Below are 576,716 nucleotides of genomic sequence, written 5' to 3' on the forward strand. Positions count from 1 at the left end.
CCTCTCTATTCCAACTCCTTCTCCTCCAGCGAGGCGGCTGCAGCTTCAAGTGTCCATTCTGGTAACAAGTGTCCGTGCTCAGAAATAAAACAAAACAGCCACAGTTATCTCCTTTTACATCCTTGGCCCAACTTGCCTAAATGGGTCTATTAAAACACCAATCCTTCTTCCCAGGGGAGAAAACACAATTACTGAGGGCTCTATTTAGTCTATTAGGAGACAAATCCCTTCTCCACTTGGGGGGGCCTCTTCAGTCTAATGGGAAAAGAAAATGCCTTGTTTCAAAAGACGGCCCTGCTCTGCTGGAAGAGAAATCTCTATTTCTGGATGCCGGCCAGATCGGCGCTAGAAAAGACAGATAAAGGGATTCTGCTGGCTATTTATTGACTTCCCCTTGCTGCAAAACAGGCAAAAAAACACCCCAAAGGGTTTATTGAATGGGAAACAAAAAATGGGACTGTACTTTTCCCGAGCGTTGCAGGCAGGAGACATACTGTACACTATCTTCACGAGCTCAAAACCTATATATATATATATATATATATATATATATATATATATATATATATATATTATATATATATATCATTGTGCCAACTGGAGCGCTACTGGGAAAGTAACTAATAATATCCGGTATAGGATCACTCACATCCAACCTATCTGAGTTTATAGATAGCTACTTGCAGAGTCTAGTGAAAGAACAAAAATCCTATTTAAAGGATACAAATGATGTATTATTGTTACTACAAAGTATACAATGGCAAAAGGGATATATACTTGTCACAACAGATGTGACAGCCTTATACACGTCAATTAGACACTTAGACGGATGTAGGGCTGTAAGAACCTTTCTTGAAAAAAGTGGCAATTATCAACAAGAACAAATTGATTTTCTGATTAATTGTATACAATTTATATGACAAAAAAACTTTTTTTGGTTTGACGAGGTATTTTACCTACAGTTATGTGGAACCGCCATGGGGACGAAGTTCGCGCCCAGTTACGCCAATCTTCTCATGGCCATGTGGGAAGATCAATACATATGGTCATGGGAGGGTCTGGACGCGAACTTGGTCACATGGCGGAGATTCATAGATGATATTATTTTTATTTGGAAGGGCACAGAGGATGACCTTAATTTGTTTCTCATATATTTAGACCACAATGATTTAAATCTCCAATTTACGTCTAATATAAGTAAATCCAGTATCAACTTCTTAGACTTGACAATTTATTTAGAAAATGACTGTATTAAAACAAAAAATTATTTTAAAGAAGTGGACGCTAATAATTTTATTCTTCAGTCCAGCTGCCATCTTGACAAATGGATATCAAATATACCATATGGCCAATATCGCAGAATTAAACGCAACTGTACAGACAATTCTGCTTTTATAGAACAGTCTACTATTTTAACCAAAAAATTCAAAGAAAGAAATTATAAGTCTAAGAATATTGAGCAAGCTTTGTGAAGCAGCCAATCAGGATGGAGGAAGCCAGACCCCTAGCAGCTGCTCTGCTCTTTCCCTGCTCAGGGAAATCCCATGCCCATCCCCCCCTCTCCTCCCCAAGCCGGTCAGGTCACTATGTCCAGAGAGGTAATACTGGACACACACGCTCAGAATTACCGCTAATTTTTTACTGGACAGTTTCCAAATACAGGACGGTCCGGTTCAGTACTGGACACCTAGCAACCCTACCTGTGAGTGGGTGAAAAAGGCAACAAAAAAACTCCACCGTTAGCATATAGCCAATAAAGAATATCACTTGTGAGCACAGTCACGTCTTAGACATGTCTGCACCCCTGTCTTTCAACCATTATCACCTAGCATACAGTGCTCCCACTGCAGCAATGTGAATGGATATTCCAGGCAAAAGGTGACACGTGTGCTCATTTGCATGTCATTTCCCAGAATCCCTTGCAGCAGTCGGAGCACTGTATGCTAGGAGATAATGGTGAAAGGCAGGGTTGCAGACCTGTCTAAGACATTTGAATGTGCTCACAAGTGATATTCCTTATTGGATGGATATATATATATATACACACACTATCAGAATTGTTTGTAATAATCCTGCCTGCCCCTCTGCCAATGTCCCTACCCATACCACTCCCCCCCTCTCCCCTTCCCCCTCCATGCTGTTCCTTGTCCCCGTTGTATTACCCTTTCAATGTCTTCAAACATCACTTTCTCCCCCTACCTTATCTACATCTCTGTTTTTGTTTCTTTTTTCTCCTTTCTTAACCCCTGTTTTAGCCACAGAACCCTTTGTTAATCAGTATCGCTGACCTGAGGAAGAGAGGAACACTCTCGAAACCTTGTCCTATGATTTCAATTGTTAGTCCAAATAAAAAAGGTATCGCCTAATACTGAAGTACTCATTTATTCCGCAACTGGACTAACACGGCTATTATACTGTATATATGTATGTATGTATGTAATATTTGTCCATTTATAGGGCGACCCTCTAATTTTAGAAGCAGCTAAAAAGAAAACAGTTTACACACACACATACAGTGGTGAGAAAAACATTTGTGAGCCGAACTACTTAATTACGACAATTCCATAGTTTTTCCATGATAAACTTCTTGAATCAAAACCGGTCTTTTCTTAAATATCCAATGGGGTTTATATTAACCAAATTCATGTCTTTTAAAACAAAATAATGTATGAATTAGACAAACAATGAGTAATTGAGAGTCAGGATATGGGAAAAAGTAAGTGAAACCCTGGTTTTATCAGCTAAATTAAAGGGGATAATTAGAATCCAGTGTTTAAATAATTAGGTAGATCTTCAGGTGTGAGTTTGGAAGGCCCCACCCTATATAAAGATCAGAAACTTAGTGAGTTTTGTCTTCACGATATGGTGGGTGGAAATACATCATGCCACAATCGAAAGAAATCTGAGGACATGAGGCACAGCAATTTATTGATGCTCATCAGTCTAGAAAGGGTTACAAAATCATTTCTAAGGATTTTGTGCTCCATCAATCCACTGTCAGATAGATAGTCTACAAATGGAGAAAGTTCAAGACCACAGCCACTCTACCCAGGAGTGGTGGTCCTACCAAAATCTCTCCAAGAACAAACTTGCAAATAATCCACGAAGTCACAAAGAACCCCAAAGTAACATCCAAGGATCTGCAGACGACTCTCACCTTGGTTAATGTGAGTGTTCATGACTCAACTATTAGAAAAAGACTGAACAAGAATGGTATTCATGGAAGGATAGCTAGGAGGAAACCACTGTTCTCTAAAAAGAACATTGCTGCCCATCTGAAGTTCTCCAAAGAGCACATAGATAATCCACAAGACTTCTGGAACAATGTTCTCCAGAAAGACAAGTCAAAGATAGAACTTTCTGGCCTCAATGAGAAATGTTATTTTTGGTGAAAACCAAACACTGCGTTCGAACAGAAGAACCTCATCCCAATCGTCAAGCATAGGTGATGGGAGTGTGTTGGTTTCGGGGCTGCTCCAGGACCTGGACAGCTTGCCATCAATGACACAACCATGAATTCTGCATTGTATCAGAAGATTCTAGAGAAGAATGTCAGGCCATCTGTCCGTGAGCTGAAGTTAAAGTGGGTAATGCAGCAAGACAATGATCCTAAACATACAAGCAGATCTACAAAAGAATGGCTGTAGAAGAATAAATTCTGCATTTTAGAATGGCCTAGTCAAAGTCCGGACCTAAACCCCATCGAAATGTTGTGGCAGCACCTGGAAGCGAGCTGTCCATGCAAGGAAGCAATCAAATATCACTGAGTTGAAGCTGTTCTCTAAGGAGGAATGGGCCAACATTCCTCAAAACCGATGTGAGAGACTGACCAGCAGTTATGGGAAATGCTCAGTTGAAGTCATTGCTACTCATGGGGGCGCCACCAGGTACTGAATCTAAAGGTTCATATTCTTTTTCAGATGTAATATACAAAAATAGCAGCGCACAGCCAAGGGAGCCAGGCAGGTTATAGTAAAAAATATATTTATTTAATTATTGAAGTAGATACATCACCACAAGGAGGTATACTGTAGGGACCCTCCTATGCGTTTCGCACCTATTGGGTGCTTTATCAAGGATGATTTCAAGATTACTTATATCAACTCCACGCATGAGTTTTTTCTTTTCTTACTTCCTTGATACAATCAAGATACATTTGTATCCTGGAACTATTTGAGCACCCTTTTTCTCCTTCTCACATACATTTTCACACATGGATATTGAATGTTGAATAATTTGTGGATTAATAAATATTTTAAAAGTATCATGTTTTTGTGTAATTTGTTTGATCAGGTTATCTTTATCTATTATTAGTACTAAGATTAAGATCTAATAACATTTTAGGTTTGAAATATGTTAAAATCCTAAGGGTTTAAACGTTTTCAAACACTGTACACACACACACACACACACACACACACACACACACACACACACACACACACACAGTCTCTCTCTCTCTGTCTGTCTCTGTGTGCCTCTCTCTGTCTGTGTGTGTGTGTGTGTGTGTGTGTGTGTGTGTGTGTGTGTGTGTGTGTGTGTGTGTGTGTGTGTGTGTGTGTGTGTGTGTGTGTGTGTGTGTGTGTGTGTGTGTGTGTGTGTGTGTGTATACATACATGCAAACGTGTTCTTCATAATTGTTTGTTAAAGTGTCCCCATGCATTTCGAGCAAGCTGAAGTGATTTTTCAGTTCTACTTGAATTTCTCTGCTGCTATTCTTGAGGTTATTGATGTTGATTGTTTTTGTCTTCTTTTAATCAGTTTTCTTCTTTGTAACTGTGTTCAAATGTAATTTGCAGCAAACCAATTGGTGATCACTCCTTGTGTCAAAACGGTTATGGACTGTGCAGTCTTCAATCACGTGTTTCTTGTTAGTTAGAATATAGTCAATTTCATTCTTGATTCCATTGGGTTCATTACATGTCCATTTTCTCTTTGGATTTTTCTTGAACAATGAATTCATGATGTTTACGTTTTCACATTCTGCCAATTCTACCAATCTGTACCACATTTTTTCCTGTTACCGTAACCATACTTACCAACTAATGTTTCGTCTTTCTGATGGGCACCAATTTTTGCAGTGAAATCATCCATAACGATCCTGGTGACAATTACCTTTGTTGCTAAATTGGTTTATGTCATTGTAAACGTCTTCCACTTCATTGTCTGTGTGACTTGATGCTGGGGCATACACTTGGATTATTGGAAGCCTGTATCGCTTTGGCAACTGAATGACGATTCTGGCTGCTCTTTCTGATTAGCATTCATACTCTACTATGTTGTTTCTCCATAACTTGTTAATGATGAAGCTTACTCCACTGATTGATCCATCATCTACTGTATACCTCTGTAATAGAATAGGTGTCTGCTTTAGAGCTCAATTAGGCTTTCATCTTGTTTTCTCACTTCACTGGGGCCAACAATGTCCCATTTAATCTTTTCAAGTTTGTCTTCCAGTTCTTGCAGTGCTGCTTCACTGGAGAGAGTCCAACAGTTGTAGTTAGCCAGATTCAGGTCTGAATGATGGCTTTTGTTTAACCTCTGGGGATTCTTAGCACCCTCTGCCTTCAGTCCTTCTTCCTGAACGCTGCAGAGTCCAGCAACATTCCAGCGTCCAGGGAGAGCCATTCCTTTTTCGTGTGTTCCATATTTGGGGGTTGAGGCCTTACTTGCCACATCGGCCTCATTTGCATGTTGGCAGATACCTTTCCCACTTTAGCCGGGTATATTGTTCAAGATTTCATAGTATGGTTAAACCTACATCTATATATCTTCCTAAACAGATGTTGCCCCCTTCCCACCACTCTGCGGCAGTGAGATAACGATTTTGAGGGAAGGTCTGCCGGATGAAGGCCTCCCCGAGCTTTTGATTTCATGTTACCATCTTACTTCTGGTCATCGTGTTGGTCTTTTAATTTCCCATGGAATCCAGTAGAGTGCCATCTTTGTCCAACAATGGTAAATTCTTCTAGCGATATGTCTGGCCCACTGCCATTTTGTTTTTTGACCTGTGGGTTGATGTCACAGACTTTTGTTTGGTTTCAAACATTCATATTTTTTCCTGTCTCCTTGGGTAGTTCCCAGCATGCATCTCTCCATACTTTTTTGAGTTGTCTGAAGCTTTTGAATTATCTTTGCATTTAGGGTCCATGTTTCACAGGTTATATGTGAGCAAGGGCAGAATACACTGGTTGAAATCTTTCCTCTTCAGTCACAATGGAAGGTTCAGTTGAAATATTGTCATGTTTCTTCCAAATGTGCTCCATCCTATCTTCATTCTTTAATTGATTTAATTCAAACGGTTCCCATCCATTGTGACGTGCTGGCCAAGGTAGAAATAGACTTTGACTTCTTCTAGTTCTATTCCATTTATTTGAATGTTTGCTGACTTGACACATTTGTTTAACATCACTTTGGTCTTGCCGAGTTTAATACGGAGGCCCATCCTCACTTGCTTTGGCAAGTTCTCCAATTTGTTGCTGGAGGTCTTCTGGCCTTTTGGCAAAAATAACAATGTCATCTGCAAATCATAGGGGATATTCAAATATACTCAAATATTCACTATTAATTTGTATTCCTTTTTTTAATCCAAATTCAATGTATTTAACAATTCTTCGTGTTTCTGTGAAAAGCTGTTGTGTCCAGGTGTCTCCCTGTCGCACTCCCTTTCGGATCCTTATCTTGCTTGTATCTTCATGTTATCTAATGGTTGATTGTATTGTATTGTATGTCTTTATTTACTGTATATAGCGCCATTAATGTACATAGCGCTTCACAGCAGTATCAACATGTGGTAATCAAATAAATAACAGATAATATAAATAACAGACCATGGGAATAAGTGCTTTAGACATAAAAGTAACATTAAGGAAGAGGAGTCCCTGCCCAGAGGAGCTCACAATCTAATTGGTAGGTAGGTAGAACGTACAGAGACAGTAGGAGGGAGTTCTGGTAAGTGCGTGGCATTCTCTTAAATGCTTCTTATTATATCAATGTGCGCTTCCTTAACATTACTAGGTGTAGGCAGAATGGTCTGTTTTTTTTCGTAATCTACGAACCTAAGCTAAGTGATAGACCCACCCAGTCACCCACACACCCACCCAGTCACTTTCACCCAGTCACCCACTTTCACCCAGTCACCCACTCAGTCACCCACCCACCCACTCAGTCACCCACCCACTCAGTCACCCACCCACCCACTCAGTCACCCACTCACCCACCCACTCACTCAACTCACTCAGTCACCCACCCACTCACTCAGTCACCCACACACTCACTCAGTCACCCACACACCCACCCAGTCACCCACACACCCACCCAGTCACCCACACACCCACCCACCCAGTCACTTTCACCCAGTCACCCACTTTCACCCAGTCACCCACTCACTCAGTCACCCACCCAATCACTCAGTCACCCACCCACTCACTCAGTCACCCACCCACTCACTCACCCACTCACTCAGTCACCCACCCACTCACTCAGTCACCCACTCACTCAGTCACCCACCCACTCACTCAGTCACCCACCCACTCACTCAGTCACCCACCCACTCAGTCACCCACCCATTCAGTCAGTCACCCAGTCACCCACCCATTCAGTCAGTCACCCATTCAGTCAGTCACCCAGTCACCCACCCATTCAGTCAGTCACCCAGTCACCCGGGGGAAGCCCAACCCTGTCGTCCGCGCCGCCAAAATTACATCCCGGGCAACGCCGGGTCTCTCAGCTAGTACATAAATAAAAAATAACAATACATATTAAAAACCCTAAATACATATAAAAAAACAAATACATATAAAACCCCAATGCATATAAAAAAGCTCCAATGCATATAAAAAAGCCGCAATACATAAACAAAAAACAATACATATAAAACAGCCCAAATGCACATAAAAAAACAATACATATTAAAAAAAAGCCCCAATACATATAAAAACAAAAACAATGCATACAAAAAATCACGCCCGCCTCCCAATACATATAAAAAACAAACTTACCTTGTGGGTGGTAAGGCCATGTCCAGTGTCTACGGGGGGCCCGGGGGCGGCGCCACAAGTGGGACCGATTTGCAAGGGCCGGCGGCCGGTCATCTCATGGACAGGTCCCGGCTCTCCCTAAGCTGCAGGCATCTACTCTTTCCCACGCCGAGCTTCCAGTGCTGGTAGGTGATGGGCCTCTCTGATGTCAGCGCACCAGAAGTAAGCTGGGCCTCAGCTTCTGGTGCGTGCCGGCATGAGGGGACGCCCGGCGCGTGCTGACATCAGAGAGCCCGACATGGGACAGAGTGAGGAGGCCTGCAACCGGACCTGACCAGAGGTCAGGCCCAAGTTGCAGTGCCGGCCAGGGCCCCTGCTGACCCCAGGACACTTCTCCCGGCTTTCCCCCCCTATCGGCGGCCCTGGTAACATTGAAACATTCAGTACTCCCTTTCCTACGTGGCTTTACTGCTAAAACACTTTACACAGGCCCTCATTCTCTTCTGTCACAATTACTATAACCTCCTGCTGTCCGGCCTTCCTGCCTCTCACCTGTCTCTCCTACAATCTATCCTAAACGCTACTGCAGCTGCTAGAATCATTTTACTCTCCTAAATCTGTCTCAGTATCTCTCCTGCTGAACTCCCTCTCTTGGCTTCCTTTTAAATCCCGTATTACTTACAAAATTCTCCTCCTCTCTTTTAAAGCTTTACACTCTTCTGCCCCTCCTTACATCTCAGCCCTAATTTTTCGCTATACACCTGCTCGACTCTTGCGTTCTGCTGAAGGATTTCGTCTGTCTATGCCTTTTGTATCTAAAGCCCTCTCCTGACTAAAACCTCTCACTCAATGCCCAACACCTCAGGAATGTCCTTCCTTTCAATATCTGACTGGCACCCTCTCTCTCCACTTTTAGGACCTTTCTTAAAACACACCTCTGTAACGATGCATATGGGTAGCTCCGCTGGTTGATACTATGCATCTCAGATGCACTGACCATGCCCATTGCAGATGCACTTACCAAAATACCCTCTTGTCTCTGAAAGTTCTCCCTACTTGCCATTTAGATTGTAAGCACTTCGGGGCAGGGATTCCTTTTCCTATTGTAATGACTGAAGCACTTATTCTCATCATGTGTATATATTATGTCAAATGTATTGTAAAGCGCTATGTACCTGGATGGCGCTTATAGAAATAAATATATACTGTACATACTTCGGGAACTCACTTCTGGTACAACTTACAGTAGATGTGGTTCTCATTGTGTTATGTCTACTGTAAAATTCTTCTCAGAATCGAAGTCCAGGGTCTGTGCAGCCGATTAGTGAGTATCTTCATAAAAATCTTGAAAGTGCTTGGATATAGTGTGTGTGTGTGTGTGTGTGTGTGTGTGTGTGTGTGTGTGTGTGTGTGTGTGTGTGTGTGTGTGTGTGTGTGTGTGTGTGTGTGTGTGTGTGTGTGTGTGTGTGTGTGTGTGTGTGTGTCTATAGTCTGTAAATACTGTAAAATGTAATTAAACCCTGCGTGTCTACATCTCTCTCTCGGTGTTGGAAACAACGAAGTAGTCTAGTGCACAAGGCACTTTTCATATATATATATATATATAAATAATATATTTTCATATATATATATATATATATATATACTTATATATATACACTTTTCATATATATATATATATAAATATATATATAAAGTGCCATGTGCACTAGACTACTTCGTTGTTTTCAACACCGAGAGAGAGATGTATACACGCAGGGTTTAATTACATTTTACAGTATTTACAGACTATAGACTTCCCAAAGTTGTTTACTGCTCTACACATCAAGTTGCTACATTTAATTACAATTCAGTGTGTGCTCCCTGTAACTCTATCACTGACCTTATAAGGCTCTATGTAAACCTCGTATTAATCATGTTCACCGTCTAGCGCAGTGCTTGTCAACATTATTTCGGTTAGGGAACCCTAGATAGAATTAGATTGTGAAATTCTGGTAAACCCCAACCCTCTCCAGCCCCCCCCTTCCCTTTCTACCCCTATCCCTCTCTACCCCCGTCCCTCTCTACCCCTCCCCATCCCTCTCTTCCCCCCATTCCTCTTTTCCCCCATCCCTCTCTCCCCCCCTCCCGATCCCTCTCTTCCCCCTCCCCCCTACCCTTTCCTCTCTTCCCCCCCTCCCCATACCTCTCTTCACCCCCCCATCTCTCTCTTTCCCCCCCACCTTCCCCATCTCTCTCTCCTCAACCCTTCCCTCTCTCCCCCCTCCCTCACCCCTCCCTCTCCTCCCTCCCCTACACACAAAGATCACTATCTCCTCCCTACACACAAAGATCACAGTCTCTTCCCCACACACAAAGATCACAGTCCCTACCCCACAGAAAGCCCTCCCTCCTTCCCTCTTTCCTCCCACCTTCCTACACACCGCAAGTATGTCAGCTGCTCAGTGGGCGCCATTTTGTCCTGAGATGTCTGGAGATGAAGAGGCTCCCCTCTCTCTGCTCTGTGCCCACTGAGCAGCCAGCTGAGTTTCCCCCCTGGGGCTGCGGTTCCCTTGGCAGAGGTTAGTGGGACACTGGCGTTTTCCAGCACCTTGGTTGAGAAACACTTCAATATTTCCATTGAAGCAGTGCTATTACATAAGACACCTCACATGCTGAGAAATGCCTTACTGCCCTATTCAAGTGAATAAATGGCCCTATTCACTAAGACTCCATAAGACAATAGAGTCTATTTACTAAAGTTTCCTGGGAAAAACCCAGTAAAAAAAACCCAGAGCCATATTCAAAGAAAAGGAAACCGGTTGGAAGCAATGGGAATTTTCCCTTTGATAAATCTGGTGCAATTCTTTTGCACAGACATTGTCGCAGTTTTGCAGCTGGGAGACTTTAGTAGATAACCCCCATTCAATTCAATAATATATATATATATATATATATTTATTTTTTTTGTATATAAATATGTACATACAGACACAGGTGTATATATTCCATGACTTTAATGTATTACTCTTCAGTTAAAGCTGGTACAATATATAGCAGGAAACTCAAATTAAGCTCTTTATATGTAAAGGAGATATATTTATTACATATTAGAAAAGTGAGATCCTACGACCTTCTCAGAGGTGATGGCTAAAAAAAATAGCAAAATAAAGGTGTGAAACTGTATTATCTGTATTAACTGTAATTACCGCAGCAGGGCAAAACAGGGAATATGCCCATAAGAACACCGTTTTTTTCCTTTAGTAAATCACTTAATGGTTCAATGGTTCAATTGGCCTTAGCTCGGGCAATACTGGCAAACAGAGAAGAAAACTCACCAGAACAAGCTTTAGAAATGCTGATCGGCAGAAACACAAGGTAATCTAGGAAATTGCCCTGGTTTTCAGGGATTTGGGCCCGATTTTCCCTTTCTCAAATAGCCCCCCCAAAATATCTTAACCCTTTCTCTGCTGAAGGAGCCTGCAATCATAAGTCTCCTAGTCTAAAACCAAATGCTCAATGTGTGTCAGGTCTGATGGGTACAGATATTGTGAGTAGGAGGGGGAGATTTATCATACTGGGAGGGACACCCTTGAAGTGAGGGGGAGCTGAGTTACTTATGTTGATGCTGCTGTTTTCTTTAACGTATTCCGACCCTTTGATTGCTAGTATCAAGAGTCTAAAAATACACAGAGAATAAACCGCAGGTTATGAAATGCAAATATTCATACGCCTCCTGCTGCCACATGAAAAAGCCTAGCAGGAGAGGGAATGCCTTTTCTCTTTGATTACATGAGTACCAGGAAATAAACCCAGACATTGAACCGAGATCTCTAACCAGGCTGTTCCATGATTTTTAATGATACAATCTGCCTTCCCTTTTTCACCTGGTGACATACTTAATTGTAAAAACTATCATTTTTGATTTTTATTCTGGGAAAAAAATGTTGTTGTATATAAATGAAACATTTTATTACCCTGCTTTATAAATCAGCTATGGAATCCCTGCAGAGTTCATTCCCCAGATAAGGGGCCAGATTAACTAAACTCAGTTGGCCTATTGAGAAGGAGTGAGGGTCAGTGAGTAAAGACACTGACTGGCATTGAGTGTGAAGCAGGGTAACCTGGTTCAATTCCTAGTGTCAACTCCTTGTGACCTTGGGCAAGTCACTTTATCTCCCTGTGCCTCAGGCATCAAAAACATAGATTGTAAGCTCCATGGGCAGGGACCTGTGCCTGCCAAATGCCTAAGTAAAGCGCTGCATACAACTAGCAGCGCTATACAAGAACATGCTGTTATAATTATTATTTTTATTATTATAAACCAGGATTTGCTCCTGTGCAAAGCATGACGGGGCTTGTAACAGCCAGGCGAAGAAGTTCATTACAGCCTAGTGCAAGGGCAGCACACTCCAGCCATCAACAGGTCAGGTTATAAGGATATCCCTATTTCGGCACAATAAGTGGCTCAGTGAGAATGACTGAACCACCTGTGCTGAAGCAGGGATATCCCTAATACCTGGCCTTTTGGTGGCACTTGATGACTGGAGTTAGCCGCCCCTGTGCTAGGTGATATGCATTCCAAATGTACTCTCCTCTTGGAAAGATATTAAACATATATTTACAATAGAACAACATTTAAAAACCTCCCATGTTGAGTGATTACGACCCATATTTACTAACTCGTGCTTTTTCAAGTGAATGGTCTGTAATGAGTCTTCCGGCACCAGGTGGCATCTTATCGAATAGCACTGATTAGTAACTAGGGCCCTTAGTTCTTTCATTTTAATGCAACTCCAATCAATGCTGCAAATTCAGTTTGCAGTTGTAGCAGCGGCTCTTGATCTGATGCTCTGAGTACGTTTTATGATAGGTCTGTGGGTAGAGAATTACTGGGTTTATATTTCAGGTCATTTGTAGAAATTGGAGAATAAGAAGAACACTGCTGCCTGCGTGTGATTGAGTTAATCCAGCTTCGAAAGTTGAAAATTCATTAAGAGTTTAAGAGATTATTGTTCTGGCAAACTGATTTTTTTCCTGTGGGAGCACTAAATTAGGACTTAATATTTTTATACACAAAGCAAAAGGACAATACTGGCCTCCCATACAATAACAGGACTAGTAAGAGCTGGCAGGGAAGCCGATAGTCTGGGTCAGTAGCTACACACACCCATAGAATATTTGTGTTTTGACCCAATGGTCATATTTTTACATCCCTCTTTTTCTCCCCCTTAGCGCTGTGCCTGCTGGGGGGGGGGGTGCAGGTAATGTCCTGCGGGGATGAGAGGGAAGTCGGGTTGCTATGGCAACCTGATTTGGCAACACGTGCATACCCGGTGGAGGGAAGCATTGCCATGGCTACCCGGCGCATTTCAGGGGAACCGCACAACAAGTATGAAAACATGGCATTGGGACCCTATGATAACCCAACGGCAAACAGATTTTGATTGTTAAACCATGCGGTTTGTCACTTTATATAGACATGGTTTAAATAATGCGATTTGCAATAAAGAATGCCGATTTTTGGCTAGTTTGAATCCCATAATTATGACCATTTCAACCCATGCGGTTTGGCAATAAGGAGGGAGAGGTGGTGGGGAGAGGGAGGGAGGGGGATGTGTGGGGGGAGGGAGGGAGAGGAGGTGAAGGGAGGGAGAGGGAGGGAATGTCTCTAACAGAATGAACATATGTAAAAGGAAAATGCAGAAGTGTTGGAAAGCAAAAGATCAAAAGTCAAGGAGAGAGGACAAAGAAAGTAGCAATTAAACAGGGTAAAATCATGTTGCAAGAACCAAAAAGGAAAATAACCTACTGCAGGGGTGCGCAAACTTTTCTGCGTACGCACCCCTGCCTGCTCTCCTCGACACCGGTGTCAAATGATGCGTGGGGTCATGTGAGACCCATGGCGTCATTTGATGCCGGGTTACCAGGATGACGCGTCGCTGGAAGAGAAGGTACTGTAAGTATGTTATAGAGGCCTCGCGCAGTCCGCCGGCATTTAATTTAAATGCCTGGGGGGAGAGCGCGGGACCTCTGTAACTGCCCGCGCCCCAGTTTGCGCACCGCTGACCTACTGTACAGATGAAAGCTGTACAAGGAACCACAATCTTAAGAGCAGCACAGAGTACAAATCTAAAAATAACAATTTACAGAGACAACTGGGTCTAGCAAAGGAAGTTTATTCACGTACTGCAAGTGACTGACACATACATGAGCAATAAAAACATACATTTACTTTGCATTCATATTTAAAGAAAGAAAGTGTTACAAGTAATAAGAAACATTACAGTTTCAAGTGTCAGCAAAAAGTGCGTGTCAGTCACCTCTGCAGCATATATTGCGACAATAACATTTTCACTGCAGATATTTGGCAGCACCCGAGTGCCCCTGGAATTCCAGGATTTGTGGCCATGTAATCGGTTTGGTAATGATCATATGGCGTCAAATGCCAACCCATGACAGAGATGGAATTGGAGGGCGCTGCACTTCCGTGTTGATCAGGCAAACCCCAACGGTAACGAGCATTTGTACAATGAAGTATGTACCTGCTAGGGCACAAGGGTCCCTGAAGTGCCAAGATGCATGCAGTGCCAGATACATCATTAGGGCAACATAAAGGATCATTATAAAAGCTACACTCTACGGCCTTTACTGCAACTGATTGTTCTCTCTGGCGAAGATAGCTGGCCAGGGGAACGTAGCTTTTCCTTTAACAGACCTGTAAGCACATGGGGTTTCAAATAACAATTATTATTTGTAGAGATGGGTGTGCGAAATCAGAACCTACCAGAACCGTACATTCCCGATTCAAATACTATTCCAAACTAAAAGCCACAAATTATTGAGAACCAGAACACCAGCTAAGTGCCCATCTTTAGGTGTTTCTCGCCATACTCTATATATTTTTACATTATTATAAGACTTTCAGTTAAATTATGTAAATTTTCTTTTTAAGTCTGTTTTTAATGATTATATACTTATTCTAAGCATTGTCATGCTCTTTCTATGCTGTTTTTAGAAGTCCATGTTAATTTCGGGGTGGGATTCTATGATTTGTTAAAAATCCCAATTCAAACAAATAGCATTTGGGCAACACAAAACAAAACAAAAAAAACAAAACACAGGGGGCCACATCCACAAAATGCCATTATTAACGATGCAGAAACTGAAGTTATTGCATCATTAAGGGCTCCTGGGGATCTTCACAGCTCCCACAATTTGCCTTAAGGCCTGTCTTATGGCTAAAACGGCCTGCTTTTACCTGTAAGGGCTGCTAGTCTTTCGGAAGAGGGGCATGGAACACCCCAACACATATCCACAATGGGCCATTAAAGTTAACAAGGGAATTAACACCATTGTTTCTAGGTTAAATATTTGGGCCTTGTCCAGGGTACTGAACTGGCCTACTTTGGCTTCCTATATTGCCTTAGCAATGTAAATGTTTCTAGGGGTATTTTAATAAAGGTTTAAAAAAGGAAACCGTATCTTGTGATGGCAGAGGAGGTCGCTACATGTAAGAAGAGATTAGGGTCCATGTTAACTAAGCGGTGCAAAGCGTTAAGACGCAGAACAGCCCAGCTAGACATTGTATGGACCATTCACATTAATAGTCTATATGTAAACAGTCGTGCGGCTCTGTGTTAATTCCTATGAGAAATTCCTGTTTGATGACTCTTGGCAAACTCTAACCAGTACGCAACTTTTTGTGATCCGAAATTCATGTTGGCAGTTTTCTTCTATATGATGCACTAGAAAATGATTGCGCCAGATCAGGGTATAAGAGTGGGCACCTGGATTATTTTTTTGCAATATTATACAATATCCTTTTTGAACTCATTGAGTTGTGTGCCCTGGATTTTTTTGTCGGAGTGGGCACCTGACACATAGTGCACATAGTGAAAATATTATTTTCCTTATATAGCGCTTACAATATACACATCTCTTCCTTATATTTGGAAACAGCTTTAGAACACAAATGTGCTCTACAACTGTTGTGGCCCTGAATTATTTCTGTGAATTTGCATGGTGTTGCTTCCACCCTGAAGATGTGTTTATGAATTTGCACTGCAAAGTGATAAGTGGCTTGCCACTCTGGACTAAGGAGTCAAATGTTGCCGCACATAATCTGTGGCAAAAAAAAATGAATGCCAGGCTCCTTTCTTACCATAATAAACAAAGAATCCCCAACGCACATCCAACATGACAAATTATTAAGTATGTTAGTTCTGTTTTTTTCTATATTTTTCCTTCATAAATATGGGTCATTTAGTTCAATCCTTTGGCCAAAACATTTCAAGCCTGCAACTGCGTCGCGGTATTCCCATCTCAACAGGTCCTACACTACCTACTTTATCTTTTGTATTTCTTCCACCGGGAATAGGAAACAAAAAACAATAATATAGACAATATCATGGGATTCATGATGTGTGCGGTGCCTAGCGGGTTAAAATGTCAGGAGCACTATATGAGCTACTGTGCAGTTAAAATGGTTATAAACCAGGAGTACTGCAGTGACTATAGGGAGAAAAAATAATCTAAAAAAAGTGCAAAATATATACTTCCCAATCCCAGCTTATTGTTACAGCAAAAGCCACCACCACCTTTCTCCCGGGGGAAGAAATCTCTCAGAGAGCAAGGCGAGCAATGGGGTTTCCTTGGGTTCTGAGCCTTTGGAGGCCGCCGCGCTCCCTTCTCTCCATTCTGTCAGCTCCGGGATCCAAATTTCGCCTGACAGGAGAGGTTGAGAACTGAGGAGTCCCCGAACCTGTGCAGGACCACGCCGCTGCTCAGCCCAAGATAGTGATTGGGGGCGGGGGATGGTTGTCTGTATTTGGGATAGGGGGGAGGTGTGTGTATCTATGGGAGGTCTTACCTTATGCGGAGCAACCTTCAGCAGCGTCTTGTCATGCCGACGCACCGCCATGACAATGTGATGTCATTACGCTGTGACATCATTACGCTGCCGGAGGAGGGGCCCGCTGCCGGCATGTCGCATTGGGCCCGCCAAAGGTAAGGCCGGCCCTGCGAGTCTGAATAGACTATTACATGCACACGTGTGTTCTTGGATCTGTTCATTAAATAGAAGTTGGATGGGTGAGCTTAAGCTAAGGAGGAGGGGTGCACAAACCTCCCAAACAATATACAATTAAACATACAGTACAAAGTCTTAGCAAGCGCAAAACCCAGACCCACAACACATTTATATATTGGTTTATGTCAATTGGAAGTGCTACTGGGACAGTGATCCAAGTATACACCGATAAGCAAAATTGAATTCTTAATGTGGAAAATGCGCTCCAATGTCGGGTCCGTAATAGGTACAAAATTATGCTTGTCAATGATAAATCCACAAATACCATAGGGGGTAAAGACTGAAGCAAAGATTCCTGTGGTATGGCTTCCTTAATGGGGACCTATATTCCCTAAAGGAACTGTACAAAGGAGCAAACTCCCTGCACGGAGCCTCATTGGGATGGGCCCTGGAACATTATTGAACCACAACGCATATCATCTTGAATAGAATAAAGTCTCTTACACACATCTCTGGAGCATCCCCATCCAGTACTGGTGGGTGAAGCATGCTGAACTTGTTAGAACATCCAAATCCACATCCATAGAGGTAAAGGCGCACAGCAAAGAGAGTTGGTCAAAAACTAGTAAAAATATACTTTATTGGTCCATAAAAAGAGAGAATGGAGGTGCAAAAACTCTCCACCGATAAGCAAAGCCTCAATGCACATTTAATATGAAAATGTATTAATTTTATTACTAAATGTTTTTCCTATATTTTTTCTTCCTAACAAAGATGAAGTCTTTGTGCACGGAGCCTTATTCACAATGTTATTCAAATAGCCGCTCCTTTTACCTCCCCCCACAAACAACCACCATGAAAAGGAACGGGAAGTCATTTCAAATGGGAACTTTATCCTGGGGACACGGAACTTCATCCTGGGGACACGGAACTTCTATTGAATTGTCTGTTGTAAAATAAAAATTAAAATTAAAATAAATGCAGAACTGAAAGGAAATTCTGTGCAATAAGTGGCTGCATTTTACTGCTGGAATAGGGTGGGGGGGCGAGGGCAGCAGATTGACGTGTTGTCATGGAAACTGCTGAACTGGAATGCATGGGTGCACGGGCAGGCGGCAGCCTGGTAATGGTTTGGGGGAGGGGGGAAAAATTACACTGTCATGACAGTTACAGATTAGCTGATCGGAGAGGCTTCTCCCACATGATTACTTTTTTGGTTGTTGTGTTTGTTCTTCTATTTTTAACCCTTCATCTGCCAGAGGGCATGCGACATAATGCTCTGAAGCCCCCCCCTCCCCCCTCCCACCTTGGCAGCGAATGGGTTAAATCAGGTCTTGTAAAGAAAGTGTTAATTCCGAATATAACAATGAACAAGAGACCACCGAGTCTCCACTAGTGCTCAGACCACTTATTTAAAACAGCACAGACATCCCAGGTAGTGTCTAATGTTGTTAACCCAGAGAAAAGATGATCATATGTTGCATGTGAGTAAATAAGTGCTGGTGAGAATCTTGATGGTAATGTCAATTAGTACTGACTCCCCATTGCACAAGTTCATGCAGTTTTGCACAGCAGATAATTATAAACACTTCTCAGTCCTGTTGGCGTTCCCATGCCCAATGATACAGTCCAAGAGGAAAATGGTAAAGCAACAATAAAGATATAAGGTACTTCTCACTGACTGTGACCATCTGTGAGGACTCCGGATCGCGTGTGCGTCTCCTGCAGAGGTATGCAACCGAAAGGATTCCTGCGTGATCTAACTGGAGACATGGAATCAGGAGAGCACCGCAGCAAAAAGTGGGGACCAAACCATAAAGTGCCGTAAAACCAATGTAATTTAATCCAAATAGACGATACACAGCAACATACAGGTGAGGCAAGTAGAGGACCTCTTGCCTCACCTGTATGTTGCTGTGTATTGTCTATTTGGATTAAATTACCTTGGATTTACGGCACTTTATGGTTTGGTCCCCACTTTTTGCTGTGGTGCTCTCCTGATTCCATGTCTCCAGTTGGATCACGCAGGAATCCATTCGGTTAATTCCGAATATTATTGCACTGTGGGACTATGGCAAAGTGGCCGGCAGGGGGAGTATTATGACATAACAAAAACATAAAAAATAATGAACAGACCATATATTATAAATGATGCCTAATATATTATCCTACAGTGTATTCATACAGCAAAAGCCAAAAATACCAAATTCCAAAATGTATAAAATGACAAACTAGAATAATCACAACAAAGAAAGTATAAACATACATATGCATATACAAGATCAGTCACTATTATCTTATTTTTACCCGTGTTTTGCCCTACAGGGACACATGCATTAGGATTCTTTTTTCCCCTTTATTTAGATTATGGCAAAGTACCTTCTATTGGAAATCATGTGCCAATATGAGACAAAATACTACTTTCCCCGGGTAGAAATGCTTAACTCGCAACCACTTGGTTCCCTTATGAATGAGATTTCCTATTTACTAGAGTGGGATCCCATTGAAGTCCAGAGCCTCCAACATTTACTAGAGATGAGCAAGTTCAGTTTTCGTGGACCAATAGCCCCGAACTTTGTGGATCAGCACATCATATAATCCAGGGTTCAGAAACGGGTTATCCCTGAGTAAGTATAAAAGCAACCCCTCCCTCTTCGGCAGGAGAAGGGAGGGTGGGAGCGGGTGCGATGCAGAGAGACAGAGAGACAAATGAAATAATTGATTATTATTTCATTTATAATTGAATTCTATATATTACATGTCATTACTTGACTTGCCTTGTAATTAGCAGAGACAGCCACCCACCAGCAGACTTGCTTGAGTCAATCAGTTCCAGTCCAGACCCATTCCCCATTCAAATTTAGTTCGTTAACTGGTGCTGGGTAAAAATGTCAGAATATATATATATATATAGTAGCGCCAAAAATGATATTGTGATTGACAATTAAAAATGCAACATACTATTATACTAGGGTGCTAACCGCCATTCTTTATTTTATATAAATAAATAAATATATATACACACACACACACGTGTGTATATATATGTATATATCATTTTTTGGCTATTCTAGGCATAGGGACCATTATGTCAGAATAGATGATAGTTAACTTAGCAGTCAGTTATTTGACGCACAACTTGTGCCAATATATTGCTGGATGGGGGGTGTATCTTCAGCATAGACAGTAACTGCTAAGGCCTTTTAAAGGAAGCCACCACTCTTGTGAGATGTGATGATGCTGACATAAGCCTTCTGATGTTCCTCCTGGAAAAAACATGAAATGGTGGTGATGATGATGACGACGACGACGACGACGACGATGATGATGAATGATGATGGTGGCAAGGGTTGATAGAATGGTTAAATGCCTGAGAAGTTACCCCTCTGTCTGAATATCGTCAAGCTTCAAAGAGAGAATAAAAAAGTTTTGGTCCCAAGGCAAATTGCAAGAGATACTAATTAATAGTGCCTAGGCATCGATGGAAAAGGAGGAAAGTCAGAGAGAGGAGGGCTTTGAAGTAATAGGTTCATAGAGGGTGGCATCAGTGGTACATTCCACAGAGAATCAGACAACACAGTGGTCAGCAGCATCCAGACATCATGATGCTACAGTACACTACCTTACTTCTCTCAGGCCTCAAGTCAATGGGCCCCTATTGGTATAGATAGTGGTGAGAGTGACATTAGGACTCATCGGGGCCCATCACCCTGGAAAACGCTCCATCACTAAGCCATGATTCGCAGTAGCACAGAAGCAGCCACATCTAATGCAACAAGTGCTATGGATATGTGGAGGTGAATATAACTTCATTCATACCTCATTCCTGCCTCCTTAACTCTGATCCTCTTGAATACTGCTGTGTTAGAAACATGGCCTGTTCTTGCAAGGGTGAGAGAGTGTTTAGTGCAGCTTGTGCAATCATACGTGACCACCAGGCTAAGCAGTCTCATGGTAGTGTAGAAAGACTAACTTTTATTAAGATGAATCAACATCTAATGCCTCAGAAATATAAGGCCCTGTACCCAGTATTTAAGAGGAGGCGACTAATTAGATTCTATACAACAATCACCACTATTGAACTTAAAGACCATGCCATCCTGCGCAAATGTCCATGGTAGAGATCATCACTGTCACAGGAGAACAGGACAATTACAAAGGACCGTAAATCTAGACAGAATGAAGGAGTTAAATAAAATAGGCTTATTTCGTCCAGAGCAGCAGAATGCACAGCTTCAGGCTTACACTCACCAAAAACAGCGTTTGTGAGTGGAATCCTATCTCGCTAGGTCCTGGGTGCCACTATGGTCAGCTTACCCAGGATGTCTTCCACAGTCTTTGGTTACCACTGTACAGTAGGGATGCTAGTTGTGTTCTAGCAAGTTCGAACTTCCTGCTCGCCTATACAATCGGGCCTCATTCTGGAACTGCGTGTCTCCAGCAAAACCTTGTAGTAACAAACCACTGTCTGAATATCTATGGAAGTGAGATCGACAGGGGTTTACATAGTCACGCCGTCTCCATCTAAAACCATGGAAGGTGGGATGCTGAGAAATCAGTGCACGGATGCTATGCGCCGGCCAATCACAGAGCGAGGGCTCGTCTGTGATGGACCAATCCAGGCCATGGATGGGGACAGGGCTCTAAGACAGCCCACAGGGGTGGACTTAAGGGGAGTAAGAAATTCGATCTAACCAATGGGTATCATGCAGACGGTGTTAAGATTCAGAAACTTTTCCCAGTGCCAGACCGATATCTGCCATGGAGTTGGGCGCTTCAGAGTTGGGGACAAACAATAGCTCTGCTTTTGGAGTGACTATTCCCTCAGCCTGAGTAAACACCCTTCCCCACTCCTTCAGTGTCCTAAGCACTTTACCCAGCTCACATTTGGATAACATGCCCAGAGTCCACTGTCTGCTTGCTGGCTAAATTAATTGCCACCTAGCACACAATAGATGTATACAAATACATTCACTATACTTTTACATGGGGGAATAAACAGGTTCAAGATACCACATAATATTATACCAGTTGGCCATTGTAGCCCCAGTAAGATGGTCTTTTAGCCTGTAACATAAGCATCCATCTTGGTCAGACTTGGTGCTGGTGAGACTGCCCCTACCATCACAATCACTGCCAACTAGTGGCCATAATTCACACCACCATCACCGCCATCATCATTATTGCCAACCTATTATTGGCTTCGTGTAATTATTATTATTTTCAACAAATTTGTGGGGCCCAAACAAGCCAGCACTCAAACAGCTTTGCCATGGCTGCAAGCCAAAACAACCTAGGTAGCCACAGTGCTTGATTTGAGGAATGTATGCATGGCCTAAGTTTTGTTCCATCAGTATTGCAAGGGTGGGAAGGAGGCTCCAAGGAGATACTCCTTTTACTTCCATTTTTGGCCTGTGAAAAACTCTTATTACACGTATACTTTAATCTAAATAGTGTTTTATGTCTTAGTCAATTGAGATAAAATGAGCATTCAAATCAAAGTTGGGACTGTAAGTAGCGTGAACAAAATAGAGTACTGAGTGATTTCTCTTTGGTACATATCTGACCTTTAACAGGGTACACACTGGTTTCGTCAATAACATCAACTCTCAATATATTGATCATGCATGTGCAATTATAAAGGAGAAACATGAAAAAATGAGACTGTAGTATAAAAGCAAAAGGCCTGCATTTCATACAAGACAGCACAACATATGGTGTATAAAAAAAAGAGTCTCCTCTTCTCTATCACATGGTGCTCGGGTGATTCAGTAGAAGGTAAGCCTCACCCACTTTCTGCTTGGATACAGTGACATCTTGCTAGGCTATAAATAGAGAGGGGTGGGAAGCTTCTGGAAGATCAGATCTCAGGAGTAGCTGACGAAGAAGGATCTCGTTGTGAATAGTTATGTAAGGCTCTATGTATAGGATACTTTCCCTATCCCTTTTATTGTTTCCACTTAGGAAATGTACCCTGTGTAATTAGAGTCCCACCAAGATGGTCTGGCATTACTCCCAAGGTATTATGAGAGACAAGCCATGCCCCAAGAAAGCTTCACAAGCCGCAGTCCCTAGGTATTGTTGGACCCACCCCACAGGTAGCTCCATCCTTAAGTCTTGCTCAGAAGGCCAAGTAGTGTCAGGCTGCCCTGAGGTGAGCAGGCTGATCACCAATGGAGTAGCACTAGACTCGCCAGGGGCTCCATGGATATGGAGCACTACCAGTGCTATAGAGCAGAGGGATTCTATAGGCAGATCCAGCCATACAAAGCCTCAGCACATTCCTAGCAGTCAGAGATGGGGGCAGCTAGGGAAGCTGCGCGTACAGCATAGGCCAGAGACAATTATGCTGGTAATACAAGAGGACTTCTGCATATTACATGTGAGACTCTATATGCCAGATAATAAACTGCTGTTTGAATGAATAAATCTCCTGGCGCCCATCATGTATACCAACACTCAGCCTGCACAAAGCCTGCACCCTGAACAAGGTAATGCATCCTCAGCAGCCCTAACACCGACATCGATGTAAACTTCCTAGGAGCCGGGCAGGGAGGGTTATATAACAACCTAAATTGATGTTAGGTTAATTCTAATGGCTATCAACTAAAGAGAACCAAGTAACTCTAACCAATAGTTACATAGTAGATGAGGTAGAAAAAAGACATACGTCCATCAAGTTCAACCTCTGCTAAATTTAGACAACAGAAACTTTATCCTATATCCGTACTTACAGTGTATTGATCCAGATGAAGGCAAACACAAACCCCAGTGACATATCATCCAATGATATCTCATAAGGGGAAAATAAATTCCGTCTTGATTTAAAATATTGGCAAATAGGTTACTCATCCTTCCCATGTTTACTTATTTGGTATATCCATGTAAACCTTTCCTTTCTAAAAATATGTCCTTTTTTGAAGATATCTATTGTATCTGCCATCACAGTCTCCATGGGTAATGAATTCCACATTGTAACTGCCCTTACTGTACAGAACCCTTTCCTTTGTTGCTGGTGAAATCTCCTTTCCTAAAGGGATGGCCCCGAGTCCTTTGTACTGCCCTTGGGATGCATAGTTCTTTTGAAATCTCCTAGTACTGTCCCCACATATATTTGTATATAGTTATCATATCCCCCTCTTAGACGCCTCTTTTCTAATGTAGATAAATCTAATTTAGCTAGCCTCTCCTCATAAGTTAGATTGTCCATCCCCTTTATTAATTTAGTGTCTCTTCTCAGCACTCTCTCTAGTTTCATAATGTCTTTTCTATGGAGTTGTGCCCAAAACTGTACTCCATATTCAAGGTGACGTCTTACTAATGCTTTATAGAGGGGAATAATTATGTTTACATCCCTTCCATTCATTCCTCGTTTAGTGCAAGATAATATCTTATTTGCCTTTGCAGCTACTGCATGACTTTGGGCATGTAGTTAATCAGTGAAATAGCGTATGGCTAAATGAGGGTTAATCATATGTAAATAATATGCTAATGATTCTTTATCCTAACATCGCAGATGCACAAAAGTCTGTTAATGTTAGCATGGGCAAATAACGTTAAGATAAATAGGTCATATCAAAACTTGTTTAAAACCAGAGACAGAACATAAAACACAGACAGAGCTCAGTTTTAGCACAGCCAGTGAAACTCATACACGGTACAGTGCCTAAATATATATGTATAAATATCTATTAAGTAAAATGGTCTTTTAGTTTGACATTTTTGGCCAAAATTGTTGTAAGCCCCTGAGCCAACTGCACGGCAGACCACAATTCAGGAGTCCCTAACGCTAATATAAATTCTTAATAACCTGTGTAATAACAGGAAGAATGATTTATAGTAAATCTGTCAATATTAGTTGCAAAGTTCTAAGTCTGATTGAAGCCTTTATTAACCTGTACATTACCAGGAAAAGCACTCTGTATTAGAGTTGTCACAACCATCCTGCAAGTAAACAAGTTCCCCTGTGTGGAAGATGCTATGGAGTGAGCCCTTAACCATTTAAATGTGGGAGGGGGTGAGCTTCAATTAAGTAGGAGGTTGCCACCCTCCAATCAGCCAAGACTAGCTGAAACACAATTGTAGAATATACTGGACACCTAACAAGCTCCTATTGAACCCCCAAAATAACCACAACATAAATATATAAGCATATGAGTGTTACAGAGGAGTGCTACTGAGCATGGCAATATATATTTAAAACCAGAGACAGAACATAAAACACAGAGAGAGCTCAGTTTTAGCACATCCAGTGGAACTCATACACGGTACAGTGCCTAAATATATATGTATAAATATCTATCTATTAAGTAAAATGGTCTTTTAGTTTGACATTTTTGGCCAAAAAAGTAGCACTCCTCTGTGACACTCATATGCTTATATATATATGTTGTGGTTATTTTGGGGGTTCAATAGGAGCTTGTTACATATCAAAACTTGCCATTATTCCCATTCAAACCCTGATTATCCTAATGTAATTTCATAGAATTGCCTATAAAGAAAAATACATGTTTACGTTAAACCACAAAATGGTACCCTAATATATCCTTTCGGTCTGGCACTTAGCCCTTTCTCTTAAAATATTTACAAGTATCAGACCAAAAATAGCTGTATATATATATATATACAGTGTTCGACAACCTATACATTTGCTCGCCCCGGGCGAGTGGATTTAACCCCCGGGCGAGTAAATATTGGCCCAAGCAGCACACGTTTGGTACTAGGTGGCGAGTAGATTTTTTTGTGTGGCGAGTAGATTTTTTGGTGATTTGTCAACCACTGTATATATATATATATATATATATATAAAAAAAAAACTGAACACAACAAGAGATGCTGCTGATAATGTTAATGTTTTAAACCGCATTATGTTTTATATTGTTGAAGGTGATGCAGGATATGGTTGCCACAGTTGACATCATAGGTAATATATTTGCAAGTTACTACAGTTGTGTAATTACATATCAGACATTGTGATTTAAACATTTAGTCACTCAGACAGAGCAAGCAATGTGGGGGAATAAAATATAACATATATAATCATAACATGTCACATTGACATTCGCTAGGAAATAAAGGAATATTAGAACAAAATTATGTTTTCTGCAGAGGAAGGGGCAGGCGACCTGGGCCCCCTGTGACGAGATCTCCCATGCCTTAGTGAAGGTTGGGCCACTGGCGCAATAGGAGGAAGGAGGAGGGAGAAGAAGAATATTGAAGTGAAACACTGGATATTGGGAAGGATTCGCTGGATGCTTCCGGTACGGACAACATAGAATTTGCTTGCATGCCCTCTGTGGCTTTCCTACAGGGGGGGTGTAAAATAGCCACCCAGTTTGCGCCTCCTAGGGGAAAGTCACAATGTAGCAAAAAAAAGTAATTTAATGACTAAAGAGTCAGCGTCGCATCCAACGTTTCGGTGCACATGCACTTTCATCAGGGATACAATTAATAACAAAAATATCCTTAAATAGTGTCCACAGAACAATACCCACCACCCACCTCCCTCCTGCTGTGATGTCCCATCGCCAAAACTGCAGAAATTGCCTGCCAAGCGAGGAGAGCGTCTCCTTTCGATGACGTCACAACAAAGATCCGCCACGTGATGACGCAACCAAGCTGGAGCTGAGACAACAAGGGGCGTTAGATGGGAGGGGCATCCCCATGATGACCAGCCCCTGGTCAATGTGCCAAGCTCCCTCCTGATGGAATGATGTTATCGCGTTGGGGGAGAAGAGTGGGACAAGTCCCCCATAGTGCAAATGGCTGAGAAGTGTCAAGTGGGAGGGGCGTCCCCATGGTGACATCGCCTCTGAGAGCCAAGCTCACCATATGGAGCGATGCTCAGTGCTGCAAAAGAGAAAAATGCAAAATAATAAATGTGAACATTTTACATATTGCAACTCCTTGACCACGATTTCTTGTTTTTAGCATCCATTTTTCACTCTCCTTTACCCTATACCCCCTTTTAGGGGCATCCCAAGTTGCTTTACCTGACTCTCCTCTTTTTTTTTGCGCCCATTAGGGGGACATGAAATTTTCTAAGGGGGACACCGAACCGATCCCTGCGCTTACAGAGGCCCCCGCGCTCTTCCCCACAACATCTAAATTGATTGCTGTGGGAGACCGCGGGCCATCTGTAACTGCCTCTTACCTTGTCTCTGACGTCTCCTACTGCATCTTCTGATAGCGACAACGTGGCGCCATGACAACACGGCGTCACGTGACATCGCAACGTCACATGACGCAGCGACGTCGAGAAGGAAGAGATGCCGGAGAGCAGGTCAGAGGCCCCGCGCTGTTCCCGGCACTGAGCCCCGCCAAATTAGAATCAGCCCTGGGCGCTATTTAGTGGGCATTTAATTTGCATGTGCTCAGTCTTCGTTGCTTGAGGGCAGGGGGGGGGCACTACTAATTACACAGAGGAAAAGTGGGGCGGGACATAAAAAGTTTGCGCACCCCTGGGTTAACCCATTTGCAGCATCAGTCAGTACGTCAGACTGTTGGTAATGTTGGTATTATTTGGCTACATTAATTGCGTCATTACTCAATATCTTCAATTTGGATTATCAGCTGCCTAAAATTTGTATTAAGGGCACAATAGGCAGAACACTGAATTCTTAGCAACTGTTGACAATAATTCAGAATTGCCTCATCACCATATTGCTTTCTAGAGCATTCAGCTGACAGTAGGTACCGAGGACCCTGCGGTGTGGCGGCCCCATGTATGATTTTATCTTTGATGTAATTCTAATGATGATATAACATGTTATTAATATTATATAATAGGCACTTATAACTTAACTTACTATGGAGATCAAATTGAAAATGGATTACTTTTAATTGATTTTGATATGTTTGTAATTTATAAGTCGTGGCCTGTACTGCACTTGAAGATTATGAAACCTTGAAAAGAAGCATCTCGCATATACTGTACTTGATTGTAAGAAGTGTACCACATGTATGTGTCACTGGCGTGTACATACTGCAATCATATGTATGTCTGACAAGCTTAGTAATAAAATATCATTTAAATCTTAGATTGATGTACTGTACATTGTAAGTAGTCTGTTTGAACTTACCAAGGCTCCTCAGGAAGACCCTGTTACCACCTTTATGGAAGGCCTCCAGCCTGAGCAGTTGAGATGACCACCATCATTCTCCTCTCATATGCGGCCACGTTTAATTCTGGCGGGGGTCCCCATCCTATGCGCCTGTTCTCTGCAGCAAGGTCAACAAGCTTCTTCTTCAGTTTGTGACTGCTACTGTATCTGATCACCTTTTCATTAGCATATCTACTGTAGGCACAGTATTCTCTTGGGAATTGATATCCTGAAGAATTTGGTGTCCAATCCTAATGTTCTCTGCTGTGCTTGTTTTGTTGCACAGTTCCCCAAGCAGTTCTGGATGGTTATCCACTATCCCATTAATAAGGATTTCCAATTCTTTTTCAGTAAATGTAATGCTCCTAAGCCTAGAGGTTTTAGCCACCGCAGCAACAGAGGTGGAAGCCTCCTCAATCATGTTAACAGTGTTAGGCTTACAAACGTATTGTGCTGTGCATTCATTGAAATTTAGCGTGCACATGGGTGTTACGTATAGGTCTCTCCCAGTCCCCTAAAGTCTCTCCCACTCCCCACAAAGTCTCTCCCACTCCCAACAAAGTATCTCCCACTCCCCCCCGATTATCTCTCACTCCCCCCAAGTCTTTCCAACTCACTCACAAGTCTTTTTCACTCATTCCCAAGTCTCTACCACTGCCCCAATTCTTTCTCACTCACTCACTCCCAAGCCTTTATCACCCCCACTCCCACCAGGTCTCCCTTTCTCCCACCCCAAGTCTCTATTTCTACCTCCCCTTCAAGTCTCTCATCCCAAGTCTCTCTCAATCCCCTCCAAGTCTCTCTCACTCCCCTCCAAGTCTCTCTCTCTCCCCTCCAAGTCTCTCTCACTCCCCCACATCCCTAACTATTGAGCGGCCATGCTCCACCACTCTCCTCCCACTTCCATCATTCTCATATGCACGCGTTCCCTCCTCCGGAGCTCTCTTTCCTCTGCCGCCATCTCTCCCTCCCCGCCATGGCCGCCCTACCCGCACCCCCTAGACTCCTGTGCCTGGGGTGGCTTCCCCGCTCGCCCCTCACCCTTAGTTGCACCTCATTCTCGAGGAGTGCATATATACTGTAGTGTGCTATTTCCATCACTTGGTGTCAGTGTCAAGAAGCCAAAACTTCTCTATTATTAGTCAAGTCATTAAAAAGTGATATATGCAACTTAGTCATTAGAGTTGGCAACTGGCATATTATTATTACTTACATATCTAATTTAAAAATAAAATCCAATTTACTGTAGCCTGATGTAAATATATAATATAATTATACGACCAAGAGGGTGCGAGGTCAGTAACAGCCGGGCACAGCATCACTTCATTGATGATTGATGTATGCTAAAATAAGTGCAATGCCAGCATATATATATATATGGGTGCATATATAACAGGGTGCATTCCCGGTCACGTAATCATGCCGGGGAAACATACTTTCAGGACCTGAGACAGAACTGAGCAGGTTAAAGCCAGAGGCCAGTCATAAGTGGCCTGCTCAGACACCTCATTATAAGCCTTTAAAAAGTTTGCAGTAGGCAATGCAGGTCTGCTTTGGCACAGGTGGCTTAATCAGTGGCTCAGTCATTGACTGAGCCACAGATTGAGCCACCTGAAGCAGGGCTATCCTTAAAACCTGAACTGATGGTTGCCTTGGGGCCTGGCATTAACCACCCCTGGCTTAGAGAATAGCAAAGGATGCACATTCAATCGGAAAGGGTTATTTCCTCATGGATTTGCACAACTCTCAGCTAGTAGACTATGCCCCATTGTAATCAACTTCTTCCAGTTCTATTCCATTTATTTGGATGATTGTAGAGTGAACACATTTGTTGAACATCAGTTTGGTCTTGCTGGGATTCATATGGAGGCCCACCTTCTTACTTACGTTGGCCAGTTCTCTGATTTGTTGCTGGAGGTCCTCTGGACTTGTGACAAAAATAACAATGTCATCTACACATCATAGGTGACTGAAGTATTCACTGTTGATTTTGATTCGTTTTTCTTCCCAGTTCAATGACTTCAACAATTCTACCAGTGTGGCTGTGAAAAGCTTTGGTGAAAGTGTCTCCCTGTCACACTCCCTTTCTGATCCTTGTCATGCTTCTATGTCCATGCAATCTAATGGTTGGTGTGGCATTCTCATAAATGTTCCCTACAATAATCAGTGTACGCATCTTCAACACTTTGTCTTCTTAAAGCATTTAAAACCTCTGAAGTGTAGATAGAATCAAATGCTTTTTGTAATCTACTCCTCTTAAACTGAGTTGTAGATCGTATTCATTACTTCACGAAATCACTTCTTGTACGACTTGGATGTGGTCCATTATGTTGTCTCCACACTGCAGAACCCTGCTTGTTCTCTAGTCAGGACAAAGTCCAGGGTCTGTTGCAGCCGATTAGTGGTTGTTATGTTCTCAGATATATTGAAACACTTCATTACTTTCTTCCAAGCACACTTGCTAGACACAGGTAAGTATATAACAAACTTATTTATTTAACATGTAACCCCTCTACTTTTAGCTCTGAGACATATAACTCCACTCTCTCATAGTCCCTCCTCTTCCACAGCTGTTACCATCGGCTGCTCTCATGTCCATCACAGTCACATGTCCAGGGCACATTGGAGAGAATGTATACATAACTTGTGATCTACCGCTCAACCTGATATCATGTGTATATTTCCGTATAAAATATAAATATACTTATATTGCCTGCCGGTGCAAGGAGGATAGGGTTAACAAACAAAAACATACAGAGGAGGCATAGGGTCCTCCCCAAAGATCCTCAATAGCTGCACACAATAGTGTGCAGCTATTGAGGATCTTTGGGGAGGACCCTATGCCTCCTCTGTATGTTTTTGTTCACATTGGAGAGAAACCTGCCAGGGGGCAGTGTGAGAGCTCATCACACAGGGGGTTACAAACATAACAGAAAATGTAGTGATTTGCTTCAAGAGCTGCGTAGAGCAGAACTTGTACTTTTTAAGGCAAAACACAACAGTGGTACCTTGTAAAAATCGAGTGATGGAAGTAGACTGATTGGTCTGTTGCTCTTGAGATCTTCTTTGTCTCCTTTCTTGTGGATGCGGATAACTATGACATTGCTACATTGCTCTTTAAGTAGCATGTAAATAGTTTTGCAGGGATTTGTTTCTACTTCTTTCCCAGCTTCTTTTAAGATTTCAATTGTAATTTCATCTTCCCCAGGGGAAGCCTTCCCATTCTTCATGAATTTTATTGCCGTTCTTCTGGAAGGATGCATGGTACATCATTGGTGGATTCATCTCGCTCTTCCTTTGCTGAATCATGCCCTGTATTCTCATACAATTTAATGTAGACGTTATCAACTCTCTTTATGATAAGAGTACAGTCTTTTATTGCTGATCCATTGTCTTGTTTGAGTGTGATTTTGCTTCTTCCCAATCATAAGTCGCTGCTTCGTCTTATTTAAGCTTTTCTTATCTTCAAGTATGTTTCACCATATAACAGTTAAATGTTCTTACATCTTCAGTTATACGCTTGCAGATCATCTTGCAGAGCTCTGCATATTCAATTATTTTTCGTGCATTTTGGGATTGTTTCATTTCTTGTCGTTTCCTCAGTAACTGCTTTGTCTCATCTGATATTTTCTCCTCCTGTTTTTTTTGCTAGTTATTCCACCATTTTTTCTGTGTTAAACTACAATCTTCAGAAGTTACTCATAAATGTTTGCAGGGCCACCGACAGATTTCCTGGGGCCAAGGACCAGAGTTTTAACCACCCCACCCCCGTGTTGGCAGTCCTGTGAGTCCCCCCCTTCACACCTCCTCACTTGTCCTTAATCTATCACCCCCTTTCCCCATGTCTCTCACTCTTCCCCACTCTGCCTCCCTCACCACCTCTCTCTTCCTCCCTCTCTCCTCTGACACTCTTCCCCCCTCTGCTTAAACTCAATTACCCCCTTCTCACTCAATCCCGCTCCCTCAATCCACCCCTCCCCATTCATACGCACAATTCCCCGCCAATACACATACAATTCCCCCACACAATCCCCACCACAATAATGACCCCCTCCACACAATAATACCCCCCAATACGTGTAACACTACTCCTCCCCAAAATACATTCAACACCACTTCCCCTTCCCCCCAAATACATACAACACTACTTAGTGGTGGATTTAAAATTGCCGCCAATAGGCACTTAACCCAGGCCAAACAAAAGGTGAAACTGGGGCGCTCCCTACCTTATATGGCGTATAGAAATATAACGCCTGGGGACTAGTGTAAAACCAAGGAAAAAAAGGGAGTGTATACTAGCCCTTGTTGTGTTTCTGCGGCTGGACCAAGGAGAAGATGAAGCCCGAGATTTTCTTATAGCGGCAATAGAAGTGGTGTAGTGGTCAGCGCAAGGTGTTGAACTCGGAAAATAAAAGATAGTAAAATACACAAAATCAATGCATGTATTAGATAGACATAGTTGGTCTTAGGGTCAAAAGGGAGGAGGGGGAGGGAGAAGGGGGAGGGAAGGTGATGGAAGAAAGGGGTGGAGGACAGATGGTGGTTATGATAAAATATATAAATAGAAACAATAAACATAAGTTTCAATGACTCACATGGCCTAATGTGAGACTTATCCCTCAGAGAAGAATGGAGTGGGTGAAATATTACACATATCCTCTAAATGGAGGAATATTAAAAGAAGAAAAAACTCACACGGCCTTGTGTGAGCCCCTTCCCTCAGTGAATGGTGTTGTCAATCTGAAAGGAATCAGTCTCGTCTTCCTTTTAAATGCTCCCAATGGAGGCAATGCGTGAATGGCTCCTCTCCCAGGTGCCCATATACCAAGAAATGGGCAAAGCCTGGATTAGTGGCAATAAAGGTTTATTACAGCAAGTAAAAAGTATAAAAACTATGTAGCACTCACACAAAACGAACAAACAGCCCGATGCTAGCCGTGGGTCTGTCCGGTGGACCCTTTTCCTTCCAGTTGAACTCCCGCTAGCGCGTCCGACAGCGGGACCGGGAGTATCTTTCCGGAAGTCCGGCGGCTGCCTGGGTCCCTCACACAATGAGCTCCGGCAGGGAACTACGCGTTTTGCAATGATGCTTCGTCAGGTCGCCTGGGAGAGGAGCCATTCACGCGTTGCCTCCATTGGGAGCATTTGAAAGGAAGACGAGACTGTAACATTTCACCCACTCCATTCTTCTCTGAGGGATAAGTCTCACATTAGGCCGTGTGAGTCATTGAAACTTATGTTTATTGTTTCTATTTATATATTTTATCATAACCACCATCTGTCCTCCACCCCTTTCTTCATCACCCTCCCTCCCCCTTCTCCCTGCCCCCTCCTCCCTTTTGACCCTAAAACCAACTATGTCTATCTAATACATGCATTGATTTTGTGTATTTTACTATCTTTTATTTTCCGAGTTCAACACCTTGCGCTGACCACTACACCACTTCACTTAACCCAGGCCACCTCCTCCAGCATGTGCAACGTCACATGACAACGTGTTTCCTCACCCTCCTTCTCCCTCTTCTCCCTCCTTCTCTGTCGCCTCCCTCTCTTTCTCTCTCCTCTACCTCCTTCTCTCCTCTGCACCTCCCTCCTCTCTCCTCTGCCTCTCCCTTCTTCTCTCTCCGCTCCCTCCTAATCTCCCTTCCTCTCTCCCACACACAGTGTCACACACACACACACACACACACTATAACAGTCACACACACACACACACACACACACACTGTCACACACACTGTCACAGTCACACAATCACACACACACACAAAGTTTGCAGCAAGCAAAAGCAGCCTCTCTTCCTCCCTCCATCAGCTCACATGTAAGGAGGATCAACAGCCTCTCGCCCCCACCCCCCACCCCCCCATCCCCTCTCCACCACCCCTCCTCCCAAGTGCCGGGCTGCTAGAGCTTGCTCCTGTAATGAGTAGCTCACTACAAACGAAGCGCGACCGCGGTGCTGAGGTAGGGAATTGAGAAACGCCAACCCACAGCGACGCGGGCGCGTCTAGGGTGTAGATTTGTCGTGCAAGCCGGATCAGGGTTATAGAGTGCAGAGTAGTCGTATATACTTGCCAGGTCAGGATTGGAGAATAGCGGATCTTTGGGGTACTTTGCCAAGGTCAGGATTGTAGAAGAGCGGATCATTGGGGTACTTTGCCAAGGTCAGGATTGTAGAAGAGCGGATTGTCGGAGTACTTTGCCAAGGTCAGAAGCGGAGAGAAGCGGAGTCCAAGAAACTAGCAGGGTTCAGGCAACAAAGGAAGACAAGGAAAAACAAGGTATCAGGAACAGAATGCAGCAAGGCACGGCGTCACACTGACTATGCTCAGCAAAGGTTAGCTGAAAGTGCAGGGTATATATAGGAGGAGGCTCCAATAGCAAGCAGGGGTGGAACCAAAAAGTGAATCGTCATAGGCTGCTGGTACACACAAGTGCTTCCAATGATGCAGCCGATCAGGTAGGAGGTTGCTTTCAGCCTGCACGTGTCACAGGGTTCAGAGGGCGGGACTTGGAGTGTGTGATACTCCCACGCCAGTTCCGTGAGACATCAGAGCGGGGGCGTAGCCTGGAACGCGCGTCACTGCCATGCTGGTCTTGTTCAACAACAGAGCGGGGACGGAGCATACCGCACGCATCAGCGGGGAGTCTAGACGAGCACCCACGACGTACAGCCAGATGAGGGACGCCGGAACGGCGAATCCTCACCGTACCCCCCACCCCCTCTAGGAGCGACCTCCGGGCGACTCCATGAAGGCTTATCCGGAAATTTGGAATGGAAGTTACGGATCATCCTGGAAGCATGAACATGATGACTAGGAACCCAGGATCTTTCCTCTGGGCCGTAGCCCTTCCAGTGTACCAAATACTGTAATGAGCCTCATGAGAACTTTGAGTCCAGAATGGATTGTTTTTCATACTCAGGTTGGCCTTGTACCATATGAGACGAAGTGGGAGGCGAATGAACCGAGTGAGTATTCTGGACCACTGGCTTAAGCAACGAGACGTGAAAAACGGATGGGATCCGCATAGAAGGAGGTAACGCGAGACGATACGCCACTGGATTAATCCTTTCTGAGATAGAAAAAGGACCGAGAAATCTGGGTGCAAACTTCATAGATGGTACCTTCAGCCTTATGTTCTTGGATGAGAGCCAAACCTTGTCGCCAATCTTGAATTCTTGAGCAGGTCTACTGTGGCGATCAGCCTGGGTCTTCTGCCTATTGGTAGCAGTCTTGATGTTTGCCTGAACCTTTTTCCAAAGATCTTGAAATGCTTTAATCCTGTCGTCTGCCACGGAAACCCCTGATGAAGATACAGAGAGAGGGAGTGTAGATGGATGGAACCCGTAATTTACAATAAATGGGGATTCCAGAGTAGATCCACTTTGTGCATTGTTATGGGCGAATTCTGCCCAGGGCAAAAGTTCAGACCAGTCATCTTGGGAATCTGAAACAAAACATCTTATGTATTGCTCTAGGGACTGATTGGTCCTTTCAGTCTGACCATTCGTCTGTGGGTGGTACCTGGAGGAGAAATGTAGAGAAATGCCTAGTTGTAGGCAAAAAGAACGCCAAAAGCGAGAGACAAACTGAGAACCCCTATCAGACACGATAACCAGGGGTACTCCGTGAAGTCGAAAGATCTCTCTGATGAATACATCGGAAAGTTTGGAAGAATTGAGAAGACCTTTGAGAGGTATAAAGTGGGACTGTTTAGAAAATCGATCCACGACCACCAGGATCGTATTCATGCCCTTGGATACCGGTAAATCCACAATGAAATCCATGGACAGGTGTGTCCACGGTCGGTTGGGAACAGGAAGGAGCTGGAGAAGTCCTGAAGGAAGATTCCTGGGAGTCTTAGTCCTGGCACAAGTTGGGCACGCAGCTACGAAGTCCTTGACATCTTTCTGAATCCCGGGCCACCAAAAAGTTCTGGAAATCAGACTAAAGTTCTCCTGGTACCTGGGTGACCAGTGGCTCTGGAGGAGTGGCTCCATTGGAGAACTTTCCTGCGGTGCGTAGGAGAAGTATACAGAAGACCCTCGGGAATATTGAGATTTGCAGGGGTGTGATCTTGTTGTCGTACAATATCTTTGAGAACGTTGAAGGTGGTTGCAGAAAGAATCCACTTAGCAGGGAGAATAGGCCTTTGTTGGTCCTCAGATTTATCGTCCGAAGAGAATTGTCTGGAAAGGGCGTCGGCCTTGACATTTTTTGTTCCAGGCAGATATGATATTATGAAATTGAATCTTGAAAAGAATAATGACCATCTGGCTTGACGGGCTCCAAGACGACGTGCCCCTTCGATGTATAACAGATTTTTATGATCTGTTAAGATAGTTATGGGATTCTCAGTGCCCTCCAGAAAATTTCTCCATTCTTCTAATGCTAATTTCACAGCCAGGAGTTCCCGATTCCCGATATCATAATTGCACTCAACGAAATAATTTTTTTTGGAGAAAAATGCAGAGGGATGCAATTTGGATTGAGAATTCTTCCTTTGGGAAAGGACAGCACCAACACCGACATCTGATGCATCTACTTCTAGGGTGAAAGGCAGTTTGGGATCAGGATGAGTAAGCATAGGTGCGGAGACAAATGCACTCTTAAGACGAGAGAAGAATTGAATGGCCATGGGAGGCCAAGAAGTAGGGCCAGCTCCTTTCTTGGTCAAGGCAGTAATAGGAGCTACCAATGAAGAAAAGTTCTGGATAAATTTACGATAATAATTCGAAAATCCGAGGAACCGTTGAATGGCTTTGAGAGTGGTGGGTTGAGGCCAATCCAGTACCGCTTTGACCTTAGCAGGATCCATAGTAAGTCCAGTGTTGGAGATAATGAATCCAAGGAAAACGGTGGAGGCTTGGTGAAATTGACACATCACGAGTTTGGCGAAGAGTTGGTTTTCTCGTAGGCGAAGAAGTACCTGCTTTACATGGGACACATGTTCTTGTTTGGATTTGGAGAAAATCAGAATGTCATCTAAATAAATGATCACAAAAAAATTGAGAAGGTCCCGAAAGATTTCGTTGACAAAATCCTGAAACACAGCTGGGGCATTACACAGACCGAATGGCATGACTAAGTACTCGTAATGTCCATCTCTGGTGTTAAAAGCAGTTTTCCACTCATCACCCTGGCGTATCATGATGAGGTTGTAGGCTCCACGTAGATCCAACTTAGAGAAGATATTGGCGCCTTGTAGGCGATCGAAGAGCTCAGATATAAGAGGAAGCGGGTAACGATTCTTAATGGTGATTTTATTGAGACCCCGGTAGTCGATACATGGGTGTAAAGAACCGTCTTTTTTCTTCACGAAGAAGAAACCGGCACCCGCAGGAGAAGTAGAGTTACGTACGAAACCTTTCTGGAGATTCTCAGTAATATACTCTCGCATGGCCTTGGTCTCAGGCATGGACAAAGGGTAGGAAGCCCCCTCTGGGGGGGAGAAGAACCCAGGAGTAGTTCAATGGGGCAATCATACGGACGATGTGGGGGTAGTACCTCAGACTTAACTTTATCGAAGACGTCGCTGAACTCGGCATACTCCTCAGGCAAAAGTACCCTTTCCTTTGCCTCGGCCGGGGTAGTACCACAAATGCTACTGGATTTAATGATACAGTTCTTGGTACAAAAAGAGCTCAATTGAATGGGATCCTTATTTAGCCAATCCACCCGAGGATTATGAATCTGTAACCAGGGAAGGCCAAGGATTACTGCTACGGAAGGCGTATGAATCACATTAAATTGGATGTCCTCCAGATGATCAGTACCTGTCTTGAGATGAAGTACCTGGGTCTCCAGTAAAATAAAGGCTGGCTGAAGCGGTCTTCCATCAATGGCCTCAAGTCCAATAGGTTTCTTCCTAGGTATGAGGGGGGTATTGTGGCGTTCAGCAAAGCCTTGATCTATAAAGTTGCCCCCAGAGCCGGAATCGAGAAAGGCCTGGGTAGAAACACGAAACCCATTCCCAGAGAGAGTGATGGGAAGAAGGATTCTATCAACAGAAATAGGAGAGAGAGAAATGGTTCCCAGTGAGACTCCCCTAATTCTCATGGGAATTTCGTGTTTTCCTGGCTTATTGGGACAAGAGTAGGCCAGGTGTCCAGGTTGTCCGCAATATAGACACAGACCCGCATTCAGGCGACGTTGTTTCTCTAATTTGGAGAGACTCGTACCTCCCAGTTGCATGGGTTCAGAAGTATCCATTGAAGGAAATTCCGTCATCCTCACTTGGACCGGAGTGATTCTGGATGAGGATGATCTGCTGTGTACTCTCTCTGCTTTCCTTTCCTGAATACGGTGGTCCACTCTGATGCAGATGGCGAGAATGTCCTCCAGATCCGTGGGGTGGTCAAAAGTCTCCAATTCGTCCTTTAGGGTTTCAGAGAGGCCCCGCCAGAATGCAGCAGACAAAGATTCATTATTCCAATCCGTCTCTGCGGCCACGGTTAAGTGCATATTTTGCCACAGGACGATTACCTTGGGATATATAGAAAAGGGTAGAAGCAGCAGATACCTTGCGGCCAGGCGTGTCGAACACCCTACGGAACTCCCAGGTAAAGGCTCCGATGTCCTGAGTGAGGTCAGACCATTGTTCCCAGATAGGAAAAGCCCAGGCAAGTGCGGGGGGCGGAGCCTGGAACGCGCATCACTGCCATGCTGGTCTTGTTTAACAACAGAGCGGGGACGGAGTCTACCGCGCGCATCAGCGGGGAGACTAGACGAGCGCCCACGACGTACAGCCAGATGAGGGACGCCAGAACGGCGAATCCTCACAGCTCCAAGAAGGGAGGAGGAGAGCGGAAGGGGGGAGAGACAGGGACACTGCTCCACGGAGCCCCAGTTGAGAATCACTGCACATGACATACACAGCTCTGATCCACACCCCCTCCCTTAGTAGCCATGCCCCCGCCCCTCTGCTCCTGCACTAGAGATTTGATGGACATTAGAATGTCTATAATTTGGGAGGTGAATGACATTGGAGCATCAAAATAGTTGCGTTGACCTACAAATTCGCAGCAGAATGTTCAGTGAAAGTTTCGTGGTGCTACGTGGTGCCGTTTGTGAGATTTCGATGCTTCTGACATACAAACAAACGGAAAACGGAATCCAACTTAGAATTATAGTATAGATAGTTAAAATTGCACAGAAACATAGTCCTGGGGTCTTTTCCCTTTACAACACGCCATACGGATTCATTACATTGAGTTACCGAAGTGCAGGATGCCAAACTCAGAACTATAGTCTGCAAAAGGTCGTGAGAACCATGTTTGATTGTTACACAGAGTCTTTCTTAGGTGGCTTTGCAAATTAGCTTTGAAAAATAATTTGTAATACCTCTAGGTGTGTTTTTTCTTTCCTTTAAATATCCCTGCTTCAGCACAGGTGGCTCAGTCATTCTGGTTGAGCCATTGATTGAGCCACCTGTGCTGAAGCAGGGATATCCTGAAAAGGGTCATTAACAGGTCAGGTTGTGGACTGGAATTAGCCACCCCTGACCTAGCTCAACCCCCTTACGCATGTCCCTGCTAGGAGTTTATTTTGTCCTGGGAAGGACAGCTCATTCATTACCCACCTTCCAGTTCCCCGGAGCTGCCGGCTAGGTTTGCTTTAGTCAAATCACGGACCCATTTATTTTTCTGTTTGCAAGTGGATTTAGCACCTGTACAATTAGTAACTCAGCGTGCAAATATAATGTATGCAGATCAGAACATTTATCGAGGCGGGAGGTGAGAAGGAAAACCAAATGCTCTCTGATATCTTGCCAAGAATGACTCTCCTCCATCTATCCATCTTAGTGCCTCTCTGTTTACACCTCCTACTCCCCCTCCCCAGGCCTCAGCATTCCCTCCATCTCTCACTGTGACTCTGATTCCTGTCTGGCATCTCTGGGTGATTCTCTATATATCTTCCATTATTTTTCTTTGTGTATTCACTTTTCATTTCCTTTATTTTATGCACATTTGTTTCCCCCTTGTCCTGTGCAATATGCTTGTGAACTGCCCGTGCCTTGTTAGTAAAGCATCAATTTCCCTTCAAATCAATGGAGTCTAACACTCTAAATAAAAATAACAGTGTTGATGACATAGCAGCGTGTTGTATAGGGGGTCTCGGATTTTTTTACATTTTTATTTTCATTGCTTTCGTTATTTCTCTCACCTGTTATTAATCTGGACAATGGCACTGTCATTGTACAACTTGGTTGAACACATTTTAAAGGCCCCTGTATTTGTCATGTGGAAAGAGGAATTGCAGTTTGGGGTTTCCATCTCCCCTGCTACAGTTGGTAAATTTGTTGGAGCTGCCTAGAAGTACTCTGCCATTTCAAAGCCTGAGTCAAATCCACCACCCTCCACTCTGCCTCCTTCTACAGTACTGTGCTTACTTTACAATGGCCCTTTATCTTCACAACTCCTCCTATGGATAAGAGAGGCCAACCCTACAGGGCTATCTAATCAATCGTACTCATTGTCTGCCTGAGTACACATGCGTCAAATGAATTCCATGCACTGGTCAGATCTCAGGATATTACCACTATTTATTGGCTCCCAGGTTAGGAAGTTGTCACATGCCATATTTAGTTCAGGCAAAGCACAATGTATTACCTAGTCTCTGGAACAAAGTGTTTGTATGTGGTCATGCACGTCCCTGTTTGGAATGAATAAAGTTCACTGTTTTCACTTCGTTTTTAGTTTTTGTATCCAATAAAATAGTTTTGTTCTATAACTGGTTCATCATGACACACAGGGCAAATAATCATGACACACCCTGATTGAGAAGTATTGCTGCATCATTTGAACCCCTTCTGAGTTACTGTATGATGAAGCCCCCCTAAATATCGTGCACTCCCTGTTTTCTCTCTTCTGTTCCAGTTGTCTGAAAATCCCTCTCCCTCCTCTCTCTTCCCATCTCTCTTTTTCCTTCCCACTGTCTCTCCCTCTCTCCCCCTCCCAAACTTTCACTCTTGTCTGTAGTATCCTAGCCTTTGTCCTACTTAATCTCTTATTCTGTCAAAACCCATGTCACTCTTCTCTCCTTGTCGCCACCTCTTTGCATTCTCACTCGTTTTTTTGTCCCTCTCCTTTCGCTTGCTTTTCACTCTCCAGCAATTTCACTCTGGCAGTGACACCAATGCACATTCCCTCGGAGTGTGGTACTGTTATTTAATGAAGCTCGTCAATAGCATAGAACAGAGGTGGGCATCTCCAGTCCTCACCCCCTCCCCCAGGTAAGGTTTTCTGGATATCCCTGCTTCAGCACAGGGGGCTCAATCAGACCCTGCTTCAGCACAGGTTGCTCAACCAGTCCCTGCTTCAGCACTGGTGGCTCAGATGATCAGTCTTCGACTGATTGAGCCACCTGTGCTGAAGCTGGGATATCCTGAAAACATGACCGATTTGGGGGGGGGGGGGGCTGAGGACAGGAGTTGAGCCCCCTGACCTAGAGTCTAGGCCCTAGACTCATTGCTACTGTCCCGCAGTCGCTCCTACCAACCAGTGTGGACAAGCACTGCACATACTATACTCCCCCACCTGCTGTCTCCCAACACACTACTTCGATTGTAAGCTCTCCGGTGCACTGATTTCCCTTGTTTATTGTCTGATTTGGTTTGTTTGCACCTGTTGTATTATAAGTCCCATTATTGTGAAGCGCTGAGTACACTGTGGGCACGATATCAATAAAGATATACTAACATACATATATAAATCACAATAAAAATCAGAGGAAGGGGAATCTTGATAACAATCAGGGGAAGGGGTTTAATGATACAGATGTGGCCGTTATTGCAAATGGACTCCCCGCCGCGCCATCGCGGCAGCCCCCCTCCCCAGCGCCTTGGCTTTTCATTATTTCAGCCGCGGAGTTAGGGGCGGTAAGGCTGGCTACATCTGTATATCTGTGATCCAGGAGAAGGGTTACACCCTGCAAGGAAAATTCTCTCTTTCCCTGTACGTATCTTTCACTAATTTGTCCAACATTCAACAATGGGGTTCTTTCATATAAATACGTTTCAGTGGCTGAGCCTGATTAAATCATGTTTAATCCCATTAAAAGTAGGAGACTATCCCGATAACCAGGCTTTCTTTAGTCCTAAATATACTCAGCGGGATAATTAGGGGCTCTTTAAGAAACTCTAAGAGAGTAAATTGCCTTGGAAACTGCTTTGTTGTGGGGGTGGGGATTGGGTCCGCCAGTGAAGACGGGGCAGGGAAGGTCATTATCAGGAACTTGCAATTCATTCGCAGTCAAATGTGAATTAAGAAGAATTGCATCGTCTCATATTCAGGGCTTAAATGAGACGTCTCGCCTTTAAACTTTGAACATTTCCTTGGTAAATAAGTGTTTTTGAAGGGATTTAACAACCTTTAACATTGTCTACTTGTCCTCACAGCCACATGTGCATTTACCTTTCTGCTTTTAACGCCATGAAAAATTCTAGCTGTGATTTATTCGATTTTTATTTTTTTTTCAAATAAAAATTCTCTTTACAATGATTGCTACCATTTGAATTTTAAGGTATGTTTACTGCCCCTATTGCTGTATTATCCTCACACAACTCCTAGTTAGTCCTTTTGTAGGGAAGGGCTGGTATACATGTGTTCAAATGGTAAAACTGTTGGACCATAACCTCCCCGTCCACAGCCACTAATGTAAAATAAAGGAAGAGTTTCAATCTATTGAAAATTAGTTCAAATAATTATACTTGGGTTTTTTTAAGGCATTAATCACATTTTTATACCTCATTATATCATAGCCCTAAACCATTACATTTATAACTGCCATTGGCTTATATTGCTCCCATGTGGGATGTAAGTTACTTAGTTACATAGTAGATGAGGTTGAAAAAAGACATACGTCCATCAAGTTCAACCTAAGCTAAATTTAGACGACAGATATGTTATCCTATATCCATACTTACAGTTTATTGATCCAGAGGAAGGCAAACAAAAAAACCCAGTGAAACATCATCTAATGATATCTTATAAGGGGGGAAATAAATTTCTTCCTGGCTCCAAATAATGGCAATCAGATTTCTCATTGGATGAACATCCTAACCATGTTTACTTATTTGATATATCAGTGTATACTTTCTATATCCTTATATCTTTTCTAAAAAGATGTCCAATCTTTTTATGAAGATCTATTGTATTGTATCTGCCATCACAGTCTCCATGGGTAAAGAATTCCACATTTTACCTGCCCTTATTGTAAAGAACCCTTTCCTTTGTCATTTGTGCCAACATGTACCAAGACTGCCGGGCCAGTCCCAACCGTTCCCAACAATCTGTCTATCCAATCTGCAATGTGCCCAACTCGAGCCTCCAGGAGACAACTAACTGTTCGGTTCATGTGGTTATGGCAACAGATTGCCCTATCTACCTTCCTAATAATGGAATCCCCTACCACCACAATCTTTCTTGGTTTCCGAGTATCCTGAGTTCCCTCTGTGCTGGAGGAACTATTCCACTGGCTGCTAGAAGAATCAGTGTCCTGAGCCTTGTCATTCCTGCCCTGACACCTCCAAAATCTTCACTCAATCTGGCAAATCTATGGGGATCGGTCAGCTCAGAACTAGCCTGCCTCTTCCTCTTAAATGTAGTCTTTTTGTTACACACTTTTATTGTCCTCCCTCCTACATTGTACTGCACTGCAGAATATGTTGGTGCCATACAAATTAAAGCTAATAATACAAATATACACCACTGTGTTATATGCCTGAAATGTTAATTATCAGCAATAACGTAGCAAAGAAGGGTGTTTAACTTGTATTTTCATACTCGCCAAAATTGTGTGTGAGTGCTCAAGTAAATCCGGATTGAAAGATCTTTATCACAAGAATCTTTAAAAAGAATATCTGAATATATACAGAGACCCCTCCATTGGGTGATACATGAGGAAATTCATAGTGTATTTGGAAGAAGAAAATCTTGCACTCTTCATAATAAATGAATAATAACGGCCTGGAGGTGTTAAAAATGCCGATTTTACTCCATTCCCTGCACCATGATGAAGCGCTATGTGTGTGTGTTGCTATTGCCTCTCTAGGGGTTCCTTGTATGATCCATTAAAGTCATTTAATGACAATGGCTGTGCGGCCACAGGAAAAAGTAAGGATGTTTGCTGCACACCAAAAAACAATATCAATTATTGGTACTTGTGATATATTTACCGGTGCTCCTTAGTCCCAGGGAAGACCTGCATTGTATCCAATATATCCAATGTAATTAATGGGCAAGGGCACACGGATTTCAATCATAAAGAATGTATTTAAACATGCTTTAAACTGGTTTCAGTCCTACCTATCAGGAAGATCCCAACATGTGTCCATCTCAGGCTCTAACTCCAACCCCCTGGATATCACCTGTGGTGTCCCGCAAGGCTCTGTTCTGGGGCCCCTACACTTCTCAGTGTTCATTAATGATCTTCCCACAGCTTGTAAGGAAGCCTCAATACACATGTATGCAGATGACACAATCCTGTATGCACACAGCCATAGCCTCTCTGACCTTCAACACATACTTCAGTCTGACTTTTTGAGACTCGAAAACTGGATTTCCCAAAACAAACTGTTTTTAAACACTGACAAGACTGTAACAATGGTATTTGGGACCAAGACTAAATTTGTAAAGCTTCCAGTGACTGAGCTCCTGATTAGAACCAACGCTAAAACCACCCTAACACCTGTCACTAGTTTTAAATACCTGGGCTTATGGTTTGACTCCCACTTAACATTCGGGATGCACATTGATACCCTGACAACCAAGACCTATGCCAAACTAGGGGTACTTTACAGGAACAAATCCTCCCTAAGTCTCCTGGTCAGAAAGCGTATTGCACAGCAGATGCTAATGCCAATTATTGACTATGGAGACATAGTATATGGCTCGGCTCCTCAAACCCACCTTAGCAAACTTGACACCCTCTACAATTCAATTTGTCGTTTTGTTCTCCAATGCAACTACAACACACATCACTGCGAAATGCTCAAAGAACTAGATTGGTCATCACTAGAGTCTAGGCGCAAAGTTCACCTTTCCTGTCTCACCCTCAAATACTTTCTGGGCAAGCTACCCAGCTACCTGAACAAGCTCCTCACCCCTACCACATGCAGTACCTATCACCTGAGATCAGACTCCAAAAGACTATTCATGGTCCCAAGACTCAACAAAGTATCCGGACGTTCCTCCTTCTCCTTCCGTGCACCCCAAAACTGGAACAACCTACCAGAGACTCTCATATCCACCACCACCTTAAGTTCTTTCAAATCTAAGGCTGTCTCACACTTTAATCTGGTCTGTAACTGTTTCATAAGCTCATAATATATATTTTCTTTAACTGTGCATGCAATGTCTTGTATATAAATGTATACCTTGTTCATTTATGTAACTGTATTTGTAACCATGTATTATTTGTTTTACTCTGTGCCCAGGACATACTTGAAAACGAGAGGTAACTCTCAATGTATTACTTCCTGGTAAAATATTTTATAAATAAATAAATAAATAAATAAATATTGTGCCATCATAGAACACACAACTTTTCGGCCTCCTGGCCTTTCTCTTGGCACTTCACTTGAGAAAAGCCAGCAGGCTGAAACGTTGTGTGTTCTATGGCACAATAAATTCTTTATGATTGAAATCCGCGTGCCCTTGTCCAGTAATTACATTGTGGTCAGAGGAGCACCTAGCTAGTGCAGACGGCAGCTTTAGAAAATCACTGTATATATATATATATATACTTTCCCCACCCCAGTTAACTGAATTAGGGCCAGGAAAGTTAGATGCAGAAGGAGAGGGGGCGGCAAAGGTACAGTACACTGACAAGCCCTAAATAGCTTTGAATAATAATAATACAATAATTAAATCTTGTATTTATAAAGCATTCTCAAAACGCTTTACATTTATACTTCAGAGGCACCCAAGCAACCAACTCTTAGGTGGAATTCCAAAAGCACATAATACTCCATATTTTTTTTAACCCCACTCCCACTGTTTTTTAACATAGATGCTAAGCAGGGGGTCCACAGAGCAGAACCACATGGACCTCATGGCTCCCAAGATACTTACCTGTAAAGATAGGGCAGGTACCGTCCCGTCCAGGGGAAACAAAATGGCAGTTTAAATCTCCCGCGTGCCAACAGGAAGCCGCAACATAATCCATTGAAGCTTCCTATCGGGCCGTGTGATGGGTCGTTTATGTTTACACGTTTACCAGCGGCACATTTTCCCGGCATGTATCTCAGGTACCAAGTGGTGCCCGGAGCTGTCATTGCCACAATTCAGTTCAGTTTCCTATCCATGGGACAAAAAGTGGGGGAGGACCGCTCCTTTAATATTACCCAATTACAGGTTGGTTTGCAGGTAGAGTAACTTTCCCAGACCATACAGTGCAGGGGGGGGGGGGGGGAACGCCAGTCCTCACGGGCCACCAACAGTTCAGAGTTTCAAGATATCCCTGCTTCAGCATAAGTGGTTTAGTCATTATGACAGCCACTTGTGCTGAAGCAGGGATATCTTGAAAACCAGACCTGTTGTTGACCCTTGAGGAGATGATATATATATATATATATATATCATCTCCTCAAGGGCCACCAACATGTCTGGTTTTAGGGTTATCACTGCCTCACACAGGTGGCTCAATCAGTGGCTCAGTCATTTTGATTGAGCCATCTGGGTGGAAGCAGGATATCCTTAAAACCTGACCTGTTGGGGGTATTTGAGGACTGGAGTTAGGAGTCACTGATCTAATGCATATAGTTTAATTTAGTAATCCTCCCTGACAGCTCTCCTCTAGCCAGGAACTGCACAATTAGGTTTGAGCTGGTATTTTTCTCTCTTACACAAGCCCAGAAGTACCCACAATTACTATTTCTAACCCTTATGTAGCCCCCATTCCCCGTGTCTAAGGGAAACTACGTGTGGTGCTTTACCTGAGTGGCTCACAGGAGGCCTGATCCTCCGCTACAGGGAGCCTGGGGTGGTCATGGTATATGTGATGACAGCGCCTCCACCTGGGAGGGATTCAAGCGCAATTGGATAACCCCTTCCCACAGCAAAGAATGAATATGCACACAGTGATATAACAGCTTATCCTTACTGGCAACACAGAACTAATAACACAATACCATACAGGGCTCACACGGCCATACCCACACAGTGCCCCACTGTCCAACCACCACCTTGTTCACACCCTGGTGCAGTTCCCCCAAAGTACTGAGGTGCCCTGGGCACCAAACCACCCGTTGTTCAGAGGAGCCAAGCCCACCCCAAGGTATGTGGAGTAGCGCTACCCACAGAGAGTGTGTATGTGGCTGTTGGTGCACTTTTAGAGGATGATACCTTCCCGGGTACTCCAGTACCCGGGTACCGTCGGCTGGTAAAAGGATCTGTCTGATCCAACGAAGACGCCCGCCTCTTGGGGTGGACTACTGTTGGAGTGTCTCACCTTTAAGAGTCTCCCAAGATAGATGGTGGTCTGGTCACAGACCACAGGCCGCAAGTCACCGCGCGGTGTCTTCACTATGTCCCTGACACTTATACAGTAAGGGGGAAGCGTCCCCATCTAGGTGCCTTCCCTGAACCAACCACAATCTTATATGAGTCAGGCCCAGCTGAGACCTCACCCTTCTGTGTCCTGCTCCCAACTGACGTGGTGCTCCTGAGTGTGCCAAATGTATCCTTTGCCTTGCTGAGGTGTAGCCAGTCCTGTTGGCTCTGTGCCTCCATGTGATCTGCAGCCTCTGTGCACTATAGGACTCGTAGTCCCTTACGGAGCCTATGCTAAGATAACCGCCGCTCTGTCTTGTACTACGTGCATGCGCGACATTCATCCTGCGCATGCGCAATCAAAATGGCTGCCACAACTCCCTGCGCATGCGTGGGCTACCCTCTGCGCATGCGCAAGGTCCAACATTGTGGCGCCCGCCGCCCGGTACTGCCCCGGAGCTCTGGAAGCTCCCTTTGCCCTGTCGGCAGACTCTCCTCCTCCTGCACCCACAGCGGAGGGTAAGGTGGATCCCCGATCGCCGCCGCAGCCGTTCCGCCCCCTTCCCAACCCGGCCCGGAGGTAAGGGGGCTCGGCTTCATTTACATTCTACAGTTACATTTATGTGTTTACATTTGGCTCTATTTTGTTTACCATAGAAAGCTGTTGGCCATGTTTGATGCATAACCAACAGGGTTCCAGTTTATACACAGGGGGGATTTCAGTGTAGGGCATTGCCGTTTTATGCTAAGCACTTGTGTATAATCTTGCCTTGCTAGCCACTTTGGCTAATAATAGGGTTCCTGATTTTCTTTTGTTGCTGTTTTTTAGGGGTATTACTTTTAGTTGTTATAGGGGTAAGTGAATTACAGCCCCCGTTGTCACGAAAGAGAACCCCTATATGTTTGTGTCGCGCCACAGGGGAGACTTCACAATATAACAGACTTCCTCCCTGCTGAGCTACCTTTTTCCTTCTCACAAATCAATTATTAAATCTAGGCCTGTGCATCCTCATTCTATTACAGGAGTGATCAACTCCAGTCCTCAAGGGACACCAACAGGTCAGGTTTTCAGGATATCCCTGCTTCAGCACAGGTGGCTCAATCAGTCCCTGCTTCAGCACAGGTGGCTCAATCAGAGGCCCAGTCTTTGTGTCTATATTTTTGCAATTACATATTTTTTGGAGCTGTGTTTCTATACCTGCTAGTACATAATATCTGTGTTCTCCCTACTGCATGAGGTTCTCAACTCCAGTCGTTAAGTCTTCCCATCAGTCTTTGATTGAGCCGCCTTTGCTGAAGCACGGATTTCCTGAAAACCTGACCTGTTGGTGTCCCTTAAGGACTGGAATTGGCCACCCCTGCACTAGAGAAAAATAATAAAATAATGAGTAAACTTGTAAATAGAGCTACCGGTGCACCTACTGTATCACGTGGTCAGACCTGCTACTGACCAAAACATCAAGAATACGTTGAGTAAAGAGAGAGGGAAAATTCAAATTTCAATGCAAAAATCAATAAAGGGATTTATTGAGCCATGATAGACCGACGTTTCGGATATGGCTTGGCAAGTGATGCAAAGAGGTGAGTCTTTATTGTTAGCTAAAATACCTGACATCCAGGTGCCTCCTGATTTAGTCTCCGCATCACGTGTGGTGCGGACGCCCCGTTGAGGACATCAGTACGTTTCTGGGCAGCCCATGTGTGTGCATCCTGCCGCCCGTGCAACCAGTGACGTCAGCGCTTTTCCAGGCGCGGTGGGGCAAATTGGTGAGTCTAACTGAAATGTTCAACGGCGTATCCTTGCGGTGTCAGCCAAAACATCGGTCTATCGTGGCTCAAGAAATCCAAGTGGAGTTTGCATTGAAATCTGAAGTGCCCTTTCGCTTTACTCAATGTACATCTCAGAAGAATATGGACCAATGGTCCGAGGACCGTGCAACAGAGTATCATTAAAGGGATATATGTGTAACAATAGTCAATAGTAGTGAGTCAAGTAAAAATCTTGCTTGTAGGGGTAAATCAATGACTTCTTTAAATCCATATGGTCTGGTCAACTGCATAAACGTATGTCAATATCAATGCTCAAAATAAATGGGAAGAGACCTTACTATAGGTGGTAACAAGGGTAATATGGACAGATTACGCATGTAAAACTAGTCTGTCCAGTTCTCCTAACACCAGTAAGATGTACTGTACTGTAGAGTTACTGTTTGACTTTATTTTTGATCCCCGATGTCACCCCTTCAATAAAATGTTTTTAACCAAACTTGTGCCGAGCTCCACGTCTGTCACGGATATGTTTTGTCAATCGGATGTAGCATTGGTCACCCCTGTCTTTTGTTGTATACATTTGCCACGCCCAGTAGCACTCTTTCTTTTACATAAATATATTTTCATGATGTGGTGATGTTGAAGTTTGAGCTACTGCACCGACACACTTTATTCGAGCAAATACCCGGTATGTACCTGGCAGATACCTGGAATGCGCCGCTCCTCACCTCTGACAAGCCCCGTTGCATTTGCCTTCCCAGCCTGGATTCATGCCTGGCTGATGGGCGGCTGATCTGTTAAATGATAATGATTAGGATTTAATAGGCTGCAATGCTTCGCGTGTCTACCAGATGGCATAAATTCATGAATTGTAATGCAGTATATATATATACTGTGCAATATTGCAGCCAGCGGGAATAAAATGCTTCAATCCCTGCTTGGAAAATAACTCAATGCACTCGGGCAGAAAACAGTCACAAACCTCAATACACCCGGGTATACCCGAATTCGTGGGACTAGCCGAGCTCGAATAAAGTGTGTCGCCAGTGTAGCTGGGAATGTGTGTTAATTTCTGACTGGTAACAGTTGTATGGAGGTAGGTGGCACCTCCCCCCAGAGCTCACTCCTCCACACCTTTTTAACTTGGGAGGTCTTTTCACTTTGCTGCAAAGAACAGGGTCTACTATGGTTGTTTCCCCTCATACACAGGTAAAGGGAAGGGTTCACAGTGTAGTGCTAGGACCTGCATTAATTTTGGTTATACCTTGACGTGGTATGCAGGCTTATGACGCTTTGGCCAAAGGGTTTAACTAAATAACCAAGTAAATATTATTATTATTATTGAAGTATTTAAACTTTATACTTATTGCTTTATATGTTTTGTCAATTGGATGTAGCATTGGGCACCCCTGTCTTTTGCTGTAGAGTTACTGTTTGACTTTCTTCTTGATCCCCGATGTCACCCCTTCAATAAAATGTTTGTGCCGAGCTCCACTTCTGTCACGGCTGTGCATCACGTCCCCTCCTTGGGATCCAATATTCAATATACATCTCATCACAAACCATATTAACACCCAGCTGTGAATTTAGGAAATAAACCAGTCCTTTATAAAACAAAAAAAGTGATTTATTTCTCAAAGCGTATCTCTCATATAAGGCTGATTCGGCCCTACCCTCGTACAGTATAAGGCGTTTTAGAAATGTTTTGCATTTCTTGAGATCCAGCAGAGCAGCATCAAGCTATGGAGTAGACAGGATTGCACCATTAAATCTAATATCCTACAGACACGGGTATGATGAATAATAAGAGGCCAGATAAAAACGATGTGCTTGTTTCCCTCCTTTCATTTTAACCCCTTGTCATGTTTCGCTGACGGACCCTGTCTGAGCTGCTGCTGAATGCAATCTCTGCCTGTCCTGCAGGAAACACACACCGCTCCGGACTCTCTCACTGTTTCACTATCTCTTCTCATTAAGTCCTCTGTCACTTGGGCGCCTTCACAGCTCCAGCTGTCAGGACAGAGTGGCAGCGGCAGTTAATAACACGCTTTATGCTTTACTGCAACCTGAGCAGATAGAAATACTGATTCATAAGAGCATTTCTGGGGGGAAAGGAAAATGATGTTTTTTTGTACGTTTGGCTTAAATGCTTTCTGTTTGTGCAGACGGTCGGAGATGTTAGAGTGAATATTTCTGAATATAGTCTACCAGGCACTTATGTTATGTAGTGGAAGGGAAATAAATAAATTAATAAACCATGTCAGTTTTGGTCCAAACCCGTTTTTTCCTAGTGGAAAACTCTATATTCAAAGATAGTGGTACAATATTAAAGGGCCTCCATGCAAACATGGATACGTCCATTAATAAAATGTGCACCCTGTTACTCCCTCCCCTCTCCATATTGTGCGGGTGGATGTGCGTTGGTGCACTGCGACTTCCACAAAAATGTCAATTTACACCCCAAAAAATGGCAAGAGTTATTTAAGGCAACTTGCAGGCGCCTGTGGGCTTTCTCAAACTAATTAGTATGAAGTTCAATTTCACAAATCAATTTCTTTAAGGAAACTGAAAAATGTTTGCAAAGTTTGCCCCTGTACACGTCTATAAGCACCAACATCCGGGTAAAATAAGACTTGGCATAGCCACGCTGTGACTACAGTCAACTACTGTATTAGTAACGGCAGCTAATAGGGCCTTTTATCACCGGTAGATATCAATAGGAGAGCCACAATCAAGACAAAGCAGCCAGTGGGAAAATCAAAATAATACAAATATTGTTCCTTTGTCTCGTTTCAAGCACAAGAGGATTTGACCCCAGATGTGGCCCCCAAAAAAATTGCAATGCTCCGATATTCTTGCCAGGAAATAAATTTTCTCTGCGTCGAGCAGTGTGTGCAATGAGGTTAAGTTATAATGATGGTTATTTAAGCTTTTCATTCCAGCAGAGAATCACTGAATTTAAAGAATTCTCCCACCTTGGCGAAGGCTGCAGCGGTGAGATGTCAGACAAGAGAAGGCTTTGAGTTTTCCAGACAAGAGTGAGAATTAACTGTAATAGACGCTGAGCTTCTTGAGCATTATAATTATCTAAAAAAATGAGTTGCCTCAAGCAATAGGAATGCTCTAACCACAGATGCAAAGCAGGAAAACAGAACAATAGGCGGAAGGGAAGCTTAGCATATTGTACAACATGGCAATCATCTAAGCACCGTGGCTTTATTCCTTTTGTTTGATCTCTCCCACTGAGTATATTATATGTATATAAGTGTTGAAACACATTGTTATTTATTCAAAAAAGAACTCCTTGTATTGCTTTAAACCAACAAAAAAAATATGAATCTAAGGGCTCGCTCAGACAGGGCGCTACGCCTACATGCTAGCGTTCGCGCCCCCCGCCGCTCGCTCCTGCAGCCCAGCGATCTGTGCTCAAACTGCAGGAGGCATTTGGGGGCGTGGTGGGGGCGTGGCGGGGGCGTTTAACGAGCGCGTCACGGAGCTGGTTCGCCTTTATTGGCTGAACCAGCTCGCGTCACGCGACTGCAGCCCAAATTTCAATTTAGGTTGTGCCGGCAAAATGTCGCAGCGACAACGCTGCACTTTGCCGCCGGTGGAGTTTTCAATTTGAAAACTCCCCCCCGCACAACCAAAATTTGCGACGCACGTGCGCACGCACGTTAGCACGCGCACGTCGCATCACCATCTGTCTGAGCTCAGCCTAAGCATCTTTGCCATGTTGATGCTATTAATGGGCTGACCATTAAACATACATCGGGGTTCATTCAACGGCTAAAACAGGTTAACCATGGGGGGGCTCAACTCCAGTCCTCAAGAACCCCCAACAGGTCAGGTTTTAAGGATATCCCACTTTCAGCACAGGTGGCTCAGTCGAAGACTGAGCCACCTGTGCTGAAGCTGGGATATCCTTAAAACCTGACCTGTTGGGGGTTCTTGAGGACTGGAGTTGCCCCCCCCATGGTTAACGATCCAAGTAGAATGAATGTGCAAGTAGCGCACCTGTGGCCGGCAGGGAGGGTCCACAAGTTGCTTTCCATCTCTGTGTTGCAGCCTAGAATTGCTTATAAAATGCTGCCCACAGGGAACTATAACTCGCTTACGACTGATGTTCAAAGCAGCCATAAACGCCTCATGTTCTGCAGATAAATGTGTTTACCATTACGAATAATAAACATACAGATAACCAGTAAGCTCATATAAACCCCAACATTATGAATAATAATAACATTAATAATACTGTATTATGTTTCTCTTACACTGTGCTTACAATTACTGCAGCACTGTATGTATCATTTTTGCAGCACAGTGAGCCTACAAAGAGCTCACCATCTACATGTTGGTGCCTGAAGCAAGGGAAGACAATGTGAGTTACCCAAGGTCACAGGACAATGGAATTCCAACCAAGTTCAAAGTGTTCTTCCTTACCACTAAGCCACTCCTTGAGCCCTAATGATGGATCCACTCCATAACTGTGACATCATTGGACGTGCCATTTGTGTGAAATGCTTTTGCTTTCCACCATGCGTTGTTCCTATGTGTACCAGACTGTATTTTAATTACATCAGTGCTGTGGGCTCAAACAGTTGTCAATATTGCACTTTCCCTCTTGGAATGTGCTGTTTTCTTTTGTCTGACGTAGGTTTTAGGGCTGTACTGTGCTCTTCTACCCAGGAAAAATAAGATAAGGAAACAGGATAAATCCAGAGCCTCGATGTTACAAGAATGTGACTGGCTGGGTTCTCTTTTGAAGCTCGATGGGTCAGTGAGTCAGGGAAACCCATCTTGGAGTGCATGATTGATGCCTCTGCAAGCCAACGCCTCTCCGGCACATCGTGATCACGTAACCGTTCCTCAGAGCAATCCCGTGATTGCGGCGTCACTGGGAACACCAACAGAAGATGATATCACCTCTTCCGTTTCTGCTCTTACCAGATAGCGTTCAGCCCCCCATGGAAAAAAAGCCTAAAACAGCCATCATGACGTAGCCACTACATCATGGCTAACCACAAGGGTTCAAATTGCTCTTTTTAACTCTCTTGCAACAAGAGACGCAGACGTTGGTACGAGGAGCGATTGGTGCATACTCAATGTGCCTCTACATATCCTCCCTCTGAGGCAGTGTTTCCCAACTCCAGTCCTCAGGGAACCCCAACAGGTCAGGTCTTAAGGATATCCCTGCTCCAACACAGGTGGCTCAGTCTAAATGACTGAGCCGCTGACTGACCCACCTGTGCTGGAGCAGGGATATCCTTAAGACCTGACTTTTTGGGGTTCCCTGAGGACTAGAGATGGGAAACACTGCTCTGAGGTATTATACTCATTCTTATTCTCCTATTTCATATTTTTGTGCCTTTTCACTTTTTAGATGATATATTCATACTTCTTATAATAAAACAGACACCTTGTTACAACCCCAAACTACACAACACGTTAAAGTACATATTTAGTTAACTAAACTTAAACTCCAGAAGATCCAGATATGAATCGCAGATTAATACATTGAAGGTGAAGTTAAAGTCTCCCCTTATTTCTCCTGCTTTGTATTTATAGCCCAATCTCCTATTCCCCAGTGAAAATCCCCAGTTGCTTTGTACACTGGAGTATTGAGATCCAATATTATTTCTAGGGAGTCTAAAAAATGGCCACCATTGAGAAGTTTCGTAGAACTGCTTTACCTACTTTTCTGCCAAACGTACTGCAGTGCCTAGTAGTCTAAAAGACCAATACCTCAGGCCTAGAATCGGCACAGTTGGAATCTATTGTCGACACATCCACAATGCGTCGGTACAGTAAACGGGACTACATCTTTAACATCTGTTTCCCTGTCCTACGCTGAAACAAAGCCCTCCACATCTGCACAGGCTGCCTGTCGAGGAGGAGAATGAAGTCCGTGACTGGAATAACGGGCAGCACCTTGGCTGGAGGTGTTACGGAGGAAATCGTTGCTTGCGACAGGTTGGCGTGTGCCAGGGCTGCCTGAGAATGCCCAGGATCTGCCTGCACTGTAATGTGCTTTGCAAAACGAATAATTCTTATAATCATAATAACAACAATGTGACAGATTAAGTATGGGCTGCTGTGTCTAATCATCCCGTTACAGGCGCAGAGGGATTTGGTTTTTAAAGAAACCCATTTATCAATTTCTTAGCCTGCTGAGCAGCACAGCGGGATGGATCCATGCATGCATACAGGAACATAGCCCGTAGGCTGGCTGAATCCACTTACATTGGGGGGTTTGTGCTCTGCATTAAGAGCTCAAATTAGTCCGGGACCTCAAGAGCTACAAACAGGTCAAGTTTTCATGATATCCCTGCTTCAGCACAGGTGACTCAATCTGTGGCTCAGTCGAAGACATGTATTTATTTGTTTGTTTGTTTTTACCTTATTTGGAACAAGGAGTTGCCCAGAGCGGAACTGCGACATTCTACGAGACCCCCTGTTTCCTGAGATCCCCTTATACATATTATTGACCGAGAGAAACATTTTGGCCACTAGGATCAACCTCACAGCAGCCAATAGAAAGCTGTGACATCATTGTAGACATTACAGCCATCTTTGTTTTATTTTTTTCCTTGCATGGACTGGTATAAATATAAAATATATATTTATTGGCATTTGGGAGGTCCCCAGAGCTTTGAGTGCCCCGGTTTAGCTCCAGAGGACACCTGGATTATATAAGATTATGGAAAAAATGAGTTAGGGGGAGGGAGGTTGCTGTGTTAACCCTTTGAGTGCCGAAGGGACCAGAGGGCCATGACCTTAGTATGAGGAATTGGGGGAGGTGGTTACACTTATATATAATATATGCCTGTAAAAAGTGTGAAAAGCATACAGCCATTGGAAAAAAAGGCAGCTTTATTCATGCTGAGAGTGTAAGTAAGTGCGTCTGCAGGGGGCCAGGCTTTATGTATCGTGTATAGTATTAGCCACGGAGCTACTCATATGCTTCTTTAAGCAAGCGTGTCTTAAGGTGGGTCTTAAAGGTGGATAGAGAGGGTGCTAGTCGGGTATTGAGGGGAAGGGCATTCCAGAGGTGCGGGGCAGTCTGAGAAAGGTTTAAGGTGGGAGAGGGCTTTAGATACAAAGGGGGTAGACAGAAGCCATCCTTGAGCAGAACGCAAGAGTCGGGATGGTGCATAGCGAGAAATTAAGGCTGAGATGTAAGGAGGGGCAGAAGAGTGTAAAGCTTTAAAAGTGAGAAGGAGAATGGAGTGTGAGATGCGGGATTTGATAGGAAGCCAGGAGAGGGATTTTAGCAGGGGAGACGCAGAGACAGATTTAGAAAAGAGTAGAGTGATTCTGGCATTAACGTTTAGGATAGATTGTAGGGGAGACAGGAAGGCCGGACAGCATCAGGTTACAGTAATCGAGACGCCGAGAGAATGAGAGCCTGAGTCAAATATAATGTGTAATCTGTTTATTCATTTTATTATTATATTACTTTTATTATTGTAACGAAGCTATTTAACAGCCTAGTTTTAAGGTTAATACACATGAGAGAAGAAAGAGGGGAAACTATTAAAGTCTGTCCTAATACCAGTGTAAAGCACTTTCCCCCACCCCCTGGGAGATGTGTGGCTACGGTGTGTGTATGGTGCGATACCTGTGGCTCACAAGAGGCCTGAGTCTCCGCTGCTGGGAGCCCGGGGTGTACCTGAATGGATGATCGGTGTGGGATTCTGCTTTGTGGAATGACCCCGGTACAGGAACCCCATGCAACAAAACACCTTGGTAAGTGTGTAAGTGTTACTGCACAGAATATCATATATATTATACACAACCACCACGGTCACGCACGACTGTACCCTCCAACATCCTTTGTGTCCCACACCTGATACGCAGTCCACCCAAAGTACATAGGGGCCCCTGGGCACACAACCACCCTAGTGTCCACAAGGAACCACCCGCCCATGTGTGTGACACAGCGCTGCCCCACTAAGATGTAGAGTTGGTGCACGTGATGAGGTGAGGTACCTGCTGGGTGCTCCAGCACCCGGGCACACCGATGCAGCAAGATGGGATCCACGGATCTAGTGAAGTCTCCGCGAAGCCTCCGCCTCTATGTTGGGTGGGTCCCGCGTGGATGGTGCCACCATGCAGAAGTCTTTGGGTAGCAGAGGGGTAATCTGGTCCCAGATCCCCACAGGCCAGGTCGCAACCGCGTCCTGGCTGAATCCAACACGCTTGTGCTACAGGGGCAGTGTCCCTATCTACTGGGCCTGTCCCTGCAGCAACCACAAGCTCAAAGGGGAGTCAGGGGCCTCTCTGGGGCCTAACAGGGGGTCTCTGGCCTAGTGCATGTGCCACAGACACCTGGACATATACAACCTACCCTACTGGCATCCAGGCTCCGACTGGCGTGGCTTGCAGCACGCCAAATGTATCAATCGCAAGCAGGGGGAAGCTGCAACTCTATTGGCTGGTTCGCGACATGTGGTATGCCTCCCTGGGCATTCTGGGGGCTGCAGTCCCCTGCAGAGTGGTTCTCCTATTGGCCGCCAGTTGCGCAATATACTGCGCATGTGCGCCTACTTGTAATGGCCGCCGGACTGACTCATCTTTCTGCACATGGGCAAGGATCACTGCGCATGCGCGGGGCATACCAAAATGGGGCATCCTGCAAAGGGAGCTCGCCGCTCCAGCCCCCACCGTACTCGCCGGAGGCATGCGCACGCGGCTGCAGACAGCCACATTGCCCCCGCAACAATCCCAGTACCCGCCGGACACTTGGAAGTAAGGGGACCCAGGGGGAACCCTGCTTTACAAGTATTACTACTTTTCTAGTTGCAGAAGAACTGACACTCTGCTAGAAAATGTTTATGGGTGTACAGTAAAACAAGAAATAGAGATGTTAGCCGAGCTGGGACCCAAGGTCACAATGAATGTTTTAGTTAGATCAGACACCGAATGAAAAACAACATAGGTTGAACTTGATAGACGTACGTCAATTTTCAACCTCATCTACTATGTAACTATGTAACTATGTAACCATTAAGTGTCTAAAAAGAATTAATCCTATAACACAGGGGTGCACAAACTTATTTTCCCCCTGTGCTGCGTCAAACGACACCTGATAAGGTGTGGCTCAGTGAGTAAAGACACTGACTCTGGCACTGAGTGTGAAGCAGGGGAACCTGGTTCAATTCCTGGTCTCCTCGGGTAAGTCCCCTTATCTCCCTGTGCCTCAGGCACCAAAATCATAGATTGTAAGCTCTATGGGGCAGAGACTGTGTCTGCAAACTATCTCTGTAAAGCGCTAAGTATAACTAGCTATACAAAAACAAACAATTATTACTATTATGTGATGTCGTGTTGCCATGACAATTCAATGTCACGTGACCCCGCGGCGTCATTTGACGTCGCGATGCCATAGCGACGCGCCGTCAGATACGTTACAGAGGCCTTGCATGGATCCCCCCATATAATTTAAATGCTTTGGGGAAGCGCACAGGGCCTCTGTAAGCACTGCAACCCGCCCAAAAAAATGTCGCGCCCTGCAGTTTGCGCACCCCTGCTATAACACACCAGAGGACTGTTAACTATTAAAGAGAAATAACCAACAGTGAGAAGTTGATGAGACAAAGCTGTTACATTTTATTTTGTGATATATTCCATGATATGCTATATGTATTAACGCTGTACATGTATGCTTATATATACATTCATTACCAGAATTATTTACTAAATAATGTTTTGCTAAAATTGCTAGTGTAGGAACATTCCATTCCGCGCCATGTGAACAGTAACCGGCGCATATGAAAGACCGTATATGGTTATAATTGCAGACACTAGGTTGTTGTGTGATTGATTGTGAAAGTTGGAAAACATGTTTTTCGCACAATCACTGTGAAGGCCATAGCTGAGCATGTCTTGTCCATGCAGGCAGGATCATGTTAACGAAAGACCATATATAGAATAATTAGCATTGTAGGTCACCTGACACGCCCAGTTTCGCTTTAGCCTATAAAGTTATATTTCGCCGGGCAGCGGCGTCACGGGTTTCCGGTCATTTGATTGGTTCAAGGTCCGTCACGTGACAGCCCTTGAAAAATCTTATTTTGCCAGCTACCAGGTTTCGCGACGTCGCTCCGTCACATTGTCGCCGTCGCGCTTACTATAGGCGCACGTGGCGGCAATGCATTTGTTTCCGGGCGACGTCGCGTCGCCGGCACTATAAGCCCGGCCTTAAACATAAACTGTAAAAGAACAGTCTCTACTGCTAGAAATGGCTAGGGATATAACATGGATAAAGCCAACAGTCCCGGAATCTCCATTCTCCCTGCACCTGCAGAGCCTCCAAGGGCCAGGTCCGTCTGAGACCTCCTGTTACTCTGTCCAGCAACATTAATGACACCAATCCAATGGAAAGTGCAATTACAGAGAGACTGCAAAATCAATGCACGGAGGAAAAAGTTCCCGGCATTTAATGGTATCGAGCACATTAGAATAAGAGTGAATATTGAACCGGAAAGTGGCTGGATAATAGTAGCTTTTGAAGAGGAACAATGGGATCTCCTCCACGGGTCAGAGGTCCAATAAGCCGGCACCGCTGCGACGTCAGCGGAACAATAGCAATTATTGTGTAGTAAAAAGATCTTGGGGTGGGGGGGGGGGGTGACCACTGACCCAACTGCACCGCTGTCTGTGTACGGGCAATAAGGGTTTGGTTATAGTCTCAGGGAGCAGAGGTCCGAATGTTAATGGTTACTGAACACAGGCCTTTGGTCAAAGGGTTATTAAAAAAACATAACCTGTTAAGTAGGAGGTCAAATGCCTTGTCCATTGCATCAAATGGGATAAAATCAAAGTAGATGAGTACTGTAAATATCCCTAATTTGCTCTCAGCAATAACCAAAATTATTTTTTTTTAATGCTGGATGTTGCCTATTTTATTTGGGAACAGCACAAAACAGACATACTCGGTATCATTCTACAGAGTTGATTTACTAGGATTATGCTCTGAAGCTGCGGTTTCTGTTATGGAAGCTCTGAGGGGGTTCCCAGTACATTGAATAACAGTGAAATGTTCCTTTAATATCAGCTCATGTTTATAGCGCGACTGTTTCTGATGCACACGGCTGCGTTTCAGGCAGGTGAGACACACACAGCCGATAAGAGTGATAATGCAGCGCAGGAAGCAAGTAATGAGACCAAGAAAAACCAATAAGCCTGGGAGGGAAGGCACTAGCTCTGTGACACCCTGACAATAGCTGGACAGAATCAATGACATTAACCAATCCAGCAAGATAAGAGCGTCGATCAATTAGTATCATAGAACATACTACTGAGCTTTGTGCCAGGAATATAAGGGGAGACCGCGGGGGCTCAGCAGTTTGGGATCTTTTATTTTTAATATAAACTTTCTTTTTATTGCAGAATTTTATACATGGGGTACAGAAAGAAAAGAGGGGGAGGGAAGATTAGAAAATAAACATTGCACTTTACTTGTACCACTTGTGCTTATATTAAACAGAGGAATCATAAGACATTTACATTCTCGTAATTATTTGTTTACGGACATCAAGTCCGACACAGGAAATATATTATCTGGACCATCACGGTTGACCCACTTACATATATTATATTCTTGTAACAATATCCATCTATCATATCTTGTGAAAGAGTGTAATAGGGGGTGGGATGTTTGGGATCGTTTTAGCATCTGTTTTTTACGGCCTTTAACCGCCCAGATTGTGTTCGTTATCCTTAGTGCAGCCCGACCAGTCCATCATTAGTATAGCGCTGACCAGTCCATCATTAGTATAGCGCTGACCAGTCAATCATTAGTATAGCGCTGACCAGTCCATCATTAGTATAGCGCTGACCAGTCAATCATTAGTATAGCGCTGACCAGTCCATCATTAGTATAGCACTGACCAGTCCATCATTAGTATAGGACTGACCAGTCCATCATTAGTATAGCGCTGACCAGTCCATCATTAGTATAGCAGTGACCGGTCCATCATTAGTATAGGACTGACCAGTCCATCATTAGTATAGGACTGACCAGTCCATCATTAGTATAGCGCTGACCAGTCCATCATTAGTATAGCGCTGACCAGTCCATCATTAGTATAGCGCTGACCAGTCAATCATTAGTATAGGACTGACCAGTCCATCATCAGAATAGCGCTGACCAGTCCATCATTAGTATAGCAGTGATGAGTCCATCATTAGTATAGGACTGACCAGTCCATCATTAGTATAGCGCTGACCAGTCCATCATTAGTATAGCGCTGACCAGTCCATCATTAGTATAGCACTGAATAGTCCATCATTAGTATGGCGCTGACTAGTCCATCATTAGTATAGCTCTGACTAGTCCATCATTAGTATAGCGCAGACTAGTCCATCATTAGTATAGCACTGACCAGTCCATCATTTGTATAGCACTGACTAGTCCATTATTAGTATTCGCCTCTTGCAGGATTCAGGCTGTAACTCAATTACTAATAATTACCAGAGGGAGCAGGTGACATGCTGGAAACTGCTATGGGCTGATACTCTTCATATAAACAAATTGAGTGCCAGATCCAAAAAGCTCTGTTAACTCTGGGCTAATAACATGCCATTACCTTAAACAGAACTGGTCGTTATTTCCCCTGAAGTTAGCTGATATCCTTATGCATAGTCTATGCAAACACAACAGCTGGAACACATCTCCTTAGCATAGGCGTAACGTCATGTTATTGTTGCCTAGCATTGAGTTATCTGTCGGTAATGTCACGTTCCACACGGACCCTGAAGTATATGGAACTGTAATAATAGTTCCAGCACTCACTGACTAATGGAACAAATCTCAGGAGTAGGTAAATGCCAAATTTAAAAAAATGTTTAATATCTACACAAGTAAAATACACGGAGCAGTGTGACTCAAACACAATTATATAAAATACACAACGAAAAAAAAATAGGTAGCAAAAGGACAAAAACCCAGCAAATAGGGGGATAAAAGGGGGGACAATGGGCAATAAATGGGGATAAACAGGGGGGCAACGTTTTGGGGACAGACCCTTTCCTCAGGCCCGTTCCCTCTCGTCACCAAGGGGACAAAGAGGTACTTCCCTTAACCCAGTGCCCCAACAACAATAAACAGCACCCCTGACGAACTAAGCAAATGAAAAAACCTATAAGCAATAAATGCTATCAGAATCTGAAACAGCGCTGGAGAGAACAGGAAGTGTAGAATCCCAAAAAATAGTTTAAAGTCAAACCACAGGGTATAAGTCAGCAAACGTTGTCTCAAACACTTCTCACCTTCTGCTGCAAGGGGGGCAGCTGAAATATATGGGCTTTCCTGGAGAGGACAGAGATACGTGGAGCAATACCTGTGCAGTAATCTCATTTGAATATGCAAAGTATATTTAAATAAATTAAATTAGCTAAATACCCAGGTGTCTCAGGTGTATTCACAGGTGTCTCAGGTGTGTCTCTCCACGTGTTGTTTTGAGAAGTGTTTTGGGAGGTATAGAAGTTATACAGTAGTGAACAGCAATGTTGGTTTTGTGCCTAACATTATTTGAAGGGACATGTAACATTATTTGAAGGGACATGTAACATTATTTGAAGCTTAATGTGATGTTAAAGTAGGCCAATGTAACATTAAGTCACTTACCAAGCTTGGTGGATCTGAGCCTAAAATTGTTATTACTCTGTCCAACATATATTATAAACTCTTGATTCTGTTTATCACCTTATCACACACTTTATTATCAAATCTTTCGTTTTTTTTGTTTTGTTTGTGTTGGATAAATGTTTTTCATTGTAAATTGTCTGATACATTATAGCACTGGGATTTCAGCAGTATTGTAATTACAGTTACAATCTGCAGCTTTCAGTACCCAGGCCAGCTTCAAAGGAAGAAAATCTACCTGTGAAGATGGATAGTAAAGCTTATCTCTTAACACAGGGGTTCTCGGCACCAGTCAACAAGGCCAGCCGTCAGGTCTTAAGGATATCCCAGCTTCAGCACAGGGCTCAATCAGTTCAATCAGTGGCTCAATTGATCCACCTGTGCTGAAGCTGGGATATCCTTAAAATCTGACCTGGTGCGGGTTCTTGAGGACTGGACTTGAGAACCCCTGAGCTACAGGTATATTTTGTAGACAAGGGGCCTATGTATTAAAATCACCTGGATTTACGTAGTAAGGCTGGCTCCCCCTTGGTCAAATCAGGTACAGTTTATTTAGTTTTGGTTTGCCAGTGAGGAGGCCCCTGATAAACAAGCCCAGAAGAGGAGGAAATAAAGGAGTTCCAGATACAGGCTGTATGGAGGCGTGGTGGCACCATTCTTCATACCGCAGGAGTGGGAATGAAAACATTTACCAACTGCAGGCATCAGGCGTGCCTGTGAGTGAGAGTGCGATGGCAGTGAGCGAGTGCCAATTACAATTACCAGCCCTGCTTCACACAACACTGCAGCCTGTGAACGTGTTAGGGAAATTCCTTCTCAACACACTTGGCAGCAGGAGACCCTGTTAGATGGAATGTAAAAGCTGCAAAAGAAACAACTCTGCTCTCATCCGAATCCCAAGGGTGTTACATTTCCATTGTGGATAGGGGATATGAAACAGCAGAGTCCCTTCTACTGCACCTGTGTGTGACACTGACATTGAGGGAGCCCCTCTCCTGTGTGTGTGACACTGACATTGAGGGAGCCCCTCTCCTGTGTGTGTGAAACTGACATTGAGGGAGCCCCTCTCCTGTGTGTGTGACACTGAAAGACCGAGGGAGCCCCTCTCCTGTGTGTGTGACACTGACAGACTGAGGGAGCCCCTCTCCTGTGTGTGTGACACTGACATACTGAGGGAGCCCCTCTCCTGTGTGTGTGACACTAACAGACTGAAGGATCCCCTCTCCTGTGTGTGTGACACTGACAGACTGAGGGGGCCCCTCTCCTGTGTGTGACACTGACAGACTGAGGGAGCCCCTCTCTTGTGTGTGTGACACTGACAGACTGAGGGAGCCTCTCTCCTGTGTGTGTGACACTGACAGACTGAGGGACCCCCTCCTGTGTGTGTGACAGTGACAGACTGAGGGAGCCCCTCTCCTGTGTGTGACACTGACAGACTGAGGGACCCTCTCCTGTGTGTGTGTGTGACACTGACAGACTGAGGGAGCCCCTCTCCTGTGTGTGAGACACTGACAGACAGAGGGAGCCCCTCTCCTGTGTGTGTGACACTGACAGACTGAGGGACCCTCTCCTGTGTGTGTGTGTGTGTGTGTGTGTGTGTGTGTGTGTGTGTGTGTGTGTGTGTGTGTGTGTGTGTGTGTGTGTGTGTGTGTGTGTGTGTGTGACACTGACAGACTGAGGGAGCCCCTCTCCTGTGTGTGTGACACTGACATTGAGGGAGCCCCTCTCTTGTGTGACACTGACAGACTGAGGGAGCCCCTCTCCTGTGTGTGTGACACTGACAGACTGATGGAGCCCCTCTCCTGTGTGTGACACTGACAGACTGAGGGAGCCCTTCCCCTGTGTGTGTGACACTGACAGACTGAGGGAGCCCCTCTCCTGTGTGTGTGACACTGACAGACTGAGGGAAGCCCCTCTCCTGTGTGTGACACAGACAGACTGAGGGAGCCCCTCTCCTGTGTGTGTGACACTGACAGACTGAGGGAGCCCCTCTCCTGTGTGTGTGTGTGACACTGACAGACTGAGGGAGCCCCTCTCCTGTGTATGTGTGACACTGACAGACTGAGGGAGCCCCTCTCCTGTGTGTGTGACACTGACAGACTGAGGGACCCTCTCCTGTGTGTGTGTGTGTGTGTGTGTGTGTATGTGTGTGTAACACTGACAGACTGAGGGAGCCCATCTCCTGTGTGTGTGACACTGACATTGAGGGAGCCCCTCTCCTGTGTGACACTGACAGACTGAGGGAGCCCCTCTCCTGTGTATGTGTGACACTGACAGACTGAGGGAGCCCCTCTCCTGTGTGTGTGACACTGACAGACTGAGGGACCCTCTCCTGTGTGTGTGTGTGTGTGTGTGTGTGTGTGTGTGTGTGTGTGTGTGTGTGTGTGTGTGTGTGTGTGTGTGTGTGTGTATGTGTGTGTAACACTGACAGACTGAGGGAGCCCATCTCCTGTGTGTGTGACACTGACATTGAGGGAGCCCCTCTCCTGTGTGACACTGACAGACTGAGGGAGCCCCTCTCCTGTGTGTGTGTGACACTGACAGACTGAGGGAGCCCCTCTCCTGTGTGTGTGACACTGACACACTGAGGGAGCCGCTCTCCTGTGTGTGTGACACTGACAGACTGAGGGACCCCCTCCTGTGTGTGTGACAGTGACAGACTGAGGGAGCCCCTCTCCTGTGTGTGACACTGACAGACTGAGGGAGACCCTCCTGTGTGTGTGACACTGACAGACTGAGGGAGCCCCTCTCCTGTGTGTGTGACACTGACAGACTGAGGGAGCCCCTCTCCTGTGTGTGTGACACTGACAGACTGAAGGAGCCCCTCTCCTGTGTGTGTGACACTGACAGACTGAGGGAGCCCCTCTCCTGTGTGTGACACTGACAGACTGAGGGAGCCCCTCTCCTTTGTGTGACACTGACAGACTGAGGGAGCCCCTCTCCCTGTGTGTGACACTGACAGACTGAGGGAGCCCCTCTCCTGTGTGTGACACTGACAGACTGAGGGAGCCCCTCTCCTGTGTGTGACACTGACAGACTGAGGGAGCCCCTCTCCCTGTGTGTGACACTGACAGACTGAGGGAGCCCCTCTCCTGTGTGTGTGACACTGACATTGAGGGAGCCCCTCTCCTGTGTGACACTGACAGACTGAGGGAGCCCCTCTCCTGTGTGTGTGACACTGACAGACTGATGGAGCCCCTCTCCTGTGTGTGACACTGACAGACTGAGGGAGCCCTTCCCCTGTGTGTGTGACACTGACAGACTGAGGGAGCCCCTCTCCTGTGTGTGTGACACTGACAGACTGAGGGAAGCCCCTCTCCTGTGTGTGACACAGACAGACTGAGGGAGCCCCTCTCCTGTGTGTGTGACACTGACAGACTGAGGGAGCCCCTCTCCTGTGTGTGTGTGTGACACTGACAGACTGAGGGAGCCCCTCTCCTGTGTGTGTGACACTGACAGACTGAGGGAGCCCCTCTCCTGTGTGTGTGACACTGACAGACTGAGGGACCCTCTCCTGTGTGTGTGTGTGTGTGTGTGTGTATGTGTGTTTAACACTGACAGACTGAGGGAGCCCATCTCCTGTGTGTGTGACACTGACATTGAGGGAGCCCCTCTCCTGTGTGACACTGACAGACTGAGGGAGCCCCTCTCCTGTGTGTGTGTGACACTGACAGACTGAGGGAGCCCCTCTCCTGTGTGTGTGACACTGACACACTGAGGGAGCCGCTCTCCTGTGTGTGTGACACTGACAGACTGAGGGACCCCCTCCTGTGTGTGTGACAGTGACAGACTGAGGGAGCCCCTCTCCTGTGTGTGACACTGACAGACTGAGGGAGACCCTCCTGTGTGTGTGACACTGACAGACTGAGGGAGCCCCTCTCCTGTGTGTGTGACACTGACAGACTGAGGGAGCCCCTCTCCTGTGTGTGTGACACTGACAGACTGAAGGAGCCCCTCTCCTGTGTGTGTGACACTGACAGACTGAGGGAGCCCCTCTCCTGTGTGTGTGACACTGACAGACTGAGGGAGCCCCTCTCCTTTGTGTGACACTGACAGACTGAGGGAGCCCCTCTCCTGTGTGTGTGACACTGACAGACTGAGGGAGCCCCTCTCCCTGTGTGTGACACTGACAGACTGAGGGAGCCCCTCTCCTGTGTGTGTGACACTGACAGACTGAGGGAGCCCCTCTCCCTGTGTGTGACACTGACAGACTGAGGGAGCCCCTCTCCTGTGTGTGACACTGACAGACTGAGGGAGCCCCTCTCCTGTGTGTGTGACACTGACAGACTGAGGGAGCCCCATACCTGTGTGTGTGTGACACTGACAGACTGAGGGACCCTCTCCTGTGTGTGACACTGACAGACTGAGGGAGCCCCTCTCCTGTGTGTGTGTGACACTGACAGACTGAGGGAGCCCCTCTCCTGTTTGTGTGACACTGACAGACTGAGGGAGCCCATCTCCTGTGTGTGTGACACTGACAGACTGAGGGAGCCCCCTCCCTGTGTGTGTGACACTGACAGACTGAGGGATCCCCTCTCCTGTGTGTGACACTGACAGACTGAGGGAGCCCCTCTCCTGTGTGTGTGACACTGACAGACTGAAGGAGCCCCTCTCCTGTGTGTGTGACACTGACAGACTGAGGGAGCCCCTCTCCTGTGTGTGTGACACTGACAGACTGAGGGAGCCCCTCTCCTTTGTGTGACACTGACAGACTGAGGGAGCCCCTCTCCTGTGTGTGTGACACTGACAGACTGAGGGAGCCCCTCTCCCTGTGTGTGACACTGACAGACTGAGGGAGCCCCTCTCCTGTGTGTGTGACACTGACAGACTGAGGGAGCCCCTCTCCCTGTGTGTGACACTGACAGACTGAGGGAGCCCCTCTCCTGTGTGTGACACTGACAGACTGAGGGAGCCCCTCTCCTGTGTGTGACACTGACAGACTGAGGGAGCCCCTCTCCCTGTGTGTGACACTGACAGACTGAGGGACCATCTCCTGTGTGTGTGACACTGACAGACTGAGGGAGCCCCTCTCCTGTGTGTGTGACACTGACAGACTGAGGGAGCCCCTCTCCCTGTGTGTGACACTGACAGACTGAGGGAGCCCCTCTCCTGTGTGTGACACTGACAGACTGAGGGAGCCCCTCTCCTGTGTGTGTGACACTGACAGACTGAGGGAGCCCCATACCTGTGTGTGTGTGACACTGACAGACTGAGGGACCCTCTCCTGTGTGTGACACTGACAGACTGAGGGAGCCCCTCTCCTGTGTGTGTGTGACACTGACAGACTGAGGGAGCCCCTCTCCTGTTTGTGTGACACTGACAGACTGAGGGAGCCCATCTCCTGTGTGTGTGACACTGACAGACTGAGGGAGCCCCCTCCCTGTGTGTGTGACACTGACAGACTGAGGGATCCCCTCTCCTGTGTGTGACACTGACAGATTGAGGGAGCCCCTCTCCTGTGTGTGTGACACTGACAGACTGAAGGAGCCCCTCTCCCTGTGTGTGACACTGACAGACTGAGGGAGCCCCTCTCCTGTGTGTGTGACACTGACAGACAGAGGGAGCCCCTCTCCTGTGTGTGTGACACTGACAGACTGAGGGACCCTCTCCTGTGTGTGTGGGTGACACTGACAGACTGAGGGAGCCCCCCTCCTGTGTGTGTGACACTGACAGACTGAGGGTGCCCCTCTCCTGTGTGTGTGTGACACTGACAGATTGAATGAGCCCCTCTTCTGTGTGTGTGTGACACTGACAGACTGAGGGAGCCTGTGGCAGGACGGCCTGTAGCCGAGGTCAGGGAACAGTCCACACGTGTAGTTTCAGGATAAATGAAAACGTTCAGTGGCTTTATTTCTCCACAGCAACACAACATGCGGGTACACTGTCCCTTTAAGCAAATAAATCCTGCTCCACGTTGGGAGAAAACTGACTAACACAGCAGTCCTAGCTAGCAGGCTGGCTGACTAAACCATACCTAAACCGTAAGAGTCTTTTTAAGCAGTCATGCAAACAAATGAAAGAAATCTTACTTTGGCTGCAGTAAGTAGTGTGCTGTATCCTTCTGGCTAGCAGCACATCTATCCATGTGCTCTCATCTCAGACAGCCAGCTACTGCTGGTAACAAGATCCTTATCTACCTTGCTGGCTCTCAGGTGTCAGCTTACATCCTGATTAGCTAGCTTCCACCTGAGTTAACCCTTATGAGTGCTGGATGAAGCACTCAGACATATGTTTCCCAGGCATAACTGATAGGGGTTGACTTCACCCTGTCACATACCTCCCCTGTTTGTGTGTGGCTAGTATCCCACACGGCTGAAGCCCGACCCTCCACTCCTCTTGACAAAAAATCAGCATTTCCATGGTCTTTTCCAGGTCTATGCTGAATATCAAAAGAGCAGGGTTGGAGGGCCATATACCACCTGGTCAACCTTGGATTTGTGTCCTTCATGGTGTTTAACCACTTCAAGGGTGCATGGTCAGTGACCAGGGTGAAGTGTACTCCGGCGACATAATGTCTCAAGGCCTCAATTGCCCATTTTACAGCGAGGCACTCCTTCTCAATAACGGAATACCTCACTTCCCTTGGGAACAGCTTCCGGCTGATGAACAGTATGGGGTGTTCAACACCATCAAATTGCTGAGACAGCACTGCTCCCAGTCCTACCTCTGAGGCATCCGTCTGGATGATGAAGGGCTCTTTAAAATCTGGGCTCCGAAGAGCGGGGCCCTCTGACAGGCACTTTTTTAGCATGTCAAAGGCGTCTTGGCACTCCCAAGACCATTTAACTTGGGTCGGGGACTCTTTTTTTGTCAGATCTGTTAGGGGTGCAGATATTTCTGAAAAATTGGGGATAAACCGCCGGTAATACCCTGCTAACCCCAAAAGGGAGCGGACCTGTGTCTTTGTCTGTGAGGTGGGGACTTCCTTTATGGCGGCCACCTTACTAGCTAGTGGCCTTACTATCCCTCCCCCAACGGCATAGCCCAAGTACTTTGTAGTGGATTTACCCAGTGCACATTTTTTTGGATTTGCAGTGAGCCCTGCTTCTCTTAAGGATGTTAGGACTGCCCTTAACCTTTTTATATGAGACTGCCAGTGTCTGCTATAGATGACAATGTCATCCAAGTAGGCCGCAGCATATGCCCTATGGGGTCGTAGTACCTTGTCCATTAACCTTTGGAATGTGGCTGGAGCCCCATGTAACCCAAATGGCATAGTGACGAATTGGTATAACCCGAGAGGGGTGGCGAAGGCAGTTTTGCATTTGGATTCTTCCGCTAGAGGTATCTGCCAATATCCTTTCGTGAGATCTAGGGTAGAGATATACTCTGCTTTCCCAAGCGAGTCAAGCAATTCATCCACTCTAGGCATTGGATATGCATCAAATCTGGATACAGCATTTACCTTTCGCAGGTCCACGCAAAACCTCACCTTCCCATCTGGTTTAGGGACCAACACGATAGGGCTACACCATTCGCTGTGGGACTCCTCGATCACGCCCAATTCCAACATGTCTATTATCTCCCTCTCTACCAGGTCTTTTTGGCCCTCTGGCCATCTATAGGGACGGTACCGTACTTTTACGCCAGGTTCTGTTTCAATCCTATGGGACACTAAATTAGTCTGCCCTGGCAGCTCCGAAAAAACATCTGGGAACTGGTCACATAATTCTAGTAGGTCTGACCTTTGTTCCGTTGTTAACTGCCCTCCCATGGGAACCTGATGGTCATTGTTACGTACTACCCTTTGGAAGCTGCGGACCCAAATCCGTCTCTCCTTCCCGAGGGTGGATGAACAGTGATCTTATCGTTTTCCAGGGTTTCAGGAGGTTCACGTGGTAGATTTGTTTACCTTTCCTGGACCCTGGTTGAGAGATCTCATAGTTCACCTCCCCGGTGCGGCGGAGAACTTGGAAAGGACCCTGCCACTTTGCAAGGAGTTTACTCTCTGATGTCGGTAGTAGTAGCATCACTTGGTCCACAGGTTGGAAGACCCTCAAGCGAGCATTTTGGTTATACTGCCTTTCTTGACGTTCTTGAGCAGATTTGAGGTTTTCCTTAGCAAACCGACCTATCATGTCTAGGCGATTTCTAAGGTCTATGACATACTGAAGGGTATTCTTGGAGGGGGAGGGCTCCTCCTCCCAGGATTCCTTCAGTAGGTCGAGAATACCCCGAGGTTGGCGTCCATATAGGAGCTCAAACGGGGAGAATGATTGGGGAACTTCTCGTACCGCAAACAACAGGAAAGGGAGAAGTTCATCCCAAGCTCGCTTTTCAGTGTCCACAAACTTCCTAAGCATGGTTTTTAAAGTACGGTTAAACCTCTCTACCAATCCATCAGTCTGAGGATGGTAGACTGAGGTCCGGACGGATTTTACCTCCAATAACTTTAGGACATCCTGCATTAACTTTGCCATGAAATTTGTTCCCTGGTCAGTTAACATTACTTGGGGAAGTCCTACCCTAGAGAACAGTTCTAACAGCCTGTGAGCAACCTGTTTAGCAGTGGCTGATCTCAGAGGGAAGGCCTCAGGATATCTGGTGGCATAATCTACCACAACGAGTATAAATTTATGTCCCTTTGCAGAGGGTTCTAAAGGTCCAACCAGATCAACCCCAATTCTCTCGAATGGGACGGCTACCAAGGGCAGAGGAACCAAGGGAGCCGGCTTCTGTCCTTTTTGGCTAGTTAACTGGCATTCAGGACATGTCTCACATAGTTTCATGATGTCACCATGTATGCCTGTCCAGTAAAACCGGGACGAGATGCGGTCCGTGGTTTTATCTCTGCCCAAATGACCACCCAATGGGAGAGTATGGGCTAGGGTGAACACCGTTTTAATCAACCCTTTAGGGACTAGCATCTGTCGAGTGACCTCCCCTGTTTGTGTAACCTTATTCACACGATATGAATGTCATTCAACAGTTCAAAATGTGGAAACACTTTTACACCCTGTTCATCCATTATCTTGTTGTTGACCTGTACCACCTTCTCATATTGTCTAGCCAGAGCTGGGTCCTCCCTCTGCCTCTGACGGAAGTCAGGAAGATCCAGGTCTGGCAAAATTCCCGTATCTATCTGTTCCCCACCCTGGTCATCCCCGGCCATGACCTGCAGTCCTTTGGGCTGACTAATGTTACCAAGAGTCCCAGCCTTTCTTAACCAGTCCTCTTTTTCCGCACGTCTCTGTTTACGTGTCTTTGGGACATGGTGTCTACGGGGAAAGAGGGAACAAGTCTCCGGGCTTCTCCGGTACCAGAGAAGTAGGCTCCGTAGGAGTAGGGGCCAGCAATGTTTCGAGGTAGGGCCAGTCTCGGCCAAGTAGAACAGGAGCAGGTAGCCAGGGAGCAACTCCCACTAGTAGGCTAGCCTCTTGATCCTGGATATGCAGTAGAACGTTCGCCGTCGGGTATCTCTTTGTATCCCCATGGATACACTCGATATTCCAAGGAAAGTCATAAGATAGTCTATTGCTTGGAATTAGGCCCTCTAGGATCAGGGTTTTTCCAGAGCCCGAGTCCAGCATGGCGTTTACTTTTGTCCCCTCCAGAGATGCTGGGACTAACCACGGATTGTGGTCCCCTCGGAGACAAGCTGTGACAGTGGTTCTGCCATATGAACAGTCCATCTCATCTCCTGAATCCGCAACCTCGGTCGTCAGCGGAAGCTCTCGATGGGGCTCGGCGTTTGGACCTCTCCGCTGTTGGATGGGATCCTCCCTTCTGGTTGGTGGGGTTATCCTCTCCACCGGGTGGGTGACAGGAGTCCAGGTTCTCGGGGAATACTGTGGGTGGCGGCTTCCCTTGAGTGATCCAGGGGCCTCGGACCCAGGACGGGCGTCTCTGCGGGAGTTTGTACCAGGAACCCTCCGAGATGGGAAAGGGTCTTCCGATCAGGTTGACTGGATCTCCCGAGCTGGTGGGTTGTAGACCCCTCGATTGTCTGCTCTCCTGCCTCTAGTATCACCGGAAGCAACTGGTTTTTGCACCGGCCATTCCCAGCTATCCTGTTGGGTGTCGTCGCCCAGGAAGTTTTCCACCAAGCGGACTGCTGAATCCAGGGAAAATGCAGCGTGTCTTTTTACCCAGGAGCGGGAGGAGGGGGGCAGTATCTGTATGAACTGCTCAAGCACAAACTGTTCAAGGATCTCTGCCTTGTCATGTTTTTCCGGTTGTATCCACCTGGTACATAAGTCTACTAAGCGGTGGGCTATGACCCGGGGTCTGTCTCTGTTTGTATATTTGACTGTCCGGAACCGCTGTCGGTAGGTCTCTGGAGTCAGGCCTAGGCGATCCAGAATAGCAGCCTTTAGTTGCTGATAGTCCAGGGCCTCGTCTGCTGGAAGAGCCTGGTAGGCTGCCTGAGCTTCCCCTATGAGGAGTGGAGCCAGAGTCGTTACCCAGCGATCAACTGTCCAGCCGTGGGCCGTGGCTACCCTTTCAAAAGTGAGGATAAATGCCTCTGGGTCTTCGTTTGGCTTCATTTTATGCAGCATCACCGGTGGATTATTTGGAATCCCTGGTCTGCCTGGGGCTGGGCCTTCGGCCAGCAATTGGAGTAGCTTTTCTTCTCGCTGGGCCTGTTGCTCATCTTGCTGGGCTTGTCGCTCAGCTTGCTTCTCTGCTAGCTGGAGCTGTTGCTCAAAGAACTGAGAAAAAATTGTCTCCATTTTTTTTCCCCGTCTGTGTGTGTGGCCCTTCAGATACAGGGCCCGTCCAAATCCCACTTCTGACACCACCTGTGGCAGGACGGCCTGTAGCCGAGGTCAGGGAACAGTCCACACGTGTAGTTTCAGGATAAATGAAAACGTTCAGTGGCTTTATTTCTCCACAGCAACATAACATGCGGGTACACTGTCCCTTTAAGCAAATAAATCCTGCTCCACGTTGGGAGAAAACTGACTAACATAGCAGTCCTAGCTAGCAGGCTGGCTGGCTAAACCATACCCAAACCGTAAGAGTCTTTTTAAGCAGTCATGCAAACAAATGAAAGAAATCTTACTTTGGCTGCAGTAAGTAGTGTGCTGTATCCTTCTGGCTAGCAGCACATCTATCCATGTGCTCTCATCTCAGACAGCCAGCTACTGCTGGTAACAAGATCCTTATCTACCTTGCTGGCTCTCAGGTGTCAGCTTAAATCCTGATTAGCTAGCTTCCACCTGAGTTAACCCTTATGAGTGCTGGATGAAGCACTCAGACATATGTTTCCCAGGCATAACTGATAGGGGTTGACTTCACCCTGTCACAGAGCCCCTCTCCTGTGTGTGTGACACTGACAGACTGAGGGATCCCCTCTCCTGTGTGTGTGACACTGACAGACTGAGGGAGCCCCTCTCCTGTGTGTGTGACACTGACAGACTGAGGGAGCCCCTCCTGTGTGTGTGACACTGACAGACTGAGGGATCCCCTCTCCTGTGTGTGTGACACTGACAGACTGAGGGACCCTCTCCTGTGTGTGACACTGACAGACTGAGGGAGCCCCTCTCCTGTGTGTGACACTGACAGACTGAGGGAGCCCCTCTCCAGTGTGTGACACTGACAGACTGAGGGAGCCCCTCTCCTGTGTGTGACACTGACAGACTGAGGGAGCCCCTCTCCTGTGTGTGACACTGACAGACTGAGGGAGCCCCTCTCCTGTGTGTGTGACACTGACAGACTGAGGGAGTCCCTCACCGGTGTGAGTGACACTGACAGACTGAGGGAGCCCCTCTCCTGTGTGTGTGACACTGACAGACTGAGGGACCCTCTCCCTGTGTGTGTGACACTGACAGACTGAGGGATCCCCTCTCCTGTGTGTGTGTGACACTGACAGACTGAGGAAGCCCCTCTCCATGTGTGTGTGTGACACTGACAGACTGAGGGAGCCCCTCTCCTGTGTGTGTGACACTGACAGACTGAGGGACCCTCTCCTGTGTGTGACACTGACAAACTGAGGGAGCCCCTCTCCTGTGTATGTGACACTGACAGACTGAGGGAGCCCCTCTCCATGTGTGTGTGTGACACTGACAGACTGAGGGAGCCCCTCTCCTGTGTGTGTGACACTGACAGACTGAGGGAGCCCCTCTCCTGTGTGTGACACTGACAGACTGAGGGAGCCCCTCTCCTGTGTGTGACACTGACAGACTGAGGGAGCCCCTCTCCTGTGTGTGTGACACTGACAGACTGAGGGAGCCCCTCTCCTGTGTGTGACACTGACAGACTGAGGGAGCCCCTCTCCTGTGTGTGACACTGACAGACTGAGGGAGCCCCTCTCCTGTGTGTGTGACACTGACAGACTGAGGGAGCCCCTCTCCTGTGTGTGACACTGACAGACTGAAGGAGCTCCTCCTGCAAGGTGAAAGGCTCCCTCAGTCTGTCAGTGTCACACACACAGGTAGAAGGGGTCTGTGTGTGACACTGACAGACCTTCTGCACGTGCGTATCTGTGTGTCGGTGTCACACTGACTGTCAGTCCGTCAGACTCAGGGAGCCCCTCTCCTGTGTATGTGTGACACTGTTAACTGAAGACGTTCCCTCTCCCTGTGTGTATGATACAGTATGAGGGTGCCCCATTCCCTAAGTGTGACTTTCGTATAGACCGGGGGACCTTACTCATTCTAAATTATAAGAATTTTGGGGCACAGTGACATTTTTACTGAGCACCTCAACAATCCTCCTATTTATCTTATTGCTTCATCCTACAAACATCGTATTCAATATGCTGTAAAGTCGTCTTTCCCGTACCGAGGAAAATTTTATTCCCATCCATTTGAAAGGAACTGAATTCTTCTGCAGCATGGGGAAAACACTTTCACAACACTTTGAATGAGGACTCGGGATATGGAAGGCGTTAAAGTATAGATTGAAGTCCACCTTGTGTGCCATTACCGGCTCAATGGTGATACTGTTTGGGTACAAGATTGATATTGAAATGTAGTCAAAAACACATATAAATAAACATAATCAGCCTTTACCATGGCAACTGTAGTTGCCATGGTAAGTGCTTAGAGAGATTACGTTCAGCATTTTCCCAGTTCCGATTCCGAGACCTTTTGCAGAGCCAGGTGAGAGAAGTTTATCAATTCTTTCACTGCAATTAACTTTGTCAGCTGCTCTTATCCCAACCAGCAATCATAAAAACGAAACCGTTGGCTCCACTGATTGTTTCCCATCACTTAAGCTCCAAATCTCATTGTTTTGCTGTTAAATTGACGTTTGGAATCATTTGGAAGAGGCGTCAGGTTTGTGCTGATCCACGCGAAGCTGAAGTCAGGGCAATTTATAGCAAATCTCAATGTTTTGTGGCGATCATTTGTATGCGGATTTGGCTTGTTCGGTTCGCGGATTTCAGCGGACCAATCTCAAAAAGGGGCGTTTTTATGTTTTGCAGATTTTTATTATCACTCCAGATTTGTAGCATCGAATCCGCGGATTCAGTGATCCGTTGGCAGATTCTTAAGAATCCTGCAATAGATTGCTGAATCCACTGATTGGATTCTACAAATCTGTCCGCGGGTTGTATCCAATGGCGGTTTCTGATTAATGTATACGGATTAAAAACGACCGAATCTGTTTGTGGATTTTACGCCGCAAAACTGATATTTGGGGGTGAATCCGAGGAAATCCCGGAAACGGATTTGGACAGATTAGCCCATCACTAATCTCAATGCCTTTATGCCTCTATAATAAATCACAATCACAAATCAAGCGCAGCTCCCACTCGACTACACCTAAGGTTCAAAAAATGGTTATCTCAATAATTTTATGTGGCATTTTATATTGTAGAGCTCATATAAGGAATATTTCCATATTACTATATATGTAAAGCAAATAAAAAATACCACTTGTAAGCACAAACCTGCCTTTCCCCATTATCTCTTATAGATAATACAATGCTTCCACTGGAGCCAGGAATTCTGGGAAAAGACATGCAAATGAGCGTGTCACCTTTTTAACATGAAACCCTACAAGCTTATACCTGCCGCATTACACAGCTTTTCAGCACAGCCTTAGCTAAAGAAGTGCAAAGCCAGCAAACCTACCCACAGACATCTGTTTCAACCTTTTGCGTCTCATCAGTGAGAGGCTGGTTATACCGGCTTTGCAATGTGAAGCTGGGATAGGTTTCAACCACACACATTACTGTATATATATATGCAAAGAAAGGCCCCATAGGGTAACATTTAGCAGGAATCTCACATCTTGAAAGGGTTAATGTTTTACTGGTTTAAGGCATGATTTCATGTAACCCTTCCACTCCCAAAGGGACTGCAATGCCCTGCTTTGCAACTTTTGTTGTTTGTTTGTAGTATTTTGCAGGTACGGGGCACTTTGTATCCCACGAAGTGTAGGAAAACAGCGCTCGCCTGTTGGCACGCAATGTTCTCTGGGGTTCTCTCATCACCGCTGTGATCTCGCATATACAGACAAATGCAGTCACAGCACTCACTTACAAAGTCGCCTAGAAAACTCGTCCACAGATTTATTCATATCCAAAGAGTACAGCAAATCACAGCATCTCAATGTGGGGTGTTCAACAAAAATATATTCCGTACCCAGGGGTGTAAGTGCCACATATTATATCGCCTCTGGCCCACAATGGTCCTTCTCAAGGTCCCTATAGAGGCCTTTCCATCGCTGCTATCCTAAAATAGACACCTGCCGGCATCTGGCATGTCACTGATATTATAAATTTTTAATGATATATCTATGGATGAGTTTTAAAGACAACTTTATAGGCGTGTGCTGGGACATTTGTCTAGAGTACACTTTGTGATATGTTCTGTAGGCCTTGGATATTAACCTTCAGCTGGAAGGAACAAACTCAAGAACATAACGTTATCTTACATTCATCATTTATTGTTTTATCAGTAGAACTCCAACCAGAAAAATACTACATCTCGACCTTGTGACTGAGGACGTTTTCTACGACTCCCCTTCCTTTGCTTCCCCAAGTCTGGGCTCTGTAAAAGTGGGAAAGGATAGAGGTGTGAAACGTTCACACAAGTTTGTCGAATGGGCGAATATTTGGACGTTCGCTGCTTATGGAGATTTGGGCAAAGTAGGAACATTCACAAAGCATTGCTTGGGCGTTTGAGAGAGAATTGTCTTGTGGTTGTCAGCATTTTAACAAAATATGGCCACGCATTTCGCCAGTAAAAATGCGATCTCCTCTGGCACGTTAACACCTGTGGAAACTTTTGTGAATATGTGTAAATCTGCAATAAGTTACGAAGACGTCACAAACCGAACTGGAACACATTTGCGTGTCTCTTATTGCATTAGGTCTCTCATTGATGTTAATGGAGACTCTCTGATGAAAATCAGTACTTTTGTTTGTTAAAATATCACCCCAAAATTGCCCAGAACCTTCAAATCTTACTGATTTCAGCATTGAGTAGCCGGCTGCCATCTTGGCAATTAAGACGGCCACTTGGATCCTGGTCAGGTTGGAATGTATGTTGACCATTTTCTGGACTTGGTTAGTCCAAACCGCTCATCTCTCACTAATTTGGAGTCTTATTGATTTTTTTTATGTTAGCATCACACTATTCGTTGGTAACATAGTAACATAAAGTAGTAGATTAGGTTAAAAGAAAAGTGCATGTGTTCAATGTTCATCAAGTTTAACCTTTGTTAGACTCTAATTGGGTGAAATGCGCATTTTATATTTAGAGTTATAATGATCCACAGGAGGCTAACCAAAACAAACACACAGTGAAACATTTGCAAATGCTGTCCCATTAGGAGAAAACAAAATCCAGTAATGACTATCAGATCACCCCCTGGTTCAATGCACATTTTATGTTTTACCTTATTCAGCATATCCTGTATTTCTGGAATGGGGTAGGTCTGAGCTTACCTAACTATTTTGCTAAATAGTTTTTTTGGAGGTGTTTGCCCCCTCATTTTAGCTTTTGAGCACCTTGCCAATTATGTTGTAGTCTGAAGTTCTCCCTCTACAGGCAGCGCCGCCGACAGGGGGGGACAGAAGGGACAAGGGGCCCCGAACTCTGGCCAGGCCCGGCAGCCAGTTGCGGCCGGGCCCACGGATCTCCATCAGATGTAAGACTTTTCCTCACTATGTATCCCACGTCGAGCTTCCAACCTCTGCCGGCGCGCGACGGGCCCCTCTGACGTCAGCGTGCCGGAAGTACGCTGGGCCTCAGCTTCCGGTGCGTGTTGACTTTGGAAGCTCTGCGTGGGACACAGAGTGATGAGGCCTGCAGCTGATGGAGAGCTGGGGCCCGACCGTGACCAGCAGTCGGGCCTGGCATACCCAGAGGTCGGACCCAACTTGTAGTGCCGGCCACCAGACCCCCGTAGCCACTGGGCCTGGCCTGACCACTCCCAAGGTAAGTCTACTTTTTTTATATGTATTGGGGTGGGGAGTGGGGGGGGGGGTCTTTTTCTATGTATTGGGGGTGGCGGTCTTTTTCTATGTATTGGGGGTGGCGGTCTTTTTATGTGTATTGGGGTGGGGTCTTTTTATATGTATTGGGGAGAGTGTGGGTCTTTTTATATCTATTGGGGGAATGGGGGTCTTTTTAATATGCATTGGGGAGTGGGGTCTTTTGAATAGGTTTTGGGGGCTGTGGGAGTCTTTTTAATATGTATTGGGGTGAATGGGGGTCTTTTTTTTAATATTTACTGGGTGTGGGGGTCTTTTAATATGTATTGGTGGAGAGCGGGGGTCTTTTATATGTATGGGGGGGTTGGTATGTATTTTGTGGTAGGGTGCAATTGACAGAAGATGAGGGCGAGTGAGAAGAGAGAAGGGGTGAGGGAGGGAGGGACTTTTTATATGTATGGGGGGGAGTGTGTTTTTTTATATGTATTGGGGGAGTGGGGGTATTTTATATGTATTGGAGGAGTGTTTTTTTTATATGTATTGGGGGTGTGGGGGGTCTTTTTATTATGTATTTGGGGGTGTGGAGGTATTTTTTATATGTTTTGGGGTGAGTGGGGGTCTTTTTAATATGTATTGGGGGAGAGTGGGGGTCTTTTTATATGTATGAGGGGAAGTGGGATATTTTTATATGTATTGGGGGGAGTGAGGGTCTTTTTATATGTATTGGGGGAGTGGGGGGTCTTTAATATGTTTTGGAGGAGTGGCGGTCTTTTTAATATGGAATGGGGGGTGCTTTTTTTTAAATATTGAATTGGGAGGAGTGGGGGTCTTTTTAATATGGAATGGGGGGGGGCTGGTATGTATTTTGTGGTGGGGGATTAAGTGAGAGTGGGGCAATTGACAGAAGGTGGGGGCGAGTGAGAAGAGAGAGAGGGTTGGAAAGAGGGAGTAAGAGTGAGGCGCAGGGGAGAGAAATACATGCCAGGTGCGGGGGGTGAGTGAGGAAGAGGGAGTGAGGAGGGGAGAGAAATACATGGGAAAATAGTGGGAGGTGTGAAATGGGGGGCTCGCAATACCGCTGACTCTAGTCCTGGGCGCCGGGAAATCTGTCAGCAGCCCTATCTACAAGAGAAGGGGGGGGCATCATGTCAGCTGTGATAACATCAGTTATGTCATTGCCGATGTCATTTGAGATATCATATGAGATGTCATCAGTGATATAATTTGTGAAGTGCATTCAAGCATATCCAAAAACCTGCTCCTTGATCTCAGGAACCACAATGAAAACTTTGGTTATGATATCTTAAGAGGAGTCCAAATGCATAGCGACCAGACAAAAACGTTTCCTTTGTGTGTGTGTGTGTGTGTGTGTGTGTGTGTGTGTGTATACAGTGTTCGACAAATCCATTCACCTACAGGCCCTAGCGACTGGATTTGACCCCTGGCGACCTCCTCATGGCCGCCCAAGCAGGGCGGGATTGGGGGCGGGACTAGGTGGCGAGTAGATTTTTTGGTGATTTGTCAACCACATATATATATATATATATATATACTAGCTGAGAGCCCCGGCGTTGCCCGGGATGTTTGTGGTGTGGGTGTGGCATTTGGGTGGGGAGTGGTCCACGCGGCCCATGTGCGGTGGTAGTGCTGCTGTGGCTGTACTGATGGTGATTGTATTGGTGTGCTGATTTGGGAGGGTTTGGTGCTGATGTGGGGGTGCGGATGTGGGTGTGCCGATGGGGGAGGTGCAAAGGTGGCGATGTGTGGGTGCTGATGGTGTTGATAGGGGCTGGGAATGGTGGGGAGCCGAGAATGCCAGTGTGCTGGGGGGGCATGGGATACCGGTGTGCTGATGTGGTGGTGCTGGGGTGTGTGTGTGTATACATGTTTGTGTGTATACATTGTATGTGTGTGTGTGTATACATGTGTGTGTGTGTGTATGTGTACGTGAGTGTGTATACACGTGTGTGTGTATGTGTATACACGTGTGTGTGTATACACGTATGTGTGTGTATACACATGTGTGTGTATACACGTGTGTGTATACATGTGTGTGTGTGTATACACGTGTGTGTGTATACACGTGTGTGTGTGTGTATACACGTGTGTGTATACACATGTGTGTGTGTATACATTGTGTGTATGTATATATTGTGTGTGTGTATACACATGTGTGTATACACGTGTATACATGTTTGTGTGTGTGTATACATGTTTGTGTGTATACATTGTATGTGTGTGTGTGTGTATAAGTGTGTGTGTGTGTGTGTGTGTGTGTGTGTGTACATTTGTGTGTGTGTACACATGTTTGTGTGTGTATACACATGTGTGTGTATACACGTGTGTGTGTGTGTGTATACGTGTGTGTGTGTGTGTATATACATGTGTGTGTGTGTATACATGTGTGTGTGTATACATGTGTGTGTATATACATGTGTGTATATACATGTGTGTGTATACACGTGTGTGTACACATGTGTGTGTGTACACATGTGTGTGTGTGTACACATGTGTGTGTGTGTACACATGTGTGTGTGTGTATACACATGTGTGTGTGTGTGTATACACATGTGTGTGTGTGTATACACATGTGTGTGTGTATACACGTGTGTGTGTGTGTGTATACATGTGTGTGTGTGTGTATACATGTGTGTGTGTGTATACATGTGTGTGTATACATTATGTGTATGTATACCTGTGTGTATACGTGTGTGAGTGTATACGTGTGTGTGTATGTGTACATGTGTGTGTGTGTATGTCTCCATGTGTGTGTGTGTATGTCTCCATGTGTGTGTGTACGTGTACATGTGTGTGAGTATACGTGTACATGTGTGTGTGTGTGTGTGTACGTGTCTACGTGTACATGTGTGTGTGTACGTGTGTGTGTGTGTGTGTACGTGTCTACGTGTACATGTGTGTGTGTGTGTCTACGTGTACGTGTGTGTGTGTCTACGTGCATGTGTGTACGTGTGTGTGTGTACGTGTGTGTCTACGTGTGTGTCTACGTGTGTGTCTATGTGTGTGTGTGTCTACGTGTGTGTGTTTGTGTATACGTGTGTGTGTTTGTGTCTACGTGTGTGTGTTTGTGTATACGTGTGTGTGTGTATACGTGTGTGTGTGTGTATACGTGTGTGTGTGTGTATACGTGTGTGTGTGTCTACGTCTGTGTGTGTGTGTGTGTCTACGTGTGTGTGTGTGTCTACGTGTGTGTGTCTGTGTGTCTGTGTGTCCTTTGGCCCGTGGCTCCGCCTCAGGGAAGGGGGGGGGGTGGGGGGGGAGGTGGTGGGAAGGGGGGGGGGGTGGGGGGGAGGTGGTGGGAAGGAGGGGGGTGGGGGGGGAAGGGGAGGTGGTGGGAAAGGGGGGGGTTGGGGGTTAGGTGGTGGGAAGGGGGGGGGGGTGGGAAGGGGGGGGGGTGGGGGGGAGGTGGTGGGAAGGGGGGGGGGTGGTGGGGAGTTGGGAAGGGGGGTGGGGGAGGTGGGAAGGGGGGTGGAGGTGGTGAGGAGGTGGTGGGAGGTTGTAAGGGGGGAGTGAAGGGAAGGTGAAGGGGGGGTGAAGGTGGGGGTGGAGGGGATGTGAAGGGTGGGGGTGGAGGGGAGGTGAAGGGGGGGGTGGATGGGAGGTGAAGGGGAGGTGAAGGGGGGGGTGGAGGGGAGGTGAAGGGGGGTGGAGGGGAGGTGAAGGGGGGGGGTGGAGGGGAGGTGAAGGGGGGGTGGAGGGGAGGGAAGGGGGGGTGGAGGGGAGGTGAGGGGGGGGGTGGAGGGGAGGTGAAGGGGGGGGGTGGAGGGGAGGTGAAGGGGGGGGTGGAGGGGAGGTGAAGGGGGGGTGGAGGGGAGGTGAAGGGGGGGTGGAGGGGAGGTGAAGGGGGGGTGGGGGGGGTGAAGGGGAGATGGGGGGGGTGAAGGGGAGGTGGGGGCGTGAAGGGGAGGTGGGGGGGGTGAAGGGGAGGTGAAGGGGGGGTGGAGGGGAGGTGAAGGGGGGGTGGAGGGAGGTGGAAGGGAAGGGAAGTGGAGTGAGGGGAGGTGAGGGGTGGGTGAGGGGAGGTGAAGGGGGGTGAGGGGAGGTGAAGGGGGGTGAGGGGAGGTGAAGGGGGGGTGGAGGGGAGGTGAAGGGGGGGTGGAGGGGAGGTGAAGGGGGGGTGGAGGGGAGGTGAAGGGGGGGTGGAGCTGAGGTGAAGGGGGGGTGGAGGGGAGGTGAAGGGGGGGTGGGGGGGTGAAGGGGAGGTGGGGGGGTGAAGGGGAGGTGGGGGCGTGAAGGGGAGGTGGGGGGGGGGTGAAGGGGAGGTGAAGGGGGGGTGGAGGGGAGGTGAAGGGGGGGTGGAGGGAGGTGGAAGGGAAGGGAAGTGGAGTGAGGGGAGGTGAGGGGTGGGTGAGGGGAGGTGAAGGGGGGTGAGGGGAGGTGAAGGGGGGTGAGGGGAGGTGAAGGGGGGTGAGGGGAGGTGAAGGGGGGTGAGGGGAGGTGAGGGGAGGTGAAGGCCGCTCCCTCACCCGTCCGGCCGCTCACTCACCCGTCCGGCCGCTCACTCACCCGCCCGGCAGCTCCCTCACCCGTCCGGCCGCTCCCACGTGGATCTGAGGCGGGAGGCAGCTTGTTGTGGCCGCTCCCCCGCTGTGTCCCGGGCGCTCGCTCGCTCCGCTGACTGTAGCGGCGCCGGGGGGGGGGGGTGGAGGGGAGGTGATTTGAAGGGGGGTGAGGGGTGGGTGAAGGGGGGTGAGGGGAGGTGAAGGGGGGTGAGGGGAGGTGAGGGGAGGTGAAGGCCGCTCCCTCACCCGTCCGGCCGCTCACTCACCCGTCCGGCCGCTCACTCACCCGCCCGGCAGCTCCCTCACCCGTCCGGCCGCTCCCACGTGGATCTGATGCGGGAGGCAGCTTGTTGTGGCCGCTCCCCCGCTGTGTCCCGGGCACTCGCTCCTCCGCTGACTGTAGCGGCGCCGGGGGGGGGGGTTTGAAAGCGCGGGAGACACAGGGAGAGGAGGAGGTGCGCGCGGGTGTGGAGGCCCCCCCCCCCCCGGGTTATACATGCTGCTAATGTACACCCCCCCCCTACTGTGTGTGTGTGTGTGTGTCCGTGTGTGTGTCCGTGTGTGTGTCCGTGTGTGTGTCCGTGTCCGTGTGTGTGTGTGTGTGTCCGTGTCCGTGTCCGTGTCCGTGTCCGTGTGTGTGTGTGTGTGTGTGTGTGTGTGTCCCTGTGTGTGTCCCTGTGTGTGTCCCTGTGTGTGTGTTTGTGTCCCTGTGTGTCCTTTGGGCCGTCACTCCGCCTCAGGCCAATGAGAGGTGTGCGGGGGCGGCCCAAGGGACCAATGAGATTTCCCCTAGGGACACCGGACATCCAGCAGGCAGGCTGGCATGCATGCATGCAGGCAGGCAGGCATACAGTGCTTTCACTAATATAGTATAAGATATATATATATATATACTAGCTGAGAGACCCGGCGTTGCCCGGGATGTAATGTTCCCGTTCCTCTCTCTCCTCCCCCCTCTCTCTGTTTGTCCCCCATTCACATCAATCCAGTCCCCCCCCTCCCTCCCTCCTTTACAGCTTCATGTAGCGTGTGTGCGTCAGTCACTGTGTGTTTGCTCGCGCGTCAGTGAGTCTGAGGCAGAAACACAAACACACACAGACTGACTGACGCACACACAGTCAGTGTGTGCCTCAGTCAGTGTGTGCGTGCGTCAGTCAGGCTTTGTGTGCGCGTCAGTCAGTGTGTGCGTGCGTGCGGCAGTCAGTCAGTGTGTGCGCGCGGGGCGTCAAAGGCAGGGGGGGGCGTCAAAGGGGGGGGGGGCGTCAAAGGGAGGGGGGGGCGTCAAAGGGAGGGAAGGGGGCGTCAAAGGGAGGGGGGGGGCGTCAAAGGGAGGGGGGGGGGCGTCAAAGGCAGGGGGGGGGCGTCAAAGGGAGGGGGGGGGCGTCAAAGGGAGGGGGGGGCGTCAAAGGGAGGGGGGGGGCGTCAAAGGGAGGGGGGGGCCTCAAAGGGAGGGGGGGGCGTCAAAGGGAGGGGGGGGGCGTCAAAGGGAGGGGGGGGGCGTCAAAGGGAGGGGGGGCGTAAAAGGGAGGGGGGGGGCGTCAAAGGGAGGGGGCGGGCGTCAAAGGGAGGGGGGGGGCGTCAAAGGGAGGGGGGGGGCGCCTCAAAGGCATGGATTCCTCCCCCTGCATTTCCTGCAGTGGACAGGAGGGGGGGGGCAGTGGACAGGAGGGGGGGGGGGGGCAGTGGACAGGAGGGGGGGGGCAGTGGACAGGAGGGGGGGGGGCAGTGGACAGGAGGGGGGGGCAGTGGACAGGAGGGGGGGGCAGTGGACAGGAGGGAGGGGGCAGTGGACAGGAGGGGGGGGCAGTGGACAGGAGGGGGGGCAGTGGACAGGAGGGGGGGCAGTGGACAGGAGGGGGGGGGCAGTGGACAGGAGGGGGGGGCAGTGGACAGGAGGGGGGGGCAGTGGACAGGAGGGGGGGGGGCAGTGGACAGGAGGGGGGACAGGAGGGGGGACGCAGTGGACAGGAGGGGGGACGCAGTGGACAGGAGGGGGGGGCAGTGGACAGGAGGGGGGGGCAGTGGACAGGAGGGGGGGGCAGTGGATAGGAGGGGGGGGCAGTGGACAGTGACACACACACACACACACACACACACACACCTCAGTTGATGCGCCCTTTCTCAGTTCCGTTTGGCGCCGGAGGTGGGGAGCGACACCTACCTGTACTTCCGGGCGCCGCCACCGTCTGACTCGGCGCCGCGAGGGAGGAAGGGGGTCCGCCATCTTACGCGCCGCGTGGCAGCTGCGGGAAGCGAGGTGATTTGGAGCGGGGAGGGGGGAGAGGTGATTTGGAGCGGGGAGAGGTGATTTGGAGCGGGGAGAGGTGATTTGGAGCGGTGAGGGGGAGAGGTGATTTGGAGCGGTGAGGGGGGAGAGGTGATGCCGCTGGGGAGGGGGAAAGGTGATTTGGAGCGGGGAGGGGGAGAGGTGATGCCGCTGGGGAGGGGGAGAGGTGATGCCGCTGGGGAGGGGGAAGAGGTGATGCCGCTGGGGAGGGGGAAGAGGTGATGCCGCTGGGGAGGGGGAAGAGGTGATGCCGCTGGGGAGGGGGAAGAGGTGATGCCGCTGGGGAGGGGGAAGAGGTGATGCCGCTGGGGAGGGGGAAGAGGTGATGCCGCTGGGGAGGGGGAAAAGGTGATTTGGAGAGGGGAGAGAGGTGTGTGTGTGTGTGTGTGTGTGTGTGTGTGTGTGTGTGTGTGTGTGTGTGTGTGTGTGTGTGTGTGTGTGTGTGTGTGTGTGTGTGTGTTTTATTTATTTTTTTGGACCTTTGGCCCGTCACTCCGCCTCAGGCCAATGAGAGGTGTGGGGGGCGGGCCAAGGGGGTGGTGTGAGTGTGTGAGGCCAATGAGAGGTGTGCGGGGGCGGGCGGGCCAAGGGACCAATGAGATTGCCGCTAGGGACACCGGACATCCAGCAGGCAGGCATGCATGCAGGCAGGCAGGCAAACATACAGTGCTTTCACTAATATAGTATAAGATATATATATGATTTTTCAGTAACGAAGTTGTGCACTCAACATTTTTCCTTCATAATGTTAAAGGAATTTTATTTCTACTTTTTGACAGCTTTAATTGTGCTGAATCACAGATAGCAGAATTACTGCATTCATTTAACCCTTTGGGCACTGTCACATATTTCACAACGTTCAGTCCACAAGACAATGATAAATATTATGCATTTAGTGTAGTTAACCTGCTGACATGGAATTTACCTTGGCGGGGTGAGCAGGCTTAAACCATGTCTTGATCAAAAGATGCAACTAAATGATTCCTTTGTTATTGGATTTAGGTTCAAAATGTAGGATTTCGCTAACAATTTGCAAGCCAATTTGGGAGCAGCGCAGGGTTTTTGTATGTGTTGTAAAAAGATAGTCAACCTTTTCTTAAAGATATCCGCTGTATCTGCCATCAGCGTCTGCACGGGCAGAACGTTCCACAATTTGGTGTAATCTTCTTTCTTCTAATCTTATGTCTCATAACATTCAGAATAGAGTTTCAGTCATGGAAAATTGTCTGCGATTCTCATGTTTTTTTTTAGCATCAGAGCAATGGAGTGTAAATAATACAAATCCGTACTTTCATATTAAAATGCCATTAGGGCAGAACTCCCACATATGATTGATTTAGGTCCTTGGAGGTTGACATATCTGATAATGTCCTTTGGGAGGGGGGAGCGGGGTCCAAATCTTACTGCCTTGGCAGCCTTTGAAATTCACATCTTTCACCCATTCATTTGCTAACCAATCAGAATTGTGCCGCCACTGACAAGGCCATGAGAAGCCATCCCAGTGCCATTTTGGGAGACGAGGTGCAAACACCCTACATTTGGAATATTAATATGAATTAAGTAGACATAGCCATGTTAGTCCAATTGCGATAGGGCAAAGTAAATGAGTACATCAGTATTAGGCGATACCTTTTTTATTATAGACTAACAATTGATATTATAAGACAAGCCTTCGAGAGTTCTCTCTCTTCCTGAAATACTGATTTAGAAAATATTACATGAGTTACTCCTGGAATCTCTGTAAATCAGCATCGTGACCTGAGGAAGAGACAGAGCTCTCGAAAGCTATCACCTAATACTGAAGTACTCGAATACTAATATGCTATTGTTGCTTTATGAATACATTGCAAGTCCCCAGCTCCATGGGGGCGTTAAAGCAACAAGGTCACCTATTCAGCCACTTTTGGGTGGCTTGCACGAATAAATGTCCATCAGAAAAGTGGTAATTAATGCTAAATGATACCAATTGAAGCCTTGTTTATCGTAGGCCTGAGGGGACGTGGAGCAGAATATCAGTGGGCTACACACCCATCCTTAGCTCTCCAATGTTGGCCATTTCTACTCCTGGGCAGACCTGCACGGAGGTATACTAAAGTTAAGGGTGCTGAATAATTATCTGTAAAGTTAAGGATGTCCCGCGAGGGAGCAGGCCTTGAATGACCATACAATATCTGCCATGTATATCACTCGGTCAGCCTGGGCTGTACTGCGGTTTTAAAAGACGTGCCGGTTGGGAAATAATGCTTGTACCTATTGAAAGGTGTGCAATGAGCCCCCTCTAGTGTATGATGACCAGAACTGCACCCAATGGATAGCACTGGATGGGACGGTGTTTGCCTTCCTTTAGTTAATCAGATCGTAGCATTGACTGGTTCTATTCCTGGAAAAGGCATCAGTGCACAGGCCCTGCCATGCACAATACCTCAAGACTAGGTGTCACCACCAAGACTCTGACATCGACCATGAATACCATTAGTGGCTGGCAATGAAGAGGTTAATGCAGCTATTCAAATCCATTGAATCCTGATTGGGAAAATAAGCAGCCTGTACTGTAAAACCAGTGCCAAATACTGCTGGTGAGCTTCCCCAGCTGTAATTATCAGGGGGGTTGGATAATGGTCTCTGGGGTCCTTGGTATGTAAATGAAAGTTCTTTCACAGCAGTGGTTTTCGATCATACCCTAATGCAGCAGTGAGCAACTCCACTCCTCAAGGGCCACCAACAGGCCAGGCCATTGCATCAGCCACCTGTGCTGAAGCAGGGATATCCCTAATATCTGAACTGTTGGCGACTCTTGAGGACTGGAGTTGGCCGCCCCTGGACTACTGGAAGCTCAGCCAGACCACATTTTGGGAATATCCAGCCAATGAACCATTCATTGGTAAACGAGGTGCAACCTGCTCTTTTTGTTATTGTTTGTTGCTAACATTTGAAGTCCTGCTTGGAACCTGCAGCCAGAGCACGTTTAGAGGAAAACCACAACATTGTCATGTATGCAAACTACGGGCATGTGTTCGTTCAGGAGTGGTCAATGACTGAGCCACTGATATCCTTAAACCTGACCTGTTGGTGGTCCTCGAGGACAGGAGTTGGCCATTCCTGTGGTAGGTCATTGGTTATCACTGAAATCTGCTCTCGCTCAGTAAGGAGCTGAAAACGCACTGCTCCAGAGGCCTGCGAGTGTATCACCGATGTTGCTATGTATTGTATTGCAATGAGGAATATTGCTTTATTTAAGATACAAAGTGGCAGATTCCATGTAAGTCTCAGTAGCCAAGACCAATATTCTCTACTCCAGGGGTGCGCAAACTGGGAGGTCATTTCTAAGGGGGGCGCGGCAGTTACAGAGGGCCCCGCGCTCTTCCCCAAGGAATTTAAATATAAATGCCGGGGGAGGCGTGAGGCCTCTGTAACTCCCTTACCTGCGCGTCGCCATGGCAATGTGACATCACATGACCCGCGGCATCATTTGACGCCGGGTCCTTGGAGAGGGGGGGGGGTGCGAACGCTGTGGCTCTACTTTATACAGTACTTCTCAAACCTTTTCACACCATGGAACCAATTCTGTGGTAATAATTGGTGGGCGATTATTCTTACAATGTGTTCTGTTAATCTAGATAGATAGATACACAAAAACAAACACATACGCAAGATCTATATATCCAGTGGTCGACAAATCACCCAAAAATCTACTCGCCGAACAAAAAAAAATCTACTCGCCACCTAGTACCACACGTGTGCTGCTTGGGCCAATAGGAGCTCGCCACGATGTTAAATCCACTCGCCCGGGGCGTGCAAATGTATAGGTTTGTCGAACACTGTATATATCTATATAAAAAGATTTTTTTAACATACTGGAAGGGTGTATAAAATGTGCCTTTTTCTACTTATGACATGCTGATACTGAGGACAGACCTGATATATGAAATCCTAATTCCTCTCCCTGAATTTCTCAAGCGTGAGTTATTGTCCTACGTTTTTAACTTCCAGTGAAAAACACACCTGTTTGTTTATTAGTTTATTCAATGCCCTCATTCCACTAATCAAGTTCATCATACATAGACAATTCTGGATACACAATGCCCTTTACCATGTTAAAACAGCACCATTCTTTATAATATTGTCAGGCTCTGCTAATTCAGGCTGCAGTTAAGAGTGATTACGATCAAGCTTCTCTTATGACTTATCACTTGCACCTTGATGCAGTGCGGTGACCTCCTGCACTATCAATTTGCACCACTACAAATCTAAAGGAAATAATCCATATCTTGCACCTTATTTTTTGTTACGTTCTATTCATTGTTGTTTGTCTTACAAAACGCCAGGTCTCACTAGACGTAACCCTCTCTCAGCTAGGAAACGTTATCAACATGTTTCTTACATATGGCGCCAACCCCAATGGATGACATGTTAAATCATTGCTGGGAGTCAAGATTGTGAGAGCTTGTTACATAGGGGGTGTTTCCGATCGATACCAGTGCACCCTGTTTATGAAAGGAAAGGGATTTCAATGAGAGCCATTGGATTGTTTCCTATAATAACACTAGAGCCATAGTTTTGCGCTGGTTCTGCCCCAGTTTTTCAGCTGGGCATCTTCATTAAATAACCCTCATAGTGCATTTGGTATTTAAACTGTCATGGAATTCCCCTATTGTTGCAGGACTGATCACAAGGGCAAGGTGGGCGTAATATACATATCCCACCCCTTTGTTATACACCATTAGCGCAAAGGTCGTGTCTACTAAACGGCATCATAAACGCATGCGGATTGGACACTTCTGTTTTTGCATTTAGCTATATACACATCTAATGAAAGTAAATACCATCTCCTGTAAAGTCACCTAACACCGTGTTACGGTTAAAAAAACAAATTCCCCCAACCAAAACACACTACTGTGTACAAAGTAGCTCTCTCTCCCTCCCACTATCCTACAGCTGGGCTAGGAGATAACTTTAGAATAAAGGCCTAGGAAGAAATGAATTTGTTAAGCTATCCTGCTGCTGCTGCAGGTTCCTCTGGGTCTGGTCTGCTCACATTTCTCCAATCTCATCCCTCTCAGTCCAGCATCTTCTCCTGCTTTTTCCCTTCCTTTTTTTTCTTTTTGGATTCTGCAATAGAGAAAAGACAACGGTTTTCAAAAGGCTCAGACCCAAACATTGATGACATTTGCACCTGAAGTTGCCACTTGCGATACAAGGTTACAAAGGACGTATATTGTTATCGTAGCTGAAAATAAGTCTCCTCTTTTGTTTGGTCATTTCTGTGTGTCTCTAGGTCAATAATGAGGAATCAGGTATCTCAGCAGCTTCAAGGAATTCAGGTCACCAGCAGGAGAATAACAGTTCAATCGGCTTTCTAAGATGCTGGTCAGGTTATTCTGTTACAATGAAAACTCCTCCTTCTTTTATACCTTTTCATTATCTCATATGCTGTGACTTCATATGATTATACATTGATCGCATATTTCTTTTTACCATGTTTTTACCGTGTGAACTTCCTCTTTTTGCCAGATGTCCATTAACTCAGATGTCAAAAACAAACTTGGTTTTAACGAACTTGTTACTTCCTGATTTTCATCTACTCTTGCTAGCATAAGCCATTTGCTACATTCCCATCGACACACAAGAAAAGCAGGGGAGCAAATCCCCAAACAGCTAGTTCTCTAGAGTTAGTGGATGAGAATCATACAATATAACACTATTCATTAAATCAGTCTGGTTGACCAAGAGGTTTTTTGAAACAATGTGGAAGTACACTCAATGATACCCCTAGCTTGGAGAGAGACCCTTGATGTGTGGTCACTGACCGGGGAAGTGTGTCGGATGCCAATAGTGACACACTCCAGGCCCCCTCTCTATGTACAGTACACAGGGCTCACACTCCTGGGCTTGAAATTCCAAAGAGAGTATAAATCATTTTACTCACAAAGAGTGTTTGACAAAGCGCAATTACGTGCGAAACGCGTCAGAGTACACTCTGTGAGTTTATCTCACACACTTTTATTGTATTGCCAATGGCCAAATAAATCTTTTTTACTTGTTTTTTTGAGCGATTCAGCCTTATCATTTTTACAGCAGTGCACCGCCTAACTCTTCCCCTGCAGGATTCCATTTCCTGTACCAATTACCATCTTTTGATGGATCACACTTCATACATTACACTAAAGAGAGATCCTACAAGGGAATATTTAGGACTTATAAAAACACACCTCAATAAAGCCTTGGATATTGGAATCCTTTCCAGACCCGAATATGACTTTCAGCTGATTGAGACTCCCACTGTCCCTATTTTTTACTATATCCCCAAGATGCACAAATCACTCACATCCCCACCAGGACGTCCCATTATCTCAGGGATTAATTCCCTCACTTCTAATTTGTCTATATATGTTGATTTTTATTTACAATCACTTGTCACTACACTTCCCTCTCACTTAAAAGATACCACAATGGTTTTACAGGTCCTGAACGACTTTATTTGGCATGAAGATTATCGTTTGGCCACATTAGACGTTCAGGCCTTATATACGAGCATTCCTCACCAAAAAGGAGTAGAGGCAGTTAGGCACTTTTTGATGACACCACAAATTTTACCTATATCACAGATTGAATTTATCCTCACATCTATACAATTTATTTTGAGTCACTATTATTTTTTGTTCGATTCAATATATTTTTTACAAACCTTGGGGACGGCGATGGGAACTACATTTGCCCCATCGTTCGCCAATTTGTACATGGGACAATGGGAGTCTCTTGTGGTTGTTGGATGTCCTCCTCCACAGCTTAAACTGTGGAGGAGGTACATTGATGACATCATCATTGTCTGGGAGGGAAGTGAAGAGTCATATCTTGACTTCGTCTCTCTTCTGAATGTAAATGAATTTAATTTAAAATTCAGTGGTGAAAATAGTAATGTTAGCATTCACTTTCTTGATTTGGAGATTTACATTGAAGCTAATACAATTCAAACTAGAACCCACTTCAAAGTTACAAATGTTAATTCATATTTAGATCCCTTCAGTTGTCATGATAAAAGATGGGTTCAGAATATCCCGTTCAACCAGTTTTTGAGAATAAAAAGGAATGATTCAAGACCAAAGATTTCGATGAACAATCTTTATTCCTTAAAAAAAGATTTCTTGATAAAAAAATCACCTCTCTGCCCAATGTTTTTTCAATTCTAGGGAAATTTAACCAAATTTCGGGGTTCAAAATTAATCAGGCCAAGTCGGAAGCCCTCAATCTAAAATTACCTAAACCAGTGGAAAAACTAATTTGACTAAACTTTAACTTTAAATGGCAGCCCTCCACGATCAAATGCATAGGGGTATATATCACCAAAGACTACAAAGCCCTGTATAAGGCAAATTATCCCAGGTTGTTTAAGACTCTACGAGAGTATCTCAGGAGATGGGCGGAGTGTGGTATCTCCTGGATAGGTAGAATTCATAGCGTAAAAATGAATCTCCTTCCGCGGGTGCTATACCTTTTCCAGGCCCTCCCAATCCCTCTACCAAAAGATGAGATCCTCTCGCTACAGTCCGAAATAACGAAGTTTATCTGGAATAAAAAAGACCCAAGAATTAGAAAAGATATCTTGAGGAGGCCGACCTCAAGAGGAGGGTTGGGGGTGCCTTGCTTGCTTGCCTACTACGAAGCGGCCCAGTTAACGCAGATTCTGCAGTGGCACGATGACCCATCTCTCCGGAGGTGGGTGGAGCTGGAGGGAGAGTGCTGCGCACCCATGGAGCTGCGAAACCTGATTTGGCTACCCAAGATTAGCCGGTCCAGAATGTAAACATCTCTGCAGGCCATGTTGAGTTCTTTGAAGGTTTGGGAGGCCACCAAATTTAGATGTTCTCTTACAACACAAAACTCCTTGATGACCCCCATTTGGGGTAACCCGGACTTCGCTCCAGGCCTGGTTAGTTCTAATTTTTCAAAATGGATTCAGGCAGGGTATCTCCGACTAAATGATCTGGAAGGTAGAAAATTAGTCAAAACTTTTGACCATATCAAAGAGGAAAAAAATATCCCTAACGCTGAATTCTTTAGATACCTACAGATCAGGGCATTCTATAACAAGGCCCCTATTCGGCCCCAGAGAACAAATTTTGAGCAGCTGTGTTCAAGAGGAACGGACACGAGAGGACTAACCTCTAGAATGTACAAGGAAGTTATCTGCCCCGAGACAGAAGACAAGCCCAGACTTAGCTATATCAGACAGTGGGAAGCGGACTTAGGGGAGACACTAGAGGACGAGGACTGGGATAGGATCCTGCAGGCAGCAGCTAAAAGCTCTATCTGTACCACGTTAAAGGAGAACGCATATAAAGTCCTGATGCGCTGGTACTACACCCCAACAAAACTATCTAAATTTGTTAGCGGCTATTCTCCGCTTTGCCCCAAGCATTGTGGAGAAAGAGCGGACCTGCGCCACATGCTATGGTCATGCACGAAGGTGGCTCCGATTTGGGCGGAAATTAAGGAGTGGCTACAGCGGTTTGATTGGGGTGGAGATCCCCCTTTACCCGTGGCTGTTCCTATTGGGCAGGCGGGTCCGGGGGCTCTCGAACGCAACGCATAAATTAATTACACATTTTGCCACTGCCACCAGATGTGAGATCGCAGCATTGTGGAAGCAACCAGATATCCCAATTATACCCAAAATCAGAAACAGAATTTGGTTTGTTTGCCGGATGGAACAGTTGACAAGTTTGGTCAACGACTCCGGCACAAAGTTCCTAAAAGTCTGGTCACCATGGCTAGCGCAGACAGATATCCCTGGGGTGGACAGTACCACTATATTGCAATAATAGCTAAAACATGCGTACTCCGGTGACCAAACAGATCCAGGACCGTAGGGATCTACTACGATGGACTGTAAGCTGGGAACCACAGAGGCGGGGTCTCTCCGAGTGGTGGAGACATAGGCCATTATCATTAGAAGGGAATTCGCGAATATACAGGAAAAGCGGGTAGGTGAAACAGCAGCTCCCATCAACGAGGTCGCCCCCTCCACATCCCCCACCCCCTCCCCTCCCCTCCCCAGCTTCCCCGAGATCCTGTCTCCCTGTCTGTCTTGTGAGTGTTGTCGGTCAGTTTCTTGTTTTTGGCGGCGGGTGGAGAAGAAAATACGGTGGTCTTTTGTTAGCCAATGGGCTGTGTTACCATATATGTAATGTATCATCCAATAAAATCAAAGTTATAAAAAAAATATATATATATATATATATATATAATGAGGACTTGATAGATTCCTCATTAGCAAGGACGGAAAAAATCCAACGGGAATCTTTGCTCAAATATCATCATGAAAAAGTAAAAGGGGATAATGAGAAAAAGGATGTGATACCTCCTTTCATTACTCAATTCAGTGGGATGCATATTAATGTTAAAAAAGTGTTACGTAAACATTGGAGTGTACTTAGAATGGACCCCATATTGGGACCCCATTTTAAATCACAACCTGGTATAGTATTTAAGCGTGCACCTAATTTGAAAAGCCTACTGGCTCCAAGTCAGGTTGTAAGAAACAACAAATCCTCTGGTGATATGAAAACACGCCTAGGGATTGTAGGCACATATAAGTGCGGCAAATGCAAGGCGTGCAATCATATCACAAAAGACAAATCTGTTGCGTCTTTCGCCACCAATCATGTTTATAACACTAAAAATGTCATTAATTGTCTTACCACGCACGTGGTCTATGTTTTACAGTGTAGTTGTAACTTACAGTACATTGGTAAGACCAAGAGACCATTTAAAATGCGTATGTTGGAACACTTGAGAAATGTTAAAAACATACCAAAAACTTTAGCGAAAGGTGTGCCCCTTACTCCCCTATTAAAGCACTTTAAAGAAGTTCATAACAATGACCCCAACTGTATCTGATTTAAGGGACTGGAATGTGTACCATTCAATATTAGACAAGGTAATAGAGATCTTAACCTATTAAAACGAGAACAATATTGGATTTACACATTTCAAACTAGGTACCCCAATGGTTTTAATGAGTTAATTGAACTTACTCCGTTTCTGAAATGAATATGTAATATGAATGTAATGTTTATGTAGTAACTTTATTATGTTTACTGTATAGGCTTTTCTTTGTGATCATAAATTTATTCAGGTATATGTTATAGACTAGGCATGTTTGGTATATAACATGCTTTATATCTAAAGTTCAGTAGTGAATGAGTTAATCAACAAACATTCCAGTGATCTCTTTTGGATGTAATGTCTGCATTGTTGATATTGTATATATATGTTGTTCTAACTGATCTCTTGCTCTATTCTAGCCGATTTTGGTAAGAACTGCTGCCCTTATGGGGTTACAGATACCCTTCGGGAGGACACATACGTATGGCACCCAATATGTTCTAATTCCGACAAGAGGGATGGGGTGCAGTGTGGCCCAGAGTGGTTCCACAGAGGGGACGGGGCCCTTACTCCATCAGGCACTTACTTATATATGGACCAATGGTTCATATCTATGGATGCTTACAAAGTGGTTTGCATCAGCTCCAGAACTGGTACCTTATTTGATAGGCCAGAACAAATACACTTCATACACGTCAATGGGACCAGCCGCTTCCAAAAACGTACACGCATGGGATCAGGCTCTTCCAAAAACCGTACACTTCTTTGGAATTAGCCTCTTCCAAAAACGTACATGATAATGGGATCAGCCTCTTCCAAAAAACGTACACTTCAATGCGACCAACTTCATCCAAAAATGTTACACCTCAATGGAAGTAGCCTCGTAAAAAAAAAAAAAAAAACAACCACGGGATCACACTCTTGAAAAAAAGAAGTAAATCAATAAGTTGCAAGTTACGCTAAAAAAATTTATGAGTGGAACAGAGTATTTTCAATGTGGGTCCAAAAATAATGTGAACACTTTCGCACCTGTCAATTATTTTCATACAGTGTGTTCAGGGTAGTCTAATCCTTTGGCTTTTAATCCTATCCAAAGGCATTTGGGGATTTGTAGTCTTGTCTTTCTAAATCTGAAGAAAAGAACTACAATTCCCTGACTACCAAGGGATGAGAGTTTACAAAGCCAAGGCCGGACTAAACAGCCCCGTAAATGTAGAGTTTGTTGACAGGTATGCACATGAGGGAACACTTTTCTGTACTGTTTTTAGTGATTCATAGAGTGTGACGGAGTGAAGTGAATAAAGGCCCAGAGAGAGGGAAGAACTGAGCCACAAAGAATAATCTGGGGCCTTTAACAGGGTGACTCCACTTTGAATTCAGGATACTGTGTCACTCATCATTGTGATGCTATGCAAGGAAGGGAACAGCAGGCAGCCAACGGAAAAACCAGGTCACGGCTCACAGAGCAGGAGGAAGCGTTGGCTTGTGTGTTTGTGGGGGGTTTCTGTTTTGTCTTTCTACCCTCCTTTCTCTTTTCCATTGTTCTGCTTTTCTGGCAGTTCATGAATGTTTTTCCGTGGCTTAAGGTCCCCTCGCTCTAGGAGGAATTTGTTTCCCTTCCAAAGCTTTCTGGGAACAGTATGGCTGAGAAGATATTAACTCCTTTGACAGAATGTGGACTACTGGTGCTCTGGGTTGCTTAGCAATAGCAACATGGGTCTGTTTTGGCTGCCATTTTGTTTTGGACCCCACACCACAGCTAATAAATATATTGAAAAGCTGAAACTCATTGAACAAAGCTTTAAAATACTGATGATGTAGGTGGGGTAGTTTGATTTGAACTGGCACGTTTCCCTCTACTGCTGGATGGCCTTGCAAACAGTATCTACATGGTATTTTTCTCTAATGCCTTTCACTACAAACACCTATGCCCCATATCACTAGTGCACCAAGCTTGTTCAGCTAAGCTGTGTGTATATGGAAGTCTATGTTCTTGTTTAATATTTGTGATTGGGAGTCCTTCCTTAGCAAAGTAGACTTGAAGTTCATTTCCAACAAAACATTTTACACAGACTAATGATAGAAATGTCTCTGTGGGACCCAAATGCTTATGACAAACAGGTATACGCATACCACATTCCTACAGGCCCGATTTACATCTTGTGACCATCCATGAATAGGGTCAGGGTTACCATATTTCAGTTCCCAAAAAAGAAGGACACTCGATCATGAAATGGTAATATCCATTACAGCCATTTTGTGAAGGAGCACAAAACAAACACAATGGCCACTGTGTAAAGACACTGACACACTGACCCTTGCAAAGAGACACTGGCGCCTACACAGACAAGATTTGGGCATCACTGCTCCCTCACAATCATCCACACATCCAGTGGATGCCGTGTAAGGACAACTCCAGCTCCCCTTCCCCACAAAACCAAGGCAGTACTACTACAGAGTGGGGCTGCAGCCTAACCCACTTTCCAGGTATATATAAAGCACCAGTCCAAAATAATTACAGTTGTACGGTAATAACAGGTGCCCTATGTATCTCCAGGTCACTATGCATGGCATGCAGGTCTCAGGGACCAGGGATTTGGCACATGGCCAAAATATCTTCCTCTGCAGCTTCTTAGGCGGCCAGAGCAGTCAAGGAAGGAGCGTGTACAAATAAGTATCACACTGATTCCCAGACAGGAACCCAGTTTGTCCAAAATCAATGCAGGATTTCCCTATCTACGCTTCAGGGACAGAGAGATGCTAAAAGGGTTAAACCAATCGACCAGTACAAAACCAGTAAATAAAAAGGACTGATCACTATCACACGGGTGACCTGGGGATGAGCCGGCAGCAATGTAAAGACAATTATATGGATAAGTGTGCATGGTGACAGAGGATTGTGGGACTTGATATATATTAGTAATTGGAACTGATGAAAACAAACAAAGGATTAGTGTCTGGGGTCTAACACAGGAAGGATAGAAGAAGGTTTCAAATGTTAGATATGGATAGTATCACAGAATATTGCTATAAATAATGCCCTATTCATTTTCAAAGCATGTGGTCACAAGAACCTGCCCCTTTCACTGCTTTCCAATGCATTGCAGACAGTTCTGACAATGAAGAAGTTAAAGTGGTTTTAATCACAATATCCCATTCGCCTTTTGTTTATCTAATGATATGTCCACAATGGTTTCATTTCTAAAACAATTTCAAATCAGGTGTTTAAATTCATGGACCGTACAAACCGTGCCCCTTGAAATATTGTATTAATAAAATCTCACTGCAACAATCTCCGTCCATTATCAAGCGTCTGGCTAAACAGCATATGGATCCCAGAATGGTATTATATCTACAACATGTCACAATGCTGCTGCCAGCATCAGTTCAGTGAATGCTCCATCTTAGCTCTGTGAAGGATGTGCAGTACAATAAGCCATTGTTCCATCCCCAGAGATACTACAGGCCATCAGCACAAAACACATTTTGTCTCTGCCTAGCACTACCAGGAAAGAAATAAAGCAGCTGGTTGCTCTCTTCACATCCAGAATGGTTCATACGGAAACCCCGAGGGGCCCCATGGGTTTCTTACCTTGTTTCTCCAGAAACAAGACACCGGAATACTTCTAAGAACTGTAACCGTGTCAGGGGAAGATTATAACAGGTGGACGGAGGCTTCATGTACACGGGAGTAACCGCACGATCCAATTTAGATGTAATCTTATTAACCCCTCATATAAACGTTGCAGCCCTCCTCAACATTAGACGTTGGCAGAACACTTGCCCGAATCTGGGAACGTGGTAAATGTCGGACCTTAACCACTTGCCAAAAAAGTTAAAGATTTCTGAGTTTCTCAAAAGTCTCTGAAAAGTAATTTAACCACCTGGAACTCTCTATTTAATAATAATAATATGTTCTTATATAGTGCTGCTAGAGTTACGCAGCGCCTTACAGAGACATTTTGTCGGCACAGGTCCCTGCCCTGTGGAGCTTACAATCTATGCTTTTGGTGCCTGAGGCACAGGGAGATAAAGTGACTTGCCCAAGGTAAAAAGGAGCTGACACTGGGAATTGAACCAGGCTCCTGTACTTCAAACTCAGTGCCAGTCAATGTCGTTACTCACTGAGCCGCTCCCTCTCCCCAGTTTCACTAAGCGTGCGGAAATAATGTTGTATCAAATGTAAGCAGTTTTTCAATATAATCAGCTGCATTTTTAGTGTCTTTGGGAGTTCATTTTTTCCCCATTCGTAGCAGGGCCCATAGAAAGCAGAATATATGACTGTTAACGGGTTTCTTGTCATTCACCTGCTTAGTACCTTTCAAAGCATCAAGGGATCTAGGAGGGAACATTTAGGAGTTATTTACAAAAAAGTCTCCCGGCTGCAAATAAACTTTATTTAATGTGCTTCAAAGATATCTGTTTGTAGTTTATTCATTTGGGGGGATAGAACAAAATGGCTGCTTTTATCTATGTAGGGGAAAAAAATATTCAATTTGACCATGAATAGCACAAGTCATAAGGAAAAATATAACAACAAAGTTTAAAGAAAAACATTCAATACGCCACAAGTATTTCAGGTGAACTTTGCATCCCTGCGTTTTTCCCAGAGAATATCTTCTGGAAGGAGTCCTCCCTAAGAAAATTGAGTGTAGATATGTATTATTATACAGTACAACCTGTTGTACTGTACACAGTATTACTAAAACCCAGCAGTATGGTGTCATGCCCACTCTTTGCTCTGTTTTCCCATCCTACGACCACCCCCTCTCCCCCCACATAAGCCATCTTGCCTGGCTGAGTGTGTCCAGGGAATAATGCAGCTATTGTTCTCAGCCAGTGGAATGGACATCATGAGAAGGCAGCTATGTGTTGCTCTATCATGCCTACTGAAAGTCTGAAGATTGTATCTGCTCTGAGACACTGCTCCCCTTTTTCCCCCTCATCCACTATGGCTGTTTTTTCTGGGACTGTTTTGAACCCCCCCTCCTCCTCCTCCTCCCTCTTCTTTACACTTATATCAAAATACACCAGGGGATTGGAGAAATAAGAAGCAGAGGCGGCACTGTGAAGCCCTCTCTGATATAAGGGAAGTAGGGTGATGGATGGAAGCCACGGGGGATACAGGATAGATTAGCTTCTTTGAGCCAAGACCTCTTCCCGAAAGTGATTTACCTCACTTTTAAAACATTAAAAACATTGCTCTTAGATATTAAATTGGTTATATACAGTGTGTGTGTGTGTGTGTGTGTGTGTATATTATATACACACACATACTGTATGTGTGTATATATATATATATACATTACACATTATGTGTGTAATATGTGTGTGTAATATATATGTGTGTGTAATATATGTGTGTGTTGTATGCACTATTCATACTCACAATATAATAACGGAGCGCTGCACACCAAGGGAAAAACACAAAAAGAAGTTGTCGACGACCAAATAAAATCGCTTAGTCAGGTTGCTATGCAACTAGAGAATCCATCACTTCATTTAGTCAAAGCAGAGACAATGTTGCACACGCACACCTGTATTCTCCAAAAGTTATTTTATGGCATTTAACAAAAGCATTTCACATCAAAGTATTTCTTTGTACAACATAAACAAATGAAAAATATATTCTCTACGGCGCTGCGTAGGAACCTTCTCTCGTACTTTGGATGATCACCTCCGGAGGCCGTTAAACCCACTCTTAAAGTGCTGGACAGGAAAAGACGAGCAGCTCGGAGGAGAAGTAATTGAGTCAGACACCAGTGAGCGTTGTCAAAAACCTCTCCTGTTTATTAATAGTTTACAGTCAGGTTATATAGGCGAGCGAGCGTAGAAAAAACACGTATACTGCACCGACACACTTTATTCGAGCAAATACCCGGTATGTACCTGGCAGATACCTGGAATGCGCCGCTCCTCACCTCTGACAAGCCCCGTTGCATTTGCCTTCCCAGCCTGGGTTCATGCCTGGCTGATGGGCGGCTGATCTGTTAAATGATAATGATTAGGATTTAATAGGCTGCAATGCTTCGCGTGTCTACCAGATGGCATAAATTCATGAATTGTAATGCAGTATATATATATATATACTGTGCAGTATTGCAGCCAACGGGAATAAAATGCTTCAATCCCTACCGGAAAATAACTCAATGCACTCGGGCAGAAAACAGTCACAAACCTCAATACACCCGGGTATACCCGAATTCGTGGGACTAGCCGAGCTCGAATAAAGTGTGTCGCCAGTGTACGTGAGAAACTTACTTCCCTTTATGTTTATCTAGAAAGTGACAGCTGGAAAGTTACGATTTGGGAACTAGTCTAGCTGCCCGATCATGGGGCAGTCTAGGAAGCGTCATAATTCTTGTTGTTAAGACATTCATTGTTCAGACATTGTTAAGACGTTTCATACATCCAGGCTAAGCACAGCTGACTAAACTTCCTGTTTCTACATGGTGAAATAGTCTGAACATACATAGTTCAGTAGTTCGGCCACCATTAAGTGGGTAAAAGTTCAGTTTAACATCTGACTCAAAAGCACAATGGCATAATGGCATAATGAGTATAAAATGGTTATATAGCAGTCAAAATGGAGTCCCCCCTTGATACACACATTATCAATCCCTCCTTTTGTCATAAAATGACAATCCCTAGGATACAGGGGTCTCGTACTGGATCTGAATATTATCATAATCCACTAAAGGTATCGGGACACTGGTGGTTGTAATTCTAGAGTTATATGTTACATTTGGGAAACTAGGAATAGGGGCATTAATGTCCAGTGAAGCATACGTGTGATTAACTGACTTAACAGAAGGCATAATCATTTTACATAAAGATGAACACATTAATTTGCAGCATGAAATAATAACAACTAATACTACAAACATGCAAGCGATAAATACCAGTCCCATAATAATTTTCTTTCCCAACTCTCCAATCCATGCGCCTAACCCAAAAGTCCAATCAAATTGATCGACTCTCCCAGCAATGTCTGCAACAAGACTTTTGATGTTGGCCATATGATTCTGCACAGACTTTGAATGATCAGATAGATTAAAACAGCACATTCCCTCAAAATCTTGACATCCATGCGCATGTTTAAGCAAAAGATAATCAATTGCTGCATGATTTTCTAAAATTGCTTTGAGTGTACCTTGTAAATCTACCATCAGTTCTTCTAGGTTCTGGGAGGTATGATTTAACCCCTTGGCTACAGCACATGCCAGTTTCTTGATAGTTTTTGCTGAATACACAGCCAACCCAGGTACTCCAACAAGGGAGACTGCTAGACTTAGAATGTCAGCATCTGATAGTAGAAGCACATGTGAATTGCATTCTTCAGTGACTGAAGCAGTGGATCGCTTAACTTTGGTTTGATGTGGGCCAGGTTCTACAGAGAACATCATTATCCCTAACCTGGTGAGAGTACATGGTCCCCCGGAGATGTTTCCTGGTATATATGTGTATGTAGTATTACCACAGGAAAACAACCATCCGACGGGAAGTTTAACAGAATATATATGACTTGGTGTGTTTATTGTGGGATTACAGCTCATAGTGTTATTGACGTTGAAACATCTATCACACAATATTTGGGTCATATTGGTGGATGTTGAGGGTGTCAATTGTACTTGTTTACATTTGCCTATTTTTTCAGGATTACATGTCATTTGATAACATATGTCACCCTGTGTTATATTCTGGGTCGTAATTTGTGTCATATTAGCCCACTTTTCACCAATACACTGGGGACAGTCACGACAGTATTCATATATAGAGAAATGCTGTCGCACATCATGATCTTCTGCCAAACTATCATTATTGCCTGTGCTAAACACTTTTAACAAAATCTCTACTGGTGTGGGTACTGCTATTAAACAGCTAGTGATTATGTCAGTTGTGCTGGTCATGTCGGCTAAATAGAAATGTGACATATTCAGTACCTCAACAGCCAAATGTTTCCAGATATTAGTTTTGACTTCTGTCAGAAATGAAGCCATACGTTTGGCTCGTGTGTAATGTTTTTCTGGCAGATTGGAGAAGTTAGACTGGACCTGTGGTACATGGGTTTCGCTTTCATCTTGTTCTCTGGAAAGGAGAGAAGAGATTTCACCTTCCCCAGAGGAAAAAGAGCTTTCTGGTGAACTGTGGTGAGGGCAGCAAACAGAGGTGCCAGTATGAGTCTTAACTAATTCTTTCACGCATATGTGGTAAATAACGCATACCAATAATATACATATGCTAAATATTGCGAGAAAGTGTATACATTTGAGCCGATTCTTCTGAAATCGTGTCTCTACTCCTTCATGGATTTGAAACCGTGTCTCTACTCCTTCGTTGATTTGATACGTGACGCGTGGATCCATGTTGATGATTCTTCAGTCAACACGGCTGTACGGGTCACTGCTAGGATCGTGGTTGGAAGTCCGTAGGGAGGCTCCGTCGTCCCTCCTTAACTCTTTCATTGCTGGCTTCTGCAGATGACTGAGACGTCACTGAAGCTGCCGGAGCAATGGTATCTTTATGTTTTTGTAAGGGCAATTGGCGAGGGGGTGATGGCATGTCGGAATGGGAAGATGATTCTGAACTTGAGTCTTCCTCTTCACCCTCCCTGGAGACAGGGGGTGAAACTCTTGTGGGGCTTAGGGCAGTGGGAAGCTGTCTGTTTGGGCTTCCTTTAAAGGAAGACATATCAGGCAAAGCCTCAGAGAGGAGTGCCACCTCTGATTCTGTATTATTTCTCAACTCCGTATATGTGGGTTGAGATGACTGGGGACAAAAATCATCATCATCCCACCTGTGTACGGGTGCGGGAGATTTGTGGTGAGTAGATGGATGCGTACCTGCAGCATAGTATGATAAAGCTGCCAATATGGTAGGATCCAAACTTGGATATAGTGGCACGGGTGTGTTAGGGGTGAACGGGGGTGATTGTAACATCACACAAGGCGGCGGCGGTGGGGGTAAAACAACTGGAGGTAAAAACTCCTGTGGGGGTGCATTAGGGGCTTGGGAATACACCATTGTAAGGTGCTTAGGCGGGGGTGGCCATAATGGCTCTTCAGATTTTGGGTTATTAATTTGTGTTGCCTCATCAATTTGAGGTGCCACTTTCACCCAAATGCGGCCACATAATGCCATATATTTCATGTCCCACTCGGGATCCGGCTGAAACCATAGCCATTCAGGATCACCAACCAAACATAAGCCCCTTATCATTGTCATATGGAATGGGGCAAAACTACCTTCCCTCGGAAAAGGATTGGAAGATTGCATTTTCTCAGACCAGCCAGCCATATTATCAACAAAAGGGTTAGAATAATAGTCGGCCGTGCAGGCACTCACATATTCTGTGGGTGTTTCTATGTCAGGGTTATATTGTCTGTTAATGATATGTGTAACAGTAGGTTTGGGCTTGGAAGGCTTACCATCTGTGTCAACAGTTCTCTCGCTATCTTGCTTAACATTTTTGCCTGGATTGTTATGTTTAGAATCATGTGTTTCCCTAGGGCATCGTTTACTATTTGAAATCCCCATCCTAACACAGTACAATTCTTACTTGACTAAAATATCCAGCAAACAAGCAAGCACAGCACAGTAAAAATATGAGCAACACAGCGTATTCTTATGCACTTATGCATTTATGCACTTCTATATATCTTATACTATATATATATAAAACATGCACATGCACAGTAATACAGTAATCTCCCCCCCCCCCCCAAAAAGAAAAAAATTCACTTTTCCACAGACACACTGTGTGTGTGTGTGTGTGTGTGTGTGTGTGTGTGTGTGTGTGTGTGTGTGTGTGTGTGTGTGTGTGTGTGTGTGTGTGTGTGTGTGTATTATCTACACACACATACAGTATGTGTGTGTATATATATATATATATATATATATATATATATATATATATATATATATATACATAATGTGTGTGTAATATATGTGTGTGTGTGTGTGTAATATATATGTGTGTGTAATATATGTGTGTGTGTGTTGTATGCACTATTCATACTCACAATATAATAACGGAGCGCTGCACACCAAGGGAAAAACACACAAAGAAGTCGTCGACAACCAAACAAAATCACTTAGTCAGGTTGCTATGCAACTAGAGAATCCATCACTTCATTTAGTCAAAGCAGAGACAATGTTGCACACGCACACCTGTATTCTCCAAAAGTTATTTTATGGCATTTAACAAAAGCATTTCACATCAAAGTATTTCTTTGTACAACATAAACAAACAAACAAACAAAAAAAGCACTAATACCGGCTAATCCTCAAGCTCCCCACCCCCCCCCTCCCAACTGGTCAGGTTTTCAGGACATCCCAGCTTCAGCACAGGTGGCTCACCTCGAAGACTGAGCCTCTGATTGAACAACATGCGCTGAAGCAGGGGCTACAGAGCCACCTGTGCTGATGCAGAGACTGATTGAGCCACCTGTGCTGAAGCAGGGACTAATTGAGCCACCTGTGCTGAAGCAGGGACCGATTGAGCTACTTGTGCTGAAGCAGGGATATCTTGAAAACCTGACCCATTAGGGGGGCTTGAGGACTGGGGTTGAGCCCCCCTGCACTAGTAGGTGTTTGAGTAGTCCATGAGAATACCCCTGCCAGTGGATGCCCCTGAGACATATGTTGCAGGCCCTTCCTCAGAGAGGACAGCACTGGAAGAATTGAATATGCATGGGAGAGATCCCCAGCTCATGTGCTGGGGAAACAAATAATGTGTCCTATTTAAACAGGACCTGGTACTCACAATACAAAATAGCATGTACACAGTGTAGTTTATTTTTTGGTCAACACTTTAGTCCTATAGCAGACTTTTATCAGGGCTCACTACTAATTACAAGCTCATTTGCCATGTCTCTGAGAGTACTTCTTTAAGAGGATCATTATTGAAGCAAATGCAGAAAGTAATTAAAATGGTAAGGATAGACACATTGGCCCTTTTCCACTAAATGCTGCTAAGCTTTTGGATGCCTTAACTCCCATTAACTTGACCCTTTCATAAATATGGGTCCATTGCTATAAAACAGGGAATATAAACTTCCATTCAGGTAGGATCAGTCATTCATGAACACACTGGCCCCATGTAAAGATATCACCTATTAGGGTGATCTTCCATTGACTTCCATTGGTACGGGGGAACTATTCTCAGGAAGAAAGAAGATGCAACTTAAGTGATTTATCAATGATTACTCTTAATAAATAAGGTGAATTGGTGAGTGTGTCCTGCAGGGAAGGTCAGCAGACGAGGTGAGCAAAAAGGGTTTTGGCCCATCCAGTATTTTCCAAGCAGTGCAATTCCACAAGATGCCTTCCAGCTTCACCAGATATCCTACTCATTTAAGTGAATATGCCATAAAGTGTCTTTATCTCTGCCTTATTTCTAATGTCACTGAGGTTTTCACCATATTGGAAACTTGAGATGAGTTAAACCCAGGAGAGGCTGGGGTAATCGCAGGGGCCCGGCGCCAACTACAAGTGTGGTGGCTCTTAACGCCCTACTTGTGGGGTGCATGCAGCCGCGACGGTGCTAGAGGGAGCACACCCCACCTGAAACGGAATTTGGGCCCCTCTAGAACTTGGGCCCGGCGTCTGTGATCGCCCCCTGGTTGGGTTCCCTCCGCCGCTCCCGCTGCACAGGTGGGGTGAGCACCAATGGCATGGCCATCCAACCCGCCCTGGTTCCACAATCCATACACACCTACCCTTACTATAAACAATCATTTTTACAGTTGGAAGATTGTCTTCATACCAGCTGTTGCTATATACAGTATATCAGCATGTACAATTTCATAGTATATCCCTAAAATAAAGCTCCCAAATGTCCCTGTTTGCAGTCTGTACAGAAGCAAAAATAGACCAGGAAAAACCAAGCTCATTAAAATCACCAGAACTAGGTTTTCTTTTAAATAAAGTATCACAGATCCTATCTCAGAGCGGCTCCCTAATCTGTCTCCAGCATACTGCTGTGTCCTATAAACCTGTTCTTAGCCCTAGCTGCACCTCGACATTTAACCTCTTTGTATCCAGGCGGCTTGCAATTTATTGAAGCATTTAAGGAGTCAAACACGAGATGCCACTATACCAAGAAAAAGATATTTCAGCAAATAGGCAGAAATGCACAAAAACAACATGGCGGATTTATCCTTTGTTAGGCACCGTGACAATAGGATAATAATGAAGAGAGATTCAGAAGAGCGATGGGAAAGGAGCAAGTAAGGAAAGCTTCTGCTCTTAATACGGCGAGTGCAGAGTGTTTGCTAATGCATCGCTAAGCCCTGGGTAAGCCTCTCTACAGAAGGACAACAGCAGCCTTCAAACTCACCCTGAGACAGAAGTGTGTAACATGCGGTGGGATATGAAAGCATTAGAAGTAATATTTGGTCGTCATACCTTATAATAAAAACATTGGAGCTACAGTATGTATCACAGTCTCACGACTGCACAAAATCTGCTCTATATCAATGTACAAAATCCCATTGTATCTTGTGGGATGCTTTTTTAAATCAGTTTTGCAGCCAAGATGCATAACCCCTGTAGGAGCAAAACAAACGGCAGAAGATGTATAGTTGATGCATACCGTGCAGTTATTTTGCCCTGATACATCTTTTGCTGTTGCTCCTAACAAGCCATTTATGCTATTACTCCAGACATGTCTTTTTTTCCTGGGAGTGTAAAAACTGACTGTTATGTAACAACTTTATTTCATACAGCGCTTTTCTCCCAATGGGACGCAAAGCACGTCACAATTACAGTATAGCGCGCGGTGCGCAGCACATAGGAATGTTACAGACACAGTCCCTGCCCAGGTGAACTTATAATCTATGTTTTAGGTGCCTGAAGCACAGGGAGATAAAGTGACTATGCCAACGTTACAAGTAGCTGACACCAGAATTTGAACCAGGTTCCTCCAATTCATACTGTCGTTGTTTATAGAGTCAGTGATCACTGATCCACTATTTCCTCATAATGGCTAGCATTATTTAGCTGAATGTGGAATATATATGAAGGGAAGGGCCGCCAACAGGGGGGGAGAGCTGGGACAACTGTCCCGGACCCGGAGGCAGCGGAGGGGCCCGGCCAGCTAGCGCTGGAAGTTGGGCTTGGCCAGGGATCAGGCTCAACTTTTTGCCCAGCTGTCTATCCTCCTGTTGTTGACAGGCCCTGGCTCCCCTCAGCTGCAGGCCTCCGTCACTGTCCCACGCAGGGCCTCTCTGACGTCGGTGCGCACCAGCATGAGAGAGAGGCTCGGTGCAGGACAGTGAGGGAGGCCCGCAGCTGGGAGAGCCAGGGGCCCAGCGGCAATGAGAGGACCGGCAGCTGGACTCTGGCTCTCCCCAGTTCTGGGCCTCCCTCACTGTCCCACGCAGGGCCTCTTTCAGACGCAGGCGTGCGCCAGCATGACAGAGAGGCCCGGAGTGGGACAGTGAGAGAACCCGCACAGCGTGGGATAGAGGGAAGCCTGGCAGGAGGCCTGTGGCAGCCTGGGTAGAGCTGGGGCACCAGAGGCCTGAGACCATCCCCAAGGTAAGTGTGTTTTGTATGTAGATTGTGGGTGGGGTTGGGGGGGGTTGTATGTATTTGGGGGTGTTGTTTTTTTTGGAGGTATGTGGAGGGTTGGGGAGTTGTATATATTTGGAGGTGGTATTTATTTGTATGTATTTGGGGATGGGAGAGTGTCTGTATGTGGGGGGGTTTTATGTATTTTGGAGGGTTGGGTTTTTTTTGTATGTATTTTGTGGGTGGGTTTTTTTTGTATCTTGTTGGGGGTGAGGGTAATTATTGTGGGGTGGATAGTGTGTGTTGCCAGGGGGGTGGGCAGGAATGAGTGTGAGGAGGGGGCATTGAGGGAGTGGAATTGAGTGAGAGGGGGTAATTGATGGGGAGGGGGTGAGTGAGAGGAGATAGGGGGTGTAAGAGAGGGAGTGAGGAAGAGAAGAGGAGTAGGGGAAGAGAGGGAGTGATGGAAGAGAGGGTTAGGGGGGAGAGAGGAAGTGAGGTAAGAGTGAGACTGGGGGGAAGTGATACATGGGGAGAGGGGGGAAATAGAGGAAGGGGCTCTCAAGGAGGTGTGAAATGGGGGGGCTCGCAAGACCACCAACACGAGGGTGGTGCCTGTCAAAACTTTAGTCCTTGGCCCCAGGAAATCTGTTGGCGGCCTTATTAAGGGACACTTGTTTTGTTGTGTTTTACTCACTTTATTATTATGTAGAGGGGGGGGGGCATGGGAAGGGTCTGCCTTATTAGGGGAACCTTCATTAATTGCACTAACTTCTATTTTGTACAGAAATGAAATTAACCCATTCAGTGCTACAGGGGCTAAGCATGCTACAACCTGGAGGTTTAGAATCAACCAGTGTGGGCCACTTGCTTTGTGTGTCTGAAATTCCTGAAGCATCGCTGGAATAAGTCCATGAAGGTGTTTGGCATGTTCTCAAGGGGCTGTTTTTTGTTTTTCCCCTCTATTGCAATGTGCCAAAGCATTTTCTATTCACACTGCTGTGAAGTGTGATGATGAACCCAGTGGGACAAAAAGCTGTAAGCGGTGGACAATTGGTGTCTAGCACATTTAACTGCTTTGGATAAAGAAGTTTATTGAACTGTATAGAGAAGTGGTAGAAAGGGGGTGAGCTACTTAAATGGTGATTTATCAGAAGCTTGGTTACAGTGTAAGTGTATGCATGTGGCTGGGGCGGAACTGATTCTGAGCTTGTTCAGTATTATGTCAGAAGACCATTTAGAGGAATTTATTTACCATTGTACATCTGTTCCTGGGCTTGCCGGTTTCCAAAGTGAAGCAAAGATAAGAAACTCAGCCATGAACACATTCACAGGTCTCCCCTTATCCCATGTTACACAGTAATTAAACCGCAGACAAGGATTCTGGGTAATGAGCACACTGAGTGTGCCTAAACCGCAGACAAGGATTCTGGGTAATGAGCACACTGAGTGTGCCTAAACCGCAGACAAGGATTCTGGGTAATGAGCACACTGAGAATGCCTAAACCGCAGACAAGGATTCTGAGTAATGAGCACACTGAGTATGCCTAAACTGCAGACAAGGATTCTGGGTAATGAGCACACTGAGTGTGCCTAAACCGCAGACAAGGATTCTGGGTAATGAGCACACTGAGTGTGCCTCTAAAATGTATGCATCCCATTACCATATCTGATTAAGTAACTGCTCCCCTAAGGCTGAGTCCCCAGTCAGCACTGTGGCACGCGCGCCCGGCGGGGGGGAGGGGGCGACGCGTGCACAGCGCTACACCGCAATCTGCGGTCTGAGGGGAGAGAGAACGTTTGCGACGGGAGGGGGCGTGGCGGTAGGTTTGTGGGGCGTGGCCATGACGACCCGCGGCTGGTTCGCCCTCATTGGCTGAACCGCCGGCGGGGGCGTGGCCACGCCTCCGTCGCAAATGACAATCTCAAATTCCCCTGCCTGCCTGAAAACCTGTCGCGCACCGCTGGAGAAAGGTGCGCGACAAGGTAGGGACTGGGACCGGAGGAACTGGGGGGGGGGGGCGGGGCTTGATCGCACACCGAGGCGTGCCCTTAGTAGTTAGTGGGACCGCAGCCTAACACTGACGTGTGCTGCTTTATATTACCTTCTCTTCATTTATTTAGCTGAGGAAAGCAGGGGAGATTGAAGCAAAGTCATTAGATAATTAGAAGGAGCAAATTCAAGAGGACCCTTTCAAAGCAGCAGTCTGTGCTACTCATTGTTTTTAAATGTAGTTTCTTTTTATTTTACAAGGTCCCATGGAACTGAATTGCAGGACTCACATTTCCGAGGCCGCACCTGTCCCCAAGATATTTCCAGATGTATTGTATTACCGGACAAGAGTACTGATCTAGAATGTGTCCGCCGGGGTTAGCTCCGCTCCACCGGCCAACAGAAAGCCGCAACATCATTGGAAGATGACATCGCAGCTTCCTATTGGGCGACTCCAGAGGCCATATTGATTTTTTTTTTTTTTTTTAAATATCATCAGAGCCAAAAACAGGGGTAACTGTGGAACATGGAGTACACCCAGTTCAGGTAATCTAAACAAAATAACTGGAAAGTTATGGGGGATTGTTGCTATAAACTCATGGCTGCCAGACACACGGCAAAATGAAGCGTTTAATAATAATTCACTACTGAACAGCCAAGTCTGGAAGAATAAAAATAATACTGTATTTTAAAAGGATATATGATGCACACTGTTGTAATGCCATGTACCCCAGGAGTTCTCAACTCCAGTCCTCAAGCTCAATCAGTGGTTCAGTTGTAAGGCTAAGGTCCCGCTGCAGGCGGCGCACTGAGAGGCAATTGACCTTTGCCTGCGGTATGTAGGGAGCTAGAGCGTGGGGGGGGGGGCGTAGTTTGAGCGGAGGGTCTGTTCGTCCGTGTCCCCCCCCCACACACAACACACCACATATACATACACACACACACTTTTCCCTCGCAGCTCCTTCCCTGCTCCCCTCCCAAGCCGCCACCCTCCCGTAGCTCCTTCCCTCCTTCCCTCATTGGCTGACTGCCGCACCATGTGACGCGTCAGAGCTGCAAATCACTAGGAGCTTGCTGCATCGGCCTGCTGACGCGTCACAGACGCAGTCAGCCACGTCGGAAGGAGCCAGCGGGGACCTCCAGAATGGAGAAAAGGGGCTGCTGGCCCGCGGCCGCGCACCGCCGGACGCAGTAGGACCTAAGGCTAAGGCCCCGCTCCCTCAGTCAGCGCGCCCGCACTGCAGACAGGCGGCGCGCTGACAGACACAGACCGCGATATGCGGTCTGTAGGGAGCGGGAGCCGGAGCAGGAGGGGGGCAGGAGTGGGAGGGGGGGCGTGGTTTGAGCGGAGGTACCCGCTACTCCCCCCCCTCCGTCCACGGGCTCGGTCTCCCGGACTGCAGGAGGGAGCTGCTGTGGGCATCCGGAAGGTAAGCAGCAAACGCTCTCCTCACACGCTGACACCCACACGCTGACACGCACACACACACACCTTGTGTAGGAAGCTGTCTGACAGCTCCCGCTCCCACCCCCGCTGATTGGCTCATCAGCGCACCATTTGACGTGTCACCACTCGGGATCACAATTTTCTTGTATCCCCTGGCGGCTGACGCGTCACAGCGTGTAGTGAGCCCGGCAGCGATGGGGGACTGGGAGCTGCTCGGGAGGATTCCCCTGCTGGTGGGGAATGCTCACGCGGCCGCCCGCGCCGCCGGGCGCAGCGGGTCCCAGCCCTAAGGCCTCGGACATGGTAGCATTGACAGCGCTCAGCAGCGCTGACGCTCATGCTCACCTGCTCAAGCAGGAGTTTTTTTCTGTCCCTGCATGAGTGTCAGTGTGCGCGCTTGTGTGCCGGGTGGGAGCCGGAAGGGAGGCGAGACGGGAGGCGTGGCTAGCGCGCCACGTCACGGCGCCGACGTCACGGACTGCCATTGGCTTTTGGCAGTCAGCGGGAAAACTTACATTTCCCTGTTGGCTGCAATTCTACACGCCTCGGCACGACTGCGGAAGCATACGGAAGCGCCGACTAAAGCCGCGCTGATAGGGATAATATTTCCCCTCAGCACCCTGGCTTAAGACTGCATCACCTGTGCTGAAGCTGGGATATCCACAAAACCTGACCTGTGGGGAGGTCTTGAGGACCCCTGAGGAAGCCCATAACGTTTATTTAGCATTCTGTCCTTGATGGGCATATCTAATGTAACGTGTTTTTTGTTTGTTTTTGATACATTTTTGATACAGACTTTCTAGAAAGACCAGGTTTACCGCAACAAAGAGGAAAAAAACAGGAATTATTATGCGTGTATCAATTGAAACGTTTTTATTGCTACATTGGGTACAGTGTTTCTCTCCCTGTTTTGCTAATAGCCACTGTCCTCCGAGGATGTATGTGTAACCCTATGTTAAACTGAAGGATGTGTACGGAAAAAACACATTGGACTAAAAGAACCAGCTTTGAATCCCTGTGCCATCTTTAAATCTTGGCTAACTCATTGTGGAGTGGTATATCAGTACAAAGAATAGTTTGTCTTGACACACTTGCATCACATTCCCTTTGTGTCTGTGTCAGTAGTAAAAAGCTTCCTAATCAAGTTTCTGATATTGTATTGTATTGTATGTCTTTATTTATATAGCGCCATAAATGTACATAGCGCTTCACAGTAGTAATACATATCATATAAATAACAAATAATATAAATAACAGGTCATGAGAATAAGTGCTTCAGACATAAAAGTAACATTAAGGAAGAGGAGTCCCTGCTCCGAGGAGCTTACAATCTAATTGACGCAGGCTGATAGCCAGGAGGGATTTCAATGCTAGTAAAAGGACAACATTAACACAAAAAAGCAGTGTGATATGCCCCATAATATGTGGTTAAAGCTGCAAAACGTGTGATATCTTATGGGTTTTTTTATTATTTAAATTAAGCAGTTCTGTAGTATTAGATAATCGTGACTGTTTTTCTTTTTATTCACTCATAGTGCCATTTTTAATACGTTTTAAAGCATCCTTTATTGTCTATAGCAGGATTTAGCCCACTTCCCAAGCAAGATCTTTGTAGCACATTCCTGTTTGTTGCCAATGTTCCCAGCTGTTTGAACTATAAACTGTAACAAATAGAGAATGTTACCTTAGTAATATAAGGATATGTTGTAGCTGCTGAGTTACACTGACTGAAGGCTTGAGTGAAACTGAAAGGTAGCTATTATGTTATGCACACAAACAGGAGCCCCAAACGATTGCACGCGTAGGTAAGAAGGTAGAAATATACATTGTCACATGCTTTACATATTTAAAAAAGGGGGAAGCAGTGGTGGATTTCTCATTAGGGCCTTGGGCGGCAAAATTTGGGGGCAGCAAAAATTTCCGCCCCACACACAGAGGCCGGATGGGAAGTTCCTTACCTGCTGCACCTCTGCCGTCCTACTGCCTCCATCTTCTTTCTGCAGCGTCAAATGATGTTGCAACGTCACACCGCGTCTCGTTGCCATGGCAAAGCGACGTCGTGTAACGCGTTGGGGACGTCACCAGCGTCATTTGATGCTACAATTTCGAAGAAGGCAGAGGGCGGCACCAGTTAAGTGCCATGGGGCGGCGGATCTGGAAATCCACCGCTGGCGGGAAGTAATATTGCTGCTTTAATGTCTCCTGAACTCCTCCAGGTGACACTCTGAATATTACAAGTTGATGTTATTGGTGTAAAATAAGAGCAAATTACTTTGATACATTGATGCTACGAAACATAGGGGCAGATGCATTAAGGGCTGGGGCAGGTCACATCACCCGTTCTGGCGTTCATATCTGTTCAAGTCAATGAGAGTTAACGAACAGGTGCGGTAACCCGGTAACCCGTCCCGGCACTTGATGCATGTAGCCCATAAAATCAATATGATGCTGTCACAGGAGACCAGGACTAACACAACAGGGATCAATTTGCCAGGCAGAAACACAGAGTTTATAACATTAATTTATTGAAAAAAGAAATATCCACAACTATTTACAGCAAAACAACACACACAACTGGGAAACTGGGGTACCCTATAAACCTAGGTGCAGTGAGCTCCCTAAAGAGATTTACCCTGTGCTCCCTTCCCTGAAAAATCCTCTGCAGAGTCTCCCAGTTGCTCCCATCCTTCCCAAACTGCTTCTTTTCAAGAAATCTCTTCCACAACTACAAACACTCTGACTTCACAGCTAACAAAAAGCTGATCGTATCTCATCTAGCTAGGTCAGGGGTCTGCAACCTGTCAAGGAAGAAGAGCCACAGAAATAGGTTGGTTTCTTTGATTCATCTGGAGAAATACTTGTGCCCTGAAATTGCACCACGTTTGCCTTGAAACATTATGCTCCACTGCAGCACAATTTTCTAACAGCACTTTTTGACTACTGATTTATACTACAGGCATTGCAGAAATATCTGTATATGTCTGTTACAATGTGAGGAAGAGTGGAGCAGAGGGAAATGGAAAGTGTGCTCTGAGCCAAGATGAATCAAATGTGCACGTCGATAGAGGCCAGACAAGGGGTTTCCGCACAGCCAGGTGGTCAAGACCTGATGAAAGGTCCATATGGGACCTGAAAGGTTGTTTTTCCACTGTTCTTGGCTGTCACATTAAAGGAGAACGTCATTATGAACGTGTGTGAGAGTAGGGCTCCACTTTGTATCTCTGTCTTTGAGTCTGTGTTGTGTTGGCTGCACAAGCAGGTTTCTCCCCGCCTGAGGCTGTTCCCTCGTACTTTTGTAATTGTACTTTCCTGAATATAAGCCTCCTTGTGTTGCCCATGCAGTGCAGAAATGTCGGTGACCGTGGTGATAGTGTGGTTATGTCCAGGTTATTACACACACACAATGTATTCTAAGGGCATTAGCCGAAGGCTTCCATGTCCTATTCCCCATCCGATGGTTATAGTTTGTGTAGTACAGCTCCAGGAGTACTCCACCGCCCACACACTCAGTACCTATTGCACTGCACTCGTCAGGGGCAGTATGTCATGGGGCACTGGTCTTCATGTAGGGAGTAATGCTATTACTAATACTATCAAATTAAAGATATTACATATGTAGCAGTCACTCTTGTATCTACTCGTGAGTTTTGCTGGAAATCCAAATATAATGTGTGTTAACAAGGGAGAAATTGCATTATTTGTGCCCTCCTAACATGTTAGTGCGGGGGTGGGCAACTTCCAGTCCTCAAGGGCCATCAACACGTCAGGTTTTAAGGATATCCCTGCTTCAGCACAGGTGGCCCAGACTTTGATTGAGTCCCTGATTGAGCCACCTGTGCTGAAGCAGGGATATCCTTAACACCTGACCTGTTGGTGGCCCTTGAGGACTGGAGTTGAGAACCCCTGGTTACATGGCATTAAAACAGTGTGCACCATATTAAGTATGTTAGTGAGTACAAGAACGGCTGCTACATCTGTAAGTGAGTAGGGATGGAAATGGGATGAAAGCAACTGTTGAATCCCAATGGCTGCAACACTTCGGCAAAACTATATATAATATACTTTAACTGTCCAAGGGGGACTGTGTTAACCCTGTCCAAGCTGGAGAATGCGTTGCAGGCCAGCTCAGAAAGGGTTAACTTTCTGCTCCTCTCTGCTCACCCCTTCATGTCACAGATAATCCCTGCAAAGGCCTTTGGGACACATGCAAGAGATGCTCAGAGGAGTTCATTACACACTCAAGCCGAATCGATGGGAAAGAAAATGAGTTTGTCTGGTGAGGTGCTGCGGGCGATGATGTGGTGGAGAGCTACGAGGGGTCAGAGGATGCCAGCCAGAGTCGTCAGCTGTGCTGCAGAGCGTGGGGAGGAGAGGAACTCAAAAGCCATTGGGAAAACTACCCATTTACTGCAACTTGTCATCATGTAGCTTGCCAATTTCTCACAAAACTTGCACCTCCTCCCACAGGCTGGGGTGTTCCTGAAGGAGTATGGGGAGTTCAGGAAAAGGTGTTTCCCAGATGAATAGGTACAGTGACAATCCAAAATGCACAACCGCAGTGATATAAAGACAATGTAGCAGTGCAAAGAACATTTTGATTTGATACACTGCACATTTACTGCTTGCATCTGTGTCAAATGTAAGAACAATCTTAAACTCGATGCACATTGCTACAACATCATACCTGCCAGACACTTTGATGCCAGGAAAAGGGGATACTTAGAGATACAGAATTTCATACATACGTGTGCTGTGTAATTCACTCAAACAGTGAGTGAACAGACTCCAAACATACCACAGCATGGACTTAAATCTTCAGCAGGAGAGATGCCGGACCTTTTAGAGAGTGGCCACACTCATAAACGTACAGGAACAAGTCAAGAAAAAGGCAGCACTCAATCCCACAGCAAACGTATCACTCGCAATTCGTAGCTTCATCCGGAGTTCTGTCAAACGGCACACATGGCTTGGTGATGCAAAAAGTTACCTTTTATTCAGGAAAGGGACATGCCACCCAGCAAGCGACGTTTCAGGCCCGTACTCGACGTCTCATCATGTAAGTGTGACACACAAGTGACCAACAGTGCAGCTTATATACCCCCCGCCACAGCCCCCGGATCTACAGAGGGTGATGTCATCAGGCCGGAAGTGCCCGCCACGTCACGCTGTTAAAATACCCAGACGGCAACCTCAAATAGAGCTCAGAGGGCAGCGGTATGGGACAGAGCTTAATACATAGAAAATCTATATATAGCGAGACACCAAATCTCTCAAATTCATTTTAACGGTAACTTTTTGCATCACGGATGAAGCTACGAATTGTGAGTGATCCGTTTGCTCTGGGATTGAGTGCTGCCTTTTTCTTGACTGTTCCTGTTGACCCCCAAATTGCAAGTTGATGCATTGAGGTCAGACCTGGAGCCATTAAGCTCCGATCGAATTCTGCACTGACATGCAAAATCGGGTTTCGAATCAATTTGATGGCATTGATGCATAAACCCCTCAAACGTCTTCTCAAAGATGATTTTCATTCCGTTCCTCTTTAATGTGGCATTGGAACACTAACAGCAATACTAGCAATGATACATTATTGTGCAGAGCTTTGGTAATATCATTTCCAAACAAATCTGAACCTGGCTCTGTTTGATCTGGCATATCAAAGTCACCTCAATACAATACATTTCCATATAGGTGCACCCCAATCATGCAATCAAGTCCAAACGTAAACATGCATTGTACACGGTGCATTGTGTGTACATACTAACCACAAAACGTTTGTGCTAGATGGTTCAAGAGCATCGAGAGCATAACCCAAAAATATAAACTTGTTTCATTGCGTAGTGCATGTTTATACCTACACTAAAGGTGGGTTTATTTTTTTGATGACACTGCGAGCTCTGGAATCATTTTCCAGACCATGCAACAACAACAAAATCCCAAAATACTGCCAATAACTATAGGTCCACTTTAGCCAAAAATTTACTATTCTCTAAAAATCAAGGGCAGAAGCCAATTGGGTATATTTCTGATTTCCCCCCAAATATTCACAGGTGAAGTGGTCATGTGGTTTTCACATCTGTAGCAGCATTGACCCTGTTTTGGGCTCGTGGTTTTGTGCACAACACCCGTGCATGAGCTTACCTTGAGGTTTGGGTTTGGTGATCTTCCCACATGGCTTGGACAGGGTAACAGTTTTTTGGCATTCTGCATTGTGCAGGGCCCTCTTCAGGCTGCCGTTCCGGGTCTTCACCCCAGTCTCCGTGTCACAGTCACCCCACTCCTGAAACTGGTACTTGCACTCAGCTGAGGGGGTGTAACAGAAGAGACGAGGAGTTATATTTTGTGGAGAGTATTGGACACAGCAGTGTTACAATAACTCCAGGAGACAACTTACTGCCTGTTCACAGACGTCAACTAACCCATTCTGCAGTGGTGGTGATGTGTTTTTGGAATTCTCAAGTGGAATTCTATCTGAGGGCCCATATGCTCCCTCTCTTCACTTAAACGTCCACCCCAATGTCACTGTAGTTTTAGAGGATTAGAGTTTAGCTTCCATGAATCTAAACTTGGATCCTACGATAGATCAAAGTGAGTGAGGCACCGGAAGAAATGACTGCGTGTCTCCTAAACCTTTTGAGGAGCCTAAATAATTTCTTGCTCACTTATTAGACCAGGTGTTGAAGAACACATTTGCAATGTATTACAATGCAATGGGGCTTGGTTTTGCCATTGACACAAAAATGTTAGGTGATGCTAAGGGAGTTACTCATCAAAGTGCCATAATTCCAGTTGGGAATCTGATGGAGTTTCCCCGTGATAGTGCACCAATCGGCACTATCACAGTATGAGGAATATCCCCCTATGAGTCAATATAAAATCGTGTCTGTTAGCATCAATATATGAAGGTGTTTTGTGACATGTACAGTACGTTAGTGTGCAGTTTGAGGAGTGACTAGAGGGTGAGTAATGGTTACATATATACCATCGAAAGGCTACATCTGTAAGGGGGTTATGCACTATCACAGTTTAAAGAATAGCAACCTAAGTGACCTTGCTTTTCTTTTCATCAATTTAATGCCCCAGGTCTGTGGTGTCAGTAACCTTTACACCTACAGGACCAGTGTCAAATAAGAGACACATTTACAACAGTTTTCTTACATTTGACATGGGACCAAAGGGACACTCCACATACGTGTGTTTGTGTGGTAGGAATGGTGCTAAATTCCTTCTGGGGAAAAAAACACATTTACTGTATCTGAGCTATTGTACTGTAGCTAATAATGTATACAGAATTTTTTCTATACATAATGTATGCGTTCAAATATATTCATATGTACGTGTACAATGAAATAGTCATGTTTATGCTGCCAATGCCCTATCTGCTATAATTAGCTGATGGTTCAGAGTTTGAACCAATACAACCAAGAAAGATAATGCAGCTCTCCGCTCGGAACACCTGCTGGTCCCTTTTTAAATTGTTTTATTCTGTTGTAGACACTAACACAGCTTGAAGCTGTCCCTGTAATCCCTTCCCTGCCAGAGATGCTCACACCTCCTTCTGGCAACAGAAAGGTTAGTATGGGGGCAGGAGGGAGCTGTGCATTGATTCCTGGTAGGGAGGTGACAGATTTGGGTACCTCCAAACTGCTTCTTCCAGTTGCAGGGGATTTTGCATTTCTGGGTCTTCATGGTTTGTTTGCACTCCTTTCCCGAGCGCGTCCCCTCCCGTGTTCCTATCCCACAGTCACCGCTGGTGGGGACACAAACGCTCCACTGCCACTCCCCACAGTCCGACTTCTTAGCTTTCTTCTCTGCAGAACAGAATCTTATGTCATTTACACATACACTTAGATTGTAAGCTCTTCAGGGAAGGGCCTCCCTTTGCCTTATGATGTCATGTACCTGTTGCAACCATTGTTTGTAATTTATTTACCATGTGTTGTACTATTGTAAAGTGCTGCGTACACTGCTCATGCTATATAAATACCATTATACGTAACGTTAATACAAAGAACTTTGTATTTGCAGCTGCATTTAATCTGAACTCCTTCAGTGTACATCTGCGTCGCCCCAAATTGGGCTCCTTGAGAGCTGCTCCCCTCTGCACAGGACCAGCATGCTAAGGGTTAAAATGTGCTTGTACTTTGTGGAAGGTCAACCCCACCCACTGGAATGTTAATGAGCCAAGAGGACAAAGCCCTTTGTATTCACAGCTGCATTTAATCTGAACCCCTTCAGTGTACATCTGCGTCGCCCCAAAGGCGGACAGCCTTCGACGCAGCCGAAGGGTGTGAGCCGTTTGCGGCCGTTCGCTGATGTTTGGTGATGTTAAAGCCTCTCTATTTCAATCTGAAACTCACAAGCCTTTTATCCCCTGTACCCAGTTTTCCAACTCTATCTGTCCATGAAATGTCTGTGAATTGACTTCATAACCCTGTTATTTTAATGTAACCATGTATTGTTATAACTCTGTGCCCAGGACATACTTGAAAACGAGAGGTAACTCTCAGTGTATTACTTCCTGGTAAAACATTTTTATAAATAAAAATAAAAAATACATGCATATTAACATATGTTAATATAGATTGGCTGATATGTGTCTTTAAAACAACATCCACCCCCCACCAGAGCGCATCTATTTTTTTAATGATTCTGAACGTACCTGAAACACATTATTTAAGCAGCCCTGCCTGATGCGGTTACCTGACTTGGCGACAAAATAGGATGCCAGAGGATTGGATGCTAAGAGACTGCATAGCATTATTAAACAATCTGCTCGATACAAAGTGGCACTAACTGACTCTATTCCATACAGCAGGGGTGCTAAAACAGGAGGGCGCTTACAGAGGCCCCACGCTCTTCCCCAAAGCATTTAAATTAAGTGCCAGGAGAGCGCCCGATGCCTCTGTATGTCACTTACCTTGTCTCTGGCGGCTTCTGGCGACACGTCGTGATGTCAGAAAACACCAGAGACAAGGTAAAGGGGGGCACAAGCAGACGAAAAAGTTTGTGCACCCCTGACATACCGCACAATAAAATCTACTCCACGTGGCATTATTTGAGCGAGAGCATTTTTTCATAACTTTTCCATGTTGTGGAACACCAGTATTAATCATGTGAAGATCTACAATCGCGTGCACACATCTGCAACCCTGCTTTTCACCATTATCTTCTAGCATACAGTGATCCCACTACAGCTAGGGATTCTGGGAAATGACATGCAAATGAGCACACAGGAGATACTATATATATATATATATATATATATTATATATTTTATATATGCTATATATATATATATACACAGTGGTCGACAAATCACCAAAAAATCTACTCGCCGAACAAAAAAATCTACTCGCCACCTAGTACAAAACGTGTGCTGCTTGGGCCAATAGGAGCTCGCCACGATGTTAAATCCACTCGCCCGGGGCGTGCAAATGTATAGGTTTGTCGAACACTGTATATATATATATACATACACACATACACACATACATACACACATACACACATACACACACATGCACAGCCAACGTTATTTTACTCGCTGGTTCCTCCCCGCTTGTGAAATAGCTCGGTCGCCGTCCCCACTTTCAGCGTGTGGCTGATTCAAAAGAATGGCCTCTTCTCCCACTGGTACGTTGTGCATGTCCAGCTGTAGGGCACCAACGGGAGTAATTACATTGGCTACATATGTATACTCTATATGTGGATTAACACAAATAAGTTTATTAATAATGGTCTCCAAATTATTATACATATTAACAGATTTCCAAAATACTGGACCTGAGAATAATAATCTGCATTTTGCTCCTGTTAGATTTTGCTCAGGAGGAGGGAGAGCTGCCTGAGCTGAGGTTTGAAATGCATCAGGGACCACCACTAAAGTCTTGAGGGACCACCGTTTGAGAACCTAAGCAAGGATAATATCAATCCATCCACACTCAGAAATAATCCTAGTGTTCAAACCTACAGATCCCATCCTCCGGGGTGAGGTGGGAGCCTTCCCAATCTTACCTTGCTTGTCTTTTTTGCCAGCCTCTGTGCCAAGAGCTGGCAGCACAAACAGGAATGCCAGGAGGGCAAGCGCGAACATTCTGTGCTGCTGGTGCATTCTGGGAAAATACAATGATAATAACTTTATTAATATTGCGCTTTTCTCCCAATGGGCCACAAAGCACTTCACAGTTACAAAAATGGAAAAGGAAAATATTACTTTTGAGCACAGTCACATCTCGGAAAGGTCTGCCACCCTGCCTTTCCCAAGGGATTCTGGGAAATGACATTGCAAATGAGCACATTGTCACCTTTTGCTTCAAATCCATTTTGACACGGACCCCTATAAACATACGCCTGCCGCATTACACAGCTTTTCAGCACAGCCTGGGTTAAAGAAGTGCAGAGCCAGTAACCCTAATCACAGACAGCTTTTCCAACCTTTTGGGTCTCATCGGTGTGAGGACGGTTATACGGTCTTTGCCATTTGAGGCTGGAATAGGTTTAAACCACACCTTAAATAGGTTATGGTGGGTAAACAGGGACAAAAAAACCTCCACCATGCAGCATACAGAAAATGAAAATATTACTTGTGAGCACAGTCACAAAAAGAGAAAAAGAAGGAAACATCTCAAGTTATAAACAAGACCAAACACAAGGAAAGATACAATACCGGGTGGGACGGTGCTGTCCTTATTAAATGCAGGACAGGTTGTGGTTCATTAACTACATGCCTGGGTAAACAGATAGGTAATAAGCCTGTTTTTATAGATGCCCAGAGAGGGAAATTGATCCAAAGAGTAAGAGCAGCGTGGCTAAAAGCTCAGCCCCCAAAGGAAGTCAGGGAGATTCTGGGAACTGTTAGGAGCCAAAATATAGATGAATGTAGAACCCTACATCCAAGAATATGTGAAATAAAGATTACTCACTCTTAAAATAGTCAATGTAAAAAGATGGAGTAGTGTACAGTATATCAAAGTATGCCATTTGTCTATTTCACACCCGCATATCTGGCACATAAAAATAGGTACACTTCATTTGCTAAAGTATGTCAATGTTGGATAGAGGAACTTCCAGGCAAGTGACCCCTCCGAAGGAGGCACAGTACAATCTACTATATGCAAACAAAATATCTATATCTATGGATTTATTTGTATATATTTATATACATATAGAATAGAAGTGGTATTAAATCCCCCCATACTAGCTGATTATTAGCAGATATGTCATCAATCTCACAGTTGCTTGAATTAGCAGAAGCTTCAGCCACTGGGAGAAAGTACAGCTGACTTTATTAGGTATAGGACATAAAAATCAGGTACAGTAGCTGGTGAATAAGTAACAGTTAGAGCAGGGGTGCGCGAGATTCGCTGCGGGGGGCGCGGGGTTTACAGAGGCCCCCGCACGCTTCCCGAAGGCATTTAAATTAATGCCGGGGGAGCTGCCGGGCCTCTGTAAAACTTACTTACCTTGTTTCAGGCGCTCCTGGCGATGTGTCGGCATGGCAACGCGGCATCAAAGGAGGAGGGTTATGTGACGTCACGTTGCCATGACAACGTGACATCATGACGCCGTTTGAATCAAGGTAAGGGTGGGGGGGGGCGCGAGGAGAGGGGGAAAGCCAGCAGGGGGGCGCAGGGGAAAAAGATTGCTCTCCCCTGAGTTAGAGGGTGTGTTATTTATCAAAGTCTCCCAGCTGCAAAACTGGAGCAATAAAGGTCAACGAATATACAAAGGACATTTTTTCCTACTGAAATCAATGGGATTTTCTTCATTGATAAATTGGGTACAATGTTTTTGCATCAGTTTTGCCCCAGTTTTAGAGCGTGAAGAATTTAATGATAACCTCCATTGTGTTAAATAGAAGTTTTGAATATCTGAGTCCATTCATTGGAGATTACTGACCCCTCTTTTTCCTGAGCAATATCTCTTCATCCTTTGGTCTCCACCAATGGACTGCTTCCAGCACGAACCAAGACGCCCACTTCCTTTACTAAAAAATGTTCCTTATCAGAAGTCTCTGTCTCACCTTTCCCACTCTCTGCCCATAACAACATCACATTGTCACTCTCTCACATCCCTCACACTCAGCCTCGCCTTGCTATTCTCGCAAACTGCATTCCATTGATCTTCAGTCCTTGGAAACCAGTTTCAAATCAAAGATCTTTATCAGCACTCTCCACTGGCTCAAACAGTCATGTCACAACTTACTGTACAACACTGTCTTTGTCTCCTCACTTGACCAGTATGCTCCTACCGCATGCTGATACTCATGCACTCCAACCCACAACCCTGAACTCTTGCACTAATTCCGCTGAACCCCTCTAGAGGTTGTCACACTCTCCCTGATTTACTTCAACACAAATGTATTCTGTCTTGCTTTAGCTTTGCTCTTTTCCTTGCCAAACAGCTACTTCATCTCTTTTATAAACAGGCATAAATCCAACCCCTCCACCTCTTCTCTGTCTTTGAAACCCTCCGGCCACATCATGCTCCACTCCTTCCATTACACCCCAAGATGTTGTCAATTAATTCATGCGAACCGTATGAGGCAGACTGTTCCAAAGAGTGGGAGCAGTGTGGCTAAAAGCTCGGCCTCAAAGGAAGTCAAGGAAATTTGGGTAACTTTTTCGGAGTCCAAATAAAGATGAATGTAGCAACACTACATCCACGAATATGTGAAATAAAGATTACTCACTCTCAAACTATTCAATGTAAAATGTGCTATTAAATGCCCCCAAACCAGCTGATCATTAGCAGATATCATCAATCTCACAGTTGTTATCATCAATCTCGCAGAAACTAATCCCTGGAAAGACATTCCCTCTGTCCCTTGCACACCCCTCCTTCCAAATCCTCCTCATTCTTCCTTTAACTCCTCTCCAGTTACAGAAGAAAAAGAAGAAGTATCACTGCTGGTCTCAACCTCCACCACATGCAGCCTCGACCCCATTCCCAAACACCTCCTGAAACCTCTTGCTTTGGTACTTTTCCGTCTCTCTATTTTTATTTGCCAGATTTTATGGGATACAGAAAATAGAGAGAGGAAGATAAAAACATTTGGGGGAGCAGATTAAAGAAAGAAAAAACCTAGCATGCAACATAACAGGGGTCAGGTACCAGCGGAACAATAGTCTAAAAGCATTCTCCTTTATGAGTGTGCATCTGAAACTTTGGACCACCGCCAGACATATGTCCTCCCAATCCTCATCTTCCAATGTTTCGCCGACTTCCTCCTCCCACTTTAGCATACATGCACATTTCTGATTATAAACCAAGTTTAGAAGTACAGAGATTAGGGCCTTTTCTAGATACATGGATTTGAAAAGTATCTTGAAAAAAGTGGTAGTAGAGAGTTGTTGGCTAGTATGGACTCGCAATATAAGGTTTTTAATTTGTAGGAACCCGAAGACTTCGGCTTGGGGTAAAAATTGTTGTTCTTGTAATTCTAGGAATTGTTTGGACTCTCGTAAAGCCGGCCTTTTTTCCAGTGCCAAAAGCACAGTCCAAAAGGCCGCGGATAAAGGCTGAGTTTGTTAAATAATGGAATCATTCCAGACCTTGCGGGGGAGAGTTTAAATGGGATTTATAACCGCTCTCATAATGAGATGTTTGATTATCGGGTGAGATTTAGTAGTCACTGGTCTGTTTGGCCAGGTCAGCAATAGCAGAGATTCAATATTGGTCGGACTAACCTCAGAGTGTTCTATATTGACCCACACGCTTGAGTGTCTTGAAAAATTCCACAAGAGAAGTTGGGCTGATTGAGAAGCTTGGTAATATTTAGTCAGATTGGGGAGAGCCAAGCCTCCTTGTTCTGTGGTCTATATAATGTGGCTTTTTTTTTTTTTTTGCCCTGGGACACACAGATCAAGAGATTTGTGCCTGCAGGTCTTTCAGATCTTTGGGTAGAACTGGAATAGGTAGAGTTCTGAACAAATGCATGATTTTTGGCAGTAGATTCATTTGAACAGGAATGACCATACTTGCTGCATGGCTCCAGGTCCTTCTTCAAATCTTTGATTAGTTTGGGTAATTTAAGCTATAGTGAGAACCATCATTTTGGGGGGCTATTCATACAGGAATATAAAAGAGACTGGGAATGCCATGTGAAATCAAAATTCTGTTATATTCATTTTGATATGTGCTTAGGAAGGTTAATGTGTAGGGCTTGAGATTTGAGTGGTTTATTTTAAACCCAAGATGGCTCCATGTTGCTCTAGCACTTGAAACAGATGTGGGAGACACACCAGAGGTTTTGTGAATAATGTTATCTGCAAATAAGATATATTTTGTACTCTGTATCCCCAGTCCCTATCCCTGATATGTAAGGATTCATCCTGATGGTCCCGCTAGAACAGGGGTGTGCAAACTTTCCCCGCTGCGCCACCCCCTCTGCCTGCTCTCCCCCCCACCTTACCTTATCTTTGGCGTCAAATGACGCCACGTTGCCATGGCGACGCATGACAGACGACAAGGTAAAGGACGTTGCAGAGGCCTTGGGGAAGAAAGCGTGGCTTCTGCAACTGCCGCAGCCCCCTAGAAAATCTTGCACCCCCCCTGGGGAGACAGTTTGCCAGAATTTTTGGGAATATCTTTATATCAATGTTGATAAGGGAGATTGGGCGGCAACTGGAACAGCAGGAGGAATCCTTACCCTTTTTTAAGATTAGGACAATGTTGGCTGAAGTCATATTGTCCGGAATGATCATAACCTCTAGGAATGTGTTGACTAATATAGAAATAAGAAACATTTTTGTAATTTTCTAATAAGAAACTTGGAAACATTTTTGTATTAGACATTGGTGTAGCCATCTGCATAAAAAAACTGCAGGAGATTGACTGAACAGCAAAGCACTCCAAAAAAGCACTGAACAACTCCTTGAGAAAGCGCTCTAAGCGTGAAACGCGTGGGAGGAGAGTTCCCGTTTTGTCTCCAGTATGTTTTTGTTTTTTATCGTGTAGTTTAATAAATTTTCTTTATTTTTTCTACACCCGGTGAGTTTTTCAGTGCTTTTTTGGAGTGCTTTGCTGTTCAATCAATCTCCTGCAGTTTTTTCATACTCCGCCTTACGATTGGATGGATGTACAGCGGCTGTGCAGGATTTGGTTATCGGAGACCAGTGACAGTTGTTTGCCTGAAGACGGTGTATCATCGCTAACAGTCGGACACCACGCCGTGATCACAGGAGCGCGGAAAGAACATCATCTCGAGCGGGGTTTCAGAGGTAACTAAATGTTTCTCCTCTTGAAATTACATCCCTGCCAGTTGTTCACATTGAGCCATTGGGCTCATCCCGCATACAAGCTGTGTTATCTTTCACTTCAGCAACAACCAATAGGCCGTTCCCTTTAAGCTATTCTACTATACCTGCATCTCAAGACTGCTGACAACGCACCAATTACTTACCTCTTCTATATGATATATATTGATGGACTTGTTTCAGCTGAAACACATGAGCTACCTTGGAGCTATGAGTGGCTGAGTTTTGTTCAGATGCAGCCATCTATCTGCACCTGGAGCTTTCATAGATTTATATTCCTTGACTATCAGTGCAATCTCTTCATGTGTTATTGGCTGAATCCGAAATTGCCGCTGCTCTGGCCGCAACCCAGGGAGGCTGCACCCATCAAGGAATGGTGATCCGGACCTGGGAGGGGGCCAACCAACCCCGTATCAGATCCCCCATATAGGTTTTGGAAAAACATTTTGAATTTGTCTATAAATCTTAAGTGGGTCATGGGTCACTTCCCTGCTCCTAAAGCGGGTACCGTGGATTTAATTAGCCCTGGTGACTTTGCGAAGCTTCCTCGCCAGCATAGTATGAGCTTTATTTCCTCTTTTGTAACATTTCTGCGAGGTCCATCTCATGGCTTGTTCAGCCCGGTATGATAGGGATAAATGTAGCTTGCCTCTTTTCTCTAATGATCTCAACCAGATTGGTATTTGAGAGAGACTGTTTGTGGGATGCTTCTAGTCCTGCCAACTGAGAGTTCCTGGATTCTCTTGAGTCTAGATTTCTTTCTATAGGACGTTATTGTTATAAATTGGACCCTCATTTAAGTCTTCTGGGTTTTCCATAGCGTTGCTTGGGAGATATCGGGCGAGCTATAGGTGGTGAAAAAGAATCTTAATGCCTCACTTAGCTGTTCTAGGATTTCAGACACACAAAGCATGGATTCATTCACTCTCTACTGTCGGGGCATGGTCAATGGGGCCATATTCTGGAGAGATGCACTGATGTACGTGATCTAACCAGGTGATGCTGTATATATCTGCGGCAGATATTTTTGGGATCAGAAAGGCATTCATAGCGAACATGTCTATACTGGATTAGGATTTGTGCGGGTTTGAGAAAAATGTATAGTTTCGCTCTGTAGGGTGGAGTTCTCTCCATATATCTACCATCTCTAGTTCACCGATGAATCGTGCTAAGATTTTAGATGGTAGAGGGTGGCATCTGGGAACACCCCCGTTGCCAAGACCTATGAATCTTTGAGTTCATGTCCGCATTGAAGTCACCCCACAGTATGACAAAACCTTTTTTTAATGTTTTGCAGTTTGTCCAGTGTTGTTGAAGAACGACGCTTTGGAGGAGTTTGGCGCCTACATGTTAGCCAGAGTCACCTGGCTCCCCCCCGAACAGGAGCAGACCAGAAATACAGTTGGTACCTACCCTCTTTATCTTTCCTGGTCCAGTAGGCAGTGCCGTCTTAACGCATGGGCACGCTGGGCAGTAGCCCGGGGGCCCCACGAGCATAGGGGCCCCACGCTAATTTATGCACAGACCAGAATTTAACACTAATTTTCCGATCACCCGCCTCAACATTCAAATCTCCCGCTAACTCGGTAGGAGAAAAATGACGACTTGTAGCGGAGAGTTGGTGTGTCTGCATTCGCGAGAGATATTTTGCCGTTTTTATTGCTTGCAATGTTATGGAAGCAGAATATTGTAACGGATTCGCGGGAGGCAATTAACGGTTTTGTTGGAGGTACCAATAAATATAAGTTTATTTTATCGATAATTTACATTTTTATTCCTGTGAGTGGTTGTGTAGGCGGGGCCCAGTGCACTGCTTTGCCCGGGGGCCTATAATGCTGTTAAGACGGCCCTGCCAGTAGGAAAGGTATATTGTTATTGATCAATATTGCCACTTATCTCTTCTTAACCTAGGAAAGGGTAAGGATACTTGGGAGTACTGTTTGTGAAAGTAAGAGGGCGCTAACCTAATGCTAAAGTTGGTCTCTTGTATAAATATAATGTCGGATGCATCCTTTTTGTAGTTAGTCTTTGTTTTCTGGGACTGCTAAGGCCCTGAATGTTCGGAGAAATTAATTTCAGAGAAGACTTGCGATACAAATGAGAAAATCTTAAAGGAATAGTATATGGCTGGGGCTATAAACCCATAAAGTCTCATGGAAAAACCCCAGGCAATGGCGATAGTGGACACAGAGGAAATGGCCAATGTACTCAGAATTATGGGGGGCAAATAAACAAATCATGAGGGTTGAAAATTATATATAAAAAAAAAGACTTGGGTCATTAAAAGGGCCTAAGCATGAGAGGTCCATGTCTGGGACAAAAACAGATATGCGGAAAAAAAAAATGGAAGATTTGTGGCAACGCACCCAAAGCAAAGCTCTGGAGCCAGTCCAGGGCAAGCACATCATTAATAATGGAACCACTACAGCATTACATCACTGTTACAGAGGACAAACACCCGATAAGGGAGAACAAGCACCAGTCGATTACAGTATAATATATGTTCAGGATACGTGAGGCATAATTTAAATGAACATACTCCTGCGTTTTAACACTATTGTCATGTTTATTCTTTGACCAACCAGGGGTGCTGTAAGAGGTATGTGCAGAGGTATGCAAATGGAGACCGTTTTATGGGGAAATTAATAAAAGGCATTATTACATGTTCCTTTAACAATATAAACACAAAACATAAAAGAAAAACCTGCTCAACTTTGGAGAATAACTAGACAGTACTGTATATGCCCTATCTAACTGGGTAGGTAGCTAGGCTGATTACCACCACAAACAAACATATATATATATATATCCTCAAGTCATAAATCACATACTACACAGGGGGGGATGGATAGGCTCTGGTCACATGTAACATACCAAGAGACTGTTTTTATTTAAAACCCTTGCTTGCTTTATTCATTATAACAACACTGGAAGAAGAGATCAGTGTATCTCGAAAGCTCGCACAAATAAAAGCATTTCATTAGCCACAGAACGGTATCATCTATTCATTCTTGATATATATATATATATATATATTTTATTTTTTTTATTTACCAGATGCGGGTCCAGTAATAGGAGACTGCACACTGCAAGTAGTCATCCAGACAAAAAATTGTATTAGAACAAAGGGCACTGCAACCGTTTCGGTCACCACAGAGGGACCTTCATCAGGGTTACAAAGAACGAAGGAATGTGTGTATTTTATTCCAAGTGTTTGTTTTTAAATGTTGGTTCATTAAATTTTGGTATATAGCAGTTCTGTGCTATGTTTTCATTTTTCTTTTCTACATATTATTGCTGAGAATTGTCCATCAGGTAGAGGTGCCATTTTTTCATCTTGAACTCCATTGATGTGAGTGTTCTCTATTAACTATCATTCACAGTGTAATCTAGCAGTACTATGGTGTAATAAGATACATCTTAATTAATTGGGTTACACCTACATTACTGATCCAGGCTGTAAAGTGTTAACTGCTTGGTGGTGGTGTGTGTAAGCTTATGGTCATTTCCATCACCATTTCTGGAGTGTTTAGGGTGAAATAGCATCTAGTGTTACCATTGTCACAGAGGTGACAGTATCTTTAATTAAGTGTGTTACTCCTCATTGTTTCTCTACATGTTTATATTTTTCATGCATTGTATTGAGCACGAGTGAAAGTTCCAGCACTGAGGAGGACTCTGTTTGCAAAGACTGTTTCTATGGGATTTGGATAATCCCAGAGGACTCACGGCTGCAGGACTTTACGACCTAAGTGGATAATCTTAAACTTTTTTCTTGATATTACTTGATTTTGTTTATGCTACATTAGATTGTTTGTAAACATTTTGTATATTTGATTTGTTTTGGGGTATAGCGCTATAGTTGTGTAATTGCCAGCTCCTATTGAATAACACCCTAGACCCTACATGCCCTTCTAAGTTCTGGAACAAATAGTTTATTTACGTATACTTCACTTTTTCAACTCCCGTACGTACGTGACCCTCTACAATCAGGCTTTGGCACTGCATACTTAACAGAAATCACACTCACCAAGGTAGATAATGACCTTCATATTACCAAATCTCAAGGAAACTACTCCAAGCTTTTGATACTGTTGGCCACTCTACTCCTACACATTCTTCACTCTCTTGACAGTTGTGGCACTGCCTTCTCCTGGTTCTACCCCTACCTCTCACCGCTCTTAGTGTCTCCTATGCCAATTCCTCCTCGGCATCTCTGGAACGCTCTCTAGGTGTACCTCAATGCTCGGTGTTAGGTCCCGTACTCTGCTCTGATCTCTATATACACTCTCACCAAGTAACCTAATTGACTCATTTAGATTCAGCTATCATCTCTACTCTGATGATGCCAGATGCCATATTGCCCCCTTCTCCATTACAGTCAGTAACACTACCATCCACCCAGTCTTGCAAGCACTCTGCCAAGGGGTTACCTTGGATTCCTCCCTTTCCTTATTCCCACATATAAACACTGTTACTAAATCTTGCTGTTTCTTCCTTCGCAGCATTGCTAAGATACGTCCCTTCCTATGTTCCACTACCACTAAAGCACTAATGCATGCCCTTATTCTCTCCCGTATTGATTGTTTTAATATCCTTTAATCTGACCTCCAATCCCTGGCTCACACCTCTTTCCTTTACAATCCACTCAAATGCTGAACTCTCAGTGGCTTCCTAAGGCTGCGTCCATGGACACTGCAGCCGTGCGGAGGCTGAGGGAAAGCGGGTGCTTTCCCTGGCCTCAGTACGCGTGCCGTCCGGGGGCGTGTCTATGGGCGGGCCACTTACGTCACGGAGCTGGTTCGCCCTCATTGGGTCAACCGCTCCCGTGACCGCCCTATCGCGCGAGAAATCAGTTTTAACTGATTTCACGCGCATTGCGCCCCCCCCACTTCGGCACGCTGTATAGACACGATCACTGTCTTAGGCACTCTGATCGCTCAGTGTGCGGACGCGTCTGCGCGGTCCGCCTGTCTATGGACGCAGCCTAATAACTTCTGTATGAACAACAAATTCTCCTTTCTTTTAAGGCTCTACACTCCTCTGCACCTCCATATATCTGAACTCTAATCTCGTTACACCCCCTTACACCCCCTTACGCTCAACCCAAGGTTGTCTTATCTGTGCACCTTTTACCTCTACAGCTCTCTCCCTTCTTAAACCTCTCTCACTAATCTCTCCCTACCTAGGGAACACTCTTCCACTCAATATTCGTCATACACCTTCACTTTCCACAGTCAAAGTCCCGCTGATAATCCACCTCTCAAAAGCAGCAGCTCATTACATTTTCTACACCTCTGCTACGACCTCCAGATGCCCTTGATGCTTCCTGGCGGCACTTTTAATAACGCACTTTTACTCCTACTGTCTGTACGCCTCCCAACATACTACTTAGAATGTAAGCTCTTCGGGGCAGGGCTTCCCTTTGCCTTATGTGTATTGTAATTTTGTAAAGTGCTGCGTACACTGTTGCATTATATATGTAACGGTATTTCTGGCCCGGCCTGACCCACCCAATCTCACATTGGCCCCTGTGGTCTAACCGGACCCCATTACAGTGTGAATATGCCTGATGGTGCACCTGCTGGCTACAGGACTCCTGAGTCTCCCGCATGATGGTGTGTGGGGAGGACCCGTCAGACAGGCAGCTGAGGTAGTGTGCTGAGTCTCACCTAGTTCCAGTGCAGCGCCTCCACCTCACCAGGGTCCCTGCGTCCGCAAGGGAATGATCCTGGCGAGGAACTCCTCCGTGGTGCTCCTCTCTGTACACTCATTCCAGATAGATACACGAGAGGGTTTCTGGCTGAACTCATCTTTATTGACACGGCAGGGCAACTGCCCTCCACAAGGAGTATCTTCAGCCGCTCATCTCGCCAGTGCTCCCTTTTGATAGGTATATCACCTAGATCAGGGATTCACTATTCCCGCAGGAATCACTGTCCTGTGCCAGGTCCCTGGACACAGCCTCCCATGGAGTTACTATAACATAACTGACACTCTGATAGAACTTGAACTCCTTCCTCAGCTCTGACAAGAGCTGGAACTCCTTCCTCCTCTCAGCAGAACAACTAGCAACCAACAACTAACTTTTAGACACAGTGCTGTGCCTTATGTAAGCTTCTGAGGCTGACACATCTCTGACATCACTAACCATGGAGTCAGAGCATGTGACCAGTCCCAGCCATACACAGAGCACCCCACCAGGGTGTGAGGGAAAACCTCCATGATTACTGCTGGCATGCCCACACTTACCAGGCCTTACTGCCAGCAGGAGAGATGACTGTAGGCATTTTACATGACCGCTACATTCTCCCCCTGGTGAATCCCATCGCCCTCGCTGGGACCTAACTTTGTATACCTCTTTCCAGGAAGCACTGTAACGGAAAACATAATTAACATCACACAAATTTCCTCATAATACAGTACACATGAATACAGTCATCCGCCAAGCCCGCCCCGACCAGCAGCCACGAACCCGCGTAATGTCTCAGTACCCCCTTAATAATAGTGATCTGGGTCAGGTTTCCTCACTTCCCGGTTACCCATATCCAGGACCGTAACATAATAATGCCTAGGTGATCCTCTCTCTGGCACATAGGTCACCCTATGTTTGTGAACATTTCTCCCTATGCTCCACACTCGCATCAGGGTGTCTATCCTTTCTTCCGCCTTTTTACTTACAATGTCACTCCCCCTATTGACTAAATACAGCTCTATAGTTTCTCGGAGCCACGTTTCCCTATTGTCCTCAATTTCATCCATCAGGGGCTCCGGAACATAGGGATACTCCAACCCATGGGATTTTTTATATTTGACTATTATAGCCCTCTCCGCCCTACTGACCCTGGTCAGATCAGCATTACCTGCCCTCCCAGGTAGCACCCATGATAGGGGCTCATCATGATCTACTGGGTCTGACAGTGTGTCGGGACCCATGGGCGCTATGTCTCTACGCTCCAGTTGGAACCACCTCTCCTGTAATTCCCTGTCCCTCTGCTCGGGTGTAAACTCTCCCTCTCTCCACCAGAAATCTACCACGTCCTCCCGCCGGATGAGGAACCGAGTACGGTCCATCCATGCGGAGTACCCCTCAAATAGTGGAGCCCACCACCGGGTCTCCTTAAAGGGATTAGGCCCTGGTTCCCGGTCGTCATCAAATGAAAATACCCCTGACGACCTTGTGGATCGCGAGTTGAACCACCTCGAGGACCCCGGAGCCTTTACTGCCGGTTGGGGTGCTGTATCCGCCACCCTCAATTCTCCTCCTCCCCGTGAATCACCCTCCGTAGCTCCACTGAGCTGCTTCTCCCCAGTCCGTTTTTCCTCCCCCCCCAAAGGTATGTCCACAAGTTCCAAGCTGGGCGGTGAACCCGGTGACCGTGTGATAGGGGTAGGGACATTAGCTAGGGCATGGGGTTGGGTATAGGGGCATGGGACGGGACCCCACGGGGTTACGACCCGCTCCTGGCTGTCCGTAGACTGGTCCAAGGATGATGTCTCACCCTCCTCAGTCCTGAGATCGTCTCTCCATTTTCTGGGCAATACGAGCGGTCGGGGACCTTCCCCCAATCGCCGAAGCGTCGCTGCTTCCCCTTCCTGGGTTCCGCCGTCGCCACCGGAAGTGACGTCCTCCCCGGAACCGGAAGCGTCGCCATCTCGCGTTGGACCCCCATGCGGGATCTCTTCTTCCACGACGACATCCGGTTGCTCCGCCGTCGCCACCGGATGTGATGCCGTTCCTCCACGTGCGCGTTGGGCCTGGCGCGGCCCTTCCAGCGCTTCGCCGTCTGTTGTGACCAGGTAAGAGATAGGGCTTTTTGGCTTACCCGTCCGCAGGGGTGTAGGCGTCTCTCTCCCATCTCCGCCAGGTCCTGGGATGGCGGGACTCCGTCGGTCGGATCGCCGATCTGCGGGGGACGTCCGGTCACTCACCCCACGGGGCGTCGTTCTTCCCGTCTGTCTTTTCCGCTCCGTTTTTGCTACCGCCAGCTCACGAAGGTCCTCATCAGAGTAGTCCCCTCGCCCCGACCTAGGGGTCGCGGGGCGGGGTGAAAGTCTCTTTGCCCCTGTCGCGGGGTTTAATCCAGCCGCCTCAATGGCCAGTGACCCAGCCGACTTGACCGGCTCCAGTCCCCTGTCTCCGGGACTCGCGCGGTTGATCCACAGCGCGCCCGGGGACTCAGCAGAGCGCCGTGTCAAATCCACCGGGGGGTCAGCAGGCTGTATTGGGATGAATGTGGGCATAGGCCACAGATACAAAGTCCCGCAATGAGGGCAACGTGCCATCGTATTCACAGTACCTCCGGGCAGCCCGCATTGTAGGCAGAGCCCGACCACCGTCTCAGTATTGGCCACCCTCAACACCAGCACCCCGCCGGGCACTGAGTAGGGCTGGGTGGAGACCATAGTGCCCACAGTGGAGGAGCAGGCCATTCTTTGTACAGGAGTCACTTCCTGTACAGGTCTCTCCTTCTCTGTGGTTCCTCGCAACTGACTGGTGGAAGTTGCTGGATCCGCCACTCCCTGCTTCGGCTCCTCCCTTCTCTGACAGAGTTGGAACCCGCCCCCAGGGGTTGCAATAATGGGCGGGTCCCACAGGGGAATATCATGCCCCTTAATTAAGGCCGCACCTCTCTCAGTCCTGGTGGGCGCGGTCTGCGTTTTCGCGCCAATTTCCTCCCCAGAGCTGGAGTCCTTTCCCGCGGCTAGTTCCCGCCTTCTCCTTGCAGCAGCTTTTTGCGCAAAGTATCCTTTCTTGCAAATCACCTCCACGGCCGTAACTACTTTTTGTAGTGGCGCCGTCTGGATATCAGTCCCTGGGCCCAATGGGTGCATCCCCACAGGCCATAATTGAAAGTCACTCCCCCTGGTAGAAATCAGGGGAGGGTCCCATAAACTCAACGGTTGACTCAGCACAGGGGCTGAATTAGTCACTGTCCATCCCGGCGCAGCCATAGCTTTCGCGCCATGCCCCCCATCAGGGCGGGGCTCTGCTGTTCGCGCCATTCCCGGCCAGCTTTTTGCAAGTCCTGCACCAGCCACATTTTCTGTAACTGTCCCATGCGGTTTCCCTAGCAAGCGGGAACCGCCATTTTGGTTGACTTTTGAGCCCACAAAGTCCATCTGTTCGCTCTCCTCGCGGGGTTCTCCCCCAATTATAACAATTTCTTCACACTCTTCAAGGGTGGCCCCTCGCTGTCCCAGGCAGGATAAAAACGGGGCAGCCATAGCCTTCGCTCCGCTCCAGAGCAAACTCGTTAAGGACAACTCGGCGACAGTCTGCTCTTCAGTGGGTTGCACGCCACGGGTGCCCTCCCCATCAGCCTCTGTCCGCCATTTTACGTTCTCCGCGCCACGCGGATCCTCCACTCTCTCATAACAGTTGTCGTACATGAGGCTCCACTCTGCGGGGCAGCCACCACACCGGTACAATAAAGATTAGCTCAGATGCACCACCACATGTGTACCTTATCTAGGTGTGACCCAGTGTTGCACTACCTCAGGCTAGGCTCACTCTCTCAGTGTCTGCTGTGACTCCTTCCTCCCAGTCTGTGCTCCCTACGGTGAGTGTCTGGAATGGCTAGGTACTCTGGCTGGCTCTGCCATGCAGTACTTGGGGCGTCTACCTGTCTTGGTCAGCCTAGCGCAGACCCTCTCCAGGACTCCTGACCAAGTTAACAGGCTGTCCCTTCTGGCATCCTACCAACTAGCACTGCCTCAAGGTGACTCGGTCAGCTATAGCCCGCTCCAGACCCCTCACTCCCTTCAGGCCCCTAGGTTGTCCCTGCGAACTGACAATATCCCGTCAGCCCCCTGACTACCCCTAGGTCCGTCCCTACTCAGCACAAAGTGGCAGCAGACACTCTCCCTGTTTCCAAGTGACCTAGCTAAAAGCCTGTCCTGTTGACGGATCTGATCTCAGCAGCTCGCCTCCAAATGTAACGGTATTTCTGGCCCGGCCTGACCCACCCAATCTCACATTGGCCCCTGTGGTCTAACCGGACCCCATTACAGTGTGAATATGCCTGATGGTGCACCTGCTGGCTACAGGACTCCTGAGTCTCCCGCATGATGGTGTGTGGGGAGGACCCGTCAGACAGGCAGCTGAGGTAGTGTGCTGAGTCTCACCTAGTTCCAGTGCAGCGCCTCCACCTCACCAGGGTCCCTGCGTCCGCAAGGGAATGATCCTGGCGAGGAACTCCTCCGTGGTGCTCCTCTCTGTACACTCATTCCAGATAGATACACGAGAGGGTTTCTGGCTGAACTCATCTTTATTGACACGGCAGGGCAACTGCCCTCCACAAGGAGTATCTTCAGCCGCTCATCTCGCCAGTGCTCCCTTTTGATAGGTATCTCACCTAGATCAGGGATTCACTATTCCCGCAGGAATCACTGTCCTGTGCCAGGTCCCTGGACACAGCCTCCCATGGAGTTACTATAACATAACTGACACTCTGATAGAACTTGAACTCCTTCCTCAGCTCTGACAAGAGCTGGAACTCCTTCCTCCTCTCAGCAGAACAACTAGCAACCAACAACTAACTTTTAGACACAGTGCTGTGCCTTATGTAAGCTTCTGAGGCTGACACATCTCTGACATCACTAACCATGGAGTCAGAGCATGTGACCAGTCCCAGCCATACACAGAGCACCCCACCAGGGTGTGAGGGAAAACCTCCATGATTACTGCTGGCATGCCCACACTTACCAGGCCTTACTGCCAGCAGGAGAGATGACTGTAGGCATTTTACATGACCGCTACATATACAAAAAATGATACATACATACAAGGCGTTCCAAGCAGGTTTCCAAATGATTTGCAGCCAGCTAAAATAGGCCTTTTCCAAGCTGACATTCTGGTGTGAGCAGTTTGAAGCACGTACTTTGTAGGTAACCCACCTCTTTTTCCGGCTCAGATTGGAATTTTTTATAAGATAGGTCAGGTTGGCTCTGTCTGGTGTGAGAGATACCCAGGCCATTGTGAGAATGATAGAACGAGAAGGGGAGGGAGAGAGACAGCAGAGAGATGAAGTGAATCTGTCTGCGGCTGACGAGTTGAATTAAAGCAATGGAGCGCTTCGTTTCATTATTGATCGACATTGCAGCAGAAAGAGATTAGGAGTAAAAGCAACAATTGTATGTGTCAGTGGAGCGCGTCAGGGTGAGGGTCAAGCATTATACAGCCGCACAAATCCCTGCCACTAAATCCACCAAGGTATCTGACTCATGCTACAAATTTCCTTTGCAGAACTGGCAAACCGATGGATTCCTCAGTGGCTCCTGTGTGCTTGGGTCTATAGATGAGCCATAACATCATGATGGCTGACACATGAACATCTATTCTGTGCAAGACCCTGCAGGGGAGAAGGTTAGAACTGACCCACATCTCACCTCGACCGGGCAACTGGCATGAATAAGTGAGGTGCCGAGTGTTATTTGAAAGTGGCAGAGTAAGTGGCATTCCAGTCTAAAAGGTGCAGCCCCTCCCGGCTTAATTTTAACCTTTTCGGTGATGGAGAGGCCAGGAACATATTGCAAATAAATGTGTTTCTGGACCCTCTAGCACTGAAGGGGTAATTGAACAGCACGCATGCACTTTAACAAACACACACACATTATATATATATATATATATATATATATATATATATATATATATATATATATATATATATATATATATATATATATATATATATATATATATATATATATATATATATATATACACAGTGGTCGATAAATCACCAAAAAATCTACTCGCCGAACAAAAAAATCTACTCGCCACCTAGTACCACACGTGTGTTTCTTGGGCCAATAGGAGCTCGCCACGATGTTAAATCCACTCGCCCGGGGCGTGCAAATGTATAGGTTTGTCGAAAACTGTATACAGTATATATATATATATATATATATATATATATATATATATATATACAAAAGACTGACAGAATCCCACTACAAGCACTCAAAAAATAACCGCAATTTAAAGACATTTATTTATAGTCAAGATCAGAAAAAAATGACGTTTAATGGAACACAAATATGAGTAACACAAGCTATTTAAAAAATATACAGAAAACAAACAAACAGACAAACCTCCAAAATAAAGAAAGGCAAAAGGCCTATAACCTGTGAGAGTTAAATCAATAAAGAGCACTGCTGCCTATATCAAAGAAAACATGGGGGGAAAACATGTTTCCTTATCCCATGCATTCACGTCCGGCCGGTCAAAGCCACTCTATGGTGGTGTAAGTCTCTGCTTGGACCGGCCAGCCGTTTATGCATGGGATAATGAAGCATGAAGAACAAGACACCCTCAGGCACTGGGGGAGGTTGTGACATTTTTGGCCAGGCTCAACTGCATTGCATTAGATCTCATTTCAAGCAGACCCAGGCACGGAAAGCAGGGGGCAATAGAGGAGTGATCCACTTCCCTATCTTACATCTCATGGGGCACCTCCGTGCCAGTCATCCATGGAAGATCCTCTCCCCAGGGTGTATCCCTCTTCTCGTGCCATAGAAACTGTGGTGCCTATTCTTAAACGTGATCCCTTAATGAGCACCTCCCCACCAGCTGAGGTCACAGCTGTCTTTTAATGAGCTTCAAATAAATTAATGATTCAACAACAAACCCTGTACAACGGCAGCCAGGGACCCAGAGGAACACAGCCAGGAGGCCAAGGCTGCTGTAAGGGTCGGGAGACTTAAATATGGCCATCTCTGCATCACATCCTGGGTGGACTTCCATCTTCACTCTTTCTGCTCTTTATTTCCTGCATCTTTTTCTTCTAGTCTCTCTTTCCTTTTAATCTCTTTCTGTTGTTTTTGAGAAGTACATCGTTCACGTTTAAAAAGAGACATCTTTTAGCCCCTTTGCTGCTGTTTGAGGCTTTCGCCGCTTTGCTCCTGCCATCCCCTCTGCTGGAGAAGAGGCTGACGTAACAACCAGAAAAAAAACTCTGGAAAAAATAGCGCTTTTTGCAGACCCACGTCTCTGATATTCTGCATTTAGCATCTTTTTGCAAGTTTCCATTATTGAGATACTAGGGCAGGGGGGGGGGGAGAGTGGGCAACTCCAGTCCTCAAGGGCCACCAACAGGTCAGATTTTCAGGATATCCCTGTGTAGCCTGGAGCTCCCGTGGCTCCTGGAGACCCCCCTCCCCTTGAGCAGCTCGGTCGCGGGTGTCGAGAGACCCGACGGCTGCTTCCAAGGGTGGGGGCTGGAGCAGGGAGCAGCGCGGCTTCTCCTGCCTGCGGCCGGTTGCCGGGGACGCGATCGGGCGGTTGCTAAGGCCGCGATCGCGTCTCTAAGGTCCCGGCGGCCGGACAAGCAGGGCGCCGCCATTGAGGACACTGTTGCGCATGCGCAGGGACGCGTAGGCGCAGGGACAGCCCCCGAGACAGGGATAGCTCGCGCGAGAGCAGGGAAAGCTGAGGGAAGGTCGAGGCAGCCCGGGAAAGCTTGCGCAAGCGCAGTGAAGGTAGGGAAAAGCCCGCGAACCCCTAGCCTACCAGGGAAGGCTCTGAGCTGGGACTACATATCCCAAGAGCCTTTGCGAGCCCCATGTGACCCCAGGAAGCCAATAGGGCTTAGGAGACCCCTGAGAAAAGAGATACATTTGGCGGGCTTGCAGCACGTTAGATCAGTCAGAGACCGGAGCAGCCCAGGGAAGGAGGTAGGGTACAGGAGTCGTGGACTCCCTGTACTAGGCCAGCACCCCCAGGGCTCGAGATAGCTCAGCTCCCCAGTAAGGTGAGTGTTGCCAGGGGCAGCCCTCGGGTTAGGGACCCTGCCACTTACATTAGTGGGAGCTGGGAAAGGAAGGTTACGCAGAGTTGGAGTCAGGGAGCTGTGAGGGAAGGAAGGGTGCGGGGAGTGAGAGCAGCTCCTGCACCCCATAGGTACCCACACCCCAGGTAGGCCCCAACTCCCCACTAGGTTAGTGGGTAATTGCTGAGGGAGGCCCAAGATAGGGACGCTGCCCTTAGTGTAGTGCTGCATTGTCAGAGTCACGGCTGTCAGTGCGGTGAGGTCTGACAGGCAGGCACCTTGTTGCGCAGCACGTTGGCTGCAGTCAAAAGTGAGCTACAGCTTGCTGCGGTAGGCGCTGGGATTAGTCAGAGAGTAGTGGGTCTGGAGAAGGGCTATAGCTGTTCTAGTCACCTTGAGGTAGCGCTAGGGGTAGGATGCCTGAAGGGATAAACTGGTAACTGAGAGCAGGAATTCTGGAGAGGATCTGCACTAGGCTAGCCAACAGTAGGTAGACGCCCAAGTACTGCATGGAAGAGTACTCTAGTCCATTCCAGATCACTTACCGAAGGGACTTGGGTAGTTGGGGGAGTGAGACAGGTCATTACCCCTGCAGGCCCTAGGAGTTCCCCAAGCCACTACAGGTTGCTGTACTACAGGGACAGGCCCTAGGTTAGGGTTCCTGTCACGTTAGTACCATTTAGATTAGACAGGGACACAGCAGACGCTGCGGTTCCTGTGAAGCGGTCCCCACGTGCAAGGAGTTCGGTTGGATCAGACGGATTCATCACACGTCTGACCCTTTGAGAAGTTTGTTGCTGACCCGAGCACCGGAGTGCTCGGCAGGTATTATACCATCACATGTGCACCAACAGGCCTAGAGGTTCTTAGTGACTGCGCAGTCACCCATTGACTATCTCTATAGGAGTACGGGACATTGGGTGGGGTTCTTGGGACACTGGGTGGGATCACCTAGTGTTTGGGAATCGTCCTGCGAGACGTCACTGTTGGTGTCTCACCGTGAGAGAGACACAGGTTATCATTATTATTCGTTAGTAAAGTCCTTAGTTATATAAAGCACTGTGTATGGTATTATTGATTGTCCTGCGAGGAACTACTCCCCCTCTGGTGGGAGCCATCGCAGGTGGAGGCGCTGCATCGTTGTAAGTGAGTACCCTAGTATAATTGCCCCAGGTTCCCCGTGGCGGAAGCTCAGCCCTCCTGTGAGCCTACAGGTATACGCACCACACCTGAGTAACAATATATGTTTCCTGCACTCACACAGTAGAATCTGCGATTGGGTGGGGGAATACCCGTTACATTTGGAGGCGCTGCTGAGATAGACCTGGGGTGCCCGGTATATTTTTTTTCTAAATTGTGCTATTTTTGTTCGCCATGAAGACGTCACGTGCTGATTTCCCGCCCGCGCGGGAAAATGTTGCAAACTGGCCGGGTTTGGCGGGAAACCCTAAGCTCCGCCCCCGCAATGTGAGTGACTCAGTGATAGAGCGAGCCCCTCCTTCAGATTCCACCAGGGGGAGCAAGCTCAATGAACAGCGATCAGCAACCGCTGTTCCCACTAAAGACAGTACAGATTGTAGAGAAACACACCCGCAGTTGTATGGGGCATGGCGGACAAAAGGAGGAAAAATACCCTTTCTTCTGTGCCCGTGCCTACAAAAGGATTTGAATCTATCTGGTGGTATGGACTTTAACCCCTTTAGGCTACCAATAGAATGGCGGGTGGCAGTGGTGGAGGATGACGGGTGCATAAGATGTGTTTGTGACCAGTGTGACTTCCCAGGTGGCAAACCGACCTGGGGTCCCAAGTGTGCTTGTTGCGGAGCACAGTTTCTAAAGCCTGTGCTGCTGCAGTCTACAGTCCCAGATCCCAAGCAGGAATCTCAGATGGCAGAACACAGAGATGAAGATGCTGTTACTTGCTCTACCTCAACCACGGAGGTGGAGGAGCTGACAGACAAGGCTGCCCTGGTTCCCTGTTGCAACCAAGCGGGAAGAACTGAGGCCCAGCCAGCTACGGAAAAGGACGAACCATCGGTGGCGATGCGCCTACCGGCGAACCACCCCAGCAGTGAGACAGAGGAATCACAGGGGGAGGTGTTCCCCCTAGAAGAAAGCTGTTCCGCCATGCGAGTGGACCAGTATCTACCACCTACCGTTCAGTTGAAGAGAACAGTCAGCTCTGTCGTGGTGTCAGGTGAAGCACCGCAGATACCTGACAGTGTTCCACAAGAAGAGAAAACCATTGCAAGCCAGCAGAGTGGTAAGGAACCCCCTTGCCCCCCACAGGCTCCGATGGAGGTGGCCGTGAAAAAGGTCAGAGTTACGGCTCCTGAACCGAGTGTGAGCCCGTGCGCTCCGACTCAAATGGTCCCAGGACCGGGATCCAACGCTCCCGAGTTTCAAGCCAGTAAGTGGACTGTCCCAGAAGTGCCGGGGACAGGTCCCGATACAGCCGAGGTGGGAACTGACAGCGTCCCCGAGGACCTGTTGGCTACCGTGAATCACCACAGTGGTAAGGTATCTACCCTTTACCCCCTGCCAGGTGAAACAGAGACTTTGAGGAAAGAGACATTGTCCATTGCTCGCTTCCCAGCGGGAGCCTCGCAAGTACGTAGGGACAAGGACTGTGTGGCGAGGGATTTAGTAAAAATTGCCTCCCTTAAGCCCAAAAGGGAGCGTGCCATTCGCCAAGTAGTGGACCGCGGAAAAGGTCCTGGCCGCCTGGTCTACCGCATCCATGCCGCGGGTGACCGGGTAAAGGTCTGCTTCAGAGACATGGTGCTACTCCTTCCACCAGGGGGAGGAAGTAGCGAGGAACCAGTGACTGTTGCCCTCCGGTGTGCTCTTCAAGAAATTTTTCTGGGGGAGGCTCACGGACGCAAAAGTGAGGTACCCCCACTTGATCAGTTAGGGGCACCCCACGAATGGTCTCAGCAAACAGCTGACGCTCAGCTGGCCTCGGGTATGGTATGTGAACTGTATTGTAACCTGATGTCTAAAGTCACCAGTGATAGGTTGTACATATGCCCTGCATTTTCATTGTATAACTGTGTACCAGGTTATGTCTGCCATCCAAGCGAGGTCGTTGGAGTTTCACCAGGGGGAGAGTGTAGCCTGGAGCTCCCGTGGCTCCTGGAGACCCCCCTCCCCTTGAGCAGCTCGGTCGCGGGTGTCGAGAGACCCGACGGCTGCTTCCAAGGGTGGGGGCTGGAGCAGGGAGCAGCGCGGCTTCTCCTGCCTGCGGCCGGTTGCCGGGGACGCGATCGGGCGGTTGCTAAGGCCGCGATCGCGTCTCTAAGGTCCCGGCGGCCGGACAAGCAGGGCGCCGCCATTGAGGACACTGTTGCGCATGCGCAGGGACGCGTAGGCGCAGGGACAGCCCCCGAGACAGGGATAGCTCGCGCGAGAGCAGGGAAAGCTGAGGGAAGGTCGAGGCAGCCCGGGAAAGCTTGCGCAAGCGCAGTGAAGGTAGGGAAAAGCCCGCGAACCCCTAGCCTACCAGGGAAGGCTCTGAGCTGGGACTACATATCCCAAGAGCCTTTGCGAGCCCCATGTGACCCCAGGAAGCCAATAGGGCTTAGGAGACCCCTGAGAAAAGAGATACATTTGGCGGGCTTGCAGCACGTTAGATCAGTCAGAGACCGGAGCAGCCCAGGGAAGGAGGTAGGGTACAGGAGTCGTGGACTCCCTGTACTAGGCCAGCACCCCCAGGGCTCGAGATAGCTCAGCTCCCCAGTAAGGTGAGTGTTGCCAGGGGCAGCCCTCGGGTTAGGGACCCTGCCACTTACATTAGTGGGAGCTGGGAAAGGAAGGTTACGCAGAGTTGGAGTCAGGGAGCTGTGAGGGAAGGAAGGGTGCGGGGAGTGAGAGCAGCTCCTGCACCCCATAGGTACCCACACCCCAGGTAGGCCCCAACTCCCCACTAGGTTAGTGGGTAATTGCTGAGGGAGGCCCAAGATAGGGACGCTGCCCTTAGTGTAGTGCTGCATTGTCAGAGTCACGGCTGTCAGTGCGGTGAGGTCTGACAGGCAGGCACCTTGTTGCGCAGCACGTTGGCTGCAGTCAAAAGTGAGCTACAGCTTGCTGCGGTAGGCGCTGGGATTAGTCAGAGAGTAGTGGGTCTGGAGAAGGGCTATAGCTGTTCTAGTCACCTTGAGGTAGCGCTAGGGGTAGGATGCCTGAAGGGATAAACTGGTAACTGAGAGCAGGAATTCTGGAGAGGATCTGCACTAGGCTAGCCAACAGTAGGTAGACGCCCAAGTACTGCATGGAAGAGTACTCTAGTCCATTCCAGATCACTTACCGAAGGGACTTGGGTAGTTGGGGGAGTGAGACAGGTCATTACCCCTGCAGGCCCTAGGAGTTCCCCAAGCCACTACAGGTTGCTGTACTACAGGGACAGGCCCTAGGTTAGGGTTCCTGTCACGTTAGTACCATTTAGATTAGACAGGGACACAGCAGACGCTGCGGTTCCTGTGAAGCGGTCCCCACGTGCAAGGAGTTCGGTTGGATCAGACGGATTCATCACACGTCTGACCCTTTGAGAAGTTTGTTGCTGACCCGAGCACCGGAGTGCTCGGCAGGTATTATACCATCACATGTGCACCAACAGGCCTAGAGGTTCTTAGTGACTGCGCAGTCACCCATTGACTATCTCTATAGGAGTACGGGACATTGGGTGGGGTTCTTGGGACACTGGGTGGGATCACCTAGTGTTTGGGAATCGTCCTGCGAGACGTCACTGTTGGTGTCTCACCGTGAGAGAGACACAGGTTATCATTATTATTCGTTAGTAAAGTCCTTAGTTATATAAAGCACTGTGTATGGTATTATTGATTGTCCTGCGAGGAACTACTCCCCCTCTGGTGGGAGCCATCGCAGGTGGAGGCGCTGCATCGTTGTAAGTGAGTACCCTAGTATAATTGCCCCAGGTTCCCCGTGGCGGAAGCTCAGCCCTCCTGTGAGCCTACAGGTATACGCACCACACCTGAGTAACAATATATGTTTCCTGCACTCACACAGTAGAATCTGCGATTGGGTGGGGGAATACCCGTTACACCTGCTTCAGCACAGATGGTTCAATCAGGGGCTCCGTCGAAGACTGCACCACCTGTGCTGAAGCAGGGATATCCTGAAAACCTGACCTGTTGGTGGCCCTTGAGGACTGGAGTTGGCCACCCCTGGTCTAACACCTTCCCTTCCTACTTATTTCTTGTGAAGCATTTTTCCTCATTAGCCTGGCCACTGCTTCCTCATTTCTGCTCATAATACCTCTTCCTCCTATAACATCACAGTACTAGCTCTCTATCGTCTATATTGGCAATAAAATAACTCAGCCACGAACCAGATGTTTTGTACCATTTGTAACAGTAATATTTCACATTGAACAGATTTTCAAATATAAGACCAGAAACTGAACTTCATAAACCCCATCAGCAGAGCAGTCAGGGTTGGAAGATCCATTATAGCAGCCATGTTTAACAAAGCAGTAAGGATTTCAGAATAAAATATGTAATTGGGGCAACAAATAAAACACAGAGCAAATGGCCAATAATATTTGTGAAATGGAGCTGTGCCCTTAACACCGTCACTGCCAGAAGGGTCTTTGCTCTGGTAGCAAGGGGGGTGAAACTTCAACTGTCATCAAGTTCATTCAATTCCTCTTTTCCAATCTCAAGATCGATGCTTTCATTTATTTCCTCCATTATTTGCACCTTTTACCTCCCGCCCCCATGTCTGTCTCACCCTCTGTCTCCCACTCCATCTCTGTCTCTCACTCCATCTCTGTTTCTCACTCCATCTCTGTCTCTCACTCCATCTCTCACTCCATCTCTGTCTCCCACTCCATCTCTGTGACTCTGTCTCCACTCCATCTCTGTCTCCCACTCCATCTCTGTCTCCCACTCCATCTCTGTCTCCCACTCCATCTCTGTCTCCCACTCCATCTCTGTCTCAAACTCCATCTCTGTCTCCCACTCCATCTCTGTCTCCCACTCCATCTCTGTCTCCCACTCCATCTCTGTCTCCCACTCCATCTCTGTCTCAAACTCCATCTCTGTCTCCCACTCCATCTCTGTCTCCCACTCCATCTCTGTCTCCCACTCCATCTCTGTCTCCCACTCCATCTCTGTCTCCCACTCCATCTCTGTCTCCCCCTCTATCTCTGTCTCCCACTCCATCTCTGTCTCCCACTCCATCTCTGTCTCCCCCTCTATCTCTGTCTCCCCCTCTATCTCTGGCGGATTCTCTCTGCACCCTGATCTTTGGACTATTTGGACACCCCCCTGGTGACCTCCAGCCAGGCTATGTTTTAAGGACCCCCAGCTTCCCACACATTCACGCGCAAGATATGTACAAACATGTGTGCTTGTAAATCATCGGTTATTCCTAACATCTGGTCTGGCTGGGGTCCCCCCCCTTACCGGAGAGAGGAATGCAAATGCTGCATTGTATGCTAATAATGAGTATTTACGAAACTCCCCTAAATTGTATATATTTGAGGTGCCATATCCCAATTTACCACTCTCCATTTTTTTTAATAGATCCCCCCAAAAATAACCTTCACTGCCAGAGAGGCGCCATCTACGTATTGCTTCAAATCCCAAAGCGGTTATGAGAACATTACCTCCTCTCTATCTTCCTCTGATCTACATTGTTTGGCTCATCTTTTTGACTCTATTCTTTTATCTCTGTTCTGTCGTGCCTTGATGTATGGGGCAGCCAGCTTGAAAGTATATAGCTTGGGCATTTCTCACTTTAATGAGAATTTCATGGCATCAAATACAATACAAATCCCATCTCATGTGAGTATGCTTATTACACTGTTACATTTGCATTAACATCGCTCTTATCTGGCAGTCCTAATCTTTGTTGTTTTCGTTGCTTAGTCAGAATCCTCCACAGCCAGCTTTCTGTGTCTTTGTCTTCCTCTCACCCTTTCTTTCCCGCACACTCTCTCTCTGTCACCAGTCTCTCACTCTCACTGTCGCCAGTCTCTCTCTCTCGCCAGTCTCTCTCTCTCGCAAACCTCTCTCTCTCTCTCGTCAACCTCTCTCTCTCTCTTGCCAGTCTCTCTCTCGCCAGTCTCTCTCTCTCGCCAGTCTCTCTCTCTCGCACGCCAGTTTTTCTCTCTCTCTCTCTCGCCAGTCTCTCTCTCACCAGTCTCTCTCTTGCCAGTTTCTCTCTCGCCAGTCTCTCTCTCTCTCGCCAACCTCTCTCTCTATCTTGCCAGTCTCTCTCTCTCTTGCCAGTCTCTCTCTCGCCAGTCTCTCTCTCTCGCCAGTCTTTCTCTCTCACCAGTCTCTCTCTCTCTCGCCAGTCTCTCTCTCTCGCCAGTCTCTCTCTCCCTCTCCATAAGGGGGGTTATTGACTAAAATCTCCCAGGGCGAGGTCTGAGCAACCTTTGCAGCCAAGAGACTTTAATAAATAGAACCCAAGGTGTCTTCTTGGAACGTATCTTATGGAATAGCACCGCTTAGTAAATAAGGTCCACTTTGTCTTACCGATTCTTAAAGCAAATATTTGCCTATTCTGGTCTCTATGGAAATGAAGAAGCAATGTATTTTCAATGGGACTCGGAATGGGAGGTGCCCTCTTCTTTCTACCCTTCGCTCACCCCCAAGAGAGGAGGAAAGAGCAGTATGATGGTACCAAGTACCCCTCGTTTTTCATTTACGGAACCAGAGAAACACTTGCTTATTTACACACTTTCAATTTCTTTAAAATATTTATATATATTTTAGAAAAACCCAATTTCTCTGCATGCAACTTAAACCTTTTTTTTAAAATAAGGTTCAAAGAGCATTGCCCCAACATTAAATACTGTGAATTTATCGGGTTTTTTTTTTATTAGATACAGTACCACCACTTTTTTAAATCTTTGCCATGGTTACGCAAAGGGGACTTACAACAGGAATCGGAAAACTTCCAAAATGTACTATTGGCAGTGACATGTTTAAGGGGTCAGTAAGAAACACCCTTTTTACCAAAATGTAACAAGTATTTTTTAATCATTGTTTGGAAACAGTGGCGGATTTCTCATTAGGTCCGACATGCCCAAGCCTAAAGCAGCAACATTTTGGGCGCGGCAGAATTTGGGGACTGCAAGTGCGGATCAAGCATGCGCACGAGCGGCTGGCAAGCGCTGATCGCGCGTACGAGGGCGGCAACATGACATCTTACGGTGCTGCATTGCCATGGCAACGGGACGGCGAGGCGCTGGAGGATGAGGGCGGCACTTTTATTCAATCCAACACGGTTTCTAAACATGGTGAGCTGAGACATGGGAGAGGTTTGATTTCCTTTAGCTGCTCCCTCTCTTCTTCTGTCACTGTGTGTTCAGCAGGAGTTCACACAGGCAGAGCCCCCTTCTCTTTCTTCTCTCTATTGCCCCCTCTGATAAGGACAGCGTGAGATAAGGGTAGAGGAAACAGTTGATTAACAAACACTCCCCAATTCCCAGGTCCTGAAGAAAAGGGTTCCAAATGCGTTCCTCTGGTTACTTTTGTTTCAAGAAGACGATTACATTGCTGAATTCTTTACAAAATGTTTTTTGGGGGTCAACTGCCAGGAATTGTATCATCAAACTCATCACTGATATTGGATTCTTTTGGAGACTGCACCTTTTGTACATAGAAATGACAGAAAAACAGATATAGCCAAAACCTCACAGTGCAACACGACTGCCCCATACGCCCCGTCTGTTTTTTTTCCCAAACCCTACGAACGATCTCCGTTCACATCATAATAACTCCATCCCGATTCCGCTGCAGTGACAGGAGCTGCAGGTTTGGGAATATTGGCTTCTCCGGGTCATTGGTCCCATCTGCTCAGGGTGACAGAGGTACCACAAGCAGTTAGTCTGTCTCCCGTGTGTCGAATCACAAGAGGTGTTTAACAAAATGCTCTAATCTATGCAGCCAAATATTGACATCAAGCTCAGCTGTTAGCAAGGCGGGTTGTACAACTCTTGGGAACTCCGGGGGCTATTGGCTAAAAAGTCTCCCAGCGGCAATAGTAAGGCAGAAAACTGAACCGTATTCATCAAAGAAAAAAGATTCCATTGAAAGCAATGGGAGTTTTTCCTTGGATACATCTGGTGCAATTCTTTTGCACACAAAAAAAAATCTTCATGTGATAAAGGAAAGAGCAAAGTTACTGTGTAGATTGGTCATTTATTCAAAGTTTCCCAGCTGCCAAACTTGGGGGGGAAAAAAGTACCATATTTATTAAATAAATCATATTGTGAAGAACAAGGTTGTTTGCTTTAGTAATTCTGGTGCTGTCTTCTCGGTAATATTGTTCCTCTTGTCGCACTCACAATATACACATTGCTGCGCAAACAATTTTGTAGGGACAAGAAGTTCCTTCCCCGAAAGAGCTTACGATCTAAATTCTGGTTCCTGAAGCACAAAGAGAGATAAGGTGACTTGCCCAAGGTCACAATGAGACTCCACATTCAAACCAAGGTCACCCACCTCAAATGCAGGGACATAACTACTGAGCTATTCACGTTCACGTCAGTCTTGCACCTGGGACAATTTGATAAATGACCCCGAAAAGAGATCATTTATCAATGTGGAGAGACAATATTGTTCCATTTTACGCATGGATCATCTTGTATGACACTGTTACCTGTGCTGATACAGTACATCACCTCTCAGAGTTACACTGTTTACATGCTACAGCCCCATTTATCTTCCTCTTTGATGCATCTGTCTCTATCTTACAGGGTATCTTTTTTTTTTAACATGTAAGCTCTAACCCTTTTTTCAGAGAGCGGTCTGCATGGCAGGAGCCTCTGGCAGTGAATGGGTTAATGCACCCCATTGTTATGTTGCATAACTGAAGGTAATTACATCAAACAAAATCTCATTTGCTATCAGTTACATATTTAACAAGGAATGCTACCTGGACCCTGATTAAAAGGGTAGTTCAGTTACTGCTGTTTAAAGTAGAAGTCCAAGCCCCCCTCCCCCCACACACACACACTTTAATATGCGCATCAACACATTCCATACAATGATAAGAAATTAGCCAAGGGGCCACTAAATGGCTGTCAGTGCAGCAGAAGAGGACCAAAGATGCAAACGTCTGTGAGGAAGATCATGTGACCAGGCAGTCACTAGATACAATTGGTGCACTGCATGAGAGAGGGCAGGGCTCAAAAAGGGGTGTGTCAGAGCCTGTTTCAGAAGAGGAAGGGGATGTGACTTTGTAAATGGTTGCTATAGAAACAAAAATGCTTTTTACATTATAATACAGGGGTGAGAGAAATTTTTGTCCTGCGCCCCCCTGCCTGCTCTAACCCACTGCTTGCACCCTCCCGTACCTTGTCTCAAGCATCAAATGATGCCGCGGGTCATGTGACGTCACATGACCCCGCGGCGCAACCAAAGCCGTCTGAGTCAAGGTAAGGGAGGCGTCGCGCGGTCCGCCAGCATTTAAATGCCTTTGGGAAGAGCGCGGGGCCTCTGTAAGCGCCGTGCACCCCATTTTAAATACATTAAAAATATCATTCAGAATTGTTTAAAAAAATGCTACAAGTATTTTTTCATAGTACAGAACTGATTTATTTAAAATAAATTTAAAAAAAACACGTCTGATATTGCTTGGTCTGCAGCTTTAAAGGGGCTAGGACAAGAGGGCACTAATAACCGGGACATGTTTAATGGGTCAGATGTGGGCGATTTTGCTTTTTAACCAAAATCTGCCATCTATAACTATTTGTTCTTTTTTTTTTTAAGTTAGTTGGTAAACATGGGGAGCTGAGACCTTGGGGGGGGGCTTGGATTTCCTCTGGCTGCTGTCAGTGTCCACCAAGAGTTTACACAGGCAAAGCCCCGCACTCCTCTCATCAGAGACCCAATATCTATAAGGACAGGGTTATGGGTAAAGAAAAGTTGATTGACTACCCTATTTCGAGTCCCCTAATACCTGTAATGTGAAATTCATTTGCAGAGGAAAATAATACTTCTTTTATTTTTAGCATGGTTTGATTACTTTAAAGCTGTTTTGTTTATTTATTTTTAGTTATAGGATTGAAGCAGGGGGGAGTGCAGAGCTGAACCCCATTAATTTCAGCTCAGTGGACCCCCTGTATCCCGAGATACTTACCTCCACCCCATTTTTTAAGTACCAGTTTTTTCCACGTACCTGTGCAGGACGGGTCTATTAATGCCTTTCTCCCTCCAGCAGAGGTAAATGAGAATGTTCACAGGTAGTGTTAGGACCTGCATACTGGTCATGCCATGACGTGGCTGCATACTGGTCATGCCATGACGTGGCTGCATACTGGTCATGCCATGACGTGGCTGCATACTGGTCATGCCGTGACGTGGCTGCATACTGGTCATGCCGTGATGTGGCTGCATACTGGTCATGCCATGACGTGGCTGCATACTGGTCATGCCATGACGTGGCTGCATACTGGTCATGCCACGACGTGGCTGCATACTGGTCATGCCATGACGTGGCTGCAGGCTTATAACGCTTTGGCCAAAGGGTTTAACTAAATGACCCTTACCTTACTCATGAGAATACTAATATTGAAGTAGTGTACTACTGTATGTATTTTGTCACATTGGATGTAGCATTGGGTATTTTTGTCTTTTGTTGTATACATTTGGCCACACTCGGTAGTACTCCTTTTGATACAACTGTATATATGATGTGGTGGGTTCTGGGATTAGAGTTTGCTGGGATTGTGTATTTATTACTTTCTCCATAGGGGGTGCCAGTATCTCTACAGGTAGCAGCTCCGACGGGGCTTGTTGGGGCTAACATAATGGTGGCTTTAAATTTCCCGGCTCTTGCAGCCAATAGGAAACCATGACGTCATCCCTTGCGGTTCCTATTGGCCCGCGTAACATTTAAACATGAAAAAGATACCGGCACCCCTTACAGAGGTAAGTATCTCTGGAAGCAGGGGGTCCCCGGGGCTGAAATTAACGTAGTTCAGCTCCGGAGACCCCCTGCTTCAATCCTGTAACTACAAAAATTAAAATAAAATATAACTAGCAACCTGGAGTGCTGCTTTCAGGAGGCCAATTACAGTGTTAAATTGTTAACAAAATGTTTTTGTGCTAGCTGCGTGGGATTGCACCATTTCAGTTAAAATTCTTAACTGGTTCTTTCATTTACATGGGGGACCTCGGGGATCGGTACTGGGACCCCTGCTTTTTAGCTTGTTTATTAATGACCTTGAGGTTGGCATCGAGAGCAAAGTCTCCATCTTTGCTGATGACACTAAATTGTGTAAGGTAGTAGAATCGGAGCAGGATGTAATTTCTCTCCAGAAGGACTTGGAGAGACTGTAAACTTGGGCAGGTAAATGGCAAATTAAATGGGATAAATTGGAGGAATCCTTGATGGAGAAGGATTTAGGAGTGCTTATAAACCGCAGGCTTAGCAATAGTGCCCAAAGTCATGCAGTAGCTGCAAAGGCAAACAAGATCTTATCTTGCATTAAAAAGGCAATCGATGGAAGGGAAGTAAACATAATTATGCCCCTTTATAAAGCATTAGTAAGACCACACCTTGAATAAGGAGTACAATTTGGGGCCCCACTCCTTAGAAAAGACATTATAGAACTAGAGAGAGTGCAGAGAAGAGCCACCAAATGAATAAAAGGGATGGACAATCTAACTTATGAGGAGAGGCTAGCTAAATTAGATTTATTTACATTAGAAAAGAGGCGTCTAAAAGGGAATGTGATAACTATATAATATATTCGGGGACAGTACAAGGAGATTTCAAAAAAACTATTTATCCCAAGGACAGTACAAAGGACTCTGGATCATCTCTTAAGGTTGGAGGAAAGTGGATTTCACCAGCAACAAAGGAAATGTTGCAGTAAGGGCAGTTACAATGTGGAATTCATTACCCATGGAGACTGTGATGGCAGATACAATAGATTGGTTCAAAAAAAGGTTGGACGTCTTTTTAGATAGGAAAGGTATACAGGGATATGCAGATGCTGCCACAAGTATCCGATCACTTGCCTGGGTAAAAACTAAGGCATCTCACAGTAAATGCCTCAACATTTCTGTGAGATTCTGCTGCCAGACTAATGGCCCATCGGATTAACTCAGCAGGGGTCCCTGCAGTCACATTCAAACTGCAGGGATCCCCCGCTGTCGTAATCCGATGGGCCATTAGTCTGGCTGCAGAATTCTCACCAAAATGTTGCAGTTTATAGGCAGATTGCCCCAGATTTTCCAAGGCAAGTGATCTAATACTGGTGGTTGCATCTGTACCAAGTAAGTAAACATGGGAAGGAAGTTGATGCAGGGAGTAATCCGATTGCCAATTCTTGGAATGAGGAAGGAATTTATTTTTCCCCTTATGAGATATCATTGGATGATATGACTATGGGGTTTTTTGTTTGCCTTCCTCTGGATCAATAAGTAAGTATAGATATAGGATAAAGTATCCGTTTTCTAAATATAGCATAGGTTGAACTTGATGGACGTACGTCTTTTTTCAACCTCATCTACTATGTAACTATGTAACTATGAAACTATGTAACTACTATGTAACTATGTAACTATGAAAGCATGTGCCAGTTTAAGTTACATAAAATCACAATGTAAAAACATCACGGTCTGGGACAGTTTCTTTAACCCGAGGCCATATCACCTGCTGTCTCTGTACTATACCACTTAGATTGTAAGCTCTCCAGGGCAGGGATTTCCTTCCCCTTTGTTTGTTTCACTTACTGTATTACAATTCCCTCTATTGTATTGTCTCTTTTGTAAAGCGCTGAGTACATTGTGGTTGCTATATAAATAAAGATATACTTACTGTACATATTGTACATCAACCCTATAACTAAACTAGAGACAAATACGTCAAAATCTAGTTACAAAACTGTAACTTCTGTACATGAGATAAAGGGATCAAAGCGCTAATAACATATCAGTAACTATATTTACATTTGAGAAACGGCGCAGAACTAGAAATAAACTTAGGTACACTCAGAAAAAGGATCTGAACTCAGACAACCACAAATAACACTAACTGCACTACCAGAAAAACTCAGTTACGTGTCAGTAACACTGTAATTACCGCATGTATCTCAGCAGCCACAGGGAAATGACTGCAGAGAAAATCCTACAGCACCATGTCCTTACATTTCATAATCTGATTACACAAAGGGACATGTTAGGGAAGCTTTCATCTCTCTGCACTACAGTACGTGGCAGAGCTGTCAGGCAGTGAGAGGGGAAATACACTGGCACAAAATGGATTCAAATGTAGTCACACAAATATAAAACAGGACCCGCGGAGCGAGGCTGATTACACGTTAGATCTATTAATGGAACCGTCTCTTACCCTGTGTAGGTTATAATACCGAGGAGAGAGAGGAGGAGGGGGGGAGAGAGGGGGGAGGAGAGAGAGGGGTTGAGAGAGAGGAGGAGGGGGGGAGAGAAAGAGAGGAGGGGGAAAGAGAGAGAGAAGGGGGAGAGGAGGGGGAGCTAGAGAGAGCAGAGGAGAGGGGAAAGGGGAGAGAGAGGAGGAGGGGGGAGAGAGAGGAGGAGGGGAGAGAGAGGAGGGGAGGAGAGAGGACTCACACACACACACTGACTGACACACACACACTGACAGACACACACACACACACACACTGACTGACACACACACTTACTGACTGACACACACTTACTGACTGACACACACACACACTGACTGACTGACACACACACTGACTGACACACACACTGACTGACTGACTCACACTGACTGACTGACTGACTGACACACACACACACACACACTGACACACAGACACACACACACACACTGACACACACACTGACACACACACTGACTGACTGACTCACACACACGCACACTGACTGACTGACTGATACACACTGACTGACTGACACACACACTGACTGACACACACACTGACTGACACACACACTGACTGACTGACTGACACACACACACTGACACACACACACACACACATACAGACTCACACACACACACTGACTGACTCACACACACACACTTACTGACTCACACACACACACACTGACTGACACACACTGACTGACACACACAGTGACTGACACACACACACTGACTGACACACACACACTTCCCCCCTCAGTCAGCTCAGCTGCCAAACACACAGGGGGAATCCCAGCTGGCAACAGGGGGGGGGGACATGAACGGGGGGGAGCGGAGATGTGAACTGGGGGGGGGGGGGTACCGTAACGGAGCTGTGAAGCGGGGGGGGGGGGCGTATTGCTGTGAACGGGGGAGAAAGGGAGGGAGGAGACAGTGGAAGGGAGAGAGAGGGAGGGGAGCCAGAACATTAAATCCCGGGCAACGCCGGGTATATCAGCTAGTAACAAATAACAGACAACCCTCGCAAGTTGATGACATTGTTGCCCAGCCCTCATGGGATGAACGGTGCAGTTCTCTCTGCAAGTTTATTTTTATTTTCTCCGCTGCACTGTACAATAGGGTGTCTGGTGTCTGGTGTCTGATGTCATCTATCACCTGTCACCTGTCACAGATTTTTTCCGGCTCACTGATTTTTAAACTATGTAAACTACTGTATTTCTAAAGAATAATCCCCGATACCTAAATTAAAAAATGGCTGTTAATCTCCTCCCACTCGGTGACATTCGTAAACTTTAAAGAACCTTATCTGAGAAGCTGAGGATAGGTCGTCTTTACTGATAATTGATAAGGCCCTTGGAAACCTACATAGGAAACAGCTCTGTGCTGCCTGGTGGGGTGGAGCAAGTGAGAATAGCCCGCAGAGGTTGCCATGTGGATACTCTACTTCAGGCTGAGACCTTTGAAAACAGGTCGGATTTTGGGGGGATTGCTTTAAAATGTATTATACTGAGCACCCTCAAGATAGATCATTTTGGGGAGACTAAGAATGCAAGACATGTTTATTGGGTGTGTATTCTTGCAGTACTTTATGGGACTCTTGTGTGTACTCAGTTTAGCTCCGTATTGTAGTATGTTCCCTTACTGCAAAAGGGACCCCCAACCTGCACTCTCTGTGTAATCACCCTGCTTATTACCTGGGATCTGTATCACCTATTAGCGGTGTCTGTTACACGCACAGACTGGCGCATGGTTCAGCCATCTGTTCCTGGAGACAAGCCTGGCTTATAATCATCTGTGTACCTCACTCAACCTGCTCCGTCTGTTATGTTAACAAGCTCCCAGGATCCAGAGCACAATGCAGAACATATGAGCAGGTGGAAAGTATCAGTTACAATGGGAAGTGAGCCCTGTAACACTGTAATATGTATTATCAAGTACGAGTGATGTGTTCAGTAGTATGTGTCCCTGATTTGTGGGATGGGGGTGATGGGTGTGTGAATAGGTAATGTACGTTCCATTAGAGCCGGGGTGGGCAACTCCAGTCCTAAAGGGATACCAACAGGCCGGGTTGTTAGGACTGAGCCACTGACTAAGCCACCTGTGCTGAAGCAGGGATATTCTGAAAAACTGACCTGTTGGTGGCCCTTGAGGCCTGAAGTGGGCCACCCCTGCATTAGAGACACGTCAAGTGAGGGTATGATGGGCTGTGGGGTCTAGTAACTAAAGACTCGGCTGCAAAACTGTTGACATAACCGTATTAACCTGAGAAAAGGAATCCTGTTGTTGACAGCAAGTGAAGTTTGTCTTTTAATCTGGTGTCATTCTCCGGCACTGGATTCAGGGGGGAAGAGCCGGGACAAGTGTCCGGGGCCTGGAGGCTGTGGGAGGCCCGGAACCTGTGGGGGGACCCCGCCGGCGCTGGAAGATGCATCCAGTAGTGTGCATACTGGGGTGCAGGGAAATTACTGTGTGGGTGGGGGGCTTGTATGGTTATTGGGGGGAATTGTGTGTGTAAGGCCAGGGGAGGAGGAGGAAATGAGAGTGAAGAGGGGGTAATTGAGTGATAGCAGAGAGGGGGGGTGAGTGAGAGGAGAGGGTGAATGTAAGAGAGGGCAGGGGGAAAGTGAGTGAGAGAAAGAGGGGGGAGAGAAATATAGGTGTGATCGGGGAGGGCTCGCAAGGTAAATCTGTCAGCAGCCCTGTCTGGATTTGCACTAGTTTTGCAGACATTGGTAAATAGCCTTTTGTGGCCCAGAGTCCTTAGAGTCAGGGCTCGTATCAGTAACGGATGTTATGTTCCCTGAGGCTAACACCAACCCACACTGCTAATTATATGCAAAAACAACAGCCATTCATTATCTCATTAGCATAGGCTTTATACCATATTAAATTAGCACTGCCCCATGTTAGCTTAGCAAGAGGACAAGATATTCTTGCAAACCGACCTTGACACGTGGAGTGCTGCTGAGATACCTGGGAGATATCATATACTCACTGGATATGCCAAGCATATTGTAATGATGACTCCTATTAGCATATCTCCCAGGCATCTCAGGTGTGCTCCTTGTAAAATTGTCCTATACTCCAACGTTAGTATGGCCCGTCCCCTTCAACTCGGAAACCCTCCGGAGGCCACGACCCTCGAAGGTGCTGCTATAGGAAAAGAACGAGCGCTCGGAGGTGAAGTGAACTGAGTCAGACACGAATGCTCTTTGTCAATTACTTTACTTTACTCTGTTTATTATTAGTCACAATCGGATTTATATACCCAAGCTTACTTCCCTTAAAAAAAAGTTACAATACCCTGACCGAAGCCATAAATCCTTACTTAAAAATGCTGAGAACGCACACATGTTGAGATTGCATACGTGGCCTCCTGCTTTTAATGAGGAACTCTTTATCTGCCTATGTTCTCTGAATTCAGCCAACATAATTTGTGTCTTTTATTCTCTTATTATAAAGGTAATTGATACATGTTCTGACTGTTGTTGGGGAAAACATGGGGGAGTGGATGAGAAGGATGGGGCTTATTAAGTAAATTGCGATATTGCCAATCCAGCGTTTTCATATGGAGGTATAAAATCTAGGTCAGGGGTGAGCGGACAACCAACATGTCAGGTTTTCAGGATATCCCTGCTTCAGCACAGGTGGTTTTTATCATTGGCTCAGTCAAAGACCCTTGAGGACCGGAGTTGCCCACCCCTAATCTAGGTGCTAGTGGGGTAAGCTTAGACTTCATTGAACAAAGAAAGCTGCAGCGCTTCCAAAGTAGTGGTGACAACTTCATCCTGTGCGCTAGGCAATTACTGACAAAATTACAATGGTTGCCATTTTTAAACCTCCCCTCCAAAAATATAATTTCTCACCAGTATTCCTCCAAACGGATTTTACAAAGAAATACGATAAGAAATATCATTTTGCTTCTCTCGTCTCCAGGGACACACGTAGCAGAGCCTCAGCAATGGGAGAAGGCAGAACCTAAACCTTTTCACCGGGCCCCCAACAGAGGCGCTGAATGAAACTCATTCATCACTGAATGAATGAACGAGCCAGGGGGAAAGGAGGAGAAAGCGAGCAGAGACGCGCAGCCTCCTCAACACGTACCTTACGGGCCAATTATTTCATTTCACCGAATATAAATGTTCAAAAATATATGTAATCGAAAGAAAACGCAGAGAGATAGGATTGCGCATGGTAATCACTGTGACGCTGTGCAATATGGGGCGTATTCATGTAAAACGCAGCCTGCTTTCTCAAGAACAGAAAACGTTGAAAAGAACATCATATGCACTTTACATCCAATTAAATGAATTAGCACTACATTGTCCCTAAGTGCACAGGATGTTAGGAGGTGCAGTCTTAGTGATATCAACATCTGCCATACAGAAGAAAAAGATCAGAACGGGTTTGGGAGTAATACAAATCGTTTGCATGTTTCCTGGGCAATCTACGAGGGTTATTTCTCAAAGTTTCCCAGGGCAAAAACACAGCACCAGCTTTAAATCGGACAAGAAAGTCCCGTTAGGCTAAGATTATAGTAGGCACGTGCGTGACGGAGCACATGGTGTCGCACGCGCCTGTCGCCCGAGCAAAACTCTGCCGTGTAACTGTGCTGCACAAAAGACAATAAACTGTTCCTGTTATACCTCCTCCCTGGTGTGTGACCTTACTGGGGTGAGAGGTAATCATTCTACCGTGGGAGATCACCTTCAGCTCCTGGAACCACGGCAGATAGAGGCGCTGAACTGCTAAAGAATATGTAGGGTATGAACCCCAGAAGCCTAGTCCTGTGTCCGCACAACCATCGGCGGACGATTCAGCCCTCTTGTCACCAGCAGGTACTGTATATGCCCCATACACCGTAGAAATGGCCAAATCTCCCACTAGGGGAAACACTGTTACATATAGAACACATAGTCACCCCAGGCTCCCTATGAGCGGAGGCCCAGACCTTCTGCATGCCTAACAGGTAGCACCAGTACCGTAATTACCGCTGTTTCCATAGGGATAGGGTGTTACAAATATATTGCATCAGATGTATAGTATCAAAGGCCAAAATCCCAATGGGGCCAACGTAAGTGTCACAAATGACATTTTTGACATTAAATTGACACACACAAATCTCAACTGCAATTGTGCGCCTCTATGTCCTAACCTTCTTTTTCTCAACGTGCGTCTGAAACGGCAAAAATTGTTCTAACCAAATATTGCGGCGCTCAGAAAGGAAATGCCAAATCAAAGTTCAACGTATCACAAGCGACTGACAGGGTAAATCTGCTATAAAACCCACGAAGTCGGATAATATTGTTAGCGCAGTATTGAATTGCAATATGTCAAGATCAAATGTATTTGGCGCAGCACGAACGTTTCACTGTATCTGTAACCAAAATGTATTGTTTTCAGTTTGCCTATTATTATTAATATTACACTAATAACTTCAATTTACTAATATACTGTAGTAAGAAAAGAAAATACACATCATTTTGTTATCATTTCATTTGTATCAGTTATTCAACATGACCAAATGTGTCAAATCTCATTTCAAACATCCAATTATGTGTCATATGAAGTGACGTGATCCCCTTCATACGTGTGACGCACATTTTAGGAGGTTTGTACTTCCTTTTAACGCTAACATGGAAGATTCCTTTTTCTTAGTAAATATGGTGCCAGCATTTTTACCCCCGTTTTACAGCGGTGCTGCAAGGCGTCTTCTGCTATAACACCGCTTAGTAAATGTGGCCCTCTTAGCATTTAGAGGTCATGTGTGTGTATCACGATCTGCAGAAGTACCTATGTATGGCTGTATTCTCACCACAAAAAGGCGTGGAAACGCACGGTGCTGTTCAGAAAGATTTTTTTTTAATTAAATAAGGAATAGAAGTTAGAGATATTATCACACAGCACCACTTAGCACCAGTGTATCAAAGTATTTAGCACCGGCTGTATTTGCCGCACATGCATCATCTTGTGATGTAAGGAGTGTCCGCAGGAGGAGTTATGGATTAGTTACGTTTTATATTTATTATAAGGACAAATTCTGCATCGCTGTCCATAAGTTTAAATGTATATCCCCCGGGTCTGAAGAGGGGTACGGTCTCTGGCTAAAGCAGCTCCTTGAAGCAGTCTCAGGTGTTCCTCCTACGGACCACAGAACCCCCCCCCCCCCACACCCTCCCCTTGGGGGTGTTTTTTTTGGTATGTATTTTGTAGGGTGGATTGAGTGACAGTGGGGTAATTGACGGAAGGTAGGGGCGAGAGTGAGAGAAGAGAGGGGGGCAGAAGGGAGTGAGGAAAAGAGTAAGAGTGAGACGCAAGGGATAAATACATGCGAGGCGGGAGGGGGGAGAGTTAGTGAGATGGATGGGAGAGAAATACATGGGTAGAGGGTGGGAAATAGAGGTGGCTCGTGAGGTGTGAAATTTTGTGACTGACCCCTGTCGAACCTAATATGTGTCAGACAGATAGGGGCTCCCCGAGATTTTTCGAAATACTTCAAGGGTTCCTCCAAACAAAAAAGGTTGGGAACCACTGGGCTAAAGGTCTGCATCAAATATCAGACAATTTTATTTTAATATATATATGTGTGTATATTTTGCTGCTGGACGTTCTCTTGTGGAAGAGCAGCACTTACTAAATGTGGCTCTTCCTGGAAGTCCGCAGGGTGTTATAATTAAGACCAGGGTGCTGCGTTTGGGTAGTTAGGGAACGTGAGAGGTCCTGGTGCAGCCTTGTGTACTGAATGCGAGGAGACTGGGAACATGTGGTACAGAGAACCTGCCAAGTTACAGCATCACATGGATACCGAGAGGCGCTGAGCCTTTACATCCAGCTGGGACGCAAGGCACAGGTACAAGCTGCCTATTAATATCAGCACAATCCTATTACATCATGGCTGGGACTGCCCACTGTGCCTGTCTGCTTTGGCCGAGGCATTCCTTGTCATAATAGGTCTGTGAAATCCATGAACTGCTTTGTTGTGAAGGCTGCTCTCTCCGGCACCGAAAGGGTTGAAAGCAATATTCGTGGCTTGGGTGGAAACAGTTTGGAACAGACGTGGAAGTGGAACAGAAGTTTGTTTTTCCGTTTGTGACACAGAAACGTTCACGTCACATCAGACCTGGTTGAGTTATTTAAAACAAACATAATTACAAGATACAAGTGACGCGCGGAGGCGCAGAGTTTGATACATCTCATTATAATCTGCGTGCGTCTTGCAACTCCCCCCTAACTCCTCCTGATGCTCCCCAAATCGCAGTCACACTGTGACATTGCAGCTCACTGCTGGACAATCCCGGTAGACATCTATGATTTGACTTTCATTTTACTGGCACATAAAAAATGTAAATATCTTGGAAACAGGGGGCTCGGAAACAGGTGGTCCCAGGAGCAAGGAATAGAGCAGCTCAGCTCCAGGAAATCCACCCAGTTCCCATGCTGTAAAAAAAAAAATGTTGATGTTGATGTTGTGTCTCTTAGACCCTAATTCAATATTCCGTGAAGCTGTTTCTCCAACGCAGGAAAGCCTCGGGCGTTCTATTAAGGTGGACGAGGCATCCCTGCTATGGGGAAGCAGCTTCATCTGTTGAGTTCCAGAGTGGTCCAGCCTCTCCCCGGCACATCGCCACCATGTGTTCGCTCCTCAGCGCGATCACGTCATCGCGGCGTCACTGATTATGGGAACGGTGGAGGAATCCTGTCCCTCTTCTGTTGCTAGATAACTTTCACAATGCGATCTCACCCAAGACCCCCAGCAGGAAGTCCATGAACGTAGCCATGATGTTAAGCGCCCCCTGGAGTCCCAGACACCCCCCCCCCTCACGTGGTGATTACGTCATGGGGAGCTCAAAGGGGGGATGTTCATTTATAAGGTTTTGTATCAAAGTCTCTTGTTTGTAAAAGTGAGGTGAACATTTAGCAAGAGATTTATGGGGAAAAAACTGAATGAAAGCGAAGGAGAAAGATTTTTGGGGTGATGCACGAGGGAAATTTCAAACACAATGGATGACAATTGCAGACATGTTCGTCTTTCTTTCCTTTGTGTCAATGAATCAAGGTCTGGGCTCCATGTGAATCTGTTTGCAATATAGAGAAGTTACATAACACGCGGATATGCCCAAGAAAACCTAGTATGATTGATATGTTGGTATTAACCCTTTGAGTGCGCTGAGGGGGTCATAATGCCCGAGAGCCACGGCCCATCCGGCACAGTGCGGTCACGTGGCCGCTTTCAACCGCGGTTATACCACCTCGGCGGCTATTTTGGAGGAAACGGAAGAGGCAGGATCCTCCTCCATTTCCTCACTGGTTAGATCGTGTTCGGCACGCTCAGGGAACGCAGGACGCGATCTTAACCGAAAAAAAACGAAAAAAACAAGCCCTTTCAGCGTGATGTAGTCACTATGTCATGAGGCACTCAAAGATTTCAAAGGTTTCAATGCCCAGGAAGTATCTTTCTGGGCCGAAACGGCTCCTAGCACCCTTCAACCGCCGATTGTCATGAGATATATCAAGTTCTGAGCATCACTTTTGCGTCTAATATTTGTGTCAAAAGATCTGCCCGAGTAGAAAGTGTTGTCAACGTCTCTGGCTAATAATGTGCATTACTTGTAGGAAACTCTTGTACTACAAGCAAGGCACGTTCTATAGTGCATTGTAGTTGGCTGACGTCAGTCAGCCTTTCTATACAAGGGCCGCGCGCGCACGGCAGGGAGAGGGGAGCCGACCGACAGCGGCGAAGATGAAGAAATTCATCTTTTCGCGCCGCTACCGGCTCTGAATGTATGTGTGTGTGTGTGTGTGTGTGTGTGTGTGTCACGAAAAGCATGCGGCACGTGCACGCGCGTTCGCATAGGCACGCGCAGCTGCACGGCCACATGCTGTATATAACAGCCCTAAAGAAGCAGAAAATGAAGCAATGTGTCCACACACGTGTCTTCTCTTGGTTTAAGCTCTCCCCAACCAAAACTGTGGCAAAAAGTAGCAGCAGATTCCTCAAAGAAAATAAATCCATTTGAAAGCGATGGAGACTATTTGTTTTGAATAAATGTGGTGCATTTGCAGATTTGCAGCCAGGAGACTTCGATCAAAAGTGTTGATGGCTTAAACACTTTGGCCAAAGGGTTAACTAAATGACCCCTTTTTCAACAGATATATAGGTATTTCACTGTGTATTTTTGTCATATTGGATGTTGCTCTGGACTTCTTTGTTTCTTGATGTCTTGAGCAAGTTTGTTTTGCTGCTTCCATTTGCGTCCCATGTTAAAGATTTTTTTCCTGCACGTAATACAAAGTGTTGCCCAGAAGCGTTTACGCCACTTCAGACTTTTGTGTTTGTGGTGAAGGAAATAATCAACATATTTTCTCTGTGTATGTTTTTTTTTATTGTTTATGTTTGTTTCTTTATTTCATGGCATTGGGCCAGGAACATTGGCAAACATTTGTAATATATTATCTTAATGTTGTTTATATAAAGACATTGTTCTTGTACTGGTTTTTTTCTCTCCTGATTTTGCCTCCTCCGTTGGGGTCTGTGACGTATGATGCGGAGGGAGAGCGATTGCGTGTAGGGGCATTTGGGGGCTTACTGTATGCATGCGCTCCCTGGTGCGGTGACGTCGCAACCAGCGGGGGGAGTGGGTTGCAGGATTAAATACAAGTAGTTTGGTTTGGTGCTGGATATCTGTGGGGCCGAGCGGTCGGGACGTCTGATGTCGGGGTGAGGCGCATGTGAGCGCCATGATGTTATATACTATATAGCGAATATAGAGAATCTCCTGATGTGGATATCAGAGCAAAATACAATAAATGTTAGTACCTTCCTGAATGAGGATTACTGTATGTTACAGACACTCCCAATGAGGCTTTTGATGAGTGTGGAGTACCTCAACTTCTTTCAACCTTCAGGGGATATATGTCATATTGCTAATAAGGACTGATCTCTTCAGGACAGGATATACATGCATTTTTTTCACGCAAATCCAGTATGGAGTTCGCTGTTTATATACGAATGGTATTTTCTACAGGATCTGATTGCTTGAGCACCCTGACACTCTTTTACTACTGCCACTTCGGACTTGTCCGATTTTTTTTCAAAGCGAATACATTACAGTATTAAAAAAAAAGTAACAGACAGAGAAGCACAAATTTGATGCATCTCATTATATCATTTGTGCATCACGTGACTCCTGTAAACACTTCCCAAATCGCACGCACATGGTACAAACACTGGAGCAAAGTCCTTGATACGTTAATGCAGGAAAATGTGATCGCCTCAAGCTGCTTCTGTCCATATGCTGTAGGGTAAATCCCCGCTAGCGCTGAGCAGGCGGCGCTTGCGGCGGGGATTTACATATATATAGATATATATATATAGATATATGTAAGTCCCCGCTCACGCGGTGCGCGCGGCGCTCGTGCGCGTGCACACACGCTCAGCCGTGAGCGGCGCTTAGGTAAACCAAAAACCTATACTTACCCGCGAGCTCAACTACCTGCAATGCCTCCCCCCCGCGTACAAGCAGGACATCCGGCGCTCATGCTTGGAGCGCTCTCCAAGCATGAGCGCGCTCAGCGCCAGCGGGGACTTGGCCTTAGGAGGAATGGTTATAGGAGTAATTAGGGGCAGGTTACTTGGCACAATATTATAATGGGAGGGGTGTATCAAAGTGTGTATCTCTGGTAGAGGATAATTTCCATGTTTTGCATCATGTATTAGTGGAGTTAACGTTTCCTTCTTATTTTATAAACATCAAATCAAACAAACACAAGTATCCACTTAATTACATTTGCAGCCCCTGCAAAAGGATACAGGAGAAAATTCTTCCATCACATCAAGGCACAAATATTAGCACAAATATTAGCAGCTTGATACATAACAGGGTGTTTATCAAAGTCTTCCAGCTGCAAAACGAGGGTAAAAAAAAACTGCACCAGATTTATTAAGGGAAAGCAATCTCACTGAATCCAATCTATAATAAACTGGTGCCAGATTGGTACAACCGTTTGCTCCAGTTTTGGGAGTGGGAAAACTTGATAAATAGATCCCACAGCATCTAAATCCTACTGCTCCCGTTCATATTGTATGGAACAACATGAGCAGAGGCCATCTGCAGGGTTTCAATGTCTCATTATGCACCTGTGTCCATGAGTAGAGGTTACATAGTTACATAGTTACATAGTAGATGAGGTTGAAAAAAGACGTAGGTCCATCAAGTTCAACCTATGCTAAATTTAGACAACAGATACTTTATCCTATGTCTATACTTACTTGAGGTGATGTGGATGTATTGCAAGGTAATGCAGAAGTGCCTGTGTATGATTGTATATTCACACCGCAGAGCAGTGTAAACGCTCAGTGCTGTTTAGAAAGATCTGTGTCTATGTATTAAATAATGAATATGAGTTAGAGATATTATCACACAGCACCTCTTAGCACCAGTGTATACAAGTGTGTTGCACCGGCTGTATTTGCCTGACATGCAGCATCTTGTGATGTAAGGAGTGTCCGCAGGAGGGGTTATGGAATAGTTAAGTGCTATATTTATTATGACACATTCTGCGTCACTGTCAATAAGTTTAAATGTATATAGGGGGGGAGGGTGGAATTCCCTGGCTAAAGGGCTCAAATATAAAACAAAAATACTCAGATTTTAAGAAGTGACAAGAGGAGAATGATAAGGCACACTGCAAACTTTCCTGTGCATCAATGCATACACCTCATAGCACCTGCATGGTGTGTGTGTGTGTGTGTGTGTGTGTGTGTGTGTACACACACACATATAGAGATGAATGTAAAAGCAATTATACCTAATGTGTTTTCTGTAGAAGGATAGAAGGGGTTAACAGCAACAGATCCGCTTACTTTACAGCTCCTGTCAGCCCAGCTCCTGTCTCTCCCTCTCTCTTCTCTCTTTCAATCCCTGCTTGTCCTCACCGCCTGGGATCTGTGGATCTGTGGATCCCACGCAGGCTCCCAGCTCCCTTCTGGATGATCTCTTGCTGCCTTTATGATTAGCGTCTCTCCTCGCACACTGCGCCCGGCTTCTCGCTGCTGCTTGCCTGTCCCTGGGATCCAAACTTGCCCTGTGATGCTGGAGTTCCTCTGGCTGTCTGCTGCTGTGTGTGAGTGTCAGTGAGTGTATTGATGTGTGTGTGCGTGTGTGTGTGTGTGTGTGTGTGTGTGTGCTCTGGGCCAGAAGGAGTGCTCTAAAAGCTTTCTCTATTCAGAACAGCCACAGCAAGGGGTTTGTGTGCCTTTGTGTGTCCGTGTGTGTGTGTCTGTGTGTGTCTCTTTGTTTTTCTGTTTGTCTTTGTGTCTTGAGAGCTTGTTGACTTTCCCCACCACTGTAATCTATCAATACTAAGGTGACTTTCATTAAACATCCCAATTGCAACAATTTTAGCTCTTCCCCGTTTGGAGTCACCTAATACTCTTAAGGGCATAACATTAGACACTGCTTGTTGTTATGTGATTGATCATAACAGAGAGAAAGCATTTTAAATATATTTGTAAACTCTAATTAAACTATTTATTAATATAAATCAAAGTGTCATTTTGCAACACTTGAGAGTTTGTGTTATGTGAGGACACTAAAATAAATCAATAATGCAGCATAAATGGGGACACTATTAGACTAATACCATTATAATACTTATTTTTAAGTGATGTAATTTGTTTCGTTTTTATAATACAGGACGCAGATGGTAATGGCGCTCAGAGGCGCGACTTGCTCCCCCTGCAAGCAGAGATGGGTGAAATTGATTTGCGGAACATAATCCGCCTCTGATCGGCTGGTGACTTTGTTCTGCGGATTTCCATGGATCAGTCTCAAAAAGGGCAATCTGCTTTTTCCGTGTTTTATTTTACCACTGACTGTCCACATGGCGGATTAATAATCCGTGGTCACATTTTCAACAATTCGGCAACGGATTGTGGAATCCATGGATTGGATTCTTAAAAATCGTACAGATTACAACTGCAACAATCTGTCGACAGATTTCACACCGCGGAACGGATTTTGCCCGGGAAATCCCGGGGAACGGATTTTGATAGTTCCGCCCGTCCCTACCTGCTAGTCACGTGTGACACCGCTATGACCAGCAACCACCTCTCTCCGCCTTGCGAGCCTCCCAGCGTTACCATAGTTGGCGTAGTATAAGCAAGAGGAACGCACAGTTTCCTCTCCCCCCACACACACTTCCCCCCCATCCATCACCTCTCTCCATATCTCAGCACCTCTCTTCCCTCCATCATCCCACCCCCAATATCCATCACCCTTCCTCCTCCCTCGATCATTCACCTCCATCTATCATCCCTCATCCTCTCCTCAATTCTCCTCCTCCCTCTATCAGCCTCCTCCATCCATCTCTCAGCCCCCCTCCATCTCTCAGCCCCCCTTCATCCATCATCCCTCCACCTCTCAGCCCCCCTCCATCCATCATCCCTCCATCTCTCAGCCCCCTCCTCCCCAAGCTGAAAGCTCTGTGTTACCTGTAGCATGGAGCGGAGCCAAAATATGTAATTGACTCGACCCCTGCCCTCCTCTGCTGCTGTCGCCATTGTCCTCCTCCACAGCCGCCATCAACCACCTCCCAAAAATACGGGACATTTAAGCGTCCTGACAGACGTTTTGGGGACAATGGACAAGGAGGGATAAAAAAGTACAATCCTGTATATACGGCATGTCTGCAAACCCTACCTTAGGGGTAAATCTATATAATCCAGCGGCCACTTGGGCTATTCTCAGCAGAAATTCCACATTGAAGTCTATTGGAACTTTTGGCCACAGCAGCTGTTCTCAACTCTATAGAATTATCCCTTTAGTCTGTTTTTTTATTGCATATCAAAGATCCAACGTTACAGCCCGGCTGCACGTACTTCATCAGGGTGAGAAATACTGCCCGATCCAAGGGAGTTTACAGGAGACTAGGGACAGAGTGAGGCTTAGTATTTGTAAGGCTCGGAAATTCAGGAATGGGAAATAGCTCACACACAAAAAACAAAAAGGTTCAAAGAGTGTGACGTCCACTTTCAAAAAGTACTAAAATACCAAATAATTCCTTTTTTGAGTGCAAATTGGTGCTGTAAAATGGTTGTTTTCAACTGCGATTTAGTACAGCACCCTTACTGTGTCAGTGTGACTTACTCATTATGGAGCCCTCTAAAGCTGTAGTAATTAGCATTTTCTATGTTCTGGTCAAACAAGCATCTATAGCAAGGGGGGTCAACTCCTGGCATCAAGAACTACTAATAGGTTGGGTGTTCAGGATATCCCTGCTTCAGCACAGGTGGCTCAGTCAGTCCGTGCTTCAGCACAGGTGGCTCAATCATTTCCTGCCTCAGCACAGGTGGTCTCAATCAGTCCCACCTTCAGCTTCTTCGACTGAGCCACCGATTGAGCCACCTGTGCTGAAGCAGGGATATCCTGAACAACTGACCTGTTGGTAGGTCTTGAGGACTGGAGTTGGCCGCCCCTGATCTATAGTAAGTGCACTAATCCATTTCGCTCTATGCATTAAACATCAGAAACAAGCTTTATCACACTTCATCTGCAGGAGGAACAGCCCCAGCATTAAAAATAAAAGGGTCCAGGGGGAGATTTGCTGCTGTAATACTAGATGTTTCCATGTTGCATGTGAAGCCTGTGGCTGGGAGTCTGGGACCTATCTAGTCTCAGGGGTCTTACAGCTCAACTAAACGTTAACCCATTCACAGCTAGCTTGCAATGCAGGTTCGTAGCAGGAGTCACACACCGCTGTTTTGCTCTTGAAACCTTTGCGTTGCAGGCCCCCCTTGCAGTGAAGGGGTTAAACCTATGCCGAGACATATGGACTGGAGTATTAACTTAGAAAGCTGCTTAGTACCCATATAGAGTTGCTTAAAACACCGTTCTACTTACTACAGTATAAGTAAAAGAAATGGCCCCTTATGCCATTGGAAAAAAAATCCTTTTGCTGCTGCTTTGAGCCGCCCCACTTTTGTCACGTTATCAGTTGCTAAACATTTGCCTTCACGGGAGGTTAAAATGGCCCCCGCCTGTTCACAGGGGAGGAGAGGTTGTCACGGTAACAGCTGATGACAGGGAAAAAGAAAACAGGTGAAAAAAATGAAGATTTTTTTATTGTACTTTTTAAAAAATAGATTAGCACAACATAAACTGTCAGGTTATACGCTACTAGAATAGAAAAAATATGCGTTGACTTCTGCTTTAAGGTTAAGAAGCGGTTATAAGGAGTAATATGAGTGTTATTTCTCAATTATTATAAAGAATGTGACAATGTGTAATTCTACATTCTTACATAAGCTGGCAATCGTTTGGTGCTCCTGTTATAAATCTGTAAAAATCCTGATTGTGTGCCTAACAAAATGGCCGCCTTCTGACTCTATGCTGCAGTCAGTGATATGCTGCAGCTGATATGTAACATTATATTGCTAAGTGTAACACATTATTGTTACAGCTTCCAGCGTAATAGAGACTCTGCTGTTTGGAATTTAGCAATGGACCTGTTTGTGATACTTTGTTGCCAAAGTGCACAGTTAGAAAAAAATGTGTGTGAGAGGCTGTTTCAAAAGAGGAAGTGGATATGACTTTCTAAATGGTTGCTGTAGCAACCATAGGATGATCAATGCATTAAAAAAAAATCATTAAAAATTACATTAGGAGTTTAAAAACCTGCAGGCAGTATTATCTCATACAGGGGTGCGCAAACTTTAGGTGATGCGCCCCCCTGCCTGCTCTCCCCCAGTGCTCGCGCCCCCCCTTTACATTTATGAGAACGTCAAATGACGCTGAGGGGTCCTGTGACGTCACGTGACCCCGTGGCGTCATTTAACGCCGCGTTGCCATGTCGACGCGTCGCCCGAAGCCGGCTGAATCAAGGTAAGTGAGTTACAGAGGCCTTGCGCTATCCGCCGGAATTTAATTTAAATGCATTGGGGAAGAGTGCGGGACCACTGTAACCGCCGCGCCCCCCAACAAAAATCTCGCGCACCCCTGATCTAATACTATAGAAAACATATAGGATTTTTCATGTTTTGCTGCTTTAACAATGTACAGGCAGTCCTCGGTTATCCGACACAATGCGTTACTCAAAATGGCGTTGTAAAGCGAAACACGTTTTCCCATAGGAACACTGTTTAAATGAGAGGTTCCATTCCTGAAGGCATTTTTAACACTAAAATACACCAAATATTTTATGCAGGCAATAAGATATGCAGCACACACATAAATTATATAGTGTATATACTGTATTATATATAATATAACATAATAAATAATATATTATATAGTATAATATAATATATAGTATAATATTATATATATACTCTTACGACGCTTTGCAACGTTGTTTATGTGAATGTGTATATATATATACACACATACACAACGCTGCAAAGCGTCGTAAGAGCGTTGGATAAGCCATTTTGGCGTTGTAAAAATGAACATAGGTATGCATTGCATAGCGTTGGATAAGCCATTCGTTGTAAAGCGAAGCGTTGTAAAACGAGGACTGCCTGTACAGTATGCATTTTAGCGTTTTGTAGTTCTTTTTCTTCTCTTACTAAGTCAGTGCAAAAAATACCTGAAACTGAATTTCTGACACTTGACAATGTGGGTTTTATTTAGTAAAATCTCTCGCCTAGCAAAAGTAGGGCAAAAAAGAGTGCCATATTCATGTATGTATGTATATATGTATGTATGTACAGTATGTCTTTATTTATATAGTGCCATCCATGTTTATAGTGCTTCACAGCAGTGATGCATGTGTCATAATAGGAATACAGGTAAAAGTAGATATTAGAAAAGGAGCCCCTGCCACGAATCTAAGTGGTGGGTAGGGGGAACTTACAGAGACAGTAGGAAGGTGTTCTGGTCAGTGCATCTGCAAGGGGCCAAGCTTTATGTATGAGGTGTATAGTATCAGCCAAACGGAGCTGTCCATGTGCTTCATTAAGGTGGTGTGTTTTAAGGTGGGCCTTAGAGGTGGATAGAGAGGGTGCTAGTCATGTATTGAAGGGAAGGGCATTCCAGAGGTGTGGGGCAGTCAGTGAGAAAGGTTTTAGACAGGAGATGGCTTTAGATACAAAGGGGGTAGAGAGAAGACATCCTTGAGCAGAACGTAAGAGTCGGGCTGGTGTATAACAAGAAATTAGGGCTGGGATATAAGGAGGGGGATAGGAGGGTATAGCCCTAAAAGAGAGGAGGGCAATTTTGTAAGTAGAACTGGATTGAATAGGAAGCCAGGAGATTTAGGCAAGGGAGGCGCCGAGACAGATTTAAGAAAGAGTAAAGCGATTCTAGCAGCAGCGTTTAGGATAGATTGTAGGGGAGACAGGTGAGAGGCTGGAAGGCCAGATAGTAGGTGGTTACAATAGTCAAGATGGGAGAGAATGAGGGCTTGTGTTAGAGTTTTAGCTGTAGAGCAACAGAGGAAAGGGGCGTATCTTTGCAATGTTACAGAGGGGGGAAAAAATACAGGTTTTAGCTACATTGTGAGTGTGAGTGGAGAATGTGAGTGAGGAATCAAATGTGACTTCTAGGCAGCATGCTTGTGATACTGGGTGTATGATAGTATGGCAACAGTAATGCAGAAGGGGCAGCAGGGCCAGGCTTGGGAGGAAGCATGAGAAGTTCCGTCTTTCACGTGTTAAGTTTGAGTCAACAGAGCACCATCCAGGATGATACAGCGGAGACATTCAGAGACACTTGGCCTGTACAGCCGCTGTAAGGTCAGGGGTTGAAAAGTACATTTGTGTCATCAGCATATACGTGCTATTTGAACCCAAAAGATGCAGAATTACAGTAAAGGGATCTCTTTGAAAGCACAGACTTTGCCCCAGTTTTACAGCCAGGAGACTGGAGAAAATAACCATGTGTCTGTTTGTCAGGATTAGATTTACAAAACAAAATTACATTTAAATTAATGTCCTTTTCATTTCTTTTATAAATCTGGAAACATTTTTTTTTCACCTTGATAATTATGTCCCATGCTGAATCCACTTGATATATAACCCTAAAGGGCTTGTTTTTCTCCCGGTCTGTATAATGGTTTTTGTGTTTGTACTTTATAGATTATTTCCACGGGGTCTTTTTAAGCCTATTTCAGTATTAATAACCCTTCCAGATTAATTTATGCATTTGATTTTAGAAGGATGATATTATTGCGTGTGCTGATGTGTGTAAAATGGTTTTGCTATAACACTGTAATATGCTGCATGGTGAGTACTGTTAAAACACTTTGATACAAGGCTGATATAAGTGGGGTCCTTTTATAACCCCCTCATATAACGAAAACCTCAACAGTAGCACAGAGACCTATAGAGCAGTGCAGACTAATGCCCCACTGGGCTTCCTAGCAATATATGGGTTAAACTCAGAGACTGGTGATGAAACCTGTGTATCTTTTATAAAGTCCATGATACAAAAACGCTTCACAAAGTGGGATTGGAATTAACAGGTCTCAGGAGACTGGACTCAAGAGTTTGGTGGATGATAGCAGAGCCTGTCATGTCTAGTGGTTAGAGCAATTCATTAAATAGTTTAAATGCCCAATGATCTTGGACATGTGAGCATTTTCATGCTGGCCTCTTCTCCCCCACGATCAGTACCCAAATAGCAGTCGACTCTCTTCCCAACTCATATTTGCCAGAAAAATTAAACCCCTCCATGAAAATGAACATGCTTCTTTGTATAATGGTACCCAGCAACTCCAGACACTTCCAGTTTAACATAGCTCATTCTCCTAGAAGAATCAAGGTAGGCTCGGCTCACACACCCTGGACAGGTCTGCCATGTAGAAATGTGTGGGCTCTGCCTTGGATGGCCTTCAATTCACAGAGATCCCGACCAAGAACAGAGCATCTTCAGGGGATGGTTGTGCAATGGTGATGTCAACACCTGGAGTCAATGGGGGGATGTATCAACATACAGTTGGTTTTGACTCTTTTCTCCGTGTTTTGCTAGCGTTTGCATCAAATGTACTTGTGATAAATTGTTAGCCCGAGTTTACACTACTTCAGAATTAGCAGATCATTTTTACGCAAATACAATATAATAAAAAGACAAATAGAGACGCAGAACTGTATACCTCTCATTATATTCTGTGCATCATGTAACTCCTTCTTTTGTTTCTCCCTAAATTACAGGCGCATGGAGCAAATACCTAATACAGTACATAAATGATGGAATTTGCAAATATTTTGCTCCAAATTTGATACATCACCCCAAATAAGGCTCAGCTAAGAAGAAGAATCTTCAGATGCTTAGTACCACGCTGTCAGACCCAGTATACAGGTAGGTTTGTGTTACCAGTATACAGGTAGGTTTGTGTTACCAGTATAAAGGTAGGTTTGTGTTACCAGTATACAGGTAGGTTTGTGTTACCAGTATACAGGTAGGTTTGTGTTGCCAGTATACAGGTAGGTTTGTGTTGCCAGTATACAGGTAGGTTCCGGTTACCAGTATACAAGTAGGTTCCGGTTACCAGTATACAGGTAGGTTCGTGTTACCAGTATACAGGTAGGTTCCGGTTACCAGTATACAGGTAGGTTCCGGTTACCAGTATACAGGTAGGTTTGTGTTACCAGTATACAGGTAGGTTCCTGTTACCAGTATACAGGTAGGTTCGTGTTACCAGTATACAGGTAGGTTCGTGTTACCAGTATACAGGTAGGTTCGTGTTACCAGTATACAGGTAGGTTCGTGTTACCAGTATACAGGTAGGTTCGTGTTACCAGTATACAGGTAGGTTCGTGTTACCAGTATACAGGTAGGTTCGTGTTACCAGTATACAGGTAGGTTCGTGTTACCAGTATACAGGTAGGTTCGTGTTACCAGTATACAGGTAGGTTCGTGTTACCAGTATACAGGTAGGTTCGTGTTACCAGTATACAGGTAGGTTCCTGTTACCAGTATACAGGTAGGTTCCTGTTACCAGTATACAGGTAGGTTCGTGTTACCAGTATACAGGTAGGTTCGTGTTACCAGTATACAGGTAGGTTCCTGTTACCAGTATACAGGTAGGTTCGTGTTACCAGTATACAGGTAGGTTCGTGTTACCAGTATACAGGTAGGTTCGTGTTACCAGTATACAGGTAGGTTCGTGTTACCAGTATACAGGTAAGTTCGTGTTACCAGTATACAGGTAAGTTCGTGTTACCAGTATACAGGTAGGTTCGTGTTACCAGTATACAGGTAGGTTCGTGTTACCAGTATACAGGTAGGTTCGTGTTACCAGTATACAGGTAGGTTCGTGTTACCAGTATACAGGTAGGTTCGTGTTACCAGTATACAGGTAGGTTCCTGTTACCAGTATACAGGTAGGTTCGTGTTACCAGTATACAGGTAGGTTCCTGTTACCAGTATACAGGTAGGTTCGTGTTACCAGTATACAGGTAGGTTCCTGTTACCAGTATACAGGTAGGTTCGTGTTACCAGTATACAGGTAGGTTCGTGTTACCAGTATACAGGTAGGTTCGTGTTACCAGTATACAGGTAGGTTCTTGTTACCAGTATACAGGTAGGTTCGTGTTACCAGTATACATGTAGGTTCGTGTTACCAGTATACAGGTAGGTTCCTGTTACCAGTATACAGGTAGGTTCATGTTGCTGCATGTGCATCTTCAGACTGTTAAAGGTACATTTTTTGTTTAATTATCAGCCTAACTTAAAGTCATATTAACACTAACCGTAACTCTTCATAGCATTTGTAGCTTAACTTTGTAACTTTGTAGCATTGGGGCTGTCTTGTCTTTCTTGTATATAATAGGTGAGGGGTGCATGACATTTTCTGGGGGGGGTGGGGGGACGCGACACTTTGAGGCCCCGCACTCTTCCCCAAAGCATTTCAATTAAATGTCGTGGGAGCGCACGCAAGGTAACTCACTTACCGTGTCTCCGGTGGCTTCTGGCGACTCGTCGCCATGGCAAAGCCGCATAAAATGACACCATGGGGTCACGACACTTCGTTGTCGACGTCACATGATGTCGTGATGTCAGAAGACGCCGATCAAAAGGTAAGAGAGTGGCAGGCAGGGGGGTGCGAGCAGTGGGGGAGAGCAAGCAGGGGGGGCGCAGACTAAAAGGTTTGTGCACCTATGCATTAGGTCAGGGGCGCGCAATCTTTTTGCTGCGCCCCCCCCCCCCCCTGCCTACTCTCCTTTGTTGTGCGCCCCCCCCCCCCCCTCCTTACCATGTAGGAAGCATTTCCAACGTGACAGCCCCCTTCCCCTTCTGATTGGCTCTGGCTCTTGAGACCTCTCTTTAGCAGTGTACCAATTGTATCTAGTAACTGCTCAGTCAATCATATTCCAAGAGCTACATTGCCCACAATGCTTTGCAAGAACTGAATTAAATAACCCGGAGCAAGCGATTGATTACAGGAGAACGGATCGATCTACAGCTTAGCCAATCACTTGTCAGTGTGCAGATTGTATTGATGCACATAATGAAAGGGAAAAAAAAATATATATATATATATATATATATTAAACGGCAGCTTGAACTGCAGCTTTTTAAGTTGATGCCAGTGAAGAAGTTATGATTGGGGAATGTTGAAATATATGGAGCCTGGCTAGCGTAATTTAAGAAATTGGAAAGGGACAGAATCATGGTTGTGCAGAAAGCAGCAGATTAAGATCATGTTGGGTCAACGTTGGCCTATCTGCTTCTAGGCTACCCATGTGCTATATGTGTTTGAACAATAACATTGTATCTGTTAGTGGTAAGATTAAGCCTTCCGTTACCAGATGGCTTGAAACCCATTGGTATTATTTCAGTTTTAAAGCATACACCTATAAAGGATTATTAATCAAAGTCCACACTAGGGTTGGGCGATATCCCAATTTTCACCACGATAACGATATAGGTAGCAATAAATTTGTTCAAATAAAAGTCTGAAAATGTTCTAGGGGGGAGACAGGGAGGAGGGGTTAAGTGCCCCAGGTAGGAGAAAGGAAGGTGTTAAGTGCCCCAGGGCTTAATTGCCACAGGGGGAGGGTGGGGAAGTGGTTAAGTGGCCCAGGGGTATGGTGGCGGTAGTGGAGGGTTTAACAAAAGGAAAGTGAGGAGGGTAGTTCCTACCTTTCCCTGCTGCAGCCCGCTGCTCTCACATGCTCTCTCTCTCCATGGTTCCCGAAGCCCCTCACTCTAAGTCTGCATTTAGAAGCAGGAAGGGAGGGAGACACGGGGAGAGACAGCACAGAGTCAGCTTCGAAGCTGCACCCGTAATGTCGCAATAACATAATCTCACAGAATGTCGAGATTACCTGTAATCACGATATTACTAAATACCGGTATGTCGCCAAACCCTAATCCACACTCTGCTGAGCTTCAAATAAAACAGCACCAGATTTACCAAAGAAGGAAATCCCATTTTTTTCCCCATAAATTGCTATTGTTTTTTATGCACCAGAATTATTCAATTTTTAAAACCAAAAGATCTGGAAAAATAACCCGCTGTAGCCATCTGTGCTTGGAACTCTATGAAATGAGACCATCATCTTCTCAGGACAAGGATTATTTATACTAAATACATTGTAATATAAATGAAATAATTATATATGGAAGTCCTAAACTGCATACGTGCTGGAGAATTCCCTATAAATTAATTGGACACAGACACACATCTGCTGGGGCATTGGGCGTTTTCCTACAAATTTAGTAGTGTAAGGGGAATCTAGTTCTTATGAAATAATATTGCCCCTCGTGTATGGGATTCCTGCATGTGATGAAAGTGGAAGTGTAGCAGAGTTCTTACTTCTAGGAATCCCGTAACCAAGATACCTTATTATGAAAGAGGTAGGGAAAATAACTCTGACTTTTTTGTATATCAGGTTCTCAGTGTAAAAAAGACAACCTGCAGATATGATGGGCCATATTTACTAATCGGCGCTATTTCACAAAATACTTGAATGGGCCAAAAGGTATATTCTAGGTCCGGAAAGTATATTTGGCAATCGTACGCTTGGTAAATATGGGCCAATGTTGGTGTTTAGTAATAAAATGTACAGAACGTTGCACTGTAACATGGCAAAAGCTTCAATCATTCAGAGCACTGACATGGAATTAGACATGGAGTTATGTGGGCATGTAAATATTTATATCGAGACACTTCAACCGACCCAAATTTTAGCAACACACATTCTGAGACCAGAATCCAGGCTCTTCCATTTTTAATAAATCGGCACTGCAGATACCAAAACAAATGTGAGGTTTATAACACTGTGCAGGCCTACAAGCTCTTCTCTCTGACTGGGCTGTGTGGGTTTTGACCAAAGTGAGGAGATAGACACTGGACAAGTTCATGCTTCTTGTTGGAAAACAGAAAAGGGTTCCACATGAGGTGAGGTCTCAGCCCCAACTTGGCCCTTCCACACTCCACTTCGACCCCCATCAATGGGTCGGGGGAGCAGCAGTTCCGTGGCAAGTCTCGTAGCCCTTAGAAACTGGACAATGCACCCGCCGCTGGTTATTTTGCATGAGGGACGGGCGCTTCCGTTCACTAGGCTTCTTCTTCCTGGGATGACATTCTCCAGGGGCCTGCAGCGGAGGCTCTCTTATTTCTTCTTGGAGTCTTTCCTCCACCTGCTTCCCGGGTCAGACCGCTGTCTCCAGGTCTTCATTGGAAATGAGTTGCTTGGCTTGACAAGTCTCCAGGTAAGATGCAAGGTCAGGATCACCCACTTCCTGGGCTTTGTCACAAGGAGTCTTGTCCTGTTGGGGATGGGAGGGAGGGGATGATGAAGTGACCAAAAAGGAGAGAGAATGGAGAGGATAAACAAGGAGCAAGACAGATTAAAGGGGGGGGGGGAGATGAAGAAGAGGGAAGGGAGTTATCAGGAGAGAGAGAGGTGAAGAAGGGTTGGCAGAAACACAGATGAGCGTTAAAGGTTGTAGGGGTTTGGAGGAAAGACAGCTGGTATAGGAAGTGATAGTCACGGAAAAGACAAAGGGTAAGGTGAGAGGAGAGAGACAGGTAAACGAGGAACACTAGTGATAGAGGGAATGAGGCTTGCGCCTGTGCGCGGTCTTGATACAGACAGATGACAAGGAGCATGGAGGGAAAATAAACAGGCGAGAAGATATTAAAACTCATTCCCATTGATAATATCGCATATGATCTGTAAAGAAGACAGATGGAAAAGTTGATCTTCGGTGTGGAAGATCTGATGATGACTCCACTGCCTCCTCCTTTCCCCGATTGTATGAGAGCGCTCCCGTGATTACCTTGGCGTCCTTCTTAATCACACAAGCTCCGGCATCCACCAGGATTTGGCAAACCCGCTGATGCTTATGGAAGGCTGCTTTGTGCAGTGCTGTTTCTCCCCTAAACCAAGGGGAAATGAGAGAAATAAAAAAACAGGTGTGAAGATAGGAGTGAAAAAACCCCAGGTGTATGCTTGGGCCAGAACAGGTGCGTGTTTAGTATATAGAGCAAATGTGTGGGTTTGTCAAAAGCACAGTGTATGTATATAGAAGAGCGCACACTCTGTAGCCCCAATTATTTGGGAACTTTGGCATGGACTTGTAAATCACTCACATATAATGTGTGTTTTTAACAGAGTTTGCTTAATAAACAGACACTATTAAAGGGGCAATCGAAGAAGCCTTTTTTTCTTTTTTTAACATATGTTTGAAGTTGGGGTCTCCGGAGCTGAATCCCATTAATCTCAGCTCCAGCGATCCCCTGCTTCCCGAGATACTTACTTCTGAAGGGGGTGCTGGTATTTCGGCTATGTTGAAAGCTCCTGCGTTCTGCGGGCCAATAGGAAGCCACACAGGATGAAGTCACGGATTCCTGTTGGCCCGCAGGACGCAGAAGCTTCGTGTATCCACCATTACATGAACCCAGCTAGAGCAGCTACCGGCACCCCTTATGGAGGTAGAAATCTTGGAAAGCAGGGGGTCCCTGGAGCTGAAATGAACGGGGTTCAGCTCCAGAGACCCCCTGCTTCAACCCTGTGTAACAAAAATGGGGAAGAAAAATGGCCACTTGGATTGCCGCTTTAAGGACTCTGTATCATGCAAAGAAAAGATTGTTGGACTCAACATTTCAATCTTTGCTCTCCAGTTGAGTCACAAGGAAGAAGCTTGTTAGTTAAGGTCTGACATTTCTTTGGCACAAAGAGAGGGAAGATAATGGCAGCAGTTTTAATACATCCAGCTGGCGCTGGGTAACTGCTTCTGTTGATAATCCCTAATTGCAAAGCAGTTCACACAGGGCAATACTGGGGCAAAATATGTTTATACATTGATGCAAAGAGGTGCAAGTGGAAAATGCCTCTTCTTTTATTCCAAAATTGCCTTGATAAATAGACCACATGCTCAGTATATGTGTATTATAAAACACTACATGTACAGTATATCTGTATTATAAAACACTACATGTACAGTATATCTGTATTATAAAACACTACATGTATAGTATATCTGTATTATAAAACACTACATGTACAGTATATCTGTATTATAAAACAATAGATGTACAGTATGTGTGTGTGTATTATAAAACACTACATGTACAGTATATCGGTATTTTAAAACACTACATGTACAGTATATCTGTATTATAAAACACTACATGTACAGTATGTGTGTGTGTGTATTATAAAACACCACATGTACAGTATGTGTGTGTGTGTATTATAAAACACTATATGTACAGTATGTGTGTGTGTGTATTATAAAACACTACATGTACAGTATGTGTGTGTGTATTATAAAACACTACATGTACAGTATGTGTGTATGTGTATTATAAAACACTACATGTACAGTATGTGTGTGTGTATTATAAAACACTACATGTACAGTATACAGTATGTGTATACATTAGACAGCATAGGACTGTGGGATCTATCTGGGGCAGTTATGTTTTGCACAAATATTCTGCAGCAGGAAGACTTTGATAAATATGCGCCTATGTCTGTGAGTAAAATGCAGTACAGAAAGCAGTGCGTTTGTGTTATATACAGATATGTCCTGAGTTAATTGCCAGGGAAGATACAATGTAACTGAATGCTGTAGCAACATATTTACTTAATTCTAGCAAACAAAGGGAGCGGTGCGCTGAGGTAAGTAGGTACGACCAACACGCAGCTCTAACAAAAACAGCTATTTATTGAAAAAAATGGACAAACATCACGATACTAGATAACCTCTGATGCGTTTCATCCCGCAAGGGACTTTGTCAAAGAGTGAGTGGTAAAACGTCTGTATGCTCCCCTATATACTATCAGCTATACTGTGATAGGCTAACCACAAGATTGTTTAAATGGCAACTCCCCTTACACAGCTGAGTATTAATTAATGAGAGTGCCATTCAGTCTATACAGGCATAGTGGTATATAGAAAGGGGAGACAAAACATACAGATATAGCTAATACATAGTAACAGCTAAACAACATATATAAAAAACATAAATAAAGAATAATAAACAAACAACTGATTGCAACAGTACTGTAAGATAGTAACAACAGCGGGACACACTGGATACAGTGTGACAGCAGGTACTTTATTGGCAGAGTGGGCTGAGGGTGTCGTAGAATCAGCCAGGCTGTTCTCACTCAGGACGGTCGGCGATTCTTAATGTCACCCCTTATCACCCGTCCTCCCAACCTGCTTTATTTGTCCGCTGGAACTATAAGTTTGTTCATTCAAGTGCCTTACCTGTGTGTTACTATTACTAAGGATTATCCTACGCTCTCTAGCCCTTGAGCACTGGTGGCAGTTTATCCCTGCATTGCTTCTTCTGATATTTGTGTGTATGTATGTGTGTATGTGTGTCAAATACATATATTATATACATACACCATAAATGCAGTTGGTATAATCAAGGCAAACCAGGCACAGTACCAAAATGAGACTGTTAGTCCATCAGTATCTTCATAGGGGATTTCCCCTGTCTGATACATATTCTATCACAGGAGGATGTCAGGGTTTGTTTTAATAATTTTTGTATTTTATGTTTGATTATTTGTGTTGTTAAATAAATCATAATTTTCTTTGATATTTGTTCTGAGTATACTTGAGTGCTGAGTTGGGACGCTTTTCTTTCTCTTTTCATTGTTATATTACTTCTAGTCCCTAGCACCGTTAGTGGTTATTATATTACTAATTTAAGTACTCATTATTTGCTTAGTCTGTTGCAGGCAGTTTGTCTTGTTGTAATATATATATATATATATATATATATATATATATATATTTATTTATTTACACACACAGGCATACCCCACATTAACGTACGCAATGGGTCCAGAGAGTGTATGTAAAGCGAAAATGTACTTAAAGTGAAGCACTCCCTTTTTTCACTTCGGTAAAGGTAGTGAGCCGGTATTGCTGTTCAGGACATGCCTGTGTCCTACTCACAGGCGCATGCGGGAGCTGCTGTTTTCCAATTGGGCAAGGGGAATCAGCGTGTCACACAACTACGGTGGGCTGTAGGGCTGAATTGTCCGTACTTGCGAAGCGAGTGTCGGACACAGGGGAATGGGGCTATTGTAAATACAGACGAGCCAACGAGTATACTAAAACTTGCCTTAAACTTGCCTTAAACTAGCCAGGTACATGCTGGGTACATTTCAGTGACATTTCTGCAGAGGCTAATGGCCCATCCAATTAACACAGCAGGGGTTCCTGGCAGTCCCATTCAGTTTGAATGGGACTGCCAGGGACCCCCGCTGTTAATCCGATGGGCCATTAGTCTGTCTGCAGAAACGTGTGAAATGTTGCAGCATGTACCCAGCATGTACCTGGGTCTTTTTGAAGATTGCCCCAGGTTTGTTTTAGAATAATCGTCGGCACTACAGTATGTCCGTACTCGCGAGTGTCCGTAAAGTGAAGGTCCAGTGCTTTCCACACTACTGTATTTTCAGCTTCAGGACCAGCCAGTGTCCAAGATAAGTACTAGTGTACTCACCAGTGCCGGGGCTCGGTCGTGGGGAAACAATATGGCTGCCAAATCTTGCATAATCCACGGACCAATAGCAATCCCCAACATTATCATTGCAGCTTACTATTTGGTTGATGCCAATGGTCATGTTGGATTTCCCATGAGGATTACCAGCACCTTCAGAGGTAATTGTTTCAGGAACCAGAAGGTCCCTTGCTGAAAACAGTGAGATTCCTCACAGGAAGCGCCCGGGTTGCAATTATACAAACAAAATCCATTTACATTTTTGCAGGGTGATTGCTACTTCAAACTCCCCCTCTTTCTGTTACTAAATGGTGTGTGTCATAGGCATACATAACATCACAGGCAGTGACCATTGGACAGCAGATACCCAGAACACTGAACATTGCAGCACAGGGAAACCATGACGTCCATTAGATTCAGCTTAATTATTTTATTGCACGTTAGACCTGTCTTTATATACTAAACACGCAGCCATATTACCGGACATGAAAACATTCGGATTAAAGCCTTTCGTATTTGGGCAGCAGCCCGACTTTAAGATGGTATACATAGTTCAGAACACTGCTTATTTGTTATACATTGTGGCCATTTCAAAGCAAAAACAGGTCTCATTGAGTATTAGCAAATAGACCAAAATAGTGGTTGAGGTTGAAAAATGCCCAGTGCGATGGTGATAATGTGTATATCAGGGGGGACGTCTACTTTTCCAGCGCCCTAACAGTGGGGAAAGGCCTCCGGAGGTGTAAAGAGAAATAATCTATCCGAGTACTGGAGAAGGTCCCTACGTATACCAAAGTAGAGGATAATTATTAACAGATGGTAAGTCATTTTTATCATTTTGCTGCCATAGGATTTGCAATATGTTGCAGACAGCCTTGGCATCACAGGGGTTAATGCTACTATGCTTGGGATACTTATTTATAACGATCCAGCGGAAGACAAAAAAAAAACCAAGCAAATGGACAATGAATCAATAATATATTTTTATTGATATTATGTATCTAGTATATCCGAATACGTACATCTGTGTCTATGCTGATTTCAGATGAGATTTTGTACCATGTGGTAGCGCTGTGCTTGGGGACTGCTGCAGGTATTAAACAAGGAGACATGTGTGTGTGTGTGTGTGTGTGTGTGTGTGTGAGTGTGTGTGTGTGAGTGTGTGATACTTATATCACTTACGTGGCTTTGTCTGTCATTTCCAGTAAATCTGCAGGTCCTGGGGAGGCACAGAACAACGATGGTAAGGATAGAGATATAGATATATATGTACTTTGTATTTTCTTTGGGGTGGTGTACACCCATTACATTGTGGCAGCACTCATAGACATCATTGCAACACTATTTTAAATCAGTTTTGCGCACCTTATACTTTTTCTTCATATAAATATATATATATATAGAGAGAGAGAGAGAGAGAGAGAGAGAGAGAGAGAGAGAGAGAGAGAGAGAGAGATTACGATCGCGCTGACTGGTACACCAGTTGTTGAATAAATATGAATGTAAATGCTTAAAGCAGTCCCGTAATCTTCCTTGCAGCTTGTGTCTCAGGTGGGTGCTCGGTTCACCCACCAAACCACAAAGGAATCTTCAAAAATTATAAAAGCAAAGACACAGCGCACCAAAGGTGAATGGGAATATATGTATCAGTAAACACACACACAGATATAGAAACTTAAAGTAAAAAGGAGTTCCGCTGGTCCGGATCAGAACTGACAGTCAGAAAGATGTTGTGCCATAAGAACTTGGTCCACCAAGTCCACGACTGTCTGCTAGCAGCACCCCCCAGACCTTAGGCACTTTCTATAGTGCCGGGCGCGTGCTACGCCGTGCGCGCGCATGGATTGATGTGCCGCGCGCACGGCAGGGAGAGGGGAGCCGACAGACAGCGGCGAAGACGAAGAAATTCATCTTTTCGCGCCGCTGCCTGCGCTCAAATGTATGTATTTGTGTGTATGTGTGTATGCGTGTTTACTTACACTCCCCTTACACTTACACTCACACTCACACAACATATACACACACATACACGCATACAGTATACATACACTTACCTGCAGCTCCCGGCTCTATATACAGGGAAAGCATGCGGCACGTGCACGCGCGTTCGCATAGGAACGTGCGGCCGCACGGCCGCATGCTGTACAGAACGGCCCTTAAGGAACCCCCAATGGCACAGCTGCTTCAGCTTAACCTCTAAGGCACCACCTCTGATTTGCAGGCACGACGAGCTGGCTGCCCGGCATGCAAAGATACAAAGTAGCTGCCTCGCTGTCTCACTTCCTACTACCGCATGTGGATAGAAGCTCTCGTAGCTGCGCATGCGCAAGCGCTCTGCTACTCGGGAGCAGAGGAATAAACAGCTGACCGGCACGGCACAACCTTGCATGATGACGTATTAGGTGATAGTGACGACCTCTACGCGTTTCGCACTCACGTGCTTCATCAGAGGTAAACGTCACAGGCAACAGGGCTCTTATATTTATACCCATTGCAATTAATGTTCAAAGGCTGTGCTCAATAAAATAAGTAAAACACAAGCCCAGAAAAACAAAATCGGGCTAAATTGAAACCTCATGATCTCCTATGTTTGTGACAAGCAAAATGCAAATACATTGTAATAGATTTAATCATACATAAAATATATGCATGATACATTTGCGGTGAAAAAACAAAATGCAACAAGGTGCAAGTGGTCGGCGCAGTGATAAAGGGCATATAATGGTGCCGTCAAAAAGTGTATATATCATAAAAACTTTAAATAAAGTGCAATAGTGTGTAATCATATAGTGACTAAAAAGTGAAATAAAAAATAAGGATTGCAGCTCTAAACCCTTTAAATGGACGGTCTGTTGAATCCACTTCAAACGTTGATTTTCTCAAAGCATAGGGGAGCGCAGGTTCAATATGTAATGAGAGATAAATAAAACATAGTGCAAATAAAGTATGGAATGGTGAAGTGTGACATCACATACTACCATATATGATTGAAGTTCCTGTATCACACACCAGAGTCAAGCTCACTGTCACTGATCTCTGAAACGCCTTATTTTCATTGACACCACGTGAGTCTCCATTCGACCTTGTGTTTAATACACTTCACCATTCCATACTTTATTTGCACTATGTTTTATTTATCTCTCATTACATATTGAACCTGCGCTCCCCTATGCTTTGAGGAAATGATACATATGCAAAAGGAAATTTTCAACTGAAAAGAAGATTAAAATATAAAATACCAACAAACAGATGAGATCATGAAAAGAGATCCTTTACAGTGACCAGAATAAACCAAGTGTGCAGCATAGTTAAAAAGGAGAAAATACACACTAAATTGCTACCACAACGTTAAACTAAACCACTATCTCGATCTCAAGAAAAGGTGTGTGTAATGCAAATATATTAATAAAAATACACACATCTCCATTCTGATACACATGCACATATATAGGCATGTGTATTGAACATTGGCTAATGCTCTAGCCATGTACAATAAAAAAAAATATTTACATATTATGACATATTTAAAATACAAATGTAAAATTCATAGATGGAGACAAGTCCATGTTGACAGACGAATCTCCAAATGTGAATGACATTTCATATAAAGGTCTGTGTGTTAAATACACCAGATAGCACCCACTCAGCAATAATATACAACGTCATTTTCTAAGAAACCCAATGGATGTTTGGTTTTTAGTCTGTGGATCCAAAATTGCTCCCTGCGCAGCAAGTACAGATCCCTGTTGCCACCCCTAACATTATCTTTCAGGGACTCGATAGCAGAAAAATGTAATGACTTTGGGTTATCGCCATGTACATGGTGAAAGTGATCCCGGAGGAACGTCAATGGTTACCTTTGTCTATAAATTGTCTTTACTAGATTTTTGATGTTCCTTAGATGCTCAAAAATCCTAATTTTGAGACATATTCTAGTTTTCCCTACATACTGGATCCCACAATCACGTTGTGATAGGTAAATAACAAATTTACTGTTACAATTAATGAATGAGTCCACTTGAACACTTCCATTAGTAAGAAAGGACTTAACGAGCTTTGCAGGGATCATGAAGCCACAGGCGTTACATCCTAAACACTTGTAACAACCATTGGGCCTCATAGTTTGAACAAAGGTACATTTAGGATTCGGCACCAGACTCGGAGCCAACATGTATTTTAAATCCCTTGACTTTTTGAAAACAACCCTGGGTTGAGATGGAAGAAGATTCCCCAGAATAGGATCCAACTTTAAAATGCTCCAATATCGTGAGAGGATATTTCTTATACCACGATGTGCTAATTAAATTGGGTGATGAACAGTGGGACATCCTTACTGGGACATGATGAACGGGCAGGCAAACCGCCTGTACCCCCCAACTGCCCTCCGTCCAACTGCCCTCCGTCCATCCAGGTACACAAATGGATCTAGATTTTGCCTTTTTATATTTTAGTAGAGTTACCCTATCTTGTTTAAGGGCTCTTTGAAAGGCTAGATCTACAATATCACTAATATATATATATATATATATATATATATAGCTGAGGAAAATGGGTGCACACACAGGGTAAAGTGCCTATCAGAAAGCATTTGTGGTGTACGGTAAAGGGGGTTAGATGCAAGTCAATATACAGTAGATCACAATAGTGATCTGGAATACCAGCACATCACAGTAGTAGCAAAAAAGGGTAATTTATAATGTCCAAAGTAGAAACATAAGCAGGATGTTTCGGTTTCAGTTATACACAACTACAATGTGTTTTTACTCACTTTAATTCTGGAACAATAGAGGTAGTGGCTGATATTTACTAAACATTCCATGCTGGAAGATCCTTATAGACTGATAATGTGTATATCAGGGGGGACTCCATTTTGTCTGCTGTATAACCATTTAATGCTAACACTGCCATTATGCTTTTTAGTGTAATATTAACTACCCTTTTTACCAATTTAATGTTAGCTGCACTTATGAACTGTCTATGTTCAGACATAGTTCCGGAATGAAGTAACAGGAACTATTGACCAAAAAAGGCACAAACTGGAATTTATGTACGATCTCAGCACTTCAAGCTTGAATCATGAAATATGCCCATGTGCGACATATTGGGCAAACTATGAGTTCCCAAAAAGTGATTTTCCATCTGTCAGTTAAAAGATAAGCATAGCATAAGCATAAAATAAGGGAAATAAAGCTTGGCACGTATTCACTTTTGTTTGCTCGCCTATAAAACCTGACTGTAACCGTTTAATAAACAGGAGAGGTTTTTGACAACGCTCACTGGTGTCCGATTCAATTACTTCTCCACCGGGCTGCTCGTCTCCTTTTCCAGCGCCCTAACAGTGGGGAAAGGCCTCCCGGGGGGGTAAAGAGAAATCTATCCGAGTACTGGAGATGTTTCCTATGTATGCAGTAGAGAAAAATTATTAACATAGACTATTCACGTGAATGGGCTGGAAGGTGTCTTGTGGAATAGCACCGTTAAGTAAAGATGGGCCATTGTTTCTTATTGATACTATAGGTATAGGAATAATTACCTAAGGAAATTGCTATAGCTTCCACAGTAGCTGCCACCGCTATGAGGTTATTTAGAACGTGACCGTGAAAGCATGTTAGCTATTAGGCAAGAGGTAAGGATCGTTGTTTCATGAAGGAAAACGACAAGGACCAAACTGTCAAACTTGTCAATGTTATGCTTTAGCAAATCGGTTAATCATTCCATCTGGGCCATGAACCAGGTACGGGACAAGACTTGTTGGACATGAAGAGGAGATTCTTGTTTCCAGGATGCCGAGAGTGCACACCTGACCATGGGAAATTGGACTCTAGGAGTCCTTAGTGAGATCTGGGAAGTACCTACCTAGAAGAAAGGACCAGGGATCTAGGGGGACCTGGATATTAAGAAGCTGAGAAATTAGTCTTTGAATTTGCCACCAGAAAGGCCTAATCCCATGGTAGGGCCAACATGTATGGCACATTGTACCTACCTGACCACATTACCTCCAGCACATTACCTCCAGGTGAGATAGAATGATATATAGCATAAAGATAGCACCTGTACAGCATCTTCTAGCTATTGTCCTTTATGAGAGGGCAGGTGGAGCCCCTATCCGCACTTTCCTTTATACAGTACATCTTCGTATTCCTAGTCATCCAAGACCTCTCTAAGGCAGAGGTGCTCAACTACAGTCCTCAAGCCCCCCCAACAGGTCAGGTTTTCAGGATATCCCTGCTACAGCACAGGTGGCTCAATCAGTCCCTTCTTCAGTCTCTGACTGAGCCTCTGATTGAGCCACCTGTGCTGAAGCTGGGATATCCTGAAAACCTGACTTGTTGGGGGGGCTTGAGGACTGGAGTTGAGCATCCCTGCTCTATGGTCTGCCTCCCAGAGAATAATGTAAATACAGAGAATAGCCTTGCACACCTTAAAATACTAAAATAAGCAGTATACTTGCTATAAGTGTAACGGTGCTCCGTGGTTCAGGGAAACAACCTGTCTGTTGTAGTTCCAGAATATATGAAAGACATAGGAAGATCCAGGGCACTTCGGATTTGTAGAGAAGAAATGTATTCTTTTAGTGGCACACACAACGTTTCAAACTTATGCTAAGTTCTTTCTCAAGAGTCACTTGAGAAGGAACTTAGCATGAGTTGGAAACGTTGTGTGTGCCACTAAAAGAATACATTTCTTCTCTGAAAATCCGAAGTGCCCTGAATCTTCTTATTTCTTTCTGCCTCCCTGAGAGACATATACCAGTCTTTGGAGTTTAGGTATTGTTATTATTAAGACACAGGGGCCTATGCAGAGAGCAGCGCTATTTCGAAATTCGCCATTTTTTGGAGAAAATCGCGCAGAAAGCAGCAGAAAATGGCGAGTTCCGAAAAACGCGCCAATTTTTCTTTTCTAGTTATAAAACTCGCCTCGCGGCTGGCGAGAACCTCAATCTCGCCAGTTTTAAAAATATCCGTATGCAGAGAGGCGCGAACGGCATCTAGCGGCTGTTCGCGCCAATAAAATGGCGCGATTGTCTCAGTTTTAACTCGCCAGAAAAAACTGCCGCTCGCGGCCATTGCAAAGGGAAAAAAAAAGCCGCGAATTTGTTTTAACACATTTCTGAAGCGCGCATCTCGCCAATTTAAACTCGCCACACGCATCCATGTTAAACATAGCAGAATTCGCACTTTTCTGCATATGGAGATTAAAACTCTCCAAAAAAGCTACTTTTTAATAAATTCGCCAATTTTAAAATTCGCTGCTCTCTGCATAGGCCCCATAATCTCTCAAAACTGGTCAGAAGGGAAAAGCCATCTTTTGTGACCATGTGGGAAACAAAGTGTTGTAGTTGTAAGTATTTAAATAATTTGATGCTAGGTACCCCACTGTAGGTTGTATTTTTTTAAAACTTGGTTATAAAATGGTTTCATTATCCTCAACCACGTCTCTTAGTCTCAGGAGCCCCCTCATCGACAGCTGCATGAAAGTCATCGGAAAGATTGGTTTAAAAAGAAGTGGCGTCATGAGGGAAGTGTGGGCGGTTAGCTTATATTTGTGACAATATTTATCCCAGCGGGTCAGGGAATGTAATATTATTTGGGTTATAGAAAGCATTATTAGGTCCGTGTTTTCTATGGAGCCAGAGTATTCATTGGGATTCAATAGGGTCAAAGTTGAAGCTGTTAATACCCACCCTATGTTTGGTGCCTGGGGGGAAATGCCAGGACGTTAGTTGACGGAGTTTGGAAGCCAAATAATATCCGGTTAAAAGCTGTTCTATACAGCATGCGGCCGTGCGTTCCTATGCGAACGCGCGTGCACGTGCCGCATGCTTTTCATGAATATAGAGCCGGGAGCTGCAGGTTAGTGTATATGTGTGTATATGTGTATGTAAGTATATGTGTGTGTATGTGTGAGTATATGTGTGTGCATGGGTTGTATGAGTGAAAGTAAGTCCTAGATAGATTTTTTAAAGAAAAAAAAAAGTTTAATAAATATTTTTTGTTTGTTTTACAATCCTTGACCCATACACACATCCATACAAACACACATCCACGCATACATACATACACACACATATACATACATACACACATCCATACAAACACACATCCACGCATACATACATACACACATATACATACATACACACATCCATACAAACACACATCCACGCATACATACATACACACACATATACATACATACACACATCCATACAAACACACATCCACGCATACATACATACACACATATACATACATACACACATCCATACAAACACACATCGACGCATACATACATACACACACATATACATACATACACACATCCATACAAACACACATCCACGCATACATACATACACACATATACATACATACACACATCCATACAAACACACATCCACGCATACATACATACACACATATACATACATACACACATCCATACAAACACACATCCACGCATACATACATACACACATATACATACATACACACATCCATACAAACACACATCCACGCATACATACATACACACATATACATACATACACACATCCATACAAACACACATCCACGCATACATACATACACACATATACATACATACACACATCCATACAAACACACATCCACGCATACATACATACACACATATACATACATACACACATCCATACAAACACACATCCACGCATACATACATACACACATATACATACATACACACATCCATACAAACACACATCCACGCATACATACATACACACATATACATACATACACACATCCATACAAACACACATCCACGCATACATACATACACACATATACATACATACACACATCCATACAAACACACATCCACGCATACATACATACACACACATATACATACATACACACATCCATACAAACACACATCCACGCATACATACATACACACATATACATACATACACACATCCATACAAACACACATCCACGCATACATACATACACACATATACATACATACACACATCCATACAAACACACATCCACGCATACATACATACACACATATACATACATACACATCCATACAAACACACATCCACGCATACATACATACACACACATATACATACATACACACATCCATACAAACACACATCCACGCATACATACATACACACATATACATACATACACACATCCATACAAACACACATCCACGCATACATACATACACACATATACATACATACACACATCCATACAAACACACATCCACGCATACATACATACACACATACACCACGCATACATACATCCATACAAACACACATCCACGCATACATACACACATACACATATATTTGAGCGCAGGCAGCGGCGCAAAAAGATGAATTTCTTCATCTTCGCCGCTGTCTGTCGACTCCCCTTTCCCTGCCGTGCGCGCGCGGCACTTCTATAGAAAGGCTGACTGACGTCAGCCAACTGAAATTGCGCGCGCGCGCTCGGCGCTATAGAACGTGCCTTAGGAAGGGGAGACGGATGATTTTTTTTTTTGCCACTCCAAATGAAAAGTGAAACATCTTAAGGACGTTTGGTAAAATCCGACCATACTAGTGGAATGGGCAGGATTTAGAATACGTTATCCGACTTATCCAGGAAATTGAATATTTGTTCAACTCCTCTACGTTTCTTTTTGATGTCTTTAGTAAAGAAGAGTCATGTGTTTTATACAGGGAGGTGAATGAATTTGTTAGGAAGTCACCCCGTTACCTCAGGCTGGATTAAGACCACCACCAAATATAGTTGGTTACAAGGAGTTTCCCTGTGGGTTTTGGTGATGCCTATCCCAAGAGCCACAGATTTATCATTGTTAATATGAGAATTAGACTTATCCACATTTTTGCAGGTATGTTGAAGTTAGGGTGACCAGATGTCCCAGTCCCATAGAATTGCCTCAGGTTTATCAAAGGAAAAGGAATCCCTTGAAAAGGGGTTTTCCTTTGATAAACCTGAGGCAATTCTATGGTACTGGGTTTTGCCCTGATTTTAAAGCTGGGAAACTTTTGTAAATTCCCAAGTATTCAGAGGCAAAGGAAAGTCTTTTTGGTCATGAGATAAGAAGGTCTTTAACTCCTTGTCTCCAATTACATTTCGGGATATATACTTCACCTTCTAGCATTTTACACCCCAAATTTGGTCAAGGATTTTGGGCCAAGAAATGTTATTCCTTAAGCAGGATATTCTGGAAATGTAATTATAAATAAGTATTTCACTGGATTCCCAAAATGGAAACACGGTTCCTCCGCTACATTTAAAACAACAATCCTTTCGAAAATCAATTTAGATCATCTTTTGATGCGGTCTTGTCCCTCAAACATAATACCCTTTTAATACACCATAAAAAAGGATGAATTGATACTCTTCTTTTTGATTTGCTTCATTAATTTCTATGAGTGTCCAACCATTTTATTCAATCCCATGGAATCCAGGTTTTCCAGAACCATATCTCCGGAATTAAATGGTGGCAGTGGTCCTCAAGGCCTGCCAGCCACACCATCTTTTAGGGAAAACCAATACATTTCAACACACAGATTAATAATGTACCTTGTTTGCATGAGAACAGGCAATTGGTTGGTTGGCTCAAAAAACTGATCTGGTTGAGGGCCCTAAGTTGTGAAAACCATTGCTGGTTTCAGATATGTTGAAGTTAGGGTGACCAGATGTCCTGGTTTAGCCGGGATGGTCCCGTTTTTTTAAGGTCTGTCCCGGCTGCCCGACTTTCATTAAAATGATCCGTTTTTTTCTGACTGTCCCGGTTTTGACCATCAGAGCAGGGGGGAGGCAGCAGAGACCAGAGAATGCTGGCAGGGAGGAGAGCGGAGCCCGGGTCTGATCTACAGCTGCAGAGGGTGGAGGCGGGGTTTGCTTCAGCGGAGCCCCAGCAGTGAAACCCGGAAGTGAGTCAGTGAGAACTTCGGTTTCTGCTGCCAGGGCTCAAGATAGCTTCCGCCCTCCCCCCCCCCCCCCCCCCACCCATGCTCCACAGTGACAGGTAGGGTCAAGAATGGGGATAGAAAGAGAAGAAACACACACAGTATAGGGAGACAGATACACGGAATGGGGGGAGAGAAAGAGAAAGACACAAAATGGGGGGAGAGAGAGAGATACACAGCATGGAGAGAGAGACACAGCATGGGGAGAGAGTGGGACACAGCTTAGGGAGAGAGAGACAGTATGGGGGAGAGAGAGAGACACAGCATGGTGAGAGAGGCAGGATGTGGAGAGAGTGACAGGATGTGGAGAGAGAGACACAGAATGGGGGGAGAGACACAGAATGAGGAGAGACATACAGAATGAGGAGAGAGACACAGAATGGGGAGAGAGACACAGAATGAGGAGAGCAACACAGAATGGGGGGGGAGAAAAAAAAGAGAAAGAGAGAGACACAGAATGGGGAGAGAGACAGACACAGAATGGGGAGAGAGACACAGAATGGACGGGGGAGAAAAAAAAGAGAGAGAGAGACAGAATGGGGACAGAGACAGACACAGCATGGGGACAGAGACAGACACAGCATGGGGAGAGAGACAGACACAGCATGGGGAAAGAGACAGACACAGCATGGGGAGAGAGACAGACACAGCATGGGGAGAGAGACAGACACAGCATGGGGAGAGAGACAGACACAGCATGGGGAGAGAGACAGACACAGCATGGGGAGAGAGACACACAGAATGGAAAGAGACACAGAATGGAAAGAGACACACAGAATGGAAAGAGACACAGAATGGAAAGAGACACACAGAATGGAAAGAGACACACAGAATGGAAAGAGACACACAGAATGGGAAGAGACACACAGAATGGGAAGAGACACACAGAATGGGGAGAGACACACAGAGAATGGCGAGAGAGAGAGAGAGAGAGAGAGACAGAGAATGGGGGAGAGAGACACACAGAGAATGCGGGCGAGAGAGAGATACACAGAATGGGGGAGAGAGAGATAGAGAGACACAGAGAATGGAGGGGAGAGAGATAAAGAGAGACAGAGAATGAGAGGGAGAGAGAGACACAGAGAATGGGGAAGAGAGAGACACAGAGAATGGGGGAGAGAGAGAGACACAGAGAATGCGGGAGAGAGACAGAGAATGGGGGAGAGAGATATAGAGAGACACACAGAGAATGGGTTAGAGAGACACACACAGAGAATGGGGGAGAGAGAGAATGGGAAGTGTGAAACAAGAATGTAGGGATGGGGGGGAACGAGAATGGCGGGATGGGGGAAATGAGAATGGAGGGATGGGGGAAATGAGAAAATGGAGGTTTGGAGGGAGAGAGAAAATGGAGGGACGGGGGGAGAGAGAGAATGGAGGTATGGGGGGAGAGAGAATGGAGGGATGGGGGGACAGAGAGAATGGAGGGATGGGGGAGAGAGAATGGAGGGATGGGGGGAGAGAGAATAAAGGGATGGGGGGAGGGAAAGAATGGAGGGATGGGGGGAGAGAGAATGGAGTGTGTGTGAGAGAAGGGGGGACAGAGAGGGGCATAGAGACATAAAGAGTAGGGGCGCAGTTGGTGATATCATATATTTTATAAATATTTTTTTTAATATGTCCCGGCTTTTACTTTTGTAAATCTGGTCACCCTAATTAGATTAATTTTTTTTCAAAAAATCTTTTCTAAGAAAATGCTACAAGTAAAAAAAATAGACATGTAGGATATTGCTTGCACTGCTGCTTTAAAATGCCATTTTGTTCCAGAAGGCCCAAATGTAACAGATTTTGGTCCTCAGAGTTGACCTCTGAATTTGTTAGCTAGCATGATTAATATCTAAGGAAAATTCAACTTGAATTGGTATTTCACTATTTTATCAGGGGGGGGGGAGAGTTCTTTTTAAATTGATGAAATCCTAAAAAAATTCCTTTCAATTCGTTTTGCCTTTACACTGCACTTCAACCTCCCTCCCCCACAAAGCCGACCTTTGTCCCAGTATTTTGGGAAATCCCAAAAAATCCCATTTGAAAGAATGCAGGTTTTTTTTTTTTTTTTAATTGGGTTATGGGAAATGGCCTCATTTCCCTCTGTCACTATCTTTGTGTCACTTTGCATTCTTCTTATTCTTTGCAACTTTCTGTATCTCCTCGTGTGTATGTCCCTCTTTATTAATCTGGGCCCTCGTTTCAAGGCCTCTAAGCCCCCTTGAGTGCCCACCTCCTGAGGCTGGGAAACACTGCCTTAGTCCATCTTCTTTCAGGTTTGGGTATTTGTCACCTGTAATTCATACACCAAACATAGAAGTATTCTGTAGAGATTGCTAAATGGCAGATCTGAGGATAATGTACCCCTGCTGCACTCTGCAAGAATGCATTGCTTATAGCACTTCCCTTACAGGCATTTTATGTAATGATTTTTATTTTTAGTGAGGTCTGGGAATATTTCATTATTGTATTCTACTCCATGTATGCCCCAGTGTCTTGCAAAGCAACAATTAGATAGTTAGCTCTGCAGGTCAGTGATTCATGGTGCTCGCAAGTTCCATGCTCCACTCTGTGACCACTTGTCAGAGCTATTCAATGATATAGAATATTTGCAACCCATTTTTACATAGGGATTGGGGAGTGTGCTTTTTGGCGGTGATCCCATGCAAAGCCGTCACCCACATCCCGGGCAGCGTAACCCTGGCACCGGCAGCCATCCGTCCCAAATCCTCATCCCCAGCAAACAAGGGAAGAAGCTTTAGAGGAGATGCCATTACCAGGCTGTCACTCCGCGCCCAGCGGGTGCCTGGGAGAGGCGAGAAGAGGGGGGGGGAGAGCGGAGAGGGAGAAAAGGAGACAAAACCAAGCCCTGCAGTGAAAGGAGGATGGCGGGGAGGAAGCCGCAGGGAGGGCAGGAGGTACAAAGCGAGTGCGCAGGGAGGTGGCAGGGAAAATGCAGGCGGAGAAGGGAAAAAAAGCAGGGCCTGTTGTGAGCTTTGTGAAAGGAAGGGCAGTGCTGGGAGGGAGCTGAGGTCATGGTCGGGCTACAATACCGTTAACCCCTTCCGTGCCAGAGCTATCTGCATCCAAATCTAAGGCTGTCTCGCATTTTAATCTGGTCTGTAACTGTTTCATACGCCCATAATATAAATTATCTCTAACTGTGCACGCAATGCCCTGTATATAATGTATACCCTGTTCATTTATGTAACTGTACTTGTAACCATGTATTATTTGTTTTACTCTGTGCCCAGGACATACTTGAAAACGAGAGGTAACTCTCAATGTATTACTTCCTGGTAAAATATTTTATAAATAAATAAATAAATAAATCCACACTTCCAACTGAGAACGCTTCCAGAGAAGGAAAAGTCTCATTCAAATATACATTTTTGAGGTTGCACACATTGAAGATTGTGTGGCCAATTGAAAGAAGTAGAACCAAATGTATCAAGGAAACAACAACAAAAATACCTTTTAACAGTAATCCTTGACATTGACAAATCTGGTGCTGTTTTTATCTCCCAATTGTTGCCCCAGCTTTACAACCGGGAGACTTTGATAGGTAGACCCCCTGTATATCAAACTCTCCCGGCTGCACGATGTGTGCAAAAAAAAAACGCAAATCAGGTTTGTAGTGGGAAAGAATTCGAACTGAAAGCGACTTTTTCCATCTGATAAATGTTCCAATCACAACATAGGCATAGAAATTCCTGCACATACTGGCAGACCCCCACACGCGTCCACTAACAGCCAAGTATTTTCATGCTTCCAGCCATGCACTAACTTAGGCCCGTTCTATACAGCGTGCGGCCGTGCGTTCCTATGCGAACGCGCGTGCACGTAACGCATGCTTTCCATGTATATAGAGCCGGGAGTTGCAGGTTAGTGTATATGTGTGTGTATGTGTGAGTATATGTGTGTGCATGGGTTGTGTTAGTGAAAGTAAGTCCTAGATAGATTTAAAAAAAAAAAAAAAAAAAAAGTTTAATATTTTTTTTTTGTTTTACAATCCTTGACCCACACACACACATCCATACAAACATACATCCACGCACACATGCATACACACATATACATACATACACACATCCATACATCCACGCACACATGCATACACACATATACATACATACACATATCCATACAAACATACATCCACGCACACATGCATACACACATATACATACATACACACATCCATACATCCACGCACACATGCATACACACATATACATACATACACACATCCATACAAACATACATCCACGCACACATGCACACACACATATACATTTGAGCGCAGGTAGCAGCGCGAAAAGATGAATTTCTTCATCTTCGCCGCTGTCTGTCGGCTCCCCTCTCCCTGCCGTGCGCGCGACTGACGTCAGCCAACTGAAATTCCGCGCGCACAGCGTAGCACGCGCACGGCACTACAGAACGTGCCTTACACACCTCTGCTGACACTAACATACACACAGACGCTCCCTCAGACACACACGCACACACTGTGTGCCGACATTCAGTCTTTACCACTTTCACACTTGTTCCTTTGCCATATACCAGATACACCTTTACACACTCACACAACCACAGACCCTTATGTATTGAGACGTGAGAAACTTTCGAATGAGCGTCTGAGTCCGAGCTCGCAAGCGGTTTGCCAAGTATTCAGTCAATGTGCATTGCAATATATAGAAAAAAGGTGCTCGATAGCGCTCTAACAAAACCCAAACTTAGTGCATATAATTTATGTGTAAAATTTCATAAAGAATAATTTGTGACAAAATATAAGTGACAATGTGTAAATAACAAAGTACAAGTGATAATATACAGGGATCTATAATGTGGAAAAATAAAGAGGCTTAGCAGACACACTCAACCCTTGGTGGGAGACCGTTTCAGAAGTCTTGTATGTTCAATTCTTTCCAAAAAGGACCAGAGGAGCGCAGTTTGCAGCCATGTAAATAAAAAACATCACATAGTACAGCAATGTTTAAAAATTGAAAATAGTGATAATGTAAGGCTCACAAATGGCTACTCACATATAAGCAGACTGAAAAATAGATATTAACAAGGCAAAGTACAAATGGAGGCTTACACTTAGGTAAGTGTGCACTTGCTATCCGTTGCCGATCACGCTGTTTTACTTCTACCTAAGTGTAAGCCTCCATTTGTACTTTGCCTTGTTAATATATATTTTTCAGTCTACACTATATGGTCTTTTTCTTTTCTTGGAGATTGTCTGCGGGCAGTTGCTGCTTCTATCACAGGGAACATCCACCGCATAAGTTGGGTGACCGCTCAGTTTGGCTGCTTTTATGTGAGTAGCCATTTGTGAGCCTTACATTATCACTATTTTCAATTTTTAAACATTGCTGTACTATGTGATGTTTTTTATTTACATGGCTGCAAGCTGCGCTCCTCTGGTCCTTTTTGGAAAGAAATGTGCATTGCAATGCCATTTATTGTGCTAAATTTTCTAAAATCCCTCGACTCGCCTAATGCTCGGACTAGTGTCTGCAAAATGTCTCTGTAAAGCGCTACGTAAAACTAGCAGCGCTATACAAGAGCAAACAAACATCCTAGAAATACAAGACACACACCAATTTTCGTTCACTTTTTGGTGACATTTTGCTGAAAGTTTACTCATTTTTAAATTTTTCGCAGGAAATCGAATTTTAGGGGTAAAAACACTTAAAATGTAGCAAATGTATTTTGTACCATTTTGGATCTCTCTACTCACATACACATGCACACACGTAAATCAGTTCCTACACTGAGTAACTATGACACTCCCACACGTTCCGGCACACAGCCCACTCTTGCAGTATCTCACCGTGTTGTAGGATGTATGTAACTATCTCCGTATGTCCCGCACTGGCCGCCAGGTGAAGCAAGGAGCACTTCTGTGGCCCCTGGATGCACAGACTTGTCCCGTTCTTGCAGCACTCTGTGACCTGGGGACAGGGGAGCGAGAGACTGAGAGAGCACAGAAACCGAGGAGACTTAACAATGCATTACACCTACTGTCCATAAAATATACGTACTGCAATACAAAGCAACACAGTGTATGTTTGTAAATTGTATGACTGAAGTGGCTGTTCGTTTCCATTCTACAAAGGTACCCAAGTACATGGGGATTGGGCACTTTAGGAGGGGGAAAAAAAAACATTGTTGAGTTCTCCAAAAATGATTACTGTTTTCTACTGTTGCCAGTCCCAAATGCCGTCTCCCTAAACACTATTAGAAAAGCCCATAATCAGGAGAAGGAAAGTCTTGGCAATTGCTATGGGTTACAGCCGGGGGTCGAAGACTGAGCCCCTGATTGACCCGCCTGTGCTGAAGCAGGGATATCATGAAAACTTGACCCTGTTTGGGAGGTCTTGAGGACTGGAGTTGAGAACCTCGAACAGATATCACACAAAATAAACATTTCTCGCAGGGTGATATTCTGCTGAATTTGGCTAAATGACTATATATTTCTCTAAGAAAATGTAGCGGTGGCAATCTAGAGGGAATCACAATTATAATAATCTATTAATAGGAGATCTTCCCACCTTATTATATTATATTGATTTCTTTAGATGTTTATAGTTTGCAGCATTTATTGGTCTATGGGGGTGATGTATCCAGGCAAATTTGGAGCACAATTGACGCAAATTGCGTCGTCATTATTTTTTGGCGTCGATGTATCAAGGTCTTTGCTCCAAGTGTGACCCCGTTTGCATCACTCTGTGATTTGGGGAGTGTCAGTACGAGGAGTAAGGGACGCACTGATTATAATGAGATGTGACAAACTCTGCGTCTTTGCGCGTCACTTATGTATGTTGTATCTACGTCAAAAAAAATCCGGCCATTATCACACCGCCCCACTAAACGCACTCATGGTTAGCTATATCAGTTCTTTAATTTACTAGCTTTGGTCAGGATATAATAGAGACGCTACTTCATTGTTGTTTGTTTTTGTTTATATATATATATATATAATCAAAAAATAAATAGATGATACCGTTCTGTGGCTAACGAAATGCTTTTATTTGTGCGAGCTTTCGAGATACACTGATCTCTTCTTCCGGCGATGTTACAATGAATGAAGCAAAAGGTATACTTAAAAACAGTGTCTCTTGGAATGTTATCTGGGCTGTTCCTTCCCCCGGTGTGGATGTGTTTTATGGCTAGAGGTGTCAAAAGGTTACTGTGAAAGCAAGTGAAGAAAGAGTGTGTATGTGTATCAGTGTGAATAAAAATGAATGGAGAGCCCACAGTATATACAGTGCTTTACACAAGGTGTGTGTATATATATATATATATATATATATACTATATATATATAGTAACGGCAGTTTAATTTGTATTGTATTGTATGTCTTTATTTATATAGCGCCATTAATGTACATAGCGCTTCACAGCAGTAATACATGTGGTAATCCAATAAATAACAGATAATATAAATAACAGATCATGGGAATAAGTGCTTTAGATATTAAGGAAGAAGAGTCTGTTTACATCAATACAATATTTTTCATATCCACGTGTATTTGAGTTTCTGTGTCACACTTCCTCAAAAAGAACGGGAAATAGAGTTGTATTCCTTACGGGTGTCCCGAGTTTTCAGCTGGGATCTCTTCCCCCCTAATTATTCATTGTTAAAATGCTAGAGCAGGGGCTGCCAACTCCAGTCCTCAAGGGCCACCAACAGGTCAGGTTTTCAGGATATCTCTGCTTCAGCCCAGGTGGCTCAATCAGTGGCTCAGTAATTATGACTGAGTCACTGATTGAGCCACCTGCTCTGAAGCAGGGATATCCTGAGAACCTGACCTGTTGGTGACCCTTGAGGACTGGAATTGCGACTGAGCCACTGATTGAGCCACCTGTGCTGAAGCAGGGATATCCTGAAAACCTGACCTGTTGGTGGCCCTTGATGTCTGGAGTTCGCCTCCCCTGTGCTAGAAATACTATGCTGAATTCCAGGAAACCTAATTCTCTAAAAGCAAAATAACTGGGTAAAAGGTATCTACAGTAGATACTATTTCAAAATGATGTACGCAAACTTATTCAGCGAGAACAGAACGAGAGACGCTTTAACATAACTCTGGAAAAGAAGTAAAAGTGCAGGTTTGGAAATAAAACAAAAAGCGGTGTTACTATGTTGTCAACGCAACTTCTAACATGGCTGAGACTCCATCACCACAGCAGTCTCACCCGTGCACTTAGAGGTGGTAAGGGGCTGGTGAGAGGCGCGCCGAAGGCTGCAGCGCTGGGGACCTGGCTTTCATGTCACCCTTGTGCTGTCCTGCTGCATGTGCTATCTCCAGGAGGCAGACAGTGTATCTCTCTTTCCACAACTCCCTACATTCCTTTAGGCTGAGAAACCGGAGATAAGGATAGAGAATCCATCTAGCAATTAAACTAGTAAACTTAATGTGACTGACTGCTCCTCAGCAGTAGGGTGACCTTGTGCAACCTAGTTTGGATGTCTGCCCCAGCCAGCGACCTGGCTCTATTACATTTGGTGTAACATTGGTACCAGCAGCGCGAGGTTTATGCGCACTGCGCTTGTATGCAGACCACCTTATCATATCATGGTATCTATTTATATACTTTTATTTCCCGTACTTTTTGTGTATACCACAGTATACTTTATTATTTCATGTACATACACAACCTGCTAGACCGCAGCTAAATTGTTCTTCGGGTAATCCTGTTTACTAGATACTATGATTATGCTCAAATACTCGGTTATACCATTTGCACTTATAGGATATCCTATTATACCTGTTTGTCCCACTATGCTGCTTAGATTGTAAGCTCTTGGGAGCACATTATGTTTGTCAGCGGCACTCACCCCTGTATTGACCTTATATAGCCTTGTTCAGTCAATGTCCATCTCATTTTGTACAGTGCCGAGTGCATGTTCAGTGTTATATAAGAATAAATAGATCAATAAGAAATATCCTGTCATCACCAATCACACAGTGCCAGCTGCTTGCGATCAGGTTCTATAGGTAAAGACCCTATACAAGCAGTCCTCGGTTATCCGACACAATGCGTTACTCAAAATGGCGTTGGATAGCGAAACGTCTTAAAGCGAAACACGTTTTCCCATGGGAACACTGTTTAAATGAAAGGTTCCGTTCCTGAAGGCATTTTTTTTTTGTTTCAATTTTTTTATTGTTTTTCACGAGATACACGTCATACAATAAATTTTGCTGAACATATACTGGGAGAACATTGGCAGTCATAGGGGTTACAATAGGTATCCTTATTTCACTATCTGTGCTTAAATGGTGTTTCCTGGCTGTATTTATCCCTATATTCTCCTGTGCTCCCACAGTAAGAGTTCTAATGAGGAAGCAGCCGCTTCCTCTGACGTATCTCTTTGTGTCAGGATAGAGGAAAGAGAGGAAGAGAAAAAGAAAGAGAAGAGGAAAAAGGGGAGGGGGAAGGGGGGGCTAGAGGGGGTCAGCCCAACCATTTGACTTTTCGACTTTCCGCGTTGCTTCCTTGGAAGCCTGTCACACGCCCGGCCATATCTCCCATGTTTTATGGAACTTGTCCATTTTCTGGGATAGTTTTGCCGTGAGAAGTTCCATCGTCTTTATTTCACGGATTCTTCGCAGCACGGTCTGTTTAGATGGGGTATTTACTATTTTCCAGGCGGCTGCCACGGAGCAGCGCGCCGCCGTGAGAACATGTGTTACCATTCTGTTTTCTGCAGTTTCTAGATCGTCAATTGGTTTAGCCAGCATCATGGTCAGTGGGTCCACCTCAATCTCCACCCCCAGGTACTCTCGGATCAGTGTTTTGATCATGACCCCAGAATACCTGAATCTTTGGACAATTCCACCAGATGTGAGCCATGTCTCCTCTGTGTCCGCATCCCCTCCAACACAAATCTGGGGTCCCGGGGAAGATCTGGCTCAGCCTATTCGGGGTTAAGTACCAATAGAATAAGATTTTATAAATGTTCTCTTTGGTGGTGGTGCATATTGATGTTTTTGAAGCTGCCTCCCAGATATCCTCCCAGTCTTCCCTATCAATCTCTATATTTAAATCTTCCGCCCATTTGAGCATATAATTGTGTTGAGAACAACCTGCTGATCTTGCCTGAAGGCATTTTTAATATACACAAAATATTTTATGCAGGCAGTAAGATATGCAGCACACACATAAATTATATAGTGTATATACTGTATTATATATGTGTATATAAATATATATATATATATATATATAATATAACATAAAATATAATAATATAATATATTATATAGTATAATATATATATTAAATACACATAAACAACTTTGCAAAGCGTCGTAAGAGCGTTGGATAAGCTGTTTTGGCGTTGTAAAAATGAACATAGGTATGCATTGCACAGCGTTGGATAAGCCATTCGTTGTAAAGCGAAGCGTTGTAAAACGAGGACTGCCTGTATTATTCTACCATAGACAGTATACAACTGTGTTTACTACCAGGGCTATGTAAGTATGCTGCGGAGGCGGCAGGCTCTTTAACATATTTCATGTTATCTTGCTGTTCTGTCCTTGCTTGTTGCCTTTTCTTATACTAGTGGACTGAACGTCTCCCACAAGATAATGAGAATTGTGAAGTTGTAGTGTAGGAACCTGCTAGAATGGAGTTTACCTTGGTGTGGGTAGCAGGCTTTGTTAATTTAAAACAAAATGTATACTTCCACTAATAAATTGCCAGCTAATTTGGGAAGTAGCGCAGGGTTTTTGTATTGGTATTGTATAAAAGTATGATGCAGAGCCAGGGACCGAGCTGATGAGCCCAAAGGTACTGTCATTGAATAGGTTTGCTGGCTCTGTACTTCTATAACCCAGGTTTAGCTGTTTGAGCTGTGTAACGCACGTTCTATAGTGCCGGGCGCGTGCTACGCCGTGCGCGCGCGCGGAATTTCAGTTGGCTGACGTGAGTCAGCCTTTCTATAGAAGGGCCGCGCGCGCGCACGGCAGGGAGAGGGGAGCCGACAGACAGCGGCGAAGATGAAGAAATTCATATTTTCGCGCCGCTGCCTGCGCTCAAATATATGTATTGGTGTGTATGTATGTATGCGTGTTTGTATGGATGTGTGTATGCGTGTTTGTATGGATGTGTGTGTGTGTGGGGGGGGGGGGGGGTGTAAGTAAATGCACACACAAAAAAAAAATTATTAAACTTTTTTTTTAATTTAAAAAAATATTACTTACACTCCCCTTACACTTACACTTACACAACACATACACGTATATACATGCATATACACTTACCTGCAGCTCCCGGCTCTATATACACGGAAAGCATGAGGCACGTGCACGTGCGTTCGCATAGGAACGCACGGCCGCACGGCCGCACGCTGTATAGAACGGCCCTAAGGCGGCAAACTCACAGTTTAGGAATATTCCTGGTTAGAAATGATTTTGGAAGCTACATATGACAGACACACTCCTGTGTTCTCATCAGCATTTCAATGCACAGAATCCGAGTATCTCTGCGGCATAAATGCTACGTGGTGTTTCAAAGACTAATGCTCTTCCATTGTCTTCTATAGTAAGGGTCCTCAAGACTCCCCAACAGGTCAGGTTTTACGGATATCCCAGCTTCAGCACAGTTGGCTCAATCTGTGGCGAGTCTTTGACTGAGCCACTGATTGAGCCACGGGTGCTGAAGCAGGAATATCCTGGAAACCTGACCTGTTGGGCGGTCTGTAATATAGAGCGCACGCTAGTGCGTGTAGTTTATATGTTGCGAGCTGTGAAACGCGTGGCTAGGGGCGTGGCTATGATGTCACAGCGTTAGGCCGCGCTGTGATTGGCATGCTGCATCACGTGGCACGGCAGCAGCGTGAAAATAAACATTTCTTGTATTTGCTCTGATCTGCCGCGCCGCCGCGCCACCGCCCACGCGTCTCAACAGTATCAACGTCAGCCTCCCACAGTCAGTTATCATTGATGTACGCGTGCGCACGGCAGCGCATGCACTATATAACCAGCCTTAGGCCTCGGACATGGTGCCGCAGACCGTGCGGACGTGAACAGACTGCCTTAAGTGTTCGCGTCCGTGCGGGTGCGTGCGGAAGTGCGCGTTGCGTGAGAAATCAGTTAAACTGATTTCTCAGCGCGACAGACAGGTCACGTGAGCGGTTCGCCAGCTCCGTGACGTCACTAGGACGGCCCCTCCACGGCCCGTCTAGCATGGCCAGGGAAAGCCTCCACGCGCCTCCGCACGGGAGAAGGGACCATGCCCGCAGCCTTAGGCCTCGGGCATAGACACTTTGCCCGTGCGGAGGCGCGCTGAGGCTCAGGGAAAGCGGTGCTTTCCCTGGCCTTAGAGCGTGCGCCGTCCGTGGGCGTGTCTGGGGGCGTGTCTGGGGGCGGGCCAGTGACATCACAGAGCTGGTTCGCCCACATTGGGCGAACCGCTCACGTGACCGGCCCTGCGCTCCGGTACGCACAGAAACTTAACATTTGTTAAGACACACGCTTCCACAGGCGTGCGGAAGCGTGCGCGAGCCCCTGCTAAAGCCGCTCTCATTGCGGCTGCAGGGGCTCAGTGCCGAGCGTGAGCGCGGCTCAGCACGGCTGAGCAAGGCTCACACTACAATGTCCCAGGCCTTAGCGTGGAGTTGAACACCCTGTGCTACAGTATATTACCAATCCCTGGCAATTCTACAGAGCTCTGTCCTGTAACGGAGATTGTAACTCCTGCACTGTTCTTTTGAGCAAATGCCTGAAACAGAAGATGCGAGAAACATTCTGACTTGTAACATGATACACATTATAGAGTAGAAATGTAGCCACACACCCCCACACAGAAGAGATAAGAGAAAATGTAGCAGTTTAAAGTCTGCAAGAACAGCAGGAGCAGGAAACGCCTCTCACTTCCCTCCCTGCACCCACAGCACAGCGAGACACAACACTGGATAAAGGAGGCATGCCGAGCTCTGGTGATCAACTACATATTTGGAGGACTCACGAGCAATAGTTGTTGCCTATTCTTCTTCTGAGACACTACCAAGGTGTGTTCAGTGTGCCGGATACAGTGACCAGGTAACCAGCTCTTATATTGCATGCTGTGTTAGTGCCTGCAAGTGTCTGCTGCCAATCCTGCTCTAGCAGTCTGAGTCCTTTGTAGGCGCCAATAGTATTGTATTGTATGTCTTTATTTATATAGCAAAAAGCACTTGAGAAAGACCACTTTTTGATGGTTGAAACGTTGTGTATTTGATATAATAAATTCTTTAAATCCGTAGAGCCCTGAACCTTCCGTTTTTTTAATTTATTTATATAGTGCCATTAATGTACATAGCGCTTCACAGTAGTAATACATGTGGTAATCAAATAAATAACAGAGCATGGGAATAAGTGCTTTAGACATAAAAGTAACATTAAGGAAGAGGAGTCCGTGCCCCGAGGAGCTTACAGTCTAATTGGTAGGTAGGGAGAACGTACAGAGACAATAGTCTGAGTGCTGAGGGACACCAGCCTCTGATTTGGGTTATTGGGTTGGATCGCATGCAAGTGGTACTTGTTTACTGTAGCTGGAGTAGCCTGTGAAGTGGGAGAGGCGAAGTTTGAGACGGCAGTGGATATTAACAGTTGAGTGCAAATAGCCGCATGGCTATTCGCACTCAGTAGAAAATAAAATGGAAAAAAATAAACACCCCAGCCAGGAATCGAACCCTAGTCCACTCTGACTAATGGCCTGGAGAATAACCACTGAGCTATAAGACTTTCTAATGCTTTTCTAGGGAATAAAGGCATAGAAACCTACTGACATTACAGTGTTCATAACAGCTCGGCTATTCGCACTCAGATAAGTTGAGTGCAAATAGCCGCACGGCTATTCGCACTCAGTAGAAAATGAAATGGAAAAAAATAAACACTCCCCTATTGACATTTTATGTGTGTTTATGTGACCTTTTGTGGTATATATATATATATATATATATATATATATATATATCTGTCTCTCTCACTAGGAATGTGTAATAATATAAAAAATAACTGCAATAAAATATATGTGTTTATTTTGTTTCCATTTAATTTCCTACTGAGTGCGAATAGCCGAGCTGTTATGAACACTGTAATGTCAGTATAGTAGGTTTCTATCGCTTTATTCCCTAGAAAAGCATTAGAAAGTCTTATAGCTCAGTGGTTATTCTCCAGGCCATTAGTCAGTGTGGACCAGGGTTCGATTCCTGGCTGGGATGTTTATTTTTTTCCATTTTAATTTCTACTGAGTGCGAATAGCCGTGCGGCTATTTGCACTCAACTGTGAATAGCCGTGCGGCTATTTGCACTCAACTGTGAATAGCCGTGCGGCTATTTGCACTCAACTCTGAATATCCACTGCCGTTTGAGACCCAGCGCCTTGTGGTCTTTGTCTTCAAGAGTTAAAACAGTAGATGGTAATCTCTGGATACATTACTCAGAACAGAGTATACTGGCATTGCTACATACTGTAAGAAGACAGTTTGTCATGACCTAAAAGTTAGGGCACGTGGACAGTGATTTTACAATCTGGAACCTGAGGGGAAATTGACCTTTGTTTGTAAAAAGTTTTAATTAATTAGTGGGTATAACCAGAGATTAAAAAAGTTATGGTGGTTAAAAAAAATAAGTGGTAAAAACCCTGCACAGTGCAGTGTACACAGGGTCGATGAATACAAAAAAGAATGGGGGAGCACAGTTATTGGAAACGGGCAGTGTAATATAATTAGTAATCGATATGAATAGAGCAGTTAACACATCTATTAAAGTGATGGTTCACGGGGCAGATACCAAACTCAAAAGGTATACATACATTGATGTGTATGTGTGGGTGGAAAGGTAAAAGAATATATAACTTACACGGCCTTGTGTAAGTTCAGTCACATCAAGGTTTCTTTGGGTTTCCCGTCGCCTTGGAGTGATGTGTTCTTCTGCGATTTAGACTTTTCTTCTTGGTGTATATTCAGCTTTCTTCGTTCATTCGGTGTACCCCTCCAGGGGGATTTCCTCTCATGTAAACGAAAAAGGGGGTTAGATTAAGTCACATATATAGAGAGGCGACAATATGGGGAAGGATGGTATAGTGGTTGACCATTAAAATGTAATGGTATGATCAAGCACTCACACGGGCTAATGTGAGTCTTCTCCTATCTTGATATCTTATTTTTGCCCGTTAGGGATAACTTTCAATTGGTTGTGGGTGGTGATGAAGGGGGGAAAAATAAGATATAACACAATACTCACACGGGCCAGTGTGAGTACACACTCCTAGTGGTTTCTTTACACTTTTGTTCCTGGTCTTTATGTGCCCCTAAAGCTGATGATGGGGTGAACACAGATTAAATGACACTATGGTCTGTAGGATAAAAACTTTATTTTAAATAAAAAACATGAATATAAAAACATGAATATAAAAAAAACACAGAAACCAAAGTCTTCTATGGGGAAATAAAAAGCAAGGGGAGTAGTGTGGTATATAGTGGTAGAGGGTCTCTCCTTCCGCGTCCGGATGGGGAGCTACGACTGCACCTCTGCCTCCTCTGAGATATGCTAAAAAATGTCCCAACTGAAGAATAGAGCAACGCGTTTCGTCCGGAACTGGACTTCCTCAGGCTCAATAGATGTGGACCGGCTGTGCCTTTTCTTTTTTATGCAGGGATTATTGAGCCTGAGGAAGTCCAGTTCCGGACGAAACGCGTTGATCTATTCTTCAGTTGGGACATTTTTTAGCATATCTCAGAGGAGGCAGAGGTGCAGTCGTAGCTCCCCATCCGGACGCGGAAGGAGAGACCCCCTACCACTATATACCACACTACTCCCCTTGCTTTTTATTTCCCCATAGAAGCCTTTGGTTTCTGTGTTTTTTTTATATTCATGTTTTTATATTCATGTTTTTTATTTAAAATAAAGTTTTTATCCTACAGACCAAAGTGTCATTTAATCTGTGTTCACCCCATCATCAGCTTTAGGGGCACATAAAGACCAGGAACAAAAGTGTAAAGAAACCACTAGGAGTGTGTACTCACACTGGCCCGTGTGAGTATTGTGTTATATCTTATTTTTCCCCCCTTCATCACCACCCACAACCAATTGAAAGTTATCCCTAACGGGCAAAAATAAGATACCAAGATAGGAGAAGACTCACATTAGCCCGTGTGAGTTATTGATCATACCATTACATTTTAATGGTCAACCACTATACCATCCTTCCCCATATTGTCGCCTCTATATATATGTGACTTAATCTAACCCCCTTTTTTGTTTACATGAGGAAATCCCCCTGGAGGGGTACACCGAATGAACGAAGAAAGCTGAATATACACCAAGAAGAAAAGTCTAAATCGCAGAAGAACACATCACTCCAAGGAGACGGGAAACCCAAAGAAACCTTGATGTGACTGAACTTACACAAGGCCGTGTAAGTTATATATTCTTTTACCTTTCCAACCACACATACACATCAATGTATGTATACCTTTTGAGTTTGGTATCTGCCCCGTGAACCATCACTTTAATAGATGTGTTAACTGCTCTATCCATATCGATTACTAATTATATTACACTGCCCGTTTCCAATAACTGTGCTCCCCCATTCTTTTTTGTATTCATTGCCAACAAGGGTCCTGGATAGATCCTGCTGGGGTTCCGAGCCACAGGAGGACATCAAACGAATACTATTCTCAGGCAGTATCACACACCCCCTTTTTTTACATCTCTACATTTGTAACAAGCCACATAGAGATAGCGCCCGGGTACCTTTTCAAACATACACAGGGCCGATGCATGATTATTTGGTGCCCTAGGCCAGGGGTGCGCACACTTTTTGCACTGCGCCCCCCTTACCTTGACTCAAGCGTCAAGTGACACCGCGGAGTAGTGACGTCATGTGACCCCCACGGCTGCCATGGCGTCGCCCGAAGCCGCCTTTCAAGGTAAGGGAATTTACAGAGGCCCCCCCTCCCTCTGTCATTCTCCCCCCCCCTCCCTCTGTCATTCTTCCCCCCCCCTCGCTCTCTCATTCTTCCCCCCCCCTCGCTCTGTCATTCTTTCCCCCCCCCCTCGCTCTGTCATTCTTTCCCCCCCCCTCGCTCTGTCATTCTTTCCCCCCCCCTCACCCTGTCATTCTTTCCCCCCCCTCGCTCTGCCATTCTCCCCCCCTCCCTCACTCTGCCATTCCCCCCTCCCCCCCCTCGCTCTGCCATTCTCCCCCTCCCTCGCTCTGCCATTATCCCCCCTCCCTCGCTCTGCCATTCTCCCCCCCACTCCCTCGCTCTGCCATTCTCCCCCCCACTCCCTCTCTCTGACATTCTCCCCCCCACTCCCTCGCTCTGCCATTCTCCCCCCCACTCCCTCGCTCTGCCATTCTCCCCCCCCTCGCTCTGCCATTCCCTCCCCCCCTCGCTCTGCCATTCTCCCCCCCACTCCCTCGCTCTGCCATTCTCCCCCCCACTCCCTCACTCTGCCATTCTCCCCCCCCTCGCTCTGCCATTCTCCCCCCCTCGCTCTGCCATTCTCCCCCCCCTCGCTCTGCCATTCTCCCCCCCCCCCTCCTCTGCCATTCTCCCCCCCTCCATCGCTCTGCCATTCTCCCCCCTCTCCATCGCTCTGCCATTCTCCCCCCTCTCCCTCGCTTTGCCATTCTCCCCCCTCTCCCTCGCCCTGTCATTCTCCACCCCCCCCTCGCCCGGTCATGCTCCCCCCCCCCCTCACCTGGTCATGCTCCCCCCCCCCCTCGCCCGGTCATGCTTCCCTCCCCTCCCCCCTCGCCTGGTCATTCCCCCCCTCCCCCCCTAGCCCGGTCATGCTCCCCCCTCGCCCTGTCATTCCCCCCCTCGCTCCTCGCTGTGCCATTCTCCCCCCCTCGCTCCCTGCTCTGCCTTTCTCCCCCCCCTCCCTCCCTCTGCCATTCTCCCCCCTCCCTCCCTCTGCCATTCTCCCCCCACTCCCTTCCTCTGCCATTCCCCCCCCCTCTCTCCCTCTGCCATTCTCCCCCCCCTCTCTCCCTCTGCCATTCTCCCCCCCCCTCCCTCCCTCTGCCATTCTCCCCCCCCCTCCCTCCCTCTGCCGTTCTCCCCCCCCCCTACCTGTCATTGTCCCCCCTCCCCGTCATTCACACTCCCCCAACCCAGTTATTCTCTCTCCCCCCTCTCTCATTCTCCCCCCCCTCTCATTCTTCCCCTCCCCGTCATTCTGTCTCTCCCCCCTCCCCCCGTCATTCTCTATCCCGTCCCCATCATTCTCTCCCCCCCCCCCCTGTCATTCTCCCCCTCCCCCCCACTCCTGCTGGAGCCAAGGTAAGGGGGGGAGACACGAGCCGGAGGGGAGAGCATGCAGGGGGGCGCAGACTGAGGTTTGCACACCCCTCCCTGCCTTAACGTAATCATCTAGCTACACATTGTGTAACCTCATAGCCTCACGTGCAGCTACATATCTCTCTCAGGATATATTGATTTGTCTCTACAACTAGTGTCATATTTATTACTTCCTTTCAGTGTTCACAAGATCTTACCCACAGCGTATCTGTACTGTATATCAATAATATAAAACAAATCTACTTCCGTGAAATCTATTCTTCCCAAGTCCCGTACACAACCCCGGATTTTGCTAAATTATTTTACATGTGTAACCCCCCTGTCTGCTATCAGCACAGGACATTAAGAATTTCATTCCACTGGACCATGTGACTGTGCTTAGCCAGTGAAATGACAGGTGGTGACCGTTGGAGAGGGAGATGGGGCTGAGTAAGGCTGCGCTTATAGTGCCGGCGACGCGACCGATGAAGTCGCCGTCACGATAGTTGCAATTCAAGTTTAGCCGACGTCGCTGGCTACAAGGCCAGTGATGTCATAAAATGGGGAAGGCAGAGGGATGGAGAAGCTCTCTGATTGGCCACAAGGAGTGACAGTCGCCGAAAAATCAAATTACAGCGACTACCAGATTTTTGGTAGCGCTGTCGATTGGTCGCACCGTCAAGTGCATTATAAGCGCTAACAATGCATTTGTTTTGACGTCGCCGGCACTATAAACCCAGCCTAAGAACTGCAAGGAGCTGAGACAGTGAGGGTGCAGGCTGAAGCCGTCCTATAGGAACCTGCGTGTGCCTCACAGAGAGATGATTGCGTGGTGAGCGGCAGAGCAGTGAGGAGAGACCAGAGGAGCTGATCTTTGCCTGAGCCCAGAGGCAGCAAAGCAGTTCTCTAGGCAGACAACTGAAGTAGGGAATCCCCCGGCCATCAGAAAAACTGGTACCACACTGAACATGTCTTTATAAAAGCACAGGCCTGCAACTGATATATCAACATAAGCGCTCCAATGAGATACATGTGTAACCCCGGTCTCTTTTCAGCCCCAGAGACCCCCCATGTAGCGCTCTGAGGTTCTGCGGCACTCCCGGCTAGCGAAGGCCGCCATGACAGGTTGCGCGAGCGTGCGCGTTGGTCGCGCAGACGCAGTTAGGGTAACGCACGCGGTACCAATGCTAAAGAGGTCCTGAGTGGACTACAATTCCCAGCAGCTTCTGGGGATTGCCCTTTCACCCACATCACGTGCAGCCAGCCAGCAAATAGGGTTTTGCAGCTTCTCTTGTGGAGGAAGGCTACAATGTTGCGGGGACCACGTTTGGCAGTTGAAGCTGGGAGCAGGAAGGGGGAGGAAGTGTGTAGGGAGCAAGTGGCTCCTACACCAGGTAAGGTTCCCCGGATCCCAGGCAGGCCCCAATCCCCACCAGGGTAGGGGGTAGGTACTGAGGGACGGACCCTAGGTTAGGGACTCTGCCCTTAGGTGTGAGTGTGCAGTCTTGTCAGCGTCACGGCTGGTAGTGCTGTGAGCGCTGACAAGTAGGCACAGTGTGTGTGTGCAGTGCAGTGTAGCTGCAGGTACCGGTTGAGTGCAGTGCGGTTGCTGCAGGTACCGAGTGAGTGCAGTGGGTTGCTGCAGGTTCAGTGTGTGTGCAGTGCAGTTGCTGCAGGTACCGGTTGAGTGCAGTGTGTTTGCTGCAGGTTTAGGTTGAGTAGTCGGAGGGGATCCGGGAGGTGAAGAGAGAGGTAGTGTGGGTGCAGGGGGTCAGTGACCCACCTGCATAGGACAGGCTACCCCGTAGGCCCCTAGGAGTGTTCACTGAAGTCACCGAAGGTTGCTGTGCTGCAGGGTCGGCCTATAGTAGTAGCGAGCATCACCCTTACTGTGTAGACAGCAAGGGACAAAGAGACAAGCGTGTGGAGCAGGTTGCTGGCGAGTCGTCTGGACATTAAGACCCAAGAGGCAGACCGTGATTCATCTGACCCTTTGCGAAGAGGTACCGGTCACCGCCGTGACCGGAAGGTACTATAACATCAAGTGCATCAACACCGGTCAACAGGCGCTGATCCCGCCTTAGGCTAAACTCTTTAGGAACACTGAGCGAGTGGTTAAAGAACTGAGCCTATACCATCACTTTAAAATATATGGACACGGTGTGTGGGGCACGCGGTGAAGAGATGGAGACGTTACTCCTGATGAGTGGGCGAGCCACTAAGGTTATACAGTTATAGTATAAGGTTATATGTGTTGGGTCATATTGCTATAAGATAGAGTGATAAGGTATCGTGCATTATCTTATAGTAAAACTGGTTGCATCATATATGTGTGTTGTTGTATTTCTTGCCCAGGGGAATCTCACATCACGGGGATCCTGGGTAAGTGGAGGCGCTGCGCTAAGAAAGTGTATGAGTGTTACCCCAGGCTCCCAGCTAGCGGAGGCTCAGATCTCCTGGAGCCGCAGGTGTTGTACAGTGACCAGTAGTTCCTTTGGGAGGGTTCAGAAAAAGGGCTACACATGTATCACACATTATAAGCTAAAGCAGTAAAATTCAGGGCATTATTGAAATTCCTGCCCTCTGATTTGTTAAAATTCCGGGCATTATCCAATCAGTAATGCCCGGAATTTTAGCTGCTTGAAAAGTGTTGATTTCAATGTGATTATTTCCAGCCAATCAGCTTTCAGAACAGCTGAGACAGGGCAGGGGATTGTTAAGAAGTATCAGCCACGGGTTGACTCCTCCCCACCTGCTTTGTGAACTGAGCAAATTTCAGTTGAATTGGTGGGGGAGAGAGAGTCTGCAAAGCAAGTGAGTGTCTGTCTGCAGTTTGTTTCTGGCTGTAGTTTGTGTGTGTGTCAGCAGCAGCAGTGTTTCTGAGTGTAGCAGCAGCTGTGTGTGTGTGCTGTTGTGTTGTGTGTGTGTGTGTGTAGCAGCAGTTTGTGTGTGTAGAGGTGCTGTGTTGTGAGTGTAGAGGTGCTGTGTTGTGAGTGTAGAGCTCCAATGTGTGTGTGTGTGTGTGTGTGTGTGTGTGTGTGTGTGTGTGTGTGTGTGTGTGTGTGTGTGTGTGTGTGTGTGTGTGTGTTGAGTTGCTGTGTTGTGTGTGTTGAGCTGCTGTGTGTACACAGAGGGGGCGGCAGTGTGTGATATAGATATCTGCAGTGTAAGAGTATATAGAGGTGGATTCATGTATTTACCATTTTATTTTAATAAAAAAATCTATATAACTATACAAAAGTGTCTGTTATTTATGAAAAAAGTCTACATTTAGCCTATAATAGTAATAATCCCCGAAGAACTGGGCATTACTGACCAATAATGCCCTGGCTGGGTTAAGGTCCCTCGGCTTCGCCTCGGGCCTTCAACTCTTCCAGCCAGGGCAGTATTGGCCAGTAATGCCCTGTTCTTCTGGGATTATTACTTAAGTACTGCCTGCTCCCCCAGGACTGGGAGGCTGGCTACAGTGACACCAACACGTGCGCAGCGCTGGGTAGGTCTGGGGTGTTAGTAATTGTGTTGTGTATTATACCTGTTCCTCTTATTTATAAAACTGTTATATGTAAACTGCTGTGGTGTCCCCTTTATTACTGATCCCACTCAAGAGTGAGGGTTGCTATAGTAAACTGATTCATATCCTGAGGTTATAAAGAGGGGTTACACATGCATTACATTTGAGGACCGTTCAAAGACCGTGATAATGTATATATCAGTGGGGAACTCCATTTAATGTTGGCAGAATTCCTGGACTATGTATGTTCAGACATAGTTTCGGAATGAAGAAACAGGAAGTTTTAGCCAAGGATGCATAGTCTAAATTTATGTACTTTCTCAGCACTTCAAGCAAGAATTATGATTTCGCTCCAGACTGAACTAACTGTAACTTTCCAACTTTCACTTTTAAGATAAGCATGTAATGAGGGAAGTAAGCTTTGCACGTATACACTTTCGCTCGGCTATAAAAGCCTGACTGTGATTATTAATAAACAGGAGAGGTTTTTGACAACGATCGTTGGTGTCCGACTCAATTACTTTCTCCTCCGAGCTGCTCGGAATCTTTCTCTGTCCAGCACCTTTAAGAGTGGTAAAAAGGCCTCCCGGGGGGTAATCTGTCCGAGTAACGGAGAAGATTCCTATGTATGATGAAGTAGAGAATAATTATTTACAGACCGGATGTAGAAGATTAAACAATTTAACTCGGGTACTCAACTCCAGTCCTCAAGACTCCCTCCCCCCCCCCCCCCAACAGGTCAGGTTGAGGATCTCCCTACCTCATCACAGGTGGCTCAATCAGTCCCTGCTTCAGCACTGGTGGTTCAGGCTAAAACAGAGCCACTGATTGAGCCATCTGTGCTGAAGCAGGGATATCCTCAAAACTTGACCTGTTAGGGGGGGGGGGTCTTTATGACTGAAGTTGAGAACCCCATAATTAACTGATGTCAAGTTGACCAACTGACTTTCCACAAGCCTGAAAGAGTTAACGGATGAAAATCTGTGTCTCGCTCTTTATTTTATAGGTTCCTACATGTGGTCAAGAAGGATTCCAGACCAGAACAGCCATGTCCAGCTGCAAGGAAATCAGGTCTCTTGGGAGACATCAATAACCAGGCACCTACTATAAATGTCTTTGGGAAAGTACTAAGCATCTGTGGACAGGAATTAAATGGACAATAAGCTCATAAATTAGTGGAGCACTGTGAGGTATTTGTGCTGAATACACACTGTAATATAACATTCTGTTATCTTTGGCTGGATCTATGTGAGAAAAATACTTTATGGCTTCATTGAAGGATTGATTATGTCTGACTAGACAGAAAACACAGGGTTTTCTGCTATCTTGGAGAGACATTCATTGCAGTGACCCGTAGGGATAATATGGAGAGGTTAAGAGCCGTGTTAACCCCGAAGCATAGATCAGTGAGAAAGAGAGCAAGCAAACCATGGGAAGAATTGAGTAGAGCATGGATGGTGTTTACCATTTCGGCTTTTGAAACAACAGTGTGGGACAAATGCTCTGATGGGTCAAATCCTTGGACGGATTGGTGTACAGCGTGGGATAAGTTTGAATCGTCCGGCAAAAAGCCACCCAAAACTTGCAAGCAGACGGCAGCCGTGTGGCGGGAAGTCCGGCAAATTGCAAAGAGGACGTTGGAGGAGTTCGGAGCATCGGAAAAAAAGATTAAGGATTTGGAAGGGCAAATACGTGAGAAGGAAAAAGTGTACCAGGATTGTCAGAGCGTGTGTAGGACGCTGGGACATGGGATGTTATCGGTCAGTCAACAGCTGGAGACATCAAAACAGCAGGAGTTACTAATGCGTAGAAAGGAACAGGAGTGTCAGAGAGAGTGCGAGATGTTAAAAGATACAATTAAATGTATTAACCAGCAGTTACAGGAATCCAAAAAGCAGGAGTTACTAATGCGTAGAAAGGAACAGGAGTGTCAGAGAGAGTGCGAGATGTTAAAAGATACAAATAAATGTATTAACCAGCAGTTACAGGAATCCAAAAAGCAGGAGTTACTAATGCGTAGAAAGGAACAGGAGTGTCAGAGAGAGTGCGAGATGTTAAAAGATACAATTAAATGTATTAACCAGCAGTTACAGGAATCCAAAAAGCAGGAGTTACTAATGCGTAGAAAGGAACAGGAGTGTCAGAGAGAGTGCGAGATGTTAAAAGATACAAATGAATGTATTAACCAGCAGTTACAGGAATCCAAAAAGCAGGAGTTACTAATGCGTAGAAAGGAACAGGATTGTCAGAGAGAGTGCGAGATGTTAAAAGATACAAATGAATGTATTAATCAGCAGTTACAGGAATCCAAAAAGCAGGAGTTACTAATGCGTAGAAAGGAACAGGATTGTCAGAGAGAGTGCGAGATGTTAAAAGATAAAAATAAATGTATTAACCAGCAGTTACAGGAATCCAAAAAGCAGGAGGCAGCTTCGAAGGCAGAAGCCATTCAATTTAAATCCAAGCATGCTCGTAGGGAAGAGTTCGTGAAATTACTTTTGGAGGCAACCACAAGATTAACCGTGTTTCAGGTGAGAAAAATAGCAGAGGAAATGGGCCCAGTTACCGCTGAAAACCTTATGGAGTGGTTATATAAATGGGAACAGGCAATGAAAGTGAAAAATTGGACCACCAAAGAGTTATCAAGGGTGCTGACCCAATGCATGGACCCGAGCATGTTTTCTTTATTGCCAAAGAAAGTGCAGTGGGGAGAACTTCCATGGCTACAGGTCTGCCAGGACATTGTAGGTTGCCTGATGCCTGGGAAAGATCTGCGTGAAATACTCTATGGGGAGGAAATGAGCGAGGAAGAATCAGTAACACAATATCTGGATCGCGTGTGGATGGAATACCGCATTTTCAAGCAAACAGACCATGTGACTAGAGAGGATGCAGACTACAAGCAAATCATTTGTGATGGATTGGACCCCGATTTAAAGGATCTATCCGATGTTCCGATTTCTGCTGCAATGAACTACGATTTTATAAGAGACTTTGCCTATATTGCACATGGCTCGTGGTTGGAGAACATGGAGAATGACATGGAGCTGCATTGGTATCCCAGGGCAAGGAGAGCAGGGTATGGTTGTCCTTCCCGCAGGAACATCTGGTACAGGTTATACAAATATGAGGATCCCCGACAAACCGTTAATAATGCCCCTTACTGGAAACTCGTGGTTCGCCTGAGTCAATTTGAAGAACTTGGAACTGAGGAGCCCAGGTGTACGACACATGACAACTGGGGGAGCTATTAGGTATTGGTGTCAAAGTCAAACCCCTCTAAGAATCCAGTCATACTCTGTCCTAGATTATAATTTCCAAACTCCAATCCTCAATGCAGGTAACAGGACAAGTTTCCAGCATATCTTTTCAGAAGCACAAGTGACTCGTCCGGTCCTATATAGCAGTGTGTTGCTTGCTGGTCCCCTCTAGTAGTTTAAAGGAGGGGGCAGCGAGCAAAGCACTGCTATATAGGAGGGGTTAGTAGTGCATCTTCACTAGGGGACACCTCTCCCCTTGAATATGAACATTCTACGCTGTGAAGCAATGCTGGGTATGACTGCACACATCCAACAGATTGAAGCTTATCCTGCTTTTGGAATGGAGACCCAATAAACATTTGGGGCTCTCCAAACATTCGACCTGCCTAAATCAGCAGATTTTTTTTTGTTTTGTCATTTTAAGCTTCCCTGAACCCCGGAGCTGATCATCTCCCAAAGTATTTGTAGATTTTTTTTTGTGCCAGCTTTGAGAGAGACACACACACACACACACACAAAACCCGGCAAATATGTCCACCAGACACACAAACAGGAGAGTCCTTGTTCAGTATTTGTGTTTGAAGGTGTTTGAGAGCATTGAGGTTTTACAGCATTGGGCAAAGCAGCATTTTATTTTTTTCTTATCTAAACCGGAGCTCATCCGTCACACCCTCCCCAACAACATTTCCGCTTTTCTGTTGGCTGTCAGAACGAGTCGTGGCACCGATTGTTCCAGCCGGACTCTGCCACTCCTGAACTAGAAGGGGGAGGGGGTCCACTGATGACTATGCAAAAAACAATGGCTGTACTTGAGTTCTTTAGCATAGGTTTAATATCATGTTATTTCAGGATAACGCTGTTTTATTTTGAATAACGTGATGTTATAAGTCAATAATAATCAGCTTAGCAGAGCAACATATATATATATATACATATATGTCTTTCTTTCTACATGTTGTATTATGCATACATGTGTTCTCTTCATGTTACCGGCCCGTTCTCTCAGGAACCTTTATACTCCCTGGGAAGTTTTGGGCCATTGTTTTTTTTCCTCTTTCTTACCTGGACACCTGCTCCTGTACCACTCATCAGCACGCAGTCTGCCAGCCCCCTAGCCGAGAACACCAAATACTCGTGGTGAAGATTTATATTTCCTCGTCTTGCTTCAAAAAGGAAACCAAAAAACTGAACTTGTCCATAGCTCTGTGTTTGCAACACCCAACAATGAGTAACATCTGCCTACCTGTACGCCTATTGCCCAGCAGCATCATGTCCAGCTGCTATCTTCATGCCAGTGTGGAAAGGCTACTACCCTGCACATAGACATTATATTGTGGTGACTATAATTTGAGTAGCTGTCCAGTGTTGGGGTTTTTTTCACCCCTGTTTTGTGGGGGGAGTTGGGAGATTTACACCCGGAGTGTTGGGATTCCATAATAACAAAGAAAGGGGGGAGGGGGGGGTGGCGGCTACTGGGCTAAGATAAATGAAGAGCTAACATGAAACTTATTACTATAATTAGAAAATGTATCAGCTTAGCAAAAAGTATATAACTATAGATATGATGGTAACCAACATACTGCATAAGATAGAGACATGTAGGATAAATAAATGAACTTACAAGACAATAACAATGTCGTGTGATATGGTACTAATGCTAGAAATAGATATGATAGACTAACACACAAATATGATATAACACATAGTTACGCATAGTTAGCCAATATAAGCAGCAAATAGGGCAGAAGTTAGGCTTGCATTATGTTTCCGCAAATACCAATGTGACCTTACACCTTATGTGTCACATAGTCAACCAATGTGACAAGCAGTTCAGACCATCGTGGTGGACACGTGGCCACAATGAAAGAGCAATTCATATATGGATTAGCTGTAAACAAATATATGATCTGGGTAAAAGCAAGCAAATGATATGTATGTAATTGTTGTTGAACAGAACATGTAATAGTGATTGGGCTAGGAAGTAGTAAGATCAAGATCAAATATGGAGCAGCAGGGCCGCCGACAGATTTCCCGGGGCCCAGGCCTAGCGTTTCCCCTTCCTTGGGATCTTGCAAGCCCCCCCATCCCATCCCCCCCTGTTATCACTCATTTACCCACCTCTCACTCAATCCTTCTCCTTCAATCCTCCCATCCTCACACTCATTCCCTCCTCCCCTCATGGCCACACATAATCCCAACAATTATTGCCTCCCATGCTACACATGCAATAACCCCCCCACAAAATATACAAACACTACCACCCCATCCCCAAATAGATAACCAAACACTACCCCCCTCCTCAAATAGATAACCAAACACTACCCCCTCCCCAAATATATAAACAAACACTATCCCCTCCCCCTTCAAATACAAACAAACACATAACTTGGAGATGGTCTCAGACCTCTGGTGCCTCCCCTCTCCCCAGCTGCTGGGGCCTCTCCCGCACACTGGGTCTCCTGCCGGGCCTGACTCTCTCCCGCGCCCGTTCTCTCTCCAACCAGAAGCCGGCCTGAAAGTTGAACCCAGCCTCCGGCGTGAGAGAGGCGCCCTGTGTTGGAGAGAGGCAGGCCCAGCGTGGAAGAGAGGCCCTAAGCAGCTGGTGAGAACCGGGTCCTGGCAGCCGGACCTGACCTCTGGCCAAGCCCAACTTCCAGCACCGGGCCCCCCGCAGCCACCAGGCCCTGGACACTTGTCCCAGCTCTCCCCCTCCCCCCCCCCCTCCGTCCGCGGCCCTGTGTAGCAGAATATCTAATAATGACTGGTCCAAAAAGTGCTGCAGTTCCTTTTAAAACAATCAACAAGGGCTCCCACAAATAATATTCTTCTTCTTGAGTCTTTACATTGTCATCAGTTCTCCAATGTCACTTTCTGTGCTGTTGTCATCTATATATGACAGAATAAAGCTGCTTGGAACTACCCGTTGTCCATGTATGTATGTATGTATGTATGTGTGTATGTATATACCGCCATCCAATTACATACAATAGCACTTCACAGCAGTAATACGCGTGACATAATAATAGAACACAGTGGAAATAAGCGCTTTTGGCATGAAAGTAACATTAGGAAAGGAAGTCCTGGCGCCGAAGAGCTTGCAATCTAAGTCGTGTAATTCTGTGGCAAAAATTCTGCATCAAAGGAAAAAAAACCATTGAAATGAATATAAATATTTGTTTGATACCTAGATTGCACTTTGTGTTGCCCCAGACATGCCGCACTTTTTTGCCTTGATACATAGGGGTTTAAAGTCTCCCATCTATAAAACTAAGGAAAAGCCAGTGTGCCAATCTGTGTTATATAGCTGGCACCAGACTGGCTTTTGTATAAGGGAAATCATGAACCATATAGGATCTCGCATGGCTATGCATAGAATGGTGGTGTAGAAACAAGGTGAAAGCATGTGACAGCCTCCCCAAAGCTGTGTGTAATCCCTTCTGGGCAACTCATTGGGGGAGATGCAGCAATGTCAACAAACAGTGAATAGAAGTTTGTTTTAACGCACTGCTCCATTTTCTATTTGCGTCAAACACAAGTATTCCCTAGAAAAGATTCCGTCGCCTCCGATGCACTGAGATGCATCTCGTTATAATCTGTGCTTCATGTACCTCCTTCCTAACTCCCCAAATCACACGCTGATGCGCGCCGCACAGACCTGGATACGCCAACGCAAGGAGACGCAAGGACTCTGCCTGCCATTTTTCACCGCAGTATGCGCCGGAGCTTCCTCCCGAGCTGTGCGCGCCCCCGCCAAAACCGGGGGGAACCCGCGTGGACAGCCTCTTCCCTCCCCCTCCCCACCAGAGCCCGGGTCCGGAGATGCAGAGCGGGGTCCCTCCAGCACGGATGTGGCGGATTGTACCCGAGGACCCCCTCCTACTACCGGACATTAGTGAGGGAAAGAGCAGGCCGGGCCCGTGCAGGTGAGGAGACAAGATGGCGGCCAGAGCCCCAAGCTCGCGCTGTGTCTGTCAGTCACATTCACTCACATCTATACATATATATGTGCACACACCCCTATACATACTATATACAACCACTATACATAAAATATACACACCCCTATACATAATATACACACCTCTATACATATTACATACACACACCCCTATACATATCACATACACACCCCTATACATAACATACACATCCCCATATATAACAGTCACCCAGTCAGTCACTCAGTCACTGTCAGTCATCCACCCAGTCAGTCACCCACCCAATCAGTCAGTCAATCACCCACCCAGTCAGTCACCCACCCTGACTAGTCACACACTCCCACACTCAATTCTTAGTAGGAATTAGTTTTTAAAAGTTTGTGAGGCTAGGGGCGGGGAGTAGATTTTTGGGTGATTTGACAAGCACTGTCCATACATACCTCAACAATAATAATTATGTCATTTTTTTTAAGGTGCAATTAAAATAAATGGGACATTATAAATAATTGACGTGTAAAAATGTCAAATTTGTCAATATTATAACAAGATTAGCATTAGCTTTTGGTAACACATGAGTAATGCGTCTATTGCTCGCTTTAATATCGTGCATGTGCAGTGTATTGGTGAACGTGTCTCTGAGACATAAAGAGCACTGTTTACAGCGCCGCTATTCTTACGAACGGACGTAATTTTCGCATCTCGTTAGCGTTGAGAATACCCGTTAAAATGAAGAAAAATACCGTCCCAATTTCAGTAACGTGCGTTATAAGCGCAATAATCACGGAGTTGTGTGGCTCTACCCCAAAGGGGGTGACAAAGTGAGAATATGACGTAAGGGAGGGGTCTGACATAACAGCACTGGGATCTAAGCAACCATTTTGAGTCAGCATCCATCTTAGGTGCCTGATATTGTCTATTGTCTGTATGAAAGTGGAATGAACGTTAGTTTAAAATACATTTTTTTCTTCTGAAGTTCCAATTGATATTGAGCGGTTCAGCTAAGCCAAAAACCTTGAGAACAAGAGCAATGTGCCAATGTTATGAAAAATACAAGACAGAAAGGCATGGTTTCCCATTCCGAAGGTGGAGGCTTTTGAGGTTCTGTATGTAGAGAAAAGGTCACCAGCTTAATAAAGTATTATTGCTGAATCATCTCATTTAGACATCCCATAATGTCATTAACTCAATGTATTCGTGTGCATAATTTGTTTACCTTTTACGCTTACGTAGTGACGACACGCAACCTTGTATAGGGGGCGTGGGTTTAGTATTTTGTGTATAAATAAGCCCTGTATGCAACATGTCTTTGGGAGGGTTTTATTTTGAAACTCTCCTCTGCGTGTGCACCGCACAAGCAATAAACTTATTTGTCTATTCTGCAAAATATAACCTCAGACTTGTGTTGTTATTCAAGCTTTTACAGATGGCGCACCGAATAGAAACCCAAAAAACACCGGAAGCTGAGCACCTGAAAAAACCACTCCTCGGTCACTCAAATCTGAGCGCTCATAAGAATCAAGGTAAAAGGCACCTTTTGAGGAAAGCCTGAGTTTAAAAAGTTGTTTTGAGTGATGTGTAGAGAGATGTGTTTTGAAGGGTGTCTCAATCTGTGTTGACGGGTTAACCTAGCAGTGTCAAATAAGTTTATTTGTCTGTTCCTGTATCCATTTTAAAGTGTTAAGTTTTAAGTTTTATTGGGATTAAGGTGAGAGTCCCATTAAAATTTTTGGTGTTTTGGTGATGAAGGTGAGTGTTTGTATGCTTTAGGGATTGTTTTTCAGACTGTCCTGGGTTGTGATAAATATTTTTGTTGTCTGAGCAGGAAGGGTCCCTGATTGTACATTTGCTCTGTCTTGTCAGTAACATACCAAATGAGGTTATTTATGGATATCTGTTTAGAAGGTCTTATCTGTATCCATGTTATAGAAGTATAAGGTTTATCAGGACTGGGTTGGACCCGCTGAAGTAATTCAAGTGTTTTCTTGGGTATAGTTATAGTGAAAAAATCAGAACAATAACATGCCAAAAGAGTTGTACGTAATCAGCTTGCGCTGATTATTGTATCAGGAGTATTGTACAGGTCAATTAAATTTGATTACTGTAACAGGAGAATAATGGGAAACCAAAGTTCTCAGAATTTGCCGTTAGAGGTTGTGTGTCTGCAGACAAAGATTATAAAGAATGGATACAGAGAACAAGAAGAGACAATATAAATATGTTTTGTTGGCCAATGAAAAATACATGCAAGTTCAAATGAAAAATACATGCAAGTTCAAATGAAAATACATGCAAGTTCAAATGAAAATACACATGCAAGTCCCAGTGAAAAACATGCCACCCCAATGAAAAAAAGTTTGTTTGCAATAAATTACTATAGAAGGAAGCGTGAACCTATGAGCAGCCGCACCGGTTTTCTTATTCGTAAGAATGCGAACGCAAGGGCTCATAGTGGAACCTTCTAACTTTCAGTAATCCCTGTGTGTCCGTGGCAGTATAAATCTTTGGATTTTATGAGGTTTTTGTGGCAAAAGTCAAGCATGGCATGCCCGGCTGGCGGACACCGCAGAAATCAGTTGTGAACGTATAAGCTTTTCCTTCCATTTCCCCACATGCAATAAGTGGTTATAAATCATTTCCTGATATAAACTCAAGTTTCGGTGCCGGCATGTAAAATTGTTGCGCCCTTAATGGAGAGTGGTTAGATGGATTTGATACCCTAATGAATTTTTCCTGAATGATTACCTGTGTGAAAGATAAACCATGCTAAGTATCACATGTGTGCACAAATCACCATCCAAAAACTTGCAAGTACGTACGAAAACATGAATATTTTTTGCTCACAATGAAATCAAATGTCTGCAAGAAAGAGAATCAAAATCGCAGCAGCACAGAGCGTGCCCCCACTTTTTTCTCCAGCGCGAGGAATGTGCTAAGATACGAAAGTTAACTCAGAAAGCTCCGGAGCATCAGAATAGTTTTAAAATTAGGTTATTTATGAGAATAAAGAAAGTGAAGGGAACTCTTATTAATTTAGTTGCAGGGTGAAATTGTGGGGTAATAGGGGAGAAATGTTTTTCTTTTATTTGTTTGTTATTTTTGTGATGTTGTGTGGCTGTGTGTGAGAGAAGTTTTTTGTATTGTGTGTGTTCTGTATTGTGTGTAACCAGTAAAAACACATTTCAATTTTATTTCTAGAGGATTAAGATGTTTGGGAATATTTTGTGTTCAAAAATGTGGGTAAAAGATCATAAGCATTGTTTGAAGTACACTGGCGACACACTTTATTCGAGCTCGGCTAGACCACGAATTCGGGTATACCCGGGTGTATTGAGGTTTGTGACTGTTTTCTGCCCGAGTGCATTGAGGTATTTTCCAGGCAGGGATTGAAGCATTTTATTCCTGCTGGCTGCAATACTGCACAGTATATATATATATATATATATATATATATATATACTGCATTACAATACATGAATTTATGCCATCTGGTAGACACGCGAAGCATTGCAGCCTATTAAATCCTAATCATTATCATTTAACAGATCAGCCGCCCGTCAGCCAGGCATGAACCCAGGTTGGGAAGGCAAACGCAACGGGGCTTGTCAGAGGTGAGGAGCGGCGCATTCCAGGTATCTGCCAGGTACATACTGGGTATTTGCTCGAATAAAGTGTGTCGGTGCAGTATATATTGTATTGTATGTTTTCATGTGTATAATGCCATTAATATGCACAGCGCTTCACAGGAGTGGTGCACGTCGTAATCATATAGTTAGCAAAGGGTAAAGGTAAGAGGTCATGAAATAAGTGATCAAGACATAAAAGTAACATTAAGGAAGAGAAGTCCCTGCTCTGAGGAGCTTATAATGTAATTGGTAGGGAGGGAGAGCGTACAGAAACAGTAGGATTTGATTAGAAGCCAGGAGAGGAATTTCAGGAGGGGAAACGCAGAATCAGAGTTTAAAGAGTAGAGTGATTCTGGCAGCAGAGTTTGGGAGAGATAGTAGGGAAGACAGGTGAAAGTCAGGAAGCTGGGATAGCAGGGGATTACAGTAATCAAGATGGGAGAGAATGAGGGTCTGAATCAGAGTTTTAATAGTTGAGCAACAGATGAACAGGTGTATCTTTGTGATATTGTGGAGGAAAAAGCGACAGTTATAGAAATGTTTTGAATGAAAGAGGAGAATATGAGAGAGAAGTTGGGAGTGACCACTAAGCAGTGTGCTTGAGCTACTGCATGGAAGATTCAAGAGTAATGTGGAAGGAGATAATAGGGTCAGGTTTGGGAGGAAGTATGAGGAACTCTGTTTTTGCCATGTTAAATTTAAGGCAAAAGAGGGCCTTCCAGGATGAGATAACAGAGAGACATTCAGAAACTTAGGTTTGTATGGCAGATGTAAGGTCAGGGGTTGAAAAGTAAATGAGGGTGTTGTCAGCATAGTGGTGATATTTAAACCTAAGAGATGTTATTAGGTCACCTAGAGAGAGTGTGTACAGAGAAAAGAGAAGAGTGTGGTCCACAGAGGCAAATGCTGCAGGGAGTAATAGGAGCAGAGTGTAATGACCTCTGTCTTGGGCAGCATATAGGTCATGAGTTATTGTAGTGAGAATTGTCTCCGTGGAGGGAGCAGTGCAGAAGTCAGATTGTAGAGGGTTAAGGAGAGAATGGGTGTTGAGAAAATGGAGCAAGCAAAAGAATACAAGATAAGTTCAGTACTTAAAGTAGAAAGACAGGTAGGGTCAAGCTTGCTGTTTTTGAGTCATGGTATAACTATTACATGTTGGAAGGAGAATGGAAATGTAGCAGATTAGAGGGAGAAGAGGAGATCAACAGTTATGGTGACATTCTCTTCTGATACAGTGGAAAAAGAGTCAAGGAAAGCAGGAAGAGAGTAGGAAGCAAAGTAGGATAGGAGGAAAAAGAGGGAATGTTCTGGTGTATGGATTCAACTCAGCAAAAGTCCTGAGGTGAGATGAAGGAAGAGTTAGGGAGGGTTAGACTTGTGAGTGTTGCCTAATGGAGAGAAATAGGTGTGTGTAGCTTGAGAAAGGACAGAATTGCAACAGGATAGCATAAATTTGTAGTGAATTAAGTCAGTGAAACTATGAAAGTTAAAACAGAAGGCATTAAAAAGAACTGAGTGTAGGGAGATAGCATGAGCGTGTGGAGTTATTTGTGTGTTAAGAAGTTATATAAACCTTAGCTATATAAAAGCCCGTGGGTTAATTTTTGAGAGGCCATAAAAAATGTAGTTCTTAGGGCTCTGGATAAAGCTCCATGTATTTAAACTTTAAGCAAAAGTTCCAGTCCAATAATTATTATTTTTCAGGAAGAAGCCGTGGTGTACCGTTATCTTATCTTTTCAGGGTCAATTGGCGAAACGCCCAGAAACAAAATGGCTCTTTGCCCGGAAACAAGTCTTATAGAAAATATTTTTTCTTTAGTCAGATGAATATGCAGAGTGTCTTTAAAATGATAAATCTGACCGTGTGCTCAGCACTGTGCAAAGAGATTATGTAAAGTAAGACATTAGTGTGAAGTCTTATACAAAATCGTTTGTCTATTAACTGAATGTGATGTATGTTATAACGAATTAACCATTTATTTTTTCCAAAGGTGTCCGTAAGCAGTGGTTAATGTCAAAATTGCTGTGTAATCTAGAATGGGTTTGCCAGGAAGGGGTGAATTTGGGAGTCACCTCTCATTTGGGGGTGTGTCGTGTGTATAGGGTTAAATACAGGGGATACATAGTTGCAAAAGCAGTTACATAAGTGAATAAGGTATGCATTATATACAAGGCATTTCAATTTTTTAGCAGAATAATTACAGTGGAGTGTTTGGGGTAAAAACCAGATAGGGAGTGGCTAGGGAAATTTGTAGGGGTAACATAATTGCTTAATTGGGAGTGAATATTGGATAGTATTGGGAAAAGGGATATTGGCCTGTAGTCTGAGACAGTGTTTTTTGTCCCCACTTTTGAAGATTGGGACAAACTCTGGTAGTTTCCCAGGTCTTAGGGATATGGCCTGCAGACAGGATAGAATTAATTATGGAAGCAAGTGGGTTAGCAAGGGATGAGGCCCTAAAGTTTCAGGAACTTAGATTGTATCAAAGTCAGGTTCACATTGGCTACTTAGTTTTAATTTGGGGAACATTAATAGGGAATACCTCTGTCTATATGCGGATGCTACGACAGGAGTAAACACATTGATACAAGAATTTATTCCTAGGTATAAATTATCTCCCTATGAGACACATATGGGATGACTTGTGACTATCAGCAGTCCAAAGAAACGAATTAAGGACCATGTTATTGGTAATAAAACAATAAGTTGTATGCAACTAATACATTTTTGAGTCTCTCTAGGCAAAGTTGAAAGTGCACCTACTCAAGATGGGGTTAATAGTCACATATTTCCTGCGCAAGCATGCTTTTCATCCCAGATGAAAAGGCCTAAAGTAATCACCAATACAGCAATTAAAGCGGCAGAGTCATTTTCCTGGACTCACAGCACGTAAAGCTCGTTCCAGCTCCACCAAACGTTCCAGCGCCACTAAAGACCAAAGTCACCTAAAGCACATCCGCATCAAGTTAACGTCTTGCCGAGTCAAAACTCTAACCGTTAACCAATGAGGAAAATAAGACACCAGGCTAAGGCCAGGTTTTATCAGAACATTTCATTTTTTCAGAGACTCAATATTTTTATTCTGAAAATATGATGATAGAGATAGATGCAATTTCTTTTATCTAGCAACTGCATATCCAAAGAAAGGTTGCTTGCATAAAATAAGGTTTTTAGTATTATGTGTATAATTTCTGTATTTTTCCAATTTTTTTAAGGGAACCTCTTTAAAGGGTGTATCACACAGTAGGAACAAGAATCAATTTATGGGTGAAGTGTCTCCACCAACCAATGAAACCTGTGTAAAAATGTATGTTTAGTCAGATAATAATTTACAGGAAGGATGTGGCCTTAATTTTGCAGTTTTTAATTTTCATCATTAAACCAAGAACAGGTTCAGATCAGGCTTATGGCCTTACAAAACAGAATTGCTTTAGAATATGTTTTAGCTTCAAAAGGAGGGGTATGTGTTTGATTAAAGACAATGTTGTGTTTTTATTCCAGATCAGTGTAGCAATGTGCAGCATGAACCTGATTAAATACAAGAGATTCAAAAGAGGGTTACAAAGGGAAGTGACAGATTATCACCCTTGGGGTTAGCTGAATGGCTTAGATCACTTGGAGCAAAAACTTTTGAATGCTTGGATGTGTGGAGTGTTACTTGTTATATGTGTGTGTCACGTGTTGCAAAGGTATGATCCACAGGTGTGAGACCCCCTCCTCCATTCGGATGCCACTCTTTACAGATGCCAGAAAACAGCAGTCCCTTGAAGAAAAGAAGATGCCGATCACAGTTATTCAACTCCAAAAGACATATTGGCCGCAGCGCCTTACGAGACTATGACAGTGAAGGGCACTCGCCCTTGTCCTCTGAGTTATCCCTGGACTATCATCATGAACTTAATTCTCAAAAACTATGTTTTAAGAATAAAAAAGGAGGGAGTGACAAAGTGAGAATATGACGTAAGGGGGGGGTCTGACATAACAGCACTGGGATCTAAGCAACCATTTTGAGTCAGCATCCATCTTAGGTGCCTGATATTGTCTATTGTCTGTATGAAAGTGGAATGAACGTTCGTTTAAAATACATTTTTTTCTTCTGAAGTTCCAATTGATATTGAGCGGTTCAGCTAAGCCAAAAACCTTGAGAACAAGAGCAATGTGCCAATGTTATGAAAAATACAAGACAGAAAGGCATAATTTCCCATTCCGAAGGTGGGGGCTTTTGAGGTTCTGTATGTAGAGAAAAGGTCACCAGCTTAATAAAGTATTATTGCTGAATCATCTCATTTAGACATCCCATAATGTCATTAACTCAATGTATTCGTGTGCATAATTTGTTTACCTTTTACGCTTACGTAGTGACGACACGCAACCTTGTATAGGGGGCGTGGGTTTAGTATTTTGTGTATAAATAAGCCCTGTATGCAACATGTCTTTGGGAGGGTTTTATTTTGAAACTCTCCTCTGCGTGTGCACCGCACAAGCAATAAACTTATTTGTCTATTCTGCAAAATATAACCTCAGACTTGTGTTGTTATTCACAGCTTTTATCAGGGCTTATTCAATAAACCCTGCTAACAGCAGAAGGCCCTTATTGCATAGGCTGTGAAGCTGCCTCCCTGTGCTGGAGAAGAGTTCAGCTCCTTTCAGATGAATGGGAAATACATCTTCTCCTGCACAGAAAAGCAGCTTTACAGTATAATTGAATATGCGTCTCAGCTGCGCAATATACGTGGAAACATGCAGAGCTTCCGTGAATAAGGTAGAAATAGAGACGGCCGATTCAATGGGGATGGATAGGAATCAGAAACAGAAACAGAAATTGACAGCAAATAAGATATATTTGACTTTATTTTGTATTTCTCATAGCCTTATGTCTGTCCCAAGAATTTGTTAAATTACTTTACTGTACTAGCCTCTACTGCCTCTCTTGAGAGGCTATTCTTAAATCTACCCCCTTTCCTTGATTTAGTACTTCCTCACAATTCCCCAGTAGGCAAAGAAGGGTGGGAGAGCCGTATTGGTCCTTTCTTCCACGTAGTAACAAAGGAGGGAGAGGAAGTAGGGGGTATGATACTTTTTATTGCACCAAGTAGTTGAGATGTTACAAGCTTTCCAACCTCTCAGGGTCCTTCATCAGGTATGGCAGAAATACAGAAACAAAAACCTGAGCCTGCCACTGTCCAGTTTCAGAGCTTGACCTCTTGTTCTCGCACTTCCCTTTCTCTGAAATATGCTTTTCCCCTGTACAGTGCTGAATCCCCTTATGTAATGTACTTGAAAGTTTCATATCTTCTCTCTCCCTTCTCTCCTCTAAGCGGTACATATTACACATTCAGTCTTTGCTAATAAGTTTCCCATGGACAATGCAATTATTTTGCTAGCCCTTAGCACAATCTCCAATTTATTTACGTCTTTCCGGAGATGCTCTCTCCAGAACTGAACACCGTACTCTAGGTGAAGTTTCACCAATTATCTACAAGGTAGCATCGATACCTCTCTCTTTGTGCTGATAATACCTCTCCCTATACAACCCAAGCTCCTGCTGGCTTTCCCCATCTCTTTGTGACATTGCTCGCCTTCAGCTGAAATAATGACTCCCAGGTCCCTTCCCTCTGTAGGAGTTGACATTATAGTGCCATTTATCTTGTAGAAGACACGAAGAAGAATTGTGACATTTCATCAGCTATGACATATTGAATTTGTAATAAAAGTGCTTAACAAAATCAGTCTACACAGTCACTCCAACCAATCTCATATACAGAGAATCATTGGCTCCAGTTTGGCTAACAAATCACTAGAGATCAAGAAAAAGCCGATTGTTCTCATTCCTGATTTCCGATGCAAACATTGGGGATGTCTTTGGGGAAGGAAATGCAGATCCGCCCATCTCTGTGACATTCTGCGGAAGCAAAATGATATACAAGAAACCAGGGCCACTGGCTGCCAGAAAATGACCGTATAATATACTGACATATATAGTACAAGCATTCATATGGAGTCCTACAGGACAATTGTGTTGACTTGTGTTGCTGTGTATTGCTATACCACTGCCGTTTGCTTATGTTGAGCCGGTAACAGTGAGCACTCATTTTATACTGGAAATCACGTTTGGAAGTGAAGTGCATGGAGGTAGGAATGGCTCCCTTTATCAGTACAATTTATGTGGGTCACGGATCACTTCCCTGTAGTAATACTGGATATCTATTAAAGAAAGGGGTTCTCATAGCATAATATAGGATTTATTGGTTTGATAAATATGATGCACTTTTTTACTCCATTTTTGCCCCAGTTTTGCAGCTGGCAGACATTGATACATAGCCCCCTAAGTGTTTTGTGCAAATGTCCTTCAGCGTCATAAATCCAGTAACATGGAAAATAAACGGCTTCTTACGCTCAAGCAGGCTGGAGTATTAGGCTTGATTGTGCCCTAGAACTGAAAAAACAGAAGCAGTGTTTGAGTCTCTTGGCCTCTATTGAAGTCTGCCGGTGTAATCTTCCAATGTGGGCACTGCATACGGTATATGGGACAATACAAGGAGTTAGGGAGACGTTATAGGATGCACACATTAGTGTGTACATTTCTCTCTAGAGCAACCACTTTTTCCCCTTCATTCTAAGGCAATTCAAACACTATACCAGGCCTGGGGTGACATACAGTACATTTGACTCTCCTTTAAATTGAATCAAATGTAAGAAATGTGATTAACCTTTGTTTATTTATTCAAGGGCAAAATGTTCACGTGTATCTCATGACACTTTCATAGAGATTGATATATAGCCCAAAAAAAATGTAACAGTTCACTTGATATCATTCTAGTAGATCATGGTTCTCAAACAAAAGCATTAGATTAAAAAAAGTAAATATTTGCTACATTTTTGGTATTTATAATGCAGGAGAATCTTGACTTCATACAGTATACATGATGGCAGCTATTGGCCCAGTCTATATTTCTGCATATAGTCCATTCTGCTTCCCAGCTACGGCCAGACAAGAAACCACTTCACTTGTGTTAACATGACACGTGTAACAATGTAACTGGTTTTTATACAGTTGCATGATATACTGTATTCACGATGTATGGTACCAGTTAGGCCTGGGACATAGTAGAATAGGCCGTGCTGAGCCGAGCTGAGCAGATGCACTTACCCCCTGCATCTGTCATCAGCACGGCTTTAGCAGCTGCTTCCGCACGCGTGCGGAGGCTGAGACATTCTGAGCAGACAGGCAAATTTAAAATTTGCCACTCAGGGAAGCAGAGGAGCGGTCACGTGACCGCTCACATCCAATGGGAGCGAGGGACTAGCCCCGCTCCCGTCACACCTCCGCCACGCCTCCGCCCCTGCAGCCAAAGCGCGCTCACTGCCTCGCCTGCCAGGACACAAAAAAGCTCCAGTTTGAGCAGGCGAGGCAGAGCAGGAGCGCGGATCAGCGCTGCCCGAGGTACCGTGCCCGAGGCCTTATGTGCGCGGAGATAACTGTAGTTAAAATTCTTTATGGGTAAGCTACCCAGCTACCTGAACAAGCTCCTCACCCCTACCACATGCAGCACCTATCACCTGGGATCAGACTCCAAAAGACTGTTCACGGTCCCAAGGCTCAACAAAATATCCGGCCGCTCCTCCTCCTCTTACCGTGCACCCCAAAACTGGAACAACCTACCAGAGACTCACATCCACCACCTGTCTAAGTTCTTTCAAATCTAAGGCTGTCACACATTTTAATCTGGTCTGTAACTGTTTCATATGCTCATAATATATATTCTCTTTAACTGTGCACGCAATGTCTTGTATATAATGTATACCCTGCTCATTATGTAACTGTACTTGTAACCATGTACTATTTGTTTTACTCTGTGCCCAGGACATACTTGAAAACGAGAAGTAACTCTCAATGTATTACTTCCTGGTAAAATATTTTATAAATAAATAAATCTGCACTATTACTTCTCCACTACCAGAAATACAGTAGCAGTAATGCATGGCAAAGCCAAGGGGCTCGTTTGGTAGAGAAAACAAAGGCTTTTGCCAAGGCCGTGTAAGAGGAATCAGAAATCCAAATCACCACATTTATAATGCAATATGTTTGATTTGTATTGACTATAACTTGAAACAGTTGTGAAATATGCATTTCAGCCAAAGATGCATAACCTCTTTTCTATATCCCTGTGTGTAGGTGAATATGTCAAGCATATTAAACTCAATTTGAATATAAATGGGCACAAAATATGTACTCAGCAGTCTGTTTCTTAAGAACGCTTCACTGTCCATTTAGTTGAATATATCAAAGGTTTATATTTCACTTTTTTGCCTAATATAAAATAAAACAGAATTGCTCGTTATAGTACGGTTTGAGTGTTGTTGGACTCGCTTGTACAAGGCCTCTATGTAACATGGGTATATGGAAAAACTTTGGAATTGGGTTAAATGGATATATTCTGAAATGCATGAAGTAGTTTGTTCGTCTCCTGCCATTTCTGTGTTCTCTGTGTTTGTGTTTTCTTCACAATAATAATTACATGGCCTCTGCTTTTCTAATAAATCTAACAATAATGTATCTGTCCTCAAATTCCTGGCTCTGCTCCCAGAATCATCTTATTCATCCAGGACATACTTGAAAACGAGAGGTAACGCACAATGTATTACTTGCTGGTAAAATATTTTATAAATAAATAAATAAAATATTTGTTTTTGCCTACTTTTTAGTTACACAACATTCTGTGACTTTTTTTGTTAGAATGTCCTTGATTATGTGTTTTCCAGAAGTTAAACTTTTTTTTTACTCCTTTTTAACCACCACTATAATTTTCCTATAGGGTCTCATCCGTGTGAGGCTGGTTAAACTGGCTTTGCAATTTTAAGAGTGGGATAGGTTTCACCAGACTTAGTTAAGTTATGGTGGGTAAAAAAAAAGTGACAAAAACCCTCCACAGTAAAGCACAGTTTTTGTCACTTTTTTTGTCACGCGGCGGGGTTCACATCACGTGACCCATAGCGTCATGACGTCATGTTACTATGGCAACCGTGACACCACATGACCCTGCGGCGTCAGTTGACCCCGCATTGCCATGATCACGCGTCCTGAAGAGGTTGCAGAGGCCTCACGCGGTCCCCCGGCATTTAATTTAAATGCCCTCGGGAAGAGTGCGGGACATCTGCAACCGCCCGCGCCCCCCCCAAAAAAATAAATCTCGGGGGCATGCCCCCAGTTTGCGCACTGCTGCTGTATGCTATGTAACATTAGTTAAAATTGGATACTTTATTTATAAAATATTTTATCAGGACAAAATACAGTGCGTGTTACCTCTCGTTTTCAAGTACAGTATGTCCTGGGAAATGTACAGTACCTATGCATGCAAAGCTCTCTCTCTCTCTCTACATATATACATATGAGAGAGATATTACATGCAGTCATGGTTTAATATTTTATATGTTCTTTAAAACAAATAAGTCACAAAGTGTGTAAGTCAAGTGCACCATTTTTGCACTTGGATTTATGACGCAAATATAAAGATAAATCTTGCTGTTGACACACAGGCCCGACATTTTCTCCCGACAATAGCTCAGCCTCACTCTAGCACAAAACCTTGCTCTGATTTGGAGAGAAACCTCCACAAAATTAATATAAATTATGAACGATTGATTAAAAATTTTCTTTAGAAAAAAAAAAAAAAAACATGAATTCCTTTGCCAATCTGATATGAAAAATTGCAATTTAATGAGAAAAATGAACGCAAATACAGTATAGCAAAGGTGTATGTTGCGCACCAATCAATAGAACCAGTGATGTTTTTCCGGGGTCTCAGGGAAGCCCCGCTCCTGTCCGTTGCAGCAATCCAGGCGTATAGGTTTTTGCACAAACAAATGTATTAGCCAAAAGAATATCGAAACGTTTTGGCCGTCTAGGCAGCCTTCGTCAGGGGGTGACATTCCTTCACCAAGGTGGCCGAAACATTGGATATTCTTTTGGCTAATAAATTTGTTTTTGCAAAAAAAACGTAGCGCCTCAACACTTCTTCGTGTTTGGAAAAATAAAAGCAAAACATTTTATTTAAAAAAAAAAAAAAAATAACCCTTTTCTTAACACAACTGAAATGTGCCGTAATGTGTCGTGTGGCAAAAGACTGCTTAGTAAATATGCCCACTGTGTCGCTTTGTAGTGTCACTACTTGCTTACATGTAGGCACAGATGCCAACGTAGTGTGGCATAAGCCAGATTCAGTGGGGTCTTTATAGAGGGGATAGTTCTGAATGGAGACACTTACCTTCGCGATATCACCGGATGTAACTGCCTCTAGAAGCGCTGAAAAACAGTTAAAAAGGACACAGGGGTCAAGAACAGATATCTGTGAGCACACATTGCAATTCACTGATACAGAGCAGCACCAGGCTGCAAAATAATGCAAATTGGGCATATTCCAGCAGTAAACGTGCAGAGATTAAGAGGGTGTACTTTAAATTTGCTGATGGTTGCAAACTGAGCTTGTCCAGCTTCGTCCGCATTGTGCGGCACGGAGCGGCTTTTACTTAAAGTAACATCTCCGCTTATTCTCTTCCAACGTGTAGATCTGCCGTTCGCTTTAACTCCTCTCTCACACGGATCACTCAGTCTGAAATCCTTCTGCAGTTACAGGTTTCTCCCGCCTCACACGGGTTGTCAGGCAGCGAGGTTTATTCAACCCCAAGTTTTTTACATATTATTTTGGGATAAACAATACCTGGCACAGCTATAGAATCTGACACATCATGTTACAATAGGTGGGTCATGTGACCCCTACTTAACTTCTATTGACAATCTTCAATCTCGGGCGAAACTGATGTCAAGAGATGTAAGACGACAAAGGGCTCTCTCTGTGCATCAATGATGCACTAAAATGTCCTTAAAGCAGCAAAATTACTTTCCCCCCCCCCTTTTTTTCTTGTTATTTGTATATGTAAAGCATGTGACAATGTATAATTCTACATTCTAAACTGGCAATTGTTTGGAGCTCCTGTAAAAATCTAAATCCTGATTGTGTGCCTAACGAAATGGCCGCAATCTAACTTTGTACTGCAGTCAGTGAAATGCTGCAGCTGATATGTAACATTATATTACTAAAGGTAACACATTGTTACAGCTTTCAGAATTATAGACAGCCTGCTGTTTGGAAGACAGAAACAGATCTGTCTGTGATACTTTGTTGCCAAAGGGCAGAAGTAAAAAAATGTGTGTGTTAGAGCCCATTTTAAAAGAAGAAGTGGATATGACTTTCTAAATGGTTGCTGTAGCAACCAAAGAATGATAAGTACATTTAAAAAAAAGCCATTCAAATGGCATTAGGGGTTAAAAAAAATGGAGAGAGTATTATCTAATACAATAGAACGGATTTATTTAAAAAAAAAAAAAATATATATATATAGGTTTTTTTGTTATGTTTTTGCTGCTTTAATACCCGGCCCTACAGCTGGTTCTGCTATAAGCCATGTTTTATTCAGCTTCTTTTTCTTGCTGCTTCTACTCACTGATTCTAGGTTCTGCAATGCAGAATACCAGCCAGCGTTGCTGGGCTCCTCCAGCAGCAAAGACTCACGCCAAGATTTCTACTACAGTCTTTCTACATCGATGGACAGCTTGGTTCGATTGCAAAGGTATTTATGGGTAAATTATGCCCCCAAAAGTTTTGCTGTGTACTAGAAGATGATGTACTGTATTGTCTTCTTTGATGGTGCACTAGCAAGAGCCTTTGGGCAACATTAACTGAGCAGCGCTAAGCCATTCACCTGAATGTTTTACACCTCAGAACTGCTTAGTAATTATGGCCCAAAATATCCTCCAATTCAGAGTACGTAGATAACAGAATTTGGTATTTATTTACCTCTTTGCTACCAGAGTGGTCTGCAAAATAAGGCTATTTTTGTAGTATATTTGTAGTAGACATGTTATACTCTCTTGTATATGGTCCTTGCAAATATTACATAATAAATGAAGTTGGAAAAAATGACATGCCCATAAAATTCAACCCATGTTACATTTAATTAACTGAGATATTCATATTATTTATATTGATCCAGAAGTCAAACAAAAAAAACAAAGTGATACATTTGGCAATTATGTCTCAAAAGGGGAAAAATAAATTCTTTCCTGACCAGTAACAGCGATCAGATTTCTCCCCGGGCCATCATCTTTCCTGTGTTTAACTTAGGCACGTTATATAGTGCCGGGCGCGTGCTACGCCGTGCGCGCGCGCGGATGACGTCAGCCTTTCTATACAAGAGCCGCGCGCGCACACGGCAGGGAGAGGGGAGCCGACTGAAAGCGGCGAAGATGAGGAAAATCATCTTTTCGCGCTGGTGTGTGTGTGTGTGTGTGTGTGTGTGTGTGTGTGTGTGTGTGTGTGTGTGTGTGTGTGTGTGTGTGTGTGTGTGTGTGTGTGTGTGTGTGTGTGTGTGTGTGTGTGTGTGTGTGTGTGTCAATAATTGCAGAAGAAAAAAAAAATATTTATTAAAGTTTTTTTTTCTTTAAAAAATCTTATGCAGCACTTCCTTTCACTCACACAACCCATGCACACACATATACTCACACATACACACACACACACATATACACATTACCTGCAGCTCCCGGCACTATATACAGGAAAAGCATGCGGCACGTGCACGCGCGTTCGCATAGGCACGCACGGCCGCATGCTGTATATAACAGCCCTAATATGGCATTCAGACATTGTAAACATGCAATTTTATGACTGTTTGGCAAATGTTCACATGAATGCGGTAAGACCTTTATGCAAAAGTTGAGAGTTACAAGAATTTTATTATAACCAGATATTAAAAAAGTAAACGAAAGTGAGAGAACCCCTCCTCCTTCGTACAGTGCACAGTAAATAAAAATACCACTCGTGGTGCATAAACATGTCTCAGACCGGTCTGCAACCCGGCCTCTCCCCATTATCGCTTGGCATACAGTGCTACCACTGCAGCCAGGGATTCTGGGTAGTGACATGCAAATGAGCACTGTGTGGCACTCTTTACTTCTCATCCATTTTAACACGGACTCCTATTAGCTTTTGCCGGCCTTATTACACAGCTGTTCAAGAACTTTAACTACATTTGTATATCTTAGTATTTCACCCAGAGAGAGGGGGAGACCCACTGACATATCCCTCTCAAAACACTCCTCTATGCAACATGTGGAGAGATACCTGGGAAATGTATCTGAGCTTATTTCCCAGGTGTGCTCACAGGAATCTCTCCACGAGTTGTCTTTAGTAGGGAGGTATAATGTATAAGGCAATGCACCTGTTTTGCATATAATTATCACTAACGACCATTATCAGTTATAATATAATTGATGCTTAGGGGATCAGTGTGGAGACAAACTGAATCATGCCCGTGGCAGTATTGCTGCTCCTATAGACCCTTTCTCTGTACAAGCCACATCAGATAATGTACATAAAAGTAGCACCTCACCTTGTTCTTCCATTGACAACGGTGACCTGGAATGAGATAGAAAGATGAATAAATAAACCAAATTCCAATTAATGACCAGCATCCCACTATAGCAAAAGCATTCTATTAACTTTATTCCAACACCTTCCCTACCAGATGAGTCTGAAGCGCATTGCAAAGTCTTGGTCCATGCCAGGGGTGGAACTACTCACAGGTGGGCCATCCCCACTCCCCCTCGTCTCTTTCTCTCACACACCTGTGTCACGGGACATGTGGGGCCTGACCCGGTGGGAGCCCACACAGGCTGCGATTGTGAACGTTGTGCCTATGTTATGACCGCCTGGATGGCCTCCCTATGCTGCCAAGTAAGCCCCGCCGCACAGGTAGGGTTCATGGGGAGGGAGGCGAGAGGGCCCTGTACAAATCCTGGAATGTTGTTCCTGCGGGCTGGTGGCAGTATGGGCCCCTAACAGACGGACACAGAGGGATGCACTGGTGGGAAAAGAAAAAGAGGTGTGGGGGGTAAGGAAAGGGGGAGGGGGGTAGGTAGGAAGGTACATTCCCCTCCTTGATCCTTTCCCCACCCCTTCCCCCTTGCCCTCCCACCTATTTTTCTTTTCCCTTGTTCTAATTTTATCCCAAAAGTGCATCCCTCTCTATCATTTTCACGTATGTGTAACCCTCTATTAGTTCTCTTGTCAGTGAGGACCCTAGGTTGTCTTCCGCAAAGCCAAGACATTGGCCAATCATTTGTCCCCCAGTCTGTTCCAAACTGAGCAGTTTGAGCAGAAAGGGACTTTCTGAGTCTGGGCAGAAAGGGACTTTCTGAGTCTGGGCAGAAAGGGACTTTCCGTTGCAATCTTTGCATCACATGCACCTGCTCGTATCGCTTCCAGCCACAGGCAAGAGTTACGGCATTCAGTAATTTATTGTGAAACTTAGTTTGTTATTTATCTCCTGACCTGTGGCTGAGGTGAGCAATACGTGGGAAGAACTATACGATTCCTCAAACAACAGATTCAGGAACACCTTATATTAATTAAAAAAAGGAGATCTTAATCACTCGGTTTCCAAACATGCTGCCACTTGTCCCATGGGCAAACCACAATTGTTTAGATTCAAGGGTATCAAACACATCCCGCCCCATATTAGAGGGGGGGGGGGTCGTGTTAAGAAACTCGATAGAAGAGAGATGCACTGGATTTTTATGTTACAGACAAGGACTCCATTAGGTCTCATTACTGATTAAGATATCAGTAATTTTTTATAATTATTTTCATAATTTATTTACTAATGGTTTTTGTACCTTCCCCTCCTTTTCCCAGGTGTCCAGTATTGAACCGGACTGTCCTGTATTTGGACACACTGTTCAGTAAAAATATAGAGGTAACACTGGACATGTATGTGTCTGGTATTACCTCCCTGGACAGTGACCTGACTGGCTTGGGGGCCACAGGATATCCCAGAGCAGGGAGAGAGTAGGGCTGTTACTAGGGGGCAGGGAAGCTTCCTCCATCCTCATTGGCTGCTGCTGGGTAATGCAACCAATCAGGAGGAGGTGTCAGGAATCTGGGGGTAGGGGCCAAGGAGAGGAGGAAACAGCATGGAGCGGAGAGGGGGGGGGTGTGTGCGCGCGTGCATGTCGCTGTTATGTTTGTGTACGTTGCTTGTGCTGTCCAGGAGACAGACCCGAGAGCCAGAGATGGGGAGTATAGACTGAAAGCTGCAGACACGGATTCCGACAGGAACAGATGGGGTAGGGAGTACCAGGACTGAAACACAGCCATACAGCACGCAGGAACAAGGATAAGACTACTTTGCACGTGCAAGGAGTGAGGGAACAGTCTTTTAAAAGGGCAAAGTCAGGTGTGAGCAATTCCAGCTCAAACAGAGGTTGACTTCCTCTACAGGCATTGAGGGCAGGAATTGCCAGGAAGCAAGATAGCCACGGTTGCTTCAGTGTGGGTGTGAGGTTACTTCCTCTTGATAGCCATCTGGCTAGAGGAAAAGGGAATACATCCTCAATTGTCAGCCATCTTGTTTGAGGCAATGAAACATGAGATGACAGACTTTCAGGAATACGCCTGATGCAATGGCGGATCCTGACAGTCACGTCTTTCATCATGGTATCCAGTATTTTTGGAGAAGCCACCTGGCAACCCTATATGTAAAGTATGCATTTTTGTATAGCTTAAAATACATAGCTCCTACTAACATGCAAAATTTACCATATCCTGTTGCAAAAACTGGTGTAATACTACATGTACATTGTGTGCAGCTTAACCACTGAATAAAGCTGGATTGGGGACCTGTAAAAAAAACATGCAGATATACTCCATCTTAAAAAAAATTCTACGTCCTAAAATGGTCAGCTCTAGATAGTTTACGACAGGGCTGAGTTTTATGTGTGTCAATGCAGAAGGTCAGGGCAGAAAGGTTGGCATGTTTGCCTAGAAAAATAAGAATTCAAGAGAGGTGTGTTTGGAGTCCGACATGAATTTTCATCTTTCTGCGCCAGTGACCTCTCTGGGAAGAACTTATGGAGTGTGGTAACGTATAGGTAACGTATAGGGAATTCTGTTTTTTTTTAATCCTTTTGTTTTAAGAAACTGTTCTGCATTTATTGTAACTATGTAACTATGTTCTGTAATCTAAAGCACAGTATTTATATGTATATATAAAACAATCTTTAATAAGTGATGCTTTGGGCTCTGAATGAACTGTCGCACGTGTTATAGAGAGGATTTATATTTTCGCACACATTTTCCATCAGCAGATTTTTGCGTGTTTAGTGCAGATTTTTTCTTTAATAAACAAGGAACTAAAACCCTGGCAGATTATAATTAACTGTTTTTATTCATATTTCTTTAGTCTTTAATATACAAACTTGACCCGCTATACCAGGAGTGGTCAATTCCAGTCCTCAAGGGCCACCAACAAGTCCGGTTTTAAGGATATCCCTGCTTCAGCACAGGTGGCTCAATCAAAGGCTCAGTCAACGAACTGTTGGTGGCCCTTGAACTGGAGTTGGCCACTCCTGCACTATACGATCAGTGAATCTATTTCAATAAAGAATCGTTGACATGTGAAAGACAATCTTCCTACTCTTCTTACATGTACTACATAATATAATACTATATATTATCCATAGTGAACCTATCACTCTAATAACCAAGTGCATACTGTGCTACTTCACTCCACACACGTACAGATAGACTGTAAACACGAACGCCAAAACAGCAAGATTGATCTACAACTGAAAATCTTGGAGGGGGTCCGAGGACCAGAGGAATTGGCTGCAAGCCCATGGCCAGGAAATAACCTTTTTTGTAAAGAATTGACTTGGCTTCCCTAAACAAATCAAACCATGTTAATAGCAAAGATTTGACTGCTTTCATTTGGGAGAGGGGGAAGGGGGGCGAATTAATTACAAGTGTAATTTCTTAGGTTTCGTTGAATAGGGGAGTGTTTGTCAGTCAAGTGTTTCCTTTATCCCTGGCCCACACTGTCCTTATCAGACAGCCAATACAGATAAGGGGAGGGAAGGGACTCTGGCTGAGCAAACTCTTATTGAACACACTGTCTCAGCTCCCTGTGTTCACAGAATAACTTTGACACATGGTTGAAAAATACTTTTAGGTGTCAGCCTTGGGTAAAAAGGGATACATCTCCTAGATATGACCCTTTAACCATGGCTGGCCCTTTAACCATGTCACTGCCATTACACAAAATATGTCAATAGTTCACAGCACTTGAGCGTTAGTAAATACTGACATTCTGCATGATTCCGAGGGACCAGCGTATAGGGGAGGTCCCATTCCCTGTGCACCCCTATTGGAAAGATGAAGGCTGACGTATTGCACTTCTAGTGCTGTCGGACAAACATGTTTTGAAGTCCATGCCATTAGTTCACTTTGGTCCTATGAGAAGCGGAGGGAGGAGAACAGAACCTCTATTGTGAATGAGGCCATGAACACACCAACCATCAGTCCTGCTAATGTGAAAAAACAACCTTTTCTTTTTTTCGATAGGGTTTGCTTTAAATGATGAATCACTCGTGGCAGAAGAAAATCCTGATTATGTTTTAATCACTGTGATTGGCTTCCTAAGGCTGCGTCTATAGTGCCGTCGATAGCGACACGATGAGTGACGTCACCCGTAGCCACCGGTCAAATGTTATATATCGCCGGGCGTCGTCGTCGCGCATTTCCGGCCATTTGATTGGTTCAAGGGCCGTCACGTGAGGCGACAGCACTTGAAAAATCAAATTTTGCCGGCTACCAGTTTTCGCGATGGCTCCGTCGCTCCGTCGCATTGTCGCCCTTACTATAAGCGCATGCGGCGGCGGCGGAAATGCATTTGTTTTCGGGCCACGTCGCGTCGCCGGCACTATAAGCGAGCATCATACATGACTAAATATGTTTTTAATCTTATTCTAATGTCTTGTGAAAAATGAATAATATTTTAATTTTCAATGGGTCCCACCAAATACATTTTCAAACAATTGCTGCATTCTAACAGGTTTGCCTTGGGAATATAATATAATTACTTTTCCAATCCCACCAGAAAAAGAGTGTGCGAGTGTGTGTGAGAGGCAGTGGCGTAGCTAGACGTGTGCGGGCTCCCGGGCAACATTTCTTTCAGGGCCCCATTATGAGTGAACATATTCTGTAGATTCTGGAGTTTCCATCGGGCCCCCCGGGCGTGTTGGTGGCCCTGTAAGCCCACCCCCTCTTTTACACCTCCTCACTCTCCTCATGTATTTCTCTCCCCCTCTCACACCCCCTCCCTCACTACCCCCTTTTCCTCTCACAATCCCCCCCTCTGCTATCACTCAGTAAACCCGCCCCCCTCCTCCACTCTCAATCCAGCTCCCTCAATCCCCTCCTCACATTCATTTCCCCCTCCCACCCTGCCACACACACTTACAACCCCCTCCTCCCCCCCCCCCCCGGCCACAAACACACATACAATTTCCCCACTACAATACAGTATCCCCCCCCCACAATACACAAGTTATAATAACCACCTACACACACTACGATACCCCCCCCCCCCCCCACACACACACACACACACTACAATAACCAGACACACACTACAATAAAAATAACCCTACACACATGCACACTGCAATATCCCCCTTAGGCTGAGGGGTGGGTCTTACTGGGAGGATGAGGAGCAGGGGGCGGGGGAGGAGCGGAGGGGGGTTCTGATTGTGCATCTGAGGAGTGGAGGTGTGACCAAGCTGCTGTTGAGGCGTCTGATAATGTAAATATGCGTAAGTGCAGGGGAGTAACTTGGTGTTTTTGCACCCGGGGCAAGTTTCACCACACCCACCCCCCAGCACAGTGACAGACACTGAAGCACACACAGCACACTGACAGACACTGAATCACACAGCAGTACACTGACAGACACTGAATCACACACAGTAGTACACTGACAGACACTGAATCACACACAGCACACTGACAGACACTGAATCACACACAGCACATTGACAGACACTGAATCACAAATAGCACATTGACAAAGCAAAGTGTAACTGAAAATTTTACACACAAACTCACACAGCATACTGACACACTGACAGACTGAAACACACACAAAAAATTGATACACACACATCAAACTGACACACAAATACAAACAGCAAACTGACACACAATTACACACAGCATACCTTCTCTGCCTCAGTTCCGCCCCAGCCCCCTCTCCCTCGCCGCTCACAGCTCCCGATCCAGCTTTGATGCTGTGCTGTAAGTACTGACTGAAGATGTCACCGCGGCTGTTATGGGGACTAAAGGAGGAAGGGGGCCCTGACTTCAGTGATCGGACGGCTACACAGCTGGGCCAAATGTCCCGGCTCTCCTCCTTATCGGCGGCCCTAGGGCGCAGGGCCCCCAGGCTTTGTTCGGGCTGCCCGGGCGGGCTATAGCTACGCCCCTGGTGAGAGTGTGAGTGTGTGTGTGTGGGAGTGTGTGTGTGAGAGTGTGTGTGTGTGTGAGAGTGTGTGTGTGTGTGAGAGTGTGTGTGTGAGAGAGTGTGTGTGAGAGAGTGTGAGAGTATGTGTGTGTGTGTGAGAGAGTGTGTGTCAGTCCATTTGTATAATCGAATGCAATTGTTTTTGTACCGTGGTGTTTTCTGCCCCACGTTTGCAGTAGTTGCACTTTGATAAACAGCCATTACAGGTGTCAATTTAGCCGCAAAAAATTGTTTCTTCAGCGTAATACTTAAACCCCAGAGACAGTGAAACTGTAACTGAGAGATGTTAATGGTTTGTTAATGAGCTGTTAATGTAAACTGTATGGAAACCAACAGTCCTGGCAGTCGGAGCAAGTAATGAAAATGCTGCACTCACAGAGATCTCACGCAGTCATCCTCACTGCCAGGGACAGGGCGAGACAGTTCTTATATAATTAGGACATTTCATCACATTTACTATTGGGAATATTACAGGGAACTTCATATCAACATATAGCGATGGAGTACCACATTTCCACACAACACTCCTTGTCACTCTCCAAGGACACAACATTGGGAGAGTTTATTTAATTATAGCCTAGTCCTCTGGCTATCATCTTTTCTTTGGCCCTAACAGTATAAGTCATATTAGACACAGGCACTGTGGGGGATAAGCTCTCTCATGGAGGCCTAGCTTGTTGCAGCCTGGATACATTATTTCTGTATCCAGGGGCTGGCCTAACAACAATCTGAGAGTGTCATCCTTGGGGAGGACACTGGCTGGGTCACATGCCCATGATGTGATGCCTGTCAGTATCGGACCTGCCCCGTTATGGGACAGGGTTACAAGCCCCTCCCCTGGGGTACATAAGCTGACACTCTCCCAGAAGTCAGAGCTCTCTTCCCTCCCCCTGTGGAGTGGAATCACTTACCCTTTATCCCATCAGGGGGTAAAGGAGCTGAGAAGGGGCCTGCAGGGCCTCAAGCCCGGAGGGTACAACTTTAGGGAATGAGCCTGTCATGAATATATGTATGCAGCAAATAAAGATCCAGTTGAATTCATCTGTTGTAGCCTGTATAACCACACGAGTTGCCGGTAAGGACCACCGTGGCTACACCAGGACCTTCACCAGCTGGAGGCGCTGCGCTATTAGGGATCATCACAGAGAGCCTGTCCTGATGCCTCCCCATACCATCGCGGAGTTCTCAGGGCCTTCTGTTCAACCTCACAGGTATGCACCCGCACCAGAAACACCGGTAGCTATATGATCTCACTTAAGGTGGGGAAAAAGGGGCTACATTACAGTTTACAGCTACACGCATGTTTAAAGTAGGAAACAGCCCAATTCTTGAGGGAACTTAGACAGGAAGCGGATTTGAGGTAGGGTTAGAGCAGGGGTGCTCAGCTCCAGTCCTCAAGTCCCCCCAACAGGTCAGGTTTTCAGGACATCCCAGTTTCAGCACAGGTGGCTCAATCAGAGGCTCAGTTGAAGACTGAGCCACCTGTGCTGAAGCAGGCAGGGCAGCCTACAGGGGGGGGGAGGGCAGCCTACAGGGGGGGGGCAGCCGACGGGACAGCCGGTATTGCTGTTCCGGGCCCGCCCAGTGAAGGGGCCCGGCCTCCCTGTCGGCAACACTACTGTTTCCATTCTGGCAAGGCAAATCTGGGTCCTCCCCTTTCCTGGCTGCCACCCCCCTACCTTCTCTCCTGCAGGCAAGCCGGGCCCTCCCCTTTCCTCAGCACCGCCCCCCTCACTCTGGCAAGCCGGGCCCTCCCCTTTCCTCAGCACCGCCCCCCTCACTCTGGCAAGCCGGGCCCTCCCCTTTCCTCAGCACCGCCCCACTCACTCTGGCAAGCCGGGCCCTCCCCTTTCCTCAGCACCGCCCCCCTCACTCTGGCAAGCCGGGCCCTCCCCTTTCCTCAGCACCGCCCCCCTCACTCTGGCAAGCCGGGCCCTCCCCTTTCCTCAGCACCGCCCCCCTCCCTTCCCTCCTCAGGCAAGCCGGGCCCTCCCCTTTCCTCAGCACCGCCCCCCTCCCTTCCCTCCTCAGGCAAGCCGGGCCCTCCCCTTTCCTCAGCACCGCCCCCCTCCCTTCCCTCCTCAGGCAAGCCGGGCCCTCCCCTTTCCTCAGCACCGCCCCCCTCCCTTCCCTCCTCAGGCAAGCCGGGCCCTCCCCTTTCCTCAGCACCGCCCTCCTCCCTTCTCTCCTGCAGGCAAGCCGGGCCCTCCCCTTTCCTCAGCACCGCCCTCCTCCCTTCTCTCCTGCAGGCAAGCCGGGCCCTCCCCTTTCCTCAGCACCGCCCCCCTCCCTTGTCTCTTGCAGAGGACTGCAGAGCCCTCCCCTTCCCTTGGCACCGCCCATCTGTCCCTCCCCACGCCTCTGCGGGCCTGCTGGTCTCTGCCTTGTACAGCCCATGCTGCAGCCAGCAGACCCACACAAGGGCCCTAGGTAAGCCCACATGCCCCAGCCCCCCCATATACCAAGCTCCCAGGCACCTTACCCACCCCAAGGGGGGAGAGGCCTTATTTTTGTGTGTGTGTTTGGGGAGGGGAGCTTATTGTGTGTGTCACTGTGTGTCTGTCTGTGTGTCTGTCTGTGTGTGTCAGTGTGTGTGTGTCAGTATCTGTGTGTCTGTCACTGTCTGTGTGTGTCTGTGTGTGTGTGTCTGTCACTGTCTGTGTCTCCATCTGTGTGTGTCACTGTATGTGTGTGTGTCACTGTGTGTGTGTGTGTGTGCGTCACTGTGTGTGTGTGCGTCACTGTGTGTGTGTGTGTGTGTGTGCGTCACTGTGTGTGCGCGTATATTGGGGAGGGAGGGGAGAAAAATACATGGGGAGGGGGTGTATGAGAGAGAGGGGGGAGGAAAGGATGATAAGGGGGGTGAGAGGGAGGTGTGTGAGAAGAGGGGTGTAAGAGAAAACAGGGGGGGTTCTTGCAAGGTCGCCGACACGTGGGTGGGGGGCCCCGGAGGAAACGTTAGTTCTGGGCCCCGGGAAAGCTGTCTGCGGCCCTGGAAGCAGGGACTGATTGAGCCACCTGTGCTGAAGCAGGGACTGATTGAGCCACCTATGCTGAAGCACGTATATCCTGAAAACCTGACCTGTTGGGGGGGGGGGGGGGGGGGCTTGAGGACTGGAGTTATGCGTCTCTGGGTTAGAGGTTATGGACCAAAAACTGCCATTTTAATTGAAAATGTACTGATTTTGTGTTATCAGTGACACCCCACCGACGTTTACCCGACGCGGATGCCGACAATCGGCGAGACTCCAAACCAACGCGACTCCCGGAACCGTGAGCTTAGGATTGCAACACTTTCATTCTCCCTAAAAGGTTCACAGGAATAAGAAATAGCAAGAACACAATCAGCACAGGTCGGCCCTTTAACCCCTTCCCTGCCAGCAACACGAGGCGAGTTATAATTCCTGATTGGCCGGGCCTGTTGCGTTCTGAGAACAAAGGGCGTGGCGGTAATCCTGTTTCCCTGGCCAAGCAATTAAACTACAACAGGGTTACAAAGGAATGGGGGGGGGGGGGGTTGCGGATATAGCACCCTATGATAGTGTCCATCATTTTTTTTCTTATTTCACAAAAGTATTATTTGCTTTTGTTGCGCGTCATTCTTCTCTTGTTCCACGCTCTCCGTGGCTGTGTGTGCTGAGCTCGCTAGCGGAGCTTGCAGCTTTCCTAGAAAAAGGTTATCTGCTGTATGTGTTTGTCCATGTAGCTACAGTGCCACCTAGTGGCTAAGTTATTATTCAAAGAGGCGCTGCAGTGTGGGGGGGGGCGGGGGGGGGCTGACTCCAGTCCTCAAGGGCCAGCAGCAGGTCAGGTTCTGAGGATATCCCTGCTTCAGCACAGGTGGCTCAATCAGGCACTGATTGAGCCACCTGTGCTGAAGCAGGGATATCCTTAGAAACTGACCTGCTGGGTTTAAAAGAGGATTCGATTGGGACATAATCATGAAGGGACAGTACAGAAGGCTATTCGCACGATGGGGAAGCCGAACGGACATGGTTTGTGCCTCTGACCCTTATTTATTATGCATTGATCTTCTACCCCAGATTAAAGGAATTAAAACTCCAGCAAAAGGCAGGCGTCAGAGTATTTTTAAAGCAGCAATATTACTTTCCCCTTTTTCCCCCTCTTCTTATTTGTATATGTAAAGCATGTGACAATGTATAATGCTACATTCTTACCTAAGTTGGCAATCGCTTGGTGCCCCTGTTATAAATCTGTATAAATCCTGATTGTGTGACTTGGGCTGCGTCTGGTACCTCAGACTGCGCGGACGCGTCCGCATGTGGAGCGAACAGACTGCCTTATGGCAGTGTACTCATACATGCGGCGTGCGGGCGATGCGCGAGAAATCAGTTCAAACTGATTTTTCGCGCGACAGGGCGGTCACGTGAGCGGTTTGCCCAATGAGGGCGGACCAGCTCCGTGACGGCACTAGGAACGCCCCCCATGGCCCGAGTACTATGGCCAGGGAAAGCACCCGCTTTTCCTCAGCCTCCGCGCGTCTCCGCACGGGCTGCGGCACCATGTCTGTAGCCTAACAGCTGCTTAGGTCAGTGTAACTCAGCAACTACAATGTATCCTTGCATTACTAAGGTAACATCTATTGTTACCATTTACAGCTCAAACTGCTGGGAACATTGGCAACAAATGATCACAAACAGGAAAGTCACATACTGCACAGGGGGAGGGATAGGTTTCATCAACAGATAACATTCCAGCCTGTTTTAAAGTAAAAAATGTCCTGCTTTATCCATTGTAACATCGCCCGAAGAAGAGATCAGTGTATCTCGAAAGCTCGCACAAATAAAAGCATTTAGTTAGCCACAGAACGGTATTGAGTATTTGTTTTTGATTATTAAGCTCGGCTAACACGGTACAGATATCTATATCTATAGATAGATAGATGTAGAGGTATGTAGCCTAGTGCCCCCTGGCTACAGCCTTCCACTGGCCTCAACACTATAAGTCCGCATAGGAACAGGCAGTGTTGGGGTTAAACTCCTGCGCAGGGCCTAGCCTGCAGTTGCAGCCTGGATGGGTACAATGTTGCCATATCCCGGGGCAGGACCTAACCGTCAGTTGGAAGTGTCATACCTGGGGAGGGTACTGACTGGGTCACATGTATATGGTGTGATGCCTGTCAGTACCTGGACCTGCCCTGTTATGGGGCAGGGTTACAAGCCCTTGCCTCCGGGTATAAAAGCAAGCACTCCACCAAATTGTGTTGTGGTTGTTGGTGTGTGTCTTCCCTCCCCCAGGGGAGTGGTAGTGATTCCCTTTGCCCCGTCCGGGGGTGAAGGAGCTGAGGAGGGGCTTTTGGGGCCTCAAGCCCCTGGGGTCTGCTCCAGAGACTGTGGAGGATGACTATCTATCGGATGAATAAAGATCCAGTTGTACCCACTATGTGTTATTTGGAGACGAGAGTTGCCTGTGGGGGCAATCTTGCCTATGCCAGAATCCTCATGGGATGGAGGCGCTGCACCCTAAGGAGGAAAAGCCTGTCCTGTTGCTGCTCCCATACACCACCCGCGGAGCCCTCAGACCTCCTGCAAGACCCAGGTGAGCTAACAGCACCAGAGAACACCCCATGTAGTAGCCAGATCTCTGATACAGGGGGGGAGGTGGAGGGGGGACAGGTGCTACAGATAGAAGAAAACAGGACAGGCACTCCAAGATCCAAAGGCGAAATTTATTCCGCAATAAATTTCACCTTTGGATCTTGGAGTGCCTGTCCTGTTTTCTTCCATCAGTTGTGCTGCCTTGCTGACACCAGGACGGTTTGCACCCTACTACCACCTGTATCTACACATATGTGAGTGCCTGGTTTTCTGTATGTATGTACTGTACATATACACATACACACCCACACACACAGTGATGTATATACTGTACATATACACACAGAGACGTATTTGGGATACGAGAGCACGGTCTCCAGTGGATTGACATGTTGATAGTATTACATTCCAGTTTTTATCAATTGTGCATGTTAACTTATAAAGACATGCTATATATACACATATTGAATCCAGTTTTATATACAGTATACTGTTCTGTGTGTACTTATAAATACCTACATTAAATATTGAAATGCTCACATATGAAGCAAAAAAAACGCTCACGACTACATGCCTGTCATTTAATTAAATTCACATTTTCCCCACAATTTAAAACCAAAACCAAGGGACTTCACTTCGGTATTTTAGAACTAGACCTCCAAAACGCGGGATTAAGTTCACACCCCTATGACAGAGAAATGATCTGCTGAACAGGTTTAAACATTACAAGCTGTTTCAGTCCTGTCTGATCACCGTTGACTTGAGTCGAGATGGCATTTTAAACGGGCCAATACATCCAGTAATCTATCCCATATCGTATTAAACAAAAGGTTGAACTCGAGAAACATAAAATGACCTTTTCAACCTGAGCAGCTATGAATAATTGCCAGACCATGATGTGTTACTATACTTTGAAAACAACCAGTTTAACACATGCACCCCTGTGGATTATCTGTTGAGAACCAATCAACCTATAGCACTCAGTGACCAAGCAGTGAAGCCTCCAACAGAATTATTCCATCAGCTTTCAGCCTCAAGAGGACACACACTCAGCAGGTGAGGAATATATTGAGGAGGGGAGCAGTGCAGGGCCAGGTGACCCCCAAGGATATGAGATTAGTTGCACATTCAGGAGAATATCTCTCCAGCTCAGCTGTGCGTGACTGGCAATCTCAGCCCTGTCAACACAGATTTCATCTTGGAATGCGTGCAAAGAAATCTTAGTCCACCTAGAAAACCTCATTTACTTTCCTCTATCTGCCTTTGACATCTGAAACATGCCCTTTTGTGCAGCTTTATTGTAACCTCCTCTAGTGGGGGGGGGGGGGAAGCCAGACCTGGTAAAGAAAAACTATTTTAAAGTAAACCAACCAACAAATGTCAAATATAGCCCGAGAGAAGTGAGCAAACCTAGCCACCGGTGAAATAAATCCCACAAAAAAGGGGGAGGGGGATATATACAGTGGTTGACAAATCACCAAAAAATCTACTCGCCACACAAAAAAATCTACTCGCCACCTAGTACCAAACGTGTGCTGCTTGGGCCAATATTTACTCGCCCGGGAGTTAAATTCACTCGCCCGGGGCGAGCAAATGTATAGGTTTGTCGAACACTGGATATATATATATACATATATATACTGTGGGCTCTCCATTCATTTTTATTCACACTGATACACATACACACTCTTTCTTCACTTGCTTTCAGTAACCATTTAACACCTCCAGCCATAAAACACATCCACACCGGGGGAAGGAACAGCACAGATAACATTCCAAGAGACACTGTTTTTAAGTTTACCTTTTGCTTCATTCATTGTAACATCGCCGGAAGAAGAGATCAGTGTATCTCGAAAGCTCGCACAAATAAAAGCATTTTTATAAAAGCATCCCACAGGGGGAAGAACGTTGGAGCTATGTGCTATATGTTTAATACATAATACTGCTTCAAACTGTCTGAGTGCTGTCGCCTCTTTGCCGCTTCATGGTAATGTATGCTTTTATTATTTCTATGGGACATGCACCAGCCTACTACTGCTTACCTACAGGAGTGCCAGAGACCTATCAACTATATATATCACATACACACTCAAAGTGGATTAAAAAGTAGTGCTGCTGTGCCAGATTTGGAACACTATTGCCCAGATTCACAAAGCTCTGTCAAGTCAGAGCACAGCATGTCATGTTACCAAAATCACTAACTGATATGTTATATATATATATATATATATATATATATATATATATATATATATATATATTACATTCTGAAAACCACCTTCAAACAAGATGTACAAAAGGGAACACACCTGAGTTAAATGTTAATAGGATATGCAAAGTATATTTAAATGACACCTATTGGGGTTATACATGGTGAGGAAGGCCAATGAAAGAAAATAAAGCCTTGCCTGTGACCATTAAAGAATCGCTTAATCCATTCCTTGGTAGAGACGCACATGAACAGCCGCCCTAACAAGTCAAGTTGGTGCCCTCGCTGAGAAGGACTCGGGTACCCTTGGTGGGTGAACATTATTCTTTTGTCTTCTTGATGAAGAACTCTAAAGCTCTTATAAAGGCAAGACATCCAGGGTCCTACGATCAAGAGAGTATACATGCTGCTTGTATCTCTTTAATAAAATCTGTAAATAGTTAAGAAATAGTTCCTGGTGTCCAAAATGATTTGGTGTTTTTTCCTGCATCTCGAAAAAAGTTTTGCAAGAGCTTGCACTCCTAGTACTCACTATACTGGAACGGCTAATAGTGGTGCACAGTATGCTGTCGGGGATCTAGTCCTGTATTAGATCCTGTTTTGGAATAGATTCAATAGTAGAAAGACAGCGGGCACTCGTAACTTGAAGAAAAAGTATTTTTATTGAGGTTACATTTTTCTCCTACGCGTTTCGGTTCCAGCCGAGACTGAAACGCGTAGGGAGGAATATGTAACCTCAATAAAGACCCTTTTTCTTCAATTTACGAGTGCGTGCTCACGCCCTTTCGACTATTGAACCACATCCTGCAACTCCTGATAACCCAAACTGCAATGAATCTACCATATATCAACCGAATGATGGTAATGAGTAACCTAGGCTTCCACCTATATATTTACTGGCAAATAAAAAGTAACCCAAAGAGAAATACTATATTCCCCAAATTATGGATTTGTTGATGCACCGGTGTCAAGAGTAGAGATGGGCAAAACCGCCCAAATCCGTTTCCCGGATTTTCTCGTATTTCATCCCCCCCCCCCCAAAATCCGTTTTGCGGTGTAAAATCCACAAACTGATTTGGTCGTTTTTTAGCCCGTGCGGATTCACCAAAAAACTACCATTGGATCCAACCCATGGTCGGACTTGTAGAATCCAATCCACGAATTCGTCAATCCGTTGGCGGAGTCTTAAGAATCCGCGGATTGGATTCTACAAATCCGTCCACGGGTTGCGGAATCCTTGGAGTGTATTTGTAATAATAATACAAAATCCGCAAAACGCAAATAGCCCTTTTTTGAGATTGATCTGCAGATCCAAAGGAACTGGCCGATCCGCTGCAGATCCAAATACGCCCAAAAAACTAGCTCATTTCTAGTCAAGAGCCAAGAATCCAAAGGAGTAAAATCAGAGGGGAAAAGAAGAATACCTGTGTCAAAGGAAGATTACTGGTGCTCGTAATATGTGACAGATGTTTGGAAATGCAAAATATAAAGTCACATACCCAACAAGTCTGTCTTTTGCTTTGGCATATCTATTTAATTCCCCTGAGGAAGCGAGCAGGTCTCGTGAAACGCGAAGGGTAGCTGATTTGGTGCTGGGAACAGTGGCCTATTATCGGAGAAGGGACGCAGTCAGTACAACGAGTGTACGGAGGTGAGCAGAGAAATCCAAAGCGGGCCTAACGCGTCATCACGTTGTGGTGTGTCATCACGCGTCATCGCGCTTTGCTGCGCAGACCTGCCCGTACAGGAGGCAGAGCCTGGGAGGAGACGCCGACCAGGGAGCGCCCGAGACCTCTGCACCCTGTGAAGCAACTCGGCGTAACATGTAAAGATTGGAGTTCTGCAAACATCCCGATGACCCACCGTAAGGCCAAAATACAGCCCCACTTCTGACCGCTGTTGATCTACATGAGCATTTTTAACTGCAAATTCGTGAGTGTTATTCCAAAAGTTCGATTTTTATGTTTTATTTTGATTAAATTGCCATATGTTACTGTACCATGAGGTTTTCTTCTTTCTCTTCCATTGTACATGTGGCTAAATTTACATCAATGGGCATCCATCCATTACCCTGTCGAGCTAAGTATTCATCAGTTCCACTTCATTGCATTACAGCAATCTTTCACTTCATGCATGGTAGTTGAATACTATATATTGAATACTGGTTGTGAAATTTTATCCATCTAGTGGTTTAAGGTTTCACTGAGTTTCTATATTTATATATTTTGGATAGTATCACTGGGTATACTAATTCAGTTAGTGTTATCATGGTGTTTTTGTTCTAAGTAGTTGTTTAGAAGGTTTACACCATTTTTATTTGTGTGGTTTCCACATCACTTTTCAACACATGACCAGCGCCAAGGAGGACTTTTCTTCAACATATACAAATAGTGGCATAACAAATCTTTAAGGGCCATATTTACTAAGCGGTGCTAGAGGAGAACACCCTCTCTCCTTCGCTAATAGAAGGCAGCACCGCTTCCTCCAGGTGTGGGCAGATGCGGGGTCTCCTTCCCCCACCCCACCATGTCCCTTTCCTCATCATCGACATGACTAATCAGATCCCACCTGAAATAAAGCGAATTAACACAGCGCGCGCTTGATTAAAAAGCAGAAAGTATAATTAATTTTCTCCTGCATGCCGGCAATTACAATCTCATTTTCTCTGTGCCCTGAGGACGTGTGCGAGAGAGGATCAGAGCCAGAATCTATTATTGACACATTCGCTGCCAGGGCAAATGTAGGACACTTTAAATGGCTAGGGGATTGACCCCTCTGGCTATTAACCTGCTGTCTCTGTATGTTAACTTAGATTGTAAGCTCTTCGGGGCAGGGATTTCCTTTCCTATTGTCTGACTTTGTTGCGCTTACAGTATTATAATTCCCTGTATTTTATTGTATTTGTAAAGCACTGAATACACTGTGGGTGCTACTGTAAATAAATAAAGATATACAGGCATACCCCGCATTAACGTACGCAATGGGACCGGAGCATGTATGTAAAGCGAAAATGTACTTAAAGTGAAGCACTACCTTTTCCCACTTATCGATGCATGTACTGTACTGCAATCATCATATACGTGCATAACTGATGTAAATAACGCATTTGTAACAGGCTCAATAATCTCCCCGCTTGCGCACAGCTTCGGTGCAGGTAGGGAGCCGGTATTGCTGTTCAGGACGTGCGGACAGGCGCATGCGTGAGCTGCCGTTTGCCTATTGGGCGATGTGTCCTTACTCGCGAGTGTACTTAAAGTGAGTGTCCTTAAACCGGGGTATGCCTGTACATATACATCCATTGGTTCAAGGCAGGATTAAAATAAGTAGGTGTACAGTACTGTGCTCGATTCCAGGAAAGCAAAAATGTTTACAAGATTTCAAGGATGACATTATTCTCCAGGTACGTGCTCAAGGACCCAGGGAGCAGACCATGGCATTCTAACCAGCCCTACCAGCTTCAAGAGGCAGTGACATTACCACTAGACAATTCTCTCTAGACGGGCAAAGCCTTGGCATAAGTCTGTGAACTAGGCGAATTCTGGGCATACATGACAAAAAAACTGGGGAATGTATGTAACTTTACCAAGTACGGCCAACCTTGCATTTCGCCAATATGCACATATAAGTTTTATTGATATGTAGTTGACAAACAGCCTTCGCTCAAACATTTCACCAGTTTGCCCATTTCTTAAAGAAATCAAGAGTATTTTAAAATAAAAAAATAAAAATGAACTGGTCAGGCTCACACATCTAGCAATGCCAATTATTCAACCTGCGCCTTTTTCTCTCTGTGCCTCGTACTTAACACGTTTAGATTTTTGAGAATAGAATTGTTGGCGTATAAGACCCTACGTACACTACTACTCTGTAGGTAATAGGAAACAATGATTTGGTATTACTATGAATTGAACTTCGTCCAACCCCTTTATATTTAAGAGGGCTGCAATGTTGCCAAAAAAATAATTAGTAAGAAAGACGGAGGGGAGAGGTCTGGAGATATGAAGGAGGAAAATGGAAGGGAAAGAGGATGGGAGAAAAGGAGGTGACTGGAATTCAAGACCATCTTTAAAAGCATATGGTGCCTTACTGCAGAGGACTGGAAGGTGAGGTATCCCGTGATTTTTCGGCAAACTCATGCTGCAAAGTCATCTTTCCCGACACACAGCTATCGCTCACAATGCGTTTCCGGCATGTGGGGTTCCACCAGCCTGACGTCCTGATGGTAAATAAGAGAGGTGTAGGATGTAGGAAGTTAACATAGCATATACTATGATCACCCGGTTCCCTAAGGCAATACATGGCAGGAGAGGCTTTGGGAGATCTCTACTGAAGTCTCCTGGCTGCAGAACCATGGCAAATTAATCGTACCACATTTAGCCAAGGGAAAATCCCCCAGTTTTAGATAAACCCCTGTTCTTTACTGAAGGATTCATGAGATCTAAAGTGCTTCACTTCCCAGGCACCGTCTGCTGAAAAAATAAACAGTTTACTACATATATTAATCTTTTATTTTACATGTAAAACACTTTATAGACATAGTAAAAAAACAAAACAAAGAAACCATACTTAGGGGGTTATTCATTAAACTGCGATAGTGACAATTGGGGCACTAACACAAAAAAAAAACATCGATCCATAGGATAGTTCCCTGATCGGCACTTTCACAGCTTAATGAATAACCCCTTCAAACTCTACTCACAAGACTCTAGATTTAGATCTAAAACAACAGTGCATGGAAGGAAAATGCACATCTCTGTCCCACGTGAACCTGAACATGCTGCACTGTACAATGATCTTGACGTTCTTTCTCATCCTAGCTCCTTCACCTGAGAGAAACTCCAGTGACATGTTGGAGGAGGGCAGAAGCGTCTATTAATGTTCTATGCTGTAGCTTGTCCACTTCCAAATGTTGTTTGACTGAATATGATTTGTCTCTTAAACACCATAGTTGACAGATGGACCAGAAAGACATCTTTGCATTGGGTACTTGGCCTGTCTGACTGCAGAACAGGTCATTTAACAGCCCCCTACCAGATGCACTCACCCAGAGGGCTGCTCCACCACTAGATCTGGCATTCCTGTCCCCGTGCCCCCCTGAGGGGTCCCAGCTGTCTCAGGGTCCAGGATAAAGATCTCGTCTTGGGAAATCTCTGTGACAAAATGCAGATGTTCCTGGGGACAGGAACACAGATGGGGTTGGTCGGAGATCACCATTACTAGCCGTCCAATGACTGGTATGGACTCTTGTATTTGATGCGCAAAAACAACATAATGTCTCTAGTAATATGAAGGGATCAACATGTTTGTGCATCTCTCTTTCCCAATTCAAGGTGACAAAGGTACAAAGAAAAAGTAGTTACTGATCACCAAGTTTGCCAATCCCATTGCAAGCAGGAAGCAGAAAGCATGGCGTAATCTAAAGAGGAAAAGGTGTAGCACAAGACGGAAGAGATTCACTAAGGAGTAATACAAGTTATTACACTACTACTCCATGTTAGCGGTAGTTAAAACAGGATTGATGTATGATGATTCATATTGCACCTTGGTTAATTCAGCATGACACAAGGAGTTAAGGTGACATAATGACATGATCATTTTATTACCTTGCACTGCAAAGTGACATCATGATTTACTAGAATTGACTTCTGACCCATCATGTTTGTACCTCCAAAAGCTAAATAACATAGTAGTACACATATGTCCCAAGACCACCATCTTTTCCTACTACAAGGTGTCTTATTGAAAAATAACAGTGACATCAGCCTCCAAGAACCGAAATCTGAGATTCCAGGTCAAAAACGGTATTTTAATGGAAAAGTACTGAATTTTAACAGGAGGCTCCACTGAAGTCTATGACCCTTATTCTGTAAGGTGTGATAAGTGAAGATGACGTGCTATTAAAGTCAATGGGGCTTTCCACGTGATAGCACAGCATCTGCACTCATCACACCTTACAGAATAAGGGCCTATGATGCTAAAATCAGGGAGACGGACTTCAAATCAGTAAGGGACACTGGAAATCTGTGAGATTTGACAGGTCTGCACAGAACAGGATCAAGGTCACCCACCAGCATTCATAGTGCCGGCAAAGAAAAATAAAGTGCTAGAGAAGTCGTCCAATTTCATGACCGAATCATGCTCGCCTACCTGAGATCTGTCGATGCGATAGAACCGGTCAGCAGAGGTAGCTGTGAAAGGACAAGATGGTGATCTGAGATCAGTTGTGTAAATTAAGATGCATTACATGGTGTGTGTGCCCCTGACTGAGAGACGCATGGGAATCCTCTCCCCAAATTCTAAACAGAATGTGTATATCAGGATACACAATCAAGAAGCATTGTAGCAGTGTGTGAGGGGAGGAAGAGAGTTCTAAATGGTTCTAGAGCAGGAGTGGCCAACTCCAGACCTCAGGGGCTACCAACAGATCAGGTTTTAAGGATATGCCTGCTTCTGCATAAGCAGGGATATCTCCAATACATGGCCTGGTGGTGGCCCTTGAGGACTGGAGTTGTCCACTCCTGCCCTAGAACCATCAAACTCTCTTCCTCCCCTCACACACTGCTACAATGCTTCTTGATTGTGTATCCTGATATAAACACTCTGTTTTGACCCCTGGTCTAGATGGTAACACTACAGTTTATTAATATATAAACCAGGGGCATGCCACTACTTAATTATTTACCAATCTACACAAATCACAATCTTCTGAAAGGGGACAAATAGTAAAAATGGTTCCATCCATTTCTCTTTTTAGAGAGGGGAATCATTAAAAAGATACTTGTTTCGATGTTCCCTGTCCTAATAGATGTACAGAGATCGCAGTTCATACCACGTTCTAGGTGTTTATGGGACACTCGTCCCTGATTCTTATGTATTAATATTGTAATTAACTTATATAGGTCCACTGCTTATGGTTAGAGTGGTAAGATTATTAACTCTTGGGGGTCTTTTGGGATATTTTTCTTTGTGTTATTGTATATCAGGTTTGCAAAGTCTGCCAGCTGCAAAAGTGGCCGGAAAACTAAATACATCCTATTGGTGGACAATTCTGGTGTTGTTTTCACCCTAGTTTTGCAGCTGAGAAACTTCGAAAGATAACCAACTCAGAATTTGATGGAATCAGGAGCTGCTGTAGGTCTAAAGGGAAACAAAAGTCTGCATGTATAGGCTGGACGCCACTTCACTGCAAACACAGCAGCCGGCGCTGGTCATAGAACGACAAGCAGACAGACAGGAAGGCAAATTCACCATCTAGGAAGCACCATCGTGGGTTGAGTCGCTGAGCAGAGAGCAACCGTGGGAAGGAGTTATCGTGATCCTACGGGGAACAAAAAACGAGATGGCAGAGAGTTGTAGGGAACTTAAACCTGGTCTTGTTCAGGGTGTTTCCCAAGTAATAAAAACAATGACGATTTAACCCTTTCACTGCCAGACGGGGAGCAGGAACGCAATAGGTGGCTGGCTCTTGGTGGGGAAAGGGTCGATCTGTAAGAATGGTTTCCCAGTTGAATAGTAGTTTTAACTTGTTCCGCTGCTAGATAAGGGAACGGGGTTTAAACACGACACACTGATATGCAGACTTCACTCTGATTCAATATTTTGTTACATTAGTGTGGGGGGGGGCAGCGTTGGCAAATAAAATACTAATTTCCTGCTTGAGCAAAGATTTTCCACTTATTTTTTAATTCAGTACTGCTCAACTCCATTCCTCAAGACCCCCCAACAGGTCAGGTTTTATGGATATCTCAGCTTCAGCACAGGACGCTCAATCGGTGGCTCAGTCAAAGACTCAGCCATTGATTGAGTCGGCTGGGCTGACGCTGGGACTGATTGAATCACCTGTTCTGAAGCAGGGACTAAATGAGCCAACTGTGTTGAAGCTGGGACTCCTTGAACCACCTGTGCTGAAGCAGGGATATCCTTAAAACCTAACCTGTTGGGGTGGGTCGTGAGAATTGGAGTTGAGCACCCCTGTCTTAAGGTCTATGCTGCTAGAGGGCGTGAATGTCAACCTCCCAAGAATAAAATCAGGGAAAGTAGATCTGTCTGGAACTCAGCTTGGGTTGGGTGTTCTGTGAGCGAGGGCATTATTGACACTTTCACCTAAAGCATAAATACTTGGGGGCTTTTTCCGAGTCACACAAACTCCTATGCTAGTTATGCAATGGGAACATTAAATCCTGAAGAAGTAGCCCAGTGGTGATGTCCTTTTGAAGTGGGTGAACCTGGTTTGAATCGCAACGTCATTTCTCCTTGCGACCTTGAGCGGGTCATTGTAATCTCCCAATGCCTCAGGCACCAACATTACAGTATAAACTCAGAGACAGGTACTGATTGTGCCTGAAAGATTCTATGTACAGCACTACATACATGTCAGCTATAAAACTAGCCTCTATTATTATAGACAATGGCCAAAAAGTAAAGTTTGGTAGGAAAATGGGAGAGTTCCCATTTTTTGGGGGCTTGCATGGGGTCGAAACAACTTTTTTCAAGGGAAAATAGAAAAATGCATGTTTTCAGCAAACTATGGAGGGGATCCATTGACTTGAACGGCATTCAGCGCCAGATGGGGGTTCGATACCCGGCATCGGCACTTAGTGAATCTCCTGCTATGATGGATTCTCCTTAGTAAATAGAAGTTGGCTAGCCTGGTGCAATGTGCTGCAGATGCACTGTCATTGCGGCGTCCTATTCACATGCGTGACGCAGGGGATTTAAATAACCAGGAAGTGCCCGCTGCACCTTTCCCGGTGGGTATCTCAGTTAGGGGGACAAAGCACTCCTTTAAGCGGTCAGCAGACGGTCAATATCCTGCAAAGCCCTTCACGGTAAATTGAATAAGGACCAAAGAGCATCCTGGCACGGATAAATCTTTTTGTTTCTATTGCACTTTTCCTTTGTTTCTTTAAAGGCAGACTACACCCTAAAAACAATGGGGTTTTCTTTCTTGTGTGTGTGTTTTTAAACCTACTGGCATTATAAAGATTTTTTTTAAAGCATAAGAAGAAGTTTACGTTGTCCCTTTGCCAATGGAGGATTTAGAAATCCACCACCCGTAGGCTCTTACTTATGCCGGCCGCCTCCTTTCTGCCGCCCCACCTCCAGATTCGCAGCGTCAAATGACGCCGCAGATGTCACCATAGTAACGTGACACGGTGTCTCATTGCTATGGTAACGTGACGTCATTTGATGCCGCGACATCACGTTGCCATGGCAAAGAGACGCCGTGCGCCGCCACTTTGGTGACATCCGCGGCATCACTTGACGCTGCGAATCGGAAGGAGCAGGAGGGCGGCAGAAAGGAGACAGCAAGGAGGCGCCCGGCAATGTAAGTGACTTCCCATCAGGCCCGATAGCGCGGCAAATGTATACGGGGCGGACATTTTTGCCGCCCCAAAATTTTACCGCTCTGGCGGGAAATCCGCCACTGCCCTTTGCAGCCAGTTCCTGGTATCAGACATCCATGTAACTTTGCATACGTGTTAACTCTCTATTGATGACGGGAAGATACATCTGAAAGATCATTTAATCCCATTGTATCCAACACCGGGAATAAATTACTGCCAAAGGAATTCAGTCTGGAAGCTTTCATATTCAAAGCACGACATTTTAAAAACCCATCCTCCCCCTGTGGGTCAATGTCACCAGCACAGGCATATGTGACAGTGCGCAATGTGACAGCAGCGAGAGGCAGAAAAAAACTGTACATGGCGGCACACACAGGGAAATCATGAAGTCCATTACTTGCTATAGTTATTATTGATTATTTTATTAGCATTTAGATTTTTTTTATTTCCTGTATTAAACACACAAGTTATTAACCCTACATGAAAAAAATAATGTTTTCTTAATTAGGGTGTAGCTCCTTTTTAATAGGGGAAAACGCATTTATCAGGTTTAGAAACACAAGGTGACATCTTTCCATGACAAGAATGCAGTCCTCATTCAGTTGGACGATGTAATAAGCCCTCCACCTGTTCCTATTTAGCACGCTATACTGTATCTATATCCTGTAACTATTAACACCAGTTATATTTTGGCGCCCACTTCTGCCGGTGTATGAGAGCAGAGGCGCACTACCTGTCTCTGATTGGTTGAAGGGCAGAACCTTCAGCGGATTACGGCCGCTTGAGGATTAATGATTAATTTAGTAAACGATCAGCAGATTACTTGATTTATTACCATGCCTATTTTGTGAGTGTATTAATATAAGTGTTTTATTGGTAAAATAATTTTTGCATATCATTAACTGCGTGTTACAGAGCAGTCATAAAGAGGGATTACTTGCTTGTAAGCTCATGTATCCCACATGTATACCCATTTTTGTGCCCATGGTTGGAGGGGCTGCAATAAGAGGCACCTACTGTGTAGTACTTACCTGGCAGTGATCTCTCTGAGGTGTGATAGAATGGAGATCCTAAATGAATCAGAAAAGCAGAAAGACAAACAATTATTATACATGAACACTGCAGCGTGTGTACGGTCTGGCTTACAAAGCAGCATGATACTAATGAGTTCATCTGCGGATGTTAGAACGCAATGCTTTGCAGTGGTAGCACACACCTGATATCCATGATATAAATCATAGTTTGAACTGAAGGTCTGAATCAGGGGCGGCCAACTCCAGTCCTCAAGAGCTACCAACAGGTCAGGTTTTCAGGATATCCCTGCTTCAGCACAGGTGGCTCAATCAGTGGCTCAGTCAAAGCTGAAGCTGTGCTGAAGCGGGCTCTTCGACTGAGCCACCTATGCTGAAGCAGGGATATCCTGAAAACCTGACCTGTTGCTGGCCCTTGAGGACTGGAGTTGCCCGCCCCTGCCTTAGAAGCTTTGGCCTTTGCCAGATGAGCAGCGCATGCGAGTACTCACCTCCTGCAGCCGGTCAATGTACATGCGGCAGGTCTCCAGGTCGCAGTCTCCTCGTACCACTATAATTCCTAGAGGGATGGCTGCAGGAGGGAAAGCCGGCGGTCAGTTTTAGTTTGGACCTCAGGCTGGGAAGTGCAACCCATGATACAAAATACATGTGTTTGATGCTTATAGCTTGTTAAATATCAATAGCAAACCAGACTCCGAGGTCCATATTTACAGAACTAAAACCGTGCGGAGCCTCAGTGTACCTTAGGGTCCATTCATTTGATTTAAGGCTTAAAGCTGCAGACCAAGCAATAACCTACGTGTGTGTTTTTTATTTAATAAATCAGTTCTGTACAATGAGAAAATATTTGTAGCATTTTAAAAACAAAACAAAAACAATTCCGAATGACATTGTTAATGTATGATAATGTAATAAGCATAACAAGCATTTTTTGTTTCTGTAGCAACCGTTTGCAAAGTCACATCCCCTTCCTGTTCTGAAACAGGCTCTGGCACACCCCTCTTTGAGCCCTGCCCTCTCCCTAGCAGTGTACCAATTGTATCTAGTGCCTGCCTGGTCACATGATCTTCCCCACAGAACTTTGCATCTTTGGTCCTCTTCTGCTGCACTGACAGCCATTTAGTGAACCCCCGAGCCGAACCTTCACCGATCGATCATCGGAGAACGGATCGATTGGCAACTTGACTCATTACTTATCATTGTGTGGATTGTATTGATGCACATACTAAAGGGGAAATAATAATAATGGACTGCTGCTTTAACATGGTTTACCAACTCTGGGCCGGACACTGTTTAGTCCCAGAATTGCACCACCCGTTGTCCTTGATACATTAACTCCAAAGTATCTTTGCTTCATTGATGCTCAATCCCCTTCTGCTTCATCCCTGGATTTAGCGAGCAGCTGGTGACAGTTCAGCGTTTCTTCGTTTCTTCCTTGATATTGGTAATGTGCATTGCTTCCAGGTATAATACTCAAGTCACAAACAGAGCTCAACAAAGAGGACTAGTCTCTGACATCTTCTTACACTACATTAAAAGGCGTAGCCCCTCCAAGGACCCAAATTAACCAATGGCAGTGATATGTTTAACAGGTTACATCTGGGTGACTGATATATATATATATATATATATATATATATAAATATATATATATTTTTTTAACAAAACTCACGACAACTAGAATTATTTTATAAGCTAATATGTATACACAGCAAATAGAAATCCCACATGTGCGCACATCCACGTCTCAGACAGGCACACAACGCTGCCTTTCCCCATCATCTCTTAGCATACAATGCTTCCACTGAAGCCAGGGATTCTGGGAAATGATGACATGCAAAAGGTAACACTGTGTGCTCATTTGCATCATATCCATTTTAACATGGGCACTTTACACTTATGCCAGCCGCATTACACAGCTTTTCAGCACAGCCTAGGTTAAGGAAGTGCAGAGCCAGTAAACCCTGCTCACACACAATTATCTCGACCTTTTGGATCTCATCAGTGTGAGGATGGTTATACTGTGTGCTCATTTGCAGGTGATTTCCCAGAATCCCTGGCTGCAGTGGAAGATGTATGCGAAGAGATGACGGTGAAAGTCAGGGTTGCAGACCTGTCTGAGACGTGAATGTGCTCACAAGTGATATTTTCATTAGCTGTTTGCGGTGGATGTTTTTTGTCACCTTTTTAACCACCATAACTAATCTCCTGTTTGTAAACACTGGAAGTTGAGAAACGGAGGGATTTGGAGTCTTCGGGTTCCTCCCCATCTCCTTGTGATGTCACTATGTTTGCGGCACAAGCAAAGCCCCCGCTCCCCTCACTATCTTTATTACTAACAGGGACAGGGGTTAGAGTTTGAGTAAACGCCTGATCGGTAAAGCACTTCCCTATTCAGAGGACCCCAATGAAAAAATAAATCTCTCCTGATTTTCACAGAAACCAAAACAGGCAAATATTTGCTTTAGACATAGTCACATTTGTTTAAGGAAGAAACAGTTACATTAACAAACATTCAACATGTTTTTTTTTCTTTTCTCTCTTCATAATCTACCAGCGATTGCACTAGGCTGAGCCCACAGAAGGACCGACAGCGCTGAGCCGTGCGGGCGCTCCGCGATGAGCCCCATCATCCTCAATGAGGATGTCTTGAGAGGGGACTTCCGCAAGCGCCCGCAGGCGTGCTGAGGCGCAGGGATTTTCAGCCGACATCAGAAATTGTATCTGAGCGCGCTGTCGGCTAAAACACCCAATCGGAGCGAAGCAGCATCACGACGTTGGCGCCGTGACCTTGACGCTTCACGGGCTTTTGGACCCATGACGTCAGTGCTCCGCCTCCTGATCGCGCACGCTGGCTCGCCCGCAAGTCCATACAATCGCTCCTGATTGAGCAGGCGAGCCTCAGCGTCAGCGCGGAGGAGCGCTGTCGGTGCTTCTGTGGACGCAGCCTTAATCAGGGCCAAGCTATGAAATGAGCCAGCTCACTGTGCAGATCCAATTCAGCGGTTTCCCCAATTCCCAAGTGCACGCGCTACAAAACGTCCCCTCTGCACTTGGGAGAATAAAGCAGAGCACAGCAGAGGCAGGACAGGACCAGTGCCCCCATCTGGGCAATGAAGTCGTACACGTCATGCACGGCTCACTCTGTGGTTATTAACATGTTGGGTGCTGGTCCCTGAGTCAGTGATGGCGTTCCTTCACTGCAGAGATGTTCGCCCACCGATTGGTGTTTCAGTGCCACCGTGCCTGACACTTTAGTCCTTATTTACTCAGGTCTCCCAGCCGCAAAACTGGGGTAAAAACCGCGATAAAAGTAGCTCCAATTTATCGAAGAAAAGGAATCAGACGAAAGTGAGTGTTTGTCCTTTGATACATTTGGTGTGATTCCTTTCCGCTGATTCTGCCCCAGATCTGCATCCTGGAGACTTTTGTGAAAATACCTCTATATAACAAGATTAGCAATTTATTCCCAGGGATTGAAATGTCCCTATTCTCCCCTTGTAATGAACTAAATTAACTGTATAATAATACTGTAGTACATCTACAATCCTTCCATTTATCCCTAGGATAAACATACCCTATAGAAGCTCCACCCTACAGATTGTTACCATCCTCATGTTGTGTGGTGTCCATCCCTACCTTGCCCATCTCTAAATCACAAGCAACAAATTAGTCCTCCCTCACGGCCGCCATATCAACTCTGCCTGATCCACTGTGAGGGTCTCTGATTAGGAGTCAGTCTCAATGATTTGTAGCGTCAATGGCATCTCAATGATAACAGTTCCCAGTTTTCCATTGCAATACCTGCCTTGTAGTCACGGACATTCATTTGTGTGTGTTATGCTGCCATCTACAGTATTGGTTATTTAAGAAATTACTTTAGACTCCATGGCGCAGCTCCACAAAGCTCTGTTAACTCAGGACTCATAACCTCATGTTATCAAAAACCAGTAACAGACATTATGTTCCCCGAGGTAACGTGAATCCACAAAGCTAACTATGTGCAAAACAACAGCCGTTATTGATCTCATTATCATAAGCTTAGCAGCACATTAATTTAACACCGAGTCGAATTCCACCTGTTTTACCTGGAATATGGGATTGGGGGGGAGAGAGCTCTCTCTGCTGTTTTGAGTGCAGGGATTTTTCCCGCGTGAGCTGCAAGCTCCCGTAAAAAAAATAATGTCTGTGTGTGTGGATTGAAGGGAGAGGGGAAAAGAAGAGGCGAGTGGTTTGAATTCCCCAGAGCGCCTAATACTTCCAGCCAAGCCTGGACTCTTGGCCTCCTTTCACATTCCTGTTGGCGGCACTATTATACACCAAGTATCACAAGTGCGCTGTCGAGGTGTCACATTCGACTTCCCTCTCACATTCTCCTCTCACTTTCACAACGTCGCTAAAACGTGTCGTTTTTACCTCTGTAACGTTGCAAAGATTCGCCCTTTCATCTGTCCCCCTACTGCAAAAACTCTAACACAGGCCCTCATTCTCTCCCGCCTGGACTACTTTAACCTTGTACTGTCCGGCCTTCCTGCCTCTCACCGGTCTCCCCTACAATCTATCCTTAACGCTGCTGCTAGAATCACTTTACTCTCTCCTACTGTAAATCTGTCTCAGTGTCTCCCCTGCTGAAATCCCTCTCCTGGCTTCCTATCAAATCCCATATTACTTACAAAATGTCCGTCTCTTTTAAGGCTCTTCTGCCCCTCCTTACATCTCAGCCGTAGTCTCCCGCTATAGACCTGCCAGACTCTTGCTTTCTGCGTAAGGATGTCTTCTTTCTACCCCCTTTGTATCTAAAGCCCTCCCTTGCCTAAAACCTCTCACTCACTGCCCAACACCACTGGAATCCCCATCCCCTCAATATCCGACTAGCACCCTCTCTCTCCACCTTTAAGACCAATTTAAAAACCCACCTCTGTAACAAAGCATATGGGTAGCTCCGCTGGCTGATACTATACATCTCAGATGCACTGACCCCTTGCAGATGCACTTACCAAAGCGTGTAAGTTCTCCCTTATTACCCCTTAGATTGTAAGCTCTTTGGGGCAGGGACTCCATTTCCTAATGTTACTGTCATGTCTGAAGCGCTTATTCCTACTATGTGTTATATTATTATGTCACGTGTATTACTGCTGTGAATCGCTATGTACATAAATGGAGCTATATGAATAAAGATATACATACATACATACATGCATACATACATACATACATACATACATACATACATGCATACATACATGCACACTGTGTTTGCACAGAGCACGAAGGCACTTATTCATCCTTTCCATGGGGAGAGACAACAAGAGCGGCGTTGGATGTCCTGGTTCAGCCAGTGACTAAAGACCCCTTACAGACCCAGGTTGGATGACAGAAGACCTCCAAGTCGAAGTCTCCACTCAAAAGCACAGCTGCACAAGTGGTACTGGGCACAGTACAAGCAGGAACTTATGCCGGCCTTTTGCCCAAAGAGGACCTGAAAGGACGCACCTGCACAGCGGGCAAAACACTTCTGACCCAGGAAACTGTTAACAAGCGAGCACATACTGTACACTTGGGCTGCACAACAAAAAGAGGGTTCAACCCATGCATTAACTATAACAGACGTGGTTACAGGGCACACTGCCTTTGCATATCAGCGCCTGTTATTATAGCCAACATACGGGCCTGTTACAGCTGAAAACAGCACTTACAACACGCCATTAGCGAGCATTAAAGATACACGTTGGCACTTCACGATGTGTTAACTTACGGTATCTCCTTGTTACGTCAATAACGGAGCTTTGTGTATGCGGGGCGCTTACGCCCATCCATATGACTAGGAGCTGAGGCTTCCTAAATCTTAGCACCTTTTTGTGGATCTGGGCCAATGTGGCTGTTTCCCACAGCTGTCTGTCTGTCCTCTGTATGAAGCGGGGACAGAGTTTCTGTATAAGTGTTGCAGGGTCACACGACATGAGGACAAAATAATACTATTTTGTGGCCCAGAACCCTCAAATCACACAGATTTCAGTCCTTGCAGTGTGACATCTGTCACAGGAGGGTGTAAATAATCCAACATTCTGGGAATCCCAATAATATTGTGTGAGCCTCCTTTTAGTAACCTAAACCAGGTTAAAAAAAAGATAAAATATCCATCAAATTGAACCCTTGTTAAATTCAACTGGGTGAGGTACTCATCCTATACTTCGAGCTATATTTATCCATTGGAAGGCAAACACAAAACCCCCGTGAAACGGATAGTGACAGTTGATGGCAGAAAGGCAATTCTCAGAATTAATTTCGTTTTCATTGACAATGTTTACCCCAAATAACCACTTGTCCCTTTTAACCACTTTGTTGCTAGACGAACCAGCAATGCATTGCAAAGCAGATATTATTCTGTTCCCCAATCTCTCCCTGTCTCCACTTTAAGGCCCAGCTTTACCAGCAGGTTGATGTAGCTGTGTTAAGAATTGGCGTTATGAAACAAAAATGGGATTGCGGTGATTTGTTCTTTGGAATTACCGCCGTGTTCGCTAAGGGTTATTTATCTGTGATCTGCGCTGGTGATGCGATTGTGCAAGGAGAGAAAGATATCACCATTTTCTACCATAGCATTAGGCAACGGGGCTTCTTACAAAATCCTATAACAGAACATTATTTAACCCCTTATCACTGCTTTAATGCTGGCAACGTGGCTTTAGTGCAGAGATGGACAACTCCAGTCCTCAAGAGCCACCAAGAAATCAGGTTTTAAGGATATCCCTGCTTCAGCATAGGTGGCTCAATCAGTGGCTCAGTCTTCGACTGAGCTTAAGCAAGTACAGCCTGACAACCTGGCCTGTTGGTGGCCCCTGAGGACTGGAGTTGCCCGCCCCTGCTTTAATGAATAGATCGATAACCAAATTTGGCAGTAAACACAGATACCAATTGTTTCACTCATTGACTTTCCCCGAATCTAGGCCTACGTATTCTAAACCTTAGCGGCACTTTCTGTTTTCAACATTCTGTTGTGTTTATGGCTTTCAAAATTCAGGCTTGGATATTTCCCACAGACAGGGAATTTCTTTAGGATTAAGTCTCTGACATGGAAATAAAAGGAAATACAGAGATAATTTAAAACAAAAACACACCGCTCGTCAAAACGCTCGAGCGGTTATTTCTAAGGGCTGATATCTGGTGGTATTTGGGAGCACAAAGTGTAGGAGAGGCAATTAACACATATATATATATATAGTCTCTATCGCATGTGGACTGTTTATTCTGGGAGCCAGCAAGATTTGAGTATACTCTGATACCTGTTCCTGTGAGTGGTGAAACCTTTGATGTGGATCTACTTTCCCGGGAGACCTAACCGGAAGCAGAAGTGCGTCATCATCTGGACACAAGGTCCTGTTCCCGATCTGATTCCCCACCCCCGATGCCACTGCTGGCTCTGTACCCATGTCCTACATGCGCATGTCCTAGCTACCATTGTGAGTAACCATTTTACCTTCTTTTCATTAAAACCCATTTTTAATAATTAATAATAATTGTTTGTTCTTGTATAGCGCTGCTAGTTTTTACGTAGCGCTTTACAGAGACATTTTGCAGACAGTCCCTGCCCTGTGGAGCTTACAATCTATGTTTTTGGTGCCTCCAGAGCAACGTACGTTTCGGACCAACAAGAGCTTGAGAAAGGACCTTGTTGGTCCGAAACGTACGTTGCTCTGGAGCATGTTGGTTGCCTGATGTTTCATTAAATTACTATTCTTCGTTTGAGTGTGCTGCAGACCTTTTTTTGCTGGGTATATATATATATATATATATATATATATATATATATATATATATATATATACACATATACATATACATTTGTAATTGAACACGCATGCACACACACACACCCTTCTCTAACCGACTGATCAAGTGGGGTAGTGCGAGTTCATTCGTTCATTCAGTGTAGAGTAGGTACAGCCAATTGAGTTGCTTGATAGGAGTTGACACTTCTATCTTTAATTCTAATTCTGTTGGCCTCTCTCCTAATTTATGTTGACGCTCTTCAGTAGAACGCAGGAGTGTGAGGACAAACCCGATAAGGCTTGTACAGAGATGCTAGGCTGGTCGTTCAAGGTCGGGATGAGAAGTATATTCATTGTAAGGAGACATGGTACAAGCTCCAAATTAATTGTTTGGGAACTGGAGAAATCCACTTTTGAGACAGTGAATGAATGAAAAAGTTGGTATGAATTGGGGGAGCGGTTAATCTGAACGCCATGATTTGAATCAGACAGTAAAGAGAAGTGTATAAAGCTGATTGTTTTCATATATTTCTTGTAATGGATCTGTCATATCACTGGTACGCTGGGCTTTTTAGTGCAGTAATAACACTTTATATACCTGAGCAAAACCTACTTGGACATTTTGTCGAGCATTTAATAACAGTGCCATTTTTTGGCACCCAAATAAGCAGCTGATTGATTATTACTAAGTAGCCAACATTAATCTCGGACACAAGGAACCACTACATTCTCATCTCTCATAATACACTTTTTTTCTTTCTTTAAAAAAATAAATAAAAATGGATTCATGTTTTTTCTGTGCTGTACATTGTAGATTACACTTATTGCAAAAAAAAGGTTTCAAAGAGCTTTTCCCTCTTAATGATCCAACGGGTCCTAGTACGCATTGCCAAGTGTTCATTTCAGGCCCATCTGGCAACTAGTACTAGACATAGTAGCACTCCATTTCTAATAAGCGCTTTGACTAGTAGTTATTTCCAGGTTGTCCTCTTGCTGTGTGTGGAACTAGAGTGCATCTTCAGTAATCAGCATCAATACACAACGTTCTGACTTTTCTATCTCTTTGGAACCAGTGAAGCTTGGCTTCGTCCGTCCAAACGATGCAGTGATTTTGTTGCAGTTGGTAGCAGCCCTGGGGGCCGGCATTACACTCCTACAGCCGTGCTGTTAATGCTGATTCGAGTCACCACCGTTTTTAATCTTGTCCTATCCGCACGGTCCAGTGATCTCACAGCTCAGGTTTTAATCAGCCCCTCTCCCCTCGGCAGCCTGCCATCTTATCGTTATGGTTATCGGCAAGACTGGAAATGAAGGCCCTAATTACTTTAATTACGAAATGTGCCGGCCGGGATTGAAAGGGCTGAGACGCGCCCTGGGTTCAAATGAGGCTCTTTTCATCACAGAGAGGGAAGCAGGGGAGGAGAGGATGGGAAAGCAGTGAAGAGTAGTTCTGATTCTTACAGAAAACCCACCCCCTTTTCATATTAGTTTCCTCCTCTTGCCCTCGGATATTAATGAGGAATGGTGTTACTATACTGGGTCAATATGTACCAGCATGCGTATCATTAGTCTAACCTTGACTATGAAGTCTAATAAAAAATAGGTCAAGCAATATTTTGATGTATTCAGCGCTGTACATAGCATAGCATGAAAGCATTCTAGAGTGGGACTAAAATATGAGGGCATTTTCGAGGAAGAGCAAAGAGATGAGGCCATTCCAGAAGGGGAACAAAGGAGATCAGGACATTCCAAAAAAGCAAGGGAGATTAGGCTATTCTAAGAAGAACAGAGGAGATAAGGGCATTCTAGAAGAAGCACAAAGGTGATTAGGGCATTCTAGAAGAAGCACAAAGGCGATGAGGGCATTCTAGAAGATGCGCAAAGGAGATGAGGGCCTTCAAGAAAAAGAACAAAAGCAATGAGGGCATTCTAGAAAAAAAATAACAAAGGCGAAGGAGCATTCTAGAAAAATAACAAAGGTGATGAGGGCATTCTAGAAAAAGAACAAAGGTGATGAGGGCATTCTAGAAAAACAACAACGGCGATGAGGGCATTCTAGAAAAAGCACAACGGAGATGAGGGTATTCTAGAAAAAGAACAAAGGCAATGAGGGCATTCTAGAACAAGAACAAGGTGAGATGCAAGACGTGAGCAAGGCACTATAGATAGAGAGCAAGACCTTGATATTCGTCTCAACACCCCTTTCTCTTTCTGAAGGAGAACACAACAAACAAGCATAGGACATTCTGTGGGGAAGCTAGAAGATATCAGTGCATTGTAGAAGGTGTACAGAATGTGATGGGGTTATTGTGGAGGGATATAAAGGAGAACTGAAGGCATTCTCAAAGTTCAACAGGATGATTTGGGGCATTCTAACAAAGAAAACGAAAAAAATTCAGAAGTAAGCCCTAGAAGAGCTGTGTTCACCATAGAAAGTGAGCAGGGTGGAATGGGGGCATTCTAGATGAAGAGCAAGTCAAGTGGAGAACATTCTCAAAAGTCAAAATATTTATGGAAGGGTGAGCTAGACACTATAAACAATTTATGGACAATGCAGACCATTGCACGCCAAGCTATTATCCACCTAGAATAAGACCAGGGTTACAGTAGTAGTGGACATTATAGAATGATACAACGCCTCTCTTATTCTGTGCTCCTTGTACCCTCATTGCCAGCCCATATTTGCTGTGTATAATAAGAAAAGTTGGAAGTCAGCATTTTCCAACTTTAATCAACAGGAACAATGACGCCGTGTCAGCGCGGCGTGAAAGGGTTACATGTATTTTCTTGTAATTGCTCAAGAGTTCTGCAGCATCTCTGCTGCTTAAAAACAGTCGTGCTTGTAACTCTCAACTTGCTATGAATAATGAGTCCAGGGGACGAACACGACTCTATTAAACTGTTATCAGCAGTGTTGATTAATGACTTCTACCATCACCCAGAGAGGGACTTCATTATGCGTCTAGCACTGGCAGCGTGTGGAGAGAGCAGTGCCCCCAGTTGGATTTGGTACATGGTACAAAGCAATTAGGCTGTGTATGGAAGGGGGGAGTGATAACTTTCCTAAGGGTTTCGGCTCCTTCCATCATGTGTTCAGTCCTTGAGATGCACTTTGGGGCAGGATCGGCTCTTACAGTGTGACTGTTATGGCTCATACCGTGCATGCAGCATATTACACATTCAAGACGCGAGTGAAACTATAACACAGGGGCAAGATATCAGCATAAGACAAGAGGGTGTGGGATGGAAATGGCTGTGTTTATACTCAAAGTAGACATGCTAAAGATTATGTAGAGGAGGGATAGTACATTAAGTTAATTTGGCCCACCCACAATAAGGACCTCTGGCGGTGAAGAGGTTAAGCGCCAGCGTAGTTATTGGGTAATTTACATGTGTTTTTAACCCATTTGCTGACGAAGGGGGCTGTTGCCCATTGCAGAGACATTTGTTGCAGCGAAGGGTTTAAAGCAGGGGTCTCAACTCCAGTCCTCAAGCCCCCCACCTCCCCCCAAACAGATCAGGTTTTAAGGATACCCCTGCTTCAGCACAGGTGACTCAACCAGTGGAGAAGCAGGGACTGATTGAGCCACCTGTGCTGAAGCAGGGATATCCTGAAAACCCGGCCTGTTGGGAGTCTTGAGGATTGGAGTTGAGGACCCCTGGGTTAAAAGTATCATCGCAACATCTAGAGGAGTTGCAGAAAGCACTCAGCCATCTATCATTAATCCTATCACTCAACCCTTTTGCAGTCAGAGGGGAAGCAATATGTTGCCAGCCTTTGTCAGCAGTGGAAGGTGGTGTGTCCCAATTCAGAATAGATTCAATTTGCCCATTTCCCCAAGAGATTGATTCATTTGCACAAATCCTTCACTGGAATATAAGCGCTCCCCGAGATGTTGCAGTGAAGTGTGTGACCAGAATAATAAAAAAAATAAAACAGGAAAAATAAAGGCTAATTATACAACATAAATACTTTTTGATTGACCTTCATCATGATCAAGAATTCCTACAATCTTCAATAGTACTTACTTCTGGCCTCAATACTGTTACACTGGATAAGGGGGCGTATGTCATGATTCAGCAGACAAGAAATTATTATTGAAGTCAACGTTAAAGAGGCAATTCAAGTGGCACTTAAAAAATATATATTTTTGGTTTTAATATATGCAGCCATTTATTACCTTTATTGAAAACGAATTACCTAGGCTGCCGATCGTTTCGTTCTCCCGTGATCGATCAGCAAAAATCCTGCTTCCCGTGGTTCACTAAATGGCTGCCTTTCGGTTTCAATCAATCCTTCTCTCAGTTTAACTCAGCAGCTACAATGTATTCTTATATTACAAAGGTAACATTATCTATTGTTACAGTTTGCAGCTCAAACTGCTGGGAATATTGGCAACAAATGATCACAAACAGGAAAGTGTTGCCAAGAACTTGCCCTGCTGGGGAACTGTGCTAAAGCCTGCTATAGAAATCAAAGGATGATTAGTATATTAAAACGCAGAAAAAAATGGCATTACATGAAAAAAAAAAAGTAGCAAATATTCTCTAATACTACAGAACTGATTTATTTAAAAAAAAAAAAAAAAAAAAAAAACACATGTAGGATATTGCTTGGATTGCTCATTAAAAGCTGTAGATAAGTGGTTTAAGTTTTGTGATGGACTAACAAAGCTGCGAGGAACTTCAAGATTCTACACCTTGTTATCCAACTGATACACATGGTGCCTTCTGCTGGGACGCGTGTGGCCATTCCCTTTCCATCCACCACATTGTATCAACAATGGGAAACAATGCGTCGCTTTTCCAGGCTCTGGAATGGAAAGCGCGTTTTCTAGCTCAGGATAAAAATCAGGTCATCTAAAGGTCAATTATACAACATAAACCTTTTTGTTTATTGAATAAGTTGTGCTGTACCTGAGAGATGACTTGAAGATCAGGCAAAACTGACGCCTTTGTGCTCATATTAAGTGTCTTTTTAACCACAGGAACCCTTCATGGAGGCATAATGACCGTGGAACCCCTTGAAAATGTTATTGTTACTCTGTGGAACCCCTTAACATTTTTATTGGGACTTTGTGAACCCCAAACTTGTTGATTCTGCATTATGTATGGAATACTAAGCGCTATGTACATTAATAGCGCTATATAAATAAAGAGATACAATACAATACTACTATTGTAGGACTCAAATATATATCTGTATATTTTTTTCTTAACAAACTAAATTTTCTACATTATATTTAATTTGGAATAGCATAGTATAACATTTAATAACATTTTTTTTATAAATTATGACATTGACAAATAGGGCGAAACAATATTATTGGGTCTAAAAGAATAAAGGGCCATATTCAAGAAGTTGTGCTATTTCATAAGACACGTTCTGCCTGGACGCATGTGACCACTCACTATCCATTCATCCCATCAACAATGTAAATCAATGCATTGCTTTTCTAAGCTCTTGATTGCAAAGCTCAGAAGAGTTTCATTATAAGTTGGATTTAGTGAAACTTACAAGCATCTCGTAGCTTCTCCTTGTCGTAATGCAGTCCCTCATATTCATGCACACGGATTCTGTTGACTCGGATACGTAGTCGATCTGGCACAGAGTGTGGGCTGCAAGGTGAGCAAAGAAACAAGAAAGGAATAAGTACATTGTGTATGGCTTCTTTCCGGGTTCACCGTGGGAGGATAACAAGGAACATATAAATTAGCCTAAAATCTAGAGAAATAACATAAGAACAAAACCTGGAGATATATGGATACATTAATCATGGTCTCCCACCCCAAGTTAGGGGGAAATCCAAGCAATCCCCTTTATTAGAACATAAATCAGGAAGGGAAAAGAAAAGTCACATTTATGCTGATCTAAACCGGTAAGGAATTTAAGGTAAGAAGATGCACCCATTGAATAGTCTCCTATGGCCTACTGCATCAAGACTTTCTCCACCTGTGGTCCTAGAACATACATTTTGCAAGAAAAAGTGCTAACTTATGGACCTAATAACCAAATACATAAAGTGATGTATCCCAAAACCAGATACATAGCCATCAACCAATCACACTAAGGTGTTGACTTATTAGCAAGAGATGAATGCATGTACCCATTAACCAATGGCACTAAGCCATGACTCTAGCAATGAATTCTACCTACTGTTCGTCTCAAGAAACTCTAGGGTCCCGGACACCACTTAACACACTGCACTGTGACATGGGTCTATCAACCAATGGTACAAGACATGGACCTCTCAGACAATAGGAGTGAGCAATGAAGAGCTGGCCCAGTGCTAAGTCATTGGGAGCTCTCATAATGACTGTCAAGGATAGCTCAATGCTAGTGATCCAGTGACCTTTTAAACAATGAGTCTGCACCATTCACTACACCCACCAAAACTTCCCACACTCTGCATCTGCGTTGATAGTTTAAGCGAAGGCTCTCTATAACTGAGGTCAGAAGCAGATCCTTAAGTTGAGAAAACAATTACTGTTATGTGAGGCAAAGACTGAAGCGGCAGTATTCTATAATACGTTGCCATATTTACGCTCTATTGTGCATTTTGGGGCCTACCAATTAGTGCTAAAGAAACAGGACAGCTTGTAGTATACAGTATTGTATGGTCCCTGGGGAATGGGGAAATCAAGCGATTTGCCCAAAATCAAAAGTGTCTGGCACCAAGAAGTGCATTACCACTTTGGTAGCAAATGGGTTAAAATTGAATGATAATGGATTACATAACCCTGCTTTAAGACACAAGACTCTTCTTTTTATGATGTATGTTTGTAAAGTAGTAGCAAAGGCAGAGAAAGCAAAGGGGTTAAAGACAGAGGAGGAGTAGGTGTTAGTCTGTGGTGCTCCGTCTTTGATGTCACTGTTGTAAGCACCAATAAAAGCATCGAAACAGGGGCAGTGATACAGAAATGGGATAGAAAGAAATACAATGTGAAGGGGAACACAGTCAAATAGAAGCAGAACATATAAAAAGCCAGAACATGTATGAAAAATAATAGATCGATAGATCAATAGATTGGTTGAATTAGAAAGATAGATGATAGATTGTCCGGGGGTCTTCAAAGAGCGATATTGGAGTATCACGCCTGATCTGGCTGTAAATGCCATTGACTTAAATGGAAGTTACTGCCAGATCGAGCTCAATACCCCGCATTTTGCTTTGACGACTCCCGACCAAAGGCGGAAATAGATACATGGAGGCAGAGATACAGAGATAGATGAGGTCGAGAGACAGATGGAGATAAAGGGGCAGATTAGTTAAGCAGCAGTACAGGTTAGCGCACCCAATTAAGTGTTAACTCGCGTTCAAGTCAACAGGAGCTGTCGCAGGATCGGGCGCACTAACCCGTGCAAGTGATGGATGAATCTGCCCCATAGAGCAAGGGTGTTCAACTCCAGTCCCCAAGACGCCCACACCCCACCAACAAGGAAGGTTTGAGGGATATCCCAGCCACAGCACAGGTGGCGCAATCAAAGACTGAGTCACTGATTGAGCCACCTGTGCTGAAGCAGGGCTATCCTTAAAACCTGACCTGTTGGGGGGGTCTTGAGGACTGGAGTTGAGCCCCCCTGCCATGGAGAGAACGAAAGAGAAAAAGGGAGAGTGAGAGATTCGATTTAAGACTTTTATGATACAGAAATGAAAAATGCTAAATGTGTAAACGGCAGAGAAGCAGATCTCCTCTGGGGGATTGTCTTCTTGTTGTGGCGAAATAACGAACAAGCCGCGGAGAAAACAAACATGCAAAACTAATTTAATGTTCTCCGGCTTCCAAACAATCGGGTGAAAGCTGAATGATTCTCATTACCTCTATCTGGTCCAGAATGTAAATGAGCCTTTAATTAAGGTTGTGCTACAACATTCTCATCAATGTTCATAGGACCTCCCAGGCAGTCATTGTCTAAAGAATGTTTGGATATTCAAATATAGAATACATTGTATATCATTATAACGACATAATCATAGGTCTGTCTCTCTGTCTCTCACACAGATACATGCAGGTGATACGCATATATATCTATTCACCCGATCCTCACTCTTGCAATCCAGTCCCAAGTCTCAGATCCAGGTCTCAGATCACCTCCCGGCTATATCCTTGTGGATGGTGCTCCGCTGCCTTAAACGTAATATGTCTAAAATTGAGCTCCTCATATTTTCCCCTATATCTGGCTTAATATAGGCGGTTCTCACTTACCAACATCCCGCTTACCGACGGATGCCTTATCCGATGCCGCATTATGCAGTCCGCCGGACGCATTATCCGACGTCTGGCCCGCTTATCCGATGGTCAACGCCGCCCATAAACATGGACCCGCAATCCGACGGTCCGTTAACCTACGGCGGTTTGCGGGACGCATTCCGTCGGATAAGCGAGGACCGCCTGTACCCCATTTTTCCATCATAGTAAACAAATACTCTACCTAATACTGCTAACAGGCCTCCTTGCTCCCCAAATTTCTCCTTTGCAATCTATCCAAAACAGTCTCTGCTCCTCTCCTCCTTAAATCCCTCGCCTGACTTCCCATCAAATGTCGGATCACCTTCAAAGTTCTCCTCCTTACCTTTTTAAGACTCCCCATTCACCTGCTCCTTCCTGCATATTATCTTTGATCTCTCGTTATGCGCTAGCTCGTTTCCTGCACTCTGCCCATAACTGTCTCCTTTACACTTCTTTCATCCCTCTCGCTCTCTCTCTCTCTCTGTTTCTTATAACAGGATGACACCCTTGTTTTCTTATAATAGGATGACACCCTTCATAGAACAAAATCAGGAAGCTAGTAGAGATATGTAGTGTTGCTGGCAGGGTCTGCGCTGGCCTTTTGCCCGGCTGCTTTCAATAAAGATGGCGTCCCACAAAATGAGAACATTCAAACTGAAATGAATGTTATGCTACACAGTATGGAGAAATATCTCATATAAATATGATACAGTATTATCATATTTCACAGCGCAGTACTATGTGGAACAGAGGACAATAACAAAAAGAGTACATATAAGTTAGGCTAATAGGAAGTAAGTATACTCAATATATGGGAGAAGTAGCGGTTCAGTTATTAACGACGCGGAGTCTGTAATCAACAACACTGAGTATAAATCAGGGGTGTCAGCTCCTTGTGACCTTGGGGAAGTCACTTTATCTCCCTGTGCCTCAGGCACCAAAATCATAGATTGTAAGCTCATCTGGGCAGGGACTGTGTCTGGAACAATCTTATGTACAACGCACTATACTGTAATTGAGAAGCGCTTTGAGTGCCAGAAAGAGAAAAGCGCTATATGAAATAAAGTTGTTAATATTAATATATTGTGATCGGCATCTAAACACTGGTTTACAAAATGATGTTTCTATATTGGCCAGTTTGCTGCTTTCTGAGCTCTTACAGTGGATATTTACTATACTGCATCCCCTCTGATTTTATACACTACTAGCTGAGAGCCCCGGCGTTGCCCGGGATGTTTGTGGTGTGGGTGTGGCATTTGGGTGGGGAGTGGTCCACACGGCCCATGTGCGGTGGTAGTGCTGCTGTGGCTGTACTGATGGTGATTGTATCGGTGTGCTGATTTGGGAGGGTTTGGTGCTGATGTGGGGGTGCGGATGTGGGTGTGCCGATGGGGGAGGTGCAAAGGTGGCGATGTGTGGGTGCTGATGGTGTTGATGGAGGCTGGGAGCCGAGAATGCCAGTGTGCTGGGGGGGCATGGGATACCGGTGTGCTGATGTGGTGGTGCTGGGGATAGTGTGTGTGTATACATGTTTGTGTGTATACATTGTATGTGTGTGTGTGTGTGTACGTGTGTGTGTATACATGTGTGTGTATGTATACATGTGTGTATGTATACATTGTGTGTATGTATATATTGTGTGTATACAACATGTTTGTGTGTGTATACACATGTGTGTATGCACATGTGTGTGTATACACATGTGTGTGTGTATACATGTGTGTGTATACACGTGTGTGTGTATACACGTGTGTGTGTATACGTGTGTGTGTATACGTGTGTGTGTATACATGTGTGTGTGTATACATTATGTGTATGTATACCTGTGTGTGTATACGTGTGTGTGTGTACGTGTGTGAGTGTATGTCTCCATGTGTGTGTGTACGTGTCTACGTGTACATGTGTGTGTGTGTATGTGTACATGTGTGTGTGTCTACGTGTACATGTGTGTGTCTACGTGCGTGTGTGTACGTGTGTGTACGTGCGTGTGTGTCTACGTGTGTGTGTGTGTGTGTGTACGTGTGTGTGTGTGTGTCTACGTGTGTGTCTAGGGGTGGGTGAGGGGAGGTGAAGGGGGGTGAGGGTTGGGTGAAGGGGGGTGAGGGTTGGGTGAAGGGGGGTGAGGGGAGGTGAATGCCGCTCACTCACCCGTCCGGAAGCTCCCACGTGGATCTGAGGCGGGAGGCAGCGTGTTGTGGCCGCTCCCCCGCTGTGTCCCGGGCACTCGCTCCCCCGCTGACTGTAGTAGCGCTGGGGGGGGGGGCTGAAAGCGCGGGAGACACGGGGAGAGGAGGAGGTGCGCGCGGGTGTGGAGGCTGATGTTTGGGGAGGAAGAGGCGGAGGCTCCGGGACCGGCGGGTATGTGAGCCCCACCCCCCGGGTTATACATTTATACATGCTGCTAATGTACACCCCCCCCCCCCCCTACTGTGTGTGTGTGTGTGTCCCTGTGTGTGTGTGTTTGTGTCCCTGTGTGTCCTTTGGCCCGTCACTCCGCCTCAGGCCAATGAGAGGTGTGCGGGGGCGGGCCAAGGGACCAATGAGATTTCCCCTAGGGACACCGGACATCCAGGCAGGCAGGCAGGCAGGCAGGCAGGCAGGCATACAGTGCTTTCACTAATATAGTATAAGATGAAATGAAATATATCAGAGCTGCAGGAGTACCTTTATGGTAAGAACACTGCTGCTAAAGCAGCTGAAATTTGAGTGCATGCTCTTCGTACCAGCGACACATTATACAAAATGCCACGTATACTGCTGGGTGCAGTGTTAGCGTCGTAGAAGACAAAAGAAATATGCTGTAGACCAGCGGTGCGCAAACTGGAGGGCGCGACCCCCAGGGGGGCACGAGACTGCCGACGGGTGGGCACGGGGTTTACAGAGGCCCTGCGCGCTTCTGCGAAGTGCCGGGGGAGCTGCAGGGCCTCTGTAAACCTTTACTTACCAAGGCTCCGGCGGCTTCCTTCCTGCGTCGCCATGGCAACGCGGTGTCAAAATGACGCCGCGAGGTCATGTGACGTCACATTGCTATGGCAACGTGACGTCATGACGCCGGAGTGCAGGTAAGTGGGAGTTAGGGGGGGCGCGGTAGTGAGGGGACCGCCGGCAGGGGGGCGCAGGGAAAAAAGTTTGCGCCCCCCTGCTGTAGACTATGTGCAATAATTAATATCCAACATAAGCATTAAAAGAATAGATACACAAAACAGCAAAATCAGGTAAGCATTGTATCTGATATTTGTGTTTGTAAATTAGAACCTCTCTACCCTCCCCCCCCCCCCACCCCCCAGAGACTTAAATTATCCCATGACATATCAAAGAAGGCAGACTCGCCACGTCTGTGAAGTCTGGCTTTAAAGGTGCAATCCCACATAGCTAACCAAAAAACTAATGATCTGTCTTCCTTAAATTAATCCAACCATGCAGAAAGCAAATTGTTGTCTCTTTTTGTTTCCTTGGAAATTAATTACAAATGTAATTTGCTAGGGGCTTCTGAATGGGGGAACGATTGTCAATCAGGTGCCTTATTTTCCCTTATCCCAGCCTGTCCTTATCGGACAGCCAATAAAGATAAGGGGAGGCGGGACCAGCACTTGTTGAACACACAGTGATATCTCACAACAGGGGAAATCAGACGCCTCCCAAGTCTCTGCTCACCATGTTTTTAAACTCACTAAAAATACTTATACAGTAGGGGTCATTTTTTTTTTTTTAAATGGGTACCAGTCCCAGTGTACCCTTAAATGTGTCACTGCAATTAGTACACTTAGGGGGGACTGATACTTTAAAACAACAAAACATGTGAAATCTTATCTGGGTTTTAAAAAATAAATAAAATCAGTTCTGTAGTATTAGATAGTGACTGTTTTTTATGATTTATTTTTTATTCAACTCTTAATGCCATTTTTAATGAGTTTTAAACACCCTTTGATTTCTATAGCAGGCTTTAGCCCACCTCCCCAGCTGGGCGAGATCTTTGCAACACTTTCCTGTTTGTGATTATTTGTTGCCAATAGTCCCAGCAGTTTGAGCTGAAAACTGTAACAATAGATAATGTTACATTAGTAATATAAGGATGCATTGTACAATAGCTACTGAGTTACACCAACCAATGGATTGATTTAAACAGAAAGGCAGCCATTATGTTAGGCACACAATCAAGATTTATAACAGGAACACCAAACGATTGCACACTTAGGTAAGAATGTAGAATTATACAATGTCACAAGCTTTACATATGCAAAGAAGAAGAAAAAAGGGGGGAAGTAGTATTGGTTCTTTAACCCATTTGCTTCCGGGTGGGCCTTCAACACAAGGCAACGCAAGCAACTCTGCCAGCAACATGGGCTAACCCTCCCACTGAACGTGAGGGGCGTTGTCTGCTTTTGGGGACCTATCCCCAGGTTTTTATGATACAGAGCAAGTTAAAGTCTCTCTGAGGCTGTGATACTGAAGATGAAGCAGAAGGCTCTTATGAGACCAGTGACTCGGGGGGGGGAGGGGTTGAGGACTGGAGTTGAGCACCCCTAACAGGTCAGGTTTTCAAGGTATCCCAGCGTCTGCAAAGGTGGCTCAATCAGAGGCTCAGTCAAAGACTGAACCTCTGATTGAGCCACCTGTGCTGAAGCAGGGATTGATTGCGCCACCTGTGCTGAAGCAGGGATATACTGAAAACCTGTTGGGGGAGATGGGATGGGGGGGGGGGGAGCTTGAGGACTGGTGTTGAGCACCCCTGCTCTAGTCTACATGGCAGATATTCACAGTACAGTGAGACAGAAGGGTCGTTGTGCGGGCATAAGAACGATGAGTCTTGTGCGTGGTGACAACCAAGAAAAACAAATGAGTCACAGGAGGGAGCGGGCAGCTGTAAACACTGGATGGGTGGAGGGCAGTGAACAGCCTGGAACCTTAGCTTGAAATGGGCCCATTCAGATATGAGAAGCAGCATGGGATACTTACACAGTGAAGGAGTCCGGGGGAGCAGAGACACGCCTGTGGTCAGCGGAGTGCGCTTTATGGATACTGTGGCAGCCAGCACAAAGCCAGTGCAACAAGACAGGGCATAAGCCAGAGGAGGGAGCACGTGAGAGACAGGAGAGAGAGAGACAGACACACAACATTTTAACAGAAACAAGAGGAGTGAGTTACACAATTGATGAAGTGATAAGCATGCACAATGATAAGAGACTAGAGGCCAACAAGCATGGGTGGGATTATGTACCATGCTCAGTGTTACAGTGAAGGCGATGCTAAGAGACCATGTGGCTTTTAGCATCAATGTATCGAGAGGCCTGGTCCACCACTGTAGCATCGGCCGGCAAACTGGGGACAGGTTATATGGAGCAATAAAGGAGGTAAGGAGGAGTTGGATAGCACATGTAATATGCAGTAATGCGATGTATTACACTCTGCACATAAGGCACTCCTTTTCCTCCCTTTATTCTGCAGCTACAAAAACTCCACCAGGTCTGGCGTGGCATAAATCTCTGTGGCAAACAGTACTGTATTCACAGTCTCAAGAGGACAGTTAAAGAAAACATGTATTTTTGTATCTGAATCTAAACAGGAACATACAACCTTGTGCAAATAGGAGAGCAGACAGGTGGTGTCGGGTGGGATGGAATACATGAAGATCCAATCCAAGGTCTGCTATTCTGAAAGCCCCATTTAAGGCAATGGCGGAACTACTGCCCTGCCGGCTCGGCTGCACCAAAGCTCATCCTGCCATGCACCGGGATGCTGCTCCGGCACTTATTTTAGCAGTTGGTATAGCGTTCTGGCAATTCTACAGGGCCCGCTCTGCCTTCCCTCCCCTACAGGCCCTACCTGTGGGGCGGGGTCCATCCATGCTCTGCCAGAGGGGGCCTGCCCCGGTGTTCCTAGCATGGAAGTTGGGCCCCACCAGAAGTCAGCCCCAACTTCTGCAATCGCTGACTGGCTGGGCCCTTTCCACCTCCCATGCCCGCTCCACAGGTAGGGCCTTGGGGGAGCGAGGGGGGGGGGGGAGGTGAGGGGCTAGTGCATATTCTTGCACTGGGTCCCACACTTGGTTTCACCTCTGATTCAGGTAATATTTCCTAAGCAGTGCCACTCCATAAGACACCCTTCATGCTGACACCTTATGGCTCATTGACATAAATAATCTGTAACTTGCCATATTTGCTAAACTGTAGATATTTTACCAAGGTGTCTTATGAAGTAGCGCTGCTTAGTAAATATGGCGTTTAATGTCAAAATTCATTTTACGATCTATTCCGTGACTCTTACCCTTCTTCATGCTTCAGCACTCCAGAAATATCTGGGTGTATTCTAGATTAGTGGAAGGAAAAATAATGCCTGCCATTCTCTCCAGTACATACTGTGATACTATGCCAGCAAATAATGCAGGAAACACCTGTACAAAGGAGCTATCAGCTGTGTTCTCGTGTGTTAGCAAGCAATTTGGGGAGGGGTTGTAGGTAATGTTAGGAAATGATTTGGTCAGCCCAGCATTAGAATCGGATGGATGTAATGTATGTCCTTGTATAGGAGAGTGGGGATTGCTGCGTTCTGCTTTACAGACAGCTTTCAAAATAAGGCGATTCTACATCAAGAATCTTTTCTTTCTCTCTGAATAAAAATCCTTTGCACGAAAAAATATTGAATTAAAAAAAAAAAAGATAAAAAGATAGACCAACAAGAAATTAAAATCACGTCTCTACATCCACATGTCACAATGTGTTAAGTTTAGCCATTGTTTCTATTCTGATGATGAAACTCTAGGGTTGTTTGAAAAGAATAAGCAAGCACTGTCCAGGACTTCAAAATCCAAACTAAACAGAGAAAAAAAAAAACCCCAACACAAACTAATCTTAATCTAATGCTCTTCTCCACCGACCCTACATGTAATGAGGTTATTATAGAGACGTTCGGGAGCCCTGCAATGATATGTAAATGATCACACATGCCATAAATGGTGGGAGGAGGAGCATCCAAGATAAACCATAATTCTAAGAAACTTCAAAGAAGAAAAGGACCATTTGGGACATGCTAATCTAGGGGTGGCCAACACCAGTCCTCAAGGGTCACCAACTGGCCAAGTATTAGGAATATCCCTGCTTCAGCACAGGTGCTGAACCAGAGATATCCATAAAACCTAACTTGTTGATGGCCCTTGAGGACTGATGTTGGCCACTCCTGTGCTAGTCCATTCATTGTCATTACATCAGCGCTCTTGTGGTATCCCTCAGGCATTCCATGCCAAGTCGCCGGAGTGGTTATTTGTGACTCACTCATTAAGTAAGGGCATGGATGTTCTCCTCTTGCTCTTCTGTACCATGTTTGCCTGGTTCCTTAGAGAGATGCGTATTAGGGAGGGAGCGAGCCGGCACGGTTCCCCGTCCACCTGCATTGGAATGGCCTTGTACGTGAGCAGCGTCACTTCCCTACACTGGTGAAGTCTCTCTCCATGACCCCCAACCTGGAGCGCAGCCTGAAAGAGAACAATAGGTGAGCCCCAATGCCATGCATGGATGGATCAAATCCAATGAAGTCACCCTGACATATGTGTCACTCTGAAAGTGAAGGTGTTAAGGATGCAATGCTCAAATGTAAACATTTCTGTAAGTGTCCATTATACCACCTACCTTCACACTATATAGACTGTAGTACTCCACATATAGCAGCATTGTGTAGGGTGTGAGGGATAGAAACAAAAGTGGCTGCTATATTAAACAAAAAGCTTTTGCTACCTAATAATTAAATGTGTATTATATTATTTTTAAGGAGAAATAAAGAAAACAGCTGTTTCACAGTTCTTCAACATTACTCTCTGAGGGTTATACAATAACCCCTTCAATGCCCCGATATACGTTGTACATCAAGAACACCCCGGGGCCCTGAGACCCACACCGTGCATCACTGGACCAGTTTTCTAGGGGCTGTACACATTGGGTGCTCCTGCACTACCCTGAAGGAGGAGCGGAGGGAGCGTCTCACTCCACCTAACGCCCGGAACACACATGTCACCACGTGATTGCTCCAAAGTGCGGTCACATGATGTAAAAGTGTCAAAGGGTCCGTGGCCACGGCAGTGGGACAACCCTCCAACACCGAAAGGGGTAAGCTACGATATGGGCCCTGGACAGCACTATCACCATTTATTGAATAACCCAGTACCTGTTCTCTTCTGTAAAGCAGTGTGTGAATTATATTGCAATAAAATAATTATTACTTTTTTTTCACTTTGTGCTATATTTCAATGAACCAACAGAGCTTTTCTTACATGCTGCAATGCATACAGAGATTTTACTCAGTATTGTGTCTATGGTGGAGAACTTCTGCTGATCCACTTAGAGCAGCAATCCTGCTTTCCTATATATTTTATTTTTAAGGTTATAGGTTTGAACCAGTGTTCAACAAAAATGAATACGTTAATTTCAGCTCTGGGGGCCCCCTGTTTCCCGACACAGTTACCTCCATAGGGGGTGCCGTTAGCAGCTCTGGCTGGACTATGTGGGGCTACCAAAATGGCGGCTAAAATGTCCCGCATCAAGCTGCCCAATAGAAAGCTGTGATGTCATCCTGTGCGCCTTCCTGTTGGCCCACGTGCCCGGAACATTTAAACCTGCGGAGCTGCTACAGGCACTCCCTATGGAGGTATGTATCTCGGGAGCAGGGGGTCCCTACAGCTGAAAATAACCCACTTCTGCTCCGGAGACCCCGTGCTTGAAACCAATTAATAAAAACACGTGTTCTGCTGCTTTAAGGATATTACAATATGCAACAAATCTACACTTTTCCATGATTTCTGCTGCTAAAACATTGCACTTTTCGTTATTATAATGAGCGCTATAAAGCAGCAGGTTTTGCTACATGTATCATTTCCATACAAGTGAAATGTGCAAAACTCAGCATTGCACACCAAAGGGAGCCAGGTCAGTTGATGGTAAAAATATGAATTTACTGAAACATCACAAAAAAAGGAGGTCAAAGACCTTCCTACGCATTTTGCGCTTTCCGGGCTCTTAAGTGCTTGATTATACCCGCTTGATTATACCCGCGATTCCTCTCCCAGCGCACCACAGCCTGCCTCCTTTGGATACGATCAGCCGTTCAGAGGGACGTGACGTCACACGCCATTGCCGGCAGCAGGACTGAGGTTAGAGGAGGACGGGGAGAAGCGACAGCGGGCGCACACAGCGCTAAAGATACCTTTATGTGCATTATATACATGTACAGAGTGTGAGTACATGTCTTTTACTTGCTATTTATAAAATCCTGTTCTACAACCTACACCATCGGTCTATTTCTCTGCTCTTTGTCCACATATACCCTATGGGAATTTGAATCTTACCAACTCTGAGCTTATCCATATGTGTCAAGACCAAGTGGGGATATAAGTACACCTTAAAGGAACCTCATCATTTCTACACTACCTGACAGAGTCAGACAAATGCGAATTTTCTTCTATGTTGCTGTAAGTAGGTTTTCCCCAAGAGCCAAGATTCTTGAACAAGCCAAAAAATAATCACAATACTGCACAATTATTGCTTTATATGTTTTTTATTTTCATGTTGTATTCCTGACGGGGTCGCTCACTTTCCACAAACAACTACGACTGTACCTGTGGGAAATCAAAGCATATTTCCCTGGAAGGTTTGAGAAGTATCCTGTTGGGTAATATTATTTATTATTATTATATTAATTGTTTGAATATTAGTATAACACTGTGTATATATTAGGGAACTGTGGCGCCTAGGCAAGTCATTTAAGTACATGATTATACCAGATGCCAGGGAAATTGCAAAGTTGAGACAGGGAGGCGTGGCAGAGTCGTGGCTGTGAGCGGGTCGCCCTCATTGGCTGGGACCGCTCACGTGACATGGCGTTGACAGCCAAGAACAAATCTGAGGATCTGAGGAGACATCTGACCTTCAGTTCCCCGCAATGCACATGCCGCAATAGGTATAAGCGCTGCTATTTTTTTATGTTGTTTTTCAGGCGCGCGGCACTGCTACACACAGTGCTGCGCGCATTTTTCTGTATAATTACAACCTTATCAAGGAGTATGGAGTTGTTATAGATGCAGCATTATATATACACACATAAGGGGCTATGCACAAAGCAGTGATAAGTATTTTTAAGTGAGATAAATGCTTTATGGCGCATTTTATGGCGCAAATTTTTTATCAATAACTGTGTTTTGATGATAAAAAGTCTTTTAAGCACAACACTGCAGTGTTATCACTGCTTTCTGAATTGTGCTGCACGCAATATTGCACCATAAAGGCATTTATCTCACTTAAAAACACTTATCACTGTTTTGTGCATAACCCCCATAGTCTTGAATTTTCGCGGCAAAAGATTCATGATGATGTCACACGGTTCCGTGCGCGTACCCCTGTGCAAACCCGCATGCACCCATGCGCACGCGCGTGCCGACGTCATGGCGCATGCATAATGCTGCGCATGCGCAGTCACAAAACTACACATGCCTAAAGGAGGTAAAGACAACACAAGCGGTGTGTCTTTGGCCAATGACTGATCGCAACGCTACCCCCGCACTGTTGTGTGCGCGCATCCCCACAGACACCATTCATACTTCCCCCGGCTCTAGAACTGAGGGAGCACAATCAGCTGAAGAAATGTCAAAACACTACATAACTCAGACTGGGGACTACACATACGGCTAAGGTTCCGCTGGAGGCTGCTGCAAATGCGCCTGGCGTTCTGGCGGCGTGTGCACAGCTGAAAACCGTGATTTGCGGTCTGTTAGCAGCGATCGGAGGCGTGGCCTAAATGGGGCGGGTGGGCGCAGCCATTATGGGGGGCGTCAATACCTTTTATTACAAACGGAGAGTACCGATACTTTTTAGTTACACATGCAGAGTACCCATACTTTTATTTGCTCTGTATTATGAAAGGGATTTATCTATGATAGACTCGCCCCCTTTCTGTTTCCTAGTATATAACTCTGAGCCCGTCATTCGCCTTTTCAATCTTGTCTTCTCTAACTCACTACAGTTTCTGCACTCCCATTGGCTCGGGCGATCTCCCCTCTTGATTGGTTCACAGCGCACCATGTGACTGCGTTGCCGCACGGGAACACAATCCCCTGCTGGCTGACGTGCCACGTGAGCCTAAACTGAAGGAGACACACCTGGGCCTGCAGCAACAGAGGTTAGTGCCTGGTGTGCGGTGCCACGCGCGCCACCGTCACCACCGGGGACCTGGCCTCACAACTCCAAATAAACATACAAAAACGGACAAAACACAACCAGTTAACTGGTACTGAAATATCCCTCAAAGCAATAAACGAATCTAATAAGTATGAGAGAAACAATACCAGAAAAACACTAAAAACATATCATTTAAATAACAAATATATGAAAAAAGAATAATAATCAAAATCAAAAAACATTTTCATGGAAGGCCGTCCATTAATGGGCCTCTTTTTTGGCGATAAAACTTCACAGGAGCACATTATACTTTATTTCAAAATAATATTATTAATCTAAACATTTTCTTAATGAAGATAAATATTATATATTTATTATAAGGAAAGAAAAAAAGGGAGGGAAGGGGGAAAGGGAGGGAAAGAAGGGGGGGAAGGGGGAAATGGATGGGAAGAAGGGGAGAGGGGGAAAAGAGGGGAGATGGAAAGATGAAGGGAGCGGTAAAGGGAGGGGGGAGAGAGGGAAATGGCAGGAAAGTCCCACTAAATGGAATTGGGGCAATACTATCAATTCTATAATAATGCAATCCAATAGAGAATGAATAATGAACATCAACTCCATTCAAAATGTATGTAGTTGAAAATCATGATGAATGGAACAAATTCTTAAACGCAAGTCACATGTCGAAAATCTTGAAATTAAAATGAAATACTTCCATAATTTCAAGACTAAAATACTAACAATAGAAAGATTATAATCATTACATTAAAAAATGGCCTAAATTCCATTCAACGTAAACACCGCAGGGAACGCGGGTCTTTAACATAAATATCCAATGAGCCTCCCCGCGGTGCAGGGGATTTCATTTGTCTCCTCCCCGTTCCCTCAGAGTTATTTTCTCAATCATTTCCACACAGCCTCTGTGTGACTGTGAGTTATTTTGTTTGGATAGTTATTAGGCTGCTTCCCGTTATTCTCAGCAGACCAAGAACTCACATTACTCACCAGAGAGGCCATGGTGAAGCCAATCACCTCGATATAGCCATCATCGTGGCGCTGGGGTTCAAAGTCTCTGTGGTCACTGGGGTTGCCCCAGGGCATTGTGCCAGCACAGTACCTGCAATCAGGAGAGAACAACTAGTCACAGGTTCTACATACAGGTGTGGAAAATAGCTGAAGCGCTCAAATGCAGGTATATCTCAAAATGATAATAAGCCAGACCACTGTACCAGGGTACTAACAATTGATATAGTACCTATTGTGTCATATAATGGGTACTATCCTCCTGAAGACAGGTGGTGTGTGGTGCAACCCACTCACCATCAGTCTCATTGGCAGGTTCCCCTGAAAAATATACAAGTACTCACATCCTGGTAGGGCAGGCAGGCAGACTGTGCAGCTACTCAATGCAATACAGGGAAAAGGGAGACCAAAAAGCGCACCAGCACAAACGGTGCACAAACGGCACTTTAAGTGCCCTTTTAATCATTTTTTTGTCCTGGGTTCTTCCTGCTCCGTTTGTGCTGGTGCGTTTTTTGGTCTACATACAGGTGTGTGTGATCAGGGATACAGAACTGCGCAGCATGTTCACAAAGTGCTGTACCCACAATATGAGTGCGGGAAGGCACAACATTGGATCCGCAATAAAGTGAAAGCTATGAACAATGTGTCCACATCTGTGCAATTTGTAGCTCTTCAACTATTTTAGGGTCCGATGTCAAACTCCAAAGAACTGATACCATCAAAGATACCGGGGCTTTGTAACCAGCTCTCCGCAGGGGCCAGATCGCAAAACATTTGGAAGTAGAAGGGCCACATGCGTATTGTAATATAATTTAACGTACAAGTGTGAAAAAAATGCACTTTGCGGGTTGAGGGGCTCGTATGAAATGAAGAGGAACAGAGAGTCCACGGGCCACGTCCCTGGTGAGCGTGATAGCGCCCGATGGCGTGAACAAAAAGCCGTGCCTCTATGAAGCAGGCCATAGAGTGCGCGACCACGCGTACAATTTACCGGAAGACAGATACATTTGTTTCTGTCGCGCGACGGCCGGGGCACGTGAGCCCAATGTGGGCGAACCAGCTCCGTGATGTCACGGCCGCGCCCCCCGACACGCCTCCCCATTGCGTCTACCTGGAGGACACAAACCTCTCCAGCTACAGGCGCGCATGACGCCACGCGCACGCGCGCACCATGGACGCGCCCTAAAGCAGCAAAACGTGAAATCTTATATAGGGTTTTTTTTTTAAAATAAATCAGTTCTGTAGTATTAGATAATAGTGACAGTTTTTTAAATTTATTTTTATTCAACTCTTAATCCCATTTTCAATGAGTTTTAAAGCATCCTTTAATTTCTGTAACAGGTTTGAGCAAGCAGTGCAAGATCTTTGCAACATTTTCCTCTTTGTGATTTATTTCTTGCCAATGTTCCCAGCAGTTTGAGCTGTAAACTGTAACAATAGATAATGTTACTTTAGTAATATACAGCTAGATTGTAGCTGCTGAGTTACACTGACTGAAGGATTGATTGAAACTGAAAGGCGGCCATTATGTTAGTCACACAATCAAGATTTGTACAGATTTATAACAGGGGCACCAAACGATTGCCAGCTTAGGTAAGAATGTAGAATTATACATGGTCACACGCTTTACATATAGAAATAGGAAAAGAAACAAAGGGGGTGATGTATTATTGCTGCTTTAAGGTCACCAGTTAAAGAGCCCTGACTGTTACAGTGCACACTGCTTACATCTGGGGACAGCCAGGGACTCTGACCTCACTAAGCTCAGAACACTATAAAGATTACAAAGCTGTAGTGATCAAGGGCTTAGTTACAAAGTTTACCACCAATATCAATATTTCTCCAAATGAGAAAGAGCATTTAGGGGATTTCATATAGCCTGTTAAAGAAAATGCAATACACAAAAAATAAAATATTAGCCCTATGCTCATGAGGTTTATTTTGTCCACAATCTATGTATGTCTTTATTTATATAGCACCATTAATGTACACAGCGCTTCACAGCAGTAATAAACGTGACAATCATATAAATAACAAATAGTACAAATAACAGATCATGGGAATAAGCGCTTCAGACATAAAAGTGACACTTAGGAAAAGGAGTCCCTGCCCCGAAGAGTTTACAATCTAATTGGTAAGTAGGAAGAACGTACGGAGACAGTAGGAGGGTGTTCTGGTAAGTTCCAATGACATCTGAAACTCAGCACCTACCTGGGGATGTTAAGGAACACGATGCACTGAAACTTCAGTTCCTGGATCTTGGGGGTTAGGTCGGTGCCGTCACACTACAACACAAAGAAAAAGGGATCTATTCAGTATACTTCAGTACACTCCGCAGAGGCAGCGCTGGAAAAACATGTTTACAAAAACATTGCGTAATGACACCGCCATTCAATAAAGGGTGAATCGGTACCGAAAGCAGCAGCAAAAAAATGTTTCTATGTATTTTTGGTCGACTTGGAAATCGCCATTGACATGATCCGTCTTTTGCAAAATGTGGTATTCACGCTGTAGTCCAGAGGCTCTCACTCCAGTCCTCAAGCCAGCCCACCCCCCAACAGGCCAGGTTTTAAGGATATCCCAGCTTCAGCACAGGTGGCACAACCAGTCCCTGCTTCAGCCCAGGTGGCTCAATCAGTCCCTGCTTCAGCATAGGTGGCTCAATCAGTTGCTCAGTCAAAAATTGGGCGCAGTTGGTGAACTTACCCCGGGAACACATGCATAATAAATGGCAGGATATGGAACCATTTCCCTCCTCCCACCCCCTCCAACCCCTAATCCATTAATGTCAAATGTAAGAACGTTGCTAATCCCCTTTATTACATGTGCTACTGATCTCTTGTGCGGAGAGGCCAACACAAACTCGGCGTTTAAATCAACAAGAATTAAAAAAAGCAAAACAGTGCGGATTAGGAACTTCTACATTCATAGAGCTGCTTATATTACTGATCCAAATAACTCTCATCTAAGTCTTCCTAAAACCACTTCCCAAATCCCTCACTGATACAGGTGGCTCCAACACGTCACAAGACACCTTTATATTGTGTGCCTCCTGATCAATATACTGTAAGTACAAATATAGGATAAGTATCAGTGGCCAAATGTAGCATCTTTTGAACTTGATGGACACCTCTTTTTTCAATCTCATCTTCTATGTAACTGTGTAACTATGTAACTATGTGGACAGCAAGATGCTCAAATCCAAATGTTTAAGTAACCGTCTCTGAAGGGGGTTTCAAGGGAAACAGTATTTCCCCCAAATTACGCCCATGTACAGCACAGAATGAGAGATCGGGCTGTTTACCATAATACTACTATTACTACTAATAATAATAAGACGATAACCCACCAACCCCCTGTCCCTTCTGCTGGTGATTCCTATTCTCTAATGATAAAATAACCGGCACTCACCACAACCTTCACGTGTTTGGATAAATCTCTGGAGCTTCTTTGCAAAAAGTCAGAGAATGCGGCCTGCAAAAAAACCCAGAGGACACAGGCGAAGTTAGGAAGAGCCAGGAGAACAGGCTGGGATGACAAAGAAAATGATAACAAGAGATGTAGAATAGAAAGAGTAAGGAGGAAGTGTACAGAGTGAATGGACATGGGGATCCCTTCAAAATCAATTCCAGGCTCATAATCTACAAACAGACTGGCAAATGCCCTGTGTTTACTGCCACACAACTGTCTGGACCCTCCAAGACTGATCATGTCCAGTGGAATCCGGAAGGTGTCCCGTCTGAACTGACCCACCTGTATCTCATGCAAGTGATGGCAGACTTACCCCTGCATAGAACATCTTATTACGAAAGCGGCTGTTGAATTTCTCCGGATTTGCTTCTGTAGGAAAAAGGAAGTATACTTAAAAGCAATCCCAGTACTCAGAGCTTCTGTTAATATGACACATCCGGCATCTTTTAGAATTAAAAACAAAACAAGTGTTTTCTATTACACCGCGCTGAGAGTGCACAGATAATTTTGTAGGCACAATCAGCCCCTGTTCTGAAGAGCTAACCATCCAATTTTGGTGCCTGAGGCCCAAGAACATAAAGTGCCTTTCCCAGGGTCACCAGGCCCTGAGACGTCAGCCTAGATTTACTAACTGCACATATTGATATCGCTGTGCATGCGTTGTTTAAAAGAAGGAGTTATTTTTACTGTTGCATTTACAAAAGGTTTAAAGCTTAAATAACGCAGAATTAACTTTCATTTTAATGGCAACGATAAGTGGGGGCTACCTTTAGTGTAAGGGTCGCTAATTGGCATGAAAATTAGTATGCATCATCTAATTACATATGCAAGACTGTATGTAATTGCACGACAGTACAGCAAATGTATGTAAATGAGGAATGACATGTTCACAAGCTACTTACTAAACTCTGATAACTGGAGATTATATTGGGCTAGCGCCCAAAAAGATCGTCCCTTATTATCACCTACCTGAACTTGCCTATGTATATAATGGCCGCTCTATACATAGGCAAGATAAGACTAATTAACAAAGAATGGGTGATACAAATAAATAATACAACTCAACCCCGTTACAACGAGAATCCGCTTATAACGCGATGCAAGCGCGGCTCCCAATTTTCGTATTCCTGAATACTTTACAACACGATTATTGGTGTGTTAAATACTTTATTGTACAATGCATACAATTGTACATTATTTCCAACACGATCCGCTTATAGTGCGATGTGATTCTTTGGACCCCAAGCACAGCGTTATAAGGGGGTTGAGCTGTAGTAACAATGTTGAACGTATCAATATATTAACCCCTTGGAAACCCAGGTGGCTAGCTAGTCATGGTCAACACAAGACTAGTTGGCCACTTAGACTAGTAGAGGTTTAAAAGGTGCCCATATGGATGTTATGCTTTTTGTGTTCTATTTGTAGGGTTTATGTATGTTGTATGTTAACCCCACTGGTGCCTGAAGGAGTTAAATCATTTTCTGGCATACGGATTTGTTAAAGAGGCCTATTACCTAACCCAGGGGAGTGCAACCTTTCCCCTTGCACCCCCCTGCCGGCTGTCCCCCTCTCCTCGTGCTCCCTCCCCCTCCTCCCCCTCCCCTCCCCAACCATGGCCCTGACGTTCTGGCATCATGACGTCATGTTGCCATAGAAACAAGACGTCACATGACACCACGTTGCCATGGTGACACGTCACCAGAAGACGTCTGAACCACGGTAAGAGATAGTTACAGAGGCCTTCACCGCTTCCCCGGCATTTCATTTAAATGCCTTCGGGAAGCGTGCAGGGCCTTTGTAACCCCCGCGCCCCCCGCTTTGCACACTCCTGACCTAAGCCTATGGTAGCAAATTATTATATCTCACACCTGCCTCCTCTCTTCTCACCCCCTCCCATCCCCTGCCTCCTCACCCCCTCCCATCCCCTGCCGCCTTACCCCCCCCATCCCCTGCCACCTCTCCCCTCACCCCCTCCCATCCCCTGCCCCCTCTCCCCTCACCCCCTGCCCCCTCTCCCCGTCCCATCCCCCGTCCCCTCTCCTCTCACCCCCTCCCATCCCCTGCCCCCTCTCCCCTCACCTCCCCTCACCTCCCCTCACCCCCTCCCACCCCCTGCCCCCTCTCCCCGTCCCCTCTCCTCTCACCCCCTGCCCCCTCTCCCCGTCCCACCCCCGTCCCCTCTCCTCTCCTCTCACCCCCTCCCATCCCCGCCCCACACAGAGCATTGTATCACTGGCGCTAATTAACGCACATTTCTATGAGTTCATTTGTATCGCTAGCGTTATTCAACGCAGAGTTACTGTAAGCCCATGCAAATTAGATTAAATGTTGCCCCACACTTGTGAATATGTAAATTTTTGGTATACGGCAGAATTGCCCCCAAAAATTGCTTTGATTACAATATTTTAAAATTCTAATTGTTTGCGCAGCAATATCGGCATTAGTAAATCTTGGCCTCGGGTATTAACCAGGCTCAGTCAGTCAGTGTTCTTACCACTCAACGACTGTTCAGCCGAACGTGTCCGGGTGTTTTGCCTCTTCTTGTGCGTCAGCTTGTGATTTAAAAGTACATTTCAGCACAACACATGGTGAGTAATTGGACAAAGGCCTATTTATCACGGTGTCGGACCTTTGGTCTGCCGCCACTAAAACTTACTGCTGATGTACAATTCGCTTTAGTTAGCCCGTACGGCGCTCCTAGTCCTGTGATTGCCGATCCAGTGGGACTAGGAGAGCCGGGCCGGCGAAGTGCAGTGAATTGTACAGCTCCAACCTGCCCGGCGGTGAGTTGCAGTGCTGCTTTGATACATGACCCCCAAATATTTTCGGTCAGCTTCAATTGACCTCACCCACATCCCGAAGTCTACCAACCGGATCATACACGTGCACAGACACAGACCTAAAACGTGATCATGTGAGCGAGGAGCTGTAGGGAATATACTGTATACAAATAGTACGTTCATATGCAGTCAGTAATATGCCTCCCTCGTCACGCGTCCCATCATCAGGACGACAACGTATTTGCACCTTTATTGTCCATGTGCATCAGCCTGTGATTGGGGGAGTTAGTGAGGTGGCGAATGATGTATCGAATTCGGAGCACTTCTGCAATCCGCTGCGTACGCCTGCAAATCTCCCGAATTTGCATGAAATGTTATAATGCGGTGACATAGAGTCAGCCTCTTTACTGTGTGTAATGGAGCGTAAGGGAACGATTTCCTATATAGTATGGACTTGGGAGACGCTTGTGTTTCACTCCATTAGACACAATGTAGCAAACGGAGAAGCAGATTTCCATTGGTTACTTATAACAAAGACAATTAGACAATGGAATGGAAGTCAAAGTATTAACCCTTACAGTGCCCGAGCGCCCCGGGAGCGGTCGTGCAATCGCTCCCACAATGATCACCTGACTGCCACTGGCAGATTTGGAAGCAGAGGGCGCTCCACTTGTGGGGCGATCGGGCTGGCCTGCTTCGTTGGATGGTTTAGCCCAGGGGTGGCCAACTCCAGTCCCCAAGGGCCACCAATAGGACTGGAGTTGGTGGGTTGAAGGGATATATCTGCTTCAGCACAGGTGGCTCAATCAGTGGCTCAGTCGAAGACTGAGCCACTGATTGAGCCACCTGTGCTGAAGCAGGGATATCCTGAAAACCTGACCTTGTGGTGGCCCTTGAGGACTGAAGTCGGCCACTCCTGCCTTAGAATCAAGAATCAAACGTGTGACATCGGATACAGACATATGTGTGGTCGCAGACATTAGGGAATCACTGAAAGGTTGCCAGGCAGCTGGATACACAGAGCCGCCTCACCAGGTGAACACATGTGGGGGATACACGCCAGGCGCTCGGCGTGCAGCTCTCATCCATTCCCTCGCGCCCAAGCTCACCTCGAGACTCGTGGAACTCCAGAGTAACATGTGCGTCAAACCCGAGGCTGAAGTAGTTATTGAACACGTTGAGTGGAAGCTGCGAGGAATCAGAAGTCTTTTGTCAAGTGCTGAGACAGGATGTACCAAGAAACACTTCACTATCAGAGGGGGGTGGCACTGCATGCTTTGCTGGGCCCTCTGGCAGTGAGAGGGTTAAACACGCACACACCCAGATCCACAGAGCTCCCTTTAGTGATCACATTATGCCTTAATGTGCATCTTTAAAGCAGCATAAAACCTCGCACTACATATTTTTTTGGTGTATTTGTTTTTTGTTCTAGGGTTGAAGTATGGACTGCCTGGAGCTGAACCCTACTCATTTCAGCTCTGGGGACCCCCTGCTTCCAGAGATACTTACCTCTGTAACGGTGCCAGTATCTCTGCCGCCAAGGAACACTTGTGGCTAACAAAATGGCGGCTTCAAATGTCCGTCATGTGACGTCATCCCCTGCGGCTTCCTCTTGGCCCGCGTGACCTGGTCATTGAAACTCCAGAGATACCGGCACCCCCTACGGATTGAAGTATCTTGGGAAGCAGGGGGTCCCCAGATCAGAAATTAATGGTGTTAACCTACGGGGATCCCCGCTTCAATCCTATAACAAGAAAAAAAAATATAATGAAAGGTGTTCTCCTGCTTTAAAGGCCAATAACGCAACGTTAAGTCATGTTTTCTTCCGGAAACAGCATTGCGGTAACTATGCCGACCGTTAGTGATAATTATTATGCAAAACAGGAGCTCCCTCCTCCCAAATGCGCCTATCCACGAAGGTCCCGCTAACACGACCGCCGACCCTGAAAAGGGGCAATTAGGTTGTGGTGGTAATGGTGGCGGAGAATGAGGACCACCGAAAAGGCCATAATACCGTGTCTGGATCGGGGTAACGCCAAGACACACCGAACATCGCATTATTGGAAACCAACGAAACGCTGCGTTACAATAACGCGACTTTAAGCCTATACTAATCAGATACACATTGGCCGTTGTTTTTGCATATGATTAGCTTTTAAGATATGCGTTTTCAGGGAAAATAGCGCCCGTTAACGATTTAGTTGCTGGCGTCACGGTATGAACCCAAACCTAACGGAGCTTTGTGGATCTGGTCCTCACTTTAGAGGTAAAGTGCATAAGTCCCATATATATATATATATATATATATATATATATATATATATATATATATATATATATATATATAATGCAGAACAAAAAGCCTATCACCCAAATATAAGTAACCATATCTTATCTCTTTATTCTATGTCACACACAAACACACACAATAAACACTGTCATTCAATAGGATTAGTTTAATAAAGTGGTACCATCACATATTAAGCCTGCCACCACATCAAGGTAACCCCCCAAAAGGCAGCAGCACGATGACACTAATTCTTGACCTCGTCTCATGAGAAGACCTGGCCCCTGCTTCTCTTTTTTTATTCTTATGGGGAAGAATTTTCAGCCTTTACTTCTACATATTTTTGAACGCTACAAATACACTAAGTAAAGAAAACCACATGATACATGTGTAGCCCCGTCAATATGCTTCACATTCCCCAAGACTGGAGGCAGCTTTACGGTAGCCTTTTGCTCATATACTTTCCTACTCTTCTCGTGTTCCCTGCCCGTTGTTGTACACCCATTGCCCCTCTGCTTAGTCCTCCAAATATGGGTCCTCTTGATTTTTAACTTTTTCTTTTTAACCCTTTACTGTCAGAACCACCAGCAGTTTTCAATTGGCCAAACATTGCTGGAACATGGTTTTTTTATAAGGCCTCTTAAGTACAACCCCCACTGTGAATGCCATATAACTCGGGCCCATTTCAGTGCAATTTGGCCATCACTGCAGGATTCTTGTTAGCCCTTAACCCTTTGAGTTGCCTTTTTCAGGGAAACGGAAGAGGGGGGGGGGTCCTCCTCCTTTATTTCTTCACTGGGTTCCATGGAAACACGAGACCCGATCGCACCCGGAAAACATGGACCCTTTGAGGATAATGTAGTCACTACGTTATGGGGGCCCCCGGAAGTGCCAATCCCCATGACATAGTGACTACATCCTGGGGCACTTAATGGGTTAACAGAAGCAAGACGTCCTGCATATTCTATGACATTTGCTGCTGCCTTCTGTGGGTTAGAGTTGGGCGAATGCTCAGGCGGAGAGGCTATTCATAGGATCCCAAGCGCTATCCCCTCAAACAACACATGGAGAGATACCTGTGCACAAGGTACCCCTGAGACACCTGGGAAATATGCTAATGACTCCTATCAACATATTCCCTATGTATCTCGGGGGGTGCCCATTTTTTGTGCACATGTGCCTCTCCACGTGTTGTTAGAAGGTGTGTCTGAGCAGATATATATAGGACTTGGGACTGTAAGGATTGTCTTGCTCTCTCTCCTTCTGAGCAAAATGCACATGCCGGGTTGTGGAGTTCTGGGCGATCCGAATGCACGGAGAGAGTCCGGGGGGCGGTATTGCATATATTCAAATTAAAAAGGTAGACAAATGTCATTTAAATTTTTTTAAAGTCCGCAAATATTCGCACTCGCATATCGCCAAATCATTCAACCCCTCTCAGGTTATAGTTTGGGGTTCAGATTTGTAAAGATGTTTTTAAAGCAGGTTTCAGAAAGCAATGCGTTGCAAGCCCCGCGGTTAGTGAAAGGGTTAAGATATTATACAAGGTGCTACTCACCAGAGTGCTTTCATCCTATAAAAAATCCAGTATATGTTTCTGAGTGGGACTGGTTCTTTTAACCACTTACATGCCAGAGGGGCCTACAACGCAACAAGGTGCAGTTATCTACAATAGCATGCACCTTTTTCTCCAATACCAATAGGGCTACTTCAACTTATACCCCCCCCCCCCCCAGATACGCCGGCAGAGCGTCTGACCTCTGACCTTATGTGTCCCATCATCCAGCTCCTCGTGGAGTAGGTCAGGATTCCGTTCCACCTGCAGGTTCCAGCGGTCCAGCTGCACAATGGAGCCGTCTTCCACGTGGCAGAGGATCTTGGAAACGGGTTCATCTGTGTATCCCTGATGAGGGCAGAAAGAAATGAGAGTGTGAGAGGGTTTCAGGGCCCGCTCCTTCTGCAGGTCTCGCTCTGAAATGCCCTAAAGACCAGCAAATGGGAATACAAAACACATCATTATCACACAGGTGAACTGGAGTCAGTATAATCACTGACAGCACTACATAGAAACCAATATATGCTCAGCTCACCTGCTTAAGTGATTCTCCCTTCTGGAGTTTCTAGTTACATTTAATGGTTTAATGATAATGCAGCCAATATGTGCTACTGTATCTAACCATGCGATCACGCAGAAGGTGTGCAGTGCTAGGGTGACATCTAGTGTTCTCTAGTCGTATTTCCACCCACTTATGAAAACATTAATGTGGTTTATATGCTCTATTCGAAACTGTGAGAAGTGGGGCGATCCTCATTTGATACCATATGATGGTATCAGTAAATAAAAAATACCACTTGTGAGCACATTCGCATGTCTCAGACCGGTCTGCAACCCTGCCTTTGCCCATTATCGCTTAGCATCACTGCAGCCAGGGATTCTGGGTAATGACATGCAAATGAGCACAGTGTGTCACTCGTTACTTCTTATCCGTTTAAAGATGAAACCTGTGTCTTACTTATCCTAGATGGGGCGTTCAGTAACCCACGGGTACCGCTCGTTAGAAAAGGGCTTTAAAAACTGATGCACCAATGGGGTGATAAAGGAAATTCATTTTCAGGCTCCTCCAGAAATAAAACGTTGCTGACCACCTCTATGCTATGAAACCCTGCACTGCTGAGGAACCCATTGCTTTTGTCCCTCTAGTAGACAAAGCAGAGCATCAGCCAAGGATAAAAAGATCTCATTTTCATACAGTATCAATGAGGTCTATTCACCTTTTATTTGCTTGAAAAGAACCTTGACACGATTACTTCCTACCGCTTCATACACTACTAGCTCCAGCCTGCCGGGCAACTCTTTGATAAAGCGGTTCCGACAGAGCGAAACGCGTTAGATACTTTTTACGTTCATGCTTTGCCTTTGTGCCTATTTAATAATATTTTGTTTTGGCATCCAGCCCTCACCTCATTATTGCTGTGCTCTACAACTTTTTCAGCCCAAGTTTTTGTAACAACCAACCCATCTGCAAATTATTTCTATTGAAGGATGACAGACAGGCTTAAGCTCTGTTCTTTTGTGCTCTTTGAAGACAGGAATTGGGAGATACTCCATAACAGCTGTCATACTGGACACACAAAGAGATAAAGCAACTTGCATATGGTCACTGTCTGTTTGGGATCTCATTTGTCTTGATCTCATTCTAACTCTCTTAACCGACCATAATCCAATGTAAAATATGCTGACTTAACACGATGAACCACTTACCCCTCCCCAGTTGAGGGTGCGAGCAAGATCATTCCCAGTGCCCAGAGGTAGGACGGCAACAGGTGGCTGAGGGTTGACCTGCAACTCATCCAAGACCGAGAGGATCCAGCCCACCTTATTGGGAAATCAATGGGTAGTGAGGTCGGGGAGGGAAAGATATAGATGGGAAAAGATAGAGAGAGGATAGGGGTATTGAGGGAGCGATGGAGAGAAAGTATTCAGAGGAGAGATGGGGAAAGATAAGGACATATAAAATGTACAGAGGTGGAGATATGGGGGACAACATTTAGAGCAGAGACAGCAATGGAAAAACGGGATAGGAGATAGTTGTGTGATGAAAAGGCAGCGATGGGGTGAAAAGGAGAAAGGGTGTGAAATGAAAATGGGGAGAAATGGAAAAACATTTTAAAAAAACACGGAGAGACAAATAGAGATATAAAATAAGGTGGACACATGGGATTGACGAGTTGGTGGAAATCAGTAGGTTAGAGACAAACCAAACTTTTAAAAGGATTAAAATAAACTAAATATACCCTTCTAGAAAGATAAGAGCATCAAAAATTAGCTTCAAGAGCAGCTCATGGGAAATCCATCACATGCGAATGTTATAAACAGGAAGACAAGGAGAGGGAGCTACGGTGCGCGGACACCTACCGTTCCATCACCGCCACAGGCAAGGATGCGGAGATTTGGCACTTTTCTGTACAGCTCCAGCCTGGGAGACAGAGAAAAATAACAAGCACTGAATCCGGTGCTGGGCAGAAGATACCGGAGCAGTCACCACGGCCCATATTTACTAAGCTGCCTTCCAGCCCATTTACTTGAATAGGTCATACAGCAGGGGATGGCCAACTCCAGTCCTCAAGGGCCACCAACAGGCCAGGATTTCAGGATATCCCTGCTTCAGCACAGGTGGCTCAATTAGTGGCTGTCTTTGAGTAAGAGAATCCAGTCTTAGTCCCATGGTAAGTTTGTTGGTACTTTGCGTGGGTCACTTGATCTTCCTTTCTCCATAAGGCCCTTATTCAATACATTGTGAAGATAACTTCCCAGATTTTAGGAACCGTGCAGCTCCATTCAAATGAATGGGAATAACACCTTCTCAAGCAGGGGGAAGCAAATTCATCACAGCATATTGAATAGGGACCCAAGTCCCTTATTTCTGTATCACGGTTTCATGAAGTGAGTTCCTTATCTACCTGCTGCTTCAGACACCAAAAAGTGCTGGGATTGTATTTGCAAATTATTTTTTATACAGCATTATGCAAGACCTGTATGAGTATATATAATTATGAATCTATTTCCATTCTTAGCACTGATCTGTGTTACAGTGAGGTTAAATGTTTTCATATTTATTTTTTTTGTAGCAGATATTTTGCGGGAAAGCCCAATACAGACTCCATGATCAAAATGTTGAAGAGCCTTTTTTTCACTGGGAAAGAGAGAAGAAGGGAGGAGCATACATGTACAGCCCATTGTGGTAGGTTGTGATACCGTTTAATAGATCACAAGAAAGTTCTTCATCGTTAAAATTATAGGGTGCTCCACTATTAAGGAGAATATTTATAAAATTTTGTTTCATTGGTACCTAACCCCAAGCAGGCTGAGCCAGATTTTCCCCGGGTCCCCGGATTTGTGCTGGAGGGGATGCGGGCAAAAAGGAGATATGGCTCATATTTGGTGGAATTGTCCAAAAATTCAGGTATTCTGGGTCATGATTCAAACATTGATCCGAGAGTACCTGGGGGTGGAGGTGGAGGTGGAACCGCTGACCATGGTGCTGGCCAAACCAATCGAAGATCTGGAAACGGCGGAAAGTAAAATGACAATTCACGTGTTTACGGCAGCCCGCTGTGCTATTGCAGCGGCCTGGAAAAAGGTGAACGCGCCCTCTAGACAGACGGTGTTACGGAGACTAAGGGAAATAAAAATGATGGAGCTCCTTTCAGCGCAATTGAGCCAAAAACTTGACAAATTTCACAAAATCTGGGAAATTTGGCCGGGCAATTAGGAACACATAGACATAACTACAGAGAAACTAGATAAATGGGCTTCTCTCCCCCCCCCTCCCTTTCTTTCTCTTCTTTTCTCTGCTCTTCTCTATTCTTTTCTAAATTCTACGAGAGTCTCGCAAGGAGGCGGCTGCTTCCCTAGCACAGCCTGAGATGTGGAGACAGATCATATTAACACAAAGACTATGTTAAAACGAATATTTTATTTAAGCACTGATAACGAATTGTAGAGGTTTTTTTTTTGTTTTAAACACAACTGGTAATACTTGAACAATATATGTGTACCAATGTTGAATATTTGTTGTGTCTCTCCAAAACAATAAAAAAATTGAAAAAAAAAAAAAAATTATAGGGTGCTCACAAGTCTCTTTTGATGTGTACTTTATCTTATGCTAGTCCATTAAGAGGTATCGCCTTCTACAAGCTTACACTCCCCCAGCCTACAACAAGTCTACACTCCCCCAGCCTACAACAAGTCTACACTCCCCCAGCCTACAACAAGTCTACACTCCTCCATCCTAAACAAGCCTACACTCCACCAGCCTACAACAAGCCAACACTCCTCCATCCTAAACAAGCCTACACTCCTCCATCCTAAACAAGCTTACACTCCCCCAGCCTACAACAAGTCTACACTCCTCCATCCTAAACAAGCCTACACTCCTCCAGCCTAAACAAGCCTACACTCCTCAAGCCTAAACAAGCCTACACTCCTCCAGCCTAAACAAGCCAACACTCCTCCAGCCTAAACAAGCCTACACTCCTCCAGCCTAAACAAGCCTACACTCCTCAAGCCTAAACAAGCCTACACTCCTCCAGCCTAAACAAGCCTACACTCCTCCAGCCTACAACAAGTCTACACTACTTCAGCCCACAACAAGCCTACACTCCTCCAGCCCACAACAAGCCTACACTCCTCCAGCCCACAACCAGCCTACACTCCTCCAGCCCACAACAAGCCTAAATTACTCCAGCCCACAACACGTCTACAATCCTGCAGCCAACAATAAGCCTACACTCCTCCAGCCCATAACACGTCTACACTCCTGCAGCCAACAACAGGTCTACACTCCTGCAGCCAACAACAGGTCTACACTCCTCCAGTATACAACACGTCTATACTCCTCCAGCCAACAACACGTCTACACTCCTCCCACCTACAACACGTCTACACCCCTCCAGCCCACAACAAGCATATACACCTCCAGCCTATAACAAGTCTACACTCCTCCAGCCAACAAAAAGTCTACACTCCTCCAGGACCAATAGAGAAACTAGGAATTTAAAATGCTATAAATCCAAAATAAGGTAAATGGTAAGTTTCTAGCTAGACGTCCATGTTTAAGTACTTACAGTATACTAGAAGAAAAAAAGATTGTCCCCAAAAGAAGAATAGAGTTGTAGTTGATAAATGATAAAACTTGCCACATTTGATTTGCCAGTGAAACCTACAGACTCAGAAGCTACGGCAATTTTTATACGTTCACTGATAAAGAAGGGCAATGGTTAGACAAGAAATCAGAGGGAAACTTTTACTTCCTCAAATTATTGTAAGTGTGGTGGTTGGTATAAGCTTGTGCTGCCCCTGACCTTTATTCTTTATGTTAAATAAATGCTAAGGGAGGGCACTTTCAATTTCCATCTTTACATATTACCTGCTCTCACAGCTCTACCTCTGCACACTCCCACTTACAGCTTCCCCAACACCAACTCCCTCACACATTACCTGCTCTCACAGCTCTACCTCTGCAGACTCCCACTTACTACTTCCCCAACTCCCTCACACATTACCTGCTCTCACAGCTCTACCTCCGCACACTCCCACTTACTGCTTCCCCAACTCCCTCACACATTACCGGCTCTCACAGCTCTACCTCCGCACACTCCCACTTACTGCTTCCCCAACTCCCTCACACATTACCGGCTCTCACAGCTCTACCTCCGCACACTCCCACTTACTGCTTCCCCAACTCTCTCACACATTACCGGCTCTCACAGCTCTACCTCCGCACACTCCCACTTACTGCTTCCCCAACTCTCTCACACATTACCGGCTCTCACAGCTCTACCTCTGCACACTCCCACTTACTGCTTCCCCAACACCAACTCCCTCACACATTACCTGCTCTCACAGCTCTACCTCCTCCCACTCCCACTTACTGCTTCCTCAACACCAACTCCTTCCCATAACAAGCGACTATCCGACACACACCAACCTTCTCATCCCCCTGTACCTTATGTTTCCATGTACCCTTCCTTATAGAGTGTAAGCTCCTTGGGGCAGGCCTTCCTTACCTACTGTAATAATATATGTTTATGTTTGTTACTTATTGTTTTTTCGTCCTCCAACCCTAATATACAGCGCTACGAAATATGTTAGCGCTTTATAAATAAATAATAGTGATAGTAAATGGTATTATTTTTCTTTGTTTATTTCTGTATTTTCAATTTTGCCACAACTCAATTGTTTTTAGTTTTGTAAAAAATATGGGAGGGGGGGGGGGAAGGAACTAAAAATAAACAGAATTATTTTTCTAAATTTGGACAAACTTTTTTTTAAAATTTTTAGAAAAAGTCTTTTTTTTTGTTTACAAACTCAAAAAGTTGTCCTGCTTATTAAAAAATACTAAACATTGGCACTTCCAAACACAATTTGAAGTTCTGATTTCAAACCTGCCAACCTGCCCATGCTTAATAAATGCTCTACCTTTTGGGTCAGCAGCACCGGTACCAGTTATTATTTGACTTGTCTGTGCCACGTGCTATATTCTGCATATGCTATGTGTTCACAGACACACCATCAAAAGGAAACCAGTAAGACGGGGTGCACACTCTTGAAAGATTTACTCCTCATCTGGCCATTGAGCTGTGACACTTACGCTTCACGTGGTCCTTCCTGAGAGAGATCGAAGACCTGCCGTGGATTCAGGAACCACATGAACATCTGGAGAACCTTTGTACCCTGAGAAACCACAGACACATAGTTACACAATGGGGAACACTGGCAGCATTACTGCAGCCCACAGATCACAGGTAACAGCTCCTGGTTAAAAGTATCCTTTAAATAATAATAATAATAATAATTTAAAAAAAAAGAAAGGAGTGGATGTCCAATAATTTGTATCAATTTTTCCTCACCTGGTTCCCTCCACTTTTTGGGTTCACAAACACCAGCAAAGGTTTCATGAGGGGGGAGGAGATGGGTTTTATCACAAAGGCCCGGCCTTTAATATCCTATAAAACAAAGAAATACCAATCACTGTAATGTCAGTGCTGCTTACAGGTTGCTGAAGGGTACACACCTTCCCCTATAACCCATCCTATAAAGTTAGGTAGGGAGACTGTTTAATTGGTCAGTCCCCTGAAGGATCAAAGGGGCCTACTAACAGTAAAAAGTTTATTAAGTTAAAGGATCAATCCCATTATTAGTAACTTAATAAGAGAAATGAAAGGAGCAGGCACGGAAAAGCAGAAAAGGCAACATTTTGGAGTCTTGGGTTTTTTCTTGACTTTGGGGCCAGTGTCACAGAAAACCCTGGTGCCGGCCTTGCTTCCAGCTCCCTTTCACCTGACCTATACTAGGAAGATAAGGTTATGTCTGGTTTACAGATCTAAAAGAAGCATAGTAGGACAATGAGATCTCATGAGTATGCAAACTAAGCAAGGGGTAAATAGGGTAACAAAACAAAGCCTCCACAGATTGAGGCTGCTGTCGGTTTATGAAGTGAGGCCAGTTACGAGGTGTGGTTCAGTTTTCCATGAAGCAAGTGAGTTTTCCATTGAGTGGGACTGCAAGGCCTGAAATCCATCGCAATCTCAGGTATACAGAACTCTGCTGGTCCTTCGCAGCACGGAACAGTCTTCAGAACCCCTGGAAAATGGACTTCGTACCTCAAAGCTTTTTTTACTGGCTTTTCGTTTGAATGACGTCCTTTTCTTCCGCCTGCTTGAGTTTTTTGCATTGACCTGCGAAGTTACAAAGGACACATGCGTGAAACCCACAACCTGCAACGGCTTTACAGCCAAAGGGCTTTAATCCTCACCTCTGTCACTGTGGAAAGTGCCTCATAGCGTCTTACACCATTAAATGTAACTGAGGAGTTGGCATAATGCTATAGTACTTATAACCTGCAGGGTGAATTATAACCGCCTACTATATTTTTATATGAGGAACTCCCTAGAAATTACACACAAAGAGCACTATGTGTCAAGTCAACACGTGTGCCATTGTGGGGTTAGAACGGCACCAGGTTTGTCAAAGAAAATGAATCCTACAGCTGTCAGTGTGAATGTTTTGCTTTTATACATTCGGTACATGGTAACCTTACAATTACATGAGTTTTGCATGAACACAGAGATCCCAAAATGTTATCGCCTCCTAGTTTACACCTGGCATAGGTGCCTTGCAGAAGTGCAAAATGGTCAAGTTAAGTCACATGACCAATGGGGCCTGCTCATTGATCACATGACCCTGCACAGCGGCCATTTTTGTCTCCTCTTGTTGGCATAAAAACGGCAAATTTCACGGAGTTGACAAACTTTTGGGAATGGGTTGTGCGTGTCCAATCACTTCTATATTTTTTAAATTTATTAGGCTTTTTACCCACATGCCAGATCTTGATTCAGTATTTAATCATCCCATTTGGGGGCTATACAGCACATAGAGCATTAATTAGGAAAACAAAACACCTGGATGATATAATATAGCTGGCATGCCTAATGTTGTCCTTACGTTATAATGGTTCCTTATAGTCCAGTCCTCAAGCTCCACCAACAGGTCCGATTTCAGGATATCCCTGTTTCAGCACAGGTGACTCAATCAGTCCCTGCTTCAGCACAGGTGGCTCAATCAGAGGCTCAGTCGTGAGCCACCTGTGCTGGAGCTGGGATATCCTGAAAACCTGACCTGTTGGGAGGGCTTGAGGACGTGAGTTGAGCCCCCTGCTTTATTGTAACGATCCTTGATACAATGTTACACCATGTACTTTACATTTCTTCTTCTTTTTTGTTAGGCAGCTTAGAGGGTTTTCATCTTATGGGGGATTCCGATGAGGAAGAAAAGCAGGTAGCACATGCTAGTTTTGTGGGACACCTCGAGGGAATTCGTTCCAGCACCTTCTTTTAAGATATCGACAATAATCCCAATATAGTGGTAAGTAAATTATTAGGAATGGGTCTGACAAGTCTAACTGATAGGTTTTCTTTATTTAAAGCTTCATTATGTATTTATTTAACTTGGATATAAATAGTATTTTACCCTACAAAACAACACACTACTTAGCTTTTCTATGTTGGGTGTGGGTTTGGATTTGCATGTTTACTGCTGGGAAGCAGGGGGGAACTTGCACTGCATTGCACTGGGCGCTCTGGTTTTGGGTGGGATTAACAGTAGAATATGTGAAGCTAACTGTGACATCACAAAGCCCCCACATGCACTCACACAAGGATCTGTGCAGGAAGATTCTCCAATACAAGAAACTGCAATATGCAGGCAAGCAAGCCATTCAGTGACACAAAGGCATGCAGGGCTGGGCGCATCCATTGGTCACAGAGGAAACCGAGCATTGAATGGGTTAAGGGAACAGTACTCCACATTATAGTAACATACCCAACAATAATAAAGATGAATGGAACGTTGCCAAAGGGGCGCGTGGTATTTCTGCCATTGTCTTCTTGGTGACTCCGTTCTAACACATTTACTTGCTAATGTTTGATCTCAGGCGCTCAGTAACGAGTACGTTAAAGCGGAACACAAAGCGGGTAACTTCTGCTGACGTGTAATATTAGGATTAAAGATAGGAATGCACGCAGATACAAATGATATGCACATGTTGTTTTACCAATAGAGTACCAAGTGTACACATGGCTGTAATCGCTGATAATCATTTGATAGGCTACTCTGCAGGCTCTGTACTCGGCATGTTATTCCTCTGGCCTTCATGTGAATCAAAGCTATATAATGTGGAGCAAAACGCCACACAAATGATAGGAAAATATATATATAAATAAAAATTGCACCATGAAGCTGTTCTGGTGTAAAACACAATCCAGTCCTTTCATTCTATTACTTGGGGTTCATTGTCAGACATCTGATGGGACTGCCACAAGTAGTGCGATTCTGGGGCAAAATCTGCCAATATGCAAAGACAAAGTCCCCTTGAAATCATAAGGATATTTTAGTTGGATACATTTCGTGCAGTTTATGTTACCCGAGATCTGCACCTTTTGCCTTGTTACAGATCTTCCATACAGTGGACAATCATTATTATTCAGTAAGGCAGGTCTGCAGGTTAACCCCTTATTGTACTGCTGCATTTGGGATTTCAGTTTCCCCCATTTAGGGAAGAAACGATACACAGAGGGCAAAAGGGACAGGGATCAGTATACCATGAAAACACATTGATAGGAGTTCACAGTGTAGCCAAGAAGAATATGCGAAACGCGCTGATGACACGTTACGTTTGTTTCACGCTGGCAGTCACATGGTATGCCGACATAGTAAGAGACTTACACAAACGCTCTGGCTGAAACGTATCCAGGAGAACTCCGGTGCTGTGGACAGAGCTGGCTTTATGGCGGGGGTATCGGTGCGACTTGTCCTAGCCACACGCGTACAGAGGTCCACCACGATTTAACCATCACAAAATGTAAAGTGTGAGTGCCGGGGGAGAGCGCAGGGCCTCTCCTGCTACCATGCAACAACGCATCGCCTTGACGCAATGTCACACGACGCGAGGGGCGGGCAAGAGGTCCTGCGCATCACGTCATCAAAGCAACACATGGTAGAAGGAGGAGATGCCAGCTCCGGAGGTGAGAGGCCCCCACCCACACACTGTGCACTGGACCCCGCCAAACCCCCCGCCGGCCCTGCCTATGGATGACGCTGCATGCGTTCCCTCAGACATTCTTCTTGGGCTATACTGTGAACTCCTATCAATGTGTTTTAATTGCAAGTGATTCATTGTTATTTTTTCTATTTTTACTACAAATTGATATAGATTCTTGGTACACTCTGCGTATCTTTTCTTTCTTGGAGATCGCCATCGGGAATAGTTCATGGGCGCTTTTGGAGTGCGCCAACACAGAAGCTGCAAAGGGAGAACGCTACAACACGTTGTTCTTAAGAAGCACGAGCGGGAATATCACTTGTTTTCCCCGTTTAGGGAATCCTGCTAATGTCCGAGGAAGTGTGAGCACCGTCCACCACAGGAGCAGTGGTGTACAGTCTTCTATTTACAGTGGTTTAAAATAACTTCAAAGGGTCATTGGAACCTGGATACAGCAATTAGTGCGTTAGGTTCTTAAGTGTTATTCCTGGAATAAAACCACTTTGCTAAAGGGAGAATGCATTGCTGACTTTCCCTGCAGTGAAAGACTTAAATAATACACTTTCTTGTACTCCAGCATGTGATAATGATCCAGTCTGGGTTTTATATTCCCACTTGCTGGTTTCTTAGTAACTTTGGGGTACCAGAATAAGATCCGGAGTCTGGATCATTGCCACAATGTGACCTGTAGCTAGTTAGCACTTACGATTTATTTGCTAGTGGGCAAAATCTTTCTCTGCTGTTTTTTTGTGTGTGTTTTCATTTTTTTCAGCGGGTGAAAATATGCTGAAATGTGTTTAAAACAGCGATACCACTGTGCTCACAACGGTGATTAAAAGTGTCGCTCGACAATTATCAGTTGGGCGACTTTGGCATCAGCCTGGATAACGAGTGTATTCCCTGCAGTGCGTTACTTTCTGCCATGTTATTACACCGTGTGCATCATTTGTGTTTAGCTCCACAAAAATGCTATGCACAGCACTGCGTACACCGTCGGCGCTATACAAGGAGGAAAAAATATATTATTATAAACAATGCAATGATTCTCTGAGCTCTAAGGAATGAAATGTATTCTCACAGAAGCCCTGGAATAACTGGGAACCTGTAGCCTCTCACCATTGCTTTTGACCGTCAGGGACCTGACAAGCTGTGAATGGAAGCTAGGGATTACCCACAATGCAACACTAACAGGACCACACCAATAGGGATAGAGGAAGAGCGTTGGTCCCAAAGGGAACATGCGATATGGTAACACTCGGGTCATACATACGGGTGCTTTCCTGTGGGTATGTCGGGGCAGGTGGGGCCAGGATCAGGTGACCAGACCCTCACAGACAAAGAGTAGCATGCAGTTACCTGAGGTTTCTTCACCTTAATGATCCAGCTTGGAGGGACAATAACGGCGGCGTGAGCCCCCAGGGAGCACGGCTCCTCTATATGGTGTAGCAGGAAGCAGGTGACCTTGTTGTGGAACTGGAAGAGGGAAAGGAGAGAGGGTAAGCACAACGTTTCGAGGGGTGACCCTCCCTTCATCAGGAGCTAGAGACACTGCTGCCAAGCCAGGAGTGTTACTGCATGTGACTTAAGCGAGGGATAAGGCGGTGATGCATAAAATGCACTTTTGGAACAAAAGTGATGCAAATTGCGTCATTTTCATCCAACGTCACTTTGTGTAGAATAAGGTAGTTGTTGCCTACACTAGTCCTCAAGGCTACCAACAGGGCAGATTTTTAGGATACCCCTGCTTCAGCACAGGTGGTGCAGTCTTTAACTGAGCCACTGACTGAGCCACCTTTGCTGAATCAGGGATATCCTGAAAACCTGACCTGTTGGTAGCTCTTGAGGGCTGGAGTGCTGACTACCCCTGGAATAACTGAATTTACACAATGGAACTTCTATTGAATGTAGAAACATACAATAAACACCCTAATTACACTGTATAGGGACGGTGTGGGTATACACAAACACCCTAATTACACTGTATAGGGACGGTGTGGGTATACACAAACACCCTAATTACACTGTATAGGGACGGTGTGGGTATACACAAACACCCTAATTACACTGTATAGGGATGGTGTGGGTATTCACAAACACTCTAATTACACTGTATAGGGATGGTGTGGGTATACACAAACACCCTAATTACACTGTATAGGGACGGTGTGGGTATACACAAACACCCTAATTACACTGTATAGGGACGGTGTGGGTATACACAAACACCCTAATTACACTGTATAGGGACGGTGTGGGTATTCACAAACACCCTAATTACACTGTATAGGGATGGTGTGGGTATACACAAACACCCTAATTACACTGTATAGGGATGGTGTGGGTATACACAAACACTCTAATTACACTGTACTGTGTGGGTACACGTGTGCTTTCATGTTTATATGAATAATAGCTCACTAGAGAACACACTGACACTGTCATTACACGGCCAGCGCTAATTCCTAGTTACAGTGCAGTAACACAGGAGGGAGAGGGAGTGGGGGGTATGACACCTTTTATTGGACCAACAAGTAGTTGATGTTACAAGATTTCCAACCTCTCAGGGGCCTTCATCGAGTACGGCAGACATACATAAACACATTGTTATATACATTGTATGTAAGAGGGATATCTGGTTACAATGGATGTAGACGGGAAGTGGGAGATAAAATAAGATAGAAACAGGCAGCCTGGTGTGAAAATTAACAGTAGAGACATCAAAGGCTTTTCTCTAATGAAATACAAAGGCAGCTTAGACAGTAAGGGGACGTGAGGAGGAGTGAGTGGGACAAGACATGACTGTCTGGTGATCTGTATACTGTATAAAGAATGTTATCAGGGACTAGTGCAAATGTGCATGTAGCCAAGTGCCCCTGGCTATAGCCTTCTGCTGACCTCAACACTGTAAGTCCTGATAGGAACAGGCAGTGTTGGGGTTAAATCCCTGCGCAGGGCCTAGCCTGCAGTTGCAGCCTGGATGTGTACTATGTTGCCTTATCCAGGTCCAGGCCTAAACCGACAGTTTGAGAACTTACCTGGGGAGGGTACTGACTGGGTCACATGTATATGATGTGATGCCTGTCAGTACCTGGACCTGCCCTGTTATGTGGCGGGGTTACAAGCCCTTTCCCCCCGAGTATAAAAGCTGACACTCCACCAAAATGGGGTGGTGATGATTATGGTACATTGTGATACCCTTTTCCCTACAAGAGGGTAAAGGAGATTGGGAGACCTCAAGCCCCTGTGGTCCGCTCCAGGGACGGAGATGTGCCATGCAATAAGATGTGCTATACAATAAACCTGCCGTTGGGCAAACTATACTGTGTGGTTATTGGGAAGGAGTATTGCCTGTGGGGACCATCCTGCACTCAGCAGGATCCTCATTGGATGGAGGCGCTGCACCGTAAGAAATAGAGAAATCCTGACCGGTTGCTGCTCCCAAACGCCAACTGCGGAGCAACTCAGACCTCCTGAACCAGCAGGTGAGCGACAGCACCGGCAGAAACATCCATGTAGTGGCCAGATCTTCCATGGCAGGGGGGAACAGGTGCTACATACACATATGCATTCATATATGCACCATACATACAAAGGCATACTGTATATGTCTGCTAATGCTGTATAGAGCCATGCACACTGGGGGCATTAAGTAAAGAGACTTGTTACAAGTTGTGACATCTTTTAGGGGACTAACCTGAGAGAGTTCTACATACAGGTAGATGAGATAAGAACCGTGTACAAAACTTTCAAAACCACACGTCTCAAGCGTGGAAGAAGAGACCCGTGAGTTTTCTAAAATTTTGCACCCTATGATGTCACTAATGCAGAACACTCATCTAGGTACCCTAAAAAATATCACATCCTGCAGTGAATCCACACGCCTGCAGGACCAATACAACAACTAGAACTACATTTAATATATACAAATGATATTGTGTAAGTTATGTATAATAGATGGGGATGTTGGCTGAAGATGATTATATATATTGTGATATAATATCTGTCCCTGTATAGGCTAGAGTGTTGCAGCTAGTATGCTTTCCAGCCTAAAATGAGTTAATCCCTCCTAGAGAAGCTAGCTTCAGCTGCAGCTAATCAGGCTGGACTCCTGAATCAACAGGAGATTGAAAAGTCAGGAAATGGCTTGCTCAGAGAAAGATTGCTTCTCCCCTAGAGAAAGGGGGGAGAGAGAGAAAGTGCTCCCCAGCTAATGAAGAGGATGGCACAGTCCCTTAGACCTGCTGGACGGTGGTCGCGGAGTCTGCAGGGACTGACTGGGTCTGAAACCCAGGAAGAAGAAGGAAGGATGCGAGACTGCGCTGAAGCAGGTTTGTCCTATCCATATCATTGCAACTACAGAGAAGAGGGATTCTCTGAACTCTTGCAGAGTCCAGAGGGAATTACCTGGAGCCCCAACAGTAACAGATAAAGCGCTAAGTGATATAGTAATGTATCTAAGACTGTTCATATGGGGTGCATATGATAGGACATGTTTTGGGCGGATAACCAGCTTAGCTGGTGGCCCCGTTAGAAAGGGCTGGAGTATTTAGTTAGTTTTCCCTAAAGAGAATATGTGATATTTTTATGATTTATTTTGCCTTAAAGGGACGGTGGGCCTGTTGGTGTATAATTTAACCCTGTAAATAAACCCTGTGTAGAGAAATACAATGTTTGCATCTGGGACTAAAAGATACTGCAACGTGATGTGGGCATCACAATATATATATAATTATTTTTTTAAACATCGAAATATGTAAACCCATTTATTTTCAGGTTTTTAAAAAAAAACCTGCTGCATATATGTTTTTATTTAACTTGCATGTGAAACTTTCATCTGTATTGTGCAACAACTTCCAATAAATATATTACTTAAAAATAAAAGTGTCTCTTTTTTTGTGGCAGATGCGGTGGTAAAGTATGAAAGGACGAGCTAGTTCGAAGTACAATTGCATTTGTTATTTTGATTACTAAACTTCCCCCTCCTTCGCTACAGCAAAGATTTGATGTTTTAAAATAAAGGTTCAATAGTAGGAAGGCAGCTGGCACTCGTAGAGCTGAAGGAAAACGTTTCTTCATTGAGTTTTACATATTCCTCCTACGCGTTTCGATCCCGACTGGGAACAAAACGCGTAGGAGGAATATGTAAGACTCAATACAGAAAGGTTTTTTTTCAGGTCTACGAGTGCCAGCTGCCTACCTACTATTGAACTTATTCATACAACGGGATACACCCCAGGATCAGACCACTGACACCAATTGGTTCACTACTAGTTATTTGTTCTGGTATATTGAGTACTAAACGAGTGCAAACTCTAAAATCCCTTTTTTTTCTAAATAAAGGTTTCCATTTTTTCTCTTTTCCAAAACATATTTTTTTTTTCAAACAATATTATGTCTCAAGAGCTTGGTCATCATGTTTAAAAGGAAACAGTGAATACAATACAGACATTGTTGCTGTAGTACTTCAACTACTGTGTTCAGTATAAGGGGGGACATTACCAGTGGCCAACAGTAATAGTTCAAGGTTTTCGGGTCCTTAAGCCGGAATATTTGGGGGGGTGGGGGGTTCTTCTACCTGTTTCTTCTACCTGTTACTTCACCCAATATTGGTGTTTATTTCCGACAGTCTATAAATAATTTGAATGTTCAAATAACCAGGGGATGTTTTTATAAGATTTCCCCTTCTACTGGGACAGACCAAACTGCCAGCCCCCTCATTATACCCCAAAACTGCTAGCCCCTCATTATACCCCAAAACTGCTAGGGTCCAAAACCCCCAAATAATTTAGGACACCAGATCGAAGTGCTATTTAAAAAATAAATAAATAAATAAAAGCACTATATCTTGCAGAGATGTGATGCTGTTTAGAACAAATGTACAAAACATTTAAGCATGACCTATTCATCTAAGGACAAAACGAAGGGGCTTCTTTTAACTTACATCCAGTTTGCAGGTGTGTACTGTACATATAAAAGTAGATATACTATACACTTCATCCTACAATAGCACTTCAGTCATCGATACCAATGAAGGTTTTATTTCTTCTGAATGAATAAGGGACCTGTCTTGTTGAAGCCCTATAGCAAGGGAGGCCAACTCCGGTCCTCGTGGTCCACCAGCAGGTCAGGTTTTCAGGATATCCCTGCTTCAGCACAGGTGGCTCAATCAGTGGCTCAGTAGAAAACTACCTCAGCACAGGGGGCTCAATCAGTGTCTTAGTCTTTGACTGAGCCACTTATTGAACCACCAGTGCTGAAGCAGGGATATCCTGAAAACCTGACCTGTTGGTGGACCTTGAGGACTGGAGTTGCCCACCCCTGCCCTATAGAATGGGTAAGCATGGGATTCCCCCGAAGTCACCACTATCTGCCATCTAGTACTTACTGCCTGCTTGCACCATGAACAGCTGATTGCCACTATCTCCTTACTGTGGAACGAGAACTTCTGTTGGAAACCCTAGGGAGAGAAGGAGAGGGTGAGAGTTACTGTATATAGAATAAAATGGAAAGTGAACAAAGAAGAGGGAAGGAGATAAGATTAAAAGGACAAATAGACTAACTTTGTAAGCACACAATGGCAGCAAATACTTTATGAGGCATGGACACTGACTACCAGAAATAATATATATTTACCTTTTAAGTTACTTAAGTATTCAAAAATATGTTCAGTGTCAACCTTGGGCAAACCCCACATCGCTATATTTCTAATGGTAAAACTCCCATAGATTTCAGTAGGATCTCTTTCCTCTGATACATCTGGTGTTGCTTTTCACCAGTTGTGCTCTGCTTCTGCTGCCTAGAGACGTTGATCAATAATTAAGGAGTCACATGAAAACTGGAGACAAATTGTCCTTTTCAGTTAAAGTAGATGACCAATTGAAACCATCACCTAGTATGCAGGATTTATGGCAGAACGTTCAATTCTAATCTTCTCTGTGTGTAATTCTGTCACCGTACAGTGGGGTACTGATTCAGTGGCTATTAGTCCCTTCTGTCTGTGTTACTATATCACCTCCCATAAGAAGAAACTATGCCTGATACTTTGTTGCCTTGTGATGATAAGGAAGAGCGGTTTGAGGGATCTGTGTGCTACAAATACTATATATTCCATTGAATGCAGCAATCCTTGCTAGTAGGGCTCATATCTCCTCGTGCATCACGGCACTGTGTATACAAGGGAAACTCCTCATACTGTAACAGAGACATTTAAACTCAAAGTTTGCCTTCGCTGGCATGGGGGAAAGTGTCTGCTTTCAACTTTCTTCCCTACCCTGTCAGTGACAGTCACACGAGGGGTCATTACACACAGATTGTTACTCAGTGTACAAAGTCACCCCGTACAGCCAGTGGAACTTAGCGCTTTGAGTGCTTCTGTACCACAGGGAACTGGAAATTGAGTCCAATATGGTGCAACAGATATATTCCACAGTAGAATAATATAACAAGTCCCGTGAGCCACAGACCTCACAATATGATTCTCTTAGGTGTATTAATCCTTTCAAGCTACTCCAAAGGGATTGGTATCCATTGTCAACCAAAATACATAGTTCATAAATATGTGACTGCTACATAAAGCTTAAATCTTAGAGTGGGATTTACAGGGTATTAGGGGAACACAACACCAAAGGCAAGGGGGTTCCCTTTTCTCCTACCACACTCAGATATTGTCCCTTGCTGTGCTCTACGTTCCTCTTTGGAGGCTATTTCTTCTGTACCACAGACTGTTACTCAGAGGAGTGACAATGTCACAGCTGGCAGAACTTTAATGCTTAGGAATAGGAGAAATGTGATGGTTTCAGATGCTGAGCTTCTATATCCCATTATAATATGTATCCATGTTTCTCGTGGCATTGTTCTCCAGATAACACAACCTATCCCAATAAAAGTGACTGAATATCACAAGATATTCATGGCAATGTGAGTGCAGAATATCCCAATATATCCCAATATATCACAATGAAGCCTGCTACATCTGTACATTTGTGAACTCTTCCCTAACTCCTGATCCCATGCTAACAGAACCGGGGAAAGAGGTAGAAATGAATTAGACACTTTGATAGTTATTGTCTCTTTTTAAAACTTTTTTTTCTCAGGGCCCCCTTCCTTTTATTGTATAATTATTTGTAACATTTTTCGAGAACCAATTTTATAACTACAGGATTTCTACTACTAGGATTACAAGGATACAGTATATAAAGAGAAATTAAAGGAGCAATCCAGCGTCTTTTTTTTTTTTTTTTACATAGGATTGAAGCCGGGGGTCTCCGGAGCTGAACTCCATTCCATTTCCGGGGACCCCCTGCTTCCAGAGATACTTACCTCCGAAGGGGGTGCCGGTATCTCCTGCTTTTTAAAGCTCCCGCGTCACATGGGCCAATAGGAAGCCGCACCAGATAACGTCTCGGCTTCCTGTTTGCCCGCAGGACGTGGGAGCTTTGAAAAGCGGCCATTACGTGAACCCCACGGCCACTGGAACCCTCTACGGAGGTAAGTATCTCTGGAAGCAGGGGTCCCTGGAACTGAAATTAATGGAGTTCAGCTCCGGGGACCCCCTGCTACTATCCTATTAAAAAATGTTTTTTTTAAAAAGGTCGCTTGGATCGCCTCTTTAATATCTCAAATGGGACCCCTCTGAAAATAATAGTGCCTCTCCCATAATGCTTTGTGGGACATAACAAGCCAGTAAGAGGCTAGGAGCGTCCAACGACTTGGTACAGAGAAACATTACTGTATGTAGCCCCGGGTCGGGGAGCGGTGCCTCTCTTACCTTGCCACACTGCTTGCACTTCCCCTCCTGCCGCCGGCGATGCACCCAGTGATGTCTCACCAGATTCTGCTGGTTAGAACAACAAGAAAAATGTCTGACCTGAGGAAAAACCATCAGAGCTCAGGTCAGCCTTGAATACCATTGTCACAGCACACAGCAGCAGTGGTCTACAGGGGGTGGTATTGGGGGGGACAGAGTGCACCTACTTTTAAATTTATTAACCAGGACACCCTACTTTCTCATTTCAAAAAACGAGAGTTTTGCTTTTTTGTTGGATCGTTTCTTTTTTTTTTTTTTAAATACTCCCTTTCTGTTTTAATTATCAAAGAAACCTTCCTAACGAAACAGGCTGAGATACTCCAGAAAAGTTCAAACATAGGCACACGTCTCATCAGTGGAAGATAAGGTCAATCGCCGGTGCTCCTGGAGGTGGGGGAGAATCCTGCAATATCCCCAGCGGATCGTGAGCAAAGAAGTATCCAGGCACAAGGACGTAATCATCAAGTGATTTATTCAGAACAACATCCAACCTTGTGACTGCCACGCAGTCTTTGTCAAGGTGAGGGCTCAAGGTTGGATGTTGGGCTGGATGTTTTGCTGAATAAATCACTTGATGATTAAGTCCGGGCGCCTGGATGCTTACTTCTTTCTTCATGTTCCTGAAAACGGACATACTGCAGGACCACTGCTTTCTGAAGGCAATTCAGCTGGTCTGCAGGACATTAACAAATTACCAAATAGCCTCAGTCCCCCTAACACAGGTGAGGACAACTCAGTCCTCAAGGGCCACCAACAGGTCACATTTTAGGATATCCCAGCTTAAGCACAGGTGGCTCAATCAGTGGCTCAGTAGAAGATTGAGACACTGATTGAGTCACCTATGCTGAATCACAAACTGATTTAGCCACCTGTGCTGAAGCAGGGATATCCTTAAAACCTGACCTGTTGGTGGCTCTTGAGGATCTGGAGTTGCCCACTTCTGCACTACCCCAACTAGTGCCTGTAATCGAGCAACAATGACTATTTCTCCCCAGTGCTGTGGTTCTCAACCCTCTGCAAGCGGACGGCAGTCACAGCAGACCGCAGACAAGGCCATGGGATGGATAGGAGGATACAGCCCGTCTTTTTTTTACATTATTGAATGGATTTTATTTTCCTTAATAACGGAGATTCTGCAAGGGCCTGCCTGGACAACCCCAATGATAGCTTCACGCGACAGGTATATACCACCTCCCCCTTATCAAAAGTCCCCATTTGGGAAGGGAAGAAATTAAACATTTCAAATTGCAACACACTTCCATTTACATACAAACATTTGAAGAATAATCATTCAAAACAGACATGAAATACTGATACTTGTCTGTATTCAATGTCTTATTCAACTATGTGTACCATTCGGACGCTATTGCTGCCAGGAGATCACTGGGCTACTGTAAATGCCCTTTAAAGTAGCAGTCCAAGCTGCGTTCCCCCCGCCCCGCCCCCCTTTAATATGCGCATCAATACAATCCTCACAATGATAAGTAATTAGCAAAGTTGCCGATCGATCAGTGAAGATTCGGCACAGGGGGTTCACTAAATGGCTGTCAGTGCAGCAGAAAAGGACCAAAGATGCAAAGTTCTGTGGGGCAGATCATGTGACCAGGCAGTCACTAGATACAATTGGTGCACTGCTAGAGAAAGGGCAGGGCTCAAAAAGGGGTGTGCCAGAGCCTGTTTCAGAAGAGGAGGGGGATGTGACTTTGTAAATGGTTGCTGCAGAAGCAAAAAATGCTTGTTACATTATAATACATTAAAAATGTCATTCCGAATTATTTTGTTTTTAAAATACTCCAAGTATTTTCTCATAGTACAGAACTTATTTAAAAAAAAAAAAACACTTGTAGGATATTTCTTGGTCTGCAGCTTTAATGGGACAATGTCAAAGTCCTTCCACGACACGGTCTGACGTCACACGCACTTACCTCCCTTGGCGACCGAGAAGTTCCATCGCGAAAAGTGGGCTTGCATCTAAAATTAATCTGCAGTTTACACAAGGAAAAGGAAAATTAGGGCATCTAATGACAATGCGAGCTGCCCGCAAACTGCAGGGGGGTTTAATGGTAACATGATCAGGGACGTGATACTGTGAAACCATCTTCCACTTGCCTGGGAAGATTTCACATCCTTTCACCTGAATAGCGTTTAAGGGGCGATGTCGCAAAGCAGTATCGCTTTTAAGAAGCCGGTGTTTTGATGTAGCAACCCATTCTTTGGTAATGTCAGAAAAAGCCTCTTCCACCTGCTACAGGTTATTAGAAGCCAGGAAATGACATCGCCTTATAGTTGGTGGATTTATTGACACAGGTTGAAGCGGGACAAGGTGTCGGAGGCTCACACTGTGACACCTCCCCTAATCTGTGCGCCCTGTAACCCATCATACTGACGCCCCAAATCACAAGCTGTCACATACATCGCAAAAACTGGAGAGAAGTGCTGGATATATCGACATATACAGAAGACCATTACGCTATTTGCGCCAATTCTGCTCCAAAATTGCCTTGGTACATAGCACCCTTTGTCTTCTTTAAAAAACAGCTTCATGGCATATTGACTGGGAAATCTAGCTTATTATGCTTATAAATACAATAAGCCACATAATAAAACCTGTTGGGCTTTTCACACAGTAACACTATTCTTTATAAGACCCTTCAGCCCGATCACTGCCACAGGGGCCTGAAACCCATTGCCAAGCAAAGGCAGCTAAGGTGTTATCCAATGCCCTCAACAACTAGGTTATTAGCAGGAGAGACGGTAAGTCGCTTGTAACAGCTCCAATTCTATTGTTTTAACTGGACCACCTTCCGAGGTTGACACAGAATGACTGAGCACCAATAACCCAAGTGACAATGGTCTTGGTCCCCCTAGGAAACATTTATTTTTGCTCTGGCCAGCAGATGGCGCCATCGTACCTTGTCCAGCTGTTCCATGCAGGCTGCGTGGACCACAATTTTGCACGCCGCACACTTTCTGCGCAGGGCGGATTTCTGGAAGAGTCATAAAGGAAGAGTTAAAGGGAGTATTCTTCCCCACGCAGGGTTATCTCTCAGAACGCCTGCCCCCTTCCTGCAGCAGCTATAGGAGAGACTCGATGCTCCTGTCACCAAATGATGCGTTTCGCTTTCTCTTTTTTTTTTTTAAAGAGCCAGTCCCCTCCTAGGGCCAAAGTGAACCAAGGACAGTGACATGTTTGAAATGTTAACGGTGGCAGAGTGATGCATTAACGCCTTCACTGCAAGAGGGCCCTGCCAAACCAGTCGTCAGGCAAGGAAGAGAAGGGGATTAACGCTAATTAGCACCTAAAAAACGAGAAACATAAGAGCCCCTATTGGCACTATTTGGGACAGACATTGAATGTCAATAGGGATCTTTATCCAATCACGTATGATAAGACAGCTTGCCAATTGTATGTGAAGGGGGATTGCTTGTCCAGAGATTGTCCCTTTGTTTTGTTAGGCTAATGATGGTTCAAGAAGATAATGGGGGAGAAACCCCCATCAATTACCAGGTAACATTCAAATAAACTGACCTGAAATAAATAGAAACTGATTCATTGATGCACAAAATGTTACGTAGGGAGAATTGAATCAAAGGGAAGTGTTTGCATTTAACCTTTTGAACGCCCGGAGCAGACGCAGAGGGAGCGCCACTTCCATAGAAGTGATCCCCCCCCGCCCCCTACCCCCTACAAAACGTACCCTGCATTTCATACGGTCACTGTAAGGGTTACATGTGCGACTACCTCTTTTAAGAGATAAGGATCCTTGTAACATTTAATCCCAGGGGTGCTCAACTCCAGCAGTCGAGACCCCCCCAAGAGGTCAGGTTTTTGGGATATCCCTGCTTCAGCACAGGTTGCTCAATCGGTTGCTCAGTCGAAGTCTGAACCAACTGTGCAGTCGCAGTCTTTGACTGAGCCACTGATTGCGCCACCTGTGCTGAAGCAGGGATAATCTGGAAACCTGACCTGTTGGGGGTTCTTGAGGACTGAAGTTGAGAGCCCCTGATTTAACCCATTTCCTGCCAGAAGGGGCTGCAACACATTGCACCGCAACCAAGAGGCTTACACAGCCAATGTATAAGTCACAGTCACAACAATCACCCGGTAAAGAAGAACTTAAAGGTGCCTCGCAGCCAAGTAGGGGTTAAAGCTCAACACTCTGCAAGTCCTCCCTGGCACTTAAGGGGTTATATTATGTGTGAAACGCAGCCATTTTCCCCAGCAGGGGAGAGCTTAAAACTCTGTACTCAGCAGTGTTAAGGGTTAAAGTGCAGCTCTCTCTGGTAGAGGAGGGGTTAAGCCAATACTTCGCTGCCAGGAGATTGACAAAGGGGGGGACAGACACATAGAGAAAGGGGGGGGGGGTTCAATAAGTGTGAAAGAGAGGGGTAGGCAGAACAAGTCATATGAATATATCCCACTATGAGGTTTTGTGGGGACACCAACCCCCAAATCTCTGGCATCTGTCTTTGTGCACCAAATACACAGCATTGCCTCTAAAGTGTTTCTGAGCGGGTCTCCCTGCAGCCAGCACTGAGGGGGGGGGGACACAGCAGGAGGTCACTGTCCACTGTAACAGTGCCCCTTCCCTTGGGGGAGAGTAGCAAGCTCACACACACTGATTCTTCTCCATGGCAACCCACGTTGCTATGGCAATCGCCGAAAAATCTGCAGCCCCATATTGGGGGCTAATGGCTCCATGCAGTTAATGCAGGGGAGTGAGCAGAGGGAGGGCTTCTGTAGAGGGGGAGAGACATGAGAAAGTCAAGGTTTGATGCTTCCCCAGGACTGTTACAATGTTTCTGCCCGGGTTATGAGCCCCTAGGAGTTGGGTTACCCTGGGGTTACACCATCTTAGGGAGAGGGATTCTGGAGAGCACGTTTTGTGTGCTACGAATCAAACTGTTTAAACTGCAGTTTTAGCATTAAATTGGCATGCAGGGCCAGGTTTACTAAACAGTGAAACACTTTACACCTCCAAAAACTTTACAAAGTAAATAGACAAGCATGTTTATTAAGACTAACGCCCACCAGAGGGCGCTATCATCTGAGGGCATGACTTGTGTACCTCACCAACACTCTGCAAGGGGTTAATGTGTAAAACATGGAGCATCACTCCAAACATTCTACATACTGTGATAGAGTCACTATCTGTGTGCTGGAATGTAGTGAGATACTGTATGTCTTCTTCCCAGCATGCAAGCAGTTAACCTCCTCTGGAGAGGCTTGTTGCCGGCGCAGCAAAAGAGCTAATCCGCCTAGTCTCCTGAGTGAGCAGAAGTGTTTTAAGGCAGACACAGAGCTGCATACACTGAGAGACAGCTTTCCCCAGAGAAGGGGGAAAGAGAGAGAGACTTCTCCCCAGCCTGGAGAAAGCTGTCTGGCACAGTCCCCTAAGCTTGCTGGACGTTGGTCGCCGAGCCTGCTGGGACGGCCTGGGTTGCACACCCAGGAAGCAAGGTTGTGTCTGCTGTGGAAGCCGGGCTGTCCTGTCCAGGACATTGGATCAAGAGAGATTTCCTGGACTCTCGTGGGAGGGATTCCCCTACAGCCCCAAAACAGATAAGGACTGTTAAATGTTCTTATTGGACATTTGTATTTGCAGTACATGTTTTGGGGTGGTAACCAGCTTAGCTAGCCACCCAGTTAGAAAGGGCTGGAGTGGTGTCGTTAGTCTCCTAAGAGGAGTAGGCGTTTATTTTATGATTTGTTTTGCCTTAAAGGGATGGTGTGACTATTATGTAGTTATTATTGTGCAGTAATAAAAAACCCTGTTCAACAAACACCAAGGTTTCCTGCCTTAATCTGCGACAAAAGACCCTGCAACATATACACACATACTTGTACACACACATACACATTTTGTTAGATGCTTATTCAGTAAAAAATAAATGAAAAGATAAACAATCTGTATGAAAACGTATAAGAGAATAGTACGAATGTGTTAAGAATTTTGAAGCACATAGAAAGTGTGTGTGTGTGTGTGTGTGTGTGTGTGTGTGTATACATACATGCATACATTCACACATACATACATACATGGCACTCACAGGTCTTACAAAGTAAAGAAAAAGTTTTATGCAAAAAATTATATATATATATATATATATATATATATATATATATATATATATATATATGACACAGATCCTTCAGTGTGCATAAACATACAGTAGGTACCACTGCTGTTCGTCTAGTGCTGCAGTGAGGTACTTCTAATCAATTCCTATGGAAGTCCCCTAACCTAACCTATATAGCATAGCACACACGGAAAATGTTCTGGTTATTAGGTACAACTGGTCTTACAGAAGCCCAAAACGTACTGCACCCATATGATTTTGGGTTAACCAACAAGAAGATGGTTAACTCTTCCACTGCCAGAAATTGGAAAAGCAGAGACTAACACATCAACCTCACATTGTTATAAAATACAGCATATATATCCTAGTCTCTTCTTCACCACAAAGGCCAGTAATACCCTGTGCTCAGCAATAGCCTGCAGATTCATTCCAGCACTCGTGAACACAGTCCTCTCCCTGCAGCCATGCGCATGTCTTCTTCAGCACCTCTCCCTGCAGCACTGCGCATGTCTTGTTTAGCACCTCTCCCTGCAGCCCTGCACATGCCTTGTTCAGCACCTCTCCCTGCAGCCCTGCGCATGACTTATTCAGCACCTCTCCCTGCAGCCCTGCACATGCCTTGTTCAGCACCTCTCCCTGCAGCGCTGCGCATGTTATGTTCAGCAGCTCTCCCTGCAGCCCTGCGCATGACTTATTCAGCACCTCTCGCTCCAGCCCTGCACATGTTATGTTCAGCACCTCTCCCTGCAGCCCTGCGCATGTCATGTTCAGCACCTCTCCCTGCAGCCCTGCGCATGCCTTGTTCAGCACCTCTCCCTGCAGCCATGCGCATGCCTTGTTCAGCACCTCTCCCTGCAGCCCTGCGCATGTCATGTTCAGCACCTCTCCCTGCAGCCCTGCACATGTCATGTTCAGCACCTCTCCCTGCAGCCCTGCGCATGTCTTGTTCAGCACCTCTCCCTGCAGCCCTGCACGTGTCATGTTCAGCACCTCTCCCTGCAGCCCTGCGCATGCCTTGTTTAGCACCTCTCCCTGCAGCCCTGCGCATGCCTTGTTCAGCACCTCTCCCTGCAGCCCTGCGCATGTCTTGTTCAGCACCTCTCCCTGCAGCCCTGCACATGTCTTTTTCAACACCTCTCCCTGCAGCCCTGCGCATGTCTTGTTTAGCAGCTCTCCCTGCAGCCCTGCGCATGTCTTGTTCAGCACCTCTCCCTGCAGCCCTGCACGTGTCATGTTCAGCACCTCTCCCTGCAGCCCTGCGCATGCCTTGTTTAGCACCTCTCCCTGCAGCCCTGCGCATGCCTTGTTCAGCACCTCTCCCTGCAGCCCTGCGCATGTCTTGTTCAGCACCTCTCCCTGCAGCCCTGCACATGTCTTTTTCAACACCTCTCCCTGCAGCCCTGCGCATGTCTTGTTTAGCAGCTCTCCCTGCAGCCCTGCGCATGCCTTGTTCAGCACCTCTCCCTGCAGCCATGCGCATGTTATGGCCAGCACCTCTCCCTGCGCATGCCTTGTTCAGCACCTCTCCATGCAGCCCTGCACATGTCTTGTTCAGCACCTCTCCCTGCAGCCCTGCGCATGCCTTGTTCAGCACCTCTCCCTGCAGCCCTGCGCATGTCTTGTTCAGAACCTCTTCGTGTAGCCTTGCACATGTCTTGTTCAGCACCTCTCCCTGCAGCCCTGCCCATGCCTTGTTCAGCACCTCTCCCTGCAGCCCTGCGCATATCTTGCTCAGCACCTCTCCCTGCACATGTCATGTTCAGCACCTCTCCCTGCAGCCCTGCGCATGTCTTGTTCAGCACCTCTCCCTGCAGCCCTGCGCATGTCATGTTCAGCACCTCTCCCTGCAGCCCTGTGCATGTCTTGTCCAGCACCTCTCCCTGCAGCCCTGCGCATGTCATGTTCAGCACCTCTCCCTGCAGCCCTGCGCATGCCTTGTTCAGCACCTCTCCCTGCAGCCCTGCGCATGCCTTGTTCAGCACCTCTCCCTGCAGCCCTGCGCATGTCTTATTCAGCACCTCTCCCTGCAGCCCTGCACATGTCTTTTTCAACACCTCTCCCTGCAGCCCTGCGCATGTCTTGTTTAGCAGCTCTCCTTGCAGCCCTGTGCATGCCTTGTTAAGCACCTCTCCCTGCAGCCCTGCACATGACTTGTTCAGCACCTCTCCCTGCAGCCCTGCACATGACTTGTTCAGCACCTCTCCCTGCAGCCCTGCCCATGCCTTGTTCAGCACCTCTCCCTGCAGCCCTGCGCATGTCATGTTCAGCACCTCTCCCTGCAGCCCTGCGCATGCCTTGTTCAGCACCTCTCCCTGCAGCCCTGCGCATGACTTGTTCAGCACCTCTCCCTGCAGCCCTGCGCATGACTTATTCAGCACCTCTCCCTGCAGCCCTGCACATGCCTTGTTCAGCACCTCTCCCTGCAGCCTTGCGCATGACTTGTTCAGCACCTCTCCCTTCAGCCCTGCGCATGACTTGTTCAGCACCTCTCCCTTCAGCCCTGCGCATGCCTTGTTCAGCACCTCACCCTGCGCATGTCTTGTTCAGCACCTCACCCTGCGCATGTCTTGTTCAGCACCTCGCCCTGCGCATGTCTTATTCAGCACCTCGCCCTGCGCATGTCTTGTTCAGCACCTCACCCTGCGCATGTCTTGTTCAGCCCCTCGCCCTGCGCATGTCTTGTTCAGCCCCTCGCCCTGCGCATGTCTTGTTCAGCACCTCACCCTGCGCATGTCTTGTTCAGCACCTCGCCCTGCGCATGTCTTGTTCAGCACCTCACCCTGCGCATGTCTTGTTCAGCACCTCGCCCTGCGCATGTCTTGTTCAGCACCTCGCCCTGCGCATGTCTTGTTCAGCACCTCGCCCTGCGCATGTCTTGTTCAGCACCTCACCCTGCGCATGTCTTGTTCAGCACCTCGCCCTGCGCATGTCTTGTTCAGCACCTCGCCCTGCGCATGTCTTGTTCAGCACCTCGCCCTGCGCATGTCTTGTTCAGCACCTCGCCCTGCGCATGTCTTGTTCAGCACCTCGCCCTGCGCATGTCTTGTTCAGCACCTCGCCCTGCGCATGTCTTGTTCAGCACCTCGCCCTGCGCATGTCTTGTTCAGCACCTCGCCCTGCGCATGTCTTGTTCAGCACCTCGCCCTGCGCATGTCTTGTTCAGCACCTCGCCCTGCGCATGTCTTGTTCAGCACCTCGCCCTGCGCATGTCTTGTTCAGCACCTCGCCCTGCGCATGTCTTGTTCAGCACCTCACCCTGCGCATGTCTTGTTCAGCACCTCACCCTGCGCATGTCTTGTTCAGCACCTCACCCTGCGCATGTCTTGTTCAGCACCTCGCCCTGCGCATGTCTTGTTCAGCACCTCGCCCTGCGCATGTCTTGTTCAGCACCTCGCCCTGCGCATGTCTTGTTCAGCACCTCGCCCTGCGCATGTCTTGTTCAGCACCTCGCCCTGCGCATGTCTTGTTCAGCACCTCTCCCTGTAGACAGGGATGGGCTCAGACAGGGTACTCACTGCGAATTTGACCTGGCAGTTCTCCTCTCCCAGGTAGCAAAGGTCTCCTGACACATTTGTTTCCTGCCACAGGTGCTCCCCGTTCACAGCGTTTTCCTGCATAGCAAAGAGTCAGATCGTTAACCCCATCCCTGCTAGACAGACCATCAATATGTTACAGGTGTATTGAGTGGGATCTCCTCCAGATATGAAGGGGTTCAAAATGAAAAGCCTTTAACCTACTTACTGCCAGGGCACTAATGCATCAGTCTTCATTAGTAAGGCACCTGCATATTAGCCCCAGTATGCCAGAGAGGCCAACATCTCATTGCTTTGTTCACTAGTCAGGACATGAATTGAGTGAGGTACAGTATGATTCAAGACAGAATTTAATTGTAAGGCATCGGGGAGCGCGTCCCCTGCGGTACACTCCCTCCTTACCTGATGTCTCGCACAACCCCGCTGTTCTTACAGCGCGTGCGCGCTCACGCAGGAGCTTCATAGACATCGCGGAGTCTGGATCCGCCCCCTGGTTACGGTGCGCGTCAGCTTGTGCACCATTCCCCAGCTGCGCGTCAACAATCCTCATCACACCCACCTGTCTCCTGCACCACCCCACCTATCTTTGCCTTGAGGCCGCACCGCTACCCGTCCCCTCTCTCTCATTGGTCCTGCTCTCCTATATATGCTCAGCTGTGCCACTTGCACTTCGGCTGAGCATAGTTCCAGTTAGCGCTGTTCTCCCACTTCCTGGTTCCTTGTCCTGCCTTGTCTTGTCTCCTGCTGCCTTGCTTTCAGATTGATCTCCTGTGTACCGACCCGGCATTGCTCTTGGACCCCGCACTTCTGGCTTACCGACCCTGGCTTACATCTGACCTTCCGCACCTCTCCAATCCTGACCACGGCTTACGGACTTCTACGCTCCTACTGGCTCCAACCCCTGACCACGGCTATGGACACAGACCATTCTACCGGCTCCTACCTCTGACCTCGGCAAGTATCAAGACTACTCTAATCTATCCAATCCTGACTCGGCTGCCTGACCATCCACTCTTCAGACGTGCCCCCGTGGCTGTGGGTGATGTTTATACCCATTCCGATCTCAGTACCGGGGCCCCACCTTGTTTGTGGTGAGCACAGCGTTACATTAATATAAGCAGTTTAAAAAGCACCTGATTGGATGTTGCTTTTATACCCTTTTTAAGTGGATATGCTGATGCCCAAGCGCCTTGATGGTTGGTCCTTCTACACCTGCTCTTCCTGCGTCTGCTATAGGAAGGGGGAGGGGAGTGTAACATCATCTTCATGGTATGGGGAAGAAGACTATTGAAGATAACAAAGGTTTAAAGCTTTATTTTATGGTTGGGACGAAGCAAATCATTGCACTCAAACAAGACGATGGATTAATAATAAAAGACTGTGCATTTATCATCAAGAGAGTTGAGGACTTCTACATTAAATTGTACACAAACATAGATAACACATAGCATAATGCAGCAGAGGGCAAGCGAGAAGAAACCACCAATGATGTTCTGTACCATGTGTCCTTGCAGAACAAGTGGCAAAAGCAACAAAATCCAAGAAGAAAGGGAAGGCTCCCGGGGAAGATAGAATTACAATTGAAATCTTGAAAGATGCTTGGGAAGAAGTAGAAAGAATCTTTGCAAAACTCTTTACATGCTGCTTGAAGAACAGGAAAATTCCAGACTAATGGAGTAATGCCATAGATATCCTCAGCCACAAGAAAAGAAACAAAGACCTCAAGAACTACAGATGGATCAGTCTGCTTCCAATCACCTCCAAAAATGTTATGAAGATACTCACTCATCAGCTACAACAGACCCTCTACTTTGTCCAGCCAAGAGAACAAGTGGGATTTTGCAATGTGTGCAACACAGTGGACCACATCCAAGTCATACAAGAAGTGATTGTCCGAAGTTATGAATATCGCCGAAGAATTCGTAGATTATGAAAAAACATTTGATTCTTTCTACACCTCAGTGGTCCTAGGTGCATTAAGAAAACAAAATATCAAAGAAACATACACTGATATTAATAAGAACATTTTCGAGAATTTACGAGAATGTCACATCAACCATTAGATTACATGAAGATACAAGCAAGATAAGGCTAAACAAGGGAGTGCGGCAGGGAGACGCGTGGTCACTAAAGCTTTTAACTGCATCCCTTGAAGAATTGTTAAAAACATTAGCTTGGGAAGAAAAAGGAATCAAACTCCATGGTGAATACTTGAGTCACCTACGATTTGCAGCTGACATTGATATTTTTGCCACAAGTCCAGAAGACTTCCAGCAACAAATTGGAGAAGTCACCGAAGCAAAGAAAGAATGTGGCCTGCATATGAATCTCAGCGAGACCAAAGTGATCAACAAATGTGTCACGTCTCCAAACATTCAAATAAATGGAATAGAACTAGAAGAAGTCAACTACTATGTCTACCTTGACCGGCAAGTAACAATGGATGGGAACATTTTGAACGCAATCTATATAAGAATGAAGATGGGATAGAGGCATTTGGAAGAAACAAGACAATCTTCCATGGGAACCTTCCCCTGCGCCTCAAGAAGGAAGTTTTCGCCAGTGTATCCTGCCCGTGCTCACGTATGGATGGGAAACTTGGATCCTAAATTCAAAGGTAATTCAGAAGCTTCAGACAACGCAAAGAAGTATGGAGAGATGCATGCTGGGTATTACCCGAAGAGACAGGAAAAATAATTAAACATAACAAACACAACAAACACAACAAAAGTCTGTGACTTCATCACAAGGGTGAAGAAATTAAAATGGCAGCGGGCCGGACATATCGCAAGAAGAAATGACCATTGTTGGACAAAGATGGATCTCGACTGGATTCCAAGAGAGTTTAAAAGACCAAGACGACGACCAAATGTAACATGGGAGGATGAAATTAGAAAAATGGTTGTAGCAACGTGGAGGAGAGAGGCTGCAACCGCAAGGCCTGGAAGATCATTGGGGAGGCTTCATCCAGCAGTGGGTCAGCAAGGGCTGAAGATGATGATGATGATGATGATGATGATGATACACAGCTACTCAGAGCTAAAAAATGAGTCTAAAATGAACAGCCAATCAGAAGGAATGTTCTTATTAATCTGCGTAGGAGAAGAACAGCCTCTGGGGAGGAAAGTGGAGCACTGCGCAGGGCTAAAGTACAGGAACCAGCACACCATAGGTTAAAAACGACTTTATTAAGCGACTAGGGGAGACACCAACAGTGGAGCAACCACCCACTCTGACGCGTTTCGGGCTAGGCCCTTTGTCAAAGAGTATAACCCCAATATAAAAAACACACATTTCTATACACAATTTACCTAATAGATCGCGTCCTTAATTTACACAATTATGTATGTGATGATGATGATGATGATGATGATGATGATGATGATGATGATGATGATACACAGCTACTCAGAGCTAAAAAATGGGTCTAAAATGAACAGCCAATCAGAAGGAATGTTCTTATTAATCTGCGTAGGTTACCTTCATTTCTGTTTCCAAGAAGACCTCATAACATTTAAAAGCACTCACCATGTTACTCTTCCTGTGCATTTTACAACGTTTGATTACCAATTTTGACATATATATATATAAAAGCTTTTACAAATGGCCATAGGAAAAACCCATCTACGCTACAAACAAATGCAGCAAAATATATGATGCATTGGAAAGCAGATCTGACAACATCTGAGGCAAAACCCAATGGTAGCCATCTTCAATAAGTCCAGAAATTATTTATTTAAACTACAAAAGGGTAATGAAGGATATGATCACGGTCATAGCATATGTCACGTCATATATATTTACGTGTGTAGACATGTGTACACACGTATCACACACAGACTGGTAAATAAGACACTTTAGGATGAGAGCTTGGCCTTGTGTCCACGTGCACATTTAGAGCTGAGATCAGTGGTTCCCAAAAACGTTAGTGGTGATCCCCAAACACCTCTCCAAACACCCTCCTAACCATTATTAATACCGACTCGGTGAGGGATAAGGGAACGGTGTAGAAACCCTGGCATAGATAGTAAGTGAGAGGAGCTAACGTTACCGTCCAATCCAAGCTTGTTCGAGGCTCTTTCATGGGTCCGTTGGAAATGGCAAGGTTGGGGCAGTTTACGGGAGCCAGGTGCTGCAGTCCGGAGCGGGAAATCGCCTTCCTGGAGTGGGAGACACAGGAGAGAGGAACACATCACCAGGCCGCACACGGCTTTGTTTTATTGGTAGAAGGAATCTCTGGCACCTTGCACAGCAAAGTGATAAAGGTTATTTTCATTATCATTGGTGCCAACTTTTAAAGAGCTGCACCCTCCTAGAATCAAACTGAACTAATGATAGTGGTGTGTTTAACGGGGCAGGTTAATGTAGCCGGTCCAAAAAACATTTGTATTTTTAAACACGTTGCCCATTTAGTTGGCTTCCTTGGAAATAATCAATCCCTATTTAAAGGAACGGTTTTAAACAGTCTGGGAAATATGAATATGTGTTGCTTGTTGGATTCAAGCATATCAGCTGCTTGTGTTTGACGACTGACGGCTTGGTAATTAGCTGGTACACAAAGGAACAGAGCTAAGCTAACAATCTGGATGACTAATATTCTTTTGGTGATAACATTATTTGCCAAACATTATAAAACCATCCAGATCGTTTGTTTACCACAAACATGTTAAAAGTGAAAACAATGATTGTAAAATACCTGTTTCCAAACAGCTATCTCCTCTGTCCAAAAGAGCGGTGATTCTTAGGGCGGACGGGGTTACGCTTATGGAGAGATTGTCTCCCTTTCTAAATCAATCACCTAAAAGGCCCTGCGGAATCTGAGACCTGTGCATCCATAAGTAGGAATAATAGCCTACGATACCTGTCTAGTCGTGCAGAAACTTCTCTGTGAGATCTATATCGCTGTTACTATTTACATACATGTTTGGCAATGTGTAGGTGGGTGCAGTACCCCTGTTCCCCTCCCCCTCCCCCCATTTTGCTTCCTGTATCCATCCCTTTAAAACTGTCAATGAAATCTAAACCTATTCCAGCTTCAAAGTGCAATGCCAGTCTAGGCAGCGCTTCTAGTGCCGGCGACGCGACCGCCGCGTCAAAACAAACGCATTGTCACCGTCGTCGGCGCTTATAGTGCATGCGACGGAGCGATAGTGCTACCAAAAATCCGGTAGTCACTGATATTTGATTTTTTTTCGGCGACGGTCTCCCCTTGCGGCCAATCAGGAGCTTCTCCGTGCCTCTGCCCTCCCCCTTTTGTGACGTCACTGGCCTTGTAGCCAGCGACGTCGCCTGAACTTAAAATATAACTTTCGCAATGGCGACGGGTGACGTCATCGGTCGCCGTCGCCGGCACTATAAGCGCGGCCTAACCAACCTTGCACTGATGAGACCCAACAGGTCAAAAGCTGTCTGTGAGTAGGTTGAGTGACTCTGCACTTCTTTCACTCAGGCTGTGCTGGAAAGCTGTGTAATGCGGCAGGTATAAGCTTATAGGGTTCCATGTTTAAAATGGATTTCAAGCAAAAGGTGACACGGTGCGCTCATTTGCATGCCATTTCCCAGAATCCCTGGCTGCAGTGGAAGCACTGTATGCCAAGAGATAATGGGGAAAGGCGGGTCTGCAGACCTGTCCGAGACATGTGAAGGCGCTCACAAGTGATATCTTTATTTGTAATAAAATGTGAGTGATTAGAGTGAGCCACCCCAGGGGCACTTACACCATACTTCATCGGCCTCGTTTTTAAGGGGCAGTACACGATCGGCACTCTTTTCAAGTACCACACTGAAGGGGTTGTTTTGGGGGACGCAGAAGTGCCAGGGGGTCCGTGGCCCGACCCTCCGGCGCTGAAAGGGTTACGTGTGTTTTTTTCTTTGTTTTGCTGGGAAGCGCTTTCATCATTATCTAGCTCTGAACGTTCCCATGATAATCAAACGGGTATCGCCATCATTATCTCGTTCCTGATAAGAGTGTGGGTCGTACATCCGGTAGACAAATCTTACCATTTTTGCTTGCTCTCTTCTCTGTTTTGGGAGGAGTTATGATGTCAGGATTAACGCCTACAGAGAACAATATGGGTAACCCTCAAAGGTATCTGACGAGATCTAGTTTGAACATTTATGTTAATAAATCAAACTTTCCCTTTCAGGGGGATTAAAGGGATCTGGGTCTCCCTACGGAAGCCAGTGACACCGGAGTTCTTGGCCACGCGGACATGCCGAAAGATAAAATATTATACTTGTCCGAATCTGCCACATTTCCCCAGTAACCCAGGGGTTCCCATCTCCAGTCCTCAAGAACCCCCAAAAGGTCAGGTTTTGAGGATACGCCAGCTTCAGCACAGGTCGAAGACTGAGCCACTGTGCTGAAGCATTGACTGATTGAGCCACCTGTGCTGAAGCATTGACTGATTGAGCCACCTGTGCTGAAGCAGGGACTGATTGAGCCACCTGTGCTGAAGAAGGGATATCCTGAAAACCTGACCCGCTGGGGGTTCTTGAGGACTGGAGTTGAGAACCCCCGCATTAACCCCTTCCTTGCTATAGCAGTCAGCGAAGCATTGTTCTGTTGTTGGTGGCTGCTGGGTTGGCCTTTAGTTCACGTTGGTCCTTATATTCCTCCAATTTAACTATTACAACAAATATCCAAAATGTTATAGGCACAGTGCCAAGTAGCAGGTCAGGTAAATACATAGACAACTTATTCTTGTGTAATTGGCTTCCCCAGAAAGATTTGAAAGTATTGAATCGGACTGTCCTATATTTATTCACTCTAACCAGTAATAAATAAGAGTTATTACTGCGCATGTATGGGTATAGCGGTATTACCTCTCTGGACATAGTGACCTGACCGGCTTGGGGGGGCCATGGGATTTCCCTGAGCAGGGAGAGCAGGGCTAGTGCTAGAGGGCTGGGCAGCTTCCTCCATCCTGATTGCCTGCTGCTGGGTAATGCAGCCAATCAGGAGGAGGTGTCAGGAACCTGGGGGTGTGGTCAAGGAGAGGAGGAAACAGCATGGAGAGGAGAAGTGAGAGGGTGTGCGTGTGTATATGTCTGTCTGTGTCTCGTGAGCGCGTCACACCTTTCACCATTGTGTCCAGTATTTTTGGAGAAGCCACATGGCAGACCTAGCTACGTCTTTTATCTTATATCTTGTGGGAAATGAGCATGTCGAGTTCTCCCGGAACACGGGATTCAGCGTATCAGCTACTTCTGTTTAACTGTTTAATTAATAACGCCCTCCCAATTACTTTGCAAAAAAAGAACTACTTACCCATGGCTTTAAGGGCTGACAAGGTGTCAGCAGCAAAAGACATTAGATACAGATTGTAAAAACTCTCCCAAGCATTTAATCCCTATGGGATCGCAAAACAAATATTAAAATACATATACTTGTCCATTGGTTAACATTTAGTCTATTAAACGTGTCCTTTTCCTCACTTCACAGGCGAGATGGTCCCTACAACGCACTTTATTTTTACTTTAAGAGATCTCTTCGTGCCCTTTCCAAAGCTGTTTTTCATTTTTAAATCTGCTTCGTTCTAGAGATCTTAAGCATTTGAAACGGGAAGTGATTGGGAGGTTCCAATGAAGTTTTACCCAGAGCTAGGGAGACCAGATTTGTCCCAGGACAAACTGGGACAAATTTGGGGCATGCGCGGCGGGGGAGCGCACATGCGCACGAGCGGCTGACAAAGTGCCGGCCGCGCATGCGTGATGGGTGCTTGCCGTTTGCGCGTGTGCGATCGGCACGTGCCAGCAACTCGTGCGCATGCGCGGACGGAAAGCGCCAATAAAAACCGGGACAGTTGCCACACAAATTTGGGACCCGGGACAAAGTCTGAAAAAGAGAACGGGACTGTCCCAGCTAAACCGGGACGTCTGGTCACCCTACCCAGAGTCCTTTGCAGTCTAAAGGTTACCATGGTAACATCCGAAGATAGAGAGTAAAACAAAGATGGGTTTTTTTTAACACTGGAAAAACAAACATTTAAAAAAAAAGAGCAGGACTTGCTAAAATAATCTGAATTAAACTCATGTGGACTTCTTGGGGGAGGGATGGGGCGGGGGGGGGGGGATTTGCATTGTTGCTTTAAAACCGGCCTGTGCTACCGTATATTCAGCACATCGTAATTGTACTATCTACTAAATGCAATGATACTACTATAGAAAAACAAGCAATGTATGATTTCCTGCACGGACTCAAACAGCTGAACTGGTGTTAACCCTGATGAGTCATCCCTGTATTACCCTGGTTCTCTCCGCTGGGATGTAGCTATATATAGATCTATGTAGTAGATATCTGTTAGAAGCCTCTCTTCCCAAGCATTTTTGGGGGAATACACAAAAAAAACGAGGCACTCTCAAAAACACATTCTCTAAGCCAGGAGCGGCCAACTCCAGTTCTCAAGGGCCACCAACAGGTCAGGTTTTCAGGATATCGCTGCTTCAGCACAGGTGAGTCCTAGCTACAGCACAGGTGGCTCAATCAGTCCCTGCCTCAGCACAAGTGGCTCAATCAGTCCCTGCTTCAGCACAGGTAGCTCAATCAGAGGCTCAGTCTGATTGAGCCACCTGTGCTGAAGCTGGGATATCCTGAAAACCTGACCTGTTGGTGGCCCTTGAAGACTGGAGTTGGCCACCATGTTGGCCCGTAAAAAAAAAAAACAGACCAGAAATAAGAATGATCTTTATTTGCTTTAAACTGATGTTATCCGGGCCGATTATTCTCCGCCTGTCCTGCCTGGCGACGCGGCCGCTCACTCTATGCCACACTTCTTTATGTCAGAACCGGTTTAATGACTCCTGTTTACATTTTGTTTTAACTCTCTATGGCTTAAAAAAAAAAACCATCTCATTCTCTGCAAACAAAATTACTTGGATTGATATTCTTCATTTTTGCCATCTATGTCACTTTGTTTCGGATTAAATTGATTCACGTTTTGGCCACAGGGTGTCATGACATATATTGGCCACAGGGTGTCATGACATATATTGGCCACAGGGTGTCATGACATATATTGGCCACAGGGTGTCATGGCACCCTGGCTGAAAATCACTGTTATAGGATTATGAGCCATATTGACTAAGCTGCGCTACTCCATAAAACCTCACCCCGGGCCGGAGAAACACATTACGGCCCATAAAAAGTGACCTAGAGTGTCTGGTATAGCCCCCTATAGCACGTGCATTTCAGGTCCCTCTGGCGCTGAGGGAGTTAAAGCTCTAAAACCTGGAGTGCATTGCTGATCCCGCCAGCAGAAGGAGGGTTAAGGTCGGCCGCTCTCGGGAGCTTGATGGGTTTATGGGGTATCAGGTCATGTTGCAGAGATTAACGCAATCCTTAAATCTTAAACAAGAAAAGAATATTACATTCCCAGCCTGGTGCTATTAGAGGAGTAGAATACCCCCCCCCCCCTCCCCCGCCCCTTCTGTCCGCGGGGATAGAGAACTGTTATTTTAATTGGGATGTCCTTGTTATACAGCCCTACACACAATGTTAACCAGGGGTCTCCAAATGTAGTCCTCAAGGGCCACCAACAGGCCAGGTTTTATGGATATGCCTGCTTCAGCACAGGCGGCTCAATCAGTCTTTGGCTGAGCCACTGATTCAGCTGCCTGTGCTGAAGCAGGAATATCCATAAAACCTGGCCTGTTGGTGGCACTTGAGGACTAAAGTTTGAGACCCCGGATGTAAACATTCTCACACAACGCTTCACACTATAACCTTGGTGTGATTCATTGTGTTGTCACTGAACACTGGGTGTTATTTACCTGAACACTGGGTGTTATTTACCCGAACACTGGGTGTTATTTACCCGAACACTGGGTGTTATTTACCTGAACACTGGGTGTTATTTACCTAAACACTGGGTGTTATTTACCCGAACACTGGGTGTTATTTACCCGAACACTGGGTGTTATTTACCTGAACACTGGGTGTTATTTACCTAAACACTGGGTGTTATTTACCCGAACACTGGGTGTTATTTACCCGAACACTGGGTGTTATTTACCTGAACACTGGGCGTTATTTACCCGAACACTGGGTGTTATTTACCTGAACACTGGGTGTTATTTACCTGAACACTGGGTGTTATTTACCTGACCACTTGGTGTTATTTACCCGAACACTGGGTGTTATTTACCTGAACACTGGGTGTTATTTACCCGAACACTGGGTGTTATTTACCTGACCACTTGGTGTTATTTACCCGAACACTGGGGGTTATTTACCTGAACACTGGGTGTTATTTACCTGAACACTGGGTGTTATTTACCTGAACACTGGGTGTTATTTACCCGAACACTGGGCGTTATTTACCTGAACACTGGGTGTTATTTACCCGAACACTGGGTGTTATTTACCTGAACACTGGGTGTTATTTACCCGAACACTGGGTGTTATTTACCTGAACACTGGGTGTTATTTACCCGAACACTGGGTGTTATTTACCTGAACACTGGGTGTTATTTACCCGAACACTGGGTGTTATTTACCTGAATACTGGGTGTTATTTACCTGAACACTGGGTGTTATTTACCTGAACACTGGGTGTTATTTACCCGAACACTGGGTGTTATTTACCTGAACACTGGGCGTTATTTACCTGAACACTGGGCGTTATTTACCTGAACACTGGGTGTTATTTACCTGAACACTGGGTGTTATTTACCTGAACACTGGGTGTTATTTACCTGAACACTGGGTGTTATTTACCTGAATACTGGGCGTTATTTACCTGAACACTGGGTGTTATTTACCTGAATACTGGGCGTTATTTACCTGAACACTGGGCGTTATTTACCTGAACACTGGGTGTTATTTACCTGAACACTGGGTGTTATTTACCCGAATACTGGGCGTTATTTACCTGAACACTGGGTGTTATTTATCCGAACACTGGGTGTTATTTACCTGAACACTGGGTGTTATTTACCTGAACACTGGGTGTTATTTACCCGAATACTGGGCGTTATTTACCTGAACACTGGGTGTTATTTATCCGAACACTGGGCGTTATTTACCTGAACACTGGGCGTTATTTACCTGAACACTGGGTGTTATTTACCCGAATACTGGGCGTTATTTACCTGAACACTGGGTGTTATTTACCCGAACACTGGGTGTTATTTACCTGAACACTGGGCGTTATTTACCTGAACACTGGGCGTTATTTACCTGAACACTGGGTGTTATTTACCTGAACACTGGGTGTTATTTAGCTGAACACTGGGTGTTATTTACCTGAACACTGGGTGTTATTTACCTGAACACTGGGTGTTATTTACCCGAACACTGGGTGTTATTTACCTGAACACTGGGCGTTATTTACCTGAACACTGGGCGTTATTTACCTGAACACTGGGTGTTATTTACCTGAACACTGGGTGTTATTTACCTGAACACTGGGCGTTATTTACCTGAATACTGAGTGTTATTTACCTGAACACTGGGTGTTATTTACCCGAACACTGGGTGTTATTTACCCGAACACTGGGTGTTATTTACCTGAACACTGGGTGTTATTTACCTGAACACTGGGTGTTATTTACCCGAATACTGGGCGTTATTTACCTGAACACTGGGTGTTATTTACCTGAACACTGGGTGTTATTTACCTGAACACTGGGTGTTATTTACCTGAACACTGGGCGTTATTTACCTGAACACTGGGCGTTATTTACCTGAACACTGGGCGTTATTTACCTGAACACTGGGTGTTATTTACCTGAACACTGGGTGTTATTTACCTGAACACTGGGCGTTATTTACCTGAACACTGGGTGTTATTTACCCGAACACTGGGCGTTATTTATCCGAACACTGGGTGTTATTTATCCGAACACTGGGTGTTATTTACCTGAACACTGGGTGTTATTTACCCGAACACTGGGTGTTATTTACCCGAACACTGGGCGTTATTTACCCGAACACTGGGCGTTATTTACCCGAACACTGGGCGTTATTTACCTGAACACTGGGCGTTATTTACCTGAACACTGGGTGTTATTTACCTGAACACTGGGTGTTATTTACCTGAACACTGGGTGTTATTTAGCTGAACACTGGGTGTTATTTACCCGAACACTGGGTGTTATTTACCTGAACACTGGGTGTTATTTACCCGAACACTGGGTGTTATTTACCCGAACACTGGGTGTTATTTACCTGAACACTGGGTGTTATTTACCTGAACACTGGGTGTTATTTACCTGAACACTGGGCGTTATTTACCCGAACACTCGGTGTTATTTACCTGAACACTGGGTGTTATTTACCCGAACACTGGGTGTTATTTACCTGAACACTGGGTGTTATTTACCTGAACACTGGGTGTTATTTACCTGAACACTGGGTGTTATTTACCCGAACACTGGGTGTTATTTACCTGAACACTGGGTGTTATTTACCTGAACACTGGGTGTTATTTACCCGAACACTGGGTGTTATTTACCTGAACACTGGGTGTTATTTACCCAAACACTGGGTGTTATTTACCTGAACACTGGGTGTTATTTACCTGAACACTGGGTGTTATTCACCTGAACACTGGGTGTTATTTACCCAAACACTGGGTGTTATTTAGCTGAACACTGGGTGTTATTTACCTGAACACTGGGTGTTATTCACCTGAACACTGGGTGTTATTTAGCTGAACACTGGGTGTTATTTAGCTGAACACTGGGTGTTATTTACCCGAACACTGGGTGTTATTTACCTGAACACTGGGTGTTATTTACCTGAACACTGGGTGTTATTTACCTGAACACTGGGTGTTATTTACCCGAACACTGGGTGTTATTTACCCGAATACTGGGTGTTATTTACCTGAACACTGGGTGTTATTTACCTGAACACTGGGTGTTATTTACCTGAACACTGGGTGTTATTTACCTGAACACTGGGCGTTATTTACCCGAACACTGGGTGTTATTTACCCGAACACTGGGTTTTATTTACCTGAACACTGGGTCTTATTTACCCGAACACTGAGTGTTATTTACCTGAACACTGGGTGTTATTTACCTGAACACTGGGCGTTATTTACCCGAACACTGGGTGTTATTTACCTGAACACTGGGTGTTATTTACCCGAACACTGGGTTTTATTTACCTGAACACTGGGCGTTATTTACCCGAACACTGGGCGTTATTTACCCGAACACTGGGTGTTATTTACCTGAACACTGGGCGTTATTTACCTGAACACTGGGTGTTATTTACCTGAACACTGGGTGTTATTTATCCGAACACTGGGTGTTATTTACCCGAACACTGGGTGTTATTTACCCGAACACTGGGTGTTATTTACCCGAACACTGGGTGTTATTTACCCGAACACTGGGTGTTATTTACCCGAACACTGGGCGTTATTTACCCGAACACTGGGCGTTATTTACCCGAACACTGGGTGTTATTTACCCGAACACTGGGCGTTATTTACCTGAACACTGGGTGTTATTTACCTGAACACTGGGTGTTATTTACCCGAACACTGGGTGTTATTTACCTGAACACTGGGTGTTATTTACCCGAACACTGGGCGTTATTTACCTGAACACTGGGTGTTATTTACCCGAACACTGGGTGTTATTTACCTGAACACTGGGTGTTATTTACCCGAACACTGGGTGTTATTTACCCGAATACTGGGTGTTATTTACCCGAACACTGGGTGTTATTTACCTGAACACTGGGTGTTATTTACCTGAACACTGGGTGTTATTTATCCGAACACTAGGTGTTATTTATCCGAACACTGGGTGTTATTTACCCGAACACTGGGTGTTATTTACCTGAACACTGGGTGTTATTTATCCGAACACTGGGTGTTATTTACCCGAACACTGGGTGTTATTTACCTGAACACTGGGTGTTATTTACCTGAACACTGGGTGTTATTTACCCGAACACTGGGTGTTATTTACCCGAACACTGGGCGTTATTTACCCGAACACTGGGCGTTATTTACCTGAACACTGGGCGTTATTTACCTGAACACTGGGTGTTATTTACCTGAACACTGGGTGTTATTTACCTGAACACTGGGTGTTATTTAGCTGAACACTGGGTGTTATTTACCCGAACACTGGGTGTTATTTACCCGAACACTGGGTGTTATTTACCTGAACACTGGGTGTTATTTATCCGAACACTGGGTGTTATTTACCCGAACACTGGGTGTTATTTACCCGAACACTGGGTGTTATTTACCCGAACACTGGGTGTTATTTACCCGAACACTGGGTGTTATTTACCCGAACACTGGGTGTTATTTACCGGAACACTGGGTGTTATTTACCCGAACACTGGGCTTTATTTACCCGAACACTGGGTGTTATTTACCCGAACACTGGGCGTTATTTACCCGAACACTGGGTGTTATTTACCCGAACACTGGGTTTTATTTACCTGAACACTGGGTGTTATTTACCCGAACACTGAGTGTTATTTACCTGAACACTGGGTGTTATTTACCTGAACACTGGGTGTTATTTACCTGAACACTGGGTGTTATTTACCTGAACACTGGGTGTTATTTATCCGAACACTGGGTGTTATTTACCCGAACACTGGGTGTTATTTACCCGAACACTGGGTGTTATTTACCCGAACACTGGGTGTTATTTACCCGAACACTGGGTGTTATTTACCCGAACACTGGGCGTTATTTACCCGAACACTGGGCGTTATTTACCCGAACACTGGGCGTTATTTACCCGAACACTGGGCGTTATTTACCCGAACACTGGGTGTTATTTACCTGAACACTGGGTGTTATTTACCCGAACACTGGGTGTTATTTACCTGAACACTGGGTGTTATTTACCCGAACACTGGGCGTTATTTACCTGAACACTGGGTGTTATTTACCCGAACACTGGGTGTTATTTACCTGAACACTGGGTGTTATTTACCCGAACACTGGGTGTTATTTACCCGAATACTGGGTGTTATTTACCCGAACACTGGGTGTTATTTACCTGAACACTGGGTGTTATTTACCTGAACACTGGGCGTTATTTACCTGAACACTGGGTGTTATTTATACGAACACTGGGTGTTATTTATCCGAACACTGGGTGTTATTTACCCGAACACTGGGTGTTATTTACCTGAACACTGGGTGTTATTTATCCGAACACTGGGTGTTATTTACCCGAACACTGGGTGTTATTTACCTGAACACTGGGTGTTATTTACCTGAACACTGGGTGTTATTTACCCGAACACTGGGTGTTATTTACCCAAACACTGGGCGTTATTTACCCGAACACTGGGCGTTATTTACCTGAACACTGGGCGTTATTTACCTGAACACTGGGTGTTATTTAGCTGAACACTGGGTGTTATTTACCCGAACACTGGGTGTTATTTACCCGAACACTGGGTGTTATTTACCCGAACACTGGGTGTTATTTATCCGAACACTGGGTGTTATTTACCCGAACACTGGGTGTTATTTACCCGAACACTGGGTGTTATTTACCCGAACACTGGGTGTTATTTACCCGAACACTGGGTGTTATTTACCCGAACACTGGGTGTTATTTACCGGAACACTGGGTGTTATTTACCCGAACACTGGGCTTTATTTACCCGAACACTGGGTGTTATTTACCCGAACACTGGGTGTTATTTATCCGAACACTGGGTGTTATTTACCCGAACACTGGGTGTTATTTACCCGAACACTGGGTGTTATTTACCTGAACACTGGGTGTTATTTATCCGAACACTGGGTGTTATTTACCCGAACACTGGGTGTTATTTACCCGAACACTGGGTGTTATTTACCCGAACACTGGGTGTTATTTACCCGAACACTGGCTGTTATTTACCCGAACACTGGCTGTTATTTACCCGAACACTGGGTGTTATTTACCTGAACACTGGGCGTTATTTACCCGAACACTGGGTGTTATTTACCCGAACACTGGGCGTTATTTACCTGAACACTGGGGGTTATTTACCCGAACACTGGGTGTTATTTACCCGAACACTGGGTGTTATTTACCCGAACACTGGGCGTTATTTACTTGAACACTGGGGGTTATTTACCTGAACACTGGGGGTTATTTACCCGAACACTGGGTGTTATTTACCCGAACACTGGGGGTTATTTACCCGAACACTGGGCGTTATTTACCTGAACACTGGGTGTTATTTACCCGAACACTGGGCGTTATTTACCCGAACACTGGGCGTTATTTACCCGAACACTGGGTGTTATTTACCCGAACACTGGGCGTTATTTACCCGAACACTGGGTGTTATTTATCCGAACACTGGGTGTTATTTACCTGAACACTGGGTGTTATTTACCCAAACACTGGGTGTTATTTACCCGAACACTGGGTGTTATTTACCCGATCACTGGGTGTTATTTACCCGAACACTGGGTGTTATTTACCTGAACACTGGGTGTTATTTACCTGAACACTGGGTGTTATTTACCTGAACACTGGGTGTTATTTACCTGAACACTGGGTGTTATTTACCCGAACACTGGGGGTTATTTATCCGAACACTGGGTGTTATTTACCTGAACACTGGGTGTTATTTATCCGAACACTGGGTGTTATTTACCCGAACACTGGGTGTTATTTACCTGAACACTGGGTGTTATTTACCTGAACACTGGGTGTTATTTACCCGAACACTGGGGGTTATTTATCCGAACACTGGGTGTTATTTACCTGAACACTGGGTGTTATTTATCCGAACACTGGGTGTTATTTACCCGAACACTGGGTGTTATTTACCCGAACACTGGGTGTTATTTACCTGAACACTGGGTGTTATTTACCTGAACACTGGGTGTTATTTACCTGAACACTGGGTGTTATTTATCCGAACACTGGGTGTTATTTACCTGAACACTGGGTGTTATTTACCTGAACACTGGGTGTTATTTACCCGAACACTGGGTGTTATTTACCCGAACACTGGGTGTTATTTACCTGAACACTGGGTGTTATTTACCTGAACACTGGGTGTTATTTACCCGAACACTGGGTGTTATTTACCTGAACACTGGGTGTTATTTACCCAAACACTGGGTGTTATTTACCTGAACACTGGGTGTTATTTATCCGAACACTGGGTGTTATTTACCCAAACACTGGGTGTTATTTACCTGAACACTGGGTGTTATTTATCCGAACACTGGGTGTTATTTACCTGAACACTGGATGTTATTTACCTGAACACTGGGTGTTATTTACCTGAACACTGGGTGTTATTTACCCGAACACTGGGTGTTATTTACCCGAACACTGGGTGTTATTTACCTGAACACTGGGTGTTATTTACCTGAACACTGGGTGTTATTTACCTGAACACTGGGTGTTATTTATCCGAACACTGGGCGTTATTTACCCGAACACTGGGTGTTATTTACCTGAACACTGGGTGTTATTTACCTGAACACTGGGTGTTATTTACCCGAACACTGGGTGTTATTTACCCGAACACTGGGTGTTATTTACCCGAACACTGGGTGTTATTTACCCGAACACTGGGCGTTATTTACCCGAACACTGGGTGTTATTTACCTGAACACTGGGCGTTATTTACCTGAACACTGGGCGTTATTTACCTGAACACTGGGTGTTATTTACCTGAACACTGGGTGTTATTTACCCAAACACTAGGTGTTATTTAGCTGAACACTGGGCGTTATTTACCTGAACACTGGGTGTTATTTACCCGAACACTGGGTGTTATTTACCTGAACACTGGGTGTTATTTACCTGAACACTGGGTGTTATTTACCCGAACACTGGGCGTTATTTACCTGAACACTGGGTGTTATTTACCTGAACACTGGGCATTATTTACCTGAACACTGGGTGTTATTTACCTGAACACTGGGTGTTATTTACCCAAACACTAGGTGTTATTTAGCTGAACACTGGGCGTTATTTACCTGAACACTGGGTGTTATTTACCTGAACACTGGGTGTTATTTACCCAAACACTGGGTGTTATTTACCTGAACACTGGGCGTTATTTACCTGAACACTGGGTGTTATTTACCTGAACACTGGGTGTTATTTACCTGAACACTGGGCGTTTTTTACCTGAACACTGGGTGTTATTTACCTGAACACTGGGTGTTATTTACCTGAACACTGGGCGTTATTTACCTGAACACTGGGTGTTATTTACCTGAACACTGGGTGTTATTTACCCGAACACTGGGTGTTATTTACCCGAACACTGGGCGTTATTTACCTGAACACTGGGTGTTATTTACCTGAACACTGGGCGTTATTTACCTGAACACTGGGCGTTATTTACCTGAACACTGGGTGTTATTTATCCGAACACTGGGCGTTATTTACCTGAACACTGGGCGTTATTTACCTGAACACTGGGTGTTATTTACCTGAACACTGGGCGTTATTTACCTGAACACTGGGGGTTATTTACCTGAACACTGGGCGTTATTTACCTGAACACTGAGTGTTATTTACCCGAACACTGGGTGTTATTTACCTGAACACTGGGTGTTATTTACCTGAACACTGGGTGTTATTTACCCGAACACTGGGTGTTATTTACCTGAACACTGAGTGTTATTTACCCGAACACTGGGTGTTATTTACCTGAACACTGGGTGTTATTTACCTGAACACTGGGTGTTATTTACCTGAACACTGGGCGTTATTTACCTGAACACTGGGCGTTATTTACCTGAACACTGGGTGTTATTTACCCAAACACTGGGTGTTATTTACCTGAACACTGGGTGTTATTTACCTGAACACTGGGCGTTATTTACCTGAACACTGGGTGTTATTTACCCGAACACTGGGTGTTATTTACCCGAACACTGGGCGTTATTTACCTGAACACTGGGTGTTATTTACCTGAACACTGGGCGTTATTTACCTGAACACTGGGTGTTATTTACCTGAACACTGGGTGTTATTTACCTGAACACTGGGCGTTATTTACCTGAACACTGGGCGTTATTTACCTGAACACTGGGCGTTATTTACCTGAACACTGGGTGTTATTTACCTGAACACTGGGCGTTATTTACCTGAACACTGGGTGTTATTTACCTGAACACTGGGCGTTATTTACCTGAACACTGGGCGTTATTTACCTGAACACTGGGGGTTATTTACCTGAACACTGGGTGTTATTTACCTGAACACTGGGCGTTATTTACCTGAACACTGGGCGTTATTTACCTGAACACTGGGCGTTATTTACCTGAACACTGGGCGTTATTTACCTGAACACTGGGCGTTATTTACCTGAACACTGGGTGTTATTTACCTGAACACTGGGCGTTATTTACCTGAACACTGGGTGTTATTTACCTGAACACTGGGCGTTATTTACCTGAACACTGGGCGTTATTTACCTGAACACTGGGGGTTATTTACCTGAACACTGGGTGTTATTTACCTGAACACTGGGTGTTATTTACCTGAACACTGGGTGTTATTTACCCGAACACTGGGTGTTATTTACCTGAACACTGGGTGTTATTTACCCGAACACTGGGTGTTATTTACCTGAACACTGGGGGTTATTTACCTGAACACTGGGCGTTATTTACCTGAACACTGAGTGTTATTTACCCGAACACTGGGTGTTATTTACCTGAACACTGGGTGTTATTTACCTGAACACTGGGTGTTATTTACCCGAACACTGGGTGTTATTTACCTGAACACTGGGTGTTATTTACCTGAACACTGGGTGTTATTTACCTGAACACTGGGCGTTATTTACCTGAACACTGGGTGTTATTTACCTGAACACTGGGTGTTATTTACCTGAACACTGGGCGTTATTTACCTGAACACTGGGTGTTATTTACCTGAACACTGGGTGTTATTTACCTGAACACTGGGCGTTATTTACCTGAACACTGGGTGTTATTTACCTGAACACTGGGTGTTATTTACCTGAACACTGGGCGTTATTTACCTGAACACTGGGTGTTATTTACCTGAACACTGGGCGTTATTTACCTGAACACTGGGTGTTATTTAGCTGAACACTGGGCGTTATTTACCTGAACACTGGGCGTTATTTACCTGAACACTGGGTGTTATTTACCCAAACACTGGGTGTTATTTACCCGAACACTGGGTGTTATTTACCTGAACACTGGGTGTTATTTACCTGAACACTGGGTGTTATTTACCTGAATACTGGGCGTTATTTACCTGAACACTGGGTGTTATTTACCTGAACACTGGGTGTTATTTACCTGAACACTGGGTGTTATTTACCCGAACACTGGGCGTTATTTACCTGAACACTGGGCGTTATTTACCTGAACACTGGGCGTTATTTACCTGAACACTGGGTGTTATTTACCTGAACACTGGGCGTTATTTACCAAAGTCTCCAAGCTGACAAACACATATGAAACCAGTGCAAAATAACAGTGCCAGATTTCGACAAATTGCCATTGAAACCCGTAAATCTCCTAATGTATTGCCCTAAAATGCAACAGCTTGGAAAACTTTGATATATGTCCGGGCTGGCCAAGCTCAGTCCTCAAAATCCACCAACAGGCCCTTGAGGACTGGAGTTGGCTGCTCCTGCTATAGGACTTCCTCAGGGAACCAGCGTGAGGGTCTGTTATCAGAGTCCTGTTTCAAAATGGGGCATTGCTTACCCTCTCTGGCAGCAAAGGGTTAACTGACCTTCAAGGTCTATGTGGGTCAATTATTACTTAAATCTCCCAGCTATGAAACCAGAACACAACAGGTTCAGCTACCCGTATCACATTTGGAAACCAAAAAGTCTATTGGTTCCAATTGGAATGGGGTTTCCGTTGGTGTAAACCGAGTGCGTTTTTTGCCCATGTTTTGCAGCCAGTAGACTTGTATAAATAACCCGCTATAAGCGTGAGGCTGCGGTCCCAGTAACTGCCACAGCGCGCGGCGCGGCGTGCGCTGTGCGTGTAAGCACCGCCCCTCAATGGGACTGGGCCCAGTAGTCACCTTCCCGCTGAAGGTGCAGCTGCGCCCTACTGCAAGGTTTTTTACAACTCAATGAAATTGAGTTTAGACCATGTGACGGGGGTGTGGCCACGCCCCCGCCGGCGGTTCACCCAATGAGGGCGAACCAGCTGCGTGACATGATGGCTACGTCCCAGCAAACCCCTGACCACGCCCCCTCCCGTCACAAGCTCCCTCTCTCCTAAAAAGACCGCAGATCGTGGTTAGCGCTGTGCACGCGCTGCCCGCCCTCCCCCCCGCCGGGCGCGCGTGTCACAGTGATCACTGGGACCGCAGCCTTAGGGTGATGAGGTGCGCTTCTTCTGCCCAACGGTGGAGCAACTTGCGGGCGAGAAGAGAAGTTTATTGTAGAATCAGTCACTGCGCCTGCTACCTATTGGTCACTAAGTAAAAGTAGTGTCCGGTCTGCTTTATACGGCTGAAAAGCTCTTTTAGTTCATGAACTTCGTGCGATTGTTATGGACAGAAAAGGAGTCCCTTTCTTTTTAATATAAATCTTTTTTTCTTAAATTAAAGAGGAAGAAGTAGAGGATTGCAATAAAAAAAAGTACTTCTTAACCCTTCCATACCATAACACAGGGGGTGCTCAACTCCAGTCCCCAAGACTCCCCCCCCCCCCCCCACCCCAACAGGTCAGGTTTTTAGGATATCCCAGCTTCAGCACAGGTGGCTCAATCAGTGACTGAGTCCCTGATTGAGCCACCTGTTCTGAAGCAGAGTCATCCTCAAAACCTGACCTGTTGGTGGGGATTGAGGTCTGGAGTGGAGCAGCCCCTGTCAGAATACATCATACAGCGCTATTCCCATCTCCCAAACCTTTACTAAACTGCACCACCATGCTTTTTTTTACATACCCTGATTTTAGTGATCATGAGGCTAAGGATAAGAAGCTAACTTAGATTGTAAGCTCTTCGGGGCAGGGACTCCTTTACCTAATGTTACTTTTATGCCTGACGCGCTTATTCCCACGATGTGTTTATATTATTATGTCACGTGTATTACTGCTGTGAAGCGCCGTGTGCATAAATGGCGCTGTATAAGGGAAGATATACATACATGCATACTGTATATTACCTGCCCCAAATCTACAAACCTTGATATCCCCAGGGGGCCACTTTCACTCTCTGAGCTGCTGCTGCTAGATGAGCTTTGCCTGGAATACAAGCCATCCTCCTTATCCTGATCAATGGGTCCTGGATCAGTAGCGTTCAACATCCTACAATCCAACCATACCCCCCACAGCATGTCTTCCATGGTGGGAATCTTCGCAGACCTTAATGCCTGTCTCTTGATGCCTTTCACTGCGAAACGCGGGTTCACTCTAACTGGAGCCGTGCTCGATTTCCTGCGCCTCTTAGCCTCTTTTCTCCTGCTCGAAGCTCCGTCTTCACACGTCTGAGCGGACAACCTCCGCTGGGCTAGCAAACCCAATGACGGTGCTCCGGCTCCCGACTTGCGCCTGACTTTGGATGCGGCCATGTTCGGTCTCGTGACGCTGTGAGCCGGACATGACTTGCTGAAATGACGACGGAAAAAGCTCTCCATGGCAGAGAAGGTGTTGAGCGTGTTGGAAGAACCAGACAAATAGCCTGAGTCTGGCCCAAACTAGATTACATGAAATATATACGACAGACCGTTCCTCGGGTTATAATTGAGGTCCACGAGTTCTGTTAAAGTATCAAGTATTTTGACTTAAGTGCTATGACACATGTTGAGTCTTCCAAGTTCCTGAAGTATTTTATTGTGCAACCATCGTTATAAAATACTTGGTCACATTCGAGGTTTATACACAGTCCTTATGGTTCGTCTTAGTCCTACTAGACAAACACTTCTTATTACAGTGACTTTATTAAACTTTGTGGCTTCATATGAAACAACATCCATAAGCTATTCAGGGTACACAGAACATCTTCACGGAAAATCATTGACATCCATCACTCACAATATCCAAAGGGACCTTTGACACTACAGCTGCTTCCAATCAATAACTGTTCCTTGTCAATACCTTTTCCTTTCAGAAACAAACACAGAATCATGGTAAGGAATGAGCAACCTCTTACATGAAAAAGGTAACTGTGCTGAGTATCACCTGTACCAATATCCTAACCCCCTACTCACACTACAGTGTATGATAATCCTCATCGGTGATCCATGTTTACATGAAAGCAAGAGAAATAAGACTGCCCTTTCTAGCTTGGCTCTCAGAGGTATTGAGCAATGAATCCAGCAGATGGTTTCCAAATGTAAACACAACAGCACAGAGGCCCACCCTTGTTTAATAACTCATCTCCCCCCTCTAGCATGTGCAGCAAATCGTAAAGAGGTATAGGTTCCAAAAAATGGGGATGGAGAGGATGGTGGTTACAGATTACACAGGCGGACTTCGGTCAGAGGCAGGAGGGTATATAAGGCAAATGTGGTAGGGGCCTACGTCCGCCTCCACAACGACAGGATTTAGCCTTACAATTATTATTATTATACTGTATGTGCATAAAATAACTCCTTCTATTGTTCCATGTAACCAGTACCTACGTCGATATAGCGCTTGTTAAAGAATAAAAATGCATGCCCAGCACCGTTGTACGTTGCTTTATTCTGTAAATGCTGTGTTTACAACCCCGTGTGCACCCTTGCAGTTGGCACATCCCTTCCTCGTCTCTTTAAAACGAGATCAGTTAAAAGTACATCACAAAAACTGCCCTGAAAACCAGTTAACTGAACAGTTACTCAACCTGCCCACTTCTGCTTTTTCTTTATTGGATCTGCAAATGTAACCATAAAGTGATAAGGAAATATTCACAGACTCATGAATAATCCCAGCATCAGTTTTATTAGCAGGCAGCAGCACATACAACTGATTTAACACCTGCACTACCAGAGGATAATGCAACACATGGCAGAGTCATCTATGATTAAAAGTCACCCTGAAGAAGTTAACAAAATAAGACTAAGTGCCCTCCTTTACCTCGCTAATAACTAACATCTCTAGCAATACACTGGTCGCCCTGTCCTAGTGGCCTGCAAACTTCTTAATTCTCTCCCAACATGACAAGGACACCCTGTCTTACTTTTAAATTCCTTTCAACTTTTCCTACTTTTTTGACTCCCTTTTTAATTTACCCCTCGTGTTCTTTACCTACTGTACAGAACAGTAATCAAAAGAACACGGTTATATTTGTCTTTGTAACGTCACTTAGCAACATTGTAACAAGTGAGAACATTCCGCCGAGAAATACCTTTACCTTCTGTTTAACTTCACTATTCAATATCACAGAACAAATAATATATATATATATATATTGTCAGGGGCACATGCATACAAGATGCATTTTATAGTCCCCACAATATGGTTATTCGTCACTATGTCTAAACCTAAAACATGTAGGTTTTACAATAAGTTAAGAAAACCAAGTTATAGCCAATGTATAAAACTGGACTCGGTAAGTAAAACTGCAGAATTGCAACTTTAAAACATAATAAACAAAGTGCAACATTCTACATTTCTGAGAGTATTCTCTTTTGACGATAGCATTAAATATATCATCTCTTCTGCAAAAAGATCCCCATAAAAAACCCGACAAGACGTTTTCAATACTTTATCCTCAGAATGTCCCGTCCACTTTCTTTAAAATGAATATAAAGAAGTTATTTGCATCTGAACTGAAATAAGGAAACGCTGTTACATCAGATGCGAGCCAGAGGAAGAGCAGCTGGCTGTTCTGAAGAGGTAGACATTGTAAAGGAGCCATCCAATGTGCATTCACTGATGCCCCCCTCACTGGCAGTGTGCCCTTCTTGTATTGCCCAACAAAAGTATTGAAAGAGGCAGATGTTGCTTTGAAATGGTAAAATCTGTGTTGCCCCAAACATTAGGGCAGTCCCCTGTTATACACCACACTGCCAATGCACCACATGTGTGAGGGAGATCCGTGAGTCCTGCAGTGGGCTGGCCACAGTGATTCTTTCCACTTAGTTTTCCAGAGCTAAGGTACAGGAGACATCTGAGAGCTGATGGAATATGTAAGGTTCTTAAAACAGCAATCTGGTTAAATTGGCTTTATTCCATTTGTTGCATTGTTAAACTGCTGGCCCCACGCTCTGTAACCCTGTTTTCCACATCCTTCTGCCTTTTCCCCCCCCCCACTCCTGAGATACAGAGTCCAGAAATTCAGGGATGGGTTGCCTGGGATAATCACAGAACCCAACCACGTCCAGACAGAAAGATATTGAACAACTCCATCTCTAGAGCAAGGTTATGCCTTTTAGAAGAGGACTGTATCCTGTGATGTATTTTAGAGGGCGGTGGGGGAGTGGGTTTTAAAGCAGCTGGCCGCAAAGTGAAATCCAGAGAGCACAGTTCTCCCACAAGGTGACTGCGTGGGAATTAGTGCAACTCCTGTGAATTCAGCTGCTCCAGCATCTTGTGCACGGTCCAAGCGCTCACATCTCCCCTGAGACCTCTTGTAATTTTTCTCAGGCTTTTCACCCCAGTGACTGCAGACTCCCCTCTCTCTGCTTCCTCTCCCCTCTCTCTGCTTCCTCTCCTCTCCCCTCTCTCTGCTTCCTCTCCTGTTAATACCAGTATTCAGCGCTGGGTCATCTTCTGTATTCCTCTTTCTGTCTGCCTAGAAATCTTGGTACATGCAAAAAAACTTTGCAGATGGCTTTAAACGTCACTTTTTTTTATTGAAACAAAATAAAGGATGATAACTTTCTTATTAGCCAGTTAAGCATGGCCTGCACCCCACGTCACTTTGCCTTTATCTGCGAGATTATCACTACAAACATCTGTATTTTGGGGGGGGGGAAAGAAAAATGCTAGTTCAGACATCACAAGAAAATACAAGAGTAAGTGTGCATGTAATAATCCCACTTCTGCTTTTGTGATCCTGTAAAACACCCCGGCATTTCTTGCAGCATTAATAATAATAATCATTTCATGTGTAAGCAGCACTGAACATAGAGTTTTTGCTGGCATGAGTCCCAGCCCCAGGGAGCTTCCAGCCTCTGTTTTTTGAGGCACATGGAGATAAAGATCAGGTTATTTGCCCAAGGTCACAAGGAGCTGACCCAAGGATTTGGACCAGGCCCCCTTGCTTAAAAGTCTGCCATGGTTTTCGGAGCAGTGCCTCTGCTCACTGAGCTGCTCCATTAAATGTTATGGTGTGTTAGGCTGAGTCCATAAAGCCTTCCCCCGTGCGTGTCCGTGACGTCACCCGCGGGAAGCGTGTGCATTTTACGGACATGCCAGACGTGCCGTCCTGGGGCGTGTCTAGGGGCGTGTCAGTGATGTCACGGAGCTGGTTCATTGGGCGAACTGCTCACGCGACCTGCCCGTCGCACCGAGAAATCCGGTTCAACTGATTCCTCGAGCAACGCGTGCCCCCTCCTTCTGTCGCGCGTGGTCTATGGGCGCTGTCAATGCCTTAAGGCAAGGTGATCATGCTGCGCGGACGCCTCTGCGTGGTCTGCGGCAGCATGGACTCAGCCTTATGGTGTGTTATGATGTGTTATTTTGCTTGCAATGTGTAGCAGAAACAAACAGACAGACATTTAATTTAAATGCTTTGGGGAGGAGCGCGGGACATCTGCAACTGCCCGCGCCCCCCTGTCTCTACCCCCCAGACAAATCTCCCGCCCCCCAGTTTGCGCACCGCTGGCCTAGACAATGATGGCCCATCAAAAGGAAACTGCCCCCAAGGAAACATATGTAACCCTGTTTCCCCACCCAATCTCACATAGGGTCTCCTAGGGGAAATGCTACTCTGGTTACATGGCTTTGTGTGGTACATACCTGCTGGTAACAGGGGGCCCTGGGTCTCCCGCATGATGGTAAAGGGGAATAACAGGACAGGGGTCTGGGGTCTTGCCCAAATTCTACTCACAGGTGCAGTGCCTCCATCTTCTGCAGCCCCCAGGTGCATGGGGTGAAGTCTCTGCAAAAGAACTCTCGTCCCCCTCCTCCCAATAGACTTCAGTCTCAGGCCAGGAAGGTATAGGTAAAAACACAGGATCTTTATTTGATCTTCCTTGATTCAGCAGCAGTCACAGATTACAGCAGTTAGTTGTTAGGGTATCCACCCTCAGGATGTCCCTGGATCCTACTCCCAGCCAAAGAGCACAGAGAGTGGTCCTTGCTCTTCCCCTATCCCTTGGTGGGATAGGAGGTATGGTTCCCAACCTCTTCCCGGAGGGAGGGCCTCAAGCCTGCAAGAGCCCTGACAGCTTAGTACGGGTGAACCTGTTTCTCTCAAAGGTAGAGATCACCTGGCTAAATCAGGAAGTACAATGCATTAAGTACAGCTCCAGTAAGCACTACCCCTGTGTCTCTAATTGGACACAAGGCCTGATAACACTACCTTCACTGACTCACTGCACTGCATGTGTGGGGAAAACCCATGATTGCTCCTGGCAAACCTGCCCTTACTAGATATTAACGCCAGGAGGAGGGCAGACCTATAGCCCAAATCTACCCAGGGCTACACATATATTGCTGCAGAAATGGTCCCAGCATTTCTAAATGGAGTTAAAACATCTCTATATTTATTTAAAATCATAATAAAAAAAAGGCCCCAAACTATTTTTTTGGTTCCTTTTTATTATGATTTGAAATAAATATGTAAGTATGTATACCTTTATTTGTGTAGCTCCATCCATGTACATAGCACGTGACTGCAGTAATACCAGTGACATAATAATATAACCCATCATGGGAATAAGTTCTTCAGGCATACAAGTAACATTAGGGAAAGGAATCCATGCCCCCAAAGAGTTTGTAATCTAAATAAATATCTCATTATATATAACTCTATTTGGAAGTGCTGGGGCCATTTCAACAGATATACCGGGTTTTGCCCGGTTATAAGGCAAGGTATTTGCGCGCTCCCACACACGCCGACTGGGGCCTGCCCCACAGAGGGCTGTACTTTGTGTGCAGCGCACGCATCTTCATGAGCGCAGCTGCGGCCAGCGGGGACTCAGCCTTAGTAGAGTCCTACTTTGTATTTTGGGGAATTGTGTCTTTCTTTACCATAAAAAAACAGCCCCAAAAAAATGTTGTTCTAAAGAAAAAAGAAATTATATAATTAGTAATGGTGAAAACGAAAAAGTGATACTTGTCATTAAAATATATATCTGGTAAACCTTCTGAATCTGAGCCAACTCTCTTTCTGTCTTTTAAAGGGGGAACCCATCCATAAATGGACCAATGGTAGTGACATGTTTAGGGTACTAAATCCGGGTGAGTAACATCTTGTTTACAAAATTAGATACCTCTCAGCTGAGGCATGGAGAAGTTTGATTGAACAGGAGTTTTCACAGGCAAAGACCCCTACCATCCTTGTCACGATCGCTCGATCTCAGGATAAGGCCTGAATGGTCTCCGGCAAGGTGGTATGCAGTTCAGCCAGCTCGTGATACAGACGAGTAGTGTCCGCAGGTTAAGCGGTCTCTGCTGCAGCGGGACACACGCTGTTCAGCTCTCTGGTCCGGCGCTTCCGGGTTGGTGACGTCACTCAGCGGCGACAGCACGTCGCGATCTTTCTAAACACCGAGTTGGCTCGCAAATGAAGAGACCCCTGTGGTTTCGAAACGCGTTGGAACTAATCACCCTGTGAACCCTGGACTTTGCACCCCTCCTTTGCGAGCCAACTCGGTGTTTAGAAAGATCGCGACGTGATGTCGCCGCCGAGTGACGTCACCAACCCGGAAGCGCCGGACCAGAGAGCTGAACAGCGTGTGTCCCGCTGCAGCAGAGACCGCTTAACCTGCGGACACTACTCGTCTGTATCACGAGCTGGCTGAACTGCATACCACCTTGCCGGAGACCATTCAGGCCTTATCCGGAGATCGAGCGATCGTGACAAGGAGAGCTACGTGTGCCTTAACCGATGACATCTCCACTGGCGTCCTGATTGGTGCATGGGTAACATTAACCCTTGACATGCCTGATTAATCTGTTTTAATGTACGCTTAATACTTACCTCACTTTGGTTTGGTTACGAATATAATTTTTAATGCACTATGAGCGTTGTGCGCTGTGTTTTTTTGTATTTTCTGTCTAATTAGGGGGTACCTGAGCCATCCCTGGTGCCACAGCTGCAGACGCTCCTTAAATCATTTTGTATTTACAAGGTCACATTTTTATTTATCACACATCATCACTTCACTTTTGAATTGTTTGTAGTTGCGCACTTATTTTTTCACTTCTATCCAAAGACCCCTACCGCCTCCTTCCTTATATTTATTTGCCTTCTAGTAGGGGCAGGATGGGCTAGAGCAGCGGCGCTCAACTGCAGCCCTCAGTTCCCCCCCTCCACCCCACCAGGTCAGATTTTCAGGATATCCCAGCTTCAGCACAAAGACTGAGCCTCTGATTGAGCCACCTGTGCTGAATGCAGGGATAATGCTGGGACTGATAATGCAGGGACTGATTGAACCACCTCTGTTGAAGCTGGGACTAATTGAGCCACCTGTGCTGAAGCAGTGATATCCTGAAAGCTTGACGTGGTGCGGGGGGGGCTTGAAGACTGGAGTTGAGCACCCCTGGGCTAGAGCAGGGGTGTGCAAACTGGGGGGGCGTGCCCCCCAGGGGAGGCGCAAGATTTTCTGGGGGGGACGCAGCAGTTATAGAGGTCCCCGCTTTCTCCCCCAAGGCATTTAAATGAAATGCCGGGGGACCGCGCGAGGCTTCTATAACACACTTACCTTCCAGCGACACGTCGTCATGGTAACCCGGCATCAAATGGCAACGTGACGTCACATGACCCCGCGGGTCATTTGATGCCGGAGCCAAGCAGGGGGGCGGGGGGCCCGAGCCACAGAGGAGAGCAGACAGGGGTGCGCACGGGGAAAAGTTTGAGCACCCCTTGGCTACAGGATGAGTAAAACGTGACTGACAGGCATCCAGCAGCCAATTTTCCATTTCTAAAGAAGCCAAAACAGCTCAATGTTTGTTTAAAACATGATTACGTTTGTCGAGGGAATAGAGTGACATTGTCAAGTTGTTTTCAAAATGTTAGGTCACAAAATAAGACCTTGTGTAAACAGCTTTAACCGCGCCATTGTCTTCCTTAACCACCGCGGTCAACCAAAACAGCCAAATGTTTGCTTTCAGCACTATTACAATGGCTTGAACACAACCGACTCCAACGTTCCTTCACTCAGCCGCCCCGGCTCGTATAACAGTCGGAAATAGTTCAAGCCGTTATGTGATGTCATTTATCTTGGCCTAGTTATGCAGCCGGACTGCAGACGCCTGCCCCTGCAGGAGACGCGCGCTTCCCCGGTTATTCGGCAGCTGGTGCAGCCTGGCTTATGTTTCGTATCAGATCTCCAACTCCCTTATCATTAGCAACCTCCTCTCGTCTCTCCGCAAAGAAGATTGGTAAACAGCTGCCATCTTGGAAGGCCAGCTATGTTTGCTTATTTAAAGGCAGACGACACTCACAAAATATGAAGTACTCCCCGTCCTTTTAAAAAAGAATCTATATATACATTGTTTTTTTTTTACCTTTTCTTAAACATATACTAATAAAGATTTTTGTAAAGTAGTTGACATTTTGTTTCTTCTGCTTCTCCTTACATCTCAGCGCTAGTTTCTCGCTATACACCTGCCCGACTCTTGCGTTCTGCATAAGAATGTCTTATGTCTAACCCTTTTGTATCCAACGCTCTCTCCCGCCTAAAACCTCTCACTCACTGCCCCACGCCTCTGGAAATCCCTTTCGCTCAATATCCGACTGGCACCCTCTCTCTCCACCTTTAAGGCCTATCTTAAAACACACCTCTGTAACGAAGCACATGGGTAGCTCCGCTGGCTGATCGCATACATCTCGGATGCACTGACCTTCACCCCTTGCAGACACATTTACCAGAACATCCTTCTACTGTCTCTAAGTTCTCCCCACTTACCACTTAGATTGTAAGCTCTTCGAGGCAGGGACTCCTCCTAAAGTTACTTTTATGTCTGAAGCGCTTATTCCCATAAATTATTATGTCACGTGTATTACTGCTGTGAAGCGCTATTGTATGTAGCTGGATAGCGCTATATATAAGTATATACATACGGTTAGGTCCGGAAATAATTGGACACTGATACAAGTTTTGTTATTTCGGCTGTGTACCAAAATAAATTTAAGTTACAGTTAAATAATAAATAGGCGCTTAAAGTGCAGTCTATCATCTTTAATTTGAGGGTATTCCCATCCAAATTGGAGGAAGGGTTTAGGAATAACATCTCTTTAATATGTAGACCCCTCTTTTTAAGGGACCAAAAGTAATTGGACAATTGATTCAAAAGCTGTTTTATGGACAGATGTGGGCTATTCCTTCGTTATTTCATCATCAATTAAGCAGGTAAAAGGTCTGGAGTTGATTCCAGGTGTGGCATTCGCATTTGGAAGCTGTTGCTGTGAACACACAACATGCGGTCAAAGGAGGTGTCAATGCAAGTGAAACAGGGCATCCTTAGGCTGCAAAAAAAAAAAGAAAACCCATCAGAGAGATAGCAGGAACATTAGGAGTGGCCAAATCAACAGTTTGGTACGTTCTGAGAAAAAAAGAACGCACTGGTGAGCTCTGCAACACAAAAAGGCCTGGACGTCCACGGAAGACAACAGTGGTGGAGGATCGTAGGACCCTTTCCATGGTAAAGAAAAACCCCTTCACAACATCCAGCCAAGTGAAGAATACTCTCCAGGAGGTAGGCATATCATTATCCAAGTCTACCATAAAGAGTAGACTTCACGAGAGCAAATGCAGAGGGTTCACCACAAGGTGCAAACCATTCATAAGCCTCAAGAATAGAAAGGCCAGATTAGACTTTGCCAAACAATATCTAAAAAAGCCAGCCCAGTTCTGGAGCAGCATTCTTTGGACAGATGAAACTAAGATCAACCTGTACCAGAATGATGGGAAGAAAAAAGTATGGAGAAGGCTTGGAAAGGCTCATGATCCGAAGCATACCACATCATCTGTAAAACATGGTGGAGGCAGTGTGATGGCATGGGCATCATGGCTTACAATGACACTGGGTCACTAGTGTTTATTGATGATGTGACAGAAGACAGAAGCAGCCGGATGAATTCTGAAGTGTGTGCCAGTGCCTGTTTCAGAAGATGAAGGGGGTGTGACTTTGTAAATGGTTGCTATAGAAACAAAAAATGCTTGCTACATTATAATACATTAAACATGTCATTCAGAGTTTTTTTTTTTTTTTTTAATACTACAAGTATTTTCTCATCATACAGAACGGAAAAAAACACACATGTAGGATATTGCTTGGTCTGCAGCTTTAAACTATAATTTTGCATTGTGCACAAACTGCCCCATGGCTGCTACTAGTAGCCATGATATATTACTATTTTTTTTGCAACAATAACATTGTATATATAAAAGTAAAGTTCTGTAGTTTGTCACTAGTTGATTAACTTACTTTAGCCCAGTGACCTACTTGTAAAACTTCAATCCTCCCTTTAGAAAAATCTGTGTCCTATATAATGTTTGCAGGCCTATTCCTCCAGCATGCTGTACTAATCCCTCGCAGCGTGAGAGTGATTAGCTATCGCATCCTAAGTGTCTGCTTCCAAGATTAACCAATATATATATTTGTACAATTGTAATACATTTTATGGCTCAGCCAACAATACAAAAACAATCTCACAATGTCATTAGAATCATACAGACTCACACAAGGATATATTCCCCAAACTAATTAGAACAATGCAGAAAACACTGGGAATTATCCTTTAAAAAATACAATGGAATGAAACAGAGCAGATTCGATACAGTGTAGCAAGTTGCTAAATGATTAATATATTGTTAAAGGAGCAATCCAACCAATATCCTACGTGCGTGTTTTAAAATAAATCAGTTCTGTAGTATTCGATAACACTTACTACATATTTTTGATTCAACTCTTAATGCCATTTTTAATGAGGTTTAATACACTGAGCATCCTTTGATTTCTATAGCAGGCTTTAGCCCACCTCCCCAGCAGTGCAAAACTTTTGTAACACTTGCTGTTGGTGATAATTTGTTGCCAATATTCCCAGCAGTTTGAGCTGCAAACTTTAACAATAGAGAATGTTACCTTAGTAATATAAGGATACATTGTAGCTGCTGAGTTACACTGACTGAAGGATTGATTGAAGCTGAAAGGCAGCCATTTAGTAAACCCAGGATCTTCGCTGATTGATAACGGGAGAATGAATTGATCGGAAGTTTAGGTAATTCGTTTTCTATAAAGGTAATCAAAGGCTGCATAATATTAAAACAAAAAAAATATATTTTATTTTTTTTGTAAGTGCCACTGGGATTGCCTCTTTAAAGGGCCAGTCCCTCCTAGGACCAGAGTGAAAAATATATAATATATAATATAATTTAAATATAATATAATATATTTGTATTTCAAATTAAGGTTTTCAACTTTTAACATTTTCATGGTAAACAAATGCTTTGGGCTTTTTTTAGAATGATTTTCTAATGTTTTTTGGTGATAAGAAGCATAGATAAATTGTTATGTTGTTTGGGGCGGTTGAATCCTTCTTAATAAGCCAAATTACATTCATAAATTGTTTAAAAAATAAAATGTTGACCTGCGCCATGGAACTGCCCCTTTAAATATGTTAACTGTGCAATAACTGTTTTTTTTTTCTAACGAGACAGGAATCTAAAATGCATCGACACAGACAAACGTTTATTTCGACAAAGTGCCCTGTTTGCTACTCGCAGGTATTTCTCACATTTCATGCAAATTGTTGACGCAACCACAGAATTGGTGCTGAGATGAGAAAGAAGTGAAATATCCAGACGTTGGGCTGGGCCCCCTTGCAATGTAAGCAGCGGCATGTAACTCTGCAGACCAAATCCACAAATTGCACCCTGATACCCAGGGGGGAAATTAGAGCAGAGCACTTAAATACATTAGCACTTCGAGACACACGATAAAAAAAAAACTCTCCTTGCATCAGTTTGGCTCCAAAACAAAATTGCATTGGCACATACGGGCAAATCAGTATCGTCAAAAGTGCACATCATCTAATTAGGATTACAGACGCAAAGGGGCCTATATAATAAGTGGGGCTGAGCCACCATGTAAAACCAAAGACGCCTAAGGCAACGGCCCCAGTGCCTGCGCTGCACGCGCGTCTGTGAGGCAGGCGCGCGTGCAGCCGAGTTCCCCCGGTCTGCAGTAAGATGCAGGGAAAAAGACAGGTGGGCGTGACGGGTGCGCGGCCGTGACATCACCCGGCAGGTTCGCCCTCATTGGCTGAACCACCGGAGGGGCGTGGCCTAGCGCTCCGTCTCGAGTCCTCCTCTCAATTTTCTTGAGAGCAGGAGAAACTGTCGGCGCGGCGCCCCCCCTCGCAGCGGTCCCGGCCCCATTGTGGGGCGGATCTTGTCCCTGCAGCGTCTGCCACAGTGGGCGCTGCAGAAGCCAGCGGGGACCTGGTCTAAAGGTCCACTCACTTGAATTAGCCATAGTGTTTTTTAAGATGCACTAAATTGTCACAAAGGCCCAGATTCACTAAAACGTGCGAAGCTTTAGCACGCCTTAACGCCCATTGAAATGAATTAGAGTTAGTGTGTGCTAAAGCTTAGCATCCTTTAGTGAATCTGGGCTAAAATCAGCAACATATCGCTCAAGAATCTCTCTCGTGGCATGAACAGCGAGCGTAAAAAACACACTACGGCACCAATATGCAAAAGGCTGCCAAGCAGTAGCACGCCTTTCCTCCCTCCCATTCATGTGACTCAGAGCCGAGGCGTGCTAATGCTTAGCACCGTTTTGTAGATCCGGGCCTAGGGTGGAGAAAATGCTAACTGTGCACACCGATCTCTTAAATATGCAAACTCCCCCGAACTACAAATCTCTGAGAAACCGTCACAAGGGCGTGAACATCGCTCAAATGTTCTACAAAATGTCACAAAGCGAGCTGCCAAAAGATGTCCTACGGCAGGGACGGACAACTCCAGTCCTCAAGGGCCACCAACAGGCCAGGTATTAGGGATATCCCTGCTTCAGCACAGGTGGCTCAGTCATTGACTGAGCCACTGATTGAGCCGCCTGTGCTGAAGAAGGGATATCTATAAAACCTGACCTGTTGGTGGCCCTTGAGGACTGGAGTTGGCGTTCCCTGTCCAGTGGCTTAGCACTGCTTACCAACCAACAGGCCAGGTATTAGGGATATCCCTGCTTCAGCGCAGGTGGCTCAGTCATTGACTGAGCCACTGATTGAGCCGTCTGTGCTGAAGCAGGGATATCTATAAAACCTGACCTGTTGGTGGCCCTTGAGGACTGGAGTTGGCGTTCCCTGTCCAGTGGCTTAGCACTGCTTACCAACCAACAGTCCAGGTATTAGGGATATCCCTGCTTCAGCACAGGTGGCTCAGTCATTGACTGAGCCACTGATTGAGCCGCCTGTGCTGAAGAAGGGATATCTATAAACCCTGACCTGTTGGTGGCCTTTGAGGACTGGAGTTAGCGTTCCCTGTCCAGTGGCTTAGCACTGCTTAGTAAGTCTGGGCCAATATTTTTTAGACCTTAAAAGTATTATCCATAGATGCATTTCACGGTTAGCCAAGGAAATTGTGAAGCAATGTGACCATTAATCGGTGACTTATCGATGGGCAAAATATATTCATTTATTTGATTGCAAAGTATTTAAAACAATGTTCAATATCATCCCCCCCCCCCATCTCCTCTAATTAGCTGAAGTTTCCGACTGTCAACCAATCAACGCAGAATTGAAACCAACCTTTCTAATGATATGCAGTTAGGCAGCTGGCACAGGCCTAGTGCAGGAGTATTGTTACCCTAACTTCAAGTCATGGAGCGATACATATATCCAGTGGTTTGCAGAAGTATTCACCCACTACCAATAATGTCACATGTTGTTGAATTACAAACAATTTATGCACATTTTTTTGCAAACAAACTTTTTTTTATTCTAAGCTACAAAGCTGTACTGGTTAAAGCTGCAGTTCAAGCAATATCCTACATTTGTGCTTTTTTCTTAAAATAAATCAGTTCTGTATGATGGGAAAATACTTGTAGCATTTAAAAAAAAAAAAAATTAAAGACATTTTAAATGTATTCTAATGTAACAAGCATTTTTGTTTCTATAGCAACCATGTACAAAGTCACATCCCCTTCCTCTTCTGACAGACCATGTGACTGCGTAATGCTAAAGACCCCAACAGAAAGATAAATGAATGAATGAATAACCAGATACTTGTAGGGGGGACCCCTAACAATAAACTTGATAGAAGACAGGTACTGGGTTGCAGCTCCGGATGGTAAGCTCACTAATAAGTGAAGCTGTAGTTAACAATAACACCAGGAAGATTGAGCATAATAACACCCTATAACGTACCAATTGTCTAAATAAAGTCCTGAACAGGAAAACATGTAGCAAGCGATTGACTCACTCTGAGTGCTGCACAGTCCATGCAATCCAAAGGTGAGGGGTCCCCAGGTGTGCTTCCGTCCAAGGGGTAGGCTAGTAGAGAAGGAGAAAAACTGGAAGAGCACTACTGTAGGTATCAAAAAAGTAGAAAGGAGGGTGTGTATCCCATAAAAAGATTATTTATTGGTTATGGAAAAACAGGGCAATGGAGAGCCCTACCAACGTTTCACGCTTCACAGAGCGCTTTCTCAAGGTATAAATAATCTTTTTATGGGATACGCACCCTCCTTTCTACTTTTTTGATACCTACAGTAGTGCTCTTTCAGTTTTTCTCCTTCTCTACTAGCCTTCCTCTTCTGAGACAGGCTCTGGCACACACCCCTTTTGCCCTTTCTCTCGCAGCGCACCCATTGTATATAGTGCCTGCCTGGTCACATGATCTTTCCCAGAGAACTTTGCATTTTGGGACACTCTTTAGCAGCATTAACAGTGATTTAAAGAACCACGAGCCGAATCATTGCTAATCGATCACAGGAGAACGGATCGATCAGCAACTTAGCTAATCACTTGTCAGTGTGCAGATTGTATTGATGCGCATATTGAATGGAATTTTTATTTTTTGCAACAGCAGCTTTAAGCTGAACACGGTTATATGAGGAGCAGGTCAAATGTCAGCAAAAGAAAAATATAAGCGTAACATTTACTGGTTGCATAAGTATTCAGCCCCTTAAGTCAGTACTACGTAGACGCACCTTTTGCAACAATTACTGCTATGAGTCTTTTTGGATCGGTCTCTCCTAGCTTTGCACAGACGGATGATGAAATTGTTGCCCATTTTTCACGGGAAAATTGATCCTGTTCTGATACGTTTGTTGGGGATCGTCGATGGACGGCAATCTTCAAGTCTCGCCATAAATGTTCGATTGGATTCAAGCCGGCACTAGAGATGGGCAAATTTTTGGGGGCGGATCGTCCGGATCCTTTGGTCCGCGGATTTCAGCGGATCCATCTCAAAAAGGGCGAGTCGCGTTTCGCTAATTTTTTTTATTATAACCAATGCGCTCCGCGGATTCCGCCATCCATTGACGGACTCTTAAGAATCAGCCAATGGATTGGATTCTACAAATCCGTCAACGGATTGTATCCAATGGCGTTTTTTTTTTTTTTTATGAATCTGGATTAAAACCGACCAAATCCGTTTGCGGATTTCACACCTAATTGTTTTGAGAAAATGGAAGAAAATCTGGGAAACGGATTTGGGGGGATTCGTCTATCTATACTCAGGACTTTGACTGGGCCACTCAAGAACATTAATTCTCTTCTTGCTCAACCACTCCAGTGTGACTTTGTGCATGATGGTATATACACAGATACTCTGCACTTTCATACAACGCTACAATAGACATGGGGATCGAAGCGTTAAATCCTCAGCTATTTGCCCTCGCTCAACGTGGGATTTGCCAGCTCTACCGACAGAATCGCTTGTTCCTGTTTTCTCATTATAAAAGCCTGCTTTTAATCCTCCGACTGGATGGCCCAATTAATTGCTTTCATTTTTAGGACGAATTAGGAGCAAGCAAGAGAAACATACGGGTGCTTCCACATGAGAGGAGGACAGAGGAACAGAGAGGAGAGGGGTGAGGAAAGAGACATCCCGGAAATATGTGCAGGAGATGCAGGGACAGCCCACAGGGGGGGGGGGATTTATCAACGTAAAGAAAGTGCAAGGAAGTTACATAGTAGGTGAGGTTGAAAAAAGACGTACGTCCTTCAAGTTCGACCTCTGCTAAATTTAGATGACAGATACTTTATCCTATATCTATACTTACTTATTGATCCAGAGGAAGGCAAAAACAAACCCCAGTGTCATATCATCCAATGATATCTCATAAGGGGAAAAATAAATTCCTTCCTGACTCCAAGTATTGGCAATCGGATTAATCCCTGGATCCACATCCTTCCCGTGTTTACTTATTTGGTCTATCCCTGTATACCTTTCCTTTCTAAAAAGACGCCCAACCTTTGGTTGAACACATCTTGGAAGTTTTCGGGACAATGCTCCATTTTTCTGTTTGCATCAGCTGTAAGAAAGGGATTTGAGGCAAGTGAAAGGAAGAGTTGGTTCCATCTCATTATAATCGCTGCGTCATGTAACTCCTCCCCTAACTCCTCCCCTAACTCCTCCCCTAACTCCTCCGATCATTGCAAGCACATGGTGCAAAAACTGGTACAAATGATGCAACGAACTTGAATTCTGCACCAAATTGACTGTGATACATTATAGAATTGGATAGATAGGTATCACAAAGTAAATACATGGTGCATAACCTGTGGAAGGCTAAAGAGGATTCAAAGTGATTATTTACACTGGTGATACAATGGGTACCAAAATCCCCCCATGGCCCCGCTCCCCCCCTCCCTGTTGGAGTGGGAAATTAATTGGATAAACGTAATTTTTGAAAATAAGTCTCTAATACAGGGGTGGGCAACTGTAGTCCTCAAGCGCAACCAAAAGGTCAGGTTGTCAGGATATCCTTGCTTCAGCACAGGTGACTCAAACATTATGACTGAGCCACCTGTGCTAAAACAGGGATATCCTGAAAACCTGACTTGTTGGTAGCCCTTGAGAACTGGAGTTGCCCATCCCTGATCTAATAGGGCACAAAGCCTCCTGCAGATTGGGGAAATGATTTGATCTAATTGATTCAATCTGCATCTAGAATCCCTAGATAGATTTAACCCCTTTTTGCCACTCGAGCCTGCAATGCAATCCGGCACCGAGCGGGTTAATCTTTTCAGATTTTGGGCTCAGAGATGAATGCTAAAGGACAGCCCCAGCACATGCATGGCGTAACCGCACCACAACAGAGGGGAATAAGCCGCAATGTGTCCATAGTGGTATCAAGCACTACAACAGCAATGTTAATAACAACTTTATTTCATGCAGGTAGTAAGGAAAAGGACAGAGGCACCAGCTTGTTTCTATGGCTCTCTGCTATCATAGCAGAGCAGGTCTCCCAGTCAGTTACTGTGATTATAATATTAACTATTACTGTAATTCCATGTCTGCGGTGGCGGAGGGCTCCGGAAGCCTGGGATATAGGTGTTATTGTACCGCCAACAGATTAACTGCGCTTCAGTTTGTTTATGATGTGTACAGGCCGTGCCACCTTCAGACAGGGTAACCAAACTTTTACATGTCAAGAACCACTCCATGTTAATTCATGGCTCCATTAAATATGCTGTGCCTAATCCCGGACCAAAGAGCTTACAATCGGATGGTGTTCCCAAGGAACAGGGAGAAAATAGAGACATGATGTAGGTTACAAACTCACCCTTGGGTGCTACAAAGTATCAATTACATTTTACCCAACATCCACTTTGTCTGTGAACATTAAATATCCATCAGGGAACCAAACAGGCAACCTTTTTTCATTTTGGATTACTGTAAGCATCGGCCATAGTGTAATAGCACTAGTCCAGGGGTGGGCAACTCCAGTCATCAAGGGCCACCAACAGGTCAGGTTTTCAGAATATCCCTGCTTCAGCACAGGTGGCTTAATCAGTGGCTCAGTCGAAAAGCAGCAACACCTGTGCTGAAGCAGGGATCTCCTGAAAACCTGACCTGTTGGTTGCCCTTGAGGACTGATGTTGGCCATCCCTGGACAAGGGGGTGTCACTACATTTTTAATCTTGAACCCAAGGTTCTCTTGCTGCTTCTCTACTGATAATCTTATGTCTCCGCTTTCTATTTAAAGAAAATGTTACCAATTTTTGCTGTGCATTATTACCCTTTTTGCTTTCTAAAAATGTGTTCATTAAAACGTTGCTAAATACCGTCAGAAAAACTTTTCCTCATTGTTAAATAATATAGAATCTTTATTTAGCAGACACCGCACCACACATTTTTAAGGCCAATTTGGCCACTCACGGTAACCATCTTCCTATTAGAAGAGGCCTCATCTGGCTGAGTTAAACAATTCCCTGTTTAGCAACACTGTGGTGATAGGCTCTATCTATACTCAGCATTCTACCGCTTCAGCACACAGAAGGTTCATTTGAGTTACAAGTTACATCTTAAAAATATATGGTATTGTTTTAGGCGGGTCAGGCCACAATGACCCCGCCCTGTTTTATGTGTTTGTCTAGAAGCAGGGTTATCTAAGTGCAACCGGTGGGGTGATTATAACCCGAGATCCGCACCCCCTTTTTGACAGTGGAAATAAGCAGAGCCTTTTTTAATATAGCTTAAAAGGAATTCCTCAAGTGATCTGGGAAAAGCAAGAGGGTATGGCCAAGAAGACATTTCATGTCTGAACAAGTTTACTAAATATAAGATATTTGGGATTCAATTGAACTCCTAAGGATGTGCAAACTATATTTATGACAAGGGAGCTCATCTGATTAAATTAATACCAAATATGACAGGTTGGTCTATGTTACATATCAGATACCTATTTCACCTTCAAACATTAAAGTTACCCCATCAACGGTGGAGATGGTGAAGCCCACAAAGATACCATTCCTAGCACAAACTAACGGAAATCTGAAATGTGTATATATTTCCATGAATACACAAAAGTCAGACCGGATAGGTATTATAACAAATATTGTTGACATTATTTCAATCATCTTGTGTTTTCATGTATAAGAGGGGTTCTGAAAGCGGGAAGGGTGTTGTCATTCTTGTTTACTCCAGGCCAAAGATGAATTATTCACATTGCCTTACTTCTTGCTTCTTGTTCAAATGCAATTAAGAAAGATAACAGGATAAGGGAAGAGACAGAGATAATGGCAATAAGAGACAAATCGATGTAGGAGGGGGAAAGATGGAGCATTGAAAATTTTGAAAGAAGGCTGGAGACAGGGACAAAAATAAAACTATTTGTTAGGCATACTAGCCAAAAAACATACAAGACAGGGGTCCTCCAACGCGTTTCTCTCCGCAAAGGAGCTCTATCAAAGAGCAATAAGAGACACTAAACATCAGGTTAAGACATTTACAGACATTGGGCAGATAAAAATAGGTAGTTCCTCTGTCAATGTGAGATACAGGAGCTTATAACTACAATTATCTGAACACCTTCAATGTATTTACTGCAACGATCAGTTTACCAATAAAGCGTGTTTTTGTTTTGTATATACATAAAAGTCGTGGTATCTTCACTATAACCAGCTGATCATTTATTAAATCTGTTACTTATTTTCAAGCTGCTGTAATCAACCAAAAGGGAGCACTCCACAGCTCTCGCTCACAGGCAGAGATAAGTACAATAGGCACACCTGGTTTCAACAGGTAAGGGAAATTAAAATAGAAACAGTCCCTGCTAAAAAAAGGTCAAGTTGGAGGGCATGCATTGACAAACTTTTAGACTTGTTCAAAAATACTTACCCATACCGGACTATATTTGCAAAAGGGTATCAGACACCTAGTTTTAACCGTTAAATATATCACTGTCGCTGGTTCAGTTTGGGACTTGCCTTTAAAACATTGAAGGATGTGTTTGGCTGCGCTTATAGTGCCGGTGACGTCAGGCTGCGGTCGCTGGAAAAATCAAATTGAGATGACTTCCAGTGATCACGACCAAGCCATCGCTTCGCGCTTACTATAAGCACACTTGACGGAGGCAATGCATTTGTTTGGACGCGACATCACATCGCTGTCGCCGGCACTATAAGCGCAGCCTTACACTGTTACTGAGGTCCTGTGTGTGACTTATAAATGCTTTTTCTGACTCAAATTTCTTTGTCCGCTTTAAGGGGATTTTTGAGCTAAGATGCAGAGTTCAAAGTGTAACGATACCATGGGTGGTATATATGTAGCCAGAGGCATAGCAATGCATGCACAGACCCCCGGGGAACATTTTCATATTGTTTGGCCGCGCATGTGCGATCAGCTCTTTCCTACTGCGCATGCGCGATCGGCTCTTTCCTACTGCGCATGCGCGATCACCACTTGCCGGCTGTTCGTCCGCATGCGCAATCGGCAACCGCCGATCCCACATGCGCAGTAGCCAAGTGCCGGTTGCGTATGCGCAGCAGCAAAAATACGCATTGTTCACGCTGAGAGCGGGCATCCCGGGCTATAGCTACGCCCCTGTATGGAGCGCTGTTACTTTTTAATGAATAAACACAGAGTATCACTGGTTTTTAATTCACAAACCCAATGTACCACCACTGTATTGCCAAACTTATTTATCCACTTGCTTGATAAAGAAAAAAATAATTTATTCCACGATGTCTTCCTCCCTTTCTGTTTTGAGATATTTCGCAGAAGGTCTTCTAGAATGAGGTCCCAAACGCAAAGCAAATTTAGCCCCAGCGATGAACAGGCTTGGAAGTTTTTTTAAAATTCAGGCACAGCACCACTGCTCTTCAATCACTGCCACTATTATTGTTCATCTGTTTTCCATGAATTTCAGGGAGACTTGGCATCTACGGGTTGTAGACCATGATTTAAAGCCCCCTGGAGGGAAAGCTGTCTGACAGTATCTCACTGTTAATGCTGGAGCTTAATTTCATCAGTTGAAAAACACAATTTTGTCCAGAGCTGATATACAGAGCACGGTGTCTCCTGGCTCTGATGGCTGTATGGTTTTTTTGGGGGGGGAGGGAGGGGGGTGATTCTGAACAAATGCTTGAAGCTACGTCTGAATATCTGGTCTGCTTCTGCCCTGAGTCCTGTGCTGTCAACTGTGATGAGTTTAACAAACCCTGGGATGTAGAAAGCCACAGGCCACTGTGTGGGGGACACTTTACTGCTCCCCAACATTTCCAAGTCCCCCTTTTGTTTATTTAACCCCTACTGTGCCAGAACACATGGTATATTCCGGACCCCTGAAAATTAACATGCTGCTATATATAGCAAAACTGAGAGTAAACATATAAGGAAGGAATGCAATACAAAGTGGCAACGTGTCAAGTAAACAGAGTGCCGTTGCATTCTTCCCAACACTCCAATCCCATTTTCCAGCGTTTCCATGGAAACGGGGCCTAGCTCCTTAAGACGGTTGACATTAATGATCAGGTGCCTGATTTTGCACAAAGAAGGGTTGGATAAAAATTACACGCTAGTCTCTGTGTGTCAGCGATGGACAGGCCCCCTCTCAAACACACACGGGGGAGAGGGGTTGGGCTCACATGGAACATTTAAGCTGGGACATCAATCCCGTGTCACAGCCGCCTTTCAGACACACGGAAGGAAGGCACAGTAAATAAACAAAAGGATGCAAAAGACACCCTACCACTTCAGGATCCCACCCCTCTTTCCTCCTGAACAAAATAACATGCTGTAACACACAGCGGGCCTGAGTATAACTGTGCAGTTACCAGATAGGATGGCTTGTCCAAAAATGCTGGACACAATGGTGAAAGGTGCCACACACTCTACACAAACGTCTCTCCGCTCAATGCTGTTTCCTCCTCTCCTTGGCCCCACCCCCAGGCTCCTGACACCTCCTCCTGATTGGCTGCTGCTGGTTAATGCAGCCAATCAGGATGGAGGAAGCTTCTCAGCCCCCTACCAACAGCCCTGCTCTCCCTGCTCGGGGAAATCCCGGGGCTCCCCCAAGCCAGTCAGGTCACTATGTCCAGAGAGGTAATGCCGGTATACACATACATGTCCAGTATTACCTCTAACTTTTTACTGGACAGTGTCCAAATACCAGACAGTCCGGTTCAATACTGGACACCTGGCAACCCTATATACCAGATGCTATAGGGGTGTGCTAAATCATGGTCAAAAATGCATTTTGTTTTTGTCTATAAGGCTATTTCCGTGGGGGAATTTAGACCCAGCACCTTTTTCTTTTTAAGGATCAACAAGAAACTCCATGCAGAGGTTGTGAAATGATCAGGAATGGGGGGTGGAATACTAACTGAAACTTAATCAATATCTTTTCTTCCATAATTCTTTTTTTAACCCTTTGAGCGCCTGAGGGTCCGCACGGCCAGAGTGCCATGGCCCCTTTGGCACCCTTGAATTACGTTAAATGTGACCGCTCTGTCCCCGATGACCAAAGGGCAGGAGTTACCCCCATTCCATCCGCCATCAGTGCAGGTGGCATCCTGAGCTCCGCAGAAACGCAGGAAGCGATCTCCCCCTAAGAAAACAGGGGGGGGGGGAATTGGGACACAGCTACTACTGCTAAAATATGTTTTTATATCCATTATTTTTCTTTGGTTAGATTTCAGGAACCTTTGTCCTTACAAAAACCCTGCCACTGGCAGTAATCCCTTCAGGCTTCTAATGTTAAAAAGACATTCTGAGTCTTCATCAATATATCAGAGTGCTATGTACTGATTAAGGCTGCATTAGTGTCTTGTATCTGCTTCCTATTTAGAGAGTAGCTATAGGAAGGAGTAACTTGACCCATTATTATAACGCAATTATAATTCTATCTTGGCTTCAACCTCCCTGGCTAATGACCTGCATTAAATGTAAGAATCTTGATTAACAAGCCCATTATATTTTAAGCCGCTGAAAGACAAAAACCCTTAAGATAAATGATTTGCTCCAAACATCTTCCCCTTGCTTAAGAAGATTGAGGCTTCTTTTACTTGAATGGAGCTGAAATCAACTCATACAAGGGGGAAAGGGGCTTCATAACATATTGTGTAGAGGCCATAGATCCTACAGACTTCAGTGGAAGTTCATTTTTCAAAGTTAGAACTTGTCCTCTTGACCCCTTTGTCCTTGAACCCTGCGCATAAACTGATGCCAGTGCTTGGGATTCAAGAAATTACATTTGCCGGGGTGGTGGACCATGCTTAGAACTATATAATGGACTATATTCACTAGGGAGTGCTACTCCATTTGGCACCTTCCGGTGCTAAACGACACCTAATGACCCATTCACTTGCATGTGCTGTAAGGTGTCTTATAGAATAGCACTGCTATAGTAATTATGGCCCCATATAGTTACATAGTTACATAGTCCATCGAGTTCAACCTATGCTAAACTTAGACGACAGATACTTTATCCTATTTGCAGTATATTGCAGTATATTGATCCAGAGAAAGGCAAACACAAAAACAAACCCAGTGAAAGATCATCTAATGTCTCAAATATTGGCAATCAGATTACTCCCTGGATCAACATCCTTCCCATGTTTACTTATTTGGTATATCCCTGTATACCTTTCCTTTCTAAAAAGACGTCCAACCTTTTTTTCATAGATATCTATTGTACCTGCCATCACAGTCTCCATGGGTAATGAATCCCACATTGTAACTGCCCTTACTGTAAAGAACCCTTTCCTTTGTTGCTGGTGAAATCTCCTTTCCTCCAACCTTAAGGGTTGAACCGGTAAGGACCCTTGGTAGATAGCTACAGAATACTGACCACACCCCCTGACTTCCTACAGCTTTAAAAAGGCATGTGTCCTGTCCTCCAGTACTTCACAACAAGTTGGCTACCCTGGAGGCAGGTTTTCTGTTCCACTGCTGCTTGGAAGTTCCCGTCCAAGCTGCCGGCTCTTGAGAAATCCTGGTATCAATTCCGGCTTGTCCTATTACTCTGCTGCTTGCTCCCTGCTCTGACCTTTGGCTTGATCTTCTGTTTACCTCCTGCCCTGCCCTTGGATCATCTGACTACCCCACCTGCCTACTCCTTCCTGAACTCTCTACCTACATCGCACAGTGGATCTGGTCTCCTGGTTCCAGCTACTAACGAGCATCCCTATTGATCCACTGCTGCAGACCCTCTCCATGGATTCTCCTTCAAACCTTGGCACTGTGTTGTTTATATTGCCCTTGGGATGAATAGTTCTTTTGAAAGCTCATTGTATTGATCCCAAATATATTTATATACAGTTATCATATCCCTTCTTAGACGCCTCTATGCTAATGTAAACAAATCAAATATAGCTAGCCTCTCCTCATAAGTCTGATTATCCATCCCCTTTATTAATTTTGGTGGCTCTTCTCTGCACTTTTTCTAGTTTCATAATGTCTTTTTTTATGGAGTGGTCCCCAAAGTTGTACTCCATATTCAAGGTGCGGTCCTACTAATGCTTTACAAAGGGGCACAATTATGTTTACTTCCCTTCCATCTATTCCCCGTTTAATGCAAGATAAGATCTTGTTTGCCTTTGCAGCTACTGCATGACTTTGGCCACTATTGCTAAGCCTGCTGTCTACAAGCACCCCTAAATTCTTCTCCATCAAGCATTCACCTAATATTTCCCCATGTAATTTGTAAGTCGCCTGTTTGTTCTCTTTTCCTCAAATGCATAACCTTATATTTATCTGTATTGAACCTCATCTGACATTTACCTGCCCACGTTTCCAGTCGATCCAAGCCCTTCTGGAGAACAATATGGTTTCTAATAGGAAATCAAAAATATGCTCTTGTGTTGGTATCAAAAACCTTTGGTAGAAGAGATTGCAACATTACAATGTAATTCACAGCCCCTGCGAATGTAGCACACCTCCTTGTCTGCACTAGTGGGATATATTTTGATATTCTGCACCATCAATGTGATTGCTGTCTATGAAAATGCTGTGATGTTCTGCAGAGTAACTGGATACATAATGTTTCCTGGGGGAACAATGTAACATGCTTCAACTGTAGGGCACAGGGAGATACAGGGATCATGGGTAGAGTAAGGCGCACCAGAAATCATTGCCTAATGCCTTTGCTGCCTCCCTGGCAGTGAAACCAGTCACCCCACCCTCTACAGCTAAAATGCCCCAGAAATTGATCCCATATCTGCCACACAAAGACGCTGTAGTTTATATACAGGCATTAGACTGTTTATCAATCTTCCCAGCCCCGGTGACCTTATTGATAAAACACAGAACCGCAATCAAGAGTGCAAACAAGGTAATGTTTTGTGACGACTCCCTTTCCACCTGCCAAGATTTCAATCCAGAAGAGGATATCTGATGTTCGCTTTCTGGGTAACGTCTCCCTCCTGTCTGTTGATACCACAGAGAACATGACACTTTGCATTACTGATGGGCCATCTGGGGTACAGCTCCCTGTATAGAGCAGACCCTGGCTTTGCATAGCATCCGCCCTGTTTGTTTTCAGGCCAGATCTGATTACTCACTGACAGGCTGTGGTTTGGTTAGTCATCTTAGCTCCTGCAGAAGCAGCAAGCTGGAAGTGTGCTATCCAACATGGATTAACCCTTTCAGGCCGACGAGTGCGTCCCAACCAGGAAATCCCACAGTTTGGTCATCTCTCTGTGTTTCCGACGGATACTTCTTTATAGTTTACTGTAAAATGTCTTGTTTTGGTACATTCTCCCTGAAAAAGGTTCCTTAAGCCCGGTGGTGTTCCACATGTGTTCTTTGGGGTTTTGTAGCAGTTGAGTAGGGTACGAGGGAAATTTTACTCTTCAAAACACCATGAGGTCAAGGCAAATGTGGTGCAATTCTGGGGCAAATCTCACCATGCCAGGTTTATTAAAGAAAAATCCTATTGATTTCAATGGGATTTTTTCCTTTGATACATATGGTGCAGATTGTATGCCCCATAATCGCACCACTTTTGCAACATATGTTTTAACATTTTGCATTTAATAATTCAAACAAGATATTGTAATGTTATAAATTCAAGTAATACGTAAAGTGGTTAGTTTGTTTTAAATATATAACCAATAGCTTATTTTGTACATACGCAAACATTTGATTGGGTGCGGTGTCTCAATCATTTGAAAGGGTGCTGAAGTTCTTAAAAAGTTCAAAACCATGGGTTCAATTCAACACAGGAGAAGGAGCAGCTCAGTGAGTAAAGACACTGACTCTGTAAACAATATCGTTGAGAGAGAAGCAGGGGAAACTGGTTCAATTCCCGGTGTCAGCTCCTTGGACCTTGGGGAAGTCACTTTATCTCCCTGTGCACCAGGCACCAACAATCATAGATTGTAAGCTCATCTGGGCAGGCGCTGTGTGTGTAAACATTCCTAGTGTCCTGCCTAATTTCCTTCAGGTGCTCTGAGTTTCTTGGTGAGTACCATGTTAGAAAAAAGTCAAAATAAAAAAGAAGAGAACTCCATCTCCATGAAACAAAATGTCCCACATGTTGGCCACTACACCTCAAAATAACCCTGATTTCAAAAGATGAAATACATTGTGATTCACTAATAACATTTTAATGGAAAAATACTGTCTTCTAAGAGTGGGATCGCACTGACGTTCATGTTACAGTTGAACTTACTGTATATTAAAAATCAGTGAAACTCACTCGAAATCCTTGTGGATTGAATGGGGTATTTAAATCCTAATGCAATTTTAGTGTGTTTGTTAGTTAAAGTTTTACATTCCATTAAAATACAAAAATATATGAATGTACAGTAAAGTAGCAGTTATACCAGGGGTGGGAAACTCCAGTCCTCAAGGGTCACCAACAGGTTGGGATTTCAGGATATCCCTGCTTCAGCACAGGTGGCTCAATTAGTGGCTCAGTCAAAAACTGAGCCACTGATTGAGCCACCTGGATTCTTTGATAAATGATCAAAAGCCCAAACACACTAAACGCCATAAAACTTGACACTATCTAAATGGGGCACGGATGTTATTTGCCCTAAGGTTATAGACAAACTCATAAATCAAATTATATGCAAAAATTACGTCCGTAGAGCTCATTAGCAGTGGAATAATGTCATTTTATTTCCGGATAACTCTGTGTGTGACCGTCACGTGCATGCTTGGTCAAAAACCTTTCAGCCTCCCGATCCCCCGCTCAACAATCTGGGGACTAGGTGTACACTCCTGACCTAGGCCCCCAGGAATGATGGTGGCAGATCTGCCGCAGAGCACTATAAATGGTCTCATACCCACCCAAAACTGTCACACTACACCCTAAGGCGGCGCTTATAGTGCTGCCGACGGCGATAGCGATGTCGCAGCTAAACAAAGGTTTTGCCGCCGTCGCGTGCGCTTGTAGTAGAAGTGACGTGACGGAGCGACGGCTTGGTCGCGATCGCTGGAAATTGTCAGGAATCGGCGTTCTCTGCGCTCCCCACACAGAGCACTCTCTCCCCTCAGGGAGTCCCTGGACACACAACACAATCCTGCCTTACCGGCCTCCGTGGCTCCCCGCCCCTGCCGCCGTCGCGGGATCACTCCCCACGGCGATTCATCTGCTCAGCGCCGGGCGCGTCCTCGGCCTCCCACCGCACACCTGCACCACCCCCTGGCGCAGTCCACGCGTGTACATGCGTTACGGAGCGCGGTCATTCTGCACACTCTTCTTCCTGTCCCCCGGACCTCAGGCTCCGCCCCGCATGCCGCACGGGCATACTCAGGTTACCAACAAGACTCATTTGTAAAACATACTGGACACCCACCAAGCTCCTATTTAACCCCCAAAATAACCACAACATATATATAAGCATATGAGTGTCACAGAGGAGTGCTACTGAGCATGGCAATATATATTTAAAACCAGAGACAGAACATAAAACACAGACAGAGCTCAGTTTTAGCACATCCAGTGAAACTCATACATGGTACAGTGCCTAAATATATATGTATAAATATCTATTAAGTAAAATGGTCTTTTAGTTTGACATTTTTGGCCAAAATTGTTGTAAGCCCCTGAGCCAACTTCACGGCAGACCACAATTCAGGGGTCACTAACACTAATATAAATTCTTAATAACCTGTGTAATAACAGGAAGAATGATTTATAGTAAATCTGTCAATATTAGTTGCAAAGTTCTAAGTCTGATTGAAGCTTTTATTAACCTGTGCATTACCAGGAAAAGCACTCTGTATTAGAGTTGTCACAACCATCCTGCAAGCAAGCAAGTTCCCCTGAGTGGAAGATGCTATGGAGTGAGCCCTTAACCATTTAAATGTGGGAGGGGTGAGCTTCAATTAGGTAGGAGGTTGCCACCCTCCAATCAGCCAAGACTAGCTGAACAACAATTGTAAAACATACTGGACACCTAACAAGCTCCTATTGAATTCTTAATAACCTGTGTAATAACAGGAAGAATGATTTATAGTAAATCTGTCAATATTGTTGTTCAGCTAGTCTTGGCTGATTGGAGGGTGGCAACCTCCTACCTAATTGAAGCTCACCCCCTCCCACATTTAAATGGTTAAGGGCTCACTCCATAGCATCTTCCACTCAGGGGAACTTGCTTGCTTGCAGTACAGTTGTGACAACTCTAATACAGATGACAGATAACAATGTCTGGCACTTCTGGAAGAGCTCCCGGCATCGCCCACACTCCGCCAGAACTACGGTGGCTATTTACTGCCTGCAAAACGGCACCAGATTTATCAAAGAGCACGGAGAAGGAGTGGCTCAGTGAGTAAAGACACTGACTGGCACTGAGAGTATGAAGCAGGGGAGCCTGGTTCAATTCCTGGTGTCGGCTCCTTGTGACCTTGGGCAAGTCACTTTATCTCCCTGTGCCTCAGGCACCAAATACATAGATTGTAAGCTCCACGGGGCAGGGACCTGTGCCTGCAAAATGTCTCTGTAAAGCACTACTTAAAACTAGCAGCGCTATACAAGAACATGTTATTATTATTATTATTATTATTATTATTATTATATCTGGGAGAGGGGAACTCTTTTGTTTCCAATGTAATCACAGAGTATAGGATATTCCACAACTCTATCCCAGTAATCAGATTAATTGTAATAATACCAACATATAGGACAACCTCCTGATCATACACATATTATTTTTAATATACCTTTGTAATCTCTGAGGGTAAAATGAGTTATCTGCTCAGTGTCATAGCTGTATTCTATCACTGTTTACATTATGACGATCGTGTACATTCATAGTTCTCAAAGTTATATATGACATTACTAAAAGTTGTACAGCACATAAATTATCTTCATTCCCGTTACCCTTTGATGATTAAGAATAGAGTGTCATATCAATAACCCCTTGGTCTCTGGTCTTAGGGAATGTTATTACGATAACGTCACCCACATCCTGTGTCGGGATTAGGAAGCTGGAGCTCCTGTACTGTCCCCGCAGCCAATGCACTGGGAAGAGAGAGGCAAAGGCCATGTCACTCTCTCTCTCCACTACTATATATATATATATATATATACATATATATATACAGTATATATATATATATATATATATATATATATATATATATATATATATATACTAAATTACCCAGTGTTGCTCGAAAATTCTAAAAAACCAAAAAATACTGAGATTTACTGTATAAACGGATAATTACATTTTTTTTTCGTTTCTTAATGTGAAATCCTCTTCTAAAACAACCACTCCACCCATAATAGTTTCATTGCCTCCGAGGTCCTGAAGTTTTTGTTCGGGAGCCTCTAATGCGTGTTTGTGGGACATTGCACTCTCGTCCCAAACAAGGATCTCGCAGCCTTGAAGAACTTTGGCAGCGCCTGTGTTTTTGCTAATGTTGTCAATTGGATTTTCAGAGTGACCAGGATTAAGTGGCAGCTCGAGGGTTATGTGACGGGATCATGTGATTTGTGACGTCATCAGTTATGTCATTGCTCATGTCATTTGTGATGTCATTAATGAGTTGTATCCAAACATACAGAAAAACCTGCTCATTGATCTCGGGATCCATCATGCAAAATGTGGTTACGATATCTTAAGAGGTGTCCAAATATATTGCAAACAGACAAACAACGTTCCAAAATACTGTATATAGTAGATATAGACATATATGTGTGGGTATCTTGTGGCCCTTTTGAGGACTCGTTGGCCTCATGTGGCCCTAGAATATTATGTTGTCGTCGTCGTCGTCCCCACTGGTATATGGTATTATTGGTAGGTGAGACATAAACCCTGAACTGGTCATGTTGAAAATACTCATGGGACATATACAGCTACAGATACCCTGCATGTGTTTTTTGTATTGAAGCTATGTATTTGTTTTCAGGCTCCTGGATTATTTAAACTCGTCAGTTAATGCCCTGTTTGATGACTTATCAGTGTCATGTCCACATGTGTGCCATCCATGTAACAAAGTGATACAATGATACAATGATGTCTTCAACATTTCACCAGATTTTAGATTGTAAGCTCTTCGGGGCAGGGATTTCCTTTCCTATTGTCTGATTTTCCTGCGCTTAATTTATTATTTTAATTCCCTGTACTGTATGCTTTGTGAAGCGCTGAGTACACTTTTGGCGCTATATAAATAAAGACACACAATACAATTTTAGCAGCTATCAGGCCCAATTTGTGAAGATGGCACATGGCCTCACAAATAGATAACATAGTAACATAGCACATTAGGTTCTAAAAAGACATATGTCCATCATGTTCAACATTTGTTACATACTGACTGTACAAGATACTCAGCGCCCACGATAGGGGGTGGCGGCCGATGGAGGAAGGGTTCAGCCAACAACAGAAGTAGGGCATTAGCCCCTGTTCACAAACTTGGGCAGCCCCTGTGCCCCACTCAACAACTTGGGTCCAAGACAAGATTAAGCTGTCGCCCAGCCCGGAGACACTCATCCTATAGTTGCAGGTAATCTGCTGATTGCAGTGCAGATGATTAATTATTTCTTAAGGAACCAAAAGGTTTTATGTTAATTGTCACGGTAGCTTATGACAAGATATAACGAACACCAAATATCTGGGTTGAACTGAACGAGGCTTAGATATAATAAAATATAATTTATTCCTTAAAAAAGGTGAACACAGCAATATAGTACAATTAACAGGCAAGAAGGTAACACTTACTTAAGGTTGGGGGATGGAGAAGTATCAGCTAGCAATTCTCCAGCAATCCGGTGACATTCAAGATGGTATCAGAAGAAGAACTAAAAACTGTAGGGTTGACACAGTTTATATACCTGTGCAACCCTATTCTTAACATTGAATGCAGCCTATTGGTGAACAATTATCTGTATCCACTCCCTAACGTGGAGACTAACAGACTAACAGACTAACCCATGCCCTCAGGTAACAATTAGTGGCATAGGCCACCTCTCTGGGAAGTAGTTTTCGGCTGAGGTACACCACAGGGTGGTCTCTACCGTCGTCCCCCACTTGGCTCAACACAGCCCCAATGCCATAGTCCGAGGCATCAGTCTGTATGAGGAAATGTTTGGTATAGTCTGGGGCAGCATGTATGGGGGCCCCAGCAAGCGCAGTTTTCAGTGCCTGGAAAGCAGTTTCACAGGCAGGAGTCCAGGTGATAAGCACAGGCAGTTGCTTCTTAGTCAAATCAGTCAGGGGTTTGGCCACGGCGCTGTACTGTGGGACACACTTCCTATAGTACCCTGGTTTTTGGAACAGGCCACTGAACTATGGCTTCTACCTTGGCTGGCTCTGGTTTGAGGTGCCCTCCACCCACCCTGTGCCCTAAGTACAGGACCTCTGCCATCCCTACCATACACTTAGTGGGTTTCAAGGTAAGTCAAGCCTCCCTGATCCTATCTAGCACCGCAGCTACATGTCCTAAATGGGAGTCCCAGGAATTACTAAAGACAGCAATGTCATCTAAGTAAGCCCTGGCATAGCCCTGCATCCCTTCCAGTAACCTATTGACCAGGCATTGGAAGGTAGCCAGGGCATTCTTCATCCCAAATGGCATCACCAAAAACTCATAGAGGCCACTTGGAGTGATGAATGCTGACTTCTCCCTAGCCTCCAGGGTCAGTGGGATTTGCCAATAGCCTTTGCTCAAATCCATGGTGGTCAGATACTTTGCCCACGCGAGTTCATCCAGTAACTCATCCATGCGGGGCATGGGGTAAGCATCTGACACCATCCCAGCGTTGAGCAACGGTAGTCCACAAAAACCTGGTGGTCTTGTCCTTCTTAAGGACTAGACCTACCGGGCTTGCCCAAGGACTCTGGGACGGAGTAATTACCCCTAGGGTCAGCATCTCCTCTATCTCCCTCTCCATACTGGTCTTGACCTCTGCTGACACACTATAAGCGTGCTTATGCAGAGGCTGCAGATCCCCTGTGTGCACTGGGTGTTTTGTGAGATGTGTGGTCCCTGGCATGTCAGTGAAGAGGGCCCTAAACTTAGCTAGCATGTCCCTGGCTTCTACCTGCTGCCTAGCACACAACTGTGCCCCTATCTCTACCTGCTCCACAGTATGTCCCTGCCTAGCCTCCCCTAGGAGATCAGGCAGAGCATTGCTCGCCGGATCCTCCAGCAGTGGGCTACAAATGGCCATCACTGCTCCCATACTCGGTGCTCTGTATTCTTTCAACATGTTAATGTGATATGTCTTGTGCCTCTCAGGCTCTACCTGTACAACGTAGTTGTACTCATTCACCTTTCGGATGACCGGGTACGGTCCCAACCAGGCAGCCATTAACTTGTTCTCCCGAGTGGGTTTGAGAACAAGCACCTGCTGTCCTGGGATGAATTCCCTGCTACAGGCATTCCGGTCATACCATTGCTTTTGCCTGGTCTGAGCAGCCTTGAGGTGGTCCTGGGCCACCCCCATGAGTATCTCTAACCGGTCTCGGAGATCTACTATATACTGGATCACTGAAACATCAGTAGCAGTAGCCTCCCCTTCCCATCCCTCACCGAATAGGTCCAGAGGTCCACGTACCCTGCGGCCATATAGTAGCTCGAAGGGGGAGAAGCCTGTAGATTCCTGCGGTACCTCTCGGTATGCAAACAGCAAGTGCTGCAGGTGAATCTCCCAGTCTTTCCCCTCGGCCTCTATAAAGGTCCGAAGCATCTGCTTCAGGGTACCGTTAAACCTCTCACATAATCCGTTTGTCTGGGGATGGTAAGGGGTAGTGCGCCGGTGCTGTACACCGCATGCATCCCAGAGACAATGTAACAGTTCACTCATGAACTGCGACCCCTGATCGGTTAGGACCTCACTAGGGAAACCTACCCTGGAAAAAATGTTCAGCAAAGCTGCTGCCACTGTCTTGGCATCTATGTTGCCAAGCGCTACCGCCTCAGGGTACCGGGTGGCAAAATCCACCACCGTGAGGATGTTGTCAGGAATCGGCGTTCTCCTCGCTTCCCACACAGAGCAATCCTGTGGCATTTCGGCTCCAACTACCACCCAGTATGAAGATTCCCAATGTCTTTCATGTGTCCCTCTTAAAAACATTCATCTCCAGTCACTTCTTTCCAGATCAGACTCGTAAACCGAATCCCATTACTGTACAAAATAACGAGGAATACGAAGTTCACTCTCTTTTGGATTCTCGCCTATCCAGGGGTCAGCTCCAGTTCTTGGTGCAGTGGAAGGGCTTTGGCCCTGAAGAGAGATCCTGGGTACCTTCAAAGGACATTCATGACCCGGCCCTTCTTAAGTCCTTCAGGAAAAAGTTTCCAGAGAAACTGTTCTTGGACCGTCCTGAGGCCGTTCCTGAAGAGGGGGGTACTGTCAGGAATCGGCGTTCTCCTCGCTTCCCACACAGCAGCACTCCCTCTCCGCAGGGAGCCCCTGGACACACAAAACAATCCTGCCTTACCGGCCTCCACGGCTCCTCGCCCCTGCCGCCGTCGCGGGATCACTCCCCTCGGCGATTCCTCTGCTCAGTGCCGGGCACGCCCACGCCCTCCTGCACGCACACCTACATGCACGCCAGCCCCAGACGTTATGTGCATGCATTCCCAGCTTACAGAGCACACACACCTAACAGAGCACTTTTAACCACTGCTCCTGCTCCTGCAGTGAGGCGTTGCCCCCAAGCATCACACAGTTCCATGCAAATCAAGGATTACACTCAGCTGGGCTGTAACACCTCCCTCCTATCAGGGAGGACTCCTTGCAGTCCTCCAGGCCTGCCCCCTTTTCCCATTGGCCTGCCCAGCTTTATTATGCCTGTGCTTCCCATCACTCGTCGCTCGACATTCTCTGTATGGAAGTACTTCTGGATTCTCTCAGTGTTTTCACAGGTTCTGACGCGGCTTGTACGACTACCCCCTCTGGCTCTCGATTTCGGCACCCCTTGGACAACGTTCACTCTGGTAGCCCCTTGAACACGGCTTGGACTATGACCTATCTCCACTCTCCACTCCCTGACCTCGGCAAGGCATTCATCACTCTATCTCTACAACCGGTACCGGCAAGTATTGTCTACCTTTCTACACCTGGTCTGGCAACGCTTCATACCACACTCCGGACACGCTCCCTTTGCTGCGGGTGCGTGTATTACCACTTACCCCTTCAGCTCAGGGGACGGGTCTGGTCTGTGGGCAGCACCGGCGTAACAGATGTAGCGCTTCCGTGACCTGCTAGGAATCATAAGGGGTCCTATAAGATCCATCGCTACTTTCTGGAAGGGTTCCACTATTATCGGTAGGGGTTTCAGGGGTGCCTTCACACGGTCGCCCGCCTTACCCACTCGCTGGCAGGCATCACAAGAGCGGCAGAAATTGCCCACATCTCGAGATGCCCCCGGCCAGTAGTAACGCTGTAATAACCGGGCTCGCGTTCTGTTGACCCCTTGATGTCCCGCTAATGGAATAGAGTGAGCTACCCGTAACAGTTGCTGTCGGTACCCCTGAGGCACTACTAGCTGTCGCTTACTCTTCAATCCCTCCTCTATCCCTGGGTTCCCTTCTTCTCTATACAGGAGTCCCTTATTCCATAGGCAGTGCTCAGTGCCTTCCCCTGACTGAGATTCGGACGCCTGAAGTCTCACGCTGGCCAGGGTAGGGTCTGTCTTCACTGCCTCCCTAAACTGGGCTCCTAATTCTGGCCACCCCCAAGTCATGTCATTGTCCGGAGAATTGGGAAGGGTGAGGGGAAACAGTAAGTCAGTCTGTGGTTGCAACTGATCCTGGCTTACCTCCCTGGGCTCCTCTGCGCCCTCCGCTAACATTGATCCCAAAGGCTGGGGGACTGGCGCCGCCGCCATTGCCACTGTCTGGCTCCGGGTCACCACCGCCACTGCAGCGGGCTTGGGCACTCGGTCATAGGTGCAGGTCATCGGTCCCAGATCGTTGCCAAGAAGAACATTGGCATCCAAACCGGGTAAAACCCCCACCTCCCGCACACCCTGGCCCTCCCCCCAATCCAAAAAGATTCTGGCCACTTGTAAGAAACGTAGCTCTCCGTCGGCCACAGTGATCTGTATCCCCGGGCCTGGGAGTAATTCCTCTGGCCGGACCATATCAGGTCGGACCAGGGTCACTGCAGCTCCTGAATCCAGCAAACCGACAGCTTGCCGGTCACCGACTGTGACCGGGGTGAGATGTCTGTTCCGGCCGTCCGTCTGCTGCAGGTCCGTACTGAGATGTCCTCCGCTCCTGGCTGTAGGCACCGATGAAACCAGGACAGGTGCTGCATGGGACGTCTCGCTGGGAGTTGGTTCCATGACCGGTCCGGAGTCTTTGGTAGAAGGTACCCACACGCGGGCTACCGGCTCCGCAGCTGGGGTGCGTTGCCCCTGATGGGGTCCGCCGGAACGCAGGGGTTCCGGGCAATCTGGTCTGATGTGACCAGTGCGGTTGCAGTTGTAGCACCGGCGCTCGTGCCGGAGCTCCCCCGCCTTTGGTGGACTGCTGCCCGCAGGCGGCCTCTGAAACCATTGGGGGGTATTGGCAGACTTCCTGAACGGTGCCACCGCCGCCTTGGCTACTGCTTTAGTGGTCATCAGGGCTCGGCTGGCCACATAGTCGTCTGCTAGCCTCGCCGCCTCCTAGTAAGTCTTGGGCTTCTTGTCGTACACCCAAGCCCTCACCGCCGGCGGGCACTGCTACATGAGCTGCTCCTGAAAGATGAGGTTCAGCAGGCATTGGTAAGTCCGTGCCTCATAGCCCTCCACCCAGCGTATCCCGTACAAAGCCATGCGGGTCACGTAGGTAACATAGGACTCCTGGGGCTGCCTCTCCTCCTGCCGGAATTTACCCCGGTAGGCTTCAGGGGTAAAACCGTACTGAAACAATAACAGTTCTTTCAGGTGGTCATAGTCATCAGCATACTCATCTGGAAGCGCCATCATTGTCTGCTTAGCCAAGCCGGACAGTAAGGGGTCCAAACGTGCAACCCTATGCTGGGGAAGCACTTTGTACCGCCGGCACTGCGTTTCAAAGTTCTTTAAGAAACTGTCAATCTGGTCAGTGCCTTCCACGAACTTGGTGAGACTGTGCTGGTCCAGCTTTAGTTCATCTGTGTTGGGTTGGACAGGGGGGCAATAAGCGGGTCTGTTCACTGCCATAGTGATAAACTGCAGCCGCTTCTCCGGTGTCCCTCTGTCACCCCACGCAGTAATCAGTGCCAACATTTCAGGGGTGAACGGACTGGTAGCCGCAGCAACCAGTACCCCTCCTGTTGCACTGCTCCCGGGAGGTGCACTCGTTCCCTCCCCGAGATTCCGCCACCCCGGCACTAGGTTCCTTCCCTGATCTCCGGGTGGCTGTAAAAGGGCAAGCTGAGCCGTATCCTAAGGCTCTGCAAGCCGGGCTTCATAGTCACCGATTGCGTCAACCATGTCTGCGACCTCCTGGTTCTCATAGGGCAGTCCATATTCACGGCACTTGTCCTTCAGCTGAGCTCGGGTCCACATGTTGGATGAGCCTTCAGCCTCGCTCATGGTTCAGTCGCAGCAGTGAGGTGGTGTTACAACTTCTGTTAACTGTTGCACTACTGTGTGTTCAATATCTTTAGTCCCAGGAACTCGCAATTCCCTTCGAGTTCTCACTATATTACAGGGTAATTGCCGTACACTGTAATACAGGTTCAGTTCAATCCCGCTGCTTGCCACCAGTTAATTATAGAGCTTGTCACGGTAGCTTATGACAAGATATAACGAACACCAAATATCTGGGTTGAACTGAACGAGGCTTAGATATAATAAAATATAATTTATTCCTTAAAAAAGGTGAACACAGCAATATAGTACAATTAACAGGCAAGAAGGTAACACTTACTTAAGGTTGGGGGATGGAGAAGTATCAGCTAGCAATTCTCCAGCAATCCGGTGACATTCAAGATCGTATCAGAAGAAGAACTAAAAACTGTAGGGTTGACACAGTTTATATACCTGTGCAACCCTATTCTTAACATTGAATGCAGCCTATTGGTGAACAATTATCTGTATCCACTCCCTAACGTGGAGACTAACAGACTAACAGACTAAGCCATGCCCTCAGGTAACAATTAGACTGGCAGAGTTTTGTTGATTGATTAATACTTAATCCCTAGACATTGGGTAACAATCAAGGCAGTTAACTTTTGATCACCGTGCTTAGGCGACTCAGCCATCTGCCCTTCATGACCTATTAGCCTAGCAAATGGCGTCTGCATTTTCAGAACAGATCCAAAATAAAATACATATACACTTTAATATCTACACATACTAATACGTTCCATTCTGGTGGGCTCAGTGGGTCGACCTTTGCCAGTTTTTAATGCCTACAGTGACTCCACATATTGGCCAAATATCAACTCTCTGCGACCTCCAGAACTGGAGATACAGAAATGCACTTTAAAACATTAAAATACAGGCTTATAATGAAACATGGGAACAGGGGAACATACATTTTCAAGGTATAACAAGGTGCAAACCTCATCCCTGGACCGCAATCCAGTTAACCCCTTGTCTCTCTGGCGAGGTCAGGGGATGGCCATATGGGGTGCAACCCCTTTAATACCGGGCCACCCCCTTTCTCCCTCTACATTAATATCTTAGTAAGGGCACCTAGAAGGCAATTGTAACACAAGAACTAAAGCAATCGCACCAAATGCATCAAAGGAGACAATACCATTCCTTACAGTGGGATGTATTTCCTTTGATAAATGTGAAGCTGTCTTTTGCCGGCACTTTGTCCTAGTTTTGCAGGCAGGACACTTTAGTAAATAGAGCCCATGGCACCCATATGCCATACACAAACTCTTCAATAATCTTCCAGCGTCTGGTCTCAGAAATATCCCACTGTGTTTAAACAGCAGATATCAAAAACCTGCCCATAAACATGCAGAATAGTCTTTGTTCTCACTCTGTTTCCACCTGATCAAGGTATTCTTTTATATTGTATTTGTTTCCATTTTTTTTACTCACTTTATGGACAAGGGTGGTTTTCTTAATCAAAAACAACATCTTCCTTTCAATTGACAGCTCTTAAAGTTGCCAAAGACCTAGTGGTCAAAGGTCTGGTGGATATTACACTTTGGCGAATCGGACATTGTGGGGAGGGGAGGGGGTTAACCCTTTCGCTGCCCGACGGGCCAGTCACTCATTGAGTGCAATGCATTGCTGATCCGTCTCGTTAGTGTAAGGGTTAAAACAATTCTTCAATATTTCAAAGTATTCCTTATTCCTGATAATGAACCTGACCCAAGGTACATTTATGAGAGTATGTCAAAATAAAACAGAAATATAACAAGGATGCCTCAGCATTTTTTAAGGGATTTACATAAGGATCTCACTTCTTGCATTAAGCCGCCACAAAATTGTTGAATGTGCTATTTTTTTTTTACATTTTATTTTCCTATTTAAGGTTTTCCCCTAAGACATCATACAACTCGCATTTAATCAAACTGGCAACAAAACCATTATCTCGTACTAACGGGAACAGCAACCACTGTCTTTGTAACTGTGAAAAAAAAAAACATAAAAAGAAGAAGAACAAAGCTTGAAATATAAAGTTGAAGCCGACATGTTTTAAATTAAAAGGAAGTAAAAAATATCAAAAGCATAATAGTACATATTTACTAAGTGCTATAGCATAAGATACCTTCCAGTGCGGAGGACACCCCACAGCAAAAGCAACGCCAGGAATACGCCCGCTTAGTAAAAATGGGTCAAAATATAAAGTTTATATAAACAATACAAGTAAATTGTGTTCATTTATCAGGGATAAATGCAGGTCTGTGTGACAGTACATGCTTAGCACTCAGCCTACTGCTTTATTTCAAAGTGAGTTTCTGATTTTCACATAGGAGCCCCCCTGGATATTTAGAAGATTGGGGGTCATCATCTTTAAGAGTGTGGTCCCATTGAAGTGTAGAGGAGGTTAAGTCGTTAAACTGCGATAGCGCCCTGATCGGCAGTATCTTCGTTCAATGAATAACCCCCCCGTGGTGTGTATAGGACAGTGATCCAATTAAAGTGTGTAAGAGGGTGGCCTGTGATGAAAATGAGGGCGAGTTGAGACGTCTGTATATTTAGGGGACTGCTGTATTTACTGAAGTCTTCTGCGTGCAAATTAGGGCAAAACCAGTGCAAAAAAACAGCACAGCGTGTTTGAAAGGAATGCAAGAAGAGAATATAATAATAATATGTTCTTGTATAGCGCTGCTAGTTTTACGCAGCGCTTTACAGAGACATTTTGCAGGCACAAGTCCCTGCCCCGTGGAGCTTACAATCTATTTTTTGGTGCCTGAGGCACAGGGAGATAAAGTGACTTGCCCAAGGTCACAAGAAGCCGACACCAGGAATTGAACCAGGCTCCCCTGCTTCATACTCTCAGTGCCAGTCAGTGTCTTTACTCACTGAGCCACTCCTTCTCCATGCTCTTTGATAAATCTGGTGCCGTTTTGCAGGCAGTAAATAGCCACCGTAGTTCTGGCGGAGTGTGGGCGATGCCGGGAGCTCTTCCAGAAGTGCCAGACATTGTTGGCTGTGATTGACAGGGTGAAATCCTTCTTCAAAGAAGTGACATCACAGAATGGGAAGCTCAGCTGTCATTGTCATAAGTCTGTTTCCGGCAGCTGTGACATTCCGTCCCTCCCCAGGCAGTCCTGGTGACAGCTGCAGGATCAGGACAGCAGCGTGGGGGCTGGGGAATCCACTACTAACGCCAGTCACACATTCATTTGTATCCACTGCTGCCATTCTGGCGGTGAAAGGGTTAAGGGTGTAGCAACCATGACTGGGCACGCAGTAGCGTGAAAGCACTCACCCGTGTAACACCTTCAGCATTTCTTTAATACTAAAAAATATAACCGCAGAATTGTACTGTCACAGGCACAATTCAACAGCCTGGCTCTCCAGTCAAGTGTATCAACGTTTCGGTTCCTTATGGATCTTTTAGGAGCCTACTGTATGTACTAAAAATGCATGCAAAATGTTGCGTGTCAAAATGTCAGTGCTAAAAAACAATATAAACCTTCCCAAAAAAATGTGGATCGCCTGTATGAAGGCTTTATACGTAGGACGGGTCATTATTTTTTAATGCATCCCTCATGTAGAACACCTGATTGCATTAAAGTAGAATGATGTTTACTTTTTATTTAGTGCCAGTATCAGTAAATATAAACGATTAATGTAATATTATATCTAATAGCCATAACAATCACAGAGTGAACTCAAAAGAATGAGTTCAAAAGCACCCCTCTATTTGCACTCATTACCTAGTGTAAAACGGTATGTGCAAGGGAGGTAAATAGCCATAACATGACAGTCATACATGTTGGTAACCTATATCAGGGGTTCACCCCCTCTCTGCGGGGGGGCGCGGGGTTTACAGACGCCCCGCGCTTCCCAAAGGCATTTAAATGAAATGCCAGGGAAGCGGGGAAAGCCTCTTTAAACTTCCCTTACCTTGGCTCAGACAGCTTGTGGAGATGCGTCGCCGTGGCAACGAGACATCAAAATGACGCGGCGGGGTCATGTGACGTGGCGTTGCCATGGCAATGTGACGCCAGAGCGAGGCGGGAGGGGGGGGACAGCAGGCAGGGAGGGCGCAGGGGAAAAAGGTTGCGTTCCCCTGACCTATATAATAGATATATAAAGTTGCAAACAGCACCACAAATGTATAATATTTAGAATTCCTAAGACCTAATGCCAGGGAAAAGAGGGAATTCCCATAAAACACTATATATACAATAAACGATATACCCCGCACGCACATAAACAAGTGTATCGACTCAATATTGAGGTAATCAAATATTTACTTCATGGAAATGTGATTACACAAAAATGGATAGATCTCACAAAAATGTACATTCCTGTGTATCCACATTTCCATTAAGTAAATATTTGATTACCAACATATTGAGTCGATACACCTGTTTATGGGAGTGTGGAGTTTATCATTGTGTTTATGGTAACCTACCCTAGGAAACATCCGCGTATCAAATAAAGTATCTGGTTGATCTGCAGCGCATTGATTCTGCACTAACACTTTCACCAGACTTTTCAGGGTTTCCAAATTCGGACGCACGTTTTCATTTTCCCGGCTCACAGAAACGTTCTTTAGTAGTAGAAAACCTTTACATCTGAACGCCAAGCGCAGTTCATTTGTGGGCGCCAAAAAAAAAAAAACGATTTTTTTCCCGCCGATGACCCAGACTAGTGCAATAGAACGTAAATTTAAAGAGAGACTTCTGTGCACCAACTGTGTTCCAATAACGCCGTTTGTAATGCTTTGTGCATCAGCCCCGCAATCCCAGCAAAAAAGTCGTCGGGTGACGCAAACCTCCACTAACAATGTGTCCGACGGAAGAGGTGTATATAACCATCTTCATACATCTGACACAGCACAGAATCTGCGACTGCTGGAATAGCCCATTCACTTTTACTTTGTTATGAAGAATGTTGATTTTCGGGACGAAAGGCGGATATTTGAAGAGGCAAAGATGATTTAACCCTTTCGGCGCTAGAGAGAGGCATCTGGAAGTACCAGGGTTTATGTACATGCAGGCATAATCTTACCAGTCATCCCATGGGTCTCTCCCTGAAAAACTGTGACTTAGTTTTAAAGGCTGCTCCCTTCGCTCCTTTCTGCGGAAAGACTCCATGTCCTTCTCAATGGAATCTCCAAGTGTCCCCCAGACGAGAGGAGGGAGCCTCGATTTATTCAGTGGATATCCCCCTCCTGTAGACAGCAGGCGAGTCTGTGTCTCTCCTCACTATTCTCTGACACAATACAGCGCCTGAGTGATGCAGGACTCATCAGAGCAAGATCTTTTTAAGGAGGAATCTGTGACAGCTGATTAGATCCGGGAGCAGAGAGGACTAGAGTTAGACACAAACACACACGCATTAACTACGAATTCACATAATAATAAATACATAACGAGTCAAGCTAAGAGCTTGTGAAGTCCTACTGAGCTGGAAGAATTGTATTTATTTTGTACAAATCATGTATTTCAGCAGCCTTTGGATGCCAGAAAGTCATTAGCACCAGTGACAGAGATATATTATGTATTTTTTTTCTGATATATCGCTAACACCAGCACTGTGTATACAGTATAATGTTGTAGCAGCACAGTGAGAGTCTGCCCCGGCGAGATTACAAGCTTATTTTTTGGTGTCGTAGGATAGCGAGGTTAACTGTCTTGCCCAAGGTCGCAGGGAGAGTTAACACTGGGGTTCGGACCAGGGTCACCTTCTACAAAGGCAATGACATCACCACAAAGCAACAAAAATAAGGGAGTAGATGCAGCACTCATAAACAGCTGTGACACTTATAGTGGTCAAACACAAAGCAATTTAATGCAAAGAGAGCAAACAAGTCTCATAAACAGAGCATATTACACAGGGCACTATCAAGATGCAGCTACCCAGAGAAATACTCCCCCAGAGAGGGGTATACCCAGGATGACTGGGGAAGGGGGACAAGGAAGAAAAACAACACACGGATCAACATACTACAAATATCACAATAAAGTGAAAAAAGGTGCTACACACTGCCAAACTCACTGACACACTTTTTCACTCGCTTTAATTACGTGATCTCCTACCGCCGGGCTGCAAGAATGTAAAGGCGGATGCCCTATCACGCCAGTTCTCCATGGATGACATTGATTCTACGGACAAGGGTCAAATCATTCCCTCATATAAAATGTTGTCAGCAATTATGATCCTCCATCATATTCAGAAAGCCCAGAACAAGGTGCCCACTGGAATAGCGATTCCTCCATCCAAACTTTTCATTCCTCCTTCACTCCGGCAGGAGGTCCTACGATGGGGACACGAATCAAAACTTGCAGGCCACCCAGGGATTCGGAAGACATGTGAACTTCTTGAGAGGACTTTTTGGTGGCCAAAATTAAAAACGAAGGTACAGGACTTCGTCTCAGCCTGCAGTGTATGTGCCCGAACTAAGGTTCCCCGAACACTGCCCTGTGGGCTTCTGCAACCATTGACGATACCCTCTAGTCCCTGGACACACCTATCCATGGACTTTATTGTGGAACTTCCCCCCTCTCAGGGTATGATGACAATTCTAGTTATTGTTGACCATTTTATGAAACAGGCTCATTTCGTACCCCTCAAAAAGCTCCCCTCTTCTTCTGAACTGGCGGACATCATCACCAAGGAGGTATTTCGTCTGCATGGACTGCCTTTACAGATCATCTCGGACAGGGGTTCGCAGTTCATTTCGAAAATTTGGAAGGTGTTCTGCAGGCAATTTGGGATTGACCTTCGATTTTCGTCTGCCTACCACCTGCATTTCAATGGGCAAACTGAGCGCACCAACCAATCCTTGGAGCAATACCTCAGATGTTACATTAATGAACATCAGAATGATTGGGCAGAACTCCTACCACTGGCACAATTTGTACGCAACGGTTTATCTCATGACTCTCTGGGCTGTTCCCCATTTTTTGCAGCATGGGGTTATCATCCCCGCACCCTTCCCATTCATTCTCCAGCAACAGGTGTTCCACCGGCTGTTACAGGGCACAGAGCTTGCAGGACCTTTGGGTGAGCAACGTTACAGTAGGAAGGGGATGTAGAAAAGATTCATCGATCATCTTATCTGCTGCTAAGCAACATTCAACCCTACTGGCAACTTGGTCATTTAACAGCTAGTGTAGTGATGACACGGCCCTGGCATCAAGCATGGCAGTCTTCCTGGGACAGCCCCGAGCTACAAATCACATTGTTGCTCAAAGAACAGCAAAGGGCCGTATACTGCAGATGCTGGTCTTTGTGCCAATCCCCAAAAGCAACAAGGCACCTCTACGGAGCGGGGGCTGTTATCCCATCATAGTGAATTTCTAGAGACTGCTTTATAATTGGCCATGATCAGTGCAAATGAGGAATTTCTGCAGCATTGTCTCTATCTCATGAATTCAGTGGCATTTCCATAATTTCGGATTTGGGGCAGCACTGGGGTAACAAGGCTCCGTTTGTAGGTTTGTTAAACCTGAAAGTAGCAGCAGGGGCACAATGTTAGGTCTCATAAAACCAAAACCTGCTTATGTATAAATCATGTGCCTGTGTCAAACAGATGACCTATCGAGTCTAAATCTCACTGCACATATCAACTAGGCTGGAAACAATGTATTCACAGCTGTCATACAGTATATGGGTTACATACAAAGATCTTCAAATAGAGAACAGGATCCCATTGGCACTCAAAGACTCTGTGACAACAGTCAAATAGACATGTAAGTTGTGTTTAATGATGCAGGCATAATGCGCAACGTTTCGGAGAAGTAATCCTAGCTACCAGTATGTATATTATAACATATTGATATATATCTCCCTTTTGTGTTCCCTAATTATTGCAGCTTAGATTACCAGCCTCTTGGGTAAGTGACACCCTCTCACATAAACACCTATTCAATATGCTCTGATGCCATCTTCTCCTTTTCAAGGAAGTATTCAGCCCCATTCACATAAAGGGCAATTCATGCTTTTTTAAATAACTGTTTTTAAACATAGGTTCGAAGCAGGGGGTTTCCAGAGCAGAACCCCTTTCATTTCAGCTCTGGGGACCCCCAGCTTCCAGAGATACTTATCTCCAAAGGGGGTGCCGGTATCTCAGCAAAGTTGAAAGCTCCCGCATCACGCGGGCCAATAGGAACCTGATGATGTCACGGCTTCCTGTCGGCCCGCAGGGCGCGGGAGCTTTAAAACACCACCATTATGTGAACCCTGCTAGCCGAGCAGAGCAGCTACCGGCGCCCCCTATGCAGGGAAGTATCTCTGGAAGCAGGTGGGCCCCAGAGCTGAAATTACATTGTTTTTAACGGGAATCAGCTCTGGAGACCCTCTGCTTCAATCGTATGTAAAAAAAAAGATGCTAACAAACATAGCCAGCTTGGATTGCCGCTTTAAGAGACGTTAAGTCTTCCAGCACTTATTGAATGGTTTCTATTTACATCAGCAGCACCTAACCTTATATTGATCTTGTATTTCCCATTAAACCAATGCTGTTTCATTTTGGACTGAACTGGCTTGGCAGTAAATATGAATAAAAGTTAACAATTATTTCATTCTTTAAAACAAACTTTTTACTGTGCTTGTTTCCTCTTTGCCTCAGCCCTACCATCTCCACCAGCATCCTACGGCTCAGAAGTATTATCCTACACCACCTATTTAGGGTAACCTGTACCCCCAGTGGTCTCTGTACCACTGGTTTTGAATCACTAGTGGAGTAGGGTGAGGTCATCATTAAGGACTTGGATCTGAATACACAAGGTCACCTCAGCTTAGCCGGCTGTAATTTGGCAACAACAATACCATTGTATCTTCCTATCTTCTCCCCTATGGAAGCGGACATGCAGATTAGAAATAGAGTTAGTCTACCAAAACAAATAGTATTTGCTAATACACAAACCTATCACAGTCATATCCACACGTCTCACAGGTTCCGTAAGTATGTTTGAAAATTAACTAGTCACTGGTATGTACCCCATAAATGGCTATGACACCTTTCAAGCCAAAAGACTAGGGTGACCAGATGTCCCGGTTTAGCTGGGAAAGTCCCGGTTCTCAGCCTTTTGTCCCGGGTCCCAACTTTTCTGGCCAGTGTCCTGGTCTTTATCGGCGCCGGTCGTGCATGCGTGATCGGCGCTCGTCGGCTGCATGTGCTTGTTGGCACTTGCCAGCCGCATGGGTCACTTCAAAGATGGGACACTGCTTGACCCCTGCAGATGCAGCTTTCCCAGTCTGTCTCTAAAATATATAGGCCTTAGAAGTCCCCGGACACAATGACGTTCTGCCCAGACACAGCTCAATTAGCACATGGGATAGGGGAAACAATGTCAATAACAAGCATTATACATTTGAAAAAGGATTTAAATATACTTTAATGGTCTGATTTATTTTAAAATATCAGTCACCAGGATTTAACCATGTATGCCCAGGACTGGCATTAATTCACTTTGGTTCGCAGTGGGACTGAATCTTTCAACTGCAAACCACGTTGAAAGACAAATGAGCATATGTTATACGCAAATGAGCACACAAAAGAGATAAGAAAATTAGCACGCAAATTAACACACTTGAATACACACATATGATTCTGGGGATGCAAATGTGTCAATCTCCGCTTTCTCTATTTTTGAGGTATCAGGTATAGGTAGAGCCAGCAACACATTTAGGAAAAGTTTTGTTCCACCTGAAACAGCTCTCTGTGGGATTACACGTTTAAAAGTCCTGTGGTACACTGGTTCTGCAAAAGCAGAAAAGGGGAGAAGATAATAATATGGTCCCACTTTGACAATTGGGCTAATTGACACTGCGTTAACATCACTTTAAGGCTGAGATTAAGGTGCTGGCGTCGTTGCGTGCGTGCGCCCAGCAAGCACTCTTCTGTTGTGGGCTATGCAAGTACCTCCAGTGCCTGCGCGAAGAGGCGCGTTCACGCGGCAGTGTTTTGAAAAAACATAAAATGTTGTCTTTTCAGGCGGCAGTCCCGTGACGTCAGCGCACGTGAGCTAGTTCAGCCAATGAGGGCAAAACAGCTTTGCGCCGCGTCCACCACGCCCCCGCATCGTCTCTTCAGGAGTGCGTGCGGCTGAGTGCTCGTTCGCACACGGCTGCGCAGGGACCATAATCCCAGCTTTATACATCTCCTCTGTCTTCCTTTTTTGTCCTTTCTTTCACTCGCTTCATCTCTCACTCTTCCTCACTCTGCCTCTGTCTCTCCCCATCCCACCCATTCTCTTTCTGTGCTTTTCAAAACATCTTGATCCCTGTCTCTCAAGACTAATCCCTTCCTCCTTCAGCAGCCTGCTTCCCCCTGCTCATTCCCTCCCTCCCTCCCTCTTCCCTACCCCTCTTGCTCTCGGTGTCTGTATGCTCTCCTGTCCCCTGAGCACCTGTCTCACATAGCATTCCTTTTTATCAGCATTAACATCATGGATAATTGATAGTGCGCGTCCAACCAATGCTAAGAAAAGATCTACAAGGCTCTCTGACAGAGACAAGCAGCTGCTATAAATAGACATGCTACACAGCCTGTGTTTGCCAATGTTTGATGAGGCAAAGAAAGAAAGCTATTATGGCTCTGCCTCTCCACCACCTCCCTGCCTACCCTGCTCCATGGTACCTTCCTACCTTCTCTGTCCCTCTTCAGCTGTGTCAGCCGCTGTCATACGGTGCCTCCCTTTCAGAGCTAGAATAAAGGACACGGTGGGACAGGGCATCTCTTTACATAGTGTATGTTAACGAGGCAGTCGGCGTAGCACTTACAAAAAAATAACTCTTTTATGTTTTAATATACGCAGCCTTTGATTACATTTATCGAAAACTAATTACCTAAGCTGTCGATCGATTACTTCTCCCGTGAGCGATCAGCAAAGATCCTGCTTCCCAGGGTTCACTAAATGGCTGCCTTTCAGTTTCAATCAATCCTTCAGTCAGTGTAACTCAGCAGCTACAATGTAGTCTGCCCACCTTTAAGACAAACCTTAAAACTCACCTCTTAATTGAAGAGCTCCAATAGCCCAGACTGGTGGCTACTGTCACACACCCACAGTCACTCCTACCAATGACAGCCATCTCCTGCACTTATTCCCTCACCTGCTGCCTCTAAGTTTCCCCTCATATTTCCTATTGTCTGGTTTTGTTGCACTTATTGTATAATAATTCTCTGTACTGTATTGTCTCTCTTGTAAAGCCCGGTTGGCACTATATAAATATATACATACATCCGTACATACATACAAAGAGAAGGCTGTTTTCCTGCAGGATTAAACACCTCTGTGTGGGGTCATAGCCCCATAACAGCCTCACTCCAGTTTCTAGGTCTGGATTCCACTTTGCAGGTCTCCAGACTGCAAACGCTGAGATCTCCCTGCCGCCGGTAACCACTTCTGTAACACAATGCGGGAGCGTTCGTTTCACACGTGTTACATTTTGACATTGCATACAAATCTTTGCACCGTCACGAAAGCTCTTTAGCATTGAAGGGTTTAACGGGCAATTTTCCCAGCAATCCCTTAATAGCACCGTGTAACGAGAGTGGGATAATAAAAGGCTTCAGCTGGGGGAGGCACTGGGTTGTTGGCACTGGCAAGGTATGTTTTCATTTCTCTCCTCCTCACACTGCTTATTATTTCTCTTTCCTTTCACCAAAGAAGCAAGGGAGGCGAGGCAATAATATCGCTATCACCCAGCCGTCGCTCTAAAAGCCTTACTGTGGAAAGCCAATTAAGGTCTTTATTGGCTCGCTCGCCCTCCCCGACCTCCGCCCTTCGCGCCGTGCAGGGGGTGTGCATTGAAAGCACCGTGGACATGATACTGCTTATTTTGGACCGGGTAACGGGATGTAGGAAAGGACCAGATGTTGAAGATGGGACCATTACAGACATACAGTAGAGCAGTAGGTCATGTTTACCGCATGATATCTTGTTTATTCAGTGGTGGATTTCCCATTCGACCCGGGCCAAGGGCGGCAAAAATGTTTGGGGCGGCAAAAATGTCCGCCCCATATACATTTGCCACGCTCTGGGGTCTGATGGGAAGTCACTTTCTGCCACCCTCCTCCTCCTTTCAATTGACGCAGCGGACGTCACCAACGCGGCGTTGCGCGGCATCTCGTTGCCATGGCAACGCGATGGTGCGGCATCAAATGGCATCACGTTACCATGGCAACGAGACGCTGGTGACGTCGAAAGGCGGAGGGCGGCAGGAAGGAGGCGGCCGGCATATGGGCGTGCCTGTGTTTATTGCATTATAAAAACATCTTGGGATCTTCAGGCTTTATCCTATGAAGAGCGATTGCGCCAATCCGGCACTACCGCCACTCAAGGCCCCACTGAAGTCAATTAGGCGTTCCTGACCTATTTAAAAGGAGATGTTATCTTGTTTTGTTTCAGGCATGTGGACAATATCATAGGATGAAGAGACTTACAAGGTCCATTAAAAGCTACCACAACTTGCAAAACTACTACAGCATGTACAGCTCAACCCCCTTCTAAGACCTTGGCCATGTTTGGCGCTTGCTGGCGGAAGTGCGGTAACGCGCGCTCCCGCTCAGCACTGAGCCCCTACAGCCGCAATTAGAGCGGCATTAGTAGGGCTCACCTGCGCTTCCGCGCGCTTGCGGAAGCGCAGGTCTTAGGGGAATTTAAAATCCCCCCGCTTGCCGGCGAGACAGGCCGGTCACGTGAGCGGTTCGCCCAATGAGGGCGAACCAGCTCCGTGACGTCACTGGCCGCCCCCAGCCAGTGACGCGCCCGCCCCCTGACGGCTGCTGAGAGCGCGTGCGGTAAGCAACCGCAAGGCCAGGGAAAGCACTCGCTTTCCCTGAGCCTCAGTGCGCCTCAGCACGCCAGCGGTAAGCGTGTCCGAGGCCTAACGCTGTGCTTGGAGTGCAAACAGTCACATCGCGCTATAAGCGGGTCGCGTTAGAAATAATGTACCATTGTATGCATTGTACAATAAAGTATTTAAGATACCAATAATTGTGTTGTAAAGTATTCATAAATACAAAAATTGGGAGCCACGCTTGCATCGCGTTATAAGCGGATCCACGTTGTAACGGATCGCGTTATAGCGGGGTTGAGCTGTACTAAGTGTTGCAATGTATAATAATGTGCAAAATGGGAGCATTTTAAGTAGCTTCAACAATGATTTGTTTGCATACAGATGTTAATACTATGTACTAAACATGAATGCTTCTGTGCATCAAAGACATGTGGCAAGTTTAACTAGTTGTAAACTCTAAAAGGTATTCTTATATTATAAGGGCATAATTAAGTTGCTATGCAGTGTACCAACCAAACCTTTATTTGATGAAGCACAAATGTTTCAACAAATAGATTAAAAATATATATTATTTTGACAGTAGGGCTATTATAAATAATAGTACATGAATATTTACAAACAAGTTATAAATGAAAAATAATTTCCCACAACGAACTATGCATCGTATGTATAAAGTCACATTATAACCTTCACGTATACAACGCACATTTTATGAAGGTTTGTACTTTTTAGCACTAAAATCTTAACTCTTGAAAATATAATCTTAGTACATAAACCCCTATGCATTTCCGTAACTGATTCTGGCAATGCAAGGATCAAACATATAGTCAGGGAAATTAACAGGGTAGGTGTTTAACTCAGTCATCAGAGGACAGGTGTACGCGCATATCAAGCAGAGGGGATGCAGAGCTCAGGAACTAAGGGCTCGCCTCCAAAGGATGCATCCTATGGCTAATTTACGAGTGGAGGAGCTGGAAGGAGGCAGGGAAGGCGGACAACAGCTGCAATATCACTTCTCATCTTGTGCAAACAGATCCTGAGCACAGCGTGCACGAGAGATACTGGGAGAATGTGCAGGCACTTAGGCAAACAGAGCGCAAATACATCATGGTATAAATACAATTATTATCATTTGTGTATATGGCTTCAGTATAGTCTGAACAATGGGGGATTAACAACAGGAATACATTAAAAAACACATCATAAATACAAACGCAGTATTGCAAGAAATATAATAAGTTATGACATAGTGGGAGAAGGAGAGGCTCAGTGAGTAAAGATACTGACTGGCACTGAGTGTGAAGCAGGGGAGCCTGGTTCAATTCCCGGTGTCGGCTCCTTGTGACCTTGGGCAAGTCACTTTACCTCCCTGTGCCTCAGGCACAAAAAGCATAGATTGTAAGCTCCACGGGGCAGGGACCTGTGCCTGCAAAATGTCTCTGTAAAGCGCTATGTAAAACTAGCAGCGCTATATAAGAACATGCTATAATTATAATTATTATTATTATAGTACTTTTAAAAAAAGGTCTGTTCTTTAGAGGAGGTTAGAAGCCAGATATAAACATTCCTTTATACCAATATATAGAAAAAAACAGGTTAGTGCCTCCTTGAGTAGTTAACAGACCTCGTGAATCTGGGCCTGTGATGGAAACGATTCACCGGTAGGACAGGCAAATGACAGATGTAAGCTTTGCTCTCTCTGGTGTGTTATGTTGGGAGGCACTGTGATATTCTGTGATATACTGTGATATTCTGTGATATTCTGTGATATTCTGTGATATACGGTGATCTACTGTGCCACCATTACCAATGAATCTTGTGCAAAGTGGGTTATCTGGGGGAACAATATCACACGCTAGATCTGCATGTTATCTGAACACAAATACAATAGGGTGAGTAAAAAAAGTGAGCAAAGCCTCCACCGTCCAGTGTTCAGCAATGATAAAGAACACTTGTGAGCACAATCATGTCTCAGACTGGTCCCCGAATCTGCCTTTCCCCATAAACACACAGCATATATTGCTTCTACTGCAGCCAGGCATTCTGGGTAATGACATGCAAATGAGCTCTCGAGTATATTAACTGTGCTACATTGTGAGAGGTGCACCCCTTCCTGTTTCTCTTACTTTGTGCTGTGTATCCATTCACAGCATTTTATCTGATTTTGTCTTCTTCCCAGCTTAGAATACGGAACATTGTCAAAAGCTTTGGCAAATCCATAAATATCATATGAGCCTTTTTCCGCTAAGCTGGTGCCTTCGTTGCGTCCAAAAAATAACAAAAATATGTTTGGCATATTTCTCATGTAAACTCTGCGTTTCTTAGCTTTTCAAATACATTAATGTTGGGCTACTCAATTAATTTACAACCCCCTCTCTCTCTTCCTCTGTGCCTCTTACACCCAGTCTCTGCCCCCTGTATCCACTTCCTCACTCCCTCCTTCCTACACCCACTGTCCCTCTGTCTTCTTCTCCTGCACCCACTGACCTCTCCTTCCCCCTCTCCTACTCCACTCTACCTGCACCCACTGTCCCTCTGTCTTCTTCTCCTGCACCCACTGACCTCTCCTTCCCCCTCTCCTACTCCACTCTACCTGCACCCACTGTCCCTCTGTCTTCTTCTCCTGCACCCACTGACCTCTCCTTCCCCCTCTCCTACTCCACTCTACCTGCACCCACTGTCCCTCTGTCTTCTTCTCCTGCACCCACTGACCTCTCCTTCCCCCTCTCCTACTCCACTCTACCTGCACCCACTGTCCCTCTGTTGTCTTCTCCTGCACCCCCTGACCTCTCGTTCCCCCTCTTCTGATCCACTCTACCTGCACCCACTGTCCCTCTGTTGTATTCTCCTGCACCCCCTGACCTCTCGTTCCCCCTCTTCTGATCCACTCTACCTGCACCCACTGTCCCTCTGTTGTCTTCTCCTGCACCCCCTGACCTCTCGTTCCCCCTCTTCTGATCCACTCTACCTGCATCCACCATCTCACCCTCCCTCGTTCCCTCACCAACAACCCGGGGCCCCAGGTCAAGACCGTAGTCCTGGGCACTCCCGGGAAAGGCTGTTGGTGGCCCTGCCTGTAGCTAGCGTGCAAGCTCGCATGCACCCAGGCTCCCATCTCCAAACTTAGCTCATGCCAGAAAGCGGTTGCCAGGGAGACACTAATCTTTATCCTCTTTGCCTGTCAAGCAATCCAGCACGTGGATCACCCCCCCCCCCCCCTCCCACCCCAATGTGAAGATGTGGGAGACAGAGAAGAATGGGCTGGGGTAACACCTAGCACTTTACATCAGGGTCCTAGGATGGCGCTCAACAAGGTGTGAGGCTGTCAGAGGAGCAGCTGGTGCTTCTGTGTGTCACGTGACGGGGACGGCCTGCGGTGGTGGGTGGGGGAGGAGAGGGATGGAGCAGATAATAGTTACCGCAGGCTAGGATTTTCTGGGCTTTATTCTGTGCGGTGTTTAAGATTTTGCAGAGCAATTCCTCTAAGCCTCTTTGCTGTTGGAATTGCCTGGCTTGGGGATTTTCGCCACCTACAATGTGCAATCCCGTCTCTCCCCACCTTTCTCTTCCAATCTTTATGTAGATCAGGAGTGGGCACCTCCAGTCCTCAAGGGCCACCAACAGGTCAGGATTTCAGTCTTCGGCTGAGCCACTGATTGAGCCACCTGTGCTGAAGCAGGGATACCCTTAAAACCGGACCTGTTGGTGGCCCTTGAGGACTGGAGTCGGCCACCCCTGATGTATATCTAACACTTTATGAATTCCCCGTATTACTTTATCACCTCCTCTCTCTTCCTCTCAGTTTTCTGCATCACTTCTCTCCCCCCCCCCCCCCCCTTGCCTTTTGTCTTTCTCCAAATCTTTTTGTTCCATTTCTGCTTTCTATCCTTTATAGCTATCAGCTATCTCTATCACCCGTCTCTCTTTCAATTAGTAACATTGTTATAGGGCAAGGTGGCACTGGGTGCTCATTTGCATGTCATTTTCCCAGAATCCCTTGCTGCAGTGGAAGCACTGTGTGCTGGGTGATAATGGTGACAGGCGGGGTTGCAGACCTGTCTAAGACACGCAAATGAGCATACAGTAATATTTCCATTTGCTGTATGCTTTACTGTGGAGGGTTTTTGTCACTTTTTTTACCCACCATAACTTAACTAAGTGTGGTATATACACGTTTACACGTATTTACAATTGAGCATACAGTAATATTCCATAGAGAGAACGAAGAGAGAGTTGACACGGTGTAATATGTCAAAAGTTGCTGTTCATCTGTGGTTGTATTTACCTAATTTTGTGTGTGTGTGTGTGTGTGTGTGTGTGTGTGTGTGTGTGTGTGTGTGTGTGTGTGTGTGTGTGTGTGTGTGTGTGTGTGTGTGTGTGTGTGTGTGTGTGTGTGTGTGTGTGTGTGTGTGTGTGCAAATGAGCATACAGTAATATTTCCATTTTTTGTTTTATATATTTACAGTGATTGAAGTGAGAGAAATAAGGAAGTGGGATGGTTCGGGTATCGTTTCCATTGGAGAAATAAGGAAGTGGGATGCTTAATCCACAGCATAGAGCCCTCCCCAAGCCGCCACAAAGCCTGCTCACCCTGTGTGTAAATCCGGGCAATCTTTTTACTTACAGCGGTAGATTCATCGATCATGACGGCTCTCTTCCAATCATTTTCTATTATGAACTTATATTACATATTATTATTATTTCATTACGAACTTAACCTCTTCTTTCGCATTTCAATGGTGTGAAATGGAGGGGGGGGGGGGCTCGCAATACCGCCGGGGGGGGGGGGGGAAGGGGGGCTTTCGTAACTCTTGTCCTGGGCCCCGGGAAATCTGTCGGCGGCCCAACACACACACATATATATATATATATACACACACACACACACACACACACACACATATATACACACACACATATATACACACACACATATATATATATATATATACACACACACATATATATATACACACACACATTTATATATACACACACACATAATGGATACATACAGACAAAAATCTAATTTCTGTCTCTCTATCCATTTTTCTCTCCCCCTATTTCCTTAATCATGTCTCATTCCCGATTTTCTTCTTTCTCTGTTGCACTCCATCACCCCCACATCAGCAGACATGTAGCAGAACATCATTATACACACAGTTCCCATGCAGGTCCCACTGGTCACGGGTGCACAGTAACGTGTGCGTGAGACAGCTTTTGCATATATTCCGGTTTGCACGCATCTGCATTTGCATCGTTTTTGACATCTATTGCAATTTTTGTTCCTTGATTCAGATTCACTGCATAATGAGCAATGGATGCCTCCCCAAACCTGCACACGTTTAGGGGATTGTCACCATGAAAATCTAATGTAGGGTAATACTTTTATGAATCCTAATAAATGAATACATAAAAACAATAATCCCATTATCAAAGTGTTCTATAAAGGATATTACATCACAGCAAATGTGTTTAGCATCCATATCAGTGCCCTGTTAAATAACCCCCGTTACTGCTAGAAGAGTGGGGTTAATATATCCTATTACCTATATCCTATTACCCAAATCCATATCCTCTTATCTATACACATATCCTATTATGAATATCCATATCCTATTATCAATAAGCTTGATTGGCAGGAATTTCCATTTATCCCATCCTGCAATGCATTACCAGCCCCTGTGACATTATGGCAGTGAAAGGGGGTCATCGTTTAATTATGACTGTCCGGCAATGACAGGACTAATAATTGGCAACCCTCTGGAAAATGGAACTGGGTTTCCCATCTGTCCACAAAGGATAAACATTTCACCTTGCTTCAAATACATGTAATAATCAACCCATGGAACTGCCGCAGGTAACAGGCTCTAAAAACAGAGACACGGACAAATAGACCCTAATTGGATATATATGGTAACATCTTCTGCCAATGGAGCCATGATTTGCCTTACTGGAGACCTCATCAGCGTTATCACTGGTACTGTACCTTATTATGATATGGTGTTTGAGTACCAATAGCATGCTGTGCATCACACACACACAGTCTGTCCTCCTTTCCAAAAACAGGGATGCAATTTCACATTCCCAAGAAAAGAAAGCTGGCCCTCACAATAAATGGGACACATATCTGAAATATTGTATTTTCAAATGGTCTCTGTTTATAAAGAGAGAGGCACGTGCTGCTGAGCAGTAGGAGTTCATTTGGGATACTTATATCATTGAACGACCTCCACATTTCCAGATTCACACAGAGAATACATGGTTCTACTTACAATGTATTGACATGGCTCCTTTTCAGAAATATATCATATGGTTATTGTTATAATAATTAGAATAATAATAAATAATAATAATAGCATGTTCTTTTATAGCGCTGCTAGTTTTACGCAGCGCTTTACAGAGACATTTTGCAGGCACAGGTCCCTGCCCCGTGGAGCTTACAATCTATGTTTTTGGTGCCTGAGGCACAGGGAGATAAGGTGACTTGCCCAAGGTCACAAGGAGCTGGAATTGAACCAGCTCCCCTGCTTCAAACTCTCAGTGCCACTCTTTACTCACTGAGCCGCTCCTTCTCCCATTATATTGCCTCATTGCATGGAAATCTGTGAACAGTAGATCCAGCAACTATTGTGGGCTGATTCCCAATGACCAGGTTATAAGATAAAGAATTAGAGATAACATCCACCCTTTTCCCCTTCAGAAATGATAGACATTGTTAATATCATTTAGCCCATAACGGGTGATGTGAATATGAAGGAAATATTAGATATTGCATTATGATTCCAGGTTACACAGATAAAACTGAGTACTGTATACGTTCTATGAGTGAAAGTAGTGTCTGAGTAAGTATGTAGAGCTGTCCTAAGCCAATAACAGCGGGGAGGCGTGTAGGTGCACTCACAAACACCAAGAAGTGTCACGGGTGTGCAACAAACCACAAGTGTGGCGTATAACTGAAATAGATCAAATGTTGGCACTCCAGTGGGCTTTAAAAAATAAATAAAAATACAAGTTATAAAAAAAATTTAAAAAAATAAAGTGTGATTTATCCATGTGAGGACCGAAACATCTATCCCTGAATAAAGCACGCTTTATTATTTCAACTCCACTGGAGTTTCGATATCCAATATCCTACAGAACGATGATGGGTAACCTGAGGCCCAACCGCGTTGCAGATGACTTCTCACTCTGAAGCTGAGAACCTCTGAGAACCCAAAACAGGAATGGCAAATAAAGGTTCTGTAAAGCAATAACGAAAAGCCAGTCCCGTCCGTAGCACTCTCAGATCCTAGGAGTAGAGGCCACACCAAAACATATAATAAAACCTTCTTTTAATAGTGCTGTACTGTACATAGATAAAATGGGATATAGACATAAAACGAGAAGAAAAGGAAAAAGAACTGGCAAAATAAACAACAAAAGGTGATCAGTAGGAATACAGTATACTGGGCTACCTTGGATAGCAGTCCCAAGTCGGGTAAGTGTCACTAAGAATATGGAAATGCAGAGCACCTAGCAATTAATTAGTGTGTCACCCTTTATTATTTTCCCTTTTACTGTTCGAACGTATTGAAATATGACAATTGGGTGACATTGATCCCAATATGATATACCTTCCTCTGTAGCAGGCTGTTTCTTCTTGTATACGGCCGTATAAAGGTTCAGGGCTGAGAATTTGTCTTAATTCGGTGGCTGCATTCTGTGCGGATGGATTCCTGAATCATCTTTCCAAACACACAAACCCTACAGTGGCAGCAAATTATAGGGAACTCTGTGAGTTCGGGGTTTCTTGTTCCCTAAAGCTTATAACCCTACCGTCAAACGCAGTGCAGCTTCAACCCTTTTATACAGTAGCAGGAGCTACCCTGATGTACTGAAAGGGTTAAACTCAACCCCCTACTCCGTGTGGACCCTGGTAAGAGAAATCCCATACAGCCACACTGATCCTAACATGTAATCTTCTATCTGTGCTCATTATCTCCTCACGGCTAAATTATGCTTTCAGAAAACCAACAATGTATGACCGTCAATTTGAAAGTAAAGTATACAGTCTGGCCTGAATATATACACAGACATGCACACATGTGCACCCACAGAGCACCCGGCGATCTGTCACTGACAGGCCTGTAATTACTGCTATGTACAGTAGGTCATTAGAAAAAAAAGAAGTCAGTTTATTTTTGCCAGTTGCACCCTGTGAGCTGTTTGTTGTAAGAAAAAAATCATCAGTATGCAGATCTCTTAACCCCAGCAGTGCTGGAGAAAGCAGCATATTGAACATCTTAGTGTTGGAAGTCTATCCAACAGTGAAGGGGTTAATTCTGCACCAACACAAGATAATAAGCAGTTTTCACCGGCTTATCCTTTGTCTACCCGAACTTTTGACCTTATTGTAATCTTCAAGGAAAGCTCACTCTTAAACCTCTAAATCAGTGTTTTCATCAAGGGTCCCTAGGAGCCCCAGGGTTCCCCAGGCATCCCCAAAGGGTTCCCTGCAATGTTCAGGTCATTTGAAAATTGTACCAAATACAGAATTTACAATGCATCTGATCTCAGATGCACTATTAGAGAGGGTTGGGGTTCCTTATAATGCATTTGATCTCAGACGCGCTATTAGAGAGGGTTGGGGTTCCTTACAATGCATCTGATCTCAAACACGCTATTAGAGAGGGTTGGGGTTCCCTACAATGTATCTGATCTCAGACACTATTAGAGAGGGTCGGGGCTCCTTACAATGCATCTGATCTCAAACACGCTATTAGAGAGGGTTGGGGTTCCCTACAATGTATCTGATCTCAGACACTATTAGAGAGGGTTGGGGTTCCTTACAATGCACCTGATTTCAAACACGCTATTAGAGAGGGTTGGGGCTGCTTACAATGCATCTGATCTCAGGACGTGCTGTTAGAGAGGGTTGGGGTTCCTTACAATATATCTGATCCCAGATACGCTATTAGAGAGGGTTGGGCTTCCTTACAATGCACCTGATTTCAAACACGCTGTATCTCCCTGTGCTCACCTGGGCAGGGACTGCCTATAACAATCCTATGTGCTGTGTATCATGCATTATACTTATAGTCCGGTCACCTGTGGCTACTATTCTGCCCTTGTATTGGCATTAAGTCCTGGTAAGAGCAGGCCTTGCCCCCACACCTTGGTGCTGCACTTGTGTGACAGCAGGAGACAGTGACATCAGGCCTGGGCATGTCCAATCATGGGACAGACCTAGTGCCCTTCTCCTGGCTGTACTTAAGGACGGTGCTGCCCCAAATTCAGTAGTGCCTCTACCCCCTTGAGAGAGGCAGGTCGCACAACCCAGAGCCTGCATTTTGGGCCTTCTCTTGTCCTCTTCCCTCCGGGGGAGAGTGAGTGTGTACCATACCTCTGCCTCTGCTAGAGGGGCAGGGAAGAGCTGGGACTTCTGCGGGTGCCCTTGGCCTGTAGTGAAGGTCCAGGGACCATCCTTCAGTGGGTAGCTGAGAGTGACTGTTGCAGGCATGGCCTGCCGTGTACTGTGCTGCACAGAGAGACCTGTTATTAAACCATTCCTGTTATTATACCTCCTGCCTGGTGTGTGATCTTACTGTGGGGAGAGGTAACCGGTTCTACCATGAGTGATCCTCTTCGGTTCCCTGGAGCCTACGGCAGATGGAGGCGCTGCACTGCTAAAGAATATATAGGGTATGAACCCCAGAAGCCTGTTCCTGTGTCCCCACTACCATCGGCGGACGACTCAGCCCCCCTGTTACCAGCAGGTATCATGCACCACGTGATCAGTAATGGCAAAATCTCCCACCCTGTGGGGGAAACACTGTTACATACTGAAATTGTGAAGCACTTTGAGTCCCATTGGGAGAATAGCGCTATATGAAGCAGTTATTATTATTGTTGTTATTATTATTAGTTGCTTAGGCAGCTAAGTGCAATTCTTCACACTGAAACTCATGTAAATATTTATAGTGCAGATATTATAAACACAACAAGCGACAGAGAAGCCCAATGCTCCATCCAATATGACAAAAATACACAGTAAAATACTTATATATTCTCTTGAAAAAGGGTCATTTAGTTTAACCCTTTGGCCAAAGCATTGTAAGCCTGTGAGCCACGACAAGGCAGACCCTGTTCACAGGTCCTAACACTACTAATACTAATACTAATATACCTCTATTAGAATTAATATACTCTTTTATATTAGAATATTATAAATGCTTGCAAAACGTTACAATATATATATTCATTTTCAAGTCGTTAAATGTATCTGAAATGACTTTACTATTGGCTTGTGGCCCCTTTGGAGAACTAGTGGAAGAGCCCTGACATCGGTACTCTTTGGAGGAATGTGCAATGAAAGCAATTGTATGAATATTACGTTCACGTGCCTGCCAACTGATGTCATAATGTGATAATGATGGCCAACGACGCTCTTTCTTCTCGGATAATGATCTATGACACTAACGTTGCCAGCAGAGCAGTAAATGGGACTATGACATCAGGACATGATTGTTATCATCCTGCGGACCTGGAGTTAGTTGGAAGGTATGTGGTGGGCAATGAGAAGAGACCACCTGAAATTAGCTATAAACTAAGTCTTGGTGACTGCTGAATCCGGCCAATAACACGCGTGGATGAATAAACAGACGAACTTCTCGTTTCCAATACGATTCCTCACAGTTCATGTTAACAGAAACACATTCATGTAACATAAAACACACATTAGACCATATGAAAGGAAAACCCATACGCTAGGGCTTATCAACTCCCATCCTCCAGACCCCCCTCAACAGGTCAGGTTTTCAGGATATCCCAGCTTCAGCACAGGTGGCTAAATCAGGGCTCAGTCAAAGACTGAGCAGCTGATTGAGCCACCTGTGCTGAAGCAGAGACTGATTGAGCCACCTGTGCTCAAGCAGGGATATCCTGAAAACCTGACCTGTTGGGGGGGGGGGGGGGGGCTTGAGGTCTGGAGTTGGGAAGCCCTGCCACACACACACACATTTCTTCCAATGCATTGCAATCCTACCAGTGCCTTAGAGGGTTAACGCCACCGCTGCACCCACCTCCTCACAAGCCGGTGACGTTTCCATTTCCATCTTCCCCACATCTGCTCCAAACAGGGGGGCAGACAGAGGGAGCTAGTTCTTGCTCTGCCGTCCGACCCGCCCCTCCCCTTTTTTCTGCTGCCGGATTCCCGAAGTGCAGGGTCCTTCCCCTCGCCCAGATAGCGTTCACATCCTGAGGCTAGTCCCCCAGCCGTCCTTGGAGCCCTGATGTCACGGAAACCAGGCCTTAGAATCTACTTCCCTTTTCGGCTGCCTAAATTTAGCAGCGAAGACTAAAATTAGGGACTCTGGAAATGCAAATTGTGAGAGTCTCAGACCTCAGTGACAAACATATAGAGAGTTGGTTTTTCTTGTGATGGTGCTAAGGGGCAATCATTGTTACAGAGGCAGCGGCCGTTATTCGAACAAATCACGGTGCCGTTTTCGCGTGCGCTGCTGTACTCCACGCGGCATTAACGCGGCCAATCACACCATTCACCCGTGTTTATCGCGGTTGTTTTTTTTGAATTTCATAGATTCTGTTTCTTTGTGTGCAATGAATTGCAATGTGTACAGCACTGTGCTACTGTGTCAATTTCAGGTGTTTATAATCCAGAACACTCAAATGCCATTTTCTGCGCTCGCGTCTCAAGGCGGGAAGGTTGGAAGAAATCACGCGCCATGACATGGGTATTCCGAGGTATACACCGCGTGAAGTGTTCGAATAACGGCCGCTGCATCTGTATGTCTTCTTAAAATGAAAAAAGTTATTTGTAACCCTTGCACTGCAGGAGAGTTGAAGGTGGTTTGCTCTTCATCCTGCCAATGTGTTTTCTTAGTAATATTCTTTGTACATAGCGCTGAACAGAAAATGTTTTCAGGTATCGGTCCTGCCCTGCAGGGCTTACAATCTACGTTTCGATGCCTGAGGCACATGGAAATGAAGTGACTTGCCTTCGATCACATAGAGCTGATAGGGGGATGTGATCCAAGTTCAAGGTGCTATGGCCACTGCACTGTCCTTCTCCCTACATAGTAAGCTCTCCCGAGCAGGGCCCTCGTCACCTCTCTGTACCTCTTTGCGCATGCGTGTCCTCACCTGTATGCAACGGTTCTGTTTTTGTAATATACATAATATACTAATTCTGCTCCCCACTGTACCGCGCTGCACAATATGTTGAGGCTTCACAAATAAACAATAATAATGATAATAATAATAATAATCAATAAAGAGATCTATTAAAAGTCTCATGGCTGCAAAATTGGGGCAAAGAACTGCACTGTTTTTCTTTCTTTTGATAAATGTAATGCTTTTTTGTTTAACTATTGTCCTAATTTTGTCGCTGAGAGACTTTGGTTAAATAAGGACTTCGGCTCATATTTTTGTTTTATTCCATAAAATACCCACCAGCACCGGAAGATACCTATCCGACTGGGTCGGAAAGGTGTCTGATATCATAGCAACGCTTAGAAAACATGGGCCTGGATCCCTTTGCTGCCAGAAAGACCCGCCATGTATACCATCGTTCCCAAATCCAATACACGGCAGCTCCCTCCAGCACTGAAGAGGTTAAAGGGATTTTGTGCATTTAACCCCTTCGCTGCTAGAAGGCTCTGCAATGCATCGCTGGTAGCCCTGGCAGTGATTGGGTTAAAGGTGCAGGATCGTCCTGTGACTTCTTCATTCGTCCAGCCTTTCTGCTTTGTCACTGTCTGTGCGCTTGGTTCCTCTTAGCGTGTGACAGTTGTGATGGCGTTAGTCAGCTCTTCCTTCCCAGGAAAAGTGTAACGCTAGCCTTTTACCTAGTAACATTGTAACTGAGCCTTCTGCCTCCATTCTGAGCATGCCCCCCCTCCACAATACTCCCACCGGTGTTACACAAGTAAATAGTACATACTCAGGCTTCCACTGAGACGGCTGTGCTGAGGATATCCTTAAAACCTGACCTGTTGGGGGGGGGGGGGGGGGGGGGTCTTGAGCACTGGAGTTGAGAAATCCGGAAATACAGTCTTAGCAAGCTGGAAATCCAAACCCACTACAATGTGTGTGTGTATGTATATATATATATATATATATATATATACATATATAAATGTGTATATATATATATATATGTGTATATATATATATATATATATATATATGTTTGTGTCAATTGGAGTGATACTGGGATTGTGATCTAGACAGGACTAGAAAGCCCCAAAGCTACATCCGGTATGACAAATTATTTTGTACATTACAATGTATTTTATCTATATTCTTTCTTCATAAGTATGGGTCATTTAGTCCAAGCCTTTGTTCAGAACATTTCAAGCCTGCAACCGCGTGACGGGAATCCCATCTCAGCAGGTCCTACACGGTTCTGGCCAAAGGATTGAACTAAATGACCCATATTTATGAGAAGAAAAAACAGATTGTAATTAACGAAATAATCAGTTATTCTGCACTCACACAGAAATACCTTCTGGTAGGCGTCTGTAAGGGACAGAGTCCCGCAGTTCCCTGATATCGCCCTCTTGGATTTCAAAATGGAGAATGACAGAAATGGCGACGGGAACCAGCATGCCGCAGAAAAGTAAAAACAGGTCAATCTCCAACAACGCCGATTTATTGCAGAATCCCGCCAGATAAAGAGACAGTCTGTCCTGAAACTCGTCGCTATGGGGAGAGCGAGCCTCACCGCCCTGTTGCATTATGGGAAGAGCGAGCCTCACCGCCCTGTTGCATCATGCAATAAATCTACCTGGCTGCAAATTTCCCTCCCGTGAGTTTCTTCTTCCTTTCCTTTCTGGCTCTCACCTCCATTTTTGTAATCCCAACGGCCCATGTTTACTAAGTGGTGCTTCTATAACTGTGTACAGTAAGGTTGTAAGACAGGATTGGCCCCACTTCCCAGACGAGGAGGACCAACTAGTTTATTGCCATTGTCAGGGGCGTTCACTGGTCCATGTGAGTGCTATATTGTGTGCATATCAAGGAAGCCAACATGTATCCTTTCGTATGTCTCTCGCACTCCCTGCTCTCTCCTCACTTGTTTAATATCATCCCTCTCCCTCCATTTCTTAATTGTACATCATTGCCTCTATTATGTCCCTTTCCCATTGTGGCCCAGATACCCGAAGCTCTGTTAGGCTACATTAACGTAAGGTTATTTGTAACACCTGTCTTCAACTGAGACACTGATTGCGCCACCTGTGCTGAAGCTGGGATATCCTTAAATCCTGACCCGTTAGGGGGTCTTGAGCACTGGAGTTGGGAACCCCTGCCCTAAAGTGAATAATGTTAACCAAGTGTTAATAATAATAATAATAATAATAATAATAATATGTTCTTGTGTAGTGCTGCTAGCTTTATGCAGCGCTTTACAGAGACATTTTGCAGGCACAGGTCCCTGCCCCGTGGAGCTTACAATCGATGTCTTTGCTGCCTTTCACCCCCCCCCTCCTGCTTCAAACTCAGTGCCAGTGCCAGTCAGTGTCTTTTACTCACTGAGCCTCTCCTTCTCCAAGTGTTACTCCAGTGAACGTATGGTTCCATTGTTCCGGCCGTTAGTGCTAATTATATACAAAAGAGGCGTGCCTCTTAAAATCATATATCCACTACAGGTCATTCAGGTTAATGTAGGGATTTATGGGAAACAATGGGGCTAAAATATACTAGTGACATGGTTAAATTTGGAACCCAAGTCTGTGTGACAAAGGAATCATTAGGTTGCATCTTTTGATCAAAACATGATTCAAGCCGCCAAACTCGTCAAGGTAACCTCCGTTTAGCAGGTACCTACACTGAATATATGTCATTTCTTATTGTGCTATGGACTAAACTTTGTGAAATATGTGAAAGTGCCCTGAAGGGGTTAAATAAATAAAGCATATTTGCATCATGCAAATAAAATGGTAAAACACCTAACCGTGGAATTACATGTTGTATGCTTCCTGCGGCAAGAGAAAGAGATTATTTAATTTTAAACACTAAAATAACATCATAAAGAACACAAGCAAAAAAATTAAGTAACCAGTCAAAACAATCATCTGCTCACACTTTCTTTAAGTTAATGTAGTCCGGCCAAAGACAGTAACACAGTTCCCTTACTATAAAGGTAAACTGTGGATGCACAAATACAAATACCCTAGTGAGAAATATGAAAAAAACTACTAATGTAGGGATTTATCCGGATGTTATTTAGGTCTTACCTAAAGGTGATGTTACTCCAATCCAGACCCCGAAATATGGGGTTTGCTGGAAGGGAGAGGGAGAGGGGGGGGGGAGGGGAGGGAGAGGGGGAGGGGGAAGGAGCGACCTACATTTCAGGGTCTGGATGGGGAGCCACCTTTACGAAAGCCATGTTATTTGAAGCTAACACAAAGGCCGTGCTAATTTCACCTGCCGTTAAGCCTATGTTAATGAGTTAAACAACAGCTGTTGTTTTTGCATATAATTAGCTTTGTGGACATGCGTTACACTCAGCAAAATAACGTCCGTTACTATTATAGGTAACCTGACATTATCTGACCTGATCTAGCAGAGCTTAGTGCATCTGTCCCCATGTGCACTTTCCCATCATTCACTGTCTGCAGGGATCCAAGTGCTATAAAAGCCGCAGCCCGGGCGGGGATCCATGCAGGTGCATGCCGTGTCAGACCCGGCGGGGATCCATGCAGGTGCATGCCGTGTCAGACCCGGCGGGGATCCATGCAGGTGCATGCCGTGTCAGACCCGGCGGGGTCCATGCAGGTGCATGCCGTGTCAGACCCGGCGGGGATCCATGCAGGTGCATGCCGTGTCAGACCAGGCGGGGATCCATGCAGGTGCATGCCGTGTCAGACCCGGCGGGGATCCATGCAGGTGCATGCCGTGTCAGACCCGGCGGGGATCCATGCAGGTGCATGCCGTGTCAGACCCGGCGGGGATCCATGGAGGTGCATGCCGTGTCAGACCCGGCGGGGATCCATGGAGGTGCATGCCGTGTCAGACCCGGCGGGGATCCATGCAGGTGCATGCCGTGTCAGACCCGGCGGGGATCCATGCAGGTGCATGCCGTGTCAGACCGGGCTGGGATCCATACAGGTGCATGCCGTGTCAGACCGGGCTGGGATCCATGGAGGTGCATGCCGTGTCAGACCCGGCGGGGATCCATGCAGGTGCATGCCGTGTCAGACCCGGCGGGGATCCATACAGGTGCATGCCGTGTCAGACCCGGTGGGGATCCATGCAGGTGCATGCCGTGTCAGACCCGGCGGGGATCCATGGAGGTGCATGCCGTGTCAGACCGGGCGGGGATCCATGCTGGTGCATGCCGTGTCAGACCCGGCGGGGATCCATGCAGGTGCATGCCGTGTCAGACCCGGCGGGGATCCATGCAGGTGTATGCCGTGTCAGACCCGGCGGGGATCCATGCAGGTGCATGCCGTGTCAGACCCGGCGGGGATCCATGCAGGTGCATGCCGTGTCAGACCCGGCGGGGATCCATGCAGGTGCATGCCGTGCCAGACCGGGCTGGGGTTTTGGTGCCAATAAATGGTATAACAAAGGTTTTAATAAAGGCGCCGGAAGTTACACATTCCATCATAATGTGTTCACAGGGAAACGTGTCTTCTTGACACTCTCCAAATAGTAATTAGGTGCAGAAAGTAGAGCAAGTGCCAGATATTCACAGAGGGGTACGATGATAATGTCTCTGTGTGTGCCAGTTTTGCTTGTATACATCTCTTAGAATGAGAAGGAGGCTCGCTCAGCTGTATGGGCCTACAGTATAAGCAACTATAAGCACATATCTTTAGTTATATAGTGGCATCCAGGTTCATAGCGCTTCACAGCAGTAATACACGGGACATAATATTATAACACAATGGGAATAAGCACTTCAGATATAAAACAATAGGAAAAGGAGTCCCTGCCCCGAAGAGCTTACAATCTAAGTGGTAAGTCGGGAGAACTTACAGAGACAGGAGGCGGGTGTTCTGGTAAGTGCGTCTGCATTGGGCCAAGGTCAGTGCATGAGATGTATAGTATCAGCCAGCGGGGCTACCCATAAGCTTCATTAAAGAGGTGCGTTCTTGTTTTAGTCTCCTTTATGGGTGACAGTTCTGCACTCCTGCCATAAAGAGATACAGTTCTCCTTCTGAGCACGCTTACGTACACCGCACGGAAACTGTGTTGCAGACTATATCACAGGCTGAGTCCTCCATGCATAACTTAATGTTCACTTGAATTCCTTCTCTCTCTGTTTGTTTCGTTCCTGATACTTGTCCTTTTTGCTGTGTAATTATGGGACGTCCCCAGTTCATCCAGCCACATGCAGCCACCAATGGTAAGAAATGGGAAAATGTGCCACCCGTTCAACAAAACGCAATGTTAATCACAAATTGAATTGATGGGTTTGTTTAGGTGAATGTATCCTTCCACTTTCTGTTCAATCTAAAACCTGTTAAACTGACCATCCAGTTCTAAAACACAATGATTGAATATACAGGCTGATTCTTGCTGTGCCGCTTGCAGATGACCTCAACGGCGTAACTACAATTTTTGGCCCCTACTGCAAAAAAAATGTTTAAAGGCCCCCCTCTCTCACTCGCTCCCCCCCCCCTCCTTTCTAAGGCTGCATCCACGCTGCCGCTCACCGCGCTAATGCTTGAGAGCGGTGACGTCACCAACTCTCCAAGCATGAGCGCTCGGCTGTTCTGCATATTTTTTTTCAAGCGCGAGCGGGGGGGCCGTGGCCGAGCATTGACTGGTGCTGATTGGTTAAGGAGGTCATGTGACCCTTCAGCGTGCCTGGAACACAATTTAATCTGTCTCTCCAAGCACATAGTGCCTGAGAGGGTACGGGCACGGGCGCCGCGTGAGTGTGGACGGTCACATTCAACTTCATTGTACTCAACGTGCTAAGCACCAAGCATGGTCAGGGGCACAGTGGATGCAGCCTTACTCTCCTCCCCCTCCTCTCACGCTCACTCCCTCCTCTCCCTCTCCTCTCTCACTCTCACCCTCTCTCGCTCTTACGCTCCTCCTCTCTCACTCTTTCCCCACTCCTCTCACTCTACCCCCACCTCTCCTCCCCTTGCTCTCTAACTCTCAATCAATCCGACTCGCTCTCTCTCCCCCCCTCCTCCTCTCTCACTTTCTCCCCATCCTCTCTAATTATCTCACTCTCCCCCCTCCTCTCACACTTCATCCCCCCTTCCCTCATCACATTCAATCCCCCTCTTGTTCCCCACACTCAATCCCTCTATCCTTCCCTGCCTCATACTCAATCCCCCATCCTCCCACTCAATCCCCTCCTCCTCCCCTCCTTGCACTCAATCTCTCTCCCCTCCCCACACTCAATCCCCACACTTCCTCCCCAAACTCAATCCCCAACTCCCTGCTCCTCTTCCCCCAATCTCTCCCGAAACTCAATCCCCCCTACCTCACACTCTCTCTCCCCACACTCCCCTCCCCGCACTCACCTCACTCAATCCTCCCTCCCCACACTCCCCTCATTCAATCCTCTTCTACTCACTTAATCCCCCACTCCCTTTTTTACCCTGCCTTGTGGGCAATGTGGGATGAGGGAAATGGGCACACCTCCAGGAGGGAGGGGGGATTACAGCAAACAGAGGCCCCAGCAGCTGGACGTGGAAGTTGGACACCCCCCCCCCCTCTCCCCGCCTCCCCCCTCTCCCTCTCCATTTACTTTTTTAGCACCTTTTTAGAGTGAACTTTGACCTCGGCCACTAATTAATCTGTTAAAGTTTTGTAATTAAGACAATTAAAACAGAACGGCCTGTTTTCCTTACATCTCCCTGTAAATATGATTGTATTTACAGTGGAGATGTGCACTTGATCCCATGTTCTGGTTTTGGTTCTTAACCAATTTTTGGGGTGTTTTGGTTTTAGTTTATGAGATATGTGAATTTGATTTAAAGAAAATCCTAACAGCGTAATCTGCAGCTGTTTTTTGGCTTCTAATTTAAGTATGTTTCTCATTTATAATCTAATTAGCAAAAGTAATGCAAATTCATTCCCCCCGTTTCTCGGTCCGGGAACCAGCACGCTGATTCGAGCTTCAGAGTAACTTACTGTATGCTCAATGTTCAGGGGAGTCTGGATTTCAAAAATCTGGACTCTCTCCTCTCTACTTTACAATGCTCCGGTCAGTCCTCTGTATACCAAAGCACATATGCTGTATTGCCAAAATAAAATCATACCTGCTGCTCCCTAATAACCACCCACTCCACATGCCCTCCTACACCCACCATGGGACAGTATGTTGGTTATTAGTGTAGGTTAAATGACAGCAGACACACAAAATGTGCATGATGATGCCTTGTACCTCTTGGCTTCCTCAAGTTATTTTCTCCTAGAAGGAGGTGGGAGAGGCTGGAAATGTATAGATACTCAGCTCATTGTCAGCAGCAATAAGGAGGAGTTTTAAAAGCATACCCATCCACCCAAGCCAGTCCTACCCACTGAAAGATTGCGGTTATTAACAGCGCATAGCTGCAAACTGAGGCAGAAAACAGCTGGTTGGCAACTAAGCTGCTTGGCATTTCCAGAGCTTGTTCCCCTTATTGTCTACGAGAAACATACATGTACAATATATCCTGCACAAAGCAGCTGTCTCCTCACCTCCCCTCCTTGGATCCTAACACTACCTCCACATACACGCTCCTTGTCACCTTTCTCCGTGCCTGTGAAATGGGGGAAGGGAAGAGTACAGAGCTACTTTTAGCAAAGCAGAGCGTCAATCCTCCTTCCTACTGTCACTGTGATCTCCTCAAACCCATCAAAACACAAGTGTATAATAAGTTGAGGTTTCCAAATAAATAAAAAATGGTATCCGGTGCCACCTCATACTATCACACTCAGACCATGGTCTCCCTCTACCTCCCACTCGCATTCTCGGTTTCTCCTGCTTTATGAATCCCTTCTCCTTGCTTTTTCTCTCCTTCTTCTTCTCCTCTCTCGCTGGCATTTATGCTGTGAAGACATATCCCAGTGTTTGTGAAGAATAGTAGCCCTTCTCCCTGGGAGATGAGTCATATATTGCAGGGAGGGAGGGGGTGGTCATGCCACCTTATTGCAAAAGCAAAAAGTACCAGTGCACATCCCTTTAGGTGACATCGGGGATATCCCCCCCCCCTGGGGGATATTCCCCCCACCCAAAAAAAATGGCTTCAGCTGTCAGACTGGGCCATACTGTAACTCAGTATTTTTCAACCAGGATTCTAGGTATCCTTGGGTTCCCCGGACATTTTAAAGGGTTCCCTGCAATTTTCTGGTCCTTTAAAATTTTACCAAATACTGAAAAGTTTACAATGCATCGGATCTCAGACGCGCTATTAGAGAGGTTTGGGGTTCCTTACAATGCATCTGATCTCAGACACGCTATTAGAGAGGGTTGGGGTTCCTTACAATGCATCTGATCTCAAACGCGCTATTAGAGAGGGTTGGGGTTCCTTACAATGCATCTGATCTCAGATGCGCTATTAGAGAGGGTTGGGGTTCCTTACAATGCATCTGACCTCAGACGCGCTATTAGAGAGTGTTGGGGTTCCTTACAATGCATCTGATCTCAGACACGCTATTAGAGAGTGTTGGGGTTCCTTATAATGCATCTGATCTCAGACACGCTATTATTGAGGGTTGGGGTTCCTTACAATGCATCTGATCTCAGACGCGCTATAAGAGAGGGTTGGGGTTCCTTAGGATGTCACCATATAATGATAGGGTTCCCTAATCAAAAAATAGTTTGGAAACCTGAGCTACACCTTATCCTACAATGAGCAATCACCGTACCTTCTTTTTCAACAATGTCCCTCATTCCTTCTCGAGTCCAGACTGTAATCTCTCACACGCAGCCACAGGCCCCTCATTACCTCTCTGTACTTGTTTGTGAATGTTTGTCCTCGCCTGTATATAACTGTTCATGTAATACACATAATTCTGTACCCCATTGTACCGCGCTGCGGAATGAGTTGACGCTTCACAAATAAACGATAATAAGAAATCTTAAAAACCTGCATTACACATATAAATAAACCAATTCGTATGTATGATTTCCAGTTAACATGCTGCATAAAGCCTGCGAGTCTAGATTAAGACCACTTTATAGATGATCTATAAAGTCATCACGGTTGCACTGTTCACTTCTGAAGGACCCATTTCTAAAAGGAGATTACCAAACAGAAGTGGTGCAGAGAAGTAGTAGAATTTACCAGCAAAGATTAAAGGACTTCAACATATGCAGCCCAGAGCAAAGAGAGGGAGATAGCAATGTCACAGGAACGTTACATACTGTATACAATTTGCAAAACATAAGGGTATTAATAAGGTACACGATCAAGGCTTGTTGCTAGTGGGAGGGGAATGGAAGAACAAGAGGTCAAGCACTGAAGCCGGCAGGTGGTAAACTCAGGGAAAACGGGAGGAAGTCCTACTTCATTGAAACCATGGTGAATTAATGAAACAGCTTTCTAAGAGAGGTGTAAGGACGTGCTCATCACAAACCAGGACTGGACCTCAGGGCTGAGGTGGGGATATGGAAACATCGACCTGGAGCCGCGAAGCCGGGTCCGGATTGCGTATTCCGTAGTCGTGGGTAGCCGGGTCAGGATTGGAGAGAGCAGCGTAGTCTATACCCAGGCTGGGATCAAGGCAGAAGAGTAACAGGAGCGATGGTCGGGGTCACAGGGAGGGGTCGGCATCAGGGAAGGCTTCAGCATAGGGCTTCAGCATAGTGAAAACCTCGAGAAGAGAGAAGCTTCAGCGCAGGAGATCCAATGCAGGGAAGGCCTCAGGAATAGAGAAGCTTAGCGCAGGGGCTTCAGCACAGGGGAGACCTCCAGAATAGAGAAGCTACAGTGCAGGAGATCCAGCACAGGCACTTCAGCACAGTAAAGGCCTCCGGAACAGAGAAGCTTCAGCGCAGGGGCTTCAGCACAGGGAAGGACTCATGAAGCAGGGTATAGATCTCTGGAAGCAGGATATGCTGCAGAAGTGCTTGTAGCAAGCACAGGTTACACAGAAAGAAAGTGTTATGCTCACAATAGCCCCAGAGTACAGAGGAAGAAGCACCAACTGTTGGTCGTATTCAGAAGAAAAACATTCTGGAAGAGTAATTATATTACTCAGGTTGGCATGTAAAAGTTAATGAGAATGTTCTGCCACAGGTTGAATCCAGTCACAGAACCGCATGGACAGTGACCAAGGGGACCCAAAGAAAGGCTCAGATACAGTTCTCTTGTCGAAGTCCAGTTCAGTGACACCTAACAACTTATCTGTGACTGTTGAGGTGATGAAGTAGCTTTCTTCCGCGAGACTGGCAATCAGTAGGAGGCCAGAACTCTTTGTTTCAATTAAGATCTCAGGGAATCCGCGAGCAGCAAACTACTTCATCACCAGTATAGTGTATCCTGCTTCCAGAGACCCATACCCTGCTTCATTAGGCCTTCCCTGTGCTGAAGCCCCTGCGCTGAAGCTTCTCTGTTCCGGAGGCCTTTACTGTGCTGAAGCGCCTGCTCTGGATCTTCTGCGCTGTAGCTTCTCTATTCCAGAGGTTTTCCCTTTGCTGAAGCTTCTCTATTCCTGATGCCTTCCCTGCTCTGGATCTCCTGCGCTGAATCTTCTCGAGTTCTTCACTGTGCTGAAGCCCCTATGCTGAAGCCTTCCTTGATGCTGACCCCTGCCTGTGACCCTGACCATCGCTCCTGTGCCACTTGCCCTAATCCCAGCCTGGATAGCGACTATGGTGCTCTCTCCGATCCTGACTCAGCTACCCACGACTACGGAACCCGCAATCCGAACCCGGCTTCACGGCTCCAGGTCGGGTGTTTCCATATCCCCACCTCTGCCCTGCGGTCCAGTCCTGGTTTGTGATGAGCAAGTCCATTACAGTATGCTCAGCGCCTTCCTGGCGGAAGAGGCTGACCCTAAATAGCATGGACAGCCAATAGGGGCAGAGCTGCACAGAAGGCAGCAACCAGGCAGACTGCAGAAGTCCAGAAACAGTTGTTTCCAATTGCTCAGTTCAGGGAGAGCTTTGCCTGGAACCTCTACAGCCCTGTAAGGGTGAGTTCCAGCCAAACCCAGGACCAGAACCCTTACAAGAGGTAGTAGAGTTTAATACAATTCATGTATTCAAAACCACGAGGGATAGGCACAAGGGGTCCTAGATATGAGAATAAAAGTCAAAGATTATGGGCATAGTTAGTAACTAATGCTATTCCATAAGATACCTTCTGGTTGCAGAAAGCACTTTATGGCCCATATACTTCAATGGGCTATAACGTCTCTTCTGGAACTGGAATGTGTCTTATGGAATAGCACTGCTTAGTAAATACAGCCCTAAATTGAGTCTGCGGCTTTGCAGAAAATAGGGCAGACTCTGGTCCAGATCTCCCTCTCCCATTCCCTCACCACCCCCCAATCTCTCGCTCTCCCTCTCCAGCAAAACCCATATGTTATTGTTAATCATGTTATTTGACGCTAGCACGAGGCACTGCTAACTAAACGTGGTGTTAAGCCTATGGTAGTGAGATAACTAATGTATGTTGTTTTTACATGTAATTATCTTTGTGGATTGGCGTTAACCTCGGGGAACATAATGTCCCTTACTGATTTCGATAACATGACGTTATAGTACCTGATTTAACTGCGCTTTGTGGATCTGGACCTGTGCGGGTCCTTATCTGCTGATAACAATAATATATAATATTATATATAACATAATATTTACTGTTACATATACCTAACACCTTTTCCGTGAAAGGCTTTGTAATGATTCCTGTAAGGGAACACCAAACGCCTCACAGAGTTATCCCTTGTTTTAAGAGAGAAGCTTTTTCCAAGAAAATACGTATCTCCTTTAGTCTCTTTAAACCCCCACCCCCCATCCCGAATGCTCCCTCCAAACAAAAAACATTTACACAGATCTACACCTCTCCCAGGCTAATAGTGCTGCTAGAACTGCAAGAGTAGAGATTAATGGAAAATGACCTGTAAGCTACATAAAAATATTTGGTAAAATGTGTTACATAGTAGATGAGGTTGAAAAAGGAAATATGTCCATCGAGTTCAACCTGTGCTAAATTTAGACGGCAGATACTTTATCCTCTATTTATATTTACGGTATATTGATCCAGAGGAAGGCAAACAAAAAAAAACCCAGTGACACATTATCCAATGATATCTCTAAGGGGGGTTAAAAATAAATTCCTTCCTGACTCCAAGAATTGGCAATCAGATGACTCCCTGAATCAACATCCTTCCCATGTATACTTATTTGGTATATCCCTGTATACCTTTCCTTTCTAAAAAGATGTCCAACCTTTTTTCATAGATATTTATTGTATCTGCCATCCCAGTCTCCATGGGTAATGAATCCCACATTGTAACTGCCCTTACTGTAAAGAACCCTTTCCTTTGTTGCTGGTGAAATCTCCTTTCCTCCAACCTTAAGGGATGGCCCCGTGTTTGTCCTCGTCTGTATGTAACTGCCCTTGGGATACATAGTTCTTTTGAAAGCTGCTTTTATTGACCCTTAATATATTTGTATATAGTTATCATATCCCCTATAAGACGCCTCTTTTCTAATGTAAACAAACCTGAATTAGCTAGCCTCTCCGCATAAATCAGATTATCCATCCCCTTTATTCATCTGCTGGCTCTTCTCTGCACTTTTTCTAGTTCCACAATGTCGTTTTTTATGGAGCGGTGACCAAAACTGTCCTGTTGTAAAGTCAAGCCGGAGATCTGCTTTCCAATGCATTGATGGAGTGAAGGGAAGGGGTTAATGACACTGGGCACACATTGCTGGCTATTTAATTCTGCCACGGTTCAATGCCTCATCTCTGTCTCTAAAGGAGACAGCATCCTTCCCTCACACCCACCCCAAGGCATTCAGACTTGTCACATGGGCCTCACAGCCTGGAAGAGCTGCAAAGCATGACCTGGATTAAGACACTGTTCTGAGGAGCGCAGAGTTGATGTAGCAGGAATACGACAGCTCAGAACTATGTTTGAGAAATATCTGCGGTTCCCACTGATGGAAATGGGGGGGGGGGGTGGTTGAATACAACCATTGAAAGTGTTGAAATACTACAGCGGATTCCTGTTTTACGGTTATTTGACCCCTTTCCTAATAAAGTAAACATTGGGGGGGGGGGGGAAGCGTATGGGAAAAGGAATTCCATTGAAAGCAATTTGAGCATTTGCTTTAATAATTGTGGAGCAATTTTTTGCACTGGTTTGCTAATTGGCGTTAGTGTATAACCCCCTTAGAATTTTTAACAAGTAACATCACTTCCAACAAGTCTCCCCCTCCCCAGCACTAATACAGCTGCCAGCACTGAAAGCGTACAGATGAAAGGAGGAATGATCTGCTTCACTATTTGTTGCTGGACCCCTTGGCAGTATTTGCTTATAATTTTTTTCTTTCTTCATTATTACAAGATGTAACCAAGTTAAAAAAAATGTCAAGAGGAGGACAGAAAAGTCACATATGTTTGTTTATATACTGTATGACTAAAATGTACACAGATTTTATTTCAGAAACAAGTGCCTGCCCCACAGAGCTTATAATCTATATTTGGCTCCCACAGCACAGAGAATGACTTTTCCAAGGTTACATGGAGCTGACGCATTTTCAATCCATCCCAAATTTGTAGAGAATGTCCCAACTCAAGCTGGTCAGGACAATGAAATGTCCTGAATGTGAAGGCAGCCCCTCTATGCTGTTGGATGTCTTTAGTAATGGTCGGGTGTGGACTGTAGATGTGCAGGAGTGAAAAGGAAAAGACAGAGAACGAAAGGCAGATCTCCTGCTCTGCTCCCTACAGAGACTGCAGAGATGTGACTGCATCAAAAACAGTTTATTAGCCAGCGGCCATCATTGTGCAAGACCCAGACAGCTGCTGTTTCCACGTCCCCAAGAGTGGTCCAGACTAAACATGACACATGCTGCGTGTGCTCATTTGCATGTACACATCCATACGCTGAATATGTAATCACTGTGCAATGTTTTACAGGCTGATACAGGCTTGAAGAACATGCAGAATATTTGTGCCTATCTGAGTGTTTTCCACCTTTATTGCTTTTTAGCAATCTGATCACATTCTCCTATACTGAATTGTTTTTGTCCTCACAAAGAGCACCTGCATCCCCTTTGCATTAAGGACTCTGCCTGTTCTTCAGATGGAATTTATATACTGCAAATGTGCATTTCTAATCTGCCAACAAGACACCTCTAGCAGAGCCAGCACTCAGGCTGGTTCTCATTGCAACGAGGGCTGGCACTGGGGAGATCGTTGCTTCTTCCTATTCGCCAGCACTTGAGGCTTAGACTTGGGCTTGACATGAACTGACAAAGGATGTTATATCTGGTTGAACATATTTACAAGTAAAAAGAGCTCTGTGCTTCAATGGGGAGGCGTGCAGCTGGCCCCATAAACACAGATTGCAGAGAGCCCTGCCCTGAGCTGGAACTGATACTGTATATCAAGTGGCAGAGAACGAATATAAAGGAAGCATTGAAGAGCAACACTGTTGTAGCAATTAATACTTAATGAACACTGAGGATAATCTGAAAGCAACATCAATATTTTGGCTCACCTAATACAGCAAAGTACAGTACACATCGTGTTTACAAATTCGAGCTAACTAGGCATCATATCTAGTTAGTTATCACGAGACAGCAAGCTATCACATAAACATCCAGCTAAGTATTCAGCATAACCTGTAATGTGGGAACTAGTTGCCATACAAAAGCAAGCTAACCAATAATCCTAGCAAATGTTGTAATGCCCAATACCAAAATAACTATGATGTCAAATAATTAACCTAGTGAGTGACTTACTATTCACTATACACAATAACCAGCCACTAATTATGAGTGCATACTCATTCACTAGCTCAGGAGTGGCAAAGTGCAGTACTCAAGGGCCACCAACAGGTCAGGTTTTAAGGATATACCTGCTTAAGCACAGGTGGCAATCAGTGGCTCAGTTGTTGACTGAGCCACCTGTGCTGAAGCAGGGATATCCATAAAACCTGAGCTGTTGGTAGCCCCCGAGGACTGCAGTTGGCCACCCCTGCACTAGCTTAACATCCAACAGATTTTCATCAACTACAATACCAGGTTACAGAAACATCAATTTTACCCACCATCTATCTAACGAAATCTTCATACACACGAGTAAACTCTCCTCCCTCCCCCACAAAAATGATGCCAATGGCAGGACCACTATGACATGCAATACCTTCGCCAGGGGAATGTAATATTGAATACATGTCGGTATACGTGGTGCCGTTTCTGAGATTTCGATGCTTCGGACATACAAACAAACGGAATCCAACTTAGAATTATAATATAATATGATTTAGCTTGTTGTGTCTGTGACGGTAGCTTTGAGACAGGCTATAATAATACACACCAAATATAACTGGGTTGAACTGGACGAGACTTAGATATGATAAAATATAATTTATTCCTTGAAAAAGGTGAACACACGAGATTATACAAATAACAGACAAAATATGGACACTCACTTAAGATGGAAATGATGAAACAGTCATAATTCTGGACTGGCAGTTCATACAGCAATCTTCAAAATCACCAAGACACGAAAGACATGAAGGACCATAGCCATAGGCTGAGCCTGGTTCTTATACAATTATTTCCCATTGAACACAACCTAAACCCCGCCTGTCTCATAAATCAGTGGTGAGGTTGACAGTTTCCCTCAGAGTAAAACTCCTCCCACCCAAGGACGTTTAAAAACTGCTTTTCCTATCTAAATAACTTCATAACTTCAGTTCAGTGATACTTACTGGCACGCGAGACATATTAATACATTCCAGCACGCATGACGCTCCCAATAAGACTAAATATTACCATGTAATACTAAAATTAAGAGAGATATTAATATCTGTCGCTTAGGACCTGCTACACATCATGCGTTTGTAATCGTTATGTCGAATCAGTCCCACGAATACACATACGTAGCTTTTAGCACGTTCAGCCGAGGACATCTCATAATATTCTTATATTTAATAAGGTCACTCATTCTGATATCTCCTTGCGTAACCGCACCCCTGGCTCCCATCAAGAAATCCTTTGAAGCAGGGACTCCTGTGTAGTGAACATTTGTCACCGGTGCTATATTTCACACCCAATGCCCCAGCCTGGGTCCTAGCTGTCTACCAGCCAGATGTGTTAACATAGACCAAACCCCCTCTGTACTTTTCACACCCACTTCAATCAAGCCTTTTGAAGCCCAGATATTTCTGAAAATACACCACGCATCCTAATGTATTTTCCTAAACTGCAGCTCATTAACCTCTTAAGCCCCAGTGTGTGTGTGGTGCAGACACTGGCCCAGAAACAATACATTTATATAGGGGAATAAACAGTTGGGTGGCTGAAGCAAGGCAAAAACACATTACTGGACCCCAGTCCAGTTAACCCCTTGCTTCCCAGGTGAGAGTAGAGGGTGACCCCTTTAATCCCGGGCCAAATCCCCTCTCTCTTGACAGTGTCCCAGTGATAGAAAGAGGTGGTCAGGTAGAAAGCCAAATAGACCATATATGCCTTCAGTTGACTGTAAAGAAACACCAGTACAAGTACAAAGGGGGTGGGGGATACTTATTTGCTGAAATTCTAGTAGATGCATGGGACAGCTTCCCAGTAAAAGCAGGTAGGGTGGAAGTACAAATAATTCAAGATTGCTTGCTCTAGACATGTGTCTATATTTTGCAGCATGTAAGGAAAATGGCCGGGTAGATGAAACACGACTTCTCTGCTTTCAGTTTATACACTTCTCTAGCTATTGCCTTGCTATGGATGAGTAATGAGTCTGCACAGAGTTAGCAAACAGTGTTGGATGCACATTCTTGGAAACATTTACAGAAGTGATCCGGTTATGAAATGAACATGCATGACATTAGATCCACTTGGTCTGTCTACTTTCCCACCTGCTGTGAAGCAACAGAACACATTGGGTCTGCATTTCCTCTTGCGTCTTTCCAACCTCTACTTGGTAGGCTGTTCTATGCATCCACTACTATTTCAGTGAAGAAGTACTTCATTACATTTCTCTATATAGCACCCTCTTGTTTGTGCATCCCTCTTTCTCTGAAAGGGGCCTCCCTCCTGTATCTTGTTGACACCCTTGATGTATATAAAAGTGCAAAGGATGAGAAGAGGAGTCACAGCTTCTGCAGAAAAATAATGTTATGTATTCTTGGCTGTTTATAAAAACTATTTGTTTTCACCTTCCAAGTCCACTGAATTTTCTAAGTTCACCCAGTTAACTGCTTGGGGGGATCCTCCAGCACTAAATGAGTTCAAAGAATAATGAATAGAGCATACAATGCCTACATTATTAACCCTGCTGAAGAAAAAGATGTGGTATTTTTAAATACAGCTTTTACACAGGAATATATTCACTTTTATGAATGAATATACTGCAGCCCCATCACTGGGGCAGAGAGACAACAAGAACTTCAAAGGGAAGCCCGAGCTCAGCTATCCCACCGTGAAAAGAAGTCAGTGATAACTGCAATGCTGGGAGCAGCTGATACTTCCCTGTGGGGGAGATACACAAAGGGAGATAATCCCTGAAAGGAACACATCTCATATCAGAGGGGGCACTGGGACAGGAAGATCTGCAGCAACCTCCCACTGCTCAGGGGAAACAGAATGGGATATCAAGTGAAAGAGAGAATCTGAGGAAGGGGCAGAGAGCGAAAGAGGCAGAGATACTACAGGTGTGGTGCCCACTCCGGCGCTTGATATGTATGTATATCTTTATTTATATAGCGCCATTAATGTACATAGCGCTTTACAGCAGTAATACACGTGACAATCATATAAATAACAAATAATACAAATAACACATCATGGGAAGAAGTGCTTAAGACATAAAAGTAACATTTAAGAAAAGGATTCCCTCCCCTGAAGAGCTTACAATCTAATTGGGAAGTAGGAAGAACATGCAGAGAAGGTGTTCTGGTAAGTGCGTATGCAAGGGGCTCAGGAAGGGATACTCAGTAGCAGTCTACAATACATCATGCTCAGTTTTTTGGGTGGGAGGGGTGTTATTGTCAAATCTTCAATGCTGTTTTAAATAAATGTAAGTTAAGCTTCAGAAAGATGCTGCACTATTAGAGCGCTGTCCAAGGTGCTGGAACTCAGAGCACTCTCTAAAATATAGGCAAAGCACTCTCCAGGTTACAAAGAATTATAACACCCTCAAGGGTACAGAGAATTATAGCGCTCTCCTAGGTATAGAAAATTATAGCGCTCTCCAGGGTACAGAGAATTAGAGCACTCTCCAGGGTACTGAAAATTAAAGCACTCTCCAGGGTACAGAGAATTAGAGCACTCTACAGGCTACAGAGAATTAGAGCACTTCCAGGGTACAGAGAATTAGAGCGCTCTCCAGGGTACAGAGAATTAGAGCGCTCTCCAGGGAACAGAGAATTAGAGAGCACTCCTGGGTACAGAGAATTAGAGCACTCTACTGTACAAGGTAGAGAATATCAGAGTGTTCGCCAAGGTACAGAAAATTAGAGCACTCTCCAGGGTACAGAGAATTAGAGCACTCTCAAGGGTACAGAGAATTAGAGCACTCTCCAGGGTACAGAGAATTAGAGCGCTCTCCAATGTACAGAGAATTAGAGCGCTCTCCAGGCTACAAAGAATTAGAGCGCACTCCAGGCTACAAAGATTTAGAGCGCTCTCCAGGGTACAAAGATTTAGAGCACTCTCCAGGGTACAGAGAATTAGAGCGCTCTTCAGGGTACAAAGAATTAGAGCACTCTACTGTACAAGAGAGAATATCAGAGTGTTCGCCAAGGTACAGAGAATCTGAGCGCTCTCTAAAATAGAGAGAAGGACAGCAGTCGCCAAGATGCAGAGAATGAGAGAGGTTTCCAACGTAAAAAGACTCACAGCATTGAGCTTGAATGGATTTGATGCCCTCCCGTAGTGAAGCCTGAGCTGGCAAGCAATGTAACGCTTGGCTACTCCCCACTACAAACCAAGGTGCCCAGACAGCACCCAGCCATCAAGCTCTACCATCTGTACAGGGAGCCCGAGAGCTGCCTGGGAGAGGGGAGGCAGGTCTGAGGCAAGCTTTATTTACATGGATTATGAGATGTTTCTATAAGATAAATGGTGCTATTTATAGAATGTCTTGGTGCTATTTATAGAAAGACCTCCATATATGGTGCAAAATGACATCCCACGCCTTTCTTTGCTTTATCTTCCCCGCCTGCTGGGAGTGAGGGGGGGAGGTGGTTAGATCCCATGAGCAGCAGGGAAGAGGAGGGGTCGTATGTACAGCACAATGCTGACTGCGCCTGCTTTGGTCATCACATAATCATATCAAGCAAGGATTATATTTGTGCAATAAAAGTAATCGTAGGGTGTGTATTTCAGGGCCCAGAGATGTGGGATACACACAGAGAACAGGCAGGGAAATAAAGCAGGCCTGTGACAAAACCCAACATCAATGCAAATTCTCACTTTCATTAATAAATCACTGGGAGGGTTTTGCTGATCCAACATACACCTGCTTCCCAATTTCTCTGTTCTCTGTACAGTATATCCCTACGGATGGGAAGCAGCTAAACTTGGCATACTGGATAATCACAGTGATCACGCTGCAAATATTTGGCCATTTGTACATATACCTCATTGACTGAAGAGTGTAATCAATCAATCTTCACTCGTGCAAATGTTTATACACATCCCAAGCATCGTCAGTGCCGTTGAATGAACTCATTTGATCATAATTCTCTCTCTTTCAGTGTGAATATCTAGTCTTGTGTCCAGTGCTATTTTTAATTGTCTTTCACAAGGATGTATGGTAAAGAAGGGTGGGGGATCCATGTTGCTCGTTTCTTCCATGTAGTAGCAAAGGAGGGAGAGGGAGTAGTTAAGGAGTGGCCAACTCCAGTCCTCAAGGGCCACCAACAGGCCAAGTTTTAAGGATATCCCTGCTTCAGCACAGGTGGCTCAATCAGTGGCTCAGTCAATGATTGAGCCACCTGTCCTGAAGCAGGGATATCTTTAAAAGCTGACCTGTTGGTGGCCCTTGAGGACTGGAGTTGGCCACTCCTGGAGTAGGGGTTATGAGACCTTTTATTGGACCAACAAGTAGTTGATATGTTACAAGCTTTCCAACCTCTGGGGGTCCTTCATCGGGCATGGCAGAAATACAGAAACACAATATAATATACAGTGTTTGTAAGCGTGTTTGCAGCCAGATATCCTTCTTACAAACACCGTATATAATATTTTGTTTCTGGATTTCTGCTATACCCGATGATGGATCCTGAGAGGTTCGAAAGCTTGTAACATATCAACTACTTGTTGGTCCATACTCCCTACTCCCTCTCCCTCCTTTGCTACCACAAGGATGATAGAAATTATCATGAGGACTGTATATAAGGTTATACATTAAACCCACAATCCAAGGACGGGTGCATTGCAGGGACTTCTGGCAGTAAAAGGAATTATAGGGCTGTGTATTAAATGGATACAAATTGAGGTTTTGACATTATATGGATGCAAAGAAAAACATTTTGTTCGTGTGTCTGAGCAACAAGGTACTTTAGTGACTTTTACATCAGCTGGCAGTTTGGGGAGTGGTAATGGAAGGAGTCCGGGAGTTAATTGCTGTGAAAATTCCATTAGATTGTGTTCTATAAAATACTGTGCCTGGGCATAGCCTTTTCTTATCAAATATATCTGGCAAGTCTAACGGTGCAAATCTCTGTGGTTAATAACCTGCGTCAACGGTAAAAAAAAAAATCAGTTAAGGTTCTTGCACCTGACGTAAGCACAAGCAAAAATGGATTGTTTTTGCTGTCATGTAGATGCACTTTACTTGTATTAGATATTTCGATATGAAAGTTGCATACTGTATAATGCAGCTGATTTACATTGTAGATAATAATGTTTTTGGGGGGGAATCAGCACACTCAAAAATGTATGTTTTTCTTCACTTTCCAATATTCATTAAACATCATGCAAAGAATGACATCACACAAACACAACCCCATGTTTTACACACCACTGAAGAGGTGAGAACACAGGAACATTCATAGAAAAAGTGAAATTCAGCAGATAAGGATTACACGGCCAATCTACTTTGCACATATCTTAGTTGCTGTGAAACCTCAGACTCCATCATTTCCTATGCTTTTTGCATACGTTGGATACCCTTGTGTCTATTCCAACATGTTTAGAATTATTTGACTGTATTAGCACCCAAAAAAAAACCCTGGGACGCTGTTCCATGATAACACTACCTTTTCATTAAGAAATACTTCCTCATATTTACCCATATGCTCCCACCCTCCAGCATCAGTGCATAATCTATGAAAAACCATAGAGTATTTTTATACTTTTTTCAATTTTGAATATATATATATATATATATATATATATATATATATATATATATTCAAAATTGAAAAAAGTATAAAAATACTCTAGTTCAGTGTTTCCCAGCTCCAGTCCTCAGGGAACCCCAACAGGTCAGATCTTAAGGATATCCCTGCTCCAGCACAGGTGGGTCAGTCAGCGGCTCAGTGATTTTGACTGAGCCACCTGTGCTGGAGCAGGGATATCCTTAAAACCTGACCTGTTGGGGTTCCCTGAGGACTGGGGTTGGGAAACACTGCTCTAGTTCATTCTGTGTTGGTGTGGCGCATATATATCTAAAGTCCACATCTACATCATGTTCTGTCTAGACCAGTTAAGACACAAGTTGTTACTCAATCTCTTGCAGTGAGATACAGAATACTAAGTGGTGGATCCCTGTATTCACTTCGGCAAAATATATACTGTATATACTCCATGTGCACTGTCATCTGAGAACTACATGAGACCAACAGAACAGTGTAAGGATTATATGATAGATAATAGTAGATACAAAACTGTGTCTTCTGAATAGAAAATGCTAATAAAATACTCCTCTCTTGTGTATATAGTTGTGTATATAGTTGTGTATACTGTCACACTGCAAGAGATTCAATCATAACTGGTATCTTAACTGTTTTAGACAGCACAATGGCCAGACGTCACCAAAGCGGGGTGCGGGAAGGAACAAAGGCCAGGCATCACCAAAGCGTGGTGCGGGACGGCACAATGGCTGGACGTCACCAAAGCGTGGTGCGGGAAGGAACAATGGCCATACGTCACCAAAGCGTGGTGCGGGACGGCACAATGGCTGGACGTCACCAAAGCGTGGTGCGGGACGGCACAATGGCTGGACGTCACCAAAGCGTGGTGCGGGACGGCACAATGGCTGGACGTCACCAAAGCGTGGTGCGGGAAGGCACAATGGCCATACGTCACCAAAGCGTGGTGCGGGAAGGAACAATGGCCGGATGTCATCAAAGCGTGGTGCGAAAAGGTACAATGGCCGGACGTCACCAAAGCATGGTGCGGGAAGGCACAATGGCCAGATGTCACCAAAGCGTGGTGCGGGAAGGCCAGATGTCACCAAAGTGTGGTGCGGGAAGGCACAATGGCCGGATGTCACCAAAGCATGGTGCGGGGAGGCACAATGGCCAGATGTCACCAAAGCGTGGTGCGGGGAGGCACAATGGCCGGATGTCACCAAAGCATAGTTCAGGATCTTGGATGGCAGTTACCACATCGGCCGCAATATCCTGCATCGCGCTGTGATTACCACCAGTCATAGTTTTATAAACGCGTAATATCTGCACAGAAAGGGTTATTTAAGGCACAAAATATAATTTAAATACTTGTGTCCCAGTCTCACTTAAAATATATATTGCCACGGAATTGAATACTGTTATAGACAGAGAGGATTGGAAAGATATCTGGGACGCTGCCTCAGGAACTTCCATATGTACCACAACAAAGGAAAATATTTACAAGATCTTGTTCCACTGGTATCTTACCCCAGCGAGACTAAAACAAATCTACCCCCTGGCCTCCGATTTATGCTGGAGAGGCTGTGGACAGAGAGGGGACATGGCCCACATTTGGTGGTCATGCCCGAGAATCCAGACTTATTGGCTTACAGTACAACATTTAATAAAAGAGGTTACCGATCTCACTATTCCTCCTGATCCACTGACCTACCTACTCGGCAGGCCAATAGAGGAAATTGACTGCCCTGTTGGGAAATTGATCTCCTTTTTTTTAACAGCGGCAAGATGTGCGATGGCGTTCTCCTGGAAAAAGGTGCTACCCCCCTCCAAGCAGATGATCAAAAAAAGGGTGAACGAGGTTATGTTGATGGAGAGATTAACAGCCTTCCTCCAACGTAAGACAGAGAGTTACTATAAGATCTGGGAGCCCTGGCTCTGTCACTAACCTAACTCAATTACCCAAAGAACTGGGAACTAAGGGGGAGGTATGGCCCCCAGCTTGGTCAGCTGTGTTCTAGAAACTGGGGACCACCCCCCCCCCCCCTTGCACCCCCCACCCCCCACCTCTCTCTCTTCCTTTCTCTTTTTCTGACCCCACACTCGCTGGTTCACGGTGTGGCCCAGGGGTCTCGCCCCACTTGGCGATGCTCTTCTCTATCACTATACTCTTAAAAACTTTAAGTTGGTATTAGGCTGCTATTGTTTATTATATGCCTGTAATTTTTTTGACTTTGCCTAATAAAAATGTTTGAGGGAAAAAAAAAAAGATATATATTGACTTTACTATACACTGGGAGCAATCAATCATGCAACACAGCTTTTATTCCCCTCTCCGGGATACGTTGCATAGATTTTCAAGTATAAGTGCAAAAGCCTAAATTTGTTCTAAACACTTCTCCTCTGGACTAGTTACAAAGAACATACAATGCAATGCAGAGCAGTATGGCGCAGGCCTACGTGGCACTGAAGGTGTTAAACACACAATGTGCCTTTCAGAATATTATATCGGGCAAGATGAATGTTGAGTATAATCTTCCCTCCCGTACACTGATATTCCCACTGGAGGGATACATTTCACAAATAAGACAAGACATCCTGCTTGGGAAGTACTGTCAGTAACCGCATCGCTTTTATGGACATGATTTACAAAAAGAAAACATCATAAAATCCCCATTATAAGGTGACATCATTAGGACGTTGCCGTCCCCTCTGGCAAAGAAAGGGTTACTCTCCTGGAGAGCGAAATATATATATTTTTTTTAAATGTCCCCTCTGCATGCCTGAGCCCGAAAGCTACGTGTATGTGTGATTACCTGTACACAGACACAGTGTGTCGTTCTTCTTTAAACTGTGATAGTGTGCCGATCGGCACTATTGCAGTTTAATTAATATCCCCCTTACATCACGAGTTGTATATATTTTATAGCCTTAATTCACAAGAAGAGAACAGTGTTAATAATTGAAAGATGCCCCTTGAGAGATGAAAGGGACTTTGCAATGCACTGAGCAAATGTGAGCTTTCAGCCATTGTAACACTGGCATTTCTAAGGGCTGACAATCGGGATGCAAGACTAGCCACATTGCCATTAAAAGACAGCAAAAGGGTCGGCTAAACCCCCTCTCTCTCCTAGGTTCCCCCCCCTTCCCCCCCGCTCCCATGTGTGTCTTTCCCCCTCCCCCTCCCCTCTTCCCCCTCCCCTCCAATCCCCACTCCCAAGAAAATTGAAAAAGTTAATGGGTCTCTGTCAGATTGTTAAAAGCACCACTGTCATGGGATCATGACACCCTTGTATGTACTGTTTGACATGATTGTACCCAATAAAAAAATTGAGTTAAAAAAAGGGTCGGCTACAATATACCAATAAGAAGCTATATGAGTCACCTTGGTGTTATCTATTCCATCTGCCAAAATGGGGTCTGGTTATTTGTAGCAAAAGGAGTTAGGAGAGAAGTTACACACATATATATTCATTTTGAGCATGACTTGAAGTCACGGTCTCCCATGGTAGATGTAATGTGTTTCTGATGTCAGGTCCGTGCAGTTGTTAACCGCGTCAGACCAAAGAACGGACTTTATCATCCCATTCTGACAATATATTAATCCATGTTTACGCTGACATCATGCTACCTTGTGACATCATGCTCATGTGTATGACATCCCATGCTGTATCTTTTGAAAGACGCACGTGTTCCTCATTACAAATCACCCCCTCCTCTGGGACTTTGCACTTACCTGTATGTGCATTTTTCTTCCTAGTATTATGCTTGGTACACTATGTCTATTAAGTACTGGCCTTTTTCCCGTCTTTCCCACTCCCCTCTGTGAAACACTCTCTTCATCCTTTCTTTTCTATGTGTTCCCTTTATATCCTCTCATATCCAGGATTCTCTCCTCCACTCTCTACCGACTCCAATCTACGTGTCTATACCATCCCTTCTGTTGACAGAAAAAAACACCTGTAAGACCCTGTCTCTTTTAGAAGAGTCTCTCTCTCCCATAAGATTCTTTTCTCCCCCAAGACCCGTTATCTACCATAAGACTCTCTACCTTCCATAAGAACCAGTCTCTTTCCCACAAGACCCGGTCTCCCCCATATGATCTGGCCTCTTTCTGACACTCCCTACTGTTTCACGCTTTTACAGATGTATTTGCTGTCTTCCCTCCCTGTCCCTGTGAAGGTCTCACCTCATTACTCTGCATTTATGTATGTCTCTCTATGCTCGCCTTCCTATTGTCTCATACTTGGAGATCACTCTCCCCCTTGCTTGTCTCTTTCCATCTGTAAATCACACACTCTCTCTTTAATACAGTATGTTCTCTTTCTCTCTCCCCTCTCCCTCTATCCCCCTCACCTGTAGGAAACCTGTAATCCCCTCTTCTCTTTCATCTGCAGACCAACTGTATGTGTTTCCATCTATCTCTATCTCCTCTCCCAACCCCACCTGTCTCTTTCTCCAGTCTGATGCCCCTCGCCTGTTTCTCCTGTCTCTCTCTTATGTGTCTTTCTTGGTCTTCCCCTCATCTTTATGATACCTGTCTATTTTTTCAATCTATTTATCTCTCTTCACCTCTTCCCCTTCTACACTGTCTCCCCTTCACCTGCATGACAATAGTCCCTCTTAGCCCCATCTCCTCACACCTTGATGGCAGCCCCCTGCAACCTGGGTCTCTCCCTTTCTATTTTGCCTTTCTCTCTCCTCCTTTTTTTCTCTCTCTATGCTACTTGTGACCCACCTCTACAGTATCTAACCCTCACTTCTATCTCTATCTCATACCTGTATGATGTGCTGTTTCTCCCCAGTCTTTCCCTCACCTGTATAACACCCTGCATCTCTCCTTCACCTGTATGACCCCCCATGTCTCTCCTTCAACTGTATGACCCGCCATCTCTCTCCTTAAACTGTATGACCCACCATCTCTCTTCCTCTTACCTGTATGGTCCCATCTTCTCCTCACCTATATTACCTGTCTCCTAGTGTTTTTCTTTCACCTGTATGATTCCTCCTGTCTCCTAAGTATCTCCAACACCTGTATGATTCTGTGTCCCTCTGTCTCCCTCTGTCTTTCAATCACCTCTATGACCTCCTGTCTACCCATGGTTCTCACTCACGTGTATAATCCCTATGTCTCCGCCTACATCCCCCTCACCTGTTTGATCCCTGTGTCTTCCCCTCACCTGTAAGATCCCTGTGTCGCTCCTTATGTACCATTTACCTGTATGATTCCAATGTATCATCTGTGTCTCTCCCTCACCTGTGTCTCCCCATGTCTACCCATCACCTGTATGACACCATGTCCTCCTGTGCCCCATCTCCATCTCACCTGCATGACCTGCTATTGCCCCGTTTCTACCCGCCTTCCACCTACCATCTTTCCATCTTTTCCTATCCTGTGTCTAAACCTGTCTTCCTCCTCATCACCTGTATGACGCCCTGCCCCACCACCTGTACACCCTCACCTGTATGACACCCTGCCCCCATGTCCCCCATAACCTAAATTACCCATTTCTCTCCCCCACCTGCATGACAACCCTGTCCCTCCTCACCTGTATGATACCCCAACTCTAGTGTCCCCCCTCACCCATAATAACACCGGTCCCGTCTAACCTGCATGACACCATGTCCCCCATGTTAATCCCCTCACCTGAATGACACCCTCTCCTCCATATCCCCTCACCTGCAATAATCCGTCCTCCCTTACCTGTATGACACCGTCTCCCGCGTGTGTCCCCTCACCTGCAATAACCCTTGCCCCCCTCACCTGCAATAACCCATGTCCCCCCTCACCTGCAATAACCCCTGTTGCGCCTCCCCGGCAATACCCATGTCCCCCCTCACCTGCAATAACCCATGTCCCCCCTCACTTGTATGATACCCTCTCCAGCGTGTGTCCCCCTCACCTGCAATAACCCCTGTCCCCCATCACCTGTATGACACCCTCTCCCGCGTGTGTGTGTCCCTCACCTGCAATAACCCCTGTCCCCCCTCACCTGTATGACACCCTCTCCCGCCTGTTCCCCCCTCACCTGTATGACACTCTTTCCCGCCTGTCCCCCCTCACCTGTATGACATCCTCTCCCGCCTGTCTCCCCCTCACCTGTATGACACCCTCTCCCGCCTGTTCCCACCTCACCTGCATGACACCCTCTCCTGTGTGTCCCTCTTCACCTGTATGACACCCTCTCCCATTTGTCCCCCCCTCACCTGTATGACACCCTCTCCAGCGTGTCCCCCCCCTCACCTGTATGACACCCTCTCCTGCATGTGTCCCCCTCACATGTATGACGCCCTCTCCCGTCTGTCCCCCCTCACCTGTATGACACCCTCTCCCGTCTGTCCCCCCCCCTCACTTGTATGACACCCTCTCCCATCTGTCCCCCCCCTCACCTGTATGACACCCTCTCCTGCGTGTCCCCCCCTCACCTGTATGACACCTGTTTCCGCAGGTTCAGGTTCCGGAGCTTCTCCTCCAGGGACTCCTCCTTGTCTCTGTGCCCGGCTCCCTGCTCCTGTGCAGCAGCTTCCCCGCCCGTGTCCTGCCCTCCTTCGGCTCCCTGGCATCCCGTGTCCGGCGGCGGGTTCATGTCCCGGGGGCTGTGCAGTGGGTCCCGGGGGCAGTGCAGGGGGTCTCAGGGTCCGAGCAGGGGGTCCCTGGGGCTGTGCAGGGGAGGACTGTGCAGGGGGTCTCAGGGTCCGAGCAGGGGGTCCCGGGGGCTGAGCAGGGGGTCCCGGGGGCTGAGCAGGGGGTCCCGGGGGCTGAGCAGGGGGTCCCGGGGGCTGAGCAGGGGGTCCCGGGGGCTGAGCAGGGGGTCCCGGGGGCTGAGCAGGGGGTCCCGGGGGCTGAGCAGGGGGTCCCGGTCACGGCTCCGCTCCGAGGCGCTGCAGATGGGAGAGGCGCTGCAGCAGCATCCATCGGAGAGTGTGCACCGGGGCATTGTGGGAAACTCCTCCCCGACCAATCAGAGCCAGGCAGGAGCTGAGCACTCCCCCATTCATCATAATATCACCCCCTCCTTTCATTATTACAGCACCTCTCTGTACATCACCCCCCCCTCATTATTACAGCACCTTCCTCTACATCACCCCCCCCCCTCATTATTACAGCCCCTCCCTGTACATCACCCCCCCCCCCTCATTATTACAGCCCCTCCCTGTACATGACACCCTCCCCCTCATTATTACAGCACCTCCCTGTACATTACCCCCCCCCTCATTATTACAGCACCTTCCTCTACATCACCCCCCCCCTCATTCTAACAGCACCTCCCTGTACATCACCCCCCCTCATTATTACAGCACCTCCCTGTACATCACCCCCCCCTCATTCTAACAGCACCTCCCTGTACATCACCCCCCCCCCCTCATTATTACAGCACCTCCCTGTACATCACCCCCCCTCATTATTACAGCACCTCCCTGTACACCTCCCACCCCCTCATTATTACAGCAGCTCCCTGTACATCACCCCCCCCCCCCTCATTATTACAGCACCTCCCAGTACATCACTCCCCCCCTCATTATTACAGCACCTCCCTGTACATCACTCCCCCCCTCATTTTTACAGCACCCCCCTGTACATCACCCGCCCTCATTATTACAGCACCTCCCTGTACATACCCCCCTCATTATTACAACACCTCCCTGTACATCACACCCCCCTCATTATTACAGCCCCTCCCTGTACATCACCCCCCCCATCATTATTACAGCCCCTCCCTGTACATCACCCCCCTCATTATTACAGCACCCCCCTGTACATCACTCCCCCCTCATTATTACAGCCCCTCCCTGTACATCACTCCCCCCCTCATTATTACAGCACCTCCCTGTACATCCCCCCCTCATTATTACAGCACCTCCCTGTACATACCCCCCCCCCCCTCATTACTACAGCACCTCCCTGTACATCACACTCCCCCCCCTCATTATTACAGCACCTCCCTGTACATCACACTCCCCCCCTCATTATTACAGCACCTCCCTGTACATCACACTCCCCCCCCCCTCATTATTACAGCACCTCCCTGTACATCACCCCCCCCTCATTATAACAGCCCCTCCCTGTACATCACTCCCCCTCATTATTACAGCACCTCCCTGTACATCACTCCCCCCTCATTATTACAGCACCTCCCTGTACATAACCCCCCCTCATTATTACAGCACCTCCCTGTACATCACACTCACCCCCCCTCCTCATTATTACAGCACCTCCCTCTACATCACTCCCCCCCTCATTATTACAGCACCTTCCTCTACATCACTCCCCTCCCTCATTATTACAGCCCCTCCCTGTACATCACACCCCCCCCTCATTATTACAGCCCCATCCTGTACATCACACCCCCCTCATTATTACAGCACCTCCCTGTACATCACCCCCCCCCCCTCATTATTACAGCCCCTCCCTGTACATCTATCCCCCTCATTATTACAGCCCCCCCTGTACATCACTCCCCCCTCATTATTACAGCACCTCCCTGTACATCACACCCTCCCCCTCATTATTACAGCCCCTCCCTGTACATGACACCCTCCCCGTCATTATTACAGCACCTCCCTGTACATCTATCCCCCCCCCCCTCATTATTACAGCACCCCCCTGTACATCACCCCCCCCCTCATTATTACAGCACCTCCCTGTACATCACACCCCCCCCATTATTACAGCCCCTCCCTGTACATCACTCCCCCCTCATTATTACAGCACCTCCCTGTACATCACACACCCCCCATTATTACAGCCCCTCCCTGTACATCACTCCCCCCTCATTATTACAGCACCTCCCTGTACATCACTCCCCCCCCCTCATTATTACAGCACCTCCCTGTACATCACACACCCCTCATTATTACAGCACCCACCTGTACATCACTCCCCCCCCTCATTATTACAGCACCTCCCTGTACATCACACCCCCCCCATTATTACAGCCCCTCCCTGTACATCACTCCCCCCTCATTATTACAGCACCTCCCTGTACATCACACCCTCCCCCTCATTATTACAGCACCTCCCTGTACATCACACCCCCCCCCCCTCATTATTACAGCACTCCCCTGTACATCACTCCCCCCCCTCATTATTACAGCACCTCCCTGTACATCACACCCCCCCCCTCATTATTACAACACTCCCCTGTACATCACTCCCCCCCTCATTATTACAGCACCCCCTGTACATCACTCCCCCCCTCATTATTACAGCACCTCCCTGTACATCTATCCCCCCCTTCATTATTACAGCACCTCCCTGTACATCACACCCTCCCCCTCATTATTACAGCACTCCCCTGTACATCACTCCCCCCCCTCATTATTACAGCACCTCCCTGTACATCACACCCCCCCCCCATTATTACAGCCCCTCCCTGTACATCACTCCCCCCCATTATTACAGCCCCTCCCTGTACATCACACCCCCCCCCATTATTACAGCCCCTCCCTGTACATCACTCCCCCCCCATTATTACAGCCCCTCCCTGTACATCACTCCCCCCTCATTATTACAGCACCTCCCTGTACATCACTCCCCCCCCTCATTATTACAGCACCTCCCTGTACATCACACACCCCCCCCCCTCATTATTACAACACTCCCCTGTACATCACTCCCCCCCTCATTATTACAGCACCCCCCTGTACATCTATCCCCCCCTTCATTATTACAGCACCCCCTGTACATCACTCCCCCCCCTCATTATTACAGCCCCTCCCTGTACATCTATCCCCCCCTTCATTATTACAGCACCCCCCCTGTACATCACTCCCCCCCCTCATTATTACAGCCCCTCCCTGTACATGACACCCTCCCCCTCATTATTACAGCACCTCCCTGTACATCACACCCTCCCCCTCATTATTACAGCACTCCCCTGTACATCACTCCCCCCCCTCATTATTACAGCACCTCCCTGTACATCACCCCCCCCTCATTATTACAGCACCTCCTGTACATAACCCCCCCTCATTATTACAGCACCTCCTGTACATCACTCCCCCCTCATTATTACAGCACCTCCCTGTACATCACTCCCCCCTCATTATTACAGCACCTCCCTGTACATCACTCCCCCCCCTCATTATTAAAGCACCTCCCTGTACATCACTCCCCCCCTCATTATTACATCAACCCCCCCCCCCTCATTATTACAGCCCCTCCCTGTACATCACTCCCCCCCTCATTATTACATCAACCCCCCCTCCCTCATTATTACAGCCCCTCCCTGTACATCACTCCCCCCCCCTCATTATTACAGCCCCTCCCTGTACATCACTCCCCCCCTCATTATTACATCAACCCCCCCTCCCTCATTATTACAGCCCCTCCCTGTACATCACTCCCCCCTCATTATTACATCAACCCCCCCTCCCTCATTATTACAGCCCCTCCCTGTACATAACCCCCCCCCCCCTGTACATCACTCCCCCCCTCATTATTACATCAACCCCCCCTCCCTATTTATTACAGCCCCTCCCTGTACATCACTCCCCTCCCTCTACATCACTCCCCCCTCATTATTACATCAACCCCCCCTCCCTCATTATTACAGCCCCTCCCTGTACATCACTCCCCCCACTCATTATTACAGCCCCTCCATGTACATCACTCCCCCCCTCATTATTACAGCCCCTCCCTGTACATCACTCCCCCCTCATTATTACAGCACCCCCCTGTACATCACTCCCCCCTCATTATTACAGCACCTCCCTGTACATCACTCCCCCCTCATTATTACAGCACCCCCCTGTACATCACTCCCCCCTCATTATTACAGCACCTCCCTGTACATCACTCCCCCTCATTATTTCAGCACCTCCCTGTACATCACTCCCCCCCCCTCATTATTACAGCACCTCCCTGTACATCACACCCCCCTCATTATTTCAGCACCTCCCTGTACATCACACCCCCCTCATTATTACAGCCCCTCCCTGGACATCACACCCCCCCCCCTCATTATTACAGCACCTCCCTGTACATCACACCCTCCCCCTCATTATTACAGCACCTCCCTGTACATCACACCCTCCCCCTCATTATTACAGCACTCCCCTGTACATCACTCCCCCCCTCATTATTACAGCCCCTCCCTGTACATCACTCCCCCCTCATTATTACAGCCCCTCCCTGTACATCACTCCCCCCTCATTATTTCAGCACCTCCCTGTACATCACACCCTCCCCCTCATTATTACAGCACCCCCCTGTACATCACACCCTACCCTTCATTATTACAGCACCCCCTTGTATATCACACACACCCTTATTATTACAGCACCCCCCTGTACATCACACCCTACCCCTCATTATTACAGCACCCCCCTGTACATCATTGTGACGGGGATGGGGTAAACAGGCTTTATAATAAAGGTTAAACCCACTTGGTTGCCCCTGAACTGTGTTTTGGGGGTCCTAGAGTGTCAGCTCTTGGACCCATGTTTTGTGCATGCATTACTGTGTGCAAATTAATTAATTAATTTATTAAAACAATAAAGATTTTTCTGTGTTTTGCCTTTCCTGGGATGCTGGGACCCGGAGATTTCTAGGCTCTGAGTTTCAGGGTAGGTTTGACAGAGAAACTTCTTTCAGATTGCGTCTATTTTGCGGGGTTCCAAAGTTACTGGATACCCCAAAAATGTACCCCGCATTCAGGTTAGATTCCAGGCTACATTGAAGCGCAGTGCTCCGGTCAAAACCCTACCATGAAAAGCGTTCTTGCGACTCACCACTAGGAGATCCTGCTTCAGCACAGACCAGAAAAGGTAAAATGAGGCACAGGGAGGGAAACGGTAACTGAAACAGTCAAGGGGCTGCCCAGTTCCTACCCAGGTCACCCTCACTCTGGGATAAGGAGTTTAGGGTTTACTCGGCCCAAAAATAAAACAGATGGTTTTATGACGATAAGGCTGAGCAGCTTTTTATTAAAATAAGTTTATTTATTGAGTGTCAGAGGTATGGCTGGTGGGAGAAAAAACACACAGTTACAGGTTTCACTCTATCTCCCACATCAAATAAACTTAGCACATTTTAATAAAGACAAATAGACACGTATAGGTTATTAAAGCTGGCATGTTTTCAAATGTTATATACTGTGTCCATGAAACAAAGCAGGGTCTTTCCTCTCCTAGCCACCAGGGCGTTGGTGCTGGTGAGTCTAACCCTTGATCCTGGATGAAAGTGACACTTGTCCTGGAGGTGTGAACCCTTTGTTAGCAAGGAGGGCTAAGTGGAACACCCACATCCTCAGCTCAAAGGGTCCATGTGGCCTAGCCCAGATGGGCTGGAGCCTCGCACCGTGGGGGGCAAAGGGGCAGAGAAGAATATTTTACCTGCCCCTGGGAACACTCAGGTGTTTAGAAACCCTGTCTAGCGGTCTCAGATTGGTTGCTAGGGTATATGCTAAGGTTTTTTGATTGGTATTCATTCCCAGAAACCCTGCAGCCCAGAGGTTTTAAAAACCCTGACATAGCTCAGAATTGGCAGATTCCCCAGAGATTCCTAAGAGAGGGGGTTCCCAGCGATTCCAAGGGATTCAATGTTTGTGCCAAGATTCCAGAAGTCCAATTTGCCATAAGGGCAAGAACGGGTCGGACCGGACCCTGAGACACCTTGCTGAGATTGCAAGGAAAAAGGCTGCAGGACTTTTTAAACCGGAATTCCCCGGAAGTCCCCACTTCAGCACTGGACTGTTTTAAAGACTTTATTTCAACTAGGAAAGTCAGTTTGTCAACCCCAGACCCCCAGTAAGTGTATCTTTTTCTGTCTATGGTAATTCAATGTGTGTTAGCCTGTTTCTATGGAATAAATTACAATTTATTTTACTTATTGGCTTTGCTCAATGATATGATCCCAATTTTATATGTGTAAAATACCTGCCCTCGTGACAAGCACCTCCCTGTACATCACTCCCCCCTCATTATTACAGCACCTCCCTGTACATCACTCCCCCCTCATTCTTACAGCACCTCCCTGTACATCACTCCCCCTTCATTATTACAGCACCTCCCTGTAAATCACCCCCTCATTATTACAGCACCTCCCTGTACATCACTCCCCCCTCATTATTACAGCACCTCCCTGTACATCACCCCCCCCCCCGCTCATTATTACAGCACCTCCCTGTACATCACCCCCCCCCCCCCGCTCATTATTACAGCACCTCCCTGTACATCACCCCCCCCCCCCGCTCATTATTACAGCACCTCCCTGTACATCACACACCCCCCCCTCATTATTACAGCACCTCCCTGTACATCACCCCCCCCTCATTATTACAGCACCCCCCTGTACATCACTCCCCCCCCCCTTCATTATTACAGCACCTCCCTGTACACCCCCCTCATTATTACAGCACCTCCCTGTACATCACCCCCCCCACTCATTATCACAGCACCTCCCTGTACATCACCCCCCCCCCCTCATTATTACAGCACCTCCCTGTACATCACTCCCCCCTCATTATCACAGTACCTCCCTGTACATCACTCCCCCCTCATTATTACAGCACCTCCCTGTACATCACTCCCCCCTCATTATTACAGCACCTCCCTGTACATCACTCCCTCCTCATTATCACAGCACCTCCCTGTACATCACTCCCCCCTCATTATCACAGCACCTCCCTCCTTGTACATCACTCCCCCCTCCCCCCCCCCTCTCAGACTAAGCACTTGCACAGTTTTTTTTGGCTTTTGTTCTAAAAACATTTATTACATCTTGTTGGTGTGTATTAGACACCTGCATGGATTTTCCTGGTCTCAGGGGCTGTCAGTGGCCTGCTGGGTGATGGGTAAAATAGGCGCCAGGAGTTTTATTAATACAAGCTCAATCTTTATTAATGTTCCTAGGCTTGGGAACACTGCAGTCACAGTACATATTGATTGACATGGTTGCACATATTTTCATCCATACTGATATTACTATTTATGCAGATCCTCACTGTCCACTCAACACACAAGTGAGGTGCATCTCATTGTTACTTTAGTGACACTCATCTAGTGGATCTGGCCCCTTTCCTATCAAGATCCTTGCAGACCCTATTACTGTGGTCCCCTGCTGAGATCCTGGTCTGTGTAACGTTACTGTTGCTTCCCCACTCCTGCTTTCGAACTGCCACTTCTCCAGGGGGTATTGAACACCGTGGATGAGGATCTGCTTGTAGGGTCACCCCTCCCCACTTTTTAAAGTAAGGTTCTTTCATTATGCTGTATGGATGAACTCACTGCAGTCATTCTCCCTCCACCAGAGGTAAAAAGAAGTTTCAACAGGTTAGTGTTAGGACCTGCAAATGTGTTTATGCCTTGACTTTGGCTTGCAGGCTTATAACATTTTGGCCAAAGGGTTTAACTAAATTACCCTTATTCATGAGACTATTATTATTTAAGTATTTAACTATTTACTAAATACTATATATTTTGTCAAATTGGATGTGGCGTTGGGCTTTTGTGTCTTTTGTTGTATACATCTGGCCACGCTCAGTAGCACTCCTTTTGAGATAGATATAGATATTATGTGGCGGGTTCTGGGGTTAGAGCTTGCTGGGGTGTGTGTTTGTTCTTACATGTAATTAGATTGTAAGCTCTTCAGAGCAGGGACTCCTTTTCCTAAATGTTACTTTTATATCTGAAGCACTTCTCCCCTTTATGTGTTATTTATATGATCGTCACGTGTATTACTGCTGTGAAGCGCCATGTACAGTAATGGCGCTATATAAATAAAGACATACATACATGTACCCACCCCATCTCATCAGCAGTCGCCTATCCGAATCCCTGCCCAGCACTCCCTATCACTATAATTATCCTTTATTATTACAGGCTAAAGCTTCGGAATGTTAAGCTCAGAGGTTTAAATTCCAAGTACGAGCTGCTAACGTCAACATAAGTGTTATAACTAAAATAAAAATATGTTACAGCAAATGTATCTTATTCGAGTAATAATCCCCCAGCTAAGGTAAAGGTTACACCTCTGGCATTTAGTTCCTCCAGCTGGGGTATTAATGTTCCCAATGCCCTAATGTTGTTTAAGGTTTAATACTTTGTCGCCCACACCACTGATACTCATCAACACTGCAGCACCCCATCAACAGAAGCAGCAGCACCCAACTCACCAATTATTACCTTTTTATTCGTAGCACCCACTCAGCTGTCACCCTTATATTTCCACTCCCCTGCAGTATCCCCAGCATCCATAACTAATGAGCCTGCTGCACCCACTCATTTTAGCAGCTGACACAAACTACTCCTCTTACTCCATCCCTACCTTCCAATTACTATGACCACCTAGTTCACTGATCCCTTGGTGCCCACATTATTTGCACCAACCTTATCTACCTCACCATTATCTGACCAGAGGATGTTAAACCTGTCCATCTTCCATATAATGCCATGATTATAGGCTGGGTAGAATGACAGAGAAGAGGGCAGTCACATCGCAGGAGTAAGTGGAGAGCAGGAGTCTTGATTATGTGGTATTGTAACAGATCCTGCTCAGATACCTGTATGTAACGGAAACCAGAGCGCATGAAGATTCATAAATACTTCACATATTCTCTGAGCCAACCTTCCTCTCCCCGTGTCCTCACCTGCCTCTCCCCCCACTTGCCTCGCATCCCATGTATCCTCATCTGTCTCTACCCCCCATGCGTCCTCACCTGCTTCTCTCCCCCCCATGTGTTCTCACCTGCCTCTCCCCCCCCATGTGTTCTCACCTGCCTCTCTCCCCGAATGCGTTCTCACCTGCCTCTCTCCCCCCCGCATTCTGACCTGCCTCTCCCCCACCTGACTCCCTCCCCCTGAATTCTCACCTGTCTCTACCCCCCCATGCCTCTCTCCCCCAATTAATCTTCACTTGCCTCTCCCCAGCTTCTCTCCCCCCATGCATCCTCCCCTGCCCCTCTCCCCCCCGTGAATCCTCACCGGCTTCTCTCCCCTTGTGCATCCTTTCCTGCTTCTCTCCCCCCGTGTATCCTTTCCTGCTTCTCTCCCCCCCCGGTGCATCCTCACCTGCTTCTCTTCCCCCCCCCCTGGTGCATCTTCACCTGCTTCTCTTCCCCCACCTCCCCGTGCATCCTCACCTGCTTCTCTTCCCCCCCCCCCCCCCCGGTGCTCCTTGTCTCATCGTTATCTGGTTTCCTTCTCCAGTTGCACAGAAAATAAGCCCACGGAGATCAGCGGGATTTTTTTAACCCTCTTTCTGCCATAGGGGAACACGTTGAATTGCAAATGCGATGCACCTCATGCCTCTCTGACAGTGAATGGGTTAATGCCAGGTAGGGGCTCAAATGTAATTGGACAAATTAACACAATCATAAATAAAATGTTCATTTTTAATACTTTGTCGAGCATTCTTTGCAGGCAATGACTGCTTGAAGTCTGGAACGCACGGTCATCACCAAACGCTGGGTTTCCTCCTGTGTGATGCTTTGCCAGGCCTTTACTGCAGCTGTCTTCAGTTGTTGTTTGTTCGTGGGTCTTTCTGCCTTAAGTTTTGTCTTCAGCAAGTGAAATGCATGCTCCATCGGGTTGAGATCAGGTGATTGACTCGGCCATTGCAGAATATTCCACGTCTTTGCCTTAAAAAACTCCTGGGTTGCTTTCGCAGTATGTTTTGGGTCATTGTCCATCTGTAAAGTGAAGCGCCGTCCAATCAATTTTGCTGAATTTGGCCGAATCTGAGCAGACAATATATCCCTATACACTTCAGAATTCATCCGGCTGCTTCTGTATCTGTCACATCATCAATAAACACTAGTGACCCAGTGCCATTGTAAGCCATGCATGCCCATGCCATCACACTGCCTCCACCGTGTTTTACAGATGATGTGGTATGCTTCGGATCATGAGCCATTCCAAGCCTTCTCCATAGATTTTTCTTCCCATCATTCTAGTACAGGTTGATCTTAGTTTCATCTGTCCAAAGAATGCTGTTCCAGAACTGGGCTGGCTTTTTTAGATATTGTTTGGCAAAGTCTAATCTGGCCTTTCTATTCTGGAGGCGTATGAATGGTTTGCACCTTGCGGTGAACCCTATGTATTTGCTCTCGTGAAGTCTTCTCTTTATGGTAGACTTGGATAATGATATGCCTACCTCCTGGAGAGTGTTCTTCACTTGGCTGGATGTTGTGAAGGGGTTTTTCTTTACCATGGAAAGGATCCTACGATCATCCACCACTGTTGTCTTCCATGGACGTCCAGGCCTTTTTGTGTTGCAGAGCTCACCAGTGCGTTCTTTTTTTCTCAGAATGTACCAAACTGTTGATTTGGCAACTCCTAATGTTCCTGCTATCTCTCTGGTGGATTTTCTTTTTTTTGCAGCCTAAGGATGCCCTGTTTCACTTGCATTGAGAGCTCCTTTGACCGCATGTTGTGGGTTTACAGCAACAGCTTCCAAATGCGAATGCCACACCTGGAATCAACTCCAGACCTATTACCTGCTTAATTGATGATGAAATAATGAAGGAATAACCCACATCTGTCCATAAAACAGCTTTTGAGTCAATTGTCCAATTACTTTTGGTCCCTTGAAAAAGAGGTGGCTACATATTAAAAGGAGATGTAATTCCTAAACCCTTCCTCCAATTTGGATGTGAATACCCTCAAATTAAAGCTGATAGACTGCACTTTAAGCCCATATTCATTATTAAACTGTAACTTGAATTTATTTTGGTAAACAGCCGAAATAACAAAAACTTGTATCAGTGTCCAATTATTTCCGGACCCAACTGCATAAGAAAATAATGCAGAAAAGATGTGGTATCCCAATATCCCAGACCCATTTCTAATAATGTAATATTTGTTGGGGGGGTAAAGGTGCTATAACTCCGTTCCCATATTTCTATGGTTCCAAAAAGAGAGAAACAAAGAATTGCAATTTTTACATTTACCCGGTATGATCAATAACGTGCCTATATTCTACCTGATACTCCCATCTAATGTTCCTATGCACTCTCTCTCTCTCTCGCCACCTTTAAGGTCCATCTTAGAACACACGGTCACGGGAGACCAGAATTGATCACCGGGATCAAGGCACCAGACAGGACAAAGCCGTTCAATAAATAATGTTTATTCCAGCCGGAGCCAGCACAACACATAAAACAGAGATCAGAGTGATCCTGGCTAGCACAGTGCACACTGTGTAGGGGGGGGGGGAGTCCTAGCTGGCTAGGCGCCACGTTGAAGGTTTACCCAAGCTTTGCTTCCACACTCCAGTGGGCTGGGGCCAACCAGACCTCTCTGGTACACATTGCTGCACTTCCACGTCTCCTGCTTTCAAGTCCTGCTCTACGTTTCTCCGGCTCAGCTACAGTCTCGTAGCACTAAAGCACTTTTGAATTTCCCGCATGGTTAGGCTCACAGTCTCGTTTTCAGGCGTCACCGGCACAGCCTCGGAGCACCGCTTAGCTCGCCTCCCCGGCAGGATCAGAATGAGACCTGGTACGCTGATTGGGTTCCCCTTTCATAGATTCCCCGCTGCCATAGGAAGTCACGGTAGATGGCCTGGCGACCACAGTGATGATGCTGCTGAGGAACCAATCAGGACGCAATGGCTCACCTGCTTTGGCCAAATCGGGGCTGGAAGCAGGGCGGAGTGCGTTAAAAGGCTTTGGAGGGAAATACAAACAGGCCAATGGGAGCAGCTCCTACCAGCGGGAGTTCAACAACGGTTTCCCCAGCCGACCAGATAACCACCCCCCCCCCCCCCCCACGGGGCATCCAGGTGCCACGATGTCTGCGGGAACAGCCAAATGCTCCGTTTTTCAGGCAGATCTCCGCTCCCGGAAACTCTCTCTTTGTTCCATGTACCTCTCCTCCCCCTCTAGCCATTTCTCCGGACATGCGGGCTGCACACAGGGTTTCTCAGCCCCACGTCCCGAGGCCTCGGTTCCGCTTTATTGTGTGTACAATACACATTTTTATTCTTCGGTACATTTTACACACAGGAATAAACATGGGGTGTAAGGGGCTACCGGCCATGTGAAAACGGGGTAGCTCAGGGGTCTGTGGTTAGATGAGCCCCAGGGAAGGACGGGCAGGGGCCAGGAACCAGGCTTGTTAACCTTTATTAAGCTGGTCACTGGGCCCCTTTCCATCACACACCTCTTTAATTAAGCATTGGGGTAGCTCCGTGGCTGTTACCATACATCTCATGCATGGACTAGGGGCTCCTGCAGACACACTTACCAGAACACCATAACATGGTCTCTGTAACTTCTCCCTAATTACCACTTAGATTGCAAGCTCTTCAGGGCAGGAACTCAATTTCCTTAGGTTTACTTTTATGTGTGAAGCGCCAATTCCTATTATGTCACGTGTATTACTGCTGTATAAAACGGGTGTGGGCACGCCGGGGGCCCTTGTATAAAACGGGTGGTGCGGGCACGCCGGGGCCCTTGTATAAAACGGGTGGTGCGGGCACGCCGGGGGCCCTTGTATAAAACGGGTGGTGCGGGCACGCCGGGCCCTTGTATAAAATGGGTGGTGCGGGCACGCCGGGGCCCTTGTATAAAACGGGTGGTGTGGGCACGCCGGGGGCCCTTGTATAAAACGGGTGGTGTGGGCACGCCGGGGGCCCTTGTATAAAACGGGTGGTGTGGGCACGCCGGGGGCCCTTGTATAAAACGGGTGGTGTGGGCACGCCGGGGGCCCTTGTATAAAACGGGTGGTGTGGGCACGCCGGGGGCCCTTGTATAAAACGGGTGGTGCGGGCACGCTGGGGGCCCTTGTATAAAACGGGTGGTGCCGGCACGCCGGGGGCCCTTGTATAAAACGGGTGTTGTGGGCACGCCGGGGGCCCTTGTATAAAACGGGTGGTGCGGGCACGCCGGGGGCCCTTGTATAAAACGGGTGGTGCGGGCACGCCGGGGGCCCTTGTATAAAACGGGTGGTGCGGGCACGCCGGGGCCCTTGTATAAAACGGGTGGTGCGGGCACGCCGGGCCCTTGTATAAAACGGGTGGTGCGGGCACGCCGGGCCCTTGTATAAAACGGGTGGTGCGGGCACGCCGGGGCCCTTGTATAAAACGGGTGGTGTGGGCACACCGGGGGCCCTTGTATAAAACGGGTGGTGTGGGCACGCCGGGGGCCCTTGTATAAAACGGGTGGTGCGGGCACGCCGGGGGCCCTTGTATAAAACGGGTGGTGTGGGCACGCCGGGCTCTTGTATAAAACGGGTGGTGTGGGCACGCCGGGGGCCCTTGTATAAAACGGGTGGTGTGGGCACGCCGGGGGCCCTTGTATAAAACGGGTGGTGTGGGCACGCCGGGGGCCCTTGTATAAAACGGGTGGTGTGGGCACGCCGGGGGCCCTTGTATAAAACGGGTGGTGCGGGCACGCTGGGGGCCCTTGTATAAAACGGGTGGTGCCGGCACGCCGGGGGCCCTTGTATAAAACGGGTGTTGTGGGCACGCCGGGGGCCCTTGTATAAAACGGGTGGTGCGGGCACGCCGGGGGCCCTTGTATAAAACGGGTGGTGCGGGCACGCCGGGGGCCCTTGTATAAAACGGGTGGTGCGGGCACGCCGGGGCCCTTGTATAAAACGGGTGGTGCGGGCACGCCGGGCCCTTGTATAAAATGGGTGGAGTGGGCACGCCGAGGGCCCTTGTGTAAAACGGGTGGTGTGGGCACGCCGGGGGCCCTTGTATAAAACGGGTGGTGCGGGCACGCCGGGGGCCCTTGTGTAAAACGGGTGGTGCGGGCACGCCGGGGGCCCTTGTGTAAAACGGGTGGTGTGGGCACGCCGGGGGCCCTTGTGTAAAACGGGTGGTGCGGGCACGCCGGGGGCCCTTGTGTAAAACGGGTGGAGTGGGCACGCCGGGGGCCCTTGTATAAAACGGGTGGTGCGGGCACGCCGGGGGCCCTTGTGTAAAACGGGTGGTGCGGGCACGCCGGGGGCCCTTGTATAAAACGGGTGGTGTGGGCACGCCGGGGCCCTTGTATAAAACGGGTGGTGTGGGCACGCCGGGGGCCCTTGTATAAAACGGGTGGTGCGGGCACGCCGGGGGCCCTTGTATAAAATGGGTGGTGCGGGCACGCCGGGGCCCTTGTATAAAGCGGGTGGTGTGGGCACGCCGGGGGCCCTTGTATAAAACGGGTGGTGTGGGCACGCCAGGGCCCTTGTATAAAATGGGTGGTGTGGGCACGCCGGGGGCCCTTGTATAAAATGGGTGGTGTGGGCACGCCGGGGGCCCTTGTATAAAACGGGTGGTGTGGGCAAGCCGGGGGCCCTTGTATAAAATGGGTGGAGTGGGCACGCCGGGGGCCCTTGTGTAAAACGGGTGGTGCGGGCACACCAGGGCCCTTGTATAAAATGGGTGGAGTGGGCACGCCGGGGGCCCTTGTATAAAACGGGTGGTGCGGGCACGCCGGGGGCCCTTGTATAAAACGGGTGGTGCGGGCACGCCGGGGGCCCTTGTATAAAACGGGTGGTGCGGGCACGCCGGGGGCCCTTGTATAAAACGGGTGGTGTGGGCACGCCGGGGGCCCTTGTATAAAAATGGGTGCGGGCCCTTGTATAAAACAGGTGCGGGCCCTTGTATAAAACAGGTGCGGGCCCTTGTATAAAACAGGTGCGGGTGCGCCTGGGGCCCTTGTGCCATGCCTGGTACATCATGCATGTTTGCTTGTTTACTAAGGGTAGATTTAATCAGACAAAAAGTGAAGCCGCCCTCTACTTCCATTCCCGTCACGAAGGAGGGGGGGGAGGCTATTACATCCATGTGATCACAAGGTTGCACTCCCATAAGTAGGGTGACACTTGGTTGCCATACAGATTAATACAACAAAAAACAAAGATGCCCAAAGCTACTTCCAATGTGACAAAAATACACAGTGCAATATCTATATATTCTCTTGAAAAAGGGTCATTTAGTTGAACCCTTTAGCCAAAGCATGCCAATGCACTATGTGCAGCTGGTCTCAGCTATTTTTGGGAGGTTAGTGGCCCAAATCTTCCCCCAAGGTTTAAGCTTGCCCCTCCCCACCTTCCAAGTTGGCAGGTCAGTTTCATTTTGCTGGGTTACGACAGATCCAATGCAGATCATTCTTCCTGTAATTATACAGGTAAATAAGAACTTTAACTCAGGTAGTGTTAGGACCTGCTAACGGTGTTTGGGGTTTCTCAGGGCTTGTTGGGTATCTGTGTGACCATACAGATTAATACAGGAATCCTATCGAAAGCAATTTTGAGTTTAGCTTTGGATAAATGTGGTATAATTCTTGTGCACTGGTTGGGAGAGGGAGAGGCTTACTAACAACTTAGGTAGCCGAGGAGGTAGGTAGTATAATTTTATTTGCACAAAAAAAAAACCTTTATAGGAGGGAGACACACACACGATTAGGGCTATCTAGTGCTGCCCTCTTGTGGCTACAGGTTCCATTTGCAGGCGCACCGTATTGGAATGCGAATTACGTTTGCGATCCCCATTTATTGCAACCTGGTAAATTTCGTACGTAAAAATTTTTAATGACTCTCCCAAAGCAGCAATCATCTCCCATCCCCATCCCCCCCCCCCCCCCCCACACTTCTGCAAGGCTTTTTTGTGGAGATGGGGATTGAGGCTCGTCAAAAAGGGGGACAGATATTTACACAGTGTGCAGAAACATTGGGCATGTTGTACTGTTAAACCCATGGAGGTCCGAAGAGCCCGAAATGGGTCAGAGGAATGTCCACCCCATCATGTATCTAATCTCTTACTCTGACCCCATGGGCATTAGCCTTTGATTTTAGGACCGTTTTTTGGTACGGTTAAGAGAATACTGTACATTATAACAGGTTGTATCAAATTCTGTACGGTGTATTTATTAAAGTTATAATCCCACTTAACCGCTCGGGGGGGGGCAGTATTTTGTAAATAATGTAACAATCTAACCATGCTAAAAGCAAAGATTTGGGTTTGAGTCTAGGGAAATAACTGCAAAATGCATTTGTGAGGAGGATTTGAATGATGACTTTTTGTCAATCGAGTGCTTTCTTAGTTGCTCTCGAAGGTCCTTAGGCTGGGGCCATGGTGCCTTTGCCCGTGCGGAGGCGTGCGCGACCGTGACGTCACCCGCTTGAAGAGGGTGCGTTTTTCAGCCATGGTACACGCGCCGTCCGTGGGCGTGTCTAGGATCGTGCCAGTGACGTCACAGAGGGGCGAACCTCTCACGTGACCAGCCTGTCGCGCCAAGAAATCAGTTAGAACTGATATGTTGCGCAACACCCGCCCCCTCCCGCGCGCTACATGGACACAAACAATGCCTTAAGGCAGTCTGTTCCGCACGGTCTGCGGTACCATGGCCCCAGCCTTATTCAATACACCGTTAAGTACCTGCCCAGGGCTGGAGAAGACACACACACTTTCTTCTGCAGGTTCCCCAAAGCGTGGTCTTTAAAAACGTCACTTCCATTCGTTCATTTTTGGTCCTTGGAGCGTCTGCACAATGGGGTGGCTTTGTGAATGGCGTCAGTGCTGCGAACACCAATACAACTTTACCACTACATCAAGCAAACGTGACACACACACAAAATTAGAGGTGTAAATCGCAGCTCCAGCCTCGTTTCTGACTGATGCGGTAACATTTGAAGTCTTTCGATAAGCAATCCTCATTCCCTCCCTCACCAGAGGCTTATTTTTAGCTTCTTGGCGATAAAAACTCTTACAAAAACTATTTTTACATTAATTAGCTGGAACAAACTAAGAAGGTGTTATATGGTGTGAAGAAAAAAAAGACAGGTACGCAGCTTCATCCTGCTATAAATGTGCCGACCTTCAGAAAAGGTCCAATCTCATGTAGCCAGGCAAAAATAAGTGTAAATTACTTAACTAACTGGTTTCCTCAAAGATCTGGCTGCTTTTTTACCTTTGATAATTAGGAACAAATTGCATTTCTTAAGGGTTTTTAGTGTTGGGGAGTGTTTGTCAATCTCTACCCTTATCCCATCCCCATCCTTACCCGAGAGCCAAGGAAGAAGGTGGACGGGATGAGGGGGCTCTGCCTGTGCAAACTCTTCAACACACATTGACATTAGACAAGAGGGATCAACCCCGTCCCAAGCCTGAGCTCACCGTGCTTACAAACCAACTTTTTTTTTTTAAAAAGGAAAGAAAAGAACTTCTAGGTGAAAAAAACAAAAAATAAATCACCAGGAGGGACCGACCCCTTAATCATGTCATGGCCATTCGGACAGAGGAACATAGGGCACAACAGATTTAGCATACCAAAAATCGGTTGTGCCCTATGTTCCTCTGTTCATATATCCAGGACTGACTGCAGGCTTTCGTTCTAACACTGGCGCACCGGTTATTGTATCATTTTTTTCAATTTCGAGGTGTGCAGCATTTCTCTCTATTATCTGGACTGTTATGGCCATTCGGACACCTTGGACCTAGGAGGGACTGACCCTTTAAAACATGTCACGGTCATTATTACTCTTTTAATCTTGAAGTATTGCTGCAAAATCCCTTTAATATTTTGATGCTAAAACGCCTCTGGGCTGCACATCTGCCTTGATGAGTGTTTACATCCCAATCTCACCCGAGTCTCGTGCGTATCGCCGGTTACCCCGCTTCTGCGCCCCACAATTTCTCCTGCGAGACATTTACCTGCAATACGATGCACAGTACAGGGAACACCGCATTCAATATGCTGCATGGTTTTTTTTTTATTGAGTTTTTTTCCGTTTTATAAAAAATTATTATACCAAAAATATAGAAGCTAAAACAGAGGATGAGAGAGTGCATGGTTAACCCCTTCGACACCAGAGCGGAGGAGACATACGTTCCATCTTGTGTTTTATGAATGGTAAAGACCGATCAGAATCCCTGGAACCGTTGCTTTTAACCTCTTCAGTGCCAGTGGGGCGTGTGTGGAGATGCAAAAGGGGCACTTCCAGGTCACCAGTGGTAAGCATTAACCTTGAACACTAGGTCATATATATTTCCCACTGTTGCAAAGCAGAGATCTCATTAACTATTATAGTAATGCTTCATAATCTGCCAGTTGTCTTTACCAGAATAACCCCCCCCCACCTCCCCCCAAAACTGATTGCAGAACCCAGTGCTCATCTTAAAAAGCCAACTCTGCTCATTATCCAAAATGTATAAGGTGGGTCATATTAAAGATGGCCGCCGAGGTGGACTCCTTCATAAATAAGGACATTTGAAAGTGGCAGGTTATTCACCCCGTGAGTTTAATAGGGGTTTATAATAAAAAGGTTATTAAAGTGAAGGTCACCTTTAAATGCATTTCGGCTCCTTTACGAGTGAACGTAACCTACAGGAGACACGGATCAGCCTCCATGCCGGTGGCAGCAAACACAAGGGCAGTAACTGACAGTATTAGAGAGGTTTTAAAAGGGGACGGTATGAGAATGGATGACGTGTAAGGTCCGTCCCTCGTTTACTTTTGCGGTTTGGTCGCTGCAAGAAAGTAGCGGATAGAACTAATAAATACTATTTACAACAGCGAGAAGGACAGACATCGGAGTATAAGGAGCCAGACTCGCACTGTTAGAAGAAACCATCTCGAACCACCTATGGCTGAAGAAACCGCCCCCTCTATACCAAGGTTTTGATTGAGCGCGAGGAGAATATGGAGCCACTCCATTTAAATAGCCCCCAACATGTGCAGCCATCAATATTGTGGGCTTCAAAAGCCATTGTCAGGGTAAAAAAAAAAAAAAATTATATATATCATTTCAACATTAACGTGTCTGCTTCCTCCTTAACCTACAAATATTAATACAATAAGGCACTCAAACAACGGGCATTATCTGGCAGGTGGAGGGGGTGATCTTTAAAACCCAAGTTTGGGGGGTTTAATTACAACTTTGGCTTTAAAACGCTAGTAACTCACTGGTATCTGGTCTCCCTTTCAGAGGTTACAACAACATATTCTACAGCACCAGAAACGTGCTGCCAAGAATCCCCTCCTAGAGGTGGCTGCATTATATTTTTGAAGTAGAATTGTAAACAAAATTTGCTAATGGAAGTCACCATATAAATACTAGTTCAAAACGTTTATACAACTCCTGTTCACTGCCCCATCTAGTTTGTAACCTCCTTTAAGGACAGGCAGGCTAAAGACGCATCGGCTTGCAAAAGACTGCTCACTACACTTTTTAAAGCGTGGAGGTTAAAAAAAAAAAAAAAAAAACAAAGAAGTTATATTGCCTCTAAACTAACTCTGAAATTGAGGACTGGTTGTGCCCCTCCCAGCAGGGCAAAATGGAACAACTTGTTGACCTCTCTTGGGCTTCTCTCCTTCACCCACCCCGTTGACCAAACAGGGTGGAAGTTCACTCCTCTTCCGGGGGACTCCGACACTCAAGGGATAAACATGATGGGCCATGGTAACGTCATAATGAGCAAGTGAAGAGTGACAACCAAGTACCTGCCTCTTCCACCCTTCTTGTGCCTTTGAAATGGGGGAAGAGAATAAAAATCCCCTAAATGGTCTCATTTCATAATTGGATGGCCCTGCCAGAACGTTAGATGGATCAGCATTGCAATCTCTCCAAACAGCGCCCATCTGTCAATGTCAGGTCACAAAGTCCCAGCCTCCTTCACCCAACAAGGTGGGGACAAGTCCGAAGGTTTGGCTGAAGTCGGGATTTTGAAGAGTAAAATCACGTCAGCTTGGGAAGAAAGTTCGCTAAGGAGCAGGAGAGGGAAAGAGACAGGAGCGGCTCTCCCCCCATTAGGAGGTGGCGTTGACTCTTCTCTCGAGTTCAATCACTTTCATGGTCTCGTGCGGACCAAATTCCGAGCTGAACCTGGAAAGGAGAAGAGAGATTGGTGGGTGCAGACAGGGCCTGGCACATCAAACTAATTGTGCCGTCATCATTCATTAAACACAACGAGAAGACTTCATGAACTAGCCCTCTGCATATAGATCACCAGTGTGATCACAGAATGGATTAGGTGAAGATTGTATAAACACCTCAAAGCATTTGGTAACTATAGAGACAATAATATTGGACATTATTTTTAACAAACAAAATATTTTACATCTACGTTTAACCTATACAACATGTCCCTGCCATTAGATCCCTTTGGTCCTAGCGTGTAGGACAATTAGCTGCGGCCGTTTCACCGCCTGGAAAATTGGCTGCTGCAGGCAATCCTAAAAAAAAAAACCCTAACCCCGTGCCCTAAAATCCTAACCTTAATTACCCTAAAATCTCCTCACCCTAAAAACCGTTACCCTACCTCAGCGGCTAAACGACCGCGGCTAGTTGTCCCTCTCCGGGGTTTGCAGGCCGCTTAGCCAGATCAAGGGTTAATAAAGAAGTGTATTGTATAATTTCTATTTCTGATTCTGCTTTTGTGTATAATCTGAACAGTGTAAAAGACACAAGCAAACAGAGGTCCATCTGTACCCTCTATACACCAAAACAAGCAGCCTGGATTTGTTACGGACTAAAACGTTAAGCTTTCTACCACAATTTTTCTTTATTTTAGGCTTTTGCTGTTTGGATATTGCTGATTTGTGTTTAAAAAAAAAAAAAAAAAAAACATTTAAAATTAAAAAAAAAAAAACACATTCCTGTTCAATGATTTCTATGTATTAAATTTGGGTTCAAGTCTCTGGGTACCCCTTATATGTAATCCATGAAACGCTGCCCCCTCTGCAGGGAGGCTGTAGCTTGGATCTACCGACACTTCAGTGAATAATTCTGCCCTATGTCTTCCTGCTTTCCAGATTCAAGGTAAGGCCCGAGCTCGAATTCAGGATGACACCATCTACGTCTCCTCTTCCCAGCGCTCCCAGCATCCTGCTGCCCCCTCACCTGTGCCGCACTGCACCCTCCCTGCTGCTGTCGTTGGACGCCATGTACGAATTCTCCGGGGGCTGGCGGAGCGCCTCCAACATTGCAGCTCTGTGCTTGGAGACGCTCTCCGCGTGCCTCTCCCATATGTCCTGTGCGTCCAAGGTCACCCCCGAGCTGTGCAGCTCCTCCAGGGAGCGATGTTCCTCGTAGATCAGGAGATTCCTGGAGCGCACTAGGAGAGAGCCCGGGAAAGTCAGCGCGCGGCAGAGCAACCAGGAAGTGATAAAGTACCTCTGAGCCTTCAGCGCGTTATGGTGTAGCGGTTAACCGACTGGCATGTGGGTTCTTAAGTCCTTCAGTGCCAAAGCAATATAGTGTCAGCCGCTTCAGCAGATCAAAGGTTAAACAAATGAAAATGTATTGTTATGATCTATATCAGGGGCGGCCAACTCCAGTCCTCAAGGGCCACCAACAGGTGAGGCTTTAAGGATATCCCTGCTTCAGCAGAGGGGGCTCAATCAGTCGTTGATGGAGCCACATGTGCTGAAACAGGAATATCCTTAAAGCCTGACCTGTTGCTGGCCCTTGAGAACTGGTGTTGGCCGCTCCTGATTAAGATGATAAAAAAAAACATTATATAAAAGTAGCAGGCACATGGTCAGTAAATCCTTTCATTGTACAGAAGCTGCCACGTACAGTATGCGCTCCGGCTGCCCTTTTAGATGTGCCAGTAATCTAGTAACAAGTCCCAGCTTCTGTCACCCAACAAAAGCATAGCGTGCAACGCAGAAGTGAGGTGTGCAAGTGGAGTAAGGATGCAGCAGATAGAGAGGTGTGTGTGTGTGTGTGTGTGTATATGTGTGTGTGTGTGTGTGTGTGTGTGTGTATGTGTGTGTGTATGTGTGTGTGTATGTGTGTGTGTATGTGTGTGTGTATGTGTGTGTGTGTGTATGTGTGTATGTGTGTGTGTGTATGTGTGTGTGTATGTGTGTGTGTATGTGTATGTGTGTGTGTATGTGTGTGTATGTATGTATGTATGTATGTATGTATGTATGTATGTATGTATGTATGTGTGTGTGTGTGTGTGTGTGTGTGTGTGTGTGTGTGTGTGTGTGTATGTGTATGTATGTGTATGTGTATGTATGTGTGTGTATTAACTCCATGGGAAATTTCCCTGAAACATACACATTTTAAACCGTCTCTCTTGTCCGGATTCAAATCAGTCAGGGAGTCCCACAGGCACAAATATTAACCTTTTAGCGGCTACCAATGCAATGCTCTGTGAATGGGTAAGTGGTGTCCCACAGCCAACCGGCCATAATGACAACATCCAATATTGTTTAACCTTCCTGTATACATTCCCTAACAAACTGATGCACACACAGACAGTGACACACGTGCACATTAACACACGGATACACTCACGGACACACACAGCCTCCCACTCTGATATATGCAAGGATATACACATTGACACAAAGATATACACAGTCTCACTTGTAATGTTACCTACTACCGAGACTTATTTTTTTTTTACTTAGCACTGACAATGTATGCAGCGCTGTACATATAATTTTACAATCCCATAGATATTACCAACTCCCCGATACAGCTTTCAGATGCTGGCAAGCAGGGGGGTCCCTGGTAACTTACCGATGGAGGCCGCGTAGGACTCAGGGGCCGAAAGCCCACTCGCCTGTGGCACGGTCTTGGTGGCCGAAGGGTAGGGGTCAAAGTTGTGTGTGAAGCTGCCGAATATGACGGCAAAGCACAGGACCACCACCTGTAGGGGCATGAGAGGCAGGATGAGGTCAAGGCATGAACGACAAGGGGACAACACCTACTGAGACAACTTCTTGTGACCTGGCAGTGACAATCAGAACATTAGCCGGGTGATTTACCATCTCCCAGCTACAGGGTGCGCTTCCCAACCAGAAACAAACCTTACTCTTCTCCCAAAAGGCAGATCATCTCCGGAAATAAGAATCTAAATAATATCACGTACAAGGAACCTATGAGATCCCTTACTATTATCTTGAAGGACCCCCAAGAGATTCCATCATGGACCATGAAAGATCGCATAGGACATGGAAGGACCCCAAGTGATCCCATGATATCACGTGGAAGGATCCCCAAGAGATCCCATACCGCCATGTGGAAGGTTGCTATGGATCAGATACAAACAGTGGACTTGACCGTTCCACGAGTTATGACCCTTCAGAGATGCAGGTCACACCGATTGGGCACTCGGCACTCACCATAAGGCAGGTCCCAGTTTGGGTGCTCGCTGCTTTGTATGAACGGGACACCTTGCCGGCCACCATGGCCTGGAGCCGCTGCAGCTGCTGCAGGAGAGTCCTGCGGAAGGGACAGAACAACCAGATGAGTGCAAGCTCTTGTGGTGCACAGCCCAGTTTGTTAGGAGAAGCAAAAACAAGCCCGTCTGGCAATCACGTGGATGAAGTTTACATTGCTATCCGGACCACCCTCTCACCTGTTGGTGGTCTCCAGCACCTCCACCTTTTTACGCAGTTCACCGTTTTCCGAGGAACAGTTGTCCACCCTGAGGAAGAAGGGACAAGATCAGAGATGGGGAAATAAAGAGTGCTTAACACAGAGAAGAGGGTGCAACACAGATACTTTGATTTGGAGGCACACTTTGTTTTTTTTTGTTTTTTAAGCATACAGGTCTGCAACCCGGCTTTTCCCCATTATCTCTTAACATACAGTGCTTCCACTGTAGCCAGGGATTCTGGGAAATGTCATGCATATGAGCACATACAGTGTCACCTTTAACTTCATGTCCATTTTAACATGGACCCCTATAAGCTTATGCCTGCCGCATTACACAGCTTTTCAGCACAGCATGGGATTTAGGGGTGCAGAGCCAGTAAACCTACTCACAGACAGCTGTTTCAACCTTTTGGGTGTCAGAGTGAGGTTGGTTATACCGGCTTTTCAAAGTGTAGCTGGGATAAATATCCAGCACACATTAAATAAGTTGTATGGGTAAAAAAAAAAAAAGAAGTGACAAAAACCCTCCACCGTACAGCAAATAAAAATACCAATTGTGAGCATATTCCTTAAATGTAATTTCCCAGAATCCCTGGCTGCAGTGGAAGTACTGTATGCTAAGAGATAAAGGGGAAGGGCAGGGTTGCAGACCTGTCAGAGACATGTGAATGTGCTCACACGTGGGGTTTTTATTTACTGCACAATGTACTGCGGAGAGTTTTTGTCACTTTTTTTACCCACCATAACTTATATAACGCGTGGTTTTAAGCAGACAAAAGTTATTAGAGCAGAATAAAAAGAGATAAAATGATGGTGAAAGCCATGCTAATATTAATACCCATGTAAGTAACAAATAAATCAATGGATTTCAACCCGTTTCCTATGCATCCCTGAGTATTTGCTAAAGGTAACAAGGGGTTTAAAAAAAAAAAAAAAAAAAACACATGCCTTAATACATTATTGTCCTGGAACCAGATTGCATATTTCCTCTGTTCTGAGGCTGCTGTCATTCCCCAGTCTTAACTTGTTACAAATGTAACTTCCCTTTCGGCTTCTCAGCCTGTTGCCTTGGCAACTCCTCCAGTACTCCTTAGTGAGTTGGGCGGCCCATATTCTCCCCTGCCAGTTGGTGCAGCCTGTGCCTTATTTCCTGCTTGTCCAGGCAAGCATGCTTCTTTTTTGGAACCTACGGCCTTGTGAGTAAGATCCCTTTCACTGTTATCCCAGAACAAGGCAATCATTTTCTACCTTCCTCTCACAAATGCTATCTGCAAGTGGTTTTATGTTTCTGTTAAACCCCACTCCAATAAAGTTAAAGAAAATAGAAGGACTCTGTGTGCATTAAAAGGGGACGAGTTTAAACGGCCTGATCCTACTCATTACCTACAGTGAGCCGGGGCCAGAACAATGATGGGGGGAAAAAAATAGTTTGATATTTTATAATATACAATATAGAAATATGTTTGTAATGGGGCAGTTTGTTTTTTTTTTTTATAAGGAGTCCTAGATGTTCTTGGTTCACAGTCTACTGTGACAGGGCTCCCATGAAGACATTGTTCATTCTTAAAGGGTTCTACAGATCTAAAAAATGTTGAAATCCTCTGAAGTAACCCAAACCATAACGCCACCTATTGCCCCACTGAACCGCTTACCCCCTGATAGATATGGAGCAAACCGGATCTATTAATCTTGATACTCGAACACAATCCATATGAACAGTTTAAATCTAGTCTGGCAGATTAACACATGGCCCTCAAAGTGTCAAAGGAAGTGGAACATGATTCAAACACTGCCGAAGTGACCCAGTATCTCCGATTCCATGCTAAGTTAAAGGAGAAATCCATGCAATATCCTACATGTGTATTTAAAAAAATTAAATCAGTTCTGTAGTATTAGATAATACTACTTTAAAAAAAAAAAAAAAAAAAAAAAGAATTCAATGTTTAATGCCATTTTTAATGAGTTAATATACTGAGCATCCTTGAGTTTTATAGCAGGTTTAGCCCACCTCCCCAGCAGTGCAAGATCTTTGCAACACTTTCCTATTAGTGATAATTTGTTGCCAATATTCCCAGCAGTTTGAGCAGCAAACTATAACAATAGACAATGATAAATTAGTAATATCAGGATACATTGTAGCTGCTGAGTTGCACTGACTGAAGGATTGATTGAAACGAAAAGGCAGCCATTTAGTGAACCCTGGGAAGCAGGATCTTTTCTGATCGATTGCGGGAGAATGAAACGATCGGCAGCTTAAGTAATCCGTATAAAAGGTAATCAACGGCTGCATATATTAAAACAAAAAAGCAGTGATTTGGGCCCTGGAGAAGTATAGACTGATTGCATGGACAAACATACCAACGTACCAAATGGAGGGATATTTACTCTGTGACTACTGTAACTGCAATAGAGAGGGAGAGGAGTTACCTTTTCTCTAGGCTGTCCATGTATTCCTTCTTCTTCCTGCGACTTTCCTGGGCAGAGATCTGAAAACAGAAAGGGGAGAATGTGTCACCCCCAGCACTGTCTGACCACAGCATCCCCCCCCAGCACTGTCTGACACCTCATCCTCCCTCTATACTAGTCACACTGATCATTACCCAGCAAACACAGACTTGCAATCCATTCTGCTTCCCCCACGGGGCAATGGGCGGCTGACTAAAGAACACTGATTGGTTCATTGACTCATCGTTTCCACTGATGCAGCAAGGGAGTGTGGGGGTCTAAATCTCAATAAGCTTGAGATCTTTGAGCTGTTTCTAGTCCAAGTATTATTTATAGCAATTTACCTCCTAAATAGAAAAAAAATACTTTAGGGTCTCCCTACTTTTTTGTGGCATATCAAGCTTTATTTAAAAAAAAAAAAAAAAAAAAAAAAAAAACACACAAAATAAAAATTACATTTGTTCATTGGACAGATTATAAATTGGGGTTTTAACTTTGACCAATCAGAATATAAATTGGGGTTTTAACTTTGACCAATCAGAATGCTCCGTTCAGCACCCTGGTGTTCTATGCGTCAGTTGGATAATCAGTAATGGAATGCTGTCGGGTTAGGGCAATGACCATGGATTCACCGACACTCACTCGTCCAACCATCATTAGAGTGCTCCAACCTCAATTCCCCGGAGAGGTTAAACTCCCTTTTTTAATCTTAAATACACGTTTTGAGTTTAAATAATATGAAGACAATCGGTTAGTAGAGTCATGCGCAAGTCCCTCTTATGGGAGAACAGGGCGTCTTGCGTAGAGATTTCTATAAGTCATCATAGCTCATGTACACTTCTCCCTCTCACAGGAATCCCTGAAGGATGCAGGCACCCTGGGCGTGACTTCACATCAGACACCAATAACCCCAGTGACTAGCAGCGCTGCGGCCCATCTCCGTGATAAATGCCCTCCCGAGCCCCTCACCTTATTCTTGATCTTCCTGCGGATTTTTTTCAGCGCCTTCTCTTCGGCTTTGGTGAGGGGCAGTTTAGTAGGGATGGGGTAGCCTTCGGCCACCAGGGTCCTTTTCTCTTCCTCCGTGAGCATCAGAGGCCCGGTGCCCTGCAGCTTCTGCAGCGCGGAAGGTAGAGGGAAATAGACACATCAGACATACGGACCCCAATGGGATAATGCCAATCTTTGCAGTGAAGGGGACATCACACGGTTGCAAGCTCCAAGTCTGGATATTGTAGGGACCCTGTGGTCTCGCTGCACTCAATGCTAATAAGTACAACTTATTTTTCATTTAAAAGTGCAACCTCAAGTAGTCGGCCAGAAAACACACTTTTAGTAGTAACGGAGTTCCCTAAAGAAATCTAACAATGCTATTAGCAAAGATTTGGCCGCTTTCATTTTTCTGGGAAAAAGTAGAATTTTTTTTTTTTTTAGGGGGTCTCTGAATGGGGAAGTGTTTGTTATTCAAGTGTTTTCTTTCCCCTTATCCCCCCCACCCCACCCTGTCCTTATCAGAGAGCCAATAAAGATAAGGGGGAGAGGGGGGACTCTGGTGTACAAACTCCTGATGAGAGGAAATCAAACCTCTCCCAAGAAGAACTTCAAAATATTAAAATAATAAATGGATATAAATGACCCGGGTGAGGTCCCTTAAACAGGTCACTGGAATTAATTCACTTTGGTCAAAGAAGGCATTAAGTTATAAGAAGGCATTAAGTTATAAAAGGCATTAAGTTATAAAAGGCCCTCTCACTCTTCCTGTATTAACATATACTCCCAACACCTACAATGTACAGCAGTAACCCCCACAAAAACCCCCCTAAATAAGCAACACACCGTGTAATGCGGTAACGCGCTATTTTTAAGTTACATTCAAGTTTAAGATGGGAATGAAAATGAAAAATAAAAAGACTGGACGGTGAGCAGCAGACAGAAGTCGCTAATTGCTGAAGGTAAGAATCCCATAACTAAAACTATTTGTGCGGATCTTCTCCAACCTGCACCCGAGAGGTTGAAAGGATTACGCGATGCAGCGCACAGCAAATGCAAACCTTCACATGTCTCAGACAGGCCTGCGACCCTGCCCTTCCCCATTATCTCTTGGCATACAGTGCTTACACTGCTGCCAGGGATTCTGGGTAATGACATGCAAATGAGCACGCAGTGCAGCACTACTTAAGCCTTGTGGTTAGAGCAAAGCGATGTATCGCAGGCTCCCCTGGAAGCAAGAGGGTTAAAATCCCTCATCCTTTGACAAGGTCAAACCAAAAAGGTGAAAGCCCTTATGGGATCTGACGTGCCGGCAGTGGGGGTCACATGGTTTGCAGGCAAGACACAGACTTACGTGTGGTGCGGTCAGCAGGGGGGAGTTAGAGAGCGCAGAGGGGCTGCGAGCGGTCACTTTAGCACTGGGCTGTGACTGGACAGGGCTGGAGGGTGGGAGGGATCTGGTGGGGCTCTGGCCCCCCTCCGAGTCACTCCCGTGGCTGCTGGGAGGGGTGGGGGGTAGTTGCAGAGTGTCCGCTGAGGCCGCTGGGGAAGGGAGCAGAAGAAGAAGAATTACAGCACGGCAAAAAAAAAACCTAAGGGCTACCCCAATACAAGATGCCCCTTATATACTTGGATATGAAGCAGGGGGTCTCCGGAGCTGAACCGCATTAACTTCAGCTCTGTGGGGACCTCGACTTTCCGGGACACTGCCTTCTGAAGGTGATGCCCGTACCTAATGCAGGTCAGGGTATTGCAGGCCAATGGGAAGCCGCAAGCGATGACGTCGCCGTTTCCTATTGGCCCGCGGGACCTTTAAACTGCCATATTGAGTGCCCAGCCTGGGATGCTACTGGCAATCCCTTCATAGGTAAAATCTCTCGGGAAGCAAGGGGTCCCCAGAGCTGAAATAAATGTGGTTTGAGCTTCCGAGACCCCCTGCTATTCACCTAGTCAAAAAAAATAACCGCCAAGAGCTCATGGTTCCTTTTTAAAGGAGCAATTCATGCAATATCCTACGTGTGTTTTTTTAATAAAATCAAGCACCAAGGCAACCCACCTCCCCCAGTATACCCCAGTCTCTCTTTTTATCTCAATCCTACGTCTCAATTCTCTGCTAGTTCTTTCTTGCTACCAACCTCTCTACCTAACCCCCATATTGTCTCTTAGGCTTCGTCCATGGATACTGCTTGCGGGCGGAGGCGCGCTGAGGCTGAGGGAAAGCGGGTGCTTTCCCTGGCCTTAGACAGCGCGCCGTCCGGGGGCGTGTCGGCGGGCGGGCCAGTGACGTCACGGAGCTGGTTCGCCCTCATTGGGCGAACCGCTCACGTGACCGGCCCTGCGCTCCGGCAAGCGCGAAAATTTTACATTTTCCCAAGACCTACGCTTCCGCAAGCGAGCCCCTACTAAAGCCGCCCTCATTACGGCTGTAGGGGCTCAGTGCCGAGCGTAAGCGCGCCTCAGCCCACAAGCACTATCCATGGACGCGGCCTTAGCCACTCTTCCCCAAACAAAAGCTGGTGATCGATAAAAAAAAATATAAAAAAAAATAAAACAAGTGTCCATCTTCTCCAACTATTTCCTTAACGGCTATAAAGCCGCTGACCCTATAGGACTGAAGCTTTCTGATATATATGGTACACCTTGCGTGTGTCTCGCTCACACCCCATTCTTTGTATGCAGGTCGTAACTCGCATATCCCTGTATAGGGTGGGATCAGAGTGTGGTAACAGAGCCCCTTCCACTGGTCAGTGACCCAGTCTTGGCTTTGTGACGTGGGGTCTTGGTGACAGTGGGAGAGTTACACACCTTCCTTTGGACACAGGTTCAGGAACTGGTCCACTTCGTGCGGCTCCAGCTTTATCTGCGGCAGGACCTTGGGACTCAGCATCTTAACCTGGGAAAGGGACAGCAGGAGAGGGATGAGGAACAATTGTAGAACAGACCAGTCCCCAACCCTGCATGAAGTCCAACTATATACATAGACATAAGTGAAACGGCTCTCCGATGAGGCTAAATATATACAACAGTGTTTCCTGCCAACAGATACTGTGTACAAGGTGCACATATCAGTATACGGTGTTTTGTGGATATTATATATTCCTACTTATTCCACTAAACACTATCTACTACCTAGTGATATTTCCAGAGAGAGGCTTCACGTGGTGTGTGTGGTGTGTGTGGTGTGTGTGGTGTGTGTGGTGTGTGTGGTGTGTGTGTATGGTGTGTGTGTGTATGGTGTGTGTGTGTATGGTGTGTATGGTGTGTGTGTGTATGGTGTGTGTGTGTATGGTGTGTGTGTATGGTGTGTGTGTATGGTGTGTGTGTATGGTGTGTGTGTATGGTGTGTGTGTATGGTGTGTGTGTATGGTGTGTGTGTATGGTGTGTGGACACTTAGCACCAGTTCACAGCACAATGTCCTGTTGGAGGTGGTCCCTCTGTACTGATTCACTGCAGGTCGTCTCTACAAGAACAGTAGATTTTTTCTTTTAAGTTAGTTGGTTCCCTGGACCATTTCATTGGTTACCAAATAAATGTTACGTTTTATCCAGAGGCAGCTCGTGTGCATCAATAGGGATATGTTGTATATAGTGAGGTCAAGAATATAATCCCTCATAGCATCCCTCTGATTTTCACCACACAGTATAGAACAGGTTAGCAGGTATTTTTTCCCCTTAAAATATCATATAGTCCAACTATCCGGTTATATGGGACATCAAGTGAATATAGTTACATCAGATGCCGACTGCTCTACTTGGCTTTAGCATCAAAGCCGTACTTCTAGCCAAGCCACGGCGGCCACCAACAGGTCAGGTTTTTAAAAGATATCCCTGCTTCAACACAGATGGCTCAATCAGTGGCTCAGCTCAGAAGGACTGCGATACCTGTGCCGAAGCAGGGATATCCTTAAAACCTGACCTGTTGGTGGCCCTTGGAGACCGGAGTTCACCGCCCCCGAGACGAGCGTTTCACTTACAAACACACTTATTTCATGCATAATGACCCCAGACGTATAATCAGGTTGTTTTACCCTTTGCTATTATTTGCATTGCTGCCCCCTGTCAGTAAAAGGGTTAAACTGAACAAGGCAAATAACCATATTCGGGTTTAACTTTTTTTATTCTTTATATGAAAGGATAACATGCAGTATAAATTCAGGACCACATAACTGTTTAATATTTCCATTTTATTCCCATCTTTAGTTTTTATCATCAGTAATGCTGGCGATAAGATGAATACAATGATGAGAAATGTGTATATTCTGCCCTGCTGAAGGTCCGGCGGAGACAGAAACGTTGGCATTGTGGAGGAAGATCATGGGGAATAGGGACCTCTTAAAGAGCCCGCCTCATTACAGCTGATCCTGCCCCTAAATCCTCTCTTTGGGCTGTTACCTGTTCCGGAGCGGGCAGCGGCGGTGGGACCTCCACCTCCAGCGGCGCCGGCACTGCGCTGGTCGTCAAAGTGACAGAAGGCGTGAGGCCGGGGGTGTGGTCAAGGGGAACTTCCATCTTAATTTTGGGTGTGGCGAGGTCGCCTCCCAGGCACCAGTCCTCACCCGTCATATCCGCTGATGGAGGAAAGGTATAGAAGATCTGTGTGAGGTGTCAGCGTGGCAGAGAGACATCAACCCAATCTCATTCAACCTGATCCAGGAGCCCCCCCCCCCCCATCCCCACACACAGCCCCACCATACAGGGCATCTGTGAGGGGGCGTGCTGTGCTCATTACAAGCCATCATTTAAAGTCAAGTTGAGTGAAGAGACCTGGGAAGCGTCAAAAACTCTGTGCACTAGAATTTAATCTATAAGAAACTATTTTGTTGGTTAGATAAAATGTGTCATCCAGGGGAGCGCAATCTTTTTCTCCTGCGCCCCCCTGCCTGCTGTACCCCTCCCCCCCCTTACCTTTTTTCCCTGCGTTCTGCCGTCACGTTGCCATTGCAACGCAACGTCACATGTCTGGGAGGAGTCTCAGTATTAGAGGGTATGAGGGGGCATTGCCCGTGGAGTCACTGTATTAGAGGGTAGGAGGGGCATTGCCCGGGAAAAGTCACTGTATTAGAGGGTAGGAGGGGGCATTGCCCGTGGAGTCACTGTATTAGAGGGTAGGAGGGGGCATTGCCCGTGGAGTCACTGTATTAGAGGGTAGGAGGGGGCATTGTCCGTGGAGTCACTGTATTAGAGGGTAGGAGGGGGCATTGCCCGTGGAGTCACTGTATTAGAGGGTATGAGGGGGCATTGCCCGTGGAGTCACTGTATTAGAGGGTAGGAGGGGGCAGTGCCCGTGGAGTCACTGTATTAGAGGGTAGGAGGGGGCATTGCCCGTGGAGTCTCTGTATTAGTGGGTAGGAGGGGGCATTGCCCGTGGAGTCTCTGTATTAGAGGGTAGGAGGGGGCATTGCCCGTGGAGTCACTGTATTAGAGGGTAGGAGGGGGCAGTGCCAGGGGAGTCACTGTATTAGAGGGTAGGATGGGGCATTGCCCGTGGAGTCTCTGTATTAGAGGGTAGGAGGGGGCATTGCCCGTGGAGTCTCTGTATTAGAGGGTAGGAGGGGGCATTGCCCGTGGAGTCACTGTATTAGAGGGTAGGAGGGGGCATTGCCCGTGGAGTCTGTATTAGAGGGTAGGAGGGGGCATTGCCCGTGGAGTCACTGTATTAGAGGGTAGGAGGGGGCATTGCCCGTGGAGTCACTGTATTAGAGGGTAGGAGGGGGCATTGCCCGTGGAGTCTCTGTATTAGAGGGTAGGAGGGGGCATTGCCCGTGGAGTCTCTGTATTAGAGGGTAGGAGGGGGCATTGCCTGTGGAGTCACTGTATTAGAGGGTAGGAGGGGGCATTGCCCGTGGAGTCACTGTATTAGAGGGTAGGAGGGGGCATTGCCCGTGGAGTCACTGTATTAGAGGGTAGGAGGGGGCATTGCCCGTGGAGTCTCTGTATTAGAGGGTAGGAGGGGGCATTGCCCGTGGAGTCACTGTATTAGAGGTTAGGAGGGGGCATTGCCCGTGGAGTCACTGTATTAGAGGGTAGGAGGGCGCATTGCCCGTGGAGTCACTGTATTAGAGGGTAGGAGGGGGCATTGCCCGTGGAGTCACTGTATTAGAGGGTAGGAGGGGGCATTGTCCGTGGAGTCACTGTATTAGAGGGTATGAGGGGGCATTGCCCGTGGAGTCTCTGTATTAGAGGGTAGGAGGGGGCAGTGCCCGTGGAGTCACTGTATTAGAGGGTATGAGGGGGCATTGTCCGCAGAGTCACTGTATTAAAGGGTATGAGGGGGCATTGCCCGTGGAGTCACTGTATTAGAGGGTATGAGGGGGCATTGCCAGGGAAGTCACTGTATTAGAGGGTATGAGGGGGCATTGCCCGTGGAGTCACTGTATTAGAGGGTATGAGGGGGCATTGCCCGTGGAGTCACTGTATTAGAGGGTATGAGGGGGCATTGCCCGTGGAGTCACTGTATTAGAGGGTAGGAGGGGCATTGCCGTGGAGTCACTGTATTAGAGGGTAGGAGGGGGCATTGCCCGGGGAGTCACTGTATTAGAGGGTATGAGGGGGCATTGCCCGTGGAGTCACTGTATTAGAGGGTAGGAGGGGGCATTGCCGTGGAGTCACTGTATTAGAGGGTAGGAGGGGGCATTGCCCGGGGAGTCACTGTATTAGAGGGTATGAGGGGGCATTGCCCGTGGAGTCACTGTATTAGAGGGTAGGAGGGGGCATTGCCTGTGGAGTCACTGTATTAGAGGGTAGGAGGGGGCATTGCCCGTGGAGTCTCTGTATTAGAGGGTATGAGGGGGCATTGCCCGTGGAGTCTCTGTATTAGAGGGTATGAGGGGGCATTGCCCGGGAAGTCACTGTATTAGAGGGTATGAGGGGGCATTGCCCGTGGAGTCACTGTATTAGAGGGTAGGAGGGGGCATTGCCCGTGGAGTCACTGTATTTGAGGGTATGAGGGGGCATTGCCCGTGGAGTCACTGTATTAGAGGGTATGAGGGGGCATTGCCCGTGGAGTCACTGTATTATAGGGTAGGAGGGGCATTGCCCGGGAAGTCACTGTATTAGAGGGTAGGAGGGGGCAGTGCCCGTGGAGTCACTGTATTAGAGGGTAGGAGGGGGCAGTGCCAGGGGAATCACTGTATTAGAGGGTAGGAGGGGGCATTGCCCGTGAAGTCACTGTATTAGAGGGTATGAGGGGGCATTGCCCAGGAAGTCACTGTATTAGAGGGTATGAGGGCGCATTGCCCGTGGAGTCACTGTATTAGAGGGTAGGAGGGGGCATTTTCCGGGGAGTCACTGTATTAGAGGGTAGGAGGGGGCATTTTCCGGGGAGTCACTGTATTAGAGGGTAGGAGGGGGCATTTTCCGGGGAGTCACTGTATTAGAGGGTAGGAGGGGGCATTTTCCGTGGAGTCACTGTATTAGAGGGTAGGAGGGGGCATTGCCCGTGGAGTCACTGTATTAGAGGGTAGGAGGGGGCATTGCCGTGGAGTCACTGTATTAGAGGGTATGAGGGGGCATTGCCCGGGGAGTCACTGTATTAGAGGGTATGAGGGGGCATTGCCCGTGGAGTCACTGTATTAGAGGGTATGAGGGGGCATTGCCCGTGGAGTCACTGTATTAGAGGGTAGGAGGGGGCATTGCCCGTGGAGTCACTGTATTAGAGGGTATGAGGGGGCATTGCCCGTGGAGTCTCTGTATTAGAGGGTATGAGGGGGCATTGCCTGGGAAGTCACTGTATTAGAGGGTATGAGGGGGCATTGCCCGGGAAGTCACTGTATTAGAGGGTAGGAGGGGGCATTGCCCGTGGAGTCTCTGTATTAGAGGGTATGAGGGGGCATTGCCCGTGGAGTCTCTGTATTAGAGGGTATGAGGGGGCATTGCCCGTGGAGTCTCTGTATTAGAGGGTATGAGGGGGCATTGCCTGGGAAGTCACTGTATTAGAGGGTATGAGGGGGCATTGCCCGTGGAGTCTCTGTATTAGAGGGTAGGAGGGGGCATTGCCTGGGAAGTCACTGTATTAGAGGGTATGAGGGGGCATTGCCCGGGAAGTCACTGTATTAGAGGGTATGAGGGCGCATTGCCCGTGGAGTCACAGTATTAGAGGGTATGAGGGGGCATTGCCCGGGGAGTCACTGTATTAGAGGGTAGGAGGGGGCATTTTCCGGGGAGTCACTGTATTAGAGGGTAGGAGGGGGCATTTTCCGTGGAGTCACTGTATTAGAGGGTAGGAGGGGGCATTGCCCGTGGAGTCACTGTATTAGAGGGTATGAGGGGGCATTGCCCGGGGAGTCACTGTATTAGAGGGTATGAGGGGGCATTGCCCGTGGAGTCACTGTATTAGAGGGTATGAGGGGGCATTGCCCGTGGAGTCACTGTATTAGAGGGTAGGAGGGGGCATTGCCCGTGGAGTCACTGTATTAGAGGGTAGGAGGGGGCATTGCCCGTGGAGTCTCTGTATTAGAGGGTATGAGGGGGCATTGCCCGTGGAGTCTCTGTATTAGAGGGTATGAGGGGGCATTGCCTGGGAAGTCACTGTATTAGAGGGTATGAGGGGGCATTGCCTGGGAAGTCACTGTATTAGAGGGTATGAGGGGGCATTGGCCGTGGTGTCTCTGTATTAGAGGGTATGAGGGGGCATTGCCTGGGAAGTCACTGTATTAGAGGGTATGAGGGGGCATTGCCCGGGAAGTCACTGTATTAGAGGGTATGAGGGCGCATTGCCCGTGGAGTCCCTGTATTAGAGGGTATGAGGGGGCATTTTCCGTGGAGTCACTGTATTAGAGGGTATGAGGGGGCATTGCCCGTGGAGTCGCTGTATTAGAGGGTAGGAGGGGGCATTGCCCGTGGAGTCACTGTATTAGAGGGTATGAGGGCGCATTGCCCGTGGAGTCACTGTATTAGAGGGTATGAGGGCGCATTGCCCGTGGAGTCACTGTATTAGAGGGTATGAGGGGGCATTGCCCGTGGAGTCACTGTATTAGAGGGTATGAGGGGGCAGTGCCCGTGGAGTCACTGTATTAGAGGGTAGGAGGGGGCATTGCCCGTGGAGTCACTGTATTAGAGGGTAGGAGGGGGCATTGCCCGTGGAGTCACTGTATTAGAGGGTATGAGGGGGCATTGCCCGGGGAGTCACTGTATTAGAGGGTATGAGGGGGCACTGCCCGTGGAGTCACTGTATTAGAGGGTAGGAGGGGGCATTGCCCGTGGAGTCACTGTATTAGAGGGTAGGAGGGGGCATTGCCCGGGAAGTCCAGATTAGATTCTCGGGGCAGGGACTCCTCTTCCTAAATGTTACTTTTGTCTGCAGCACTTATTCCCATGACCTGTTATTTATATTATCTGTTATTTATATGATTGCCGCATATTACTGCTGTGAAGCGCTGTGTGCATTAATGGCGCTATATAAATAAAGAGATACAATACAAGTCCCACTATTATAGAGTAGTCTTAGAAAGCGCCACCAGAGGGCGCTGTGTAGCCGTGTTGGCTGCACCATCCTGTTCTGCGTCTCCAGGTGACTATAGTGGGTCATGGAAATGGAACAGTATCTCCCCTTATCCTCGCCTCCCGAGATTTCCTGCCACAGCGACAGCCACGTGACTACCGTGACAAAGTGACACAGTGACACAGTGACTACCGTGACAAAGTGACACAGTGACTACCGTGACAAAGTGACACAGTGACACAGTGACACAGTGACAAAGTGACACAGTGACGTACCCCCCAGAACTGACCACATTAAGGCAGACGTTATCACAGCTCAAAGATGAACTGGTCAGCAGCTAAAGAAAATGAGCATGCTGCTATGTACAGAACTCCCGAGTAGGCGTGCAAAACCCCAGTCACTAATAGTACAGGAAGTACCACTGCTTTTTATGTTTACAAACATACACTTTCCTTTACAAAGCAGAAAAACAGACTTGCACCAATTACTTTAATTTCAACCTTATTGAACATGCTCTAATTAATATCAGGATAGAACCACGACTTTGCCAATAGCAGACATTATTGGAGCCCCAACATAATTACAGCTGATGGTTGTGCGTGCCTGGATCCCATTAAATACCGATAGATAGAACCCGTGGTGTGAAGGAACTCTGCTGACCGCCACACACACACAGTGGGATAAAGGACATTGAGACTGGAGTTGGCCACCCCTGCCCTGGACAAAATGGCACAGGTGGTGTTAAATAATGGATAGACCTCCCTCTACAACAGCCCCAGTAAAACGCTGCGCGCCTGGCCCTTTAAGGCAGCAGTGACGGGGTTAACCCGCCGTCCTGTGGCTGATCCTACTGCTGACGTCGGCTGGAAAACTTGATCTGATATTTCCTGGTCTCTTGCGCACTGTAGAATTAAAAAGACTTTAACCCTCATCTGGAGCCGGTGTGCCGATGCCAGGAAGCAAGGACACGGTGGAGAACAGCAAGGGGGGGCCGCGTGAAATTATTAACCCTTTCCCTGCCAGAAAACTCTGCTTCATCGGTTGTTTAAAGCTCCTCTGGCAAAAAATAAAATTAAAAAATATATATATTAAAAACAGTCTAAAGGTCTTGGACCCTGTGTCTCGCCCTCCTCCTCTTCCTCCTGTCCTCCCCCTTTCCCTTTATCCCATTCCTCTTTGTACCTGTCCCCAACCATAGTCCATGTCTCTCTCTCCCATCTTCCATCGGTCCCTTCCTGGCCACCATCCCGCCTTCTACATCTCCCTCCATTCTAGGTGGAGCTGCCAATTTAACCCATTAAAGGACAGACCACTGGCACCGAAAAGGTTGAAGGCCCAAGGAGGGATGAAAGAAGATTCGGAGTCACAGGTCAAGATGCCCAAAGCTGATGCTACCCAGTCCCTGCCAGGCCTCAGCATGTCGCCCCGGAGCACAGGATGCATACAAATAAGTGAAATGTTCACTGCCACGGAGATTGAATCTAAGAATGACACCCAAGTGCTTTATATTATTTTGACCCACTATGTGGGACTACCCCTTCAGCTCTTTGTGGGCGCCACAAGATAGCCGAGACATAGCTCTTAGTGGTATGAATGGAAGAGCGGGGGTTGGGGAGGGTGTATCCTCCTGCTGCAATCGCGTTCAAAAATCGGTGTATTCAATGTACCCCACAAAGACCAAAACATCTTGAGACGTTTATAAAGGCGTTAAGGGAAAGGTGGCCAACTCCCATCCATAAGGACTACCAGCAGGTCAGGTTTTAAAGGATATCCCTGCTTCAGCACAGGTGGCTCAATCAATGGCAGTCTTTGACTGAGCCACCTGTGCTGACGCAGGGATATCCTTCAAACTTGACCTCTGGGTGGCCCTTGACTGGAGTTGGCCACACCTGTGTTAAGGGGTCAGTCACTCCTGACAGCGACACCCTTTGTGTGCCCCACGACGTAGTCGCTACGTTATCGGGTCTGGCCCCCTTGATGTAGTGGCGACCTCGTGCCCCAGGAGTGTGTTTTTCAGGTTAGAGGGCATCCTGCGTTCTCATGGAGAGAAGGGCGCGATCTGCAGTGAAAAGAAAATAGAGGACTCTTCCGTTTCCGGGTTCAAAGCCGCACGCAGTCACGTGACCGCGCTTTGCCAGTGGTGTCGTGGCCCCCCCCACAATTCAAAGAATTAAAGGGCCAAATCTGGATGATTGATGCCTTTTGACCAAAATCAAAGTATTTGCCAATCATTTATTAAAGTTCATTTGATAAAAACGGTGCGCAGAGATTTGGTTTTCTCTGGCTGCTCCCTTTTATCTGAAAGTCACTGAGCTTGCACAGGCAGGGCACCCCTCCCTCTATTCCTCCCCTTATCTTTATTAGCCGGACAGGGGCGGGACAAGGGTAAAGCAAGCATTAATGACAAACACCTCCCCCCCCCATTCAGAGTAAAGCAAATGGTAATTTCAGAGAACCAAAAGCAGCCAAATCTTTGCTTTTAGCACACTACTATAATCAGTGGTCGACAAATCACCAAAAAATCTACTCGCCACCTAGTGCCACACGTGTGCTGCTTGGGCCAATAGGAGCTCGCCACGATGTTAAATCCACTCGCCCGGGGCGTGCAAATGTATAGGTTTGTCGAACACTGACTATAATGAGTTTACAGGAAGTCGATTGTTAAACTGTTTACCAAAAGGATTTTCGGGTGGACCACACGGGATTATACTTTTAAAGTCTTTGCACAACGCCTAAAACCAATTTTAAAACCTCCACATTCCCTCCCCCTTCCCCCCCAATCTCTCCGCCCCCTCTCACCATCGCTGAAGTTGTCATCGGAGGAGCCGTGGGTGAAAGGAGACTGCGGGCGGGAGTCCCCGCACAGGGAGTAGCTGTGCTCGGCCTTGATTATGGGAGACGGCGAGCTGGGATTTAACTCCACCTCCATCATCTCGTACTTCTCCGTCAGGAACGGGTCGCCCATGAGCTGGCCCAACACGTCCAGCAGGGCGGAGTCATCGAGCAGCTCCGAGAAGGGCTGGAAGGGGGAGAAACAAGGAGAGACCGGGGTTAGAGGAGGCGCGGTATAGTGGTCAAATGTAGTTAAGTTGTGTGATGGGCTTGTTCTTGAAACAGAATTTGATGGTAGGGAAGAACCCATTGACCCCACCCAGTGCGCCCGTTCTCTCTGCTGTAAAACCTCACCCCTCCATTTGTGTCATGGCTGGCTTTAATTTTTATCATTTAGTTTTAGGCCGCGGTCAGGCTGGGAGCGTGCTCACTAGCGCAGTGACGGCAGGCGCTGGGCGATTCCTGGCCAGCTAGTTGGGGGCGTGCCTGTGACGTCACGTGAGCGGTTCACACTCATTGGCTGAACCGCGCACATGACCAGGCCAGGCGCGACAAATACAAAAGTATTTGTCTCGCCAAGCATCGCACCTCTGCACGCTCCCGTGCAGCTTGGACACGACAATTTACTTTAATTGATGCGGTCACGGCGAGCAAGTACTCAGCCTGGACGAGGCCTTCGGTGTACCCCAAGCACTGGATTAGCCACCAACACCTTTGATGGGAGGCTAGTCCATGAAGTCGCCTTTCCGTAAAGAAGTGCTTCCTCATATTACCTACCTACCCCCTTCTTTCCCCCCCTGCACACTGAGGACTGGGAATTGAGGCTCCCACCCCCGCCCCCGCCCCCGCCCCCTCCCCCTGATTTATGCTATAAAAAGAGAAAGGGAGACAGTCTTTGTAAAATAAACACCTCTTTCTTTATTAAAATAAAAAGCCGGTGAAACAAGGTCAACTTCAAAAAAAACAAATATTGTACTTTGTACCCCTTTTACCATCACACTTCAACCACTGCACCCATCTCCTTACATCAATATTCCTTCCAATACATCTGTGGCTAGGACATAACGGCACAAATCCATCTCTAGATAGTGGATGTAATGATTTACTGTAGATATCAGCTTGGGGGGGGGGGATGGAGGAAAATCACAGAGACCCGGTTCACATCCCTGTGCCTCAGACACATTAGATTGTTAGCTCTTGGGAGCAGGGACTCATGCAAAAGTCTAAGTACAGCTCTATATACAAAGTCAGCGCTATATAGAGAAAAAATATATGGCGATTTGACAGCAGTGTGTCAGATGAAAACGTAACCCCCTGCAGTGCCGCACCTAGAAACACCAAGGTATAAAGGGGTTCTGACGCTGCAGCTGGTGGGAAAAGCCAACAGCAGCCTCTTTGTTCAGGTTTGGAGTGTGTGTGAAGAGAGGAGGTCCATGCAAACAGGACACATCTCCCACTGGGACCACAGCATGTGGGGGGTGGGGGGGGGGTGTTGAGAGGAGAACAGGGTAAACAAGGTTGGGGGTATTACAGTGCCGCTCCATACATCCCACCTCTTCACTGCCGGAGGCCAGCAACGCAGGGGAGGGAGAACTCACGGTTCCATTTCCTCCATATAACCCCCCCTCCCATCCCCCCCCCCAACATTTCCCTTTATTTATTTTTATCTTGACACTGTGCTCATTTGCATATCATTTCCCAGAATCCCTGTCAGCAGTGGATACATTGTATGCCAAGAGATATGGACAAGCAGCGTTGCAGACCTGTGCATGTGCCCACACGTGATATTTTTATGTGCGGCATCCTTATCACCAATACACTACTTATTTGTGGGTCGACGTTTCGGTCTCCAATGGGATCTTAATCAAGATCTGGGGTGTGCTGGTCCACATTTCAGCTAAGTCACAGTCCTTGCTGTGCAGCTCAGTGCTGACGGGTTTGAAGTGTGACCCTGTAAGCTTCATCCAACTTCTGGGTCAGAAAAAAAGTAAAACATGAAACAAAAAAAAAACATGTTGAGGTGTGAAATTGGCAGACCCGTCAGCACACATCGATAACAAGTATGTACTGTACACCTTCGTGCCCCCACCAGTGAGGGGCTACAGGCCCTTCCAGGCATATCTTCCCTATGGATATCTCTTCCATATTACATTTATTATAGATACACAATAGGACTGGTGGTATAAGTCATGTAACAGATATTGATCAGATCAGCATGTAACAGGTTCTGAGCTACAACATTTAACCCATGGAGACTGATGGCAGATACAATAGATTTGTTTAAAAAAAAAATGTTGGCATCTTTTTAGTAAGGAAAAGATATACAGGAGCTGATTGCCTATTCTTGGAGTCAGGAAGGAATTTATTTCCCCCTTATAAGATATTAGATGATGTTTCACTGGGGTTTTTTGTTTCCCTTCCTCTGGATCAATATACTGTAAATACGGATATAGGATAAGTATATGTCGTCTAAATTTAGCTTAGGTTGAACTTGATGGACATGTGTCTTTTTTTCAACCACATCTACTATGTAACTATGTAACTTCCTTGAAGGCCAGCAAGCACTGCAAAGCAATTGGTTTTGGACACAGGGAGGGGGGGGGGACGATAGCTGACTGCAAGTCTCTGGCACTGAAGGGGTGAACAGGACACTATTAAACTGGCCCATCCTACAAAGTAAACACAGACCTTGCTCAACATCCAGCGAAGCACATATACATGTTACATACGGTCCTCCCAGGCACAAACACCCTATGCGTACAAATAGCGTACAGTAGAATTTCTATGGGCGAACTGCTCATGAACCAGACACAATCTGGTGTGAAAAATGGTTTACAAATAAAGTGGTCTCCTAGCATTCCCTCGGGTTCCCCTGGTAATCCCAGTCCCGGACAAGTGCACTAATAACAGGGACATGTTTAATAGGAAACATATTTTTTTTTTTTAAAGTATATTCAAATAATTTTAGAAGCATCCATCATTTCCCTGGTAGATTTTGGGGGTCCTTTTTTATCATGTTTAATGTCCTTTGCTAATAAAACCGCTCAGCGCTCACACCAGCAGGTCAATGGATTTTCGGATTTATTCTGTGTGTGGGGTAATTATGAAGCCAAATAAATGTCTTCAAAGTGCAGGCCTCCTGCAAGGCAGAGATACAAAGTAGAGCTCTACTCACATGTTCATAATGCAATTCTCCATATAATGTGACAGCCAAGAACAGTGGAGAGATAAAGTTTCAGGTCCCATATGGACATCATCACCCGATACGTTGTCTTTCCACTGTTCCTGGCTGTCACATTAAGGAGAACCTCATTATGCACTTGTCATTAGAGCGATACTTTGTATCCATCTTGGAGGAGACCGGCACTTTGAAGAAATTGTCTGTGTTGTGTTGGCTGCACAAGCAGGTTTCTCCCCACCTGAGGCCGTTTCCCTGCACTTTTAGAATTGTAATTATGAAGCCATCATTCATCAAACAGGTATTACTAGAGGATCTGTGAACTCAGCAGACCCAGAGAAAAGGAAAATATATTCATTCTTCACAGGATACAAATAAGTGGGGGAAAAAATACAGTTAGGCCTCGGCCAGGCTCCATGCTGGCGTGCTGAGGCTCAGGGAAAGCGGGTGCTTTCCCTGGCCTTGCGGTTGCTTACCGCACGCGACGTCAGGGGGCGGGCCGGGGGCGGGCACGTCACTGGCCGTGGGCGGGCCGGTGACGTCACGGAGCTGGTTCGCCCTCATTGGGCGAACCGCTCACGTGACCGGCCTGTCGCGCCAGCAAGCGGGGGAATTTTTAAATTCCCTAAGACCTACGCTTCCGCGCGCTTGCGGAAGCGTAGGCGAGCCCCTACTAAAGCCGCTCTCATTGCGGCTGTAGGGGCTCAGTGCTGAGTGGGAGCGCGCTTCCGCCAGCAAGCAAGTAACATGGCCGAGGCCTTACATATTGAATCTCTCTGGAAGCGAAATACCCTGCGAAATTGTGTACATTTGTTAGCTTACTACAAGTCCATGTAGGAACAAAGTGAGCCCATGACAGGGACATGCATAAAAAGGTTTAACTGATTTCCAAGTGGAGCCAAGTTATTCAAATGGTATTTCCATACTTAACAAGGGCCAGTCCAATCTAGCAGGGCTAGATTCACCCGATGCTAAATTAGAAATGATCCTGATTTCTACACTGAACAAAATGAATGTTTTCTTTTTCGTGCGGTCCGCTCAATCCAAGCTTATCGGCTATTCCTTCCTATTGATTTGACAGAAGCCTGCATCAGAATTTCTTTACACAGAGTCCGCAAATAAACAGATTGTGTTTCTCGTCTACTTGTCTTTTCACCAAAAGATACAAGATTTTAAAAAAAGCGCCCGCTACAAAAAAAAATGAAATACAAATATATGACAAAAGACAGGGGAGCCCAATGCTACATCCAATTAACAACACACACACACACACACACATCAAATGGAATTATTACTGTATGCTCATTTGCATGTCTTAGACAGGTCTGCAACCCTGCCTTTCACTATTATCACCCAGCACACAGTGCTTCCACTGCAGCAAGGGATTCTGGGAAATGACATGCAAATGAGCACACAGTGCTTCAAAACCATATGACATGGTCCCCTTTAAGCTAATGCTTGCTGCATATCATTGCTTTGAGCACAGCCTGGGTTAAGATGCAAAGCCAGTAAACCCACCCGCAGCAGAGAAAGGAATTGGCATGAAAAGGGAAAGAAAAAAAATATATATATTTTTCTAAATTAAATGTGGGAGACAATTTTAACCCCTTCATGACCAAAGCAACGCCCTGCTTCACAATGCATTCACAGGCTTGTGTAGAACCACTGCAGAAAAAGAGAGAGACAGTTACGTACGAGGAACACAAAAACCCAGACACCCAAAGCCTGGGACCAAATCCACTTTCCATGAGTCACCGGCGGGTTTTCCTCTCCCCCACCCCCCAAAAGCACCAAAAACAGAGATTCTGGAGTATATAGGAGATCAAAGGGGAACCAGAACCACGGTCTTCCCAGAAACAGCTGCTTTGTATCAAAGCCCCTCTAATATTGGTGTGTATGTGGGATACAGTTTGGGGGCTGGCCAGTTTAACACTATGGAGGGATAAGTTTCCTTTTTCAATGTGTTGTGAAGTTGCCTCCAAGTATTAGAGAAGGGGGAAAAAAAGGATCTGCTCCGTTCTCCAGCACAGAGAAGATTACATTATCAAAGACTGAGAAAAAGAAGACATGCAAGAGTGAGAAGGGAGGAAAGAGAGAACAATAAATTGGGTGGAGAGGAGAGAGAGGATAGGGGAGAGGAGAGTGGAGGGAGGGAGAGAGTGGAGGGAGGGAGAGAAGAGAGAGAGGCAGCCAGACAGACAAAAGGAAGAGAGAATCTATCTGCCAGATGTCAGAAATTCAAGTTTTTTTATACTAGACTCGGGAACAAACTGCAGGAAAGAAACATATTGCACTGAGTCAAGAGCAAATTGCATCATCCCCCAGTGAAAGTGATTGGGTTTACAGAGCCTGACTAGGTGGGTATGTAAGTGCAGTTGGAGGGGGCGAGGTAAAATCATGTTACAGAGCTACTTAACCCCGTCACCATCAGAGGGGGGGGGGGGGGGTCTGCAACACATTGCTCTGTTACAGCCCTGATGCACCAGGAGATCCAAGAAATGTGCCCCCTCTCCCCCCCCCCCCCCCCCCCCACTGCAGATCCCAGCGCAGGAAGCTACAGCATCCTGGCCGTGGACCAAAGGGAACCCAGGGCTGTTTGGGAGTCTAACGTCCCCCAATACACAAAGCTCCTTTCTGACAGCTTGTCAGGGAACTGGAGGGGCGACAGGGGAGGGGGCGACAGGAGAGGGGGCGAACCTCTCCTCCTGCTTTACCCTTTTAACTGCTAAAAAAAAAAAATCTGCAGGCCATTTTTGAAGCTGCAATTTTACTTTGCCTGTCTCTAATTATTTTCTTTTACATTTCTATTCTGTCCCTTTCATCCTTGAGAGATACAAGTCCCTATTTGATATACTGTACAGCAGCCTTTTCTTTGATGGGCAAGGCCTAACCCACATTCACTTTGAGTTTTTGCAGGCACGCTTTATAATAAGGACGATCATTGTTATTCCCCGGGAGGGACACTGCAATTCCCACCGCCTTTTCCCTACAGCAGTGTGCATTGTGCATGCGGGACAACCGCCATTTATATTCCCCAGAAATAAACTACTATCGTTCAGAAGCACAAGATCAAACGTTACTGAATATATACTCAACTAGTGCGATCACAACGTGAGTGGGGAGGAAAGGGAGAAGAGTGATATAATTATACATCTGCCAAGTGAGAGTGCCCTTCCCAAATACACCCCAACCAACATCATCTTGTGCTGGTTATTTGTTTAACCCATTTGCTGCTGGAGCCGGCTGCCAAGTACTACAACTGCTCTGGAACGGAAGGGGTTAATTAACACGGCCTGCTATATATCCCTTTGAGCATTAATATTTCTATCCCCTGAATCCTACGCCGCTTTAACCTTTCTGCGGAGCAGCCTCCCAAGGGGTTAAAAATGTTAATATTTATTTTTGTAATGCTATGCATACAAACCACATCTGTTCTGGTCGGGATGTGATGCCGCCCGAGCGTGTTCATAGCCTTACAAGAGAATAGCCTTGTTGGTCCAGAATCCTTTGCTGCAGTGGAAGCGCGGTATGCGCGACGATTATAGGGTAAAAGCAGGTTTGTGAACTGGTCTCGTAAGTGTTCATCAGTAGTCCTAGATTTATTTTAAAGCGGACATACAATATTTCGCTTCGTTAACGCCTTTCCCAACAGATCGGCATTCAATGAGTTAAACCACTGTTCTTTTTATTATTATTTTGCTTATTTATTTATTAAAAGGTCTGTCCATGAAATACAGTTGTTTTAACCAAACCCGCAGGGCTACAAGGATACTCGCTTTATGTATGGAATCCTGACAAGTCCGAACATCGCCCCACAGACAGACACTTTCAGCTGCAGAAATGTGACCCCCAGGTGTTCTGCCAACTACCATGAGACAAAGCCCCTCTGTGCAGAAATCCTACAACCTATACAGCCTGAAGATATCCAGGGACCGGCGATCAAACCCAGCCAAATTCCTACAGTACCACTAATATTCATCTACTTTCTACTTGGGGATTTTATCATACATTTCATTATTTAAGAAAGACCTCTAATTCTTCTAGGGTCCGGCTAATATATTTGTTGTAAAATGTAATATCATTTTAGAACAGGGGTGCGCAATCTTTACCCCCTGCGCCCCCCTCTTCCCCGGTGTCAAATGACGTCACGTTGCCATGGCAAGGCAACGTCACATGCCCCCGCAGTGTCGTTTGACGCTGGGTTACCGTCGTGATGCGTTCGCCACGCCCCCCTCCTCGATCTCCTGCAGCTAAATGCACATATCGCTGGGGCTGCAGGAGCGCACACCCGCGCCGCCACCATGTGTGGCCTTCATTTTGTTAGAGGCCTTGCGCATTCCCCCAGCATTTAATTTAAATGCCTTGGTGGAGAGCGCGGTAACCGCCCCCCACAACATCACACCCCCCCCTCTTTTAAAAGACCAACAAGTTTATTGTATGTAGCCCACTTTCCTACGCTCTAGAGTGACTACGGGTACTGCACACACCTGTTGGCTCAAGGAGATCTGAACCTCCGCTAACTGGGAGCCTGGGGTAATAGTTATCTTATTGGCAGCGCCTCCACTTACCCAGGATCCCCATTGCGTAAGATTCCCCTGGGTAAGAACAATAGCAACACACATCAGGTTACAACTGTTTACTGTAAGTACTGATAGAACCTTATCTTATAGGTATAGCAATAACACATATATAACACATCAACCAACTTCTTATAATATAACCCTAGTGGCTCGGCCACTCTCATAAGGAGAAAGGTCACTGTCACGTCACCTCGTGCCCCCACACCGTGTCCATGTAACTGGAATTATGTATATAGGCTCAGTCCTTTGGCCACTCCACTAAGAGTCCCCAAAGAGTGTTCCCTAAGGCGGGATCAGCGCCTGTTGACCGGTGTTGGTGCACTTTAGTAAATACCTTCCGGTCACTGTGGTGACCGGCAACAACTTCACAAAGGATCCGCCGATCCAGCGCAGTCTCACGAGCAGTGGATGATGCACAGCAGCCTGGGCCCAAACGTCTGTCACCAACCGCAGCTCCGCGATACTGTGTCCCTATCTGTCTATGCAGTAAGCTCATGTGTCGCTACCAATATAGGGCGTCCCTGCAGAACCACAAGCTATGGTGACTCAGGGAATAAACTGGGGCCTGAGGGGAAATCTGGCCTACGCAGGTGGGTCACTGACCCCCTGCACACACACTACCTCTCCCCTTGCTCCTCCGGTGCCCTCTGGCTAGCGTGGTCTCTCCCCCACGCTTCCCTTTCCTGCCTCCCGCAAATCCGGCCCTCCTATTCGCTCCCTGGCGTCAGGTGACTTCGCTAAGGCTCCTGGGAGTTGTAGTTACTGGCTGAGCCTCTTATTGGCCAACCGTTCGCACGCTTGCACTGCGCATGCGCGACCTTTTGCCGCTCTGACAGTGCTCCTAACTATTACGCAACAACATGGCGGCGCCCTATGCTGTCGGGCCGCCGCGGGACCTTCCAAACACTTCCCCTGGAGACGCGCTGCAGCGAAGAGAAGCAAACCAAGACATCCCTACATGTAGATGGAATTAAAGTGTACAAAGCTTTGAGTATCACAAATGCACTACTTTCCAAAAATACTAGTTACAGATCACACAGTTTAGCCCTACACCTGCAGCGGAGATCTGGGGGGGGGGTTTGAAAGCTCTGTACATTATCATTTCCATCTATGACCATTGTAAAATCTTCCAATCAGAGCCCCGGTATCTTTTGCTTCGGTCTGCGCCCATGTGCATCGCGTGGATCATTCTGTGTATTGTACTGCGCTGTGGAACATGTTGACACTATAAATGAGCGATACTAAAAATAATACAGAACCGTGATGTTGATTCCCGGCCCAAAAGATGTCACAACCTACATGGAATCTACATTCCAATAGAACTACTGGCAGCTGGATGTGCTACATCTGAAGTCTAAATATGTAATAAACCTCTGAAACATCATGACAAGGGAGCTTAGTTGGTTCCCCACAGTACCACTACTTTTTAATGGCACTTTAATTGTCGGCCTCAACGGATTTAGCTATGCCTTTGCAGGCAACTTTAAAAGTGTAATCCAGATACCCAACTACGTGGCAGCACTCTGATAATATCGGCTTATATGGCGCTTTTTCTTTTGGGGGGGGAGGGGGAGGAGTCTCCATCCCGAAGAGCTTACAATCCAAGGGGCGAGTAGGGAGAACTTAGAGGCAGTAGGAGTGTGCTGTGGTATGTGGGCCTGCACGGGGGCATGGTAAATGCATACGAGATGTATATAAACCTAGTTAGCATTGTAGATAGAAGAAAAAAACACACACAGTGGAGTTGTAGGCTCGTTAATATAACATATACCATGAGAAAATGTCGGCCCCTGATAAGGGCAGGGAGGGGTGCATGACTGTTCTGATTTAGACCATGAAATTAGCATTGTGTGCATTAAAGCAGCAACCCCCACCAGAAGCCTACATCCCCTCTCCTAGAATAATGTTAGTATCTTGCCTGCCGAGCATTTCCTGCTCTGATTTATTTTGTGTTAAAAATCTTCTCTAGAGTAGGGTTTTTCAACAGGGGTTCCTAGGTTTCCTGGGCATCCCAAAAGGGTTCCGTGCCATTTTCTGGCCATTTGAAAATTGTACCAAATATAGAAGAATTAACAATGCATCTGATCTCAGACACGCTATTAGAGAGGGTTGGGGTTCCTTACAATGCATCTGATCTCAGACACGCTATTAGAGAGGGTTGGGGTTCCTTACAATGCATCTGAAAGACATTAGAGAGGGTTGGGGCTCCTCAGAATTTCACAATACAATTATAGGGTTCCTTAACCAATAAAAGGTTATAAATCCCTGCTAGAGTCTGCATCTGTGTTACCATGGTAACATTTAGCCTGCACTCTGTTCTGGGGGAAGATACATTTTTAACCTCCCGGACACTTAATATTTCAACCGCTTACATCAGATTTTAGAGGGGGAAAAACATTCCCGCAAGAGTATGAGGTGCCCTTCTAAAGTAAATATTGAAAGAAAACAAGGGGGAAAGGGCAATCCGCACGGACTGCACACATCTGGTTTCCATCATACGACAGGCCCCTCCCAGACAATGAGCTAAACACATTAGTTCCCTCTGTGGGGCTGCGTCTTTCCAATGCAACCACCGTTCAAAAGAAAAGCTCGTTATTCCACCGGGGTCGCAATGGAAGGTCTTGCAAAGGCAACCAGAATGTCTCGTTAAATCCTGAATTAAATAGACATAGCCGTGATTAAATCCTGTGACTCAAAAGGTCAGAAATATAAAAAAGAAAAAAAGAAAAAAAAAGGAGAAATATATATATATTTTTTTTTTCATGTCCATTTCCCAGAATCCCTTGCTGCAGTGGAAGCACTGTGTGCTGGGTGATAATGGTGAAAGGTGGGGTTGCAGACCTGTCTAAGACATGCAAATGAGCAGTAATATTTGCGAGATATATATAGATATATTCACAGGCACAAGAATCTCCAGACCCTTAGATTGTAAGCTCTCCGGGGCAGGGATTTCCTTTCCTATTGTCGGATTTTGGTTGTTGCCCTTCTTGTATTATAATTCCCTGTATTGTACAGTCTTATGTAAGAGTACACTGTGGACGCTATATAAAATATAGTAACGTATTACTAGATTACGGATTAATTGTAGGATGTTTCCTTTTCATGGAGACTGAGGCAATACCCGATGACTTCAGCATATTCAATGTCCATATATCCTTTGTAAATGTTATATATGTAGTTTAAAAATACAGGATTTACAACCATATGTCATTCCTGTGGTCACATGGTCTTCAGTACGGGAAGAATCTTTTGCCACATGTTGAGTAAGGGTTCCAAGTCTCAAACTGGTAATCTCACTTCAAAGACCAGTGTCCTTGCCACAAAGGATTGTAAACAGCAAGCCAAGCCTTGGGAAAGACGTCTGTGTGCTCAGCAAGAGTTTGCACAGGCAGATCCTTCTCATCTTTATTGGCTGTCCGGGATAAAGCTAAAGAAAACCACTCCCCGCCAGTTGAACCTACGAAATTGTACCTAAAAACGTAACGTCCGAAAATGTGAGAGCAAAAATCAAAACTTTGCTATTAGCCTGGTTAGATTTGTTTAGGGGGAGCGGATTGGATTTTACGATTCTTCGCAAGAGAGGTTTGTTTTTTTCTGGCTGGGGATGGGGGATTGCACTTTGTGTGACGAGAATAAAACCGCTGGTTCTGCGAGGAAGCAAAGTGTGATCAGTGCAAGAACGCGAAATGTATTTAAAGAGAGACTGTTTTGTGATCCAAGACGTACATACAGTAAGACAATTAAAAATCACTACAGAAGTAAGAAACCCAGCAGTGAGGATCTCTGCTGATGGACATGCTGACCAGGTCCAGCTTGTGTCCATTAGTTATGGATTGAGCCCTTGCTTCTGTTTAAAAAAAAACAGGTTTTGCTCATTTAACCCCTTCCCACCAAGCCCTTTGGCAGTGAAAGGGTTAATAGGATCTGTGGCATGAGCCGGCACAGCACAATCATACAGCCTTTCCCCTATTACATGCTGCAAGTTATTAGGGGCCCTGGCCCCCACGTGTTATGTTACCAGAGGGTGCCTCCTAAATTCGTGGAAGCCGGCAAGGTAATATTCAGAACTCCAGGAATCTCATTAACAAGACGCGCTCTCGCAGAGACAGTAAGGGATTAATTAAGTACGTCTGTAAACTCGGAGACCGAGATTCCCCAAAGACACAAAGGGGAATGTTTATCCACCTACCTTCATTAGGGACATGTAACCTTGTGAATTAATTAAAGCTATGGCGCTCTTTCACAGGCAACTAGCCACAAATCACCTCACCCACAGCTACTCACCCAAAGCTGTACCCACCCCCAAACCTCCCTCACCCCCAGCTGCAACCCGCACACCTCCCCCCAGCTGCAACCCCCATAACATACTCACCCCCCACAACTACACCCCCCATACCTCCCCCCATAACATACTCACCCCCCACAACTACACCCCCCATACCTCCCCCCCTGCTGCAACCCCCATAACATACTCACCCCCCACAACTACACCCACTCATACCTCCCCCCCTGCTGCAACCCCCATACCTCATACTCACCCCCCACAACTACACCCACTCATACCTCCCCCCCTGCTGCAACCCCCATACCTCATACTCACCCCCCACAACTCCCCCCCAGCTACACAATCCTCCATCTGCACCTGCCACACCCCCAGCTGCATCCCCCCAAAAGCTCTATCCCTCTCCCCATACCTGACCCTCGCCCCCTGGTGCCATTACAAGCTAAAGGGTCACAGGTGCCGGACAGTACATAGATCAGATTGAACATGGCAGTGTCTATTGGGAACAGCAGCAATCTTTTTTATTTGCCACAGGAGACAAAGAATTTAAAAAAAAGTATTTTTTTTAATTAAATAAATTTAAGGTACTTAATCACATTAGCCTGGATCCTGTGAGAAATAAGGAAAGAAAAAAAAATAACTTTCATGTCTCTGACTGCACTGAATTCCTTCACATAAGATACTTTGACAAATGACAGCATAATTACATTACAAACCAAGCACGTATTTACCTTTAGTATGGAGGGCTGAAACCCGTCTCATCGCCAAAAGACATGAAGTTTAGAAAGAAAAAAATAATAATGTTGAAAATGTAAAAAGACACAACCCCTAGAACACTTTGGCCCTGATCAGCACTACCCCTATAACCATTTCCCTGCTCCGCAATGGGCTTGCACTGCGGGCAGTGTATGGGGTTAATATGATGGACCCATTAGGATAACAATCACTGCTGGGAAACCAGTTACCAGTGTCCTAGAGACCTAGACCACATCTCCAGCAGACCGCGCCCTGGGGTCAGTTCCGTGGAACAGACCAGCTTTAACAAAATCGGTTTGTGGGACATTCTTCCCTCCGTATACTGGAGGCCCTTGCAGCCCTCAGCCACGCGGCGTGGATTGTACGTTGTGGGGTGTTTGCTATTCTGCTGCCGCCGGCACTGTGACAAGCGTCAGGAAAAGGCAAAGAAGACGTTTCATGCCGAGCGCTTTCGCTATATTGCAATTCGTACAAGTTGCTATGGGGCAGGGATTGCACAGAAAAATCTCTGGATATTTGGGGGGGAGGAAGTCCGATGACGCGCGCCCACACTCCAGTATTGGTCTGCTAGATGTTCTTGTTGTGCCCCAGGGGTGGCTGCAGGGGCGGATTTCATGCACGGCTAACTAGGCTACAGCGGCAATAATTGTGTCTGTGTTGAGAGGGAGTCTTACCTTCTCCGGAGCAGCCCCCCTCCTCCAGCATCGCGTTATCATGGTGATGTCATGACGCGCCAGGGCCGGCTAGGAATATTGCGCGGCTCCGTGCAGCCATGTGGTGCGGGGGCCTCTTACCTGCTCCATCTCGGCCTGCAGCGTCTCCTCATGGTGCCGCGACGTCACATGGTGCGTTGCCACGACCATGGGAAGTCCCGTCCGTCATCATGGCAACGAGACACCATTTGACATCGTGGCGCCATGATGGGGGACCCTGCAGGAGGAGATGGCCAAGGAGAAGGGAAGAGTTACAGAGGCGCAGCGCTCTTTCCCCGGCAAGCAGTTTAATTGTTGTGGGGAAGAGCGTGGGGTCTCCAACCGCGGGGCTCCATGCGACGGCGGCACCACCACCAAGCCGGCACTGCAGGAGGGCCGCCCCTGCTACCAGCGTGAGCCTACGGGCACCAAAAAGTTAAAATCCGCCACTGGGTGGCTGCATGTTCTAACATCCCGAATGGGTTCACTGGTTCTGGAACAAGTTTAAGGCTAGGTCCCCAGTACATGCTGCCGCACGCTACAGGAACAAGAACCGCCCCTCAATGGGGCCAGGCCCACAAGTTGCCTTGGCGAGCAATCTGCCGCCGCTATGCATGACCAGATTTTCTGAAGAAAATGGTCTTCAGAACTGGCGACGGAGCGCTGGCCACACCCCCCGGCGGTTCAGCCAATGAGGGTGAACCAGCCGGGTGACGTCATGCGCGCCCACCCCGGAATCTCCTGCAGCTCAGCCACAGATCGGAGATGGCGGTTTGCACAGCTGCACGCGCCGCCAGCCTGCCAGGCGCACGTGCAGCAGCCGACACTGGGGCCGCAGCCTAACCGCAGCATGGGGCATCTCACCAGTAAGAGCATGAAAGTTTGCAAAAAGAGACGGGTCCGCTTTTATTTATTGATGAACCGGCGTTCGTTTCTGCTCTGGGGACCACCTGCTTCCCGTGAGTCACCTCCGTGGGTGGCTCTGGTAGCATCACCAGCCGGGGGAACACAATAGGGTTTTAGATCTCCTGTGGGGCTTCCCGACTGCTTCCTATTGGCAGAAATAAGAACCAGGAAGTATCGGCAGCACCTACGTAGGCATCACAGGAAGCAGGGGGTCCCCTGGAGTCTAAATGAATACGCTTCAAGTGCAGTGTGGGATAAACATCCGTTCTCTTCTCTCCACCTCCCCAACAGGCCAAACCTTCAAATGCAGGGGTTCACAACTCCACCCCCAAACAGGTCAAGTTTCCTGGATATCCCTGCTTCAGCACAGGTGGCTCAGAGGCTCGATAGAGCCTCTTATTGAACCACCTGTGCTGAAGCGGAGATATTCTTAAAACAGGACCTGTTGGGGAGCGGGGTCGTGAGGACTGGAGTCGAGAACCCCTGTTCTAATGTTATACTTCACGGGAGTCCGTGCTTTAACCCTTTGAGTGCCCTGGGATATAGCTACCATGTCATGGGGTTCTGGATACATCCCCAACCCCCCCCCAAAAAAATGCTTATTGTCTTCAAGGTGATAAAGTCCTGAGCCCCACGATCTGAACGAGGGAAGACCCAAGCCAATGCCCCTCTGGCACTCAAAGGGTTAAAGCAGCAATCTCCCCAGAAGCCTTTAGGAGTTTAACACAATGTTGGTATCTTACCCCCTGCTCTAGCATCGGAGGTTACCATGGTAACCTTTAGACGGCAATGTGCTTTTGGGACAGCACCATTTTAATCTCCCAGACACTTCTATTTCCTGAATGGACCATCAGATTGTACAAATAAGAACCGCTTTGGGGAAATAATAAAATAAATGGTGATTAACACAGACTGCCGCATAAACGGGCAAAGTGATCTAATGCCAGCGACATGTGTAGGGAGTCACATCTGGGTAACCGACGCCCAAATCCAACGCGCAGAAGCATTTTGAAGTTATTTCTTTTCGTGGAGCGGAGATGTGCTGGCTGCTCCCTTTTGTGCAATATTTATAAAATCAATACACGCGCACTCGACCTATTTAACAGTAACGCCTGCAGGTGCCGGTCCGGATGTGCGATCCAGAAACGTGTAGCACTCCAAGGGAATTTAAGCGGTTTGTGATATCTTCAACTAAGCCAACACCTTGGTCCCGAGAGGACCCTTCAAGATCCTTTTATCTGAAGCCACTGGTTTAAGAGTTCTCAGCCAGGCCGCCTCTATGCCTTACTGGCTCTCTCATAGGGACATCCCAAAAATGTGATGGATACATCCTACCCCCATTGCTAGCCGGCTAATGTACCACCTTTACCTTCAAAAAGATCCGTTTTCCATGAAATAGAGCAAATTAAGGACATTTGGCTCCGCATTAAAAATCACCAGGAGAGAGACATCTCTGTTTATTACGAATACTATTTCCTGGCGTATAAAGCAGGGACAGAGACTTCTATTCTGCACTGCTTTTGTTTTGGAGCGATTGTGAGCGAAGTGATGACACGGAGCAGTGGGCGGAGTGTCAGCCAGGCGACTACCCGCCAGGAGCCAGGCTACTAGCGACTAGCCGCCAGGAGCCTACCAGCCAGGAGACTTTACAATATTGAGCTTTTCTACTTTTTCTTTGCCCAAAGTTTTCCGCAATTCAACGAATGGTAAAGAGATTTCAGGAATTCTCCAGGTTTCTGAGCAGGGCACCGGAGGGGTTAAGGAGGATTTTATTTCCCCCCCCCCCCCCCATATCTGCAGAATGGCTGCCAAACCAGATGCAGTTCAGAGTGACCCCAGCACCGGGTGTCAGAGTCCACAGCAGAGGTGGAGTTACACAATGTCACTTTTCCAACTGCATGTACTCTGCCTAGAGACCGACACACACCCGGCAGTTCTGCTGCAGAACGGGGAAGAAACCCCCTGTCTGTTCTTGCCGGGGGAAAAAAACCTGTATCCAGCCGCAATCCCACTGTTTTTGCCGGGTGGGAACTGGCATTTCCCCAGAGCTGAGCCATGTTGTTTACAACTCCGGGGAGCCACCCAGTTTCCGAGATAGGCCCCAAAGAAATGATTATACATTTTAATGTATCTGAAATTATAACGTGCAGGAGGATAAGACTATATAAATCAAAAATGTGCAATTAGGATGAAAAATAAAGACAGATTCTGAAAGAACACTGTAAATCAACTACAGCTTAAAAAAAGGTAGACAATGATTTGGAGTTTAAATTAATGATTTTCAGCCATTTGCCTGTGTAATAACACCTTAGTGATTCAAACCCCAAGACGGGTGTGTCCCGAAAAAAAGAGTAGAGCAGGACATAATTAAAGGTGGTTACCAAAACACAACTCAACTAGAGAAATGGTAAATCCAAATACAGTGCATGCCGTTTCTATTAAAAAAGGGAATAGAATCTGTGAAACCATTACTGCATCTGGCATTGTTCTTGAAATTGCATAAAAATACACTGCAAACTCAGGATACCAAACTGCCCCCCCCCAACATCCACACCCCCAAATGGGATCAGCAGTGCGGCTGGACCATACGCCAACCACTACCTTTCCTTTCAACATTGCCCCTCATTCCTTTTAGAGTGTAAGCTCTCAGGAGCAGGCCCCTCATTACCTCCTGTATCCGTTTGCGCTAGTCATGCAATATACACAATGCTGTACCCGCGCTGCGGTACTTGACAAATACACAAATACGAGAGCCGAGTGCGTTTAAAAGTAAGATTGGCAGAGAACGGCTTTTTTTAGACAGACTCCTCTTCCCAAGTCGCATCTCAAACCCTGGAGATGAGAAGCTCAGACAGGGCAGATTCCGCAGGGAGGGGTGTGGGCACATTCCAGGGAGACACACACACACACACACACACACACACACACACACACACACACTTCCCCAGCACAAAGGGAGCCTGATACTGCCAAGGCCAAAAGGCATTACCTAAATATTTCTAGTAGTTTGGAACACTCTCTCTCTTTCCCCCCCAAATAAAATCAGAGAGAAAAAAAGGGGGGAGGGGAAATTCACCCATACGTGATATGGAGCGCGGTGACCCGATCCGTAGGGAACAGCCATACAAGTTAATACGAGATCCGGATTTGGACGTGATACCCTGAAAAAAATCGGTGCCGGGCTTGAGGACTGGAGTGCAACGCCCCGCCCTATGGTCTGACTACATATGTACTCTTGTCACACAATGTTATTGCCCTGCTACATTGTACCGCACTGAAGTATATGTTGGCACCAAACAGATACAAGATAATAGTAATAGATATGAACTGCAAATAAGGAATACATTACAAATGTAAACCCATGAAAACAGCAACACTGCCCAATCTTCCATTAGACTTCTAATTTACAAGCGTTCACTCTTTTTAAAGAAATTAGAGAAGCTTTACTGGCTATGTGCTTCTTTAACCCAGGCTGGGCTGGAAAGCGGCAGCTTATAGGGCTCCATGTTAACATGGATTTGAAGCGAAAGATGACAGTGTGCTCATTTGTATGTAAGTTCCCAGAATCCCAAGCTGCAGTGGAAGCATTGTACGCCAAGAGAGAATGGTGACAGGCAGGGATGCAGACCTGTGAATGTGCTAACAAGCGATATTTGTATTTACTGCATGAAATAAACTCATTTCTTTACGCGCTCCTGCATCAAAATCACAGTACCACTGCTTTTAATTGCCACTTGATATAGTCAGTGTTTACTCCCTGGGTGCACTATTGCAATGAGACAGATTTTAAGGCCTTGTTAGAACAAGAGATTCACCCTGTAGGCATCTTTTCCCTTCATTTCCGTTGGGTTTTGTGGTTTCATTTGCTCTCCCCGCCCACGACGGGAATAACTTGGGTGCAATTATACACTTGGCACTTAACAAGCCACATGCAGAGCAAAACAAGGGGGCAAACCAACTACCCCCAGCATGTGCTGGTCCCAAAGGCTTACAATTACCCCTATACGCTAGGGGAGGTGTGGCCTACTCCAGTCAAGAGCTGCCAACAGGTCAGGTTTAAAGGATCTCTACTTCACCACAGGTGGCTCAATCAACGACTGAGCCCCCTGTGCTGAAGCAGGGATATCATTAAAACCAGACCTGTAGGTGGCTCGAGTACTGGGGGTGGCCACTCCTGCACTAGGGTGAAAAGCAGGCTAACTTCTATTTACCTGCACCAACTATGTAGTAACATCCATTCACTTACAGAGGTTAACGCACTGCTCCCTGTGCATTATACATCTTCCCACCATAGTGAGTGGCGATCAAACCTTCGCAGCAAGTGGCCCTTTGACCCCACACCCTCCATATTACCCAACTCTCCCAGAGTGGCTTCCATGAAAAAAAAAAATAAGCCAGCCGGGCACATTTATCAACAACCGATGTGAAATGTGTCACGTCTGTGTTTGCAGAGAGAAATTACAATAAAGAAAACAGACTGTGGTGAAAAATCCAGGAAGTTTAAGCACTTCTAAAAATATTGGACGTTTACACAAACACCCCTCAGGGAAAATCTTGAAACACCTCTGAGTGAGAAATATTGGTCTGTTCGTGCGGATAATACAAGGAGCGGAGTCTCGGCGCGAAGCTGCTGCACTTTATCTCCATGCTTCAGCACACTGGACACCAACCAGCGGAGTGTAAAGCAGAGCCACGGACTCGCTGAGAGGCGCGGGTGTCTTGCTTAAACACCCAATGCTTGTTTTATCTCTCAAGTGTTATTCAGTTACTATTTATGCGTGATTAGGAGTAAACAGTTTACACCAGCGGGTTCAACTCCAGTACTCAATTCCTCCAAACAGGTCAGGTTTTCAGGATATCCCAGCTTCAGCACAGGTGGTTCAATTAGTCCCAGCTTCAGCACAGGTGGTTCAATTAGTCCCAGCTTCAGCACAGGTGGCTCAATCCTTGACCGAGTCACCTGTGCTGAAGCAGGGATATCCTGAAAACCTGACCTGTTTGGGAGGGGGGAGGGGAGGAGCGAGAGAGGTGGGAGCACTTTAGGACTGGAGCTCCGCTGGGTCAGGGATATGTATTCGCACTTTTATTATCTTCTTACGAGTGCAACTTTTGTGCTCAAGTTTGTATTCATATCACTTAAAAATATTCAGCATCTAGCTATCATAGAGTAGCATTTTGCTGAATGTAGTTTTAAATGATGTCCTATGTGCTTTTTAGTATAAAACAATAAATGTTATATGTGTTACTATCTTCTTAAATATGTGATTGCATTGTGTGATTGGTTCATAATCAGAGACTTTGAATTTAAAAAAGCATGATGGGAGATCCCAACTTTATGTCCTGATGAAATGGCCATGAAACGCGTTGGATGGTTTGGTGGGGAATTACACTGACATTTTGTTACCACATTTTTACTTATGGGATGACGTTTCCTGCGACCCTCGTGTATACGGCGATTGGGAGTGTGATGTCATGATTCGTAATCTGGATTTTTTTTTATACCTACCGCTTTTAGTTATTTTTGTGTACGTGAATCTTACCTTGCATATTCAATACATTTATATCACATACTACACCGAGAGGTTTTGCGCTCTCTTCTTCCTTGCTCTTAAGCTGCGCCAGGGTGAAGAGAAGCGCGAGCGGCGGTTGTCGAATCTGGGTGCACACGTCCAAAGTGCGGTTGCGTGCACGTACGCTTGCCCCGGCGCTCTGCTTGGGGATACACAGAAATGTGATTTTAGGCGCGATGGCGCCCCCCCCCCCCCCCCCCCCTCACCACGCAAACTTTTAACTGGACAGGAAAAAGCTCCTGCTCAGTCAGCACCTGACGTCACGCCTCTCGAGCGTCAGCGCGCTTCTCTTCACCCCGGCCTTAGCCTTATAGATGTTGATGTTCTCATCTCTTTGTGAATAGCAGCACACAATCAAGTCCCAAAGGGAAGTTTTTTGTATGTTACAATTGTTCACTCAATTTGCATCACGATTCACTATATGTATTTTTAGCCCATCTTATTGCACCTTATTTTATTAACACTATATTTTTTTGGTCTTTGTGCAGACCACCATAGAATATTTATTTACACTTCAATATACATAGATATACACACTGTGCGCTTTGGACCTTGTGTTCGATTTAGCCATCACGCTTCATAACTGGGAAAGCCGGTCGTACGCTGGCAGCACACGCATTTCTTTTATTTAAAATGATTTTTTTTTTGGCCAGTTATAGCATAAAAACTGCAAGAATCGCTGCAGAAGACATAACTAGGTGTACACAGGTCACATCAATAGGAAACATGCATTGCAAGTTGACAAGTGAATTTAAAGAATCCTAATCTTTGTTCTTCTCTGTCACAACATGAATGCGTTGCAGGCAAACCCTACATGCCACCATGACGGACCTGTTTAAGTCACCTGAAGCAGGGGAGGGGGGGGGGGAGGAGTGAGAGGGCCTCGGGCAGAGTTTTTTGTTTTCAGTGTATTGTGATACTGTGTTGCACTGTTTGTATCACCAAGTGCTTAGGCTGCGGCCACGCTGCCGCTGAGCGCGCTCATGCTCGAGAGCGGTGACGTCACCAACTCTCCAAGCATGACCGCACGGCGATCCTGCATTTTTTTTTTTTCAGGCGCAAGCATAGGGTCATGGCCAAGCAGTGTATGGCGCCGATTGGTTGCTGAAGGTCATGTGTCCCTTCAGCACGCCTGCAAATCAATTTCATCCATCTCGCCAAGCACATAGCGCCCGCAGCATACGGGCACGAGCGCGCTGCGTGAGCGTGGCCGGACACTGACATTCATTGGACTCAGCGCGCTAAGCGCCAAGCGCGCTCAACGGCAGCATGGACGCAGCCTTGGGGAACAATTACAAGAGACAGCTGTAAAAGATATGGGAGGAGAAGCGGAACAATATCACGTGTCTGGTTACTGAAAAAGTGGCAGTACTGGGTCTGAATGCAGGAGAACACAATGCTTTGGAACAAGGTCACATCGCCCTTCAAGAGCAATCCAAGCAAAATCCTACATGTGTTCGAAAATAAATCAGCTCTGTAGTATTAGAGAATACTTACTAGCTTTTATTTTTTTCAACTCAAAAGCCATTTTATTTTTTCAAACCTCATTTTTTATTGAAGTTTTTAACTTTGGGGTACAGAACAAAGAATGTTAAAGGGTAAATCATAATACCACATCAGGAACCATAAATGTGCAGGTGGAGGTATTCCCTTGGATACAGTTCCCTTGGGTAATTCCTCCCCCCCCCCCTTTTACCTTCGTATTTTATTAACATTTTCCGCATTTGGGAAAAAGAACAGAGAGGAGTATGGGGGAAAAACATTCAAGTGCTGTTGAAAATGATATCTAGGTTAAGAACAAGTAGCAAGAGACGTCCTGGGGGGGAGGGGAGGTCGTCCTGTCTTCACCTTTCGTGTCAACCTTTTCTGAGTCCCACTCTAAGTTGTGGGGTAGGAATAGTTCCTGTTCTCTATCCTCATTGGCCACTCCTTATGTACCTCTGGGTCAGGCCTACTCAAGCGTGTTTTCGTAGACAGACACACACACACACAATGCAGGTAGGTGCATGTCCCATAAATAATGTATAAAGATACAATACCATTATTGCACAAAATCAGGAGACAGCACTCAGGTAACGTAGATATAAAGTATGTATTGATGGTAAAACAAGGCACAATATACCAACGTTTCGTTCTCCAAATGGGACCTTTCTCAATATACAACGGTATATTATGCCTCGTTTTACCATCAATACATATTTTATATCTACATTACTTGAACACACAGACACACACTTTTTTTATTTATTTATTTTTAACGGCTTGGATTGCCTCTTTAATGCCATCTTTAAAACGTTTACTGTATAGTCACAAGATCAGAAACAAAAGCTAAAGGGTTCATTTAAACATTCTTTAAAAGCAGCAAGGGTCATTGAGCCCACTGGACAAGTCCCCCTGTACAAACCCATGGTAATAAAAAGGAGCTACGCTGTTTAAATCCGACTCAAAACATGACATTTGACGCAGACCTTATAGATCACACAGACGCTGCGCGCCAGCAGAATGACCCAGATCCACGCTGCCTTACAGTATAATTCCCGTCCCACAGCTGGCCCGCATTAGGGTCCCACTGGCAGGATTTCCCCCCCACTCTCCCCAGTTTCTGTTCTAGCATCTGTGTTTTGTTTGGCTGCTCTTCCAACTCCTTTCTCATCCTCCAACCGGATCGGGGCAACCGCCAGGCAGAGGAGGTCTGGGCGGGGGGCCTGGGCAGTTAGACTGATGTCAGACAGACACATCTGCAAGGAAGCTGGGACTGACAACCAAACTTAACCTCATCAACCCCGGAGCGGTGGGATGCGCCTACTCCAGGGATGGCCCACTCCAGGTCAGGGAGTCCGGATATCCCCGCTTCAGCACAGGTGGCTCAGTCAAAGACTAAGTCACTGATTGAAGCAGGGATATCCGGACACCCTGACCTGTTGGTGTCCCTTCAGGGCTGGAACTGCCAACTCCTGCCACTGTAATTGGCCCCCGTAAGTCATACCCGGTCACCATTACAATAAGGTCTTCCTTTGGTGTAAAAATGAATAGATTTCTATTTTCTTTGGACCTGTGTAAAACCTTATCCGATTATTATCGGTTCTCCAATGACACTCCTAACTCAGCAAGTAGTGCAGTATATCATCAATTATAATAGGAGGTGCAAAACAGGAATTATAACAGGTGAATTGCAAAAGAACAAGACTAGTGTAATAGAGAGAGAGTGCAGTACTGTATACAGAGACCCTTGTTCTTCTGCAATTTATTCTCCAATGACAGCAGCATAATTGGATTAAATAAAAACAGAAAGGGGGGGGGTGCATGGACACAAAGTACTGGTATACAAAGTCTGAAAAGAGATTAGGTCAATATTGTAAAACCCATGGAGAATTTAAGATTAAATGATAATAATAGCTTTATTTTACCCGTTAAATATGCTTTTGCCATTAGTTTGGCCCAAGGAGAGATTGCCCTTAAATCTATTTTGTGTGAAGCTCAAAGAACATTATCATGGCAGTGGTACCCAGCTCTTGGGTGCAAAACTCAGCTTCCAACAAATGACATCACCCCCCAAATTGCAGATTGATCCCCAGCTGCAACATATTGGCATCTTCCACATGGCCACAACCGATTGACCCATCTAGGACAGCCATTTTTTAAATGCCCGGTAGATTAAATCACGACTGTTCAGCATGTGAAAAACAAGCGCCGTAATGACTCCAAAATGCAGAGAGCCAACTTTGCTCCAAGACCTCTATATGCAATATGCTGTGACGTGTCTTTCCAATGCTTGGGAAGATTTCAGCCCCACTCAATTGTAGAGTTGACATGTTCGAGAGCAGCTTCATACAATATTATATACAAGCGCCTGACTCAGCTTAGGTCCCGCACAGGATCTATTTCTAGCTGCCATCCTTAAAGGACGTAGGGCTGCTCCTATTCTCCTCTGGTACACACCGATCATCTCCCAAATCATTAAGCTTGGGTGATTTGAGCAAAAAAAAAAAGTGTCAGTGAGACCCCAGCAGAGTATGGGACGGAGGATGCTGAAATTCAGTGAGACCGAGGCCAATTTAGCGGTCAAGCGGAGAGAGGGGGGAGAATTACACATACACCTTCAGATAACAGTGGTACAGTCTACTCTGTCCATGGGACAGTCCTTTTTCCTCTGGGGGGGTGGAGGGGGGAGGGGGGCCATAGGGATATTGGTGTAACTCCTCTTTACTTTACCTCAGACTATAGAACCGGTCACTGAGGTGGGGGCCCGAGTCCTGTAACTGGGGTTTAACTCTTATAGTGGGTGGTACATAGAGTGGGACGCAGGAGTAATTAGACAACAAAACTGTAAGGAATTATAACAAACTTTATATTACTTTATCATTTTGATCAGGGATATACATACACAGGGCTACCCCATAAACACACAGTATTTCTGCAATCCTACGAAAACAAATTACCAACGCTGCGCCTCTGTCTTTATATACATTAGTCCCTGCATATTAGTTCACATGCCCGGCTGATCGGACAGGGTATTTGTACAATAACCTTTCGTTGGCGCTCTGGGTTCAAACAGATGCAGGCTGCGATCGCTGGAAAAATCAAACGGGGATGACTTCCAGCAATCACAATCAAGCCGTCGGCTTACGCACGTACTATAAGCGCACGCGACGGCGGCAATGCATTTGTTTTGACGCAATGTCGCGTCGCTGTCGCCGGCACTATAAGCACAACCTTAAGGTTAATTTGAAAACAACCGCTGTCACAATGCAGGGAGGGGGGGGGGGGTTACAAGGTCTTTCCTCTAGCTGTTACAATACAGGGGGGTCTCCTTCTTTCCTCTAGCTGTTACAATACAGGGGGGTCTCCTTCTTTCCTCTAGCTGTTACAATGCAGGGGGATCTCTTTCTTTCCTCTTGCTGTTACAATACAGGGGGGTTACAAGGTCTTTCCTCCAGCTGTTACAATACAGGGGGATCTCCTTCTTTCCTCTAGCTGTTACAATACAGGGGGGTCTCCTTCTTTCCTCTAGCTGTTACAATACAGGGGGGTCTCCTTCTTTCCTCTAGCTGTTACAATACAGGGGGATCTCCTTCTTTCCTCTAGCTGTTACAATACAGGGGGGTCTCCTTCTTTCCTCTAGCTGTTACAATGCAGGGGGATCTCTTTCTTTCCTCTGGCTGTTACAATACAGGGGGATCTCCTTCTTTCCTCTAGCTGTTACAATACAGGGGGGTCTCCTTCTTTCCTCTGGCTGTTACAATGCAGGGGGATCTCTTTCTTTCCTCTGGCTATTAAATCCTGATATTTCTCCCCTTAGCTGTTGCAGTGCTCCCTGACGTGTCACTGTACTTTGTACTGGCCAGCAAAATCCACCAGTCTCCTGACTCCATGGATCGGGCAGGCCCTTGCAGAGTGTTCTGCAGCAGCCTCACCATATCAAAACAAACTGCCACCCCAGTCCCCTCAGCAATCCCTTTCCAACTGTCACCAACTGTCATTCCACTGGCTAAGCACAGGCACGTGGTCCAGTGGAATGTAATGCTTAAGGGGGCCATGTCCTGTGCTGATAGCAGACAGGGGTGGGGTTACATTAGAGTGTTTCCGTTCTCAGCCTAATCTCATTAGGAAGCCATCGCTGCTGCCCTCTGATAACTGTTCAAAACGGCCTGAGCTTCGGACTATGTTCTCACAGCGTAGAAAACATCATGCAGGAGGCTGGCCCTCAAGTCAAGTAGTGTGTCGGATCTTCTACACCGGTCTCCTAACCTCTCCTTCATGGAATTTCTTCTGTTGGCCACCACAAGTTCATTGTTCTTGCATAAACTTATATTATCTTGATGTTAAATACATTTTCATTTACCACATCTTTTTTTAAAGTGGGATCCAAGCATTGCAGGATCAGGCTTCTTCCTGTTCACTGAAAATCCAGTGTATATTGAGACATTAAGAAAAAGTTATGGTGGGTACAATAAAAAATGATTAAAACAGGGTTGCAGACCTTTCTCCGACATGCAGATGCACCACAAGTGGTCATTTTATTTACTGTATATATTGGTAAATTGCCAAATGGGACCAGGGCTTTAAATAACATTGAAAGAAAAATCACAACAAAGCCGCTTTCTGCGTTCAGAAGGAGGGACATCTTTTTCCAGATGTGTGCCAGGCCTGAGCAAGTCTGGGACACTCCCTGGGGGGGGATGCACCCCTCACGGAGGGGTGCAACGCCTCCCGCCTCCTCCCTCCCCCAGCAGACGCACAATGACATCTCACATCTGGACCGCTCTTAAACACACGCTCCCTTTCTCCTCCTCTCTCAAAGCTCCTTTGTTGGTTGTCTCGCCCTTTTAATTCTGCCCCCTCAGCACCGAGTGCCCGGCTGTGCCTGCCCCCAGCAAACACTAGTCCTGCTGTTACCCCGACAATGCCACCCTTGTTGCCATTACAGAGCCGGGGATATACACGGAGGGTCTCATGTATGTTACAGATAGATAGAGATATATAGACACACAAATTACTTGAACTTTATTATTGATCACAAAATGCATATTACACAGTATTTACATTTTGTAGCACTCTCTCCGGAACAGAAAACCATTGAGGGATTTCACACTAGAGTAAAAAAATAAATAAAGCAGCATTTGCAGAGAGAGGGATACTTAACCCCTGACTGCAACACACATCCTATTCCTTTCAGCTCAATTTCTTCCTGTGTCAACCTGGTGGAGGTTTATTTTTTGCACCAACTGTGTAGGTCGGCCACTTTGGCAATAGGTGGGTCACTTCCCAGCCTCCGCACACCTCGGCGCGGGCGAAGGCACCATGGCCCCAGCCGTAGGCCGCATCCGTAGTAGAACGCGCTAGCGTCCGCGCTCCTCCGTGACCCGGTGTCGCGCTTGAAATACAAACTTGTTTGTATTGCGAAGCGCTGCTCTTCCTGTAGCGCGCACACCACGCGCAAATGCATTGGCGTACTAGTGTTTGTTTCGCGCCGTAGCCTGCACTTTGGACACGGCCTTAGTATACGTCTTGCAAGCCCCTCTATTGGGGATTAACCCTGCACTGGATCAGGGCAGGAACAAATCGCATGTTAATATACACATTCCCGGTCCATCTGCTGGTAAACAACTCCCAGCTGACATCGCTCCAGAGCAATGACAGCACTAGGGCCCATTTTTGATGCATTCCAGTGAAAATTAGGAGTGAGAAAGCAGCCACTGGGTTTAAATTCCAGCCTGGGAAAAAGCCGTGTTCCTCCCACCCGGCCCATGAGTCACATGGAAGAATTCCTGCAGTGTTAGAACAGATGTTAGAAACTGGGCATGCAGCATAGAAACAATTAACCCCTTCGCTGTAGGATGGGTGTGGTTTTTTTTCCCCTTCCCCCAAGGCTTTATAAAATAGAGAATGCAGGGAGTTATAGTACTGTAAGAGCAACAAGAAAAATCAAACAGGAGAGGAAGCTGCACCCCAGAAGTGGCTGCTGAAAGGAATTAGAACCCCACAACGCAATCGGGCCACATCCCATGAAAATAACCCTCTGTTCGGTAGTGTTGAGAAGAGTGTCTTAAAGAGCGACCAACAGGTCAGGTTTTCATGATATCGCAGCATCAACTGAGCCACCTGTGCTGAAGCAGGAAGCCATGGATGGAGCCACCTGTGCTGAAGCAGGGATATCCTGAAAACCTGACCGGGGGGGGGGGAGGGTTGAGACCCACAGTTGTAGTGTATGCCTTGCAGTAAACGTGTGAAGCATATCTGGGTGAACAGAGCGAGTCCCCAGCAGCTGGGCAGTCATTCCAGGTGAACACGGCGTGTAATGTACACAAGCAGTGTAAGGCCAGGTCGCCGCTGCGCTTATAGTGCCGGCGACACGCCGTTGCGGCAAAACAAATGCATTGTCGCCGGCGCTTATAGTGCACACGACGGCGACAAAGCAACAGTGCTACCAGAAATCTGGGAGTCAATGATATTTGATTTTTTCGGCGACTGTCTCCCCGTGCGGCCAATCGGGAGCTTCTCCGTGCCTCTGCCCTCCCCTTAATGACGTCAGCCAGCGACATCGCCTAAACTTCAAATACAACTCATCGCGACGGCGATGGGTGACATCGGTCGCGTCGTCGGCTGTATAAGCGCAGCCTTAGCGGGTGCTGCAGGGACAAGAGCCGCCCACTACTTTTTCTTGAAGACAACAAAATTGAGATCAATACTGGCCATGAGCGCTGTGGCCACGCCCTCCGGTGGTTCAGCCAATGAGGGCGAACCTGCCGGGTGACGCCATGGCAGCGCCCCGTCCCCCCACCCCACCTCCATCATGCCCTCCGTCTTTCCCCCTACAGCTCACTGCATACCGGGGATCAGAGCTGCAGGCGCGCGTGCAGCGCAGAGAGCGGGACGTAGCAAGTGAAGCATGATCCAGAAGGACCGCTTTTAGATCTGAAATGGTCCTCAGGGCAGAGATGGCCAACTCCAGTCCTCAAGACACCCCCTCCCCCCCAATCAACAGGTCAGGTGGCTCAGTCCCTGCTTCAGCACAGGTGGCTCAGTCTTTGACAACCACTGAGCCACCTGTGCTGAAGCAGGGTTATCCTGAAAACCTGACCTGTTTGGGGGAGGGCGAGCGGGCGGTGTGGAGAACCGCTGCCCTAATGTACAACACTTATCAAAAGTTTTTTTTTTTTTTTTTTTTTTTTAAATCAGTCACAGTACCACTACTGTCAGAGTAAAAATAATAGGTGTGACCGGGGCCTCTCTTATCAGGGTTTTAGAGATGTGATCCTATCCTGCTGGGGGGGTAGGGGGGGTTGAGGAACCTCTCTTCCTCCCTTTTCTGCCCCCACAATGGAAGTGTTGCTGGATTTGGTTTCTGCCCAGAGAGATATATTTAACAGTCTCTGTTATTAGAAGCCTCGGAGATTACGGCTGGCACCGCGCAGGCTGCAGACACAGCAAGACTATGCTTTGTGGGAAAGCCATGTGGTAACAAACTATTTTAAAACGGGCAGCCGCAGATAGACTTAAAAATAATGTTTATTTTAAACAACTGCTAAACGTAGGCGGTATCCTTAGAAACCTGCTCACTCAAGGTAAAATTCGCGAATGTATGGTTTTCCGTGAAGCCTCTACTTTCTGCAAGTCCCTGTAATGCTAACCACAGCCAGGATTGCATTTTTAACCTGACGCAAAGTTAGTTATGGCGAGTAAAAGTGACAGAAATCCCCCACCGCACAGCAAACACAAACCCCTAAAATACAGCAAATGAAAATACCACATGGTGTATTGGCATGTCTCGGACAGCTCCGCAACCCTTCTTTTCCCTATTATCGCTTAGCAAACAGTGGTTCCACTGCAGCCAGGGATTCTGGGTAATGACAGGCAAATGAGCACAGAGTGTCACTCTTTACTTCTCAATATAATTTAACATGGACTCCTATAAGCTTATGCCTGCTGTATTAAACAGCTGGGTTCAAGAAGTGCACACCCAGCAAACCTACTCACAGACAGCTGTTTCGACCTTTTGGGCCTCAGTGCGGGGTGGTTGCTGGCTGTGCAGTGTGAAATAGAACCCAAAATAAAAATGCCATTAGCTAGCGTTAACCTTTTAACCCTTTATGTGCCGCCACCACCCCCTCCGGCACGTGACCGCATCATCACTGATACCGGGCACGGAAAAGCAGACCAACCCCCCCCCCCCTCCGTTCTTCTGCCGGCGAGATCCCCATCAGTGCGCAGGACACAACCTGCCCCAGAAAATGAGCAGAAAGCCCAGAAAGTAACCCCTGGAGTGCCAGACCCCCACAATGTCGTGGCTATGTCATGGTGGCTTCCGAAGGATTGACCACCTTTGCTATCAGGAGGGGGATCAGCAGTGCAACGGGGAGGAGTGGGACAGCACCTTTATTCCCCAGATCTCAAGGGCTCTGCAGCTTTGAAGAATGAAACGGCGGAACGGGAAACGGGCAGCGAAACAAAGCGTGGAACGCTATTTAAACCCCGATGTGGTTACATTCAAATTCGTTCTCAACCGCCTCACTGCTACGGCTGCACAACAGCTGGCAATATTCAGCATTTTAATCTTTTATCCCCGTTTCCCATTCAATATCCAACGGAAAAAAGGGGTAAAGAGACGATTCTACCATCTGCATTGTTTGGTTTCACGTGTACAGAAATGCTTAAAGCTGCAGTTCAGGCAATATCCTGCATGTGTGTTTTTTTTTTAATAAATCAGTTCTGTAGTAAGAAAAAATACTTTTAGCATTTTCTGTTTTAAAAAACAACAACTTTGAAAGACCAATTTTCTTGTATTCTATTTTAACAAGCATGCTTGTTCCTATAGCAATGATTTACTGTACATTCCCCATATTTAAAGATGTCGCCAAACTTTGCCGATCAATAGACGGAGAACGAATTGACCGGCAGCTATGCAGTGCTTTAGGTAGAGATTGCCCACATGAAACTATTGAAGTACAAAAAATAAATGTAAAAAAAAAAAAAAAAGACTGAACTGCAGCTTTAACCCTTTCACGGCTTGTGCTGCCTGCAACGCGTGGCTATGCCTCCCAAGCACACCTGGCCGCAGAAATCTCTGTTCGCCACAAATGGTTTGTTTTCTTTCTGCTTTTAACTTTATTTGATCTGGAGTTGCCGAGAAAGTGGAGTTTTTATTATTTCCGGTACATGTAAAAACAAAAACAAAAAAATCACACAGGTTAGTGGGTGCTGGGGGGAGGGGGGGTGGGGGGGAAATCACCCAATAAAAGGCTGTGACATCACCGCCTGTGATGTTGTATCTTCGTGTTGGTCACGGGAACCATATTGTTATACCAGATGGGTATTCTTATGCAGGAGATTTAAACTTTATGGGCAATAAGGAGGTCCCCTGGATAACTCAGTGAGACCCCCAGAATAAAGTTAACTCAACATTTTAACATTTTTTTTTTTTTTTTAATGATGTTCAGGGAAACTTGGGTGTCACCGGACCGTTCTGCACTGGAAAGCTGGGTGTCACCGGACTTCCGGGATCCTAACCACGTGATCACTTGGAATACCAGTGACGCAAACTAAAGAGTACCGACCCCCCCCTCCCCCACTTCCATCTGATTCTTCGCTCCAGTATAGCCCCCCACCCCAGAAGTTTAGAGTTTTCTAAAAGTAGGCAAACCCACAAAACAAAAGATAGATAGAAAGCCCCAAATGATACATCCAACTTGACAAATCGTATACTTAAATACTTATCTGTTTCTCGCTCATAAGTGACCAAAGCATAGTAAGCTCGCAAACGCCGCCAAGGTGTGCACTTTTGCAAGTCCTAACACTCTCTCTGCAAACGTTCTCTCTTTACCGCTCTGATGCAGTAAGAAGTCTTTATTAGTCTTGGTCACTCACAGCTGCATCTCAAGACCTTTACATGGCGAGTCCCGAGATGCAGCTGTATTCTGCATGCAGAAGAAATACCGGCACGCTGGGTTTAGGATATATTGACATGGCTTTTTTTGTTTTTGGTACAAAGTCGATTACACATTTCCCACAAACACCACGAATCCAGCCGGCCAGGGGTGCAGGAGACGGGGACCCGCAGTTTGCACAAACACAGGTGTATGGGCAACTGGGGTTACTTACCAGATTTCCAACCCAGGCAGCTCAACATCGCAGACAGTTCTGTGTCACAGAGCTAACAATCTAAAGCAGTCGCTGTGTTTTTTGCATGGTTGTACCTCTAGCTTGTTATTTATTTATTTTTAATCCAGACATCCCCCTTTTACACCATGGTGAAAGCTACGCTAAATAATAGTATTAAAACAATGCCATTCTCTTTTTACTGTCAATTCAAATGCAGTGTTTCCATGTTCTACTTTCCTCCCCAAAGTTTAATTTATGTGCATCCTTTTCATCTCATCTTACTCCAGCCCGCTGGAGGGGGGGGGGGGGGGGGATCACGGAGGGTCCATATCCCAGTGTTAAGCATCATCTGCATTCCTCTTTGCAGCCATCCCTGAATTGCTCTTGTAAAATCCTATAAAAACATGTGAGGTGGATCATTTAATAGGCAAGAGAACCCCGTTTTGTCTCTGTAGCTGCAGAGAATCTGACTTCGTTATTTATTTTAACTATTCACCCTATTGATAAACAAACTAGTTTCGTAACATTGCAACAAACCATTCAGCCAAAGAAGGGATTAAAACACGGTGCCTTAATACAGGGTGTAACCATATTGAATATCTGTATATACTGCCAATCCAGATTAAATATAAATTAAAGTAACCACATGATTGCCAGTGCTGTCGTTTTGATTTTGTGGCTTTATGTGTTTTTAAGCATTATGTCTTTTCCCCCATTGTCACTTCCTAGCATGTTCTTGGAAAATGCCAAATATAAACGGTAAATGAATGCGGAGGTGTTGAATAAACATTGATGGCAGGGCCATCTTTTGTTGGATAACACTGTCGGGAAAACGCCTGAAGGAGCAAACTGGGAATGATGTCAGTGTGATTTATCCCAGACACAATGTACCTCTGCCAAAAATTCCATCACACAGCTCGTCTACATATGTGAGGTGCACACGCAGACCCAGACACGTGTACACACATATACAGACACACAACCACATGTGTAGACACGCAGATAAACACCCACAGAACCACATACAGACCCAGACGTGTACACCAGGGGCGCGCAAACTTTTTTTGCTGCGCCCCCCTGCCTGCTCTCCTCCGTTGTGCGCTCCCACCCCTGTCCCCATACCTCGTGCGGCGTCAAATAACGCACTGGGGTCGTGTCACGTGGCATCACGTTACCAAGGCAACCGTGATGTCACATGACGCCGCGTTGCCATGGTCAGGCGTCCTGAAGCTGGCTGAATCCCGGTAAGTAGAAGTTGCAGAGACCTCATGCGGTCCCCCCGGCATTTCATTTAAATGCCTTGGGGAAGAGCGCGGGACATCTGCAACCGCCCCTCCCACCCCCCCAAAAAAAATCTGCCACGCCCACCAGTTTGTGCACCGCTGGTGTAAACACAAACACGCACAGATACATAATCCTACACTGTACATACAAACCCAGACTCCCCACACACAGGCCTTCATTCAATAGAGTTAGAAATACAATAATCCATTTAAGTGAATACAAAATAATGGATTAATAACGGTTCCCCTGTTGCTCACTAACCGGGGCAGGGGGAGATGGAACACACAGAGCGTATTTTGCAGTTAAACCGACATACATTTTGGACTGAGTGCAATGATATTTGTTTGTCTATATGGCGCTGACCGTGTACACAGTGCTTCACTCAGAATGTTGCAGGCACAATGAGTGCCTGCTTCGTAGAGCTTACGATCTAATTTTGGATAGCAATTAGATTGTAATCTCTTCAGAGCAGGGATTCTTCGTAAATGTTAACTTTTAAGTCTGACGCACTTATTCCCATGATCTGTTATTTGTATTTGTTATTTATATGATTGTCACGTGTATTACTACTGGGAAGCGCTATGTACATTAATGGCGCTATACAAAGACATACATACATACATACATACATACATGAGGCACAGGGAGAAGTTTTTTTGCCCAAATTCACAAGTGGCTGATACTGGGAATCTAACAGAGCTCTCCCACTTCAAAGACAGGGATGATCCAGAACTGAGCTACCTTTAGATATTAAAGGGCATTGCACCAATATAGCGATACAGCACCAGGAAAACTTTTGCTCATATTATAATGTATCAAACTAGGTGTCAAAAACGTATCCCGATGTGGCATAAACCTCCCCATCCCATAAAAATGAGAAGAAACTTAACGAGGGGGGGTTAAGTTAAAACCTTTCAGCAATGCATATCGAGCTCCTCTGGCACTGTAGGAGTTAATATATACAGTGATCTGTAGTGCCAGAGGCGCACAGAGCCATATACAGGCCTACATACCTACAGAGCTAAACAGGCATGTATGGACACACACAGACATAAGGGCCCATCCCTGCTGTAAAGGTACCCATAAAGTCCCCTATACAGTCCCATCACAGTTCACACATGTAATGCCGATTCTATATTTCCCCACAAGGATAGCCGTGAAAATAAGATTGATGTGTGTAACCTGGTAAACACAGGTTAACAATACGTAATAATGTATGCAGAACCAGCGACATCAATATACACACACACCGCACATTACATAGTACATACAGCAGACAGGCCACAACCCCACACATGGTAAATAGGTCATTCATGCCCCAGCTGATTTGCTAACGGCTCCGAGTATCAACCAATAGGATCAGGCGTAAAAACAAAGGCGCTCTCAATATTCCCTGCTCAATATTCCCTGCTCACAGAGAGCTGGGAACAGAGGAAACTCAGCAAACACAAGTCTTATTAGGTACAATTACGTATGTACAGTACAAATGTTAGCCACTATAGAAACCATAAACTGGTAGTTGGTAAACCAGACTGATGTGTGGTCATTGGTGCCTATAGAAAACATAGATTGCCCCAATTGTACAATGGCATAAAAGTATTGTGTAATACATATATACACACACACACACACACACACACACACACACACACACACACACACACACACACACACACACACACACACACACACACACACACACACACACACACACCCTTCCCCATGTACAATGACATTTCTAAATACTACAGATTAAAAAAACCAATGTATATTTTCCTTAAACACACAGATACCCAACAAGCTCTGAGAAACCCCAAACATTGCTAGATATAGATATAGATATATACATATACACACACTTTTACAGAAGACTGTTACAATATGAAACTGGGATCGAGAAAGAAATCAGTGTATGTATATATCACAGATCACATTCCAGTATGGACTGTTTTAAAGTTAAAACCTTATTTGGCTTCATTCATTGTAACATCGTCGGAAGAGATCAGTGTATCTCGAAAGCTCGCACAAATAAAAGCATTTCGTTAGCCACAGAACAGTATCGTCTATTTATTTTTGAATATATAGGACAGACAGACACAGATTTATTAACTCCTTAAGCCATCTCAGGCCTCCTACTGTATATACAGCTGTACAGCTCCTGCTGGCTCCCATCCAGCTGTGCAGTCTCAACATCTGCACGCCTCCCCTTACAAAAGCCAGTACAGGCAGGGAAAGAATGAAGGCAAAACTGGGCAAACAAAAGATATATATAGATATATATATATATATATATCTATATATAGATATATAGATATATATATACACACACACACACACACACACACACACACACACACATTCTATATTTATATTTACCTACATGACTTCAAAATATTCAGCGCACTTTGTAGACCTAATTTCTCTTGACACCGATGTCCAGCTGACCCGTTATAATTAAGCTGTAACCCATGCGACAGCGGTCAGCGACACCGCTCCGACAGGGACAGTGGGGAGGGTCGAAAGATTAATTTATCGCCTGTACGCCGCTTTGTCGTATATTTCCGCCACATTTCTACGACGATTTTTCGCAACAGCCCAGCACAACCACATTAAAAGGCGTCAGCAACTCCCCACGGGAAAAAAATAAAAAATAAAAACAAATAAAGAAAAAAATGTACGTTTCTCACCGTGTTGTAGAGCGAGTCGCTCTCGGCGACCTCAGACAGCTCGCTGAGTTTCCGATCCCACTGCATCACCGGGTCCCCGCTCTCCAGTATTTCCATGGCCAGTCAGATATAGTCAATAAACCAACAAATATATCAATATATATACCGATAGTGGGAATGGTAACAGAGATGACTGGGATGGAAAAGCCTGTGGATCCTCACTCACAGCAGCCTGGGCATCCCAGGTACAGCTGCATAAAAAGGTGTCAGCTGCAGTTTAAAGGGACTTTTCCTGCATTGACCTAAAAAAAAAAAACCAACAAAAAAGTAACTTCACTTTGGGTTGATAAGCCTAATATTTACTATTCTGTGAGGTTAATGCACAGCTTGGAGGAATAAAGTGGTGGGGGGGGTATGCAGTTAAGCTTTCTGCTCCATATGTGAAGTCTCAATAAGGTCCAGTGGGAGCTCAGGGTAATAGGAGTGAGTGCACAACACTAGGATGTGCTCTAATCCGTGCCCAGACTCAGACTGACAGCCAAACCTGGGCAACACCTCCACCCAGCAGCTAAACCACGCCCCCCATTCCAGGGTCAACCAATCAGCGCTAGAGCTGCTACTTACCTCTATATCAACAACCAATCAGAGACAGCCTGATGCCCTCGGGGGGTGGGCGGTAGAAAGCTATTGGAATGCAGGCGGAGCCACGGGTAACTGACAATCCCGTTAACCAATACAAAGAGAATGTCTTGTTATGCCTTCGCAGAGAAGGTGGGGGCCGAAGCTTTGAGTGACACTTCCCAGGGCCAATAGGAGTGCAACGTAAGATGGCGCGGCCAATCAAATAAGGACAAGAATATCTGCGAGACCAACACAAAATAGGATCCACCCCTTTTCCCTGGGTTCTAAATTGGCTGAGTGTGCATTTTATTCTAGGGATTACTATATGCAGGAATATATTATATTGTGTATATAAAATACACAGGGCTGTACACACACAATGCTGACTTGGGATACATACATTAACCCCTGCTTTGCTGAAGGAGCGTGCAATGCATTCCAAATTGGTTCAAAATTAGAATAAAACAGTGGGATCTGGTGGTTTTGACCAACAAAAAAAAATGTTATCTTTATGGAAAAACATTGATTTGTATCGGGGAGACTCCATTGAAGCCTGTGAGACCTCTGCCCCAAATATATTACATCATCAGGGATGGCAGGAATACACTCTATAATATATCTTTAGGTCAAACTGAGCCCTGTTGTGTCTACTGAAGAAAAGAGAATTAGAAAAATATAATACTTCAAAAGGTTTAATCTGTCCCACTAAGGTAAAGGGATTTAGGCTGCGGCCACGCTGACCGGCTGTCCTGCATAATTTTGCAAGTGGGAGGGCGTGGGTCGGGGCTATTTCTGTGTGTTAAATGTGTGGCTGTGTGGATTCACTGCTGCTGAGCGCGCTTCAAAAATCAATTTTCTTTGTCTCCCTAAGCTCCGAGCTTGGGAGAGCGTACGTGCTCGTGCACGAGCGCACGCCGCGTGAGTGTGGCCGTGCAGATTCACCTTCACTGAAGTAAACGCACAAAGCGCATTCAGCGGCAGCGTGGACGCAGCCTTAGGCCGCGGCCAGGTAGGGAATGGGCGCGCTGGCTCTCGTGCGCTGCACCGTACTCGGCCAGTCGATTCATGGCCGGCTAGGTGCGCGCGTCTGGGGGCGCGGCCACGATGTCACGGAGGGGGCGAACCGCTCACGTGACGCGCTTGCGAGCAGAAAATTCACATTTGCTTGCTCGGCAAGCAGCCAAGCACCGAGCAGGCGCGCCCGTCCGCTCTCGCTGGCCACACACAGTCGCAATGTGTCTCATCGTGGCGAGCGTGAGCGCGCCCGCTCAGCGCCACCCTGGACGAGGCCTCAGGCTGAGTCCATGGTATGGAAGACCGCGCGGAGGCGTCCGCACGGGGCGCGATCAGACTGCCTTAAGGCAGTGATCGCGCCCATAGACCGTGCGGCCGCACGTGGGCGTAGGCAGGACGGGGCGCGCGTTGCGCAAGAAATCAGTTGAAACTGATTTCTTGGCGCGACGCAGGTCATGTGAGCGGTTCGTGAAATTAGGGCGTACCAGCTCCGTGACGCCCCCTAAGGACGCCCCCCAACGGCCAAGGAAAGCGCCCGCTTTCCCACCGCCTCCGCACGCCTCAGCGCAGGCGAAAGCACCATGGCCGGGCCTTATGTGTAAGCAGCATGTCCTGTTTCATGGTTAACCTCCCCCCTAACCCCACGCACTAGTTTGAATACAGTCACATTTGCAGGCAATACATGTAATTGTTATGTAACATGGCATACTCAGCATAATATCAACGCAGCATGAAGCACTTGGGCAGTAGCCCCAATCGCTCAGCGTATTGATCCGCGCTGACCTTTGGGTTATCTGCGCAATAAAAAAAGAGAACATTGAATACAGAGATGAAACTTGGGAGCTCTCTGAGGTATGGATTTTATATTAGTGTAAATGTTTAATATACGGAGCGATTTCACCTGAATTGTGGTATCATTCTATGTATTCTGGGTCTGCGACACACAGCAAAGCAATGTACAACAGGCCCCTTTGAAACTGAAGGGGTTAACCGGGAAGTATACAAGTTCCCAGTATGTAAGCATATATGGATATGGATGTACCTCTACGGGTGTGTGCAGCATATTTCTGTAAATCATTGTATACGTCCGTGTACCTGTATTTAGACCGAGTATCTGGAGACGTAGTGCGGAAACGGTGAGTTTTTGAGGCGCTGAGCCAAAAAATTGCATTTTAATGAAAATGTACACATTTTTATCAGTGATACTCCTGATGTTAAAAATCAGTAAGACTCACAGAAAATCTGTAGGAGATAACATATGTGTATCATTGATCCAATGCATGTATACCATGTGTATCATTGAGTTAATCCATGTATACCATGTGTCTTAGAGTCAATTCATGCAGTGGAGTTAAAGAGCATTAAGATGTAACATCTATAAATAGCACAAGGCCCCAATAACCTGTTTGTCATCACTGGGCCAGCATCACGCCCTGGTAATCTCTCAGCAATAAAGGGGTTAACATTTTTGCTGACAACCTTCCCCATGTACAATGACATTTCTAAATACTACAGATTAAAAAAAAACAATGTATATTTTCCTTAAACACACAGATACCCAACAAGCTCTGAGAAACCCCAAACATTGCCACATAATATATATATATATATATATATATATATATATATATATATATAGATAGATAGATAGATAGATAGATAGATAGATAGATAGATATAGATATATATATATATATATATATATATATATATATATATATGTGCCAAAAGGAGTGCTAGTGGGTGTGGCTAAATGTATACAACAAAAACAAACAAAGAAGCCCAAAGCTACTTCCAATGTGACAAAAATACACAGTGCAATACCTATATATTCTCTTGAAAAAAGGGTCATTTAGTTTAACCCTTTGGCCAAAGCGTCTTAAGCCTGCTGCCACTTTCAGGGCATGACCGTTAGCAGGTCCTAACACTCCCTGAGTTAAAATTCTTATTTACCTGTATAATTACAAGAAGAATGATCACATTGGATCTGTCGTAACCCAGCAAAATGAAACTGACCTGTCAACTGGAAGGTGAGGAGGGGCAAGCTTAAACCTTGGGGGGGGGGGGAGGGGCAAGCTTAAACCTTGGGGGGGGGGAGGGGCAAGCTTAAACCTTGGGGGGAGGAGGGGCAAACTTAAACCTTGGGGGGGGGAGGGGCAAGCTTAAACCTTGGGGGGGGGAGGGGCAAGCTTAAACCTTGGGGGGGGGAGGGGCAAGCTTAAACCTTGGGGGGGGGAGGGGCAAGCTTAAACCTTGGGGGGGGAGGGGCAAGCTTAAACCTTGGGGGGGGAGGGGCAAGCTTAAACCTTGGGGGGGGGAGGGGCAAGCTTAAACCTGGAGGGGGAGGGGCCACTAACCTCCCAAAAACAGTTATATTTTTCTTACCTGTGGAACTCCCCTCCCCTAATATCCATTGTGTAATTTCCTGTTTTATCCCCCCCCCGTATTATAATTCTGTAAAGTGGACTTATTTATATAAACATATACTGTACATTCAAATTGATTGAGGCCAGGACACGCTAGAGATGCCCGCTGCTGTTGTCATGAAACTCAGACCGGTGTGAGGCTATTGGAGGGGGAACTGTGATTGAGATGCAGTGTGGAAGGGATGTGCAGTGAGAATATTTGTTAATCCACAACCCACCCTTTCCTAATTGGGATTATCCAGGGTGCTGGGCGTGTTAAACACCGGGCCCTGGTGTAAGCAGCCACATGCTCCCTGTGTATGGTGTGCACGGTTGTTACATTGTTGCGACTGGATGAAAAATAGTTCAGTAGAGTCATCTTGTATTTATAGTGACAAGCCCTCTAGTCCAGGGGGTGGCCAATACCAGTCGTCAAGGGCCACCAACAGGTCATGTTTTCAGGATATCCCTGCTTCAGCACAGGTGGCTCAGATTGAGCCACCTGTGCTGAAGCAGGGATATTGTAACCTGACCTCTTGGTGGCCCTTGAGGACTGGTAATGGCTACCTCCAGTACGTAAGTGAACTAATATCAGTGGCTAGTGTAATAGGTTATATATAACTGATTAATTTTCTAATAAAAAACATAGGCACTTATTAGTATTCCATGTTTAACGTGTTCATGTAACCAAATGCATTAAGGTGTTTTTTTATCATTACCTGAGATAAGACTGTTTGTAAACCATTATATGTACACGTGAATTGTGGAAGGATGTTGCCATCGCTGGCCAAAGAGATAAATGGGAAGCACAGGCACCACCAGAAGAAAATGAATATGTATTCTTTTTTTAAAAGGGGCTTTAAAGGGGTGATCGAATTTTATCAGATAGGGACGTTTAAAAACTGGCGGCATGGAAGATATTGCTTTAAAAAACCACCTAAAACGTTGCAAGGCATTGCTGGCCTCTCTGGCACGGAAAGGGTGAACCCACCTTTCATTATGAGGTGACTGTAAAAAAAAATTATTAGAACAAGCACGTTGTTACATGGCCGAGTGCTCCAATATACAGTATGTTGCTAGGGGCCACAATGGGAACGCGGTTAACCCCTTTGGTGCCAGAGGGGCCTGAATATGCAAACCCTTCAGTGGCAGTCCTACAAATAAACCCATATATCTACTAAGCAGTGCTACTCCATGAGACCCCTTCCAAGCACAGCTGAGTAAATAAGGGCCCCACGCAAGTGAATGGCTTCTAATGGGCCTTATGGAGTAACCTGGCTTAGTAAATATGGCCCTTTTATGCTCCATTCACTTGGGTGGGGTAGTAAGGTGCTTCCCAGCAGGGGAGGTGTCGTATTGAGTGGTATATATGGCACATTGTGTCACACACCAAGTCACAGCCGCCTTCCAATTGTACAACACCCTGCAATACACTAAAAGGACAATGGAACAAGTCTGACCTTTATTCCCCCTCTCACGTGGTCAGAGAGCATCAGTTTTCACATGATAACAGTGACCCGTGTACAGGATACTAATCACTGACCTAAGCATCTCGAATGCACACGGGAGGGTTTCCTGCGTTCATTCCTCAACCCGAGACACGGGGGCTCCTGCCCCGGGAAGAGACGCGGGGGCTCCTGCCCCGGGAAGAGACGCGGGGGCTCCTGCCCCGGGAAGAGACGCGGGGGCTCCTGCCTCGGGAAGAGACGCGGGGGCTCCTGCCCCGGGAAGAGACGCGGGGGCTCCTGCCCCGGGAAGAGACGCGGGGGCTCCTGCCCCGGGAAGAGACGCGGGGGCTCCTGCCCCGGGAAGAGACGCGGGGGCTCCTGCCTCGGGAAGAGACGCGGGGGCTCCTGCCCCGGGAAGAGACGCGGGGGCTCCTGCCCCAGGAAGAGACGCGGGGGCTCCTGCCCCGGGAAGAGACGCGGGGGCTCCTGCCTCGGGAAGAGACGCGGGGGCTCCTGCCCCGGGAAGAGACGCGGGGGCTCCTGCCCCGGGAAGAGACGCGGGGGCTCCTGCCTCGGGAAGAGACGCGGGGGCTCCTGCCCCGGGAAGAGACGCGGGGGCTCCTGCCCCGGGAAGAGACGCGGGGGCTCCTGCCCCGGGAAGAGACGCGGGGGCTCCTGCCCCGGGAAGAGACGCGGGGGCTCCTGCCCCGGGAAGAGACGCGGGGGCTCCTGCCCCGGGAAGAGACGCGGAGCCTCCTGCCCCGGGAAGAGACACGGGGGCTCCTGCCCCGGGAAGAGACACGGGGGCTCCTGCCCCGGGAAGAGACACGGGGGCTCCTGCCCCGGGAAGAGACCTGGGGGCTCCTGCCCCGAGAAGAGACGCGGGGGCTCCTGCCTTGGGAAGAGACACGGGGGCTCCTGCCCCGGGAAGAGACACGTGGGCTCCTGCCCCGGGAAGAGACACGGGGGCTCCTGCCCCGGGAAGAGACACGTGGGCTCCTGCCCCGGGAAGAGACACGGGGGCTCCTGCCCTGGGAAGAGACACGTGGGCTCCTGCCCCGGGAAGAGACATGGGGGCTCCTTCCCCGGGAAGAGACCTGGGGGCTCCTGCCCCGGGAAGAGACGTGGGCTCCTGCCCCGGGAAGAGACACGGGGGCTCCTGCCCATGGAACCATTTCTCTTTCCGGGAACTGACCCTTTACTGGACAGGGACGGTCGGTCCGGGGGACACTTTGGGTGACGGTAGACATTGCATGACCATACCACAACAGTCCTGAACATTTTCTCAAAATTCTCCAAATGTCCCGATTTTTTAAAGCTTTTCCCTGTTTGGATCCACTTTAAACGCTTAAAACCGTAAAAATAGACTGCATGTTGTTATGTGATCGATCACATCAAAGAGTAAACATTTTAAATATATTGGTAAACTCCAATTAAACGATGTATTAATATAAACCACAGTCATTTTGCTAGACTCGAGAGTTTGAGTTTGTGCTAAGGAACTGAAATAAATAAATCAATAATGCAACGCAAATGGGGACGCTATTAGACAAATACCATTCTCATCATTATTTTTAAGTGATGCGATTTGTTTTAGAAATAACTTTTTAATGTGTCCTGGTTTCAACTTTTAAAAATCTAGTCTCCCCTAAGTAATCGGAACAGCATTTTGAAGGGGGTGCTATTTTAGGTTTTATCATGTCCTTACACCAGAGATGCACAAACTTTTTTCTTTACGCCCCCCTGCTCGCGCCCCCCCCCCCCTTACCTTCTCTCCGTCATCAGCGGTGTCATTTGATGTTACAACGTCATGTGACATCGTGTTGCCATTTGACGCAGCGTTGCCAGAAGCTGGCTGAGAGCCGGTAAGAGGGAGTAACATAGCCCTTGCTTGCTCCCCCAGAATTCCCATTAAATGTTGTGGCGAAGAGCACGGGGCCTCTGTAAGTGCTGCGGCCCCCCCCAGAAAATCTTGCGCCCACCAGTTTGCGCAACCCTGCCTTACACTATTCAGGCAATGTCTCAAGTGGCGGTTCTCTCTTCGCTATTGAGGTTATAGAAGAATCTCCGCTTGCATTACTGACGGTGGGGATAGTTGGGGTCCTGTGGATTTCTGCAGTATGGGGGGGGGAGGGGGAGAGGGGGGGGTCACCGGGCCCTCGTTACCACGTCTGCAGCACTAGGATTGTCACAACATTTCGGCATGGAAATGGTTGAACCCAGAGTTTCCCAACATACGCCGTGGGAGATACAGAAGGTGGGAAAGGACCTTGAAGTGGCCCGTGGACTCTCTGCTCCTGCTAATTTCGTAGTAGTTGGTTAGGCAGCAAAGTGCAGTTTTTTGACACTGAAACTTGTGCAACACGTCTACCCTCGCTCGGCCAATAGAAGAGGGGCCACACCAAGGTGTCTCACTGTCCCCGTGTAGTTCTATTGCTGATGTGTAGGTGATGCTCAGCGGTCTTTTGTTACCTTATTTCTCAGGGTGCTGGACTACGTGCCGGGCTGGAATGGTGAGCAATAAACAGATACAGGGCGCCAGGAACTTTTCTGTAGCTTTACTGTAACAAGAGCACGTAAACTTCTTCCTTAGGCTTGTTATATAGTAGCTGCTGGTGCGCATGCACGTGGCATGCGCATTTCGTTTATATGTTGTAAGCGGTGGCGTGCGCGGCTAGGGGACGTGGCTATAGGCATCACAGCGATAGCCGCGCTGGGATTGGCTTGGCAGCGTCACGTGGCGCAGCAGCAGCGCAAAAATATCAATTCTCATGTATTTGCTGTGATCTGCCGCGCCACCGCTCACTGCTGAAGTATAGAACGCTAGGCCTGGACACAGCCAATTCCAATTGACGCGCGTGCACGGTAGCGCTCGCGCGCGGACTATATTACACTCCTAAGGGATGCTCAGGTAGCAGTCCCCAAAGAGGCACAATTTCCCACTTTGTGTTGCACAGAGAAAGGGGACACTTACCCTTCCTCAATAACTCAATGAGTATATTTCAAACTGGATTTTTATGGGGTTCCTTCTCTCGCGTATCAGGAGAATTAGGGGTGCCAATGGTGAAACAATTGCTTTTGGGAACCACTGGTTTAACACTTTCTGCCAGAGGGGCCCAGTCCCAGAGGTTTCTAGGGACAGGAGACAGTGTTCGGGGGACACAGCTCCTTCCCTCCTGCATTTGTCATTTATACAGCGTGTGTTTGCTTGGCTTGTCTCTTGTTTATTTTCTCATCTGTGTGTCAGTATTATTATTACATAATGCAGAATACATACTGTATATATCTTCTTCAGCTCTCTGCTGACCCACTGCTGGATGAAGCCTCCCCAATGATCTCCCAGGTACTGCGGTTGCTGCCTCTCTCCTCCACGTTGCTACAGCACATTTTCTGATTTCATCCTCCCATCTTTCTTTTGGTCGTTGTCTTGGTCTTTTAACCTCTCTTGAAATCTGGTCAATTGCCATCTTTGTCCAACACTGGTCATTTCTTCTTGCAGTGTGTCCGGTCCGCTGCCATTTTAATTTCTTCACCCTTGTGATGATGTCACAGACATGGGTTTGCTTTTGAACCCATTCGTTCTTTTTCCTGTCTCTTCCGGTAATACCCAGCATGCATCTCTCCATACTTCTTCGCGTTGTCTGAAGCTTCTGAATTATCTTTGAATTTAGGATCCAAGTTTCCCCATCCATACGTTAGCACGGGCAGGATACACGGGTTGAAAACATTCTTCTTGAGGCGCAGGGGAAGGTCCCCATGGAAGATTGTCTTGTTTCTTCCAAAGGCCTCTATCCCATCTTCATTCTTATATTGATTTTATTCAAAAGGTTCCCATCCATTGTTACTTCCTGGTCAAGGTAGACCTAGTATTTGACTTCTGGGCAGGTGCCTGCATTTACGTCCCAGTGGGCCTTAAGCGGGTTGCTCTGCTCGGTATCCCCCCTTGCTTTTTCTTTTAAACTCCACATCCTCCTTCAGTGCACTTTATTTTCAGTTGTAGGTGCACATGAAAAACTGTTTTTTGTTGTATATTTGTTTAAAACCTTTTTCCTTTTCCGATTGGTCCTGACTGGCCAACCAGATGCTGTACTCGCTGATTGATTGACTTTGCCAGCCAATCAGTTCAAAGGTTTTACAAATAGATCTAGTTCTATTCCATTTGTCTGAATGTTTGCAGACGTGACACATTTGTTGAACATCACTTTGGTCTCGCTGAGATTCATACTTACTTGCTTCAGCGAGTTCTATCATTTGTTGCTTGAAGTCTTCCGAAATTGTGGCAAAAATAACAATGCAATCTGCAGATTATACGTGATTCAAGTATTCACCATTGATTTTGATTCCTTTTTCATCCCAATCCAATGTCTTTAACAATTCTTCAAGTGTTGTTGTGAAAATCTTTGGTATCATGGTGTCTCCCTGCCGCACTCCCTTTCTGATCCTTATCATGTATGTATGTATGTGTAACGCTTTTTCTGGACCCCCCTTGACACACCCAATCTCAGATTGGCCCCTGTGGTCTACCCGGTCCTCATTACATGGATGTGTCTGGTGGTGCACCTGTTGGCTACAGGACTCCTGAGTCTCCCGCATGATGTTGGTATGGGGATATCAGCAAGATAGGCAGCTGAGGTAGTGTGCTTGAGTCCTACCTATATCCAGTGCAGCGCCTCCACCTCATCAGGATCTCTGCGTCCGCAGGGGGATGTATCCTCTGTGGTGCCTCCTTCTGTGCAATGACTCCTCACATACACAGCAAGGGTCTGTTGAATCTGGGCATCTTTATTTGCATGGTGTAGGCTAACTGCCCCTCGCAGCGATCAGCTCAGCCGCTCATTCTTTTACAGCACTATCTTTCAGAAGATTCGGCCCTCTCAATGGAGTTGGATCACCTCTCCCCTCAGGGAGATCACCATCTGTGCCAGGTCCCTGGACACAGTGTAGACTCTCTCTCTGTACCTGCCAGCCTTGCTGCTGCAGACCTTGATTTCCTTAACTGATCACTATAGTACCACACTCTTGAACCACTACTTGAACTTGAACCACTAACTTTGGGCAGTGCTGTGTCTTATATAACTTAGGGAATAGCCACACCTCTTATGTCACTAACAGTGAACTCAGAGTATGCTACCACTCCCCTCGAATACATATGACACCTCACCAGGGTGTGAGAGCAAACCTCCATGATTGATGCTGGCAATCCTGTATATTTACCAGGCTTACTGCCAGCATGAGAGAGAACTGTATACCATTTTTAAACATGTCTACATTCTCCCCCAGGTGAATCCCAACAACCCGTCTTGGACCTAAATTTGCCAGATCTTCCTCCAGGCAGCACTGCAAAACACAACAATACATGATATAACATTATACAGTTCTCTCATGATTAACCAACATGTACAGTGCCTGCTGACCAGCAGACCGCACTGCTCCTAAGGAAAACCCCCAGTATCTTCCTAATAATAGTGCCTGGGATCTGGCTTCTTTACCTCCCTGCCCGCAATGTCCTTGGCTGTGACACTATATTCCTATATTCCCTGGGTGGCCCACTCTCTGGCCTGTATTCTACCCTGTGCATGTAAACATTGCACCCAATGCTCCACACCCTCATAAGCTGAGTGACCCTCTCCTCCGTCTTGTACCCAGCGTACCCACCACCTTTGGTCATTATGTATTCCTCAATGGTTTCCCTCAACCAGGCGTCCCTCGCATCCTCGATCTCCTGCATCAAGGGCTCTGGTACATAGGGATACTCCAACCCGTGGGACTTCTTGTACCTGGTAACTATGGCCCTCTCAGCCCTGCTAGACCTGATCAATCTGGTGTTACCTGCCCTGCCTGGCAGTACCCATGACAACGGCTCATCAGGCTCCACGGGGTCCCTGAATCTTGCTGTCCCCTTGGGATCCACTACCCCTGTGTGAATGTCGTGCCACCTAAGCCTAAGCTCTTCTAGCCGTTCCTCCTCTGTGAACTCCCCTATTCCCCACCAGTAGTCCACGACCCCTTCTCTCCTTAAAATAAACTTAGTACGGTCCAGCCAGGCCTCACACCCCTCAAACATGGGCGCCCACCACCGGGTCTCTCTCTCTCTCTCTCTTGCTCCAGTACCGCTACCGTACCCTCACTATCCTCTAGTTCTCCCCCGGAGGATATCCCCGAGGTACCGGTAGATTGGGAAATCGACCCTAACCTTTTGGGCCTACTGGTGACACTTATGGTACTGGTACACTCGCTGGACCCATAGGAAAAGGTGACAGGGGCAGGGGCTTTAACTATGGCCGGGGGTTGGGCATAGTGAAGTACTTCCGGCATCCTCTGGGCTACGACCCGCAACTTCTCGCTACCTTGCCCGGTGCCATCGGACTGACCTTCCGGTTCTCCCGTCTCACTGCTCCCAGGCTTCCGCAGGGCCTGCCAGCTCTTCCTGGATCCAGGCGATCTGGTACAGCTGGTTGGTCGCGAGGACGCGGCCATCTTCCACCCGGCTCCGCTGTGTCCACCGGATGTGACATCATTGATCTCGCGGGATTCGCCGCCGCCATCTTGGGTTGGGCTCCCCACCGGAACCTCTTCTTCCAGAACGACGTCCGCCGCCGGAAGTGATGGTTCTTCTCTCCGCTACGGCCTGGATTAGGCCTTTCTCCGCCATCGTCACCACCGGCGCCTGTGGAGGGTAGGGATGTGGCTCACCGCTCCGTCGGCTCGGGATGGGTTCCTCTCCGCCGTCTGCTCCGCCAGTCACCACGACTGTGGGACTCTGCCTCTCTGACTGTCTCTGCACAGGTGACTTGAGGCTCCGCCGCGACACAGGTAAGTGCCGGTTCTCTTTCAGCACCGCTGTAGTGGTCCGCCAGTAGGCGCATCACCACCGTCGTTGGAGTTACTTGTTCCTCGTCCGAGGAGCCGAACTACAATCCTGGGAGTGGCGGTGCCTGCTGAAATCATAAAGAGCAGTGCACTTCCTATTTAGAGAGAAGCAAGTGTGCTCTTGTCTAGTCTAGTGAGTGAGGTGGTTAGAGTGAGCAGAGAGAAGAAGGTTAGAGCCTAATGAGTAGAGCTGATAGTTAGATGGGCCAAATACCTCTCACCCTGCTTAGGGGATGAGGGAAGAGCTAGCCCCACTCTGGGTGCCCCTGAGGCCCAGAGTGGAGACAGGGACATCCTACAGGTGTACAGCTGACTGCTGGTTCTGATGCGATACCTGTCTGTATACAACTGACTAAAGAGACAAATAAAGAGCTGCTGCTAATAGAAAGAGACTTGTGTGGAGACTGGAATCTCTCATCCCTGGGAGGGGATTCTGTGGTAGGGATTCCACCCCGTATCCCTGGAGCTTACTACAGATGGTGGCGCTGCACCAGAAGAAGGAGAATGAAGGCATCCACCCCAGAAACCTGTCCTGTTGTCCCCCATGTCATCGCGGGAGACTCAGGCCCTCCTGTTGCAGCAGGTATGCACCACACAGAGACATGTAGCCAGACCTTGAGACACCCTAGGGTACCCGATCTGCGATTGGGTGGGGGTACATGGGCTACACCTGTGTGTGTGTGAGTATATATATATATATACACTGTGTGCTCATTTGCATGTCATTTCCCAGAATCCCTTGCTGCAGTGGAAGTGCTGTATGCTGGGTGATAATGGGGAAAGGCGGGGTTGCAGACCTGCCTAAGACATGCAGATGAGCATACAGTTGTATTTGCATATTTGCTTTCCTGTGGAGGGTTTTTGTCACTTTTTTTACTCACCATAACTTAACTCAGTATTATGGTATATATATATATATATATATATATATATATATATATATATATATATATATATATATATATATATATATATATATATATATATATAAAATGATGGGTGCAAATCCTGTAGAGAATAAATAGGCAATACAATACCGTGTTTGAGACGAATATCAAGAGGCAGCACTCCAAAAGATGGTCAAAAAAGCTTTGTATTATCAAGACATCATAACCAAAGTTTCGGTCCTACATGCGGGACCTTTCTCAAGGTGATGTGCTTTTGGAGAGCTGCCTCTTGATATTCGTCTCAAACACGGCATCGTATTGCCTATATATATATATATATATATATATATATATTCATATATATATATTTATATTATCATCATCTTCAGCCCTTGTCAATCCACTGCAGGATGAAAGCTACCCCAATGATCTTCCAGGTACTGCGGTTACAAGACCTGTATATAGCACCCACAGTGTACTCGGCGCCTTACATAAGAGCCAATACAGGTAGTCCTCGCTATCCAACGTTCACTTTACAACGAATGGCGTATCCAACGCTTTACAATGCAACCCTAAGGGCCGTTTTTCGACGCTCTTCCTCAAGTCTTTGACTGAGCTTCTGATTGAACCACCTGTGCTGAAGCTGGGATATCCTGACAACCTGACCTGTTGGCGGGTCCTTGAGGGCTGGAGTTGGGGACCCCGGGTTTAGATGAATAAACGCTACTTTGTTCTTGATATAATATAGACACACATCTACATCCATATATAATATAAGTGATGGGTAAATGTGCAGTATATACACTTGCTAAACAAAACCAAAAAAGACAACTTCATTAAATGAAATTAAAGTACAAAAAAAAAAGAAGGAAAATTGATGTGGGGGACGTAGGGAGAGCGTTGGGGAGGGAGGGAGAGCGTTAGGGAGGGAGGTGAGGGAGAGCGGGAGGGATGGAGGGGAGGGAGAGCGGGAGGGAGGGAGAGCGGGAGGGAGGGAACCCAGGTGAAAATCAGGACACAGGCCGCATTGTACAAAATGCAGCCGGCAGAATACCACAGCGGGACTAGAAGTGGGAGCCTCTGTAAGGCTGCTTGTTCCAGCAGTATATGCACAGGGATTAGGGTCAGCCAGGTTTCGTACCCGAGGACAGCTTGAGGTGGGGTGTTGGCAGCGAGAGAGAAGGGGAGGCGGTGAGAAAAAAAATGTAGGCTTTTTAGTTTTCATATGTATACACAATTGTGTAAGAAGAGCTAGTAACACACACTGTCCTATTTATACGCCTGCTTCTCTACACACAGGCCTGTGATACATTACATTCCCTGTAAGAATTCTATGCGGGCTTCTCACAGGGAAGCAGTTACTATTACTTAGTTACTGTGTGTGTGTGTGTGTGTGTGTGTGTGTGTGTGTGTGTGTGTGTGTGTGTGTGTGTGTGTGTGTGTGTGTGTGTGTGTGTGTGTGTGTGTGTGTGTGTGCGCGCGCAGTCCCCGCTTATCCGCCAGAATCCGGCATGCAAACCGCCGTCGGATGACGGACCGTCGGATTGTGGGTCCATGTTAATCTGCGCGGTGAGCGTCGGATAAGCGGTTCTGACGTCGGATAATGCGTAAGGCGGACTGCATTATGCGGCGTCGGATAACCCTTCCAATGGAAAGCAGGCCGTCGGATACCGAGGACCACCTGTATGTGTGTATGTTCGTGTGTATATATATATATATATATATATATATATATATATATATATATATATATATATATCGCTATGCTTTGTAAGGAGAAGTGGAACAGAACTGCAAAGGGTTGTACAAAGTGGCAATCAGCATTTCTCCGCGATACAGTGATGTGATCGCAAGGACGGAGAAGGAGGAAGTGTAAAAAGTTCATACAGGGGCAAAGAATCATGACTTGCTCTTAAGGTGCATCATGTCGGACCTACTCGGGGGGCTATTCATGAATCTGCGATAGTGCAGAGCGGGGCACTATCGCATAGGAACGCCCATTACAGTCAATCGCTGTAAGAATACCCAAATCTGTTTTTCTTTTTTAAAATGTAACTTTTAGGAATCATGCCGCGTGTTACCGCAAGACCAAATATGATATATTTACATTTTGAGCCACGTTCTTTTTCATTGCACTACTATATGGTGACACGCTGCGCAAACCATAAGACGGAAATATAATAACATAACTACGTGCAAGGGAAATGATACATATAACGAAGCATTGGTAGTGGTCAGAGGCCACAATAGTCCCTTTCATGGCACTCTGTTAGCAGCTTTTAGACGTCCCGCTTGTGAGCGTCATGGATGTGACGTCACTACGCGCCATCTCACATCGTCTACGCTTTTGCCGACAAAGCTATAACCGCGTTCTCTAAATAATGAAACATATTAATGTTTGATTATTAATCTAGGGTCTAGGTATATATCTGCGGCTTTCTAATCGTCCCAGGTTTGGGGATTTTACTCCGGTTTTTTTGTTTGTCAATTCACTGTATATATTATCTCACGTTTTTCGGCGATATTTGCTTCAGATATACTTAATAAAATGGTATTATTTCTTTTAGATATGGCATGCTCTGTTTACCTCACTTGGTTCAACCTTATGAACCTTAGATGGTGCTCGACCAATTCTGGGGATATTTGTATCTCAATACCGACATTTTCCTCTCTAATTTTGACTTAGAGTGCAACAAAAGGGACAATTGTGGCCTGTGTCCACGACCAACGCTTCTTTATCTTGTTCATTGTATCCTATTAAAACGACACAGCGGTTTCCAATTTGAACCTATGGGCATATAGGGCCTTGTACGCAGATGTCTGATTACACCGACTGCTCATCACCTGGTTGCGCAATGCAGAACGTATCATGTATGTAACTGGTCACATATGTTTTCTCTAGACAAAAGTATGAACACTCAGCCGACCTTACCGTTATTACTACATTACACAATGTAAACTGGCTTTGTATTTAACACCATTTGATTTACTCCTCCCCTCTTCGTGTCTGATCTCCCCCCTACTATATTTTTTGGAAAGTTGTGTGTTTGCGATGATTTTGGACACCTCTTAAGATATTGTAACCACATTTCGCATGATGGTTCCTGAGATCAAGGATCAGGTTTTTGTCTGTTTGGATACAACTGCCCGCCATTTTGAATTAAGATGGCAGACTGAACCTTTCAAAACTGCACTGATTTGAACCAAATTCTGGTGTGTGTACCACATTTGTCCCGGGAAAAAACAGGACAAATTTCGCAAGCTCCGAACCCACAGGGGCGATCGTCGCTTGCCGGGTGATCGTGAGCCCAGCACTTCCAGGCCACTCGTGCGCATGCGCGGCCAGCAAGCGCCGATAAAAACCAGGACAGTGGCCTAAAACGTCGGGACAAAGGCCTAAAAACCAGGAGTGTCCCGGCTAAATTGGGACATCTGCTAGACAGATAGAGATATATTTCACGGTCTTGGAGCTAAGGCTCTGACAGAAAAACAGACAGGTTCTTTTATTACCATATATACACAGACACACCATACACACAGTCAGATACACATACATATATACACTTATACACAGACACACCATACACACATTCAGATACACATACATATATACACTTATACACAGACACACCATACACATAGTCAGATACACAAACAGGCAGTCCTCGTTTTACAACGCTTCGCTTTACAATGAATGGCTTATCCAACGCTTTGCAATGTATACCTATGTTCATTTTTACAACGCCAAAACGGCTTATCCAACGCTCTTACGACGCTTTGCAACGTTGTGTATGTGTATATATATATATATATACACATTCACATAAACAACGTTGCAAAGCATCGTAAGAGCGTATATATAATATTATACTATATAATATTATATTATACTATATAATATATTATTTATTCTGTTATATTATATATATAATACAGTATATACACTATATAATTTATGTATGTGCTGCATATCTTATTGCCTGCATAAAATATTTGGTGTATTTTAGTGTTAAAAATGCCTTCGGGAACAGAACCTTTCATTTAAACAGTGTTCCTAGGGGAAAACGTGTTTCGCTTTACAACGTTTCGCTTTACAACGCCATTTTGAGTAACGCATTGTGTCGGATAACCGAGGACTACCTGTACATATAAATTCAATTGAAAAAATCTTTGTTAAAGTCTGTAAGCAAAAGTCTAGAAATTTGTAAGTTAAGGTGACACGCAGCCTTAACTCCCCCCCCCCCATTCGCAGCCTTAACTCCCCCCATACACCGCCTTAACTCCCCCCCGCATACGCAGCCTTAACTCCCCCCCATACACCGCCTTAACTCCCCCCCCCATACACCGCCTTAACTCCCCCCCCATACACCGCCTTAACTCCCCCCCATACACCGCCTTAACTCCCCCCCCATACGCCGCCTTAACTCCCCCCCCCATACGCCGCCTTAACTCCCCCCCCCATACGCCGCCTTAACTCCCCCCCCATACGCCGCCTTAACTCCCCCCCATACGCCGCCTTAACTCCCCCCCCCATTCGCAGCCTTAACTCCCCCCCGCATACGCAGCCTTAACTCCCCCCGCATACGCAGCTTTAACTCCCCCCCGTACGCAGCTTTAACTCCCCCCCCATACGCAGCCTTAACTTCCCCCCCATACGCAGCCTTAACTTCCCCCCTATACGCAGCCTTAACACCCCCCCACCCCATATGCAGCCTTAACTCCCCCCATACACCGCCTTAACTTCCCCCCCATACACCGTCTTAACTCCCCCCCAATACACCGCCTTAATTACCCCCCCTACACCGCCTTAACTCCCCCCCCTACACCGCCTTAACTCCCCCCCCTACACCGCCTTAACTCCCCCCCATACACCGTCTTAACTCCCCCCCCATACACCGCCTTAACTCCCCCCCCTACACCGCCTTAACTCCCCCCCTACACCGCCTTAACTCCCCCCCATACACCGCCTTAACTCCCCCCCATACACCGTCTTAACTCCCCCCATACACCGCCTTAACTCCCCCCCCATACGCCGCCTTAACTCCCCCCCCATACGCCGCCTTAACTCCCCCCCCATACGCCGGCTTAACTCCCCCCCCATACGCCGCCTTAACTCCCCCCCATACGCCGCCTTAACTCCCCCCCCATACGCCGCCTTAACTCCCCCCCCATACACCGCCTTAACTCCCCCCCCCATACGCCGCCTTAACTCCCCCCCATACGCCGCCTTAACTCCCCCCCATACGCCGCCTTAACACCCCCCCATACGCCGCCTTAACTCCCCCCCATACGCCGCCTTAACTCCCCCCCATACGCCGCCTTAACACCCCCCCATATGCCGCCTTAACTCCCCCCCATACGCCGCCTTAACTCCCCCCTCATACACCGCCTTAACTCCCCCCCCATACACCGCCTTAACTCCCCCCCCCATACAACGCCTTAACTCCCCCCCGCCATACGCAGCCTTAACTCCCCCCCGCCATACGCAGCCTTAACTCCCCCCGCCATACGCCGCCTTAACTCCCCCCCCCATACGCCGCCTTAACTCCCCCCCCATACGCCGCCTTAACTCCCCCCGCCATACGCCGCCTTAACTCCCCCCACCCCCATACGCCGCCTTAACTCCCCCCCGCCATACGCAGCCTTAACCCCCCTCCCCATACGCAGCCTTAACTCCCCCCCATACGCCGCCTTAACTCCCCCCCCATACGCCGCCTTAACTCCCCCCCCATACGCCGCCTTAACTCCCCCCCATACACCGCCTTAACTCCCCCCCCCCATACACCGCCTTAACTCCCCCCCATACACAGCCTTAACTCCCCACGCCATACGCAGCCTTAACTCCCCCCGCCATACGCAGCCTTAACTCCCCCCCCATACGCAGCCTTAACTCCCCCCGCCATACGCAGCCTTAACTCCCCCCCCCATACGCAGCCTTAACTCCCCCCCCCATACGCAGCCTTAACTCCCCCCCCCATACGCAGCCTTAACTCCCCCCCCATACGCAGCCTTAACTCCCCCCGCCATACGCAGCCTTAACTCCCCCCCCATACGCAGCCTTAACTCCCCCCCCATACGCAGCCTTAACTCCCCCCCCCATACGCAGCCTTAACTCCCCCCCCCATACGCAGCCTTAACTCCCCCCGCCATACGCAGCCTTAACTCCCCCCCCCATACGCAGCCTTAACTCCCCCCCCCATACGCAGCCTTAACTCCCCCCCCATACGCAGCCTTAACTCCCCCCCCCATACGCAGCCTTAACTCCCCCCGCCATACGCAGCCTTAACTCCCCCCCCATACGCAGCCTTAACTCCCCCCCCATACGCAGCCTTAACTCCCCCCCCCATACGCAGCCTTAACTCCCCCCGCCATACGCAGCCTTAACTCCCCCCCCCATACGCAGCCTTAACTCCCCCCCCCATACGCAGCCTTAACTCCCCCCCCCATACGCAGCCTTATCTCCCCCCCCCATACGCAGCCTTAACTCCCCCCCCATACGCAGCCTTAACTCCCCCCGCCATACGCAGCCTTAACTCCCCCCCGCCATACGCAGCCTTAACTCCCCCCCCCATACGCAGCCTTAACTCCCCCCCCCATACGCAGCCTTAACTCCCCCCGCCATACGCAGCCTTAACTCCCCCCCCCATACGCAGCCTTAACCCCCCTCCCCATACGCAGCCTTAACTCCCCTCCCCATACGCAGCCTTAACCCCCCTCCCCATACGCAGCCTTAACTCCCCCCCGCCATACGCAGCCTTAACCCCCCTCCCCATACGCAGCCTTAACTCCCCCGCATATGCAGCCTTAACCCCCCTCCCCATACGCAGCCTTTACTCCCCCCCATGCTTCGCTGCTGACATCATAAATGACATAACTGATTTGAATGTTGAATGTTTCCTGATGTTAAAACCAAAAATATAGTTTACCCAGAAGCATTAGAATAAAAATGCATTTAATAAAATGTCATTAAGAAACTACAAAATGGAATTATCCATTTAAAAATCGCAGTATTTTTTGGTTTCTTCGAGTTAATGAACAAGACAGAAAGACAGAGCGCTTTCATGTCGTGTGACACAAAATCAAATAAAACAGATTTAAAAAATCATATAAAACAAATCCAAATTACTGGTTACTCATTGTGGTGGTGGTGTGGTGTGTGGTGTGTGTGGTGGTGTGTGTGTGTGTGTGTGTGTGTGTGTGTGTGTGTGTGTGGTGGTGTGTGTGTGGTGTGTGTGGTGTTGTGTGTGGTGGTGGTTTGTGTGGTGGTGTTGGTGTGTGGTGGTGTGTGGTGGTGTGTGGTGGTGTGTGTGGTGGTGGTGTGTGTGGTGGTGGTGTGTGTGTGGTGTGTGTGTGTGGTGGGTGTGGTGGTGGTGGTGTGCGTGGTGGTGGTGTGCGTGGTGGTGGTGTGCGTGGTGGTGGTGTGCGTGGGGGTGGTGTGCGTGGTGGTGGTGTGCGTTGTGGTGGTGGTGTGTGTGTGGTGGTGGTGGTGGTGGTGTGTGTGGTGATGGTGTGCGTGGTGTTGGTGTGTGGTGGTGGTGGTGATGTGTGTGGTGGTGGTGTGTGTGGTGGTGGGTGGTGGTGTGTGGTGGTGGGTGGTGGTGGTGTGTGTGGTGGTGGTGTGTGTGGTGGTGGTGGTGGTGTGTGGTGTGTGGTGGTGGTGTGTGTGTGGTGGTGTGTGGTGTGTGTGTGTGGTGGTGTGTGTGGTGGTGTGTGTGGTTGTGGTGTGGTGGTGGTGTGTGTGGTGGTGTGGTGTGTGTGTGGTGGTGGTGTGTGTGTGGTGTGTGTGTGGTGGTGGTGTGTGTGTGTGGTGGTGGGTGGTGGTGTGTGGTGTTGGTGTGTGTGGTGGTGGTGTGTGTGGTGAGTGTGTGGTGGTGGTGTGTGTGGTGGTGGGTGGTGGTGTGTGGTGTTGGTGTGTGTGGTGGTGGTGTGTGTGTGTGGTTTTGGTGTGTGTGGTGGTGGTGGTGTGTGGTGGTGGGGTGTGTGGTGTGGTGTGGTGTGGTGTGTGGTGGTGGTGGTGGTGGTGTGTGTGTGTGTGTGTGGTGGTGGGGTGTGTGTGTGGTGGGGTGTGTGTGGTGGTGGTGGGGTGTGTGTGTGGTGGGGTGTGTGTGGTGGTGGTGGGGTGTGTGTGTGGTGGTGTGTGTGTGTGGTGGTGGTGGGGTGTGTGTGTGTGTGTGTGGTGGTGGTGTGTGTGTGTGGTGGGGTGTGTGTGGTGGTGGTGGGGTGTGTGTGTGGTGGGGTGTGTGTGGTGGTGGTGGGGTGTGTGTGTGGTGGTGTGTGTGTGTGGTGGTGGTGGGGTCTGTGTGTGGTGGTGGTGGTGTGTGTGTGGTGGGGTGTGTGTGGTGGTTGTGTGTGGTAGTGGTGGTGGGTGTGTGTTGGTGGTGGGGTGTGGTGGTGGTGTGTGGGGTGTGTGTGTGTGTGGTGTGTGTGTGGTGGTGGTGTGTGTGTGTGGTGGTGGTGGTGGGGTGTGTGTGGTGGTGGTGTGTGTGGTGGTGGTGGTGTGTGTGTGTGGTGGGGTGTGTGTGGTGGTGTGTGTGGTGGTGGTGGTGTGTGTGTGTGTGTGGTGGTGGTGGTGTGTGTGTGTGGTGGTGGTGTGTGTGTGGTGGTGGGGTGTGTGTGGTGGTGGTGTGTGTGTGTGGTGGTGTGTGTGGTGGTGGTGGGGTGTGTGTGTGGTAGTGGTGGTGGGGTGTGTGTGTGTGGTGGTGGGGTGTGTGTGTGGTGGTGGTGTGTGTGTGGTGGGGTGTGTGTGGTGGTGGTGGGGTGTGTGTGGTGGTGGTGTGTGTGTGGTGGTGGTGGGGTGTGTGTGGTGGTGGTGTGTGGTGGTGGTGGGGTGTGTGTGGTGGTGGTGTGTGTGTGGTGGTGGTGTGTGTGTGGTGGTGGTGGTGTGTGTGTGGTGGTGGTGTGTGTGTGTGTGTGTGTGGTGGTGGTGGTGTGTGTGTGATGGTGGTGTGTGGTGGTGGTGGGGTGTGTGTGTGGTGGTGTGTGTGGTGGTGGTGTGTGTGTGGTGGGGTGTGTGTGGTGGTGGTGGGGTGTGTGTGGTGGTGGTGTGTGGTGGTGGTGGTGTGTGTGTGGTGGTGGTGGGGTGTGTGTGGTGGTGGTGTGTGGTGGTGTGTGGTGGTGGTGGGGTGTGTGTGGTGGTGGTGTGTGTGGTGGTGGTGTGTGTGTGGTGGTGGTGGGTGGTGTGTGGGGGTGGCGGTGGTGGTGGTGTGTGTGGTGGTGGTGTGTGTGGTGGTGGTGGTGGTGGTGTGTGTGGTGGTGTGTGTGGGGGTGTGTGTGGTGGTGATGGTGGTAGTGTGTGGGGGTGGCGGTGGTGGTGGTGGTGTGTGATGGTGGTGTGTGGGGGTGGTGGTGGGGGTGGTGGTGGTGGTGGGTGGTGTGTGGGGGTGGCGGTGGCGGTGGTGGTGGTGGTGGTGGTGGTGATGTGTGATGGTCTATGTATGTATATCTCTATTTTATAGCATCGACCCCTTGCAGTCCTCTCTGGCAGTGAAGGGGTTACGGAGCGGACGGCTTTTGCGCTGCGCAGCCGGTGCAGGAGTTTGTTTGCGCAAACATTTCCTTTTAATAACACGCCGCCACACTTGGTCATCGCGCGTTACCCGTGGGGTAACAAACCGGTGGGTGAAACAAGCTGCCTTTAACCCGCGTGCGGGCGGCGCCCCGACATAACGCACGACCCTCTCCAAGAAAATCACCGCTCTTTCCTGTCTGGATATGAAAACCCGGCTTTGTCTGCACCAATTAAACAGTTCCAGGTGGGGGCAAATTAACCCTCCCCGTGCCAGGGCTGAGGGTTGTTAAGTCGCCAGGCGGACGGGCACAGCTGTTATTTATTTTTTATACTTTGTTTGATTTTTCCCTGCCCCCTTGCAATGGTTTTCTTTTCTCTTGAACAAATACATATTAACGGGACAGTCTCCAAGAAACAGCCGTGAAAACAGCGCGGATTCCGTAAAAACGCCCCCAGTCTTAAAGAAACAGTCCCTTTTAAAAAAAATAAAATGTTTTAATTGACCTAGTCTGTGGTTCCCGGATCCCCTGATTATCGAAATATTTGACTTTTTTTTGTGTCAGTGTGTGACCAATCTGGGCGCGGTGTCGACAGTGGAAAATTAAGCCGCGTCCCGAAAAGTCCACGGAATAGCGCGTGATGCTGCTTTACAGTGAACATTTTACTCACTTTTACTTGTGGAAATTGAATGTTTTCTTTCTTTCTTTTTTTTTTTTTTTTACAGGGTCCTCATCTTGTCCTCCGGTTTTATGTAGAGCAGGGGGGAGGAGAGCATGGCGGTTACAGAGGCCCCTCGCTCTTCTCCAAGGCATACCGGAGAGCATGGCGGTTACAGAGGCCCCTCGCTCTTCTCCAAGGCATACCGGAGAGCATGGCGGTTACAGAGGCCCCTCGCTCTTCTCCAAGGCATACCGGAGAGCATGGCGGTTACAGAGGCCCCTCGCTCTTCTCCAAGGCATACCGGAGAGCATGGCGGTTACAGAGGCCCCTCGCTCTTCTCCAAAGCATACCGGAGAGCATGGCGGTTACAGAGGCCCCTAGCTCTTCTCCAAGGCATACCGGAGAGCATGGCGATTACAGAGGCCCCTCGCTCTGCTCCAAGGCATACCGGAGAGCATGGCGGTTACAGAGGCCCCTCGCTCTTCTCCAAGGCATACCGGAGAGCATGGCGGTTACAGAGGCCCCTAGCTCTTCTCCAAGGCATACCGGAGAGCATGGCGGTTACAGAGGCCCCTCGCTCTTCTCCAAAGCATACCGGAGAGCATGGCAGTTACAGAGGCCCCTAGCTCTTCTCCAAGGCATACCGGAGAGCATGGCGATTACAGAGGCCCCTCGCTCTGCTCCAAGGCATACCGGAGAGCATGGCGGTTACAGAGGCCCCTCGCTCTTCTCCAAGGCATACCGGAGAGCATGGCGGTTACAGAGGCCCCTAGCTCTTCTCCAAGGCATACCGGAGAGCATGGCGGTTACAGAGGCCCCTCGCTCTGCTCCAAGGCATACCGGAGAGCATGGCGGTTACAGAGGCCCCTAGCTCTTCTCCAAGGCATACTGGAGAGCATGCGATGGAGAGAGCGCGCGTGGCCTCTGTAACTTCCCTTCCCTGGTCTCTGGTGGCTTGGCAACGCGGCGGGGGTCACTGGACATCATGGTGTTAGAAGACGACGGACACCAGGTACGGGGGTGGGGGAAGGGGGGGGCGCGAGCAGACAGGGGGTCGCAGACTGAAACATTTGCGTACCACTTATCTAGAGCAATGGGGCGGCCAACTCCAGTTCTCAAGCGCTACCAACAGATCTGGTTTTCAGGAAACCCCAGGTGGCTCAGTTGGGCTGAAGCTGGGACTAATTGAGCCACCTGTGCTGAAGCAGGGATATCCTGAATACCTGTTGGTAGCTCTTGAGGACTGGAGTTGTCCACCCCTGAGACATGGCGAACGATGGCCTCTTGTTAGATCCTCACAAACGGATTAGATAACGGCCGTTAAGAACACCCTACTGGAGCATCTGGTGACCATGGAAATGTTTCCTGGCACTTATTGGAATATCCCGTTTCCAAAATCCGCTCAACACTTTCACCACCATTAGCTCCCTTTCAAACCTACAAGAAAACGGCGGCTTTAACCCTTCGCCTTCCCGAGAAGCCTGCGACGCGTGGCGTTGCCCATCTGGTTCCCAAGGGGTTATCTACGTCTTAAAGAGGAAAACCAAGCCGTTTTCTTTTTTTGCGTGTGAATTTTCTTTTAAAATAAGATTGAAGGAGGGGGGGTCTCCGGAGCTGAACCCCATTAAATTTAGCTCCGGGGACCCCTGGCTTCTGAAGATACTTGCCTCCTCCTTTAAGAGGTGCCAGTAGCTGCTCCGCTAGCAGGGATCACGTACTGGCGGAGTTTCAAAGGGTCTGCTCCCTGTGGGCCAATAGGAAGCCGTGACATCATCAGATTCGACTTCCTACTGGCCCGCGTGACATTGGGACCTTTAAACGTTGCCAAGATACCGGCTCCCCCTTTGGAGGTCTGTGTCCCAGGAAGCAGGGGGTCCCCGAAGCTGAAATTAATGGTGTTCCGCTCCGGAGACCCCCTGCTTCAATCCCATGCTTAAAAAAATCATAATCATGTAGCCCCCTTTCCCTATGCCTAAGGGAAACTACGCGGGTGACTACGCGTGCTGCTGTACCTGTTGCTCACAGGCCTAAGCCTCCGCCACTGGGATCCTGGGGGGAGCTCTTTCTCCTTCGGTGCAGCGCCTCCACCTATGAGGGATCCCAGCTTTGGTTGGAATAACCCCTCACAGAAACTAATACAGTATTGAGTAATACACACACACACACAGGTATATAACAACTGTTTACTGACACACACATATACAATAACAATATAATAGTCTAATGCACTATCCCAACACAGTACCCAACACCCCGGTATAGCCCCCCCAAAGTACTGAGGGTGCCCTAGGCACCTAAACACCCGGTGTCCATAGAACAGTCCCACCCAAAGTATGAAGTTGCCCCACCCCTGTGTGGATCGTTGGTGCACTTAATACCTCCCTGGGCACGCCTGTACCCAGGTCCCGCCGATGGATCAAAGGAATCAGTCAGGTCCCACGCCGTGGGGCCTCCGACACAATCCCCTCGCTCCTTACGCGTGCTGATCCACCTTGTGAGGTGCAAGGTGGGACTCACACAATGTCTATGACGTGGCCTGGTCCCAGACCACCACGTGGCCGTCCGTTCACCGGTGCAACAGCACTACTATGCTCTACGGGGGAAGCGTCCCTATCTGGGGCCTTCCCTGCAATACTCTGCTGGGGATACTCAGGGCCTAGCTGGGGCCGAAGGGTCAAGTCTAGGCCTAGTCCAGGGAAGCACTGCTCCCTGGACACTACCTGCCCCGTTGCCTCCCTCCGTCAGACTGGCGCTCGGTCCGTTTTCGCGCCAAACCTAATCCTTTCCTCCTGGCGCCCTATTGGCTGGAACTCCCCGAGGACTCTGGGACATGTAGTCCCTCGCTGCGTCTTGTGGAGCCGTTTTAAGAGGGTTGCTGCACTCTGCCCCTTGCGCACGCACGACGCGTTACACTGCGCATGCGCGAGACCTAAGATGGTGGCCCTCGCACTCCCGGTCCGGCGCGGAGTTCGGTTCCACCCTGCACCGGAGGTAAGAGGGCCTGGCTACAATAATAATAAAAAAAACACATACGTGGATCACTCCTTTTAAAAGAATGTTTAAGAATAATGAGTGTGCCAGGGATTTTTTTTTGCACTGCGTTTTATTTCCGGTTGAGGGTTTGCGACTTTAACGGCTTCATTGCCGGAGGGAGTTGTGGTGCCTTGCTGTGCAGGGGTTAAAGAGAAAGTGATCTCCTTGGTGAGCTGTGTAACACTTCACCCTCCCTTGCTGTGTTTTTCCAGCTGTCCCTTTCACCCGGAGCCTTCTCTATTGTACTTCCTTCTCTAGAGCCATAGTGCACTCTGCTGTGCAAACAGGCTGTCTCACCTGCAGCTGAATGGGGTCTGCTCGTGTATGGTCTCCCACCCAGACTGCAGCAAAACGCAAGTCTGAGCTATAAGCAGTGTTCGACAAACCTATACATTTGCTCGCGCCGGGCGAGTGGATTTAACATCGTGGCGAGCTCCTATTGGCCCAAGCAGCACACGTTTGGTACTAGGTGGCGAGTAGATTTTTTGGTGATTTGTCGACCACTGGCTATAAGGTATTAACAATTTTATGATGTGTATACATAGGACAACAGGTCAGGTTTTCAAGATATCCCTGCTCAAGATATCAACTTTGCTGAAGCAGGGATATCCTGAAAACCTGACCTGTTTTTGGCCCTGGAGTTGGCCACCCCCTGAACTAGCACATATACAACGGCCAACGGGTCCGTTTTTCAAAAATGTCCCTGCTTCAGTCTTTGACTGAACCACCTGTGCTGAAGCAGGGATATCCTGAAAACTGTGCTCATCGTTACCGCAGGAGCTCCGCAACATTCGATTTCTCCTCCCGGCGACGAGTATACAGTGAGCATGTTCATTAAACGGAATCCCGCTGAATTACGAGCCCGCGGATTATTTGGGGGCAGACGGAAAGTAGGATAATGAAGCCATTACACAAATTGGCCCCGTCACCCGAGCACGCCCTGGATCTTTGAAATGCTCCTTACTGACGTATTTGGGTATGTACATCAGGCACTCCCCAGTACATTAACCCCTTCCCTGCCCGCAACCTCCTGCTGTGCATCGATTTGCTCAGGGCCTGCAACATCCCTTGAGTCAATGGTTGGAAGCGGTTAGGGGGTTTAGTAACCGTTACTATGCCAGAGGGGTAAGCGACATGTTGCGTAATACCTCTCTGGCAGTGAAGGAGTTAACTGCGTGCTGGCCATCTCTACTGCAATCTAAACCCCAGAAATAACCCTTACCCAGAGCTCTTGTCTACTATTGATATTCAGAAGGTATTAAAGGCAGTAATGGGGCTTAGCAGCTGTAATTATTTGGGTGTGTTGAAATGTTTTTCAAGTTCGTCGACTCGCTAGAACTGGGGAGGCCAACGCCGGTCCTCAGGGGCCCCCAGCAGGTCGGGTTTTAAGGTTACGGGAGGAGTGGCTCAGTGAGACACTGACTGGCACTGAGTTTGAAGCAGGGGAGCCTGGTTCAATTCCCGGTGTCGGCTCCTTGTGACTGTGCGCAAGTCACTTTATCTCCCTGTGCCTCAGGCACCAAAAACATAGATTGTAAGCTTCACGGGGCAGGGAGCCTGCAAAATGTCTCTGAAATTACGCGCGGATTTTACAATGAAGGATGTGACCAGGACGTGAAAGAAGAGGGAAAAAATCAATAAATCCGGGTCATCTACACCAGGGCTGTCAAACTCAGTGCTGAAGGGACACTGATTGAGCCACCTGTGCTGAAGCAAGGATATCAATAAAACCTTGCCTGTTGGTGGCCCTTCAGCACGGAGTTTGACACTCCTGATCTACGCAGTCCTGGGGCTGCAAGGGCGGCGTCCAAATAAGTGACCGAGAATGCTTACACAGTTCTTACAAAATGATTTTATTTCCTAAAGCAAGAGAGGGGGAAGATTACACGGGATTATTAAAGATCTACTGGGCAGAAGCTGTATATACAGGACCGGGGATGCGACACCAGGCACACGCAGATCAAGGTTTGTCCCGTAGGTCAGTCAGGAATATGATGTTATCTGCAAGGAAAAGCAGAGGGGAATAAGCACACAAACCTGTGTGTGACAGACATTCACGCATCCATATAACTGCCACTATATTATACAGCATCAACCCACATCTGCCTGCCCCAGAGGTAGCCGACTCCAGTCCTCCAGAGCCACCGCAGGTCAGGTATCAGGGATATCCCTGCTTCCGCTTCATTGACAGCCACCTGTGCTGAAGCAGGGATATCCAGAAAACCTAACCTATTGATGACCAATTGAGGATTGGAGTTGGCTACCCCTGGCCAAACCCCTCCACTGTCACAAGGGCCTCCTATCAACAAAGGGGGTTATAGCCAGTGGTCAAAGCGTGATGGTACTAGGGAGCACACAGAACCACGACTTTATTTCACAAGCCCAAAAGGACCACTATGTTCTATCTAAAATGTGAATTATTTTAGGCAGCCTCTCTTCCTTTCTACCAAGCGTAAATATTGGATAAATCTTTTTAAAAACACACACGGTCAGAATAGCTTTTTCTCAATATTAAAAGTATAATTTTTGAAGTCTGGTGCAGTACCACTGCTTTTTATGGTGCTGCTTTGCACACTGGTTATATAGCTTTCTAACTCTTCAAGTTTACACCAGGGGAAACCCAAATCCGTTCCCTGCCATTATTTCCTGGAGAGCAGCAAGGATTGCGATTTATGGAAGGGTCGTGGCCTACAAAAAAGGTGTCAATAAGTTTATAATATTTCAATTAAAACAGGTGTGCTGATCATCAATTCACCGCAGTCTGGCAGAGGCTCCGGCTTAGCCAATAAGACACCTGCATGCCAGCTAACCAAACTAAGACCATAGATTTAATTTCAAATACAGCAACATTTGGGTAAGATATACGGCGGGCAGCTTCCACTGTGGCTGTTCAGCGACTGGAAAATTAGTCCCGGAAAACCTGTGCATTATTTATTAGTCGGAAAAGGTGACAAGTGACAGATGCTGCAGATCAGGACCTATGGATTCTGGGCCGTTGCGCTGCCCTCTGCTGGTACAACGCCACACTGCAGGACACCGTGCTCTGATAGTTCCTTGACCACCTTTGCAATCACAACCAGAAAACGTTTACTAACCGCATTTCTAATCCATTCTAGCAATACATTATTGACACATGGAACAATGCTCTGCTTTTCCAGGCCCGGTCTGTTTTGTTCAAAACCACGTTCCTCACTCCTTACAAATGGTTTTCTCCTCTTCTTCCCACTGGGGGTTTTGGAAACCAGTTTAGCAGCGAGGGATCCATGTGACCAGTGCATTAATAACTGGGTCCCCTCGTATCACACAGAGTCAGGGCCCGCTGCTCCCGTCCCACCTCCTCACCTGCTATAACGGTGGTGGCCTGCCTCCTCACGTTGTTCTTATCTGTATATTCCCCGTAATCTATCTTTCCTTCCACGTATACGCGAGCGCTGGCAGGGAGAGAAGAGCACCGGGGGACACAGTTAGGACACGACCATCAAAACGCCAATATCTCTCGTGAGCGGTCAGCTAGGACCACTCCACTGCCAATACACGTCCCTCTACTGACACCGTCTCATCTCTATGCACAATACGGTAATATTAACAAGAGATCATTGGAACCTGTTACAGAAAAACATGTTACAAGAATTCAGCTCAGAGTCCTTATACTGAAAGTGAGAAAATGTCAAATAAAATGACAGACAGGCAGAGAGGCAGACAGAGACAGACAGGCAGACACAGAGACAGACAGGCAGACACAGAGACAGACAGGCAGACACAGAGACAGACAGGCAGACACAGAGACAGACAGGCAGACACAGAGACAGACAGGCAGACACAGAGACAGACAGACAGAGACAGACAGACACAGAGAGACAGACGATAAATAAAAGCAGTTTGATGAATAAATATATGCAGACAACTCAGTATTTATCAGACCAATACTCCTCATTTATACAAAAGATGAGTAAAGTTACTTTCTATCAGAGAACATTTCATAAAATAAAATCTGATGTGACTTAAAGTTTAAGGATTAAGAGAAAGGAAATCAGATGACCTAACACGGGCCTTATTTAGCAAGCGGTTCTGGGCGGTACTGCTCCCCATGGCCCATAGCACTTAAGATGTACTCTTACACAAGCTTTTCTTTGTTCAGTTCTTGCCTGGCTCACTTATGCTCTGCAATATTTGGGGCAAATCCCTGTGCCCTCTCAGGACATACTTGAAAACGAAATTTAAAATCTAAGTAATAATAACTTTTTCATACAGCGCTTTTCTCCCAGTGAGATACAAAGCGCGTTACAATGACAGCATTGCGCGCGGTACACAGCGCACAGCAATGTCACAGACACAGTCCCTGCCCAGGTGAGCTTACAATCTATGATTTTGGTGCCTGAGGCACAGGGAGATAAAGTGACTTCCCATGGTCACAAGGAGCCGACACCGGGAATTGAACCAGATTCCCCTGATTCAAACTCAGTGTCACTGTTTACAGTCAGTGTCTTTACTCACTGAGCCGCTCCTTCGGTGTGTTGTGATAAAAAATTTTTTTAAATGTACATGAATAACAAGCAGAATGGACGGCAAGCAGCCGATTGGGACAAATAGCATGAACACACGGACTTACCCCTTTTTGATATGCTGGTACGCTACGTCCCGGAGGCCAGGTCGGAAAATGGACACCCTGTGCCATGTGGTCTTTTGGTTGATGTCTCCAGTGGCTTTAGAAGGGAGATTTAAAGAAACAATACAAATACCATGAAATGACTGTACCAAAGCAGACTATGAACGCCATGCAGGTTTGCCAGTGAAGAAACAATTCTAAGAAGGAAATGAATAAAGCAAGTTTATCTAGTTCAGAAGGGACGAACTACAGTCCTCAAGGACCGCCAACAAGTCAGTTTTTAAGGGTATCCCTGCTTCAGCACAGGTGGCTCAATCAGTGCTTGAGCCACCTGTGCTGAAGCAGGGATATCCTTAAAACCTGACCTGTTGGCGGTCCTTGAGGACTGGCGTTGACCACCCCTGCAAAATTGTTCTGTAAACCTGGTGAAAGGCTCTCTTGTCTGGGCTGTTTTTTCGTCACGTCGGTCTGAATAAGAAGCTGTGTTCTTAGCTGCGTTACGCTGTGATGGGAACCCCTTGTCTGGTGGACCAGGAGATGCGCACACACACGGCGTCAGGATCCCCACCTGTCTGGGAGAAGGCGGCGCTCTCCCCCGTCTTCCACATCTCATTGGTCGCCACAGAGAAGATGGTCACAGGGTTCTTCCCTTCCGCCTGCCTCATGACTGGGTCCTGCCCCACTCGCCCCAGTAACTGCACTCTGTTCAGAGCTGAAAACACGCGAGAGACATCAGGGGACGTCGCAGGAGCTACCCGAGCGTTAGGAGACCAGCGCAGAAGCAATGGAAATTACGCCAACAAATGGTAGTTACGGAATTTGATATACGGCCGCGGTCGTCGCGCCGCAACTAGGGTCGCGCTTACAGTGCCGCCGTCGCCCGAAAACAAATGCATTGCCGCCGCGTGCGCTTATAATGCGCGCCACAGCGAGGAAGCGACTTCGCGAAAACTTGTAGCCGGCAAAATTTCATTTTTGAAGGGCTGTCGCGTCACGTGACGGCCCTTGAACCAATCAAATTGCCGGAAACAGGCAACGCCGCCGCAAAGCGAAATATAACTTTCGCCGGTGGCGACGGGTGATGTCACCCGTCGTGTCGCCATCGCCAGCACTATAGGCACGGCCTAACTCCCCGTCGGCGTTTAGCTGCAGGAGACGCTGCGCCGAGAAGGTACGTTTTAGAGGGCTAACTTTGGAGGTTTTAGTGGTTAGTGTAGGGGGTTACATTTAGGGTTCTAGCGGTTGGGCAAACCCCCTGTGTAGAATACACTTATATTTTACTAAAACCTTTGTACTTGGTCATATAGTCTCCTACCAGGACTCCATCATTACAAAACATGGAGCCATGAGAAGAGGAAGCTTAATGCGATGACAGACAGTGGCAGGTTGCGAAAGCCCACACAAGCACAGGACAAGTCAGAAGTACTCACATCTCTCCAGAATCATGGCAGAGTCACCGGATTCACATCTTACAAACTGCCGGAGCACCTGAGAAAAGGAAAGATGAAAACCATGTTTTTAACAGGATTTTTCTAGCCCGAGGGGTTCATTTAGAGTTCAAGTACATTTCCGACCCACGTCTCTGCCCAGCAGAGATTACAATACATGTTTGGTGAGCGACATACAGGCAGATAAAGCAGCGTTCCCTGTGTATGTCACTGTGATGAGATGGACAGTGCACGGGACGTGGGTTTCTCCTGGCTTTAAACTCTTGTTTTCTCTACTGTAGGAGAGAGACCCCTGGAGCAGATGATTTTTGTTTCAAACATTTTTATTATTTTCTGACAGGGGTACATTCACATCACATGGTTGTTTATAGACAGTAAACTTAATTAACATATACATTTAAAAGTGAACAACCCGAAGCATCTCAAGGTTGATTGATCGAGAAGAGGCGATCTGCCCCTAGTATTTTGTAACCTCCTATGCATTTAGATTCTACTATGTAGATCCCGTCCGGGAGAATTAACAGTTTTAGGAGGATCTTAGATCAAACCCCTTATATTAGTACTGTAAAGGATAGGCAGAGAGAGAGAGGGGGAGAAGAGAGAAGAACAGAAGAAGGGGGGAGAGAGGGGATAGGAACGGGGAGAGCTAAGGGAAGGGGTGTAGTTGTCCTCCCCTCCACCTTGTCAAAAGACCCTGAGTAGACATGAACTCCCCCTTAGAGGGGTTAGTGGTCTAATGCAGAGTCCAACTGAAGCATCCATATCTCATTTTTAATCTCTTTAATTATAAGGCCACTGTGCCCAAACTTTCTCATATTGTACTATATTCTGTTTCAGGAGCGCCGATAGGTATTCCATAAGCTTGACCTCGCTTACCTTGCGAAGGACCATTTGCTTAGAAGGGGGTTTAATCTTTTTCCAATTAGCTGCTATTGAGCAGCGAGCCGCAGTCAGAATGAACGAGGCCAGTTTTTTAAGAGGGACAGAGATATCTTCGATGGGTTTCGCGAGTAGGCATATCAGCGGGTCCATCCGGACCTCAACTCCTACCGTCTCCTCAACCAATGAGCATATCATATTCCAGAAAGTCTGGATCTTTGGGCATGTCCACCATATATGCACCAGATCTCCTCTCTGGCCGCACCCCCTCCAACAGAGGTCAGACAGGCCAGGGAAGATCCGGCTCAGCCTACTCGGGATTAAGTACCATTGAAATAGAATCTTATATATATTTTCCTTAGTAGTAGTGCAAATAGAAGTTTTGGCTGCTGCTTCCCAAATATCCTCCCATTCATCTCTGTCTATATCAAGATTGAGGTCTTCAGCCCATTTCAACATATAATTGTGGTTGACGGGACTCCTGGACCGTGCTAGCCCTGCGTAAATCTCTGAGATCAGACCCTTCCGCAGATGATTTTTATGTCTGTGTCACTCTTGTTTGGTGGCGGGTTATGTCAATATCAATGCAACACGGATCACTTTTGTTTGAGTATAACTAAGACACCGTGAAACATGAGGCTCGTCTGCCTCCCCCATCATTCCCAATATACGGACATGTTTGGCAGATCTATTCTCTCTCTAACATCACTCTGCATAAGCGCCCCATCATTACGCCCATGCGAGTGCTGGCTCAAGCTTGATTTCCAATATTTATTGGGTATCAATATCCACTATAGCCACGTTTATATGGGGATTTTTAATACTGCATCTGTGTTTTTAAAGTCAATTAAGACGTAATACAATTTTATTATTTTTGACTTCTACGGTGATTCTGACAGCACCAATTGTTGGACAACCCTTTATGTCCATAATTAAATACTATATAGGTTTAGAGTGCTATATAGAGGGTTACCTTTCTGATCAAATCTTTTTTGATCAACACTGTTAATATCATACATTAACCCTTTAAGCACCAGCTATATATTTCCATTTTTCTGACATTTATTTTGGTGATTGCGGTTTGTTACATATTCATTGTCCCTTTATGTCACACTGCAGGATCATGCACCTTCCCGCCTGTGTCACTACAACCAAAAGGATGGACTGTGCTGCTACAAGCTCCGATTGCCTTTTATGGAGAGAATGGGATAATCTTGATAAACGAGTAGGTCCCTTTAGTCTGAGTTACTAGGTCACTACTTGTAACCCTTGTCCCAGTTCATCAGATTTCCTCACCCTGCTACAAGGTTATCTTTTATGTATGTACATCTTTATTTATATAGCGCCATTAATGTACACAGTGTTTCACAGCGGTAATACACAACATAATATAAATAACAAATAATACAAATAACATAATGGGAAGAAGCGCTTCAGACATAAAAGTAACAGGAAAAGAGCTTACAATCGAATTGGTAAGTAGGGAGAACGTGCAGACAAAGTAGGAAGGTGTTCGGGTAAGTGCGTCTGCAGGGGGCCAAGGAAGATGTATGAGGTGTATAGTAACAGCCACGGAGCTAATCATTTTACAGCAGATGTCGTACGCACCTGGATGACGGGCCGGCGGAACATCTGCTGTGGTTGCTCTTGCACTGTTTGATACTGAAAATCCGACACCTACATATAAGAGAGAGTAAACATTAAAAATAAAAAGAAACTGTCCCTTTTAGAGCTGGGGTGTGACGTAGAGCAATGACCTTCACGTTGGGCTGGGGAGACCTGCAGAGCATTGAGTCTCAGTTAACTGAAAGGACCTGCAGAGCGTTGTTCCTTATATTAAGCTGTGGTGGCTGCATCCCTGCAGGGTGTGTTAAGGTGGGGTGCCTGCAGAGCATTGCTCCTCATGTTAAGGTGGGGTGCCTGCAAAGCATTGCTCATGTTAAGGTGGGGTGCCTGCAGAGCATTGCTCCTTGTGTTAAGGTGGGGTGCCTGCAGAGCATTGCTTCTTGTGTTAAGGTGGGGTGCCTGCAGAGCATTGCTCCTCATGTCAAGGTGGGGTGCCTGCTGTCTGCAGAGCATTGCTCCTCATATTAAGGTGGGGTGTCTGCAGAGCATTGCTCCTCATGTTAAGGTGGGGTGCCTGCAGAGCATTGCTCCTTATGTTAAGGTGGGGTGCCTGCAGAGCATTGCTCCTTATGTTAAGGTGGGGTGCCTGCAGAGCATTGCTCCTCATATTAAGGTGGGGTGTCTGCAGAGCATTGCTGCTCATATTAAGGGAAGATACCAGCAGATCATTGCTCCTCATATTAAGATGGGGGGCCTGCAGATCATTGCTCATATTGAGGTGGCATATCTGATACCTCAGCCACTCTTTGATCCCACTCACCTCACCAGGGTCACTCTCTACTACTCCACGTGAGCAACAGCAAGGGGAAACATCCACTGCTGCACAACCCTACCTCACTTCCGGCAGCCTCCTGTCCTCTCCAGGCCCACTTCCGTCCGATTTCTCGCCCCACTTCCGGCAGCCTCATGTCACCGTCTACCCTCTTTTCCGCCCCATTTTTTGCTCCCTTCCGCTCCCTCTGCTTACCATAGAGTTGTAAATGAAGAGTGGGTAGAGAGGAAAAGGAACGTGGCTCAGTGTTAAAACTATGTCCCTGGTGTTGAATGAACACAATGACAATATTATTAATTCACTTGTAAATAGATCATGAACACTGCCAGCTCTGAGATAAAAAAAAAATGTGTATTCTGTGAATAATTTAACATACTAATTGGCTTCCTTAATTAAATGTAACCATATTAATCGCAAAGATTTGCCTGCTTTCATTTTAGGGGGAAATTAGTTACAGGTTGAATTTGTACTTGGGGCTCTGAATAAGGAAGTGTGTAAATGAAGTGTTTCCCTTATCTGAGTCAATAAAGATACGGGCCAGTCCGCATGATGCAGTGACTATAGAGTTGCCCCCTAGGTGTGGGACAGGCCACAGGAAAAAAGAGGGGAGGGGGGGGCCTCCCCAGGAAATGTTTTTTTTTTTTTTTAACGAAACAAAATACTCCATATTAATCCTATTTTGAGATATATATATTTTTAAGAGAACCTCTCAAATGAGTTTAAAAAAAAAACCCATTTGTTTAAAGCTGAACATTGAAGAAAACTGTGTGGTGCTCTAGCTATAGGCTCAATCGCTTACATAAGCATAGTGTAATCCTTTTGGACTTTTCCGGTGTATAAGGCTGCGGCCCCGCTGGTGCTCAAAGCATGCGTGGCGGGTGTCCTGCGTCTGCTAGCGTGCGGGGGAGGGGGGGCGGCATTGCAGACTGTTGAGCGAGCGGGTAAGTATAATTTTTTAATTTACTTATGCGCATCGCGTGTGTGCCCGCGCATCGCGTGAGCGGGGACTTGTGTATATATATATATATATATATATATATACACAAGTCGCCAAGCTCAGCGCTAGCGGGGCCGCAGCCTTACTCTTGAGTATCTTTTATAATATACCAACACTTCCAATAATATTAACACCACTACTCCACTGTAATTCAAATAGCTGGCTACGGTTCCACAGACACTGTAGTAAGAATCCCCACACACTTGTGTCCAGACATACACATCGAAGTGGATAGATAGTAGTTGGTGTAAATGAGAGGAGTAATAAACTCACATTGGTTGGGCTTCTGGATATTTTCTTCTGTCCTCAGATAGGGTGTGCCTTCGTTTTCCACAGCATACACAACAAATAATAGTAAGAAAAACAGCACTGCTCACACCGGAATGAAGAGAAAAATAAGAAATTATAAGAGAGTGTGTGTACCCATACAAAAATGATGATTTATTGGATCCTCAGCAAACAGCTACATAACGGGGCAAAAAAAACCACCAACGCGTTTCGAGCGCCAGCTCTTTCTCAAGGTAACTAATCTGTACTCACCGGGCTGTTTAAGTACTTGTTGTTCGCGCCATCATCGCCCCTCTCGTTCACTTCCTGAAAGCGTCTGGAGCGACGAGGGGATGGTGATGTCAGCGCGCACCAACGTACCTTCAAAATAACACAACTTTATTGCTACATAATAAAAAAAAACACACATTAAAACTTGCACCTGGGTGCAAGCTTTAATGTGTGTGTTTGTGTTTTATTATGTAGCAATAAAGTTGTGTTATTTTGAAGGTACGTTGGTGCGCGCTGACATCACCATCCCCTCGGCGCCCGGTGAGTACAGATTATTAGTCACCTTGAGAAAGAGCTGGCGCTCGAAACGCGTTGGTGGAATTTTTTTGCCCCGTTATGTAGCCGTTTGCTGAGGATCCAATAAATCAACATTTTTGTATGAGTACGCACTCTGTTATAACGTATTATTTTTCTCTTCATTCCGGTGTGAGCAGTGCTCTGTTTTTCTGAATATTATTTAAAGCAGAACAATACACACAGTATTAATATTGGAGAGTGAGCTAGGTTAAAGAAATACACATTTCTTGAAGATCCATTTTTTTTCTTCCATAGTGAAAGACACTGTACAGCTGAATGGTGGGACAGCGTGATGTATTACACCTGGTACACAGAGATGTGTGGGTGGGGTGTTATAAAGACAGTGTACAGCTGAATGGTGTGACTAGGGTTGCCAGGTGGCTTGTCCAAAAATACTGGACACAATGGTAAAAGATGCGACCCCTCTCCCCCCCCCCAAATACATATAACAAATAACCCCAAGCCCCCCCGAATACATATTCAAAATACCCCCACCACCCCAATACATATTCAAAATACCCAAACCACCCCAATACATATACAAAATACCCCCACCACCCCAATACATATACAAAATACCCCCACCACCCCAATACATATCAAATTCAGGCTTACCTTGGGGATGGTGTCAGGTCAGGCCCAGTGGCTGCAGTGGGGGGGGGGGGGGGGGGTGAAGAGGATGCAGATTTCATCTCAGCAGGCTGGCCCCCATCATCATCTTATTCCCCCCCATCATCATCATTTAATCTCATCAGGCTGGCCCTCATTTCTTGAGCCTGAATTGCACTAATAATTTAACACACTCTTTTACCTGGGGGGAGGGGAGATAAGGCTGCTCCGGCCCTGTATGAGCTGCTTCTGATAGGTTGTGTGTAATAAGCTTATTAAAACCCCAGTGACTGGATATATATATATATATATTTCCCCTAAAATCTAGAGTTGTAAATGTGATTTAAAAAATATATATAGATACATTTATGGATTGAGAATTGATAAATGGTGTACATGATAAATTGTTTGTGTTTTGGGCCTTTAATTTAGGTGTATAAAAATAGGTAATCTATATGGTTTGGTTAATCAATTGATAAACTGACATTGTGGTTACGAGACACATTGGAATGGGTCTTGGGGCCAGTCTCCGCATGTTGTAGAACTCTAATGCTTTTTAATTAAAAACTATGTCTATCGGGATAGATGGTTCATTAGAATGAGGGAACCGTAATACCTTAATAAAATAATGTACAAGAAAAAAGAAAACTAGAATTAAATACTGTAGGAATAAAAAAACAGCTAATTTATAGTATATCAAAAGCAATACATTATGTGCATGAGATCTCAAAATCCCATGGAGACAGCAAAGAGGAATCTGTTCAGTTTGATCGATTTTAGTCAGAAAGTGTTTCTCTATTGAAGAAATGTGGAGTTTTGAAGAGCGCCCGATACAGAGGGCAGGTCAGGATTCCCCACTGGTACAAGTAGGGAGTGTAGTCACATCCAAAACTATGTTGTGCTGCAAACAAGACCTAATGGCCTTAGTAAAAAGCGCTATACAAAGTTACAGTTTGTTGCAGGTAAGTGGTATACCCAGACAGGGGTACACGTGTATGAAGCATCATCGTTTATTTATAATGTGCCAACATATTCCATGGTGCAGTACAATAGTGTTGAGGATGAAACATAATAAAATAACGAGCATTACACACATTGTTACAGTAGGTAAGGAGGGTCCTGCCCCAAGGAACTAACAAACAATCTATAAAAGGAAGGGTAATGGAAACACAGGATACAACCATACTCTGAACAAGCAAATCGTTTCTGACCTGTATGAAACCTGTGGTGGATTGAGACTTCTTTAAAAAGCATCAGCATATCCCCCCCAGATAGAAAACCACGACAGGCAGTCCTCGGTTATCCAACGGAATCCGTTCTGGAAGTAGCGTTGGATAATGAAACCGTTGTAGTGAGTCCCATGTTAATCAGTGGCGGTGAGCGTTGGATAACACATTCCGGCGTCGAAAAATGGCCCGTAGGGTTGCATTGTAAAGCGTTGGATATGCCATTCGTTGTAAAGTGAAACGTTGGATAGTGAGGACTGCCTGTACAAGGAACTGCCAATACTCGCCTGGTGGAGAAAAGCAAGGTGTAGGAGACACCATGGAAAAACGCATTCTCCCGCAAGGCGCATCGATTTTGTACGGCCAGCAAAACCCAATGACCTTCATAAAAACCACTGTGCAAAATGACAGGAGTATGTTTCAGGTAAGAGGTATACCCAGAGGGGAACAAAGTGCATGAAGCACCATTGTAAGACATGTCCTGTTGCCCTAAAGCAGGAGTGGCCTATGCCAGTCCTCAAGGGCCACCAACAGGTCAGGTTTTAAGGATATCCCGGCTTCAGCACAGCTGACTCAACTGACCTGTTGGTGGCCCTTTAGGACAGGAGTGGCCAACTCCTGTCCTAAACAGTCTATATCTATTGCCCCATTGCTGTGCACCTACCATCAACCTATCACATTTGCCGATTGAGGGTCTCTGTCCAGTCAGGAAAAAAATATAGAGATAGAACTGCTCCATTATTTACTATTAAAAGCAAAGTATTTATATAGACTTTAAAAGGGTTTAAAATTGATACATGGCGCTGTTGGAAGTATCTGTATGTACGTAATAAAGAAAGCCAAACGGTTTAAAAAATTAAAATTTTATTTAAAATAGAAAGGTAAAAAAACCTGCTGGAAAGTAAAGCACAATAATCTTCATTATAGACACCAAGTTCATGATCATTAATTTAAGTGCCAAAGTAGAAGCAAACATGCATCTCTTAAGTGGTCTACGCAGAGCAATCTCAGCCGCACAGGACGGCTTCGGATAACAGTCGCCTGTGTTCCAATATGGTTTTTAAGAAATGCACCCCAAAAACTAAGAGCAAAGAAATAAAAACGAAACTCGTTCATATTAACAAGAGGTTGGGTCTGATCAGATCTTCTCATGTACCCGTTGGTCATTTTACTCCACAGCTTCAAATCCTATATTTTTGGGATTCCCAGATTATCATTATTATTATTTTTTTAAAGGTGCATCTTTTAGGTTGCAGATACCCTGAGGAGCAGAGTTCTGCAGGGAGCCAGTGAACCTGAAGGACCAACACCATACAAGCTCTAAAACTGCAACAGGAGCATCTGTTCTCAGGGCGGAGAGGGTGTCCGGTTCCAGGTATATGATCAGAGTCAGGAGAAGAGTCAGGAGAAGAGTCCACAGAACATGTCGTTTTCCTGCTCCAAGATAAAACGAGCCCTGTGCACGGCCCGGTGTCTCTTAATTCCCTCCACAGGTAAAGCTCAAGGAGCGAGTGTTTTTGCCCCCTACAAGGCGCTTCCTGCCCCGACAAAGAAGCTCCGACCGAGGGGGGAGATTTAAGCACTTTAAGTTCTCGTCCTTCCCAAAAGTCTGGGCCAATCTAGCAGCTTTCAGCTCCCTGCAAAGGACAGGAGATAAGAATCAGATGCACGTCAGACTAAGGAAGGGGGTTGAATAAGGCAAAGATAAGAGCACCTCAAATTTTCAGAATACATAGTAGAGGAGGTTGAAAAGGAGGTCCATTTGGTCAGATGTGCAGGAATGTCAACTCTTGCAGATTTTCTGCGTGCATCATTAATTTGATGTCTCATTGATTTCTCCCCCCCCCCCCCCCATTAAGAGGTCAAAGACTTCAATTGAGTCCCCCATATAACAATTACAATTTCTCCATTAAAATGCACTATATTTGATCTAGAATTCCTAGATTTTGGCCCTTTGAGGTGGACATCTCTTTACATGTGAGTGCACCTGACTGGAGAGGTTGGGTTGCCAGTGACCGTTCCAGACCCCTCTCACCTTTCAAGCATGGCAGTCTTAAACTTCTCCACATTTAGCTGCTTCTGGAGCTGAGCGGCCTTCCCGAGGGAGCGCCGCAGGACTGGGTGCTTAACGAGAGCAGCTGCCGGGGGTCTCACAATGGGGTCTGGGTGAACCAGCAGCTGTAGAGAGAAGAGTCCCAGTTGGAATGGACTCCACACTTCCCAAGTACGATTGAGTGAAGTGATCTACGCTCCTCAACGTCTTGTACAGGCAGTGGTCAACGTGCGATGGATTTGTGGAGATAGTTCAGGGGTGGCCAATTCCTGTATTCAAGGGCCACCAACAGGTCAGGTTGAGGATATCCCTGCTTCAGCACAGGTGGCTCAAGCAGTCTTCAACTGAGCCACCCGAGATGAAACAAGGATAGCTTTAAAACTGGACCTTTTGCTGGCCCTTGAAGACTGGGGTTGTCCACTCCTGATGTAGAGCATGGGCGAGTAGCAAAAAGGTTGTAGGAAAAACTTGCGAGTTCTATATAGAATCCTGCTGTGGCTGGGAGTGCTATATAGAATCCTGCTGTGGCTGGGAGTGCTATATAGAATCCTGCTGTGGCTGGGAGTGCTATATAGAATCCTGCTGTGGCTGGGAGTGCTACAGTATACAGAATCCTGCTGTGGCTGGGAGTGCTACAGTATATAGAATCCTGCTGTGGCTGGGAGTGCTACAGTATACAGAATCCTGCTGTGGCTGGCAGTGCTACAGTATATAGAATCCTGCTGTGGCTGGGAGTGCTACAGTATATAGAATCCTGCTGAGGCTGGCAGTGCTACAGTATATAGAATCCTGCTGTGGCTGGCAGTGCTACAGTATATAGAATCCTGCTGTGGCTGGCAGTGCTACAGTATATAGAATCCTGCTGTGGCTGGCAGTGCTACAGTATATAGAATCCTGCTGTGGCTGGCAGTGCTACAGTATATAGAATCCTGCTGTGGCTGGCAGTGCTACAGTATATAGAATCCTGCTGTGGTTGGCAGTGCTACAGTATATAGAATCCTGCTGTGGCTGGCAGTGCTACAGTATATAGAATCCTGCTGAGGCTGGGAGTGCTACAGTATATAGAATCCTGCTGTGGCTGGGAGTGCTACAGTATATAGAATCCTGCTGTGGCTGGCAGTGCTACAGTATATAGAATCCTGCTGTGGCTGGGAGTGCTACAGTATATAGAATCCTGCTGTGGCTGGGAGTGCTACAGTATATAGAATCCTGCTGTGGCTGGCAGTGCTACAGTATATAGAATCCTGCTGTGGCTGGCAGTGCTACAGTATATAGAATCCTGCTGTGGCTGGCAGTGCTACAGTATATAGAATCCTGCTGTGGCTGGGAGTGCTACAGTATATAGAATCCTGCTGTGGCTGGGAGTGCTACAGTATATAGAATCCTGCTGTGGCTGGGAGTGCTACAGTATATAGAATCCTGCTGTGGCTGGGAGTGCTACAGTATATAGAATCCTGCTGTGGCTGGCAGTGCTACAGTATATAGAATCCTGCTGTGGCTGGCAGTGCTACAGTATATAGAATCCTGCTGTGGCTGGCAGTGCTACAGTATATAGAATCCTGCTGTGGCTGGGAGTGCTACAGTATATAGAATCCTGCTGTGGCTGGGAGTGCTACAGTATATAGAATCCTGCTGTGGCTGGGAGTGCTACAGTATATAGAATCCTGCTGTGGCTGGCAGTGCTACAGTATATAGAATCCTGCTGTGGCTGGGAGGTATGGAAAACCCTTATTCTAATACAAGGTGCGCAGCTTATTACTCCCCGTTTAAATTCATTTCCCCAAACAGATCTATTTAGTGATCCACAAAGTACAACTTTTTCTGAAAACCTAAAAGTCCACTTATTTTTAGGATAGAACCCGCCCCCCATTCCTTTCTGTTTATATTTATATAAAATGGTATGTATTTATATAGCGCTATGTACAGAGCGCTTCACACCAGTGATCCACGCGACAATAATATAACACGTGTGCGCAAATCTGGGGATTTTCTGGGGGGGGGGGCGGTTGCAGAGGCCCCGCACTCTTCCCTGTGGCAATTAAATTAGATGACGGGGGAGGCGTGAGGCCTCTGCAACTTCACTTACCTGCTCTCAGCTGGCTCTTCTGCGGCGTGTCGTCATGGCAACACACACATGACGCCGCGGCGCCCGAGAGCAGGTAAGGAGGGGGGGGGGGGCGGCGCAGGCAGGGAGGGGAGCGCAAAAAGGGGATCGCGAACTGAAAAGTTTGCGCACCCCTGATATAACACATAATGGGAATAAGCGCTTGAGACATAAAAGTAACATTGGGAAAAAGGAGTCCCTGCCCCACAGAGCTTACAATCTAAGTATATGAAACATTGATAGCATGTTATCCCTGCCTTTTATCTAAGGAAGCACAGTATCACTACTTTGCCCGTCCCAACAGTGTCAGCGCTTCTCATGCACCTATATAAGCAGAATATATGGGAAGGGAAGGCTACGATCAGATCCCTGGGTCTCCTGTCCCCTCATTGTCCCCACATGTCACCACCTAGTTCCAGCTATGTATACACTGTGTGCTAACCTTAAGCAGGTCATGGAAGGCGGGACTGAGGGGCTGGGGAAGTTCTGGCAGGTTACCCTCTCTGATACGGTGCCAGCTGGTGTCATTAGAGGGAAGAGGTTCTGATCCAGCTGCCAGGGTTATAGTGAGACCGAGGGCAAAGATGTCAGCCTTGGGCAGCTGGCTGTAATCCTACAGGGGAACAAAAAGACAGGTCATTACTTCTGTGTCACTTCAAGTGTTTACATCCAAACCCGCTCCAGGCGACTGCAGGATATTAAAATCAATGCTAATTACATCTATGGGGCAATTCAAACGAACAGAATTTATAAGACCTCCCTAACATATTGTGTTTACATATTTGAACAGAGAGAGGTTCTCTCCCCAGCTCATTGGGAAACCACCAATGTCTGAGGAAACCTCGGTTCTGGGGATATTAAAGAAATAAAAATTGCCAGTTTTAACAATACAAAAATAATGATAATAATTTAGTGGTAAATTACACACACTGCCACCAATACAAAGTATGATATTGCTGATTTTCTATTGGCTGACCCCTGATACACGCCCGGAGATTAAGGGACCCCCAATGAGCTCTGGCCGACCCCCCTGGGATTGCCGCTTTAAAGCTAAACATGGGGTGTTCAGATCAAATTAATATTCTCAGCATAATCCAGCCAGAGAGGAAATATAATTCATTTTTATAGCTAAAGGTCCATTTGCAGAGCATTATTGGGCTAAAGAAGACACTTGGTAATAAAAAGACGTCCCAGATGAACCAGGCTCACATCCTAGTGTCAACACTTTGGGAGCTCAGGAAAGTCACTTCACCTCCCTGTGGCTCAGGCACCAATATTAGATCAGGTCTCCCTGTGCATCGCGGTGTACATTGTACAGGGTGCATAAGCAGCCGTGTCAGAACACAGAGCTCAATCAGGGAAGGTACTGCACTGCCAGAGCTGAAGCCCTGCGCTGCCACAGGACCGCAAAGCGCGTCGGGATACAGACCCACCGTTGCTATTCGAAATTTACGAGTAAAGTGTACATGGAAAAGGGATGGTTAAAATTCACTCCTAAATGTGTTTAAGCATTAAACAAAACCTGCATCACCTTATGAAGGATGCCCCCGTGTTAACACATGGGTTAGGACTTTAAACGCCACTCACAGGCTTCAGAAAAAAAAAGCCAATACAGACAGATATCCATCAAATATAGAAAGGCCTTACCTTTACTCAGTAAGTAACGTTATGTTAATAATTTGTAGCTACCTCCTGGAGGATTTCATTGGCCAAGAAGCGGCTGTCCCCCTCTTCCACTTGCGGACTTGTGATAGAGGTCACATGTCCAAGGTCACCTGGGATAGCCGGGAATGGTATTTAAAAAATAAAATAATAATAATTAATTCCACTTATCAAAATGTATTAACTTTTACCACAAACCCCCACATCTATTAATGTCACAGAACATAAAAACACACAAACAAGGGAACTGCCCCTTTAATAAAGTAAAGTACAGGCATACCCCGATTTAAGGACACTCACTTTAAGTACACTCGCGAGTAAGTACACATCGCTCAACAGGCAAACGCCAGCTCACGCATGCGCCTGTCAGCACGTCCTGAACAGCAATACCGGCTCCCTACCCGTACCGAAGCTGTGCACAAGCGGGGAGACTATAGAGCCTATTTACATCAGTTATGCACGTATATAACGATTGCAGTAAGGTAGATGCATCGATAAGTGGGAAAAAGGGAGTGCTTCACTTTAAGTACATTTTCACTTTACATACATGCTCCGGTCCCATTGCGTACGTTAATGCGGGGTATGCCTGTATAACAGTACATACTAATAATTACCATATTAATACAACCCCTCTTCTCCCACAAAGTAAAGTACATACACAGACTCAAATTTAAAAATACAATTATTTGGTTATAAAAAGGATACCCGTAAGTCACATGAAGGGAAATGTGAGCTGGGCGGTTAACCCCTTCGCTGCTAGAGGAGCTTGTAATGCATTGGACTAGGAGGCACTCACTGCAGAACAGAGAAACCCCATTAGATTTAAAGGGTTTAACCATCTCCATTTTTATCGTTAGGATTTTTTTTCCCCTTCTTTGATAGGGGAAACATTAAAGATGTATTAGTCATTGCGATGAACATGAAGGCGTTCCTGCTCAGGGATAAATGGAACAGTCCAAACGGCCCCAACTCACTGGGATGTGTGTAATAAAACCAATACAATAACCCACCTATTTTATACAAGACGCTGGCAGACGAGAGCTCATCCTCGCCATCACTCTCGTCCTGACGCGCCTCGGTCAGCCGCCGACAGATGAAAATGTTACCTAGGGGGTGAACAGAACAGAAGATAAAAACTAGGGCGGAGGTAGCAATGGGACGCCACAAAGTTAATGCATCCTACAACCGCGACGTAGACTTGACAGATAAGGGGGAGTCTTTATTTGCACGATTACACTCCGCAAATGTGACCTAGACCGGTAAATTCAGGTTACAGTGCAAATTATTAAATAAAAACGTTGCCCCTCGCACCCCTGCATTTTGGATGGGCCTCCACCATCCAGGTGTTATAACAGCAAAGCCTTCTGCTCACTGGGCACGTTTGAGGTCTACGCCAGGGGTGCACAAACTTTTCCCCTGTGCCCCCCTTTACAGGGGGGTGGCCCCACAAATAAAATACAAACAATTCAGCAAAAAATGTGTCTGCAGAAAAAAAAAAAAAGAAACCGCCAGGTTTTCTCCGCATGCACCATCAGGACAGGTTTGGGGGCAGAGATACTGACTTGGTTTGATGTCCATGTGCACCAGCCCAGAGCTGTGGATGTACTTCAGTCCCATGGACACTTGCAGCAGCATCTCCTTCTGCTCCTGCTCCGGCACCAGGCAACCGCTCCGGATATTCTCAGTAACCAGGTCCTGCAGGCTTCCACCTGAGAGAGCCAACAACACACTGATCTCTCCCCAGCCACAGGCCCCAGCAACGCAGCAAAGGGACGGCTACAAGGTTCCCTTCCAGCACTGATAATTACCAGAGTGAAACCTAAATAAAAGGGGAGGTGTGGCGCTCCAACGCTATAGAACAGGGGTGCTCAACTCCAGTCCTCAACCCCTCCAGTCATGTTTTCAGGATATCCCTGCTTCAGCACAGGTGGGTGCAGTCTTGGACATTAATTGAGCCATCTGTGCTGAAGCAGAAATAGATTGATAACCTGACTGTTGGGGTGGTCTCGAGGCCAGGAGTTGAGCGCCCCTGCTATAGAAATCAAAAACATGGTTTGAAATTTGTGGCAGATCTGAACCCACAAAGCTTAAAAAAAAGTCACGATTGTGAATTAAAATGTTAGAACTAATGTATCCCCATTGTGTTGTATGGACGCTGAGTGAGAACACTGCATCAGACTGAGAACACTGTTACCACAAGTGTCAGTAGGAGTGTGTGGTGATTGTTCGCCTGATCGGCACTATCAGTCTTCTACTATATGTTTTGACTAGAAGCTCTCTGGGGCAGAAACTGCAGGTAAGTTTTTATTTTTATTTTTTCCCCCTGCGAAAGTCCCCCGTTCTGCACTCTCTCAGTTTCATCAAGAACTGCATTGTTTACATTTCTGACTTTAGCACGCACTCAAAACGTGTGTTCTGGCTCAGTCAGCATGTGTTTTACTTTGTACAGTGCCAAGCACATGCGCAGAATAATAAACACAGGTTTGTGACGAATTCTATACGACCAACTGCTGCCTCTACCTCCACAATTCAGAAAAGGAGAACAGATTAGCGCAGGCAGTGGACAGAATTGGGGTCTTAAAAAGAACACATTAATTTGTAACGATAGGCGGTTACCGATACGAACAGCGAAGTTTAAATGTCAGATGCAAACTTCGGAATAAATATAGGAATAAAACGAAGAAGAGTAAGACTTGTACGCCATTTGTTTTAAATATATCAATTTAGTAAAAATGTGCCCAAATTAATATTATTATTTTTTTTACAAAGCCAAAACCAATAGTGTTTCAGCAAAACAAAGCATGAATATTTTTAGAGCCAACACACAATTGAAAGTGCCCTCCCGTCCCAATGTCTGTGTCAGGGAACAAGCAGATACTGAGGCACACAAGGATCAGCAGTTCAATACACAGTGCAAATGGACTTTAGGTTTAGTACAGTAATTGCTCCAGTGACCTAATCTGTGCCCCGCGCCTCCTCGTAATCAACCGTCCAAAGTCCTTACCATTGCAGTACTCATTCTGAATGATCATGTGGTCATCCTCCGACCAAGCAGAATAATAGCGTACGACGTGGGGGTGGTGACCCAGCACTGCGTGGGCGTACACTTCACGCAACGCCAGCTGCCTGCAGGATGGAACAGGAGAAACAGGGATTTAGCTGCAGGAGTTCTTCCAGCAGGCACATTAGGCCGTGTCCAGAGAACTTGGCATCCATGATTAAATCCATGTTGTACAGCTTCCCAGTACAGGCAGTCCTCGGTTATCCGACACAATGCGTTACTCAAAATGGCGTTGGATAGCGAAACACGTTTTCCCATAGGAACACTGTTTAAATGAAAGGTTCCGTTCCTGAAGGCATTTTTAATGCTAAAATACAAAACTATTTTACGCAGACAATAAGATATGCAGCACACACAAATTATATAGTGCATTTACTGTATTATATATATATATATATAATATAATATAAAAATACAATATATTATATAGTATAATATATATATTATATACGCAAAGCATCGTAAGAGCGTTGGATAAGCAGTTTTGCCGTTGTAAAAATGAATATAGGTATGCATTGCATAGCGTTGGATAAGCCATTCGTTGTAAAACGAGGACTGCCTGTACCACTCCTGAATGTGGGACTCCAACTCAACTAGAGAAAGTATTGGACTGGCAGAATGTTCTTGCTCCATACTGTAAATGGATAGTCATTCTTCGCAGCAAGTGGATACTGGTCTAAATCAGCAATGTGCAGGACAGAGGCACAGTAAGATTAACAAGGACGGATGTATTTTGTCCTAATATTAAGAAACTGGGACAATAGGAAAGAGCCCCTGCCCCGAGCAGCTTACAATCTGGAAAACGCAGAATGAGAAAGTCTATGTAAATGGAGGAAAGAAGAACATTAAGAACAATCTTGAGATGTCCATGTGAATGAATCAACAATGGTTTCCAGGATGTTCCATGCACTTTAGGACTAAGGCATTACATTGCACACTTCAAAGACCAGTTAAGACCCAGAGCTGTACTTACTCGTCTGTGGACCCGGCTAATGGCCTCTTGGAGCGTTTGATGGCATAGATACAGCCATCCAGGCGTTTCACGCACTTGTACACTGCGCCAAACTCCCCAGCCCCAATCCTTTCCAGCTCCAGGAACTCGGTCTTGTAGCGAGAGACCATGTTGCTTTCGCGTATTGCAAATCTCTGATGGGTTACCAACAAGGAGCAAACACAGTAAGGTTAGGGTGGGTAAAAAAAGGGTGACAGAATCCCTCCACCATACCAAACTCAGCAAAGATGCAATACCGAAGTGTGTGCGCATGTCTATCACAGGATCCCAACCCTGCTTCGTCCACCCCCTTGTCATGTCATACAGAGGTTAAGAGGCAAAAATGGATTATGGGTAGTGATATGTAAATGAGCGCCTTGGGGGCGTGTGCCTTGTCCTTTACCCAGGCTTCATTGTAAAGGCCGTTTAATGTACGGTACCTCTACAGCAGGAGTGACCAACTCCAATCCTGAAGAACCACCAACTGATCAGGTTTTCAGAATATCCCCGCTTCAGCACAGGTGGCCCGGTCATCTCCCGCAAAATATACACAGACACTTAAAACTCATGGTAACAAAAACATTTGTGGGAGTAAACGTTTGAAACAGGAATACCTTGGATGGAAATGCTCCAGGCTGTTCCTTCTCGCCATGGTTTCGCAGAGGATCGCTGCTAATACAAGCCAAACAGGACAGGTCAGCACAACACAGACTTTAGCTTAAAAATGTGACTGAATAGCACTAAAGAAACGTATAACCAAGGCCTCCTGTTTTTGTAACTTATCACAGATAAGAATTTAACTATATAATAGGTCATACTGGATGTAGCACCGAAGCATCTTGTCTTTTGCAAGCTTCTACAAGTGGGACGCGTCCACCAACAGCTGTTGCCGGACCACCTGTACTATATACACCTCCTGCCTGTATCCTGTGGACTTGCTGTAAGAAGGATTCCGGTTTTACACACCGGATCCTAGACCTGCTCTCCAACAGTTTTCTGTATTTTATTGTGTTTAATAAATTCTCTGTATATTAGTCAGCCTATTTGTCTAGTGTTGTATGTGCCTGTTTGTCCATGTCCATGTGTTATATGTTCTGTTCTTACCTTGTTACGCTATGATTCTTTCCTCTTGTCTCCCCTGCATTATATATCATTGTTGTTGCTGAGGAGCCTGCTGTCCACTGGACTGGATCACCATCTATTGGACATTGCAGCCTATCTCTGGACCTATCTTTATCCCAATTATTTGGACTTTAAGGCGCCGGTCTGTATTGTTTTTCACTAACTGTGTTTGGGTTAGTTATTCCTGGCAGCCTTGCCTAATTTATATATTATTTACCACATTGTTGTATAATAGTATTCACTATATTCACATTTATTTTTAGCGCTGTATACACCATCCTTTCCTTCTAGTCTTGTCTTTTGTGATATACATGAGGTCCCTATCCCAGTAGCGCTGCTTCGGACACAAGTGTTGTGGTGGGTTTGGGTTCTGAGTTTGCAAACGTGTGGGGTTGTGCGTGTGCGCGTGGGGTTGTGCGTGTGCGTGTGTCACAGTTGTACTGGAAGATTCTTATTTAAATATACTAGATGTATACACCGCTGCAAAGAGAGGAGTCCTGTTCATTTGTACAGAGCGGCTCTCCGGCACATGCAACGCTTCCCCAAGAACAGAGAACATTAGCAGTTAGAGCTCTTCTCATCGCAAGACGGAAACAGTTAAAGCAGCAATCTGCACTGATCGCCTTTTTTTCCCCCCACATCTTATTTACCCATTTTATTATTTTTTTTTACTTGTGTTACTAGATCTCACCTCGCCCTGTACAACACTGATTTTTCTATCTGAGACACTGGGAGAAAGCAAAAATATGCTGCGACACCCCCCCCCCCCCATGCGTAATGAAGGCGATACCCCGATAAAGCGCGAAATATGGCGGTGGAATTGGATTACCTCCATTTTTTTAGCATGACTGAATAAACTGGAATTTTTTCATGCCAGTCACTCTCTCGCTCTTCATTACGCTTGGTGGGGGTGCGTCGCAGCATCCTTTTGCTTTCTCCCAGTATTAAAGGATCCTCAGTACAGCAGCATGGGAACGTCAGAGATTTGCTCATTATAATGGGCTAGGTTTGCCAACTAGAAGGCTGGGATTATAGTTTGTGCGATGGCGCTCGCGTGCGCCACAAGAACAAATTGATGAATCCCTATGTGGCCGCCCCTAGTGCGCGCACACACGCGATGGAGCACAATGGCGGGATCGCGTTTTGAAAAGACAATTTTTTTTTTGGTCTTTTCAAGCGATGGGCGCATCACGTGAGCGGTTCAGCCAATCACGGCGAACCAGCCTCGTGACGCGTCCGGAACGCCTCCCCAATCGCTTCCAGTTTATATTCGCACAATCGCTCGGGCGAGAGGCGCCGCGATGAGCGCGCACGGACTATAATCCAGGCCTAGAGTTATAACGGAAATCGTCATCTTCTGTGCCTGGCTACTGCATATTCTCAGAGAAAGCCAGGGGGCCTCATCCTCATTTAATAACTTGCCCAAATATGTATATGCGGTTTATGGACACTTTACAAGGCTACATCTCCTTATAATAAGAGATCAACATAAGGAAAAAAAAAAGGAAGAAACAAACCCCCCTTTTTTTCCTTTTTGTGTGTTTTTTGCACACTTTTGAGCCCCCGATCCTTTTTAAAGGACTTCTATATCTTATTTTTTATCTGATGCTTTGTTCATGAACATTTGACATACGAAGTGTCCGGGCAGTTAAAATGACGTTCTCCGCCGAGTCCACGGCAGTGTAACCATGGTAACTGAAACGGAAAAAATCCAGGTTTTGTTTTTTTTTTCTTCTTCATAAAAGAGCCAGATCGGCTCTGGGGGATATATCCGATAATAGGAGTTAAACGCGTACAGACTTCGGGGGGCCGGGTGGGGGAACAGCTGCTTTAACGGCAGATTAGATCAGGGGTGCGCAAACCTAGTCTGCGGCGCCCTGCTCAGCTCTGGCGTCAAATGACGCCGCGGGGTCATGTGATGTCACGTTGCCATAGTAACGTGACGTCACGACTCCGCACCGTCATTTGACACCGGCTTGCCATGGAGACGTGTCGCTGGAAGCCAAAGGAGGGGAATTTACAGAGGGCTCGCACTGTCCCCGGCATTTCATTTAAATGCCTCCGGGGGAAGTGCCGGGCCTCTAATCACCCCCAGAAAACCCCACGCCCCCCAGCTTGCGCACCCCTGGAGTAGATCATAAACGATTAAAAGCACTTCCTGATCCTTGTTTAAGGTTACAAGAAGGACCAGGTATGAGACATCAATGCAATCGCACTGTATGTTAAATGTTTCTGAGACGACAAGGAGAATACAATGCAATAAAGGACACGCATACACCGTTACCTGCATGCGTCTTCTCCCCTATCCTTCCTCTTGCCGTTAGGGTGGAAATGTAACTGGCGATAGGTATCAGGGGTAAAGGGGTTAATATTGACCAGTGCAGGGTCATCTTGTTCAGCACCGGTGCTAGCCACAAAACGCAGGAGTCGCTGACCCCTGCCGGGAACTCTGGAGCCAGGGGACGGAAAAGCTTTGTACAGCAGGCTCTGCAATAAGGGCAGAGAAGGAAATATACAGCTAACAGGGCTCTGTACTGCAAGAGGTACCAGTCTGTTTAGGGTCCCAAAGGCACACAACCCACCACCCACAGTGTTAGCGGGACACGGCACACCGTCTCATGGAGGCGACCAGGTGTGGATGTGATTACTTCCAGAATGGAGATACTGGCAAAAGCATGTTAGGACCATATCATGTCAGGTGGAAGGTTCTGCAGGAATAGATGCGATATCTGCAGCTTCCCCAAGTATTCAACAGTAAAGGTTCAATAGGAACAAAAACAGTCAGCAGATCAGGACCACCCTGTCCGTCTACTTTAAAGTCTTAGATCCCATATTTAAGATGCATTGGTATTCATCTAAAGCCGTTTTTTAAGTAATGAGCAGCATTATTCTCCACCAGCTCTGCTGGAAGACTATTCCCTGAATCCACCACCCGCTTGTTCAAGCATTCCTTCTCTGAAAATGTTTTTTCGTCCTTCACCTTAATCCCACTATTTGTAGGAAAAAAAGCGATCACTCCCAACCACAGGACATTATGCTCTAGTTCCTTACCTTGGGGGTGTACGGGGTATCGCACAGCTGCAGCTTCTTCAACGTGCTGTAATGCAACGGGCTCCCTGGGCACTCACGCCCGATACTCCTCTGTAGGTCCTTGAACGGAGGGGAGTCGCAACAGGGGCTCAGCCCCATCCTGTCCTCCTGAGCTGGGGAGAGACCCCGCGCGTTCCTCTGGGGAGTTGTTGGGAAGAGGCTAACATTGGCCCGCCATGACAGTGTGTCGACATTTCTCTTGGGGAATCGCAAGGCTTCCTCTGCTCCGCTGGTCACACCCTCCTCTTCCTCACTGCTGGAAAAATCCAGCCTCTGAGCAAGACCACCTCCACAGTCCATGGCCAACAATCACTGATGATGACACAGAAAGCTAGAATAGGACAATCCAATACACCGGGAGTGGCCAACTCCAGTCCTCAAGGGCCACCAACAGGTCTTCAGGATATCCCTGCTTCAGCACAGGTGGCTCAATCAGTATCTCAGTCGAACACTGAAGCAGGGATATCCTGAAAACCTGACCGGTTGTTGGCCCTTGAGGACTGGAGTTGGCCATCCTTGCTCTAGACCAGTGTTTTTCCAAGTCCTCTCCTCGGGTTCTCAGCCAGACCAGGTTTGAGGCAACCACTGATGCAAACTAGGTGCATTGCTTAGTCCTACAACTTTGTGTGGCCAGTGGACCCAGAGGAGGGATTTGATAATCACTGCTTTAGACAGCTCACATAAGCCCTTGTTCACTATGCGGTCATTGCGAATCTCGTATATAAATATAATGTATACCCTGTTCATTTATGTAACTGTATTTGTAACCATGTATTATTTGTCTTAACTCTGTGCCCAGGTCATACTTGAAAGCGAGAGGCAACTCAATTTATTACTTCCTGGTAAAATATTTTATAAATAATTAAAATAAATCTCTGCGAAAGAGAAGCCTTCAGTCTCATTTCATTGGAATGGAGATAATCTCTCCTGTAGCATGGGGAAGCAGCGTCACATACGGCCTACAGTTTAAAATCATCCACACAAAGATATAGAACATGTCAACTCCACTAACTCCCCGTGTCACTCAGGGACACCTCACAAGGGGTCCGCTCAAAAGCAATAATCACACAACAGAACTCTTTCACTGTACTACAGAAATGATAAAGGCCACTCATGGGCACAGTCACGTGTCAGGCAGGTCACCAAACCAGTTTTGCACATGAATCCCTTGGCTGCAGATATTAAAAAGGATGTATTACCGACTCTTTGAGTAATGATTAAATGATAGACTTCCCATCATATAAAAACTCCACAGACTTCCTCTCCCAAAATCCACACACCACATTACCTGCCAATCAGCAGCAACTCCCATGCTAAACAGGTGAGAGAGCACAGGCCCCATGCTGAGCTTATTTATACTGACCACACAGCCAATTACACAGGAGTCCCACCTGGACACTCCACCCTCAGGCTGTTAACCCGTTCAGTGCTCCGTAAGAGCACAAGATCTTCATGGGCCTATAATGAAATCCTACAGTATACTTCGGGAGTGTCTGCCTCTCATAAGAACACAGGGCTGTAAACCCTTTCATTGCCAGAGACTAGCAAAACATAGAAGTTAATAACTCAACAAAACGTCCAACAATTCTGTACGTATTTTGATATATACAGTAACTGACTATTTTCAGGTTATCACTGATTGCCTTTTCCAGTCCATGTTTTATAGAACTGGTTTCCAACCCCTTAAAACGACAGGCGTTTGCCAATCTTGGATACGAGGGGGGAAACTAGCAACAGATTTATCAAAGAAAGAAGCCCCATTGCTTTTAATACATTGTGATTTTGCCCAGTGTTGAACCCAATCTATAGCGACGCATACATTTCTTCATATATGGCTTCAGAATAAGAAAAAAGGTACATCCCAAGATAACGTCATGCTCAGATTTTTGGGAGTCCCAAAGCTTGACAAACCAATAAAGCACCTATGACCTCAAATCAGTGACAACTATAACCTATGGGACTGGGATTTTAGGCATGCGTAAAACCCAGTCCTGTTAAATGAGATTTGGTCAATGTTACCACCAGGTTACAGATTATGAGGCAGTGCTCAATCAGGCATGGTTTTCTATCTACGGCAGGCCTGCACAACTCCAGTCCTCGAGGGCCGCAAACAGGCCAGGTTTTCTGGATATCCCTACTTCAGCACAGCTGGCTCAATTAGTGGCTCAGTCTGACTGAGCCACTAATTGAGCCAGCTGTGCTGAAGTAGGGATATCCAGAAAACCTGGCCTGTTTGCGGCCCTCGAGGACTGGAGTTGTGCAGGCCTGATCTCCGGTATAGCAGGGGTGGCCAAATCCAGTCCTCAAGAGCTACCAACAGGTCAGGTTTTAAGGATATGTCTGCTTCAGCACCAGTGGCTCAATCAGTGGCTCAGTCAATGACAGCCACCTGTGGTGAAGCAGGCATATCCTTAAAACCCTGACCTGTTGGTGGCCCTCAAGGACTGGATTTGGCCTGATCTTTAGGATCATCCTTTGAGATTTTCAACACTGAAAATAGCCGTGTGCTCAAGAGAGTAAGATCAGGGGGAAAAAACAGGACAGTCCCTTATCATTTGGAAATGGTTGATACTCCCAGACTCTCACGACCGATGTTATCTTGCCAAAAAAAAAAATGTATTATAGATGTACAATAAATTAAATCTTCATTGTACTGTCCAAGCATGGGTGTTTTACGTGTGGGATATCCCCCTATGAGATATCACTAGATGATGTTTCACTGGGTGGGGGGTTATTTGCCTTCCTCTGGATCAAAATACTGTAAATACAAATATAGGATAATTGTCTGTTATCTAAATGTAACATGGGTTGAACTGGATGGCCATGTCTTTTCCCCCCCAACCTCATCTACATTGACACATTGACACATTGACACATTGACACATTGACACATTGACACATTGACACATTGACACATTGACACATTGACACATTGACACATTGACACATTGACACATTGACACAGCCACCTTACCTGGATTACAGCGATGGATTGTATTCCAGCCCTGCCTTTTTCTTACCTCCTACACAGGAGCATCCAGGGATTTGTAGTCTTTTCCCCTCCAAACAGAGACTACAAGTCCCAGGATGCATTGAGACGAGAGCAAAAATACAGGACTGGAGTGAAAGGTCTTGGGAACAGGGCAAATGGACAGGTGCTGTATGCCTGTATAATAAGAGCAAATGAGGGGAGTGTAATGGTACCAGGGGGTACTGTGTTTATGTCTTTTCACACCCGCAGTGATACTGCTTTTATATTTAAGATAACATTTTTTTTTTACGAAGATTCTCCTTAGGCCAGGAGGACAACTCCAGTCCCCGTAGGCCACCAACAGGTCAGGTATTCAGGATATCCCTGCTTCAGCACAGGTGGCTCAATCAGTGGTTCAGTAGATTGAGCCACCTGTGCTGAAGCAGGGATATCCTGAATACCTGACCTGTTGGTGGCCCTCCTTGAGGACAGGAGCTGCCCACCCCTGCCTTAGACACAGGTTGACTTGTGAGACATTTTTAGGAAAAGTGGCCAAACCTGCCCACTGGTAAATCTGGGCTCAGATTGTTATCCTTAAGGCTGCGCTTATAGTGCCGGCGACTCGACGGTCAGGCTAAGGTCACTGGAAAAATCAAATAGAGATGACTTGGGGTCACGTTGGGTGGGGGGGGGGGGGTGTCAGGCCCTGTTCTACTTTTTTGTAACCTGGCCTTTTTTTTTAATGAGCAGGACATTCTCAGGGGGCAAAATACGTATATTATATGAAATAAACCAATCAAAAAAAAATATATACATAGGTAAGGCACTACTGAATATCTATTTTTGATCTTGGCACTTCACAGCTGGGGTTGAGACACTCCTTTATCCATTTT

The 576,716-nt window shown here is 45.9% G+C and overlaps 6 protein-coding genes across 23 annotated transcripts; 1 reads left to right on the forward strand and 5 right to left on the reverse strand.

Annotated features, from left to right (window-relative positions):
- Positions 1-90,149: 90,149 nt before the first annotated feature.
- PTN (pleiotrophin) lies at positions 90,150-168,645 on the reverse strand. Of its 2 annotated transcripts, none has more exons than XM_075602592.1 (5): positions 168,192-168,645; positions 123,002-123,099; positions 120,622-120,795; positions 119,126-119,287; positions 90,150-91,253 (listed from the first exon to the last, which is right to left on the reverse strand). In XM_075602592.1, exons 2-5 carry the CDS (start codon positions 123,096-123,098, stop codon positions 91,201-91,203), a joined length of 486 nt encoding a protein of 161 aa, XP_075458707.1. In that variant the 5' UTR covers position 123,099; positions 168,192-168,645; the 3' UTR covers positions 90,150-91,200. The 2 variants fall into 2 exon arrangements, with proteins under 2 accessions (XP_075458707.1, XP_075458706.1); XM_075602591.1 differs by having other exon boundaries at positions 168,247-168,642.
- Positions 168,646-179,539: 10,894 nt separating this feature from the next.
- On the reverse strand, positions 179,540-444,736 carry DGKI (diacylglycerol kinase iota). Of its 13 annotated transcripts, none has more exons than XM_075602603.1 (34): positions 444,241-444,736; positions 336,747-336,855; positions 332,678-332,773; positions 325,994-326,068; positions 325,007-325,063; positions 323,043-323,108; positions 320,661-320,732; positions 315,632-315,748; positions 311,340-311,414; positions 310,587-310,682; positions 310,328-310,410; positions 306,091-306,151; positions 305,437-305,550; positions 303,940-304,077; positions 300,997-301,075; positions 297,421-297,476; positions 297,048-297,110; positions 295,848-295,921; positions 293,619-293,730; positions 288,729-288,928; positions 286,417-286,479; positions 278,747-278,847; positions 265,951-266,030; positions 265,460-265,498; positions 262,330-262,399; positions 261,229-261,269; positions 260,126-260,253; positions 259,169-259,297; positions 241,348-241,373; positions 238,164-238,201; positions 201,116-201,236; positions 185,484-185,520; positions 180,611-180,710; positions 179,540-180,097 (listed from the first exon to the last, which is right to left on the reverse strand). In XM_075602603.1, exons 1-34 carry the CDS (start codon positions 444,399-444,401, stop codon positions 179,981-179,983), a joined length of 2,994 nt encoding a protein of 997 aa, XP_075458718.1. In that variant the 5' UTR covers positions 444,402-444,736; the 3' UTR covers positions 179,540-179,980. The 13 variants fall into 13 exon arrangements, with proteins under 13 accessions (XP_075458718.1, XP_075458717.1, XP_075458722.1 ...); XM_075602602.1 differs by having other exon boundaries at positions 323,043-323,141; XM_075602607.1 differs by lacking the exon at positions 444,241-444,736 and adding an exon at positions 415,440-415,610 and having other exon boundaries at positions 323,043-323,141.
- Positions 208,125-223,255, forward strand: LOC142496148 (uncharacterized). 2 transcript variants are annotated; one of them, XM_075602608.1, is made up of 2 exons: positions 208,125-208,331; positions 218,083-223,255. In XM_075602608.1, the coding sequence occupies exon 2, from the start codon at positions 218,441-218,443 to the stop codon at positions 220,328-220,330; it is 1,890 nt and encodes a 629-aa protein (XP_075458723.1). In that variant the 5' UTR covers positions 208,125-208,331; positions 218,083-218,440; the 3' UTR covers positions 220,331-223,255. The 2 variants fall into 2 exon arrangements, with proteins under 2 accessions (XP_075458723.1, XP_075458724.1); XM_075602609.1 differs by lacking the exon at positions 208,125-208,331 and adding an exon at positions 211,672-211,692.
- Positions 444,737-462,057: 17,321 nt separating the features above from the next.
- CREB3L2 (cAMP responsive element binding protein 3 like 2) lies at positions 462,058-519,850 on the reverse strand. Its single transcript, XM_075602610.1, has 12 exons — positions 519,327-519,850; positions 483,761-483,980; positions 475,915-476,090; positions 474,328-474,415; positions 472,877-473,064; positions 471,502-471,648; positions 470,515-470,573; positions 468,068-468,136; positions 467,832-467,931; positions 467,227-467,356; positions 465,592-465,805; positions 462,058-464,574 (listed from the first exon to the last, which is right to left on the reverse strand). Exons 1-12 carry the CDS (start codon positions 519,420-519,422, stop codon positions 464,499-464,501), a joined length of 1,563 nt encoding a protein of 520 aa, XP_075458725.1. The 5' UTR covers positions 519,423-519,850; the 3' UTR covers positions 462,058-464,498.
- Positions 519,851-547,580: 27,730 nt separating this feature from the next.
- SSBP1 (single stranded DNA binding protein 1) lies at positions 547,581-555,222 on the reverse strand. Of its 4 annotated transcripts, none has more exons than XM_075602611.1 (7): positions 555,144-555,222; positions 554,293-554,361; positions 551,788-551,845; positions 550,926-551,069; positions 550,361-550,454; positions 549,094-549,182; positions 547,581-547,752 (listed from the first exon to the last, which is right to left on the reverse strand). In XM_075602611.1, the coding sequence occupies exons 1-7, from the start codon at positions 555,216-555,218 to the stop codon at positions 547,712-547,714; spliced, it is 570 nt and encodes a 189-aa protein (XP_075458726.1). In that variant the 5' UTR covers positions 555,219-555,222; the 3' UTR covers positions 547,581-547,711. The 4 variants fall into 4 exon arrangements, with proteins under 4 accessions (XP_075458726.1, XP_075458728.1, XP_075458731.1 ...); XM_075602613.1 differs by having other exon boundaries at positions 555,071-555,180; XM_075602616.1 differs by lacking the exon at positions 555,144-555,222 and adding an exon at positions 555,076-555,132.
- A 4,391-nt stretch (positions 555,223-559,613) lies between these two features.
- On the reverse strand, positions 559,614-573,212 carry WEE2 (WEE2 oocyte meiosis inhibiting kinase). Its single transcript, XM_075602617.1, has 11 exons — positions 572,814-573,212; positions 572,047-572,249; positions 569,255-569,312; positions 568,623-568,795; positions 567,593-567,714; positions 566,151-566,297; positions 565,599-565,694; positions 564,616-564,701; positions 563,369-563,539; positions 560,805-560,947; positions 559,614-560,406 (listed from the first exon to the last, which is right to left on the reverse strand). Exons 1-11 carry the CDS (start codon positions 573,150-573,152, stop codon positions 560,247-560,249), a joined length of 1,698 nt encoding a protein of 565 aa, XP_075458732.1. The 5' UTR covers positions 573,153-573,212; the 3' UTR covers positions 559,614-560,246.
- Positions 573,213-576,716: the final 3,504 nt, after the last annotated feature.

This window comes from Ascaphus truei, chromosome 5, assembly GCF_040206685.1.
Source record: "Ascaphus truei isolate aAscTru1 chromosome 5, aAscTru1.hap1, whole genome shotgun sequence".
NCBI classification, from domain to species: Eukaryota; Metazoa; Chordata; class Amphibia; order Anura; family Ascaphidae; genus Ascaphus; species Ascaphus truei.

Excerpts from the sequence above, each read along its gene's own strand:
- CREB3L2 (XM_075602610.1), bottom strand. The coding sequence starts at position 519,422 with ATGGAAATACTGGAGAGCGGGGACCCGGTGATGCAGTGGGATCGGAAA. Across the intron at positions 483,981-519,326 it reads GCGACTCGCTCTACAACACG|CCCTTCTCGGAGCTGCTCGA; the intron begins GTGAGAAACGTA and ends TCCCCCTTCCAG. Across the intron at positions 471,649-472,876 it reads CCCTGCTGACCGCACCACAC|AAGCTGCAGGGCACCGGGCC; the intron begins GTAAGTCTGTGT and ends TCCGCGCTGCAG.
- PTN (XM_075602592.1), bottom strand. The coding sequence starts at position 123,098 with ATGCACCAGCAGCACAGAATGTTCGCGCTTGCCCTCCTGGCATTCCTG. Across the intron at positions 119,288-120,621 it reads CTGGAAGAAGCAGTTTGGAG|CTGAGTGCAAGTACCAGTTT; the intron begins GTACCCAAATCT and ends ACACCCCCTCAG. Across the intron at positions 91,254-119,125 it reads CACCAAACCCAAACCTCAAG|AATCCAAAAAGAAAAAAAAG; the intron begins GTAAGCTCATGC and ends TCTCTATTGCAG.
- DGKI (XM_075602593.1), bottom strand. The coding sequence starts at position 355,243 with ATGGAGAGCTTTTTCCGTCGTCATTTCAGCAAGTCATGTCCGGCTCAC. Across the intron at positions 265,499-265,950 it reads ACATTGACCGGCTGCAGGAG|GATCTCCATTCTATCACACC; the intron begins GTGAGTACTCGC and ends TGATTCATTTAG. Across the intron at positions 260,254-261,228 it reads ATCGCATCGACAGATCTCAG|GAACATCTGCATTTTGTCAC; the intron begins GTAGGCGAGCAT and ends TCCTGTCCCCAG.
- SSBP1 (XM_075602611.1), bottom strand. The coding sequence starts at position 555,218 with ATGAGGCTGCCGGAAGTGGGGCGAGAAATCGGACGGAAGTGGGCCTGG. Across the intron at positions 554,362-555,143 it reads AGGAGGCTGCCGGAAGTGAG|GTGTCGGATTTTCAGTATCA; the intron begins GTAGGGTTGTGC and ends TCTTATATGTAG. Across the intron at positions 547,753-549,093 it reads GGCCACCACCGTTATAGCAG|ATAACATCATATTCCTGACT; the intron begins GTGAGGAGGTGG and ends TTTTCCTTGCAG.
- LOC142496148 (XM_075602608.1), top strand. The coding sequence starts at position 218,441 with ATGGAGAGGTTAAGAGCCGTGTTAACCCCGAAGCATAGATCAGTGAGA.
- WEE2 (XM_075602617.1), bottom strand. The coding sequence starts at position 573,152 with ATGGACTGTGGAGGTGGTCTTGCTCAGAGGCTGGATTTTTCCAGCAGT. Across the intron at positions 572,250-572,813 it reads ATACCCCGTACACCCCCAAG|AGCCTGCTGTACAAAGCTTT; the intron begins GTAAGGAACTAG and ends CCCTTATTGCAG. Across the intron at positions 567,715-568,622 it reads TTAGCCGGGTCCACAGACGA|GCAGCTGGCGTTGCGTGAAG; the intron begins GTAAGTACAGCT and ends TCCATCCTGCAG.